Below are 505,949 nucleotides of genomic sequence, written 5' to 3'. Positions count from 1 at the left end.
ATACAAACATGACAACATACATACAAGAAAACATACATACAAGCAAACATACATGCAAACATACATACATGCAAACATACATACATGCAAACATACATACATGCAAACATACATAAATGCAAACATACATGCATACATACATACATACATGCAAACATACATACATACATACATACATGAAAACATACATACATGCAAACATACATGCACATATACACATACAAACATGACAACATACATACATTAAAATACATACATGAAAACATACACACATACAAACATGACAACATACATACAAGAAAACATACATACAAGAAAACATACATGCAAACATACATGAAAACATACATACATACATGAAAACATACATACATGCAAACATACATGCACATATACACATACAAACATGACAACATACATACATGAAAACATACATACAAGCAAACATACATACATGCAAGCAAACATACATACATACAAGCAAACATACATACATGCAAACATACATACATGCAAACATACATGCACATATACAGATACATGCACATATACACATACAAACATGACAACATACATGCAAGAAAACATACATACAAGCAAACATACATACATACATGCAAACATACATACATGCAAATATACATAAATGCAAACATACATGCATACATACATGCATGAAAACATACATACATGCAAACATACATGCACATATACACATACATGCACATATACAAACATGCAAACATACATACATACATACATACATACATACAAGCAAACATACATACATACAAGCAAACATACATACAAGCAAACATACATACAAGCAAACATACAAGCAAACATACATACAAGCAAACATACATATATGCAAACATACATACATGCAAACATACATACATACAAGCAAACATACATACAAGCAAACATACATACAAGCAAACATACATGCAAGCAAACATACATACAAGCAAACATACATACATACAAGCAAACATACATACAAGAAAACATACATACAAGCAAACATACAAGCAAACATACATACAAGCAAACATACATATATGCAAACATACATACATGCAAACATACATAAATGCAAACATACATGCATACATACATGCAAACATACATACATGCAAACATACATACATGCAAACATACATGCACATATACACATACATGCACATATACACATACAAACATGACAACATACATACATGAAAACATACATACAAACATACATACATGCAAACATACCTACATGAAAACACATACATGAAAACATACACACATACAAACATGACAACATACATACAAGAAAACATACATACATGAAAACATACATACTTACATGAAAACATACATACATGCAAACATACATGCACATATACACATACAAACATGACAACATACATACATGAAAACATACATGACAACATACATACAAGCAAACATACATACATACATACAAGCAAACATACATACATACATGCAAACATACATACATGCAAACATACATGAAAACATACATGCACATATACACATACAAACATGACAACATACATACATGAAAACACATACATGAAAACATACACACATACAAACATGACAACATACATACAAGAAAACATACATACATGAAAACATACATACATACATGAAAACATACATACATGCAAACATACATGCACATATACACATACAAACATGACAACATACATACATGAAAACATACATGACAACATACATACAAGCAAACATACATACATACATACATACAAGCAAACATACATACATACATGCAAACATACATGAAAACATACATGCACATATACACATACAAACATGACAACATACATACAAGAAAACATACATACATGACAACATACATACAAAAATAAACTCACCTAAGACGTTCTCACGAAGAGCTGAACGGTCCCGTCACTTTTCTTCTCCCATTCACAATAACAGAGCGGTGGGCGCAGATGACGTAATCACGTGGGCCTGATATGATTACGTCATCTGCGCCACAACGCATTGTTACTATGAATGCGAGCGGCGCCAAGAAGAAGGAAGATGGCAAGTGACGGGACCGTTCAGAGCGCCGTTAGAACGCCTTAGGTGATTATTATTTTATTTTATATATTTTTAGTTGTTCGCCGGGTGCTGATGCAGCACCGATGCGGCGGGTACAAAAATGTAGTGACAGGGTGGGGGAGGGAAAAGTGGCTTGCCGAAACGGGGTGAATGTAATGTAGTGTAGTGTAGTGTAGTGTACAGTACATTCACGGTAAGTTCGTCTCAATCGGGCTTACCATGCCCGCTTGAGACGAACATTCTCCCGATGTTGCTAGAACTACAGTATCTAGCAACATCGGGAGCGCGCACACTGCAGAGCGGAGCGGCTTGATTGACATCGAGCCGCTCACGCCCCTTTTTAGAAAAGATAACCAGCACTTGCTGAGTTATCAAGTGTAAAAAAAAGGCACTTAAGAAATGAATTTTAAAAATTTTTTAACACCAAATGCTTTCAAATTAATTTCCTGCTTAGAATGTATAAAAAAAAAAAAATTTGAGTCAACTTGGGACAACCCCTTTAATACAAGCCATAATGGATAAACTGTGAACGTAGGATGATTGTGGATGAAGCTCCGGTGCGAGGATAAATAAACCGATGCACTTATAAATTGTTTCACAGCAGAAGTTTTCAGAGTCGAGCAGAAGACAAGTAACAGGAACTGAACGCAATGTCTGTGGTGGTAAATGACTATTAGATGCTGGAGCTAGCGGAGAGTTGTTAGACTTGTACAGGCATGACATAACTGGTAATCTAAACCAGGGACCAAGCAGGACCTCAGTCTCTGATTGTATAGTACAATGCCAGGCATTATGATGTATAGGTTTTCTCAAGAGGTGACCTAACAAAGTGGATAAAAACGATAAAAGACGATAAAAAGGCCACTAAGTGTATTGGAAGTGACTTGGCTAGACTTTCTATATAGGTATTTTTGTGATAAGATCAAAAATCTAGTATTTTAGAGATATACTTACCTGGGTGGAAGAATCGCCTAGGCTATAAGGACTTTGTTTATGGCACTTTGCCAGAAGGACTCATGGTCCTGAGTTTTTATTGCTTAATTCACCCACAAAAACTCCCCTTTACCGATCTAATAAAATCTCTATGCAAATTACCACCTTATATCTATTTATTTGCATACCATCCGCTACCTCAAGCATTAAACTTAACCCAGGACTGCGAGCCGTCTTGCATGACTGCTTCTGACTTCAAGGGTTGAGTCTCCCTGCCCTGTTCTCTCCCAGACCTCTATTTGAATTATAATCTGCGACCATGACAGAGGGAAGACTAAACTCTGTGGTCCCTGTGATGTCATTTGATAGTCAGATGCAGACTGGATGACATCATCGGGAGCAGACTGGATGACATCATCGGGAGCAGGCAGGCCATCACACAGGAAAATGACTGCTATCATGGCACATTGCTCATTATATCTGTTCTATAAGTCACATTTTGTTTCCCCACTGAACTTTACGATCATAAAAAAGCATATGGCTTGGCGGATATATTACCCCAATGCCATATTTTATAAGACTGTTGATTGCACCTATAAATAAATGGATTCAGAATGAAACTGTGAAACTGCTGTAATAATATTATTTTTTAAATAATGTTTAGCAGAATTTGATTTTAATCTGGTTCATCATCTCAATCTTTAGTCTAGAATATGACTCTATGTTCATTAAGGAAAGCATTTTTTATCATGTTATTAGCCCTTCTGCTTGTCAATGGACTTTTGAATGGATATAATTTATCTTTCAATAGAATAATAATATCTACCCCATGGATCACTTCCAAGCGAAATTCTAAATGTGGCCCCCAGCTGCAGCCTGGCAGGATTTTAGCATTTTCATTTTTTAGGGTTGTATTTATTCCATCTACCATTTCAGAATTTGTAAACTGTTTTTCCCGGTAAGTGATGATGCCAAGAATAAACAATGAACATCAAATAGTAGTTGAGATAAAAAGAAGCTGTGTTGGCATAGTGATGAGAAATAGTCTTCCATCATGTTATCATGACTGGGAAATATTCTATAATAAATCACTACCATTGCTACTGTACACACGAGCAGATGAGACCCAGGAATTAATTTAAAATATGATGGCTGAAATGCACATATTCTGATCCAGACTTTATCTATTATAAATATATTGTTTCAGATTTTTTTTATTACACCTTTCACCATTTAAATAATTATAGTTTGGATAACTGAAGTACTGAACACTTTCTCATCTTTGGAAAGGAACACTATGGATTAAAATGGACATAATGATTTATTTAACACTATACTATAGAATGTTCTTAGTTGTATGTTCTACTTATCTAGTGCTTTATATATATATATATATATATATATATATATATACTCACTACCGTACAAAAGTTTGGGGTCACCCAGCCAATTTTGTGTTTTCCATGAAAACTCACACTTATATTTATCAAATGAGTTGCAAGATGACTAGAAAATATAGTCAAGACATTGACAAGGTTAGAAATAATGATTTTTATTTCAAATAATAATTTTCTCCTTCAAACTTTGCTTTCGTCAAAGAATGCTCCATTTGCAGCAATTACAGCATTGCAGACCTTTGGCATTCTAGCTGTTAATTTGCTGAGGTAATCGGGAAAAATTTCACCCCATGCTTCCAGAAGCCCCTCCCACAAGTTGGATTGGCTTGATGGGCACTTCTTGCGTACCATACGGTCAAGCTGCTTCCACAACAGCTCTATGGGGTTGAGATCTGGTGACTGCGCTGGCCACTCCATTACAGATAAAATACCAGCTGCCGGCTTCTTCCCTAAATAGTTCTTGCATAATTTGGAGGTGTGCTTTAGGTCATTGTCCTGTTGTAGGATGAAATTGGCTCCAATCAAGCGCTGTTCACAGGGTATGGCATGGCGTTGCAAAATGGAGTGATAGCCTTCCTTATTCAAAATCTCTTTTACCTTGTACAAATCTCCCACTTTACCTGCACCAAAGCAACCCCAGACCATCACATTACCTCCAACATGCTTGACAGATGGTGTCAGGCACTCTTCCAGCATCTTTTCAGTTGTTCCGTGTCTCACAAATGTTCTTCTGTGTGATCCAAACACCTCAATCTTCGATTCGTCTGTCCATAGCACTTTTTTCCAATCTTCCTCTGTCCGGGGGGCGGAGCTTGACCGCGAGCGAGAACGGCAGCTTAGTTCGGAGCTCCTCGCACAACCCGACCGAACCTACCTGATCCAGCAGGACCTTTTGCACCAAAATGGGAAAGACGACTAGGGAGAAGAGCAGGGAACCTTCTGCCACCCCAAAAGCGGGGAAAACTCAGGCGGATTTGGATAAATTCCTCCGCAAACGGCTTGATAAAGCTCCGGTGGGGACATCCAAGATGGCGCCGGACCATGCGGCTGAAGCTGACTCGGATGAGGAGAGCATGGGAGATCGTTCTGATGCAGGGGGGGAGTCAGATATTGCCCCTGTGTCTAGAGATTTTATAAGAAGCATCTTATACAAAGCCCTGAGTCCCCTAGCTAAGGACCTAACAGAAATTAAAGCTGATTTACGCCATATGGGGGAAAGAGTGGAGACACTTGAAAACGCACATAATACGGTGCTCACATTTGGCTCTGCAGTATATGAGTCTCTCCAGGCGCAACAAGAGCATATCAACGTGGCACTTTTGCAATCTGAGGACCAGGAAAATAGGAGTCGGCACAAAAATGTCAGAATACGGGGATTGCCCGAAAATATTGCTTATGAGGCCCTGCCTAAAGTGGCCCTTGAGATCTTTGGCTCCTTGGTGGGAACAGAAGCCGCGGCAGCCATTAAAATCGAAAGGATCCATAGGGCGCTACGCGCGAAACCGCGCCTAAACGACCCCTCACGAGATGTTATTTGTGGCATGTTAAGCTACACCGACGCTGCAGCAATTCTAAAGGCGGCTAGAGCTTCCACTGATTTTAAATATGAAGGCTCCTCTATTATCTTCTTTCAGGATTTAGCAGCTTCCACATTGGCTAAGCGTCGTACCCTAAAGCCCTTGCTGGAGGCACTGAGAATCAACAACCTGCCATTCCGGTGGTTATTTCCGTTTGGCCTGTCTATCTTGAAGAACGAGAAAAATATTGTGATTCGGAGACCGGAGGACTTGGACTCGGCATGGGAACTGCTGGGTATAAACCCAATCGTCATACCCTCATGGCTACCTTTATCCCAGCTCTCTGGATTTCCTATTTTACCAGCACCCGACACGTGGTCGGAGGTTCCTCCACGCCGCTCTCCAGGCGGGAAAAGATTCGTGCACAAGAGTCGGGTCGCTTATTCTGCATGCTAATGTGCATATTAATGTCTGATGTTTTTGCATAAGATGATTGATATTTGCAGGTTCTTCTCTCTGAATTGTAAGGCACTCCTGCTGCATATATTTTTTCAGATTGTATGTGCTGCACTTTTATGGGTCTGGTCGGGTTGTCACGATGTGGGTCAACCTCATTTTCTACTGCAGATCTCCCCACTTCTTCACATTGAAGGAGTTACGTTTCTCTATACTGAGTTTGTTAATATTGTTGTGGGATGCGTCCGAGGTCTCCATGGTTGAGGGACATCGGACGGCAACCCAAAATTTGTATAGTTCCCTTTTATATCCCTCTGTCTCGGGATTCCTCATAATGTCTCTATTTGCTCTATTGATGGCTGTATTACTAGATATGTATTTAGGAGCTGGTACTACAACATGACTACGCTTAAGATAGTGTCACATAATGTGCGAGGCTTGAATGTAACGCAGAAACGGAGACAAGTACTACGCTTGTTACGAAAGGAAGCGGCGAGTATAGCCCTCTTCCAGGAAACACATTTTAAACATGATAAAATCCCCTCACTTCCAATAGGGGAATTTACTTTATGGTATCATAGCACATACGAAGCAGCAGCTAGAGGTGTGAGCATTGCTTTCAATAAACGCGTACCTTTTACATTTATGGGGGAACTGAAGGATGTTGAGGGCAGGTACTTGATGGTGAAGGGGAAAATAGGGGGAACCATTTATACTGTAGCTAACTTGTACGCGCCAAATACAAATCAAACTGCCTGGATAATCCAGACTTTGAGGTTATTGAGGGATTTCGCTGAAGGGGTCCTGATAGTGGGTGGGGATCTTAATCTCACTTTGAATCCTGTGCTGGATACAACTGGCTCTCAGCATGTGTCCTTTCGAAAATTATCTAGACTAAACAAAATATTACACTCTTTACATCTGGTTGACATGTGGAGATTATATCACCCCACGGAAAAAGATTACACCTTTTTTTCTCCCATGCATGACACATACCATAGACTCGATTATATCTTCCTTTCAAAAAAGTGTATCCCTGGGATACAAGCTGTGGACATCGGCAATATTGTGCTTTCGGACCATGCCCCGGTTTCCTTAGTTCTAAGATTGACAGATACTCCAAAAGGGGAGTGGAGCTGGAGGCTTAATAACACCCTGATTGCTGAAGCTTCTAATGCACATCTTATTGAGAGCCATTTGTCCCAGTATTTCCTTCACAATGTCTCTGAGACTATCTCTGCGCCTATTTTGTGGGAGGCACATAAGTCTGTTATTAGAGGTGAACTCATTTCTCTGGGCTTTCATGTGAAAAAACAAAGGACGAAAATCCTTGATTCTTTGTTTGATCAGATATCGCGCCTTGAAGAGATACACAAAAGACTAAGGCGGCCTCTTCCTTGAAGGAACTGTCTGCTCTTAGGGAGAGAGTTAAAGATGCGCTGAATGTTCAATCAGCTAAAATGCTTCAGATCCTGAAGTTTAAACAATATGCACACGGTGATAGAGGTAATAAGATGATGTCAGCGCTGATACGTAAACAACAAGGTCATACTTTCATCTCTGAGATCAAGACAGATGGGAAATCGGTAACAGATACTAAGCATATAGCATAAACAACCTGACCGCGACAGGTGTAGGAGAAGCCATAGATACTGAACGTCTGAACTCATTTTTAAATTCAATAGAACTACCAACACTGGAGGGAGAGGCCATAGAAATGCTAGTGCGTCCTTTCACGGAGGCCGAGCTGGGAAAAGTACTCTCCACTATCCCTTCAGGGAAAAGCCCTGGCCCTGATGGTTTCCCAATTGGATACTATAAGTCCTTTAAAACTATCTTGCTTCCACACTTCACGGCTATGTGTAATTCCTTGTTTAATGGCGGCTCCCTACCTAAACAGGCCCTTGAAGCCCATATCACTATTCTTCCTAAGGAAGGGAAAGACCCGAATCTTTGCGGTAGTTATAGGCCGATATCCCTGCTTAACACGGATGTTAAATGGTGGGGCAAAGCACTCGCGTCTAGGTTAAGTCAAATCTTGCCAGGGCTGATTGGGAGGGATCAAACTGGATTTGTAAAACACAGACAAGGGAAAGACAACACATGTCGAGTTATCAGATTGATTGAGCTTGCCAAGTCTAAAGGTGTGCCGTTGGTCCTTCTAGGGACAGACGCTGAGAAGGCCTTTGATAGGGTCAGCTGGCTGTTTCCTGACGCTACACTACGGAAGTTTGGGTTTCCTCGGTCATTTATTGAGGCCATTTTCACTCTCTATGAATCTCCCAGTGCAAAAATTAGGGTAAATGGAACTCTCTCAAGCTCCTTCAATATCCGTAATGGTACGAGGCAGGGATGCCCCCTATCACCTTCCTTATTTGTACTAGTGATGGAACCTCTCTTGCAGAAAATTAGGCAAGATCCCATGATAGGGGGATTAAAGGTGGGCGCTCATACCCATAAAATAGCTGCATTTGCGGATGACCTACTGGTATTAACTACCAATCCAGCTGACTCAATCCCCTATATCACACGGTTATTTGAAATGTTTTGTACAATATCCAATTTTAAAGTTAATTTTGGGAAATCGGAAGCCCTGAATATATCTGCACCTGCCGCACTTATTAGTAGGATCAAGGTCCAATCCCCATATCAGTGGCCAGCCACCTCTATAAAATACTTAGGCATTCATCTCACTAAAGATCCCTCTAAATTATATCAATGCAATTACCTTCCTTTATTAACCTCAGTACAAAAACTTCTTCAAAGTTATAAAGTCCCTTTTCTTTCCTGGATGGGGCCAGTGGCGTAACTACCGTGGTAGCAGCAGTAGCGGCTGCTACGGGGCCCGGGGCTTGAGGGGGCCGGTGCCGCCAGCCGACACGCCCACCCAAATGCCCGGTGGCGCCGCTAGCAGCCATTATGGCTGCTACAGCGGTAGCGCCGCTACTGTGGGGCCCGCGCCGCCGAGCCTTACACAGGCCCTCTCATCATGCCTGTAGGTGTCGCTAGCTCCGGAGGGGGCCCCAGTGCTAGCGGCAGCCAAATACATGTATTAGCACTGAATGGCCGGGCATGTTCCGTGCCTGACCATCCAGTGCCTTACAATGACACTGATTGGCTAGCGGCGCGATGACATCATCGCGCCGTTTCCATGCTTGGAAGGTGCTGATTGGCGGGGCAAGTCATTCTGCCCCGCCAATCAGCGTCATTGGAGGACGCTCGTTCAGCTCCTGCAGACATGCTCAGAAGAGAGCATGTCTGCATCGCCAGTGAACAGCGTGGGAACGGGATCATGTGAGTATGTCAAGTTTATTTTTTTTTTCCCTCAAAAATGTGAATGGCATTATCTATAATGGGGGGGTCTATCTACAGGGGGGGGTCATCTTTATGTGGGCTATTATATATATAGCTACAGGGGGGTCTATATGTGGGGCAGTAGCTACAGGGGGGTCTATATGTGGGGGTGTGGGCCACTATATACAGGGGGCTCTATATGTGGGCCATTATATACAGGGGGGGTCTATATGTGGGCCACTATATACAGGGGGGGTCTATATGTGGGGCACTAGCTACAGGGGAGGTCTGTATGTGGGGCAGTATATGTGAGACACTATACAAGGGTGGGCTATATGTAGAGCACTATCTATAGGGGAGCTATTTTTTAGGGTACTTTCTATAGGGGTGGGCTATGTGTGGGACACTATATACAGGGGTGGGCTATATGTGGGACACTATATACAGGGGGAGCTATATGTGAGACACTATCTACAGAGGTGGGCTATACGTGGAGCACTAATTATAGGGGAAGCTATATGTAGGGCAGCACGGTGGCTCAGTGGTTAGCACTATTGCCTTGCAGCTCTGGAGTCCATATGTGGGCACTATCTACAGGGGGCACGGTGTGTGTGTGTGTGTGTGTGTGTGTGTGTGTGTGTGTGTGTGTGTGTGACAGTTATATTTAAATGTGTTGAGAATTTTTACTTTGTTTATAGGTGCAGAAATGTTTTAAAAGTGAGAAGCTGAAGACATCTAAACGGAAAACTGCAGAAATGGGTCATGGCCGGGAGAAATCCATCATAGATGTCTGAACCGGAGGGAGAAGAAAAGAACTAGAATCTGAGACGTCACCGGTGAGTCACTTAATGTAAATGTTTATTCTGCCTCTAATCAGTATTGTAGTCACTGTATGATCTGCAGCGAGATGATGGGTGGTATGATTTTTTTTTGTGAAACCGCATCTCCCAGCATATCCTTACCATTGTTCCGGCCATGCTGGGAGCTGTAGTTTTACACCGTACAAACCTATACGCAGTGGCGTAACTACCGCTATAGCAGCCATAGCGACTTCTACGGGGCCTGCAGCATGAGGGGGCCCGTGGCACCCTCCGGCACGGCCCACTCCCATGGCCGCAGGCTCCGCTAGCAGCCGCTATGGCTGCTACAGCGCGACGCCACTGAAAGGGTTGTTCCTACAAAAGACATGCATCCCCTATCCACAGGATAGGGGATACATGTGGGATCGCTGGGACGCCCAGCGATGAGGAGAACGGGGGACCGAAAGTCCCCCCTAAGTTCTCCATGACAAACCTCGGACTTCCGGGGTTTGTGTCGGCAGCTCCGTAGAAATGAATGGAGCGCCGGTCGCACTTGTGCGTGACCAGCGCTCCTTTCATTTTTATTGAACTGCGCAGACGCCAGACGTCCGAGGTTAGTCATGGAGAACTTCGGGGGACTTTCGGTCCCCCGTTCTCCTTATCGCTGCCAGCGATCACACATGTATCCCCTATCCTTGTGGATAGGGGATGCATGTCTTTTGTAGGACAAACTATAGGCCGTTTTTTTTTTGGGGGGGGCTATATGGCGTTATCTACAGAGGGGGTCTGTATGGCGTTATCTACAGAGGGGGTCTGTATGGCGTTATCTACAGGGGGCTGTGTATGGTGCTATCTATAGGGGGGCGCTGTGTGGTGGAATCTATAGGGAGGCACTATCTACAAGGGGGGGGGGGGTTGTGTGAAACCCAGCAGAGGGGGGGTCCCAGTCAAAAGTTTGCTATGGGGCCCAGTCTTTCCTAGTTACGCCCCTGGATGGGGCGCAAAAACCTGCTCAAGACCTTTATTACGCCTAAATTCTTATATTTGCTGCAGACCTTACCCATTTGGTTACCAAGAGCCTTCTTTGATAAAACGAGAAAGCTCTTTTCCAAATTCCTATGGAATAATAGTAGGCCCAGACTTAGGTATAAATCCCTTATTCAGAAACCTCAATTCGGCGGTATAGGGGTGCTGGATGTTTTTACGTATTATAAGGCTAACCAATTAAATAGATGGATGGCGCTTGCAGTTGGCTCTACGCATACCTTATACGCGGAATTGGAGAAAGACCTTATTCCTCTGTCTGACAAACTGTTTTTATGGAACTTACGGGATTTCTCACCAAAGGCACCATGTTCTAGTGTACTTTTAAAAGGGGCCTTTACAACAGGGCAAGAGATACACCGATCCCACCCACTGCTATCTAAGAACGTGCCGTTAATGCCATTGAGTCTTTTGCCATATCTGGTTCACCCTAAACGCCCCCCACAAGCCAGCCTCTGGGATAAAATAGGGGATAGTTACCCTTTCATCATTTTTCGACACGGAAGATCAGGTTCTTACGAGCCTATTGCTGAGGAAAACTGGTCTCCTGCTGAAGGGTTTCATCCATGTTAATGATTTCCAAAATGTTTGCACTACATATGTTGATACCTATACGCGGTCATATGCACCCACCCAATTTGAAACTCGTCTGCTGAGAGGGGCTTTGCAGAAAAAGGCGTTAGCTACCTCATATGAATATATTCTACAATTGGAGGCCGCAGGGCAGGTCAAATCTCTGGTGGAGTGGGAAAGGAGTCTGCAGGTGTCCTTTAGCGACCAAGACCTTAAGACTGCGCTGAAACACTCACATGGGTTCTCCCAATGCATTAAAGTCAGAGAGAATTCATACAAACTATTCTCTCGTTGGTACAGAACCCCTGAATGGTTACACATGATTAACCCAGATATACCTGCAGCTTGCTGGAGATGCCAAAAAAACACGGGCTCTTTAATGCACATATGGTGGGAGTGTTCCTTGATACATACATTTTGGGTGGAGGTTATAGATAAGATTAATTCAATTTGCTCCTCTTCTGTTCCACTTTCGCCTGAGGTGGTTCTCTTGTAGTTACCGGCAGACTCTTTTGTACCAAAGCGTAATGATCTCCCAACGTTTTTGATCACTGCAGCAAAACTTCTCATTCCCTTGGGGTGGAAAAGCACTTCTCCTCCTACAATGGAACAATGGGAACTTAAGGTCCAGGAACTCTTCAGAATGGAAGAGCTGGTCCATTGGGAGCGGGTTACTAGGGGAAAATGTTTACGTATATGGTCTCCTTGGAAGGTTTATTTGGAGGATAGCCGGTCATCTGTTGGATAATTTGGGTAAACGCGACTCTTACTCGCCAAATGTCTGTTGAGAGGTGGAAACATGGCATATTGCATTGATTGACTAATAGACAGTACACGCTGACTTATGATATGAAAGCCGAGACACATGTCACACATGGTGTGTTAACAACAATATTCTTACAGCCTCTCATAGTGAGGATCTGGGACAGACTCTACCCTACTCCCATTCTCCATCCCTTCCTTTTTCCCTGTTATTTCCGCCCCCTTTCCTTCCTGGTTTATTTATTTATTTTCTTATGTGCATAACATAACTGTTATAACTGCATAATTCTGTATTGCGCTGTTATTGCAATGTTATACCTTTATCTGTAAAAAAAAAACGGTCATGTGGGTATGATGTAATAATCCTGTTGAATTGCTATTATTATGTATCTATGCTGTCAACCTTCTGACCAATAAAAACAGTTTGAAAACAAACTTTTTTCCAATCTTCCTCTGTCCAATGTCTGTGTGCTTTTGCCCATATTAATCTTTTCCTTTTATTAGCCAGTCTCAGATATGGCTTTTTCTTTGCCACTGTGCCCTGAAGGCCAGCATCCCGGAGTCGCCTCTTCAGTGTAGACGTTGACACTGGCGTTTTGCTGGTACTATTTAATGAAGCTGCCAGTTGAGGACCTGTGAGGCGTCTATTTCTCAAACTAGAGACTCTAATGTACTTGTCTTGTTGCTCAGTTGTGCAGCGGGGCCTCCCACTTCTCTTCCTACTCTGGTTAGAGCCTGTTTGTGCTGTCCTCTGAAGGGAGTAGCAACCTATAAGCGCACGAGCGCCAGGGACATAACATCCCAGTAGAATCTGAAAGTAAATACCATGGATAATAGGAAAATATATACTTTTATTAATGTATCACAATACATGGTATAACAATATCAAATGTATTAAAAGACTGTATATGGCAGATCATATATCAAGAGGAGTAACAAAGCGGTAAGTATGACAAAATACCATGGGAAGCACAGAAAACATAACCAAAAAATCCCCACATCTTAATGCGACCATACCAAAAGCACAGATGACAAGAATAACAGAGAAAGAGAGACTCTATATCGATGTGAATGAAATACACATGGAAAGAGTGCATGTCATAAATCTGCAAGGAATGAATAGCGTGCTTTACACATCGACATATTAGGTGAACATAATATTGAGAACATAACTCATGCAAATACCTGTCGACATGATGGAAGCAGGAGATGAGGGGAAATGGCACAGGAACGCCTCGACGCGCGTTTCGCCCATGACCGGCTTCGTCAGGAGGCTGAAGGGAGTAGTACACACTGTTGTAGGAAATCTTCAGTTGCTTGGCAATTTCTCGCATGGAATAGCCTTCATTTCTAAGAACAAGAATAGACTGTCGAGTTTCACATGAAAGCTCTCTTTTTCTAGCCATTTTGAGAGTTTAATCGAACCCACAAATGTAATGCTCCAGATTCTCAACTAGCTCAAAGGAAGGTCAGTTTTATAGCTCCTCTAAACAGCAAAACTGTTTACAGCGGTGCTAACATAATTGCACAAGGGTTTTCGAGTGTTTTCTAATCATCCATTAGCCTCCTAACACAGTTAGCAAACACAATGTACCATTAGAACACTGGAGTGATGGTTGCTGGAAATGGGCCTCTATACACCTATGTAGATATTGCATTAAAAACCAGACGTTTGCAGCTAGAATAGTCATTTAGCACATTAACAATGTATAGAGTGTATTTCTGATTAATTTAATGTTATCTTCATTGAAAAAAACTGTGCTTTTCTTGCAAAAATAAGGAAATTTCTAAGTGACCCTAAACTTTTGAACAGTAGTGTATATATATACATATATATATATATATATATATATATATATATATATATATATATATATATATACTCCTTAATATTGAAATTGCAACACCAAAAAGGGCAAGCCGTAAGGTTATGCAAATCAGGTTATGCAGGTGTCGCTAAGATCTGCAAATGATTCAATTTTCAAGCACCTAGATTTAATCTGTGGCATGTGGAAGGGGCATAAAAGCCAGATTGAAATGTTTTGTGCCACATGAAACCTCAAAAATCGAATCATCAGATCTGTTCATCGACGTGCCAGTTATTTCCACTTGTCGCAAACTGAGAGGGACAAAATCCCTGAACGTTTTGGTTTATCACTCCGGCAGATCGCTATGGGCCTCGGTCGAGATCTCAGCACTGCTCAACGTTGCATGTCCCAGAGGTTAGGAGAACAACAACGAACGCGAATGACAGCAAGAGGTGTGCGGTGCTGAACCTCTGCATGGACGGATTGTGTAAGAATGGCACGTAGTGATCCATTCTGTACTGCAAGTGAAATTGGACGTCACATGCCAAGCCTAGGGCGGCAACCCGTGTCGACACAGACCATCAGAAGGCGTTTTCACAATATTGGGCTATGAGCCAGATGCCCAGCTACAGGTGTTCCATTGACCACACTCCACCGCTAGCAAAGGCTATCATGGTGCCAAGCAAGATGGCAATGGAGGCTGGAATGGAGGTATATCCTCTTCAGCGGTGAGTTCCGCTTTTGTGTCGGATGCAATAATAGCTGAAGATTGGTCTGGAAACCATGTGGGCAACGCCATGAAGAGGCCTTCAGAAGGGAACGTCACACCAGTCAAACTCCCAGTCTTATGGGGTGGGGTAGAATTATGTACAGTAGCCCGACCCCTCTAGTCTTCATTTCAGGTACTCTAACAGCTCAGTGTTACATTGATTTGGTCGTGAAACCAGTGGTACGGCCATTCCTCCAAAGTGTTCCAGAAGCCGTTATTCAACATGACAATGGCATGTTGCTCGTGCTACTGTGAGCAGCCTGCGTGGCCTAAACGGGCTACCATGGCCTGCAGCATTTCTGGACTCGTCTCCCATCAATCAGATATGGGATGTCATTGTTCGGGAATTGCGAAGGGAGCTGTCAGCAGCTAATCTTGATGATTTGCGTACCCAAGTGCACTAAACGTGGCATAAAATTCCTCAGACAACCATTAATAACTTATTGATAGCATGCCAAGGTGTGTAAGTGCATGTATTTCTGCATGTGACACTCATACTCGATACTGAATAAATCAAGATGTTTGGAATATTTTGTTTCCATTTTTTTTATCATTTGCATATTATTAACATGTCTATCGATCCTGTGATTTCCACAATTCCAAAAGTTTTCCTTCTTGACATTGCAATTTCAATGTTGAGGAGTGTATATATATATATATATATATATATTTACATTATATATATTAGGGCTGGGCGACTATGACCTAAATCAAAATCACGATTAATTGGACATGTGCCCTCGATTACAATTAATAAATGTTTTTTAAGGCCACGCCCCTTTTTGCATGTCACACACCTTATTTGCATGCCACGGTATCTAATTAATATAGATCCCCTGAGCCTGCTGTATACTACTGTATATAATATACCCCCTGACACTGCCCTCACACAGTCAGTAGCGTAGCTCGCAGGGGGGCAGTGGGGGCAGCCGGTGCCCCAGCAGTGGAGTGTCCCGGTTTCAACTGTATCTGCATCCTCATGATACAGATACAGTTGATTTGAATGCTGGAGCAGGGGGCTGATGGCTCCTTGTTCCAGCATTCAATGTGCAATGCCAACTCCAGCTGTGAGTGGCTCAATGAAGACGTCATCGCGCCTGTCTGCGCAGAGCCACACACTGTACAGAGTGGAAGAGCAGAGGGATGTCTACCACTCGTCATGGGGACGGGGACGGGGATAGGTAAATATATATATATATTTTTTTATTAGGCACTATGGGGTGTATACTGTGTGGTGGCAGCTAAGGAGGTATTATACTGGGTATGGGGGCCGCAATAAGAATGTATACTGCATGGGGCAGCTATTGGGGCATTATACTGTATGAGGGCAGCTATGGGGCATTATACTGTATGAGGGCAGCTATGGGGGCATTATCAAGTATGGGACAGCTATGGGGCATTATACTGTATGGGGAAGCTATGGGGGCATTATACTCAATGGGGCAGCTATGGGGGCATTATACTGTATTGGGCAGCTATTGGGGCATTATAATGTATGGGGCAGCTATATGGCATTATACTCTGTTTGGCAGCTATGTGGGCATTATACTGTATGTGGGCCGCTATGGGGTGTTATGATGTATGTGGGCAGCTATGGGGCATTATACTGTGTGGGAGGCACTATAGGGGCATTATACTGTGTGGGAACAGCTATATGGGCATTATACTGTGTTGGGACAGCTATATGGGCATTATACTGGGTGGGGACAACTATAGGGGCATTATAACGTGTGGGGACAGCTATAGGGGCATTATACTGGAAGGGATAGCTATAGGAGCATTATACTGTGTGGTGGGCAGCTATGGGGGCATTATTCTGTGTGGGGAGACACTATAAGGGCATTATACAGTGTAGGGCAGCTATAAGGGCATTATTTTGTGTGGGGGCCACTAAGGGGTAATTCTACTGTGTGGGGGCCACTAAGGGGTAATTATACTGTGTGGTGGCCACTAAATAGGTCATTTTACTATGTTGGGGGCACTAAGGGGTCATTATAGTATGTGGGGGCAGCTATGGGAGCATTATTTTTTTGTGGGGTCAGCTATTAGGGCATTATACTATGTGGAGCACACTAAGGGGTCATTATACTGTGTGAGGGCCACTAAGAAGTCATACTATGTGGGGGCACTAAGGGGTCATTATAGTATGTAGGGGCAGCTATGGGAGCATTATTCTGTGTGGGGGAAGCTATAGGGGCATTATACTATGTAGAGTACACTATGGGGTCATTATACTTTGTGGGGGGCCCACTGGGTTGGGGCCCACTCAGAAGTGTTTCGTCCCCCTATGCTAAACCTGTAGCTTTGCCTCCGCACAGAGTATATTGTCCCTATATCTGCCCCTACGCAGTATAATGCCCCAATAGAGCCTAATAAAAATAACAAAATGTATACTCACCTAACGTCATTCCAATGACGAGTGGAGGAGATCCCTCTGATGCTCTGGTCTGTGTGGCTCATGACATATTTTCCGGTTCACCTGCACTTCTGGCATTATACTGTGTGAGGGCCACTAAGAAGTCATACTATGTGGGGGCACTAAGGGGTCATTATAGTATGTAGGGGCAGCTATGGGAGCATTATTCTGTGTGGGGGAAGCTATAGGGGCATTATACTATGTAGAGTACACTATGGGGTCATTATACTTTGTGGGGGGCCCACTGGGTTGGGGCCCACTCAGAAGTGTTTCGTCCCCCTATGCTAAACCTGTAGCTTTGCCTCCGCACAGAGTATATTGTCCCTATATCTGCCCCTACGCAGTATAATGCCCCAATAGAGCCTAATAAAAATAACAAAATGTATACTCACCTAACGTCATTCCAATGACGAGTGGAGGAGATCCCTCTGATGCTCTGGTCTGTGTGGCTCATGACATATTTTCCGGTTCACCTGCACTTCTGGCATTAACCCAGGGCCGGTTTTAGACAAAGTATGGCCCTGGGCAAAGTTAAAATTAGGGCCCCAAATGCTAAATTACTGTATCAATAATGCAGTCAATTCAGAAGGCGGTGTGTAGAGAACTGCATTGCTGATTTCTAGCGCGTCTAGGATGTTGCAAGCCCCAAAACATATGTCCCCACTCTCACACAAAAAAATTATCTATATACACATACAGTTATTAAAGAGGCTCTGTCACCACATTAGAAGTGCCCTTATCTCCTACATAAGGAGATGGACACTATAATGTAGGTGACAGCAGTGCTTTTTATTTTTAAAAAAACGATCTATTTTTACCACGTTAGGAGCGATTTTAGCTTTATGCTAATTACTTTCTTAATGCCCAACTGGGCGTGTTTTTACTTTAGACCAAGTGGGCGTTGTACAGAGGAGTGTATGACGCTGGCCAATCAGTGACCAATCAGCGTCATACACGTCTCTCCATTCATGTACTCCGCGCATAGTGACACTGCGTTGTTCACTATGTGCTGTCTTATACTGACACATTAACGTTACTGAAGTGTTTAGACAGTGAATAGACATTCCTTCCAGCCAGGACGGGATGTCTATTCACAATTCCGACACTTGGGTAACGTTTCTGTGGTACTTACAGCAGAGCAAGCGTAATCTCGCGAGATCACGCTGTAAATGACAGGTTACAGCGAGATTACTCTTTGCTGTAAGTCCCACAGAAACGTTAGCAAAGTGTCGGGTTTGTGAATAGACAACCAGTCCTGGCTGGAAGGAATGTCTTTTCATTGTCAAGACACTTCAGTAACGTTAATGTGTCAGTATAAGACAGCACATACTGATCTAGCAGGATCCCTATGCACGGAGTAAATGAATGGAGAGAAGTGTATGACGCTGATTGGTCACTGATTGGTCAGCGTCATACACTCCTCTGTACAACGCCCACTTGGTCTAAAGTAAAAACACGCCCAGTTGGGCATTAAGAAAGTAATTGGCATAAAGCTAAAATCGCTCCTAACGTGGTAAAAATAGATAATTTTTCTAAATAAAAAGCACTGCTGTCACCTACATTATAGCGCCCATCTCCTTATGTAGGAAATAGGGCACTTATAATGTGGTGACAGAGCCTCTTTAAGCCCTTAATGTCCAAGCCATTTTTTTTTTTCATTTTAGTTTTACACTCCCCGCCTACTATGAGCCATAACTTTTTTATTTTTCCCTCAATGGAGTGGGGTGAGGTCTTGTTTTTTGCGGGAGTTGTAGTTTCTATTGGCACCATTTAAAATACCATATAATGTACTGGGAAACGGAAAAAAAAATCGAATGGAATTGATAAAAAACTTAAATTCCTCGATTTTCTTTTGGGTTTCGTTTTTACGTCTTTCACCGTGCGCTAAAAACTACAAATTTACTTTATTCTGCTGATCAATACGATTACGGCGATACCATATTTATATAGTTTTTTTTAATGTTTTACCCATTTTACATAGAAAAAACTATTTGTTAGAAAAAAAAGTGTTTTTTTCTATATTCTGAAAGCCATAACTTTTTTATTTGTCCGTGGATTGTGCGGTTTGAGGGCTCATTTTTTGCGGCACAAGCTGTGGTTTTTATTGGTACCATTTGTTGGTACGCACGACTTTTTGATCACTTTTTATTAAAAAAAATTTCACCGCTAAGTTGACAAAAAAACAGCGATTCTGGCGTTTTAGATTTTTTTCTTTTACCAATATTGTTTCTTTTTTTTAATTTTTACATTACTTAAATGGGAAAATGTTTTTTTTTTTAACTTTTAATTTAAAAAAAAAGTTCACTACTAAAAACTTTATTTAACTTTTTTTTTACACATTCTATTAGTCCCCCTAGGGGACTTGAACCAGCGCAGGGCTTAACTGAGGCAGAGTGAAGGCAGACTTGGGGCCTTCAATAGGCCCCTGGGCTGCCATGACAACCATTGGCGACCCTCGATTGCGCTATGGGAACGCTGATGAGCTGTCGGACGGGGGCGCCCCCTCTCTATAACGCCTCAGATGCTGCAGTCGCGATTGACCGCAGCATTTGGGAAGTTAAACGGCCAGGAACAGCGCTATCACCGTTCCTGGCTGTTAGCTCCGGGTGTCGCATGTAAAACACAGCCGACACCCGCAGGGTATAGAGCGCGCTTACCACGTAAGCACGCTCCATACTACTCATCCTGCACCTTGACGTAAGTGCACATCAAGGTGCGTTAAGGGGTTAAATCATACCACTATATCAGATTAAATATTACCTGCATACTGTTACTGAAAACAACTCACTATTATAAGGCCAATTTTACCCATGATAACACAATATAAAGTCCAAATAATACCACCACACCATAACCCCATAGTGACTGAATAATACCCCCATACTGTTACTGAATAATACCGCCACACCATAACCACATAGTGACTGAATAATACTCCCATATTGTTACTGAATATTACCGCCACACCAGAACCACATAGTGACTGAATAACACCCCCATACTGTTACTGATTAATACCGCCACACCATAACCACATAATGACTGAATAATACCCCATACTGTTACTGAATAATACCTCCACACCATAACCACATAGTGACTTAATAATACCCCCATACTGTCACTGAATAAAACCATTATACAAAGACCAATATTAACACCATATAGTGACTTTACAATGGAAGATGCCTATAATGATGGGGTTATATACAGGGATGATGGGGGTTATATACAAGGATAATGTGGTAGTATACAGGGACCCCCTATCATCCCTGTTTATAACCCCCACTATCTATGTATATACCACTGGGACGAGCAGTGACACTAAACAATAAATAAATGGGTTGGGCATTGAGCGCTCTGTGGACCAATAAGCTGCCTGAAAAAACTTTATATGGCAAAAGTATATGGACTTAATACATTCGTGCCAAGCTGCTCACGGCTCAGCACAGACAGGCGCGAGGTAGTGAGGTCCCCTTTTGCTGGATATTTTTCCTCAATCACAACATTTTCAGAATACTCTCTATACCGTTGCATGAGAAAACTCCACAAGGTTGTCAGTTTTTGAAATACTAGCCACGGCTTGTCTAGCACCGATAACCATGCAGCATTCAAAGTCGCTCAAATTGCTCACCTTTCCTATTCTAACGTGGATTGATACTGAAACCAATGCATAATCCATGGAAAATTTGTTTACTTGATTGATTATATGCTGCACTTTGGGGGTCATCTGTCTAATTTCCACACAGGGAAGCTCTAATTGTGAAAGGGAAGTGTAAGCTTTTACACCACATGCATTGATAGTGAGTGTGCTTTTGTGCGTGCCTGTAGGTTGTAAGTGTGCTTGCGTGTACGTAAGTATGTAATGCGTTTGCTTGCCTGTATTTAGGGGACATAATACATGTGTGCAGTGATAGAGCAAATGTATTTTTGCTTGACTGTATAGCGTGTGTGTGTGTGTGTGTGCATTTGTGCATGCCTTTAACCGGTTAAGGACTAGGCTGTTTTACAGCTAAATGACCAGAGAAAATGTCAAAATTTTGCTATGTGCTTCTTTAGATGACTATAACTCTGCAGGTGAATAAAGTTCATTTTTGAATTTTACACTCTTTTTAAAGGACAGATAGGGCTTTGTTTTAGTGGCATTTGTCAGTATACATCATTTTTATTTTTTTCTCTAAAGTGGGCAAAATTGGAAAAAAATGCAAGATTTTATCAAATGCGTCAGTTTATGCTAGCATTTTTCACACACAGTATAGACCACGGACAAAATTAATCTCCTTTCACATTCTTCTGCTTCTCCCGTGCATGGGGATACCAAATATGTGTGCTTTATTCACTGTGCGGGCATGTGCCATGGTTTGGCATAAAAAGAGGTTTTTTGGCCTTTTCGGTCCAGGAATTCTGCACTTGATTTTATAGCTGCATACTGTTTTCTGGGGGGCCTAATGCTGCTGAAACATGAAAAACGCCCCATAAATGACTTCCAGAATTTTCTTCAAGGGGTTTATCATATTTTTAGAAAGTCCAGTTTTCTTCTGAAAGTTTCTTGAATAAGATGGAACAAAATAGAATTTGCATTTTTTTGGCAAATGCGTCAGTTTATGCCAGCATTTTTGACACACGGTATAGACCACGGACAAAATTAATCTCCTTTCACATTCTGCCACTTCTCCTGTGCATGGGGATACCAAATATGTCTGCCTTATTTTTCACATAGAGATGTAGGAGGGCTTACGATAGAAGAAGCTTATTTCACAAATCACCTTTTCTCAAAGCTGGTTTTACAAAACTCAACAGAGTTTCTATAACACTTCCAAAATAACTGCTCTTGAAGCAGAAATCCCAAAATATTCATCTAGGGGCATAATGGGGATTTATCTTTTTGGGTTTCCTAAAATAAGAAATTGCAGGTTTATGCAAATGGTGCTACCCAGCAGATGAACTTTAGAAAATATGCAAACATGAGTGGTGGGTAGATTAGGGCTCACTTTTCTGTCTCCCCACCCCCGTCATTACAAGTATGGTATTTTTTAAAACATGGGTCAATGCACAGGCCTGGTTGAGAGGGACATGAGGGACAGAGATATCGGGAATCTTTGCAGCACCCATCTTTTCTGCAGACGCGGCACATTTTCTGGGGGTTCCTTCTAGTTGGTGTTAGGGGAATGTGAGTGATAAAATGTCTTTCAGTTAATCGTTTGACATATCAGACTGGGGGCATTCTCTGGTGTCCTGAACATCAAATATGAGGCCTTCAATTATTTTCTCCTGGAAATCCAGGTATGTTTCTCTGCCTCTGTTTTTTTTATAGAGCACAAATTAATTGTGGATTGCCACCTGTAACAGATAAATGGCCACTTTTTTGTACGAGGTTTTTGTTTTGCGTTTCACTAAATAGGGCTGTAAAACCTGGTTGCTTAAATCCACACCCCCCCCCCCCGTGTACTTGTTATAATCGGACACGCTCACTGGTTTGTGCTTGTCCGATGTTGCCCCTCTTTCCCTCACTGCCACTGTTCCTGCAGTATGAATCGTGCTTAGCACATATACACCTTTGCCATCCCTGTACTTGACCGCCAGCAATTCTTCAGATGCATAAGCACAGGAGTCCCCCTTTACCATGCGCTTCCCCACTAATTGCTGCGGAAAACCAATTCGTTTTTTGCGCATGGTACCACATGCCCCGGTCATTGCAGCATGCAAATGCCTAATCAGGGGCACACTGGATTAAAAATTGTCGCAGTTCAGGTGGTACCCCATTTGGGAAGCAGAGGCTGCATTATCTCCCACACAATTTTGCTGCTGGTGGAAAGATCAGGGGGGGCATCCAGGAACATTTATTGAACGGTCCCGTTCTTCATAAATCCTGAAGGCGGTAATATATTTTGACCCGCTTTCACACAATTTATAAAGCTTAAAGGGAACCTGTCACCAGTATTTCACCTATTAAACCAGCAATACCTGGTGGTAGTGGGTGAAAAATAATTTCTATATAACTTATAATTGTCTTCTTAGTCGGCTCTGTAGCTTTAGTATTCAGTCTTTTAGTGTTCCCACACCGTATGCTAATGAGCATAAAAGAGTCATATCTTCATTTGAAAAGAGTCAAATCTTCGTTTGAAAAGAGTCATAACTTCATTCCTCAAGTCTTTCCAAGTTTACCCCGCCTCCTTACTTTGGATTGACAGCTCCTCGCCTTCCGCCAGCACACAAAATCCCGCGCTGGTGCATTGATCTCCTCTTCTGGTGTGTGCGTACAACAGGACACCGGATTATTACGATAAAAGGTGCAAAATGTTATTTACAGTTGGAGGAGGCGTTTAGGAGAGAGGATAACGGCAATGAACTTTTGATAGCAGCGGCCAGTGAGTGATAAGTAAAATTCAATAGGTGAAATGCTGGTGACAGGGTCCCTTTAACCCCATATCTTGCCCTTTTGGAAGGTAGATATTGGCGAAAGCTAAGTCTTCCATTCAAGTTGAGGAGGGATTCGTCCACACACTTACATTCTGCTCAGGGGTGTAGAGTTGCAGAAATAAATTATTGAGGGAATTTATTAGTGGTCTTATTTTGAACAACCGATCAAGCTTTGCATCGGGGCCTGTGCGTTGTCATTGAAGTGGAGGAACCTCATTATTGTCTCATAACGAGACCTGGGCATTACTGCAAAATACACCGAGTGGCTTGGGCGGGTCTTGTTGACCAGCAAGACCTAATGGAGGGCTTTTTTTTACAATACCCATATTTAGGGTGAGCCTCAAAAAATATTTTAATTCCAGCAAATTGGTGGGCGTCCCATTTCTGGCATGGGTGGATGAAGGTTTCTGCCTTATATACTGAGCGGCATATAAATTTGTTTTGTGGACAATGATATTTAGGAGGTCGCCTGTAATAAATAAATGGAAGTAATCCATTCGGACAAATTTTGTATTGTCCACAATTATGCCAGGAGTGGCAGTAAATCTGTGGATTCTAGGGCCAAAAGATGGAGCAGGTGCCCATACAAGAGTCTGAACTGGAGGGACTAGGCTGTCCTGTGCTACTGCGCTACTAGGCCCTTCGCTTTCATGTTCCGCTGTTTCTACTGTGTCAGGGATAACGTCCCCTGAAGATGAACCTGAAGTGACGCTATCATTGTCACTGCCTAAAACAGGTTCCATCTCTGACGCCATCTCTGATGCGGTCTCAGACTCTGACCACAGCATGGCGTATGGCTCCTCAGCACTAAAAAACTTCCTTGCCATAATGTCACTAACACTAACTAAACAAACATTTTTTTTAACCCCTTAGTGACCAACAATACGCCTTTTAACGTTCGTCACTAAGGGGCCTTAGGCTAGGCTTACGCCTTTTCACGTGAGCCTAGTCTAAGTCCTGCACGGGTCTCCCGTGCAGGCTGGAGCCGGGGCTCAGCTGTCTGACAGCTGAGCACCTGCTCCAACGCCCGCGATCGAAGTTTACTTCGATCGCGGCCGTTTAACCCGTTAAATGCCGCCGCCAATAGCGACCGCGGCATTTAACTTTGTTTACAGAGGGAGTGAGCTCCCTCTGTCACCCATCGGCGGCCCGCGATTGCATTCTCCGATGGGTTGTCATGGCAGCCGGGGGCGTGATAAAAGCCGGAGGCACGTCCTAACAGATTGCCTGTCAGGTTTACACTCACAGGCAATAATGCTCTGGTATACGAAGTATACCAAAGCATTATAGCAGCGATCTGAAGATCGCACAGTAAAGTCCCCTAGTGGGACTAGTAAAATAAATAATAAATGTGAAATAAAGATTATTAATAAAAAGTACAGTAAAAAAATAAATCAATTTTTTTCCATAAAAAGTGGTTTTATTTAGTAAGAGTGTAAAAAATAAATAAAAGTACACATATATGGTAGCGCCGCGACTGTAATGACTGCATTAATAAAGTTAATATGTAATTTAAAACGCAAGGTAAACACCGTAAAAAAAAAACGCAAAAAACAATGGCGAAATTGCAATTTTTTTTCCATTGCCCCCCAAAAAAGTCATAATAAAAATGAATCAATAAGTCCCATGCACCCCAAAACAGTACCAATCAAAACTACGTCTCATCCCGCAGAAAACAATAAAAAAAGTTACGGCTCTTGGAAAGCAACGATGCAAAAACAAATCATTTTAGTTCAAAAGGGTTTTTATTGTGCAAAAGTCGTAAAACATAAAAAAACTCTACATATGTGGTATCGCCGTAATCATACCGACCCATAGAATAAAGGTAACATGTTATTTACGCTGCACCGTGAACTGCGTCAATTTAAAAACGCATAGAACAATGGTGGAATTTCAGGTTTTTTTTATAATCCCCCCCCCAAAAATAGTTAATAAAAGTTAATAAAAAAATTATATGTACCCTAAAATGGTGCTATTAAAAAGTACAACTAATCCCGCAAAAAACAAGTCCTCATACAGCTATGTAGACGAAAAAATAAAAAAGTTATAGCTCTTTGAATGCGACTATAGAAAAACGAATAAAATAGCTTGGTCATTAGGGCCTAAAATGGGCTGGTCACTAAGGGGTTAATATATATATTACATAGTTACATAGTTTGTACGGCTGAAAAAAGACACATGTCCATCAAGTTCAACCAAGGTATGGGAAAGGGGAAGTAAAACAATTTCTACACATAGGAGCTAATATTTTTTTGTTCTAGGGAATTATCTAAGCCTTTTCTAAAGCCATCTACAGTCCCTGCTGTGACCAGCTCCTGCAGTAGACCATTCCATAAATTCACTGTTCTCACAGTAAAGAAGTCTTGTCGCTTCCGCAGGTTGAACCTTTCTTTGTCCAGACGGAGGGAGTGCCCCCTTGTTTTTTGAGGGGGTTTTACATGGAACAGGATTTCACCATATTTTTTGTATGTGCCATTAATATATTTATATAAGTTAATCATGTCCCTCCTTAGTCATCTTTTTTCAAGGCTAAATAGGTTTAGTTATTTTAATCTTTCCTCATAACTTAGATTCTCCATGCCCCTTATTAGCTTCTTTGCTCTTCTTTGTATTTTTTCCAACTCCAGGGCATCCTTTCTATGAACTGGAGCCCAGAACTGAACTGCATATTCTAGATGAGGCCTTACCAATGCTTTGTAAAGTGGTAATATTACATCCCTGTCCTGTGAGTTCATGCCTCTGTTAATACACGACAATATCTTGCTGGCCCTTGAAGCAACTGATTGACATTGCATGCTGTTATTTAGTTTATGATTTACAAGTACATCCAGATCCTTCTCAACAAGTGACTCCCCCAGTGTAGCTCCCCCTAGGACATATGATGCATGCGGGTTGTTCATACCCAGGTGCATAACTTTACATTTATCTACATTAAACTTAATTTGCCAAGTGGACGCCCAAACACTTAGTGTGTTCAAATCAGCTTGCAATTCACAAACATCTTCCATAGTTTGAACTACATTACATAGCTTGGTGTCATCTGCAAAAATAGAAATAGTACTATTAATCCCATCCTCTATATCATTAATAAATATGTTGAATAATAGTGGTCCCAGCGCTGAACCCTGGGGTACACCACTTATAACTGGGGACCATTCAGAGTAGGAATCATTTACCACAACTCTCTGGATACGGTCCTTGAGCCAATTCTCAATCCAATTACAAACTATACTTTCTAAACCTATAGTCCTTAATTTACCCATTAGACGTCTCTGAGGGACAGTGTCAAATGCCTTTGCAAAGTCCAAAAACACTATAGCCACAGCGGCCCCTCTGTCTAGGCTTCTGCTCACCTCTTCATAAAAATAAATCAGGTTGGTTTGACAGCTTCTGTCCTTAGTAAAACCGTACTGGCTATCACTTATAATACTATTCATTGTCACATAATCCTGTATATAGTCCCTCAATAGCCCCTCAAACATTTTCCCCACAATGGATGTTAAGCTTACTGGTCTATAATTACCCGGGGAAGACCTAGAGCCCTTTTTGAAAATAGGCACCACATTTACCCTGCGCCAGTCTTTTGGCACTATACCAGTCAATAGAGAATCTAAATATTTTGAAGAGGGGGACAGAAATAACTGAACTAAGCTCCTTAAGAACTCTAGCGTGTAACCCATCTGGTCCCGGGGCCTTGTGTACGTTTATTTTATTTTATTTAGCTTGCACCATATCTACATTCATCCAATTCAGTATATCAACTGATATATTAACAGCACTGGCACCAGCTACATCAGCTGCTCTTTCATCTGTTGTATATACAGAGCTGAAGAACCCATTTAGTAACTCTGCTTTCTCTTGATCCCCTGTGACCAACTCCCCATTACCAATATCTAGGGGTCCCACATGTTCAGACCTTGGTATTTTTATACTTGAAGAAATTTTGGTGATTTGTTTTACTATCCTTGGCCACCTTTCTTTCATTTTCAATTTTTGCTGATTTTATTACCTTTTTACAGATTTTATTAAGCTCTTTATATTTTACAAAGGCTACAGCTGTACCCTCAGATTTGTATTTTTCAAATTCCCTTTTTTTGTCATGTATTGCCCTTTTTACAGACGGTGTAAGCCATTTGGGGTTTAATTTTAGTCGTTTATACTTGTTACCTATATGAATAAATTTTGCACTATAATTACCCAAAGTACAGGGTGGGCCATTTACATGGATACACCTAAATAAAATGGGAATGGTTGGTGATATTAACTTCCTGTTTGTGGCACATTAGTATATGGGAGGGAGGAAACTTTTCAAGCTGGGTGTTGACCATGGTGGCCATTTTGAAGTTGGCCATTTTGTATCCAACTTTAGTTTTTTCAATGGGAAGAGGGTCATGTGACACATCAAACTTATCGAGAATTTCACAAGAAAAACAATGGTGTGCTTGGTTTTAGCGTTACTTTATTCTTTCATGAGTTATTTACAAGTTTCTGACCACTTATAAAATGTGTTCAAAGTGCTGCCCATTGTGTCCTCTTCTCCCACTCTTCGCACACTGATAGCAACACCGCAGAAGAAATGCTAGCACAGGCTTCCAGTATCCGTAGTTTCAGTTGCTGCACATCTCGTATCTTCACAGCAAAGACAATTGCCTTCAGATGACCCCAAAGATAAAAGTCTAAGGGGGTCAGATGGGGAGACCTAGGGGGCAATTCAACTGGCCCACGACGACCAATCCACTTTCCAGGAAACTGTTCATCTAGGAATGCTCGGACCTGACACCCATAATGTGGTGGTGCACCATCTTGCTGGAAAAACTCAGGGAACATGCCAGCTTCAGTGCATAAAGAGGGAAACACATCATAATGTAGCAATTTCAGATATCCCGTGGCCTTGAGGTTTCCATTGATAAAGAATGGCCCCACTATCTTTATCAGAAACTTGTAAATAACTCATGAAAGAATAAAGTTACGTTAAAACCAAGCACACCATTGTTTTTCTTGTGAAATTCTCGATAAGTTTGATGTGTCACATGACCCTCTTCCCATTGAAAAAACGAAAGTTGGATACAAAATGGCCGACTTCAAAATGGCCGCCATGGTCAAAACCCAGCTTGAAAAGTTTCCCCCCTCCCATATACTAATGTGCCACAAACAGGAAGTTAATATCACCAACCATTCCCATTTTATTTAGGTGTATCCATATAAATGGCCCACCCTGTAGATTTGAAAATCTCCCATTTGTACCATTATTTGACATTAGTTCTTCCCAGTCAATATCCTGAATTGCAGCCCTCATCCTGGGGAAATTGGCCTTCTTAAAATTAAGTGTTTTTGCCCTCCCAGTCTGTGTTTGTTTTTTACAGTATATGTAAAATATAACTATATTATGATCACTGTTACCGAGGTTTTCACAAACATTGACGTTTCCAACAAGCTCTGCATTATTAGAAATCACCAGATCCAACAGAGCTTCACCTCTAGTCGGGTCTTCTACAAACTGGCCCATAAAATTTTCCTGCAACAGGTTGAGGAAATGTCTCCCCTTTACAGTTGAAGCCGAACCATGACACCAATTAATATCCTGGTAATTAAAATCTCCCATTATCACTACAGTACTGTGCAGCCCGCTCCATCTGTTTATATAGCTTACATTCCATCTCCTCAGTTATATTGGGGGGTCTATAGAGTAAACCATAAGTAATTTTTTCAGTGTTTACCTCCATTTGTAATTCCACCCACAAGGTTTCAACCTCCTCACAGTCTTCACCCACTATTGTCTCTTTCACACTCGCCTTCATATTGCTTCTCACATACAGACATACACCACCGCCTTTCCTATTCGCCTTGTCTTTCCGAAAGTGTAAAACCCTCTAGATTTACAGCCGAATCATGTGAAGGGTCCAGCCATGTTTCAGCAATTGCGTGCACACTATATTTTTAATTGAAATGCATGTGATCGCTGTGATTGGTTGTCACAGCGATCACATGTTCAGGGACCAAAAGATTGGCCCCTGACACTCTGCCCAGTGCCCAGTAATTAGTCTATGTGGCGGACTTCAGCAACCCTGACCTCTGGCCGTAAAAACACAGCCAGCGGTTGGGAACCTGTTAAACCCTTCCCAACATTCGACGTATATATACGGCGGAGGTCAGTGTGGGTGTATGACCATAAGACAAGTATGTCGGCTGTATGATACAGCAGACACTTCAGTGTAATGAGTGGGATCCAGCTCGTTTAACTCCTTAGATGCCGCGGTCAATAGCAACTGTGGCATCTAAACAGTTAGAAACACGGGGGTAGCCACTTTTGACGTTGACATGTTCCCTTATCCGTATTTTTAAATCCTGTGTTATGGGGTCAATATATATCTTCAGGCAGGGACATTGCGCATAATAAATAACCCCCCTGGTGTTACAGGTGATGGGCCATGTGATTTTATACATTACTAAACCGGCCGAGTCGCAAAACTCTTCACTTGTATCAATATTGGGGCAGGTAATACGTCGTCCACATGGGCGACAGCCCCATTTAGGTTTACCTGCTCCAATAATTGGCTTAATCCCCTGGGGATTATGATAATTGTGAAACAGTGTGTCCGATAAATTGAGGCAACAGCGGGCCACGAGGTCAATATTTTCGACAGAATTGGATCAGTCTGCAAGATGGGCCAATATTTAGGAATCATTGTTTCAAAATTGAAGCTTGTTTTTCAAAATCATCCTCAGATGAACAAAGTCTCTTCATCCTGTGGGAATGGATCTGATCATATTCTTTGGATGCGAGGATGAAGGATTCCTATGCAAATAGGAATTCACTGCAGTCTCCTTCCTATAGACATCCGTCTGTAAGTATCCATCACTGTCTCGTTTGATGAGCACATTCAGAAAGTCAATCACCATGTCATCAACCTTCCATGTCAGCCTGATGTTAGAATCATTGTTGTTCAATTCTGTCACAAAGGAGGAAAACTCATCCTTGGTGCCCTGCCAAATCCTAAAAATGTCATCAATGAACCTGGTCCAAGAAACTACTTGGCTCATTGATGGCATCTGGTCAAACAAAAATAGGTCCTTCTCCCCCAGCTCCAGGAACAAGTTGGCATATGAGGGCACGCAGGCCGCCCCCATTGCCGTGCCCTGGAGCTGTAGGTAAAAGGACCCATTAAATGTGAAAAAATTGTGTGTGAGCACAGACTCCAATAAACAGAGGATAAATTGAGAAGTAAGAGAATCCATTTTGGTCATCCTCAAAAAGTATGCCACTACTCGTAAACCATCCTGCTGTGGAATATTCGTGTATATCGATTCGACATCACAGGTGGCGAGTAACATGTTTGCTTCTAAGTGAACACCCTCCAACTTCTGGAGAAGATCTGCTGTGTCCCTCAAGTAAGAGGGAAGTGTTTCCACAAAAGGTTTAAGTATGGCATCAATATACTTACTGATGTTGCCACAGATATTCCTTCTCCCCAAAATAATGGGGCGACCTGTTGGTAACTTGGAATTCTTTTGTATCTCCGGTAGTAGATAAAGGCTTGCTACTTGCGATTCTTGTACAGTAAGACACTCAAGCAAAGAAGTGGAGATGGTACCCTCCTCCAATGCTTCCCTCAGTATGCCATTTAGTGATGCACTAAAGGAAGAAAGAGGATTAAATGTCATCTTTTTGTAGCAGGTTGTATTCTTCAATTGTCGGTACAGCTCTGTTTCATACATTATCCTCGGCCAAACAACTACATTTTGGTCCTTGCTTGCCAGCTTGTATACATTGTCCTTCAGATTTCTACGTTTTTTAAAACTTATACGTTCAACTGTTGTTATATTATCATGTCTTATGGACATTGAAATTTGTTCTAAATCCTGGGACACTAATTTCACAAATAAATCAATGGGTGGACAGATTTAAAACGGTGGGAATTTATTTGAGCGTTTCCGGATTTTCTTGTTCACTCAGTAGATGCTCCAATGCTTGTAATGCCTCCAATTCCTCTGGTGTGTTAAAATTAGTATCCTCCTTTCAGTGAAACCAACTCTTAAACATCAATGTCCGGGCAAAAAGATGTAGGTCTTTTACCGCTGTAAAGACATCATAGTGAGGAGAAGGTACAAACGTCATACCCTTTAATAATACCCCTAAATCAGTGGATGAAAAAACATGATTGGAAGGATTAATTACCTTAAGCTTTGAATCATTAGTCATTTGGTTGCGTGAATCGACACCTCTTTGTCTACTGGGGGTATCATATTCACGCGCCTTCATGCATCGCCCATCTGGTCTACGTCTCTGACAACCCCCATGACTCTGGTCATTGTATCGTCTATAATTCATGCCACTCCATGTCCTTCCTCTCTGTATGCTGTCACTGGAATCTGAAATAAAGCCTCCAGAGGAAATAGAGGGTGATCTATTTATACCACCATTAATTGTTTTTGGGCGAAGCCATCTATACATCCGACATGTCACTCAGGTCATTCTGGAATTTGAATGTTTTGGTCTCCTGTATATTCTGTTTTCATTTGTCCATATCCACTTCCAGCTGTTGGAGAAGGGTAATAAAGTCCTCACCGTTTAGTTTATCTTTAAGTTGTGTTTGAACTTGCTCAATTTTAGTATCCACACTTTCAAATGTTTTTTGTCCAAACCGATCAATTCCATAAACGTTTGAGATCATGCCTTACAGGTCTCCAACCATCATGTCACAAAATTGTCATCTTCCACATTGAAAGGGGGGGAACACCTGAAAGTGAAGTCCCCTTGGTATTAGTCCCCACAGTAAATACTTTTCCAACAAAGCTTTATTCCACCATGTTCTAGTACGCCTATGGAATAGGGATTTCAAACTATCTTTAAAAGCAGCAATATTTTCTCGGGTGTCAAGGCCTCCCCCTGTAGGTTCATCTCTGAATACCACATGAAGTTTGGTCAACCAGTTTTTCTCCCTGGCTTTAAAGTCCATATTGAAGGACCTCTCAGAATCTGTAAAAATAACAGATGATAGATATACTATACCAAAACAGAGACTGACCATAATCCCCCTCTACCTCAGTGAGAATTGTCCCATATGTGTTTCTCGTATATAGGGGGAAACATGTATTCAGCCAATTTATGTATAATAACAAGTGGTGTCAACGTACTCAAATTAGAATAATAACCTACAGCGAAAAATGGAGTCTATAAAACACCAATACACTATAAAAAGTATAAATGTTATAAAATCCAAAAGATATAAAACACATAAATACTGTATATATATATATATATATATATATATATATATATATATATATATGTATATAAAATCCAGAGATGATTTCCACAGTGGACACCAGGTAGCAACAAGCATAAATGGACAAAGGTACAAGATTTAATATATCACAGCATTGGACCAAGTGGTGCCTGCCCTGTATTTAACAATGTTTGGAGTAACAAAAGAAGGGGGAGATTGTGTAATCCCAATCTCCATGCAACCTCCCACACCCAATAACAATAGTTCAGTGCTGTTCTAGTCACACTTAAATAACATTGGTCCATGAGGCAATACATGAAAGACATGTGTAACTGTGTAATAACAATTTACCCGTTAGAAATGTAAATGGCTACCTGGCATCAAGCCTTCATCTGGGGTGGTGCCAGAGAGTCACAGGGATGCATTTAAATCTAGGTGGACCAATGGGAATGGTTCCACTTACCAATGGCAGCTGTGATGAATGAAATTAATAAGCACTAGCCATTATGAGACGCATCACGGGTTGCCACTGATGATGTCAGATGTCCTCTGGAGAAGTTGCTTTACATAAGTTGGGGGGCTTTTTCTCCTTTATTTGTTGAGAAAAAGAAAAATGTTGAGCTAAAGATAGCTCTTATTGAAAAAAATGAATTATTTTTATTGTCACTGCCCAATTCTAATAAAAACTATAAAACACCAGTGGGGTGAAAATGCTCACTACACCCCTAGATTAATTCTTCAGGGGGTGTAGTTTCCTAAATAGAGTCACTTTTGGGGGTGTTTCCTTTGTTTTGGCACCACAAGAGCTCTTCAAACCTGACATGGTGCCTAAAATATAATCTAATAAATAGAAGGCCCCAAAATTCACTAGGTGCTCCTTTGCTTCTGAGGCCTGTGTTTCAGTCCATTACCACCTTAGGGCTACAAGTGGGATATTTCTAAAAACGTCAGAACCTGGGCAATAAATATTGTGTTGTGTTTATTTGCTAGAACCTTCTGTTATACAAAAAAAAAATGGATTAAAAATTTTTTTTTTAAATTTCACCTCTACATTGCTTTAATTTTTGTTAAACGCCTAAAGAGTTAAGAAACTTTCTAAATGCTGTTTTGAATACATTGAGGGGTGCAGTTTTTAAAATGAAATTTATATTGTAATATGAAGTGTATTCAAATAATTTTACCCCTTAATACTTTTTATGGAAAATTGCCACCAATATTTAAAACTAATGAGATAAAATGAGTGATTTCTTTGCAAATATACTTATATTTAAATATATTTATACCTATACTTTATACTTTGTAATAGGCCTTCTTTTATATCATGCCACATTGAGGTTGTTTTAATAACTTTTGTAAGGACACGCCAGAAAGGATTAGAAAATATGACATGTATTGTAAGATAAAATATAGCTCTCAGATAGTATTTTCCAATTTTGCTTAAGAAAACACAATGGGAAATAAAAAGTCTATTTTAAGGAAAAGGTCATTACATTTCTCCAAGGGCAAAATCACATACCATCAAGTCTGAATATAGAGAGAGTGACCCTGGAGCAGATGGGTTGCACATGTTACCTGGGCTCTGTGATGAATGAGAAGTTCAACTGCTGTCATAAAATCTGCAGGAGTCTAGCAATTTCTTTCTGAAGTATCCTCTATCTTAAACAGAATTGTAAGGAAGGATGAATACAAAAAAAATGAATCAAAAACTCTAAAATAGAATATTAACGATTGTTGCTATAGCAGACAGATTTCATTTGCAGAAATATTATTTAAATAAAACTTTCTATTTATAATCAGTTTTTTAAATTTTCTTGTTTTTTCTAAAAAAATGTCTAGTTGAAAATTATGATTTTCTAAATGCAGTTTTAGAATATCTGACTGAACTTTTGCTGTTGAGGCAAACCCCTTCACTAAAGATGTATGCCAATTCAAATGAGTGGCTTCACTCTATGACCCCCTTGCTTGACGTCCATATTCCCTAGTCAGAACTTTACAAGTCAACCTAGTGATTTTTTTTTTTTATATATTGTTTTGCATTTGGTTTGATAGTAAACTAAAATAGTAACATAGTATGTAAGGCTAAAAAATAACATAAGCCCACCCCGTTTAGCCTATTCTTTTGTAATGTTGATCCAGAGAAAGGAAAAAAAACATAAGGCAGAAGCAAAGTTTCCTCATCATAGGGACAAAATTCCTTCCCAAATCCAAAAGTGGCAATCAGAATAAATGCCTGGATCAAAGACTCAACTGCAATGATATAGAACATATAACTTCTAATATTTACTTTATGTGTATCTCAGTATGCATTTCTGTTTAATGAATATTATAGTGTAGTCGACTATGCTTTTCTATACAGAGGCATCCTGCAAAGAAACATAATGCGCTGTATACTTTTTTTTTTAACATGGGAGCCTATGGGTGATGGTTGCCAGAGTATGGCATCCGTCGGATGCATTTGTTTAACATATACATTGAGAGCTTTTTCCGAAATACAAGTTAAACATACACTGCCGTATGAACCCAGCTAAAGGTGTAAAAACGTCTTTCCTCTTTATGTAGAGGATGACCCGTTATAGTTACAGTCCTGGGTATAAAAAGATCATCACGTGATCTCTGTATTGACCTTTGATATTTATACATAGTTATTAGGTCACGCCTCTGCCATATTTTTCGAAACTAAATAACCCCAATTTTGACAATCTTTCTGGGTACTGCAGTTCATTGATTCCATTTATTACTTTGGTTTACGTTGTTTGAACCCGCTTAAACTGTACTATGTCTTTATGGTACACTAATGCCCAAATCTACACACAATATTCTATATGTGGTCTGACTAGTAAAGTAGTAGAACTACGTTCTCCATAAAGGTTCTGTAAACCTTTGAAAGTGAATTTTTATTTTTTTAATAAAGTTAAAAAAAGATAGGAACATAGATGTAATGGATAACAGATGATCCTGCGTGTCAGAAACATGCAGGAACTGCTTTCACTGAACTCGTCCGACCCGCGGACCTGACGGCACAGGATTCAGTGAACGATACAGCTGCTCTGTATACAGAGTAATACAATCTGTAACACAGAGCAGCTGTATCTCAAAAAGTAAAAATAATTTTTAATAAAAACGAAATTGAAACCACAAAACACACTGATTTTTTTTTTTTTCCAATCCCTTTCAAAGGTTTCCATAGCTTTTGAGCGCATCTATAACCCTTTTGATGCATCTCATGATCCCTTTGCCTTGGCAGCAGTTGCTGGACATTAGTTAAAGAGGCTCTGTCACCAGATTCTCAAATCCCTATCTCCTATTGCATGTGATCGGCGCTGCAATGTAGATAACAGTAACGTTTTGTTTTTTAAAAAGACTTTCATTTTTGGCCAAGTTATGAGCTATTTTATATATATATGCAAATGGTCATGTGTATTCATTATCAGGACACTTGATTAACGTTAATCGAGTGTCCTGATAATGAATACACATGAAATCCAGCCTGGACGTCATGTGTATTCAGAATCCTGACACTTCTGACTCTTTTCTTTGAGATTTCCAGCAAGGGAAACAAAATCTCGTTTACCTCCGTAATCTCGCGAGATTACGAGTGGCTTGCGGGAGTCTCACAGAAAAGAGTCAGAAGTGTCAGGATTCAGAATACACATGACGTCCAGGCTGGAGGTCATGTGTATTCATTATCAGGACACTTGATTAACGTTAATCTCTCTTTATGTGGCTGCAGATCACTGCTGTGTAAATCAATGCTGATGAGTTAATGACGCTGACTGGTCACTGATTGGTCAGCATCATACACGTAAACACGCCTAGTTAAAAACACAATACATGCCCAGTTGGACATAACGAACAAAAAAAACGCCCAATTGTCCATTTCAAAGCTCATTTGCATATATATAAAATAGCTCATAACTTGGCCAAAAATGAACGTTTAAAAAAAAACAAAAAACGTTACTGTTATCTACATTGCAGCACCGATCACATGCAATAGGAGATAGGGATTTGAGAATCTGGTGACAGAGCCTCTTTAAGTTTACCTAAATCTAATAGGCGCTTTAATGTAGATAACAACAGTTGTTTATTTTTTTCTTCCATGGCTCCGGTGAAGGACCTGTGGGAGGAAGTCCCATCATGCGAGATCACGCTGTGAAGTGAAACAAGCTGGGCATGAATGAAGAGAAGTGTATGATGCTGATTGGTCAGCATCAGACACTTTTCTTTACAACGCCCACTTGGTGAAAAGTAAAAAAATATGCCCAGTTGGGCATTTAGAACAAAATAGCATAAAACTAAAAATGATCATAACTTGGTCAAAAATAACGTTTTTAAAAAAAAAATAAAAAATAAACAACTGTTGTTATCCACATGAAAGGACCTATTAGATTAGGAAAAATATAGGGTAGTTATAAACTGGTGACAGAGCCTCTTGAAGGTCAGCTAAAATCCAACTGTACGTCCTTTTCAATGTCAGTTTTACCCAAATATTTTCCTATTTAGTAAGTAATCTTGGCATGTAATTTCCATTCCCAAGCATCTATCAGTGTTAAAACTCATTTGCCACTTCTCTGCCCAAGCCTCCAACTGATCCAGATTAATTTGTAATAAAATACTGTCCTCCTTTGTATAAATTAATTTACACAGTTTAGTATCATCTGCAATGATTGATATTTTACTTAGCAATCCCTCTACAAGTTCATTATTAAATATATTAAAGAGAATGGGCCCAATACTGACCCCTGTGGTAACCCACTAGTAATAGTGACCCAATCCGAGTATATACCGTTAATAACCACCCTCTGTTTTCTATTACTAAGCCACTTAATTACCCATTTTCGCATATTTTCCCCCAGTCTCAGCATTCTCATTTTATATACCAACCTTTTATGAGGTACAGAATCAAATACTTTGGAAAAATCAAGATATATGACATCCAATAAGTTACCCCGGTTCAATCTAGATGTTACCTTCTTATAGAAGCTGATCAGATTAGTTTGACAGAACTGATCCCTCTTAAATCCATACTATTATTCATATTAGTATATTTTCATTGAGATAAAGACATTTCATTTTGATCTGTGAATACAGTGGTGAAGAAAATGTTCCCTTCATCACCTTTACATTTTTTACCATACTACTTTTTAAAGGGCCAATGCTCAGTTTTAACCTTTTGAATATTGATAGAATTGAAGAACATTTTAGAGTTAATTTTATTCTTATTTTTTTACCTTGTATCTTTTCAGTGCAATTTCTTCCTGCTTTAGTATTTTAAATACTTTTTTTTGTTATCCATTGCCCCTCTTACATTTTTATTTATTATTAGTATGCTCGTCTTTCTAAAATCAAGGTGAAAAAAAGAAAACCCATAAAACTTCAATTTACATTATTTAAATAATCTTCTAAACTATTCTAAACTGCAAAATGTAGTAAATTTTTGGTATTTATACAGTTTTGTGATAAAAAAGAAATAAAAATTGTTAACATTGGTTTTCAAAGATTTAATTTGCAAAGCATTAAATGGATGGTTGGCATATTTAAACATGAGATAAAAAAAATTTCAATTGGTAGAATGAGCATTATATAATATTGTATGTATATCCTGTGTGGTCAGTGACCACACTTTTGTTTATTTAATTTCTATTCGAACCAGCTATTAAATACTGTGTACCCCCCCCCCCCTTTGCATTTGTTACCTGGGCTCAGGGGTGACCAGTCAATTTCCTGAGAACACCAACAGCTTCTTTGCTTGATAAGGACATATTGATCTTGGCAGCAGTGAGCTTGGAATTGTTTTCTTGAATTAGAACAATTATTTTCCCAATCATTTTGCAGAAGATATTGCATCATAAATTACAACTTCACAATTTCCAGATGTTGTTTACACCCTCAAACATGTACTGATCCTAGACATGGCTCAAAGAGTCTTTCATTGCTTTGGTGGTTTATATAATACCTTCTGTTACTTCCAAAGATCTCACAGTTAGACTTATCACTTTGTAAAACTGTAGTCCTCACCTCAGATAACCAGTTTTAATGTTCTAGCGCAAAATTTCTCCCCTTTGTCTACTTCCTTTTCTTGACAGCTACACAAACATCGAAACCCAAATTTTGAGTTGTCTTCTTAAGTGAAAAATTTACCAGAATACCTGTGGATCGAACATGAGTAGGGCTTGATATTGTTCTATGTATCAGAGAGGAAAGCTTTGAACACTCTTCATCTCACTATCACAGTATTGGCAGATAATTGGGTCCCATCAGGGCTTACATTGTATGTTGCCCTTTGCGGTTATTTTTGTTGGCGCCCCTCATATGGTATGCAGTAATATAGTGTACAATCAACCATAGCATACAGTGCTTAATTTTAAATGGCATACAATATGGTTCCATAGGTTGGTCAAATAACATTTTTATAGGGTTGCGTAAATGACAATGCTGTACAATGCAAAAATTATGTACTGTACAGTGCCTAAGTAGCAGTGCCACACGGGGCATTTACAAATACCACCATACATTTCTCAAATAATACCAACATAAAAAGACCAGTTAACAGCAGCTAGCAAACTAATAACATTGCTATACAATGTCTAAAAATTACTGCTATATAATTAATATTACAATTTGTGGAGGTCTCAAGACTTGAATGCCAGGCCATCTGGGGTGCTCCATTCACTCCCTAAGGCTAGCCATGGGTCCCATTTTTTTTATTTTTTTTAACAATTTTCCAAACTTTAGTTTCAGTTTTTTTCATTTCTTTTCCTTTAATGCCCCCTATAATTTTTCAAGTAAAACCATCAAGGTTGCAGAATAATCTTTTTTATTGCTATGTATATTCTACTCTCCATATGTGACACAATACAACACCCTAAAAAAAAAACATCATATTTGTTTTAGTAGAAAAAAAAAAATCAATCCTGATTACAACCTTGCAGCTGAGGATGCGACATTACAGAGAATAGAGAACACATTCCGTAGACCAATACAAACTACATAAACAAAGATACATTAAAATCTACAAAAAACAGCCAGAGTTGGTTACAAGAGTCTTTATTTTGCAAACTATACATGAACTGTATAAAAGAAAATGCATTTTCTCAATTATACATAAGATAAACATAAAATTTAGTCAAGAATACTTTTTAATTCAAATTAACTATTTTTGTTGTAATAATGCAAAATTGAAACTAAACATTTCAGGGGATCGACTTGGAAAGTAACAGCCCAACTGTGCTGAAATACAGAATTGTTCCCAGGTTATTGTGGATATATTACTGTATACAAGAAGGTAGTGGAGTTTTATTAAAGATTTTCACAATGAAACAACATGCCAACATAAATATAGTGATTAAAGTAAGCTTTATACTCTTAAGGATTAGATGCAAACATACACAGTAATCATAAGCATTATCCAATTCACATGGTAGCAACATAACAATAAAAGGGGCACAAACCTGCTTCCCAGCAGCTCTATGGTAAATAGGTTGTTTGTTTGTTTGTTTGTTTGTTTAGCTCATGCCTAATAATGGTCTCTTTATTCTCATTGTGCATGGCACCCCACATCATTCTTTTATTTAGAAACTAGAAAGGTTGAAATCTTAAAAAAATCAAATGCAGCACCACTATTCTTTTAGTTAGCCTCTGCTGCTCCGTACTGTATTATTTTGTTCATTACGGAACAGCAGTTCCACGGGAAGGCAGGGACTCCTAGCATCATAAAATGTCTATGATGCCAGGAGTCCCGTTTACCTGTACCGCAGTCGGGCCGGGAAATCCGGCCGACACACAGACCATTTTTTAAGGCCCGAAATCGGTCGTGTGCAAGAGGTGTATGGCAGCATACAGAGTGCCTATTGCTTCATAGTATGGAACCATAGGATCTCCATGTGCTGCCATTCAGGCTTCTTCCACATGGCTTTACTGTGTGCATGAGGCCTAAAGGTCATTCATAGATGTTTAAGAATCATGATATTAAGCAAATGTTTATGGTGCAAAATTTTAGGAACCCTTATCACAAATAAATCTCAGCTTTAGAGTTTAAATTACAGTGCTGTGAAAAAGTAATTTCTTTGATATTTGCATATTTGTCAAATTTAAATGTTTCAGATCATTAAACTACTTTTAATATTAGACACAGATAACCCAAGTAAACACAAAATACTATTTATAAATGCTAATTATAAATGATGATTTCATTTATTGAATGTAAAATGTTGTTCAGCCCTATCTGGCCCTATCTGGCCCTTAGCTGCTAAATCAACCAGTTAAGCAAATTCAATTGACAATGGGGTCAAAATCGGGGGTCAAAATCACTGAAATTTACCAGCCCGGAAAGGGTTACAAAGTCATTGTTAGGGCTTTGGGACTCCAGCGAAACACAGATAGAGCCATTATCCAAAAATGGAGAAAATTGGAACAGTGTTAAAACTTCCCAAGAGTGGCTGATCTACCAAGATTTCACTAAGAGTGCGTCGACATCTCATCTAGGAGGTCACAAAAGAACCACAAAAAACATCTAGATGACCCCTAAGACTTTTGGTAGAATATTCTGTGGACTGATGAGTCAAAGGTGGAACTTTTTGGAAGACATGGTTCTCCTTACATCTGGTGTAAAGCTGTCACCACATTCCACCGTAAGAACATTATAGCAACGCTCAAACATTGTGGTGATAGTGTGATGGTCTGGGGCTGCTTTGCTTCTGCAGGACGTGGACGACTTGACATAATTAAAGGAACCATGAATTCTGCTCTCTATTAGAAAAACCTGAAGAAGAATGTCCGCCCATCCGTTCATGCCCTAAAGCTCAAGTGGAGTTGGGTTATGCAGCAGGACATTGATACGAAGCAGGCACGCAAGTCCACCTCTGAATGGCTCAAACGAAACAAAACCAAGGTTTTAGAGAGGCCAATTCAAAGTCCTTACTTGAATCCTATCAAGATGATGCGGCAAAACCTTAAACGGGTAGCTCATGCTTAAAAATCCCTCCAATGTAGCCGAATTTAAACAATTCTGCAAAAAAGAGTTCCTCTACAACGATGTAAAAGACTCATTGCAAGCTATCGCAAACGTTTGTTTGTAATTGTTACTGCCAAGAGTGGCACAACCAGTTGTTTAGGTTTAGGGGCAATTACTTTTTCACATGGGTGATATAGGTTTTGAATAAGTGGAATGATCATTTAAAAGCTGGATTTTGTGTTTACTCGTGTTATCTTTATCTTTTATTAAAATTAGTTGCATGATCTAAAACATTTAAATGCGACAAATTAGCAAAAAAAGAGAATAAATTGTGTGAGGGGCAAATACTTTTTTCACAGCACAGTACAATGTTCTAAAGAGTTTAAATTTGCTTTTTCAATATATTTGGATGTACAGAAAATCAAGTAATACATTTGGAGAAAATGTTCAGGTATAACCTGATTCCCCCGGTCTTGAAATTCTGAAATTCTTTTGGCCTTGAATGCAAATTTGTGTGATAAATGAACATACTGAAAAATATATATTTTTGGAATGAGTTGCAAGGCACACTGTTCCTGAGCATTGTAGACAGACCCCTCAACTGCCTTTAGCAACTGTGTTGGCACTATATATATATATATATATATATATATATATATACATATATATATATATATATATATATATATATATATAGGCTCCTATTTGAATCTGATTTTTAATTTGAAGAGTATAATGTGTAATTTAATGTTATATAAAAAAAATACACTATATTTGAGAATATAGTTAATGTGGCTGATTCAAGTCAGCTTTAACTTCCTGTAGTTTGTGGGATTGCCAAAGGTAATACTACAGGGTGTACAGGGTTTTGTATTAGAAGAATTGGAAAGCCACAGGTTGCAGCTTGACCTAACACCATAAGCAAACTGGTTTTGTAACTCTTGTGTATTTATAATGTTGGTAGAACATTCTTCAAGAATATATGAAGTATATAGTAACTTATATTTTGAACACTTGGGTTGTACAAAAAAAATAAAATTGATTCCAATATATATTTTTTTTAAACACTGGAGAAAAACACATATAAAGTGGAATTCTGTAGTAATTATAATGGCAGAAGACAGCTTGAATTTACTTGTTATTTACAGTTGAATGATTAGTCTTTTGTCCTTATCCCAACCATTACAAATCATAGTCCTTCCTATGTTGCCATCAGGCAGAGCAATGCTGATTATGTGGTTCAGTTAACACTCTTGGAATATCTGTGTTACCTATAGCATATGTATTATCATGCTGATCAACTAACAAAATCGATACAATGCTTCTAAAAAAAAAAGAAGAATAGTAAAATAATAACAAATCTAAAAGCCGATTAAACAAACACATTTCTGCATAATCTGAGGAAAATGAGGAATTTCTGATGTGTTTATTCCTACACCTGTAGTTCTTACTTTTAGTTGGTATATTTTAGTTTCCAATCTAGAAAATGCACAGAAGTCCACGTCATAACCGGTGTACTTTATGCTTATATTATATTGTCCTAAATTGTTGGATTGTATTAGTTGTTTTTCTTCAGGTTATACTTCCAATGTGCTGTCTTCTTGTTAAAAGCATATAAAAGCTCAAACGCACATAAATGAAACAAAAGTCTATGACTCCAGCCTCACTTGGTATGATCATACAAAATATACATGTTTTCTGTTTTAAATTTCTGTTTTCTTTTCAAATCCTTTTATCTTGGTGTTGCCATGAGCAAAAGGTACTTCCTAAGTGATGTCTTTTTTCGTAGACATGAAAAATATAATGAATTTGTTTTATATCATGTCAAATATATCCATCTTCGTCCTCTTCATCCTCATCATCAACCCCTTCATCCTCATCATCATCATCAATTTCATCTTCATCATTCATCATTTCTTCATCATTCTCATCATCTGACCAGTCATGAAAGTCTCCACTTCCAAAATCTCCAGATGTTTCTGAATCAGCACCTGTCATTAAATACATAACAAATGAATGTTTCAAACTGTGTGACATTTATTAAAAGCCAAGCAAATGATACATGTTTTCCATATTTCAGCTATAAGAACGCTCCTATTCCACCATTCCCTATAGGAAGGAAAAAAATCTCTGGACCTTTTGGCATTCGGTAAGCAAATTACCCACTCCTTCTGCCAGCCCTGTAGGTGGTATACAGAGTCCCTATATGGTTCCATGTGTGCTGCATGGCACTGAATTATGGCCTCAGATAAAGCACACCACAATTTCTTTTGGATTCCATATGCATCTATCAGAAAAACACCTCTGTATGCATCCATATTAGATTGAAGGCAGATGAAGGAACAGTATCGCCCCATACAGTTCGTCTGAATTGCACAAGCCAAAGTACAACCTTGTTCATGAGGCCTAAGGCTAACACTGTACAAATACAATGTCCATTATCCAGTGCCAAAAGGACCAAAGACTTTATTTTCCAGACTGTGCATATCTAATTCCCTTCGTTCATGATCCTTATGAGCATTAAAGAACAATATTTACATAAGAGATTAAGTTCAAGTTGAAGTTTTCTGAAGCTGCACAATAAATGATCTTTATAAGTTGTCTTTAAATAGTGCCTTGCTTGGAATAAAGAAGTTAAAGATAAATACCACACTCTGTAGATCCTATTTTTCGGGATCCTGTGACTTCATTTCCATATCTATCAACACACCAACACTGACCAACACTTCCATGACATTGAGTTGGTTTGTAATAGCCATCTTCATCACATCCTGGTATATAGTAGCCTTTAGATAATATAATAATAATAATAATAATAATAATAATAATAATAATAATAATAATAATAATAATAATTAATAATCATCCTCATTACACTGGTATGTTATATTCAAACATTAATATCTGCATTGATCAAAAGACTGTGCAATGTAAAAAGTAACAAGATAAACTCAGAAATTCATCATTAGCTTCTATCTATTATGTAAAAAAAAATAAATGGATAAATAACAGTTTTGTGAAAACTTTCTCTGGTTTTACATTGACCCTGTATAGAACAATTAATGTTGCCATATTCTTTATTTAGAGAACATTAAAATAGTTTTAACCTGTTAAAATCATGGCAGCAGTCTTTCATTTTTCAATCCCTGCACTCCAAGAGCCTTACCCTTTTTTATTTTGAGGACTTGTTTTTTGCGGGACTATTAGTTTATTTTAATGGAACCATTTAATATACCATATAATGTATTAAAAAAACTTTACAAACAAATTCTTGTGGGGTGAAATGGAAAAAGCCCAGCAATTCTGACATTGTTTTTGGGTTTTGTTTTTACAACGTTCGTCTTGCAGTCAAACTTTATTTTGCAGGCCAGTATGACTGCAAATTTATACAGCACACAAGAGAATGGCAACAGCACTTTGCGAACACCAATGTCACCTAAACCGCTAAATATAAATAAATATGCATTACCGCTAAATCTACTTATAATAGGGAGGTTCTTAGCGCACATTTTGATCAAATTGTGTGAGCGCACCTGCCACGACAAGGCGACCTTTATGAGGTGGGATCCTATTCTGCACATACAAGCAGAACTGGGACAAAACCTACATATTCTTGGGGATGGTAGGAACCAGCATTAAACTAATTAAAATCACCCAGGGCAGAATGGGAGGAGTGCAAGATCAAAAAATGGAGGCAGTCACTATCCCCACATATATGAATCACATAAACAACACAAAAGTTTGAACAGCACATTCCAACAAAATGTGCATGCAGGTGCAAGAACGCCTGTGACTGCAAATTTATACAGCACACAAGAGAATGGCGACAGCACTCTGCGAACACCAATGTCACCTAAACTGATAAAAAAAAAAAAATATGCATTACTGCTAAATCTACTTACAATAGGGAGGTTCTTAGCGCACATTTTGATCAAATTGTGTGAGCCCAATGTGGGGTGAAATGGAAAAAACCAAGGTAATTCCGACATTGTTTTTGGGGTTTTGTTTTTACAACGTTCGTCTTGCGGTCAAATTTTATTTTGAAGGTCAGTATGATAACGGCGATACCAAGTTTATATATTTTTTTTATATTGTACTACTTTTACAAAATAAAAACACTACTGTAAAAAATGTTAAAAAACCATATTTGTTTTGTGTCACCATATTCTAAGACTGTAACTTTTTTTTGTAAATGTAGCTATGTAAAGTCTTGATTTTTGTGGGAAAGCTTTAGTCAGTATTAGTACCATTTTGGGGTACATACAACTTTTTGATCTCTTTTTATTAAATTTTTTTGGGGAAGCAAGTTAAAAAAAAACTGGAATTCCGGAATTAAAAAAAAACATAAAAAATGATGGTGTTTACCGTGTGGGATAAATAAAATATATTTTTACTGTTCAGATTGTTACAGATGTGGTGATACCAATGACATATATTTTTTATTGTTTATATTTTCTTACGTAATAAATATGAAAGTTTTTTTTTACATTCAATGTTATATATATTCTTAAAAATTATATGAAACTTTTTTTTTAAATCCCACTAGGGAACTCGAATATCCTAACACTTAATAGCTTGTATAATGCACTGCAATGCTTTTTCATTGTAGTGTAATGTCAGCTTTACCCTATTAAACCTTGCCTCTGGCAGCGGCTAACAGAAGTACTAAGATGACTGCTTGGGGTACGGGGACCACCATTCTTGCAATAGGTGGGGGTCTCAGTGGGTGGACCCTCACCAATCTAGCATTTATCACCTATCTAGTGGATAGGTGAAAAATGCTTTAGGCTGGAATACTCCTTTAATGTATTTTCATTAATAACATTGTGCTCCGTAGCCAAATATTCCTCTCAGAATTTAGATAGGGGTGTAGGAGGATATACTAGAAATAAGAAGCAGCTAATGCCTAACCAACTGCCCAAACTGACTCTGTGTAACTCTCACTAACAAACTAGGCTCTCACTTCACCTATTGCGTTTCTCCACCTTATGCAGGATCTGGCCAACCACCAATTCGACACCAGTCAAATATATGGTGTAGAAACGCATAAGGAGAATTGTAACATACCAGCGATAGGGAAAGGAGGCTAATATGATTTAGACAGAGTTAAAGAGGTCTTACCATCAGAGATGTTTATGACATATCCACAGGATATGTCCTAAATGTCAGATAGATGTGGGTCCCACCTCTGGGACCCGCACCTATCTCTAGAACGGAGCCCCCTAAACCCCGTTCTACTGATCTGTGTTGTAGCTGGAAAGTGGTCGGTGCAACGATCGCCAATCAACGAGACTTGTTGATCGGCGCTCGTTTGCTCCTGTCACAAGGAGCTATGTATGAGGGCAAGTGATCGTTACTCCAATCGCTCGTCCCCATACATTATTATAATGTTGGCCGCGCATCTCCCTGCTTACACAGGGAGATGTGCTGCCGACAACGATAATATTTTAGTTTTTTAAAACTATACGATCAGCAGATGAACGAGTTTTCTCGTTCATCTGCTGATTGCTGCCCTGTTTACACTGGGCAATAATCGGCAACAAGTGTTCTATGAACGCGTGTTTGCCCGATAATTGGCAAGTGTAAAAGGGCCTTTAGTAAGGTCAGTTGGATAGTCTTCAATTATAGCGCTCTAACTGACTTCAACTCTATTCTCCTACTCTCGCTGAGCTACGCTGTTTTCGTAAGTCCCATAGTGGTGAATGGCAGTTATGGAAACAGCGTAGCATGTGAGCTACGCTGTTTCCGTAACTAGCATTCAGTTCTATGGGACTTACGAAAATTATTAATCAGTCAGACAGTGAATTAGGTTTTTAGTGAGCATCCTGATCATCACTATACTGACCAGTGAATAGGGATGTAACTACCAACATTCATAAGCGTAACTAGCCGTAGCTGCTATGGGGCCTATTTGGGTGCAAGAACATGTTTCCTTTTAATAAGGAATAACAAGTTAGTGGCTTTCTGATATCTTGGATTACTATGTGGGCCCTCTGACATATGGCTCTATAATCCATACATAATTATTGCTACATATGATGCTGTTTTCGTTTTCTGTCACAAAGTGGTGGCGGCCTATATAATATTGCTATGGTGCCCTATGAGTTATAGTTACGCCGCTGCCAACAATTCAAATGCCCTAAGTTCCATTTACTCTATGGGAGGCTAAGTTCTGGTAATATTGTTAAGACCTTTTAAAGCCAATATCTAAAATATAAATTGTTGCTTGTTTTTGGTTTATACTTGTGTGTGCTGATTTTTATTTGAATATTTTAAGTCTCTTGCCTAGGAAAGATAGACCAAGTGAAGATTATGTCCCCCTAGGACATAAACTTCCCTTGACACAAATGTTGGTAACACAAATAAAGTATATGTCCCCTGTCAATATTAAGAAGGAGGGTTTCAGCACTTCGATTAGAAACAACTTCCATATACCCAATAGCTGGCGTTGCTGCAGAGTCCACAATCCTAAAGCCCCATATTTTGCGATCCAGGGTACAACCACGATAGTATTTTATGACTAAAACAAGACTCATCAACTTGAACATGATGGCCGGGGCCACCTAGCAAAACTGGGTTAGTACAAAAATAGGCACTTCATACTTCATGATAAAACTTAAAAACGTCAACTATGGTGCGTTCGGATATTCCAGTCAGTTGTGCAGCTTGTTTTTCAGAGGTTTCCAAACACCAGAGAAAAGTAATATGTATCCAATTTTTCAGGGAGATGTGCGACTTTTGAAAGAAAGGGCCCTTTCCAATGGATACCCATTATGACGCACAGTTCTTGTAAATAGACTTCCAAGAATAACCATCAGAACATTGTCGACGAGCGATACAACGCAGAGGCAGTTGATGGCAGTTTTCGCAGTCCAGATTGTTTGCAAGTAAATAGTACTGTTTCGTGAATTCGGTGGCATCGGTTTTATTTGCATCAGTTATAATAGGCTGGAGTGTCTTCTCAAAGAAATGTCGATCCATTTTAATTTAAGGGCAACAAAAAATTGCAAGCTGTCTTATAGTAAGAATGTCCTTTGTTGCCCAAAGCAACCAATCAGAGCTTAGCTTTCATTTTATTATCTGAGCTCATTAATATATGAAAGCTGTGGGGTTGCTAAGGGCAACAAAGGACATTCTTACTATAAGGGCCTGTTCACATAACCGTTCATTTCCGTTCCGGGGTTCCGTTGGAGGGTTCCGTCGGGTGAACCCGTAACGGAAAGTGAAACTGACAGCACAGCTTCCGTTTCAGTCACCATTGATCTACGCTATTGATTCCGTCGGAAAACCGGAAACCAGCCGGAATGGTGACGAACGGAAAGCATTAGCGATGTTTCTGTCACCACTGAGATGTATGGTGACTGAAACGGAAGCTGTGCTGTCAGTTTCACTTTCCGTTGCTGGGTTCACCCGATGGAACCCTCCGACGGAACCCCGGAACGGAAATGAACGGTGATGTGAACAGGACCTAAGAAAGCTTGATAAATCTCCCTCAATGTCACTGAGGAAGCAGGGGGACATATTCTTCACTTGTTCAATCAGGGGGACATAAACTTCACTTGATCCGGAAAGCTAATATGTTTCATGTATTAGAATATGTTGATTGAAGATTAATTTGGCTTCACTATTTTTTGGTCTTCAAAAATATATATTTTTTTGGCATACTGTAAAACTTGCACCAGTCTGGTCCTGCGGGTACTGATTAGAGATAAGCAAAACTGTGAAATACCACTCTTCCACTATTACAGCAAATCCATCCATTTAGTTAAATTTGCAGCAAAACGTTGTCTGGTAAAACATTAATGATGCTTAGGAGTTTTGTTGCTCTTTTGCCCAATTAGTTTATTTAGAATCTCAAAGAAGCACAATTTTTCTACACCCGCCCCCACCGGTTTAAAATATAGCAAAGTGAAATGTAGTGAGACATATTGGCTTAACAGGTGCCTTCTTTATGTGTCGCCGCTCCAGACTGGGCTGCCCTTGGGTCAAGCCATCTCCATTCTGACTCCCTGAATCATACAGCATCTGCTCTAGGGACCAGAAAGAAGTTAGTCTCTCAATGCAAGACTTTGGGAGCCTTGATGTCAGTCTCTTAGACTTGCATTGAGAGACTGACCTCCGGTTCCTACAGCAGATGCTGTAGGATTGGGCTGGTCAGAATAGAGATCAATTTACCCCACTGTGGCCCGGAAATGAGCGGTTACCCAAAAAGTAAAGCACCTGGTAAACCAATACAACTCACTACCTTTCACTTCATCACATTCTAAAACACGGTTGGAGGGATTGAAAAAAATTTGAGTGGTTAATTTACCACTTCCGGACCACCCATAGACGTCCGGGTGGTACGCAATTAACTCTGCAGGGCCATTCGAGAACGTCCTGCAGCGTTAGCAGGTTTGCTGCTCCCCGGCAGCCTTTAACTCGGTGATACAGTGCCGACGGTAAGGAGCTCCATGATACAGCTGTCTAGAGACAGCTGTATCACCGAGCTTCAGAGTGGTGTCAGGCCAGGTGATCGCTGTGATAGCCTGTCACAGCGAACACCATTTGAATCTTCTCCCTCTCTGGCAGACTGGCAGAGAGGGAGAAGAATAATGTAAAAAAAAAAAAAAAACACACACACACACACACTATTTTTTTTTCAATAACATTTTTCTCTATAGATAAATTTGTCTATCTGCTACACGGCGTCTTTGGCCACGCACGACACAGGTCGACCAGACAAAGATCGCTTTGTCTTGTAGCCTACATTGCATGTAATAAAAGTCAATGTGCTTTGTGTCGCAATACGCAAGTTGCCACGACATGACAGTTGCAAGAAATCCAAACTGTCGTGTCGCAGTTACTTGCAGGTCGCAACGCGACGACATTGACTTTCATTACTTGCGGTGTAGGCTATGGGACGTAGCGATCCTTTGGTCGGACAACCTGTACACGGAGTATTTTGCAGGCAGATAAAAATCTGCCTCAAAATTCCTTCAGGAATTTTAAGGCAGATTTTTACCTGCCTGCACTTTTTTTGCCGTGTTTTTCGCTTGTGGCCATTGAGGAACGCGGATGTAAACCGCTTTTTCTGCCTCCCAGTCGCCCGGGAAAAAAACAACAATTTCGGCTGTATATTGGTGCTGATTCCGACACAGTTTCCATGTCAAAATCAGCACCAAAAAACTCTGTGAATTGGGCCTTAGGGTGACATTAGATTTGCGCAGGCAAAGTCTGCAGCGGATTACAGTACAAGGCAAGTAGATGAGATTTTACAAAACTCATCTGCATGCTGCAGATATTTTACACGGCAGATTTTCGCATTTTTGATATATCGTTAAATTAATACCTTGGGGTCTACTTTCCATAAAATAATCATTTTTGGGATGTCAAAGGGGTTTTCCACAAAGCACAGGTGATTAAAAGCTTTTATTTTTTGGAAGTGCTGCCTCGCTGTCTATTTCTGTTTAAAGGGGTTTTCCAGTCCACAAAAATGTATGGCCTATCCTCAGGATAAGGCCCTATTCACATGACAGGGTTTCCCGGCCGTGTGACGGCCGCTCAAAAAACATCCGTTACACGGCCGCAGTAAGAACAATAGACCCCAAATGGGGCTATTCACACGACCGATTTTTTGGACGGCCCAGTAAACCGGGCCGTCAAGAAATGGGACATGCCCGATTTTTGGCTGTTCTCCCAGTTCCGAGAGACGGCCGTGTCTTCCGTCACTCACTCTCTCTCCTCCTCACAGTGCGAAGTGCATGTGAGGAGGAGTAGGAGGGTATTTTTTTGCTCCCTGTAGGAGTGGAATCCCCAATCCCCGGCCACAGCTTCGGCAACACTGTGGCCGGGGATTCCGCTCCAGGAGAAGTCCCTGACTTCACTGTCCATATATGGACACAGTGACGTCAGGGACTTCTGAAGCGGCAAGGGATTCCGATCCAGCAGCAGTCCCTCACTTCACTGTCCTTATATGGACAGTGAAGTGAGGGACTGCTCCTGGAGCCGTCCCCTACAGGAAGGTAGGGGGGGGTGCAATCTATGGTGGCTGACTATGTATAAGGGGGCTGTGTAGCAATACCTACAGGGGGGCTCTGTGGCATTACCTACAGGGGGGCTGTGTGGCATTACCTACCGGGGGGCTATGTGGCATTACCTACATGAGGCTGTGTGGCATTACCTACAGAGGCACTGTGTGGTGCTACCTACAGGGGGGGATGTGTGGCACTACCTACAGGGGGGCTGTGTGGCACTTCCTAGAAGGGGGCTGTGTGGCACTACCTACAGCGGGGCTGTGGCAGTATCTACAGAGGGCAGTGTGTGGCATTATCTACAGAGGGAAGTGTGTGGTAAAAAATGTACAAATGAAATTCATCAAATTTTAAAACTGACAGTGAAAAAAACTGATGCAAATCAGGTCAAAATCGGCCGTTAAAAACGGAAACACGGCCCGGAACGGATGCAAAACGGCCGTTTTTATCGGCCGACAATCGGACCCTGTAGTGTGAATAGAGCCTTAGCCATTAATATCTGATCGGTGGTGGCCCGTCTCCCAGCAGCCCTGCCGATCAGCTGTTTTGAAGGGGATACGACGCTCGTACCATCGTCGCTTCCCCTTCATTTCCTTTACTGCTCACACTGTGAATCGCGGACACAGTTGTAGTGCCGGTTCACAGTATTACAGTATGCACTTAAATGGTAGAAGGCTGTAATACTGTGAACGGCCGCTAGAAGTGTATCTGCGATTCGCAGTGTGAGCAGAAAGGAAATGAAGGGGAAGCAGCGCTCGTATAAGCACTGGGGCCCCTTCAAAACAGCCGATCGACAGGGGTGCCGGGTGTCGGTCCCTGACCGATCAGATATTGATGGCCTATCCTGAGGATAGGCCATCAGTTTTTGTGAACTGGAAACGGCACAACATCTGTAATGGTCGTATGGTGTCAGCGAACCAGCTTTGGAAATTTTTTCTCTAAAAGCCAATTTGCGCACCATTTACTGTAAGCGCCAACTTGCACCCAGCGTATAAGCAATGCACACATATTTTGTATCGTTGAAGTCGGTACAAGTTGCCAAATATGTATTGAGGTGTGTTCACCCAGTGGCATGCACCAGACGTAAAAAAAATCCCCTAAAATCACACACTCACATTTTTTTCAACTTTATTTTCCATTTTTCCTTCCATATTTTTTAAAAAAGTAAAATATATCTATTCTTTTTTTACACAATATGGAAGCCCAATATGTTCTGAAAAAAACAAGACCAAATACATGTAGGTTGGAAAAATAATAGAACAATTTGCTTTTAAATTGGCACATGGCTAAAATGGAAAAATGGGCCTGGTCAGGAAGAGGGGTAAAGGGGTTTTCTTACTATCAACTGTTATGGAATGTCATTTTTTTTAGGAACATGTAGTGGTGCTATTTAGTTGTTCCTTATAATTCCTGGCAGTCTAGTCAAGTTTTATTCTGCTATACTCTGCATTTTTTACTCCACCCTTGCTCTGTTTTTGTAATAGTTTTATGTTTTGAGAAAACCGAAATTGGGAATTTTAAATAAGAGCAGAAACAGAATCTTTTCTACGGTGACATTATGATAGGTTATTGTTAACACAGTCCTTATGTGAGCTGTCTAGGTAGTGGAGGTGGCAATGACAGTGACTTGTGGTGGTGGTGGTGGTGGGTGGATTAATGGGGAGGTGCCTAGTCAATTTTATTTGGCAGGGGTGGCTGAAATTTGAGTTAAACATTTTAAAGGGTAACAAAACTTCTAAAAAACGTCTGACATGTCATAGTGACATGTCTGAAGTTGTGATAGTTGAGGATCCGAGCACTGAGACCCCCACCGATCGCTAAGACTATGCGGCAGAAGCCCTCGGGTAACTGTTGAGCCGCTTTGTTTCTGATCGGCTTTTCTTGGAAAGCCGAGCAATTATTGTACAGGCTCCAGAGAAAGTCTATGAGTCCGTACACCAACTGCTCGGCTTTCCGAGAAAAGCTGATCAGAAACTAAGCGGCACAGCGCTCACCCGAGCGCATCTGTCTCACCGTTTTAGTATTGGTGGGGGTCTCAGTGCTCAGATCACACCAGTTTTTGGAAAGTTTAGTTACCATTTAACAATGTCTCCTCTAATTTTCTACTTATTTTCCCCAGTACTTACATCTTCACCTCTTTGATTCCTGCCCAACAGTCTGGAAATAAAATTCTGGTCAGTGCCTTCTTTCACTGTTCGGATTATTAGCCTATTCTACACCAGATATTTGGAAAATTACTCTAAACCTTTGCTGTATACTTTTATCTATTTGCTTTATGAAATCTAGCCTTTTCTATTAATGTGTACAATTTTTTTTTAAATAAAAAGGAATTATAAGACCATTAGCCAACAAACAAATAACTCACCAAGAAGCTTCTTTAATCCTTGCTGCTTCTGAATGTTGTTAAATTCAGTTTGGCATGGAGGATCTGTGAATAATCAAGGAGTATGAATATTTATAAAATACAATCAAACTTTATACAATATCAAGTTTTTGTGATTCTGTTTTTGTTTTTTTTTGTCATTCTAATTCATTCTTCATTTTAATTTATAATGAGGAGCTATTTATTTATATAGATCTATGTTTTATTATAATCCAAAATAAAAATTACAATGAAACAGACTTGTTCTTATGTGCAACAATCTGGGGTTATTAGAGAAACCCCAGATTGTTGCACATAAGAACAAGTCTGTTTCATTGTAATTTTTATTTTGGATTATAATAAAATATAGATCTATATAAATAAATAGCTCCTCATTATAAATTAAAATGAAGAATGAATAAACATGTAGCAGGACTGAGTTTGTCACAAAGGTTTATCTACTGATATCACCATATATTTAACTTGTTGCCCTAGAGAGATTAATGACTACATCTATCTATCTATCTATCTATCTATCTATCTATCTATCTATCTATCTATCTATCTATCTATCTATCTATCTATCTATCTATCTATCTATCTATCTATCTATCTATCTATCGCGTAGCTAAAGGCTCATGGGCCCCAATGCAAAAGTTCTTATTGCCCCCCCCCGCAGCTTTCAGCTGCATCGCTGGGTCTCCTAAGTGACCCAACAATGTAGCACTAGCAGCCAGGGGCGTCACTAAGGACTTAAAACATCAGGGGGAATAGCCCCAATACATATGTGTCCGCCCCAAAAAATTGTATGTGTGTATAGGAGACAACCTATCTATAGCACTACGATCCTATAAACTATGGATAGGATTAGATATAAGGTCCAGCAGACAGTATCACACATGATAGGATTAGATACACAGCTCAGCAGACAGTATCACACATGATAGGATTAGAGATAGGGCCCAGCAGACAGTATCACACATGATGGGATTAGATACAGTAGCTCAGCAGACAGTATCACACATGATAGGATTAGATACAGTGGCTGAGCAGACAGTATCACACATGATAGAATTAGATACAGTGGCTGAGGAGACAGTATCACACATGATAGGATTAGATACAGTGGCTCAGCAGACAGTATCACACATGATTGGATTAGATATAGGACTCAGTTCGCTGACATTGCGGCCCCAGCGCTGGACCCAGGAAAGGTAAGAATAATAATTTTGCTTCTTTATGTGTTACTAATTATTTTTGTGTGTTTGTGTTTTTTTTACAAGTTCGGTTGTTGGACTACTTCGGATTCGAGGACTTCTTCAATGACAGCGTTTTTTTATTCTCAATAAAATGGTTAATGGGGGTTGTGTTTTTTATTTCAATAAAATATTTTTTCTATGTGCTTTTTAAACTTTATTATTACCGCCTTAGTAATGGCCGCTGGCTGATTGACAACCTCCATTACTAAGGCGGGGCTTAATGTTAGCAGGTGCAGAGGCTAACACTAACCCCCATTATTACCCCGGTACCCACTGCCCCCAGGGGTACTGGGAAGAGCCGGGTATGAACCAGTACCCGACCATCTGTAGTGACGGTCAGGCACCGGGGCGGCCACAGGCTGGTAGTATTAGGCTGGGGAAGGCCAAAAATAGTGGCCCCTACCACCCTGGTAATTCTGCCTGCTGCTGCTGTGTTGTATCTTAGCTGGTTATGAAAATTGGGGGGGACCCCACATCGTTCTTTCCAATTTTTATTTTTTTTATTTTTTTTAAATGACGTGGGGTCCCCCCCATTTTTCATAACCAGCCAGATACAATAAAGCAGCAGCAGGCAGCATTACCAGGATGGGAAGGGTCACTGTTTCTGGCCTTTCCCAGCCTAATAGTACCAGCCTGCGGCCGCCCTATTGGCCGACCATCACTACAGATGGTCAAGTACTGTATCATACCCGGTTCTTCCCAGCACCCCTGGTGGCGGTGGGTACCGGGTAATAAAGGGGGTTAGTGTTAGCCTCTGCACCGGCTAACACTAAGCCCCGCCTTAGCAATGGACGCTGTCAATCTGCCGGTGGCCATTACTAAGGCGGTAGTAATATAGTTTCAAATGTAACCACAAAGACATAGAAAAAATATTTTATTGAAAGAAAAAAAAACACACAACCCTCGTTATCCATTTTATTGATAATAAAAAAAAGCTGTCATCGAAGTAGTCCTGGAATCTGACGTAGTCCAATGACCGAACCTGTAAGAAAACACACAAAAAACGATTAGTAACTCATGTGTTAGGCTTTGATACAGGGCCCATGTGTGATACTGTCTGTGGGACCCTGTATCTAAGCCTACCACAAGGTAGGCTTAGATACAGGGTCCAGCAGACAGTAATCTTATACCGTATAAGATTACTGTGTGCTGGGGCCCTGTATCTAAACCTCCCGTGTGGTAGGCTTATATACAGGGCCCATCAGACAGGATCACACATGGGCCATGTATCTAAGCCTACCATGTGATTCGCTTAGATACAGGGCCGAGCAGACAGCATCACACAATTTGTGATCCTGTCTCATGGGCCCTCTAAGCCTGCTACATCGTAGGCTTAAAGGGGTTGTCCAGTCCCTAAACATTGATGGCCTATCCTCAGGATAGGCCATCAATAACTGATGTGTCGGGATCCGTCTCCCGGGAGCACGCCAATCAGCTGTTTTTAAGGGGCCGCAGCACTCGTAGGAGAGCTGCTTCCCCTTCATTTTACTTACTCGCTCACACTGTGAATCGCCGACACTGATTCACAGTGTGAGCAAGTGACCGGAATGAAGTGACCGGAATGAAGGGGAAGCAGCTCTCGTACGAGTTGTGCGGCCACTTCAAAACAGCTGATTGGCCAGCTCCCTGGAGTCGGACCCCGACCAATCAGCTTCAGAAGACAGGGATATTAATCTTACCCTCCTCTTCAGCCGCAGCAGACGTGTTGACTCTATCCGGGATCACGATGTTGCGCGCTGCGCATAGCGTTTTGACGTCATGCGCTGCGCACAGCGTTGTGACGTCAGGACCTCTGCTGCACTCCAGAACCAGGAAAGTAAGTACTGTCAATTACTAAAGTAACAGGGGCCCGCGGCCCGAGTTACTATAGTAACCTTTTATTGATGTGGTGTGGGGGGCCACGGGTCCCCCTGGCTTTGGGGCCCGGTCGCAATTGCGACCGCTGCGACCCCTATAGCTACGCCACTGCTATCTGTCTATCTATCTATCTATCTATCTATCTATCTATCTATCTGTCTATCTATCCTTGAATTATAACTTGTATAGTTAGAATATTTTTATTAATTAATAGAGGGATGCATTTTTTCCTTATAATACACATCTCAGCTGCTGCAGAACCTCCCAAGAAAGAGAAGACAGAAGCTTCATGTCAATCACTGTGAATTTAAGGAATTTTTGTACAGCAGCTGCAGTACATTGCTAATCACAGTGACGCCAAATAGTGCCAGGAGCAGTGCTCCTTTAACACAATGCCCCCATACTGTCCCAGTGACAGTCTTCATAAACTTCCAGATACAGTGCCCCCATACAATGCCAGCCATAGTGTCCCTGCATGTAGTGACATCAACAAATAAGTGCTTATTACAATGACCCCTATACAATGCCAGACATAATGCACATTTTCCCACATAGTGCTAAACATAATGTGTCCCCCACAGCTACTGGATACTTACCTAATGACCATTCCCATCACTCACATAAAACCTCCTCTTCCTGTATTCCTGAGACCAGCACAGGTGGAGAAACTTTTCACCTGTCTGAAGCAATCCGAAACAGATCACCTCTTAAGGTTGAGATGAACAGTTCCTATGTGTTGCTGCCCATATGTGTATAACTGGCATGTATCGACGTCAAAACTTGACTACTATATAAATATAATTGGCATGGTCTATTGACATGTATTTTGTAATTTTACCAATTGACAATACTGTATAACTGTACAGTATACATGCAACATAACAAAAAAACATGTTAGACCATTTTAAAGCTTCACAAATTCTATGATCTTAAGTACATTGCACTAATATAAGTATTGTTCTCTATACAAAACCAGAGCCGTACCTACCCCCAAAATGGAGGAGAGGGGGATATTCTGATTAGCTGCTTGTGCTTGAGTAAAAGTGAATGGGCGGGCAGCTAAACAGCAGAGACAGGTTGAGTGAGCCCAGGGATGGTGGTATACGCTGGATGGAGTCAGGACCCAGTACAACAGTGCCTGGAGCTGAAGAGGAGCCAGAAGGGTCAGTATATGCAGGGGTCTGGTGTGGGATCTGATTATTTTTTCTTCCCTGGTCTGATTTGATTGAAGGGTTCTAGTCTCTGATAAATGTAAAGGGTTTGGTCTAAGGTCAGATAAGTTTAGGGGGACTAGTCTGGGCTCTGATAAATTTAGAGGGTCTAGGGTCTCATTAATTTGAGGGTTCTGGTCTTGGGTCTGATAAATTTAGGGGGTCTGGTCTCTGATAAATATAGGTTTGATCTAGGCTCTGATGAATGTAGAGAGTTTTGTCTGGGGTCTGATTTACTTGGGGATCTGGTCTGGGGTCTGATAAATTTAGGGGATCTGAATTTATTTTGGGGTCTGGTTGGGGTATGATTAATTAAGGCATCTGGTTTGGGATCTGATTAATTATTTAAGGGGTCTGGTCTGAGATCTGAAGCAATTTAGGGGTCAGGTCTGGGGTTTGGTTAATTTAGAAGGCCTGGTCTGGAGTCTGGTACATTTAGGGGTTCTGGGATCTGATTAATTAAGGGGGTCTGGTTTGGGGTCTGAATTAATTGTGGGGTCTAATTAATTTTGGAGTCTGAAAGGAGTCTGAATTTTTTTGGGGTCTGGTCTGGGGTCTGATTAATGTGGGCAGAAACACAGATTGTGACCCTGGGTAGTCAGCAGGTACAATATATATAGACAAAAGAAGGAATGCCTGCAGGCAAACAGAACCCTTTTTCCTGACTACCCAATTTATGGATAGAAAATAAATTTATTAACACTTTTACGTTTTTATTAGGCTACGTATAGCAGGGAACAGACCACATATACAGTTTAAAATTATCACTGCCAAATGCCGATGTGAAGTGAATGCAAACAGCTGGCAGATTAATGTGGGCGTCTGAATAAATTTAGTCGGTCTGGTCAGAGGTCTGAATTTTTTAGGGGTCTGTTCTGGGGTCTTATTACTTAAGGGGTCTGATCTAGGGTCAAAATAAATTTAGGGATATGGTTTAATTTAAGGTCTGAGTTCTGAATTTGTGTTGCTAAAGAGGGTATGGAATAAGCTACAGAAGTGAGGGGCCAAAGATATCTGGGCACCAAACTGCAGTCTTCGGCATAAGTCGTCATGGTGGTCTTGGTCGCATTGAGAAAAACAGGAAAGTGAACAATGACAATCAAAGAAGATGTCACGTGTGAGTCACTGTTATTAATAGTTATGTATTGTACCTGTAATTACTCCTGATCAGTACTGGATTCTCTTGTATGGTCTGCAGCATCATAATACTCTGCAGACGCCTGTGTAAAACTGGGATATGACAACTATATAGTTACTCTATGGAGGTATTATTGAACATATTGGCCTTTGCATAGTGGTAGAATACACCTGTCCCTGACTGAAAGTCTACGCCTGTCCCTGACTGTGTGATTAGGTGTTTCTGTGTTAATGGCGTGGCTTACATACTTAAAAAATATTCAGTAAAATCTGGTTTGGCGCGCGTTGCGTGGAGACTTTCACACGTGAATCTAGCCTTGCTTAATGGTGGTGGGAGGGGGGGGGCGCTTATTTGGTGTTTGCCCGGTCATCAAAATTTCCTAGAAACTGCCTTGAACAATATTAGTCTGATAATTTCTCCTCAAGCTTTGAAAAAAAACCAAAAAGTGTTTATGTCCATGAATTTCTTTAACACCTTAGTGACCACCAGTATGCCTTTTCATGGCGGTCACTAAGGGGTCTTAGGCCCAGGCCGTCGCTTTTTCACGGCAGCCCAGTCTAATTACTGCACGGGTGACCCGTGCAGGCTGGAGCCGGGGCTCGGCTGTCTGATGACAGCCGGGCTCCAGGTCCAACGGTAGCAATCGAAGTTAACTTCGATCGTGGCCGTTTAACACGTTAAATACTGCGGTCAATAGCGAACCCGGCATTTAACTTGTTTACAGATTGAGGGAGCTTCCTCTGTCACCCATCGGCGGCCCGCAAATGCAATCGCGGGCCTCTGATGGGGTGTCATGGCAGCCGGGGGCCTGATAAAAGCCCCCAGGTCTGCCCTGGGCATATGCCTGTTAGGTCGTGCGAGATTTACACTGACAGGCAATAATGCTCTGGTATACTAAGTATAGTAAAATCCTCTAGTGGGACTAATAAAATAAGTAATAAATGTGAAATAAAAATTATTAATAAAAATTACAGTAAAAAAATAAATATAACAATTTTGTTCCATAAAAAGTGGTTTTATTTAGAAAAAGTGCACATACATGGTATCGCCGTGACCCTAATGACCCAAACAACAAATTTAATTTGTAATTTAAACTGCAAGTTGAACACCATTAAAAATAAACGCAAAAAACATGGCAATAGTGCTATTTTTTTCCACTGCCCCCCAAATAAGTCATAATAAAAGTTAATAAATATGTCCCATGTAACCCAAAACAGTACCAATCAAAACTACCTCTTGTCCCGCAAAAAACAAGCCCTCATATCACTACATTGACGGAAAAATAAAAAAATTACGGCTCTTGGAAAGCGACGATGCAAAAACAAATATTTTTAGTTACAAAGGGTTTTTATTGTGCAAAAGTAGTAAAACATAAAAAAAACTCTACATATGTGGTATCGTCGTAATCGTACCGACCCATATAATAAAGGTAACATGTTATTTATGCTGCACAGTGAACGGTGTGAATTTAAACCGCATAGGTGGAATTTCAGGGTTTTTTTCTATTCCCTCCAAAAAAAGTTAATAAAAGTTAATCAAAAAATGATATGTACACCAAAATAATGCCATTAAAAAGTATAACTAATCCCGCAAAAAGTCCTACTACAGCTATGTTGATGGAAAAATAAAAAAGTTATGAGGGCCTGTTCACATCAAAGTTTGGCTTCCGTTTTTAACGGATCCGTTAAACTTTAACGGAAACCCTGTTAAAACCGGAAACAAACGGAAGCCCTCATTTGTGTTTTTGATGGATCTGTTTTGACGGATCCGTCAGTAAAACGGATCCTTTACATTCCGTTTGCGTCCGTTCGTATCCGTTTACTACGGATCCGTTATTGTTTATACTACTTGTTTTTGTTTACATTTTTTAAAAACTCCTCCTATTGGATGAAGGAAAGAGATGAACAGGAAGAAGGAATGTTGCAGACCACTGCAATACACCCCACAGAGCAGAACGCTTCAATAGCCATATACACCCCAAAACAGCCAAATGCATAGAGAGCCTTACAGAGCAGACCGCTGCAATAAACATATACACCCCAAAACAGTCAAATGCATAGAGAGCCCACAGAGCAGACCGCTTCAATGCCCATATACAACCCAAAACAGCCAAATGCATAGAGGCCCAGGCCGTCGCTTTTTCACGGCAGCCCAGTCTAATTACTGCACGGGTGACCCGTGCAGGCTGGAGCCGGGGCTCGGCTGTCTGATGACAGCCGGGCTCCAGGTCCAACGGTAGCAATCGAAGTTAACTTCGATCGTGGCCGTTTAACACGTTAAATACTGCGGTCAATAGCGAACCCGGCATTTAACTTGTTTACAGATTGAGGGAGCTTCCTCTGTCACCCATCGGCGGCCCGCAAATGCAATCGCGGGCCTCTGATGGGGTGTCATGGCAGCCGGGGGCCTGATAAAAGCCCCCAGGTCTGCCCTGGGCATATGCCTGTTAGGTCGTGCGAGATTTACACTGACAGGCAATAATGCTCTGGTATACTAAGTATAGTAAAATCCCCTAGTGGGACTAATAAAATAAGTAATAAATGTGAAATAAAAATTATTAATAAAAATTACAGTAAAAAAATAAATATAACAATTTTGTTCCATAAAAAGTGGTTTTATTTAGAAAAAGTGCACATACATGGTATCGCCGTGACCCTAATGACCCAAACAACAAATTTAATTTGTAATTTAAACTGCAAGTTGAACACCATTAAAAATAAACGCAAAAAACATGGCAATAGTGCTATTTTTTTCCACTGCCCCCCAAATAAGTCATAATAAAAGTTAATAAATATGTCCCATGTAACCCAAAACAGTACCAATCAAAACTACCTCTTGTCCCGCAAAAAACAAGCCCTCATATCACTACATTGACGGAAAAATAAAAAAATTACGGCTCTTGGAAAGCGACGATGCAAAAACAAATATTTTTAGTTACAAAGGGTTTTTATTGTGCAAAAGTAGTAAAACATAAAAAAAACTCTACATATGTGGTATCGTCGTAATCGTACCGACCCATATAATAAAGGTAACATGTTATTTATGCTGCACAGTGAACGGTGTGAATTTAAACCGCATAGGTGGAATTTCAGGGTTTTTTTCTATTCCCTCCAAAAAAAGTTAATAAAAGTTAATCAAAAAATGATATGTACACCAAAATAATGCCATTAAAAAGTATAACTAATCCCGCAAAAAGTCCTACTACAGCTATGTTGATGGAAAAATAAAAAAGTTATGAGGGCCTGTTCACATCAAAGTTTGGCTTCCGTTTTTAACGGATCCGTTAAACTTTAACGGAAACCCTGTTAAAACCGGAAACAAACGGAAGCCCTCATTTGTGTTTTTGATGGATCTGTTTTGACGGATCCGTCAGTAAAACGGATCCTTTACATTCCGTTTGCGTCCGTTCGTATCCGTTTACTACGGATCCGTTATTGTTTATACTACTTGTTTTTGTTTACATTTTTTAAAAACTCCTCCTATTGGATGAAGGAAAGAGATGAACAGGAAGAAGGAATGTTGCAGACCACTGCAATACACCCCACAGAGCAGAACGCTTCAATAGCCATATACACCCCAAAACAGCCAAATGCATAGAGAGCCTTACAGAGCAGACCGCTGCAATAAACATATACACCCCAAAACAGTCAAATGCATAGAGAGCCCACAGAGCAGACCGCTTCAATGCCCATATACAACCCAAAACAGCCAAATGCATAGAGACCCTTAGGCTGGATTCACACGACCATGTTACGTCCGTAATGGACGGAACGTATTTCGGCCGGAAGTCCCGGACCGAACACAGTGCAGGGAGCCGGGCTCCTAGCATCATAGTTATGTACGACGCTAGGAGTCACTGCCTCGCTGCAGGACAACTGTCCCGTACTGAAAACATGATTATAGTACGGGACTGTTGTCCTGCAGCATCGTACATAACTATGATGCTAGGAGCCCGGCTCCCTGCAGTGTGTTCGGTCCGGGATTAGCTGCCGAAATACGTTCCGTCCATTACGGACATAATGTGCTTGTGTAAATCCAGCCTTTCAGAGCAGACCGCTGCAATGCACATATACACCCCAAAACAGCCAAATGCATAGAGAGCCCACAGAGCAGACCGCTTCAATACCCATATACACAACAAAACAGCCAAATGCATAGTCGAATGCGCTATTGATTCTGTCGTTAAAACGGAAACCTGCCAAAATGGTGACGAACGGAAACGTTTCTGTCACCATTGATATCAATGGTGGTTGAAATGGAAGCTGTGGTTTCAGTTTGACTTTCCGTTGCGGGGTTCACCCGACGGAAAACTCAGACGGAACCCTGGAACAGAAAGCCAACGCTGATGTGAACATGCATGTAAAATTTTAAATCTAAACTTAAAAACAATGACAAAACCCCAAAATACCTTTTTTTTTTTTTTTGGTAGAGTGAGCACTTCTCTGCTCAAAATGGAGTGTCCGTGTTTTTTGCAGAATGTGCAAGTTGCGACAATTTCTAAAAATGCTCAGCTCTGCAAAATTATGTGTTTGACAGAAAGCAATAACGGAATGCCTTCAGTTTGCTTCCGTCTGATTCCGTTGGCCCAATGACTTCAATGATAAAACAAAAACGGAAATGTCATTTCCGTTACGGATCCGTTTTATCGACGGAAACAATAGTGCTGCAGGCTGCGTTATTGTTTCCGTTCAAAAAACGGATCCCTAACGGAACGGAAGCAAACTGATGCCAACGGACACTTTAATAAATTCCATTGAAATCAATGGTAATACAAACGGAACGTCTACTTTCCGTTTGTCTGCTCTTCTGACGGAAGAGATTAACGGAAAGCCAAACAGAAGCCAAACGGTGATGTGAACAGGCCCTAAGGCCCCATGCACACGACCGTAAAAACTCCCGTAATTACGACCGTAATTACGGCCCGTAATTAGGGGCCCATAGACTTCTATTGGCCACGGGTACCTCCCCGTATGCTTACGGGAAGGTGCCAGTGCCGTTGAAAAAGATAGAACATGTCCTATTTCAGGCCGTAATTACGGCACGGGCAGGCCCATAGAAGTCTATGGGGCTCCCGTAATTACGGATGACTACGTGTGTGCACCCGTAATTACGGGAGCGTTGCTAGGCGACGTCCGTAAATAGTCACTGTCCAGGGTGCTGAAAGAGTTAAACGATCGGCAGTAACTGTTTCAGCACCCTGGACAGTGGCTACCGATCACAATACAGATAAAGATGTAAAAAAAAAAAAGACGTTCATACTTACCCAGAACTCCCTGCTTCTTCCTCCAGTCCAGCCTCCTGGGATGACGTTACAGCCCATGTGACCGCTGCAGCCAATCAGAGGCCATTGACTGGCTGCAGCGGTCACATGGACTGCCGCGTCATCCAGGGAGGTCGGACTGGATGTCAAGAGAGGGACGCATCCCCAAGACAACGGCCTGGTAAGTGTGAATTTCTTTTACTTTTATTACGGAAAGGGCTGCCCCTTCTCTCTATCCTGCACTGATAGAGAGAAGGGCTGCCGATTAGTGCAGTGCAATTTTGCAGCTAATAACGTGCCCGTAAATACGGCTGGAATACGGGTGACACCGGACCCGTATTTACGGGCACATGTCCGTAAATACTGCTGCAATACGGGTTGAATACGTGTGACCAAGTACCCGTATTTACGCCAGTATTTACGTGTGGACAAAAATTACGGTCGGGTGCATGAGGACTTAGGCCTCATGCACACGACCGTGCTCGTAATTACGACTCGTAATTACGAGCACGGCCGGCCACGGGCAGCCGGCCGCTTTTCCGAGCCGTGCTCCCATTATAAAGTATAGGAGCACGGCCCGTAAAATAAAAAAATAGAACACTGAGAAAACGGGAAGGTACCCGTGTCTAACAGAAGTCTATGAGCCCGTTATTGCGGGTCGTAATTACGACCCGCAATAATGGGTGTTTTTGCAGTCATGTGCATGAGGCCTTACTCTTTGAATGCGGCTATAGAAAAACTAAAAAAATTGCTTGGTTAATAGGGCCTAAAATAGGCTGGTCACTAAAGGGTTAAGCTTACCTTGTTGTCGCTGGAAGCAGTAGCACCACTCATTGTTAGAAATTAAGCTGTCTTTGTATGTGTCACAAGTATTGAAGAAAGCCTTTGTACACTGCTCATTCTTGTCAATATAAATGCTTCCAAGCTCAGACTGATCCAGCAGCAGGTCATAATTTCGATCAAGTCTATTAAACATCCAGCCAAGAGAATCCCTGCAAATTGGCAGAATGCTAGTATCAAACCCTAGGAGGCAGATAAACAAAAGTTATTTAGTACTCAATGGACCAGTAATGTAATTTTCTAAAAAGTAATAAAACATAACAACACATATTATTATTTTTATGTGCCAAATGTACCATGTAGAATCATCTCTTATGTATTCATTTTCACCTGCACAGAAATGTAAATGTTTGAACTAATCAATGTGGGGTTTTTTTGGGTGGATTTTTATTAAATACATGACAGTGTTTAGTAATATAGTTGCAGAAAATATTTAAGATTTTATATTTATATATGTATATACTAGTCCTTCTCAATGAATTAGAATATCCTCAAAAAGTTAATTTATTTCAGTAATTCAATTCAAAAAGTGTCTCTCATATATTATATAGATTCATTACACACAGAGTGATCTATTTCCAGCATTTTTTTTCTTTTAATGTTGCTGATTATGGCTGACCGGTAATGAAAACTCAAAATTTAATGTCTCAGAAAATGTGAATATTATATAACCCCACTTTCAAAAATAATTTTTAATACCGAAATGTACTGAAAAGTATGTACAGTATATGCCCTCAATACTTGGGCTCCTTCTGCATTAATTACTGCATCAATGCGGCGTGGCATGGAGGCGATCAGCCTGGGGCACTGCTGAGGTGTTATCAATGCGGCGTGGCATGGGGTGATCAGCCTGTGGCACTGCTGAGGTGTTAGAGAAGTCCAGGTTGCTTTGATAGCGGCCTTCAGCTCATCTGCATTGTTCGGTCTGGTGTCTCTCATCTTCCTCTTGATAATACCCCATAGATTCTTCTCTATGGGGTTTAGGTCAGGTGAGTTTGCTGGCCAATCAAGCACAGTGATACTGTTATTAAACCAGGTATTGGTACTTTTGGCAGTGTGGGCAGGTGCCAAGTCCTGCTGAAAAATGAAATCAGCATCTCCATAAAGCTTTCAGCAGAGGGAAGCATGAAGTGCTCTAAAATTTCCTGGTAGACGGCTGCGTTGACTCTGGACTTGATATAACACAGTGGACCAACACTGTTGCTCAGTGGTCCAAAGTCCTGTTTTCAGATGAAAGTAAATTTTGCATTTCATTTGGAAATCAAGGGTCTGGAGGAAGAGTGGAGAGGCGTCAATCCAAGTTACTTGTGGTCCAGTGTGAAGTTTCCACAGTCAGAGATGGTTTGGGGAGCCGCGTCATCTACTGGTGTTGGTCCACTGTGTTATATCAAGTCCAGGGTCAACACAGCCGTCTACCAGGAAATTTTAGAGCACTTCATGCTTCCCTCTGCTGACAAGCTTTAAGGAGATTTCATTTTCCAGCAGGACTTGGCACCTGCCCACACTGCCAAAAGTAATAAGACTACAAAATTATTTATCATTGGGTAGATAATTTAATGTAAAATGTAATGCAACAAATTGAAAGAGTTTCGAGCAGAACAGCAGTTATAGACAAGAAAAGTGGAACACATAGAAAAAGAAAAAAATTCAAAACCACCTTCACCATGTTAGTAACTACTTGATTGGGGAACCTTAAGCCTTGATTACGGCCTTACAATGCCTTCCCATGGAGTGAACCAAGTTTTTTAGTTCTTCAGGTTTTCTAATGTAATACCAATATTGTATTATTGCTTCTATTAATTGTGTTTTAGTCCTTGGTTGCTTCTGACTAACAAGTTTCTTTAATTGGCTTCATAGATTTTCAATGGGGTTAAGGTCAGGGCTATTTCCAGGCCATTCTAGCAGCGTAACATGATTATCCTGAAACCACTTTTTGCACACGGCAGCAACATGACATGGAGCTGAATCCTGTTGAAATATAAAGGCTTCATTATCTTGGAAAAGATCACATGCAAAAGGCTTCAATTTGGGCTCAAGTATTTCATTTATGTATTTTTTGACATTTACACTTCCATTAGTCACACAAATTCTGCCCACACATTTTCTGTCATACATCCCCAGATCATAAGACTAACATGGTAGCTGTAATGCAATCCGTATACAAATATTCCCCAATTCTTCTCCTTACGTTCTTTATGCAATCACTACCGAATAGGGAGATTCTGGTCTCATTATTACAGATGATTCTGTCCCATTGTTTCTCTGTCCAGTTAACATGGGGTTTAGCCCACTGTAAGGCTGGGTTCACACGTGGCGGAATTTCACTAGAATTCCGCTGCGGACACTCCGCAGCGTTAATCCGCAGCGGAGCCGTTTCTGCATTCACTTCCACTTCTATTTAGAAGTGTTCGTTTAGACGATGCGTAAAATTCCGCTGCGGAGCATAGGCTGCGGAGAGGAATTTGGTGTCCGCAGCATGCTCTGTCTGTTGCGGAGCAGTGGAGGACTCATGGCGGAATTTCTCCATTGACTTCAATGGAGATTCTAATTTCCACAATGAAGTCCGCAGCTGTCATGCACATGTTATGTGTGCTGCGGATGCGTCTTGCTTTTTTAACTTGACATTTCTTCATTCTGGCTGGACCTATGTATTTCTAGGTCTACAGCCAGACTGAGGAAGTCAATGGGGCTCCCGTAATGACGGGAGCGTTGCTAGGAGACGTCTGTAAATAGTCACTGTCCAGGGTGCTGAAAGAGTTAAGCGATCGGCAGTAACTGTTTCTGCACCCGGGACAGTGACTACCGATCCCAATATACAGCAACCTGTAAAAAAATAGAAGTTCATACTTACCGAGAACTCCCTGCTTCTGTCTCCAGTCCGGCCTCCCAGGATGACGTTTCAGTCGAAGTGACGGCTGCAGCCAATCACAGGCCAAGCACAGGCTGCAGCGGTCACATGGACTGGCGCATCATCCAGGGAGGTCGGGCTGGATGCCGAAAGAGGGACGCGTCACCAAGACAACGGCCGGTAAGTATGAAATTCTTTTACTTTCACTAGGGAAAGTGCTGTCCCTTCTCTCTATCCTGCACTGATAGGGAGAAGGGAAGCACTTTTCCCGCAGTCCGCAGCAGCTAGTCCGCATCAATTTTCTGCACATTTTGGGCAGATCCGCAGCCGTAATCCGCAACCCGGATTAGGTGCGGCATTGATGCGGACAGTTGCGGAGGAAATCCGCCACGTGTGGTCATGCCCTAATCTTTTCAATCTTTCTTTGAGCAACAAAATTGGCTTTTTTTTGTGTGGAATTCTAGCATTTAGACCAAATTCTTCCAGTTTGCAGCGAATAGTCCGTGCACTAAACTTCAAACCACATTGAGACAGCTCACTTTGTATAGACACCGATGATATTCTTCTGTTATCTAGACACAGTCTTTTAATTCTTCTATCACCACCTGCTGTTCTGCACCTTTTTCTGCCTGTACCAGTCCGGTTTTGCGGTGACTGAGTCGTCTTATACCTCCTAAATGTTTTTAAAATACCTCCTTTGGTGAGGTTTCCTATTTTACATCGCTTTCCGGGTGAAAAATACAGTTATGCTTATTGGTTACATTCCAGCCAAGGAAATCCGGTTTGGATCAACCTAAGGACGTTGTGCTTTCCCTTTCTGGTTATTTAGCTCCAACTTTGGATAGAATTCACATAATTGAACAAAATTTGTTGCATTGCATTCTACATTAAATTATATTTCCAATATATAATTATGGTATTATTGAAAAAAAAACATGCACTTTTTTCAAAAAGTTTCCACAATTTTTGACACTACTCTATATATGTTTGTTTTTAGGAGGAGATGTGTGTCTCAGGCTCGGCTTTGGTAAGACTTTTATCCACAAACATGACTTTCTATTCATTGTTTACACAACATTATGCTTTGATGCAAAATAACATGAAGGCTCCAATAAGTGTAAAGTGCTGAGTGTCATCTTTTGGTGTCTACTTTCAGAACATACACACATATATATATATATATATATGTATATATATATATATATATATATATATATGGGTATAGAGATATAATCTGATTTATTTATTTTATAATAGAGGTTTTATTTATTTCTATGTATATGCTTATTGTGTGGGGTTAAATCAACATTATACAAAGACAATATTTTTTGGTTGTTAACTGAAACTTATATTTTCCCTTTTTATCTATGTAAAAGTTTGCAGATATACCCCTCTCAATCTGATGCCACAGAGATAAATTTTGTTTTATATTTAGAGATGAACAAATATTATTATTTAGTTTGAGATACATGGTAAAAGATGGTTATTCAAATGATTCTATGAAAGTGGAGTATTTTAAATGGGTGTTTACAGAATTTTCATGCTATTTAGTAGACTTTAAAATTGTTGTCATTCTACATAAAGTACAGCTAAGTAAATTTGCAAATACATTGCATTACTAATCATGTACTGATCTTCATTTACAAATATATTATAGCCTAGCCTAGAGCTGCGATCAGAATTCTGAGTCCTGGTGCTACATGAATCAGTCAACAGTATATCGACAGACACTCCACTAACAGCTTTGTTGAGATCATGTGATGCACTGTATTCTGGGAGAGTAGATTTTCTATAAAACACATTAGACATATCTAACTAAAATGCAAATTACTAGAACAAACTCTGTAGACACTAAACAAGAGGATAATGCTTGGTTTTTTGAGCGCAGCATCTCATATAGTTGTGAATGTAGTTGTTCAGTAAAAGATCAATAAATAAAGTGTTTTCAAACTTGTTCAGTTATGTAGAAATTATGTTTTCATAATTTATATAAGGGGTGTTCAAAAGGATTGTCTTTTTAAAAGGATCCCACCACTGTGATCAGCTGATCGCTATGGGTCCAGCTTATGAAAACCTTGGTGATTAGATAATATTAATAAATATTACATGGTGCCCCTCCAAATAAATGAGTTATACAGGTCCGTGAGAGCAGTAACTGCTCTTCTTTTGCAGCTGTCTACTCAGGCTATTTAGAGGAGTAGAGAGCCCACGTCTATGGCATTAATATTGCATAACAGAACATACGGACAGAAGTTGTCTTGTTGAGTCATAAACACGTGTAGCATTTCTTTGCTGTTTCCTTTAAAAGCTACATTTTTATATTATTTATAAATTTATAATTTTAATAACACAAAGACTATTTAAAGATATTGTATATAACACCACCGATTAATAGGGAATTTGAGCCAATGTAAGCATTTACAAATATACAATTTTTCTTCTCAATTTACAATATGCATTCATAAACTTTTATTTCAGGTCACAGGTTTGTTATGGAAGCTTCCAATTAGCTCCAAACAAAGCCTTGGTAAAATATAAAATCATTTAGAAGATTTAATCTGAGAACAGTATCAGCACCACAACCATCCATTCGTCATAAAATTCTATGTATGGATACACTATACTAAAAAGTTTAATTGAATGAATTAACAACAATCACTCAGAATATCATTACTGTTCTGTGGGACTAATATGGAGACTCTTGTAGGACATAGAAAAATCCATGAAAAATATTTCTGAACTCGAGTTTAATGGTAAGAACGAACTTGCAAGACAGAGAGTATTTTTTACTTCAACCTGAAAAATGTTAATTTTGTGCAATGAGTTGTAAATATTTTTTTTAAGATTGTTTTCAAATGCTTGAATGTGCCATAAGTGCTGTTTCAAGTAACTAACATAAGTTTTTCTTTATTAGGGCACATTCAGACGTGGCAGAATTGCTATTGAATTCCGCTGCGGACAGTCCGCAGTGGAATTCTGCAGCAGCTGGTTTTTACATTTCTTTCTATACATTTTTAGGAAACTTAGTTCAGACATTGCAGAAAATAACTGTGCGGAAATTAGGCTGCGGTGCAGATTTTTCCCTCCGCCACATGCTCTTTCCATTGCGGAGAAGAAGCGGAATTTCACTGCGGATTTCAGCCTTTGCAATGCAAAAACTGAAATCTCTGGCAAGTCCGCTGTGATATCTGCAACGTCTGAATTACCTGTCAAATATGCAAATTTTGGTGCAGATACGCTGTGTAATTGCCCTAAATCTGCACCAACATTTGCAGCTGAAAAATTCTGCCACGTCTGAACATGGCCTTAAAGTACATATTGTGGTGAAGATATAGACTGGCGTTTTAAACACCAGTCTGAAACTAATTTACGCAGACGGGAAATGCGCCAAATTTATTAAAAAGTGCACTCCTCTTAATAAATGTGATGAATCTTTGGTTGTCCATGCAACAGAAATGCAAATCTACGCCTGCTATAAGCAGGTGTAGATTTGCGCCATAATATACTCCAGTTTCTGGTGAAATTATGTTAAATCTGTTGTTCAGTCAGAGGCACGCACCCTTCCACTAAACACTTTCAGAGTGTGGCGAGAGAAGTAAGTTGCACATTTATGCACAACTATGGCAACTTTTATGCTAGAAAACTGGCGTAAACCTTTTTATTTATTCCTCCCATTAGGCCAGAAGCATAACTTGAAGCACCTGGGCTCCAAAATCAAATCTGTAACAGGGCCCCCACCGACCAAGTGCCATTTATAATACTGATGTTTTCTTATGTGAAGGGACTTTAAAACTTTAAATGCCCCTGGGGCACCAGGGCAACGGCTACCTCTGCATCTTCTAAATCATTTGTCCATTTATTTATCCATCCAAAATAATTTAGTATAAAGACATAGTTACAATAGTTACAACAGTGTAAGAATTATTTCTTACTGCTTCTTTCTGGTCTTGAAGTAGTTTTGGTCTTCTTGTGGAATCCACTTTCATGAAGTGCTTTAAACCAGTCTCTTAGTCGATTTGCAATTTCTCTGAACTCCGAGTCAGTGCACACTAAAAATGACAACAAAATAAAATCTATAAATATAATTTTAGGTGGCATTTTCATCACATTTTAGCATAAGCAAAGGAAAAAATATTATTCAAACATTTATTTTTCTTTATTACATACAGTTATGTCCAGAATTATTTGGACAGTGACAAAATATTCATGATTTGGGCTCTGCATGCCACCACATTGGATTTGAAATGAAACAACTGAGATGCAATTGAAGTGTAGACTTTCAGGTTTAATTCAAGGGATAGAACAAAAATATCCTGTGAAATGTTTAGGAATTGCAACCATTTTTCTACACAGCCTCCTCATCTCAGGGGCTCAAAAGTAATTGGACAAATTAAAATGTTAAAATGTTTTTTTTTTAATACTTTGTAGAGAATCCTTTGCAGGCAATGACTGCCTGGAGTCTGAAGCCCATGGACATCACCAAACGCTGGTGTAAAGGATCTGCCAGGCAATACGTCTGTGGATACTCCCAGGATTAATCAATCGACACCTGAGGCCGGACCTCTTAGACTGACTCCGGCTCCCACCAATCAGGGTGGCAGGCTCAGGAGTGGGAGAGCCTATCGCGGCCTGGTCAGTCGGAGTTAGCTCCGCCCCTTGTCCATTTATACCTGCCGTTTTCTCTTCCTCATTGCTTGTGATTCTTCCTGGTTTCCTGGCCCCGCTACAGCCTTGCTCCAGCCTGCTTCTGCCTTGCTTCAGCCTTGCTACAGCTTCCGCTTATCCTGCTTCGCTCTGCCCCCGGCTTGCTTCCTGCTCCTTGCTCTGCGTTTGTATACTACGTGACATACTGATCCTGACTGGCTCGTTCATCACTCTGGTTTCCTCACGGTGTTCCGTGGGCTACTGCCCCTTCCCTTGCTTGTTCCCTGTTTGTATTCCCTTGCACTTAGTCAGCGTAGGGACCGCCGCCAAGTTGTACCCCGTCGCCTAGGGCGGGTCGTTGCAAGTAGGCAGGGACAGGGCGGTGGGTAGATTAGGGCTCACTTTTCCCCTCCTTCCTGCCATAACATAATCACAAGCCTATACCTAGTCTACCCTTTCTTCTATTATATTATGGACCCCCTTGAGACCCTGACCCAGCAGATGCAGGGCCTCTCCCTACAGGTCCAGGCCCTGGCTCAGAGGGTCAACCAGCCTGACGCTGCCGTAGTAGTACCCCTCGCCTAACCTCTAGAACCTGACCTCAAGTTACCTGACCGGTTCTCAGGGGACCGTAAGACTTTTCTCTCCTTTAGGGAGAGTTGCAGACTTTACTTCCGTCTAAAACCTCACTCCTCAGGTTCCGAGAACCAGCGGGTGGGAATCATTATATCCCGACTCCAGGAAGGGCCCCAAGAGTGGGCCTTCTCCTTGGCTCCTGACGCCCCTGAACTTTCCTCCGTTGACCATTTTTTCTCTGCCCTCGGACTCATTTACGACGAGACTGACAGGACTGCCTTAGCCGAGAGTCAGCTGGTGACTTTACGTCAGGGTAGGAGACCTGTTGAGGAATACTGTTCTGACTTTAGAAAGTGGTGCGTAGCTTCTCGGTGGAATGATCCTGCCCTAAGGTGCCAGTTTAGGCTAGGCTTATCTAACGCCCTGAAGGATCTGCTTGTTAGCTACCCCTCTTCTGACTCCCTAGACCAGGTTATGGCCTTAGCAGTACGACTTGACCGACGTCTCAGGGAACGACAGCTTGAACGATTCAGTGTTTTCCCCTCTGACTTCCCTGCGATTCCCCCCGAGGTCCCGTCTCCTCGCTCTTCCATGGAAGACTAGGAGGTACCTATGCAACTCGGGGCCTCCGTGTCCCCTCGACAACGTAGAGAGTTCCGCAGGAAGAATGGTCTCTGCTTCTATTGTGGGGATGACAAGCATCAACTGAACACCTGTCCCAGGCGCAAGAATAAGCAGCCGGAAAACTTCCGCGCCTAAGTGATCATCGGGGAGGTCACTTGGGCGCACAGGTATTTCCCGTTAATATGAAACGCAATCAAATTTTGCTTCCATTTCAGGTCTCGTTTGCTGGTCGGTCTGCCACCGGCAGTGCCTTCGTGGATTCAGGCTCATCTGCTAATATCATGTCTGTGGAATTTGCTATGTCTCTAAAAATGCCTTTTATTGATTTGCCTAATCCTGTCCCGGTAGTGGGTATCGACTCCACTCCTCTTGCTAATGGTTATTTTACTCAGCATACCCCTGTTTTTTAACTCCTTGTTGGCTCCATGCATTTGGAGCAGTGCTCTGTACTGTTGATGCAGGGATTATCGTCCGATCTGGTATTAGGTCTTCCCTGGTTGCAGTTGCATAATCCCACGTTTGATTGGAATACTGGGGATCTCACCAAATGGGGTAATGAATGCCTGACGTCATGTCTTTCGGTTAACTCTATTTCTCCCCGTGAGGAGGTAAACACGCTACCTGAGTTTGTTCAGGACTTCGCTGATGTTTTCTCTAAGGAGGCCTCCGAGGTGTTGCCCCCTCATAGAGATTACGATTGCGCCATCGATTTGGTACCAGGTGCTAAGCTTCCTAAGGGTAGGATATTTAATCTTTCATGTCCTGAACGTGAAGCCATGAGGGAATATATCCAAGAATGCCTGGCCAAGGGTTTCATTCGACCCCTCGACTTCTCCTGTAGGTGCTGGCTTCTTCTTCGTGGGGAAGAAGGATGGTGGTCTTAGGCCGTGCACTGACTATCGTAACTTGAATAAGGTCACAGTAAGGAACCAGTATCCCCTTCCTTTGATTCCGGATCTTTTTAATCAGGTTCAGGGGGCCCAATGGTTCTCTATGTTTGATCTACGGGGGGCGTATAACCTTATCCGCATCAAAGAGGGGGATGAGTGGAAGACTGCGTTCAACACGCCCGAAGGTCATTTCGAATACCTGGTCATGCCCTTTGGGTTGTGTAATGCCCCTGCTGTCTTCCAGAATTTTATTAATGAAATTCTGAGAGATTACCTGGGAAATTTTCTTGTAGTGTACCTTGATGACATACTGGTGTTTTCCAAGGACTGGTCCTCCCACGTGGAGCATGTCAGGAAGGTGCTCCAGGTCCTCCGGGAAAATAATCTGTTTGCTAAAACCGAAAAATGTGTGTTTGGGGTACAGGAGATACCATTTTTGGGTCAAATCCTCACTCCTCATGAATTCCGCATGGACCCTGCCAAGGTTCAGGCTGTGGCGAAATGGGTCCAACCTGCCTCCCTGAAGGCGCTACAGTGTTTTTTGGGGTTCGCTAACTATTACAGGAGATTTATTGCCAACTTCTCGGTCGTCGCTAAGCCTCTTACGGACCTCACTCGCAAGGGTGCTGATGTCCTCCACTGGCCTCCTGAGGCCGTCCAGGCTTTTGAGACCCTCAAGAAGTGCTTTATCTCGGCCCCTGTGCTGGTTCAGCCCAACCAAAGGGAGCCATTTATCGTGGAGGTTGACGCGTCCGAGGTGGGAGTGGGGGCCGTCTTGTCCCAGGGTACCAGGTCCCTCACCCATCTCCGCCCCTGTGCTTACTTCTCTAGGAAGTTTTTGCCCACGGAGAGTAACTATGATATTGGCAACCGCAAACTTTTAGCCATTAAATGGGCTTTTGAAGAGTGGCGTCACTTCTTGGAGGGGGCCAGACACCAGGTAACGGTCCTTACTGACCACAAGAATATGGTTTTCCTAGAATCTGCCCGGAGGCTTAATCCGAGACAAGCTCGATGGGCGCTATTTTTTACCAGATTTAACTTCTTGGTTACCTATAGGGCTGGGTCCAAGGGTACTTAGGGAGAACCATGACTCCGCACTATCTGGTCATCCTGGCATCTTGGGTACCAAACACCTCATTACCAGAAACTATTGGTGGCCTGGGTTGCCTAAAGACGTTAGGGCTTACGTCGCTGCTTGTGAGGTTTGTGCTAGGTCCAAGACCCCTAGGTCCCGACCTGCGGGCTTACTACGTTCTTTGCCCATTCCCCAGAGACCTTGGACCCATATCTCCATGGATTTTATCACCGATTTGCCTCCATCTCAAGGCAAGTCGGTGGTGTGGGTGGTAGTAGACCGCTTCAGCAAGATGTGCCACTTTGTGCCCCTTAAGAAACTACCTAACGCCAAGACGTTAGCTTCTTTGTTTGTTAAACACATTCTGCGTCTCCATGGGGTCCCAGTCAATATCGTTTCTGACAGAGGGGTACAATTTGTTTCTTTATTTTGGAGAGCCTTTTGTAAAAAGTTGGAGATTGATCTGTCCTTCTCCTCCGCCTTCCATCCCGAAACTAATGGCCAAACGGAGAGGACTAATCAATCCCTGGAACAATATTTAAGGTGTTTTATCTCTGACTGTCAATTTGATTGGGTCTCACTCATTCCCCTCGCCGAATTTTCCCTGAATAACCGGGTCAGTAACTCGTCAGGGGTCTCCCCGTTTTTCTGTAATTTCGGGTTTAATCCACGGTTCTCCTCCGTTTCTCCTGGTAGTTCCAATAATCCCGAGGTAGAGGACGTTCATCGGGAACTGTGCACAGTCTGGGCCCAGGTTCAGAAGAACCTAGAGGCGTCCCAGAGCGTACAAAAGATTCAGGCTGATAGAAGACGTTCTGCTAACCCCCGGTTTGTCGTCGGGGATCTGGTGTGGTTGTCGTCTAGGAACTTGCGCCTTAAGGTCCCGTCCAGGAAGTTTGCTGCCCGTTTTATTGGGCCTTATAAGGTCATTGAAGTCCTCAACCCTGTATCCTTCCATCTGGAGCTGCCCCCATCCTTTCGCATACACGACGTCTTTCATGCCTCCCTCCTTAAACGCTGCTCCCCGTCCTGGTCCCCCGCGAGGAGACCTCCTGTTCCCGTTCTCACCCCTGAGGGGGTGGAATTCGAGGTGGCCAAGATTGTGGACAGTAGGATGATCCAGGGCTCCCTCCAGTACCTGGTCCATTGGAGAGGATACGGGCCGGAGGAGAGGACTTGGGTACCTGCTCGAGATGTTCACGCTAGGGTATTGGTCAGGAGGTTCCACCTTCTCTTCCCCACTAAACCAGGTCCTCTTAGTAAGGGTCCGGTGGCCCCTCATAAAAGGGCGGGTACTGTAAAGGATCTGCCAGGCACTACGTCTGTGGATACTCCCAGGATTAATCAATCGACACCTGAGGCCGGACCTCTTAGACTGACTCCGGCTCCCACCAATCAGGGTGGCAGGCTCAGGAGTGGGAGAGCCTATCGCGGCCTGGTCAGTCGGAGTTAGCTCCGCCCCCTGTCCATTTATACCTGCCGTTTTCTCTTCCTCATTGCTTGTGATTCTTCCTGGTTTCCTGGCCCCGCTACAGCCTTGCTCCAGCCTGCTTCTGCCTTGCTTCAGCCTTGCTACAGCTTCCGCTTATCCTGCTTCGCTCTGCCCCCGGCTTGCTTCCTGCTCCTTGCTCTGCGTTTGTATACTACGTGACATCCTGATCCTGACTGGCTCGTTCATCACTCTGGTTTCCTCACGGTGTTCCGTGGGCTACTGCCCCTTCCCTTGCTTGTTCCCTGTTTGTATTCCCTTGCACTTAGTCAGCGTAGGGACCGCCGCCAAGTTGTACCCCGTCGCCTAGGGCGGGTCGTTGCAAGTAGGCAGGGACAAGGCGGTGGGTAGATTAGGGCTCATTTTCCCCTCCTTCCTGCCATAACAGCTGGGATTCCTCCTTTGTGATGCTTTGCCAGGCCTATACTGCAGCTGACTTCAGTTGTTGATGGTTTGTAGGTTTTTCTGCCTTAAGTTCTGTCTTAAGCAAGTGAAATGCATGCTCAATCGGGTTGAGATCTGGAGATTGACTTGGCCATTGCAGAATATTCCACTTCTTTGCCTTAAAAAACTCCTGGGTTGCTTTCGCAGTATGTTTTGGGTCATTGTTCATCTGTACTGTGAAGCGACGTTCAATCAACCTTGCTGCATTTGGTTGAATCTGAGCAGAAAGTATATCCCTGAACTCTTCAGAATTCATTCAGCTGCTTCTGTCTTCTGTCACATCATCAATAAACACAAGTGACCCAGTGCCTTTGGCAGACATGCATGCCAATGCCATCACACTGCCTCCACCATGTTTTACAGAGGATGTGGTGTTCTTTGGATCATGAGCCGTTCCAAGCCTTCTCCATACATTCTTCCTCCCATCATTCTGGAACAAGTTGATCTTAGTTTCAGCTGTCCAAAGAATGCTTTACCAGAACTGGGCTGGCTTCTTTAGATGTTGTTTAGCATAGTCTAATCTGGCCTTTCTATTTTTGAGGCTGATTAATGGTTTGCACCTTGTGGTGAACCCTCTGTATTTGCTCTCAGAAAGTCTTCTCTTTATGGTAGACTTAGACATTGATACACCTACTTCCAGGAGAGAGTTCTTCACTTGGGTAGATTTTGTGAAGGGGTTTTTTTTCACCATGGAAAGGATTCTGCGATCATCCACCACTGTTGTCTTCCGTGGACGTCCAGGCCTTTTGGAGTTCACGAGATCACCAGTCCGCTCTTTTTTTTTTCAAGAATGTATCAAACTGTTGATTTGTCCACGCCTAAAATTTGTGCTATTTCTCTGATGGATTTCTTAATTTTTTTCAGCCTAACGATGGTCTATTTCACTTGCATTGAGAGCTCCTTTGACCTCATGTTGTGGGTTCACAGCAACAGCTTCCAAATGCAAATGCCACACCTGTAATCAACTCCAGACCTTTTACCAGCTTAAATGATGATGGGTTAATGAGTGAAGAGCCGATGCAGCCCATTAAATAGCTTTTGTCATAATTGTCCAATTACCTTTGGTCCCTTGAAAAAGAGGCAGCTACATATTAACCTCTTCACGAGCTGCAACTGTACGTCCTGCAGAGGGCTTGCTTTCCGCACCAGGACGTACAGTTGCAGAGCGGTTCCCGGCGCACACTCGCCTAACGGACAGTGTCCGGGAACCGGGAGGTCAGCTGTCCCCGACAGCTGACACTCCAGTCTTGCCGGTCAGCGGACCATCGCCGCTGATTTCGGCAATTAACCCCATAAATGCGGCGACTGATTGCGATCGCCGCATTTAAGGGGTTTGAAACTCATCGGCAGCCCCCACAAAGTGATTGTGGGGGCTGTCGATGCTTGTCGTGGCAATCGGAGGCCAGACAATGACCTCCAGGTTTCCATGTACGGAAGCCTCGGAGGAGCAGCCTCCGGCCGGTCCTCCGGGGCTTCCTGTCAGTGTGACTGTCACGTCACAATAACAGTTAGAATACATTACACTACGTAGGTGCAAGTCTAAAAGTCCCCTAGTGGGACAAGTAAAAAAAGTAAAGAAAAGTAATAAATTTTTTTTTAAAAAAAGTGTAAAAATAAAAGTTAAAAGTTATATAAACAAAAAAATGCTTTTTTTCCTATAATAAGATTTCCATTACAGGAAAAAAAATTAACACTTTAAAAAAAGTACACATATTTGGTATCGCCGCGTTCGTAACGACACAAACTATAAAACTATAATGTTATTTTTCCCGCACGATGAACACCCCAAACAAAATCAATAAAATACGACAACAGAATCGCTAAAAAGTGATCAAAAAGTCGCATGTACCCGAAAATAGTACCAATAAAAACTACAAACCGTCCCGCAAAAAACAAGCCCTTACACAGCTTTTTTGACTAAAAAATAAAAAGGTTATGGCTCTCAGAATATGGTGACACAGAAAATAAATTATTTTATAAAAATAAGTGATTTTATTGCACAAAAGCTGCAAAACATAAAAAAACCTATAGACATATGGTATTACCGTAATCGTAGTGTTCCAAAATAGGATAAGATAGGGCGCCATTTATCAGTGCGACACCGGCCACATATCTATGAATTATTATTTCTTTACCACATGATTATACCCTCTTATTATGCCCTGATGTACTCCACACAGGTTACATATGCCCCCACATTATAAACTGAAATACCAGCAATACCCCAAACAGAACTATTACCAAGCAAAATCTGCGCTCCAAAAGCAAACTAGCGTCCCTCTCTTCTGAGCCCTGCAGCGTGCCAAAAAAGACGTTTGCGCCCACATATATGGCATCGCCATACCCGAGAGAACCCGCTTAACGGTTTATGAAGTATTTGTCTTCAGTGGAACAAACTGGGCACAACATATTATGCACTAAAATGGCATATCAGTGGAAAATAGCAATATTCACACCATCCGCTGTGCATTAACCCCTTTGCGCACTATGACTTAATAGCATGTCATGGTGCGGGAGTTGATGTATGGAGCGGGCTCACGTGCTAAGCCCGCTCCATACGTTGTGGGTGTCTGCTGTGTATTACAGCTGACACCCAGGACTAATGGACAGGAACAGAGATTGTGCGGTTACAGGAGCCTGTAAAAATAACAATATACTGCAATACATTAGTATTGCAGTATATTGCACCAGCGATCCAATGATCACTGGTTCAAGTCCTATAAGGGGACTAATAAAATGTGTAGAAGAATTTAAGTTCTTAGTAGTGAGAAAGGATAAAGTTTAAAGTTAAAAAAAAAAAACTTTTCGCATTTTTCTTCTAAAGTAATGTAAAAAAATAAACAAAATTGGTATCGCTACGTCCATAAAAGGCCGAACTATTACAAAATACCATTATTTAACTTGCACGGTGAACACCGTAAAAAACTTAAATACTTTAAACCGTTTTTTTTGTCACCTTAGCTCTCAAAAAAAAATTTAATACAACTTTTTGATGATATTTTATGTACCAAAAAATGGTACCAATAAAAACTGCAGCTTGTCCCGCAAAAAATAAGACCTCCCACCGCTCAATCAACCGAAAACTAACAAAGTTACGGCTCTCAGAATGTGGTAAAACAAAACAATTTGTATTTTAACAAATAGATTTTTCTTTGTAAAAGTAGTATAATATAAAAAAAACTATATAAGTTTTGTATCACTGTAATTGTATTGAGCTGTAGAATAAAGTTTTCGTTTTTACCACACGGTGAAAGCTGTAAAAACAAAAACCCAAAGAAATGTAATCAGATTTTTTTCCGATTTCAGCCCGCAAATAATTTTTTGCAGGTTCCCAGTACATTTTATGGTACTTTAAATGGTGTCAATAGAAACTACAACTCCTCTCGCAAAAAATAAGCACTCACATCACTCTACTTACGGAAAAGGAAATAAGTTATGGCTCTTGGAAGGCGGGGAGTGAAAAACGAAAATAAGAAAGCAAAAAATAGATCAGTCCTGAAAGGGTTAATTCATTTCTAATGAAAAAAAAATGGATGACCACACGTTGGGTATTTCCGTACTCGGGAGAAATTGCTTTATAAAAATTGGTTGTTTTTTTCTTCTTTATCCCTTGTGAAAATGAAAAAATGCAACATTTTAGTGTAAAAAATTTGTGATATTCATTTTGGCGGCCTAATTCTAATAAATTCTGCAAAAGACCCGTGGGGTCTAAATGCTCACTATACACCTAGAAAAATTCCTTGAGGGGTGTTTCCAAAATGGGGTAACTTGGGGATTTCCACTGTTTTGGTCCCTCCAGGGTGTTGCAAAGGCGACTTGGCACCGAAAACCAATCCAGCAAAATCCGTGCTCCAAAATCCAAATGGCGCTCCTTCCCTTCTGAGCGCTGCCATGGGTCCAATCAGCAGTTTATTACCACATATGGGGTATTGCCGTAATCAGGAGACATTGCTTTACAAATATTGGCGTGCATTTTCTTCTTTATTCCTTGAAAATATTAAAAATGTCTATGTTTTTTCAGAGAAACAGTAGATTTTCATTTTTACAAACTAATTCCAATATATGTTGCGAAAAACCTGTGTGGTCAAAATGCTAACTATACACCTAGATACATTTCTTGAGAGGTGTAGTTTTCAAAATGGGGTAACTTTTGGGGGGTTTCCCCTGTTTTGGTCCCTCTAGGGCATTGCAAACGCAACATGGCACCGAAAACCAATCCAGCAAAATCCATGCTCCAAAAGGCGCTCCTTCCCTTCTGAGCCCTGCTGTGGGTCCAATCAGCAGTTTATTACCACATATGGGATATTGCCGTAATCGGGAGACATTGCTTTACAAATGTTGCGGTGCATTTTCTTCGTTATTCCTTGTAAATATTAAAAATTTCTAGTTTTTTTCAGAAAAACAGTAGATTTTCATTTTTACAGACTAATTCCAATATATTTAGCGAAAAACCTGTGTGGTCAAAATGCTAGCTATACCTCTAGATAAATTCCTTGAGGGGTGTAGTTTCCAAAATGGGGTAACTTTTGGAGTGTTTCCACTGTTTTGGCACCACAAGACCTCTTCAAACCTGACAAGGTGCCTAAAATATATTCTAAAAAAAAGGAGGCCCAAAATCCACTGGGTGCTCCTTTGTTCTGAGGTCTGTGTTTCAGTCCATTAGCGCACCAGAGCCACATGTGGGATATTTCTAAAAACTGCAGAATCTGGGCAATAAAATATTGAGTAGCATTTCTCAGGTAAAACCTTCTGTGTTACAATTTTTTTTTTTATTAGAAATGAATTTCGGCAAAAAAAAGGAAATTTGTAAATTTCACCTCTACATTGCTTTAATTTCTGTGAAACGCCTAAAGGGTTAAAACACTTTGTGAATGCTGATTTGAATACCTTGAGGGGTGCAGTTTTCAAAAAGGGGTGACTTCTGGGGATTTTCTAATATATAAGGCCCTCAAAGCCACTTCAGAACTGAACTGGTCTCTGAAAAAATGGCCTTTTGACATTTTCTTTAAAATATGAGAAATTGCTGCTAAAGTTCTAAGCCTTGTAACATCCTAGAAAAATAAAAGGACATTTGTAAAGGGAAGTGTCCATATATATGTATATATATATATATATATATATATATATATATATGTGTACATGTATATATATATATATATGTGTATATATATATATATATATATATGGTATGTATGTATACAGTGTATGTGTATATATATATACACATATATATATGATATATATGGGTATGTATAGTACATATAATGTATCATGAGCCAGGGCTGTAACAACAACAGCCCTGGTCATGAATACGGTTGGAAGCAGAGCAGGACAATTAGCATGTCCCTGCTTTGTTAGGAAACCATGGAGACAAGGGATAGTTATCCCATGTCTCCATTTCAAGTCTCCCGCGCGCACGGACTGCCTCGTGCGGGCTCTCATGAGTCGGCTGGTGATACATTATCACCATGCCGACCCATGCTAGCCTGGGGCAAGCGCCACACTCCCCGCTGCGAGCGTACCGACAGGGTTAAATAGCCCTGCGTCGGTACGCTCAGAAGCCGAGCTCAGGAGACGAAGCCAGCTGGAGCTACGATCAGCTGAGAGCTGCCTGCCTGCCTCACACACCACCGACGTCTCACCTCTCTCTCTCTCTCTCTCTCTCCTCCAAAGACCTGGGTTCCTGCTGCTGCCTCTGCTGCTCCACAAAGTCACGCTAAGTATCAAGTGTAGCAGCAGCTACACTTAACCCTGTCTCTCCCTGTCTCCTCCTGCTGTAACCCTTGCTTCCCTGAGTTAACCCCTTGATCTCCCTGAGTACTGTCCCTACTGTCCCTGAGTTAACCCTTGCTTCCCTGAGTTAACCCCTTGCTGTCCCTGAGTCCCTACTGTCCCAGAGTTAACCCTTGCTTCCCTGAGTTAACCCTTGCTTCCCTGAGTTAACCCCTTGATACTGTCCCTTGCTTCCCTGAGTTAACCCTTGCTTCCCTGAGTTAACCCCTTGATACTGTCCCTTGCTTCCCTGAGTTAACCCCTTGCTCTTCCTGAGTCCCTACTGTCCCTGAGTTAACCCCTTGCTCTCCCTGAGTAAGTTAACCCCTTGTTCTCCCTAAGTTAACCCTTGCTGTCCCTGAGTTAACCCTTGCTGTCCTAGAGTTAACCCTTGCTGTCTATTTTACACAGTAACCCATTCCCCTTGTTCCTCCTTATCCCGTATTAACCCTTAGTGTATAGGGAAAGTTATATTAGGAGGGAGTGGGATAGAGATAGAGAGCGTGTGAGAATCACAAGTAACTTATGTGTATTGTGTTGTAACGTAACTGTATTCTGTGTATGTTTATGTAAGTGGGTGGCGGTATAATATTGTGATACCGTGTTTATACTGTACTGTGATTAGTTACTGTATTATACATATGAGAGTGATTACTGTATGTTAATAAATATTACCTTTATTTACTATACGGTCTTATTCCCTTGAGTAGCCGCTAAAGCAATTAGATCGACGTTAGTATAAGGAAAAGGTAGGGGAACTAGGCATAACCCTAGTGACCCTGTTTATAAAGGCGGTAGTAATAGTGGGTGCCACTAACCAGTGAATCCCGCTATTACCCCACCCCCTTTAACAACGTTCAAAAAACGATGCAAACATAAAGTAGACATATGGGAAATGTTAACTAGTAACTATTTTGTGTGGTATTACTATCTGTTTTACAAGCAGATACGATTAAATTTAGAAAAATGCCAATTTTTCTAAATTTTGGTGTTTTTCAGACATAAATACGAAATTATCGACCAAATTTTTTCACTAACATAAAGTACAACATGTCACGAGAAAACAATCTCAGAATCGCTTGGATAGGTAAAAGCATTCCGATGTTATTACCACATAAAGTAACACATGTTCGATTTGAAAACATTGGCTGTGTCCTGAAGGCCAAAACAGGCTGGGCCCTGAAGGGGTTAAAGAGCTGTAATTCCTAAACACTTCCTCAAATTAGGATGTGAATACCCTCAAATTAAAGCTGAGAGTCTGCACTTTAAGCCCACATTGATTATATAACTGTATATTCAACATGTTTTGGTAAATAGCTAAAATGCCAAAACTTGTGTCACTGTCCAAATAATTCTGGACCTAACTGTACAACCCCTGTCTATATGCACTGTCTATATTAGAGCATATGGGGGTGATAGATTGGGACCCCCAAATAAGAGAGGAAAATGAGTGGGTGCATACAGCAATACTTATACACTTTACTTTTTTTTTTTTTACTTTGTCACATGCTTGAGCATAGATTGATATTTGGCCATAGTGCATCCTCCCAAGTCTCTACAGCTCCTTAAAAAGCACCAGTCTCTGTATACACCTTAATTGCTAATCAGAGGTTTTGACATTCTCTCTAGCAACGGCATCTAACTTTTTTTTGGGTTATATCGATTGGTAGTCTTGAAGCAGCACATAATTAGTAAAATTGTAATTCCCAGTATACCATAGTATATAATATTTTTCAGAATAAGAGGATTTATATTGATGAATTACAGTAACGCCCTGTTCACATCTGTTTTGGAGGCTCCATTAGGGGCCTCTGTTTCAGATAATGTTAGAAATACCGGAAACAATACCGCAGCATTCTGCACTATTGTTTCCGGTAAATCCACGTACACCCAGATGGAAACGCGACGGAACACAATAAAGTCAAAGGGTTCAGTCAGCGCTGGTTGTATCCTTTGTTCAACGGAGGCTGCACTTCCAGGATTTTCGTTATTCTGCTCCGCTGACGGAGCAGAACAACTGAATGCTGTATGCAAATGTGAGCAGGGCCCAATTGGTTCAACTAACAACATTTTTTTGTGGCTTTATCTTAGATATCTAATGCCCACATACCTTTTAGATGACAGCTACTACTATGAGATTTTGTAAAGATTTTTTTAATTATTATATGGCCAGCATTGCAAGGATCACAGAAGAAAACACAAATTGACATTAATTTACTAGAGACTATTAAAGCAATATCATAAGCAATATCTTAGAGTAAGTAAAGTTATTGTAATGTTCTCAACAAATAACCATGTCTGATATAAGTAAGCAATATGGCATTTGCTGCTTCAGAGTATGGGCTCTATTTTTATGTGGATTGTAAAAGCAAGCGCACTAAACCCCTCAGGCTCCCACTTGTTCACCCGATTAAAAAAAAAATGTTTTCTCTCTCTAGATCGTGCACATGAATTCTGTTCTTCAACTTTGTCTGACATGCTGTCAAATTCTTACACACAATTTTATGATATAGAGAACAAATACAATGAATTATAGTACAAGGCCTGTCAAATTCATTCGAAAACAAGTCAACTTAAAAAAAAAATGCTATAAAATATTTATTGTGCTTAGCTTTTAACTGTAAAAAGATTTAACATTTCACCAATCTGGTAGCAATATTTATCAGTTTATGTAGGTCTCATTTATGCTGCACAGTTTACAAAGTACGACAAGTACAGTATAATGCTGCATGAAACACATGGAGAAAAGCATTATTATTTTTTACTTTCTTGGGAAAATTATCCCAGGCTGTATTCTACATCGGATGAAGCTGCTTAGACAAGGTATAATATAGAGAAAAGGAGAATTCACTTGTCATTATATGTGTAGTAATATGTTCTGAAGACTCAATATTCTATCGAAAAAGGAGCCCCAATATGAAGCAGTAGGATGTTTTCCTTCATAAATTTTGTCGCATCTTATGCTTATGTTGCTTAAACATTTTTATTATATGGATACAGAATATAAATAGACCAAAAAGACCTATGTGACAATGAATAGAAAAGAGACAAAAAAAAAATGTAGTAAAAGGTCAAATATCAATATCAGTTTTTAAAGGAAAACGTATAATGTTTTCTTTTAGGCCTCATGCACACGACCATAGCCGTGTGCACGGCCGTGATTTTCGGGTCGGCAGGCTGCGGACTGTGAGCCGCAGGCTGCCCGCAAATCGCGGGACATGCACATGGCCGCCGCCATTGTTTTCAATGAGCCCGGACCGTCGAACACGGCCGTAATAAGACATGCCCGTTCTTTCTGCGGTCCGGGCTGTGCAAAGACCGCAAAAACTACAGTCGTGTGCATGGCCCCATAGAAAAGAATGGGGCCGCAATTCTCCCGTGGATTTTCGGGAGAATTGCGGCCGCAAAAACACGTTCGTGTGCATGGGGCCTTAGATTTCTCCTCTCCTTACAAGTAAAACCTGATCAATCTTCCTAAAGAAATGATGACTGTAAGTCACAATTAAAAAAAAAAAAAAAGCCATTTGCTATCACCACCGACTATAGGGATAATGTTTTGTTCTATTAATTCTCTGTCCAACCTATATGTTTAATTCTCTTAGAAATACTGCTTCATGTTGACATGACAGTATCACGCAGTTGCCCAAGGTTCATATTGCAAATCTCCCATTCAACCACGTCCCATCAATGTGCAATTATATTGAGATTTACTGGCTGTGCAGGTGATTCGAGTGCTCTGAATGCATCATTTATTTTGTGGAAACAGTTGAAAATGTGCTTTGTGACATGACATATCTTGATAGCCATTAGAAGATGGGTAGTCTATGGCCATAAAGGACTGCCTACTGTCATCAACAATACTCAGATAGGCTGTGAAATATTCCTCATACCATTACCACAAGCAGACTGATTGATAGCAACAAAGTAAGAGGTATCCATGTGGTTTATACTAAATTATTACACTACCGTTTGCATGGTGCAGGAGAAATTTATATCTACCACACCAGAAAACTTTTATCTTCAAGTGGCATTCCAGTAAACAATTTGAAAGCCCAAAGTCATGCTTACAGTGTAAACAGCCATCTAGCATGGGAATGCCACAAAGTCATACCAACCAGACTTGAACAGGCACCCTTCTGTATAAAACACAGCTAATAGACAGGCTCCAGGGCGAAGAGGCTACCGCTAAAGCCTATTTCTAAGTGTTGGATACCCGAATATCTTTCTTGGTCAAGTGGTTCAATGTTCGATGTTACTTTATCACATCATTAGACGTCTTTGTAAATTATGTTGTTGCACAATATAGGTCATAGAGAATCAGTAGAGTTTAATTTAGTGGAAGGATTCAACAGGTGTAACTAGAACGTGCACGGCCCCATTCCATACATTTGATTGGGGCCACCCCAGCCTGTAACCCCCAAATATTGAACTCCCTAGTATGGACCAGCCTAGATCAGACCCTTAAATCAGTCCCAATATCAGATATTAAAAAATAAGTAAATTACTCACAGCACCTAGATTGTTCACAAGGACTGGGCTTCGGCGCTTAGAAAGTACTGACCCAGGGCAGCACCAGGACCTTTTATGCCTTTCATGGTATAAATCTTGTGTGCCGTGGCCTGATGTGGCAGCCTGTGGGGATCCGGGTTCGGGCCCCCTGAACTGGGATTCAAGGTGTCAGATCGGTGAAAATAATTATCTTCTTTCCCAATAAGTGGGGGATTTGTGTACCATTCTACAAGGCCAAGAGAATAGGCAGTGGAATTGTAGACACTACAGCATCCTACTCAAAGTGAATACTACCCTCTAGTTATGTACAAACAAAAAATGTATAAAGAACATCTGCAGAATCATATAACATGACATTTTGGGGTAGAGGGCTGATCAGTGGGATAACCTTTGAAAGTGTGTCTTATCCCAAGAGTCCTTTTGTGTATTGTGTCACCAATAGCAGCAAACACATTATAAACACTAATGTTTCATGGCAAAAAAGGCTGCAGTTCAAGCCATTACTCATCGAGGCAATTTTGCCTGTTGAATAAAAGTGGATTTGAATGTTTCCCTGGTGCATCGTGTATCAACCGCACAAAAGATCTTCTAATATACAAAGCTGTTTGTTTATAATACTGTTAAGTCTTTTAGAAAATGTTTAGAATATACAAGTTTCAGTAGATTTCTTTTAACCTTTAAAGTATAACCCTACATTCACTAATAGTAACTTATCTATTGAAACTAGTTTCCTTGCTAGACTGAAACATGAATATTTAATGACAAAATACAGCCACTAAAGGTCATAGAAAGGCTAGCTAGTGATCAGAAAATGCTCACGTAATTAGGTGAGTTCCACTGCAAAAGCTGACAAGTGGTGCTTTAGATTTTTTTAATGGTAGATATTCCGAATATTCAGCTTTTTTTTTTTTTTTTTTGAACAGTCATGAATAATTACTACTTTTACAAAGGGTGTACTTTATAAAAAGAAAAAAATTTAGCATGTCAGAAAACCTTAAAGGAAGTCTATGATAAGAAAAGGACCTATTGTTTAAACCTGTTTTTTATGTTAATTTTATTTTTCACTTTTCAATGCCACTATTGCAGTTTTCACATTGGCCACTAATCCCTAGATATAAGCTCACACTTCCTGTCAGTTTTCAGCATGCACTGTGTACACTGGAGTCAGCAGTCACCTCATTATTATCAGAAGCAGAGTTGGGTTATATGGAGACAAAAATGGGCAGATGCCCAGAGGCCTTTACCACCTGTGGATCTCCACAACCCAGTTCCCCCGAGCAATTCTCAGAAACTCCCAACTGCAACATATGCGAGTTTTACATTGGATTTTGCACTCACAACAATATACATGTTTTAAGCGGAGGCAAAAGAGGTGATTATACAGATTTACTAATATTTATTCGTAAGGGTATGTGCACATGATGAGAGGCTTTTACGTCTGAAAAGACAGATTGTTTTCAGGAGAAAACAGCTGCATCGTTTTAGACGTAAAAGCTCCTCCTCGCATTATGCGAGGCGTCTTTGACGCCCGTAATCTTGAGCTGCTCTTCATTGACTTCAATGAAGAATGGCTCATATTACGTTGCAAAGAAGTGTCCTGCACTTCTTTGTCGAGTCAGTCAATTTACGTGTCGTCGTTTGACAGCTGTCAAACGACGACGCATAAATTACAGGTCGTCTGCACAGTACGTCGGCAAACCCATTCAAATGAATGGGCAGATGTTTGCCGACGTATTGTAGCCCTATTTTCAGACGTAAAACGAGGCATAATACGCCTCGTTTACGTCTAAAAATAGGTCGTGTGAACCCAGCCTAAGGCCTCATTTACACGAGCATGTGCGTTTTGCGCGCGCAAAAAACGCAGCGTTTTGTGTGCGCAAAAGGCACTTGACAGCTCCGTGTGTCATCCGTGTATGATGTGCGGCTGCGTGATTTTCGCGCAGCCGCCATCATAGAGATGAGGCTAGTCGACGTCAGTCACTGTCCATGGTGCTGAAAGAGTTAACTGATCGGCAGTAACTCTTTCAGCACCCTCGACAGTGCATTCCGATCACCATATAGAGTAACCTGTTTAAAAAAAAAGGAGGTTCGTACGTACCGAGAACTTCCCGGCCATTGCCTTGCTGACGCGTCCTTGGTGACGCGCCTCTCTTGACATCTGGCCCCACCTCCCTGGATGACGCGGCAGTCCATGTGACCGCTGCAGCCTGTGCTTGGCTTGTGATTGGCTGCAGCTGTCACTTGGACTGAATTGTCATCCCGGGAGGTCAGACTGGAGGAAGAAGCCGGGAGTTATCGGTAAGTCAGAACTTTTTTTACACGTTCACGTATATTGGAATCGGAAGTCACTGTCCAGGGTGCTGAACCAGTTTAACTCTTTCAGCACCCTGCACAGTGACTGTCTCCTGCCGGGTTCGGTCAAAACGAGTTCGGCCGAACCCGGTAAAGTTCGGTTCGCTCATGTCTAAGACACTCCATTCGGATGTTTGTAAACAGAAAAGCACGTGGTGCTTTTCTGTTTACATTCAGTTTGACAGCTCTTGCGCGAATCACGCAGTTCGCACGGAAGTGCTTCCGTGCGACCTTCGTGGTTTTCACGCACCCATTGACTTCAATGGGTGCGTGATGCGCGAAAAACGCACGATTATAGAACATGTCGTGAGTTTTACGCAATGCACTCGCGCTGCGCAAAATTCACGCATCGTCTGCACTGCCCCATAGAGTAATATAGGTGCGTACGACACGCGTGAAAAGCACGCGCGTCGCACGCGCGTATATTACGCTCGTGTAAATGAGGCCTAAGGGTCATAGCATTATTCTGCACTACTAACTAGAAGTCCAGTGGCCAAGCATGCATGTTTATTTCCAAAGAAGGACAAGGTATAAGCAGATGACAGAACCAGTACACTTGGTTTTGTTTATCCCCTGGTTCAATAAAGTATCATGCATTTTAAAAATACAACATGGGATAGTGGGATAGTGATAATAAAGGTTAATCAATAAGTACCATGTACCCCAAAAAAGTACCAATGAAAACTACGTCTCATCCCGAAAAAACAAGTTCTCATATCACTATGTTGACGTAAAAATAAAAAAGGTTTATGGCTCTTGGAAGCGACGATTCAAAAACAAATCATTTTAGTTCAAAAGTGTTTTTATTGTGCAAAAGTCGTAAAATATAAAAAACCTCACATATGTGGTATCGCCGTAATCGTACCGACCCATAAAATAAAGGTAACATGTTATTTATGCCGCACAGTGAACGGTGTAAATTTAAAATACAAAGAACAATGGCAGAATAGCTATTTTTTTCCTATTCCCCCTCAAAAAAAGTTAATAAAGGTTAATAAAAAAATGATATGTACCCCAAAATGGTACCATTACATAATAAAACTAATCCTGCAGAAAAAAAAGTCCTCATACAGCTATGTTGACGGGAAAATAAAAAAGTTATAGCTCTTTAAATGCGACGATGGAAAAATGAAAAAAATGACTCGTCATTAAGGCCAAACAAAAACATGAAACTGAATATAGAATTAAAATCTATGAAATTTGGAACTCATATATTTCATGACACATTACAATTTGAAAGTTAATAAGTACATTCATACTATTATTATATATATCCGAGAGCCAGTGAATGTAATAAATTACACATTGTGAATAGAATTAAATTATGTTTTGCTAATCTCTATAGAAGCAGAAATTTATTATTGTTCAACTCGTCATAGACATTAAATTATTTACAAAAGTTTTGTCTGTTGAAGTATAGAGTAATATTTAATTGCAGTTTATTAAAATACAAGACACAAATGAAGACTAATAAATTTAGTTGAATAAAAGCTTATACTTTAGATGATAACACTGTGGACAGTCTCGCTAGTGGTGTACGTATAATTATGTTTATAACGCTACAATACATTTTGTGACTTGAACTCAATTTTATTTTAAGCTTTTTAAAATTTCATAAGCTGATACAAATGTACATAAATATTTATTAAATGTTAGACTACATTAAAGGGATAATATGGTTAAGTTAAAAAATATACCTCTGCATGAGTAATGGAGACCAGGCACTGAGCTCCCACCAAACAGTTATCAAACACATCCTATAAATGTCTCTAGTCTCTTTTGGGAGATATATATATATATATATATATATATATATATATATATATATATATATATATATATATATATATATATATATATATACATATACATATAAATAAAAGCAAAAAATGAATAAACTGTCTTCATATATCTTTACGTTTCGAATAGCATTATTTATAACATCTAAACTAAACACATATAGTACTCTAGTATTGCTCTAATAATGAATACCTATTATAAGATTAAAAATACTTGGCTGAACAGAAGGCAAAATAGACACAAGAGATTTTTTGTACACATATTAGCATTTTACAACATTATACAGCAGAACAATAGCGTCTCCTTGTTTGTCCTTTCCTTGGTTAACATAAAAGCATGTTATGCATCTACTTGAAATATTTATATATTCCTATACCAACTCTATGGGTTCTTTAATACTTCATACTCATGAATTTTTCATTATCTTAAAAATGATATAGCTTCTCATAGCGTCTCATCTCTAGGATTTTCTTTCTGATTAGTTTACAAATTGTATGGCATCTCATATCTAGGATTTTCTGTCAAAGACCTCCTTATAAGGAAAAACAATAATTGCTACTTTCATATTATGCCATGGTACAAAAAAACAGTTGTATTAGATTTCTCAGTTAGTAGTGTAGCATTAAATTCATGTAACATGATTTGAACAATAACATAGTGTGCATACTATATACAGTAATATCTTAGCTTATAATATAATAGCTTTTTAGAAAAAAGCCTTATCAGATGCAACTTTTTTTAGGAGTGTGCAGTGATTCATTTCAATCGGACATGTAAGCTCAAAGCGTCCCCGTATTTACGTACCTTTAAGGTTTTTGCACCAGAAGTATTGAACAGCTTCTACAGTAGTATAACATTAAGTTTATATTATACTGGGATAATATCTATCAAAAATTCTAGTCACAATTGTAAATGTATGACACACAAGAATAAATAAATAAGTGAGTGCTTGTCCCTATTCAGAAGAAATCATTGCTCCGTGTTATAGGAGCAAACGAGCGCCGATCAACGGCCTGTCTAGTTCATCGGCGCTCATTTACACAGCCCATGTTGGGCCGTGTAATAGTACCTTAAGAGAAAGCCAGTAGATTAAATGTGAAAAACGAATCTGGGGGCAAGATAACCCTTCCTCATGCTCAACAGTTGGGAGATCAAAACTCAAGGAGAGACAAAGAAAGAGAACACGAAATTCGGACATCAAGAGATAGTACTCAAACAATAGGTTACAATTAACATTGGGAACTGACAGAAAGATGGGAAAAGGGGTATAAAGAGGCAGGGAGGAGAGGAGGAAGCAAACCAAGGTGGAGCAGATAAAAGGGCAAGCTACCACGTGTTGCCTAATCGCTCTCCACCCACTGAACCTTACAACAGAATTACATTTTCTACCAAAATATGTAGCATAGTGCCCCGATCTTGGTGGTTAATACACAAATAGGTAATAGAGTATGAATCTGACAAATTTGGGAGATATGTTTTTTTATATGGAAAAATGAAAGGGCTATTGTAGGTAATACCCGCAATATATATACCCCCACCTTTTTCTTTAGAAGTGTTAATTAGTTCAAACAAGTTTCATAATAATAAAAAAGAAGCTGCATAATTGGTAATAGGAGACTTTAATGCTATACTAGATTCACTAGAAGATACATTTAGTAAAAGTTCACTTAGGCTTAGGGGCTACAAAAAATTAATAACGTTTATGCAAAATACAGGTTTACTTGATTTCTGGCGATTAAAACCCCTCAAGATATACTCATGTTATTCGCCTTTTATACACTCATGTTATTCGCCTTTTTATAAGACTTCTTCACGAATTGACTTAGCTTTGGGAGATAAGGTTATGAGTAGGAAAAAAAAAATGAAGTTAAATGTTTATCAGATCATTCACCACTGTTAGTAATTTGTAGTTTAACCCCTTAATGACCAGCCTATTTTAAACCTTAATGACCAAGCCATTTTTTAAGTTTTTCCATTGTCGCATTCCAAGAGCTATAACCTTTTTATTTTTGCGTCAACATAGCTGTATAAGGTCTTGTTTTTTGCGGGACAAGTTGTATATTTTAATAGCACCATTTTGGGGGACATATTAATTATTGATTAACTTTTATTAACTTTTATTTGGGGGGAAATAGAAAAAAACCTGAAATTTCGCCACTCTTTTTCGCGTCTTAAATCTACGCCGTTTACCGTGTGATATAAATAACACAATAACTTTATTCAGCGGGTTGTTACGATTGCAACGATACCAAATTTGTATAGTTTTTGTATGTTTTACTACTTTTACACAGTAAAAACGCTTTTTTTTCTAAATTATTTGTTTTTGTGTCTCCATATTTGAAGAGCCGTAACGTTTTTATTTTTTCGCCGATGCGGTTGTATGAGGGTTTTTTTTTTTGCGGGAAGACTTGTCATTTTTATTGGTACCATTTTGGAGTAGATGCGACTTTTTGATCACTTTTTATCAAATTTTTTTAAAGTCAGTATTCACAGAAAACAGCAATTTTTCCATAGTTTTTTATTACATTTTTTACGCGTTCACCGTGCGGGTTAAATAATGTAATAGATTTATAGTAGTGGTCTTTACGGACGTGGCGATACCAAATATGTGTAACTTTTTAACTTTATTTAGTTTTTTTAATAGTAAAGCATTTTGTAAGGGGAAAAGATGGGTTTTTCATTTTTTTTTCACTTTTTTTTAAAATTAACTTTATTAAACTTTTTTACTAGTCCCACTAGGGGACTTTAATATGCGATTCTGCGATCGCATTTATAATACACTGCAATACTTTTGTATTGCAGTGTATTACTGCCTGTCCGTTTAAAACGGACAGGCATCTGCTAGGTCATGCCTCCGGCATGATCTAGCAGGCATTCGCTCCAGGCAGACCTGGGGGCCTTTATTAGACCCCCGATGCCATTGGAGACACAGACACTCGGCGATCGTATCGCCGGGTGTCGGTGGAGCAGAGAGGGAGCTCCCTCCCTCTCTCCAAAACCACTCAGATGCGGTGCTCGCTATTGAGCACCAAATCTGAGGGGTTAAACGGGTGAGATCGATAATAATATCGATCTCACCTGGCAGAGCAGGGACGCTCCCAGCCCTCAGCTGCCTCTGGCAGCTGAGAGCAGGGAGATTTGACAGCTCCCTGCTTTGTTTACATATTCCGATGCCGCAACGTAAATAGTCTATGGCATCGGAATAAGGCCCGTTAGTGACCGACGTAAAAACACGATGGGACGGTCACTAACGGGTTAAATAGATGTTAAAGTACACCAGGATATAAAGTAAATCCTATGTGGTTACATTTGTTATCTTCACATAATAAAATCAAGGAAGAACTTTATACAGATTAATAGGGTCTGTCATTATATTGGGATACTCTAAAAGCATATTTAATGGATATATTATGTAGTGAAATACATTTTTATAAAAAAGAAAAAAAGTCAGGAGTTAAAATGGGAAGAGGAAGCAGGAAGAAAAGAAGAAAAATACATGACTGATCCTAGAGATTCCAATTTGAAAATGTGGCAAGTAGCAAAAATAGGGTCGATCAGGTGATAATGGAAAAGGCCCAAACAATATCAATGATGGAAAATTCTAAGTAAAATTATGAGGTGAATGCCCCAGGTAGGGCCTTGGCGAATATTATATAGAATCAAGAAAGGGCTAAGGGAATTGGAGCTATAAAGGCCTCTAATAGCAAAATAATTACAGATACCGCAGAAATACTAGAGAAATGTATCCAATACTTCTCAGATATATACACCACAAAATTGAAAGTGGGTAGAGAACAAATAGGTAAATATGTAAGACAGGTGAGTCTACCAATTATAAGTATTCAGGATAAAGAGATGTTGGAACAACAAATAAGCTCTGAAGAGATAGAAATTGCAATAAGGGATATGGTGCAAAATAAGGCCCCAGGATTGGATGGCCTCACAGTTGAGATCTATAAAGAATTTTCACAGATTCTGGGGAAGGAATTATTAAATGTGCTGGGAGATGCCATGGTAAAAGGGCAATTACCCGTGTCCGTGAGAGAAGCATTGATAATTCTAATTCACAACACTGGTAAAGAACAGCAAGACATGGTTGCATATAGGTCTATTTTTTTAATTAATTCGGATATAAAAGTAGTCGTCAAGGCTCTAGCTAAAAGATTGCAAAATATATCAAAGAATATAATACATAAAGACCAGATGGGCTTTATGGTAGGGAAATCTGCAGATATCAACATAAGACAACTAATTTTGCATATGCAGGTGGCAGTGAGATGAGGGGAGGAGAGGGCACTTCTGTCTTTGGATGCATTTGACTCAGTAGAATGAAGTTTTTTTTTTTATGGGAGGCCTTGAAGGTAATGAGATTTGGGGAGAAGTTCATAGGATGGATTTAGTTTCTTTGTACTGAGCCAATACCAAGACTATTAATAAATGGTAGAATTTCTAGGCCATTTGAAATTACCAGAGGCATCAGACAATGGTGCCCCCTCTCCTCACTCCTCTTTGCTTTAATAATGGAATCTTTGGCTGCTTATGTTAGATGGATACAGCTGTGAATGCTATTAGAGTAGGTGATCAGAAGCAAAAAAATATAATTGTATGCTTATGACATTATGTTGCATCTTAGCTCATACCACTCAATTGAAAGGCTGTTTAAACTGTTCTCTAACTTTGGGAATTGCTCCGGCCTTACAACTAACTATTTTGGCCAGCATTGATGTAGAGGCATTATACTCCTCAATCCCCCACACAATGGGTCTAAAAGCGGTAGAATATTTCCTAGACACAAGGGGGACCCACCTACAGCGACATAATGCCTTTATCTTAGAATTGTTACAATTTGTATTGACAAATAACAATTTTCTCTTCAATGGTCGCATCTACCACCAACTCAGGGGCACAGCCATGGGTAACTCATGTGCACCAACATATGAAAATCTGCTCCTGGGTTGGTGGGAGGAAACCATGGTATTTACAGATGAGTGCCAACATCAAAACAGCCCGATCCTGATGTGGGCACGTTTTATAGACTACGTGTTTGTCCTATGGGGGGGACTAGAAAGGGACTTTGCAAGCTACAGTAAAGCATTGAATGAAAACATTATTGGTCTGAGATTCACATCTGAATCTAATAATCAAAGTTTGCCATTCTTGGATGTATATATTTCCAAAAATGATAAAGGAGGTCTTATTTCGAATATATACAGAAAACAAACTTCCACAAATAGCCATTTAAGATGGGAAAGTCATCATCCCGTTTCATTGAAACGGGGAATACCAAAAGGACAGTACCTCAGACGTAACTGCTTCAATGAACAAGAATTCATAGAGAAAGCAAGGGAACTTTAAGCTCGATTCCTCGAAAGAGGGTATTCGTAGAGAACCCTTAAAAAAGCTTATCAACATGCAAAATAAAAGAAGAGAGAAGAACTTCTTATCCCAAAAAGAAAAGAATTGACCAATCAACCTATACGTTGATTATTGGCCTTATAATTCGTTGATTATTGTACCTATTGGCACTTATGATAGATCAGATCAAAAAATTGAAGAAATACTCAGAAAACACTGGTGCATCTTACAAATGGATCAAGACCTCCAAGAAGTCATATCCCCTTGGGCACAGGTCACCTATAGACCAGGAAGGAGTATAGGAGATAGAGTAACACACAGTCACTTGAAAAGTTCTAGACCTGACTCCTGTTGGTTAGACTATGGTAAAACGAGCGGATGCTATAAGTGCGGACACTGAAAGGCTTGCATGGCAGTACAAAGTACTAAATAATTTACGAGCACACATACAGGAAAAAATTATAAAATAAAGTACTTCATCAATTGCAGTTCTAAAAATGTAGTCTATAAAATTACATGCAGTTGTCCTCGGGATTACATAGGCAAAACCACAAGCGAATGGAGAAGGAGGATCCTGGAACATCTAGGGGACATCAAAAATGAGAGACACAAACCGGCCAGACATGAACATTTAAATCATGGGGGGGATGCAAAATGTCTCAAATTCACAGCAATTTAATTAATTCACCCATCAGCAAGGGGAGGAGATATAGACACAGTGGTTCTCCAAAGGGAATCCAACTGGATATTTAAACTGGGTAGCTCTGCACCCCATGGATTAAATGAGCAATTAGATACCTCTTGCTTCATTTAAATCTTTCCAGCAGTTCATAAAAAATAAAAAAGGAAAAAGAGGAGTTACTTATAAAAATGACTCTAATAAATTTGAAAAGCTCAAAAAATAAACTATATGCATCAATGGGCTATTAATAACTTAAATAGTCATCTAGCACTGTACTATTGACTACCTTTGCCAAAATGCAAAACTGGAACAATATAAGAAATAGTATTTATGTATGAAGTAAAAAAACCACGTTTAAAAACAGATGGTTTACTGCCAAAAATATCTAAATAAAAAGATATCTAAATAAAAGAATAAAATTCACTTCAATAGCTAAAACTTTAAAACTACAAACGGGTTTGTAGGGGTTAACGGAATGTAGTTATCTGTATTTGTTTCCACAGACACTACATCTACACTAGTAGATAAGCCAGACACCCCTCCCCTCTCTCCCAATGTCACGTAGCACTGGGTCTGATTCACATTCTGAATGCATGCAGTTTACGTAAGCTGACCTTCTGTTTGCGGAGGGTGATTCCATGGCATTCAGGCAGTGGTTCATAGCCTGCAACAGGAGGCACAGAGCTAGTGGTTCGGGATTTTGGTGGGAGGAGCCAAGCGGCGCCAAGACAGTAACAGACACCACCCAAAGGGAGGTGTTCTGGGTTCGGCTATATATCAGCTTCGACTAATGGGCACTCCCCCGGATACGTTACTGGAGGAGCGCATAATGAGGGAGGGAATAACCTGCATAAATAGCAATTAGAACACATATGTGGGCGATGACGTCATATGCCGGAACTAGCGTATACTCCAGCACTGGGAAACAAGTGTATGAGGAATCCCTGCCACTGGAGAAGAACGAAACTTTAAGACAGCTCCAACTTAATCTGAGCCTCTTGTTAAGGAGGTCATCTGGCCTTATCACCCCTGAAGAATTCTGGCCACAAGGAAACGCGTCGGGAGAAGGCAAGGATTGATTGCCTAAATATAAGAAAGAAATAGGTGAGGTTTCCCAGTCCCCAGCCATAGGAACGGAACGGACTTTGAAAAACTACGGAACGGGTAGGAGGGGGTCATCACACCACAGATATTAACATCTATCTTTCTGGGAAAAAGGCCACTCACATGTACTGAAATCAATTGGAGCACTATTTACACTCTGCAAAAAAATTTAATATCATCAACAGAAAATTGACGTTTAATTGCATTGAGCGCTACATCTCCTTCACGATAAGGAAGATTCTTTATTGTAAACAGTCTTGTCCTGGTGTGTTATTTGTTTTGCACACTTTTTAAAAAAAAGTTACGAGTAAAAGTTATATTTTAAACAAAACTCTAGTCCTAATCCAGTGATTTAACTGGAATAAAGCAAAACTGATGTGTCTCGGTGAATATATGGACCCAACAAATATACCTGTCAAAATAGTAAAAGAAGGGGAATCCTTCAAGTATTTGGGTGTCCAAATTTCTCACAAGCTTGAAGATTATATAAAATATAATGTAATTCCCTTGGTTTTGTCCCCACAGTGTAAGATACAATTGTGGGGAAAATATCCTAATATGGGGGGTAGAATAGCACTGCTGAAAATGGTTGTTCTTCCCTCCATACTTTATAGACTGAATAATAGACCAGTATGGATTCCAGACATTTTTTAATTAATTGAGAGCCTAATGAAATATTTGGTATGGAGGGGAAAACAACCAATAATTAAGTGGGAAGTGTTAGGATGTATTTTTTGTCTGGACTGGGTAAATATTTTGCAATGCAGGGACAGGGATGCCACCAGCAATTCCTAGGCCCCAAATGGCAATGAAGTCTGCCCCCCCCCTTATAAGGGGTACGGAGTGGTTAGGAGGAAACACAAGTTTGCAAGTGGGTCATATGCAAGGTAGAATGAGCTTTTGCAATAGGTAGGGCGGCAGGGGCTTTGTGAGAGGACAGAAAATACAGACAGAGACAGGGGTTCTGTTTGATAGAGTGGACAGAAGCATGTGACAGGAGCTCTGTGAGGGACGGCAAGGACATGGAAAACAAAAGATGGAAAGGGCTTTTTTAGGAAAGGAAGGGCAAAGAAGGTGGAAGGGGTACTGCATGAGATGGGGGCATAAAGTGGCAGGAGCTCTGCAGGAGCAGGGCTGCAGAAGGAGATAAGGGCACTGTTATGGTAGAGGTGAAAAGCAGGTGGCAGGGGCACTCTGTGAGGTGGTCAGGGACATGCAAGTCAAAAGATGGCAGGTGCTCTGTTAGGAGAGTGTGATACAGAAGGTGGTAAGGGTACTGTGGGAGACATGTGATTGGGGGACAAGGTGGCAACGGGCACTGTGGGGGGCATGGGCATTGATGACAAAAGATAGCAAGGACTCTGTGGGGAAGGGGGACAAAGAATGTGGTAGTGGTTTTGTGGGAGGCAGGGCGACAGAAGATGGCTAGGGTCTGTTGAGGTAAGGGACACATGGTGGCAGGGCTCTTTGAGGGTGTGGGGGCACAGAAAGTGGCATTGGCTTAGTGGTGGTGGGAAGAGGTGCACAGAAGGAGGAAGTCATTCTGTGGAGGAAGGCTTACAGGGGCTATGTGGAATGGCAGGGGGGACACTAAGCGACAGGCATTACAGTTTTCTTACCTCTCACTGCTGCATAGGCTGTCCTTATGGTCTAGCTTCATTGGCACTGCTGCTGAGAGCTGGTAATGACATTAGCAGGCACTAAAGACTCCCGCTGCTGCGGTCCTCCACAAAGGGAGCTCTACCTCCTTCTAGAGATGCAAACGCACATTGCATCACTGTGAGGAGGAGAGGGGACAGGAGGAGCCAAAAGGAGATGCAGGTGGATACTGGCTGCTTCTTAGGGTAAAGCAGCGGCATAGCTAAAGAACCATGGGCCCTGATGCAAAAGTCCTTCTTGTGCCCACCCCCCAACTTCTTCTCATGGCCGATGACCCACAGCTTTAAGCTGCATCGCTGGGTCTCCTAAGTAACCAATGATGCAGAACTAGCAGCCAGGGCCTTTGCTAAAAATGTCACAGGCAATAGCCCCAATACATATACCCCCTAAAAAAAACAAATGTGTGTGAGTATATGTATAATATGTGTGTGTGTATATATATATATATATATATGTATATGAGACAGCATATCTGTAGCAATACGATCCTATAGCTGTGGATATTGTGCCCAGCTCGCTGACATTGTTGCTGCAACCCTGTACACTGGAAAGGTAAGTATAATAATTGCTTTGCATTTTTATGTGTTACTAATTTGTTTTGTGTGTTTTGTTTGTGTTTTTTTACAGGTTCATTTGTTGGACTACTTTGGATTCGAGGACTACTTTGATGATGGTGTTTTTTTTATTCTCAATAAAATGGTTAACGAGGATTGTGTGTTTTTTTAATTTCAATATAATATTTTTTCTATGTCCTCGCATTTTTTATACTTTATTACAACCGCCTTAGTAATAGCCGCTGGCTAATTGACAGCGTCCATTACTAATGGTGGGAAGGCACACTATTTTGGGTCTTTCCCAGCCTAAAACTACCAGCCTGCGGCCGACCCAGTACTCGGCCATCACTACAGAAAACCCCATTAGTAACACATGCGGTAGGCTTAGATACAGGGCCTATGGGTGATTGTGTATTTGACCCTGTATCTAAGCCTACCACATGTTAGGCTTAGATACAGTGGCCCAGCAGACAGTATTCCTATACAGTATAAGATTACTGTCTGCTGGGGCCCTGTATATAAGCCTACTATGTGGTAGGCCTAGATACAGGGCCCATCAGACAGGATCATACATGGGCCATGTATTTAAGCCTACCACATGTTAGACTTAGATACAGGGCCCCAGCAGACAGTAATCTTATACATTATATGATTACTGTCTGCTGGGGCCCCGTATCTTAGCCTACTATTTTGTAGGCTTAGATACAGGGCCCACCAGACAGGATCACACAAGGGCCATGTATCTACGCCTACCATGTGATAGGCTAAGAAACAGGGTCCAGAAAACAGGTTCCCACCATGTGTGATCCTGTCTGCTGTGCCCTGTATCTATGCCTACAACATGGCAGGCTTAGACACATGGCCCATATGTGATCCTTTAGGCTGGAATACCCCTTTAATGTATTTTCATTAATAATATTGGGCTCTGTAGCCAAATATTCCTCTCAGAATAAGATAGGAGTGTGGGAGGATAGACTAGAAATAAGATGCAGTTAATGCCTAACCGACTGCCCAAACTGACTCTGTCTAACTCTCACTAACAAACTAGCCTCTCTCACCTATTCCCTATGCATTTCTACACCATATGCAGGATCTGGCCAAACATCAGTGCGGTTCATAATGCCACCAATTCGACACCAGTCAAATATATGGTGTAGAAACGCATTGGGAGATTTGTAACATACCAGCGATAGGGAAAGGAGTCTAATATGATTTAGACAGAGTTAAAGAGGTCTTCCCATCAGAGACGTTTATGACATATCCACAGGATATGTCATAAATGTCAGATAGACATAGACAGAGGTGGGACCCGCACCTATCTCTAGAACGGGGCCCCCTAAACCCCCGTTCTACCACTCTGTGTTGTGGCTGAAGCGTGTGATTTCTGACCATGAAGCGCTATTTCTGTAACTCCCATAGTAGTGAATGGCAGTTACAAAAACAGCATAGCGAGCTACGCTTTTTCCGTAACTACCATTAAGTTCTAAAGGCACTAATGGAAACAGCATGGCTCAGCGAGCTACGCTGTTTTCTTCTTCCTGGTCGGGAATCACACGAGTCAGCCAGAGCACAGAAAGGTAGAACGGGGTTTAGGGGGCCCCGTTCTAGAGATAGGTGGGGGTCCCAGAGGTGGGACACTCATCAATCTGACATTTATGGCATATCCTGTGGATATGCCATAAATGTCCCTATTGGGAAAACTCCTTTAAATGTAATAACTTAGCATTGGTGAGTAACCTTGAAAGATATGCTAACAGAAGGGGGTTCTCATCAAAAGTTTATAGGGGGATTAAGTATGAAAAGTTAATAATGAAGACCTCTCCTGCCTTGAAAGCCTGGGAAAAAGAAATAGGCCTTATTCCAGATAATGGGATAGAATATATATAAAGCAACAGCTACCTTGTCTCCATATTCAGCGTTTCACAATTCTATATAAATCATAGACTCTACGTTTTCTCCAGATAAACTTGCTAAATTTCATAAAAAGAGAAAAGATAACTTTCCAAAAATGTATGGAGGAAAAAGCCGGGTTTATGAATATGATGAGGGAATGTAGGCTAATACAGGGCTTCTGGAATACAGTTTTGGAAAGTATTGAAAGTATTTATGATATTAAAGGCTATGTAAAGTGTTTTTGAAAGTGTGTTTTTTTAAATATAAAAGTGTGTTAATAAACTTTGTAAATACATTTTATTAAAAATTATTTTTACTTTTTAATCTACAGCTGCTCTGTATTCTCTATAAAGAGCAGCTGTATCTAGCGCTAAATCCTGCTCCTGTCAAGTCCATGGGACTGACGGGTTCAGTGTTAGCGGGTCCTGCGTGTCCCTGACACGCAGGATCCACCTGTTATAGAACACATCTAAGTTCATAACTTAGATGTGATAGTTTATAGGTGGATCCTGTGTGTCAAAAACATGATGGACCTGCTGACACTGAACCCGTCAGGTCGACGGGACTGAGGGATTCAGTGAATAAAGATTGATACAGCCAGGGCCAGCCTTAGGTTGGATGGCGCTCTGTGCGGGACTCTCTATTGCTGCCCTTCACTAACCAAAAATTTGCCACAAATATAGACACGCACGTACAGGAACATATATACTGTACGTACATAAAGGCACAAATTTAGACAAACAGGCAAATATATATATATACACACACAGGCACATATACACATACGGACCCATATATACTGAAGTCCTATTTAAAGGGATCCTGTCATCAACATTTTACCTGTTAAACTCACCTGACCCCTCAATGGCCGCAGCTGTCCAGAGTGCGTCCCTGTTCTCTTCTTTCCTGAAGTCCTCCTCTGTCAGTAAATATAGTCGTTTAAACTTTTCCCGCCTTTTATGGTAATTATTTTCCCTCTGGGATGCAGCTTCTTAACCACGCCCACTGCCACCACCTATCCGGCCCTGACTGGCTAAGGAGCTATCAATCAAAAAGAAGGAGGTGGAGTCCACTCTGAGATGCTGGAGGAATGAAAATCTGACTCTTTTCAGATGAAGATTTGACTCTTTTCTGCTCATTTGCATACGGAGTGGGACCACTGAAAAACTGAATACTAAAGTTACAGAGCTTACTTAGAACATATTTATAGCTTAGATGACAATGATTTTTCACCCACTTTCACCAGGTATTGCTGGCTTTATAGCTAAAATGCTGGTGACAGGATCCCTTTAACACCACAGATAACACAGTGATAACGCTCTGAGTACAGATAATGTAGTCGATTTTACCTGCAGTCCTATGTAACACTACAGATAACACAGTGATAGCTCTGCGAGTACAGATAATGTAGTAGTGTTAACTGCAGTCCTATGGAATACCACAGGGCACGCACCATATGCAGGCACGGATGCGTTAAGAGGTTAAAGGGGTTGTCCAGGTTTAAACTTTTTATGTGACAGCAGGAGAGGAGGGCTTCAAATAAAAAAGAGCCCATAGTTACCTCTCTCTTCCTAGACGTTCCTGCGCTAGGGGCTTCTGTCACCTCTGTTCTTTGTATGTACACACGGTGACATCATGTCGCTGATGCTATTAATAGGCTGCAGCGGTGGTGTACAGTCGATGTGATGTCACCGCTGTATACTAACAGAGATCAGAAGCGACGGGAGTCGCCAACGCAGGAACGTCCGGGAGAGGTAAATATAACTTTTTTTTTTTCATTTTAACTCCTCCTGCTGCTTCAACAAAATTATTTTTTTATCCGAAACATGCCCTTTAAAGGCTATGTACACCTTTTAAAAAAGTTTATATATATATATATATATATATATATGAGTATCAGTGTGTTTTGTGCAACTTTCTAAATACTTTTTATTAAAAATTGTTTTTACTTCTTGAGATACAGCTGCTTTGTATCCTGTATACAGAGCAGCTGTATCTAGAGCTGAGTCCTGTATCTGTTTAGTCAGCAGGACTGACGGGTTCAGTGTTAGCGGGTCCATGCAGGATTGAGCTGTTACCAATCACATCTAAGTTATGAACTTAGATGTGATTGATAACAGCACGATCCTGCATAGACCTGCACACAGGACCAGCCAACACTAAACCAGTCAGTCCCGCTGACCTGACAGATACAGGTTTCAGCGCTAGATACACCTGCTCTGTATACAGGATACAAAGCAGCTGTATCTCAAAAAGTAAAAATAATTTGATAAAAAGTATATTTAGGATACGCTCACATTGGTATCTATTCTCTATAAGTCCCATAACTTATGCTCGCACACTCATACATGTTAGAGTCAATCTTACAGGATGTCAATTAAGCAAACCATGCTTTGGACTGTGAGAAAAAACTAAAGTGCTTGGGGAAAATAAATGCAATCATAGGAAGGTAATGAACCCATGGCCCCAGTGTTACATACAATAACAATAGTAAGCTATAAGTAAAGTTAAGCGCATACAAGTAATCTTCAAGACTGAGCTCCATAAAAATTTTAAATGTAAACCATTTTTAACTTTACAATACTTTAACAAATCTTTCAGTTCTAATAGAAATCTCTTTTAAAAAAAATTATTTCTGAGAATCAACTTGGCACTGACACTTAGTCAAAATTCCAAGAAAAAAAGCAGCACAATGTAAAATGTCAGAGAAAAATCTATCTCGGCATAAATGTGCTTGTTAATCACAAAGCATGGACATTATTTGAGCTAACTGGATGTGTTGATTATCAGCTCGATTGCTTTCAGCTCAAAAGATCTGTCATATTCATCAGCCGTGTGCTCCTTTTTTGCTACGTGCCAGTGCTCCAACAAAGAGTGTATTAAGTCCTATAACTGCATCCCCATTCTATACTGCTTGATAGATTTGTGAAACAGAGACTGATTGCTGTGTCATGATGACATCAGCAGTTCTTCAGGAACGGTCTGAAAGTAATCTGTCTGCAGCTTGTGCCTAAAGAAAGAAAATGACAAACGGATCATCTCTCCATTGTGCCTGCTCTATTGTCTCAAATGAATTCATGAAAACCCAACAGGGGAACATTCAATATATATTTTTATTTCTCTTTTTTGACAGTTCATGCAAAGCTAGATTTTTTTCATTTATATATTTTTCTTAAAGTTTGATCCTTACTATTGTTTTTAACATTACACCAGTTTCAGGTGTATGCTATGAAGCTCAGGATAATGGTGCCCTTTTAGGCACATAGATAAAACCATTGATCCATCATGTAAATGACCGTATTATGACTACGTAAATGTGCGGAGCCGTAATATGCAACCGATAGAACTTTATAAGGCCTTACGTTACCTCTGTAGTCTTCGATTTCATATGTAAGCATACAGAGCTTCTTGTTCTGTTGGGTTTTGACAGAAAACACATCCTGACAGGCTCCATCAGACACCATGTTAGAGAGGTAAAAGCAATAGAAAAAAGCAATAGAAACAGTTTCATGCACCATATGGCGGCACATGAAGTTCCTATGACTACATAATACAGGGGCTTAGGGACTACGTGTCCCTCCGTACAGACTGTGTGCACATAGATCTGCCATGTGCAGTAGGCCTTATGGATATTTTAAGGCTAGGTTTACACATCGCATAAATATTACGAATTGAATTGGCCTAGAAATCTGCACTAAAATCTGCTACACAATCGGCATGTGTTACACGTGGATTTTGTTGCAGATTTTGTTGCAGTTATAGCCATTTACTTCACTCATTGCATTACAATGAATACAATTACATGTGAAAATCCAAAGCATTTCTGCAACATATAAGGAAAGTTGCAGAGTTTTTAGGCTCTGAGCGAATGGGGATTTTTAAAGCTCCATCCACTTAATCAACGTATATATTGTGGATTGTGCGGTCCATGTCTACTTTCTCACAATGCTGGTATTGTACTAAGTTGTGGAATATCGGTGCGGATTCCTAAACTAAAATTCTGCAACAAACATGCGATGTCTGAACCTAGTCTAAGATCCTTTCAATATTATCTTATTGAGTTGAAATTTAGATTTCTGATACAGTGTCAATTACCTGCAGGAAAAGAAGTGCCAACTACTCTGAACATATTTCTGGGTCAGTAAGTTTATGTTCATGTATGGCAGACGTGTTATTATGTGGCGGATTTCTTCAAACTAAATGTTTTTGTTTCAAATATCTACATGGGTCCATCTGCATTCGTGTCTGCTGAAACCCAATCATGATGATAATATAAAACAGGGAATTGTTACAGCATAAAGTGCAGAGGGTGGAAGTTCTAATTAAATATTAATTTTTATCACTAAACTCTATTCCAAGTGACAGAGTTTTAACAGATCTGACAACTAGTTAAATTCTAATTTGAAATTATTTAATTGCCTAATTAAGCTTTCAAATTCCAAAAATAATTAAGCTGTTTCACATTGTTTACTTTCTCCACAAATCTAGATGTGTGATCTTAGCCCGAAATAGACATGATTGTGAAATATTACATATACCCTGACCATAGTCACGCATAATGGAAAGCTGATAAGTTGTGTAATTACTTAACAAGAAATTAGAAAAATGACCTTGAGAATATGGTCTTGCAGTCACAATTACTGTTGTAAGACATTATCTCGTTTACATCATTAAACACAACATCAAATAGCAAGGGTGTAGAAATATTTGGGTGCTGAAATATGTTGTCTCTTCTATTTCCACCTAATATTATTTTCCCTTCTACTACCATTATTATTCCAAATAGTAATATGAAATATGCCATCACCGGGAATATGGTGAAGTGTTCAGATTTGTTCTAAATAAAAGTAAAAAACAAAAACAAAACATTTTTTCTAGGTTACTCAAAATTAACTTTTGTTCACCGCTCTGATAAATAAATAAAAAAATGTTTGCCAAAAATGCAAGTTTAATATTTTCCCACTTGTTTGGATCTAAACCTAATTTTGGTAACAAATCTTATCAAACCCCCAAAAATTATTAAATACAAATCTTACAAAAAACTGCACTATGTGCTTTGGCTGCATCTTATTTTGTCTTTTGTAGCAAATAAATAGTAGCTTACATATGTTACATGTTTATAAATGAGATTTACAGATGTCTCGTTCACAATTTAAGCCTTAAAAATGTTGGTTTTTTAAAAAAAATAAAAAAAATATGAAAAACAAGATTGTAGTGTTTACATGTGGTACTGTGATAATGTTTTCTAGGAGAATAATAAAAAACAGAACTATGATTGGTTTTCCATTTACTACTTTGTTTTTTTTACTTCTGAAATGGCTCCAGCTCTGCTATGTCTTTCTTGTAAACTAGTGCCCAAAACTGCACACTTTACTCCATGTGTGGTCAAACTAGCGATTTGTATAGAGGTAAAGCAAGGTTCAGATATTTTTTGCTCTGCAAGTAATCTTAACTAAAGGCCCATTTACTCAAGCACATAATAGGTCAGAATCTAATGCTAACAAGCGAGCATGCATAATAAACAATGTAAATAGGTGAAGTGATGTGTGAAACTATTAAAAAGGTGTACTCTATCAATTAGTTTTTAAAATACTACAGGGGTGAATGCAGTGAACAACTTTCGACCAAAAGTGACCACAACAATGAGGCAGATTTACTAACACTATCTAAAGGCCCTTTCACATAGGCCAATTATTGGGCAAACGAGCATTCACAGAACGCTCGTTCCCAATAATTGCCCTGTGTAAACAGAACAACGATCAGCCGATGAACTAGCTCGTTCATCGGCTGATTGTATAGTTTATGCTGCCAGAAATATTATCGTTGTCAGCAGCACATATCCCTGTGTAAACAGGGAGACGTGCTTCCGACATGATAGAAATGTATGGGGATGAGCAATCAAAGTAATGTTCGCTCGTCCCCATGCATTGCTCCTTGTGAAAAGATCGGCACTCATTGATCGGCGCTCATTTACACAGCCTATGTCGGGCCGTGTAAGCGGACCCTTAGTTTTAGACAGAGAAAACTTAGACAAGGCAGTCAGAAGATGCGTTAAATTGATCAAAGTGTTGCATGCTGTATGATAAATATGGCGCATCTAGCCAGACATGTTAGATACTTTCTTCTTCCCCATACCACATTTCGGTTGGCTTAAGTTCCACCATTTTTAACATTGCATTTTGAGTCAAACCCTCTTTCTGCTAGACCACATCACTCTCCAACTAAGACAGACACCCTTGTCAAAAAGTGTTTAAAACAGTTATTAAATGTGGCGCTCAATTTGAGCCAGAATAATAACGCTTTTTGAATAGCAAATCTGCCCCAATCAATTTAGAAAGATTATTTAGTTGATAACATTTTGTGTAAATGTGTGTCTGTAATCACTGTTAGGGTATGTGCACACGTAGTGACCAAAAACATCTGAAAATACAGAGCTGTTTTCAAGGGAAAACAGCCTCTGATTTTCAGACGTTTTTTGAGCAACTCGCGTTTTTCGCGCCGTTTTCGCTGCGTTTTTTACGTCCGTTTTTGGAGCTGTTTTCATTGGAGTCTATGAGAAAACAGCTCCAAAAACGTCCAAAGAAGTGTCCTGCACTTCTTTTGACGAGGCTGTATTTTTACGCGTCGTCGTTTGACAGCTGTCAAACGACGACGCGTAAATGACAGGTTGTCTGCACAGTACGTCGGCAAACCCATTCAAATGAATGGGCAGATGTTTGCCGACGTATTGTAGCCCTATTTTTAGACGTAAAACGAGGCATAATACGCCTCGTTTACGTCTGAAAATAGGTCGTGTGAACCCAGCCTTAGGTCGCTTAGAACAATCGCATCTTCGATCACTAATACATATATTTGCTCATGTAAATGGACCTTAATTAAATAAACAAATAACTGAAGATAAATATCTGTCAGCATCAGTTTCATCAGATTTTTTTCAATTTACCACTCATGACCTCATTGATAAGAGAAACTGATCGTGTAAGATCCTATACAAAAACTTATTAAGATGGACTGATGAAGACTGATGCAAATCAATGTTCTTTAGCATAAGTTTGAATCCCATAGAATTTAATTTAGTCTGTTGACTGATCCATTAACAAAAAGTACTGCAAAAAACACATTTGAACGCACCCTAAAACTATGTCCTAATAAGGTGCATTTGTCTTGCCAGCAGCTACCTGGCACTGGTTTCTAAAGTTCAATTTACTATGCACTAATCAAATTACCCAAATTCTTTTCCACGTCAAATGTTAAAACAATTGAATACTTATTTTGTATTATAAAACTTCTAATAAAAAAATATATATACACAACCTATGGTAAACATGTTATGAACACTAACTCCAAACTTGATTAGCAACAGAAATTACTGTGACTTGGTAATTCTGAGTTTTAATCATCAGCCTCTGAATCATTGATGCGGGATCATTAACTTTATCGAGCGGATGTTATTTAGCACTTTAATAGTTCTTAATATAATGTACTTTCTGTATTCAGCATTTAAAGCCTACCCTATTGAAAACTGCCCTTGCCAGTTTCTGCATGGTATAAGAGAGACCAAGAAATAAAGGACAAGAAGATAACGGGGGTCAAAAAGTTAGAAAAGACCTGAAAATAAACACAATGAAGCTTAAATCTCACAGCTGTATTTCCAAACTGACTGCCTTAGCAACATTTATCAGTATACATATTTTTCTATATAGAATGCCAAATGCACTGAGAACATTTTTATTATGGTGTAAGAAAGTATGTAAACATATTGTGTAGTTCTCAATCTTCATATTAAATGTAGTTTTAAAATATATTATGTTTGCTTTGATTGTTGAATCCTTTCATGCTGTGTGTGTGTCTGTAGTTCAAGGCCGGATGTTCGCAGATATAGATGTGGAAGATATTGTTCCAGGTGCACTGATTGTTTGTTTTATAAAATGAAATTACATTATTTATTCAAGGATATAATTTACCATTGTATTTACCAGACTGCAATAAACTTTTTTTTCATGGATTATTTATTAGTTCTGTGAAGAATTTTGTTCCACTGTAATAAAATTGTATTGGAGTTATGAATCCTGAATTTCTTAGCAAAATAAAGTGAAACTTATGTACTAAAGGAGCCCATGACTACCTTGAAACGTATGTTCAGCTTTGAGCACCATTGTACTGTTCCTAAGTGACAGAATGTATAACAGAACAGTTCAGCTTCACAATTCTGCAGGCTTCAGAGCTGAAATCTACAAGAATTCCTTGTTAACTCTACATCATGATGTATTCAAAAGTGAACACATGTCTGTTGGAGGTTATGACATTACAATAAATGTCTGTGTTTTCGCTACAGATTTTTTGGCTGATTTTGTAGCGTTGAGTCATGATAGGTAAAAACCTTACATAAAGAATAATAATAAAAAAATATTTTTAGACAATAAGATCCCATTTTTTAAGGCATTTTAAGCATGACGTAGATTTTGTATAAAACTTTTATGATATTTAAAAAATTGTTCAAAGGAGGCAGTAGCAGTAAAAATAACTTTATTAAAAGTAAAATTCTTCCAACAAAATTAAAAACAAAAAAACAGAAAAATATCTAGATATACAGATAAATAAAGTCGGAATGACCTGCATGCATCACTTTGGATAAAGAACACCTGTTATCAAAATGCTGTTTTTGTAGGTATTTGGACCAATCATTTTAGAATCATACAGTAAATATAGTTTGCAGTAGGAAGGTTATTTTCACAGTGACTGATAATGAGAGATTCTATCCACTTAGAATACATAAGTTAGCGGCTGTGTTATATAATAATGACATTTTGGCCTGTCATTTGACCTCACATAGCAATATTGAGTGTATTTGGTCAAAGCCCCCACTGAACAATTCTACAAGATGCACCTCAGAGTTAGCAAACCTAACAAAAATTTGGTGACACTTGTCTATATGTGACACTAAACAGTAAGGGATGTAAAGATTATTGATGAGAAATTGGATCTGGCAAAACATGTTTCCCCTAATTACAATAAGTTGTCCATTTGTATATTCTCCATGGAGCATATCATGCCACACACATCCTGCATACATTTAAACATTTGACCAAAATGTAATTGTGATTCTTACATTTTTATCATTTAATTCGGTTATGTTCTGAATTAAAGAGTTTTTTTGTTTTAAATGATCAAATGTAAGAATCCCCAGTACCAAAGCAAAAAAAGAGAAACTTGATCCAGCGCTGAGTTTAAAAGGAAGTAATACTCCAACTTTATTCCAAATATATTAAAAAGTCCATATACATAGGGGTGGATGCATCAGATAGAAGGCCTACGCGTTTCAGACGAATCGAAACACGTCGAAACACAAGACAAGTCCTTACTCATGGCGTGTTGCATCCCCAATTCCACTCTGTCATTTAACTTATTTCCCATAGGGGCCCCATCCATTTATACCATTCAAATTCCATATGGAGGCAGTTGGCATTATGAACAGGAGGTATATTTTTCGTAATGTGTGCATTTGTACCTAAAAATGCGTATTTATTCCATTATTATACCAAGAAAGTCCTATATTGATGGAACTCAGGATATTAAAGATTTTCTGGTGTACAATTTAAAGTTAAAGGTATTTCTAACAAAACTAAAACATCCATATTTTTCTGATGTAGTCATAAAGTAACAATACAATGTGAAGCATATACTGTAGTAACATGAATAGTATGGATATATTTCATTTTCCTGGAATTTCAACTTAATCTCAAACTTTTTACAACTGGTTTCCAAATCTTACCTCTTTTATCTTTTTTATTTACAGGTCGTGATTTGCTTGAAGAACAGGGACAATACCCATCACACTTCACGGATATTTGTTTACCCAAGATGCAAGCTTGATATTCTAATTTACACTGAAAGATAAAGGAAAACACATAATCTGCATGTTACCATCTGACTTTCTGACTAATTGCAGCATACAATTAATTCACAGTTAATAATATATAACAGATGTGTAAACCTCAGATCAGAAAAGAACATCTATACTTTTACCAACTTGTAACAGGAATACTTTTATTTTACACTACCGTTCAAAAGTTTAGGGTCACTTAGAAATTTCCTTATTTTTGAAAGAAAAGCACAGTTTTTTTCAATGAAGATAACATTAAATTAATCAGAAATACACTCTATACATTGTTAATGTGCTAAATGACTATTCTAGCTGCAAACGTCTGGTTTTTAATGCAATATCTACATAGGTGTAAAGAGGCCCATTTCCAGCAACCATCACTCCAGTGTTCTAATGGTACATTGTGTTTGCCAACTGTGTTAGAAGGCTAATGGATGATTAGAAAACACTTGAAAACCCTTGTGCAATTATGTTAGCACCGCTGTAAACAGTTTTGCTGTTTAGAGGAGCTATAAAACTGACCTTCCTTTGAGCTAGTTGAGAATCTGGAGAATTACATTTGTGGGTTCGACTAAACTCTCAAAATGTCTAGAAAAAGAGAGCTTTCATGTGAAACTCGACAGTCTATTCTTGTTCTTAGAAATTAAGGCTATTCCATGCGAGAAATTGCCAAGAAACTGAAGATTTCCTACAACAGTGTGTACTACTCCCTTCAGAGGACAGCACACACATGCTCTAACCAGAATAGAAAGAGAAGTGGGAGGCCCCGCTGCACAACTGAGCAACAAGACAAGTACATTAGAGTCTCTAGTTTGAGAAATAGACGCCTCACAGGTCCTCAACTGGCAGCTTAATTAAATAGTACCCGCAAAACGCCAGTGTCAACGTCTACAGTGAAGAGGCGACTCCGGGATGCTGGCCTTCAGGGCAGAGTGGCAAAGAAAAAGCCATATCTGAGACTGGCTAATAAAAGGAAAAGATTAATACAGGCAAAAGCACACAGACATTGGACAGAGGAAGATTGGAAAAAAGTGTTATGGACAGACGAATTGAAGTTTGAGGTGTTTGGATCACACGGAAGAACATTTGTGAGACGCAGAACAACTGAAAAGATGCTGGAAGAGTGCCTGACGCCATCTGTCAAGCATGGTGGAGGTAATGTGATGGTCTGGGGTTGCTTTGGTGCTGGTAAAGTGGGAGATTTGTACAAGGTAAAAGGGATTTTGAATAAGGAAGGCTATCACTCCATTTTGCAACGCCATGCCATACCCTGTGGACAGCGCTTGATTGGAGCCAATTTCATCCTACAACAGGACAATAACCCAAAGCACACCTCCAAATTATGCAAGAACTATTTAGGGAAGAAGCAGGCAGCTGGTATTCTATCTGTAATGGAGTGGCCAGCGCAGTCACCAGATCTCAACCCCATAGAGCTGTTGTGGGAGCAGCTTTACTGTATGGTACGCAAGAAGTGCCCATCAAGCCAAGCCAACTTGTGGGAGGGCCTTCTGGAAGCATGGGGTGAAATTTCTCCCGATTACCTCAGCAAATTAACAGCTAGAAGGTCTGCAATGCTGTAATTGCTGCAAATGGAGCATTCTTTGACGAAAGCAAAGTTTGAAGGAGAAAATTATTATTTCGAATAAAAATCATTATTTCTAACCTTGTCAATGTCTTGACTATATTTTCTAGTCATTTTGCAACTCATTTGATAAATATAAGTGTGAGTTTTCGTGGAAAACACAAAATTGTTTGGGTGACCCCAAACTTTTGAACGGTAGTGTATGTGTACTGCTTTGTAGGTCCAGATAATACAACAATTGGACAGCTTCATTTGTGTCTCCATTGGGAAATATGTTCATTGAAATTTATTGTAGTCAGTAGTAATTAATATTGTGCAGTGGTGTTTAAATACCAACTAGATTAGACATTAAACTCAGAATATAGAAAAAAATGACAGAAGTAAAGTATGCTCTTCGGTTTGCTACTGCATGCTTTGCTATCAGTGTTTGCCTAACCCCTTCTCAAGAAGGCAATTGGTAACAAGTGGGAATGACAGCTACTTGACACAGAGGTAATAAATAAGAAAAGTAAAAACTAACCAGATATAATAACCAAGAACATTTTTCTGTTAGTCAACCTCGTCAGAATACATAGAGAACAATTAGTTGCCTTGGAGAGAATAGCCCGGTCAGATTACAAACAGTGGTATGTGTGAATAGGGAGCCAAGAGGTTCTGGTATTGAAGAGAGTGAAATCTATTCAACAAAACAACATTTTGTGATAGGACACTGATCCTCGTTTATCAGAAAAGATCTATTTTTTTTTTTAAGTAATTGAGTTTGGGAAACCATTGCCCTAAACTTGGAGACACCTAAAATATATGGTTCAGAAGAATACATAATCTCACAGCAATAACCATATGTCAAAGTAAATACTTTTTGCACTTTTTGATGGGAATACTGCTGTGGTTACAAGGACTGTTATAATTTCTTATTTAATTCCTACCCACAGTTTCAAAACCCTGTGTCTACTCCAGTCTACTATATCCTTATATCTGCCTTTTTATATAAAAATATGTATCTAGGTCTTCAGTCAAGAAGAAAATTCAGCAGCACTCCAACGATCAAGGTGAAAAAAAGGTGAAATTTATTGTGCCAACATGGCAATGCAACGTTTCCGTCCCACCTTGGGACCTTTCTCAAGCAAAGGTCCCAAGGTGGGACGGAAACGTTGCATTGCCATGTTGGCACAATAAATTTCACCTTTTTTTCACCTTGATCGTTGGAGTGCTGCTGAATTTTCTTCTTGGATATACGTATGGTCTTTGGATCGGGACTATCAGCTGGCACCCTCTATTACTGGAACCTGCACATTGAATTTGAGTGCTGCCGTTTTTCTACTGGTAGGTCTTCAGTCATGTAGAAAAAATGAAATCTGAGGCTTGGCTAACAGAAATTAATTGACCAAAATTTTCTCCAACAAATTACCTGCCAATTCTCCATTGCTATTTCTCACATTTATTGGAGCCCCACATTCAAATACAATACAAAAGGAATTTAGATACTTGGTGTATTTGTAACATACAGCTTCACAAGGCTTTTATGTCTACATAAGAATATCGAAAACTCTAGTGCTAAAGACTCAATGCACATAGAATATTTTGTAACAAAACAATTTATACAACAGTATATATATTTTTGTGTGATAAAGATTTGCCTTGCTCTCTCTTGGTGTCATGTCTTGGTGTGCTGTCTAGGCTCTCCCTGGCATTGTTTGGCTGTATCTCGGAGTGTAAAACGCTTGTATTACGCTCCAAAATACACTTGAAATATGCCTGCTAAAAGCTTTTAATTGATTTCAAAGGGAAATAAATCGTGTAGTTCATATGAGGAGTATTTTTACGCTGCTGCATTAAAAAAACCCTCGTAAAAATATGCCTTGTAAAAAAGTAGTCACGGCCTGAAACATATATATATATATATATATATATATATCAGAAATAATAGAGCAAGTAACGGCACCAGGACTTCAATGTTGGGGAGATGTTGGTTTATTCTTTCCACCTGGTGGTGAATAAACCAACATCTCCCCAACATTGAAGTCCTGGTGCCGTTACTTGCTCTATTATTTCTGCTATTTCATTCCAAGGAGTTGATTCATCCTTACTATGGTAACGTGCACATGGCCTGATTTTCAGTCTACATTGAGTGCTGTGTTTTTTGCATCTATTCTGAACTATATATATATATATATATATATATATATATATATATATATATATATATATATATATATATGAAACTACATACTTTCCTGTGTCATCAGGGTTGTCCACCATTTTTTGTGTCCCCTACAGTCGGTGTACTCATTTTTATGTTTAGATTTTTATTGTTGAATGAATAAAATGATCCTTTTTTGCCTATCTGTGGTCCCACATGTATCTTCTTCTTCTGTAATTTCTCATGCATTTAGGACCTATTTACCATTAATAAGGTTACTAATCGGTGTAATTAAAGTACACCTGTGATACACCTGTCGACGCCCTTCTCTCCAGAGATGTCTGCACATGCGACCGTCCTGTTTCACAGTGACCACCAGGGTGCACTCGCGAGCTCAGTACAGCCTTGGAGCCAGAGCGCACACAGGTGTGTGATTGAGCTGATTGCTCCCAGAGCACCCTGGACTATAAGAAGGGCTCTGCCCCTGCCTGCCTTGACTGAGCCTTGTTGTCGTTATCCTAGTATGTCTATGCAAATGGTCTCCTAAGTGTTTTCCAGTTCCCAGTGTTCCCCGTTCCTGCTACCTGTAACCCGTGCTATCCTGGCAAGTGCCATGTTAGCTGAAGTCGTGCTGTGCTGTGTATCACGCCTGTCCTGCTACACCACGCCTGGCGCCTGCCTGCTGCCTAGTCCCAGCCAAGCCTGTCTTGCTACTGTCTGAGCTACCACAGGTACACTATACGAACTATAGAGTGTGACCTGTGTCCTGTTAGCCAGCTGCCATACTGTCAAGGCGGAACGGCCCAGTGGGTCCATATACCCAATGTGACAGACATACTACAAACTTTGCTATATTTGCCTATAGTATTGATTTATTCAAAATTTGTTGAAAGTGAGGTTTCTATTTAACTTATTGTATGTCGTTACTAAGTGTATTCTAAGGGAGACTGTTGTTTTTTCATGCTTTCAGAGCACTGTTTGTCATGGAATATGCTTTACTCTATCAACTTGAGTGTTAATGATCTGCTTCGGACAGCACCTTTTCTAGAAATTATTAATAATTATATTTAATGTGACTTCCAATCTTACATCTTGCACATAGTATATAACTATATGGCAATGACTTTACAACTATCAAACCTAAGTAAGATAGTTATTTATACTTTTTGTAAACAAATCAGCTAGCATTTTGCCATTAACTATTGATGCCCTAGTATCCAGGAACTGAATTGTGTCGCTGGAAGTAAACTTTATATACAGATTTACGGAATTTAGAAAAGAATGGAACTCAAGGAGCTCTGCCTTATTATACAACAAAAGCAGGAAAATGTCATCTATGCATCGCCATCACCTCATTTCCAAAGTGGTCGGATACATCTCCTTCATCATTTCCACAAAAGTCCTTGCATAATTGGGCACAACATTAGAACCCATTGTGGTACCTTTTATTTGGACATGGCAATTATATGCAAATACAAAATTGTTGTAAGTGAGAACCAGGTTCAAAAGCATTGTAATTAAATCTTGACACTCCATAGAGAATTCTGAATTACTCAAAGCCTTTTTACTACCCCAATGCCTCTCGAGGGATTAATTGAAGTATAGAGGCTTACTGTATCAAAAGAGGGTAAAATGGCCACATGTGCTAAATCTACTTCTGCCAATTTAATTAAAAAAATAAGGACATAGTATTGATAGCCTAATGTCTGAGAAAGTAGAAATGTTACTAGGAAACAACCTGGAACCTCACACAGCTGGGCAACCAGGTGTGTAAACATTTGTGTATTTCAGGCAATAAATACAGCATAGTGTAACAGGGTTCTCTATGATTAGAACATCCTTAATTTAATTTTTTTTCAATTAAACAACATTTATAGTTTTCCTCCACTACCTTTTTTTTAAATCTTCCTTTCAATTTTCCATCTGGGATCAAAATTTAATTTACAATAAACTGTGAGATCATTTAGTTGTTTGTGTGCCTCATTTAAATACATCTGTGTATCTATAACCACGACCATGGTTATGGAACAGGTCATTCAAAGTCTATACAAAGTAATAGAGAGAAATCTGTCATTTAGCAGCAAGTGCATGGAGGGAGCGTTAGCTCATAAATGAGCATGACTCTTTTCTAGCGGTGCTGGCCATTCTGCATGTAAATTCTCATAACCTACGTCGAATCAGCAAGTAAGTAACAGATTGCTAATGTGGCTGGCACTATTTTATGCTGCCCTCAATGAGGGCTGCAGAAAGGTCCCATTTAAGACATTAAAACCTTGTGGGCTCAATGTTAATGTTAAAATTAGTACAGGTATGAATAAATGATGTTTGCTCTACAATCCTACAATTTGTGCAATATTCACATCTGCTGTTGAATTGAAAATGTAATCTTTCGAATGAAGTATTAATGTCTTTTTTCTCTTTTTGTGTTTCTTAGATGTAAAAGAAGAGTCTGGTGCGATGCCAATGTAAGGTCATTCCAAAACCATTTTTTAATAAAATAAAGTATTAATATGACATATTTTTGTGGTGTTGTGGATGCCATCTGCCAATATGTTCGTTTTTTTTCATTTCCTATATGCTGGTCCTAGACGTGATCAAAAAATATCCCAAATGGCTTACTTAATATTGGAGTGTCGGAATGTGCCTGCGCCCTGTGAACAGGTCGGTTCCGTGCACAATAGGTCGCAGTGGGTACTATGTGCATACTTTGAGGATGTTCAATGGAACAAAAAGGTATGACCGTTGCTTACCTTAAAGACACAGATGGTACTGGAGTAACTGTAGCACACAACATAAAAATTTATTTTATGCAGTAATAGGGCAACATGCCCTTTTAGAAAATGGCAGATTAGGTTGACACATTGCTTGAGCGCATTAGCAGAACTTGCCTCGCCACAGAACAGCCTAATTGCTATAGATGCTCGTGCTACATTTTGGAATTGGCTATTGTTTTTTAATTTGAACGGACATGCTCAATTGCTACTTCAGGATGCCGAAAAAGTTGTAAGTGATTTACCATATTCCTCTGTATTTACCAGTGATAAGATTTGATTGGTGAGTGGCTCCAGATTTCTCCTTTTGATGAATTTACATAATTAGACTTATTTATGAAACTTTTAGATATATATCTTCTATTATGTATTTTATTATTGTAATATTAACAGATAATATATTGAGTATCCACATGAATTGTATAAAAGTATAAGCACGATGCACTTTGTTGTTATTGCTGTACAATATTGAATAAATGTATTTCAATAACTTAACGACACAATTAATGCACATACCTTTATAAACATCACATCGTTGGTTTTACATTGCTTATGAAGAGCTCCAACAAGAGGAATGAACCATTGCACTGTTTATATGAACAGGTGAATACAAATAGCTTGAATTGACTATATCAGGGAGTGTTGCAATTCTTTAATTATTTCGATTTTACGTTTTGGATTCTTGATCGGGATCTGATTCGCTGGCACACCACCCTGAACATTTTTCTCACAGTGCTGCTTTATAACTATCTATCTATTTATCTATCTTTTTTTTATTTTTATATTACAAATGTTTGCAAAAATGCACAACTTTCTTTAAAGGCGATGTAAACCTTTGAAAGGCAATTTTTTTTTTAAATAAAAAGGTCAGTCAGCGTGTTTAGTGCAACTTTCTAAATAGTTTTTATTAAAAATGCATTTTACTTTTTGAGATACAGCTGCTCTGTATGCTTTATACACAGCAGCTGTATCTTTCGCTAAATCCTGCTACTATCAGGTCTGGGGAACTGTTGGGTTCAGTGACAGCAGGTCCTGCGTGTCTCTGAAACACAGGATCCACCTATAATCTATCAGATCTAAGTTCATAACTTAGATGTGATAGATTACAGGTGGATCCTGCATGTCAGACATGCAAGACACTCTGACACTGAACCCGTTAGGTCCGCGGCACTGACAGATTCAGGTCGTAGCGATCGGTACAGCTGATCTGTATAGCTAAAGCAGAGCAGCTGTACCTCAAAAAGTAAAATGCATTTTTAATAAAAAACTATTTAGAAAGTTGCACCAATAACACTGACTGACATTTTTATTTTAAAAAAATTTGCCTTTCAAAAGTTTACATTGCCTTTATATTTAATTTTATTTATCAAAGTTGAGATACAATTGCAATTATCTATCTTTTATCTCATTTGATTCAATGTTTTCTGACAGTTTTACTTTTAAATGCTGTTCTTGATTTTTTACATACATAATTTAATCTTCATTTCTCTTTTTCTTTAACCTTTACCACTTTCTTGTTCGTACTACTGCTTGATATGCCCTCTTGTCTTAGTGATTTTGATTAGAAATAGCAAAGGTTACATTTATAATGGGCTCATTTATGTGGAAATAAGACATCATACTTAATAAGCCTACTCCGCACATGCTTTTTTAGAATACATATCTTCGCATTATAGGGCTTGAAGGCTGACATTCACTGATTGCATTTCTAATTATTAATCAAGTTCAATTTTTGTAATTATAGAAACTCTGATGCAATTTTAACATATAGAATAAAATAATCCACAAAGACAAAATATTTTTAGAGTATTACATTTGTTCACATATTCCTCAATATTTAGTTGCTTCATTAACATATTAACATATTAGTATAGACTTACAGAAACTTACCAAAACAAGGCAACATACAGTATAAAATATGTTTTGAAAAAGTAAGTCCCACACATCCACAAGAATTAGTTCAGGAATGACCATATTAACTATTTTTCTTGGAGTTTAATACTCCCCAAAGACGAAGTGTCTGTATAGGTATTGGTTATAATAATACACTAAGGCTACAAGGGGGAATACAGATGAAGAAAGCGCCAACTTGAACGGCATGCTACTCTATTTACGGATGGGGCCATGGCATGCTACACTATTTACGTAATGGCCAATTCTAATAGTAAGTGAATTAGGATGTGTTGCGCTTGTTAAATCTGTATGTGAAAAAGATACAAAGCCCTTACAATTTAAAAGTAATAAACACATAAATCTGGTTGAAAAGATACATATAAACCCCAATGTTATGGCTGATTAATAATTTTGATTGCCATGTTATTTTAGCTTATTCTATCTGCATTTGTCAAGGTTAATATTAAATCTAGAGCGTATGAACATATTTGACAACATTGCCCTGCTGATGGTGACAAATATGGGCTATGAAATAATTTTGTGAAATTTTTAGATATGACACTTACTGTTTCTGTGAAACATTTATATTCCAAATGAACTAATAATTATGCCTTTAACATAGTTATTGGAAACAGTCCTTAAAGGGGTTATCTTATTAAGGGAAATGTAGCATTACACGGCGGCCATGCAAATAATACATGGACTGCTCTAACAATGCAGCTCTCAATTCTGACTCATAGATCCTGAGCTAACAAATATATGAAGAGAAATTTACCTGGAAAATTAATTCATATATTATATTTTGATTAACAAACCCAATTTACACCTCAAACCACAGATGCTGCTTCATAGTCCAAGGAAACATCTAAATGCAAGAGTCACAGTTATAAGGGAACATCAATATTCTTCTAATACCATCTGTGTGTTGGAGTCTGTCAAATTGTTGCTAAAAACTATCATTCAGAAAATTCAGTTCTACTTTCTCTCTTGCGTGAGGCGAGAAAGAAAACTTTCTTTTAAGCAACTGTTATAAATGAAAGCATTGAATGTTTTCTAAATAAGAATAACAGCACAGCTGTAGGATCACAGTGTATCAAAAACAGCCATATGGAAAGCCCATCTCACAGCCGTCAATGTGTTCACATTCTACTGCACATACAAATAGAAAAGGTTTAGTTCCAAAACAGTGTGGGCAAAACAACTAAGGAAGATTTATTTTGTTCTTTGGAAGATATGTTTGAACTCTGAATTTTTTTTCCAGTGGTAAACCTTGTACAGTGTTGTGTTGGATTATGTATAAGTGAACAGATATTTACATTCATAACGTGTATAATATGTAATAATAGGCAGTAGTGCACTTCACTTTATAACCATGGTTTTGAATTCTTTATTATTTTGTCTATTTTCCGTTTACTGCATTGTTTATATTTTATTTGCATTATATAGAAAAAATTGCAGTAACTTCTACAATTCCAATGTTGTGTAACAGATATAGGACATTTGATTAAACGGTTGGCTGTAATTTTATTTTTGTATTGAAATAGAATACAAAGTACATGGCCTTTCGTGCAGAGCTCTCTACTGTTTTTGTTACTGCTATGTTATTTGTATCTTTATGTACTGTATTTATCCCTGCTTTAAATCACACTGTGCATCACCACAAAAGATGATGACACTAGTTAATTAAGTAATAATTAAATAATTAATGAATTATAATCTTAATATTATGGAGATTTCCACATAAAATGGAAATCCTAAACACATGAAATCAAGCAATGAAATGATTTTGTTATTGTAAAACTAATCTGTAGGGATATTTTCTATCTAAAGACTGAACATCCAATGTTCAGTTTTAGAAGTTGGGTGCATTTTCTTCTTCTTACAATCCAAGTTCTCCCAAACATAGAAACAAAAAACATATATGTAAGACTGAAAAAATACGTGTTCTTCTAGTCAAGTCTATTCTTATGCAATGTTGATTCAGAGAAGGGGAAAAAAAAACATTAGGCAAGGGTCAATTTTCCTCATCTTAGGGAAAAATTTCCTTCCCAACTCCAAATATAGCAAGCAGGATAAGTCCCTGATTCAATGACCTGTCTCTAGTAATCTAGTGCCCATAACTTGGAATATTATTACTTTAAAGAAAGGCATTCAAGCCCCTTTTAAACTTTCAGTGAATTCACGATGAGATCGTTCTCTGGCAGAGATTTTCATAGTCTTGCTGCTCTTACAGTAAAGAACCCCCTTCCATGTTTGTGTAGAAATCGACTTTCCTCTAGACATAGTAGATGCGGTCTTGTGCTAAAACACATTCAGTGATGTTGAAGTAGAAGCTTTTGAGTGTTCATTCTCTAGAACACAGCAGCGTCTCTTTTCGATAAGTATGTCTTCATCTTCACAGTAGTGTATTTGTGGTTGCTATTTGGCTTTCATGATAATACATAATGCTTTAGAATAGTTTAATACTTATCAGCATTCATTAAGCCGTCAAAACAAATAACGAACTTCAGATGTTGGTATAGATTTATGAAACTTGCACTGATCAATGGTTGTACTCGTGGTACAAAGAGTCTTTCATTCTTTGGCACTTCCAAAGATCTCAAAGTTAAATTAATCAGTCCATACAACTTTATTCGACATGTTAGATGTCCAGTTTTAGCCATTTAGTCATAATGTTGTTTTCTTACAGCAAAAGATGGAGTCCAGAGAAAGGATGAGTCCTAGGGGTTTGTTTTTCATACTGGATGAGTTTATAAGCTGCAGCTTGTAGGATCTTCAGTGAGGGCTTTGACTAGTCATGCTCTTTATTCCTCATCAGTGAATGTGAGGTCACTTAACAGGTCTATGAATGGTCAGAATATAGGTATGTAGAGGAAGCGGAAAAGTAATGTATTTTAAGAGAGCTGGGCAGGGGCAGAACCTCAAATGAATATTTATGAATATTCATGAGCAGTCATTTTGATTAACCGGTTCAGGTTATTTTGAGCCATCAGGACTAGACACCATTTAGCCAGAGAAGAGGCCCAACGGGGGTGCTGATGGGCTGAAAGAGGGAGTCCATTTCCTCTGTCACTTTTTAGTTGCCAAGGACATCAAAGGGGTTAAACGACTGGGATGTATGATTTCTCCGATCCCAGCCGTTACAGCTGGAGCCCTGCTCTGTGCCTGCTCAATCATCAGGACAAACTATTACATGTGGTTGGAAAACCGCAATTAGGATGTAATAGTAACCTGTGTTCGATGTGGAACCTAAAAAAATGATGTAAGAGTGAAACCTCCATAGTATTCCTCTAACGTCTAAATTTATTTTCCAATTTATTTGAGAATTATTACTAATATAATGAGACCTTACAACTACTATGTATATCAACAATCAAGTATGTAATACTTCTAAACTAGAAACTATCATGGAAAGTTTCAAAGGTTTTAAGGTGTTAGAATGAAGCATCAAATACATTAAAATTAATGTCTTACCTTAGATAAATATGAATGGCCATCAGATCCACATACAGGATTTGTATAAGCTGCTGGACATTGTTTGCAACTGGAAGAAAGAGGGACACCTCTCCAGTACTTATAGCTTAATCCAGCTTCTTTCATGCTGTAAAAAAATAGCCTATATTACTAATGTGAATTTAAACAAATATTTGAAAATTATGTTGCAATTTAATTAAAGGGGATGTCCGAGGCTTTAAGAAATGAACTTGGCTTCAGGATATTTTATAAAATAAAAAAAGAAACAATACTCAGCTGTTATATCCCAAGCGATCCAGTGCCGGTGCTCCCTGCCCATGTTTGTTTATTTGTCTTGCAGCGATGACGTGCTGTACATTTACGTGCCTGCCACAGTTAATTACTGGTCTCAGTGGAGAAATGTCGTACATGCTAGCATCACCACTGATGCCAGTGATTGGCTGTAGTAGTAACGTGGATGTACGACAACCGCTGTATCGGCGCTGGAGCGGCAGGGGATTTAACAGATGAGTATTGTTTTTGTTTTGTTATTTTATACATACCCAAAATACTTTTTCATTTCTTAAAGTCTCCGACAAGCCATTTGATAAACAATTACTTGGAGTAAGATGCTACACATTTATTAGGAGGTGAACGCCTCTTATTAATTGTGTCGCTTCCTTCAGCTGGCCGTGCACCACAATTCTGGAATAATGACCACAGCCAGGCGTCATCCCTTCCCCCCTTCCCAACGGACATAAAATAAAAAGGAAGTATACTCACCTCACCGCTCCTCTTTTCCCCTCTAGGTCTACTCAGAGCCCTCAGCAGGCCGCGGCTTATACAAGGGGCTGATGCCGAGCAGCATCAGGGCCTTATGTGCAACGCATAACTCAACGTCCTAAATGAAATGCTAATGTCACATACGTCATAACGCTGCCAGGCATCAGGTAATTGTATGAGCCGCGGCATGCTAATGGAGCCTGAGGAGACCCGGAATGGAGAATAGGAGGCGGAGAATACCTTTTCGACCTTTTCTTTTTTACTGTCCAAAATGTCCAAGGGGGTAGTCCATTTTAGGGGGGTGGTTCATTTTTTTTGGGGGGGGGGGGATGGGGTCAGACACAGCCCATAGAGTGAAATTTGCACTGGTGTAGAATTTCTGCTATGATTTATGTCAGCTTTCTGGTGTAAATTATAATAATCTGGTGGGCTGCTGTTGCCTCACCCCCTTTTAGGAATCCACGTCCCTTTTCCACAATCGTAGTGGTGTCAGTATAAAAAGGCCAAAAGTCACAATTTGCAATGCAATTAATGACTTTAGGCCCTTTTTTATACACCAGAAAACTGGCGTAGATCGGTTGATAAATCGCCCCCTGCAAGGGTTTTTTTGTCAAATTAACTACTGAAAGGGAAATACACCTCTAAATTACTTGAGTTAATATCTTTATTTAAGTAAAGCATAATTTAGAATTTTTACAGAATAATATCTTTTATGCACAGTTATATCAAATTATATAATTGCCTAAGAAAAACTCTGAGATTTCTAAATGTCTAATATTATAGAAATAAGGTTGTCTACATAAAAATTGCACGGCTTTTAAAGAATTAAGCTAAAAGAAACTTGCTACAACTAAATGCAAGAAAAATGAAACAAAACCCACTGTAAATCTGATATTGAGTCATCAAACATAAATCACTAATTGAATAATATGAAATAAAATTAGAAACTTATGTTTAAGGCTTCAGAAACTGATCACTAGAGATATGGTGACAGTGATGGGGTGACACTTAGGAGTCGTGCACATCTGCGTCAGGGCTCTGTTCATGGGTTCCGTCTGAGCTTTCCATCAGGGGAACACGTTTTTCACCGTTGTGCAAGGGTTCCGTCGTTTTGACAGTAGCAATACCGTAGTCGACTATGGTATTGCGTCCGTCAAAACGATGGAACACTTTCACAACGCTGACAAACGGAAATCATTTGCATCGGTTCCGTCACCATTGAAATCAATGATGATGCAAACAGAAACCTATGATTTCCGTTTGCTTCAGTCAGGGTTCCGTTCATGGGTTCCCCTGACGGAAAGCTCCGTCGGAATCCACGAACTGAGCTCTCACGCAGATGTGAAGTAAGTCTTAAAGAGGCTTTGTTACCAGTCTAATAAACGCTTTGATGTAGATAACTGTTTTGTTTTTTTTAAAAAACATTTATTAGTGACAAAGTTCTGATCATTTTTACATTTTTGCATAATTTTTGTTAAAGCCCAACTGGGCGTCTTTTTTTTAATTTCACCAAGAGGGCGTTGTAAAGAAAAGTGTATGACGCTGACCAATCAGTGTCATACACTTCTCTTCATTCATGCCCAGCTTTATTCACAGCACTGCGTGATCTCGCGAGATCACTTTGTGACGTCACTTACTCCCGCAGTTCCTTCATCGGAGCGATGGAAGAATGACCATACATTGCAGAACAGGGACAGGTAAGCATCATTTTTTTATTATTATTATTTTACAGTGGGCAGTGTTGGGAGCCATATTTACATGGGACTATATAGAAGGCTTTATCTACAGAGGATGCTACAGGGGGGCCTATCGACAGGGGCTATATAGGGGGCCCTATCTACAAGGGACTATATAGGGAGCCCTGTCTACAGGGGATACTACAGGGGGCACTATCTACAGGGGACTCTATAGGCGGCGCTATCTACAGGGGATGCTACAGGGGGCACTATCTACAGGCGACTCTATAGGGGGCCCTATATACAGGAGATCTATCTACAGGTGATGCTACAAGGGGCACTATCAATAGGGGGCTCTATCTACAGGGGACACTACAGGGGGCACTATCTACAGGGGACTCTATTGGGGGCACTATCTACTGGGGCCCTATCTACAGAGGATGCTACAGGGTGCGCTATCTACAGGGGACTCTATCGGGGGCCCTATCTACAGGAACCCTGCCTACACGGGATCCTACATGGGACCTATCTGCTAGGGACGCTACAGGGGCCTTATTTACAGGGGAATCTACAGGGGGCACTATCTATGGGGACTCTATGAGGCCCCTAGCTACAGGGGATGCTACTGGAGACACTATCTACAGGGGCACTATCTACAGTGGACAATATAGGCGGCCCTATCTACAGGGGGCACAATTGAGGCCCCCTATAGAGTCCCCTGTAGATGGGGTACTCTATAGATAGCTACAGGGGGCACTATCTATAGAGGACTCTAGAGGGGACCCTATCTATAGGGTACTCTACAAGGGGCCCTATCTAATGGGGACTCTATGGGGTCCCTATCTACAGGGAACTCTATGGTGGGCCCTATCTACAGGGGGCCCTATCTATAAAAAAACTCTATCTACAGGGGACTCTACAGGGGCACTATATACAGGGGACTCTACAGGGGGCACTATTTACAGGGAACTCTACAGGTTCCACTATCTACAGGAGGCCCTGTTTACAGCCTGTAGACTACAGGGGTACTATCTACAGGGGGCACTATAGGGGCCACATCTACAGGGGCACTATCTACAGGGGGCTCTATAAGGGGAACGATCTACAGGGGGTTCTATGAGGGGCACAATCTACAGGGGGAATTGTGAGTGGCACTATCTACAGAGGGCACTGTGTGTGTGGTGCATTACTTTACAGTACAGTAATTATATACATAGTGTGGAACTCTAGTTAAACATTATGGACAGGGAATTTCTTTATTTAGAGCCCACTTTAATATAGGGTGTATTTGGAATATTGTAATTGTTTTATTTTTTTTATTATAACTATTTTTCATGGCACCATACACCACGAAACACCACGAGTCCCCCCGGCGCGTATGTCTTTGTTAGCAAAACAGAGAACCTGTTGTTAAAAACTTGAATCCCACCCCTGCCTATGATGACATCATTACGATTTCCTATGTGGAATCAAAAGGTGAGTCCCTATTGATGTCCACCGTCCACAGCCCCTGAGCTAGATACATTGAGGTTTTAGTATAGGGTCTGCAAAAAAAACAAAACAATACAATACAAAACAAAACTAAATAAGAGGTACTGTACATAAGACAAACGTTGCTCAAAGGAATTGTGTTAGCCTAGATCAATTGTGGTGGTTAGTTATGGGCCCATGACCACTGGTTTGTACTGACAGCAATGTCAGATTAAATTATGTAAGTTACTGGTTGATTATTTACCATTTTTCAAGAGTACCTGGTGAGTCGAAACCTTGATGATATAGAAAAATTACACTAACATTATACATATCTGTTGGTACAAAAGAGATACAGAAGAGGTGCTAAATCAATTAATCTAAAGTTAATAAATCCAATGGAGATTTTGAGTAATCTAAGATTTAGAGATGATTTTTGATAATACCCTGTTTCAAAAAAGGGATAATGTTTTCATTGATGAAGGTGTAGTTGTTTTATAAGTTATATAAACATAGCTTCTAGCAAGTGTACTCATTCAGGTGCATTATTGAATTGCTTGATCCATGGCATTGATTAAACTGTCATTGATGGAAGGACGTTATTCTTCATACTGTGAAGATAAATTAGCTATTGCCTCTCATTTTTTTTTCATCAAAAATAAAACTGTCAGTTTTTATTGCGCTATAATTACAAATGACTAAAGATTATATGACACGTTTAAAGCACTTTTATATTTTCTTTACTGTTATTTGCAATTCAGCTACTACTATCTTTCCAATGTATGTTGTTTCCAAACAATGATGAATAATCTGTCTCACGTTTTTCACCATCGTGAGACCACTGCTATATGACATTCAGTATTGCTCAGTGGGTTGATAATTGTAATATATATTTTTGTTTTCACTGTTTATTCATTTTAAGAATTCACACAGACATTAAACCTTCGGCTGGTCCTGATAGGCTTCCTGTCAGAGTGACAGGAAGTCACTGTGTCGTTCCCGATGCACACTGTCGACGACAGTGTGCATCGGGAACTTGGAGATCAGCTGTCCCCGACAGCTGACACTCTCCAGTGTTGCCGATCAGCGGCTCATCGCCGCTGATTTCGGCAATTAACCCATTACATGCGGGGCTCGATTGCGATCTACGCATGTAGCGGGTTTGTAGCGCATCAGCAGCCCCCATGCAATCGTGGGGGCTTCTGATGCTTGTGATGGCACCCGGGGGCCAGACAACGGCCCCCAAGTCTGCCATGTATGTCAGCCTATGAGGATCAGCTTCTGCTGATCCTCGTAGACCAACTGTCAGAGTGACTGTGACGTCACACTGACAGTTGGAATACATTACACTACCTAGGTAGTGTAATGTATTCTAGCAGCGATCAGAGCTGCAGGTAAAAAAAAAGAAAGTGTAAAAAGTAAAAAAAAAGTTAATAAACAAAAGTATAAAGTGTAAAAAGTAAAAAAAAGTTAATAAAAATGTTTTATAAAAGTGTAAAAATAAAAGGTTTTGTTTTCCTATAATAAGTCATTTATTATAGGGAAAAAATGAAAACGTTAAAAAAAAGTACACATATTTAGTATCACCGTGTTCATAACGACCCAAACTATGAAACTATAATGTTACGTTTTCCGCACGGTGAACGCCGCAAACAAAATAAACGGAAAACTGTCAGCATCGCTATTTTTTGGTCACCACCCCTCCCAAGATATAGAATAAAAAGTGATCAAAAAGTCGCATTTACCCCAAAATGGTACCAATAAAAACTACAACCCGTCCCGCAAAAAACAAGACCTCCCACAGCTTTTTTGACGAAAAAATAAAAAAGTTACGGCTCAGAATAGCGTGTCTCAGAAAATAAATTATTTTATAGAAACTCAATGTTATTGTGCAAACGCTGCAAAACGTAAAAAAAACGATACACATATGGTATCGGCGTAATCGTACCGACCGGCAGAATAAATTAAAACATAATTTATTGCGCACGGTGAACGCTGTAATGAATAAAGAATTTAAAGCGCCAAAATCGCTGTTTTTTGGTCACCTTAGCTCTAAAAAAGATCCTGAGGGGCCAAAATGCTCACTATACCCCTAGAAAAATTCCTTGAGGGGTGTAGATTCCAAAATAGGGTGACTTTTGGGGGGTTTCCACTGTTTTGGTCCCTCCGGGGCGTTGCAAACCCGACATGGCACTGAAAACCAATCCAGCAAAATCTGCGCTCCAAAATCCAAAAGGCGCTCCCTCCCTCCTGAGCCCTGCTGTGGGTCCAAACATCAGTTTACGACCACATATGGGGTATTGCCGTAATCGGGAGAAATTGCTTTACAAATTTTGGGTGGCTTTTTCTCCTTTATTCCTTGTAAAAATGAAAAAATTCTATGTTTCCACAGAAAAATAGGTGATTTTCATCTTCACAGACTAATTCCACTAAATTCTGCAAAAAACTGTGGCGTCAAAATGCTAACTATACCCCTAGAAAAATGCCTTGAGGGGTGTTGTTTCCAAAATGGGGTCACTTTTTGGGGGTTTCGACTGTTTAGGTACCACAAGACCTCCTCAAACCTGACATGGTGCCTAAAATATATTCCTAAAAAAAGGAGGCCCCAAAATCCTCTAGGTGCTCCATTGCTTCTGAGGCCAGTGTTTCAGTCCATTAGGAGACTAGGGCCACATGTTGGATATTTCTAAAATCTGCAGAATCTGGGCAATAAATATTGAGCTGCGTTTCTCTGGTAAAACCCTCTGTGTTACAGATTTTTTTTTATTACAAATGAATTTCGGCAAAAAAAATGAAATTTGTAAATTTCACCTCTACTTTGCCTTAATTCCTGTGAAACGCCTAAAGGGTTAAAATACTTTCTGAATGTGGTTTTGAATACCTTGAGGGGTGCAGTTTTCAAAATGGGGTGATTTATGGGGACTTTCTAATATATAAGGCCCTCAAAGCCACTTCAGAACTGAACTGGTCCCTGAAAAAATAGCCTTTTGAAATTTTATTGAAAATATGAGAAATTGCTGCTAAAGTTCTAAGCCTCGTAACGTCCTAGAAAAATAAAAGTACGTGAAAAAAAAATGATGCAAACATAAAGTAGACATATGGGGGATGTTAACTAGTAACTATTTTGTGTGGTATTACTATCTGTTTCACAAGCAAATACATTTAAATTTAGAAAAATGCAAAGTTTTGCTAAAATTTGAAGTTTTTCACAAATAAATATTGAATTTATCGACCAAATTTTTTCACTAACATAAAGTACAATATGTCACGAGAAAACAATCTCAGAATCGCTTGAATAGGTAAAAGCATTCCGGAGTTATTACCACATATAGTGACACATGTCAGATTTGAAAAAATCATCTGTGTCCACAAGGCCAAAACAGGCTGTGTCCTAAAGGGGTTAATGTGCTAAATGACTATTATAGCTGCAAACGTCTGGTTTTTAATGCAATATCTACGTAGGTGTATAGAGGCCCATTTCCAGCAACTCCAGTGTTCTAATGGTACATTGTGTTTGCTAACTGTGTTAGAAGGCTAATGGATGATTAGAAAACACTTGAAAACCCTTGTGCAATTATGTTAGCACCGCTGTAAACAGTTTTGCTGTTTAGAGGAGCTATAAAACTGACCTTCCTTTGAGCTAGTTGAGAATCTGGAGCATTACATTTGTGGGTTCGATTAAACTCTCAAAATGGCTAGAAAAAAAGAGCTTTCATGTGAAACTCGATAGTTTATTCTTGTTCTTAGAAATGAAGGCTATTCCATGCGAGAAATTGCCAAGAAACTGTAGATTTCCTACAACGGTGTTTCTACTCCCTTCAGAGGACAGCACACACAGGCTCTAACCAGAGTAGAAAGAGAAGTGGGAGGCCCCGCTGCACAACTGAGCAACAAGACAAGTACATTAGAGTCTCTAGTTTGAGAAATAGATGCCTCACAGGTCCTCAACTGGCAGCTTCATTAAATAGTACCCGCAAAACGCCAGTGTCAACGTCTACAGTGAAGAGGCGACTCCGGGATGCTGGCCTTCAGGGCAGAGTGGCAAAGAAAAAGCCATATCTGAGACTGGCTAATAAAAGGAAAAGATTAATATGGGCAAAAGCACACAGACATTGGACAGAGGAAGATTGGAAAAAAGTGTTATGGACAGACGAATCGAAGTTTGAGGTGTTTGGATCACACAGAAGAACATTTGTGAGACGCAGAACAACTGAAAAGATGCTGGAATAGTGCCTGACACCATCTGTCAAGCATGGTGGAGGTAATGTGATGGTCTGGGGTTGCTTTGGTGCTGGTAAAGTGGGAGATTTGTACAAGGTAAAAGGGATTTTGAATAAGAAAGGCTATCACTCCATTTTGCAACGCCATGCCATACCCTGTGGACAGCGCTTGATTGGAGCCAATTTCATCCTACAACAGGACAATGACCCAAAGCACACCTCCAAATTATGCAAGAACTATTTAGGGAAGAAGCAGGCAGCTGGTATTCTATCTGTAATGGAGTGGCCAGTGCAGTCACCAGATCTCAACACCATAGAGCTGTTGTGGGAGCAGCTTGACCGTATGGTACGCAAGAAGTGCCCATCAAGCCAATCCAACTTGTGGGAGGGGCTTCTGGAAGCATGGGGTGAAATTTCTCCTGATTACCTCAGCAAATTAACAGCTAGAATGCCAAAGGTCTGCAATGCTGTAATTGCTGCAAATGGAGCATTCTTTGACGGAAGCAAAGTTTGAAGGAGAAAATTATTATTTCAAATAAAAATCATTATTTCTAACCTTGTCAATGTCTTGACTATATTTTCTAGTCATTTGCAACTCATTTGATAAATATAAGTGTGAGTTTTCATGGAAAACACAAAATTGTCTGGGTGACCCCAAACTTTTGAATGGTAGTGTACACTTATAAACTTAAAATTTTCTACTTGAATGTTTATATCCGTTTTGTAACTCCTCCCATTGTGGGTTGTATAAAAGCACTGAATTGTCTGTTTTATATTGCTTGACAAAGGCTGCATTGAGCAGCTGAAACGTTGAACCTTTTTCACTGATGGTGAATAAACGTTCTATTTTTTGAACCCTGGAGTGCTGCCTCTTTCTCCTTACATTTGTATAGCATTGGGGATTTACAAGTCGGATCCCTGGAGGCTTGCACCCTTATGCCCTGGAGGTTTTTGTTCTACTTTGCTGCCCATACACCTTCTCTTGGACATTGCTGGATTTGCCTTGGAGCTTTGCACGTAAGAACCATTATAAAAGTTTATGATTATTATGGAGTCCGGTGGGACTGATACACCTTCACCTAATGTGTTTGCTTACACGATGGAGGATATTGATAGACTCCTGAGTGGCAGTTTGGGAGATACTACGTTCCTAAGTGTCCTGTCTAAAATCAACATTAAACGTGGCTATGAATATGAGTCCAAACGTATCATCAATTTGAAATTGCATCTGGCTCTATTGGCGGAATATTATAAGCACAGGAGGATTCCATGTGGCTTACGGTAACATCTTAGAACAAATTTGTTTCCTGCTAATGTGGCATTTTGTGCACGTTTTGAGGGTTTGTCTAATAAATATGCTTTGGATATAATCCTTCTGAACATAGAATTCCTTTAAAAGGAAATAGAGCTGACAACACTTAAACTCAATGAGTGTGTGAAGAAGCTGACATCAATCATGGAATCAAGTGAATTAATCATTTATAAGGATCGGGTTACACAACAGATGGATAAATTCCAATCTGAACAGGAGGAGGCTAAGAGACACAAGTGGCACCGTGATTATGATGATTACAGTACTGGGCATGTGTATGGTTGGCAAGCTAATGGTAATACAAATGTGAAAACAAATAATGATGGCAAGAAATCAACTAGGAACAGAAAAGTTCCACAGTCTATGACAACTGAACATCCGGTTACTCCCCTGATATACTGTCTTCCAAAAATTCATAAGGATTTGGATAATCCACCAGGGCGCCCGATCGTTTCGGGTAGAAACTCTTTATTTAGCCCTTCAGCAATTTTTCTGGATAAATTATTAAGGTATTCAGCAATTTCAGCTAGGTCTTATGTCAGAGATACATCTGATTTTCTATCTAAGATTCGTGATTTACATATACCTAGAGGGGCCATTTTGGCATCATTTGATGTAATTTCACTGTACACTTCTATCAATCATGAAAAGGGGTTGTCTAGTGTGAAAAAAGCTTTGGATACTACAAATTTTTCTCCTGAATGTAAGGAATTTGCTCTGAGCCTATTGGAAATTATTCTGACATGCAATTATTTTTTATTTGGTGAAGATTTTTTTGTTCAATTAAAAGGTACCGCCATGGGGTCTAATATGGCCCCCACTTATGCCAACATTTTTATGGCGGACCTTGAGGAATCTGTCGTCTATGTGTCCCACCATTTTTCCAAGGTTTTGGGATGGTTGAGATACATAGACGACATATTCCACATTTGGACTGACACACAGGACTCTCTTCAAGAGTTTTTTGTGGATCTCAACGGGATGGACCAAGATATTAAGTTTACCATGGTTAGCTCAACCGAATCAATACAGTTTATTGACACTACTGTTCTTATTAGAGACGACCATCTAGTGACAGACCTCTCTATAAAGAGTACAGACCGTAATAACCTTTTAAGGTATGAGAGTCAGCATCCTAGAAAGATGGTTAAATCACTTCCGTTTAGTCAGATGCTAAGGATTAGGAGGATAGTGGACGATGAGTCAACTATGATTGGTCGATTAGATGAGATGGGAGAGAAATTTCGACCTAGGGGTTACCCGGATAGACTTGTCGGGTCCCATATTGCCCGAGTAAGAACTAATGAGAGTCAAGGGGATCACTCTAAAGATATTAGAGGTTCTAAGAATAATAAACGTATCCCTTGTGTCACCATTTATGATACAAACAGTCCCAAAATTATGCAGGTGGTTAGGAGACATTGGCCTATATTGGGGAATTTTTATAATATTCCAGAATTTAAATCCCCCCTCTATTTTCTTATAGGAGATCGTCTAACTTGAAAGATAGACTAGTAAAAACGGATATAGGTCCGAGAGACAGTGGGAGTTTGGCTAGACAAGATCGTATCTCACGATGTGGTTGTTATCCATTCTTAAATTGTGTGAATTGTGGTCTAATGATTAAGGGAGATTCCTTTACACACCCAAAGACCGGTAAGTCTTATAAAATAATACATTTTTTAACCTGTAGATCAAGCTTTGTGATCTATGTTCTTAGATGTCCATGCAAACTGTTATATGTAGGTGAGACTACTACGGAATGTAGGATTAGACTCAATACACACAAATCTACGATCAATACAAATAAGACTGAATTACCTATCCCCAGACATTTCTGTGAAGCCCAACATAGCGTTAACCAGCTTTGCTTTCTTATCATAGATCATGTACCCCGTCTTAGAAAGGGTGGTGATAGGGAGAAAGTATTAAAAAGGAAAGAAGGGGAGTGGATTAGTAGACTTGATACGCTGCAACCTAAGGGACTCAACTTTGAGTATAATTTAAAAGCATTTTCATAGATTTCTTTTGGCCTTGGATACTGTGGATTGTGGTATTTTCCCATACTGCTACTGGATGATATTGTCCCCTTATGTAGTAATAGTTAATTTAATTATTTTATGTCTATTTTTATGAGGGGTATCTATCTATCTATCTATCTATATATATATATATATATATATACATACACATTTTATATTTATTTTATGTTTAGATCGCACATTTTTTCTGGAATTTTGAATTTTTTGTAAGTTTGGATAATTAATTTTTTATTTTTTATTTTTCAGGTCTGATTTATAAATAACTGAATTTCTTCTCTGGATGCTGACCCAAGCCGAGGTACACATGGACGTTTAGAGTGCATTTTTCTTTGTGGATGTAGATACTGTATAATATTATTGTACTTTATCACTACACATGACCACCATTGATATATATCGCTTGAATTGCTCTATTTTCTTTGAGATCCTTAGAACCCTTTCGTATCTAGACACTATGACGTGGTTTTATCCACAGTCATATTTGTCATGATTTCGGACCGTGCCACCTATATTGGTGATATTGGTCGGGTCAAGTAGGATTCTTTGATTTTAATAGACTTATTCTGGGGTCTGGGATCTCTACTCTTGATGCCTGTACTTTGTTTTCTCTCCGGCGCTCTTGTATGTATGCATGGTTGCTAAGACACTAATATGGGGCTGTTTTGACAGCCGTTCACGTGATATCTTTATCACGTGATTTAGTGCTGAGCATGCACAGTCGGAATACATGAACGCCGTAGATGTTTGAACTTGGCGCACTACACGTCCCATGTTATGTACCTTCGTTTTGGGTGAGTGCCAATGTTTGTATGTTCATTCATAAAATATACACACATGTGCATTGATTTCTTCCACCCGAGTCTGCGTAGCTGCAGAATATTTTGACTCTAATCAGGATATCTTGTGCGATCTGCCACTATGTCACTTTATTTGAATAAAACACCTTCTTGGATGTTCACTAAACACTATTTTATAAATGTCATAACATTATGATGATGGACCTTATATGGTCAATTTGATATACACTTATAAACTTAACATTTTCTGCTTGAATGTTTATATCCATTTTGTAACTCCTCCCATTGTGGGTTGTATAAAAGCACTGAATTGTCTGTTTTATATTGCTTGACAAAGGCTGCATTGAACAGCTGAAACGTTGCATCTTTTTCACTGATGGTTGAATAGACTTTCTATTTTTTTAACTTTGGAGTGCTGCCTCTTTCTCCTTACATTTGTATACCATTGGGGATTTACAAGTTGGATCCCTGGAGGCTTGCACCCTTATGCCCTGGAGGTTTTTGTTCTACTGTGCTGCCCATACACCTTCTCTTGGAAACAGTACCAGAATGTTATGACTCAAGCATTATGCAAAATTTCACTTGTGGGGATGTATATTGGTCATCGATGTACTGGCAGTATTACCCTTTTTATCCTGCTTGCATGGTCCACTTGCATTTATATTGCTGAGCTTTTATGCAATACACTACTCCTCTACTGCTGTAAAGTGAGGCTATGACAGAGGTAGGTAGACAGTAAAAGATCTGAAATAGGTTGCTCCTTACCCCTGTCATATTACATCAGGAAGAGGATAGTACGGATGCTGCTTCATCAAACACAGTCAAAGTGCGTAACTTATTCGGCCGACTAGGTACCCCACATATATTTTTACTACATTGTTTTATTGTTTATAACTTAGTTTGAAAACATTTTGTATACTACCGAGTGCGCCACTATCAAATGCTGTTTGTTATTAATTCTGCCTGCTGCAAAATTTCACAATGTAATTCATTGCCTACATTAGGATGTAATCAGCCGGCAGTTCCTAAAAGGATTAGCAGGGCAGAGGAAGCGTAACGACTCTCAGGCTGGATGATATCAGTTTTTGATTTATTTTATGAATGCAGTAGCTTTAAGTGGAGTATCCCAGGCCTAAGAGTATTGTGGAGTATCCCAGGCTTAAGAAACTTTACTAAACGACATGTAGTCTATACCTTTGTAATCCATTCTAACCAACACTTCATTGCACATAGTGCCAGATTTAGTAGTGTGGGCTAAGAAGTCATGGAGCACATATAAACCCCAAACATAGCACATGACTAGTTACATTAATATGCAGGTGTATCCACATGCTTCTATCGGTACAATGTTGTTTCCAGAACTAATTAAATATACTGAAAAAAAACATGTATAAACATATATAACAGTCATTTATTAATAAAGGTACATTATATTGTTTACGTAATTTAACCCTTTCACTGCCATGACAATTTAACGTAATTTTTACACTTTTAAAATACACAAATAAAACTTGAATTATAATATTTAAAAAAAAATAAAAAATCATATTATACCCTCATACTCATGTATTTTATAAAAGTAGACACCTTGTACATTGTAAAAATGCCACTCAGCAATTTATACTTATGGGCGCCTTTATGCAATTTTTCATCAAATCGTAACTTTGCTTAAAAAAATGCATAAAAAGTAATGTTTGTAGCTAAAAGTTTGACCAAAGCAGAGCCTGAGACACATAACACCTCCAATAACCTCCTTCACGAGACGGCACCTTTAAATTATTTCGATTTTCTAAATGTATTTAAGACTGTATTAAATGTACTTACGGTAAAGTAAGTTGATAAAAGAAATGTCTCTGCCCTAGAGTCTTGCTGATTGCATAAGGATAGTAAAGAAGCCAGATTTTCTGAAGTCGCTATGGTTGACAATTTATTGAGCATCGAATTAGGTTAACCTGTTGCTGATCTGTTAGTTAAATAAAAAACTAAGGTAACTTCAAGAGTGGAACATGCTTGTATATTCTAATGACTTTGCCTGTGGGTATGGACTTTATGGTATATCTTAGATGACAACTGGAAGCCTGTAAAATTGTGTTTCGAGCCATGGGCTTCCAAAACATGGAGGAAGAAATCCTCCGTAATTCCGGATCCCCTTCCAGAGCATCATTTTCATAATGGCACATAAAACAAAGATTAGCTTTATTGCTGTTGATATATTGTTTGGGATTTCTTTGATGCAGCCTTCACACCATTGTATTTATGTCTAGAATGGATTGTAAGTAAAAAGATGAACCTTTCCTTACATCAGGCCATATAAAAATTGGCCAAGGAGGCAGATAATTTGGCACCCATAGAGGCACCCTGGATATGAAAACAATAATTGAATTTAAAATTATAGTAATGCTCGCCACACACAATATATCATGACCCGACAACCTAATGTGTATTAGGTCAGCTGGACTTTCCTTGATGTGAGGGGAAACAAAGCTTTGGGTGTTTTGTATTTCAATATACCTGATTTTGCCAGAGTAGTGGGAGTGGCTTATTCCCCTGTAAGCGTCTTTCCTGGGAATTTTATCTGTTCTCTTTTTTTTTTAAATGATTTGGAATAAAGAAGTTGTTTTTACTTTGATCGTGTGAACTCCATATTGTGCACTGTCATCAGCTACCGACGCGAAATCAACGCCCGAGCACTGATCAAATACAAGCGTGCTGTCTAGGACCGTGTGCATGGTGAGAAGACCAACTTTGTCTCTTTCTTGACTTATTCCCCTGTGCCCATTGAAATAAACATGCACACTATCAGTCAGGAAAAAATAGCAATTTGCTATCAGCAAATGGCCACCTTGAGCAAAAACATTGTAACATTTAGAATGTATTCCTTTAGTGTATCTCATACAATTATTTAGATAGATTAAGTGCTCTATCATGTGAGATACACAAATGGGGTAATGGTACACCATATGTCATCCAGGAAAAGCCCCAACACCATTTGTAATAATAAAATCCCATCAGAAATTCTTTGTTATGCATAACATAAGCAGGGGTCCTTTATGTTAACATTTACAGCAAATTGTCCAACCATTAGGAAATTCTCTTTCTAAATGACATGTTGTTAGATATATTAAGTGTAAATGCAAGCAGGAAAATATTTTTGTGCATTTTGAGGTGGCCACAGAATACGGGTATGCTATTTTCTGTATATCAACGTATCATCAAGCATATTGTTAAAGAGGCTCTGTCACCACATTATAAGCGCCCTATCTCCTACATAAGGAGATCGGCGCTATAATGTAGGTGACAGCAGTGCTTTTTATTGAAAAAAAAACCGATCTATTTTTACCACTTTATTAGCGATTTTAGATTTATGCTAATGAGTTGCTTAATGCCCAAGTGGGCGTATTTTTACTTTAGACCAAGTGGGCATTGTACAGGGGAGTGTATGATGCTGACCAATCAGCATCATGCACTCTTCTCCATTCATTTACTCAGCGCATAGGGATCCTGCTAGATCCTTATGTGCTGTCTTATACTAACACATTAACAATACTGAAGTGTTTAGACAGTGAATAGACATTCGACGGGATGTCTATTCATAATCTCTGCACTTCGTTACTGTTTCTATGGTAGTTACAGCAGAGGAAGCGTGATCTCGTTGTAACCTGTCATTTACAGCGAGATCTCGCAAGATCACGCTTCCACTGCTATAACTACCACAGACAGAGTAACAAAGTGCAGGGATTGTGAATAGACATCCCGTGGAATGTCTATTCACTGTCTAAATACTTCAGTATTGTTAATGTATTAGTATAAGACAGCACATAAGGATCTAGCAGGATCCCTATGCGCTGAGTAAATTAATGGAGAGGAGTGCATGACGCTGATTAGTCAGCGTTATACACTCCCCTGTACAACGCCCACTTGGTCTAAAGTAAAAATACGCCAACTTGGGCATTAAGCAACTCATTAGCATAAATCTAAAATTGCTAATGAAGTGGTAAAAATAGATCGTTTTTTAAAATAAAAAGCACTGCTGTCACCTACATTATAGCGCCGATCTCCTTATATAGGAGATAGGGCACTTATAATGTGGTGACAGAGCCTCTTTAAGCTGGTTTCAGTAACAATCAGCAACAAGAACAACTAGTCAGACATTCTAACAACCAGTTTGCTTTGAGTTCCTGTAATGTCTGCGCTTCTCAAATTACGTTGGTGAGGCGCAGTTGGGGAGGCATTTAGGAGTACGTGTTTTTAAATATTTTTATGTCTTGAGCTCACGTGTGTGTGCTCTTTGTAATTATGGTCTAAATAAACTTGTATGTTATTTTTGAATCTACATTGGTGTGCCAGTGCCTTTTATACAAATTGTCTTCCTCTCTTAGAAATAATATTGAATAAACTTTGGAATTCCATAACAATTTTTCCAGCATTTCAACCAGTGATCTGTTTTTTTTTTTTGCATCATTTTGTTCATCCTTTTGGTACTCTGAAGACATTTCAAGAGATTTCCTGTCTCACAGTATTTTTTTGCAATTCCTTAAGGTTTGTCATCCCATCTTGTAACAAGCAAAACACTCCTATTTAAGGCGGGTGTACATGGGCAGATTTCTACCCATAACGAGCACTAGTCACGATAAAACAAGTTGATCAGTGCTTAACAGTCCCTTTTACATGGGCCGATGCTATACTGTATGGAGACCAATGATCATTAATTTCTATTGTTCGGTCCCCATTAGTTTGTATCATTGTTGGCAGCACATCCCCTTTTTACACTGGAAGATGTGCTGTTGACAACAATGACTTTAAAGCCTGCATAAACGATGTGATCAGTCAACTGATCACTGATCGTTTACGGGCTGACCGCTGTCCTGTGTACATGGGCAAATAATCGGCCGAACGATTAATCGTTCCCAATTATTGGCCTGTGTAAATTAGCTTTTAGTGGAGTTCTCTTATGTTATAAATTTTGGGACAATCAGAGGTGTGTTGTTGTTTTCTATAGGGTGACATTAAGGCAAGCATCAATAACTGATTCACTTAGCTATCTACTTGTGTCTCCGGTCAGTTGCTGACAACATACAATTAAAACTTTACCTTTGGTTAGCGGTGTTCTAAATGCTCTTTGCACACCGCATATAACATGTTTAGAGTATATATACAAATAATAGAAGCATGTAGAATAATAGAAGTATGTATGAATGGCTGAAATCTCCATGTATGATTACACAAAGAAAATAAGAAGAGGAAAGTTTCAGTACAAAAATAAAAAAGAGAAAAAATACAAGACCTCATAAAATGTTTGTCTGAAATGAAACTGTTATACATTTACTATTAAAACTGTGGAGAATTTGTAGTCAATGATTGACTGATATAATCAAGAGGACAAAAAAATGTAATTTGTTCTTGTAGAATCCCCTGCAGCTTAATGCTTTCATTAGAGCAACAACTCTAATGGTTTTAACATTGTTTTATACGTGCAGACCACCTTGTATTTAAGTAAGGCAAATCCTTTAAAACCCATTCAAAATTGGGTTGCTTAAACCATTCAATTCAAATTCAATTACTGCTCTCAGCAAGGATTTTTATGTGAAATGGAAATTATACGTAATTTAAGAATTTACATATATATATATATATATACAAGACACTAATGCATAGGTTCATTTAACTTTATTCATAAAAATCCTACCAATCACAATATATTAATCAATTAGTTTGGTTATCATTACTTAAAATATACTTACAATTAAATACAATTCTGGATTAAGTCATACATTGTTAGCTTTAGACTTACTTTATACTATTACAATTTCCCTCTATAACAATAGCAACAATCCAGGAATTCACTGGGTGACAACTGTCATTGTACATAGCCCTGTTTATTCTGCTGTTGTCACCAATTCTCCTCCAGTCTACTTCAAGTTTCCTGTAGATATTACAAGGCTATTGGCAACAAATTATCTTTACCCCTGCCTGCTGTGTGCTGGAGTTTTCCCACTGCCTGTGACATGCATGCTGCAGCACGAGGCATTGTCGCAGCCTCTCCTGGGCCATTTCCTGTATCTTAGACTTGCATCTGTAGCTCTAAAGCATTCAGCTCACAATTTTGGAATGATTTATATAACTATAGTTTCTGTATGACCTCGCCACCCATCCTCATGTGATGCCTTGCAATAAATAGTGAAAGGGAAAAGATTATTTTAACCTAAACCTGAAAATTCAAATTGGATTAAAATGTGTTTCAATAAAATTAACACTAGTACCATGTTAATCTCTTGTTCATGCTCATTTAAAGAGCATCTGTTAAAATAAATTATATAATATAACACTGCATTTTGAATACTCCAATAAGGCCTTATTCACATCACGTTTTTTTTCCTACATTTAGCTTATATGTCTGGAAAAGCTCTAAAAAAATAAGTTAAAAGTAGACTGATGGATGCCTAACAGTGGCATCCGTAACCTATAGTCTATTATAGGATACATTTAACGTATACAGTATTGTGAAAAAGATTTCTTCTGCTTTTGCTAATTTGTTACACTTAAATGTTTCAGATCATCCAAATAATTTTAATTTAAGATAAAGACAACACGAGTAAACACAAAATGTAGCTTTTAAATGATTATTCTTTTTTATTAAAAATAAAGATTTATTGAAAACCTGTATCACCCATGTGAAAAACGAATTGCCCTCATAAACCTATTTTGTTGCACCACCCTTGGCAGTAACAACTGCAATTTAAAAGTTTACAATAATTTGCAATGTGTTTTATATTGCTTTGGAGGAATTTTCGCCCGCTATACCTTGCTAAATTGTTTTAATTCGGCTACATTAGATGGTTATCGAGCATAAACTGACAGTTTAAGATCTTGCCGCAGCATCTCAATGAGTGTCAAGGCAGGACTTTGACTCAACCACTCAAAAAAACCTTGCTTTTGTTTCCTTTGAGTCATTCAGAGGTGGACTTGCTTGTGTGCTTTGGATCATTGTCCTGCTGCACAATCGAACTGCACTTGAGCTTTAGATCACGAACTGACGGGCAGACATTCTCCTTCAGGAGTTTCTGATAGGGATAAGAAGTCATGGTTCCATCAATTTCAACAAGTCGTCCAGGTCCTGCAGAAGCAATGCAGTCCCAGACCATCACACAACCACCACCATGTTTGACTGTTGCTATGATGTACTTATGGTGGAATACGGTGGTAGCTTTACATAAGATGTAATGAGTCCCATGTCTTCCGAAAAGTTCCACCTTTGACTCATCAGTCCACAGAAGATTACACCAATAGACTTGGGGGTCATCTAGATATTTTTTGACAAATGCAAGAAGCCTTTGTGTTCTTTTTGGTTAGCAGTGGTTTGCGCCTTTCAACTCTCCCATGTATGCCATTTTCGCCTAGTGTCTTCCTTTTTGTGGAATTGTGTGCACTGACCTTAACTGAGGCAAGTGTGCAGTTCTCTAGATGTTTGTCTGGGTGCTTTTTTGACCTGTTGGATGAGTCGTCGATGAACTGTTTGTCAAATTCTGATCATTTGGCCACTTTTGAGAATGCTCTGAACTGTTCCGAGTTTTCTCCACCTGTGGATAACGGCTATCACTCTGGTTCACTGGAGTCCCGGCAATGGCTTTGTAATTCTTTCCACAGCCTGGTAGACTTCAATTACATTGTTTCACATCTGTATTTGAATCTCTTTAGAACATTTGGCTTTTTGAGACGCTCTAATATGCTTCACATTGCCAGACAGGTTGTATTTAAGTGATGTTTAGATTCAACAGGTAATTTAAATACAGCATTTTGTATTTACCGGGGTTATTTTTGTCTAATATTCAAAGTAGTTTGATTATCTGAAACACGTGCCAAATATGAAAAAATTGAATTTTTTTACATAGCACTGTACGCCTATAGGTAATGAATGCCACTGTTTGGCATCCATTACATGAATCCGTCACCCATAGACTATTATGGCATCCATTTAATGTATACATCATGGAAAGCTATTGAAAAGCCCATGAAGTATACGTTTAATGGATGCCATACAATGTCACATTAGTAAATTCCAATGGTAACAGGATAATTAGTATACGCTTAATATTGAAATATATGAAGTCCTTCCTAAATAAACGTTTAAAATGTCTTTATTAATTAGTATTTAAAATAGGGCACTCATGCCAATTTATACTGTGAATAGGCGTTTGGCAAAACAGAGACACAGTTCCCTGATCAGGTGTAAAAATAAGATGATGATTGGTACACCTTAGTGTCGATACAACACCCGACAGGAGTAGTGATACACACCACTCGTCCGTTTGCCGCAACGATACAAAGTAGCTGAGTCCAATATGAATGTTCCACAGGCACCGATGCTAGGTGCACCAATTGAAACATGAACAGAGAACTTAGCAAAAATAAATGTGGTCTGTTTGCCACAAGTTAGCAATTTTGAGCAATCTCCCAACGCGTTTCTGAAACCCTCTGAACCAGAGGGGAACGTCCTCAGGGGTATTTGTAAATTGCGTATATTAGTTTGAGCAGCTACCATACAGCACATATTATGCTGCTGAATTCGTGTATTCTCAGGAGCGCAATGAGACACTAATGCCTGGTCTGACTCGCGCCAGAGACTCTCACAAGATTTATACAGCTAGCCCCACCTAGCAGATGGGCGGAATGGAACGGACATAGCCAATCGGTGTATCACAGCGTATAAGTAACGCCCACCGATCGGGCCTGCCCATGGTAACATAGATGCCAATCAGGTAGATGCATAAAGCATCAGTAGTTACTAGGGGAATACAGGCGGTTTATGCGTACGTTTGATAAATAAACAGGTAGGTGTGAATATGTGCCAAGCATAGAGCAGACTGACTATGTAAATGTGGCGGTAGTCACCTACAATTTGAAGCTGATGACCATTTCTTATATACACAATAAATGAAGGGTGCACGTGGGATGGGTAACAAAAAATAAATGTGGTCTGTTTGCCGATTGGCTATGTCCGTTCCATTCCGCCCATCTGCTAGGTGGGGCTAGCTGTATAAATCTTGTGAGAGTCTCTGGCGCGAGTCAGACCAGGCATTAGTGTCTCATTGCGCTCCTGAGAATACACGAATTCAGCAGCATAATATGTGCTGTATGGTAGCTGCTCAAACTAATATACACAATTTACAAATACCCCTGAGGACGTTCCCCTCTGGTTCAGAGGGTTTCAGAAACGCATTGGGAGATTGCTCAAAATTGCTAACTTGTGGCAAACAGACCACATTTATTTTTGCTAAGTTCTCTGTTCATGTTTCAATTGGTGCACCCAGCATCGGTGCCTGTGGAACATTCATATTGGACTGAGCTACTTTGTATCGTTGCGGCAAACGGACGAGTGGTGTGTATCACTACTCCTGTCGGGTGTTGTATCGACACTAAGGTGTACCAATCATCATCTTATTTTTACACCTGATCAGGGAACTGTGTCTCTGTTTTGCCAAACGCCTATTCACAGTATAAATTGGCATGAGTGCCCTATTTTAAATACTAATTAATAAAGACATTTTAAACGTTTATTTAGGCAGGACTTCATACCATACAATGTCACCCTTAAGCTCCCATGTAAAAACAAATTAAATTCAGGAGGTTAATTACAGAAAATAATTCTTACATAGTACAAAATATTCTTATTGTATTAAAACAAAATCCAAAGACATAGAAAAGCAGCATTATGGTGACAGATGCTCTCTAAACATGCTGTGCTCATCGTACAATTTCTACTAATATCAAAGGCATGAAAACCATTGTCTGTTAAAAAAAAAAAAAGTCATTTCATGCAGAAGAGCATTGGGAAAATACCAGCAGTAGAGTGACCCATATATATATAACGTAAAATATAACTTAGTTGATTTCGTTTGAGTCATATCACTTATTTCACTAATCTCTCTTTTTGTAGAACTTAAAAACTATAGTATAATTAAAGTTAAAGGCCAGGAACATACATAATTTTGGAGAAGTTTTTGGCTCGGCTTTTTTAGCCAAACACAGGAGTGGACACAAGAGAATGGAGATAAATCAGTCTTTTTTTTTTATACCTTTCCTTCCTTTTGGATCCAATTCTGGCTTTGGCTCAAAAAACAGTGCCAAAAACTGCATCAAAACTGCATGTGGGATCCTTGTTTATAGGGAACCTATCTTATTGAACATGATGTCCAAACTGTGGGCAGCATGTTAGGGAATAGCAGAAGCTAAGAAGACTTATATATAGTTTTGTGCCGAAAGATTCAGTATATTTATTGATTTAAATCCCTGATCCCTATAGGCTTAAGAGTCCAGTGGGCGATCTCAACCGTTGATTGACAGCCTTCCCTGTAGGTATGCATACAGAAACCACTGCCAATCACTAGTAGGACTATCCACTGGACTCTTAAACACTATTAAAGCGGTTTTCTACTCTTCTGAAATCGTGAGGTATCTTTGTTTTGCTCAGCTTCATGATGAGACTACTACAGTAACCATAATGCCTTGCACGCTATAAGCAGTGTGTAGTAGGCTTCTCTCTCTGTCTTCTGGCCAGTTCTCCATTCCCGTTTGTCAGAGCGCTTGTGCCTTAACCGCACATGCGTGGAACAAGGAGACTACAGTGGTGTTCATGCATGCGCTTTCCCCGCGACGTAGCTACATGCCTGTGAAAAAAAAATCACTGGTGATATTTCGTATACTGGGCTAGGACTATCAGCTACTAGTCATGTGGTTGGCATACGGGATGTCACTGAGGCCAATAGAAAAGTTAACATCACGTCACACGTGCCCCGATCGCAGAACGGAGGCACTTTTGAAAATGTTGGTCTGTTAGAAAGTAAATGTTTTTTATTAATAGTCAGGATACGTGAGAGCAAATAAAATTGACTAAGAAAACCCATTTAGGCCAGGATCACACACACAATTTTGATGCAGTTTTTGGGTCATTTTTTTTAAGCCAAACACAAAAGAAAGGACATGTATCAGATCTTTTCTCTATACTTTTGCTTCCATTTGGATCCACTTCTGTCTTTGGTTCAAAAAACCTGCACCAAAATCTGCATGAAAATGATATGCGTGATCCTGGCCATTAAACCCACAGGGAGCAGGGATTTAAAGTCTATGTAAACCTTTGAAAAAACAACGAATTAGTGGATTTAAAACCACTTTGTAATTGTTTTTTCTTAAAAACTTTTTTTTACTTTTTCAGATACAGCTTCAATGTATCCCGGATACATAGATACTGTATCTTGCGCTCAAACCTGAATCCGTCAGGTCAGCAGGACTAACAGCTTTGGTGATAGCGGATCCTGCACGTATCTGATACGCAGGATTCACCTGTTAACTATCACAACTAAGTTCATGACTTAGGTGTGATCGACAAGTGGTGGATCCTGCATGTTGCAGAAACGCAGGACCCGCTGACACTGAACCCGTCAGACTCGCCGACACTGAACCCGTCAGTCTTGCTAAACTGACGGATTTGAGCGCAAGATATAGTGGCTATCTATCCAAGATACATAGAAGATGTATCTAAAAACGTTAAAAAAAATGTTCTAGCAAAAAACAATGAAAACGTTTTAAATCCTCTAATACGTTGTTTTAGTTAAAAAAATTTGATCAAAGGTTTACATAGACTTTAAGTCAACAAATTATATGAATAGTTTGGTACAGAACTATTTATTTATCTGTTCTACTCCTCCTGCTTTATAACCTGTTACCTGCAAATCAAACCGCATGTTCAACGTTACAGTTAGGGTATGTTCAACGCAGTGACCAAAAACGGTCTGAAAATACGGAGCTGTTTTCGCCTGATTTTCAGAAGTTTTTGTAGCAACTCGCGTTTTTCGCTGCGTATTTCACGGACATTATTGGAGCTGTTTTTCAATGGAGTCAATGTAAAACGGCTACAAAAACGTCCCAAGAAGTGACATGCACTTCTTTTTCGCGAGCGTCTTTTTAGGCACCGTATTTTGACAGCGACCCGTAAAATTACACCTCGTGGGAACAGAACACCATGAAACCCATTGCAAGCAATTGGCAAATGTTTGTAGGCGTATTAGGGGCATTTTTTCAGGCGTAATACACCCGAATTACGTCGTCTGAAAACACTGCGCGTGAACATACCCTTACACTCTAAACATGTATCAGATTTGTCATACAATAGTCAGTTTACCATTATCACTGCACTTACAGGTTTTCATTATTATCATTGCTATGGCAATGGTGGTTCCTTTACATTGTCTTAAAGGGAATGTATGACCTATATTTTTATTATTAGCCTAAACCAGATACTGAAAGATATTTTTTTCTAATATGTTTTATTCCTTTATTGTAAATTATTTTATTTTATTTACATAATTATGAGGGCAGAAATCTAGCCTAAACTGCTCCTGTGCTCAGCAGTTCTATATGATTTACAGCAGCCAAATGGACATACCAAAAGACTAGTCTGGAGCCTTCTATGGAAGAGTATTTTAGGCATTTTATGTGACCTGTGCAGAGTTCACTTTGCAGGGAGAGAATGGTGAGCTTCTATTGTCAATTGTGGGATCCTGTGTTATCTGCCTACAGGTGTATAGTAAAAGTATTAGGCCAGGATCACACACATGCAGTTTTTGTGCAGTGTTTTGTTTTTTTAGCCAATCACAGGAGTGGACACAAAAGAATATTGATGCATCTATCTTTTTATACCTTTCCTTCCCTTTGAATCCTGACTTTGGCTCAAGAAACTGAGCCAAAAACTGAATCAAAACCGCATGTGTGATCCTGACCGCTGAGAATTGATCTTTAGGGTATGTGCACACGACAATGCAAAATACGTCTGAAATTACGGAGCTGTTTTCAGGAGAAAACAGCACCTGAATTTCAGACGTTTTTGCATGTACTCCTGTTTTTTGCGGCATCTTTTACGGACGTAATTGGAGCGGTTCTTCATTGGAGTTCTTCATTGGAGTCAGTTATGTCCCAAGAAGTGTCCTGCACTTCTTTGACGCGGGCGTAATTTTACGCGCCGTATCTTGACAGCGACGCGTAAAATGACACCTCGTCTGCACAGAACATCGTAAGACCCATTGCAGGTAATGGGCAGATGCTTGCCGACGTATTGGAGCCGTCTTTTCAGGCGTAATTCGAGGCGTAAAACGCCTCCATTACGACTGAAAATAGGTCGTGTACACATACCCTTACAGAACAGGAAGGGTCAGCCATTGTGAAGCTCAGTGATCAGAATGAAAACTGCAAGTTTTAAGAAGGATTTTTTTTTTTAAATAGTTGATGACATAATGATAATTAAACAAAACAACCATACATTTTAAAAATATGTTTAGCATAAAAACTTTTTGAAATCTAAGAAATGGTATGTTATTTCAATGGAAATACAACTATTTGCTCATATAAACATATCAGGAAAACTGACAGGTCCTCTTTAACCCCTTCAGGAAACAGCCTGTTTTGGCCTTGTGGACACAGCCGATTTTTTCAAATCTGACATGTTACTTTATGTGATAATAACTTTGCAATGCTGTAACCTATCCAAGCGATTTTGAGACTGTTTTTTTCATGACATATTGTACTTTATGTTAGTGAAAAAATTTGGTTGATAAATTCAATATTTATTTGTGAAAACATCAACATTTAGAGAAAATGTGCAAAAATGTGAATTTTTCTAAATTTAAATGTATCTGCTTGTAAAACAGAGAGTAATACCACACAAAATAGTTACTAGTCAACATTTCCCGTATGTCTAATTAGTGTTGGCATCATTTTTTGAACGTCCTTTTATTTTTCTAGGACAGTACAAGACTTAGAACTTTATCAGAAATTTCTCAAAGGCTATTTTTCCAGGGACCAGTTCAGTTCTGAAGTGGCTTTGAGGGCCTTAGATATTAGAAAGTCCCCATAAATCACCCCATTTTAAAAACTGCACCCCTCAAAGTATTCAAAACAGCATTTAGAAAGTTACTTAACCCTTTAGGTGTTTCACAGAAATTAAACAAATTTCCTTTTTTTTTGCCGAAATTCCTCCATTTAAAAAAATGTTTTGTTTCACTTCATTCTGAGAGCCATAACTTTTTTATTTTTTGGTCGATTGAGCGTTGTGAGGGCTTATTTTTGGCGGGACAAGCTATAATTTTTATTGGTACCATTCTTTTGTGCATACAACTTTTTGATAACTTATTAAAAAAAATTTGAGAGCTTAGGTGTTAGGAAGCGTCTATGTCTTTAACCCCTTCGCGCCATTTCACGTACAGTTACGTCATGGGAGATGGCCTTTTCGCGCATCTCCACGTAACTGTGCGTCATGGAGATGAAGCTGGCTCAGGAACTGAGCCAGTGACATCACCGCCGGGTGACAGCTGTATGTTACAGCTGGCACCCTGAGGTATCGGCCAGGAATGGAGCTAGCCTCCGATCCGACCGATTAACCCCTCACATGCTGCGTTCAATAGAGATCGCAGCATGTGAGGAGTTTATAGCCATCGGCACCCCAGCAACGTGATCGCTGGGTTGCCGGTGGCTGCAAAGGCGATCGGAGGGCTAATGCTTACCTCCCGATCAGCCTGTAACGGAATCCTCCTATGCCCCGTCGTCGGCGGGGCCCAGGAGGCTTCCGGTACCATCGGCAAAATGACGCCGGCTCAGCTTCCGGCTCAAAAGCTGAGCCGGCGTCATCAGCAGAGGGTGTCCGCTGTATGTTACAGCGGACACCCCGATCTATCGGCAGGAACCGGAGCTAGCTCCGATTCCTGCCATTAACCCCTTCAATGCAGCGATTCAATGCAATCGCTGCATCAAAGTGGTTTGTATGCAATCGGCAGCCTTGCCATGCGATGGCAAGGCTGGCGACTGCTACTATGGCAACAGGATGCCTAACAATGGCTTCCTATCTGCCATTACGCTAGCCGATTAGGCCCCGCCCGGAGGCGGAGCCTGATCGGCTTGCTGTCAGTGAACAACTGACAGTTCTAATACATTGCACTACATAGGTAGTGCAATGTATTAGAACATCAAACAAACAGTTGAACCTTCAAGTCCCCTAGTGGGACTAAAGAAAAGTGTAAAAAAAAGTGTAAAAAAAGTAAAAATAAAAGTTGTAAAAAATACAATAAAAGTTAATAACACAAAACACAATCGCCCTTTTTCCCTTATCAAGTCATTTATTATTGAAAAAAATAATAAAGCCATACATATTTGGTATCGCTGCGACCGTAACGACCTGATCTATAAAAATTTTATGTTATTTATTCCGCACAGTGAACGCCGTAAAAAAAAAACCCTAAAAAATACTGACATAATTGCTATTTTTTGGTCACTTTGTCTTCCAAAAATTGAAATAAAAAGTGATCAAAAAGTCTCATGTACCTAAATATGGTACCTATAAAAACTATAAATCGTCTCGCTAAAAACAAGCCCTCATACAGCTCCGTCGACTAAAAATGTAAAATCGTTATGGCTCTCACAACTTGGCGACATTCTCTTTACAAAAGTTATTTTATTGTGCAAAAAGTTGTAAAACATAAAAAGTGCTATAAATTAGGTATTACCGGAATCGGACTGACCCGCAGAATAAAGCTAACATGTAATTTATAATGCGTGGTGAACGCTGTATAAAAAAATATGCGTTTCTCCTGTTTCAAGTGGCAAATTATCAAGGCCCCTAAAATTAGGGAACCAGGAAGGGTAGGGCCCAAACATATCTGCTGGAAGTGAGGGCGCCCGTATTATACCAGGACAACACTTTCCCAGCAAAAATCCCCAAACTTCAAAGGTGCTGAGTGTGGACCAAAAGGGGAATAAGTAAAGACCATTTATTAGTGCGACACCGGCCTGTGCAGAAAGGATTGTGTCACAGCGTAACACACATCTATGGATTATTTTATTGTTTTTTTTTACCCCACTATACCACCTGACTATGCCCCTTATATACTCCGCCCGCCTTACATGTACCCCCACATTATAAACGGAAACACCAGTAAGACTCAAAACAAAACTACTACAAGCAAAATCCACGCTCCAAAAGCCAAATCGCGCTACCTCCCTTCTGAACCCTACAGTGTGCCCAAACAGCAGTTTACTTCCACATATATGGCATCGCCATACCCGGGAGAACCCTTTTAACAATTTTTATTTGCATATCTATTGAAAAACCATTTTCACTCTGCAACATCGAGTGCACACCAATTTCTGCCAATCACCTGTGGGGTTAATATGCTCACTACACCCCTAGGTGAATACCTTGAGGGGTGTCGTTTCCAAAATGGGGTCACTTCTGGGGGGGATCCACTGTTTTGGTCCCACAGGGACTTTGCAAATGCGACATAGCGCCCAGAAACCAATCCAGCAAAATCTGTACTCCAAAAGCTAAATGGTGCTCCTTCCCTTCTGAGCCCTACTCTGTGCCCAAACAGCAGTTTATGACCACATATGTGGTATTGCCGTACACAGGAGAAGTTGCTTTACAAGTGTTGGGGTGCTTTTTTTCATTTATTTGTTGAGAATATGAAACATTTTCAGCTAAAACTACGTCTTATTGAAGAAAAAGGATTTTTTTTATTTTCACTGCCCAATTCTAATAAAATCTATGAAACACCTGTGGGGTCAAAATGCTCACTACACCCCTAGATGAATTCCTCAAGGGGTGTAGTTTCGTGAATCTAGTCACTTTTGGGGAGTTTCCACTGTACTGACACCTTAGGAGCTTTGCAAAAGTGACATGGTGTCAAGAAACCAATCCAGCAAAATCTGTGCTCCAAAAGCCAAATGGCACTCCTTCTCTTCTGATCCTTGCCGTATGCCCAAACAGCCGTTTATGACCACAAATTAGGTATTGCCGTACTCTAGAGAAGTTGCTTTACAAATGTTGGGGTTCTTTTATTCCTTTATTTGTTGAGAAAATGAAAAATTTTGAGCTAAAGCTACGTCTTATTGGGAAAAAATGTTTTTTTTTTTATCTTCACTGCCCAATTCTAATAAAATCTATGAAACCCCTGTGGGTTCAAAATGCTCATTACACCCCTAGATGGATTCTTCAAGGGGTGTAGTTTCCTAAATGGAGTCACTTTTTTGGTGTTTTCACTGTTTTGGTCCCTTAGGGGCTTTGCAAATGCGACGTGGTCTCCGCAAACCATTCCTGCTAAATTTGAGCATCAAAAGACAAATGGCGCTCTTTCCATTCTAAGCTCTGCCGTGTGTCCAAACAGCCATTTATGACCACATGCGGGGTATTGTTTTACTCGGGAGAAATTGCTTTACAAAAGTAGTGGTGCATTTTCTCCTTTTAGTCCTTGTGGAAATTAGAAAAAATTAGCTAAACCTACATTTTCTTTGAAAGAATGTAGATTTTCATTTTCACGGCCTACTTCCAGTAATTTCTGCAAAAAACCTGCGGGGTCAAAATGCTAACTATACCCCTAGATAATTTCCTCAAGGGGTATAGTTTCCAAAATGGGGTCACTTTTGGGGGATTTCCACTGTTTTGGCACCGCAAGAGCCTTTCAGACCCGACATGGTGCCTAAAATATTTTCTAATAAAAAGGAGGCCCCAAAATCCTTTTGGTGCTCTTTTGTTTCTGAGGTCGGTGCTTCAGTCAATAAGTGCACTAGGGCCACATGTGGGGTATTTCTAAAACCTGCAGAATCTGGGCAATAGATATTGAGTTGCGTTTCTCTGGTAAAACTTTCTGTGTTACAAAAAAAATAGATGAAAGATGAATTTCTGCAAAAAAAAAAATGAACTTTGAACATTTCACATCTACTTTGCCTTAATTCCTGTGAAACATCTAAAGGGTTAAGAAACTTTCTAAATGCTGTTTTGAATACTTTGAGGGGTGAAGTTTTTAAAATGGGGTGACTTATCGAGGGTTTCTAATATATAAGGCCCTAAAATCCACTTCACAACTGAACTGGCCCCTGTAAAAATAGCCTTTTGACATTTTCTTGAAAATGTGAGAAATTGCTGCTAAAGTTCTAAGCCTTATGATGTCATAGAAAAATAAAAGAATGTTAAAAAAAACTATGCCAATCTAAAGTAGACATATTGGTGATGTTAATTAGCAACAATTTTGTGTGGTATTACTATCTGTCTTACAAGCAGATACATATAAATTTAGAAAAATGCTAATTTTTGTAATTTTTCGCTAAATTTTGGTGTTGTGCCAAAGTCCACTAGATTGGCACACTAAGACAATATTGTGTCTAAATTCAATTGTTCCGATTTATTAAGGATATATATGTCATATGCAATTTGACTGTCTCGTTATCAATACTGAGGGGGACAGCCATTTGCTAGTATTTAACACTCCAATCTCTGGACCAGGGATTATTACAGAGCCTCCTCGCATATACAGAGGGGGAGGCTAGATACATATATCCTTAATAAAACGGAGCAATTGAATTTAGACACAATATTGTCTTAGTGAGCCAATCTAGCGGACTTTGGCACAACGTAAATTTTTCATCTAACATTGTTTTTAATAATAATTCAATAAAGTATTTTTTATTTTTTATATTGATGAAACACACTACTTTTCCTACTTCCCGTTCCTTTATTCATATATCGACAATTGGTGGTGTACACCTAGTGTGAATTACTCCAACATATTATATATAAAATTGTAAGAGGGTAATACCTATCTAAATATATCATGATGCTGATTTGTCAGCGTCATACACTTCTATTCACAACGTCCAGTTGGTAAAAACACAATACACGCCCAGTTGGTAAAAACACAATACACGCCCAGTTGGAAATACGAGAAAACACGCCCAGTTGTCCATTGAAAAGCTCATTTGCATAACTATAAAATTGCTCATAACTTGGGCAAAAATGATCGTTTTTCCCAAAAATAAAAAACGTTGCTGTTATCTACATTGCAGCGCCGATCATATTCAATAGGAGATAGGGATTTGATAATCTGGTGACAGAGCCTCTTTAACCCCTTAATGACCAGCCTATTTTGGACCTTAATGACCAAGCTATTTTTTACGTTTTTCAATCGTCGCATTCCAAGAGCTATAACCTTCTTATTTTTGCGTCGACATAGCTGTATAAGGTCTTGTTTTTTGCGGGACAAGTTTTATTTTTTAATAGCACCATTTTTAGGTACATATTATTTATTAATTAACTTTTATTAACTTTTTTTGGTGGGGGAATAGAAAAAAATCTGAAATTTCGCCACTCTATTTTGCGTCCTAAATCTACGCCGTTTACCGTGTGGTATAAATAACACAATAACTTTATTCAGTGGGTTGTTACGATTGCAACGATACCAAATTTGTATAGTTTTTGTATGTTTTACTACTTTTACACAGTAAAAACGCTTTTTTTTCAAAATTATTTGTTTTTGTGTCTCCATATTTGAAGAGCCGTAACGTTTTTATTTTTTCGCCGATGCGGTTGTATGAGGGCTTTTTTTTTGCGGGGCGACTTTTTATTGGTACCATTTTGGAGTAGATGCGACTTTTTGATCACTTTTTATTAAATTTTTTTATTCAGTATTCACAGAAAACAGCAATTTTTCCATAGTTCTTTATTATTTTTTTTACGGCGTTCACCGTGCGGGTTAAATAATGTAATAGATTTATAGTCGGGGTCGTTACGGACGCGGCGATACCAAATATGTGTAACTTTTTAACTTTATTTTGTTTTTTTAATAGTAAAGCAGTTTGTAAGGGGAAAAGCTGGGTTTTTCATTTTTTTTCACATTTTTTTTTAAATTAACTTTATTAAACTTTTTTTTCACTTTTTTACTAGTCCCATTAGGGGACTATAATATGCGATTCTGCGATCGCATTTATAATACACTGCAATACTTTTGTATTGCAGTGTATTACTGCCTGGCCGTTTAACATGGACAGGCATCTGCTAGGTCATGCCTGCGGCATGATCTAGCAGGCATTCACTCTAGGCAGCCTGGGGGCCTTTATTAGACCCCCGGCTGCCATTAGAGACACAGACACTCGGCGATCGTATCGCCGGGTGTCGGTGGGGGAGAGAGGGAGCTCCCTCCCTCTCTCCAAAACCACTCAGATGCGGTGCTCGCTATTGAGCACCGCATCTGAGGGGTTAAACGTGTGAGATCTATACTAATATCGATCTCACACGGCAGAGCAGGGACGCCCCCAGCCCTCAGCTGCCTCTAGCAGCTGAGAGCAGGGAGATCTGACAGTTCCCTGCTCTGTTTACTTATTCCGATGCCGCGACGTAAAAAGTCTATGGCATAGGAATAAGGCCCGTTAGTGACCGACGTAGAAACACGATGGACCGGTCACTAACGGGTTAAGGTCACCATAAATACTGATCTAGCTTCTGGGCGGTTCTGTTTACTTCCTAAGCCTATCCCACTTCTCTGTCTTCTTCCTGTCAGGTGTAGGGTCGGGTATTTATACCTGGCCTCCTCTCTCTTTCTTTGCTTGTGAATTTTCTCCTTTCTTTGGTGTGGTAATCAAGCTCTCACTTACCCTGTGCCCTAGACTTCTGGACTTCCTGGAAACTGACCTTGGCTTGTCTCTCGTTAACCCCTGGTTTACAGATTTTGATTATCTGCTCCCAGCTGGCACTGACCTCTGCTATACCTGAATTCCACTCGCTCTATTTTGGACTTTCTGTTTTCCCTCTGGCTGTCTGGTTACCTGTTCAGGTTTGCCTGCATTGCACTCATTATCCAACACAGAACTCTGTTAGAACAGCCTGGGTTCTGTGCAGCAAAAACCATCCCGCCTTGTGGTGGGCTCTAGCGAATACCTCAGAGTAGCCTTAGATTCTGTCGATCAGAGTTGTGACAGTTTTGGGGTTGCGGTTTTTTTGCACACTTACTCCCGAACAGTCTACAGCAGCCTTTTCAGAATTGCGCAACCCGTGATTCCATAACATTAGGTGACCAAAAAAACTGGGATTTTGGCGTTTTAAATTCTTTATTTTTTCACGGCGTTCATTGTGCGCAATAAATGAAACGTTATTTTATTCTGCGGGTCGATACGACTACGGCGATACCATATGTATATCATTATTTTTATGTTTTGCAGCATTTACACAACAATCACTTTTTAAAAAAAAAAATATTTATTTTTTATGTCACCATATTCTGAGAGTCATAGCTTTTTTATATTTCACACAAAAAAGCTCTGTAAGGGCTTGTTTTTTTGTGGGACGGGTTGTAGTTTTTATTGGTATTATTTTGGGGTACATGTGACTTTTTGCTCACTTTTTATTCTATATTGTGGGAGGGATGGTGACCCAAAAAATATTCTGGCATTATTTTTTGTTTATTTTATTTGCGGTGTTCACCTTGTGGGAAAAATAACATTATAGTTTTATAGTGATACCAAATGTGTGTACTTTTTTTTTAACGTTTTCATTTTTTCCTATAATAAAAGACCTATTACAGGGGAAAAAAAGCAGTTTTTTTTTTTTTTTAACTTATAACTTTTATTTTTACACTTTTTTAAAACATTTTTATTAACTTTTTGTTTATTTTATTTTTTTGTCCCACTAGGAGACTTGAAGTCAAGCAGCACTGTTCGCTGCTGTAATACATTACCCTACCTGCGTAGTGTAATGTATTCTAACTGTCGTTGTGATACTGACAGGAAGCCTATGAGGACCAGCAGGAGGCTGGTCCTCATAGGCTTCTGCACATGGCAGACCCGGAGGCCATGCCATTGCCGGTTGCCGTGCCATTGCATCGTGGCGGGTGTCGATTTGCTACAAACCCCTTAAATGCGGCGATTACAGTATGTATATATATATATATATATATATATACAGTGAAGGAAATAAGTATTTGATCCCTTGCTTATTTTGTAAGTTTGCCCACTGTCAAAGTCATGAACAGTCTAGAATTTTTAGGCTAGGTTAATTTTACCAGTGAGAGATAGATTATATATATATATTTAAAAAAAAAGAAAATCACATTGTCAAAATTATATATATTTATTTGCATTGTGCACTGAGAAATAAGTATTTGATCCCCTACCAACCATTAAGAGTTCAGCCTCCTCCAGACCAGTTACACGCTCCAAATCAACTTGGTGCCTGCATTAAAGACAGCTCTTACATGGTCACCTGTATAAAAGACTCCTGTCCACAGACTCAATTAATCAGTCTGACTCTAACCTCTACAACATGGGCAAGACCAAAGAGCTTTCTAAGGATGTCAGGGACAAGATCATAGACCTGCACAAGGCTGGAATGGGCTACAAAACCATAAGTAAGATGCTGGGTGAGAAGGAGACAACTGTTGGTGCAATAGTAAGAAAATGGAAGACATACAAAATGACTGTCAATCGACATCGATCTGGGGCTCCATGCAAAATCTCACCTCGTGGGGTATCCTTGATCCTGAGGAAGGTGAGAGCTCAGCCGAAAACTACACGGGGGGAACTTGTTAATGATCTCAAGGCAGCTGGGACCACAGTCACCAAGAAAACCATTGGTAACACATTACTCTGTAATGGATTAAAATCCTGCAGTGCCCGCAAGGTCCCCCTGCTCAAGAAGGCACATGTACAGGCCCGTCTGAAGTTTGCAAATTAACATCTGGATGATTCTGAGAGTGATTGGGAGAAGGTGCTGTGGTCAGATGAGACTAAAATTGAGCTCTTTGGCATTAACTCAACTCGCCGTGTTTGGAGGAAGAGAAATGCTGCCTATCACCCAAAGAACACCGTCCCCACTGTCAAGCATGGAGGTGGAAACATTATGTTTGGGGGGTGTTTCTCTGCTAAGGGCACAGGACTACTTCACCGCATCAATGGGAGAATGGATGGAGCCATATACCATCAAATCCTGAGTGACAACCTCCTTCCCTCCACCAGGAGATCAAAAATGGCTCGTGGCTGGGTCTTCCAGCACGACAATGACCCGATACATACAGCCAAGACAACAAAGGAGTGGCTCAAAAAGAAGCACATTAAGGTCATGGAGTGGCTTAGCCAGTCTCCAGACCTTAATCCCATCGAAAACTTATGGAGGGAGCTGAAGATCCGAGTTGCCAAGCGACAGCCTCGAAATCATAATGATTTACAGATGATCTGCAAAGAGGAGTGGGCCAAAATTCCGTCTAACATGTGTGCAAACCTCATCATCAACTACAAAAAACGTCTGACTGCTGTGCTTGCCAACAAGGGTTTTGCGACCAAGTATTAAGTCTTGTTTGCCAAAGGGATCAAATACTTATTTCTCTGTGCAAAATGCAAATAAATATATATATAATTTTGACAATGTGATTTTCTGTTTTTTTTAAATATAATCTATCTCTCACTGGTAAAATTAACCTAGCCTAAAAATTCTAGACTGTTCATGTCTTTGACAGTGAGCAAACTTACAATATCAGCAAGGGATCAAATACTTATTTCCTTCACTGTATATATACAAGCAGAAAGCAGCGGCACTCACAACGACAAAATAGTAGATGGGTGCCAGGCAAGTAATCCTGATCCAAGGACTATTTGAATATATAAGGAAGATCTTGCAGCACTCCAGTGGAAAAGGTAAAAAATGTGGTTTATTCAGTCAACATCAGACGTTTCAGTCCCACATTGTGACCTTTCTCAAGAATGTCAAGTATCTATATATGTACAAACACACACACACACACACACACACACACACCTGACATTCTCAGCGGAGCGATACTGAATACAGTACAATCAGGGCCGTAATTAGGAAAGAATGGGCCCCATAGCAAACTCTTGACTGGGCCTCCCCCTAGGTGCCACACGCAGCCCCATTAGAGATAGTGCTATAAAGCTCCCCTGTAGACAGTGTCACACCCCACTTGTAGATAGCGCCCCCATCTCCCTCTTGTAGATAGTGACATACAGCCCCCCTGCAGATATCGCCATAAAGCTCCCCCTGTATAATAGTGCCACACAGCCCCCCTTCCTTGTATAAAGTGCAACACAGCCCCCCTCCCTTGTATATAGTGCCACCCAGCCCACCCTTAGTAGACAGTGCCACACAGCTACCTGTAGATAGCTCCACACATAGCCCCTTATAGATATCTCCACACACAGCCCCCTGTAGATAGCTCCACACACAGCCCCCTGTAGATAGCACCGCACATTTCCCCCTGTAGATAGCACCGCACACAGCCCCTGTAGCTACTGCCGCACACAGCCCCCTGTAGACAGTGCCACACACAGCCCCCTGTAGATAGTGCCACAAACAGCCCGCTGTAGATACTGCCACACACAGCCCCCTGTAGATAACGCCACACACAGCCCCTGTAGATACTGCCACACTCAGCCCCCTGTAGATAGCGCCACACGCAGCCCCCTGTAGATAGCGCCACACACAGCCCGCTGTAGATAGCGGCACCCCCTGTAGATAACACCACACACAGCCCCTGTAGAGAGTGCCACACACAGCCCTCTGTAAATAGCACCCTGTAGATAGCACCAAACACAGCCCCCTGTATATAACGCCACACACAGCCTCCTGTAGATAGTGACACACCCCTGTAGAAAGCACCACACACAGCCCCCAGTAGACAGCTCCACACACAGACCACTGTAGATACTGCCACACACAGCCCCCTGTAGATACTGCCACACACAGCCCCCTGTAGATGGTGCCGCACCCAGCCCCCTGTAGATAGCGCCGCACACAGCACCTTGTAGATAGCGCCACACACAGCCCCCTGTAGATAGCGACACCCCTGTAGATAACACCACACACAGCCCCTGTAGACAGTGCCACACACAGCCCTCTGTAGATACTGCCACACACAGCCCCCTGTAGATACTGCCACACACAGCCCCTGTATATAGCGCCACACAGCTCCCCTGTAAATAACGCCACACACAGCCCCCTGTAGATAGCGGTACCCCCCTGTAGATAGCACCACACAGCCCCCAGTAGACAGCTCCACACACAGTCCACTGTAGATAGCTCCATACACAGCCCCCTGTAGATAGCTCCACACACAGCCCCCATAGATAGCGCCCTACACACAGCCCCCTGTAGATACTGCCACACACAGCCCCCTGTAGATCCTGCCACACACTGCCCCCTGTAGATACTGCCACACACAGCCCCCTGTAGATACTGCCACGTTCAGCCCCTGTAGATGGCGCCACACACAGCCCCCTGAAAATACTGCCACACACAGCCCACAGTAGATAGCGCCACACACAGCCCACAGTAGATAGCGCCACACTCAGCCCCTTTTGTAGATAGCTTCACACACAGCCCCTTGTAGATACTGCCACACACATTCCCCTGTAGATAGCTCCACACGCAGCCCCCTGTAGATAGCGCCACACACAGCCCGCTGTAGATAGCGGCACCCCCTGTAGATAACACCACACACAGCCCCTGTAGAGAGTGCCACACACAGCCCTCTGTAAATAGCACCCTGTAGATAGCACCAAACACAGCCCCCTGTATATAACGCCACACACAGCCTCCTGTAGATAGTGACACACCCCTGTAGAAAGCACCACACACAGCCCCCAGTAGACAGCTCCACACACAGACCACTGTAGATTCTGCCACACACAGCCCCCTGTAGATACTGCCACACACAGCCCCCTGTAGATGGTGCTGCACCCAGCCCCCTGTAGATAGCGCCGCACACAGCACCTTGTAGATAGCGCCACACACAGCCCCCTGTAGATAGCGACACCCCTGTAGATAACACCACACACGGCCCCTGTAGACAGTGCCACACACAGCCCTCTGTAGATACTGCCACACACAGCCCCCTGTAGATACTGCCACACACAGCCCCTGTATATAGCGCCACACAGCTCCCCTGTAAATAACGCCACACACAGCCCCCTGTAGATAGCGGTACCCCCCTGTAGATAGCACCACACAGCCCGCAGTAGACAGCTCCACACACAGTCCACTGTAGATAGCTCCATACACAGCCCCCTGTAGATAGCTCCACACACAGCCCCCATAGATAGCGCCCTACACACAGCCCCCTGTAGATACTGCCACACACAGCCCCCTGTAGATCCTGCCACACACTGCCCCCTGTAGATACTGCCACACACAGCCCCCTGTAGATACTGCCACGTTCAGCCCCTGTAGATGGCGCCACACACAGCCCCCTGAAAATACTGCCACACACAGCCCACAGTAGATAGCGCCACACACAGCCCACAGTAGATAGCGCCACACTCAGCCCCTTTTGTAGATAGCTTCACACACAGCCCCTTGTAGATACTGCCACACACATTCCCCTGTAGATAGCTCCACACACAGCCCCTGTAGATAGCTCCACACCCAGCCCCCTGTAGATAGCTCCACACACAGCCCCCTGTAGATAGTACCATACACTGCCCCCTGTATATAGCACCACACACAGCCCCCTGTAGATAGCGCCACACACAGCCCCCTGTAGATAGCGCCACACACAGCCCCCTGTATATAGCACCACACACAGCCCCCTGTATATAGCACCACACACAGCCCCCTGTAGATAGCGCCACACACAGCCCCCTGTAGATAGCGCCACACACAGCCCCCTGTAGATAGCGCCACACACAGCCCCTGTAGATAGCTACACACACAGCCCCCTTTAGTAGCGGGTGGCACAGACCCTCTCATGCAGCTTCTAACTCCATCTGCTGCTTTCTTTTACTGCAATACCAGGGAGACTGTAGCTTGTACTGAGCATGTGTAAGATTTCAGCATGGTGCAGGGGAGGAGAAAAACTGATAGGAGCTTGTCAGCTCTAGATGGGAGGAGATTGAGATTACACCATGCATATACTTGGTCTCATGCATGTACTTGGACATATAAAATTCTCTATACAGAACAGCTGTATCTCTAGTTTTACACTGGATCCGTCAGTCCCGCGGACCTGACAGGTTCACTGTCGGTGGGTCCTGCGTGTCTCTGACACGCAGTATCCACCTGTAATCGATCACATCTAAGTTATGAACTTAGATGTGATCGATGGCAGGTGGATCCTGCGTTGACCTATCGACACTGAACCTGTGATTTACCTTTCAGCACTTTTCGTGTCTTATTTCTGCTGGAAACTGCACCTGTTTTTCTCAGCCTGTGGGAGGGTCAGCTTTCCTAGAGATCTCTGTATACATTAAAATCTAATCATCAACAGGAACTCCTCATTTACAAACTTACTGTGCTCTGTGGGTGAATTAAGCTTTGCCTCGGTGAAGCAGGATTTAGGACCTGCAGGTATTGTAACAAGCACTTCATTCATACTGTATTAGGATTAACTGATGCAATAAGAAGGATAATAAAGCAGGGGAAAGGCTATGCAGGGAGGCGAAGAAAACTTTGTTATGAATGGTGCTTAGGACAAGAGGGGATGGAGTATGTCCAAGAGAGGAACTGTGGGAGTAATTGTGTTGTGGGCATGACACACAGAACTCTTTAGGCCACTATTACTACTATGGACTTTAAATAAAAAAGGAAAATGGTGCAACTAACATAAAAGGAGAGGGTTTAGGTAGGTTTTGGGAGATTTTAGTTTTTTTCCTGGAATACAGTTTTAATCCTCACAAATTGTATTGCCCATGTTTTATATTAAAACATTATATAAAATCTCACTTGGATCTTTGTTTCCGATTCATGCTCTGCAAGACCCCAAAGTATCGGATTTCAAAGAATCTGAAACTTTGGGGAAATTTTGACCAAATTTGATTTGTGTATCTCTACTAATAAATGGATAAATGTCCTTTCTAGAGACTCATATTTGTAAATTGTGCTATTTTTAGCAATTTGTTTTATAAATAACAAATGTGAAGGACAATAATATATATTACTAAAGGTACAGTACTTTTTTTTAATAAACAAAACAAACAAAAGCGTCACACCAATGTGTTTCCACAATGATCCAGGCTCCATTATTTAACAAAAGAGTATCTAAAGCTGGACAACCCCTTTTATTATTGTCAAAATCTTCACTCAGTAATAAAAGAATGACTGACTACAAAGTTCAGTAGACTCAATAAAGACTCAATAAAGCTTATAGGATAAGAATAATTAAGTGTTTTTGCTATAAAATTACAATTCACATCAATGAGAAACGCTAAAATCTCCTTTTACAGGCATGAATGCACCAGATGGCATATCCCATACTGGCATAAAAGAAGGAATAAACAAATAAACAATTGTGCAACTGGGTTTTTATATGTGAAAAGAAAGGCTAATTTTTGTCAGATAATCATTGTGCTCTTCAAAGTAACTGCATTTTCATATTGTCCGTTTCCACAAAACAAGACCGAATTCAAAATATGAAAAAAAAAGGTTTGTTTAGTATTGTCTGCAAAAATTGGCATCCTTTAAAAGACAATTAAAGAATGACGTAAGATTTAATACATATGCAAATCATGAGATTGTGTTAATTATTTTTTACACTTTCCTTAATTTTTGTAGAAGTGGGATATTATCAAGTGCTACTAAATTGGTTATCATTATAAATAAGTGTTTTTGTCCTTTGCTGCATTATGTTTACATGAAAGCCATGTTCTCAGCAATCAAAATGAAAAAGATATACTGTTAGGCGCTTTCCCCATCATGTTTGTCATACGCTAGGCCGGAGTACATCAACATATCTTTTTTTTCACAGTTCAGAATTGTGTTGTAGACTATACAATTCTACACAGAAAAATACAGTAAATATACCTTGGATGTAAGGCCGAAACTCCAGAATTTTTTATTATTTTTTGCCTCTATAGTGCATCATAGGCTATTAAAGAATAATGTTGGGGCTCTTGTGTATGCCTTGTGTATACCACTTGTAGTTGATGTGTCATTTATGGGTTGTCTACCATCTTATTCCTTCTATCCCTCTGATGTGGTTCCCCTAATGCAGCCTACATTTCCCATCATGCCTCTGACTTTGCTGAGGTAAAAGGGGCAGAATCTCATCACACTGTACTTGCTCTGCTCTGAAACCTATTTAAGTGCAGCAAGTGATAGATCGGAGACATAGAACTACTGTACTCACACTGCAGAGACTAATTTTATCCTATGTGATGCAGTTTTAGCCTGTCTCCCCTGCCTCCTGCTAGTGCTAGATTTTGTTCTGTCAGCTCTTACAAGCAAAAGACAGGGAAGAGCAGTGAGGAGCAGCATCTCATAGAAATACACTGGACTCTCTGCACACACAGATAGTATAGACAGTAAGTGTAAGTCAGGGGCATTTCGTAACTCTGAAGCTAATCATTTGATGGACTCACCTATTATATCATTGCATTACTGCTCCCTTAACCCCTTCAGGACCAAGCTCATTTTGGCCTTCAGGACCAGACCCATTTTTTCAAATCTGACATATTTCACTTTATGTGGTAATAACTCCGGAATGCTTTTACCTATCAAAGCGATTCTGAGATTGTTTTCTCGTGACACATTGGACTTTATGATAGTGGAAAAATGTGGTCGATAAATTCAATATTTACCAGTGAAAAACACCAAAATTTTGTGAAAAATTTAAAAAATTAGCATTTTTCTAAATGTAAATGTATCTGCTTGTAAGACAGGCAGTTATACCACTCAAAATTGTTGCTAATTAACATCCCCCATATGTCTACTTTAGATTGGCATCGTTTTTTGAATGTCCTTTTATTTTTCTATGATGTCACAAGGCTTAGAACTTTAGCAGCAATTTCTCACATTTTCAAGAAAATTTCAAAAGGCTATTTTTACAGGGGCCAGGTCAGTTGTGAAGCGGCTTTTAGGGCCTTATATATTAGAAACCCCCAAAAAGTCACCCCATTTTAAAAACTTCACCCCCCAAAGTATTCAAAACAGCATTTAGAAAGTTTCTTAACCCTTTAAACGTTTCACAGGAATTAAAGCAACGTAGAGGTGAAATTTTCAAATTTCATTTTTTTTTGCAGAAACTCATTTTTAATCTATTTTTTTTGTAACACAGAAGTTTTTACCAGAGAAACGCAACTCAATATCTATTGCCCAGATTCTGCAGTTTTTAGAAATATCCCACATGTGGCCCTAGTGCGGTAATGGACTGAAGCACCGGCCTCGGAAGCAAAGGAGCACCTTGTGGATTTTGGGCCTCCTTTTTATTAGAAAATATTTTAGGCACCATGTCAGGTTTCAAGGGCTCTTTCGGTGCCAAAACAGTGGAAATCCACCATTTTGGAAACTACACCCCTTGAGGAAATTATCTAGGGGTATAGTGAGCATTTTGACCCCGCAGGTTTTTTGCAGAAATTATTGGAAGTAGGCCGAGAAAATTAGCTAATTTTTTCTAATTTCCACGAGGACTAAAGGAGAAAAAGCACCACAACATTTGTAAAGCAATTTCTCCCGAGTAAAACAATACCCCACATGTGGTTATAAACGGATGTTTGGACACACGGCGGAGCTTAGAAGAGAAAGTGCGCTATTTGGCTTTTGGAGTTCAAATTTAGCAGGAATGGTTTGCGGAGGCCATGTTGCATTTGCAAAGCCCCTGAGGGACCAAAACAGTGAAAACGCCAAAAAAGTTACTCCATTGAGAAAACTACTCCCCTTGAGGAATCCATCTAGGGGTGTAGTGAGCATTTTGCCCCCACAGGTGTTTCTTAGATTTTATTAGAATTGGGCAGTGAAAATAAAAAAAATCCTTTTTCTTCAATAAGACGTAGCTTTAGCTCCAAATTTTTAATTTTCTCAACAAATAAAGAAAAAAAAGGACCACAACATTTGTAAAGCAACTTCTCTGGAGTACGGCAATACCCCACACGTGGTCATAAAATGCTGTTTGGGCACACGGCAGGGCTCAGAAGGGAAGGAGCGCCATTTGCTTTTCGTGTACAGATTTTGCTGCATTTGGTTTCTGGTCGCTATGATGTATTTGCAAAGTCCCTGTGGGACCAAAACAGTGGATCCCCCCCAGAAGTGACCCCATTTTGGAAACAACACCCTCAAGGTATTCACCTAGGGGTGTAGTGAGCATGTTAACCCCACAGGTGTTTTGCAGAAATTCGTGTGCACACGATGTGGGAGAATGAAAATGGGAATTTTTCCTTAGATACGCCAATATGTGGTGCCCGGCTTGTGCCACCATAACAAGACGGCTCTCAATTATTATGCGGTGTTTCCCTGTTTTAGAATCACCCTACATGTAGCCCTAATCTTTTGCCTGGACATTCGACAGGGCTCAGGAGTGAAAGAGTACCGTGTAAAATTGAGGCCTAATTTGGCGACATATAAAGTATTGGTTCACAATTGCAGAGGCTTTGATGTGAAATAATAAAAGAAACCCCTGAGAAGTGACCCCATTTTGTAAACTGCACCCCTCAAGGCATTTATTAAGAGGTTTAGTGAGCATTTTCACCCCACGTGTCTTTTCCATAAATGATTGCGATGCGGAAGGTACAAATTAAAATTTTTCCCTAGGTATGCCAATTCAGTGTCAAATATGTCGTGCTCAGCTTGTGCCACTTTTTTTTTATATACAGCGTTCACCGTACGTTATAAACTACATGTTACCTTTATTCTGCGGGTCAGTACGATTCCGGCAATACCAAATTTATAGAACTTTTTTATAACTTTTTGCACAATAAAATTACTTTTGGAAAGAGAATGTATTTTTTCTGTCGCCAAGTTTTAAGAGCCATAACGTTTAAATTTTTTCGTCGATGGAGCTGTGTGAGGGCTTGTTTTTTGCGAGACGAGGTATAGATTTTATAGGTTCCATTTTTGGATACATGCGACTTTTTGATCACTTTTATTTAAATTTTTGGAAGACAGTGACCAAAAAAACAGTAATTATGGAGGTTTTTTTTTACGGCGTTCACTGCGCTGGATAAATAACATAATATTTTTATAGTTCAGGTCGTTACGGTCGCTGCGATACCAAATATGTATGGCTTTATTATTTTTTTCTATAATAAATGACTTGACAAGTGAAAAAGGGCGATTGTGTTTTGTGTTATTATTTGAAACTTTTATTGTATGTTTTACAACTTTTATTTTTACTTTTTTTACACTTTTCTTTAGTCCCACTAGGGGACTTGAATGTCCAACTGTTTGTTTGATGTTCTAATACATTGCACTACCTATGTAGTGCAATGTATTGGAACTGTCAGTTGACCCCCCTCTGGGCGGGGCCTAATCAGCTTACGTAATGGCAGACAGGAGTCCATTGTTAGGGCTCCTGTTGCCATAGTAACAGTCGCCAGCCTTGCCATCGCATGGCAAGGCTGCCGATTTTCTACAAACCTCTAGGATGCAGCGATCACAATGGATCGCTGCATCGAAGGGGTTAATGCCAGGAATCGGAGCTAGCTCCGGTTCCTGGCAATAGATCGGGGTGTCCGCTGTAACATACAGCGGACACCCACTGCTGATGACACCGGCTCAGCTTCTGAGCCGGAAGCTGAGCCGGCGCCATCTTGCCGATGGTACCGGAAGCCTCCTGGGCCCCGCCGACGACGGGGCATAGGAGGATTCCGTTACTGGCGGACCGAGAGGTAAGCATTAGCCCTCCGATCGCCTTTGCAGCCACCGGCAACCCAGCGATCACGTTGCTGGGGTGCCGGTGACTATAAACTCCTCACATGCTGCGATCTCTATTGAACGCAGCATGTGAGGGGTTAATCGGTCGGATCGGAGGCTAGCTCCGGTCCTGGCCGATACCTCAGGGTGCCAGCTGTAACATACAGCTGTCACCCGGCGGTGATGTCGCTGGCTCAGCTCCTGAGCCAGCTTCATCTCCATGACGTACAGTAACGTGAAAATGCGGTAAGACACCAGTTTTTTTGACGTTACTGTACGTGATCCGGCGGGAAGGGGTTAAATCAAGGGGGCGGGACATACAGAGAAACAAGGAGGGTGGAGCTGGGTGGAGCGAAGAGGTGTCTGAGAGCTTCCAGGTGGGATTTGATAGGTGATGATGTAATCCTTTAGGTCACAGGAAGTCAGACACAAAGGAGAAACTGACCTCCCATCTACACATGAGAGCATGCTCTATTTTGGTGATCAGACTGAGATCACATGACACAGCTGTCAATAATGAAAGGGTTTAAAATGCATGGATACAACTGACTGGGAAGAATCAAATGACACTGCCAGAATATTGCTGACGAGTTAGGATGATATGAGCAAAAAACGAATTTTGCCAGAGTGCTTCTTTAATGGGGACCTCCGCTTAAGACAATCTGACTTGTTAGAAGGGTCCCTTGACAATAAGCAGATTAAAGTGTCGTCCCCCCCCCCCCACGGAGACCCCTAGCGATCAGCTGTAATCTGTAACCTGGCAGTAAGTGTTCAGTTTCTCTGCAGCGCCACCACAGGGCAAATGAAACATTACACATGTCCCATTCATATCAATGGCTTGTCTGTGTAATTCAGAATAGGACAGGTCCTCCACAGTGAGAGACATTCTTTGTAACCACTCCCCACTGTGCCCAGGAGATGAGGATCCTGAACAGTACATTCCCCTCTATTAACTCAGAAATCCTTAATAAAGCATTTAAAAATTGATTTTCTAAACTGGACATCCCTTTAATGTGAACAGAGCCTTACGTTGTTACATTACGCATTAGACCAACTTTATACTAGACCACTAATTTAAAATTGAATTAGAAAATGGATAAGAAAGATGATGCAATTAAAGGGGTTTTCCCATCAGGGACATTTATGGCATATCCACAGGATATGCCATAAATGTAAGAGAGATGCGGGTCCCACCTCTGGGACCCGGACCTATCTCTGGAATGAGGCCCCTTAAACCCCGTTCTACCTTACTGAGTTACTGCTGCCACTTGTAATTTCCGACCATGTAAGTAGAAAACAGCGTAGCTCGCTGAGCTACTCTGTTTCCAAAACTCCCACAGAAGTAAATGGCAGTTACGGAAGTAGCGTAGAATGCGAGCTACGCTGTTTCTGTAGCTGTCATTCACTTCTATGGGAGTTACGAAAACAGAATAGCTCAGCGAGCTACGCTGTTTTCTACTTACATGGTCCGAAATTACAAGTAACGGCGGGAACACAGAAGGAAAGAATACAGTTTATGGGGCCCCATTCTAGAGATAGGTGCTGGTCCCAGAGGTGGGACCCGCATCTATCTGACATTTATGGCATATCCTGTGGATATGCCATAAATGTCCCTGATGGGAAACCCCCTTAAGCATAAAATAATTATGTTCTCAATGAAGAAAAAACAGCATACCGTAAAATCATTGAATTAATACATACTTTTAAAAGGAGCTGTAAGTAAATGGAGGATCATAATTTTCAACTCACTAACAGCGAATATCTTACTATAGGGATGTTGCTGTGTTTTTGTTTGCTTTTTATTTCACTTTGCCTAGACAGTTTAGTTTTTGTCAATACCTATACCAAACCAGGCCAAAAGAATACATATAATGATCTGCGTATATCAAAGCATAAACACAATCCCTATAGTATATACATAGACACTACCATATAAAGACTGAAATAACACAATAGCACACCATAGGTACCATACAACAAACTTTTATTATATTTTAATCAGATATTTAAGAGAAATGGCCATCGAGACCTAAAATAACACACACATTTAAAACCACATTGTGGTGGTGGGAGGGACTACAAGACACAGAACAGCATATCACACCAATAATATAACAAGGAAGTACTAGTGTTGTAAATATATCTCATAGATAGTCACCTGCTATACAAATAAACATATTTTCAAGAGACAAAAAGTATACACTCAGTATAATACTGGATATCAGTGCTGTCTCCAAGAAAAAAAGCCATTCAGAACATAGATACTTCCAAGGTTGAATACCAACCACTGTACTGCATAATGAGTCCCAAATCACACCAGACCACCACCACAGAACCCCGACGCACGTTTCGCCGTCAGCTTTTTCAAGGAGTTTAGTTTATGTGTAGGTTTTTTTTTTTTGTCAGGGCACATTCAGACGTGACGGAATCACTGTTGAATTCCGCTGCGGACAGTCCGCAGTGGAATTCTGCAGCAGCCGTTTTTTACATTTGTTTCTATACATTTTTAGGAAACTTAGTTCAGATGTTGCGGAAATTAGGCTGCGGTGCAGATTTTTCCCTCCGCAGCATGCTCTTTCCATTGCGGAGAAGAAGCAGAATTTCACTGCGGATTTCAGCCTTTGCAATGCAAAAACTGAAATCTGTGGCAAGTCAGCTGTGATATCCGCAACGTTTGAATTACCTGTCAAATATGCAAATGTTGGTGCAGATTCGTTGCGTAATTGCCCCAAATCTGCACCAACATTTGCAGCGGAAACATTCTGCCACGTCCGAACATGGCCTGAACAAGTCTAGATCCTGAAAAGCGAAGTATAGAGGAAAGCTTTAGTCTGTGATCACAATTTGCATTTTGAGAAATTCTGAGAGTAAGGGTATGTGTTCAGGCATATTTCGGGCCTGAAAAAACGCTAGCTAAACGCCTACAAACATCTGCCCATTGAAATAAAAAGAAGGAGATGTCACTTCTTGAGCCGTTTTATGGAGCTGTTTTTCATATTTTTACTGGGCGTTTTTTTGCGCGCCATTTTTTAAACGGGCGGCGTAAAAAACCACCCTGTCTGAACAAAACACAGTTTTTACCATTGAATTCAATGGGCAGATGTTTGTAGGTGTTTAGCGTTTTTCAGGCGTATTTCGAGGCTTTACACCCCGAAATAAGTCTGAAAACACAGCATGTGAACATACCCTTTTTCTGCTTGACAAATAACTCTGGAAACATACCCTTAAAGGAGGTTAGACACACCAATAAATTTACGTGTCATGTACATGGGGCCTTTACAGCAGAGCATGGAGGCTGTATGGCTACCTAATACAAAGCTATATAGCTGTATCGCCTGTGTGCTGCTATATAGGTTCCATTGGGTGTAATGCTTCTAGAGGAGAGTACCTCCGGACATATGGTATCGAATAGAACATGCCATGGTTTTTACTGTTAATGCTTTAGTACCCGGGGCCTGACTTTTCTTAAATGATTGGCCGCCCATGCTCTATTTCACAGGCTGAGGGTGAGGAGTTGCATAATATTTAGTTGTGTAATATAGAATTAGAATAATCACATACCTATGTGTAAGTCTTCTTTGACTGACACACACCGCAGTCTCCTGATCCTGGGCAATGCATACTTTATGCCGATTACACTTCATCTTCAAACAAGGGTCTTTAGCTGGATCAAGAGCTGAAAAGAAACAAGCAAACTATTTAAACCTCCAAATAAAATTAAGCTGATAAAATATTATTGCTTCTATGAATTAACCATTCATTTTCTAACAGTTGATCTGTTTACCTGTAAGGCTGGATTCACGGTCCGTAAATTACGGAATGTAGTTTGGCCGCAAGTCCCGAACCGAACACTGCAGGGAGCCGGGCTCCTAGCATCATAGTTATGTACGACGCTAGGAGTCCCTGCCTCACTGCGGGACAACTGTCCCATATTGTAATAATGTTTTCAGTACGGAACAGTAGTTCCACGGAGAGGCAGGAACTCCTAGCATCGTACATAACTCGTAAACCTGTCATTTACAGCGAGATCACGTGAGATTACGCTTGCTCTGCTGTAAGTACCAAACAAACGTTAACGAAGTGCAGGGATTGTGAATAGACATCCCTTCCTGGCTGGAAGGAATGTCTACTCACTGTCTAAAAACTTCAGTAACGTTAATATGTCAGTATAAGACAGCACATCGTGAACAACCCAGTGTCACTATGCGCTGTCTATATGAATGGAGAGAAGTGTATGATGCTGATTGGTCAGCATCATACACTCATCTGTACAATGCCCACTTGGTCTAAAGTAAAAACACGCCCACTTGGGCATTAACAAAGCAAATTAGCATAAAGCTAAAATCGCTCCTAATGTGGTGAAAATAGATTGTTTTTCTAAATAAAAAGCACTGCGGTCACCTACATTATGGCGCAAATCTCCTTATGTGGGAGTTAGGGCACTTATAATGTGGTGACAGAGTTTCTTTAAAGGGGCTCTGTCACCACATTATAATTGCCCTATCTCCTACATAATCTGATCGGCGATGTAATGTAGATAACAACAGTGGTTTTTATTTTGAAAAACGATCATTTTTTTATCAAGTTATAAACAATTTTAGATTTATGCTAATGACTTTCTTAATAGACAACTGGGCATGTTTTTATTTTTTACCAACTGGGCGTTGTACAGAGGAGTGTATGGAGCTGACAATCAGTGACCAATCAGCTTCATACACTTCTCATTGTTCCAGCCCAGCTTCTTTCTCTGCACAATCACGCTGGGCTGGAACAATGAGAAGTGTATGATGCTGATTGGTCACTGATTGGTCAGCGTCATACACTCCTCTGTACAACGCCCAGTTGGTCAAAAGTTAAAACACGCCCAGTTGTCTATTAAGAAAGTAATTAGAATAAATCTAAGATTTATATGTTTATAACTTGGTCAAAAATGTTCGTTTTTCAAAATAAAAACCACTGTTGTTATCTACATTACAGCGCCGATCATATGATGTAGGAGACAGGGCACTTATAATCTGGTAACAGAGCCTCTTTAAGCTCAGTGCAGACGTTGCACTGGCAAGGAATGCTGGAGATGTGAGCTCTAAATCCGGCAGAATTGTGAATGCATCTCTGAAATATAATATAGAGTGTATATCAAGATCAGTACAATATAAGTAATTTACAAAGTTGCTCAACTTTTTATATACTTGGATAATAAAGAAAAACAGCAATAATAAATATACAGGATGTGCATCTAAGCTGAAAAGTTTTTTGAACTGCGTTTTAATTATGTTATGAACTATATTTTCTCTTGGACTATGTACAATACTTAATGCTTCTCAAAATCAATATTATTTCTCAATAATTTTGAAGAATGGCAGGATTTTCATACTTCAAAGAATTCCATTTTTCTCAGGGCTGTGCAATGAATAGAACCACAAAGGCGGAGTTTTGGCAGATTTGAATAAAAGAGCAATTTCCTGGCAGTTTTGGCTCTGTTCCCAAAATGGGATTCAAATGTTAAAAGGTATGCATTTTCCTTATTTCCCTTAATACAGTCTAATTTAGGGAAAAAAATATTTTAAATATGTAAAAAAGCTAGAAAAATATGGAACTGGTGATTTTTCAGTACTCTGACTAGATAACATTAACCTGTTACATGAGGGAATCATTTTACCTAATTAAAGGGAACCTGTCACCAGCATTTGCTGGCCGCTACTGTCAAAAGTTTATTGCCGTTATCCCCTCTCCTAAAATCCTCCTCCGACCATAAATAATGGTCTGCAAACATACAGCACCTTTTATGGTAATAATCTGGCTGTAAAGGATCTGCCAGACATAGCTTCTGTGTCGACGCCCGTGGGTAATCAGTCTGCACCTGCTCCTAAGTCTGAGAGAGTGACACGATCTTCTACCAGTCAGTCTGGGAGGCTGAGGAGTGGGAGAGCCTATCACAGCCTGGCCAGACTGAGCTAGCTCCCGCCCTCTGTCTATTTATACCTGAATTTCCTGCTCCTCCTTTGCCTGTGATTCTTTTCTGTTTCCTGGCTCTGCTGCTCCTGCTATGATTATTGATCTTGCTTCATTTTTGACCCTGGCTTTACTGACTACGCTCCTGCTCTGCGATTTGTACCTTGTGCACTCCTGGTTTAACTCGGCTTGTTCACTACTCTTGTTGCTCACTGTGTTGCCGTGGGCAACTGCCCCATTTCCCTTAGCTTCCGTGTACCCTTGTCTGTTTGTCTGTCGTGCACTTATTGAGCGTAGGGACCGTCGCCCAGTTGTACGCCGTCGCCTAGGACGGGCCGTTGCAAGTAGGCAGGGACTGAGTGGCGGGTAGATTAGGGCTCACCTGTCTGTCTCCCTACCCCGTTATTACACCGGCAATCTCATTTGTTCCTTTTCTTATGCCCGCCCGCCAAAAACTGCCCCGTCCTAAATGCCAAAATCTCATCTGAGATAGCGCGTATGTGCCTGTCATTTATAGTCCAAAACCCATCCCTGCTTAGTTTGGGCCTGAAATCTAGTTACTGCACATGCGCCGCTATGGTGTCCCGTTGTGCGTATGCACCAGAACCAGACATCGACGCACAAGCAAAGCATTTCATCTCTGCTAGGGGGAGGCAGGAGCTGTTAATAAAAAGTAAGGAGGCGGGGTAAACTCGGAAAGGCTTGAGGAATGAAGATATGACTCTTTTCTAACGAAGATATTACTCTTTTTTTGTTCATTAACATATGGCACAGGAACACTAAAAAAAACTGAATACTAAAGGTACAGAGCCTACTTAGAGGATAATTATAGGTTAAATAAAAATGATTTTTCAGGAACTCTCCATTCTGGACACTTGCTGGAGATGTAATGCCGAAATAGGATCTTACGTTCATACCTAGTGGTCATGCTCTTTTCTTTGTAGTTTCTGGGAGTTTGTTTTATCATATACTAAAGATATTTGTAAAATCTCAAAACCTATCCCCACCTCCACTAGTCTCTTAAATCTACCTATTACAGTTATAGACACTAGGGATGCACGATGCATCGAAACTTCGATACTGTTTTCATACCGTGCATCCCCAAACGGTTCGATACCGTTATAGTAACACATGAATGTATGAAAGCTGAGCTGCTGTTGTGGAGTACAGCCATTGCCCCTCCTGACAAGTGCGTGCTGTCAGGCTGATGCGTAGCGGCCAGAGCTGCAATAATGAGCGCCGGCACTGAAGACCGAACATGGCGGGCACACTAAAAAACACCCCCATGTTTCTGTCCTCAGTGCCTGAACCGCTGCTCATAAGTGCAGCACTAGTCGCATGACCTCATGCTGACCGCGCAGACACTTAATGTCAGGAGTTGTATTACACAGCCGCAGCCCCGCCCTATAACGGCGGAGATCAGAGAAACCTCGTATCTCCGCCGTTATTCCCCTGAATGCTGTGATCAAAGCTGACTGCAGCATTCAAGAGGAAGTGAGAAGGAGGATGCCCCTTGGATCGCATCACAGGAATCCCTGTGATGCGATTGAGGTACATACCATATATGGGCAGACAGCCCAGGGTCCATTGAAGGACCCCAGGGCTGTCTTACCATATTTCCTGTTGTTAGGGCATACTTAGGTATGTCCCAACAACTGCCTGTGGACTACACAGGCTAATGTACTGGCATATAGATATATGCCAGTACATTAAAGTTTAAAAATCAAGTAAAAACATAAAGTAATATTAAATTTAAAAACATACACATACACCTTTTTACAATAAACATTAAAATAAGTCTCAATACATAAAATATACACATATTCGGTATTGGCGCGGCCGTAATAACCTTCACAGCAATTTTTTTGCATCATTTATGATATGTACGCTGTAAAAAAATAAGATAAAAACTGCTTTCTTTCACTTATTGTGGGGCCCGAGGTGTGATGAATTTAACCTCCATGTGCCTCACATTAATAGTAATTAACTGCATCATGCACCTCACACATTAACCCATTATGAGAAACATGATGGGGTTAATTATTATTAATGTGAGGCACATTCAAAATTCATCACACCACGCGTCTCACATCAGAAAATGGAAGTATTGTTTTGGTATCTAAATCGCAATACTACACGAAGTATCGGTATCGAAGTCCAAATTATGGTATCGTGACATCCCTAATAGACACTACTACTAACCACCTGATATTATTTCTATTGGCAGGATCCAAGCTTCTTATACCTCCCCTGTGGAGGTCAACCCAGATACCCACTATACCACAGTGGCCGAACAAAATTAAGCAGATTTACTACATCAAAGAGGTAGCCACGCTTTCTAATAGATCCTTTCCTCACTTCCTGAAACTTTGGAAACCTTGGTGTGATTTTAGAGACTCAAAACAATTCAGAGATTTACTCTCGGAGCTCCAGAGACTGCCACAAACAAATAACAGGACCCTACTTAGCAATTGCTTGATATGTATAGCTTTGATATATGTCAGATCAACTGTATCTTTGAGATATATATATATATATATATATGCATACATATATTATTTCTTCTATCTCTGTTGTACCTCCTAAACCTCAAATGTACCTACCCTCCCTACACCAACCCACCCCCTTTTTTTTTTCTATCCTCCTCTCCATTATTCCTTATTCCCACATATCTTCACGTTAAACACTCTTTTTTCATTCTTGATTAGATTTCCAGACTCTCTCCAATCACAATAATACTGAATGTATTCCAATTCTTATATTAGCACTACGTGTCTAATGTTCAGCTTATAATACCACTTGTACTTTTCTTTTATAAGAAAAAATGTTGTGTAAACTTAACTAAATACTACATTTATTGCTTGTTATGTATAAAACTGTTGTGAAGTTTTCTCAAATAAAAATAAAAAATTTAAAATATTTTTTTTTTATATTTTTCACTAATTTCCACCAGGTATTGCTGGTTTAATAGGTGGAATGCTGGTGACAGTTTTCCTTTAAAGCATCACTGTTGTAATAATTTTTAATCTGTGGCTTCAACATTTTATGCTGCAGAAGAAAAATAAGTATTCTTCACAACATAACTGCAAGATAACATATCTATGTGCAAATACGTTTGATATAAAAAAAAATATTCCATTAAATATTAATCTTTTAATTTTGTGAAATTCTAAGAAAATTTTTATTATCTTTCAAAATGCAATTACATACTCACTTGAGATTCATGCATAAAAGAAGATATGACCCCTCAAGTCACCTCAGTTGAATAAAGTATAACTTTTGAAGCAGGAAAGCTTTTAGATTGAAAGGTAAAATAATTCTGATATATCTGTCCTTGATATTTTCTCTTTCTTAGACATTATTCACTGGTAATGGCTAGTAAGTACTGAACAACATTATAGGATCACACGGAGGGGTCAAATTCATTGGTGTTTGGAGTGCTAAAAGAAATTCGTAAATATTCTTATGAAGAATAAGTTTGACTTAAATATAAGCACTACTGCTCAATAGATCATTGTCTGTTATATTTTTAAAAACAAAATGAAAGATTAGTGTTCCTTTCACATCAGATAACGATAGAAAAAAAATTAGTTTTTTTTTACTACAGATCAATAAGCCAGGGGCTAAGAAAAGATACAACAAAATTCCTTTTCTGCCATTGAAAAAACATTATGGGGTCAGATTATATCAGAAGTTTTCCTCAGTTTTACAGATCCAATGTGTAATCTTATTTTTTACTTACTAATTAAAATTTAAAAAACTGAAATATATTTTTTCTCTAATCTGTTTATATTTCATGTTTTTCTATTTTTTTTATTTACATGATTATAAGGGCAACAGCAACGCCACAGATTATCTTTACAACAGGCACCTGAACATCTAAAACAAGGTAATAAAATGGCTATTGACTTTTATGGAAGATTGCCGTGAGCAAGCTCTGTGACATCACTTATTGTCAATGGTGTGATATTGTGTTATCTGCCTCTAGAACATAACGTGTATTGGAAAATTCTCACATAAATTGAAAAAAAATTTGTTTTGTTCCAATTTGAACGATAAATTAGTCGCACATCAAGAGTGCCCTGTTTGCCCTGAAAACTCGTGTCTGACTCACTGATGTCTTCTAGGACTGTATCCAAGTTAACTCCAAACCATTTGAAAATCATTAACGCAAAGCCATTCCAGTTCACGTTACGTTAAATGCAGTGGAGCAACTACCGCGGTAGCAGCCGTAGCGGCTGCTACGGGGCCTGCGGCTTTAGGGGACCCGTGCCACAAGCAACACGCCCCCCCATATGCCCGGTGGCGCCACTAGCGCCCGTTATGGCTGCTACAGCGTTAGCGACGCTACCAGGGGGCCCGCGCCACCGAGCCTCTAACATGTATGGGCCGGGCGACACAGGCCCCCTCATGCCCGGGGTCATCGCTAGCACCGGAGGGGGCCCCGATGCTAGCGACAGTCACCCTCTCTTGCAGTAATTGTACCTGCGTCTATAGCACCCAGGTACAAATACATGCATCAGCGCTTGTTAGCCGGGCACGTTCTGTACCCAACCAGTCAGCGCCTTACAATGACGCTGATTGGCGGTGAATAATTACTTACCCCGCCAATCAGTGCCTTTTAACGATGCTAGTGGAAGAGAGCAGATCTGCATTGCCACCGGACAGCGTGGGAATGAGATCAGGGTGAGAATGTATTTTTTTATTTTTTTTCTACTAAAACTGAGTGGCGTTATCTACAGTGGGGGCTCTATCTACAGGAGTGGGCACTATATACAGGGGGGGTCTATATGTGGGGATGTGGGCCACTATATACAGGGGGGTCTATATGTGGGCATGTGGGCCACTATATACAGGGGGTCTATATGTGGGGATGTGGGTCACTATATGCAGGGGGGTATATATGTGGGGATGTGGGGCACTATCTACAGGGGGGTCTATATGTGTGGATGTGGAGCACTATCTACAGGGGGTTTATATGTGGGACACTATATACAGGGGAGGTCTATATATGGGGCACTATATACAGGGGGAGCTATATTTGGGCTATACAGGGGTGGGCTATATGTAGAGCACTATCTATAGGGGAGCTATTTGTAGGGCACTATCTATAGGGGTGGGCTATATGTGGGACACTATATACAGGGGTGGGTTATCTGTGGGGCACTAGCTACAGGGGGCTATATGTAGGGCACTGTCTACAGGCGTGGGCTATATGTGGGACTCTATATACAGGGGGAGCTATATGGGAGGTACTATCTACAGAGGTGGGCTATACGTGGAGCACTATCTATAGGGGAAGCTATATGTAGGGCAGCACGGTGGCTAAGTGGTTAGCACTATTGCCTTGCAGCTCTGGAGTCCATATGTGGGCACTATCTACAGAGGGCTGTATGTGGGACACTATCTACAGGGGCTTCTATGTAGGGCACTACCTACAGAGGCTCTATGGGGTCACTATCTACAGGGGGCACAGTGTGTGTGGGACAGTGTATGCTAATATTATAATCAGGAACACAGTGTATGGCGCTATTATATTTAGAGGTGCAGTGTATGGTGCTTTATTATATTTAGAGGTGTTGAGAATTTTAACTTCGTTTATATGTGCAGTTTTTTTTAAAAAGTGAGAAGCTGAAGACAAATGTGCGGAGAAATACATCATAGAGGTCTGGACCGGAGGGAGAAGAAAAGAATTAGAATCTGAGATGTCAGCGGTGAGTCATTTAATTTTAATGTTTATTCTGCCTCTAATCAGCACTGTAGTCACTGTATGATCTGCAGCGAGATGATGGGTGGTATGATTTTTTTTTCGTGAAACAGCATCTCCCAGCATATCCTTACTATTGTTCGGGCCATGCTGGGAGCTGTAGTTTTACACCTTACAAACCCATACAGCAGGGGTTGCACTAAATTGAGCTGTATTTGTCCTAGTGTTGTATATATTTGTACTGATCTTGGTTCTGATGATGTATGTAAGTACTGAGCTTGGTTCTGGTGCTGTATATACGTATGAGATTGGTTCTGGTTCTGTGTATATATTTACTGAGCTTGGTTCTGGGGATGTATTTATGTACTGAGGTTGGTTCTGGTGCTGTATTTATGTACTGAGGTTGGTTTTGGTGCTGTATTTATTTACTGAGGTAATACGCCAATAATACCTTAAATGTAGGCTTTGACGGATGCCTCAGCAGAGGAATCCTTCACCAGAGACTATCATGGTATCTGTTAAATGGATAGAACATGAACTGCGGTCATGAGAATTCATGACGTATTCGTTAAATGGATACCATTATAGTCTATGAGTGATGGGTGCCACTACTAGTCATTCGTTTAACGCATACGTCACACATAGACTATCACGGTATCCTTTTAATGTACACTTCATGAAAAGCTAATAAAAAAAAACATGACACATGCATTAAATGTATGCCTGTGATGAGAATAACAGCAACATATATGGAGGGATAACAGCAGTTCATTTTGGAAAGACTGCCTGCATGGGATTTTGGGAAAGCCCGCTCAAGGTCATGTGATCCTTTCTCTAATCTGTAAACTGTATAGTAAGCTACTGTAGACAGGTGATCTGTCGAATGATAAAATATAGACATGTAATGGCTTAGCAGAATCCATTAAAATCCAGACCTGATGTCTCCAATTTAAAAAATATGATGTGGGAATCAAGGAATTGCTTTGCCATAATTGCAACAGTGAAACCTCAAAGCCAAGCACTGATAAAAGGTCAAATGTGAGACATTTAAATATATATATATATATATATATATATATACACACCAGTAGAAAAACGGCAGCACTCTGTTTCCAAATACGAAATCAAGTAATAAAGGGTGCCAGCTGATCCAAAGACCTTACGCATATCCAAGAAGAAAATTCAGCAGCACTCCGATGATGATGAAAAAAGTGAAGTTTATTGTGCCAACATGGCAAATGCAACTTTTCCGTCCCACCTTGGGACCTTTCTCAAGCATAGTGATACAAACACATTTAGTGGTTTATATAGTGTGTATCCAATATGAATCATCAATCTCATTAGAATAATGAGATTGACATATATATCTCAAAACAGCGTGATAAAAACAATGAAAGAGTATTGTGAAAACAGTGAGTGCATATTAAAAACAACATTAAAACATACATGGTTTATGCATGAAAAAGCATAATTACATAAATCACAATTTTCAACAGCTGGGTGAAAATGGGTGACTGCACGACCACTTAGCCAATCAGAGAGCGGATATTTGATTGTTGTATGACGTATGTAGTATGTCAATCTCCGCCCGTGTCAACCCGGCTCCAGTGCGTCTGCGTCGGATCAGTCCGGACCGGAAATTACGTATCGCCTTAGTAACTAGGATACCGATCGTTTAGTAAACAGAATCCCCTCAGCACTCAATGGTAGGTCATAGATCAGTATATCCCGGAGAGGACGTATCGCTCCGAGAGTTGAGATATCGATCGCTGAAGCGTTTATATGAAACATAAATTAAAAGAACACACTTACTGTCTGTAATCAGCATCTATAGGGTAAACATACCCAAAAATAGTTAATAAATGGAACGGGCAATATAACAGCACATCAGAATTTGTTAACCAAGAAAATCAATTTATGATAATGTATGTTTTATGTTGTTTTTAATTTGCACTCACTGTTTTCACAATATGTATCGATTTATGTCATTCCGATACTCTTTCATTGTTTTTATCACGCTGTTTTGAGATATATATGTCAATCTCATTATTCTAATGAGATTGATGATTCATATTGGATACACACTATATAAACCACTAAATGTGTTTGTATCACTATGCTTGAGAAAGGTCCCAAGGTGGGACGGAAACGTTGCATTTGCCATGTTGGCACAATAAACTTCACTTTTTTCATCATCATCGGAGTGCTGCTGAATTTTCTTCTTGGATATGCGTAAGGTCTTTGGATCGGGACTATCAGCTGGCACCCTTTATTACTTGATTTCGTATTTGGAAACAGAGTGCTGCCGTTTTTCTACTGGTGTGTATTGGATCCTATCAGCTGGCACCTACAATCGGATTACACTAAACTGCTTTCACGATGGAACGATTTGATGTTAATAACGATATTTCGTCTGCCAACACTGCGGTTGTTTTTACGGAGGAGGATATCGCCAGAATTCTAAATGGAGCGGAGGGGGACATCTCTTTTTTAAGCACCCCGTCATTACCTGATGTTAAACGGAATTTGGAGTTTGAGTCCAAGAAATTGATCAATGTCGAATTACATCTGTTGACGCTGGGTCAATATTATAAGAATAAGATGGTCCCTCGTGGGATGCGCCCTCAAATGAAACCAACTATGCATGTACAACATGAAGAATTTAGATCTAAATATGAGTTATTATCAAATAATTACGCCCTCGATACGATATTGTTGAATATGGATTTCCTACATAGAGATCTGATTAAATTGAGAAACAAAGTTCAGGAATTGGGTGATACATTACGCACCCTTATGTCTATTGAAGAATTTGGATTGCACATGGAAAAGCTACAGGTCACCCTATCGAAAACACGAGCTGAAACAGAGGAGGTCAAAAAACGCAAATGGTATCGAGATCAATTGGATTACAAAACAGGTCAAGTATTCACATGGGACCGTTCTAACGATCGGGTGATGGATCCATGGAGGAGGGAACAAAGAGGACGAGAATTTAAGAATTATTCCGGTGGAGAATATCGATATCAGGAACAGCGACAAAAGGAGAAAGGCCAATATCGATTTGACAATCTGGCTAGTGATTTTTTAGGAGGAACCAGTATGGAGCACAGAAGCCCAAACCCACCAGGAGAGCAGGATGCAAAAGAAACCGAGGAAGGAAGAACCCGCTCACAAAGACAACAGCGTCAATTGAATCAGAGGACTTTGCACACCAACCTAAAAAGGAATCTAGTGAAACCGTGGTAAATATTTCTTCTCATATTTTGTCTGATGCACAGTTGCAATTGTTGGCCAGAGGCCTGTCTTTCTGCCCTAGTCCACGTCTAGATTGGTTTCAATTGGAACTTGATCTATATAATTTTATTAGATCAATTAAACTTAGAGTGTGGTTTGATTCCAAACCACACGATAATGTAGTGGAGACTGAATCTAAACATATTTGTCTGAAGGACTTTGGTTTATTCAACAAGAGTGGCTTTCAGCTGCCTGTGATGTCAAACTCTATTGAAACATTTGTTGAGCTAGTTAAAAAAGATCTGTCCGAGTTACGTGCACAAAATAAAGATAGCCTTACTCACCCTAACATCACTACTGCAGAAATGGCAGCTATGCATGAGTTGATCCATAACCACGACCTCACCATCAAACCCGCTGACAAAGGGGGTGCGGTCGTGGTTATGGATACCGTAACATATATGTCAGAAGCTTATAGACAATTAAGTGATACAGATGTTTACAAATTGTTAAAAATTGACCCTAGGTGTGATATTGAAAAGAAGATCAAAAGTTTCTTGGCATTAGCTTTCGATGAGGGCACCATAGATTCTGCATTATATACATTTTTGATTATAGATCATCCAAACACTCCTTGTCTTTATTTACTCCACAAAATTCACAAGGGATTAGTGAATCCACCTGGTCGCCCGATTGTATCGGGCAGGGGTTCCCTTTTAAATAATATTTCGATTTTTGTGGACAAGGCGCTGAGACAATTTGCAACTGACACTAAATCCTACATTAGGGATACCACAGATTTCCTACAGAAACTTAAACAGATTAAACCTCCAACAGGAGCACTGTTGGTGTCTTTTGATGTCGTCTCCCTGTATACCTCTATAGGCCATGAGAGAGGTATTGAGGCTGTGAGACGGAGACTCAATGATTCTGATTATAATGCCCCATGTAGGGAATTTATTATTTCTCTCTTAGAGCTCATTTTGACCTCCAACTACTTCATGTTCGATGACAAATTTTACATTCAATTGAAAGGTACGGCTATGGGGTCCAATATGGCCCCCACGTACGCCAATATTTTCATGGATATGATGGAGGAGACATGCGTCTATGTGTCCCATCACTTCACCCATGTGCTAGGGTGGTGGAGATACATAGACGATGTCTTCCTCATCTGGACAGACACTGTAACGAACCTGGAATCTTTCCATCAGTTCCTCAACCAGATTGATCATAATATCCAATTTACCATGTCCTATTCCAGTGAGATGGTCCAATTTTTGGATGTCAATGTAATGCTGAGAGATAATGTTCTGACCACTGGATTATATACGAAGGAGACAGACCGTAATACCCTTTTACAGTTTGAGAGCTGTCATCCTAAGAACATGATACGGTCTTTGCCATTTAGTCAGATGATGAGAGCAAAACGGATTGTGGATGATCCGAGTGATTTAGATACGTCTTTAGACCTCATGATTTCTAATTTTGCACAAAGGGGGTACCCTAAACGCTTACTATATACACATAAAATGAAAATTAAAAATATTCTGAGGGAAACATTGATGAAGACGTCTAATCGCATTAAAGGTAAACTAATACCATTTATAACCACATATAATGCGTTGAGTGGCAGTATCTCTAGAATATTGAACAGACATTGGCCTATCATTAAGAATAGTTATAACCATATTGGTGAACTGAACAATCCGCCTCTAATGTCCTATCGCAGATCTAAGAACCTGCGTGACAATCTTGTTAAAACCAGGGTTGGTGAGCAACAGCCTAAAGGGAAACAAACCTTGTTAAAATCTCTAAGACCAGGCAATTTCCCATGCCACAGATGCATTAATTGCAATTTGATGCATAGGGGTAATACTTTTGATCATCCTGTGACACACAAGACATATAAGATTAAACATCATGTAACTTGTGATTCAGACTGGGTTATCTATGTACTATGGTGTCCCTGCCACCTACTGTATGTGGGAGAAACCACATGTGATTTTAAAACGAGATTGAATAATCATCGATATTCAATAAGAAAAAAGAAATGTGATTTGCCTGTAGCAAAACATTTCACTGATTATGGTCACACTGAAAAGGATCTCAAATTTATGATCCTGGACCATATTCCCCTATCGTGTAGGGATGGTGATCGACATAGGGCACTACACAAATGTGAACTTAAGTGGATCTTTTTATTGAACTCTCTGCGACCTAATGGTCTTAATGTTGAATTTAATGTGTCTAGGGTTGTTCTTTAAGAGGGTTGTCTTCCGATTTGTTCTGACTTCTGGCGCTGTCCTTCCTTTGTAAATGTTAATGGTGATACATAAACCTTTGATATATTCTTAACAAATATTTTTTCTATTATAGATAAACGTGGGACTGCAAGACCACTTCCAATCATCTATATTGAAATTACGTTATATCAGTATATCATGACACTTATGATTTAAATATGGATGATTTGTTATCTTACTCACTGTGTCTGGTAATCAGAATATATGATATTTTGTATATTTTCTTTCTTTTTTATGGGTGGGTTATATCAATAGCACATCGTTCCTCCTTTTTTATTTTTGTTTTTATTATTTCAAGATTCTTTGGGCCTGTTACACGAGTTATAGGGGATGCGGTTTGGACCGTGTGCACGACTGGTGTGTGCGTTTCTTTCCACGAACCTGAATGGTGGGTACCGCTGAACACGTAATGTGATTGGGGTCCCTCCTTCCTCGTGTGGGCTCTCTCTATATATATTTATACATTATCATAAATTGATTTTCTTGGTTAACAAATTCTGATGTGCTGTTATATTGCCCGTTCCATTTATTAACTATTTTTGGGTATGTTTACCCTATAGATGCTGATTACAGACAGTAAGTGTGTTCTTTTAATTTATGTTTCATATAAACACTTCAGCGATCGATATCTCAACTCTCGGAGCGATACGTCCTCTCCGGGATATACTGATCTATGACCTACCATTGAGTGCTGAGGGGATTCTGTTTACTAAACGATCGGTATCCTAGTTACTAAGGCGATACGTAATTTCCGGTCCGGACTGATCCGACGCAGACGCACTGGAGCCGGGTTGACACGGGCGGAGATTGACATACTACCTACGTCATACAACAATCAAATATCCGCTCTCTGATTGGCTAAGTGGTCGTGCAGTCACCCATTTTCACTCAGCTGTTGAAAATTGCGATTTATGTAATTATGCTTTTTCATGCATAAACCATGTATGTTTTATGTTGTTTTTAATATGCACTCACTGTTTTCACAATATGTATCGATTTATGTCATTCCGATACTCTTTCATTGTTTTTATCACGCTGTTTTGAGATATATATGTCAATCTCATTATTCTAATGAGATTGATGATTCATATGGGATACACACTATATAAACCACTAAATGTGTTTGTATCACTATGCTTGAGAAAGGTCCCAAGGTGGGACGGAAAAGTTGCATTTGCCATGTTGGCACAATAAACTTCACTTTTTTCATCATCATCAGAGTGCTGCTGAATTTTCTTCTTGAATATATATATATATATATATATATATATATATATATAGATCAATATATCTAGAGATAGATAGATAGATAGATAGATAGATAGATAGATAGATAGATAGATAGATAGATAGATAGATAGATAGGTAGATAGATAGGTAGATAGATAGAATAGACATTTGCCAATCAGTTTGTAATCAAAGCAGAATGTATCAAAAAAATTGAGAAATCCCAAGTTAGGTTTCTCTCTTCCTGTAATCTGCTGTCCACCCCCTGTTGTCAAGCAAAAACAGTTCCTAGTTATAGAGCAGAATTGACAGACTGCAAAAGGTGGGTGGGTGTGTCTCTTCACTGTCAATAGAAGTCTATGGAGAGGGGAGGAGGAGCAAAGTGAGTCAGACATGGACACGCTGCCAATGCAAGTCTATGGACAAAGGAGAGGGGAGCAGGAGGAGGGAGAAGGAGAAGAGTGAGTCAGACACAGACACGCTGCCAGATCAAGTTTATAGAGAAGGGAGGGGGAGCAGGAGCAGAGTGTAAAAGACACACACACACAGACGTGCTGCAGTAGCTTCCTGGTAAGTTATATACCCCCCAGTGCTGGTTTTCTTAGCTATACTGATCATTACTGCTGTTTAATGTCTTCTATGCTGCTGCAGCTTTCAAATACACAGTCGAGTCACATTATTATGACCATCTCCTACTTTCGACAGCATGTAGTGATGTGTCGTGGGCTGGCTTGGTTGGTATATAAGGTGTGCGATAGGATGTCTGAACACATATCACTCATTGTTGCCATGGGTAAAAGGGGCGATTTATCAGAGTTGCAAAAAGGAATGATTATTGGCTTTCAGGCTAAGGGTGGCAGTATTTCTCAAACAGCGCAGTTTGACAACTGTTTGCATGTTACTGTGGTGAAAGCGTATATCGTAAGTGGACAAATGGCACCTTTGAGAATAACCGACGTGGAAACTACAGAGCATCATGTGCCATAGATGTGAGAGGTGAACGTTGGCTACGAAGGAGCGCGAGGGCCGAAATACACACTACAGTGGAGCAGCACACAGTGAAAAACAGCCAGGGGGCTACCAGACGGCGTGTTGCAGAAAATCCGGAGGGATACTGAGGCTAGGACGGACCGCATAGCTTTCTATGGGATCTGTTCTGGCACATGGGACATAAGTTGTGGTGCCGTACGGCGCTGGACCTGTGCAGAAGCCGGATCCAAAAACGTTACCTGCAGAGGTTTTGAGTCCGGTTCCCAGGGATGTACGGTGCCGTATCCTATCTTAGTACATTGTAGCTGGATGAAAGCCGGGTGCTGGCGCATCCACCTTCCAGCAGAACCCGGTGTGGGAATCCCCAGACAGAGCATTGCTTCTGCTCTGGCCGGGGAGTAGGAGCAAAATTTAGTGCCACCCATGCCCCCCTGTATACAGTGCCACCCCTTGTATATAGCGCTACCCCCTTCCCTGTAGATAGCGCCACTGTAGCTCCCTTTAGCAGCGAAATCCCCGGCCAGAGCATTGCCAATGCTGTTGTCGGGAATTCCCTCCAGGAGGATCCCCTGATGCCACAGTCCATATATGGGGAGTAACGTCAGGGGCTACTCCTGGAGCGGAATCCACTGCCAGAGTGTCAGCAACACTCTGGCCGGAGATTCCGCTTCTAGAGATAACCACTGACGTCTTTGTCCATATATGGACTGTGGCATTAGGGGCTCCTCCTGTAGGGAATCCCCAATCACATAGTTGGCAATGCTCTGGCCAGAGATTCCGCTGCTAGAGGGAGCTACAGTGGCGCTATCTGCGGGGGGAGGGGGGTGTTAGCGTATATACAGAGGGTGGCGCTATCTACAGGAGGGTGTGGGTGGCACTATTTACAGTGGGCGTGGGTGGCGCTATCTACAGGGGGAGCTGTGTAGTACTATCTACAGAGGGCTGTGTGGCATTATCTACAGGGGTATTGTGGCATTATATACAGAGGGCACTGCGGCATTATCTACAGGGGGTGTGGCACTATCTACAGAGGACACTGTGGCATTATCTACAGGAAGGTGTGTGGCACTATATACAGAGAGTGTGGCACTAACTAGAGAGGGCACTGTGGAATTATCTAAAGTTGGTGTGTGGCACTATATACAGAAGACAATGCGGCATTATCTACAGAGGGCACTGTGTTATTATCTATACATGAAATGAACATGTTTTGAAAAATGTGTCAAACGGAAACACGGAACGGAGAAAAAAACAGATGCAAAACGGACGTAAAAAACGGACCGAGATAGACGTTTTTAACGGCCGAAACTCGGACCCTGTAGTGTGAATAGAAACAACACAAATTCCCAACGTGGTCTGGGGTGGGTAGATGATGCCGGGGGGGGGGGGGTTAGGGAGCTGTAGAGGCGCCAAAAACTTGCTCCTCCCTGAAGTTAGGGCCAGTGTTTGGCGTCTTTGGCGGTTCACAAGGCTGCTTCGAAGATCTGAGATGAGGCCAATGGACAGCAGTTGCCTTCTGGGCTCTCCCTCTCCACATCATGTATCTAATCTATCATGTGTTCAAGCTATAACAAACTATTCAGAACTCTGATAAAATTGGCACATTTTCAGATCCTAAACCTACCTTTTTGGTGGACTGTGGTAAAAACTGATGACAACTAAAGACAACCGATGATAACTGATGGTTCTGTAGTAAAAACGTTGAAAATGCCTGATGGCAACTGATACATTTTTGCATTCGTTTTTGTGTTATGGAATTGCTATGCAAGCGATCCCCCAAAGGCTGCAGGAGACTGCTGGGAGTGAGCGTGCAAAGTAATGCGCAACCTCAAATCCATCACAACTCTGATCAACAGAGACTTAGGCTACTCTATAGTTTTTCACCAGAGCCGACCAGAAGGCAGGATGGTTTTTGGTGCATAGAACCCAGGTTGTTTTAGCAGAGTTCAGTGTTGGATAAGAGGAGAAATGCAGGCAAACCTGAACAGGATAACCAGACAGTCAGTTGGTAAACAGAAAATCCAAATCAGAAAGCAAGTGGATATCAGGTATAGCAGAGGTCAAAACCAGCCAGGGGAGCAGATATTCCAAATCAGTAAACAAGGGGATATCCAGAGACAAGCCAAGGTCAGTTTCCAAGATGTCCAGATGTCAGAGGTTTAGGGTATTGTCAGAAGCTTGATCAAAGCCTGAAGACAAGTAAATCACAAGCAAAGAACGGGTGGAGGAAGCCAGGTATAAATACTCCACCCTTACATCTAATAGGGAGAAAGACAGAGAAGAGAGATAGGCTCAAAGTAAAAACAGAAAAGCCCAGAAGCTAGACCAGTAGTCAAGGCGATCTTAAAGGAACAGACGTTTCCTAACATTTTGCATCAGTTGTAATCACTTTGAGAGACAAAAAACTGATCCTGATGCAACTGATATATGTGAACGCATCCTTATACAACAGTTCAGCAACTGTACTGCGTGTGGGGATCCAAAGCAGACATATAGTCACGGCTCCTATGTGCATCTGAAAAAAAAAGCCTCAATTTGCATGGCAATATCGGAATTGGACCAACGATGATTGGCAAAGGGTTGCCTTCTCCGATGAGTCACGTTTTCTGCTTCATCGAACGGATGGACATTGGCGTGTCAGATGAGAAACATCAGAGAACAAACACCCTGCAACCATAGCTGAAAGAACACAAGCTGGTGGCGGCAGCGTTATGGTTTGGGGAATTTTTCATGCCATTCTCTGGGCCCACTCATCCATGTGGAATGCACTCTGAACCGATTTGTGTATGAATCCATCGTTGCAGATCATGTCCACCAATACATGCTGTTTGTCTGGACTCTTCCAGCAAGACAATGCGACATGTCACACGGGTAGAATTTTTTTTTCCATAATAAGTATTTTGTATTGGAAAGAACGAGAAAGATAAAAACAAACTATACATAATTGGTATCGCCGCGTCCGTAACAACCCAAACTATAAAGCTTCTACGTAATTTATCCTGCACAGTAAACGCCGTAAAAAAAACACCAGATTCGCTGTTTTTAGGTCACATCTCCTCGCAAAAAAATGGAATGAAAAGTGATCAAAAAGTCACATTTACCAAAAAATAGTACCAATAAAAATGTCAGCCTGTCCTGCAAAAAATAATCCCTGACACAGCTTTGTCCCTTCAAAAATAAAATAAAAGTTATGGGTCTTAGTATATGGTGACACAGAATACAATTTTTTTTTTTTTTAAAAGTGATTTTATTGTGCAAAAGCTTCAATACATGAAAAAAACTATATAAATTTGGTATAGCCGTAATCGTATCTATCTGCAGAATAAAGTTGATGGCGCACGGTGAATGGCGACAAAAAAACAAAATTTTTTTTCCAGAATTGCTTGTTTTTGGTAATTTCCTCTTCCAAAAAACGCAATAAAAAGTGATCAAAAAGTCGTATGTGTCCCAAAATGGTACCAATAAAATCCACAGCCCGCTCAATCAACCAAAAAAAAATAAAAAAAAATAAAAAGTTATGATACTAGTAATACGGAGATGAAAAAACATCTTGATGTGCAGGCTGGAGGGGAACATTACTTTAGTTTCAGGGCCCTAGTTTTTAGGAACCAGGAAGGGAAGGGCCATAGCACATCTGCTAGAAGCGAGGGCGCCCGTATTATGCCAGGGCAACACTTTCCCAGCAAAATTTTCCAAACTACAAAGGAGGAAAAGTCCCCCAAATGGTGCAGAGTGTTACAAAAGGCGATAAGAAAGAAAACCGTTTATCAGTGCGACACTGGCCTGTGCATAACGGATTGCTTCACAGCGTACCACACATCTATGGATAATTGTATTATTCACCCCCATTATACCCTCTTATTATGCCCTGATGTACTCCGCACAGTTTACATATGCCCCCACATTATAAACTGAAATACCAGTAATACTCAAACAAAACTACAACCAAGTAAAATCCACGCTCCAAATGGCGCTCCTTCCCTTCTAACCCCTACAGTATGCCCAAACAGCAGTTTACATCCACAAGTAAGGCATTATCATACCCAAGAGAACCCGCTTAACAATTTATAGGGTATGATTCTCCAGTGGCACAAGCTGGGCACAACATATTGCGCGGTGAATTGGCACATCAGTTGAAAAATTGCAATTTTCACTTTGCATCCTCCACTGCGTATTAAATTCTGAAAAGCCCCTGTGGGGTCTAAATTCTTACTACACCCCTTGATAAATGCCTTTAGAGGTGTAGTTTCTAAAATAGGGTCACTTTTTTTTTGATACATCAGGGGTTTTGCGAATGCAACATGGCATCCACAAACAATTCCAGCAAAATCTACGCTCCAAAAGTTAAATACCACTCCTTTTCCTCTGAACCCTCCCATATGTCCAAACAGCAGTTTCTAACCACATATGGAGTATTACCATACTCGGGAGAAATTGCCTTACAAATGCTGGGGTGCTTTTTCTTTTTTGTTCCTTGTGAAAATGAAAAATGTTGATCTAAAACTACATCGTATTGGAAAAAATATATAAATTTTTCATTTTCACAGCTTAATTCTAATTAATTCAGCATAAAAACCTTTGGGGTCAAAATTCTCACTATACCCCTAGATGATTCCTCAAGGGGTGTAGTTTCCCAAATGGAGTCACTTTTGGGTTGTTTTCACTGTACTAGTACTACAGGGGCTCAGCAAATGTGACATGGCGCCCAGAAACCATTCTAAAATAAAAATGGAACTCCTTCCCTTCTGAGCCTTACCCTGTGTCCAAACTCTATACCCCTAGATAATTCCCTCAAGGGGTATAGTTTCCAAAATGGGGTCACTTGTGGGGGGTTTCCACTGTTTTGTCCCCTCAGGTGCTTTGCAAATGTGACATGACCTCTGCAAGCCATTCCTGCTAAATTTGAGCTCCAAAAGCCAAATGGCGCTATTTCCCTTCTGAACCCTGCCGTGTGTCCAAACAGCCGTTTATGACCACATGTGGGGTATTGTTTTACTCTAGAGAAATTGCTTTACAAATGCTGAATGCTTTTTCTCCTTTAGTCCTTGTGGAAATGAAAAAAAAAATGAGCTAAACCTACATTTTCTTTGAAAAAAATGTTAATTTCAATTTTTACGGCCTATTTCCAATAATTTCTGAAAAAACCTGTGGAGTCAAAATGCTCACTATACACCTAGATACATTCCTTGATAGGTGTAGTCTCCAGAATTTGGTCACTTTTGAGGGATTTACCATTGTATTGGCAACGCAAGAGCCCTTCAAACCTGACATGGTGCCTAAAATATATTCTAATAAAAAGGAGGCCCCAAAATTCACTAGGTACACCTTTGCTTCAGAGGCCTGTGCTTCAGTCCATTAGCACACTAGGGCCACATATGGGGTATTTCTAAAAACTGCAGAATCTGGGGAATAAATATTATAAACAATGGATTAAAAATGAATTGCGGCTGCCAAAATTAAAAATAAAAGAAATTTGTACATTTCACCTCTACTTTGCTTTAATTTTTGTGAAACGTCTAAAGGGTTAATAGACTTTCTAAATGCTGTTTTGAATACTTTGAGGGGTGCAATTTTTAAAATGGGGTGACTTATTGGGGATTTCTAATATATAAGGCCCTCCAAACCACTTCACATCTGAACTGGCCCCTGTAAAAATAGCCCTTGATTTTTTTTTGAAAATGTGAGAAATTGCTGCGAAAGTTCTAAGCCTTGTAACGTCCTAGAAAAATAAAAGGCTGTTCAAAAAATGATGCCAACATAAAGTAGACATATGGGGATGTTAATTAGCAATTATTGTGTGTGGTATAACTGCCTGTCTTACAAGCAGAAACATTTAAATTGAGAAAAATGCAAATTTTTGCCATTTTTGGCTAAATTTTGGTGTTTTTCACATTTAAATACTGAATGTATCGAACAAATTTTTCCGGTAACATAAAGTCCAATGTGTCTTGAGAAAACAATCTCAGAATCGCTTGGATAGGTAAAAGCATTCCGAAGTTATTTCCACATAAAGTGAAACATGTCAGATTTAAAAAATGAGGATCTGTCAGAAAGCTCAAAAGTGGCCACAGCGGGAAAAGTGATTCTTGAAAACCCCTTTGCATATGCCTTATTAGGATATTTGGACATTATAGAGGATGGGACTCCACTTGGGAACCTGTTCTAAGAGCCAGAGCTACTGTAAAGAACTTGACATGATGATGTATTACATGGTAGCCAACTCGTTTGAATGTGTGTCATCTGCCATGTAATATGACAGCTTCCCCTGGCTTCCTTCCAGAACATTACTATTTCAAATTACTAGATAGATAGATAGATAGATAGATAGATAGATAGATAGATAGATAGATAGATAGATAGATAGATAGATAGATAGATAGATAGATAGATAGATAGATATGGCTACTGTCTATAGGTCAATTAATACATAGATCGATTTGACAAAATATAACCATATGACTAGGAGAAACAACATGAATGACTGGTCTATTATATGCATTCAACTGGTAAAATGTCAATTCATGTTACAAAATGCTTAGCACATATTGTATATTGAGTGCTGGGGAAAAAACATAATCCAATGTTTAATTTTGAATGAATATTTAAGGTGAGGATTTAACGTATTAATATTCCTGTATAACTACTAAAGATTTTCAAATGAGGGAATGAGTTTTTTACTCTCAAGCATTAACAAAAAATACAGAAATGAACGCAAAATGACAAATTTTGAAGCAATGAAGCAATAGTCTCTGCTTTCTAGTGACAGCAAGATGTTTCCACAGGGTAATATGATTCAGCTTCTGGATACTAACACCAAGTTGCTAGAAGTATTAGTCTGAATGTTTATGTCTTGGGAGACATTCTGTTCATGCACATTAATTTTTAAGCATCCACTTCAAACATGTCCTACACATGTAAATAATTCATTTTATGTTAAATCGCTCACTAGGAATTCTTAGAGATAATGAAAATGAAATATTCACTGTGGAAGCCAATTGGAATTGGAAGTGCATTTTTCTAGTACAACATGATAGTTTACATAAATTTTTTTTAAATAACAATCAAGAATGGCGGTAAAAAATGTAAAACCTTCAATTTTCATGATCAAAATATTACGGTCTTTCTACCAGTAATTGATTATTTTTAAGAATGTTTTTAAATATGTAAATTGGTTTCGTATTTTTAGGAGACAAATCCCAAACATAAACAGGATGTATAACTACTCTTAACCCCTTAATGACCGGGCCTGAAAAGACCTTAAAGGAGTTGTCCAGGAAAAAAAAAAAATCTAAAAAATGTCCCCCAGCCTTGATTTGCCTTCCCTAATACCCCCTATTAAACTTCTAACCAGTTTCTGTTTGATTTCCATCGTCACTGCTGCTTTTTCTGTTTGTTTACATCCCTTGCTGTTTGTTTACATCCCTTACTGGCTGTTTCCTGTCTTGTAACCCACTATACCCATGATCCCCGGCTGCATCTGAGGAGACAGTTGCATCCTCCCCCTTCCTCCAAAGCACCTCAGCTATTTGCATACTGCCACGCCCCTCTATGGTCACATGGTCCTTCCCTGCTCTAATTACAGATTACAGGCAGACGCTCCCTCCCTGCACACTGTCTTGAGGCCGGATTACACCAGCATGTGCCTTTTGCTTGCGCAAAAAACACATCGTTTTGTGCACGCAAAAGGTACATAACAGCTCCGTGTGTCAGCCGCGTATGATGCGTGGCTGTGTGATTTTCGCGCAGCCGCCATCATTATGACACTGTTTATATGTTTGTAAACAGAAAAGCACGTGGTGCTTTTCTGTTTTCATTCATACTTTTTACTGCTGTTGCGCGACTCACGCGCGTACCACGGAAGTGCTTCCGTGTGCTGCGATTGATTTTCACGCACCCATTGACTTCAATGGGTGCGTGATGCGCGAAAACACAAATATCGGACATGTCGTGAGTTTTACGCACCGGACACACGCTGCATGAAACTCACTGACAGTCTGCACGGCCCCATAGACTAATATAGGTCCGTGCGAGGCGCGTGAAAATCACACGCGTTGCACGGACGTATTACACGTTCGTCTGAATAAGCCCTAACACAGTAATAATCATCATTATCCTTTATGTCTCCATCTATCCCTGATCTAAGTACAGGCACCCGTCTCCCTCCCCCGCCCCTTCCACAGCTTGATAAATGTCAGGGTATGTTCACGTTCCGGGCCATGCTTTCACTTTTAACCCGTTTTGTACCCATTTTTTTCCTTGTCCGTTTTAAAAACGGATGAATTTCATTTGTCAATTTCCTGCCACACACTGCCCCCTGTAGATAATGCCACACACTACCTTCTATAGATACTGCCACAGCCCCCTGTAGGTAATGCCACACAGCCCCCCTGTAGGTAATGCCACACATCCCCGCTGTAGGTAATGCCACACATCCCCGCTGTAGGTAATGCCACACAGCCCCCCTGTAGGTAATGCCACACATCCCCGCTGTAGGTAATGCCACACAGCCCCGCTGTAGGTAATGCCACACAGCCCCCCTGTAGGTAATGTCACACAGCCCCCTGTAGGTAATGCCACACAGCCCCCCTGTAGGTAATGCCACACAGCCCCCCTGTAGGTAATGCCACACAGCCCCCCTGTAGGCAATGCCACACATCCCCCTTGTAGGCAGTGCCACACAGCCCCCTGTAAGTAATGCCACACAGCCCCCTGTAAGTAATGCCACATAGCCCCCCCTGTAGGTAATGCCACATAGCCCGCCCTGTAGGTAATGCCACATAGCCCCCCCTGTAGGAAATGCCACATAGCCCCCCCTGTAGGCAATGCCACATAGCCCCCCCTGTAGGCAATGCCACCCCGCTACTTTCCTGTAGGGGACGGCTCTGGAGAAATCTCTCACTTCACTGTCCATATATGAACAGTGAAGTGAGGTACTTCTCCTGGAACGGAATCCCCGGCCACATCGGCGGGGATTCCGCTTCAGAAGTCACTGACGTCACTGTCCATATATGGACACAGTGAAGTCTGTGACTTCTCTTGGAGCGGAATCCCCGGCCACATCGGCGGGGATTCCGCTTCATTAGTCTCTGACGTCACTGTCCATATATGGACACAGTGAAGTCTGTGACTTCTCTTGGAGCGGAATCCCCGGCCAATTCGCCGGTGATTCCGCTTCAGAAGTCACTGTGTCCATATATGGACACAGTGAAGTCTGTGACTTCTCCTGGAGCGGAATCCCCAAACCCGGGCTTGGGGATTACGCTCCTACAGTGACCAAATAAACACCCTCCTCCTCCTCCTCCTCCTCACATGCGCTTCGGACTGTGAGGAGAAGGAGAGAGCGAGCTACAGTAGACACGGCCGTCACAGTGCACACCGATACCACATACTAAAACTTGCGCATGCGCAATGAAACTGCTGCTGAAGACGCAGCCATACCATTTAACAGAGCATGCGTGGTAGACACAACCACGCATGCTCTAAGCAGATGGGGAAAACACGTGGTACAGTTATGACGTAACCGTACACTGTGAAAACCGGAAACCGCAAACCGTAAGTTAGGCGCGAATGGACGGGTATGCACAGGAAGTGCAAATTTTACATGGACAAGCGGTCACGTGACGGAAGAGGGGATACGACGATACAGCCAGCTAATCAAACGTAAGTACATTACAAAGTTAAATGTTTTTTATTGTTTAGTTTAATTAAAAGTAATTTTTTACTTCTGGAAAACCCCTTTAATGAACAGCTAAATATTTCTGGTTTTGCCTCTCTGCCTTTCAGCAGCCATAACGTTTTTATTTTTTCATTGAATTGGCTGTATGAGGCCTTGTTTTATGCAAGAGAAATAGTATTTTTTCCCCCCCAGAGTTTGGGGGTAAAAAAAATGTATTACGCCGTGAATATAGGAAAAAGCGATTCTCAGCATTGTTTTTCTTGTTTATTTTTTATCGCGTTCACGTTTTACGCTAAATAACCCATTAGATTAATTCTTCAGGTGATTACGGTCATGCAAATACCTAATATGTGTATGTTTTTTGTTTTTATTTAGTGTAGGGGCAATAAAATATATTTTATGAAAATAATGACTTTTTTTATTTATTTATTTTTGTTACTTTTTTTTTAACCCTATTAAGGAATAACTTTATTTATAACTTTTTTTTTTTACTTGTAATGTATTAGCATACTCCTGTATGCTAATACATTACACTGTGTCACTATGACACAGGCTGCTGATCGGGCAGCACATAGTGTGCCCGAACAGCAGGCAAATGGAACAGACAGCCCAGGGGTCCTTTGTAGGTCCCGAGGGCTGACTGCAGAGGGATTCCCTGGTGTTTGATCGCATCACCGGAATCCCGGTGATGCAATAAAAGAGGGGAATTCCCTTAGATCATGCCGCGGTCACGGACCGCGGCAATCAAAGGGTTAAACAGCTGAGGTCCGAATGTTTTCCGACCCCAGCTGTATTCAGGAGGCTGCTCTAAGATCAGGAGCTGTTAGTTACAGCTCCTGCTTAGAAGATGGGCGCTGAACAGCCTCAACTACAGCGACGCCAAAAGACGTCGCTGCAGACTAAGCACCTGCCTGCCGTCAAAAGACAGTGGGCGCAATCGGGAAGAAGTTAATGTAAAGATCTCTATACAACAAAGAACCCCTTTCTGTAATGAAGGAGAAATGTCTCGTTAGGTTTGATGACCCCTGTCATATTAGATTACGTAAAAAGGTTTTCCACCAAAAACTAAAAAATTGCTATATTGGGGGAAAAAGTTACACAGCAGCCAAATTTTGGTATCTATATCGCTTACAAGCTAATTCAAAAGTGACAACCAATATGGCTGCACTTCTTGTTGTCACTTCTGCAAAAATAGCTGCCACAATAAAAATGAAAAATTACAATATCTCTGCAAGGCTAGGGCTACACGGCAACTTTGGCTGCAACACAAGTCCAAAGATCGCTGTGTTGCCCTGCCTGAATCGCAGTTAATGAAAGTGAATGGGTTGCATTGTAACCAACAATTGCAAAAAATCCGAACCTGCCGGATTTTTTGCGACTGAGGTGTCGCCGTGGTGGCAACCTGCGGGTCACAACGTGGCCACATTCACTTTTATTAACTGCGATGCAGGCAGGGTGACATCTTTGGTAATGCTACCTGTGTTGTGGCTAAAGTCGCTGTGAAGCCTTAGCCTTAAAGAGGTTGTCCAGTCCCTAAAAATCGATGTCCTATTCTCAAAATAGGCCATCAATAGCTGATGGGTCATGGTCCGACTCCCGGGACTCCCGCCGATCAGCTGTTTTGAAGATAGGCCATCAATTTTTAGGGACTGGACGACCCTTTTAAATATATTATCAAACTTTGGCCGCAGATCTGACTTGTAATTTACTTTATTCTTATAAAATTATTTTCCATCATTTGATCTGATTATTTCTTGCTTATGAATATAGTATATAGGTGACGGTATTTTGCTGTTATTTCAAACATTTTCATAAGGATTTCTATTCTAATATTGATAAAATATTGCTTATCAGAACCTCTAGTTTTAGTAACTCTGAATTTTGTTAAAACCAGTTTTAAAGGACTTGTCTGGTTTAGACATCCCATTTTAAATTATGGATTCCCTTTGCAGCAGCTGATAGTAAGGGGTCTAGCTAACATTGAGCATTAAGGAGCACCCATTGAAATCAATAAGCAACCATTTAATTTGTCATTAGTAAGATGTGAGCTATTCCAGAGCAATGAGCTAGTCTGGATGAAACTCTTAGGGTATGTTCACACACTAGACTATAAACGTCTGAAAATACGGAGCTATTTTCAAGGGAAAACAGCTCCTGATTTTCAGACAAAACGTCTGAAAATCAGGCGCTGTTTCCCCTTGACGTCCGTAAAAAAACTTTAACAACTCACGTTTTTCGCTGCATTTTTTAAGGAAGTTTTTGAGCTTTTTTCAATGGAGTCAATGAAAAACGCCTCCAAAAACGTCCCAAGAAGTGTCCTGCACTTCTTTTGACGAGATGTCATTTTACGCGCTGTATTTTGACAGTGACGCGTAAAATAAAGGCTTGTGGGAACAGAACATCGTAATTACCAATGAAAGCAATGGGCAGATGTTTGTAGGCGTATTAGGGGCATTTTTTCAGGAGTAATTTGAGGCGTAAAATGTCCGAATGACGTCTGAAAACAAGAGCGTGTGAACATACCCTTAGGGTATGTTCACACGCAGTGAGCAAAAACGTCTGAAAATACGGAGCTGTTTTCAGGCAAAAACAGCTCCTGATTTTCAGACGTTCTTTTAACAACTCGCGTTTTTCGCTGCGTATTTTACAGCCGTTTTTGGAGCTGTTTTTCAATGGAGTCAATGAAAAATGCCTCCAAAAATGTCCCAAGAAATGTTCTGCACTTCTTTTGACGAGCCGTCATTTTATGCGCCGTATTTTGACAGCGACGTGTAAAATAAAGGCTCGTGGGAACAGTACATCGTAATTCCCATTGAAAGCAATGGGCAGATGTTTGTAGGCGTATTAGGGGGCGTTTTTTCAGGCGTAATTCGAGGCGTAAAATGCCAGAATTACTTCTGAAACCACATGCGTATGAACATACCCTTACATTTAACCAATGCAATAGAGTTCTGGGCAGGAACATTTTGCAAAATAACACATCATATTTCAGACAAAGAAAAGTCCTTCATGTAAAACTCATTTGGATGATAAAAGGATATTCTTTGGTTGTAAGTCTTTCCTTACAAATAATAGGCTTTATTTTCCAATAGAATACTGGTTTCTTGTTTTTGTATAACCGAAAAAAAAGCAAACAATTTAATTAAAAAAAATTAAAAATGAATAAATGTTTAGGTGCATCCAGTCCAGGGTTTATATATGTTATGTTGAAGTGTGATTAGAAATGTATGAAACCCATTTCAGCATTTATATGTAATCATAAAAAGGGACAAAAACATAAGGAAATGTTTTTCTTTATTTATTCAGCTATTGACAAAGGAGTGGAGAACGCTCTGAAACGTGTCTAACCATATAACAGTTTTTTTTTAAATGGAAACACTGCCTAAGAATCAACGCAGCAAAAATAAGCCACACCTCACATGTGAAGAAGGGGCCACCCGAATGAGCGACCTACCATTGATCCAAAATATCTTTGCTACAAACTTTGTTTGATGCGAATCCCAATATCCACATAAGAAAGTGCACAGTGGAACTACAATTTCGAGAGGAATGCGCACAGATAGTGCACATGCGCAAGGGTACAATTAGAACTGCCATGAATATCGCTGTTGGATGCGTGGAATTCGAGCCAGTCAATGGAGCAGTGAGTAGCACGGTATTGTGCACCGAAGTTACATCTACTGGGCTATAATTATAAATACTGATTCAGTTGCAATACACAGTGTTCACCACTATAACTCTGACGGCACATAAGATTGGGTATACCAACTGAGATCAAGCACACCTATTCCTCTGATTGACATCCAATATCCCCATACATGCGCAGGATTTCACAGCTACTAGCGCTGACGTCAACCAGCAAGGGTATGTCCATCACGATGGAATAGGCATGTTTACAGTGCTGACTGTAACTCTGAAATGCTGCTGCACATTCCCGATCATTATAGGTATGCTATTTGCATACAGCATGTGCCATTATTAAACTTATTATTCTGCAAAAAGAGCCACCTGACGATTTTAACAGGAGCATGGTTGGAATAGTGTTTAAAAGTCCTACAGCGCCACGTCATGCCAAAAACTGATGGCAGGTTCCTTTTAAAGTACACCAAGAGTGAAGGGCATGGGGGAGGATGAGGTGCAACTAAGGGATACCCTGAATGATCAGCTGGGTTGAATTAGGAAGAGACATGGGGAAGGAGGTGAGAAGACACAAAACGAAGGGTCTCAGAGTAGGAACTGGGAGGGAATATTAAATAGTCAATTACTCATATAGTTTATTAACAATTTTGGGACCATTTGCCTCAGATCCCCTTCTCCCCTCCTTGCTGGTAATTGCTTACAACAGTAGTACTGAAGTAAAAATATAACTGCCAAGGAATACAAGGGTTGAACTTAAAAAACCTTACACCCACAATAATGAGCATTTATAACTGGAAGACATTAGATAATAATCAGCAGTTTTAGAAAGCTTCACTCCGAGATGAGACTTACAATTATGTTGCAAATTGATGTCAATTGCAATAATTGTTAGCATACAACATCATCGGCTGTTGTTAATCAGAATGGCATGTGAGTAGATTGCAAAGTGAAATCTTTTTACCAAATTGTTTTAAATTGAGTCTTTTTCTGATTGTCAAATTCCATAGCATTGGTCTGACAATTACACTGTAAAATCTTTAGAAACATGTCAAGATTGTATAGTATACGTCCTGTAAATGAATAAAATAATAATAGACAAGCAGTAAAGCGGACTGACGCCTCTATGTAATTGCCACTATTTTATAATATCATAGTGTAGCATATTTTCACTGCAATTATGTCACAGGTATGTTAAAAGAAATTATTCCAGAGAATTGAAAGGCAATCTGCAATTATTCGGTGTATTACGCTGAAATTTCATTCTTAATATGTAATAATGCTCATCCTTGAATTTTTCTTTTTGACACCTTTTTGCTCGCTGATTCTGCCGAATTGAAAAAAGAAAAATGATCTAATGTGATCCATTTTTTTCTGCAGTAAAGTAAATATTGAAAAATTGCAAATTATATTGCTAACTAATTATCAGTTGTCCAACCTGATGCCTATTGATATCATTGAAAACTCAGATCCCCACTTTCGTTGTTAATGGCTGCTTTACTGTGCAGCCATTAACAACGAAAGAGCTTTCCCCTGTAGTGAATTTGAAAACCATGCCGATGTACATGTCGGTGTGGTTTTGGCCGCACAACAGTCGCGGTGCGTTCGTACCATTGCAACCCAGCCTTAGATGCCACAATGAATACTGATCATTGCACTTATGCATAGTAAACAAATAAAGGGACCATTGAGATTATCAGGAGTTAAACATTTTTAGTGACAGCATGAAGCACAACAAAAGCCCACAGGGCTGTTATGTGGTAATGCTTGTTAGGGTATGTTCACACGCTTAACAAAAAACAGCTCATAATTTTCAGATGTTTTTTAATCAACTTAGCGTTTTTGACACGTAAAAAAATGCCCTGTCGGAAGAGAACGCCGTATTTCCCATTGAAATCAATGGGCAGATGTTTGTAGGCGTTCTGCTTCCGATTTTTTAGCCATTTTCTGGGACAATTACAGCTTGAAAAACGGCTGAAAATAGCCCGTGTGAACATACCCTCAGGGCGTACCTCCTTAACAGATCACTGTGCATTTTAATTCACAGACAACAATGCTTTGGAATATACAGTTCCAATTAAAAAAAAAAAAAACAACGAATGAAAAATGTAAAAGGCCCGTCATAGGATAAAAGAAGATGTGAAATAAAGTTTGCTGCATTTAAGGTACCTAAAAACAAACAAACAAAAAGTATAAAAAAAAAAAGACTAACACGATTTCGTAATTTCTTTACCACTGTGTAAATTTCAAAATAAATATACGGGTATTATAAAATTGACATAATTATAACATTAAGGCCTCATGCACACGACCGTAGCCGTGTGCACGGCCGTGATTTTCGGGTCGGCCGGCTGCGGACTGTCAGCGGACTGTCAGCCGCAGGCCGCCCGCACATGCACATGGCCGCGGCCATTGTTTTCAATGAGCCCGGACCGCAGAACCGGGCCGTAATAAGACATGCCCGTGCTTTCTGTGGTCCGGGCTCCCGGGCCGTGCACGGACCGCAAAAACTACGGTCGTGTGCACGGCCCCATAGAAAAGAATGGGGCCGCAATTCTCCAGTGGATTTTCGGGGGAATTGCGGCCGCAAAAACACGGTCGTGTGCATGAGGCCTAAGAGTATAATATACAATAGGAATAGGAAGTTTGGCCAAATAATCTTGCAATCTAAAGGAGTGATACTTATTTTAGCTATTAAAGTGTAGCTAAACGTTCGACAAACTTTTGACATGTCATAGTGACATATCAAAAGTTTGGATTAGTGGGGGTCCGAGCTCTGAGACCCCCACCAATCGCTAGAACGAAGTAGCTGAAGTGCTCGTGTGAACGTTCAGCTACTTAGTTTCTGTTCGGCTTTTTCCGGAATGTATCGGAGTACGAGCTCATAGACTTTATATTGAGTCCGTACACCGATACATTTATTTCCGGAAAAAGCCGAACAGACACGAAGCAGCTGAGCGCTCACACGAGCACTTCAGCTGCTTCGTTCTAGCGATTGGTGTGGGTGTCAGTGCTCGGACCCCCACCAATCCAAACTTCTGACATGTCACTGACATGCCAGAAGTTAGCCAAACGTTTAGCTAAACTTTAAGAAAAGTTACTGTCTTGTAAGTTTGGAAATCCAGTTTTAGGCATCCTGCACACGACACAGAAATGCTGCAGAACTTCTGTCTGGGATTTCCATGAGGAAATTCTGTACTTAGTATTACAGTAGTCGCAAAGTGGATGAGATTTGAACAAATCTTATCCACACACTGAGGAAAAAATTAGCAGAAAACATGTGTGGAAATTGATCTGCGGGGTGGACTCTGAATCTGCAGCATCTCAATTTATCTTATATAAATACTGAGGAACTTTTTCATGGAAATTCCGGACGTAAATTACGCAGGGGAGATGGAAGAAAGAAAATATATATTGAATAGCTGTTTTAGGATTACCAGACTGAAATAAAAGGAAAAATGCAATGCTTGCCCAATACAGTAGAAAATAACCTAGAGTAGTTTGAGAATGGATAAGGTAGTGAACATTCGACATACAAAGATACAACCTAATTCCAAACTGATCCTAATCCACTATAGAAATAATTTATTACCAACTTTACTCTACAGTACATGGTACTGCATCGACATGGGACATATCTTGGAAAACCATGTCTGTTTCAACACTATTTATCCATTTAGGCCCTGTTCAGGAATTTTGAGTTAGATTTTGAACTGTCTGCACTTTTATTCCGCTTTTTTTCTCAGCGGTTTTTGATCACGGCTATTGAAGCTAATGCCAGGACCGCTGGCAAAAAACGCAACGAAAAATGCTCGGAAACGAACGCCACAGTTTTTTCTGCCTTCCATTGATTCAATGGGAGGTTAGAGGCGGAAACCACAGCATGAAAGGACATGGCAGCCAAAAGCCGCCTGGGAAAAAAACGCCTCTGCCTTCTGTTGAAATCAATTGAAATCAATGGGGGGCCATTTCGGCTGTTTTTTGGCACAGATTCCGAAGCGGTTTCCACGTCAAAATCAGCACCAAAAAACTGACCAGTAAAGATCTTCAATAACTGTAAAGATTAACTACAATAGAATAAAATACAATCTATTTATAGAAGTGGCGGATAGTCAGTTCTATTATTCTAGTCATTGTAACAAACAGTTAATTTATAGAGACGCTAATGTTAAAATGTATTTGGTCCCATTTGCTTTTATTTTCCTTTTCTAGAATTTGACATGCAAGCTATCCGTTCCCAGGAGCTACCTAGTGATACATAAATGCAATATTCAAGAGTCCAGCTGGTCCCTGCTCAAGCGTGCTGCCTTTATCTCCCTAGAATGAAATAAAAGAATGACTCTGAAACTGGACACTGATGTTGGATTTTCCGTGTTGATCAAAAGTATTTTCTGCCTGTTTCTATTTTTACCATTTGAATTTATTCTTTCATATAATTCAATATACGAATTTAAATAACATTTGTTTTTGAAATGTATTCCCATACAGATATAGTACAACTTTGTTTTTCAAATGTTGCCAAAGTGAATTTGTAATTTGTCGGTGCTTATATACAGTAGTAACATTAAGGCAGATTTACTATTCTAAATGCACTAGATTCTTGCTCAAATGAACAACTTTTAACAACTTTTCCTGCGGTGTTTGACAAGGGGTGTGGTTTATCAGAAAAGGGACGTGGTCTAGTGGGAAGGGGCATGTCTTAAGTTGCGCAGCCATATGCAAATTTTGAATCAGCGTTTTGATGCTAAAAATTGACGTAAACGAAGCCAAATAACTGGTGCGTTAAGGAAGAGAAAACGGTCACTATCATGTCTAGCAAGATGCGCCAAATTTATCACTCAAGATGCATCACTGATAGATTTTGCACATTTTCTGTCAGTCTGGTCTAAGTTTACGCTTTCTAACTATTAGACAGTATTAGTAAATCTGCCCCATTATGTTGTCTGTGGTTTTGCATAAATTATTTGGACATCAAGATCCAGGCTCACAGAATATTACTAATTCCACAGGGTAAAATAAATGTTTTGAGTAACTGTTTGTAATCGGTTTATGTTGGAACAATATAAATGATTACAAAATGCTTTTAGTTTTTTGCAATTAATAAAGAGTCTTAGATTAAAAGTAACTGTTTATTCTACGCACAAGTAACTGTAGCAAGAGTTTAGATGGTATATTATCATTGCAATCCTTAAAGAAAAAACTGTTCCTTCAATGTTCACATTTGCTTATACTGCTTTCGTCAGGGGTTCTGGTATTTTTGACAGCAAGAATAGCATTCTCTCCGTATAAATTACTGGAACCTTCATGGAAAACTGACAGACCCGAATATAAGTCAAATGGATCTGCCATTGTTCATTATAATCAAAAGCAGATCAAAAACAGATCTATCATAACTGTCTATGAACAGAAGCCTTGACTCTAGTATGAACAGAGCCTTAAACCCAAGGCGCACCAGGACGCAACTGTACGTCGTGGAAGAAGGTTACTTTGCACACCATGACGTACAGTTACTGTGCGGATCCCGATGCACACTGTCGGTGACTGTGTGCACCGGGAACCAGGAGGACAGCTGTCTCCAATAGCTGACACAACACTGTTTCAAGCCAGCAGTCCTTTGCCGCTGATCTTGGCAATTAACCCCTTCAATGCGGTGATCTATTTAGATCGCCGCATTTTAGGGGTTTCTAGCATATCGGCAGACAACACGATGAAATCGCGGCGTTTGCCAATGGTTGGCATGGTAACCGGAGGCCACACAATGGCCTCCGTGACTGCCATGGACGGAAGCCTCAGGCTGGTGCTGATAGACTTCCTGTCAAAGTGACAGGTAGTCACTGAGTCGTTCCCGATATACACTGCTGGTGAAAATGTGCATCGGGAACTGGGATGTAGAAAAGTACACATATTTAGTATCACCGCGTTGGTAACGACCCGAACGATAAAATTCTAATGTTATTTTTCCCGCATGGTGAACACCGCAAAAAAAAGTAAAGAAAAACAATGCCAGAATTGCTATGTTTTGGTCACCCCCCTTCCCAAAATATAGAATAAAAAGTGATCAAAAAGTCAGGTACCAATAAAAACTACAACCGTCCCGCATAAAACAAGCCCCATCACAACTTTTTTTTACTGAAAACTAAAAAAGTTATGGCTCTTAGAATGTGGTGATACAAAAAAATGTATTATTTTATAAAAAAGTGATTTTATTGTGCAAACGATGCAAAATATAAATAAAATTATATACATATGGTATCATGGTAATCACAAGGACCCTCAGAATAAAGTGAAATGTAATTTATAGCGCACAGTGAATGCCGTAAGAAATAGCTGTTTTATTGTCACCTTAGCTCTAAAGAAAATGTAATAAAAAGTGATCAAAATGTTGTATGTGCCAAAAAATTGTACCAATAAAAACTGCAGATCGTTCTACCAAAAATAAGCCCTCACACCGCTCAATCGACCAAAACATAAAAAAGTTATGTCTCTCAGAATATGGCGATACAACACAATTATTTTTTTTTAACAGTTTTTTCTTTGTAAAAGTAGTAAAATATAAACAATGCATTAATCTGTATTTTATAGTCTTATGAAATTCCATACTTTGATATATTGTTTTATGGTCTTATGCATCCATTTGCATCTTGTAGTTCTATGAAATACCATGGCTTAACTACATCGTTCTTTTTTCAATTTTTAGACATATCTCTATGTATATATATTTTTATTTTTGAGTCTACTACTGATATTTCCGAACAGTTATATACCTCTTTACATATGTTTTGCCTTCTCCACATCCTTCTGTCCCTTCTTTGGATTCCGTAGCTCCCTGGTTGTCATACCAACGGGCGACGCTGTCGGGCCTCTATTCTGTGTGTACACACGTCTATATGCATATATGTTTACACACTAACTTTTCATTTGCCTATACTCTTACTCTCCTTACCTGATAAATAACAAATGTGCATATCAAGATTTATTACTATTTTTTTCTATTTTTATTATTTTTCGAATTGTATTTTTTAATTTAATTTTTCAGTTATCAGCATTGCTTTGTTGTAATAAACCAATCTAATATCGCCCTACTCACATTTTGCCTGCTCCCCTCCTAAAGATCTCTGTTTCCTCCGAAGCGGTATCATTTATGACTGATCCGAATTTGCTTTCTCTATCTTTTTTTACGACTACGGCCACCGTAGCTCTCCGGTTTCCTTGACTACGCTGATGGGACGTTTTCGCTTCCACATTTTCATGTGTATGCCGCTTCATGTCTTCTCCAAGTCCTTGCTGAGCTTTAGTCCTCCAAACTACACGTAAATATTTCTCATTCCCTTCTCCATTTGCAATTTTTCTGTAATATTTTTGCTGGCCGATCCTTGTATTTTATATTTTATGTTTTGCATATGTTTTTGTTTTTTTGTGTTTATTTCTGCCTAAATCTGCTACACTGTACCTATGCTTTATATTGCACTCAACTGTGGAATACCCATTATCCTAACATCGCTTTTGTTGTTGTTATTTTCCACATTATAACTCTGATTGCATTCCAATCCTTGATGATGTCATTTACATCTGTTGTGTTTTGTGTAAGTGATTGCTTGCTTGTTTTGTTATGCTATTATGGCCTGATGAAGACGCAGGTTCTGCGTTGAAATGCGTTGCCGTTCTTTGCAAAATAAATCTACTCATTATTATCACCCTGCTTATCCTCTCCTTTTGAGTAGCACTTTCCTCTCATATCCATTTTTAATATAGATTTATTATTTTTTTTTATATATTATTTTTTTCCCGAGGCACCACAAATTTGATGCCGGCATCTGGATATTGAAAGTTGCAACCATTTTTACTACTGCCTACTTCATTAAGCTGTACCTGCCAGTACAAACTACCTTAGGTGAGTGCAATTACTTACCATTACTATAATTATTCTAACTATCAGGTTTATCTTGCACCATGTGGAGCGGTGTCCATTTTTTTCTTTCCAGACATTAGCACACTAGGGCCACATGTGAGATATTTCTAAAAACTGCAGAAGATGAGGAATAAATAGAGTTGAGTTTCTCTGGTAAAACTTTCTGTGTTACAGAATCTTTTTTTTTTACAAATGAATTTCGGCAAAAATTTTTTATTCTAAAATATCATCTCTACTTTGCTTAAATTCCTGTGAAACGCCTAAAGGGTTAAGAGACTTTGATGTTGTGGATTAAAAGTATGTTTGTGACTCCACTTCCTCTTTTACAACGGCCCCTGCATCCGGGAATACACCCTAACCATATATACATAGAGAGAAAGAGAGAACCAATGTATGAGTACCACGCACAGCCTAAAGTCAGAAGGAAAGCCCCTTTTTGTGACAGCATATAAGCTTGAGTGTAATGCACAATAAATGAGATCTACTTTGACCCTACCCTTGGTGTCAGTGTATTTTCTTCCGTGCGCACGCTAAAGCTGAACCTACTGAATTTGGACCAGGCAGTCAACTGACGAGTATACCTGAGTATACATCCATAACAGCTGGCGCCCGTAACGTGGGGCCTAGGCGAAAGATCCGGACAGAGCAGCGGACCCACTAGCCGGAACGAGTGGCCGGAATATCGGGAAGGGGGAGACTGCAGCTCCATAAGGTAAGAAAATTATATTATCTTACTTGACAAACTCTTCCCGTATTGCCGCCCAACGTTTTCGGTGGGACCGCTGTCCTTAAGGACGCAAGACCACTATTAAAAGCCTTGGCTCCAAGAACTCATAAATGGTCTAACAAACTCCACTTGACTGCTCTGGGGAACACGGACATGTTTGCTGTTTTTTTATGAATATCGACCTAATAATCTAGTATTGATCTTCGACACCTAATGAAGGTTTGAGTCCCCATTGTGTCCGAAGTGGTGTGTTGACTAGCTATCAACCACGGATATAGAATTTGAAAATTTAAATAGAGATCATACGTCTAACAACGGTAAGAGTCCCTGTTGCGTATGCCTTTTGATTCAAATATAGATCATACGTCTAACAACGGTAAGAGTCCCTGTTGCGTATGCCCTTGAAGGATATATGTCGATATTCACATAAAGTAGACAACTTCCAATAGTCCGGCAAAATGTCAAAATGTTACTAATTAGCTAAGCCTTATTGCAATAACCCAACTTATAATCAGAAAATAAGTTTTTATTACATTTTAGACAAAATTCCGATAATCCGGAATATGCTTTAGACAAAAGTCCAATAATCCAGAATATTACCTTTTTTTCCAAAATATTGCCCAAATGAATATTACTGTTATTGCCTGTCTAATTTCAAATGGATTGGCCCCCGGATGTATTGAGGGATTTGTCTTAGCATACTTCTTTTTGTTATTTTCCTTTGTTGGGTTATACTCCAGAATATCACAAAAGGGAGGCCACTCATGGCACTCCTATAAATGACCTGTCCTAATTGTCTGTACGGGGTTACCTTGGCCATATCTGATGAGGGGTGGTGTTTAGTGGATATAGAGGACAAGGATTTCCACGCAAAAAACACTGGTTATAAAGCAATAAATTGTCAGACTGAGAGTTACGTTTTCCAGCTAAATATACACATACATCCCACCCCAGAAACACTCATAGGGTATATATGGGAACACATTGAGGGGGGGGGGGGGAACAATACATGCTCAAGGATTCGGTAGTCAGGTGTAATAACTCTGCTAAAAAGCACGTGACTCAGGCAGGAAAGACCCTATAAATTTCACAATGGGGTCCAGCAATAGCACCGAGACAGGAGAATACACAGCCGCACAGATGGTGGCAGAAAGGGAAGGGAAAAAGTATGTGACAAAAAAAGAAGAAGTTAATGAAAGTGGCTGGAATTCATAGTGGAGGCCGTTTAGATGAAGCAGAGTGGAAACAGGTATTAGTCACCAAGAAGGGAGTTTTACAAGATGAGGGACTGCAAAAACACGCAGAAGCATGGTACAAGACAGCTAAGGGAGTGAATAAAGCAAAATGGAGGGAAAGGTTTACTGAGGAAGGAAAGTATCGTTATACAGCATGTGATCAGAAAGACAAAGAAGCAGAAGTAGAATCTAAAATGGAGCCTGCATCACCGACCGCACCCTTAGAATCTAAAATGGCGTCTGCATCACCGACCACACCCTTGGTGAGCGGACCTCCACCCTACCCCGACACCGGGACCAACTGGGATCCCCGGGGCTGGACGTGTGGGAGATGTAAATGTCAGAACCCCGACTGCCGGGAGACTTGTTACTTTTGTGGGGCCCCTAGACTTTACACCACATCAGGGACATACCCATTACTCAATCATGACAATACCCCGTACCACCCGAATAGAGGGACCAGCCAGACGCCCTCATCCAAACCACCCACCTCAAAACCCAAGCTGCCTCCCAGTCCCTATGCAGCCATCACACGTGACTTGGTAGATTTGGGTGAAGCCACATTTCCCCTGGGTGTTTCCGACCATGACCATGACGAACAGGAGACGGGTAGCGTACATAGTGAACAAAGTGGGTACAGGCGACAGGATGAGGCAGAAGCGGCCACACAAAATCCACAACTGGCGCCAACATGGTCAAATCCACCCGTGCTCACCCCCAACCCTGCGAGTTCAGCAAGGGATGCAGATGTCACTTCCTCCAATTTTAGGGGCCGACGCACCGACCAACGTCCCAGATACGTCCCCTGGAAACCGCAGGAAACACAGGCTCTATTAAATGGTCTGCCTGATCCAGAAAAACAACCCATGCCTTTCTATAGACGCTTGTGCCAGATACAAAAGACACATGCGGCCACATGGAAGGACCTGTGCGGTCTAACTCAGATAAAGGCAGGAGACTCTTTCTGGCCAGTCATAGAGCCACATGTTACACCCGGTCATCTTGATGACATTGATAACTATGCCTCAGGGCCCCGCTTCCTTGAAAAATTAAAGGAATGGGCCACAGATCGGCTGGCTGACCAAGCCACTGCCCTACAGGATGTTACGCAGGATAAGGCAGAGTCAGTTGAGAAGTTTTACTACCGCCTTAACCAGCTCTGCACTGATTTAGGGTTTGACACACGTCTAGTCAAAACTCACGCCCAGTTATGGGGGCATGCCTTTGTCCAGGGGCTTAGGGAACCCATAAGGAAAAGCCTCATAAGCACTAGGCCCGAGTACCGAGGCATGGCAGGGGAAACTTTGTTCCAGGTAGCAAGGGGTATCGAGCAGAACCTGGCCACAAAATCTCCCAAAACCACCCTGTTACCCTATCAGCCAGGTGACTGGAATGCCCCACCCAACTTTCCCCAGTCCAGGCCGCGTCCTACGTGCTATGGATGTGGGAAATTGGGTCACCTCAAGCGGGAATGCCGCTCAGGCCGACCCCCAATGAGAACACAACCTCCCCGCAATCAGCCATACAATAGTTGGTCACCACGTGACCGCCGACAAGATTGGCCACCACGTGACCCGCAAGGGGACAGGTACCCACCTGCCCCGCAACCATAGGCTGCTGGCAAACCGGTTCCACTGGTCCTGCCACACCTTACCCCGGCAGGCCCCACCCCATGTATACACATCGACATTGAGGGAACACCTATGAAGTTCCTAGTGGACACCGGCGCTGCCAGAAGTGTTATCCGACAGTCCGACCTCCCTTTCCCTAATTGTATCTCCAAAAACACGGTAGCATGCGTTGGAGTGGACGGACAATCACGCAGATCCCACCTCACTAAACCACTGCAACTCTCCCTTCAACCATCCAGGCCCATGTTAGCTCAGCTAGTAGCTTCCCCCACATGCCCGGTGAATCTTTTAGGCTCAGATCTCCTGTCGAAAATTGAAGCTACAATCACTTACCATGAGGATGGGACAGTCTCCCTTTCCTCTCCCCTACTAGAGGAAGAAACTGTCCAGATTTTTGGCCTGCTCTCACTCCCAGACACCCCTGCTTCAAGCATGGATCACACAGATCTATCAGCCGTTCCTAATGCCTTGTGGTCTACCGGACCACAGGACATTGGCCGCCTTCATGTATCCCCTGTCACGGTGCAACTCAAACCACATGCTGCTTTACCAAGAAAACCTCAATACCCTCTGTCCATTGCACAGTCTGATGCTATTACTACCCAATTAAAAGTGTATCTCACGGCAGGAGCCCTGATTCCCACTACCTCTTCATGTAACACCCCCCTTTTTCCAGTAAAGAAAAAGGTGGAGAAGGGACAACCTCCACAGTACCGCATGGTACAGGACTTACGTGCAGTAAATGAAGCAACGGTACTCGAGACCCCAATAGTACCAAACCCACACACCCTCCTTGCACAGGTACCACCCACAGCCTGCTATTTCACTGTCATTGACCTAGCAAATGCCTTCTTCAGTGTCCCACTCCACAAGGACTGCCAATACCTGTTTGCGTTCACACACAATGGCTCCCAATACACTTGGACCGTGATGCCGCAAGGAGCCCAAAACAGCCCGTCAATGTTCTCCAAAGCTATGACCTCGGTTCTGGAGCCATGGAAGCAAGCCAACTTTCAGGTGTGCCTCCTGCAATATGTGGATGACCTTCTACTGTGTGCCCCCGACCTACCTACCTGTCGAGACTCCTCAATCAACCTGTTAACCTTCCTGCACACTGCTGGGTGCAGAGCCTCTAAGAAGAAACTCCAGTTCTGCCTGCAGAAAGTTATTTTCCTAGGCCATTGTATTTCACATCAATCCAGACACCTGACGGAGAACAGGAAAAATGCCATCAGTGACCTTGCTATCCCCACGTCACACTCCCAATTGCAGGCCTTCCTAGGAGTTGTCTCCTATTGCAGGTCCTGGATATTACATGCTTCTGTCCTCATGCAACCCCTGTATGACTCTCTGAAGAATGACCCGTTCTCATTACCCCCAGAAGCAGTGACTGCTTTCTATGAACTCAAGTCATTAGTGGTCTCTTCCCCAGCATTGGGACTCCCGAACTATGCCAAGCCATTCCGCCTTTATGTCATGGAAAAGACTGGTCATGCCACTGGAGTACTCACTCAAATACATGGTGGCAAACAAAGACCCATAGGCTACTATTCAGCTCGCCTCGACCCAGTTGCCAGAGGAGCACCTTCATGCCTACGGGCCGTATTTGCAGTGCATGCCTTACTAGACAAAACCTCGGACATAGTACTGGCGCATGATCTGACTATCCTTGCTCCACATGATATTTCAGCAATACTTACACAAACTCAGCCAAAGCATTTGTCTGCTGCACGTCACCTTCGCCTCCAATGCTCTCTGCTCATCCCAGATAACGTGACTCTCTCCAGATGTATGGTACTCAACCCAGCTACTCTCCTCCCATTTCCTACCGATTCACCTATCTCTGAAGAAGAAGAAGAACAATCTCTCCTCCAACCTACACATGATTGTCTAGCGGTACTCAGCCAAGAAGCCGCCGGGTTGGAAACCGTCACCGATGAACCTCTAGCAGCTCCCGACTTGACCCTTTTCGTTGATGGCTCACGATTTGCGGATGAAAGTGGACGCTTCCATACTGGCATGGCAGTTACTACTGCCCTTGAGGTACTCCTCGAAGTTCAGCTTCCACCACCCATGTCTGCTCAAGAAGCCGAGCTCCAAGCTCTAATTGCAGCCTGCAATATAGCATCTGGGAAAACTGCTACCATTTACACCGATTCTAGGTACGCTTATGGTGTTGCGCACGATTTCGGACCCATCTGGAAAGCACGGGACTTTCTCACATCAAATGGACATCCAATCAAGCATCACCAAGCCATCCATCAGCTCATGGACTCCCTTCTCTTGCCCCTGGAACTGGCTATTGTCAAGGTCAAAGCACATACCAGAGCAGATACAATGGAGGCAAGGGGGAATAACCTGGCTGATATGGCCGCTAAACGTGCAGCAACCTCAGGAACAAAAATCTCGGGAAGCAGCTACGCTGATCTCATCTGTCTCTCCGAACCAGATGACCAGGAGAAAGCGCCACTACATAGCCAGGCAGCCATGAATAAGCTCATCCTCACTCTGCAAAAGCAAGCTCCAAAAGCAGAACAGGAGGAGTGGATCACAAAGGGGGCAACAATGGACAACGGGTTGTATACAAAGCATGACAAACCGTGTCTTCCAAGGGCATTATACCCCATGATGGCCCAGTGGGCGCACGGTCCAACACACCTGTCGAAAATCCCTATGAATAACCTGGTACAAATGTATTGGTTTGCCCCAGGATTCTCTATCATGACGAATCAATATACAAAGGGATGTATCACCTGTGGGAAGTGCAACCCTGGGAAAATGGTGAAACCTCCAGCGAAATGCACTCCAAAGCCACTGTACCCATTCCAGCGAATCCAAATAGACCACATACAAATGCCAAGATCCGGCTTGTATGAATATGTCCTAGTAGTGATAGACATCTTCTCGGGTTGGCCAGAGGCGTTCCCGGTAAAAAACCAGTCAGCCACAACCACTGCTAAAAAGCTGTTGAGTGAAATAGTGTGCAGTTATGGCGTGCCTGAGACAATCGAGAGTGACCAAGGCCCAGCCTTCACAGCCAACCTTACGAGGGAACTATGGAAGGCCCTTGGCTCTGAATTAGCTTTTCATACTCCCTATCATCCACAGAGCAGTGGAAAGGTGGAAAGGCTTAACGGTACGCTCAAACAGAAAATGCTGAAAGCAGCTGAAGGAGCAGGGAAACCTTGGCCAGAAAGTTTAGCCCTAGCCCTCTTTAGTGTAAGACACACACCAAAGGGCCCTCAAAAGTTAAGCCCCTACCAAATACTATTTGGCAGTGTACCCCGATTGGGACTATATTTCCCCCAGCAGCTGAATATGCAATATGATACGTTGTCCAGATATGTAATTGAACTAACCAAACGGTTGACTAACATACATGGCAAAGTCTTTTCTTCCATTCCAGATCCTGACTCTCTGACAGGAGAGAACCCGATACAACCAGGGGATTGGATCCTGCTAAAGAAGTTCAATCGGAAAAGTTCGCTTGAACCCCGGTTTGACGGCCCCTTCCAAGTCCTTCTCACAACCCCCACATCGGTGAAACTTGAAGGAAGAGATAATTGGGTCCACGCATCTCACTGCAAAAAGACCTCGACCCCGGAATAGAACCATGATGATCATATCCTTTTTTTTGCTTTCTGGGGATGATATGTGGAACTAAGGGACAGGAGGGTTATGGGGAGCTATTACTAAGGACCAAGGGGTAATCACCTTTTGGTATAACACTTCAAGCCCTATAAGTGTCTATTGCATTATAGTCCCATGCCCTAGCCCACAGTGGCAATCAACCATGCACCAGGGGACCCAGTACATCTGTATAACCACCCAGGAAACTGAGAGGGATCAAATTTTGAGAAGTAGGCTTATGTGGGGTGGAATACTGGAACAGAATGGGGATACAAATCACAACAGGCACAAGACAGAAAGGATAAAAATGGGAAAAATCTGCTTGCTCGAATGACTTTGACCAAGGGCCCCTGATGGTAGTATAAGTAAGGCACTCCAAGGACTGGAGGATCTATCAGTAGAACTAAAAAGGAATTCAGGGATTACCAACACATGGGATCAGGCTTTTGCTTGGATAGGAGGGTGGAAGGCAGCCTTAGTGCAAGCTGTCATAGCTTTTGTATGTATAATACTTGTACTCTCACTCATTGTGTGTGTTGTGTCATCCCTTGTGCAAGGAAACTCATAACCAAGGTGGTCGAAGATGTCTCCCCAACCATGTATGCTGAATTTTCCGAAATCGAAGAGGAGGATGCACTAAAACCGCCTGCGTCCTATGGTCAGGAACTTATACAACCGACAGCAACGGATTACCACAAGCAGACCCCCTCCATACGGTTACTGAGTATCCAGCTCTTCTATCAAAGACCACTAAGAGGGACCTATGCGCTAGGCATAGGCTTGTCTCCTAACTGGTGAAACATGGAACGAAGGGTACTAGGGCTGGATCATAGGGATAGCATTGAAATGGAGTCAAAGGGGGAACTGTTGTGGATTAAAAGTATGTTTGTGACTCCACTTCCTCTTTTACAACGGCCCCTGCATCCGGGAATACACCCTAACCATATATACATAGAGAGAAAGAGAGAACCAATGTATGAGTACCACGCACAGCCTAAAGTCAGAAGGAAAGCCCCTTTTTGTGACAGCATATAAGCTTGAGTGTAATGCACAATAAATGAGATCTACTTTGACCCTACCCTTGGTGTCAGTGTATTTTCTTCCGTGCGCACGCTAAAGCTGAACCTACTGAATTTGGACCAGGCAGTCAACTGACGAGTATACCTGAGTATACATCCATAACATTGAGAATGCTATTTTTAATACTTGGAGGGGTGCAGTTTTTAAAATGGGGCGATTTATGTGGACTTTCTAAAAATAGCCTTTTGAAATTTTCTTAAAAATTTGAGAAATTGCTGCTAAAATTCTAAATGTTGTAAGGTCCTAGAAAAATAAAAGGATGTTCTAAATACAATGCAAAGATAAAGTAGACATATGGGAAATGTTAACTAGTAACTAGTAGATACATTTAAATTTAGACAAATGCTATTTTTTGCAAATTTTCTCAAAATGTTGGTGTTTTTCACAATAAATATAAAATTTGTCGACCAAATTTTTTTACTAACATAAAGTACAATATGTCACGAGAAAACAATCTCAGAATCGCTTGGATTCTTACAAGCACTCCAGATTTATTACCACATAAATTGACACGTCAGATTTGAAAAAATTGGCTGTGCCACATGGCCAAAACAGGCTGCATCCTGAAGGGGTTAATAACTAAGTAATCACTATGCAATTTAGATTTTTGTATAAAAAAAATAAATGCAATCGACCGCCTATTGATTTGGTCAAAAAAACGGAAACCTGCTGGAATGGTGACAAACGGAAACCATTAGCAAAGTTTCCGTCACCATTGATATCAATGGTGATGCAAACGGAAGCTAAGGTCTCCGTTTGACTTTCCGTTGAGGGGTTCGACAACGGAAACCTCCGACGGAACCCCTCAACGGAAAGCCAACGCTGATATGAACAGGCCCTTATGTGTTTTGTTACCAATTTGTCCATTTAAAATTATAATCCAAGTCTGACATAGTTCACAGCTCTGACATTTTTAGAGTTGAAAATGTTCTGATGTAATTAATTCATCTTAATATAAATTCTCCCTAATAAAAAAAGTATTATCTTTCTACAAAATAAAATCTCATTTAGTCTACACCGTTGGTCCTTAAAACTTTACATTTATAAAAAAAAAAGTCTATGCATTGAATCTAAAAACGTTGCACACTGAGGCGTACCAAAGCTCTTTGGCCCCAGTGCAAAATCTCTAACAGGGCCCCCACCTACCATCTATAATACTGGTGTCTTATATTGTGGCAGAAGGGCTTTGGTTCCCCACCTAAGGCAACAAGGTAAACTAACTTTAAAAAAAACACTCAATACCCTATGAAACACTGGTGGCGGAAGCAGCTCCTGCCGGCCATCCCCTCTGCTGATTATCGAACCTTTCCTGCTGTCCATCCTGGCCATCACCATCTTCTCTGTGCTCGCGGTGGTATGGTCCCAAGTGTGCGTACGCTCCAGCCACCTCTGAAAGGGCCAGCACGCAATTCAAAACTCCTCTAAGCAATCCCTGTTTGCTCCTGTACTATTTAAAGCCCCTGCAACTTTGGTGCAACCTAGTTGTGTGCTGCAAAGGTTCCTGTTTACACCTGATTTCAGTCCGCAACTGATATTTGTTATCAGCTGCCTGTATCCAGCTATCCGCTACCAGCCTGTATCCAGCTATGCGCTACCAGCCTGCATTCAGCTATCCGCTACTAGCCTGTATCCAGCTATCCACTACCGTCTGTATTCAGAGATCCGCCTACAGTCTGTATCCATGTATCCGCTACCAGCCTGTATCCAGCTATCCGCTACCAGCCTGTGTCTAGCTGTCCACTGCCAGCCTGCATCCAGATGCCTGCTGCCAGTCTGCTTGCTGCTGCTTGCTACCAGTCCATATCTTGTTATCAACAATCAGTCTGCATCCCGCTGTCTACTGCCAGTCTGTATCCATCTTTCTCTTACATGCCTGAGGTTTCCTGTCTATTACGAACTGTGTCTCCTTATCCGCATCCATCTGCCAAGGTACCAACTTCCAATGCCTGAACCCTCGGTGTGCTACACCATTGTATCCTGGTCCACTGGGCCAACTGCTACTCACACCAGGGCCATCTCAAGAGGTAGCTACCTGATAGTCTCCCCATAGCTAAGTCCAGATCCCCATACATGAGTTAAAGGGTGAAGACCGGGGAGGCTGCTAAGATAACACCCTTAGAGATGGGCCTAAGCCAAAGCAGTGGATTAGCACAGTGGGTCCACAACCCATTGGTCGTAATACCCTAGTTACATAAGGTTGCATACCCCATTCTATTAGTGGCTGCATCTGTGTTTAGAGCTAACAAATAGCTAACCAGGATGACATTTCTAATTTTGATCAGATGGCGGCATGTCATGGAGATCACCAAGTACATGGTTAACCCCACAAATAAACACATATATCACTATTCAAGCCAGGTATGACTAAGATATTCTTGTATTTTAAAAAAAGCAAAAGGTAGTTAAAAAATATAGGTTGTGCCAGTTGTTGCATTATAGATAGCATGTATCATTCATGAAAAAATGTGTGCCATATCACTAGGTAGATGCTTTGGTTAAATTGTCTTTCATAGATATCATCAATGCATTTGGTAAGACACTAAAGTTAAAAAAGAAAGTGCATCTTAGACTCCAGGTGTGGCTCAGGTTCCCATTCTTGTTCTCAGTGTCAACATTACCGTATTTTGTGGACTATAAGACATACCTGACTATAAGACGCACCTAGGTTTTAGACAACAAAATATTGGAAAACAATTTCTCTTTTACAAAGCAATAACTATTTGTTAAAAAAAATTATTTGTTCTGTTTCACCACATTCTGAGAGCCATTTTTTGGTACATACGATTTTTTTTAATCATTTTTTTATTTCATTCCTTTCCTTTTATTTTTTTTCAAACTTTTAATATTTTTTTACACTCCTGAAAATGTATCTAACTTTTTTTTTACACATTTTATTAGTTCCCCTAGGGGACTTGAACCAGCAATCAGTAGATCGCTGGTACAATACACTGCAACACACGGATGAGTTACTGAAACAGCGCAACTCGCTCAGGTACCCTGTTTCCGTAACTTCCATAGTAGTGAATGGCAGTTACAGAAGCAGCAAAGCATGCTACGCCGTTTCCGTAACTACTATTCAATTATATGTGGGTTACGGAAACAGAGTAGCTTGGCGAGTTAAGCGGTTTCCATAACTCAACCATGTACACTGTTTTCGGAGCTACCGAGTTCCAGAAACAGCGTAGCTTGTGGTGCTACGTTGTTTCCGTAACTCCCATTCACTTCTATGGGAGTTACATAAACAGCGTAGCTCAGCGAGCACTCAGCTGTTTTCATAACTCCTGACCACCTAACCAGGAAGTGGCCGGGAGACAGCGGAGTGAGTAAGATAGAATGTGGTATAGGGGGCCCCCGTTCTAGAGATAGGTGTGGGTCCTAGCATCTATCTGACATTTATGACATATCCATATCCCGCTATTGACTGCGGCATTTAGTCATCGCTGTTCTTGCCCATTACAGCAGTAAAACACAGCTGACACCTGCAGTGTATGGAATGGGCTCAGTGTGTGAGCCTGCTCCGCTCCAAACATCATCCCCTCCCTGCTCCATGATGTGCCAGCACATCATGGGTCGGGAAGGGGTTAAGTAAAAAGCGGTCAGGGGGCCAGGCGCTGCCCGGTCCCTTGACTGCTGACTATAAGGGGGGATTTACACGAACGCGTGCGTTTTGCGCACACAAAAAAACGCAGCATTTTGCGTGCGCAAAAGGCTCTTAACAGCTCCGTATGTCATCACATAGGATGTGCGACTGCGTGATTTTCGCGCAGCCGCCATCATTATAAGGGCAGATACAGACGGACGCAGCGTTTTGCGCGCGTGCAAACAACGCAGCGTTTTGCGCGCGTGTCAGCAGCGTGAGGAATGCGTGTTTTAATCATGTGTGCGTGTAATACGCGCATAAGGCATGCATTTTTCCTGCGCGTGGAAAAAACGCACGCAGCTGTTCTGCTTACGCCAGCCTCAAAAAAGGCCAAGAATGCAACACCCCTGCTTGATGTGTGCACCTGTGTTTATTCATTTGTGTGCTTTTGGTGCAACCCAGTGTTCAAACCAGTATTTGCGGTTACTTTGTATGCCACACTGCATTGATGCCACCTAGCTCTCTGGCCCGTGTCCTATTAGCATGGATGCTATCCCGGAGGTTTGGCCAACGCGGTAGCATTCTACTGCCACACCGGCGGAGATCAGGTAGGATGTGGGTTCACCCAATAGTGGCCCAACGCACCTCTAAAGGGCATTTTCATACCCTCTTTGCTGACCTCCGTCGTCACCCTGACAAATTTCGCGCCTTTTGCCGCCTGTCTGTGCCTGCCTTTGATATGCTGCTGGAGCTGGTTCGGCCAGGACACCAACATGCGACGCTGTATTTCCCCAGAGGAGCGTCTCCTTGTCACCTTACGGTATGTCCTGTTTTGTTATCCAGGTTACACATTGTTTTAGGTGCTTCATGTCCTACCTAACATGTTGGCTTTGTGGTTTGCTTTTATGATTTCCTGTAGATTTTTGGCGACCAACAATAGCTACCATTCCCTTCATTTTGAATTCCTTCTTGGAGTGTCCACTATTTCCGGCATTGTCCCAGCAACCTGTGTGGTCCTGTGGCTGAGATTGAAGAGCAGCGTGATCCCTCAGCCTACGGCCCAACACTGGCTTCGAATAGCGCAGCAGTTTGAAACCGACACCCAATTTCCCCACTGTATTGGTGCACTCGATGGGAAGCACATCCGTGTCCGAAAACCCCCCCACTCTGGGTCTCGATACTTCAACTACAAGCAGTTTTTTTCCATAGTCTTGCTGGCCTTGTTGGACTGTAATTTGTGCTTTACCATCGTGGACATCGGGTCCTATGGAAGCTCTGCGGATGCCCGCATTTTTCGCTCGTCCAGAATGGGCCAGCGTCTAATGTCTAACCAACTTGATGTACCCGAGCCTAGCATCCTCCCTGGCACCAGCGGTCCACCCGTTCCTTATGTTATGGTTGCAGATGAAGGTTTTGCCCTCAGCAGACAAGTCATGCTTCCATATGCGCGCAGGGGCATGGATAACCGTAGGCGCATTTTCAATAAACGCCTATGCAGAGCACGGAGAGTCGTGGAATGCGCCTTTGGCATCATGACCAGCAAGTGGAGGGTCCTGATGACAGCAATGCAAATGTCGCCGTCAAATGTGACATGTGTGATCAAAGCCTGTGTTGTGCTGCACAACTTTACCCGCATCCATGATGCCGCTCATGATGGGGAATATATGTTAACATCTGCACCCACCACCAGCCTCGCCCAGGCTGCGCGGCCTGGGCGGCCACCGACATCTGGCCAGCGAGTGCGCCACCAATTTGCGGAGTATTTTGACAGCCAGCCTTGAGATGTAACCTCGCAGAACGTAGCCTTTTGAGGTGTGGTGAAGTTAGTATTATTTTCTCGAACGTGTGTTTATCCCCCTAGTCCTTTTTTGATTTGTTGGGGGGGGGAGGGTTAGGGACTCGCAAAACTTGAGGCCCCTTGACGTGGGTTGCGAGCTTAAAGCTCGGGAGGCGCTTGGAATACCCTTTTTATAAGCCAATAATTCCTGGACATAACATCCTCTTGTGTAGACAATGCATTTCCTGCCCTATATGTCAGCGCCCCTTTCTGGGTGAGTAAAGGTAGGTATGGGCAAACAATAACTATACTAATAACACCTCAGTTCCTGGTATTCCAAACCCCTTCCGACCAACGAAGACCTCAACGATGTGCTGGAGAAATGTCATACCGTTCCAACCTCTTACAACATGGCACTTCATAGCGGTAGAGGCTGTAGAAATGGTGAGCTATGTAACAAAAGGATTGTCCACACGGGAGTGAAATATATAAAACTTTGGCGTTTATGTTTTTGGCACATACACGCCATAACAGAAAAATACACATGCGGGAGAACATAGCCCAACAAAAATTGGCACCAACATGATGCATATCATAAAGAACCATGGAAGGATTCCTAGCCTGTCATGGCTTTTTAACATGTGGCCTTAGAACACACGCACCCCTACAGGTTGTGATAGGCATGGGGCGGCGAGGTGAAAGCAGACATATCCGCACCACTATGCTGTCCCCGGCCCTGATGAGGATGTTCCTGCACAGCATAGTGGGGGTGATACTGCGTTTGGTAGCCGTGAGGCTGCATGGGAGCCTGTAAACTTGGGGCAGGTAGGGAGTATGGAGGGAAGTGACGGACAGGGCCAGGCATTGGGCCAGGGGAGAGGTATCTTGGGGCTGGAGGGTATTGCGCCATCTGCGATATCCCAGGGGCAGGTTGGGAGGGCCCTGGCAAATGTACCCCCGCTGAGGGCATAAAGACACTACGCCAGTGCTCGATAGATGTAAAGCACCAGCCTGGCCTTAACGCGGGGGGTAGCACTGTCGATTAGCGACAGCATATTTGATTGCAGCCGCACCAGCCTATCCACTGGTACCCGCCGCATTAAAGGTGCCATGCTGCGACAAAAAAAGTCGTGATTGTCCTCATCAGCAGCACGGCGCAGGTACTCCAGAACACGGGCGCCCACAAGTGCACCTGCGGGTGGGTTGACAGGGCGTCGGCGGCGGGGTGCTGCATGGCTAGGTGCCACTTGGTCCGGTTGCCCTGCTTCAGGCGCTGAGGCGACTGGGACAGGATCCTCTTGGGTGGGCTCCAGGGTTAGGGTGACCAGGGGAGCGGCGGATTCGGACGACTGGCTACACTCGGGCTGTGCCTCCTCTTCAGACGCATCCAGAGTGTCGCTTGTTCTAGAATATAGGGGAGACGTCAGTTGAGGAACCCAATTTACTGTGCAAACACAAAGCTGCTTTGGCGTATCTGCCATTTTTGGTAGGTGACGTTTGCAAAAAGGGCCAATAACGAGTACTTACGGTCGCATGTCCATTATTTCCCGCAGGAACAACAGCTGCTCATAATAAATATAGCGGCGTTTTCTGGTGCCACCTTCTCCGCTGCGCCCGCCGGAACCATATTCTCTCCGGAACTGGTCCCTTGAGCTTCGTCACCGTCTCTTTACATCGTCCACTGTATGATTAATAAAGAACACATCATTCAACAAACACACCAGATGTTACTGCGCACACAGACAGTGCATATAAACTACTGTACCACACGTCCACACAAGAACAAACCTAACTTGATGATACTATATAAAGATGCCACTGAACGGAAACGTTGTCAATGACAGGCATTGATTCACCAGGGACGCAATAGGCAATATGGATGTCATTATACACAGCGATGTCGACACACATATATGCACTCACCAATGCGTTGGCGGTCACGGGTGCGGCTGTCGGCCCACTCCTGCTCGAACAGCGCCTCTGCAATCTGCTCCCATGCTGCCGCCTTCAATGTGCTGTCATGGTAGGACTCCGCATGGGTGTTCCAGACCTCCGGACGCTCCTGAACTAACGCGATGAGCTTCGCCACATCCACCTGCCGAGGCATGCCTGCAAGCTGCTTGTGGTGCTGTAGTAAACGGTTTGGCCTCTTTTTGAAAACCTGCTGTCTAAGCTACTTCCTGATTTTCTGCTGGTTTCAACTAGTTAGTTCAAACTCCTTAGCATAGAGACAACGTGTACTGCGTGAAAAACGCGCGTTCGGACCTGCTGCCACCGTATGACATGCGTGATTTTCACGCACCCATTGACTTCAATGGGTGCGTGATGCGCGAAATACGCAGAGTTATTGAACCTGTCGCGTTTAGTACGCAGCGAACAAACGCTGCGCAAAAATCACGCACTGTTTGAACTGCCTCATTGACTTCTATAGTGCTGTGCGTGGCGCGCGAAAAAAACGCGGCCTGCACGCGCGAAAAATCACGCTCGTGTGAATCCCCCCTAACACTCCGTTTGGATGTTTGTAAACAGAAAAGCACGTGGTGCTTTTCTGTTTGCAAACATACTTTTGACTGCTGTTGCGCGAATAACGCGCGTCCCACGGAAGTGCTTCCGTGTGGTGCGCGTGATTTTCACGCACCCATTGACTTCAATTGCACGGACGTATTACACGTTCGTGTAAATCCGCCCTAAGACGCAGGGACTTTTTAGCAAGATTTATTCTTGCTAAAAACTACGTCTTATAGTCCAAAAAATACGGTATAAACAATATTGTGGGCTTTTAGAATAATATAAGTATTCCAAATGAAAATATAGATTGTAGTTGTTTACTGGCCATCAGCTGCTTATTTAATAGGGGGAAAACCAATATGTTATATCACAAGTTTATCATTTTTTTTTTTTATTATTTGGAGTAGTATACCATGGCTGCAATTGGGTCCATAAAAAAAAAGTTGTTATTAATATAAATTTGCCAATTGATTACTATTTTGTTTTACAAAATTGGTCAACAAATGCCATGATACTTTGATATCTCCTATATTTTTACTATTGCTTCGTTCCTAAAACTGTATCTGAAATTCACTTTTACTAGGTACATGTAAAAAAATATTAAGGATCCTTTTTTTCTTGAAATCACTATAACTAGACTCATTTAAATCCATGTCAGTGTGCGGTTATACCTGGCAAGCTTCCAATTACGAGAATGATAATTGCTTTCTGTTACCCAACTTCTGTGATTCTTATTTCACTCCTGAACTTGTAGTTCGCAATGGGGATTGATTTTACAATTAGATTAGAATAAGGCTGCATCTTTGTTAAAACACTTTTCTCATCATGCATTAAAAGAATCAGTGATCCGGAAAGAAAAGCTCCTGTAAACATCACACTTTAATATTGAATTCTAAATGAGAAATTTGTGTCCGAATAACATGCCATGATTTATCATCTCAGATGTCAATTAATCCTTGAACTTCTATACTCAAGATGACCTAATACCTCTCAAGGGTCTCTGCATTTTCATCTTATATTAATTGCTGACATATCGAGTAGAAGGATTTCTTGAAAAGCTCACATTCTACAAATTAATACTTAGTTTCTCTTTACTCTGCCTCCAACAAGACATTTTGCCCCATATTGTCCATGTCACGTGTATGTGATTTTAGTATCATTAAATAAATGTAAGCATGTAAAAGAGAAATAATGTGTTTGGTCTTTTTCCTTAAATTTTGCAGCTACTTATTTTTTATTTTTAAAAACGTTGTGGGCTGGCTATATTGGGGACACATACTTTCTTCCTGTATTGTCTGTATAAATAGTACAGTAGGGTATATGTGTATTATGGCAACTGCAAAATTGGGAGTCACTTTTACAGTCTCCAAGAAGTGGTGGATTCTCTCCCAGAGACCAGGGCGTGACAGGAGAGAAGGATGCAGGGAATTATTTGTTTGTATAGTGTAAGGGTATGTTCACACGGCCTATTTTCTGCCGTTTTTCGGGCCGTAAACGGCCGAAAAATGGCTGTAAAAATCAGAAGCAGAACGCCTCCAAACATCTTCCCATTGACTTCAATGGGAAAAACGGTGTTCTGTACCGACAAGCCGTTTTTTTTGCGCGGCTGTTTTGAAAAAAGGCAGCGTAAAAAAACGGCCATGAAAAAGAAGTGCAGGTCACTTCTTGGGATGATTTTGGGACCGTTTTTCATAGACTATTGAAAAAAATCTCAAAAAATGGCCGTAAAAAACGCTGCGAGTAACGCCGCGAAAAACGCGAGTGGGTTAAAAAACTTCTGAAAACCAGGAGCTGTTTTCCCCGGCATTAGAATTGAGCTGCAATTTAATGGTCCATTCTTTAATGATAATAAGATAAATTTGCTCATCCTATCCAGTCTATACAGCAAAAGCTGACAAGTGAGCTAAAGAACATAGGAAGTGTCAGCCTAATTTTTTTATGTTTATAGTCACATAAGAAAACGACACTCAATTTTTTTTAAAGCTATGTGTATAATAAAAACCTGATTTAAATGTAATTTCATGATAAATTCCATTTAAAACCCATTTAGACTCAATTTAAGATTATTTTTAAGTTGAACTTTCAGGGTAAGTTCACATGGGTCGCATTTGCTGTGGAAAAATCCACAACAAATTCGACCCAGATTTGAGTGCTTGATTTGGTATAGATTTTTGTCCATATTTGCCGTTTCGGAGAGCAGAGAGTATATAAAGATTCTCAACTCTCCTGGCGCTCCTGTAGCAAAGACTTCTTGCTCCCCAGCTGATCTTTGCTGAGCTGGCTTCCTAGGGATGTGTTACTACGGGAGCGCAGGTGTAGGTGAGTATGATATTTTTTATTTATATTTTAAAGTGGAAAATGTTTTTTTCTTCTTCTAGTTGCGTTTTTTTGCTGCAGAAAAAGATTTATTATGCAACAAAATTGCAACATTTTCCATTTTGTTGCGGATTTTTCATTCCCTATTGAACTCAATGGGGAAAATCTGCAATAAATGCACAACTATTCATAAAATCCATGCAAATGCACTGTGCCAAACATAAGATTCGTTGGTAATGGAAGCAATCCAAAAATTAACTATTGTGATTCGAGAATGACATTAATTGATACTCTTATATTTTCAGAAGTGCTTTGCAGAGAATGTGCTCCCAGTTCACAGTGGGGTTTCGCAACTAATGTCCCTCTATCAGATTATTTTGTAAGTGGAAATTTAGGCAAACATTCACACTTTATGCCGGACTGTGGTATTACCTGACAAGGTTGTTCACCAATGAGCCACTGGGCTGATCCCACCAATTACATTAACTGCAATACTTCCTGTTTTGCATTTTCAACTGACCCAGTAATGCTTGGGTGATGGCATCAGGACTATTTTTTTTAACTTGTTATAAAAATTCTTAGTGTTTATTAAAACGAGTGTTGTTGTAATCCATGTGCTGTCTAATAGAGAACGAACAGCACCCTGACTAAACACTGGCACATTAAAACCAAACCAGGCGTGGTTACCTTCCATGTGCTGTCTAGTATAGAATTGTAACGTCCGTGGTCGATGACCATGACCTCCTTCCATCCAGTTGACGCCCTTCTCTCCATAGATGTCTGCACATGCGGCCGTCCTGTTCCACAGTGACCACCAGGGTGCGCTCGCGAGCTCAGTCCAGACTTGAGAAGCCAAAGCGCACGTATGTGGGAAATTTAGCTGATTGCTCCCACAGCACCCTGGGCTATAAGAAGGTCCCAGCCCCATGCTTCCATGCCTGAGCGTTGTTTGTCGTATCCTAGTTTGTCTTGCAAATGGTCTCCTAGTGTTTTCCAGTTCCAGTGTTCCTGTATCCTGTATCCCGTTCTACACTGTTCCAGTGCCGTGCTGTGCTGTACCTACGCCTGTCCTGCTGCTCCACGCCTGACATCTACCTGCTGCCTAGTCCCAGCCGAGCCTGCCTTGCTACTGTCCGAGCTGCCACATGTACCTTATACGAACTGTGAACTGCACCCTGTTATCCAGCTGCCATACTGACAAGGCGGTACGGCCCAGTGGGTCCACGAATCCAACGTGACAGTACGCTCAGGCCATGGACCCCGCTGGTCGATCCAAGACCATGATGACATCTCAAGAGATGCGGGTGGATATGCTGGACCTCCGGTCTTGACAGGACTAACTCCTCCAGGCCTTGAACATTCTCTCACGTCGGCAGAAGGCACGAGCTGCCGTTCCTCCTACTACAACCCCTGGCAGTACGGTTCCTCAGACTACACCTCCTGGCAGTTTTGATCCTCGTTTTTCTTTGCCACTTCCTGACCGCTATGATGGAGACGCAAGTACCGGTCGTGATTTTTTGAACCAGTGCCAGATCTACTTCAGCCTGTATTCTAGGTCATTTTCGTCTGATGGAGCAAAGGTCGCTTTCATCATCTCCCTTCTTACTGGCAAGGCCCTTGCATGGGCGAATCCTATCTGGGAGAGACAAGGACCAGAGACTCGTGACTTCCAGGGGTTCTTCCGGACATTTTGCATAGTGTTTGAGGAGCCTGGATGAGTCTCCTCTGCTGCGGCTTCGTTGCTGAACCTACGCCAAGGTGACATCTCTCTGGGCGAGTACGCCATCTACTTCCGCACCCTGGCGGGAGAACTGTTGTGGAATAATGAGACTCTGGTGGCTGCATTCTGGCATGGACTGTCTCCTAAAATTAAAGACAAACTTGCCGGTCGGGACCTGCCGTCTACCCTGGATGACCTCATCCTCCTGGCTGCCCGGATAGAAGGCTCCGAGAACGGCTCCATGAGGTTCGTCGGGAGGGAGGCCTTCCTAGTCTGGCCCTTACCTTGAAGCAACCCCTGCCATCCTCAGATGCCGATCTTCCTCAGGAGTCTCTGAGGCTGAACCGATGTAAGCTATCTACCCAGGAGAGACAACGCAGACGCACTTCGGGACTGTCTTTATTGCGGCCTCGGAGGCCATCTGGTGCATCTGTGTCCCCAAAAGCCCCAAAGCCTAGGGTTGGTAGGAGTAACAACCTTGGGTAAAAAGGGACTCCCGTCTAAATTGTCCATACCCGTGACCATAGTGTCCGGTGAGAAAACGCATAGGGTCTCTGCGTATCTGGACACTGGATCCGCTGCTAATTTCATTTGTAGAGACCTGGTCCAATTGCCCACTACTCCTCTGGAGAGACCGTTGATGGTTGCATCAGTAAATGGACTACCTCTGCCAGATCCAGTTATAGCTGTGACCAAGCCGCTGGGGCTCCAAGTAGGGGCTCTCCACTCCGAACTTGTACCGTTCTATGTCCTGTACAAGGCCGTTAACCCTGTGCTGCTGGGCCTGCCTTGACTCCGTCTACATGCCCCAGTCTGGACTGGAACTCTGGAGAGGTTCTCCAGTGGGGCCATGAGTGTCACAGCTGATGCCTGGTGCAGATTCGTTCGGTCCAGCCTCCTCTGCCTCAGTCATTGGCAGGATTGCCTGGTCATTATGCTGCATTTTCGGACATCTTCGGACATCTTCATATGACTGTCCTATCGAACTGATCCCTGGTGCATCCCTTCCCTGTGGTAGGATATATCCTCTCTCCTTGCCAGAGACTCTGTCCATGTCCGCCTATGTTAAGGAGAACTTGGAGAGGGGCTTCATACGGAAGTCTTCTTCCGCGGCCGGGGCTGGGTTCTTCGTTAAAAAGAAGGACGGATCCCTTCGACCCTGCATTGACTACCGGGGTCTCAACCATATCACGGAAAAGAACAAATACTCATTGCCACTTATATCTGAACTGTTTGATCGCATACGAGGAGACCAAATTTTTTCTAAGCTAGACCTGCGGGGGGCTTATAACCTAATCCGGATTCACCAGGGTGACGAATGGATGACGGCATTTAACACACGGGACGGGCACTACGAATACCTAGTGATGCCCTTCGGACTGTGTAACGTTCCTGCAGTGTTTCAGGAATTCTTTAACCCCTTAACGCACCATGACGTAACTGTACGTCATGGTGAGCAGTAAGTTCGCGCACCTTGACGTACAGTTACGTCAGTGCTTTGACAGTTAACCGCCGCGCGGCGCTACACCGCAGCGGCGGTTAACTGTGCAGGGTGTCAGCCCTGCTCTCCCCGTTGCCGATCAGCGGCCTGTCGCCGCTGATATCGGCAGTTAACCCCTTAATTGCGGCGCTCGATTTTGAACGCCACAATTAAGGTCTTTAGCGCCGATCGGCAGCCCCCATGTGAAATCACGGGGGCTGGCGATGGTACCCATGGCAACCGGACGCCAGACAATGGCTTCCGGGTTGCCATGTACAGAAGCCTATGAGGACCACCCCGAGGGTGGTCGTCGTAGGCTTCTTGTCAGTGTGACTGTCACGTCACAATGACAGTTGGAATGCATTACACTACGTGTGTAGTGTAATGTATTCCAGCAGCGATCAGAGCTGCAAGTCTAAGTGTCCCCTAGTGGGACAAGTGAAAAAAGTAAAAAAAAGAATAAAAATGTTTTAAAAAAAGTGTAAAAATAAAAGTTATAAGTGATATAAACAAGAACTGCTTTTTTTCCTATAATAAGTCTTTCATTATAGGAAAAAAAATGAACACGTAAAAAAAAAGTACACATATTTGGTATCACTGCGTTCGTAACGACCCCAACTATAAAACTATAATATTATTTTTCCCGCACAGTGAACGCCGCAAAAAAAATAAATGAAAAACAATGTCAGAATCACTATTTTTTGGTCACCACCCCTCACAAAATATGTAATAAAAAGTGATCAAAAAGTCGCATGTGCGCCAAAATAGTACCGATACAAACTACAACCCGTCCCGCAAAAAACAAGCCCTTACACAGCTTTTTTGACTGAAAAATAAAAAAGTTATGGCTCTCAGAATATGGTGACACAGAAAATACATTATTTTCTAAATAAGTTATTTTATTGCTCAAACGCTGCAAAACATAAAAAAACGTATATACAAATGGTATCGCCGTAATCGTACCGACCCGCAGAATAAAGTATAATAGTCATTTATAGCCCAGGGTAAACGCCGTCAAAAATAAATAAAAATCATTGTCAGAATTGATGGTTTTTGGTCACCTGGCTTGCCGAAAAATTGAATAAAAAGTGATCAACAAAATTGCATGTACCCCAAAATGGTACCAATGAAAATTACAGATTGTCCCGCAACAAATAAGCCCTCACACGGCTCCGCTGGTGAAAAAATAAAAAAAGTTCCGGCTCCCAGATTATGGCGATGCAAAATGTGCAGAGTGTTCCAAAAGTGGATAAGATCGGGCACCATTTATCAGTGCGACACTGGCCACATATCTGTGGATTATTACTTATTTACCCCATTATTACACCCTCTTATTATGCCCCTGATGTACTCTGCCCAGCCTACATGTGCCCCAACATTATAAACTGAAATACCAGCAAAACGCCAGAGCTACTACCAAGCAAAATATGCGCTCCAAAAGCCAAATGGCGTCCCTCCCTTCTGAGCCCTACAGCGTGCCCAAACAGCCGTTTATGTCCACCGATATGGCATCGTACCCAAAAATGGTACCAATAAAAACGACAGCTCGTCCCGCAAAAAATAAGCCCCCACACCGCTCTATTGACAGAAAAATAAAAAAGTAGTGGCTCTTGGAAAGCGGGGAGGAAAAACGAAAAAGCAAAACATGAATCAGTTCGTAAAGGGTTAATTACTTTCTAATGAAAAAACATTTATGACCACATGTGGGGTATTGCCGTACTCGGGAGAAATTGCTTTACAAACGTTGGGGTGCATTTTCTCGTTTATCCTTTGTGAAAATGAAAAAATGCAACATTTTAGTGGAAATAATGTTGATATTAATTTTCACGGCCTAATTCTAATAAATTCTGCAAAAGACGTGTGGGGCCTAAATGCTCACTATACCCCTAGATAGATTCCTTAAGTGGTGTAGTTTCCCAAATGGGGTTACTTTTGGGGGGCTTCCACTGTTTTGATCTCTCAGGGGCTTTGCAAATTCGACATGACACCCAAAAACATTCCAGCTAAATTTGAGCTCCAAAAGCCAAATAGCGCTCCTTCCCTTCTAAGCCCCGGTGTGGGTCCAAACAGTAGTTTATTACCACATATGGGGTATTTACGTAATCAGGAGAAATTGTTTTACAAATGTTGGGGCGCTTTTTCTCCTTTATTCCTTGTAAAAATTAAAAATGGCTACCTTTTTTCAGAAAAAAAGTAGATTTTCATCTTCACATACTAATTCAAATAAATGTAGCAAAAAAACTGTGAGTTCAAAATGCTAACTATACCCATAGATAAATTCCTTGAGGGGTATAGTTTCCAAAATGGGGTCACTTTTGGGGTTTTTTCACTGTTTTTGCAGCACAAGGCCTCCTCACACCTGACATGGTACCTAAAATATATTCTAATAAAATAGAGGCCCAAAATCCACTAGGTGCTCCTTTGCTTCTGAGGCCTGTGTTTCAGTCCATGACCGCGCAAGGGCCACATGTGGGGTATTTCTAAAAACTGCAGAATCTGGGCAATAAATATTGAGTTGCATTTCTTGGGTAAAACCTTCTGTGGTACAGAAAAAATTTATTACAAATGAATTTTTGAAGAAAAAAAATGAAATTTGTAAATTTCACCTATACTTTGCTTTAATTCCTGTGAAACGCCTAAAGGGCTAAAATACTTTGTGAATGCTGTTTTGAATACTTTGATGGGTGCAGTTTTCAAAATGGGGTGATTTATGGTGACTTTCTAATATATAAGGCCCTCAAAGCCATTTCAGAACTGAACTGGTCCCTGAAAAAATAGCCTTTTGAAATTTTCTTGAAAATATGAGAAATTGCTGCTAAAGTTCTAAGCCTTGTAACGTCCTAGAAAAATAAAAGAATGTTCAAAAAACGATGCAAACATAAAGTAGACAAATGGGAAATATAAACTAGTATGTATTTTGTGTGGTATTACTATCTGTTTTACAAGTAAATACATTAAAATTTAGAAAAATGCTAATTTTTGCTAATTTTCTCTAAATCTTGGCGTTTCTTACAAATAAATATTGAATTTAACGACAAAAATTTTTCAGTATCATAAAGTACAACATGTCACGAGAAAACAATCCCAGAATCGCTTGGATAGGTAAAAGCATTCTGGAGTTATTACCACATAAAGTGACATGTCAGATTTGCAAAAATGGGGCTGGTCCTGAAGGCCAAAACAGGCTTAGACACTAAAGGGTTAATGATATCTTCCGAGATCTCCTTTATGTCTGTGTTGTTGTTTATCTCGACGATATTTTGATTTTCTCCCCAGATCCGACGACTCATCGGAGGCATGTCCGTCAAGTCTTACTACGATTAAGGGAGAATCGGTTATACGCCAAGCTGGAGAAGTGCATCTTTGAGAGGAGTTCTCTGCCCTTCCTGGGCTACATCATATCGGACCAAGGTCTCAAGATCGATCCTGAGAAAGTTGGCTCTGGAGGAGTGGAGACATCTTCTGGAGGGCGCAGCTCATCCCATCCTGATTTACACCAACCACAAGAACCTTACCTACCTTCAGTCCACTCAACGACTAAATGCCCGTCAAGCCAGGTGGTCGCTGTTCTTCACCCGTTTCCAAATTGTGCTCCACTACCGTCACGCTGACAAGAATGTGAGGGCCGATGCCCTGTCCAGATCGTTTGAGACGGAGGACACGGTGGCGTCCCTTCAAACTATCATAGACCCATCCTAGATTGTCACTGCTAATCCTCTGCAGATTAGAGACATCCCTCCGGGGAGGACTTTTGTTTGGTTGGCAGACAGGAGAAGAATTCTCCGCTGGGGACACAGTTCTAAATTGGCTGGGCACGCTGGTGTCTGTAAAACCCGAGACCTGATTGCTCGTCACTTCTGGTGGCCCACGCCGGGTTTTGCTTCGTCAAAAAAAAGGATAGCTCCCTGTGTCCTTGTATTGACTACCGGGGTCTCAACCAAATCACGGTGAAGAATAAATATCCGTTGCTGCTGATCTCTGAATTATTTTATCGTATACGTTGTGCCAACATTTTTTCCAAACTAGATCTGCGTGGGGCTTTGCAACCTAATCCGGATTTGCCAGGGTGACGAATGGAAGACTGCATTTAACACCCGTGATGGACACTATGAGTATCTAGTAATGCCCTTCGGCCTGTGTAATGCTCCCGCGGTCTTCCAGGAGTTTGTTAATGACACTTTCCGTGACCTCCTCTATGTTTGTGTGGTGTTTGCTTGATGACATCTTGATTTTTTCTCCAGATCCTGTGACTTATCAGAGATATGTCTGTCATGTTTTGCAGCGGTTAAGAGAGAATCGCCTGTACGCTAAGTTGGAGAAGTGCGTGTTTGAAGAGGATGCTCTACCCTTCCTCGGCAACATTGTTTCAAATAGAGGCCTCATGATGGATCCTGAAAAGGTAAAGTCTGTTCTGGAATGGCCACGCCCTCAATGCTTGAGGGCCATACAGCGCTTTCAGGGATTCGCCAATTTCAACAGACAGTTTATTTCAAACTTCTCCTCACTGACATCTCCTATCTTTGACCTCACTAAAAAGGGCATGAATGCCAAGGTGTGGACTCCTGAGGCAGAGTCTGCATTCAATAGCCTGAAGAGTGCTTTCACGGTAGCTTCTATCCTCCATCATCCAGATGTTTCTCTACAGTTCTCGCTGGAGGTGGACACATCTTCCGCCTGCACGGCTTACCGCAGCATATTGTGTCTGATCGGGGGGTTCAGTTCACCTCAAAGTTCTGGAGAGCCCTCTGCGGACTCCTAGGTGTAAAGTTGGACTTTTCCTCGGCCTACTATCCTCAGTCCAATGGTCAGGTCGAGAGGACCAATCAGATCCTGGAGAACTACTTACGCCACTTCATCTCCAAGCAGCATGATGACTGGGTGCAGTTGCTTCCGTGGGCTTAATTCTCGTACAACAATCACACCAGGGAGTCCACACAGAAGGCACTGGTTTTCATTGTCTACGGCCAACACCCATGAATTCCTCTCCCGATGCCTGAAATGTCCGAGGTACCAGCCGCTGACATAGGTTTTAGGGACTTTCTGCAGATCTGGCAGCATGAAACGGAAGGCGGACAATAGGAGAAGAGAACCTCCTCAGTTTCTTCCTAGCATGAAGGTCCGGCTGTCCTCCAGGAATATTCGACTGAGGGTTCCGTCGTACAAATTTTCTCCCACGTTCCTCGGACCCTTCGAGATCCTACAGCAGACCAACCCCATCGCCTACAAGCTTCGGCTGCCTCCTACCCTCAGGATCCCCAACTCCTTCCATGTCTTCCTCCTGAAGCCAGTGGTTCTGAACCGCTTTACCAAGACTCCTAGCCCTGCGGTTGCCTCCAGCAGTCCTTCAGACACCTTCGAGGTTAAAGAGATCCTGGACATTAAAAAAGTAAGAGGAAGAACCTTTTATTTAGTAGATTGGAAGGGGTTTCGTCCAGAAGAGAGGTCCTGGGAGCCAGAAGAAATTCTCAACGCTCCTACCCTCATTAAGAGGTTTCTCTCATTCTGGTCCCAAAAGGGGGGTGCGTAAGAGGGGGATACTGTAAGAAGGGGGATCGCTGACCACGAACTCCTTCCATTCAGTCGACGCCCTACTCTCCAGAGATGTCTGCACATGTGGCCGTCCTGTTCCGCAGTGACCACCAGGGTGCGCTCGCGAGCTCAGTCCAGACTTAAGAAGCCAAAGCGCTATAAGAAGGTCCGAGTGCCATCCTCCCATGCCTGAGCGTTGTTTGTCGTATCCTAGTTTGTCTTGCAAATGATCTCCTAATGTTTTCCAGTTCCAGTGTTCCTGTATCCTGTATCCCGTGCTACACTGTTTCAGTGCCGTGTTGTGCTGTAGCCGTGCTGTACCTACGCCTGTCCTGCTGCTCCATGCCTGACGTCTACCTGCTGCCTAGTCCCAGCCGAGCCTGCCTTGCTACTGTCCGAGCTGCCACAGGTACCTTATACGAACTGTGACCTGCACCCCGTTGGCCAGCTGTCATACCGCCAAGGCGGTACGGCCCAGTTTGTCCACGAACCCAACGTGACAAGACTTAACTGCACCCTGACTAAACACTGGCACATTAAAAACAAACCAGGCATTGTTCCCATCCATGCGCTGTCTAGTATAGAACGAACAGCACCCTGACTAAACACTGGCACATTAAAACCAAACCAGGCGTTGTTCCCATCCATGTGCGGTCTAGTATAGAATGAACTACACCCTGACTACACACTGACACATTAAAACCAAACCAGGCGTGGTACCCATCCATGTGCTGTCTAGTATAGAATGAACTGCACCCTGACACATTAAAACCAAACCAGGCGTGGTTCCCATCCATGTGCTGTCTAGTATAGAACGAACAGCTCCCTGACTAAACACTGACACATTAAAACCAAACCAGGTGTTATTCCCATCCATGTGCTGTCTAGTATAGAACGAACAAGACCATGACTAAACACTGACACATTAAAACCAAACCAGGCATTGTTCCCATCCATGTGCTGTCTAGTATAGAATGAACTGCACCCTGACTAAACACTGACACATTAAAACCAAACCAGGCGTTGTTCCCATCCATGCGCTATCTAGTATAGAACGAACTACACCCTGACTAAACACTGACACATTAAAACCAAACCAGGCGTTGTTCCCATCCATGCGCTGTCTAGTATAGAACGAACAACACCCTGACTAAACACTGGCACATTAAAACCAAACCAGGCGTTGTTCCCATCCATGCGCTGTCTAGTATAGAACGAACAGCACCCTGACTAAACACTGACAGATTAAAACCAAACCAGGCGTTGTTCCCATCAAAACCAAACCAGGCGTTGTTCCCATCAAAACCAAACCAGGCGTTGTTCCCATCCATGCGCTGTCTAGTATAGAACGAACAGCACCCTGACTAAACACTGACACATTAAAACCAAACCAGGTGTTATTCCCATCCATGTGCTGTCTAGTATAGAACGAACAGCACCCTGACTAAACACTGACACATTAAAACCAAACCAGGCGTTGTTCCCATCCATGCGCTGTCTAGTATAGAACGAACAGCACACTGACTAAACACTGGCACATTAAAACCAAACCAGGCGTTGTTCCCATCGATGCACTGTCTAGGTATAGAACGAACAACACCCTGACTAAACACTGACACATTAAAACCAAACCAGGCGTTGTTCCCATCCATGCGCTGTCTAGTATAGAACGAACAACACCCTGACTAAACACTGACACATTAAAACCAAACCAGGCGTTGTTCCCATCCATGTGCTGTCGAGTATAGAACGAACAGCACCCTGACTAAACACTGACACATTAAAACCAAACCAGGCGTTGTTCCCATCCATGTGCTGTCTAGTATAGAACGAACAAGACCCTGACTAAACACTGACACATTAAAACCAAACCAGGCATTGTTCCCATCCATGTGCTATCTAGTATAGAATGAACTGCACCCTGACTAAACACTGACACATTAAAACCAAACCAGGCGTTGTTCCCATCCATGCGCTGTCTAGTATAGAACGAACAGCACCCTGACTAAACACTGACACATTAAAACCAAACCAGGCGTTGTTCCCATCCATGCGCTGTCTAGTATAGAACGAACAGCACCCTGACTAAACACTGGTACATTAAAACCAAACCAGGCGTTGTTCCCATCCATGCGCTGTCTAGTATAGAACGAACAGCACCCTGACTAAACACTGACACATTAAAACCAAACCAGGCGTTGTTTCCATCCATGCGCTGTCTAGTATAGAACGAACAACACCCTGACTAAACACTGACACACATTAAAACCAAATAAGGTGTTGTTCCCATCCATGCGCTGTCTAGTATAGAACGAACAGCACCCTGACTAAACACTGACACATTAAAACCAAACCAGGCGTTGTTCCCATCCATGTGCTGTCTAGTATAGAACGAACAGCACCCTGACTAAACACTGACACATTAAAACCAAACCAGGCGTTGTTCCCATCCATGCGCAGTCTAGTATAGAACAAACTGCACCCTGACTAAACACTGGCACATTAAAACCAAACCAGGCGTTGTTCCCATCGATGCACTGTCTAGGTATAGAACGAACAACACCCTGACTAAACACTGACACATTAAAACCAAACCAGGCGTTGTTCCCATCCATGCGCTGTCTAGTATAGAACAAACAGCACCCTGACTAAACACTGACACATTAAAACCAAACCAGGCGTTGTTCCCATCCATGCGCTGTCTAGTATAGAACGAAGAGCACACTGACTAAACACTGGCACATTAAAACCAAACCAGGCGTTGTTCCCATCCATGCGCTGTCTAGTATAGAACGAACAGCACCCTGACTAAACACTGACACATTAAAACCAAACCAGTCATTGTTCCCATCCATGTGCTGTCTAGTATAGAACGAACAGCACCCTGACTAAACACTGACACATTAAAACCAAACCAGGCGTTGTTCCCATCGATGCACTGTCTAGGTATAGAACGAACAACACCCTGACTAAACACTGACACATTAAAACCAAACCAGGCGTTGTTCCCATCCATGCGCTGTCTAGTATAGAACGAACAACACCCTGACTAAACACTGACACATTAAAACCAAACCAGGCGTTGTTCCCATCCATGCGCTGTCGAGTATAGAACGAACAGCACCCTGACTAAACACTGACACATTAAAACCAAACCAGGCGTTGTTCCCATCCATGTGCTGTCTAGTATAGAACGAACAAGACCCTGACTAAACACTGACACATTAAAACCAAACCAGGCATTGTTCCCATCCATGTGCTATCTAGTATAGAATGAACTGCACCCTGACTAAACACTGACACATTAAAACCAAACCAGGCGTTGTTCCCATCCATGCGCTGTCTAGTATAGAACGAACAGCACCCTGACTAAACACTGACACATTAAAACCAAACTAGGCGATGTTCCCATCCATGCGCTGTCTAGTATAGAACGAACAGCACCCTGACTAAACACTGGTACATTAAAACCAAACCAGGCGTTGTTCCCATCCATGCGCTGTCTAGTATAGAACGAACAGCACCCTGACTAAACACTGGTACATTAAAACCAAACCAGGCGTTGTTCCCATCCATGCGCTGTCTAGTATAGAACGAACAGCACCCTGACTAAACACTGACACATTAAAACCAAACCAGGCGTTGTTTCCATCCATGCGCTGTCTAGTATAGAACAAACAACACCCTGACTAAACACTGACACATTAAAACCAAATAAGGCGTTGTTCCCATCCATGTGCTGTCTAGTATAGAACGAACAGCACCCTGACTAAACACTGACACATTAAAACCAAACCAGGCGTTGTTCCCATCCATGCGCAGTCTAGTATAGAACAAACTGCACCCTGACTAAACACTGGCACATTAAAACCAAACCAGGCGTTGTTCCCATCGATGCACTGTCTAGGTATAGAACGAACAACACCCTGACTAAACACTGACACATTAAAACCAAACCAGGCGTTGTTCCCATCCATGCGCTGTCTAGTATAGAACGAACAGCACACTGACTAAACACTGGCACATTAAAACCAAACCAGGCGTTGTTCCCATCCATGCGCTGTCTAGTATAGAACGAACAGCACCCTGACTAAACACTGACACATTAAAACCAAACCAGTCATTGTTCCCATCCATGTGCTGTCTAGTATAGAACGAACAGCACCCTGACTAAACACTGACACATTAAAACCAAACCAGGCGTTGTTCCCATCGATGCACTGTCTAGGTATAGAACGAACAACACCCTGACTAAACACTGACACATTAAAACCAAACCAGGCGTTGTTCCCATCCATGCGCTGTCTAGTATAGAACGAACAACACCCTGACTAAACACTGACACATTAAAACCAAACCAGGCGTTGTTCCCATCCATGCGCTGTCTAGTATAGAACGAACAGCACCCTGACTAAACACTGACACATTAAAACCAAACCAGTCATTGTTCCCATCCATGTGCTGTCTAGTATAGAACGAACAGCACCCTGACTAAACACTGACACATTAAAACCAAACCAGGCGTTGTTCCCATCGATGCACTGTCTAGGTATAGAACGAACAACACCCTGACTAAACACTGACACATTAAAACCAAACCAGGCGTTGTTCCCATCCATGCGCTGTCTAGTATAGAACGAACAACACCGTGACTAAACACTGACACATTAAAACCAAACCAGGCGTTGTTCCCATCCATGCGCTGTCGAGTATAGAACGAACAGCACCCTGACTAAACACTGACACATTAAAACCAAACCAGGCGTTGTTCCCATCCATGTGCTGTCTAGTATAGAACGAACAAGACCCTGACTAAACACTGACACATTAAAACCAAACCAGGCATTGTTCCCATCCATGTGCTATCTAGTATAGAATGAACTGCACCCTGACTAAACACTGACACATTAAAACCAAACCAGGCATTGTTCCCATCCATGCGCTGTCTAGTATAGAACGAACAGCACCCTGACTAAACACTGACACATTAAAACCAAACTAGGCGATGTTCCCATCCATGCGCTGTCTAGTATAGAACGAACAGCACCCTGACTAAACACTGGTACATTAAAACCAAACCAGGCGTTGTTCCCATCCATGCGCTGTCTAGTATAGAACGAACAGCACCCTGACTAAACACTGACACATTAAAACCAAACCAGGCGTTGTTCCCATCCATGCACTGTCTAGTATAGAACGAACAACACCCTGACTAAACACTGACACATTAAAACCAAATAAGGTGTTGTTCCCATCCATGCGCTGTCTAGTATAGAACGAACAGCACCCTGACTAAACACTGACACATTAAAACCAAACCAGGCGTTGCTCCCATCCATGTGCTGTCTAGTATAGAACGAACAGCACCCTGACTAAACACTGACACATTAAAACCAAACCAGGCGTTGTTCCCATCCATGCGCTGTCTAGTATAGAACGAACAGCACACTGACTAAACACTGGCACATTAAAACCAAACCAGGCGTTGTTCCCATCCATGCGCTGTCTAGTATAGAACGAACAGCACCCTGACTAAACACTGACACATTAAAACCAAACCAGTCATTGTTCCCATCCATGTGCTGCCTAGTATAGAACGAACAGCACCCTGACTAAACACTGACACATTAAAACCAAACCAGTCATTGTTCCCATCCATGTGCTGTCTAGTATAGAACGAACAGCACCCTGACTAAACACTGACACATTAAAACCAAACCAGGCGTTGTTCCCATCGATGCACTGTCTAGGTATAGAACGAACAACACCCTGACTAAACACTGACACATTAAAACCAAACCAGGCGTTGTTCCCATCCATGCGCTGTCTAGTATAGAACGAACAACACCCTGACTAAACACTGACACATTAAAACCAAACCAGGCGTTGTTCCCATCCATGCGCTGTCGAGTATAGAACGAACAGCACCCTGACTAAACACTGACACATTAAAACCAAACCAGGCGTTGTTCCCATCCATGTGCTGTCTAGTATAGAACGAACAAGACCCTGACTAAACACTGACACATTAAAACCAAACCAGGCATTGTTCCCATCCATGTGCTATCTAGTATAGAATGAACTGCACCCTGACTAAACACTGACACATTAAAACCAAACCAGGCGTTGTTCCCATCCATGCGCTGTCTAGTATAGAACGAACAGCACCCTGACTAAACACTGACACATTAAAACCAAACTAGGCGATGTTCCCATCCATGCGCTGTCTAGTATAGAACGAACAGCACCCTGACTAAACACTGGTACATTAAAACCAAACCAGGCGTTGTTCCCATCCATGCGCTGTCTAGTATAGAACGAACAGCACCCTGACTAAACACTGGTACATTAAAACCAAACCAGGCGTTGTTCCCATCCATGCGCTGTCTAGTATAGAACGAACAGCACCCTGACTAAACACTGACACATTAAAACCAAACCAGGCGTTGTTTCCATCCATGCGCTGTCTAGTATAGAACAAACAACACCCTGACTAAACACTGACACATTAAAACCAAATAAGGTGTTGTTCCCATCCATGCGCTGTCTAGTATAGAACGAACAGCACCCTGACTAAACACTGACACATTAAAACCAAACCAGGCGTTGTTCCCATCCATGCGCTGTCTAGTATAGAACGAACAGCACCCTGACTAAACACTGACACATTAAAACCAAACCAGTCATTGTTCCCATCCATGTGCTGTCTAGTATAGAACGAACAGCACCCTGACTAAACACTGACACATTAAAACCAAACCAGGCGTTGTTCCCATCGATGCACTGTCTAGGTATAGAACGAACAACACCCTGACTAAACACTGACACATTAAAACCAAACCAGGCGTTGTTCCCATCCATGCGCTGTCTAGTATAGAACGAACAACACCGTGACTAAACACTGACACATTAAAACCAAACCAGGCGTTGTTCCCATCCATGCGCTGTCGAGTATAGAACGAACAGCACCCTGACTAAACACTGACACATTAAAACCAAACCAGGCGTTGTTCCCATCCATGTGCTGTCTAGTATAGAACGAACAAGACCCTGACTAAACACTGACACATTAAAACCAAACCAGGCATTGTTCCCATCCATGTGCTATCTAGTATAGAATGAACTGCACCCTGACTAAACACTGACACATTAAAACCAAACCAGGCGTTGTTCCCATCCATGCGCTGTCTAGTATAGAACGAACAGCACCCTGACTAAACACTGACACATTAAAACCAAACTAGGCGATGTTCCCATCCATGCGCTGTCTAGTATAGAACGAACAGCACCCTGACTAAACACTGGTACATTAAAACCAAACCAGGCGTTGTTCCCATCCATGCGCTGTCTAGTATAGAACGAACAGCACCCTGACTAAACACTGACACATTAAAACCAAACCAGGCGTTGTTCCCATCCATGCACTGTCTAGTATAGAACGAACAACACCCTGACTAAACACTGACACATTAAAACCAAATAAGGTGTTGTTCCCATCCATGCGCTGTCTAGTATAGAACGAACAGCACCCTGACTAAACACTGACACATTAAAACCAAACCAGGCGTTGCTCCCATCCATGTGCTGTCTAGTATAGAACGAACAGCACCCTGACTAAACACTGACACATTAAAACCAAACCAGGCGTTGTTCCCATCCATGCGCTGTCTAGTATAGAACGAACAGCACACTGACTAAACACTGGCACATTAAAACCAAACCAGGCGTTGTTCCCATCCATGCGCTGTCTAGTATAGAACGAACAGCACCCTGACTAAACACTGACACATTAAAACCAAACCAGTCATTGTTCCCATCCATGTGCTGTCTAGTATAGAACGAACAGCACCCTGACTAAACACTGACACATTAAAACCAAACCAGGCGTTGTTCCCATCCATGTGCTGTCTAGTATAGAACGAACAGCACCCTGACTAAACACTGACACATTAAAGGAACAGTGTTACCACAAATTTTTTTTTAATATGTTAAAGATGTTAGTGCTTTATTAAAAACGTTTGGATTAATTTGTGTGTTTGTGTGTTACTTTTTCTTATTTTTACACTTTTTCTTCCCTATGCGGGCTGCCATTTTTTTTTCCATTTCTGTATGTCGATTAACGACACATACAGACATGGAATACGGCAGCCACAGTCCCATAGGGACTGCGAACGGGTCCCGTCCCATCCACTTCTGTGTACGCCGTCTGTGTGGGAACTGCGCATGCGCCGCTCCCACACAATCCAATTTTAAATGCGCGCCGTCCGGCGCCATTTTCCTGTGGACCGGAAGTCGCGGCCGGACAGTAAGATTACTACTTCCGGTCGCGGCTTCCGGACTTGTGCACTTGGACCAGCGGCAGCAGACGGAGCGGACGGGCCGGAGGGAGCCGCGGCGGCAGGAGCAGGTAAGAGATTTGTATGTATGTTCGTGTTTGTGTGTGTTTACTACTGTATGTAAACCTACTACACTGTGTGTTAGCTCAAAAAATGGCGACACACAGTGTAGGAGGTTAGACCGTTCAATCCCCTCGTTTATCCCGGCACTAGCCAGGATAAAGGAGGGGGGGATTCTCAGAGCTCACTAGAGCGAGTGCTTTTTACCCAATTTTGCAGCAAAAAGCAATGTGGTTGCTTTACCACATGCAATGCTGCAATTTTGGGAATAGCTCCATCTAGTGACCAGCAATAGGAAATATTATAAATTAGAATCTAATTTATAATATTTCCTGACTCGTGAAAAAAATAAAAAAAATTTGAACAATGTTTAAACACCTACACACTAAATGTTTAATTTAAAAAAAAAACATGTTTTGTTGGCAACACATTCCCTTTAAAACCAAACCAGGCGTTGTTCCCATCAAAACCAAACCAGGCGTTGTTCCCATCAAAACCAAACCAGGCGTTGTTCCCATCCATGCGCTGTCTAGTATAGAACGAACAGCACCCTGACTAAACACTGACACATTAAAACCAAACCAGGCGTTGTTCCCATCGATGCACTGTCTAGTATAGAACGAACAGCACCCTGAGATTGTTTTCTCGTGACACATTGGACTTTATTTTACTGGCAAAATTTGCTAAATATGTTCAGTATTTAATTGTGAAAAACACCAAACTTTTGCGAAAAAAATTGCAAAAATTAGCATTTTTCTCAATTTAAATGTATCTGCTTGTAACACAGGCAGTTATAACACACAAAATTGTTGCTAATTAACATATCCCATATGTCTACTTTAGATTGGCATCATTTTTTGAACATCCTTTTATTTTGCTAGGACGTTACAAGGCTCACATTTTCAAGAAAATTTCAAAAGGCTATTTTCATAGCGGCCAGTTAATTTGTGAAGTGGCTTTGAGGGCCTTATATATTAGAAACCCCCCAAAAAGTCACCTCATTTTAAAAACTTCACCCCTCAAAGTATTCAAAACAGCATTTAGAAAATTTCTTAACCCTCTAGACGTTTCACAGGAATTAAAGCAAATTAGAGGTGAAATTTACAAATGTCATATTTTTTTGCAGAAATTAATATTTAATCCAATTTTTTTTATAACACAGAAAGTTTTACCAGAGAAATGCAACTCAATATTTATTGCCCAGGTTCTGCAGTTTTAGAAAATATCCCACATGTGGCTGTAACGTACTACTGGACTGAAGCACCGGCCTCAGAACCAAAGGAGCACCTAGTGGATTTTGGGGCCTTATTTTTATTACAATATATTTTAGGCACCATGTCAGGTTTGAAGGGCTCTTGCGGTGCCAAACAGTGAAAATCCCCCAAAAGTGACCCCATTTGGGAAACTACACACCTGAAGGAAATTATCTAGGGGTATAGTGAGCATTTTGACCGCACAGGTTTTTTACAGAAGTTATTGGAAGTAGGCCCTGAAAATAAAAATCTACATTTTTTCCCGCGTAAGACAATACCCCACATGTGGTAATAAACAGCTGTTTGGACACACGGCACGGCTAAGGGAAAGAGCGCTATTTGGCTTTTGGAGATCACATTTAGCAGGAATGGTTTACGGAGGCCATGTTGCAAAGCCCCTGAGGGGACAAAACAATGAAAACGCCCAAAAAGTGACTCAGTTTAGGAAACTACACCCCTTGAGGAATTCATCTAGGGGTGTAGTAAGCATTTTGACTCCACAGATGTTTCATAGAATTTATTAGAATTTGGCAGTGAAAATAAAAACAATCCTTTTTCTTCAATAAGACATAGCTTTAGCGCCAAATTTTTCATTTTCTCAACAAATAAAGGAAAAAAAGAACCCAACATATGTAAAGCAATTTCTCCCGAGTATGGCAATACCCCATATGTGGTCATAAACTGCTGTTTGAGCACACGGCATGGCTCAGAAGGAAAGGAGCGCCATTTGGACATTCGACCAGGCTCAGGAGTGAAAGAGTACCACGTAAAATTGAGGCCTAATTTGGCGATTTACAAAGTATTGGTTCACAATTGCAGAGGCTCTGATGTGAAATAATAAAAAGAAACCCCTGAGAAGTGACCCCATTTGGAAACTACACCCCTCAAGGCATTTATTAAGGGGTGTAGTGAGCATTTTCACCCCACAGATCTTTTCCATAAATTAATGAGATGCGGATTGTGCCAATTAAAAATTTATATTTTTCCCTAGATATGCCATTTCAGTGGCAAATATGTCATGCCCAGATTATGCCACTGGAGACACACACACACCAGAAATTGTTAAAAGGGTTCTCCTGGGTAGGACGATGCCATATATGTGGAAGGAAACTGCTGTTTGGGCACACTGTAGGGCTCAGAGCGGAGGGAGAGCGCCATTTGGCTTTTGGAGAGCGGATTTTGCTTGGTAGTGGATTTGTTTGAGTATTGCTGGCGTTTCTATTTATAATGTTGGGGTACATGTAAGCTGGGAAGAGTACATCAGAGGCATGGTCAGGTCGTATAATAATGGGGTAAAAAAACAATAAAATGATCCATAGATGTGTGTTACGCTGTGAAGCAATCCTTTCTGCACAGGCCGGTGTCGCACTGATATATGGCGTCCTTTCTTATGCCCCTTTTGGTCCACACTCCGCACCTTTGCAGTTTGGGGAATTTTGCTGGGAAAGTGTTGTCCTGGTATAATACGGGCACCCTCGCTTCCTGCAGATATGTTTGGGCCCTCTCCTTCCTGGTTCCCTAATTTTAGGTCCTTGATAAATCGCCTCTTGTTCCCCTCGGGCTGGCACAACTGCATATTTTTATTTCCTGACTTATTGGAGCCATAACTAATTTTATTTTTTCATAGACGTAGTGGTATGAGGGCTTTTTTTTTGCGGGACGAGCTGTAGTTCTTATTGGTACCATTTTGGGGTACATGCGACTTTTTGATCACCTTTTATCCTATTTTTTGGGAGGCCAGGTAAACAAAAAAACGCAATTCTGGCATAGTTTTTTTAGGGTTTTTTATACAGCGTTCACCACGCGTTATAAATTACATATTAACTTTATTCTGCGGGTCAGTAAGTTTCCGACGATACCTAATTTATAGCACTTTTTTATGTTTTACAACGTTTTGCACACTAAAATTACTTTTGTAAAAAGAATATATTTTTTTTGTTGCCAAGTTGTGAGAACCATAACTTTTTAACTTTTTTGTCGACAGAGTTGTATGAGGGCTTGTTTTGTGCGAGTAGAGCTATAGTTTTTATAAGTACCATTTTTGATCACTTTTTATTCCAATATTTGTAGGACAAAGTGACCAAAAAACAGAAACTCTGGTCTAGTTTTTTTACGTTTTTATTTACGCTGTTCACCGTGTGCAGCGATACCAAATACGTATGGTTTATTATTATTTTTTCAATAATAAAGGACCTGATAAGAGAAAAAGAGCGATTGTGTTTTATTTTATTACTTGAAACTTTTATTGTTTTCAAACTTTTATTTTTTTCACTTTTTTTTACACTTTTTTTACACTTTTTCTCAAGTCCCACTAGGGGACTTCAAGGTCCAACTGTCAGATTTATTTTTTTCTAATACATTGCACTACCTACGTAGATCTGTCAGTTATTCACTGACAGCAAGCCGATTAGGCTTCGCCTCCCGACGGGGCCTAATCGGCTTCCATAATGGCAGAGCAGGAGGCCATTGTGTCTCCTGTTGCCATAGCAGCAGTCGCCAGTCCTGATTACCTGTCAGGGCTGGCGATCTGCTAGCAACCGCTAAGATGCAGCGATCGCTTTCGATTGCTGCATCGAAGAGGTTAATGGCAGGGATCGGAGCTAGCTCCGTTTCTTGCCGTTACAGGTGGATGTCAGCTGTAACATACAGCTGATTTCCACTGCTGATGACGCCAGATCAGCTTCTGAGCCGGCGCCATCTTGCCGGCGGCTACGGAAGCCATTCAGGCTCCGCAGCTGGGCGAATCTTGACCAGCTTCCATGCTAGGCAGACCGGGAGGCCAGTATTAGGCCTCCGGTTACCATTGCAGCCACCGGAACCCCGGCAATTTCATACACCTTAAATGTAGCGATCGCATTTGAACGCTGCATTGAAGGGGTTAATGGCAGGGATCGAAGCTAATTTCGGTCCTCGCCATTACAGCCGGATGTCAGCTGTAAGATACCGCTGACATCCGGGGATAATGGCACCGGCTTATCTTCTGAGCCGTGCCAAGCATTTGGCGTATGGATACGGCAAATTGCGGGAAGCACTAGCTTTCCATGGCGTACCCATACGGCAAATGTCGGGAAGGGGTTAAAGGCAGAATGCTGAACTTTACATGCTGAATGCACAAAATAATTACAATTAAATGTTTCATTAAAAAGTGGTCTTGGGGTGATAATGCGTAGTGTGCATGCAATGCATAAATAGTTGTAAAAGTGCTGAGAAAACAGTTTAGGGTAGAAATGTGTTAAATAAAAGAAATGCGTTCAAACACTCACTTGCTCAGACGTTCCTAGATTCACAGGATGGTTTGTATAATTGTTTTGAATTAATATTATCACTACTTGTTTTCATGCATTTATAGCTATGGCTGCATAGCACATTATTGTATAATACAACATGCTGGCATCAGTGGGCTCCAGTGTACCTTTGATGGTTCAATTCTGGTTCCAATAGAAAATTAGTAACACAAAAATGACTCAGTAATGGCCAGAAATAACAATGACAAATCAAATTCGGTATTGATATTTTATTGTACAAGTATTTAGAATTAAAGGGTGTATTTCAGGATCCCATTAAGTAACAGCTTTATTACACAATCCATAAGAGATACATTAGCAGATTTAAGTGAGCACTATGTCTAAATATTGGGAGCTGAAACTTGTTCAGTGTTGTGACCCTGACCACGTGGTGCCTCTTGGCCAATCAGGCTGAAAGACGCATTCATTTAAGCGTGATTTTCTAATTGTGGCCCCGAATGAGGATTTGGCAGCACCATTCAGTGGGTATGATATTAGCTGCTGATATATATCCTATGCATATCCTATACATGAAAAATAGACAAAGCAAACTTCTTTTTTATAGAGGAATATTATATGGGTGTATCACATGATCTATGGACTTTGTCAGATTAACTTAAAAAGCTCTTATTCTGCATAATTTAATATTTATCAGTGCTAAAATGTATTAACCAAATTACTTTAATTTAAACAATAAACAGTAAAATAATTTAAATACTAACTAACAATTATTTAAAAACTTTAAAGCAGATCTGTCATCATATGCTGTCTTGTTTAAGGGCAGCATATTATGGGTACAGGTCCACTGTACAGTACTATTAGCCCAAATGAAACACAAGAAAATATTGTGCCATATGGCCAATAAAGCCTAACAAAGAATACAGCAGACTCTTAGTTAGGAGTCCACTATATTCATGAGCGGAGTGCTCCCCCTGCCTCCTTTACCAGTGACTGATGGCCGCTATGTATACATGCAAGCCATCACTCACTAATGAGGGAGGCGAGAGGTGGCGGGGAGAGGTGGTACTATTGCTCCCTTTATAAATACAACAAATTCATTACTTTGAGTCTGCTGTATTCTTTATTAAGTGTTATTAGCCATATAGCAAAATATTCTTTTGTGCCGGTTGGGCTAATATTATAGAACACCTGTTACGTATGACCTATGATTAGTATTGTAATAGGTCCGCTTTAATCTTTTGCTACTTTGCAGAAAGAATTATTGAAAAATGTTTTAATTTATTTATTTTATTTTATAAAAATATTTTAACTGAATGTCAAAATTGTAAACTACTGACATTCTGCCAATATTATAATATGTATGCTGGAACTAAGCATTACATATTTTGGGGTCATCTGCAAAAATATAAACAGTGCTATTAATCCCATCCTCATCACTAATAAATAAGTTGAATAATAGTGGTCCCAGCAGTGAACCCTGGGGTGAACCGGGGACCATTCATAGTAGGAATCTTGACCACAACTCTCTGGGTACGGTCCTTGAGCCAATTCTCAATCCAATTACAAACGATACTTTCTAAACCTATAGTCCTTAATTTATCCATTAGACGTCTACGAGAAACAGTGTCAAACGCCTTTGCAAAGTCCAAAAACACTATGTCCACAGCGGCCCCTCTGTCTAGGCTTCTACTCACCTCTTCAAAAACAAATCATGTTTGTTTGACAACTTCTGTCCTTAGTAAAACCGTGCTGGCTGTCACTTATAATACTATTTTATGTCACATAATCCTGTATATAGTCCCTCAATAGCCCCTCAGACATTTTCCCCACGATGGATGTTAAGCTTACTGGTCTATAATTAATTGGGGAAAACTTGGAGCTCTTTTTGAAAATGGGCACCACATTTGCTCTGTACTAGTCACTTGGCACTAGTGAGGATCCTGATTATTGTTTTTCCCTTGACATGGCCTTTTTTTCCCCTCTTCTTACTCTGACTAAAAAAATTATTGAAAAACTGCACCAAACTGTGCTACATGAACCTGACCTTGCAATTATATTTGCGACAATACTTACCTCGGGTCACTTTTCAAAAGTAGTGAGAACTGGGGGAAGGGCCACCAACACACCGGCAGATTAATTCCAAAGTAATTATAGTGCAAATCTACGCCTGCTCATAGCACGTGTAGATTTCAATTTCTGGACACTCTAAGATGCACCAGATTTATTAAAAGACGTGCATTTTACGCCAATGTACTTTAGTTTAAGTCTTATGTATGAAATGGCACTCCTAATAAATTAAGTGTGTCACATTATGAACATAAATACACACATATAAATATAGTACCAGCCTTCCTTTGTGAGTGTTTATCCAGGTTAACAAATAAGATTACATTTGAATGCTCAGGTATTAAAGAAATATCCCTGTACAAGGCAGGATAAGTTGTGCCCCTGTTATGCCTGTATTAGCATTACTTGAAGAATAAAGAAATTAAATAAATAATTTTGCCTATTCTTTGTTGTTGTGAGCCAGAAACTTGAGAAAAATTGAAAAGGACAGCTAAGGATTTCTACTTTCATATCATTCTTTTTATTTCTTCATTTTCTGTCAGACTTCTAGTGTAAAAGCTATTCAGCTATCACAGGAATAACAGTGACTAGAACTAACTGACATAGATTTTATTAAGCTGTTTTTATTATCTGTGTCCTCAAACATTGAACCATTGTCTAAAAACGCAACCCGAAAAATGAAAAGGTGAGCGTTTAACTATATAAAGGAGCACTGTGACACACATTTTTTTCTTACTAAATATTCAATACTATTGTAACCAAGTATAGTTTAATATGATAGAATTCATATTATAAGTAAAAGCCATACAGCGACCAATTCAATACTTTTAAAATCTGAAATAGAAAATGTTATCTTTAAAAAAGTAAATTCAAAAGTGAAAGGTGTTTTGTATCTTTTAACAAAAGAAGACTGAAGAATGTAAATGAATTTACAGATTACTTCGTCATCATCTTACTTTCAACTGATTTTCTTTTTTTGTATGTATTATAATGAGGTATTATAGCACCTACCGACTCAGCAGTGGACTGTGAACCTTTAGGATTTATTAAACTATTGAACTATATACACAGTATTTGGACCTACAAAATCATTAGCAAATACTAGCAAGCAGTCATTTAAAACATACATTTTTTAATAGCCCGAATTCATACCTGTTAACCTGTACATCTTCACATCTGAATTGTTAAAGGGGTTGTCTGCTTCTTTTCCAAAGACAGCATTACTGTTGTCCATGGGCTGTGTCTGGTACTGTAGTTAAGCTCCATTCACTTGAATATATGTGAGCTGCAATACCAGGCAAAGCCCATGGAGAACAGCTTCGATTGACCAGTATCTTAAAGCCTATAAATGGCCTCTCCTGATTACCAGAGATGTTGGTTTATCACTTGTGTTTAAAGGATTTTCTGGTCTGCACTCTGATACTCCAGACATTGTTCTTCATCCTATTACTGGTGCTTAATTCCTGGTCTTAGTTCAGTCTTCTGTGTCACAAATGGCAGTTCTATAATCCTTGTCCTAGTGTTGGCTATGGTTTCCTGAGTTGTCTGTTCTGGCTCACATTTGTATCCAGATTCCTCCATACAGAGTAAAGACTGGGTTACTTATCTTGATACCTCCGTGTGGTGTGCACCAAGTCTTGGCAGAGAAGGATGGTTTTCCTTCTGCAGTCTAATAATTCATGGTACATTCATTCTATTCCATATAAGCCAGTATTTTAATGTCAGTAAATCCACTTTGAAATTAAAATTACGCATTGTATTTATGAGTTACAATGACTACAAACCCCTTGCCGACATTTGACATAGGGTTACGTCGTAAACGGAAAGGGGAAGTATAGTGGGGGCTCACACTCATCAGGTGTCGGCAGTATATTACAGCGAACACTTCACTGCAATGGCCAGGCCATTTAACCACTTAGATGCCCCAGTCAACTGCCCCCTCTGACAGCCCATCGGCTGCTCACAATGGTGCCGATGGTTGTCATGACAGCCTGGGGTATAATAAAGGCCTCCAGGTCTGCCATCCTTCTGCATCTAATGACCCCTGCCAAATTTTTGTTACATACACATTACTAAGAACTGCCAACAAAACTGAGCAACAGAATAAGCTGCAGGACTACATGTGTTCCATTTTATAAATATATAATAAAATACATGTCTCTTAAAATATTGTTTAGATGTTGAATTTATATCCTATTTTTCTCCTTTTAGAAATTTTTCTTTCTTGTTTCTACAAGCAAAATTGTTTCCACAATATGGTATCTTGCATTTTTACGAAAAAATTCTGTGACATTACGGGTATGCCCAGGAATATCACAAAGGGGTAGTATAAAAAAACGTAAGCTAAAGTAACTTAACAAAAAACAATAAAAAGTGTTCCACGTGTACACAAAGAACACCTATATTGTCAAAGGATAAAAGATTTGTTCCAACCACACATTAAATGCTACCATCAAGCCTCTAATAAGAATACACATCCTGTCCAAAAATAAGTAAGGCTCTGTTCCAATTGTGTTTCAGTCCTACATTTGGCACATGTGCCAGTGAAGCACCCAAAGCATATGGCAGACGTGTCCATGGCAGTAAATGATATCAGCAACACTGGACAAAGATAAGGCGTATTAATAGGGCTTTATTCACTGGACACAAGCTTTGTTTAAACATAATTTCATGATATTCTGTTACAAGATTTCTTTGCTAAATCTGTCTATGCGTGGCAACTCAATGGCTGTGATGTCAATTCCAGCCTGTCAAGGGTTTCTCTACCATGTAGTAATATTGTATTGAATTTGTTTTATAAGCGTCCTTAACCAAATTCAAGAAAAGTTAAGGGTGGACACATAGGCTTGATAATGCCTTCATTGAGAAGGTGAATAAACACATCTATTTTGTACTCATGCTGGTGTGCTACCTCTATTTCTTCTGGATACGTTCCAGGGAACTTTGCATGACTGGGGTCTAGTGGGATCCATGGTCCAGAGCCTTGAGGTTCAGCACCCATTACCCTTTTTGCTGTGCAGCTCCTACCTTGCTCTATTTGGCCTGGGTGGACACATCTGTATGTTATAAAGTTTGAATTTACAGATACAAAGTAAAAAAAAAAATCTCTTTAAACGGTGTCTTTTTCACCTAAACATATCATGCATCACTTTTAATTCTACTTTGAATTTTTCTGATGATTTCTTATAGACATATTTCAGCATTCATCAAAGCTTCCAATATATGTGAAGTTTGGGATAATAGTTTTGCTGCCGGGAAGCCTGATGAATCCTTCCTGAACGGTTCTGAAGAGAGATAGAACAGCAAAGCCTTGCAATGACTCAGATGTTTCTTGCTCCAGGGGTCCCAGCCTGTTTTTCTATCTTTTTCACCATGACAAATATCTTAAAGAATATTAGCCTCTATGTCCCAAAAATGAGCTTGTAATATTTATAATGTAATATGTGAAATTATTTTTATCCCCCTACTCATTTTTATATGCACTAAATTTCATTTTATTACAAAATGATCTGCTTATTAACCCTCATTGAAAAATAGCAATTCTTGGGCTGCAACATCTACTTTTTGTTGTAGTGGTGGAAAGCTGAAAACTAGCCAATTTGATAAATTCAACATACCAGTAAAGCACAGTACATTACAGAGCATAGAGTCAAGAAACTATAAACCCATAGTGCTTAACCATTTATTAAAGGCTATGTACACCTTTGAAATCTTTTTTTTTTTTTTATAAAAATGTCTGTCAGTGTGCTTGGTGCAACTTTCTAAATACCTTTTAGAATAATTTTTACTTTTTGAGACACAGCTACTTTGTATTCTGTGCACAGAGCAGCTGTATCTTGTGCTGAAACCTATATCCGTCAGGTCAGCGGCACTGACAGGTTCAGTGACAGCAGGGTCCTGCGTGTTTCTGACCCACTGTCACTGAACCCATCAGTGCCGCTAACCTGACAGATTCAGGTCTCAGCGCAAGATACGGCTGCTCTATATACAGGATACAAAGCAGCTGTATCTCAAAAAGAAAAAATAATATTTAGCAAAAAGTAATTAGAAAGTTGCACCAAACACACTGATAGACATTTAAAAAATAATAATAATAAATGATTTCAATGATATACATACCCTTTAAAAGAAAGGGTGTATGTTCCTTTGATATTTGTTTCCTCAAACTCTTCTTGCTGAGGTTATATCCTTTCTGGGAGCATTTATTAACATCACAAAAATGGCATAATCTGGATGTTGACCATGCCTGGAAAATATTTTGGACTTAAAATTGAGATGATGATAATATGAGGCGATACTCAGCATTCAGAATCATATTACTTTATTATTTTTTATATTGAAATAAAATATATGTAATTTTTTTTAAATAGTTCTGTGTCTTTTTTTAATGTCTATTTATTTTTTCATTTTTTGTAATATATAGGGACTTAAACATTTCACATTTTTATTTTTTTTAATTAACAAGATGCTGGCATACTTCTACATACTAGCATATTGTGCAAGTAAGAGTTAGGACTTACTACATGGTCCATTTACTAGAGACAGAACTGCATTGTGACGTTGGGACCGGGCCGGTGATCGCCATACAAGAGAGCTTTCTCCCTTGTAAAGTGCTATGATCATATTTATTTTATGACAAATTGTTTATTGAAATTTTTAAGAAAATAGCAAAAACATTAAACAAAATAAAATAAGAGTACTGAGTTGTACGAAAGCATGAGAGGTCGAGAACATTATACAACTATGCACATAAAGGATAAAAGATTCACAGTTATATAGAGATATTGTAGCTAGTACAGTAATATTGACATAGTTAGTTAGAGTGAATTAAATGCATTACATGACCTCCAGAAATACAATATATAAGGTTTACAGACACCCACTAATTGAACATAACCATAACAGGAACAATAACATTGTCAGTAACATTTGGAAACCCTGCCAATGGATCTATTGTACTGTATTATAATGCCAAACCTAGAGAACTTCAAGAAAATGATTATCAAGCTATGAGGATAATGTCACAGCATTAAAGTTAAGCCATTTGGACCATTTATATGTAAATATCTGTAGTGCATGCAGTCTTGTTGAAATTAGATGTTCCATGATACAGTTTTATTGAAATTTTCGTATTATTTCTACCCTGTCCGGTATATTAGTGCTTTTCCACCTCTGGGCAATACTTGTTCTTGCTACTGTCAGCACATGAGCGATAATCGTACTGTCCTCATTATCAAGATCATCTAATTTTAGGGAAAGATGAGCTATTTGAAATCCAAGGACACTATTTAACAATTTTTGTATCTCTGTCCAGAAGGGGATAATGGGGTCACACCTCTACCATACATGCAGTAGAGAACCAATGGAGTCTTGACTGCGTCAGCAGTTGTGAGAAACATTGGGGAATAATTTAGACAAGCGATATGGAGTCATGTACTATCTATATAGCAGCTTTCTTGAAGCTTTCAGGTGATTCCCACAACGAGAAGACTTGGAGCAGATTTGAAATGCCGCCTCCCATTGTTTAGAACTAAATGAGCACCCTATTTATAATTCTCACTTTGGTATGAAATTAAGTATAGAGGGAGAAGTTTCCTGCTGGTGGGGTACCCCATAGGCTTTAGATATACCCTTGGACGTTAGTTCAGCATTGTAAAAGTATTGTTCATACCTAGAAAGAGGACCAGTAGTTTTAAGTTTAACAGAAGAAAGAAAGTGCCTTAGTTGGAGGTACTTATAAATGTAACGGCTGCCGCGCCGTTCCCCACCGCTTCCACGGCCTCTGCTCCGGTTCCTGTAGCCTCCATTCCCTCATGCTCGTCCCGAGCTCCACTCACCCGATCCGGATGCTCTGCAGGCTCTGGGCGTCATCAGGTAACTGCATCACTCACCTCCCTCCGCAACCGTCATCCACGAAATGCGGCTGCAGCCACTAGAGGGCGCACGCGCTGACGCTTCCCTTCTTAAAGGGCCTGCGCATGCCAAAATCCTAAGACTTCCTATTTAAGGATCCTCCCCCCTCAGATCCTTGCTTGTTCAACCAAGTTATTCCTGTGAGCTTCCCTGTACCCAGTTTCCCTGTTACCTTGCCTTCTGCCTTTGTCTGGATTTCCCGTTGTGACCTCTGCCTGAACTTGTACTATCCTTGCCTGCCGCCTGCCTTGACCTATTGCTATCCATACCAATTACGACGTCTGCTGCCTGTCCTGACTTCTGGCCTATTCATCTGACTGCCTCTAAACCCGCTGTGCCAAGCGTTACCCTGGGTTACAAGCACCATCTCCCAGACGACACAGAGGATCCACAAACAAACCGATGAGAACTGTTATAATAAAAATCATAAGACTGTAGATTATACAGGGTGGGCCATTTATATGGATACACCTAAATAAAATGGGAATGGTTGGTGATATTAACTTCCTGTTTGTGGCACATTAGTATATGGGGGGGGGAAACTTTTCAAGCTGGGTGTTGACAATGGCGGCCATTTTGAAGTTGGCCATTTTGTATCCAACTTTAGTTTTTTCAATGGGAAGAGGGTCATGTGACACATCAAACTTATCGAGAATTTCACAATCAAAACAATGGTGTGCTTGGTTTTAACGTTACTTTATTCTTTCATGAGTTATTTACAAGTTTCTGACCACTTATAAAATGTGTTCAAAGTGCTGCCCATTGTGTTGGATTGTCAATGCAACCCTCTTCTCCCTCTCTTCACACACTGATAGCAACACCGCAGAAGAAATGCTAGCACAGGCTTCCAGTATCCGTAGTTTCAGTTGCTGCACATCTCGTATCTTCACAGCATAGACAATCAATGGAAACCTCAAGGCCACTGGATATCTGAAATTGCTACATGATGATGTGTTTCCCTCTTTATGCACTGAAGCTGGCACGTTCCCTGAGTTTTTCCAGCAAGATGGTGCACCACCACATTATGGGTGTCAGGTCCGAGCATTCCTAGATGAACAGTTTCCTGGAAAGTGGATTGGTCATCGTGGGCCAGTTGAATGGCCCCCTAGGTCTCCCGATCTGACCCCTTTAGACTTTTATCTTTGGGGCCATCTGAAGGCAATTGTCTATGCTGTGAAGATACGAGATGTGCAGCAACTGAAACTACGGATACTGGAAGCCTGTGCTAGCATTTCTTCTGCGGTATTGCTATCAGTGTGTGAAGAGTGGGAGAAGAGGGTTGCATTGACAATCCAACACAATGGGCAGCACTTTGAACACATTTTATAAGTGGTCAGAAACTTGTAAATAACTCATGAAAGAATAAAGTAACGTTAAAACCAAGCACACCATTGTTTTTCTTGTGAAATTCTCAATAAGTTTGATGTGTCACATGACCCTCTTCCCATTGAAAAAACTAAAGGATACAAAATGGCCAACTTCAAAATGGCCGCCATGGTCCACACCCAGCTTGGAAAGTTTCCCCCCTCCCATATACTAATGTGCCACAAACAGGAAGCTAATATCACCAACCATTCCCATTTTATTTAGGTGTATCCATATAAATGGCCCACCCTGTAGAGAAGGGTAATAAAAGGTTGTTTTCAAACAATAGATCCAATGAGACAATACCCTTAATAATCCAGTCAGTGAAATTCAAGTTAGGGATACAGCGCTGCACCATGTCTAAAGAGACAATATTACGCCTAAATGGGAGAATAAAGCATTATTAGACACTCCTTTCCACACCTGAAGAGTCACTTTAATTGTGGGTGGTAAGTTACCTGACATACGCTCCCCCATCCTAGAAAAGCCCAACATAACTCGTAGGTTAAGGCATTTCAGTATGTGAGCCTCAATTGTCACCGAACATTTATTCAGGTCACATATCCACCAATGTTTCAGTTGATCCAGGATGGTCGCATAGTAGTAAGCAGTGATATTTGGGTAGCTCAGACTTCCTTTATCTACAGGCAGATGCAATAATTTCACTGCAACGCTAACTCTTTTACAATTCAAAATAAATCTTGTAAAAACAGTTTGTATACGCCATAACAGAGAGTTGGGAAGTGGAATTGGAAGATTCCGAAACTCGATTTACGAGATCCTTATCTACAAGGAAGAAGTCAATGCTCGTATAAACCCTGTGCGAATTAGAATAAAAAGTGTAGTCACGGTCACTATAGTGATGCAATATCCAGACATCAAATAGGCCATGTTTGTGCAAAGTAGTAGACGCTGGAGTCGGTTCTTTGCAACGAACAAGGGATGTAGAGTCCATGGTAGGCCACAATGTAAAATTAAAGTCCCCCAACAATATCAATGAACCTTTCTTATGTTTGCTAAAGAGATCATTCTATGCAAAAAAAACTATGTTGTTTAGAATTAGGGGCATATACAGATAGAACTTTATACTGAATATTATTAATAAGACACAATAGCATAACATACTGACCCTGCTCATCAATAAGTGCATTTTGTAGATGGAAAGCAACTGAATGCTTGACAGAAATGGAAACTCCACACTTTTTACCTGTGGCTGGAGATGAAAAAATGTGCAGACACTTTTTGTGTTTAAGCCTATGAATATCATCTTTGTTAAGATGTGTTTCTTAAATGCATAATATATCCGCTTGTGAAAGCAGAGCTTCAGACCACAATTTAGAGCGTTTGAATTGGAATTTTAATCCCTTAACCTTGTGTGATACAATCTTAAAGACCATTGTCAATATGTGAGAATTGCGTAGGTCCAACTAAACAGTCAACCACCAAGAAAATGAGACTGTCCATAGCAGCAACAACACGAGATTCATGAATAGTGTCGCAATCTGTGGATATGTGGACCCACTGGGCCGTACCGCTGTAGCGGGATAGCAGCTGGCCAAACAGTGTACCAAGTCAACGTCTATATAGTCAAAGCACAAGGGTACCTGTAGTAGTTCAGACAGTAGCAACGGCTAGGCTCAGATTGGACCTTGACAGCAGACATCAGGCGTGGTGTAACACAGCATGCGTGACCGGTGGCACAACACGACTCCAACTTTCTAAGGCACAGGAACAAGGTAGCACTGTGGTTGGTGTATATCAGGATGGGGTGGGCTGCGACCTCTAGCAGATGTCTCCACTCCTCCAGAGCTAATTTAATGGCCAGTAACTCCCGATCCCCAATAGAGTAATTGCGCTCTGCGGAGGAAAAAAGTCTAGAGTAAAAGCCACATATCACTGCCTTTCCTTTGAGGCCTCTCTAGAACAGAAGTGCACATGCACCAACAGAGGAGGCGTCCACTTCCAACGAGAACTGTCGAGAGATGTCAGGATGATGGAGAATTGAGGCTGAGGTAAGGGCATTCTTTAGGCTATTAAAAGCAGATTCTGCCTCTGGAGTCCACACCTTGGCATTCACGCCCTTCTTGGTGAGGGTAGAGATGGTAGCCGTCAATGATGAGAAGTTTGGGATTAACTGCCGGTAGAAGTTGGCGAATCAAAAAAAACACTGTATGGGCCGCAGGCCCTGACGACTTGGGCATTCCAGGATGGACTTTACTTTCTCAGGATTCATCTTGAGACCTTGATCTGAGATGATGTAGCCCAGGAAGGGCAGAGAGGTTTTTTTCAAAGACGCACTTCTCCAGTTTGGCATACAGACAATTCTCCCTTAATCGCAGCAGAACTTGATGAACATGCCTCCGATGAGTCGTCGGATCTGGAGAGAAAATCAGAATATCATCGAGATAGACTACAACACAGACATAGAGAAGATCCCGGAAGATATCATTGACGAATTCCTGGAAGACCGCGGGAGCGTTACACAAACCGAAGGGCATCACCAGGTGTTCGTAGTGCCCATCTCAAGTGTTAAACGCCGTCCTCCACTCGTCACCTTGATGGATTCGGATCAAATTGGAAGCCCTACGCAAGTCTAATTTAGAAAAAATCTTGGCTCCTCGTATTCAGTCAAATAGTTCGGAAATTAGTGGCAATGGATATTTGATCTTAACCGTGATTTGATTGAGACCACGGTAGTCAATGCAAGGCCAAAGAGATCCATATTTTTTCTTGAAAAAGAAGAACCCGGCCCCGGCCGGGGAGGAGGATTTTTGTATGAAACCCCTCTCCAGATTCTCCTTGATATAGGCCAACATAGACGGTGTCTCTGGCAACGAGAGAGGGTTTACCCGTCCACGGGGAGGGGACGCATTTGGAACCAGTTCAATGAGGCAGTCATAAGCCCGTTGTTAGCAAAGCATCTCAGCCTCTGTCTTGCTGAAGACATCTGCAAACTATGAGAAATGAGGGGGTAATCCTGCCAACGACTGAGGCAGAGGAGGCTGGACAGGATAGATCTGTAACAGACAGCGGCTGCGACATTTGGAGCCCCATTGGATAACCTTTCCGGAATTCCAGTCCAGGACTGGGGCATGTAGTCGGAGCCAAGGCAGACACAGTAGGACAGGATTGATGGCTTTAGGCAAAACAAGAAACAAAATTAGTTCAGAATGAAGGGCTCCAACTTGGAGCTTTAGCGGTTTGGTTTCAGATACGATTGGGTCGGGCAGAGGCAGTCCATTCACCGAGGCAACAGCCAAAGATGTCTCCAGAGGGACTGTGGGCAACTGGAGAAGATCCACTAGGTCTTTTTGGATGAAGTTTGCTGCGGACCCTGAGTCCAGATAGGCAGAGACCAGGTGCGTCTTTTCACCAGACACTATGGTCACGGGAATGGACAGCTTAGAGGAGAACTTTCTATTTAGCACCGTTCCACCTAGGGTTGTCTCTCCAACCAATCCTAGGCATTGGAGTTTTTTGGCTTCTGAGGGCACAAACGCACAACATGGCCTCCGAGGCCGCATTACAGACAAAATCTCGAAGTGCGTCTGCGGTGTTTCTCCTGGGCAGACAATTTGAGCCAGTCCACCTGCATAGGCTCCTCTGGTGGAACTGGTGAGGGCAACAGGGATTGCTGGAAGGTAGGAGCCAGCTTAGGGAATCTGCTCTCCTGACAAACCTCCTGGGGTCGCTCCCGGATCCTCATGTCAATTCGGGTGGCTAGAAGAATGAGGTCATCCAGGGTAGATGGCAGCTCACGCGCGGCAAGCTAGTCTTTAATTTTAGAAGACAGTCCCTGCCAGAATGTAGCAACCAAGGCCTAGTTGTTCCAGGACAACTCTGCTGCCAAGGTGCGGAACTGAATGGTGTACTCGCCCACGGAGGTTTCCCCCTGGCGAAGGATCAGAAGAGATGCAGCTGCTGAGGAGACTCGTCCAGGTTCCGCAAATACCGTGCAAACAGTCTGTAGGAAACACTGGAAGTCCCGGGTCTCCAGTCCCTGATGTTCCCAGATAGGATTCGCCCATGCTAGGGCCTTGCCAGTAAGGAGTGAGACTATAAATGCGATCCTTGCGCCATCAGAAAATGCTCTGGCCTGTAGACTGAAGTGGATCTGGTACTTGTTCAGAAATCCCCTGCAGGTCCATCGTAGTGAGGAGGTACTGGCAGCGAGAATTGGGAGTCAGCACTGGTACTGACAGGAGGTGTAGCAGTAGGAACAGCCAGAGCAACAGGAACGGGTGCTGTGATGACTGCAGCTTGCGCATCCAGCCGATGTGTAATGGCGTTCACCGCCTGGAAGAGTTGGTCCTGTCATAATTGGCAGACTAGCATATCCGCCCGCAAGACTTGTGATGTCGTCAAGGTCTTGGGTTGACCAGCGGGGTCCATGGCCTGAGCGTACTGTCAGGATCTGTGGGTATGTGGACCCACTAGGCTGTACCGCCGTAGCGGGATAGCAGCTGGTCAAACAGTGTACTAATTCAAAGTCTATACAGTCCAAGCACAAGGGTACCTTTAGTAGTTCAGACAGCAGCAATGGCTAGGCTCAGATGGGACCTTGGCAGCAGACACCAGGCGTGGTGTAACACAGCAGGCGTGACCGGTGGAAGAACACGACTCCAACTTTCTAAGGCACAGGAACAAGGTAGCACGGGATACAGGATACAGGTAGAAGGTACAGGAACACTGGGAACAGGATAACACTTAGGGACCATTTGCAAGACTAACACGGGTAAACACAATGCTCAGGCAAGGAGTAAAGGGACAGGGCCCTTCAAATAGCCCAGGGGATCATGGTCTAATTAATGATTATTTTCATGTGGAACACAGAAAAACGGAGCGGAAGTGAGCGCTGGCGTCTCCAAGGGAAGAGATGCGGGCCAGCTCTCACAGAACCATGGCTGCGGCCATTGGGGGGGCGAGTAATCCCGACGGTCCGCGGCCATGGACGCTACAAATAGGATAACAGCTTATTCTAGAAATGAGGTAAAATGATATCCAGAGGCAAGGATTCAACCAAGTACAACTAAAACAACAAAACATTGAAAAGTCTCTGGGAATCTGGGCTAAATGCCGTGAGCGCCATGTTATTTTCTTTCAATTCCTGGTATGTTTAACCTGGACCCCAACTTAGAATGTAACTCTGAACGGCCAAGAAACCCCACGTACTGAGTTACATTTTAAGTTGGGGTCAGGCAAGTGCATTATGAGACGATTCCAGGGAGAGCAGAGGCTCAGATAAGAGGAGATGCAGCCAAACGCATAGCGGGAACTACAATTTAAGCTTAATTTTCTTTAAGAATGGGCAACCTATTTATTCCCATGTAGGATAGGCCTGTAAATGTTAAAGAACATTATTACCTTAAAAAAAAAAAAGATCCTGGAAATATAAAAATCATTGAATGACAGTATTTAAGAATTATCTTTATTATCTACACAAGTAACTGATGCTAGTTGAAAACCATTAATAGCAGCCATTACAGTCCCAAATGGATTCCGACCTCAGACGGAATAATATACATAGCGATACTGAGTTACATCTCTTACTCCTCAATATCCTATGTTTCACTTATCTGCCAGTGTTAATATCAATCTTCACTTTAGTTATGGCACGCAACAGGCAGGAAACTGAGGTTTAACAATTGAATAGGTCGATCTAAAAAAAAAAAAAAAGAAGTGCTTGAGGCTGTCCTACTCTGCAAGGACTTATGGGAGCAGAGATTAAAGGGAGATTAAAACCGTACGGTAAACCAACATATTTAAACCATAACTTATCGATAGTAATTAACGTAGCACCTACGTAGGAATCTAGATCTTTAAAGTGCAGCATTTAAAAGAGTTTACATATAGTAGGACTTACCTTGATCAAATGGTCTGCCAGGACTCCAAGTACGGAAGTAATCATCCTAGAGGATAGACAACATAAACTTAATACTTAAAGATACAACTAAGAAAACAATACATATGTAACATGAAGATTACAGCATGCAGTAAATCGAGAGGGTAAATATAAAACAAAAGTATACAAACCTCCACTTCCTGAGTGGGCCAGCAAGTAAAATGAATAAGAAAGTAAATAACAGTGAGAATAATGCATTGTAAATGCCCTTTAGAGTTTTTTTTCTTGATTTGGTTAATACGCTATTAGTCACATAGTATTTCAAACTGTTTCAATCTGTATTTTGATAGGTTGGTGATAGAAAGAAAATAACACATAATAACACACTTAAATAAGATATCATTGATTATGCCTTGCTTCATAGAGGAGAATTTCCAACAATGGAATAGTACAAGAAAACATTCAACAATATAGCCAACAAGCTGCGGGAGGTTGTGATTAAACGAGCAAGGTATATAATTTCACTGGTGTAGCTTTAATGATTCTAGCCACAGTTGCTCTCACACCCGCAGAGTATAGAAATGATTGCTTCTATCGCACAAAAACACGTTAGAACAAAGCATATCCTCTTATGCCTGCTTTTTGTATATTCCACTTAACTGCCGATTCTGGTTACCTGATCTATTTAAGATTAATATGACAAGCCATATGATGTGTTAATTCAGAAAACCTAGCTACTATACTCTAGTTTTTCTCTTTGAATTATACAAGCCTAGCAAACATTACTGTAATTTAAAAATCAGCAAAACTAGTCACATCCCCACATTGCCAGAGCTGGCCTTAGTATCAGTTTACCCTCCCCCTCCTGCCGTATCACCTAAACCCATATTTACATATCTGTTATCGGGAGATAGACTACTCTCCCCTATGCACTGGCTGTCTGACTCGGTTCCCAGTGTGGACCATTGGATAGCTGAGGTAGATCAACTCTGTTGATGTGAAGATTTGTCCTATCGGGAATCACAAACCAGGACCACACTCTTAGGAGATCGCAGATTTTTCACAGATTTATATTGCAGATTTCACCCTATACAATGCAAAAGTGTGAGATCTGCATCAAATCCGCAAAGAAATCTGCGTCAAATCCACGATGTGTGAACTCAGAAATTTTACCAGAGTAGACATCCTTTCTCTCCAATATTATTTATGAGTAATGATTTATGTTTTCTTTTCTTAATATGATATACTGGGGTTACCCCTCGAGATATATGCATTGCATGTGTCAACTGTTCTTCTGATTATAATGTAATGTACCTTCAAATACTTATTTACTGTTTGTAACGTTTGTGTGTAATTTTTAATAATATGCAAACCATAAAAATAAAAAAAATCAGCAAAACTGTGGTAAATGTAATTTTCATTTAATGGAGCCACATTGTAAAGATTATTATACTGAAAGTACAATTAGGGGACATTTAACAATTACGATTTTACCAATGCATTGTACTTTCTAAGAAAACACCCTACAGTGGCCTTTGAACCAAGAAAAAAAAAAAAGCAATAAGGACCTGCTATTAAGGCCTATGGTATATACATCATTGCAGTCAGATTAGATGAAACAGGGAAACACGTTGGGGATTCAATTAAGCCCCACCCCTTTACTAAGTCCCACCCGCCAGTCATCCATCAGCCAAAAATGAAAGATAACAACCCTGTGTTTTCTGCAGGATTTCTGCAAGATTGATTGTTGTGGGAACATACAGAATATCCTGCAGACTGACACAGTGTGAGCAAGTTTATTTACTCTTTACCTTTAGCAATCGTTTCTAGGTTTAGTGTTCCTTTAACCCCTTGGTGCTGCATCCATTTTCTGTTTTTTCATTCTTGTTTTTTCCTCCCCGCCCTCCGAAAGCCATAACTGTTGTTTTTTCTGTCTAAATAGCTATATGAGGGCATGTTTTTTGTGGGACGAATTGCAGTCTTTAATAGCACCATTTAATGTACCATATTATGTACTGGGAAATTGAAAAAAAAATAATTGTGGGGTAGAATGGGGGAAAAACTGATTCCTCCATAGTTTTTTACGTTTAGGTTTATGCCGTTCACCAAGCGGAAAAAAAACGACACGTTAACTTTATTCTGTCAATACGATTACAGCAATATACATTTTATATTTTTATACTTTTACAAAGATAAAAACTATTTGTTTTGTGTCGCCATATTCTGACAGCCATAACTTTTTTATTTTTTGGTCAGTGGTGCTGTGTGAGGGCTTGTTTTTTGTGGTACCATTTTATTAGTACCATTTTTGGGCACATACCACTTTTTCATCACCTTTTATGCTACGTTTTGGGGAGCTAATGTAACCAAAAGACAGCAATTCCTTCTGCGGGTAAAACAATGTTATATTGTAATTGTTTGGACTTTTATGAATATGGCGATACACATATCTTTAGGGGGAAAATGGAAAAAGGGGGGGGTTTAAACTATTACTATTACATTACTAATAACTTTATTTATTTTTCCTTTTTATTTTTGTCCCCCTAGAAAAAAAAGCGGTTGTTTACAATACACTGCAATACCTATGTACATCAGTGTTTTGTAATTTTTACTGGATCCTATTATGCTGAATAGGAGCAGAAAATGCCAGCCCCAAACTTCCATGAAAACCATCAGCACCCTGCGATCTCGCAAGTGGTCGATGGAGTGACAGAGGGCCATCTCTCTTTCTAACAGCTTAGATGCCGGGGTCGCTGTTGACCGCGACATCTAAGTAGCTAAGCGTCCGCGATCTGAGTTATCTCCGATACCGGCCATTGCTGTGAAGTGTCGGCTCTATGTTACAGCCGACACCCACTGAGTATAGAGTGGGCTCAGCCCTTGATCTCACTCCATACTCTCCCCCATAGCTATAATGTATAGTGTGCCAGCAAACGGTTAGGAGCACTTTATACTGTAAATTATTGCTTTTTGTCATATTGTAATTTTATAAACAGTGGGCTTTGGAACTGCCACTACAAATATTTAGTTATTTTTACTGACAAAAAAGACAATAGAAATACTTAAAGGGGTTATCTCATCACAGACCACCCCTTTATTCTAAGAGCCATTGTGGATGTCAGCTGAATATCGTTTGTCTGGCTCTTGAGACTTGTATGTCAGGGAAGAGTCAGCTAGCTATGCAGCGGTATGAAAGACCATCCATATAATATACAGTATGGACAGCTCAAGTCCACCAGAGCGGGAGACCCTCTCAATGACATCAATATTATCTAAAATTTATATAGTTAAATTCTTTATCTCTCTCTCTATATATATATAAATCAATTTCTGTTGTCTGATGTCTGTTATCGATTACATGTTCTTTATGCACAGCCATACAACTGGACCAATCTGCACCAAATTTGGCATAAAATTGGCATAAGTAAATCATGCGCTTCCAAAGGTTTAGACCGGGTTTCAGCTCTCTAGGACCTACCGTTCTCAACATATTCACAAAAGCAAATATGACACCAGTGGCTTCCACATCAAGGACCTTCCTCAATGTCACATGACCAGAATTAGACAATAGAAGCTCGCAGGTCCTTCATTCTTAGCCTCACTCACAAACACACAGTTTTAGACCAGGTTTCCATGACAACCAAGCCATTTTTTATTTTTTTTACTCGACTTGTTACTCGCTGTAAATGAACTGTACCTATACTGGATTTAAGGATTCTCATGAATTGAAACCCTTTTATACCAGTCATGTCTCCAAAAACGAACCCTGCACTTAGACGAAAGACTCCTGTGGCAAAGCGCATGGCTGCTGCATGAGCTGCTGAAATCTTTCAACAGAACCAAGCCCGTGGATTTCAGCATTCTCATAAATTAACCACACACACGAACAACAAACAAATAGACCTGTGTGAAGCTGAGGAACGCTGCTATTCTACATTATAAAAGTCCATGTCTGTTTGTCGTCCTATATAGGCATCCGAACACCTGAACTATTTGACCCCAATTTTGGCAAACAAGTACATCGGGTGTCCGGGAATGTTTTCGTAAATGTCCCAACCTTGCTGTTGTTCTCTGTTATCAGCCATTATAGTGAATGTCTGTTTGTCACCTCCATAGGCATCCAAACACCTGAACTATTTGACTCCAAATTTAGCACATAGGTACATTGGGCGTCCGGGAAGGTTTTCGTAAATGTCCTAATCTTGCCGTTGTTCTCTGTTATCAGCCATTATCATATCATCACGACCCAATACTATAAAAGCGAATACAGACATTCACTTTTATAGTAGAGATGTTTTTATCTGTAGTAGTCGTTACTGCACTTTACAAGATAATCCTTGAACGGAAGGTACAGGGGAGCGGTTACCCATAGGAACCAATCAGATTACTGATGGCCAGGACCAGTTTGGCTGTTAGGTATTTAGGAAGTTAAAATTTAAATAAACAGTGTGTAGTTGCCAGGGTATATAGGGCTACTAGCGATTTCCCCGTAAACCAAAAACATTATGAGGGCATGGATTGGCCTCCTGGGCACACTTGGAAATCCAATGAACACACAGACAGACCGACACATTATACCCAGGTAGCGCCGGGTACTTTTTGTCTGATGTATGTTCTTTATGCATGGCTAAACAACTGGACTAATCTTCACCAAATTACCAAAGTAAATCAGATGCCTCCGAAGATTTCAGATCGGGTTTCAGCTCTCTAGGACCTACCGTTCTCTACATATTCACAAAAGCAAATATGGCACCACTGGCTTCCACATCAAGGACCTGCCTCCATATCACATCAGATGACCCGTATTAGCCAATAGAAGATCACAGGTGCTTTATTTTTAGCCTCCATAAGAACCCAGCCATTTTTCTTTTCTCGACATGTTACTCGCCGTGAAAGGACCTATACCTATACTACACTGTACCTATGCACTTGAATGAAAGTCTACAGTGGCAAAGTGCATGGCTGCTGCCCGATAGGCTGAAACCTCTTAGCAGACCCAAGCCTGTCTCCAGGCTGACAAGATGCGTCAAAGCCAACAACAAGCTATTGAAACTCCCCAGCAGACTGAGGAACGACTGCAGTCTCAGTGAGACAGAAGAGCAGCAGAGACTCCCCAGCAGACCTAAGCCCATCTCCATGCCGACCAGGTGCGATATGCTAGTCGACAAGCTACTACCTGGGCTGATATGCGTAATTCTGCTTCCTATTACAATTCAAAATTCCTATATGGACAAACTCCGTTGCTTCTGATTGGCCAAATGGAGAAACAATGCGAACACTGAAGGGCACTTAAATATGAAGGTGAATGACCAGGAATGTGCTGCTCTGGCGGAAAACTCAGAATACCCGATTTCCTTGTTCCACCAGAAGAGCTCACAACTTTGCTTGATGGTTCCTCCGTGCACTCTGCCGAGTCTCTGAAACATATCCGGGTCTACAACAATGCCTTCCAGATGACGTCATTTGGATGTGGAAAACATGTGCTGGACGTACCAACGTTCAAGATCCAGGGGCAAGCCTACCACACGATCGAATCTCTATTGACACCATTTAACGAAGACAATCCGTAAGCATCGCCTTTATATTTTCACGTTTTATTCATGGGTGACAGCACTACAGAAGTAGATGCCCGTGATAGAAACAATCCCCTCACTAAGCCGTACATTGTCCGCATGTGACATGTTGCACTGGCACAATCCATACCAGTAGCAAACAAAGTTTTAAACCACACACAAACAATAAACTAAATAGACCCGAACGAAGCCGGGTAATTCTGCTAGTAATAAATATAAATTAGAAAATATAATATAGATAGACTGGAATATAGACCTTCCAAATTGTCTACTTTAAAGCATTAAACGAGCCAATTGTATTTTTTGTTAAGAAAACTGAACTACAGATATGTTTCAGCAGTTGTATGTAGAATTCAGAACAGATGCTACTTAAATCTTATCTATTTTCCTTAAGAAAAAGACATAAAGTACTGTAGACATTTGCATGAATATTTAATTAGGAATGATGAAAAAAAAATCAAAGCAACAAACTACACTACCTCTAAAAATTCTCTATTTCCTGACTAAGGAAAATTAGTCATGACCTACATATCTTTTTTTCTGTTTGCACCATCACACGAGATCTTTCCTTAACACCAATTATTAAAGACTTTTATTATCCTTTTCTATTACAATTAATATTTATAGTGAAGAAAGGCAGTAAAGAAATGCAACAATGAAGCTAGGCTAGATAGAAAAACTAAATATGCAACTTTGCAAAAGAAGTAACTTACATACAACATGCAAAAAGCTGTTTGTACAGGTGAGCAAATCAATTCTACATACATCAAATTCGTCACGATTTTCCCAAAAGTTTTGGATTTTAGTGAATCTGAAACTTTTGGGATTCGTCCTGCACAAATCCCTCAAAATGGCGGGCACATTTTTACAGAGCAGTAGAATGTAAGACAGAGAAGAAGGATCACGTGACCTCGGCGGTGGCCTGGCAGGCTTCCCCATAACGCCTTGCAGGCAGCCCTTCTTCTAGCACAGTCATTCATGAGGGGAATAGGTGTGAGTCACTGATGACATAGCCACTATAAGCACCCCAAACAGGAAATGCTGCTGCAGATAGATACCGTAGTAGTTAAAAGGGTTTTCCACGACCGGACGACTGATGACCTATACACAGGATAGGTCATCAGCACACAATCGCGGCGGGTCTAACACCCGGACACCGCACCGATTATATACTGATGACATATCCTGTGAATAGGTCATCAGTTGTCTGTTCGTGGACAACCCCTTTAATTGTCAGTAAGTGTGTTTCATAGTAATGACACTTTTGCATACTCTCGACACTTTGCACAAGAAAACCCCACATGGTTGTCAGTTTTTTACATAGTTTAGCACCGATGACCATGCCTTGTTCGAAGTTGATCAGATCGCACAGTTTTCCCATTCTAATGTGGATTCAAATTATAATGGAAATCTTGCTCACTTGATTTTATGTTGGACTCTGGGGTCACATGTTTAATTTTTTAATTTGGAAGCTCTATTAGTGAAAAAACAAAGTAGCCATTCCGTGTAGGACAGCAATCAGAAGCTTATCAAAAGTGTGTCTTTAGAAACCTGCAGAAATTTTTCAGGTACCATCATCTGACTGAAGCTTATGATTCTTTCAAATATCTTATTAACTAATGATGTAGGGGTAAAATTCTCTAGGTTTGATTTTATTGCATAAATCAGTTCCTGTACTGATACAAGCTTGGTTGCCATCATACTTATCATGTTGCATTGCATATATCTAAATTCTAAATTTAGAACGTAAATGTCATCTCCTCTATAGGTATATCTAACTTAGATATCTCAAATTTTGTCGTTTTGGTCTGTGTTAATTTTTGGTTTTCATTAAAATATATAAATGATACAGTCTATTAATTTTTTTTAAAATATTAATATTTTTGTAATGGGGTATGTTATAATATTGTATGAAAATATGTATGTTGGGTGGGGTAAAGTGTAAGGCCTCCTGCACACGACCTAATAATTTTTACTGTCCGTATATACGGATCCGACGGCTATCAATACACATCCATAGCCATCCGCAATTGCGGAAGCGGCCATAGACTTCTATGGGCAAGTACGTCCTGCAATTGCAGACAAAAATAGGACATGTTCAATAATTTGCGGATCATTTCTATGTTCCAGACATGCATCCGTAGATATATTGTCCGTGGCCAATAGAAATGAATGGGTCTGCAATTTCATCCGTAATTACGGATGACAATTACGGTCGTGTGCATGGGGCCTAAAGTGGTATAGTCATGAGATGTGTATAACAGCACAACTGTACTCATGATAGGGAGCTGTTTGTGAAGATTGGCTAAGATCACAGATCAATTTTTTTTTATCCAAAAAACACCTACTATTGGACAGGCCCAGCAAAAATTATGCATGTCCCTCTGTGCAGTACATCCCCATAAGTAATTATTTGGAACTAAGGGTGATATGTTATGAACATATGTGTGGAGATAATAGGCTTTGTCTAGAACTTGAACTGAGGTTTTGGTGATGGCTGCCTTTAGATATGGTTTTGCAGCTAGGCACATGTTCACATTCACACTGGACTCTAACTGCTTCATTAAAGTACAAGATAGTTTGGATAGAATATACCCTTACCAAAAGAATCATACTGGTAAACATGCTCACATTGTTATGAGATTGTGGAAGTGAGAGATCTGAGGAAATGGGAAATCTGGTGGACACGAAAACTAGATGGACCCACTTAGAGGCACCAAGGAAAGCACAGTTTACATAGTTTATAACAGTTTGTGTGGAATTAAGTCACATAACTGACCACCAATCTGACCATTGACTAAGACTTTTATTAATCCAGTTTTAGAAATAAAGAGTTAAAAAATGAGGCAGAGTAAATTTGAGTAAACCACTGTATAACTTGCAAGATAGTTTATGTTTTTCATATGAATGTTTGCTCATTTTTGTTTGCTATAAAATGCTATGATAGAAACACAAAGTTTTCCTAAATCTTCCCATAAATTATACAAATTAAAGTGATTACATTCAGGATAAAATAAGTAAAATCTTCTGGAATAGCACATTACCAATCCAATAGTGAAATTAAATTTCAATTTCATCTCCTTGAACATATGTCGTTTTTTTGCTAATTATACTTGAGCACAGGTGTGCCCTAGCAACTTGCCAGATTTACTTATTCTTTTAATGTTTTAGATGAATTTTGTACTACATTATTTCCCTGTTACTGAAGAGTTCTCATGAACTCTTGTCAGAACAATTCAGTGTATTATTACTGAACAAAGCAGAGGCAATTCCACACTGTTAATTTCTTAATAGACCACATAGTTCTTTTTTTAAGCTTTTTAAGTAATGCTTTTTTTTTTCATACAACTGTATATTAATTAAAATAATCAACAAAAATATAAGAATAGTAGATGCCAAATATGTCATATTAACAAAATATAAAACAGAGTTCACAACAACTAGTGGTAAAGTAAAGGTGCGTTTTACTGTATTTTGCTCATGGATATGGATGTATTTTAACAGAACATGATTTTAATCATAGTAATGAAAATAAGATTTTTTTAAAAGGCCTTGAGAAAGCTTGCGTGCACACACAACGGACATAGTCAGTGGAACGTTAAATCTGCTTGTGGATGTTGCATGTTATTAGGTTTCAAAAACAAAGGCATAGTAAGTGATTGGTGAGTGCCGCCGAGTTTATTACACTGATTAGACCAGTGGTTCCCAAACTTTGTGAGGCCGGTACCCAGTTTTGGCAAAGACATTTGTTTGGGACGCCCCACTACCGTACTTAGCCCCATTTCATCTGATGTATGTCAACATCATTCATAGTTAGATGCTGGTACTCAGCTCTATTAGAAAAATAAGTCCCAGCAACATCGAAAACAGTGACAATTGTGCGTGCGGGGTATAGGGAGGGCTCAAGGTATCCTGCTGCTGTGCATCCCTGAGGCCCTACTATGACTGCTGATAGTGGGTCAGGTGGCCCAACCAAGCCATTAGTGGACAACAGAGGCATATCTAAGCGTTTAGAACAGGGGGGTGAAACACATCTGAGTGGGCCCCAACCCAGTGGTCCTCCCACACAGTATAATCACACCTTAGTGGCCCCCAAACTGTATAATGCCCCTATAGCTGCCCCCACACAGTATAATGCCCTTATACTGCCTCCCCACACAGTATAATGCCCCCATATAGTATCCCCACACAGTATAATACCCCTATAGTGCCTCCCCGCGCAGTATAACACCCCCATAGCTACCCTACACAGTATAATGATCCCTTAGTGCCCCACACAGTATAATGCCCCTATAGCTAACCCCACACAGTATAATGCCCCTATAGCTGCCCCCATACAGTATAATGCCTCTATAGGGCCTCCATACACAGTATAATGCCCATAAAACTTCCCCTACACAGTACAATGCCCGCATAGTTGCCCCCACACAGTATAATAACCCCTTATTGCCCCCACACAGTATAATGCCCACATAGCTGCCTCCACAGGACAATGCCCCTATAGCTGCCCTACACAGTTTAATGCCCTATAGCTGCCCCCACAAGATAATGCCCCCATAGCTGCCCCCACACAGTATAATGCCCCTATAGCTGCCACGACACAGTATAATGCTCCTATAGCTGCCCTCCCCACAGTATAATGCCCCCGAAGCTGTCCCCACACAGTAAAATCCCCCCATAGCTGTCCCCACACAGTATAATATCCCCATAACCGCCACCTCACAGTATAATGCCCCACAACTGCCCCCATGCAGTATAATGCCACCATAGCTGCCTTCACATAGCCCCAATAGTGCCTAATAAAAATAATAAAATGCATTCTTACCTATGCCTGTTCCCACGACGCAATATAGTGTCAGACAAGATGTATAACAAATACTCACTTCTGATAAATAAATAAAATAAATAAGATACAATAAAATAAATAAAAAATGTATAATAAATTAAGCAATTAAATGAAAACTGTTGCCACAGGATGCCTACACCACTTACATAAATGGAAATGACTTTTAATCTAATGAAAAAATATAAAATTTATATATTGTGTGTTTTACAAGTCATTTCCCTTTATGCAAGCGATGTAGTCATCCTGTGGCAACAGTTTTCATTCATCTGCTTCATTTATTTATTTAGTATCTAATTTTGTTTTTAAACCTACGGGGTGTGCCCTTCGAGCTGCTATGACTAAGAGCGTTTTAGAGATCAAAACGCGTAAGACTTGGTAACTCCCCGCTTCTGATTTTTAATATGTTTCAATAAAATCTGAAGTTTATTTTTCAAGTGCTGGATTCAACTATTTCTTTATTGCAATTACCCTACACAGCCAGTCCAGCTGGTTCATCTGAAATCTGGCAGTCTCCACAATTTCTTGATATTGGTCTAGGTGAGCTGTTTAATTAGTCGGCTTAAATTTTTTCGGCGGAATCAATAGCGTACTCAACTACGCTATTGATTCCGCAAAAATACCTGAAACCTTACGTAATGGAGACAAACGGAAACCATTAGCAACGGAAGCATTACCATTTAAATCAATGATAATGCAAACGGAAAGCTATGGTTTCCGTTTGGTTTCCGTTCATGGATTCCCCTCACGCAAGGGTGTGATGGAGGTAGATAAAAACAATGGGAACCAGGTGGGATCCACGGTGAAAAAAAACTACACTATGCAGGCGCAATACTACCACGAGTTCAACACATTTTTGGAAAAAATATATTTATGAACATTTATTATGATCTATTGTTTTAGAAAATATATAATATTTTTTTTTCCAAAAACGTGTTGGACTCGTGGAAGTATTGCACCTGGATAGTGTAGTTTTTTTTCACAGTGAATCCCACCTAGTTCCCATTGTTTTTTTCTACCTGCATTCACTCCCCGGCGAGGTTGGCACCTGACGCCCTATGGATTACGGCACCGGCAGCACCCTTCCTAACCAACTGGCTCCGCAATAGTGTTGTGCCTATCCATGCACAACCCCCAAAGGTGAGCCTCCTTTTACTATATCTAATAGAGAAAGTTAATGCTATCCTAACGTACTTACCCTATGTAGCGCCTATTTGTTCTCGGTTCTCAACCAGCCTCTATACACGCAAAGATCTGACAGAACCCATGAACGGAACCCCGACGGAGATGTAAATGTAGCCTAACTCAGTTTTGTTCCTTTAATATAAGAGCTGAGACAGCTAGCAAAGAGATTATTTTGCCAGGATTGGTGCCGTCAAGGGCTTATTTCCCCTGCAGCAGCCACCACACAGGAAATATAGTATTACATGCGGCCATTCAAATGAATGACTGTCCATGTAATACATAGAATAGAATAGCAATCTATTGCCATGTGTTCTGTTAAAAAAATTAAAAATTTTGCAATCATTTATAATGGAAAGTAAAAACATGAACATGATATTAACCACATACGTACAATGATAAAAATAAATGACAGAGCCATTCAAAAAACATACGGCAGTCGGGTAAAAACTATTTCTGAATCCCATTGTGCTTGTTTTATGTAGACAAAATTTCCTACCACATAGTAGTAACACAAATAGACCATTGGAAGGATGATCTTTATTCTTTCAGATACTGTATGCTTTCCATAAACACCTCTGCTCATACACTTTCCAAAGTTCAGGTAGTTTACAACCAATTACTCTCAATCAAACGGTTCTTTTTGCACCACTTTTCTAACAGACTAATCTCAGTTTTAAATGACAATTTTTTTTTAATTTCCAGCTATTGGCACTATAAGGGTCATATTATCTGAATATTTGAGGATTCTAATACCAGTAAGCTTTTACCACACAATGCGTTGTAGATAAACACGGGCTTAGACAGCACCCCTGATGGATCTCCATATTAGCCAAGTGTACAGATGAGGTCAGCTTACCTACCCTAGCCACTTAGGGTCGTTCTGTCAATAAATCTAAAACCGAGTTACACATCCTGCTGGGCACCCCCAGACGTGATAGTTTCCCCACTAGATAAAATAGTACATAAGTATTGAATGCTAAACTAATGTCCAGGAGCTGTATCCTCACACATACAATCCCTCGGTCCAGATGTTCTAACGCCACACGTCCTCAGTCAAATTATTACATTTATATGCAAATTGAAATTGATCCAGTTAGCCATCAATATTATGGTTTATGCTTCTCACAATCAGTTTTTCAAAGCACTTAAAAATAACAGATGTAAGAGCTATAGGATGGTAATTTTTAAAAGATTCTATAGGAAAATGCTCATTAAAGGATTCTATAGGAAGGAAATAATTAGAGGATTCTATAGGACGGTAATTGTTAAAACATTCTATAGAGGGGTCATCATTAAAGGATTCTATAGGACAGTAATCGTTAAAGGATTCTATAGGACGGTAATCGTTAAAGGATTCTATAGGACGTAATCGTTAAAGGATTCTATAGGAGGGTAAATCGTTAAAGGATTCTATAGGACAGTAATCATTAAAGGATTCTATAGGAAGGTAATTGTTAGAGGATTCTATAGGACGGTAATTGTTACAACATTCTATAGAAGGGTCATCATTAAAGGATTCTATAGGAGAGTAATCGTTAAAGGATTCTATAGGAAAGTAATTGTAAAAGGATTCTATAGGACGGTAAATTTTAAAGGATTCTAATTGTTAGAGGATTCTATAGGACGGTAATTGTTAAAGGATTCTATGGGACTGTAATTGTTAGAGTTTTCAATAGGAATGTAATTGTTTAAAAGCATTTGGAGAACTTTGATTCCTTCAAAGTCACATTGAAAATCTCTGTAAAGACAGGAGCTGGTTCAATCGTGCGCAGGCTTTGGCTCATATAGGGGCTCCCCAATAGGGCACATGGAAAGGGGTTATCCAGATGATACAACCCCTTTTAGTGCTTTTATTGTAAAACATTAATATTAATTAAATATTCTGTTGCATGGACAACGCAATGTGAAAATTCCTCACTAGGCCAGAGTCACATAAGTGGTTTTAGTACGGCATGTTTTCTGGTTGTTTTTTTGTGCTAAATTGGGATCTTATTCAGCAGGGAAAAATGGTATGAGGCGACCTTTACATACAGATTATTTCTGGCAATTTAAAATGCATCAAAAGATGCTTCTAAAACCGCCAGCATTATTAAAATGTAACGTTTTTATTAAGGCGTTTTAAGTGGCGTTTTTAGTGGCATTATTCATTTGGTGTCACTTTGTACATGCTTTATGTCTGGCGTTTTTGAAGTTCTATAGAGAATCACACCCAGAGCACGCTGCCTTTGAAAAAAAACAGACCACAAAATTGGCTCAAAAACGACAGTTGTCTGTAGTGCATTTTATATTTTACTATAGACTTTAATGTACATCTTGCCGCACTAAAAAACGCATGAAAAAATGCCATTAAAAACACCATGAAAACGCATAAAAATGCTGCAAGAGTCTGTGTGTGAATCCAGCCTAAACCTTTATACAGCCCTACTCTGTTTGATTTGATCCTAGAAGTGTCAACTTTGAGTCTCTTTAAAGCGTACATTTTCTTTATTTTCATAAATCAATAGCATATTCTATAAATCAATAGCATATTCTATAAATCAATAGTGTATGCTATTTCTCAACAGTGTCTTTTCTCTTGTTAAAGAAAAATGTGTATGTCTCCGTTTATCTGACTTTTCCCAGGCTATTGCACTGTTCAGAATCTCTGTCCTCACTGAAAAACCCTGACACATAAGTGTTTAGGACATTAGTAATAATGGCCTAAACACTCTGCCGCTGTTGTGTAGGGGGGGGGGGGGGATGTGCAGAAAGGCTGCCAACTCTCAAGTCAAGAAGCAGCAGATGGTTGATAACAGTATTTAGGCTAGGAGAACATGTGGAGCTACTCAGGACCCTCTGCCAGTTCACTAGAAGCGGGCAATTGTGGGTTGGCCACTTCTTATGTTGAGATTTAAAAAAAAAATAAAAAAATTAGATGGAGCCTGCAGAAGAGGAAAACTGCGGGAAAAATGCATTATACAGGTATCATTGTGATCAAAAACACCGTTATTACTCACGTATACACATGACAGCTGAAAGTTCACCGCAAATGATAGGGATACTTTAAAGGGGTTTCATTGGGATTTAAAGGTCAGAGGTCTGATCTCCAGGACAATCGCCGATCAGCACAATGTAGGGGCCGTTGCACTCCTGTATTTTGTACAGAATCTTGATGCCAATTCTGCAACTGAAATTTTGCAACTAATATGCAATGTGTGAACCCATCCTTATGGTTGCACTGGTCAAAGATAACCTCATCAACCTAAATGGGAATTATGCATTTTAAATTTTGCAGTTTCCTTTTAAACCCTGTTTTTAAGAATAAAATAAAATAAATACTATATGAAATGCAGTACAATAGACTGAAATCTAGTGAAATATAGCTCACCTAGGTTATAGTGTGCAAAGACTGTGCTGAGGTGAAAAAGTTACATAGCAGAACAGAGAAACTATGTTACAAACAATAAAAATGCTTCTTATAGTTCTTACTAATAAATAAAATATCAGCTCTATGTTTGACAGATGTTTTTAACATGAAAAACTGGCAACCCGAGGCACTGTTGAATGGGGTCTATGAATAATATTCCCTTTTACTGTACATAGCCTAGGCTTCAGAACAGGCAATGCATGCATACAATCCAGATAAACAGATTATCTTCATGGGATAATTCACATTTCCAGTTTCAATCAATTTTTGTTTAGCTAAAAATAAACTAAAGGCATTGTAACACTTGTATTTCTCAAAAGACCAGTTTCATGAAACTCAACACAGCAGTGACCCGGTAAATTATACAGTGACAGACCTGATGGTTTGTAATTTCTGCCATTTCTATATCTAACAAAAATAATTGCAAAGTCAGATTAGCATGAATTAGCCCAACAGTATATTAGCATGAGCTAGCCCAACAGTATATATGTGGAGGTATAAATTGTGGGAATGCTCCAAGGCTAGTCAGCAGAAGGAAGAACTGGGAACATATCTGCCAGGGCTTGGTACATGTTTGCCAGATCCTGGATATCACTAAAATATCCACTGGTTGAGGAAACACTGAGGCTCCCACAAAGGTTGTCCCACATCTCTGTCAGACTCATAAACAACAAATGTCTGGATATACAAGTGATAAATAGACCAGGAGATGCATCACTGCATAACCAGTGCGGTTGAGCAGGTTTCTTCATTTTTCTAAGGCAAGTACCCTTATTCAAAAAAATAACATCAAAACTAAGGTTATGAACATACACTGTACAGCACCTATTAAAAGGATAGCATTGGGAGAGTGTCAGTACCGCTAGGAGACATGGCATGTATTCGCCGGGGTACATGTACCACATGTTGAGAACCTAGGACTTGGGGCTTTATAGCAAAAATAAAAATTAGGTCACTTGCTGCTTGACATAACCGAACACCTAACCACCCTATCCATTTGCATGATGCAGGTTCTCACCACCCATTAATACGGGAATGAGATCAACTTGGACTGGATCCCCTCTCTCCAGGGGCCCTATAGCAGTTGCATTGGCTGCCTCTATGGTACATATGATATTGTGCATATCTAGGTAGATTTGCTAATATGGAGTCTGAAGTCAAGTGACAGCCTTTCAGGAGATCTGCAATAGCACATAGGTATAGATATACTAATGTTGCAGAGATGAGCTTGTCAATGCTGCAAAAAGGAGTTTAGACAAGCCAATATATCAATATTGTACTGAATGCTATACTTTCTATAACACCTTTGTCGATATATTCATAGATAGACATGAATATTCAATTTTTGGTATTTTTGACAGTGCCACCATATGCCCCCGCTTCAATTTGGTCATGGATTCAGAAAGCATTACTAAGCAGAAGGCTGTCTGCCAGTATACAATTGCTTTGCAAAATGTATGAACCTCTGAAAAAATTGACACATAACATCTGAAAATTACCAGAAGAAAGACAAATATTAAATGATAAAGAGCACAGTGCCTCCACATTAAATCTTTATTGCTTTGCAGATTTGCCCAGTGTATTGATTCCTAAAGTGAAGAACATTTTGTTTTTGTTTGGTTAATTTTTAGTGATATCTTTTATATAGCATTTATTGATCTTTCTAAAATTCAGATGTGAAAAAAATATCTAAAGAATAAGACTTAATAAATCAAGAGTATAGAAATAAAATTTGCAGAAATATGAGCAATAACTTCATCCTGCTGTCATAATCAATACATTTCTAGTGCAGCCTTCAAGAAATCCAGTGGATGTACTGCTGGCTCAACGCGACAGCAAAGAAATACATCATTCTGAGTCACAGATCTGTCACATGTGAACTCCCTACAGCTTCTGCCTTTCTTACTGCGCTGTCACTCCAAATTCGGCAAATGAAAATATCTATAAGACTCCTCCATAAATACAATTTATGTCTTCTCATCCAAGTGACAATTCATTTATCATATGCTTAAAGGTTATTATACGAAATACGGTAAACTGCTTGTAACCTTAAAGGGGTATTTGTTTTTTTGTGTAATGCAGAAATTCAAATTTCCAACAAACTTTTTTTTTTAGAAATTCATCAAGTTTTTGAAGATCTTTGTAAGGGTATGTTCACACGCAGAGTTAAAAACGTCTCAAAATACGAAGCTGTTTTCAAGAGAAAACAGCTCCTGATTTTCAGTCTTTTTTGTGCCACTTGCGGCATTTTTCGCTGCGTTTTTTACGGCCGTTTTTGGAGCTTTTTTCAATAGAGTCTATGGAAAACGGCTCCAAAAACGGTCCAAGAAGTGTCCTGCTCTTCTATTTCGCGGCCATTTTTTTACGCGTAAAAAAACGCAGTGAAAAACGCTCCATCGGAACAGAAGTTTGGAGGCATTCTGCTTCCGATTTTTCGGCCGTTTTCCAGGCGTTTACGGCCCGAGAAACGGCCGAAAATAGGCCATGTGAACATACCCTAACAGTCATTCAGTAGGAACCTTTAGGAGTAACTCAGTTAATAAAATTCTGTCCATGGTCAAGTGATGGACACACAGATGCTAAAATCATAAAAAGACACATAGAGATACATATTCTGTGACTGTAACGAGTTGTACACCTGTGTGTTCATCGCATGACCATTGACCGAATTGTATCCCCGGGAAGTAAACAGTGAGGGTGGTCCCTATATACACACATATATATATATATATATACATATACATATATATGCCATGATTGAATATGGTTCAAACAGCTCTCTAAATTAAGCTATTTTGACAGCAGAAGCATATTATGAAATGGCTATAATTGGGATTCCCTAATATACAAGTGTAATATGCAGAACTTGTATTAACCCCTTGATGCACCAGTATGTCCCTGTACGTCCTGGTGCAGGGGTTGAAGTATGGAACGAGCTCACTGCCTGAGCCCGCTCCATTTGCTGCGGTTGTCAGTTGTGTATTACAGCTAACACCTAACACTAATGGCCAGGAACAGAGAGAACTCTGATCCTGGCTGTTTAACCACTTAGATGCTGCGGTCAATAAGCTGTTAGAAAGAGGGGGGCAGCCTACTCTGATGACAGGCCATCGTCCCCTCCGCAATGCGATCGCGGGGTGCCAATGGTTGTCATGGCAGCCTGGAGTCCTTCTTTCTTTACCTGTAAAGTGCTGCCTCTGGGAGGGCTTAGCAGAAGCCTGTAAAAAATGACAGCACACAACAATACATTAGTATTGCAGTGTATTATACCACTGATCTAATGATCGCTGGCTCAAATCCCCTAGGGAGACTAATAAGAAGTGTTAAAAATAGTTAAATAAAGTTTTCAGTAGTGTACAAAAAATAAAAAATATGAAGAGTTAAAATAAAACTTTTCCCATTTTTCCTTTAAAGTAATGGAAAAAATAAAAAAATAAACAAAATTGGTATCGCCACGTCCATAAAAGTCCAAACTATCATAATATACCATTATTTAACTCGCACGGTGAATGCCCTAAAAAGAAAAAATTGGCCATCTTAGCACTGAAAAAAATGTAATGAAAAGTGATTGAAAAGTCGTAGGTACCAATAAAAACTACAGGCTGTCCCGCAAAAAATAAGCCCTCACACTACTCAATTGACGGAAAAAATAAAAAGCTATGGCTTTCAGAATATGGCAACACAAAAAATGTTTTTGTTTTTTTTTAACAAATACTGTAGTTTAGCACTGGCTAAAAACAAGGCAATTTTTATACGCCAGGGTCTGTGTGTAGTAAAGTTGCAACTTTTGTTGTGTGGAGCTTTTCACTCCACTTTTACAAACTGATGTGTATGGTGCAAATGACTCTAAATTCTGGTGCAATCAGTTAATAATTATGTCACACAGCGGATTAGACACTATTAGACACTATTTTGGAGTAAAATGCACCGAAAATACAAAGCAAATTTATTGATATTTATGTTTATTTTATAGGGCAAGGTTCCATTGTCTTGATAACAACCTTTATGAAGATACTGACAGCAGGGATGCCCTATTTGATCATAACATGGACAATTATGATTTTAATGGGTGCCCCTTCATGCCATGCAGAGATAAGAATAACCTATTTTGGCATTCCCCCTTTATAAGCTGTTTCCAATAATAAGATCAGGGCTGCACCTAGCTTTTCTGCTACCTGAGGCGAAACGTGAAATGGCGCCCCCACCTCAACCAAAGGGTAAGCATCGAGGTAGTGGACATCCACAGATAGCAAAAAAACGATATAGCTTTTATGTTCACACATACAAGTGTATAGGATCTCTAAAAATCCTGATCACATGCTATACACTGCACAAATTCTGCAGTGTATTACTTTCCTACAAATAACATGTCTACCTAACTGAACTCATTGTATTACACTCATACATTATAGACCTACCAAATCACACTTACTATATTACACTAATACATTATATACCTACCTACCCCTCCTTACTATATTACACTAATCCATTATATACCCACCTACCCACTCTTACTGCATTACACTTATCCATTATATACCTACCTGCACTAACTATATTACACTCATCTATTATATACCTACCTACCCGCTCTTACTGCATTACACTTATCCCTTATATACCAACCTGCACTAACTATATTACACTCATCTATTATATACCTACCAACCCACACTCACTGTATTACGCTCATCCACAATATACTTACCTGCACTCACTATATCACACTTATCCATCATATACCTACGTATCCACACTCACTAATATTACACTCATCCATTATATACCTACCTGCCCGCACTCAGTATATTACACTCATCCATTACACCCCGTATATGTGCACATTCAGAATCATAGGTGTGCACGGTCCATTAGAGTGTGCAGTGGGAAAAAAGAGGGAGAGTGGGGAAGAGTTTAAAAGGGTTTTCCAGTCCCTAAAAATGTATAGCCTATCCTCAGGATAGGCCATTAATAGCTGATCGCTCGTGTCCGACTGCAGGGACCCCTGCGGATCAGCTGTTTTGAAGGTGCTGCAGTGCTTGTACGAGCGCTGCTTCCCCTTTATTCCGGTCACTGGTCGTAATGTGCATTATCGACACAGCAGTAGCAGAGGTTCACAGTATTATAGCCTTCTCCTATTCTCTACAACGGGACAAAGTTGTAATACTGTGAATCGCCGCTACTGCTGTGTTGGCGATTCACCATACGAGCAGTGACCGGAATGAAGGGGCCCCTTTAATACAGCTGATCGTCAGGGGTCTCGGCAGTTGGAACCCGAGCTACCATCTATTAATGGCCTGGCCTGAGGATACACCATCAATTTTTAGGGACTGGAAAAAACTTTTAACACTCTTTTTCACAAGAACTTTCAGTTTATAATTACAGTACCAGAACAAAGCAAAGTAAATAAACATGGTAGCAGAACTAAGTTTATTTCATAAATACAGTACCAGAACTAGGCTAAGTAAATACAGTACCAAACTCAAGCTCGTTACATAAATGCTGTCTCAGAACCAAGCTCAATTCATAAATATAATACTAAAACTGAGCACAGTAAATACATATGGTGCAAGAACAAAGGTCACTACTTAAATACTGAATTAGAACCAAGCTCACTTCATAAATATGGTACCAGAACCAAGTGCATTATAGAAATACTGTATTAAAACCAAGCTCAATTCTAAAATACTGTACTAGAACCAAGCTCCATTCTTAAATACAGACCCAGAATCAAGCTCAATGAATAAATACTGTGCCAGAACTCAGCACAGTAAATAAATATAAAACCAGAACCAAGCTCATTATATAAATACTGTATCAGATCTGAGGTCAGTTAATAAATTTGGTACCAGAACCAGACTCATTATATAAATACTGTATCGAAACCAAGCTCAGTTTGTAAATACGGTATCAGAACCAATCTCAGTTCATAAATATGATATCAGAACTAAGCTTAATTCACAAATACAGCACCAGAACCAAGCTCAGTTTATAATATGGTAACAAAATTAAGCTCAGCACATAAATACAGTATCAGATCCAAGCAGAATATATAAATAAGGTACCAGATCTAAGCCCAGTAAAACCAGAATCAGTGCTATCATGCAGCTGATCGGCCATGGAAACCCATGCCATGACGCTCCCGGCGCGGTGTTTTGGAACTCTGCAGTAATTGAGTCAGCAGAGCGTTGGCTACTTTTATGCACTATGCACCTTAGCATCCGTCTCTGTAACTTTACGTGGTCTGACACTTCATGGATGAGTTGCTGTGCTTACTAAACGCTTCCACTTTGCAATAATACCAATCACAGTTGATTGTGGAATATCTAGGAGGAAAGAAATTTCACAAACTGACTTGCAACATTGGCATTCTATTACAGTAGCACGCTCAAATTCAGTGAGAGCTTTAGAATGACCCATTCTTTTATAAATGTTTGTAATAGCAGACTACATGGCAAGGTGCTGGATATTATACACCTGTTGCAATGGGACTGAATGAAACACGTGAATTCAATGATTAAGAGTTGTCTCCCGGTCCCATGAGGCATGATGATGTCATCCCACTGGCTAGCATAAAAAAGAAAAAGCTTTCGCTCTTGCGTTAGGAAACCTGTACTTGTACCTGCTGCTGCAACTTTGTTTATTCAATTGTATCTGCATACTGAGGACACAGATACAATTGAACCTAAGCGGATAGGTGTTCTACGATCCAGCTTCTTTTTTAACAACCTGTTGGGCAAAATTGGTTGAATCTCACACAGGGGCATTTCTAGAAAATGCTTGTTCCACACACACTCTGTCACATAACTAAAAAATGCAGGATATGGGAATAGGAGCCATCTAACTACTCCAGACACCTACATAAACTCAGACCCAAGACCCATAAGTAAATACAAAACCACAAAAGGTCAAATTATGCAGGGGACGCCATATTTTGTTAATTTCTGCCCCTCCTCCATTCCCATGGATGGTGCGGCCCTTAATGAGATCACCTGCAATTTATGTGGTACCCACAATCTGACACGGAGTTGTACAAAACAAAAAGCCCCATTAGAATAACCCAAGCATGCAAAGAAGAAGTAGAATATGCGAATGTAATTTCTTTCTTTCTAACTCATTTAGTTTGGCAAGTATGCCTGAATTAAAACACAAACAATACCACCCATTGCTGTTATCTCCCATAAATTAGTACTATATAGGTCTAACTGTATTGTAAAGTGAACGTACCGTTTTCAGTAAGTACTAAATAATTTACTTGCAGGCCATTATTTTGACATGAATCTGATTTTTCATTACAGTTGTAAACTAATGGAAATACCGCTTTTGCTAAATTATATATTTTTCTTAATTAATAGAAGCTGTAAGGTAAAGTGAGCACTAAGCTGAGTTGTTCAATTCTGCTAGGCTTTTAATTTGAATTATGTTTTAGAAGACAACAATAACAATTTTAAATGTACTGAACACACAAAATATTTATTGTACCTATTCCTAATGGATATTTATTCCCAGGTCAAAAAAATTAACAATAGTCCTAAAATTTCGATATTCCAGAAAGTTTGTAAAATAAGGTGCTAAATTGTCAAATGAAGTAAATGTTACACAAATCTGTTTCTATGGAAAAAAAAAATAGATGTAGATAAAGCATTGGGTTGCTTTATATGTATCAATAGTGTCATTTGTATGACACTTTCATGCCACAAAAATTGTATCATCTGTATCAAATGTTTTAAATATTGAACAAGACTTCATAAATGTGTCACATCTTGAACTGAAGGAAGGCCTGTACCTCATTCTTGGGAGCATATAGCTGGACACATTATGATATATATCGTAGTGCAGCTCCATTCATTCTGATGAGCAGCAGGAGACCCCTTAGGTCAGAACCCCACTAATAAAACATGTCCTTCCTTTAACTTGTATGACCAAGAACAGCTATACAAAATATTTGTTGTATGGGCTGTTGAAATATTTGTAGTTGATCGTGTTCCTCTTAAATATCCCTGAATAGTCCTTGATATCATCAATAGTGCAACTATTTAAAGAGTTCTGAAATATTTATTTTACTTTGAGAAGACTTTCTTTACATATGTAAGCTTTATAATTACATTTCCACATAATATATGGACAGTGACGTCAGGGAGTCCTCGGGAAGTGGAATCCCCGGCCAGAGCGTCGGCAACGCTCTGGCCGGTGACTCCACTCCTAGAGGGAGCCTCTAATGTCACTCTCCATATATGGACAGGGATGTCAGGGGCTCCCACTAGGAGCAGAATCCCCAGGCAGAGCGTCGGCAACGCTCTGGCTGGGGATTCCGCTCCTTCATGGAGCTACAGTGGCGCTATCTACAGGGGGGGCATCTACGGAGAGGGGGTGATGCTATCTACAGGGGTTGGTGGTGCTATCCACAGGGGGGTGGTGGTGCTATTGATGGCGGGTGGCAATATCTAGGAGGTGTGGCAATATCTAGGGGGGGTGGCACTATCTACAGGGGACACTGTGGCACTATCTACATACGCACTGTGTGTGGCACTATCTACATGGGCACTGTGGCACTATGTAGGCAGTATGGCACATTATATGTGGGCACTATGGCTCTGTACTATATATGTGGGCACGGTGGCACTATGTGTCCAGTGTGGCACTATCTACAGTTAGCACGGTGGCACTATCTACAGGGGCATTGCAGCACTACCTACATGGGCACTGTGGTGTTTTCAGGGGGTTGGGGGAAAACAATCTGACAAATGAATTCCATCCATTTTTTTTTAATGGCCATGAAAAACGGATGACAAACGGCCATTAAAAATGGTCAGACAGACTGGAAATGGATGAAAATTTGGAAACACACTGATGCAAAACAGCCATTAAAAACTGACAGTTGATCAGTTTTTAATGGCCATTTTTTTTCCACTGTCGTGAAAGTGATAAGAAACATGGCATGGCACGATACTGGAGGAAAATGAAGCCTTTACATTGTTGCAATGTGTGCACCGCTGTTTGCTTTTGTCTTCATATCTAAAACAACAATAAACAACAACAATTTAGACATATTAAATCAGAATTACATTATTGCTGCGAAAAACAATACATTTTTCTGTCTCTGGTAGTATTAAAGGCATTTTAACTTTTTTTTTTTTGCTAGATATTTGCATAGATTTGTGGTGCTACATTTCTTTTTTATGTCCTGGGGTATATGTCTGAATAATAATTATAATCAAATTTGCAAGATTGTATGCGCAGCTCAAAACAATTTAACAAACTGAAAAAAGTTAAAAGTGGAGTAGTTGCCCTTATCAACCAATCAGCTCCCAGATTCCATTTAACAGAGCCACTTTTTAAATGCAAAATGCAAACTGATTGGACAATATGGGCAACTGCTCTACATTTTCTTTTGCACCAGTTTTCACCAATCCCAATGATTGCTCTTGTTTTTCTTTCTTTGTATAAAAACCAATACCTATGTAAGACTATGTTTACATTTGCGTAAGAGACTCTCTTCCGAGCCTCCATCGTAATTTTGTCAGATTTGAGGGACAGAATAATGCTGAATGCAGTGCTGTTTTTTTTAGTCGAAACCATTGAAACCTTGACAAAAACTAAAGCAGATGTAAGCCTAAGGCCTCGTGCACACGACCGTAGCCATGTGTACGGCCGTGATTTACAGGTCGGCCGTCCACGGAGTGACAGCCGCGAGCCGCCCGCAAATTGTGGGCTGTGCACCTGGTCGCGGCCATTATTTTCAATGCGCCCAAACCATGCACGGACCGTGAAAACCACGGTCGTGTGCATGGCTCGTGTGCATGGCTCCATAGGGCTCCATTAGCACGACGGAGGCCAAATGAGTGCCCTTTTGGCCTCCGTTGGGCTGATACATTTTTTATTGGAGGATGGAATAACGTAGTAGATTGTGCAATTCCATCCTAAGGATCTTGCAAAAAATAAAAAATACGTATGCCATGCAGTATACATTTTTAACATGGAAGCCGATGTGTGAACAGGGCTGGTTTTAGGCACAGTGTTGCCCTGGGAAAATTCACAAGAGGGGCCCCAAATTTTTAAATAACGTACCAACAACATAGTTACATTCAGTCAATTCGGTAAATGAATATAAATTTGGTATGGCTGTGACCGTATTGACCACAGAATAAAGTTAAAATGTAACTAAACGTTCAACAAACTTCTGATATGTCATAGTGACATGTCAGAAGTTTTGATTGGTGGGGTCCGAGCACTGAGACCCTCACCATTCGCTAAAACTAAGCGGCAGAAGCGCCCGTGGGAGCGCGTAGTCGCTTAGTTTCTGTTCGGCTTTTTCTGGAAATCGATGTATCAGAGTACGGGCTCAATAGAAAGTCTATGAGCCCGTACTCCACTATATTGGCTTTCCGGAAAAAGCTAAACAGAAAGTAAGCGGCTAAGTGATTGGTGGGGGTCTCAGTACGTGGACCCCCACCAATCAAAACTTCTGACATGTCAGAAGTTTGTTGAACGTTTAGTTACACTTTAACATGTCATTTTTACCGTTTTTTTCACATTTCACCCCACAAAGAATTTTTTTCCAGTTTCCCAGTATATTATATTGTACAATGAAATTTCCAACTCATCCCGCAAAAAACAAGCCCTCATATGGCTATATCGATGGAAAAAATCTAAAAATTATAGCTTTTGGAAGGTGGGGAGAAAAAAACCAAAAGTGAAGTACTGAAAAACGGATAACGGACGGATTAATCAGGTCCCCTATTCACACTCCCTGGTCTGCAGAACACCAACCTCTTCCCTTCCATTACTTTACTCTGTCTGCATAGTATTATTGCTTCAATATACAGGGTGGGCCATTTATATGGATACACCTAAATAAAATGGGAATGGTTAGTGATATTAACTTCCTGTTTGTGGCACATTAGTATATGGGAGGGGGGAAACTTTTCAATCTGGGTGTTGACCATGGCGGCCATTTTGAAGTCAGCCATTTTGTATCCAACTTTAGTTTTTTCAATGGGAAGAGGGTCATGTGACACCAAACTTATCGAGAATTTCATAAGAAAAACAATGGTGTGCTTGGTTTTAACGTTACTTTATTCTTTCATGAGTTATTTACAAGTTTCTGACCACTTATAAAATGTGTTCAAAGTGCTGCCCATTGTGTTGGACTGTCAATGCAACCCTCTTCTCCCACTCTTCACACACTGATAGCAACACCGCAGAAGAAATGCCTCCCGATCTGACCCCCTTAGACTTTTATCTTTGGGGTCATCTGAAGGCAATTGTCTATGCTGTGAAGATACGAAATGTGCAGCAACTGAAACTACGGATACTGGAAGCCTGTGCTAGCATTTCTTATGCGGTGTTGCTATCAGTGTGTGAAGAGTGGGAGAAGAGGGTTGCATTGACAATCCAACACAATGGGCAGCACTTTGAACACATTTTATAAGTGGTCAGAAACTTGTAAATAACTCATGAAAGAATAAAGTAACGTTAAAACCAAGCACACCATTGTTTTTCTTGTGAAATTCTCGATAAGTTTGATGTGTCACATGACCCTCTTCCCATTGAAAAAACTAAAGTTGGATACAAAATGGCCGACTTCAAAATGGCCGCCATGGTCAACACTCAAAGTTTCCCCCCTCCCATATACTAATGTGCCACAAACAGGAAGTTAATATCACCAACCATTTCCATTTTATTTAGGTGTATCCATATAAATGGCCCACCCTGTATATTCAGACCACAGATAATATATAATTTTCAAAATCGTGTCAAAATACCATGCCATAATTTTTGTAATCGTGGTAAAAATGGCGCTGTTTTGTCGCGATTACAAAAATCGCAGCAAAAATGGTGCGGTATTGCCACGATTGTACAAAACGCATCAAAATCTGGAAAAACAATGTAAAGTCATGTAAACATGAGTGATTGGGGGAGCGCTTACTGTAGGGGAATCGCTGAAGCCTGCTGATGATCCAACTGCACACTGCAGGTACCCGTTAATGTCTCACTCTCAGGTGACGTCCTGACTGGTGGGCGGGATCTTCTCTGCTGGGCGGTAGCAGCTGATTTATCTTATATTCCGTGGCCTCCGGTCTTCATGCTGATTTTTGGGAGAGACTCTCGACCTGACTGTGCTTTTCAGATACCCGCCCGCTTGCTTTCACAGATGGGCAGCTAAATAGCAATGCTAAAGGAGGGGACCCCTTTAGGGATGGGGGCCCTGGGCAATTGCCTAGTTTGCTCCCCCTAACGCCGGCCCTGTGTGTGACAGATGCCACTGTACGGCATCCATCACACGTACAGTATATGTTACACGCATACCTCGGGGAGCTTCCCCCGGGGTTGGAGTTCCCAGGCAGAGCATTGGGTAGCACTCGACCCAGGAATTCCGGCCCTGGGACAGCCCCTGACATGACTGTCCATATATGGACAGTGACGTCAGGGGATTTGGATTACAGAGTCCCTCGCCATTGCATCGGAAGCGCTCCGGCTGGGAACTCCAGGACTGGGGTAACCCCTTACGTCACTGTCCATATATGGACAGTGACGTCAGTGGCTTTCAACTACGGAGTCCCCGTCCATAACATCAGAAGCGCTCTGGCCGGAGACTCTGGGACGGGAGGAGCCCCTGACATCACTGTCAAAATATGGACGGTGATGTGAGCGCTTCCTCAGGAGTGGAATCATTAGGCTGAGAGTTGTCGATGCTATGGACAGAGATTCTGGCATCTCAAGGCTCAAAACTGTCCATGACGTTGACAATAACGTCAGGGGCTCCTCCAGGAGCATAATCCCAGAGCCAGAGCATGGCTGATGCTCTGGTCGAGGATTTTGGCATCTAAAAGCTCCAGGGCTTTGCCAAGACAGGACTTCACGGCCAGAGCATTGCAATGCTCTATCTGGGGATTCCGCAGTTGAAAGCCCCTGACGTCACTGTCCATATATGGACTGTGATATCAGGGGCTTTCCTGGGCACCGCTCTTCAAGTAACACTTTTCCCAGGGAGTTTGGGTGTTGTATCCCACTGTATGCCTATACAGTGGGATATGTTGCTACCTTGCATTGGAGGTAAATATCGGGACTCCTTCTGATGTATACCTCTGATGGAAGGGTAAAAACGCAATGTAAACAGAGCATCCTTTGTTTATTTACTTATTCATTAAAAATGAAAAGCTGTGTTTACATTTTAAATGTAACACGATATTTCTTTAGCTAAGGTTAATTTTCTAATGTTTCTGATATTGGGAACAGTCCAATCCAAGTAATAAAGCCATGTGAATAAATAAATAAATATATATATATATATATATATATGTATAAATAATACTATACACTATTGACCATTTACATATTTGCAGTAAAAGTGCCAGGAGTGTGTGATTTTTCTATGGATAAGATAAATAATAATCACTTTTACTTTCTTTGTATTGCCAGATATTGAGTCACTGCACATTTATCCTTCTGTCAGATCACAGCTGTTGACTTGATAGGCCAATAGATACATTGGCAAGTATGAAGGATCTAAGGCATGTATACAGACTGAGAAAATGAATTCTACTACAAAATGCAGAATAATAATAATAATAATAATAATGTTTCTTTTCAGACAGCAATGTATTGTAACTACATAATATAAGTTGTTATTTTAATTATAATAGTGTTAAAAATTGACATGCTGTGGATTTAAATTCCGCACCGCAGTTCAATTTATTAATGCTTTCGCTGCGTTTTTTCCCCGTAGCGTGGGCATAAGATTTTCAAAATCTCATCCACTTTTCTGCTACTGTATATGCTGCAGAATTTCCGCACACAATTCCATTCCGGAAATTCTGCAGCGTTTAAGCTACGTAGGAACCCGGCCTTATCCAGAACTCTCTGCTTCTTCCTCCAGTCTGGCCTCCTGGGATGACATTTCATCCCATGTGACCACTGCAGCCAATCACAGGCTGCAGCGGTCACATGAGCTGCGGCGTCATCTAGGGAGGCCGGACCGGATGGAAAAGGAGGGACACATCACCATGACAACGGCCGCGGTAAGTATAAAAGTATTTTTTTTTCTACCGCTGCGGAAATTCTAGGGCTGAAAAATCGCACCACAATGTGAAGAAATGAGCTGTGGGTTCCAGGGTGTAGTTTTTACGCAGCGCATCCGACCCTGGGGGAACCCGGCCTAAAGGAAACGTTGAGTAGTTGCTCATAGCAAATTATCAGATTGCTGATTTTATTTTCCAAAATATTATAATTTCACTGTTGCAATTGTTACCACTCTTCCAAGCTGATCTTTATGATACAAGGCTGGAAGGCTGTTAAGAGAACCTCTCTGCTTGGGCTGGAGATCTGCTTATGTCATGCACCCAAAAACCTACCAGTATATTAAATATAATGTAAATACACAGTTCCTATCAATGTCTGATAAGGCCTACTGAATTTTGTGTGTTTTGCATGCAAAACTGTTGATCACTGTGGATTGGCAGCCATTCAGCCATTTGCTCACACAATCCACAGAAATGCAGCATGTCTTTGAATAGAGCTGCTAACAAATGACTGTGGGAATTTGAAACAGACAAAAAAATTCAATTTTGTGTATTTACATCTAGTATATTCGCACGCTCATACCCTTAAAAAAAACTCATGTTCTCCGACAGCCTAAACTGTCACTGTACGTGGATTTCAGAGGAAATTGGAGACTGACCTTCACAGAACAACCGTAAACCACAAGTGATTCAGAAATCAATAGTGTATGGCTAGCTCAAGATTTCCAATTCTTTCTAACAGTACTGACAGTGGTGTAGCAGGGTGGGATACCCTCTATGTCACTAAAGAAACCATGGTCACATGATCACTTGGCTTTCTGTAGAGATGGGTCTTCCATGTTAGGTGCTAGGTAATTTATCCCAATGGCATGAAATTACCATAAAATATTCATAAACTATAAACTGTATATGCTGCAGTCCCTCATTGAAATGGCGTTGAAAGGGAAACAATACGTTTTACTGCAACTGCTAAAACCACTTTAAAAAACGAATGAATACATTTAAAGAAAAATATTGTAAATTGTTGCTTCTATTCTCATCTGTTACATTTTCTTTGCCATGTTGTGAACAGTACGGCCCCATGCACACGAACGTGCTTTTGTGCACACGAAAATCCACGGGAGAATTGCGGTCCCATTCATTCCTATGGGGACATGCACACGACCGTAGTTTTTTATGGTCCATGCATGGCCCGGGAGCCCGCACCGCAGAAAGAACGGACATGACTTATTACGGCCATGTTCTGCAGTCCGGGCTCATTGAAAATAATGGCCGCAGCCATGTACATGGCCCGTGATTTGTGGGCGGCTCGCGGCTGACAGTCCACTGCCGGCCGACCCGAAAATCACGGCCGTGCACATGGCTATGGTCGTGAGCATGAGGCCTTTGATTCCATTTAGTACAACCCGGAATATTATGAAATATTAGTAATATAATATGACACCTCAATAAAAAAAAGAGAAAGAGTTTAAAAAAACAAAGAAAAAACTAAACAAATAGAGAAGCTAACAAACACGGCTCCAGCCCTGCTACATTAAAGGATGTTCTATAAAGGATGTCCTTCACATGACATTATTTAGTGATACGCACAATAAAAAAGGTGATATGAAAGAAAAGAGATAAAATAAAGAAACACAACTTTGATATGTTTGCTTCATTCCTTCAATATACTTCAAAACCGCCACAAAGCTGTTTGTGTCACCGAACAAGTTAAATAAATCTGCATAAGCTTGTTTAAAAACAGCTATTTTAGCATACGGAAAATCAAAATCCACCAAAACAGTTGGGTTAGTGCAAAATGTTCTAATCTTGTGCATGGCAAAATGTGCTACTTCCAAATTGCATTCTACTTGCAAAGCTAAATATCTGTACACAATTTTAAAAGGAAAGATCATATGAACGCTACAAATATGTGTTCAATACCTTGTTTAAGACAGAATTATTTTTTTACAACAATCAGTGGATGCAATTTAATGGTCCCAACCTTTCCTTATTGTCAGTCTTTTTCCTGGAATGCGTGTTGAAAAAATGGGCCTGAAACCCCGGAACAAATTAACATTTTCATATTTAAATCTTAGGTCCTTATCTACATGGCTCAGTACAAGCTCAGACTACGGCACTCATAGAGATGTGTGGCGTCATAAGATCTCTGTGTGCTCTGACGTATCCATAGTGGGTTTTCCCATCTGAAAAAAAAAGTGATGTCGCATTACTAAGATATCCCATCACTTTCTGGTGGATGAGGGTCTTACTGCCAGGACCTCCACCAAACCTGAGAATGAAGGGCCCACAGTTCTGATTTGTGTTACTGGGCTACATCTCTCCGCTGGTGGCACCATTATAATTTATTCATATTTCACTTATCTTTACCATCATGTATCTAGTGTACATAAACTCATGCTTGGAACTATTATATTATCCAATTTGAGAATGCACATTTGTCTATGAGGAACATGTATGGTGTTTATTAAAGTTCTCCATCGAAATTACATTTCCAAAAAATCTGATTAGTAACATAACCTGAGATTGGAATTGCATAACCAGACTGCTGCCTTTCCACTTCTCTGCTATCAGTTACTTGCCAAATCAGATTGTAGCTAGATTTAGTCAAATCTGGCAGTTTTGTTGCTAGCGATACCATAATGTCACGAACCTCCACCTCCCCTTACCTATGGACGGCCGCAACCGCAGACCCTCCTCCTCTGGCCGATGTCTCCATCCCGGGAGACATCAGCGCATCCGGCCACTCTGTCCTGCAATGGCCACGCTGGTTCCCGGCCTTAAAGGGCCATCGCTCGCATGTGTATCGATCTATCTATCTCTCTATCTATCTATCATCTATCTGTCCATCTATCAATCTGTGCGCAGTGCAGAATTTATATATAGTTTATATAATAAAATAAGTGCTATAATTAAATACTATGTTATAATTATTTTTTTTATTCGATTGGCAGTATACAGATAATACATAATTATATGAGGTGATTTGGATGTTTTACAGTTTTAGAACTACATTAATTAGTATTTCCTATAGTTTAGTATTGAAGTTTTTTTTTAAACTCCATTCTCCTGTCCTCTATTTCTAAAAATGAATCTCATTAAAGTGATTCGGGATTTAATTACCATGATAGTAGTTACTCTGGAAGAATCTCCCTTAAATGATGCAAAACAGCTTAAATATGCAACATTTCATATAAAGCTGCTTCATATGCATGTGGTGCACCTAACATTAATACAGTAAAATGCAAAAATATGTTCACTTTGGTTTGGAAACGTGAGTGGTCCATATGTCCCTATATCTTTCTACGTCCTTCTATCCTTTATATCTTCGTAGTACCTAGGTTAGAACATTTTATCTATCATATGGAACATACACCTAAACATCTCATAAAGGCAGACTATGCGGGTGCAATGGAGTTATGGGAGAGAGGGTTTCCAGTCCTGGTTGACCCCATCCTCTTTTATACTGGATGACGAGAACCCATGCAGTACTCCACTTTGCAGAGGAACTGCATTGTTACCAAACAAGGGGGTGGAGAATTAGCCAATGAGTCATGAAAAGAAGAAACAAACAAGCCCTTCTGTCTTGGGTGGTGAAATTAAGCACTATTGATCTTTGATCTTTATCTTTTTGGACCGCTTTTACAAACTCCATTGTACAAAACACTGAAGGATGACTTCATCTAACAAAAAGTACAATAAAAAGACAACGTGAATAAATAACTCTCACTGACACTAAATAATTAAAAAGGCAGCCTGCCAAAGACATTGGGGAAATGTATTAACTTTTCTACGCAAGTGCAGAATAGCTGCAAAAGGCACAAAAGTCGGAGGTGTCCTGCTCTTCGACCCTCTTCCTATATGAACAGTGTGGGTTTTCAGGGTAACGTGCTGGAAGCGTTCTATGCATTCTCTGAGCGTTACCATGGAGAACAGGCCAGCGCTGATAGCGTGATGAGTACAGAATACTGAGCCCTAGCAGTAGCATGGAGCGAATACACTACGATAACTCACATATCCACTCCAGTGACACATTTTAAGATCAGTATACCCACCTCTAACATAGAATGTTTTATCTTATTTTTGTATACTGTTGTTCATCTAATCAGACCAATGGGTGGATGTGACGTCATGCCCGTTATCACTTCTGTTTGTGCTTGCTTTTTGTATAAAGGGAGCCTACGCTGTTTGTACTCATTATGACCTGAGGAAGGGGCCAGTTCGGTCCTGAAACGCGTCGTCACTTAATAAATCATATTCTTAATCTAACAAGCTCCATTTCTTAATCCATGGGCCTGGTGCCAAGACCAGAACACTGCAACTGCTTTTTGTTTTATTTCCTCATCTTATTTATAAAGTGTCAGGCCTCATGCACACAAACGTATTTTTTTCCTCCCGTAAATACTGGCGTAAATACGGATCCTTTTTCACACGTATTCGACCCGTATTCCACCAGTATTTACGGACCCGTGCCCGTAAATACGGGTCCGGTGTCACCAGTATTCCACCCATATTTACGGACCCGTTTTCTCTGCACTAATCGGCAGCCCCTTCTCTCCATCAGTGGTTGAAAGTAAAAGAAGTTCATACGTACTGTTGTCTTGGTGACGCGTCCCACTTTTGACATCCAGTCCGACCTCCCTGGATGACGCAGCAGTCCATGTGACCGCTGCAGCCTGTGATTGGCTGCAGCGGTCACATGGGATGAAACGTCATCCCAGGAGGCCGGACTGGAGGAAGAAGGTAAGTTAACTTTTAATACTATTAACTCCAGCGGTAGTCACTGTCCCGGGTGCTGAAAGAGTTACTGCCTATCAGTTAACTCTTTCAGCACCCTGGACAGTGACTATCCCCTGATGTCGCCTAGCACCGTCCCCCTAATTATGGGTGCACACACGTAGTCACCCGTAATTACGGGAGCCCCATAGACTTCTATGGGCTTGCCTGTGCCGTTATTACGGCCTGAAATAGGACATGTTCTATATTTTTCAACGGCACAGGCACCTTCCCGTAAGCATACGAGAAGGTACCCGTGGCCAAAATAAGTCTATGGGCCCGTAATTATGGCTCATAATTACGGGCGTTTTTACGTTCGTGTGCATGAGGCCTTAGTATTGTGAGAAACTAGACATGGACCGCACATCCGCAATACATACATTGATCTAAGCCGCTAGGCATAATTTATAAACATGAACATGAGGTTCTTTGTTAACATTTTGATCAAACTGTATAAGCCCACTTGCCACTTCAAGGCGACCTCTTACTCTATCGGTTAGACAAAAAATTTAAGTAAAAGTAAAACAAAAAAAATTGAGGCGGTTAGACTATATAATGTCAGACATGGACCGCACATCCACAATATATAAGTGAACTAACCATAAGGCTATGTTCACACATGGCATCTTTGTTGCATAATGTTCTGCAATTGAATATCTGTTCTATACATCTGAATAAGTTTGTTTTTGCAGCATGTGCATAGAATTTTCACAAACCCCATTCAGTTGTATGAGACAGTCACAGAAATATCTGCCACATGTGAATATACCCTGTGAGGGTTTAGCATCAGGAGAGGTTGGTACAGCGGTTTCTTTGTAGCCAGAGACAGGGACACCGTGCATTAAAAGTCATAACAGGGCTTTGCCTGTGTTTTTATTCTTGTCAAAGAAACAGCCTCTTGTACAACAAGGCAAAATACAAAATAAATCCTGCTCGTCTGAGCACTAACTAAACAAGATATTATCTAACTATACCAAGTGCCTTCCTACCAGGCACTGGACACAAAGTAACACAGGTCTTTACTCACATAGCATACAGGCTACTCCAGCCTTAGTAGTCTCCAGTCTGAGTCAGGGGTGAGACTCCCACACACTGTGTCTGCACCTTTTTATACACAGGCTACAGGTGCAGCTAATTGAGCAGCAGCCTTGTCCTACAAACAGAGATGGACTAGGGATTGGGGAACCCGCCCTGCTCTTCTCCAATCCAACTCCAGGCCCTTTTTTCCGGCTTTTTCTTTAAGCCGAGATTGGAAAACTAGAGCTTTCTATTGCAAGAACTACTCATTCCCTGGAGCCTAGGATACATATGACAGGATTCTAGGGGAAATATACCTTCCCTCAATGACTTTACCTGTCACTGTCTCACATATCCCCCCCCCCTTTGATAAAGGCCGTAGGACTGATCACATTTCAACCTCCCTCCAGGGTCAAAGCTCCTATGTTGGGACATAATCACACTTAGGGTCACCCCTACAGTAACAGCCATTTGATAATCACCCCTGGGTGTATTAGACAGGTGCTCCTGCAACTCGTCTATGTTGGCATGCCTCGCCTCCTCATCCCTTGTAGGCACTACTAGCTTTTGCTGATCACAGCCGTATTTACATGTGTTGTGCCCTACATTCAGGGACCTTTCCGCATCCATGAAGTGGCTTTGTGTGTCACCCCTTGGTTTAGACCCTGGCTCATAGTGTTCAGTAACACTCATCTCGTGAGTTTTGGTATACACCGTACCATCTACCAAACCACTTTCAGACGCTATACTCCCCTCCATCTTGGAGTTTTTCATCTCAGCATTTAAATGCACAGACTGTCCGTCCAGAGACAATTTTTCACCGCACTGACCCGACCCCTCTGGGTTACTTCTATCAGACCCGGTAGTGGTCATCTCTGCAGCAGCGTTAGGGCCCGCATCCTGTTTGGTGTCACATGCAGCTTCCATGGCTAAAGCACACTCTGCATTAGTATCCATTAAACCAGCCTGGAAGACCACCTCTATTGCTCCCGTTACCTCCTGGGAAAGTGTGGGCGCTACATGGGTCTCAACGTCTACATCTGAAAGACCTGCAGGGGGCAGAACTTCTAAGGGCGAAGTAGTAACCCTTCTCACACTATACGTGGCAGTAGTGTCCTCATTGGTACCATTGACAGCCCCAACCTCTAGGGTAATGTTTTCATGTACATCGGGTTCACTACTGGGCGGTTCATTAGTGACCGAGGCTACAGCCACCAGCGCACACACCTCACTGACTCCACTGTCCAGGAACTCATGTGCGTCACTTAGGGCTACATTCACACTGGTGTGATCGCTCAAATAAAAAGGTGGATCACTGCTGCTGGATTCAGCTGACTCTGAGGTGACTCTAACCACATTCTCAGACCTGTAGAGTTTATCACCACTCCACTCACACATCACAGCAGTATACAGCTGGTTGGCATTAGGAACAGTGCACACATCACATGCAACAGTCTTGTTATTGTGAACCATGACCTCTAGGGGCACACTTGAGCCATTAGTAACCTGTTTTACATCACAAGTAATATCAGGGACAGAAGCATACACTATAGTAGAATCCACTAAACAGGACTTGAAGTCTACCTCCTGTGCTTCCCCCATCCCCATGGAATGAGTGAGCGTTACATCAGTCTCAGTTTCTACAGCATAGGAATGACCTGTAGGGGGCAACATTTCTAAAGGTGCTGCAGTCACCTCTATTGCACCAGGCACATTTTCATCACCATCACTAGGTATGGCAGGGCTGTACTCCAGGTTACCACCATAAACAATCACAACCTCTAGGGAAATCTCAGATACACCTGGCACATCTGTTTCCAAGGACACATCCTCTGGATTACCATCAGTAACCGTACGCACATTACATGTGACACGCTCGACTTTCTCAATTACAGCCTCAAGGGGCACACTTGAACTAATCCCCTCTTCTGTCTCGGCTGCTGTTTCTTTAACAGCCTGTTCACACAATGCATTAACCTGCTCAGGCTGGGCGACAAACTCACGGGTTAAAGACATGTTAGGCACAATTTTGGATATTTCACTAATGTCCTCACATAAACGCTGTGCATCAAATACATGTGCGTAATTTTTAGCAGGCATTTCCTGAATCACATTATCACTTGATATCATTACAACTGGGGCATTTTCCCTTTCTGGCAGTGGGGCAGCACACCCTGCAGAGGACTTTTCCCTGTAATGCTTATCGGAGATATTGCCTTTCTCCCACAACTGCCAAAAATGAGGGAAGTTCCTTCCCAGCACAAACTCCTCATCAAGTTCCTGACATTTTATAAGTCTGTGCTGCACAGTCCCAACATCAGTTTCAAAGTCAATCAGAACGGTCTCACCCATCTCAGGATCCTTCCTCACGAACAGCAAAATGTCCGGATGCACCCTCGAGACCTCTTGGCGAAGATCCAGACGGACTAGTAGCGGAATCCCACCAACCAACACTTCACGTGTCTTCTCTTGCGCTCTCTCTGGCCTCCTGACCAGAGAACAATCAGGTGCACATCCGCTCGATGGCATCTCCAACAGCGCTCCTTCTGCTGAACAACAGCCACATGCTGTCGGGGTTGCTTGCTCCTATCAACCACATCTGTGCGATTCAGCACACTTGGCTTTTTAACAGCTGCCCAACATTGCTTGGGAACACCTTTTCCATCCAGACAATAGTCCGCTTGCAAAGATTCCCACCATGAGTCCGGGTGGTTGCCCTTAGCAACGGTCCTCACAGCTTGTATCACAGGTATGCATGCTCATTGCTCTTTTCTGCAAACTGTCTGCAACACGTCAGGAGTACCCGGCATCAATGCAGCGGACGTTGAAAAGAATCCACTTGGCTTGGAAGGCTGTGCATCCTTGGACAGTACTTGTGCCCTTAAAGACTCTCCATTTGCTTCCAACTGTGCCAGGACCCTTTGGTTATCCTCCCTCTGTTTGGTATTTGTTTCCTGCAGCTCTGCATTCAACTGCACCATTTGTTTGAGGAGTTCCTCCATAAGACCCATTGCAATGGAAAAACAGTCTCTTTAATTGGGCTTCTGGCCCTTTAAATTTCACTGCATACTTCTTGTGTCATTTTATTGCCCTGTTGCCGCCTTCACCCAAGACATACACTTCCAAGCACTCTCGGGGAGAAAAAATTGTGTTGTTGCCCGTAGCAACGATTTTCCACTTGGAGCAGCAAAAGTCCTTTTAAATAGGTGTATGTCTCTTTAAGACCGCGCCCGCATCGGCCACCATATGTGAGGGTTTAGCATCAGGAGAGGTTGGTACAGCGGTTTCTTTGTAGCCAGAGACAGGGACACCGTGCATTAAAAGTCATAACAGGGCTTTGCCTGTGTTTTTATTCTTGTCAAAGAAACAGCCTCTTGTACAACAAGGCAAAATACAAAATAAATCCTGCTCGTCTGAGCACTAACTAAACAAGATATTATCTAACTATACCGAGTGCCTTCCTACCAGGCACTGGACACAAAGTAACACAGGTCTTTACTCACATAGCATACAGGCTACTCCAGCCTTAGTAGTCTCCAGTCTGAGTCAGGGGTGAGACTCCCACACACTGTGTCTGCACCTTTTTATACACAGGCTACAGGTGCAGCTAATTGAGCAGCAGCCTTGTCCTACAAACAGAGATGGACTAGGGATTGGGGAACCCGCCCTGCTCTTCTCCAATCCAACTCCAGGCCCTTTTTTCCGGCTTTTTCTTTAAGCCGAGATTGGAAAACTAGAGCTTTCTATTGCAAGAACTACTCATTCCCTGGAGCCTAGGATACATATGACAGGATTCTAGGGGAAATATACCTTCCCTCAATGACTTTACCTGTCACTGTCTCACAACCCTTATACTTTTAGTGCGTTAAATTAGTTTTAACCAGTGTTTTTCAAACTTAGGCGCTCTACAGTCCTTAGACATAATGCTTCTATCAGCGATGCCCTATCACAGATTGCTTCATCCAGTAAGACATTCTCCTGTGAAGACCTGTGCAGGAGGGCACAAGAACTTCTTTTCTGCAGTAGAGGGAGGGAAAGTTAAGTATTGTACTGACCAAGTAGCTGTTAATGAGTGCACCATGGCTACCACTGTAGAGTCACCATGGTTTGGCTGGACGGAAATATTTGAGAAGTCCTGGTTTTAAAATAATTTATCCCATCCCATTATTCTATAACTTACATTAGCGGACTATGTTGTTTGAATTGCTGCTTAATTATAAACAATATTGTATTTTTTAGATTTGTTCGGAAATATTTCAAGTAATTTTATATTGTTTTATATTGGTTTTAAATATGCAAGTTAATACAGAATGAACAAAGGTCCTAGTGATCTTCTACAATTCTCAGAACATAATACTGTAAGGCCCCATGCACACAAACGTGCTTTTGCGGCCGCAATTCCCCTGAAAATCCACGGGAGAATTGCAGCCCCATTCATTCCTATGGGGCCATGCAGACGACCGTGGTTTTTACGGTCCGTGCATGGCCCAGGAGCCCGGACCACAGAAAGAACGGGCAAGTCTTATTGCGGCTGTGTTCTGCGGTCAAGGCTCATTGAAAATAATGGCTACGGTCGTGTGCATGAGGCCTAAGTATTAGCACTGTTAAATCATTCTACTTATTCTGTTACAGAATAAGCATTACATACACTTTATTATATCTCTTCTTGGTAACAACGAACAAAGCTGCTGTTTCGAATATTAAAGGGTTTTGCAATTTAAAAGCTTTACATGTCTTTGTTATAATTGCTTCTAGTTTAATTACATCAGTACATAACATCTTAAGAAATGTTCCACGTTTAATAAGGCATCATTTCAGAAAAGACACAAAAACAACACACATCTAAATAAAACATAAATGTGCCCTACTTGTTAACTTGCCTCCATTTAAAAATATATTTTCGATCCTGGTGACAAAGATGTTTTGCACTGCTTATAACATCGTAAATGTTCCTAGAGGATCACAAGCTACATCTGCATTTTGTTCTCAGCTGAAATTTCCATATTTATGTTTTTATGAGCGGTGCTATAAAAGTCCTGAATTATATTAATTCTGTATTGCAAAGGCATTGTGTGCACTGAATAAAAAAATAATTTGCATTTAGTAGAGTAAAACCTCTGGCAATATTTGAACAGAATTATTTTCCTGTTAAGTTTTTCTCATGCAGATTCTTATGCTATGGTAATGTCTTCTCAAATGTTTGCGTTCAGCATGAAGGAAAGGAGATCACTTCCACAAAACAGGCAGACAATGTGTGATTGATCTGTCAAATACATTACACGTCCAAACCATTGGCTTTGTTGGACTCTCTTTGTACTATTCATCATTGACATTTAAATGTGGCATTTCTACTTGATGATTTATTGCATGTTCTAATAAATTACAGAGACGGAAATGTATATGATAGGGGTAGAAATAATTTTTGTGTATTACTCTGGATTATTAACCCCATATTAAATCACTAAGTCTGACAATTGTCATGTGATCTAATGCTAAAAATAAAAATGTGTTATCGATAATTACATTTTTGTAAGCCACAACATTTTTTAATCTAAAGCCCCTTTCACAGGGAAGTCTTTTGTTCAGGAATTTGCATCAGTATTTCTCAGCCAAAACCAGGAGCAGAAAAAAATATAATGGAAAAAAAACTGCACCTCTGCCATTTGGCACATAATCCATTTTTTGGGCTTACAAATACTCAAGCAAAATACTGTCCAAAAAGTGTCTTAAGTATTATTACTCTGGGCCAAGTTAAAGGATATGTATTTATTTGCTACCAATTTTCTTTCTGCTCCAATACAACTTAAATAAGATAAAAATGTATAGCTCCTATACAGACCTATGTGTTTCTATGGTTACAGACTACAAACAAATTGTGTGTAGTCTGATTTTGCCGTCATACTCCCATACCTAGACTCAAGAAAATAAATTTGTGTGGTGCCCAGGCCTTGTTGCTGTAGGTGACCATACTGATCACGATACTGAATTTGTCAGGGGTATTAAATACTTTTTTTGTTCTGCATTGTGGAAAGGGAAAAATAAGTAACTACATTAATACTTAAGAAAACATTGACAGTGTATTCTCTGCATGTCACTTTTTTACCCTCTCCCACACATTACCTCTTTAAATAAAAATGCATCCATGCAGAAGTTGCCCCTGGTCAGATTCAAACCCAGGACTCCAGTTCTGCAAGGCAACAGTGCAAAGCACTGAGCCCCAAGTATCAATGTGTTTATTTATTTTAAAACATTTATTTTTTATAAAGTTGGGAAGATAATTTGTTCTCTAACTCAAAAACAAATAATGGATCCAATTTGTTTCTGTTGTTATCAGGCAGATGTAAATTACTTACATGTTCAGTGCCGTATAATGTGCATAATTCTGCAAGGAAAGAAATTTTATCAAATGAGTTCAGTTTATTTTGGTTTTAAATGTTCTCTTCCCTTTTATTTCTAATAAAGACATTTTTCTTGAACGTCTCCTTCCATTGTGTTTCACAAATCCTACACAAGAGGGTTGATTAATGTAACATTTTCAGAACAAACCGCCGGCATCATGTTAATTTAACAGCTTTATGATTTCCTAATTCCTAACTCTTATGAACAGAAATTAACTAAATTATTCATTGCAAAAATAGCTGCTGCCAAAAGGAGAAATATTGGGGTTTCAATGTTATTTAGGGGCAAATTAAGCTTTAAAAATGAGGTGCTGTGTGCTTAAATTTGCTAAATAGTAAAGCAGCATATGAAGAGACCCTATTATGGTTTGAGTAACAGTTTACTGTGTACAGTATGTATTATGTCTATGTATTGCAGATCATATTCAAGAACCTCAACTTTCAAATTTAGTGCTCAAGTTCTCATTGCAGCCAAAAATATATTTCACATTATATTTTAGGCTTTATGATGATCTTTATCATAAAGTAAAATCATGCAATATTATGCTCTAAATAGAATGTTATGTTTGTGGGGATTTTCTCTGGGTACTCTATCCAAAAACATACTGATAGGTTAATTGGCTACCTATGAAATTGGCCCTAGTGTGTGTTTTCTGAAATAGCGAACATAGATTGTAGTCCCCATTAGGGAATATACAGCACTGAAAAATTTTTGTTTTTTTCCATCATAGAAGCAGAAAAACAGAATTCAATGCAGTGACGGATCCATCACATGACTACACCAATGGCGCCCGATAGACCCAAATGACTTTAATGGTGTCTGGAGGGTTTCAGTCATAGTGTCCTTCAAAAAAGAAAACATCAATTTGCACAGTTTTTAACAAAATAAATAAACTCATGTATTCTAATGCCTAAAAATTCTATGATTACAAAACAGAGGCAGTCATATCCTCAGAGAAGATCCGTATTAGAGTCCTTAAACCATGAATTTAAAATGGTATAATAAATATATATATCAATGTACATAATTTAGACAAAAGTAAAGGTACACCTACACATTACAATTACAGGAGCTTTTATGATATCCCATTCAAAATCTAAAGGTATAAATATGGTGTTGGTGCCCCCTTTACAGCTAAAACATCTTCCATTCTACTGGGAAGGTCTTTTGCAAGATTTTGGAGTGTGTTTCTGGGAATTTTTGTCCATTCATCCCAAAAAACCATTTGTGAGGTCAGACACTGATGTTGGACGAGAGGGCCTGGCTCACAATCTCTGTTCTAATTAATCCTAAAGGTGTTCTATTGAGTTGAGGTCCAGGCTCTGTTGGCCAGTCAAGTGCTTTCTCACCAAATTACCCCAACCATGCCTTTATGGACCCTGCTTTATGCACTGGGACACCGTCATGCTGGAACAGAAAAGGGCCTTAACCAAAATGTTCCCACAAATTTGGAAGTATACAATTGTCCAAAATGTCTGAATATGCTGAAGCATTAAGCTTTACATTCACTGATTTTAAGGGGCCTAGGCCAACCGCTGAAGAATAACCCCATAGCATTATCCCTCCTCCACCAAACTTTACAGTTGGCACAATGAAGTCAGACAGGTAACGTTTTTCTGCCGTTAGACAAACCCAGACTCGATTTGACTGCAAGATAGAGAAGCGTGATTTGCCACTCCACAGAACTCGTTTCCACTGCTCCAGAGTCCAGTGGCAGCGTGCTTTTCACGACTCAGATGCTTGGCATTGTACTGGGTGATGTAAGACTTGCATGCAGCTGCTCAGCCACAGAAACTCATGCCATGAAACGCTCAATTTTTTTGTGGATGTTAATGGCAGAAGAAGTTTTGAACTTTGCAGTTATTGAGTCATCAGAGCTTTGGCAATTTTTATGCACCTCAGCACTCGGCGACCCAGCTCTGTAACTTTAAATTGTCTGCCACTTCGTGGCTAAGTTGGTATGTTTCCAAAATGCTTCCACTATGTAATAATACCACTCACAGTTGTTTGTGGAATATCTAGGAGGGAAGAATTTCCACAAGCTCTCTTGTAACAACGGTGGCATTCTATTACAGTACTAAGTGAGCTCTTAAGAAAAACCCATTCTTTTAAAAATGTTTGAAAAGGCAGACTGCATGGCTAGGTGCCTGATTCTATACATCTGTGGCAATGGGACTGAATGAAACACCTGAATTCAATGATTGAGCAGTGTGTCCAAATACTTTTGTCCATGTAATGTATATATATATATATATATATATATTAAAATGTAGCACTGAATTATTCATGAACATGAACAGAGGAGCAATTGTGAATTACTATTTAAGATATTCTTTATCTATATATTACATATTTTACCTTGAGGCAGACTAAATTAGAGATAAGGCCTCAGCAAAACAACAATAGGTTGCGTAAACCTGTGGCTGGAAAAGTAGTGGAGGGATGTATTTCTTACCTGGCTGGTTAATATGGGTGAAATGAGGAATCCAGGAAAGTTGGGTTTCTCAGAAAACTTAGTTTGCTGAGGCATTTGTTGTCTTTTTTTTTCCAGGCCTGGATTTTTATGGATTGGCAAGTAGGATTGGTAGAGGGACTTGCCATTCCCGCTTTGCTTTTATAGTCTTTAAACCCTTCTAGATCAAGATGCCTGAATGTCCACAGCAAAATTCCACCTTTTGAATGCTAAAGATGAATATTATTTTGTATTTTATACATTGACTAAATTATAATTTTTTTTTTACTGGGGGAGGGGGAGATGGGGCTTTAATGTGATACAAAAACAAAAGCAGTATGTTTTAATTTTTTACGTTTTATATAGAGGAAAATAAGAAAAAAAAAAGAAAAAATGTCCTTTCTTTCCTTTTCTAATATAATGTTATTAGCTGAACCCATGTATAACAATACCAAATACATGTACTTTGCCAAACCTACATCATTAATATAAAGCCCAAGAACATAGGTCTGTCAAGCGACAGGTAAACATTTTTGTGGATTTGATAAAATATATATTCTGTTATGTGAATTAATTTTTATATGGGTCGATGATGTTCATATAAAATGCGTTCATTTCACAGAGGAGAGTCCCTGGTGGCGCTGGTGGACTGGAGTAGGGGTTACAATATATATGTTTTTATTAATTTCACAGGCTTTTAATTTATTTACTTGTTTTTATTTTTGAACTTTTTTTCTGCCCAGCATCCTCCTTACCCCCATGTAAGAGTTGGAGGGTCGAGACATATTTGCGACGTTATGGGTTTCCATGGCAATGGCCCTACATTCCGGTTCCACTGCTTAACACAGCACTTATTTTTAGCAATTTTTTTGTGACATGGAGCTGATCATTTTAGCTCCCTGTCACTTAAGGAGGATCAAGCTGACACAGCGTCAGCCCGATCTCTTGAATGGCAGAACGCTATACATCAGGATCTGCCATTAAAAAGGACCACATTATATTTATGTTCCTCTCTGCTGCAAGGGACATATTCAGCTGGAATGTAAATATACATATTGTGGTCGTCTAGGAGTTAACTACTTATCACTAAAAACTTTGTAGTGTCATTGATGTAAATTCAATTGTTCTTATAATTGCTCTTTAAAAATACTTCTTGGATCTTCTGCAACTGAAGTGTTTTAATTAGATATTCTGAAAGGAAATACAATGAAATGTAACATTTACCAAAAAATGATGGGTAAAATAATGTTCCATTATAATACAGTCATTTAGTGCAGTCAGAAATTACTGTTCTGACCTTATTATTTTAATGATTTAACTGTTGCTTTTCATTATAGTCTTGTCTTATCTCAGTTTTCCTTCACCTTGGCTTTTGAGTCTTGCTCGTCTTCTCTCTGATCTAAACTGTTGTATAATTTGAAAACCTATTTCACTTGACAAATGGAACTCGTTTTCCTTAGCATGAAACACCCAGCCTTTCTTTGCAATTTTGAAGTCCCAGCTGAAAACCCATCTTGTTAATAAAGCATTTACAGTAATAACTTCAAACCTTGTCAATGCTGCCTCCAAATATAACCTGACTTCCTGACAAGATACTACAAATCACTGATTTTAACTTTGCTCTTAATTTCTGATCTATAATTGTGTTTATCACTATAATTATATTACCCCCATATGTACACAAGAATAAGGTGAACATGTCCTTGTAAGACTTCTAACTGTTCTCATTGGTATTGATAGGATATTTGAAAATTTAGTTGAATAAAAAATAAAATAGCAGGCCTCTACAACCATTGATCTGGTCCTGATTCTGCTGGATTGAGAGAGCGGCAATATGAGCTCGGTGCTTTGGCATGTGTCCTCCTGCTGGGCCAAGCCAATGTTAACTTAATAGCCACCATCCTGCTTTGTACATTGAAAACATTTACTGATAATAAAGCAAACACATGAAAACAATGAAACAGAAGATACAATAGGAATGAGAGATGTGGCCATACAAGCTCAACTGCATCGTAAGCATGTTCATGATAAAATGAACCATTGTTCATCAATACTTGATCGACAATAGTCTTAAGAAATAAAAATACAGGTGGTTAACTTAGAAACCCTGGAATGCCTATACTTTAATGTATAAATAAAACAGACGATCTACAGAGAAATCAGTCACTTCTATTCTTTTAAGGGGATGCGCATTGTTTATCATTGAATGTCTTCAGTTTCAATGCCGATACATAAGTAAGTATTTTGAAATACAGAGACAGATGGTAAACCTTGAAAAAAAAGTGCAGTGTAGATATGTTTTAATTTACATTTTATCTGCAAAAAAAAAATGTCAGACATATATAAGCTAGGCTATTCAACTACAACAAGAAGACCAGGGTAAGGCTGAAAATCTTGTATTTAAAAACATAAAATAAACTGTACAGGGGCTTTTTTCGTTTGGCATTTATCCTCCAGGAAATTATTTTTTTAATCTTTTTTTTCTTCAGACTTAAAAAGTTATTTTGCCAGGTTTCCTTCTCTAAGGTTACTTTTGTAGAACAATTCGGTACAATTCCTTCTGTGAGGTTCATTCGGTATGATTCCTTCTGTCAGGTCCATTCTGGAGGATTTGTTCTGTAGAGTTTATTCTGTATGATTCCTTATGTAGAATTTATACTGTAGGATTCCTCCTGTAAAGTTAATTTTGTACGATTACTTCTGTAGAGTTCATTCTGTAGGATGCCTTCTGTAGAGTTCATTCAGTAGGATCCCTTCTGTAGAGTTAATTCTGTAGGATCCCTTCTGTAGAGTTCATTCTGTAGGATGCCTTCTGTAAAGTTCATTCTGTAGGATCCCTTCTGTAGAGTTCATTCTGTAGGATGCCTTCTGTAAAGTTCATTCTGTAGGATCCCTTCTGTAGAGTTCATTCTGTAGGATGCCTTCTGTAAAGTTCATTCTGTAGGATCCCTTCTGTAGAGTTCATTCTGTAGGATGCCTTCTGTAGAGTTCATTCTGTAGGATGCCTTCTGTATAGTTCATTCTGTAGGATTCCTTTTGTAGAGTTCATTTTGTAGGATGCCTTCTGTAGAGTTCATTCTGTAGGTTGCCTTCTGTATAGTTCATTCTGTAGGATGCCTTCTGTAGAGTTCATTCTGTAGGATTCCTTTTGCAGAGTTCATTCTGTAGGATTCCTTTTGAAGAGTTCATTCTGTAGGATGCCTTCTGTAGAGTTCATTCTGTAGGATGCCTTCTGTAGAGTTCATTCTGTAGGATGCATTCTTTAGGTTGCCTTCTGTACAGTTCATTCTGTAGGATGCCTTCTGTACAGTTCATTCTGTACGATGCCTTCTGTATAGTTCATTCTGTAGGATTCCTTTTGTAGAGTTCATTCTGTAGGATTCCTTTTGTAGAGTTCATTCTGTAGGATGCCTTCTGTAGAGTTCATTCTGTAGGATTCCTTTTGTAGAGTTCATTCTGTAGGATGCCTTCTGTAGAGTTCATTCTGTAGGATGCCTTCTGTAGAGTTCATTCTGTAGGATGCCTTCTGTAGAGTTCATTCTGTAGGATGCCTTCTGCAGAGTTCATTCTGTAGGATGCCTTCTGTAGAGTTCATTCTGTAGGATTCCTTTTGTAGAGTTCATTCTGTAGGATTCCTTTTGTAGAGTTCATTCTGTAGGATGACTTCTGTAGAGTTCATTCTGTAGGATGCCTTCTGTAGAGTTCATTCTGTAGGATGCCTTCTGTAGAGTTCATTCTGTAGGATTCCTTTTGTAGAGTTCATTCTGTAGGATGCCTTCTGTAGAGTTCATTCTGTAGGATGCATTCTGTAGAGTTCATTCTGTAGGATGCCTTCTGTAGAGTTCATTCTGTAGGATTCCTTTTGTAGAGTTCATTCTGTAGGATTCCTTTTGTAGAGTTCATTCTGTAGGATGCCTTCTGTAGAGTTCATTCTGTAGGATGCCTTTTGTAGAGTTCATTCTGTAGGATGCCTTCTGTAGAGTTCATTCTGTAGGATTCCTTTTGTAGAGTTCATTCTGTAGGATGCCTTCTGTAGAGTTCATTCTGTAGGATGCATTCTGTAGAGTTCATTCTGTAGGATGCCTTCTGTAGGGTTCATTCTGTAGGATTCCTTTTGTAGAGTTCATTCTGTAGGATGCATTCTGTAGAGTTCATTCTGTAGGATTCCTTCTGTAGAGTTCATTCTGTAGGATTCCTTTTGTAGAGTTCATTCTGTAGGATGCCTTCTGTAGAGTTCATTCTGTAGGATGCATTCTGTAGAGTTCATTCTGTAGGATGCCTTCTGTAGGGTTCATTCTGTAGGATTCCTTTTGTAGAGTTCATTCTGTAGGATGCCTTCTGTAGAGTTCATTCTGTAGGATGACTTCTGTAGAGTTCATTCTGTAGGATGCCTTCTGTAGGGTTCATTCTGTAGGATTCCTTTTGTAGAGTTCATTCTGTAGGATGCCTTCTGTAGAGTTCATTCTGTAGGATGCCTTCTGTAGAGTTCATTCTGTAGGATTCCTTTTATAGAGTTCCTTCTGTAGGATTCCTTTTGTAGAGATCATTTTGTAAGAATCTTTCTGCAAGGTTCCTTTTCTAGGATTTCTACTGTATCATCCTTTTTGTTGGAACATTTATTAGGTATGAGGCTCAGTATGTCCTATTATTGGTGTGACATATTGTACTTGCATGTTGCACAATTTTTCCATCAAGCAGAAAAAGCTCACCTTGTTGTGGAATTAGTGCAATTGTGTTTACTTAATACAACATAATGTAGCATCATGTATGTTTTTTCTTGAAGATGCATTCATTATTAGAACTGAATTCAAGAATATCTTTTTCATTTCCATTTATTAGACCTTTATGAGATACATATAGACTCTAGCTGTTATATAATGCCTTCACCTTGATAAATAACCATGTGTGATAAAACACAGCTATATATTGCAGCATGCGTTATAGGGTATTTTCCTTCATTAGTGCTTGTACTATACTTTTATGTGTGGATGTATATTACATAGGGAAAGTCCATATATATGCAAATCAAGAACAGTTATTTCGCCCTGTAACGAAAAATACATTGCTTTTTTAGCTCCCCATTTTTTTGTTGGAAAGAGTGATGTAGTACATATATATATATATATATATATATACATATATATATATATATATATATATATATATATATACAGGGTGGGCCATTTATATGGATACACCTAAATAAAATGGGAATGGTTGGTGATATTAACTTCCTGTTTGTGGCACATTAGTATATGGGAGGGGGGAAACTTTTCAAGCTGGGTGTTGACCATGGCGGCCATTTTGAAGTCGGCCATTTTCTATCCAACTTTAGTTTTTTCAATGGGAAGAGCGTCATGTGACACTTCAAACCTATCGAGAATTTCACAAGAAAAACAATGGTGTGCTTGGTTTTAACGTTACTTTATTCTTTTATGAGTTATTTACAAGTTTCTGACCACTTATAAAATGTGTTCAAAGTGCTGCCCATTGTGTTGGATTGTCAATGCAACCCTCTTCTCCCATTCTTCACACACTGATAGCAACACCGCAGAAGAAATGCTAGCACAGGCTTCCAGTATCCATAGTTTCAGTTGCTGCACATCTCGTATCTTCACAGCATAGACAATTGCCTTCAGATGACCCCAAAGATAAAAGTCTAAGGGGGTCAGATCGGGAGACCTAGGGGGCAATTCAACTGGCCCACGACGACCAATCCACTTTCCAGGAAACTGTTCATCTAGGAATGCTCGGGCAGCACTTTGAACACATCTTATAAGTGGTCAGAAACTTGTAAATAACTCATGAAAGAATAAAGTAACGTTAAAACCAAGCACACCATTGTTTTTCTTGTGAAATTCTCGATGAGTTTGATGTCACATGACCCTCTTCCCATTGAAAAAAACTAAAGTTGGATACAAAATGGCCGACTTCAAAATGGCCGCCATGGTCAACACCCAGCTTGAAAAGTTTCCCCCCTCCCATATACTAATGTGCCACAAACAGGAAGTTAATATCACCAACCATTCCCATTTTATTTAGGTGTATCCATATAAATGGCCCACCCTGTATATATATACACACACACACTAAATGGACAAAAGTATTAGGACAACCACACATTACACCTACAGGAGCTTTTATGACTTCCCATTCTAAATCCGTGAGCCTTAATATGCAGTTGGTCCCCCCCTTTGCTGCTAAAACAGCTGCCACTCTTCTGGGAAGGCTTTCTACAAGATTTTGGATTGTGTCTGTGGGAATTTTTGCCCATTCATCCAGACACTGATGTTAGACTAGAGGGCCTGGCTAGTATTCTCAATTTCAGCTCATTCCAAATGTGCTAGATGGGGTTGAGGTCAGGGCTGTGTGTGGACCAGTCAAGTTCTTCCACAACAATCTGACCCAACCATGTCTTTATGGACCTGGCTTTGTGCACTGGGGCACAATCATGCTGGAACAGAAAAGTGTCTTCCCCAAACTGTGCCCACAAAGTTGGAAGCATACAATTGTCCAAAATATCTTGGTATGCTGAAGCATTAAAATGTCCCTTCACTGGAACTAAGGGGTCTAGGCCAATGAATGAAAATCCACCGCATAGCATTATTCCTCCTTCACCAATTTTACAGTTGGCACAATGCAGTCAGGAATGCAACGTTCATTCGCCAAACCCAGACTCCATCAGACTGCCAATTAGAGAATCGTGATTCATCCGATGCTTGGTATTGTGCATGGTGATGCAAGGTTTACTTGCAGCTGGTTGGCCATGGAAACCCATGCCCTGAAGCTCCCAGCGCACAGTTTTTGTACTGATGTCAATTCCAGAGGAGGTTTGGAACTCTGCAGTTATTGAGTCAGCAGAGCGTTGGCAACTTTTATACACTTTGTGTCTCAGCACTTGGCGACTCCACCCTGTAACTTTATGTGATCTACCACTTTGTTACTAAGTTGCTGTGGCTCCTGAACGCTTCCACTTTGCAAAAATACCACTCACAGTTGACCATAAAATATCCAGAAGGGAATAAATTTCACGAACGGATTCAATGATCAAGAGGTGTAACCCAATAGTTTTGTCCATATAATGTGTGTGTATATATATATATATATATATATATATATTTATATTTATTTTAATACTTATGGTAAAAAGTATGATTTATGTAATAAAAATGTCACGCACAGTAATTAAAGAACCAAAAAACAATGTGTGTACAATTTTTATATTTATTGTAAAAACGATGATTTTTTTATAATAAAGCGATTGCAATATTGCAACTAATATACAATTTTGCTAGTAATATGTGTAGAAAATATGAGGTACAGACCTGTTCTATAGGCTTCCTTCCAGAGAAGGTATCATCTTTTTAAAGGGTACCTGTTATCAGGAGGTTGCAGTAATTATTTTCTTTCTATAGTGCTACAGTATAAAGATCAGAGCCTCTAATACAGAGCCCCACATCCACAATGCAAAATACACAGCTTGCTTGATAAATTCAAAAATATTGGTGGCCCCTGGCCACCTCTAGAGGAAGCGTGCTATGTAATGTGGCATTTATTGATGCCCTCGGATGCTATCTTTTTATAGTAAGAAATCAATTTCTTCTTCATAACTGTGGCATTTACTTCATAGGATTTCTCCTTCCTTCTTAAAGATCCTTCTTAGAAAATTTCAATTGCCCAGTTTCCAAAACATTTCCCATTCAACGTGTAATTTTTGTTGTTGTTGCAACATACATCTTCAAATTCATTACATTCTGTCTATGATGTGAACAAAGGGGGACTCTTGTAAATGATCATATGCCAGAGTAATAGGACAATTACATCAGCAAAGACGTCATGCACAAGGCGAGACATATTTATTAACGCGTTGAGCCATTTTTCAGTTTTGTTTTATTTTTATAATGGGAATGGCCATGCAATTGCATCTAATTACATCCGTAATGCTTGCCAAAACTCGGTGCTTGCATAACAGGCTAGACCTACAGGCTTCCCTCCAGTTAAACATTTGTTGCAGATGGTGCTATTTACAGCAGACTTGAAACAAAAACAACGGTGTCATTCAAACAGGTTTACTAAATGACCCCCAGTGTGTACGAGGATTTTGCTTGTCCGGATACCTTGAAAGTTGCTATCTGTAAGGTCAAATATTTTGGAAGACATTTAAATTGACTTCTACTCCCATCATATTTATCTAAAAATGTGTGGCACTAAGGCTCTGTTCACATTACGTTTATGCTCTTAGCCGAGCCTATACATTTGAATATATAAAAAGATATTCCAACGTATTCCACGGCGTAGCCATAGATATTAATGGCTGCTGTTCTCTTGGAGGGTAGAGCAGCGTAGTCTACCACGCTACTCCAAAGAAATGGTATATACAATGTTATTTATTTTTTTACATGAATAAAAATGCAGTCACACGTGGCTTACTTGCCTTGTATTTTTATGAAGCAAAAACTTTACAATGTAGTTCAAGGGAAAAAATATTCTGCAACTCAGATTTCTCAGTTTATTTACAATGTAACGTTTTCCACAGCGTAATTTCAAGCTGTGGAAATATGAGGCAAATAGCCCGTGTGTGATTGCACCCTTATCGATGCAGTTGAAATGTGAAAATCCACAAAATATCTGTGCTGAATCCTAAACTCTAAGGCCTCATGCACACTACCGAAGTGGTGTGCACGGCCCAAAATTTGCGGCTCAGACGGCCGCACAGTCTCACCCGAGGGCCGCCCGCAAATCACGGGCCGTGCACATGGCCGTGTACATTAATTTCAATGAGCCTGGACCGCAAAAATGCGTCCCTAATAAGACATGTTTTATCTTTTTGCGGTCCAGGCTCCCGGGCAATGCACGGACCATGGAATCCACGGTCGTGTGCATGAGCCCATAGAAATGAATGGGAAGATTTGCGGGTGAATTGGGGCCGCAGAAACATGTTTGTGTGCATGGGCCCTTACGTTTTCTGTTTTTTTTTTCTATATTATGTGAATGGGATTTTGAAACTTTCATTCACATGCATTGTGGTATCTTAAGTACAAATGTGGAATCTGCATGGAAAATCTACATAAAAACCTGCACCAAATCTGCAGCGTCTGAACACAGACTAAGCCTGGACTGTTGAAATGGACAAAACCAGACTTTACTTCCTGTCCATTTATAATAATTAGCAAAAAATCTAGTTTAATATACATTTTATTGGCTTTATACATTTTTCAAGAAACTATGTACAGAATGATATACCACTCCTCACTAAACATAACCTGAAGAAAAGTAAGAAAAACACATTTGAAGACAGATGCTTCAATTTAGTTGGTCTCTTAATAGTTATTTACTGTCTTTCAGAACCATGCATTGAAAACATAGAAAGCTCAGGTCACTCAGGTCGAAATTTTTCCTTTAAAACGAAACTCTCAGGGGGTCAAAAATGATATAATGGAAAGAATGATAATAACATGGGCCGAAAATAATACGGTGAACTATGGCTTTCTCCTACAATTAATGACAGCTGTAAGAATACCAGTATGTCTCATATAATATAGCCTTTTCTGAGACGTAAATCCGTCTATGCCGCATTATAACACATTTAAAAAACATAAAATACATATAAATATGAGACAAGTCCCTCAAACTGTTAAAATTGTTGTTCTTGCTCAGATAGTAGGACAGAGCACTAAGGTACATGATTTACTATGGTAGGCCTGGAAGTTAACATTTTAATTTAGGATCCGATGTGAAATAAGATAATTATCATGAAAACTGCACAAGACCATAGCATTTCTATTTTTATTGACTTATGAGGATGAAGATAGTGCGAATAAGGCAGGTAATAAATCTGTCAATAGAGACGAGGAAAGACTAGAGCAGCCGCGTCCTAACTCCCTAACATGCTGACAAGCACAACTGTCCTTCTCCATATGTAAGAGTATTTGTACATGTCAAGGGATTGCCATTGCTTGTTGTTTGTTAATATTTGATTTTACTTTAAGTGGTGTCAGGGGGCACACTGCCAGCTATGCCGCGCATTCTAATCATAGCTCTGGTGACAATAATCAGAATAGAGGTTTCTTGTATATCTCTTATAATGGTGTCTCATTCCATGTTGTACTGCTGCATTGTTACAACGATTATTTTAATGAATTATATTTCAATCCAAACATCGGACCCCAGTATGACATGTGACAATATATTATTTTCAGTTCTGTGATATTCTCTCAAATTTCTTTAACATTGTTTGAAATAAACTAATAATTTTGTGTGATAATAAACCTAGGCACAAAATTATCTCCAAAAATATTCTGATCAAACAATGCAAATGTAACAGAGACAGGGCTACACCTCAATGTACGCCTGCACTTGTCAAAGATCCTCAGGTGCTGTACTAGTGTTAATTTTTTCAGAGATTACGGCACACAGCTACGTGGTAAGTATATAAGTATAGAATGGAGACTACTTCACCAACTTCCACTATAACAACTTTAAACTGGCCCTGACCTTGAGTACCCTGTAAACCTTTCCTAGCTAGCCACTCTTACGCATGGGTCTCTAGTGCCTAATAGAAAATCCAGTTCGAAATAAAACAAAATACGCTATACAATATAATGGCCGGTTAAGGCTGCATTCACATCTGCGTTTTGGCTTCCGTTCTAGTGTATCCGTCAGAGGACCACAAGAACGTAAGTTAACATTTCCATAAAAAAACGACAGAATCCTTGCACAACGGTGACAAATGGAATCCATTTGCCCGGATCCGTCACCATTGAAATCAATGGTGATGCAAACGGAAACCTACAGTTTCCGTTTGTTTCAGTCAGGGTTCCGTTCATGGGTTCCCCTGATGGAAAGCTCAGACTGAACCCATGAACGGAGCCCAGACGCAGATGTGAGCGAAGCCTAAAAATAATAGCAAGAAAGATGCAAAAATTAAAAAGGGATCCATTATAACTGATGACAAACTGACACAAACTGAAAGAAAATAGTCAGTATTTTTGACGGATCCGGTAAACTAATCCGTCAAAGACAAACATATTTTACCTTCTGTTGCATTCAGTCTGGCATCAGTCACTCTGTCCGTTTTTCTTTATTTCAACGGATCCGCTAAAACGGATGCCACAACGCAGATGAGAACGAAGCCTTGTGAACAGCTTTACTATGCTAGAGCACTAGTGATTTTAACTAACTCCTTTCCCACACTAGAACACCAAGGATAAAATGTATTATCCTCTCAAACACCATAGACTACTATAAACACTAAACCACCGTGTATATTTAATTTAACCCCTGAACAACCCCACCCACCAGGTATCTTATCATTAACCTCCAAGCCAGTTTAGATCACCAAACATATTCAGCATAAGCCCTAAGGCTATTACAAAGCACTGGGAACATAACTAAAGTACTTTTAGAAGTCAGTAATGTATTCAGGTGGCACTGTGTGCACCACACTTTTGCTCTCCTCTGTCTGGCCCCAGGTAGGTACAGACTGAATGCAGAAGGGGATCCACAATTTTATCCTGTTAGGGTTCCAAAAATACTATTGGTGGCACTACAGGGGAGTTACACAGCAGTGGAAGAAACAGGTAGGTTAAAATTTATAAAGGTTATGCATTTCTGAAAAATGTACTTAAAGGCTATGTAAACCTTTAAATGGCATTTTTTTAATAATAAGGTGTATCAGTGTGATTAGTGCAACGTTATAAATAGAATTTATTAAAAATGATTTTTACTTTTTGAGATACAGCTGCTCTATATTCTCTATATAGAGCAGCTGTATATTTTGTTATGACCTGAATCTGTCAGTCCCGCGGACCTGACGTGTTTAGTGTCAGCAGGTTATAAACGTAGACGTGATGGATTACAGGTGGATCCTGCTTTCACTGAACCGGTCAGTCCCGCAGACCAGACGGGAGCAGGATTTAGCGAACGATACAGCTGCTCTGTATAGAGAATACAGAGCAGCAGTATCTCAAAAAGTAAAAATAATTTTTAATAAAAACTATTTAGCAAGTTGCACCAATCACACTGACTGACATTTTGAAAGTTTAATTTTTAGTTTTTGGATGGACTTTTAGGCCACTTATCAATACACATTTCCAGAAATCTTCACATTTGTGAAACCCTGAAACTCGCTTTTTTTTAACTAACTATTACAGAACAAGAGTGGTAAAAAATAAGACAAATTACTTTGCACCTGAAATTAATCTTTGTGTATAGTTTAATATATTACAGTAGACTGCAGACCGATCATGCAAGAATATTTTGCCGCAAGTCCAATGGTCAATAAATACCAAACCAGTGTAGACAGATGATTATGATTTATTAATGACTGATGATATAGCACTAAAATATTTCTTAGTGAAGGCCAGTGTAAGTGAATATGTGCAAATTAGATTAAAATTACCGTTGTGGCAGTTGTACAGATATATTTAGTTGAATACACGTATTCAGCCCTGACATACTTTCCTCAGAAGAATCGTGGTTGCAGCTTTTAGGCATTTACAAGATCCCAGTGGTGTCAAGAGTTTAGACTACCGCTTTCTCAATATTGCTTCTACACAGTGTAAGTGAATGGTGCAGGTTGGTACTGCTGGTGACATCATTGACCAGCATCTGCCCACCCACGCTTTACGGAATCCAAAAGAACATGTTCTATATACCCCGATCGGTTTGGGGGGTGATTATATACCACCCAGTCCTTTGGTTAATGTTTAAAAGTTGCTTTAATATTTAAAGGGGTTGTCTCAGGACAGACATTTATGGCATATCCACAGGATATGCCATTAGAGTCTGATAGGTGTGGGTCCCATCTGTGGTCCCACCTTTGGGACCCACACCTATCTCTAGAATGGGGTCTTTGCCCCCCCCATCCTACCTTTGAGGTGGCCGGGAGTATGGAAACAGCCGAGCTCGCTGTTTCCGGAATTCCAATATAAGTGAATGGGTGTTACAGCACCAGCATAGCACAGCGAGCTATACCGTAACTCCCATTAACTTCTATGAATATTTTTTTATTGCACCATCCATTTGTACATTGGTGTTTCAGTGGGGTACTGTGTGCAAAAATACTTACCGATCCCTGCATCTTGTATTATTTTGGTCCAGCGCTGCTCACGTGATCTTCCCTCTGACTTGTCTGGAGTCACTGTGCTTTTGAATAAACCGGAACTCATGCCCTCAATGCATTCCTATGGGAGCCAGAATGAGGTCAGAACGAGGCCTCATAGGAATGCATTGAGAGCCTTACTTACGGTTTTCTGAACAGCAGCAATTCCAGACCAGGTCAGAATGAAGATCACGTGAGCGGTGTTGGTCCCGAAAAATGACAAATGCGGGGATCGGTAAGTATTTTTGCACACAGCACCCCAATGAAACATCAATGTACAAATGGAGGGTGCAATAAAAAAATAATGTGGAGTGCTTCTTTAACATTCCTAAACCTAGAATAGCTGAAAACAAGGCATCTTTGTGTTCTTCCAGATGAATGGAAGCATGAAATATTCACGTTTCAAGTGCTTATTACATCCTACCAAAAACACCATATGATAATAAAAATATGACCTGTTTACATATAGATAAATGGAACATTTGTATTATCCTACCATGCATCTTTAAATAATGATTAATCTATGCTAATATTGTTGGAAAACAGAAATCAATACACGCTCTAAAGATGGGAAAACATATTAACAATATATATAGCCTTTTATCCGTATTGATCCCAAATGGAACAAAGATCATCAGGCCCACACATTGACATTTTGTCTGTGATAAAAAAAAGTGCTTAGATGAGCCCTGTAAATGCAAAGTGGAAAGGTCACATCAATTCATGATTATTAGATTATGTCCAGGCATGTCTACATACTAATCTTTCCAAACTGATGACTGCTCTTAAAATATATAAACAGGCCACCAATATAAAGTGACCTACTAATTAGACCAAACGAATCAATCGTTTTATGGCCTGAGCCAATATTAATGACACCTTCCATCAATATGATCTGCAAATCATCTGCACTTATGTAAGAGCGGCATGTAGATGGTGCTCATTGTTGAGCGATGGAAAGAGCTTCTTACCAAGTTCAAAAATAAGTACAAATAAAACAACTGCATATAAACTGGCATTCATTTTGACAGTGAATTGACCAGTATTAATCAGAATTAAGGCTCTGTTCACATGACCGTCATGGCTTCCGTACTTAATGGAGCCATGACCGGTACGAGGCATACGTTATAACAAGTCCTGAGGAATCCCATTGGCTTATAATGGGATCCTTCAGATTTCTGTGGAGTTTTCGATGGTTTTTCTTCAAGAAAAGTGAAACACCAGTAACCTGGGAAAGGAAAATAATCACTGATCTGAACAGAGCCTCCTTCTTTGTATTCTTTCTGTATCAATTCCTCATGGTTTTTGCTGTCTCTCAATATGAACCTTCATTGTTTTCTTCAAGTGGATAAAAATCAGTCCTTGTCATATGCTGTTCTTGGTCATATGCACATAGGTTTGTTACAGTTAGGGCTTATTCACACGAACGTATAATATGTCCGTGCTACGCGCGTGGAAATCACGCGCGTCGCACGGACCTATGTAAGTGAATGGGGCCGTTCAGACTGTCAGTGAATTTCACGCAGCGTATGTCCGCTGCGTGAAACGCACGACATGTCCTATATTTGGCCGTGTTTCGCGCAGCACGCACCCATTGAAGTCAATGGGTGCGTTCAAATCGCGCTCGGCACACGGAAGAACTTGCGGGTGACGCGCGTGATTCGCGCAACAGTAGTAAAATGAAGGAATCAAAACAGAAAAGCACCTCGTGCTTTTCTGTTTGTAAACATAAAAACAGAGTGTCATAATAATGGCAGCTGCGCGAAAATCACTCAGCCACGCATCATACGCTCATGACACACGGACCTTTTGCACGCGCAAAATGCAGCTTTTTCTGCGCGCGCAAAACGGACACGTCCGTGTGAATAAGGCCTCAGGGCACGTTCAGACTGGCGGAATTGCTATGGAATTCCGCTGCGGACAGTCCGCAGTGGAAATCCGCAGCAGACAGTTTGTCCATTGGTTTCCACATCTTTTTAGTTCTTTGTGCAGACGTTGCGGAAAACTCCGCTGCGGACCATAGGCTGCGGTGCGGAATTTTCTTTCCGCCGCATACACTGTCTGTTGCAGACTTGATGCGTACTTGTTGCAAAATTTCTCCATTGACTTCAATGGAGTTTTAAAAATTACGCAATGAAATCCGCAGATGTAATGTGTGTTGCGTTGCGGATTGCTTTCAGGAACAGGATATTTCATCATTCTGGTTGGACCTATGTGTGTCGAGGTCTATACCCAGACTGAGATGGAATGTTTGAAAGAGAGCAGGATGTGATCTGTACCTGAATCCACAGCATTTTACTTAACATTTTAGCCAAATCTGCCACGGAATCTGCAATGCGGATTATGTGCGGCATTGATGCGGATAGTGTCTGCAGAATTCCGCCACGTCTGAACATGCCCTTACAATACAGTTATCAGAGCTGTCTTGTAATGAACCATGCGCCTGTGCGGTCATCACATGACCAGGAAAGTTTTTTATCCACTGGAAGTAAAAAATGAAGGTTCCTATTAACCCCTTAATGACCACCGATACGCCTTTCCACGGCGGTCATTAAGGGGCTTTATTCTAGGCTGTCGCAGGCTGGAGCCGGGGCTCAGCTGTATGATGACAGCCGGGCTCCTGCTCCAATAGTAGAAATCGAAGTATACTTCGTTCGCGGCCGTTTAACCCCTCAAATGCCACGGTCATTAGTGACCGCTGCATTTGAGTTGTTTACAGAGGGAGGGAGCTCCATCTGTCACCCATCGGCAGCCCGCAAATGCAATTGCCAGAGGCACGTCCTAATAGATGCTGTCAGTTTTACAATGACAGGCAATAATGCTTTGGTATACAAAGTATACCAAAGCATTATATCTGCAATCTAAAGATCGCATAGTGAAGTCCCCAAGTGGGACTGAAAAAATAAATATTGTGAAATAAAAATTAATAAAAAGGTATACATTAAAATACATAAAATAAATTTTTCCCATAAAAATATGGTTTTATTTAGTAAAAGTGTAAAATAAAATAAAAACTACACATATATGGTATCCCCGCAATCATAATGACCCAAAGTTAGCATATTATTTAAACTGCAAGGTGGACGCTGTAAGAAAAACGCCGAAAAACAACGGCAAAATTGCTATTTTTTTACCATTCCCCCCAAAAAATAATAATAAAAGGTCAATCAATAAGTCCCATGTACCCGAAAATGGTAGCAATTAAGTCCTGCAAAAAAACAAGCCCTCATATGGTGACATTGACGGAAAAATAAAAAAGTTATGGCTCGATGCACAATAAAGTTATTTTATTTCAAAAGTGTTTTTATTCAAAAGTACTAAAACATAAAAAAAAACTATGCAAATTTGGTATCGCCGTAATCGTACGATCCATAGAATAAGGGCATGTTATTTACGCCACACGGTAAACGGCATAAATGTAAAATGCATAGAACAATGGCTAAACTGCTGTTTTTTTTTATTCCCCCCGAAAAAGAAGTAAATAAAAAAATTCTATATACCTCAAAACGGTGCCATTGAAAAATACAACTCATCCCGCAAAAGTCCTCATACAGCCATGCCCATGTGAAAATAAAAAAGTTATAGCTCTTTGAATGTGACGATGGAAAAACGAAAAAAATAGCTTCGTCATTAGAGCCCAGAATGCATGCAGGGGGAAGGGGTTAAAAGACAGCAAGCAGAGATCTTTTAAAAAATACTTTCTTACAAAATGGTAAAACTTTTTATTAAACAAAGAATAAACTTATAATAAAATTGAATAAAAACGGACAACCCCTTTAACCCCTACCCATCTCTCTATAAACGTCAGGAGAGGGAGAGCACCATAGCCGTCGGGTCTCTGTTGTGTTACACAGCAGGGACCCAGCAGCAATGCTTGCAATCAGAGACATCACTGATCGCAAGCATTTAAGCCCTCAGATGCCATGGTCAGATGTGACCAAAGGCATCTGACAGGTTTTTTCCTTCTCATTCACTTTGGGGCTGGTCACCGGCTCTGTGCGGTGAGATCCTGCTATAGGAATATCGCTATTGAGCTCTGCCTGTGGCAGGTCTCAATAGCACTGCACTGATTTTGCCATAGACTGCAATACTATTATATTGCAGTCTATTTTATAAACAATCTAATTATCGCAGGTTCAAAATATATATAAAAAATAAAACTTTAAGAAAAAATGTATAACACATTATAAGTACTATTTGGTTAATTTTACCAAGTATATTGCTGGTCCTTTTTTTTGCAGCTGACTTACTTGAAACACACAATTAATATTTGATAACTAGTAAGGAAAGTGAGGGTATGTTCACACGCTAGCTGTCATTTACGGCTGAAATGACAGCCTGTTTTCAGAAGAAAACAGCTGCGTCGTTTCAGCCGTAAATGCTCCTCCTCGTAATATACGAGGCGTCTGTGACGCTCGTATATCTTGAGCTGCTCTTCATTGAGTTCAATGAAGAATGGCTCAAATTACGTGGCAAAGAAGTGCCCTGCACTTCTTTGCCGAGGCAGTCAATTTACGCGTCGTCGTTTGACAGCTGTCAAATGACGACGCATAAATTACAGGTCGTCTGCACAATACGTCGGCAAACCCATTCAAATGAATGGGCAGATGTTTGCCGACGTATTGTAGCCCTATTTTCAGGTGTAAAACGAGGCATAATACGCCTCGTTTACGCCTGAAAATAGGTTGTGTGAACCCAGCCCGACTCTTCCTTTTTCTTCTTATCTGATCCTAATTTCTTATTTCATCATTACACCATGTTCCAAATTATTATGCACATTGGATTTAAGTGTCATAAACATTTAATTATTAGTTTTTCAATTAAACTCATGGATGGTATTGTGTCTTAGGGCTCTTTGGGTCATTGCAATCAATCTCAGACACCTGTGATAATTAGTTTGCCAGGTGTGCCCAATCAAAGGTAAACTACTTAAGAAGGATGTTCCACATTATTAAGCAGGCCACAGGTTTCAAGCAATATGGGAAAGAAAAAGGATCGCTCTGCTACCAAAAAGAGTGAAATAGTGCAATACCTTGGTCAAGGTATGAAAATATTGGATATTTCAAGAAAACTTAAGCGTGATCATCGTACTGTGAAAAGATTTGTGGCTGATTCAGAGCACAGACGGGTTCGTTCAGATAAAGGCATAATGAGGAAGGTTTCTGCCAGACAAATTAAAAGGATTAGGAGAGCAGCTGCTAAAATACCATTGCAAAGCAGCAAACAGGTATTTGAATCCGCTAGTGCCTCTGGAGTCCCGCGAACTTCAAGGTGTAGGATCCTCCAGAGGTTTGCAAGTGTGCATAAAGCTATTATTCGGCCACCCCTAAACAATGCTCACAAGCAGAAACGGTTGCAGTGGGCTCAGAAATACATTAAGACTAATTTTCAAACCGTGTTGTTTACTGATGAGTGCCGTGCAACCCTGGATGGTCCAGATGGATGGAGTAGTGGATGGTTGGTGAATGACCACCATGTCCCAACAAGGCTGCAACGTCAGCAAGGAGGTGGCGGAGTCATGTTTTGGGATGGAATCATGGGGAGAGAGCTGGTAGGCCCCTTTAGGGTCCCTGACAGTGTGAAAATTACCTCTGCAAAGTACGTAGCGTTTATGACTGACCAGTTTCTTCCGTGGTACAAAACGAAGAACCGTGCCTTCCGTAGCAAAATTATCTTCATGCATGACAATGCACCATCTCATGATGCAAAGAATACCTCTGTGTCATTGGCTGCTATGGGCATAAAAGGAGAGAAACTAATGGCGTGGCCCCCATGTTCCCCTGACCTCAACCCTATTGAGAACCTTTGGAGCATCCTCAAGCAAAATATCTATAAGGGTGGGAGGCAGTTCACATCAAAACAGAAGCTCTGGGAGGCTATTCTGACATCCTGCAAAGATGTTCAAGCAGAAACTGTCCAAATACTCACAACTTCAATGGATGCAAGAATTGTGAAGGTGACATCAAAGAAGGGGTCCTATGTTAACATGTAACTTGGCCTGTTAAGTTTTTTTTTTGATTGAAAGAGCTTTTGATTATCTGTAAATATGACCTCCTCATGCTGCAAATTCAACAAATTACCATTTTAGTTCTCTTTACAACCTTTAAAATGTTTTGATCTCTGTTGTGCATAATAATTTGAAACAGTGCATTTTAAGTTTTTTACTTCAAAAAAAAAAATCTGTTATTAGGAGATTTGTTCAATAAAATTAGCATTATACTCCAACGGTTGATGGCTTGAAGATTATACTGACTGTCATTTGCATCGACTATTTAGGAAAATCAGCGAAAAATTTAATTTGCATAATAATTTGGAACGCGGTGTATTAGTGATAAATATTACTGATCCTTTTTTTGTATTACTGAGCTGAGTTATTTGGAACCCACTAAATTTGATAACTATTGCTGGTCGCTAATATTTTGTACCTTTTTGAGCTCCAGTCATTCATTTTTTATATAAGTGCTGAGTATTACTGATCCTTCGATTTCTTTAGTTAGTTTGGTGTTCACCAAAGCATTTCAGACACATCTAGCGCTAGTTGCTACATCATCAATGCAAACAATTTTTTTGTCTTTTCTGCTCAATGTTAGTGCTATCTACAATATGTTTTTCTTTAATACATTTATTTTTCCTCCCAAACCACTCAAATATCCTTTCAGATTTTAAAGACCATCATTTATGAAATTGACAGATTCCTTAAAAGCATACGTGTAAAACAATTTAACCAATACTTTCCTTCCAAAGCACTTGAAAATTGTCTAAATGCAGTTTTTGGGCATTTCTGCACCAAAAAAATCTACACAGTAAGAATGGATTAGTAAAAATTTAATTTGACATCCTGTTGACAGTAAAATGTTCTGCTTGACTTTCATTTTTTAAAAGAGTAAAGATTTTAACAATCACTGGTATTTTTCTAGGTAAATGTCTCAAAACAGATATGTAATTTATAAAACTGCTCGTGTGGATCTTGATGTTTTGCAATGAATGGTCTTTCTACATTAAACTGGTATTTCTACATTTTATATTGAAATATGAACTGTTTTATCTTGAAATAATCAATATTTGCATAATAATAACAACAACAATGTCAACATAAAAGATTTATTTCAATTTTTGTTTTTTCATTTTCGTATTTTCCTCCTGCATTTCAAAAGTCAGAATTATTTTTTTCATCGACCTAGCCATATGAGGGCTTTTTTTTTTGCGGGACAAGTTGTCGTTTTTCATGTCTCCAAACAAAATGGGGTGAAATGCGGGAAAAAAACAGTGATTGCTCCATTTTTGGGGGGGTTTCCTTTTTACAGCGTCCATCAGGCGGTAAAAACTAGATGTTCACTTTCTTCTACAGGTTGATATGATTACAGCGATGCCAAATTTATGTATTGTAAGGGTATGTTCGCACGAGGTCATTACGTCCGTAATTGACGGACGTATTTCGGCCGCAAGTACCGGACCGAACACAGTGCAGGGAGCCGGGCTCCTAGCATCATAGTTATGTACGACGCTAGGACAACTGTCCCGTACTGTAATCATGTTTTCAGTACGGGACAGTAGTTCCACGGAGAGGCAGGGACTCCTAGCGTCGTACATAACTATGATGCTAGAAGCCCGGCTCCCTGCAGTGTGTTTGGTCCGGGACTTGCGGCCGAAATACGTCCGTCAATTACGGACGTAATGACCTCGTGTGAACATACCCTTACATGTTTTACCACTTATTAAAAAAAAATATTTGTTAAAAGAAAAAATTGTTTTGTGTTGCCATATTCTGAGAGCCATAACTTTTCTTTTCTTTTTCCATCGATTGAGCGATGTGAGGGCTTATTTTTTGCGGGGGCAGCTGTAATTTTTATTGGTACCACTTTGGGGTACATGCGACTTTATTATCAGTTTTTATTCCATTTTTTTTTTTTGAGCTAAGGTGACCAAACAACAGCAATTTGGGTGTTTTTCTTTTTTTTTTAGGACATTTACCGAGTGTGTTAAATAACATTATACTGTAATAGTTCTGACTTTTACAGACATGGGGATACCAGTTATGTTAACTTTTTTACATTACTTTAGGGAAAAAAAGGGAAAAGGTTTTTCCTAACTTTTAATATTCTTTTTTTTTGGAACATCAAAAAACTTTATTTAATTGTTTTCTATTTATTTTTATTAGTCCACCTAGGGCAAAACGTATGTATTAATGTATATTGTGTTTCATACAGTCTCCTATGAAGCCCTGCCGGAAGCAGGGCTTCATAGGAGTACAAAGATGGCAGACCTGGGGCACTCCGTGATCGATTCATGGGAGGTGGGGCGATGGCACATCAGAGGGAGCCAGCCCCCCTCTAATGGTTTAGATGCCACAGTCGCAATTGATCGCGGCATCTAATTGGTTAAACGGACGACATCAACGTTATCTTTGATTCCCCCCTTTGCAGTGAAGTGTCAATTGTATTTTATATTTTACAACTTTTGCACAATAAAATAACTTTTGTTTGTGTCACCATATTTGAAGAGCCATATCTCAGGACAGTGTGAGGGGGATAACCTGTGGATATTATTTGTACCATTTTGGTTTGCATGCAACTTCTTGATAACTTATTATTCCATTGTTTGTGAGGCGAGGCGATTAACCCCTTCCCGACATCCACCGTATATATACGGCGCTGCCGGGAAGCGTCACCATCACTTCGGGGTGACAGCTGTATTATACAGCTGGCACCCTCCTGTAACTGCCAGGACCGGAGCTATTCTCCGATCCGGCAGATTAACCCCTCAGATGCTGCGCTCAATAGAGCGCAGCATCTGATAGGTTTTCACCCGCCCGGCAACCCAGTGACGCAATCGCTGGGTTGCTGTGGCAATCGGACGCCAGAAAATGGCGTCCGAGTCTGCCTTGTACGGGAGCCGATGAGGACCCGCCTGCGGCGAGTCCTCATAGGCTTGCTGTCAGTGAATAACTGACAGCGCTAATACACTGCACTACATATGTAGTGCAGTGTATTAGAGTAGCGATTGGGGCATCAGGCCCTCATGTACCCTAGTGGGACAAGTCAAAAAAGTTAAAAAAAGTTAATAAAAATGTGGTAAAACAATAAAAACACACACATTTCAAATAAAAATAAAGCTAAACTGACTTTTTTCCCATAGTATGTCTTTTATGATGGGAAAAACCGTAAAAATTAAAAAAACTATACATAATTGGTATCGCCGCGTCCGTAACGACCCAAACTACAAAATTATTATGTCAATTATCCCTCACGGTGAACGCCGTAAAAAAAAAAACATGAAAAACAACGCCAGAATCTTTGTTTTTAGCTCACATCTCCTTCCAAAAAATGCTATAAAAAGTGATCAAAAAGTCACATTTACTCCAAAATAGTACTAATAAAAACGACAATCCGTCCCGCAAAAAATAATCCCTGACACCGCTTTATGCACGCAAAAATAAAAAAGTTATGGGTCTTAGAATATGGCGACACAGAAAACAAATGATTTTATAAAAAAAGTGATTTTATTGTGCAAAAGCCGCAATACATTAAAAAAAACTATAAAAATTTGGTATCGCCGTAATCGTATTGACCCGCAGAATAAAGCTAACATGCAATTTAGGGCGCACTGTGGATGCCGAAAAAAAAACCAATAAAAAACTATTCCAGAATTGCTTGTTTTTGGTAATTTCCTTTACCAAAAAATGAAATAAAAAGTGATCAAAAAGTTGTATGTGTTCTAAAATGGTACCAATAAAATCTACAGCCCGTCTCGCAAAAAACAAGCTCACACACCGCTCAATCAACTGAAAAACAAAAAAGTTATGGCACTAGTAATGCGGTGATGAAAAACATCTCAATGTGCAGGCCGGAGGCGAACATTCCTTCAGTTTCAGGGCCCTAGTATTGAGGAACTAGGAAAGGGAAGGGACATAGCACATATGCTGGAAGTGAGGGTGCCCGTATTATACCAGCGCAAAACTTTCCCAGCAAAATTTCCCAAACCATGAAGGAGAAAAAGTCCACAAAAGGTGCAGAGCGGTACAAAAGGGGGATAAGAAAGAAAACCGTTTATCAGTGACACCGGCCTGTGCATAACGGATCGCTTCACAGCGTAATACACATCTATGGATAATTGTATTATTTACCCCATTATTATACCCTCTTATTATGCCCTGATGTACTCCGCACAGATTACATATGCCACCACATTATAAACTGAAATACCAGCAATACCTCAAACAGAACTATGACCAAGCAAAATCCATGCTCAAAATGGCGGTCTTTCCCTTCTTAGCCCTGCAGTGTGCCCAAACAGCAATTTATGGCCACAAGTAAGGCATTACCATACCCGGGAGAACCCGCTTAACAATTTATGGGGTAAGATTCTCTAGGGGCACAACATATTGTGCGGTGAATGGGCAGATCAGTGGAGAAATTGCAATTTTCACTTTGCACCATCCACTGCGTATTAATTTCTGCAAAACACCTGTGGAGTCTAAATTCTCACTACACCCCTTGATAAATGCCTTTAGGGGTGTAGTTTCTAAAACGGGGTCACTTTTGTTTGGTACATCAGTGGTTTTGCAAATGCAACATGCTGTCCGCAAACCATTCCAGCAAAATCTACGCTCCAAAAGATAAATACCGCTCATTTTCTTCTGAATGCTCCCATATACGTAAACAGCTGATTATATCCACATATGGGGTGTTACCGTACTCGGGAGAAATTAGTTTACAAATGTTGGGGTGCTTTTTCTTCTTTATTTCTTGTAAAAATGAAAAATGTTGATCTAAAACTACATCTAGTTGGAAAAAAAAATTAATTTTTCATTTTCATGGCTTAATTCTAATTAATTCAGCGAAAAACCGTTGGGATCAAAATTTTCACTATACCCCTAGATGATTCCTCAGGGGGTGCAGTTTCCAAAATGGAGTCACTTTTGGGGTGTTTCCACTGTACTAGTACTACAGGGGCTCAGCAAATGTGACATGGCGCCCAGAAACCATTCCAAAATCCAAATGGTGCTAGTTCCATTCTGAGCCCTACCGTGTGTCTAAACAGATGTTTGTGACCACATGTGGGGTATTTTTTTACTCGAGAGAAGTTGCTTTACAAATTTTATGGTGCTTTTTCTCCTTCAGTCCTTGTGGAAATGAAAAAAAAATACCTAAACCTACATTTTCTTTGAAAAAATTTACATTTTAATTTTTACGGCCTACTTCCAATAAGTTCTGTAAAACACCTGTGGGGTCAAACTGCTCACTGTACCCCTAGATAATTTCCTCATGGGGTGTAGTTTCCAAAATGGGGTCACTTGTTGGGGGTTTCCACTGTTTTGTCCCCTCAGGGGCTTTGCAAATGTGACATGGCCTCCGCAAACCATTCCTGCTAAATTTGAGTTCCAAAAGCCAAATGGCGCTCTTTCCCTTCTCAGCCTCGCCGTGTATCCAAACAGCCGTTTATTACCACATGTGGGGTACTGTTTTATTCGGGAGAAATTTCTTTACAAATTTTATGGTGCTTTTTCTCCTTTAGTCATTGTGGAAATGAAAAAAAATTAGCTAAACCTACATTTTATTTGAAAAAATGTAGATTTTCATTTCACAGCCTACTTCCAAAAATTTCTGCAAAAAACCTGTGGGGTCAAAATGCTCACTATACCCATAGATAATTTCCTCAAGGGGTATAGTTTCCAAAATGGGGTCACTTGTTGGGGGTTTCCACTGTTTTGTCACCTCAGGGGCTTTGCAAATGTGACATAGCCTCCGCAAACCATTCCTGCTAAATTTGAGCTCCAAGAGCCAAATGGCGCTCTTTCCCTTCTAAGCCCTGCCGTGTGTCCAAACAACCGTTTATTACCACATGTGGGGTATTGTTTTACTCGGGAGAAATTGCTCTACAAATGTTGTGGTGCTTTTTCTACTTTAGTTCTTTTGGAAATGAAAAAAAATTAGCTAAACCTACATGTAATTTGAAAAAATGTAGATTTTCATTTTGATGGCCTAGTTCCAAAAATTTTTGCAAAAAAACTGGCTGGTCAAAATTCTTGCTACACCCCTAAATAAATTCCTCGAGGGGTGTAGTTTCCCAAATGGGGTCACTTTTGGGGGGTTTCCACTGTTTTAGTTCCACAAGACCGGTTCAAAGCTGACATGGTGCCTAAAATATATTCTAATAGAAAGGAGGCCCAAAATCCACCAGGTGCTCCTTTGCTTCTGAGGACGGTGCTTCAGTCCAGTAGCACACTAAAGCCACATGTGGGATATTTCCTAAAACTGCAGAACCTGGGCAATAAATATTGAGTTGCATTTCTCTGGTAAAACCTTCTGTGGTACAAAAAAAATGTATTCAAAATGAATTTCTGGAAAAAAATAATGAACTTTGTAAATTTCACCTCTACTTTGCCTTAATTCCTGCGCAATGTCTAAAGGGTTAAGAAACTTTCTAAATGCTGTTTTGAATACTTTGAGGGGTGCAGTTTTTAAAATGGGGTGACTTATTGGGGGTTTCTAATATCTAAGGACCTCAAAGCCACTTCACAACTGAACTGGCCCCTGTAAAAATAGCATTTTGACATTTTCTTGAAAATGTGAAAAATTGCTGCTAAAGTTCTAAGCCTTGTAACGTCCTAGAAAAATAAAATGATGTTCAAAAAACGATGCCAATCTATAGTAGACATATGGGGGATGTTAGTTAGCAACATTTTTGTGTGGTATAACTGCCTGTCTTACAAGCAGATACATTTAAATTGAGAAAAATGCTAATTTTTGCAATTTTTCGCTACATTTTGGTGTTTTTCACAATTAAATACTGAATGTATCGGGCAAATTTTGCCAGTATCATAAAGTCCAATGTGTCACGAGAAAACAATCTCAGAATCGCTTGGATAGATAAAAGCATTCCGGAGTTATTACCACATAAAGTGAAACATGTCAGATTTGAAAAATGAGGCTCTGTCAGGAAGGTCAAAAGTGGCCAAAGAGGGAAGGGGTTAAAAAACAATTATTCTGGCAATGTTTTTTATTTATTTTTAATACGGCGTTCACTGTGCAGTATAACGGCACGGCCAGACATGGCAGAGTTTTTTTGCGCTGCAAATGTTGATGCAGATTTGGGGCAATTATGCAACGAGTCTGCACCAACATTTGCATATTTGACAGGTAATTCAGACGTTGCAGAAAAGACAGCGAACTTGCCACAGATTTCAATTTTTGAATTGCAAAGGCTGAAATCCGCAGTGAAATTCCGCTTCTTCTCCGCCACAGTCAGTGCATGCTGCGGAGGGAAAATTCTGCACCGCAGCCTATGGTCCACAGCGGAGTTATCCGCCACGTCTGAACTAACTTGCCTAAAAATGTATTGAAACAACTGTAAAAAAACGGCCGCTGGAGAATTCCACTGCGGAATTCCACAGCAATTGCGCCACTTCTGGCCGTGCCTTAAATGACATACTACCTTTACCCTGCAGGTCAGTACGATTACGGCAATAACAAATGTATATATTTCTATTATGTTTTACTACTTTTACACAATAAAAACACTTTTTTAGAAAATAAAATCAGGTTTTTGTGTTGTCATATTTTGACAGCCATAACTTTTTTCATTTTTCATCGATGGAGCTGTGCGAGGGCTGCTTTTTTAAAGAACGAGTTGTTGTTTCTACTGGTTTCATTTTTTAGTACATGTGACTTTTTTATTCCCCTTTATTCCAATTTGTAGGCGAAGTGACCAAAAATAAGCAATTCTGGAGATGTTTTTATTTAATTGTTTTATAGTTCAGATCGTTACGGAGACGGCGATACCAATTAGGTATAGTTTATTTAATTTTTTTTCCAATTATAGGGGACTTGATAAGGAAAAAAAGGCAATTTTTATAACTTTAAACTTGAATGTTTTTATTTTTCTACAACTTTTTTTTTTCCTTTTTTTTTTTATGTCCCACTAGACGACCTGAAGATCCAACTCTCTGATCGCTGGTATAATACACTGCAATATTTATGTAGTGTGCATTATTCCTGTTAGATTTACACTGACAGGCAGCCTATTATATGGCAGAGCAGGAGGCCATTGTTATGCTTCCTGGTTGCTATAGCTACAACACTTAAAAACAATACAAACGCATTGGGGCACATTTTTCTATCAAAATGTGATAGAATGAGACTGCTGGAGGACACCCCTCTCTCAGATGTCTTAAAATTTTGACCCTGCCACCCAAACAATCTCTATCTCAGCAACTCCCCGAAAAAATTTGCCATTATTCGAAAACTTCTTGAGGAATGGTCGGTCTAGATACCACATAACGTGGATGGGCAGACTTATAGCAATTAAAATGACAATTTTACCTAAACTAATGTATTTATTTAGAGGTCCTAGGGTAGGTAAATCTACTTTGCATCGCTCGACCACTAGTGGGGGACTTAGTCATCCCGACCTAAAATTATACTATTACGCTTCACAACTATCTCAAATTGCCGCTTGGAATTGTAATCCTTCTGCCATTAAATGGGTTTTATTTGAATCACTTACTACATCCCCATCTTCCCCTCAAGCACTGATGTGGTCTCTTGACCTAAAGTCTTACATATCTGCGGTTAACACTAAAATTGTCAAACACTTCCTGACTCTCCAGCTCACTTGTAGAGAAAAGTTTAAGCTCATCTCCCACCCGTCCTCTTTACAACCACTTTTGCTTAATCTGGATTTTCCGCCCGGATTACGTCCAGTGGATTTTCAGTGGTGGGCCACATCAGGACTCAATTCCCTTCCTAAGTTATGCAAAGATGGTAGGCCTCTTCCCTTCGAGACCCTTCGACAGGAGCTTCAATTCCCACTTAGGGAACATTTTCGTTACTTACAAATATACCATTTCCTCTCCGGTTGAAATTTTGTACCGCAAGACTTCACTCTAACATTCTTTGAAGTTACCTGTCGCGGCTCACCCAGGGAAAAGGGGTTAGCTCAACATACATGGGTTCTACATCATATATGATATCCTGGGAGTAGAGAACTAGGTTCGTTGCCTGACCCGACCTCATGGCAACAAATTTTTGATAGAACAGCTTAACAACATTAAGGAAACTTCTTATAAAATATTAAAAAGATAGTATCTCACTCCTGACGGATTGGCCAAACTTTTCCCAGGAAGTCCTCATACTTGCTTTAGAAACTGTGGAAAAAGAGGCACTGTGGCCCATGTATGGTGCTTCTGCCCAGTGACACAGGCCCACTGGAAAAAAATAGAGCGCTTAATTAACTCTTAATTGCACTTGCAAATTCAATTATCACCCTGGTCGGCATCACTGAATGCAGACATCCCTGATGCGCCCAAGAACAATAGAAAGCTAATCTTTGATATTTTATCCACCGCTAAATGGACCATAGCAATAAACTGGAAATCCCCAACTATTCAATATTTGAAGACATAATAAAATTAAGGAGATCCAACATTTTGAAAAAATAGTTAGGGTATGTTCACACGCAAACTCAAAAACGTCTGAAAATACGGAGCTGTTTTCAAGGGAAAACAGCTCCTGATTTTCAGACGTTTTTTTAAGCCACTCGCGATTTTTGCTGCGTTTTTCGTAGCGTTTTTTGGAGCTGTTTTCAATAGAGTCTATGAAAAACGGCTCCAAAAATGTCCCAGGAAGTGACCTGCACTTCTTTCTCGCGGCCGTATTTTTACGCAGACTTTTTTCAAAACAGCCGCGTAAAAAAACGGCCCGTCGGAACAGAACGCCGTTTTTCCCACTGAAATCAATGGGCAGATGTTTGGAGGCGTTCTGCTTCCGATTTTTTGGCCTCTTTTCGGCGTTTACGGCCCAAAAAACGTCCGAAAATAGGCTGTGTGAACATACTCTTAGTATCTTAGAAAACAGCCTCCCAAATATAACTCCCAATGGTCAGGCTGGTCCTGATGATGACTTCCTTTGGGAAGTCTATTTTACAAGGCTGTACATACACCCATACTGGAATTTGCACATTTCCATACAGTTTGCTGCACTTGGTTTAAAGTGTTTTCTTTTCAGTTTTATACTTGTATAATGACTTTTGTTTATTTAGACATGATTACCCAATAGTACATCAAAATAAATGAGCTCATATACTTGCCTTTCATTCCACATTAAGCTGTTTATTGCTACTGTTGATATTATGGCTCTGCGAAGCCAAACTTACTCCCCTTTCTGCCCCCCAGACTGCCTGATCCTTTTGCATTTGTCTTGCTTCCGAGGTTTATGTAAAAATGTTAAAAATAGATATTACGTACTCCCGAAGCCCTCCTGGCTTCATGTCCTTCTCCCTCCCCCCAATGAGGTCGTTGTCTAAGATATACTCTGACATTACTCTTCACAAGGCCCCCATTAAACTTTACAAGGCCCCCAGCAGATGATCATAACCTGAAACAGGTACTCCGTAGCTCTCACGGGTTTACCAAATGTGTGCGAGTTCAAGAGAGCGCATTCAAAATCCTTACCCGATGGTATAGAACTCCAGAACTCTTGTTTAAAATAGGCCTCATCTCCAATGACCACTGTTGGCGCTGCAAGAGTCACACTGGATCGCTATCACACATTTGGTTGATCTGTCCTAAAATAATGCCTTTCTGGCTGGCCATCTCCTCCTTTATTTCAAATATTTGCAACAAAACCATCGATCTGCCAGCCACACTAGGACTCTTATGGAAACCCGACCTAGTTTTTAAACCATCTAAAAATGACCTCCAGGCCTTGACAAAGCATGGGCATGCGCGAAACGGCCGAAGGCTTGAGCTCCACTTCCACACTGCTTTTACCTGTCTTGCCGCAACAATAGATTAATAATTAGATTGAATGGTGAGTGCCGCGGATTTTCTTTACCAATATTGTTGTACTTATACTTGGCCTTTTCACCACTGAGCACCACCTGTTGTGGATTTAATTGAATTTGTCTAGATACATGCTTCTGTCTATTACTGGGAATCATAGTGCTTCAAGAGCCAAAGTATTGCCGATCATTTTCCTATCTTCTGGATAAATGAAAAAGAAATACATTGGCTGCAAATTCTCATTACGATTTAGACCTGCCCTGGTTTCACTAAGCACCTCTATACCCAGTAGCCCTTATCATAACTAGTTGCTATGGGGCCCATGCACACGACCATGCTCGTAATTACGACGTAATTCCGAGCCGTGCTCCCATTATAAAGTATAGTAGCACGGCCCGTAACAGAAAAAAATAGAACATGTTCTATCTTTTTCAACGACACGGGCACCTTCCTGTGAGAAAATGGGAAGGTACCCGTGGCCAACAGAAGTCTATGGGCCCGTTATTTCGGGTTGTAATTACGACCCGTAATAACGGGTGTTTATACAGTCGTGTGCAAGAGGATTACCTTGCCTGTTTAAGAAGTCTCAAAAAGGAGGGTCAGTGGTGGTCATTGTGTTTCCACCAGTAGAAAAGAAGTGGAACCTGGGTAATGGTAGAGGAGGAAGAAAGAAAGTAGATGAGTGAATGTAGATGTCAAGAAAAAGTAATAAGAAAATAATAATCACAACATTTTGAACCCGTAAACTGACACGGTATTGAAGGTGGTCATGGCGTTGTAGAGCCCCTTCCCAAGTTTCCTTATTGTGGCCCAAGGCAACATGTTACATCACTGATTATAATTGAATGTGTATACTGTACATTTAAACAGAATGCCTCCTCTATGAAATTCGAGGAAAACTAAGAACAAGTCTTTTTACTTAAATTTAAAAAAAATAAAAAAATATTCTGACAGATGCCAAACACAAAACAGTAAACTGCAAAGTTTTTGTTCCCTTACCATGGCTCACTGCTTTTGGCAGGTTCCTTGGTCTAATGAGCAACTTGCCTGGCTGAAAAAGATCTAAATTAAGCAACAGAAAGGCCAGCTGTCAGTTCTGCAAATACATGCATGCTTTATTGTTTTCAGATTTTATTATATTATCTTAGCTAACAAATAAATATGTCTTCATATGTTGGTTATGAATGACTATGAATATAGTAAAGCAAAGCAAACAGTTTATAATTTCAATATATGAGAGATATAATAATCATAATCACAGATCTCAAAATGTAACAAAGTTCAATGTATTACAAGTTTGAATTTTCTCATCAGATGTTGTTTAGTTAGATAGGAGAAATACATTGAATAACATTTACATAAATCTACATCTGCAATACCGATAAATATGTTTCAAATTATCACACAGTTCTCAGCAGAAATCCTGATAAAATTCTGTGCACATAGCGCATCATCAAACTGGTATTCCTGCCCAAGGGCAGAGCAAGGAGTCAATAGACCCAATAGCAAATATTGGAATGTGATCCGTCAAATCCAAATCCACCATAAGGTAAGAATCAAGTGATTTCTGGAAAGAGAATGGATAAAACATCATGATTGTTTTGTCATCTATACTAAAGTTGTATTAAAGGTGACTTATTCTATTAAATCTTCGTTTGATACCTTTAATCTATCTGTGCTTTCCTTTGTACTCCACCTTTGCTCAAACTTATCTGTTCTTTCCTTCTTAACATCCATCTGATCTTCCAGCATAATTATCAAAAAAATCGCTCTTTATCACCTTGGAGGCTAGTGGAAGAGTGGAAATGAGCTCCTTTTACCGTTAAACCCCTTAGAACCTGCTACTTCAGTAATCTCATTCATGTTCCTATCAATATTAGACCAGAGGCAAATGGAGACTCCTGGAACTTGACATTTGTTATTTATTGTGCTGCTAATTAAAACCAGATATGGAAAGATGGGTCGGGTGTTGGGTCAAGCTAAAGGCTCAAAAGTATTGTCAGTTTTAAAGTGCAGTGAAGACCAGGGTGATAGATATTACTGTATATAAATAACAAGGTGTTCTTGTAGGAATTTATCTTAATGAGGTCACTATGAACTTGGTCAATATATATATATATATATATATATATATATATATATATATATATTACACTACTAAAATCTTTATTAAACTTTTTTTACACAGTTTGAACTTGAACTTGAACCAGCGATCCTTAGATCGTGGGTACAATACACAGCAATACTAATGTATTGCAATATATTGTAACAGGAGATGAAGAAAGGCATTAGGCCCCTGGGCTGCCATACCAAACATTGGCATTCCTCGTGATTGATCGCAGCATTTAAGGGGTTGAACGGCCAGGAACAGCAGCGTACGGCATGGTACATCACCCTCCCCCCGCACGATGACGTGCTATTATGACGTACTATTACTTTGTGGTGCGGGAACAAGTTAAAACAACATTTTCGACGTTTCTTGAGCCTTTAGACGTTTTACAGAAATGAAAGCAAAGTAAAAGTGAAATTTGAAATTTTCACTTTTTTTTTAATATTCAAACCTTTTTTTCTGTAACACAAGTGTTAACCGAGAAGCGCAACTCAATATTTATTACCCTGATTCTGCCGTTTTTGGAAATATGCCATATGTGACCCTATTGTGCTACTTGACTAAAACAAATGCCTCAGAAATTAAAGAGCTCATTGTGGACTTTGGAGCCTCCATTTTATTAGAATATTTTTCCGGCACCACATGGGTGCAGTGGGAATTTTTACCCCCCAGGTCTTTCATATATTTTATTAAAATTGAGCCGTGAAAATAAAAAAATACAATTATTTCAATAAGATGTAGTTTTAGCTTAAAACATTTAATTTCCACACTAAATAAAAAAGAAAAGCACCACAACATTTGTAAAGCAATTTCTTCTGAGTACATTTATATCCCCTATGTGGTCATAAACAGGTGTTAGGGCACACGGTAGGACTCAGAAGGCAGGAAGCGCCAAATGGCTATTGAAGCGCAGATTTTGCTGAATTGGTTTTCGGGCACCATGTCACATTTGGAGAGCTCCTGAGGTATTAAAACAGTGGAAAAACTGTACCCTTCAAGCTATTCAGCTAGGGGTATAGTGAGCATTTTTGCCACACAAGTTTTTTTGCTGAATTTAGTAAAATTAGGCCAATAAGATGTAGGTTTAGTTAGACTTTTTCTCAATAATACTAAAATATGATACCTGCAAAAAAGCTAAATATACAATATTCAAATTGTATATAATACTATTAAAAGGTATTTACTACTGAGCAGTGGCGTAACTAGAAAAGACTGGTCCCCATAGCAAACTTTTCCCTCCCTCCTCCCCCACAACTAATGCCTCCCCACCCTCACAAACCCCCGCCCTCCCGACAATGAACATTTATCACCCCTGTATGGTGCCACACAGAGCCCCCCCCTGTAGATAGTGCTACACACAGCCCCCTTGTAGATAGTGCAATATACAAACAGCCCTCTTGTAGATAGTGCCATACACACAGCCCCTTGTATAGTGCCACACAGTACTCCTTGTAGATAGTGCCACACAACCCCCCTTTTAGATAGTGCCACACAGCCCCCCTGTAGATAGTGCCACACAGCCCCCACTTGTAGATAATGCCACACAGCCCCCCTTGTAGATGGGTTTTTGCCGTCATGGCTCCTCCAGGAGTGGAATCCCCAGCCAGAGCGTTGTCGACGCTTTGGCCGGAGATTCCGCTCCTAGAGGGTGAACATGGCGTCCCTGTCCATATATGAACCGTCATGGCAGGGGCTCCTCCCTCTAGGAGTGGAGTCCCCGGCCAGAGCGTTGCCGACGCTCTGGACGGGATTCCGCTCCTGGAGAAGCCCCTGACGTCACTATCCATATATGGACAGTGAAGTCAGGGGCTCCTCCAGGAGCAGAATCCCCGGCCAGAGCGTTGCTGACGCTCTGGTCGGGGATTCCGGTCAAGGAGTAGCCCCTGACATCACTGTCCATATGTGGCACTATCTCCAGGGGGCTGTGTGTGGCACTATTTACAGGGGGGTGGCACTATCTCCAAGGAGTGTGTAGCGCAAACTTTAGGGGTGGTGTGTGGCACTATCTACAAGGGTGTGGTGTGTGGCACTATCTACAAGGGTTGTGTGGCACTATATACAAAGGTGTGTGTGTGTTTGTGTGTGTGGAACTACCTACAGGGGGCTGTGTGTGGTACTATCTACTGAGGGATGTGGCACTATCTACAGGGGGTTGTGTGGCACTATCTAGAGGGCACTGTGGCATTATCTACAGGGGGTGTGTGTGGCACTATCTACAGAGGGCACTGCGGCATTATCTACAGAGGGCACTGTGGTGTTATCTACAGGGGGCACTGTGGCATTATCTACAGAGCGCATTTTATATATGGGGCACAAACTGGTGGCCTAACTTCTATATGGGGCATAAACAAGGCCTAGCTTTTAAAAGGGGGCAGAAACTGCTGTTTTACTGCCACCGTGAGTTCTTCCGCAATGTAGCCCACTAAGTCTCTGTCGCCCAAGGGCCCACATAAAACTGTAGCCGGCCCTGTCTGTAGCCTAGTGAATGGCGGAGCAGGAGTCTGCTTCACCATAGTATTCCATTGTATGTGCGTCCGCTAACAAGAGCCTATAAACGTAATGTGCCTGGCAGCAGGGGCTCCTCGAGCCGCAGGCCCCATAGCTAGCTGCTATGGCTTCTATAGTGGTAGTTCCACCACTGTAACTGAGGCCTCTGAAATTTTGTCTTTTTCATCTGACTAAAAAATCATAGGGAGCTGAATTAAAGAATAGTATTCTATTAAATAATCATGGTTCGTTACCTTGTTATTATTTTTTAATTTCCTTCTTTTTACTTTTTGTTGTGCTTAAGTTGTATAATATAATGTTTCCAAGCACTATATTTCTTCATTTGTACATTCATTGTTTGGTGCCTCGTTAAGCATAAATAGACATGTTTGTTGTTGATGCTCTAAGCTTGACCTTGTTTCTCACATATGGAACCTTATGTGCTTTAATGTAGAAACTAGAATTACATAAAAGACTACAGATATTCTGTTATCCAAAGAACATGTGATTTTACTTTCTTAACAGATTTTAATGGCACATTTTCTATACATTTTTCTTTTAAACCTCTCAATACAACATGCTAAAACTTTTTTGTTCAAGTAGCAAAATTAATGCTAAGCCTTGCAAAAATTGCAAACGTGGCAATGAACTACCTTTATGTGTTCTAGTTTCCATACCAGAATACATGCACGCAACCAGAATATGCTTTTAGACAGATATAAGATCTATCTACATTTCATATCATGCACGTAACTTTTCTCACTTGAAGTTGAAGGATCGATTTATTCTTAATGAGCTGATGAGGGTTAAACTCTGTTCAGCTCGGAAGGTTGTAAAGGTAAGGTCAACCATTGAACATCATTTTATACTTTATGTATAGAATTATTATACACAAAAAGTTTAGTAACTTTGTAAATGTACAGTACTGTAATACTTATCTTGCACTTATCCTGTATTATAGTCCAGAGCTGTATTCACAATACTGCAGGCTTTAGAGCTGATATCTCACAATATTCATGGCAGTCTCAATGTCTGTACAAAGATTGTCCAGTGATTTATATTCTGGAACGTGTAGTCTTTATACCAGACATTGTCAAGTAATCTGATGTATGGGGAGTATAACAATGGGCAGTATTGTGAATGCAGCTCTGGACTACAGTATACTATTATACAGACTAGTACTCAACTTTTTAAGTACATTATATCTATATACTGTGTATATATGCTGTAAAATTCTGCTCAGATGTGGACTTCTCCTTTACATGTTCATATTGACAAGTTGAACTGATGTACTTGCGTAGGCAAAAAATTGTCTGGCAGGGGTTGCAACTAAAACATTTATACAATTCTGCCGAAAGTAATTCAATTGTGTGACTGTAAAATAAATAGACGCAAGACAGAAAACAAAGTAAGTTTTATTTTAATAAAATGAAAGGAGACATAAATAACATTTACCAACACTAGCTCATCATAGTTTTAATTAAAATGCATATTTATATGAAGCTACAATTTTTCTGCTATTTGTCATTCCGATAAAAATATATAGGTAAACTAACTGATACGATGTCCTTTCCCTGCAGGGACCTCACCTTTCAGTGTAGTTCTGGTAGAGCAATAATATACTGTTATCCGACAGCAGGAGCTTGAGTTTGTCTGCTATGTGAAATTAGAAACCTGGATTGTAAAATGGAAGTATGACTGGGACCAGCTGTACCATAAGACTGTCTCCTAATAATGAGCACTCATTATAGTCATATATTCTTTCTCAAAAACGAAATGAAAGACAGATGTAAAAGTCAATAGTAGAAGAAAAAACACCCAATGTTCCACTAAATATGTAGACACTCGAGAGGATCCTCATTCAAAGCTTTTACCTTAATGTCGTCATCTAAGTCCTGACTATAGAAATAACATTAGCAGTTACTGATTAATACCATGCTCAATAGAAATCGATGCTAGAAAATAACACTTATTCACATCTTTTTTTACTTAAAAAATTCAATAATATAGAGGACAATAATGCTTATTACAGGCAAAACATCAGTATATGTTATAAAGTGGTGTACATACAACAGAACTGATCCAAATGTTACCAATGCTTTCTTATCCCTTTTATAATTCCATCTAGGAGAATCAGTAGGTTCCAAGAGCTCGTACATTTGGCATCTCACACAGCAAACCAGAGAGGCAGAGAGACTGTTTTATTGCTTCAGGATGAGAGCTATTTTGCATTCTTTTTACCGGGAGCCATTCCCCAAAACTAAACACCTGCTTTGTCTCCGCAAAGAGAGTCAGGACATTTCTGAGTGCACAATCATTCTATCGACAAACCCAAGGTCATATATATTTGTTATAAATTATACATATTTTTGTAGCTGGCAACAACATGGTTAATTTCTTAAATAAGGACAATAAACTCATGGAATTAGCCAGAGTGGCCAGCTTAGGGCTTGTCACTTGGAGAAGACATAGTGTCCACCTAAGCCTGGCCTGAGCAAACTTTAAAAGATGGGCTAAAAATCATCTCCTTGCCCATCTTTTCAGTTAGCCATTAAAAGTTTTCTTAGTTAACTGGTGGGCAGCTCTGGAAACCTGACCCAGGGACAAAGGGTATAAAAATATAACATGGATAATGCTCTAAATAATTGTTAGTGATTAGGGTATTTCTGTTGTATTCTCCCATTTATTTTATAAATATCTTGGATCTTTTTGCTCGGTGAGTGGAAATAATTTAACCCATTACAGTGGCAACCATGTCACATGCTGTGAAGGTGTGTCTGTGACATTTGCAGGGAACAGCTCTATTCAAAGGAAAAAAGTTGTGAAGGAGATAAAGCACTAAACCAGCACTGTTACCCCTTTATTCTCAGGATCAGTGGAGGTACCGGCAGTCAGAGACAAATCAATCAGAAATTGATGGCAAATCCTAGCGAGATTGGAACCCGTTTCAAGATTACTTCCATCTTTGAACATAGAGCATTCCTCTGAAATTGGGACTCTTCTTGAGGAATGGTCATATATGGAAAGATTAGTTAAAGTTAATAATACCTTTCCAAATGGACAATAACTTTTTTTTTTTTTTAATTAAAAGAGAAGTAAAAGTTATGTTTGTAGTGTAAATCACTAATGTCAGAGAATAATTATACAGTCAAGTGTCCTGTTTAAGAGAGTAGATTTTATTAGCATAGACATAAATATTGTTAATGATTGTGAAATCATTTATATCATTAAATATAATCTTCATCTCTACGGCTGCCTTAGAGGCCTATCGAAAAATGTTATGGCATATCACTAAAATAGTGCTCTTTAAACTGTGAGGTGCCCTGCAGTTCGTGGTGAGGTGCACCTGGGGGGGGGGGCAATTTTGCCAAAAAATTATTAAATGCTGCAGTCCTTTATCCGGCTGCAGCGATCTCTAGATTAGAAACATTACTGACAACATTTGTGTTTATTTTAATGTTCTGAGACAAATTTTAAAGTAATTGAGGCAATTTTTACATTTGCGCCCGAGAGTTACCATCTTCTGGCTGGTGAGGCCCCAGTAGAAAAAGATTAAGAAGCCCTGTACTAGAAAATGCCACAACATTGTGAGCATGAGGCTTCTTTGGGACCCTCGCCGATTACGAGGTCCCTTTGTGTTATTCCATGCAGAACGGCACCCCGGCAACCCACTGTGCAGGGAACTGAAATAAAGCCCTGAATGGCTTCCATTGTCCCGATTGCTGCACCCCACGACAAAATTGCACGTGCCATGGCAGCCGGAGACCTATTAAAGGCCTCCAAGGCTGCCATCAGTGCCCTACTATGAAAGCTTAGTATTAGAGCACTGATAAATACAATATACTGCAATACATAAGTATTTCAGTGTAGTGCACAAGCGATCTAGTGTTTTAATGGTAAAATCCCCTAGGGGGACAAAAAAAATAATGAAAAAAGTATTTCTTAAAATATAAAAAATATGAACAAACTAAATAAATAACTAAAAGTGTGAAAAAAAATGTTGTTTTCATTTTACACATAAAATTATGCAAGCAATAAAAAAAGTTAACATAATTGGTATTGCCGCATTCCAAAAAGTCTGAACTAGTAAAATATCACATTATTTAACCTGCGGCGTGTGTGTGTGTGTGTGCGTAGTAAAAAAAAAAAAATCACAATGCATGAATTGCTGTTTTTTTTGTATTTTTGCTTCACAAAACAATGGAATAAAAGGTGATCAAAGTTCTTATGTACCCCAAATGGTACCAATAAAAACTACAGCTACAACTACAGCTAAAAGTAAACCTATCAAAACATCACCGGAGCCTGCAGACACTCAGTGAGTCACTACCCGGGTGAGTGCTTAGAAGTCTCCTTCTTAATCAGTGCAATTTATTGTAACATGTATTAAGCCTTTGCATCTTGGTCTACTCCACATTCGGAGACTATACAACCCTTGTTGCACACTCTGCATTCCCTTCCTATTGCATTTGTACTCTTGCTTATTTACCTCATTCCCTTTGGCCCTCTATTTGTGGTTACTGCCATTTTGACATCACATTCATATTTAACCTTACTCCAGGGCCCCTTTTTTGAGGGAGGCCATACCATACAGGCGATGATCCAGTTTAGAGTGTTATATAGTACTATACTTTTACCAAAATTTATTTATTACCCAGCACTCACCTCTGATTACTTTGTATACCGGCCTGTCGCAGTATTTTTAGTTCTTCCATTCCTGTTCTGCTTGTATATGTTTTTACTAGATTTTGTATTCAATAAAATATATACCATTTATATCTATGAGTAATGTTATTTTGGCTGTTTAAGATCCTGAGCTGTTTTGTTGTTTAATGTCTATTAGGGAGTTGAACCACTATAAAGTTTAAGGACTCTGATAGGTTGCAGCTAAAAGTAGTACATAAAAAAATTATATAAATTTTGTATCACTGTAATCGTATTGTCCTGCAGAATGAATATAACATTGCAAACATCGTGAACGCTGTAAAAATGAGACCTATAGAACAATAGAGGAATCACAGTTTTTTTCCCATTCCACCTCCACAAAAAGTTTTTTATTTCAGTTTCCAGGTACATTAAATGGTGTGATTAAAAACTACAACTTGTCCTGCAAAAAATAACCATGCCACTATTTCAATGGAAAAATAAAAAGTTATGGCTTTTGGAATACAACAATGGAAATCGAAAATGAAAATTGATTCTGTCTCCAAGGGGTTAAAACCACTGGCAGGTAAAGTGAATAACATTGATTATCTCATTATGATGGCGTCTGTCAAGGGGTGGGATATAATAGGCAGCAAGTGAAACGTCAGTTCCTGAAGTTGATGTGTTGGAAGCAGGAAAAGTGGGCAAGCATAAATAGGAGCAAATTGTGATGGCTAGACGACTGATTCAGATCATCGTCAAAACGGCAGGTATTTTGGTGTATTCCCTATATGCAGTGGCTAGTAACTACCAAAAGTGGTTCAAAGAAAACAGGATGAACCAGCGAGAGGGTTATAGGCGCCCAAGGCTCTGTTGTGCGCGGGAAGCAAAAGTTAGCCAATCTGGTGCAATCCAACAGAAGAGCTTCTGTACCACAAACTGCTGAAAAAGTTATTGCTGGCTATGATAGAAGGTGTCAGAACACACAGTGCATCGCAGCTTGCTGCATTTGGTGCTGCGAAGCTGCAAACCAATCAGAGCACCCATGCTGACCCCTGTCCACTGCCGAAAGCACCTACAATGGGCACGTAAGCATCAGAACTGATCCATGGAGTAATGGAAGAAGGTGGCCTGGTCTTATCAATCCCAATTTCTTTTTTATCATGTGGATGGTCGGGTGCATAAGCGTTGCTTAACTGGGGAAAAGATGGCACCATGATGCACTATGGGAAGGATTCAAGCCGGCGTAAGCAGTCTTATGTTCTGCTGGGAAACCTTGGGTCCTGCCATTTATGTGAAACTTAATTTGATAATTACCAGCTACATAAACTTTACTGCAGATCAAGTACACCCTTTCATAGCATTGATATTCCCTAATGTCAGTGGCATCTTTCAGCGGGATACTGCGCCCAGCCACACTATTAGGGCTTATTCAGAGGAACGTATAATACGTCCGTGCTACGCGCGTGATTTTCACGCGCGTCGCACTGACCTATGTTAGTCAATGGGGCCTTTCAGACTGTCCGTGATTTTCACGCAGCGTATGTCCGCTGCGTAAAACTCACGACATGTCCTATATTTGCCCGTTTTTCGCGCATCACGCACCCATTGAATTCAATGGGTCCGTGAAAACCGCGCACGGCACACGGACGCACCAAATTTCTTGTTGTGTGTTGTGTGGGATGTGCTGGAAAACCAAGTCTGATCCATGGAGGCCCCACCACGCAATGTACGGGACTTAAAAGATTTGCTTTTAAGCAGTATAGAGAACCAGAATGTGATAACCACATTGGGAGAACTGGCCCAGACCTGCTAAATCCCACACCTGGCTGTAACACTTTAAAGCCCATCTGTCTCATGCTCATGGACTATACACTTTGAATCCAGCTAATAGCTCTATAATAACTACCCTATAATCACCCTACCATCTTTCTTCTTAGCATAGATAGGGGAAATAGTCAAATAAAATAATGTTAATAATGCTAAAATTAATTTAGTAGGCTTTAAAAAATCTGATATTCTATTTACGTATTTCTATGTTTATATAGAAAATCCACAAGACTATTATTTGTACAAAATATATAAACCAATGTATTCGAACTATTAAAATAAAGTAAATGCACATTCAAACAAAGGCAAATAGTTTCCCAATGTTCAGTGACATTTTAAACTTTTCGGTTTCATTTTTGAGGTACAAATCTTCTGTCATGGCACATATGTCTTATGTTGATGAAAACAAAATAACATTAAATTCTTAATGCTTCTCTGAATATGTCTGTTTTGTTAAGCAGAAAGAAAAAAAGGAAAAAATAATAATAAAATTCCATGCTGATTTGAATAAAAACCCTTTGCCAGGCTGAATACTACTATTACAACTTTTATATACTAGATTTGTACCATTGATTATAACTATCACGAGACACCTACAGTCCACAAGATTGCATGCAACTCAATGTATTCCTTTGGACTGCAGCAGGAGCTCGACAGTTAAAATCAATCAGCGCTACAAAAAGTTTCTGTGTAGCCCAGGCCTGAACCACAACACTGCGTTTTTGGGCATTGTACAGTAGCTGCCTATCCGGAATTTTGGATATCAAGCCTCTCAACTACAGCCGGTTCTGATCCTTAGGCCATGTTCGCACAGCATTTTTTTTTGTAAGTGTATTTTAGAACGTAAAACACTCATATTACACCCTGAAATACACTTGAAATTGGCCTGCAAATGGTTTTTCATTGATTTTAATGAAAAATACACTGCGTAGTTCGAAAGAGGGATATTTTTACGCTGCTGAATTAAAAATATGCGTTGTAAAAAAAAGTAGTGTCTTGTCACTTATTGAAGTGTTTTACAAGCTGATTTTTTATATTTCCCATTAAGAATTCCGAAAACGCTTAGAAAATATGCCTCGAAATACGCTTCAAAAACGCTTGCAAAAATTAAAAACGCTTAGAAAATTTGCTCCAAAAACTGATGGATTTCAGAGACTGTTTTCTCTTGAAATCAGTCTTGTATTTTTCAGCCTGGATATATGTTGTGTGAACATAGCCTTAGGCTGTGTTCACACTGAGTTTTTTGCAGGAGGAAATGTAAAGGATCTGCCAGACACAGCTTCTGTGTTGACGCCCGTGGGTAATCAGTCTGCACCTGCTCCTAGGTCTGATAGAGTGACTCGATCTGCTACCACTCAGGCTGGTAGGCTCAGGAGTGGGAGAACCTATCACAGCCTGGCCAGACGGTTCTAGCTGCCGCCCTCGGTCTATTTATACCCTCATTTCCTGCTTGTCTTTGCCTGTGATTCTTTCCTGTTTCCTGGCTCTGCTGCTCCTGCTATTATTATTGACCTCTGCTACAATTTGACCCTGGCTTTACTGACTACGCTCCTACTCTGCGTTTGGTACCTCGTACACTCCTGGTTTGACTCGGCTTGTTCACTACTCTCCTGCTCTGCGTTTTGTACCTCGTACACTCCTGGTTTGACTCGGCTCGTTCACTACTCTTGTTGCTCACGGTGTTGCCGTGGGAAACTGCCCCATTTCCCTTAGCTTCTGTGTACCCTTGTCTGTTTGTCTGTCGTACACATATTGAGCGTAGGGACCGTCGCCCAGTTGTACGCCGTCGCCTAGGACGGGCCGTGCAAGTAGGCAGGGACTGAGTGGCGGGTAAATTAGGGCTCACCTGTCTGTCTCCCTACCCTGTCATTACAGGAAAATTCTGCCTCAAAATTCCGTTTGGGATTTTGAGGCAGATTTTGTCCTTCCTGCACGTCGTTTGCTGCAATTTTCGCCGTGTTTTTCGCCAGCGGCCATTGAGTGCTACGGGCCAAAAACTCAGCGAAATACGCTCTCTCTGCCTCAGAGGCGTAAACGCGCGAAGATAGGGCATGTTCCCGCGAGGCGGTTTTAAATCAATGGGAGGAATTTTCGTCTGGTTTTTTACGAGTTTTGCGGAGCGGTTTCTGCTCCAAAAAGCTTGTCAAAATACTAAATATGTGTGAACAGGCCCTTAGGCTACTTTCAAACCGCAGTATTTTGGTTAATATTTTGAATCAGTATTTGAAAACCAAATCTAGGAGCGGAACCTAATCAGATCAAAACTATAATGGAAACATTTGCACTTCGCCCATGTTTTGTAAACTCCCCTCCCCATCGGATTACAGTCTCAGTCATGTGAATTTGAACAAATCTCATCCACGTGCTTCTGGACATTTTCTAGACGGAAATCAGAGCATGCTGCGGGTTATCAAATCTGTACGATGCTCATGCTGTTCTGGATGTTCCCTGGAGATTTCACCCTTTTCATTGTATAAAAAATGAAATGTGCAGCAAAATCTGCATGTAAAACGTGCAGTGGAAATGCTGTGGATACACTGCTGACAATGCGCAGCATTTTTGTCTCATGTAAAACCACCCTGACTCAAAAAGTTTGTTGCAATTTTTAAAATCACGACATCACTTTGGTCACTCAACAATGGAACTGCCGCCATTTTTTGGCAGTATCCAATGAGATGTTAGCCATTCCTCAAGTCTGACAACAAAAATAACTACAAGTAGCCAGAAGAAATAATTAGAACCACACAGGAAAGGAAGGGTTGTCAATATGGAAGATTACAAATAGGAATAAACAAATGAGAATTTTAATACAGTTCTAACTGGAAAAAAAAAACCATCTGAGTTCGGTGTTACTAAGACAACCCTTTAAAGAAAATTGCTGGATGCGGTGCTTATAACCTTGACTTTTACTGTTAAATGCAGAATGTGTTTAGATGCACATATATACCATAAAGTAATAGGGTGGCTGACATTTATACTATAGGCCAACCCCTCCCCCTAACATTTTTAGTTCTGTCTATAACATTACGTCATTCCACAAATAACATTTATGGAATGTCTATAACATTACGTCTAAACCTTGCGGTATTCATAAATAAAAATACTGTTATATATTTGTTTAAATATTTTGTATGGTAATCCTACTTGTAAGAAGAAGCCGCCATTAGTGCACAGACTCTTATTGGTTGGCCTGCACAATAGCAGAAATCACTCTGATGCTCGTGTACAAGAGGATCGGGGAGGACACATTAGGTGGAAGTTATGAGAAGGAATCAAACAGCAAGGGACGCCATAACAATTACAATTGAGAAATTGTTATGCTTTGCGTGATCTAACAGAGAATTGTAATATTGAACCGTGGGACAACCCCTTTAATGACAACACAGGGTTTCCTTGCAAACCCATGAATGAAGAATCGACGATTCTGCATTATGGAGCACAGTACTCTATATGAACGCTGGGCTCAGGTTTTTAGTGACAAGGAACCGGTTATTTCTGTTTCCTGTTGTAACGTCTATGGCCACAGTCCGTCGTTCGGTCGTTAAACTCGACGGCCGTGGCCATGGACATCTTACCTCGCTGCAGCGTCGACCTCCTGTGAGGGCTCTGTCCTCTTGCTCTTTGCCAGAGCGTTGTTTGTTACCCATCGTTTGTCATGCTTATGGTCTCCTAGTGTCTTCCAGATTCCCAGTGTACCTTGCTCCTGTATCCCGTATCCTGTTTCCGTGCTACCTAGTTCTAGTGCCGTGTTGTGCTATTGCCGTGCTGTGCAACAGTCTACCTTGATAGGCTACACCTCACCTGACGACTTCCCGCCGCCTGGTCCTGGACGTGCCTGCCTCGCTACTGCCTACGATTGCCTCAGTTACCCTCGCTGAACTAATTCAACTCTGTACTTACCTGTTTGGCCAGCTGCCATCCCGCTACGCGGTACGGCCCAGTGGGTCCACACCCCGCATCGTGACACCTGTCACAGTACAGGATCGGGTTGCCAGTATGACAATTGTGCCATTAGACCATTAATATACATAGTGGGTGGGGGGTTAAACATACTTAGTTGACAGATTCAGAAAAGCAGATTTCTCCTCTAAAAGCAAAAAGTATCCACATAATATAATGAAACTTTTCTAGTTCAGAACTTACTGTACAGTATGTCCCATGATGAAAACCTTGAAGAATTTTAAATTGTAATATGGTATATTGACTGTAGTACAGGATTTCGATTTTGATCGTGTAATAAAAAATGATGACTGATTTATTTATAAACTTTGTTTGATTATTGTTCATAAACATTAAAAATTAAAAGATGAGGACACATACTTTTTCACAGCACTGTTCTTCTTCACCTTTAAATAATTTAACTCCCTGAATTGATGATATGAATAGCTATCCCAAGTTTCACCAGCAGCGTGCTGGACATTCTGATGTAAAAGCTCTTATGCCAAGGAAACATTTGTCTTGTTATACAGTGTTATTCATTGGTTGGACTGTACAAAAAAAAATTAGCAAAATAAAGCTCTGTTCACATCACGTTTGTGAAGTACGTTCTGCGTACGAGCTGGGAAAGCTCCCAATGCATGTGCCAAAGGTATCCATAGGCCCTCAATCACCGGGATATCCAAAAGAGTATTCTATTGGGTAGGAACACTCGTGGCAGTCGAGGCAGACGAATACCAAACCGCCATTCAGTTTTAACGAAACTTGGGGTGGTTTTATTTTAAATACTGTTGATAACAGCACGTTTTTTGCAGGTTAAATTAGTGTCTATCTGCAAAAACTTACAGACATTAACACATCATTTAAAAATCGTGGCAATTTGCACGAAAACCACATGGCAGCTTAGTGGTAGAAACATCACTGAAATTGTCAAAACGTAAAAATGTTCTTTTAATAAATACTACTAAAATACCATGTCACTACTACAATATGAATTATAGACAATATGAATTAAAATTCCACTGGAGTTTATCCAGAAGAAAGAGAGGCAGCACACCAGAATAAATATGAATTAAAGGTGTTTATTCACCTAGTGCAGAAGGCGACGTTTCATCTTCTCAATGAAGGCATTATCAAGCTTGATCATGCTGGTGTGCTGCCTCTTTGTCTTCTGGATAAACTCCAGGGAACTTTGCATGAATCTGTCTGGTGGGATCCATGGTCCAGATCCTTGAGGTTCAGCACCCTTTATCTTTTTTTGCTGTGAAGCTCCTACCTTGCTCTATTTGGACTTTGAATTATAGACACATATATAAACAATTAAGTGCCAATGTCAAGAGGGAGGGGTAACAGTGTGATGAGAAATGAAGGAGGTAACCAGATACTGAAGGGTTATTTGTGTCCAATTTTCTGTTTCTGGGTTTGTAAAATTCTGCATATTTTAGTTCTGTGCAGAAAACAAGTGTAGGATTAAATTTGTTCTTGAAATAACATATATCTGAAAATACATAAATACTGAAATTGGATACATGTGCCAAGTTCATTGTGCTACTTTTTTGGCAAATTGTCATTGGAAACAATGGCCCACATGTATTAATGGTTGTGCAGGATTTTTGTTAAATAATTTTAAAGTACAATATTTTTTTTGTGCCTTTTGAATTGCCACCAAATATAATTACGTTATGCGATACGTGCACCTATTTTTTTGTGCTAGTGAAAGGGGCGTGGTTTAAGAGGCAGACATTTTTTAAACAGGTTTATAAACTGCGACATTTTTAAAAAGCTACAAAAAAGTCACATCTGCATGCCACCAGCAGGCTGGCTTAAAATGTAAGCCACAAATTTAAAACAAAAACTCCATCACATTAAGTAAATTTGTTGTGAAACATAGTCAAAAAACATGCTACAGAAAAATTTGGCATGACACAAAATTGATTGATGTGAATTGCTTGATATATTAAGCATTTGCAGCAGAAAGAATCATTGTTTACGCCACCGTGTGATTCATGTTAGCCAAGTGGGTGTTGTTATGGGAGGAGTTACCTTTTAGCCATACCTTTTATGAAAAGTCGCATCTCCACGCAAGCACAGGCAATCATAAAATGTAGATCATAAAACTAAACCAAAAGCTTTAACAAATAAATGAGAATAAATAAAAGAAATGCTTGTCACATTTGATAAATTGTCACAAAATAAACTCCAGAAACCTGCCGCAATAGAAAATAAGACTGAAACGGAATAGGCCAATATTGATACATATGGGCCAATTTTTCCCACTTCATATAGGTGAAGAATGTTGGAAGCTGGGAGGATGTAATGGAGTATATTTTACTATGATGAACACTGCTGAAATAATTTTTACTTACTCTAGAATGAAACCTTAAACAATCGCAGAAGGATCGGATTGGTAGAAATAATGGCACATATAATTAGCATAAAATAGGAAATGCCTATTAGAAAATCCAAGGATTTCAACTACGGCACTGATAACTGCAGTCACTAAGGAGAGATTCTGAATTCCAACTTTAAAAGGGAAAAAAAATTCTGCTGTCATACAAGATTCAATGCAAATATAATATAGAATGTGAAAGCGTAGCTTCTGAAGAGATAAACTCCACTGCTATATGTATTATAAAGACATTAATATAATTATAAACGACTTTATGTTAACTACACTTACCAAATTATAATACACCAGAAGATGAGCTAAAACAGTGGGAGCTACTTTCAAGTAGATCTGTCACCTCAATATGCTGCCCTAGTAGGGGCGGACATACCATTGGTGCAGCCTGCACAGCTGCACAGGGGCCCAGAAGGTAAGGGGCCCACTGTCACCTTATAGTAACCTTCTTTTGTCTGTTAGTTTGGATGTAAATGCCTGAGATTATGAATTTTATGGCTAACAATCACTGATGGATTGTTAGGGAGACGTAAGGGGATGATCTGTGATGAGATATTGGAGAGCAAAGGGCCCATATACGGTTCTTTCACAGGGGCCCTCAGCTGTCTGTGTCCCCCACTGTGCCCTAGGTAAGGTTCAGGTCTGTTCCTTTATTAGTCAAAACAGCACAAAAAAATATTGTGCCTGTTGGCTAATAACAGCTATCAAAGAATATACCAGACTCATAGTTAGAAGTGTGGTGTATTTATAAGGAGAGCGCTCCCCATGTCTCTCCTGCCACTCTCAGCGGTGATAGACAGACTGTACATGGCAGCCAGCCATCAATCACTGTGAAAAGGGAGGGGAGGCAAGAAGAGGCTCTTCTCTTCAATACACCGTATTCATGACAATGACTCCGGTTTATTCGTTGACCCCTCCTATTAGCCAAATGTCACAATATTTTTTGTGCCGTTTTGGCTAATAGGAGATCCTAACTAGGGCAGTATATATCAGTGACAGATTAACCTACAATGAAATATAAAAACTTTGCTAAAATCTTAGATCCTAATATGCAGTACCTTTGTGATGCCTTTCCCATAAAGGCTCAGCTATTTCTGCTGCAGACCTCTCGTTCCTCCTAATACAGATACATTGCAACTGCAGCCCGGTCATGGCCACTTATTATTATTAGCTAGCAAGTTCCCTCTAAAGACACACAGACAGCTTGTAATTTGCTGTTTAGGTTAAATATTAATTATTTTTTCTCTCTGAAAAAAAATAATAATTCAGCCAGCCTACATTGTCATACCAGGTGTACATTGTTTTCCAAAGGGCATTAATATCGCCCATTTTAGCTACATTCATTTTACTATTTTGTAAATTTTGCACAGATAAATATTTCACATTGAGTGTTTAGGAATCCCATTTGAAAATCACATTCAGAATGGATAAATGTGAAGTTATGCATCTGGGGACTGATAAGCTGTGAGCAACAAATGCAGTAAAATTGGAAAAATCACTACTGGAGAAGGATCTGGGTATAACTGAAGATTATAGACTAAAATGCTAATCTGTTGATTCTAAAGACAGCAGGATACAGGATAGACTTCCAAGACATAATCTTGCAGCTTTACAAAGGATTAGTATGGCCTCATCTTGAATACGCAGTTGAGTTCTGGGCACCATTCATAATAAGAATTCCCAGCAGTTCCATACGGTGCAAGGATGAGCACTTTTTGGACAAACTTCATACATGAAGATGGCTGGAATTGACAAGAAACAAAAGGATGCGCCACTGTTAAAGTGAAGCATTCTGCATCGTGATGTCCCTATGTTCCTATGTCCCTATGTTCAGTAGATGGCTAGAAGCGTGGCTGGTGTTTTTGTCATCACTGTACACAAGAAGAGATCTAACTTCATTAATCTAACTGCAAGATATTGTTCAGTTTGGCTACTTATCAGAATAAGCTGCACACAGTGACAGATTATATTATGGGCGGTTCGGGCAGTCTGAGGTCTGTATTAGTTTAGGGCATCTGGAGTCTGTATTTAGGTGGTCTGGGTTCTGTATTAGTTTGGGGGGTCTGGGAGTCTGTATTTAGGGGTCTGGTATGGGTTCTGCATTAGTTTAGGGGGTCTAGTTTAGAGTCTGTATTTAGAGGTTCTGGTCTGGGATCTGTATTATTTTAGGGGGTCTGTGTTAATTTAGGGGGTCTAGGGGACTGGGTTTTGAATTTGTTTAAGGGTTTGTTTTAGGGTTTGAATTTATTTAGGGTTCTGGACTGTGGTCTGAATTTGTTTAGAGGTCTTGTCTGGGGTCTGAATTTCTTTGTGTTGCTATAAAGGCTGGAAATGGCTGCAGAGAGAAGGGGCCAAAAATGTCTCAGCAGCAAACTCTGCAGTGGTTGGGAGAAATCGTCATGGAGATCTGGGCTGGATGGAGAAGAAAAGGAAAGTGAATGTGTACACTCAGAGAAGACATCACCTGTGAGTCACTGGATTTATAGAGGAGCTGTCACCTCTCCTGACCTTTCTGTTATAGTAAATCCTAGTATTCCATAAAAAGTCTCCGTGTAGCCAAGGCCTTATTGACAACTCGGTGTTACTATTCCCATTGTCAAGAGGATGCGTCCCTACACAGTCTAATACAGTCAGCGATGATTGGAGACTGTCAGTGTGTAGGGACAGAGCTATTTGACAAAGGGAATGGTAACACCCAGTTGTCAATGCTAACACAGGGAGGTGGTATTGACTAAAGACACGGAGTGGCAGGGTGGTGATAGGGAAGTGGGGACAAGTTTGGTGAACAGCCCAAGGCCTATGGTCTGCTGAATGCACCACTGGCTATCCATTACAGCTTGGTGTTCCTAACAGGAAGATCTTGCCTTTTAAAATTTCTATTTACACATAAAGTTGAGGAACTTTAAAAATGTATTGATCCAGAGTTACAGTACACTGTGTTTTCTCTATTCAAATCGAAAGATAAACTTGGAATACTGCTAGTTTAGTGTTACCACAGTACTATGCATTGGGGGAGCTCAACTGATAGTTGCACAGTTGGAGCGGTTTTCCAGGGATACAATTTTTTTGTACTTATACTCTATGTCTAAATTAAATAAACTTCCTAATATAAATTGTGTCAAAAATCAGAACACATTTGTTCCTATTCCCCCTACCTCTGGCCGGCCGGAGGTTTTGCTCTTCATTCGTGTTTTTTTTTTACTTCGACACACGCTCGTGCACGAGCGTTATTATGCAGACAGACCTTTGTCGATACGTCACTGAGTATCGACACAGGTCCGTCATTGAAGCATAAGCAAAGAATTAACAGAGCGGGCATTGAGGAGGCTGGGGACCAAAAGGATACCTCAAACCCGGGCCTACGTCAGAAGTCCCGGGTTTTAGGCATCCTATTAGCCTTTTTCGTGGCGGGCAGTGCACGAACACTTAGGAATAGCATGAAAGCAAAGTAAATGTTGCCAGCATTGAAGTATTAGCAGACAATGAACGGCGCTGACATTGAGGAGGCTGTTATACAATAGGATGCCTCAAACCCGGGACTTCTGACGTAGTCCCGGGTTTGAGGCATCCTATTGGCCTGCAGCCTCAATGCCTGCCCCGTTCATTCTCTGCTTATGTTTCAATGCCGGCACCATATACTTCGCTTTCATGCTATTCCTCCATGCTCGTGCGCTGCTCGCCCTTAACGGGGCGGGCAGCGCACGAGCACTTAGGTATAGCATGAAAGCAAAGTAAACGTTTCCAGCATTGAAGCATAAGCAGACAATGAACATTGCTGGCATTGAGGAGGTTGTGATTCAATAGGATGCCTCAAACCCAGGACTTCTGACATAGACCCGGGTTTGAGGCATCCTATTGGTCCACAGCCTCAATGCCCGCACCGTTCATTCTCTGCTTATGTTTCGATGCGGCACCATTTACTTAGCTTTCATGCTATTCCTCCATGCTCGTGCGCTGCTCGCCCTTTTCGTGGAATAGCATGAAAGCAAAGTAAATGGTGCTGGTATTGAAACATAAGCAGAGAATGAACGGCGCTGGCATTGAGGAGGCTGTGATCCAAAAGGATGCCTCAAAAATGGGACTTCTGACGTAGAACTGGGTTTGAGGCATCCTATTGGTCCACAGCCTCCTCAATGTCCACCCGGTTCATTCTTTGATTATGCTTCAATGCCCGCCCCATTTTTTTTGTGTCTTTTTAGAAAACTCCATGCTTGTGCACTGCCCTTAGAAAAAATTTGGTCTCCCTGGAAAACCCCTTTAAGGCCCTTTTACACGGGCCAGTGATCGGGCAAACGAGCATTCATATGAACGCTGGTTTCACATAATGGAAATGTAAGGAGGCAAACTATCATAGTAACGATCGCTCGTCCCCATACATAACCAAGCATTGCTCCTTGTGAAAGGAGCAAAGGAGCGCCGATCAATGAGCTGCCTCGTTGATTAATTCTCGTTTTCACGTCTCATATTGTCCCATGTAATAGGACCTTAAGGCACACGACCGTATTTTTGTCCACCCGTAAATACTGGCGGAAATACGGGTACTTGGTCACACGTATTCGACCCATATTGCACCAGTATTTACGGACCCGTGCCCGTAAATACGGGTCCGGTGTCACCCGTATTCCACCCGTATTTACGGGCACGTTTTCTCTGCAAAATTACACTGCAGTAATCGGCAGCCCCTTCTCTCTATGAGTGCAGGATAGAGAGAAGGGACAGCCCTTTCCATAATAAAAGTAAAAGAAATTCATACTTACCCGGCAGTTGTCTTGGTGATGCGTCCCTCTCTTGACATCCAGTCCGACCTCCCTGGATGACGCGCAGTCCATGTGACCGCTGCAGCCAGTGATTGGCCTGTGATTGGCTGCAGCGGTCACATGGGCTGTAACGTCATCCCAGGAGGCCGGGAGTTGTGGGTAAGTATGAACGTCTTTTTTTTTTTACAGCTTTATCTATATTGTGATCGGCAGTCACTGTCCCTGGTCCTGAAACAGTTACTGCCGATCGTATAACTCTTTCAGCACCCTGGACAGTGACTATACACTAACGTCGCCTAGCAACGCTCCCGTAATTACGGGAGCCCCATAGATTTCTATGGGCCTGCCCGTGCCGTAATTACGGCCTGAAATATGACATGTTCGATATTTTTCAACGGCACGGGCACCTTCCCGTCAGCATACGGGGAGGTACCCGTGGCCAATAGAAGTCTATGGACCTGTAATTACGGGCCGTAATTACGGCCCGTGATCACGGGCGTTTTTACATTCGTGTGCATGGGGCCTAAGAGTTAGTACAATGGACCATGTAACTCAAAATGAGTACAGAATTCTTAAGGCAAAGCTTGTTCAAAGTAAGTAAACATTTTGTATTTAATTGGTAATTGTTATACTGAAGACTAATCTGTCTATATCTATTATGATAAGAATGAACAATGATATATATATAGGTTTTTGACACTCAATGTCTCTGATTCATTTGAATCAGGCGTAATCTATTAGGAGCGCATCTACACACACACACACACAGTATTTTACCAGTGCATGCAATAGGTTAAAATCTATATTCACTGTACTCAAAAGTGAACTGTAATACACTTCTCAAAAGATTGGCCTCATAATCTTTTTGTAAAGAAGATAATGCCATTTCATCTCGCCTTGATCTTCTTTCTGTGAGCAATAATCTTTGTTTTACTAGCAGAAAGGTTACTTAGCACATATGGAAATCCACCATTCATCTTGTCTTACCTCCTAAATCTTATTGGGATTGACTGTAGCCATCTGTGCTGATTACTGAACAGAGTAAATAGCTCCATAATATTAAAGGACCTTTCAAAATGAAATAAATTGACTCATAAACCATAATTCTGCGTGAAATAAACACCATTGTGGGAAATGTTTTATTATAATGTTTAACAATGTTTATTCTTAGACGCTCTAGAATTTTATGCAGAGTTGCACTGAGAATTGCTTAGGTACGTCTTCCAGGTTCAAATGAGAATCTTTCTAAATTTAGTTACTGACGACGCCAAGGGACAAAAGACTGGCTCTGAGGACGTTTTGTGATTAAATGAAGCAATGTTTGTATAAATGATTTCGGTTACATGGGTAAGACCATAAAGAATTGCACCAACACACAAAAAAAAGTGTGATTTCCAGAAGAAAAATAGCTTAATGGGGGTTGTGGACGATTAGAAAAATATGGTTGCCTTCTTCCAAAAACAGTGCCACACCTGTCCATGGGTTTTGTCTGGTATTTCAGCTCCCCTCCATTGAAGTGAAAGGGACCGATCTGCAATACCACTAACAACCTGTGGCCAGGTGTGGTGCTGTTATAGGAAAATAGCAGCCATGTTTTTCTAATCCTGGTCAACCCCTCTAAAGAGGACCTGTCAACATGTTGTCCACACACTGTAACTTGTAGTTTTAAGCTTAAATCTTAGCATTTTGCATAGTCCATATTCTCAGACTGAATAGATACAACCAGCATCTTCCTACAAATTCTACCAAGGCTTTAAAACAATTTCAGCTATCTTGCATTTCTTCTCTGGCTGTACTGAAGAGGAAAGCACTAGAGAAGGAGTTGAAGAAGCCAAGTGCTTCTTCTACAGATCCTGTCCAGCAGTAAACTGGTTGCATCATGCCAACAACCCTTTTCCATATGCCCTGTATAGACCTCACAGAGGGGGGTTCCCTGTTAGGATTGTCTCAATTTCTGGTGGACCAGGCCGTCCATTTATTATATGGTCGACCATTCATGTGATGCAAACCAGATTATTATTAACTTACTTTATATGGAAAACACTGCACTCTTAGATTCATGCATTGCAATAAATTAAAACATATATAAATATCACATACAATAGAACAATAGTATAATTTAAAAAGACTGTATATTAGAATTCTAGACTATAGCAAATTGGGAAGGTCCCAATTTTGTGAACCAATAAATGATATTGTGCAATAAACATATTTTTAATAATACTCATGCAACCAACAGGAGAGGATCCCCCACAAATGAGCAATATAACTAGACTTTCCTGCTCCTTACAATCCTGGAATTTGCTGTAATGCATCATCTTTATTGATATGCCATCTTAGTAGTAGAGTACTCGCTGAAATCCATGGGCTCCAAGATTTCGTCAACTTCTCTGCAGGCTAGCACTTGCATTACAGTTTTACCACACACTTAAAGGAGTTGTCCACTGCTGGACAACTGATGACCCATCCACCGGATAGGTCATCAGTACATGATCTGTAAGGGTCTGACACCCAGACCCTACACCATTAAGCCGCTCCATCTGCCTCTGAGCACCGGACGTACATGCCGGAAGCAGTTGGCTCTGGCTACGAAATAGTGGCTGAGCTGCAATACTGCCTCCTATTCAAGTGACTGTTTCCGTCTCCGTACATTGCATAATGAGCCATAACATCAGGTGCCCGGAGGAAGACAGTGCGGCTTAACAGTGCGGGGTCTGGTTGTTCGACCCGCAGCGATGATATACCGATGACCTATTCGGTGGATAGGTCATCAGTTGTTCAGTAGTGGACAAACCCTTTAACAAATATAAAGGGGGCCCTGAGAGGTGGAATGACAATGTTTATATTAGCATGTATCAAGATATAGTATATATTTTGTCTTTATCTTCTGTTGTTCTGTAAATTTGACTATAACACGTTTTAGAGGTTGTATAAATGTTAACATTGATACCCTATCCCTAAGTTATGCCATGAATGTGTGATCAGTAAAGGCACAACCACTGGGAGCCCCATTGATTATAAGAACAAACGGGCAACAGTGCCTGGTGAAGCACCACTGCATCTGTGGATTATTTCCACTCATAGCCAAATCTCATCCTGGCCACTCTCGTCCTTCCAAGATGGGAGTTTCATTGATGCCATATTCCAGGGATATTTCATCCATGATATAGATCATACAACCCTTTAATGATTATTGCAGATAAGAGATCTAAAGTATGCTATTACCGTCTGCACAGCGTCTATTTTCCAGCAAGCATTCCGTGTAGGTAACTGCTCCTTATGGAGAGAAAACTGTAAATAACTTGAAGTTATTTATGGTAGCAGTTTTTAACTTTGACTTTAAGGGGCCCAGTGCAATACTTGCTGTAGACAACCCTCCAGAGAAATGGGCACAGAGCAGTAAATTCCAATACAAAACATCCTAAAATGTGGTACTACATATATAATTATTACTGTACACAGGGACACACTATGCAACCATAAAGAAGTGAATAAAGATGTAAGGTGCGAGAAACTGTTTTTTTTAAAATTACTCTTGGATCCATCTCATTTACTGATTGGACCTTCTGATGTGAATTATAAGCTGGCAGAATAATGCTTAAGTAAATATTGTTACTCCACTGTGCCTCATTTCATCCGCTTGTGACTGGCTAGGCAGTAAGATGGCATTTCTCCACACATAACTGGCAATGTCTATAAGCATGCACGGAAACTGGCTGCACAATGGTTTGTTTGGAGAAGTTAGAGTAACATGCGTTATATCTACATCATCAAAAACAAAAATGTTTAAATAGGACCTGTCACCTCTCCTGACAGGTCTGTTTAATAAATATTTGCATTCCCCATTAAATAAGAACCCTGGAGCATCTTTTCTTAGCATCCTACATTGTGTCATTTCTCTGTTATTCCTACTAGAAATGCATGAATAAATTGACAGCTGGGTTATGCGTCCCTACACAGACTAGCAATGTCCAATCAGAGCTGACAGAGTGAGACTGTGTATGGGTACACCCCATTGACAAAGGGTAAAAGCCGATTGTCAATTTATTCATAACTTTCTAGGAGGAATAACAGAGGAACAGCCCCACGTAGAGCTCTAAGAAAAGGTGATCCAGAATTGTTATTTTAAAGGGAATACAAGAATATACAATGAGAGGTGACAGGTCCTCATTAAAGATGAGTAAAAATGATTTCACATAGGATAAGAAGAATAAGAAAGTGGCTCCCTCCAAACCCACAAGTACCATTAAAAGTAGTGACAGGGATAGTAGTATTGCAAGACACTGGTGTGACATAAATTGTAGATCTGCCTTTTATGCACTATTAGATAAATATACAAAGCCGTGTAAAGAGTCTTGAAAAATACTTTAGCTAAGAAAAGTGTCAGTCGTATGGTAATGACCTCTCTCTACAAAGGTGTAATTTGACAGGTGAACTCCTCCCAGTGTGGGGAAAAACATTTGTTCAAAATGCATCTTAAACTCTATATGTATCCTAGTTTATTCATAATATATATGCTGATTAGAGGGATATTTCCAGAATGGAAAAGTTTTCCTTAAAAACAAAGAAGCAGCGATTACGCAAATACAATTGACATGCTGCGGATTAAAAAAACGCAACGCAGTTCAATTTCTGAAAGTTTTTTCCGCTTATCATTTACGCAGTGTGTGGGTGAGATTTGTTCAAATCTCATCCACTCTGCTGCTACTGTATTATGCTGCGGATTTTCCGCACTGCAATACGTTGCAGAAAAACCGCAATATTTAGGCAACATGTGAACTCGGCCTTTAAAGGAATATTTTTGGGTAAAGGTTTTGATGAACTTTTATGGAGCTCCAATAGAAAGCGTGCTGACTTACGCAATTACTGGTTCCATAACAATAAGGCTGGGTTCACACGAGCCCATTAACGTCCGTAATGGACGGACGTATTTCGGCCGGAAGTCCCGGACCGAACTCAGTGCAGGGAGCCGGGCTCCTAGCATCATAGTTATGTACGATGCTAGGAGTCCCTGCCTCTCTGCAGGACAACTGTCCCGTACTGTAATCATGTTTTCAGTACGGGACAGTAGTTCCACGGAGAGGCAGGGACTCCTAGCATCGTACATAACTATGATGTAAGGAGCCCGGCTCCCTGCACTGAGTTCGGTCCGGGACTTCCGGCCGAAATACGTCCGTCCATTACGGACGTTAATGTGCTCGTGTGAACCCAGCCTAAAGCTGAAGCAAAAACTGAGTAGAGTAGTTAGGAATGCAGAGAGATGGTTGTAAACTACCTGATCTTTATAAAGTATATGAGCAGAGGTGCTTATGGAAAGTACACAGTATCTTAAAGTTAAATATCATCTTTCCAATGGCCAATTTGTGTTACTACTGTCTAGTAGGAAATTCCGTCTACATTTAACGTGCACAACGAGATTCAGAAATAGTTTGCTGTAAAAAAAATTGAATGACTCTATGTGAATTCTTTTTATGATTCTATGCATGTTATTGGTGGCATGTGAATGCTTTTACTTTCCATTGTAAATTATTGCAACATTTTGTCAATTTTTTATTATATAGCAATACATTTTTATTCTATTCATAATATATTTTTACAGGAGTCAGAGCTCCATTTTTTGCTACAGAGTTCCAAATTTCTAACTACCGTACAAAATTCTGTCTGCCTGCAGCAACCACTTGGGGAGGCTTATTTTATATGAAGTTAAATAATCTTCTTTAAATGGATATTCAGTAAGCTTCCTCAGTGGCGGCTGCAGGCTCTATGGCTGTGTTAAGGGAAGCGAAGGGTTTGAAGCTCGGGTACAGAAAAATGTGGCTCTAACTCCGATAAAGATGTATTATTACGTTTATTAGCACAGTTTCTTGGACCGGATTAGATATAAATGGAAACAATAGGTACAGTTTGAGTCTACTTTTTTAAGACATTTTATTGCATACTATTGGTGCCCTACAGTGAGGGAGGGTCACAGTCACTGATGTAAAATTCTGTGATGACTAGTTTAGCTATTGCATAGAATTGATAAAGTATGTCCATAGAAATAATTGAATAAGGGAGATGTATTGTAGCTTTAAACATTTTTCTTTCACCTACTATAAAGGCCTTTCGTGACCATATACAACCTTGCCAAACAATTCACACTATTTAAGTTATTTAAAGAGGCTCTGTCACCAGATTTTGCAACCCCTATCTGCTATTGCAGCAGATAGGCGCTGCAATGTAGATTACAGTGACGTTTTTATTTTTAAAAAACGAGCATTTTTGGCCAAGTTATGACCATTTTTGTAGTTATGCAAATGAGGCTTGCAAAAGTCCAAGTGGGTGTGTTTAAAAGTAAAAGTCCAAGTGGGCGTGTATTATGTGCGTACATCGGGGCGTTTTTAATACTTTTACTAGCTGGGCGCTCTGACGAGAAGTATCATCCACTTCTCTTCAGAATGCCCAGCTTCTGGCAGTGCAGATCTGTGACGTCACTCACAGGTCCTGCATCGTGTCGGACACATCGGCAACAGAGGCTTCAGTTGATTCTGCAGCAGCATCGGCGTTAGCAGGTAAGTCGATGCAGCTACTTACCTGCAAACGCTGATGCTGCTGCAGAATCAACTGAAGCCTCTGGTGCCGATGTGTCCTCGCTCGTCTGACACGATGCAGGACCTGTGAGTGACGTCACAGCGTGATCTGGCAGAAGCTGGGCGTTCTGAAGAGAAGTGGATGATACTTCTCATCAGAACGGCCAGCTAGTAAAAGTAGTAAAAACGCCCCGATGTACGCACATAATACACGCCCACTTGGACTTTTACTTTTAAACACACCCACTTGGACTTTTGCAAGCCTCATTTGCATAACTACAAAAATGGTCATAACTTGGCCAAAAATGCTCGTTTTTTAAAAATAAAAACGTTGCTGTAATCTACATTGCAGCGCCTATCTGCTGCAATAGCAGATAGGGGTTGCAAAATCTGGTGACAGAGCCTCTTTAATTTAATGATTACAAAATCATACACTGAAATGGATGAAATATCTTTGCTTCAAAGCACGGAAATACATGATCTAAAAAACTTCCTTTTTTATGTTATGATAACCGAGTAAGACTGTCGTAAAAAAAGTCTAATAAGATTTAAAATAAGTAAACAATAAAGTAATACAAATGCATAATTTAGGAAAAGGGAAAAATAATATACAAGTTTTGGATGTCCCAGTGTGCATTGCTGGATTTATTAACATAACGTGAAATAAACATCCAGCGTTGGATAAGCGAAAAACTACTTTAAAAGTAGTAATACTGTATTACAAGTTATATGTACTAGATTACTGGAGATAGGGTACTGATCTAGGGATTTATTCTGATTTCTATATCTGGAATTGGGAAAAATGTCTTACTCCTTCATATGAGACAATTGCCAACTGCCTTATATGGGTTGTTTTGCTTTCGTCTGAATCAACACTATAGGTGCCACGGGTGCGTGGACCCACTAGGCCGTACCGCCTTAACGGTATGGCTGCTGGCCAACAGGACACAGGTCAAAGTCTATAGTTTGAATAGGTGTACCTGTGGTAGCTTCAGACAGTAGCAAGACAGGCTCGGATGGGACTTAGGCAGCAGGCAGACACTAGGCGTGGTGTAGCAGGACAGACGTAGTACTCAGCACAGCACGACTCCAACTCAGTACAGCACTTGAACCAGAATAACTCGGGATACAGGCTACAGGAACAAGAACACTGGGAACTGGAGGACACTTAGGAGACCATTTGCAAAGACAAACTAGGGTAACGACAACAGTGCTCAGGCAATGCAGGAAGGGGCAGAGCCCTTCTTCTAGTCCAGGGTGCTCATGGGCCAATTTGGTCTTTAATTCAGGTGCCCACGCTGGCCCTTTAAGAGAGGGCATGAGCATGCGTGTGTGCGTACCCCACAGGACACAGCAGAGCGAAGCGTAAGTGAGCGCTGGCGTCTCCTGAGGAGGAGACGGGGACCAGCGCTCACTGATCCATGGCTGCGGCCGTCAAGAGGTAAGCAAACCTGGCAGCCCGCGGCCATGGGCATGACAATAGGATTATACAGTAGGTTTATCTTAATGGATTTGTGTATTTTTCTACTATATTTGGCCCCTTTCATCCTACATTTCCCCTGCACATTTGACGTACGCTTCGGCAAATGCTCCCATTATACTGACATAGGCCATTTGGATTTTGGCCTTTTAGCCTTCATCGGGCAGTATACGTCGGGTATACCATTTTTTTTTTGCTGGATAGAGTAGCATAGTTGACTATGCTATTTTATCCATAGGCATCCCGCCAAAAAACGTACACCGTGTGGTATATGTCATGAGCTTTTCAATAGCTTTTCTTGAACGGTTCCGTAATAGTCTATGAGGGACGGATGCCACTGTTAGGGATGCGTTACAGCCTCCGCTTAACCCCTTCCCGCAAATGGGCGTTACTGTACGTCCTTTTTAGCGGCTCGTTCCCGCAAATGGGCGTACAGTAACGCCCTGAGGATGAAGCAGGCACAGGAGCTGTGCGCGCTTCATCCTCAGCGGCTGTCGGCTGTAATATACAGCTTACATCCCGCTGCAATGGCGGCGATCACTGTTATGTCCGATCGCCGCCATTTAATGCCTCAAATGCCGCTGTCAATAGCGACAGCGGCATTTAAGTGATTGATACAGAGGGAGGGGGCTCCCTCTGTACCCCGTTGGCCCCCCGCGAAAAATTGCGGGGTTCTGATGGTTGCAATGGCAGCCAGGAAGCCTAGCATTGGCTTCCTGGTTGCCAGGTACGGGAGCCTATTAGGTCCTGCCCGAGGCAGGACGTAATAGGCTCAACTGTCAGTTATAAAATGACAGTTATAATACACTGCACTACACAAGTAGTGCAGTGTATTGTACAGGGGATCAGAAGATCAGATCTTCCAGTCCCCTAGTATGTGTAAAATAAAAAGTAAAAAAAAAGGTTAAAAAAAGTTTTAGATAAATAAATAAATAAAAGTTTTATCTAATAAAAACAATAATCATCTTGTGTCCCTGATCAAGTCCTTTATAATTAGAAAAAAATGGAAAAAAAGACAAAAACTAGACATAATAGATATCGCCGCATTCGTATCGGCGTGACCTATAAAAATATAATATTATTTATCCCGCACGGTGAACACCGTAAAAAAAACTACAATAAAAAACAATGCCAGAATTTCCTTTTTTGGTCACGTTGTTTCCAATAAAATGAATAAAAAGTGATCAAAAAGTCGCATGTACCCAAACATGGTACCAATAAAAACTACAGTGTGTCACGCAAAAAACAAGCCCTCACAAAGCTCCGTCGACATAAAAATAAAAAAGTTATGACTCTCAGGACATGGTGACACTAAAACATTTTATTTATAAAAAGGTTTTTTATTGTGTAAAAGTAGTAAAACATATAAAAACTATATACATTTGGTATTGCCATAATCGTATCCATCCGCAGAATAAAGCAAACATGTTGTTTATGCTGCACAGAGAACGCCGTTAAAAATTGATAAAAAAAAAACAGCGAGAGAATTTCTGTTTTTTGGTCTCCTCACCCCCCAAAAAATTGAATAAAACTGATCACATTATCACATTTACCCCAAAATGATACTAATAAAAACTACAGCTCATCACATGAAAATCAAGCGCTCACACAGCTCGTCAACGGAAAAATAAAAAGTTATGACTCTTGGAACGCAATAATGCAAAACGACGGCCCAGACTAAGTTATATGTGCAGCAGTTCTTCACCTAAAACCCCACAGCATCATTTGCAGCCCCCATTTGTAGAGCCTGTAAATGCAGCGAAAACGATGACATTTTGGGGTCTGTGCTACATATGGGGCTAGTGAAGTCAAAGATTAGACAATGCTTGAGTGCAGATATTTTGTACAATACCACGGACACCCTTTAGAAGTGCGACTCCTACACCCAAACATCCAGCCTGTGCATGAAGGATTGGTTGAAAGGGTACGTCACTATCCAGGGATCATTCATTTTATTATTCATTCTCCCCATTATTACATCATCCTATTATGTAACCTGTTGTACTCCGCCCAGCTTACATATACCCTGATGTACTCCACATAGCTTACATATGCCCTGATGTACTCCCCACAGCTTACATATACCCTGATGTACTCCGCCCAGTTTACATATATCCTGATGTACTCCGCACAGCTTACATATACCCTGATGTACCCCTCACATATTACATATACCCTGATGTACTCCGCCCAGCTTACATATACCCTGATGTACTCCTCACATATTACATATACCCTGATGTACTCCTCACATATTACATATACCCTGATGTACTCCTCACATATTACATATACCCTGATGCACTTCGCCCAGATTACATATACCCTGATACACTCCACCCAGCTAACATATACCCTGATGTACTCCGCACAGCTTACATATACCCTGATACACTCCACCCAGCTAACATATACCCTGATGCACTCCGCCCAGCTTACATATGCCCCCATATTATAAGCTGAAACACCAGTAAAACACTAAACGAAACTACTACCAAGCAAAATCTGCGCTCCAAAAGCGAAATGGCGTTTCTTCTGGGCCTGGCAGTGTGCCCAAACAGCAGTTAATGACCACATATGGGGTATTAATGTACTTTGGAGAACCGCTTAACAATAATTTATGGGGTGTGTGTCTACGGTGGTACAAGCTGGGCACAACACATTTGGCACTGAAATAGCATATATGTGGAAAATGGCAATTTTAAATCTGCAACATCCACTGTGCACTAATTTCTACAAAACCTTTGGGGTTAAAATGCTCACTACACTTCTAGATGAATTCCTTGAGGGGTGTAGTTTCCCAAATGGGGTCACTTTTCGGGGGTTTTCACTGTACTGGTACCTCAGCGCAATGCAACATGGAGTAAAAAACAAATTTTGTAAAATCTCCACTCCAAAAACAAAATTGCGCTTTTTCCCTTTAGACTCTTGCTGTATGTCCAAATAGCAGTTTACAACCACATATGGGGTGCTTCCCTATTCAGGAGAAATTTTGTCACACATTTTGGGGTGTCTTTTCTCCTGTATTGCTTGTGTAAATGAAAAATTATGTGCTAAATCTATAGGTTATTGTAAAAAAAAATTTTTTCATTTTCACGGCCCAATTCTAATAAAATCTGTAAAACACCTGAGGGATCAAAATGCTCACTACACCTCTAATTTAATTCTTTGATAGGTATAGTCTCCAAAATGGGATCACACCTGGGGAATTTCTACTATACTGGTACTTCAGGGGCTCTGCAAATGCGACATAGCCCCCAGAAACCAATTCAGCAAAATCTGAGCTGCAAAATCCAAATGGTGCTCCGTCCCCTCTGAGCCCTGCCGTGGGTCCAAACAGCATTTTATTACCACATATGGGGTATTGCCGTAATCAGGAGAAATTGCTTTACAAATGTTGAGGTGCTTTTTCTCCTTTATTCCTTATAAAAATTAGAAAATTCTATGTTTTTTCAGAAAAAAAGTCTATTTTCATCTTCACAGACTAATTCTAATAAATTCAGCGAAAAACCTGTGGGGTCAAAATGCCAACTATACCACTAGAAAAATTTCTAGAGGGGCATAGTTTCCAAAATTGAGTCACTTTTGGGGGGTTTCCCCTGTTTAGGTCCCTCCAGGGCATTGCAAACACGACACGGCACCGAAAAATATTCCAGTAAAATCAGTGCTCCAAAATCCAAATGGCGCTCCTTCCCTTCTGAGCACTGCCATGGGTCCAAGCAGCAGTTTATTACCACATGTGGGGTATTTCCGTAATCGGGAGAAGTAGCTTTACAAGTTTTGGGGTGCTTTTTCTCCTTTATTCCTTGCAAAAATTCGAAAATTTTTCCACAATAAAAGTAGATTTTCATTTTCACAGACTAATTCGAATAAATTTAGCAGAAAACCTGTGGGATCAAAATGCTAACTATACCCCTAGATAAATTACCTGACAGGTGTAGTTTCAAAAATGGGGTCACTTTTGGGGGTTTCCACTGTTTTGGCACCACAAGACCTATTCAAACCTGACATGGTGCCTAAAATATATTCTAAAAAATGGAGGCCCCAAAATCCTCTAGGTGCTCCTTTGCTTCTGAGGCCTGTGTTTCAGTCCATTAGCGCACTAGGGCCACATGCGGGACATTTCTAAAAACTGCAGAATCTGGGCAATAAGTATTGAGTTGCAATTCTCTGGTAAAACCTTCTGTGTTACAGAAAAAAATGTATTACAAATGAATTTTGTAAAAAAAAAATGAAATTTGTAAATTTCACCTCTACTTTCCTTCAATTCCTGTGAAACGCCTAAAGGGTTGAAACACTTTCTGAATGCTGTTTTGAATACTTTGAGGGGTGCAGTTTTAAAAATGGGGTGTTTTATGGGGGTTTCTAATATATAAGGCCCTCAAAACCACTTCAGAACTGAACTCATCCCTGAAAAAAATAGCCTTTTGAAATGTTCTTAAAAATATGAGAAATTGCTGCTAAAGTTCTAAGTCTTGTAACGTCCTCGAAAAATAAAAGGATGTTCAAAAAACGATGCAAACATAAAGTAGACATATGGGAAATGTTAATTAGTAACTATTTTGTGTGGTATTACTATCTGTCTTACAAGCAGATACATTTAAAATTAGAAAAATCATAATTTCTTCAAATTTTCTCAAAATGTTGGTGTTTTTCACAAATAAGCAATAAATTTATCGACCAAATTTTTTCACTAACCTAAAGTACAATATGTCACGAGAAAACAATCTCATAATCGCTTGGATAGGTAAAAGCATTCCAGAGTTATTACCACATAAAGTGACACATGTCAGATTTGAAAAAATGGGTCTGGTCCTGAAGGCCAAAAATAGCTTGGTCTTGAAGGGGTTAATGTATACGTTGGGAGTTTTTCCTGACTTGTGCATCAAAACAAGACCATAAACATAGTGTGAAAAGGGTCTATTCTGGCACTGGGCAAAAAAGGATTTGAATGGCAAAAAGAAGCTCTCAAATTTGTTTTGTTACTGCTCAGAGATTTATGTTACTGTAAATCTGACACAACTTTCTAGGAAAACTTCCATTCATTTAAATTGTCCTTTGCTTAAAATGCTGTGTCGAAATTCCAGTAACAGAAATCACTGGTGGCCTAATATCAAAGAGTTCCCCATTGTGATCTTCTCACATATTTCTGTGGCATATCAAAAGATCATTTTGACTAGGTTTCCCCATTAAATCACAATTCATTGGCATTTTGTTGGATTACTCCGATGGCACTGCAGAATTTAAACAAATTAACCACTTTTAGGGCTTGTCGACACGTAACAGAATTGCAGCGTATTTGCCGTCTGGAATTGTAGACGGAAAATATGCAGCAGAATACAGTATCAGCAAAGTGGGTGAGATTTGCAGTGTGTATTTTTTGCGAATTTTATCAATTCCTGCTGCAGAAAGTGGACTGAATTGCTGTGTTTTTCAGCGGAGATATCACCATCCCCTAGCATTGGAAAAAACGGAGCAAAATCCACACCATTTTCCACAGCGGAATATTTGCTAGTTTCCGCGGAATTTCTGCAGAGATTTTCTGCAGCAATTCCGTTACGTGTGGACAAGCCCTTATTGAACATATATTCTCAAGATGATGGGCAGTGAAAAAAAAATAAAAGAACCCGTTGTATTTAGGCCAGATTCACACGAGCATGTGTGTTTTGCACACGCAAGAAACGCGGCATTTTGCGTGCGCAAAAGGCACTTAACAGCTCCGTGTGTCATCAGCATATGGTGCGCGGCTGCGTGATTTTCGCGCAGCCGTCATCATTATGACACTCTGTTTATATGTTTGTAAACAGAAAAGCGCGTGGTGCTTTTCTGTTTTCATTCATACTTTTCACTGCTGTTGTGCGAATCACGCACATCCCACGGAAGTGCTTCCGTGTGCCATGCGTGGTTTTCACGCACCCATTGACTTCAATGGGTGCGTGATGCGCGAAATACGCACAAAGAATGGACATGTCGTGAGTTTTACGCAGCGGACTCACGCTGCGCAAAAATCCCGGACTGTCTGCACGGCCCCATAGACTTATATAGTTCCGTGCGAGACGCGTGAAAATCACGCGCGTTGCACGGACGTATATCACGTTCGTCTGAATAAGCCCTTAGGGGAAACAAATACCATATTCTAACATATTAGAACGTTCTGACCCTGGTCTATATGAAGTGACCATGTTCCTGTACAGGATTTGACAGTAAGAAAGGGTAGGCCTTAATTTAACACTACAGTCAAATAAAATAAAATAGCAGGTAATTATATCTGGAAACATACACTAGAGCTGTACAAGGGAGCAGGACATTGTTAAATAATAAAATAGAGCCAAAAATATTTGAAACAGTCATATTATTGAGAAGTAAAACTAACGCTAAGCAGCAATGGTCTTTAATTACTACCTTCCAGACTTCCCACAGTTACAGCACAAAACAACACGGTCAATCAAAAATCTTTTTATTCTCGGCTCAGTATTTTTATGCAATATTTTAAAAATGCCGTTTTTTTTAAAATGAATTATTCATATTCACAGCTGGCTAGCAAAGATTGGCTGTTCTTCACCATTTCACACATTTCTGAGGATAGTTGTTTCTAAAAATGTTACTGGCAGTGTTATTAAAGGTCCCATGGGCCAGAGGTGATCTCAAGATAAGGGTCCCCTAAATCCACTGACACCTGATGAGCATTGGAAATACTGTAAGCTAGCCACAGAACAAAGCAAAGGAATAGGTATTCATGCAGACATAAGGTTCTCTAAGATCTACAAGTGACCTTCAGTAGAGATTACATTTGGCACTGGGGTGCCTGAAATCCTTTCTTTCCTCAAAAAGAAATTTAAAATGCAGTATCATATATTTCCAGGAGGTGACATGATTCCAGCTGCACAGATCATACTAAGCTGTAATAGCGATGCTCTTGAAATTTAATGTATTCTATAATAGATCAAAGCAAGGATAAAAGAACTAGACAACCAATCTTCAAATGTAATGATCATTATTTTTTTTACAAAAACACAGAATTGAATGATCTGGTGTATTGTATTTACTATGTCTACAGATATAAAAGATGGACAATACAGAAGAAAGGCAGGGGAAGTATATCAGTCTTTAAAGTTTGGTGATAGTAAAGACATTTTTGGACACTGAGTGAAAGGCTAAGAAGATCAACAAGCTGACGTCAATCAATCCTAGCTTGTTCTGCCAAGGAAAAGACAGTTACTGTATGCTTGGACATGAAAGGAATAGAGGAAGACTAAGAACTTCCTAAAGTAGACTTTGAGCAAGTGTTAGTTTGCTCATCTTCTTCTAATCTGCTATAAATGATTTGATGCCCTTCTAACTACTCACTTTTGTATGAGCGGATTACAAATACCAACGTCTGTATGATGTGGCTTACATCTTAATACCCGCTTGCATACAAATACAGTTTATATGCTTGACTACTTGCTTCCAATATAAACTGATTTAGATCAGACATGACTATGTATAGTGAAACCATTAAATAAATAGTTCAGTCAGCCACCAAACTAGAGGGCATACTAATATCATGACAAATAGTTAGTATTAGACCTAGGTTAGTAGCAGTAGTGGAATAAAAATCGCACCTGCCACTGTCTATATGTGACTGTGAGTATTCCATAAAAGTCACTACTGCCATAACAGTAATGTCATAGTATTATACTGACACCATAAAAAAAATTATATATATATATATATACACATATATATACATATAAAATATTGTGTAGTGTGTGAACAATGTGCTCCATAAAATGTGCCGATGGGAAGGAATATAAATACCAATGTGCCATGTTGGCAAACCAACTAATTCTATGCTGTTAGATTGTCTGGCAACAAGTATAGTTTCGATTTGCTTATGGCACCGGACTGAAGCTGAGAATGTACCATCTGGACAATATAATGAAGATAAATGTGCATTTGAATACAAAGTAATGATATGCATGATAAATATGCTTAAAGTTAATATGTAAATGTTCATTAACAATCATTTACATAATCCCCAGTGACAGGCACATAAACATTATCACATCTGTGAAATGTCCTTTTTATGCCTCACTACAGACATTACTACTATGTATACATAGTAATGCAACGAATAATGGACTCTAGGTTCTACAATTATATTGTCTTCCATTGTTTGTTGTATTTCAAAGAATCCCCTGTCTCCTCCCAGTGCTTTTCTGCTAGTATTTGTTAGAACTGTGTTATGTTAAAAGGATTTTCTTAAAGAGTTGTGTAAAAACAGCGCCACCATTACCCAAGGGTTGTGTCTGGTACTGCAACTCAGCCCCATTCACTTCAATGTATTTAGTTATATTGCAACAAGTAAAGATAGGGAGAGAACCTCCAGCTCACCTGACACACTCCTGTGTGTCGTAGATAGCGCCCGGATCCTCGTGTCGGCACACGGATAACAACAAGAAGAAAGGTAGGATCCAGCGCTGGGTAGCGTTTAAAATGGAAAATGATTTTCCAAGTTTAATTGGTATAAGTTAAAAAAGATAGTCCAGTTGTAGGATGTCCTGGGTGTGTACGAAGTGGGGAGGTGGTATCCTCTAGGCCTAGAGGATACCACCTCCCCACTTCGTACACACCCAGGACATCCTACAACTGAGAAATGTACAATACTTCTGCTAGACATCCATTCTAATTTTATTATAATTATTTTTGTATAGATACAACTTGATAATGGTCTGGGACGGAGAGAAACGTTGTTGTCCTTTTGTATATTTATGCTGGACTAGCTGTGTCCGCGACTTCGTACGCGCAGACCACTGAAAAACGTACCGATGCCGTTTTTTATAAGTATACTCCTAGCCTTGGACCATACGCAAAAAAAAAGTGAAAAAAAAAACAAAGAAAATATACAAACTTCAATTAACCCCTTCAGGACACAGCCTGTTTTGACCTTGTGGACACAGATGATTTTGTCGCTTTATGTGGTAATAACTTTGGAATGCTTTAACCTATCCAAGTGATTCTGAGATTGTTTTCTCGTGACATATTGTACTTTATGTTAGTGAAAAAATGTGGTCGATAAATTCAATATTTATTTGTGAAAAACTTCAAATTTTAGTGAAAATGTGCAAAACTTAGCATTTTTCTAAATTTAAATGTATCTGCTCGTAAAACAGATAGTAATACCACACAAAATAGTTACTAGTTAACATTTCCCATATGTCTACTTGATGTTTGCCTCGTTTTTTCACGTTCTTTTATTTTTCTAGGATGTTATAAGGCTTAGAACTTTAGCAGCAATTTCTCATATTTTCAAGAAAGTTTCAAAAGGCTATTTTTTCAGGGACCAGTTCAGTTCTGAAGTGGCTTTGAGGGCCTTATATATTAGAAAATCCCCATAAATCGCCCCATTTTGGAAACTGCACCCCTCAAAGTATTCAAAACAGCATTCAGAAAGTATTTTAACCCTTTAGGCAAGTCACAGGAATTAAGGCAAAGTAGAGGTGAAATTTACAAATACATTTTTTTTTTTGCTGACATTCATTTGTAATACTTTTCTTTCTGTAACACAGAAGCTTTTACCAGAGAAACTCAACTCAATATTTTTTGCACAGATTCTGCAGTTTTTAGAAATATCCAACATGTGGCCCTAGTGCGCTAATGGACTGAAGCACCGGCCTCAGAAGCAAAGGAGCACCTAGTGGATTTTGGGGCCTCCTTTTTTTAGGAATATATATTAGGCACCATGTCAGGTTTGAAGTGGTCTTGTGGTGCCTACATAGTCGAAACGCCGCATAAGTGACCCTATTTTGGAAACTACACCCCTCAAGGCATTTTTCTAGGAGTACAGTTAGCATTTTGACCCCACAGTTTTTTTGCAGAATTTAGTAGAATTAGTCTGTGAAGAAGAAAATCACCTTTTTCTCTGCGAAAACATAGAATTTTTTCATTTTTACAAGAAATAAAGGAAAAAAAGCACCCCAACATTTGTAAAGCAATTTCTCCCGATTACGGCAATACTCCATATGTGGTAATAAACTGCTGTTTGGACCCACTGCAGGGCTCAGAAGGGAAGGAGCGCCTTTTGGATTTTGGAGCGCAGATCTTGCTGGATTGGTTTTCAGTGCCATGTCGGGTTTGCAACCACCTGGAGGGACCAAAACAGTGGAAACCCTGCAAAAGTGACCTCATTTTGGAAACTACACCCCTCAAGGAATTTTTCTAGGGATACAGTTAGCATTTTGACCCCACAGGTTTTTTTGTAGAATTTAGTGGAATTAAGCCGTAAAAATGAATAGCAACATTTTTGTCCACTAAAATGTTGCATTTTTTAATTTTCACAAGGGATAAAAGAGAAAAAGCACCCCAACATTTATAAAGCAATTTCTCCTGAGTACGGCAATACCCCATATGTGGTCATAAATGTTTTTTTTATTAGAAATTAATTAACCCTTTCAGGACTGATCTTTTTGAGCTTTTTCATTTTTGTTTTCACTTCCGCCTTCCAAGAGCCATAACTTTTTAATGTTTCTGTCCATAGAGCGGTGTGAGGGCTTATTTTTTGCGGGAGGAGTTGTACTTTCTAATGTCACCATTTAAAGTACCATATAATGTACTGGGAAACTGAACAAAAAATATTTGCGGGCTGAATTTGGAAAAAACTATGATTCCTCTATTGTTTTTGGGGTTTTGTTATTATGTCTTCCACCCTGCGGTAAAAACGACAACTTAGTTGTATTCTGCGTCTCAATACAATTACGGTGATAAAAAATTTCTATAGGTTTTTTATATTTTACTACTTTTACAAAGAAAAGACTATTTGTGAAAAAAAATAATTGTTTTGCACCGCGCGCAATAAATTAAGTTTTACTTTATTCTGCGGGTCGATACGATTACGGTGATACCATATGCATATAATTTTTTTATGTTTTGCAGCATTTGCACAATAAAATTACTTTTCTATAAAATAATTTATTTTCTGTGTCACCATATTCTGAGAGCCATAACTTTTTTAATTTTTTAGTCAAAAAAGCTGTGATGGGTCTTGTTTTTTGCGGGAGGGGTTGTAGTTTTTAATGGTACTATTTTGGGTTACATGCGACTTTTTGATCACTTTTTATTCTATATCTTGGAAGGGTGACCAAAAAATATAAATGCTAGCATAGTTTTTCATTTATTTTGTTTGCGGTATTGACCGTGCGGGAAAAATAACATTATAGTTTTATAGTTTGGGTCGTTATGAACGCGGTGATACCAAATATGTGTACTTTTTTTTAACCTTTTCATTTTTTTTCTATAATAAAAGACTTATTATAGGAAAAAAAACCTTTGATTTTTACACTTTTATAAAACATTTTTATTAACTTTTTATACTTTCTTTTTTTACCTGCAGCTCTGATCGCTGCTAGAATACATTACACTACCTGGTAGTGCAACGTATTCCAACTGTCGGTGTGACGTCACAGTGACTCTGACACTAAGTCTACGAGGACCAGCCAGAGGCTGATCCTCATAGGCTTCCATACATGGCTCACCCGGAGGCCGTTGTCTGGTCTCCGGATGCCATCAAAGGCATCAGCAACCCCCACAATTGCATGGAGGCTGCCGATGTGCTACAAAACACCCTAAATGCGGCGATCGCAATCGATCACCGCATTTAATGGGTTAATTGCCAAAATCAACGGTGATGAGACACTGATCGGCAACACTGGAGTGTCAGCTGTCAGGGACAGCTGACCTCCCGGTTCCCGATGCACACCTTGTTGGCCTCCGTTTGCCATGGTAACTATCGGCAAACCCAGAGATTTCAGACCGGGGTCTGCCGATATGCTAGAAACCCCTAAAATGCAGCGATCGGAACCGATCGCCGCATTTAAGGGGTTAATTGCCAAAATTAGCGGCAAAGGACCGGTGGCCGGAAAGAGTGGAGTGTCTGCTGTCGGCGACAGCTTACCTCCCTGTTCCCGATGCACACTGTCGCCGACAGTGTGCACCGGAAACAACTCAGTAACTATACGTCCCCGTGCGGGAAGTAACCTCCCACCACGACATATAGTTACTGACTAGTGCAGGTAGGGGTTAAAAATAATTTTCTTTCAGTAGTCAGATTCACTACGACAACGCTTCCCTGTAAACAATGTTAGCAGTAGAACCACCAGGGATGTGTGCCTAAAGATTGGTGGAGTTTCTAACACGGTAGAGAGCCACATAGAGATGGCCATGCGCAAAGCAGCTGACACTGAGGTCCACGCCTGCGCAGCGTTTGGCCCTGCGCTTTGTTGATGGTCATAGCGTAACATAAGCTGACGGGAAACTGTACACCTTTAACCCCTTAGCGCACCTTGACGTAACTGTACGTTGAGGTGAGCAGTAAGTTCGCGCACCTTGACGTGCAGTTACGTCTGTGCTTTGACAGTTAACCGCCGCGCGGCGCTACACCGCAGCGGCGGTTAACTGTGCAGGGTGTCTGCCCTGCATTCCCCGTTGCCGATCAGCGGCCCATCGCCGCTGATTTCGGCAGTTAACCCCTTAATTGCGGCGTTCGATTTTGAACGCCATAATTAAGGTGTTTAGCGCCAATCGGCAGCCCCCACGTGAAATCACGGGGGCTGGCGACGGTACACATGGCAACCGGACGCCAGACAATCGCTTCCGGGCTGCCATGTACAGAAGCCTATGAGGACCAGCCGGAGGGTGGTCGTCGTAGGCTTCCTTCAGTGTGACTGTTACGTCACAATGACAGTTGGAATGCATTACACTACTTGTGTAGTGTAATGTATTCCAGCAGCGATCAAAGCTGCAAGTCTAAGGCTGGGTTCACACGACCTATTTTCAGGCGTAAACGAGGCGTATTATGCCTCGTTTTACGGCTGAAAATAGTGCTACAATACGTCGGCAAACATCTGCCCATTCATTTGAATGGGTTTGCCGACGTATTGTGCAGACGACCTGTAATTTACGCGTCGTCGTTTGACAGCTGTCAAACGACGACGCGTAAATTGACTGCCTCGGCAAAGAAGTGCAGGGCACTTCTTTGCCACGTAATTTGAGCTGTTCTTCATTGAACTCAATGAAGCACAGCTCAAGATTTACGAGCGTCACAGACGGCTTGTAAATTACGAGGAGGAGCATTTACGTGTGAAACGAGGCAGCTGTAAACAGTCTGTCTTTTCACACGTGAATGCCTCTCAGCGTGTGAACATACCCTAAGTGTCCCCTAGTGGGACAAGTGAAAAAAGTAAAAAAAAGAATAAAAATATTTTAAAAAAAGTGTAAAAATAAAAGTTATAAGTGTCATAAACATGAACTGCTTTTTTTTCCTATAATAAGTCTTTTATTATAGGAAAAAAATGAACATTTAAAAAAAAGTACACATATTTGGTATCACCGCGTTTGTAACGACCCCGTCTATAAAACTATAATATTATTTTTCCCGCACGGTGAACACTGCAAAAAAACAAAACGAAAAACAATGCCAGAATTACTATTTTTTGGTCACCACCCCTCCCAAAATATGCAATAAAAAGTGATCAAAAAGTTGCATGTACGCCAAAATAGTACCGATACCAACTAAAACCCGTCCCGCAAAAAACAAGCCCTTACACAGCTTTTTTGACTGAAAAATAAAAAAGTTATGGCTCTCAGAATATAGTGACACAAAAAATCATTTATTTTCTAAATAATTTATTTTATTGCGCAAATGCTGCAAAACATAAAAAACCTATATACATATGGTATCGCCGTAATCGTACCTACCCGCAGAATAAAGTATAATGGTCATTTATAGCGCAGGGTAAACGCAGTCAAAAATAAATAAAAATCATTGTCAGAATTGATGGTTTTTGGTCACCTGGCTTGCCGAAAAATGGCATAAAAAGTGATCAACAAAATCGCATGTACCCCAAAATGGTACCAATGAAAATCACAGATTGTCCCGCAACAAATAAGCCCTCACGCAGCTCCGGTGGTGAAAAAATAAAAAAAGCTCTGGCTCCCAGAATATGGCGATGCAAAAGGGGCAGTGTTCCAAAAGCGGATAAGATAGGGTGCAATTTATAAGTGCGACACTGGCCACATATCTGTGGATTATTATTTATTTACCCCATTATTATACCCTCTTATTATGCCCCTGATGTACTCTGCCCAGCCTACATGTGCCCCCACATTCTAAACTGAAATACCAGCAAAACGCCAGAGCTACTACCAAGGAAAAATATGCGCTCCAAAAGCCAAATGGCGTCCCTCCCTTCTGAGCCCCACAGCGTGCCCAAACAGACGTTTACGTCCACCGATATGGCATCGCCATATCCGGGAGAACCCAGTTAATATTTTATGTGGTAACTGGGCACAACATATAGTGCACTAAAATGGCACATCAGTGGAAAATTGTAATTTTCACTCTGCACCATCCGCTGCGCATTAAACCCTTCGCAAACCATGACTTAATAGCATGTCGTGGGGGGTGATATATGGAGCGTCTCACGCGCTGAGCCCGCGCCATACGCTGCAGGTGTCAGCTGTGTATTACAGCTGACACCCGGGACTAACGGACAGAAACAGCGATCACGCTGTTACAGGTGCCTGTAAAAATGACAATATACTGCAATACATTAGTATTGCAGTGTATTCTACCAGTGATCTAACGATTGCTGGTTCAAGTCTTCTAGGGGGACTAATAAAATATGTAAAAACAAAAGTAAATAGTTATTATTAGTGGAAAAAATGTAATAAATATTTAAAGTCCAAAAATAAACCCTTTTCACATTTTTTTCTCTAAAGTAATGTAAAAAAATACAAAAAATACACAAAATTGGTATCGCTGCGTCCGTAAAAGTCCAAGCTATTACAATATACCATTATTTAACTCACAAAGTGAACGCCGTGAAAGATAAAGAATTTTAAACGGAAAAATCTCAGGTTTTTGGTCACCTTGGCACTACCAAAAAATGTAATAAAAAGTGCTCAAAAAGTCTTATGTACCAAAAAATGGTACCAATAAAAAGTACAGCTCGTCCCGCTTTAAATAAGCCCTCACACCACTCTATTGACGGAAAAATAAAAAAGTTGTGGCTCTCGGAAAGCGGGGAGGAAAAACTAAAAAGCAAAACATGGATCAGTTCGGAAAGGGTTAATTACTTTCTAATGAAAAAAACATTTATGTCCACGTGGGGTATTGCCGTACTCGGGAGAAATTGCTTTACAAATTGTGGGCCGCATTTTCTCCTTTATGAAATTTTAAAAATTCAACATTTTAGTGGAAATAATGTTGATATTCATTTTCACAGCCTAATTCTAATAAATTCTGCAATAGACGTGTGGGGCCTAAATGCTCACTATACCCCTAGATAGATTCCTTAAGTGGTGTAGTTTCCCAAATGGGGTTACTTTTTGGGGGCTTCCACTGTTTCGGTCCCTCAGGGGCTTTGCAAATTCGACATGACACCCAAAAACTATTCCAGCTAAATTTGAGCTCCAAAAGCCAAATAGCGCTCCTTCCCTTCTAAACCCCGGTGTGGGTCCAAACAGCAGTTTATTACCACATGTGGGGTATTTACGTAATCCGGAGAACTTGTTTTACAAATGTTGGGGTGCTTTTTCTCCTTTATTCCTTGAGAAAAATTAAAAATGTCTAAGTTCTTACAGAAAAAAAGTAGATTTTTACCTTTACCGACTAATTCCAATGAATTCAGCAAAACAACTGTGGGGTCAAAATGCTAACTTTACCCCTAGAAAAATTCCTTGAGGGGTGTAGTTTCCAAAATGGTGTCACTATTGGGGGGTTTACACGGTTTTCATCCCTCCAGTGCATTGCAAACGCGACACGGCACTGAAAACTATTCCAGCAAAATCAGAAATCCAAAATCCAAATGGTGCTCCTTCTCTTCTGAGGCCTGCTGTGGGTCCAAACAGCAGTTTATTACCACATATGGGGTATTGCTATAATCGGAAGACATTGCTTTACATATATTGGGGTGTTTTTTCTACTTTATTCCTTGTAAAAATGTAAAATGTCTAAGTTTTTTCACAAAAAAAGTAGATTTTCATCTTCATATACTAATTCAAATAAATTTAGCAAAAAAACTGTGGGTTCAAAATGCTCACTATAGCCATAGATAAATTCCCTGAGGGGTGTAGTTTCCAAAATGGGGACACTTTTGGGGGGTCTTTACTGTTTTGGTACCACAAGACCTATTCAAACCTGACATGGTGCCTAAAATATATTCTAAAAAAAGGAGGCCCCAAAATCCACTAGGTGCTTCTTTGCTTCTGAGGCCTGTGTTTCAGTCCATTATCGCACTAAGACCACATGTGGGATATTTCTAAAAACTGCAGAATCTGGGCAATAAATATTGAGTTGCATTTCTTGGGTAAAACCTTCAGTGGTACAGAAAAAAATGTATTACACATGAATTTTCGAAAAAAAAAAATGAAATTTGTAAATTTCACCTCTACTTTGCTTTAATTCCTGTGAAACGCCTAAAGGGTTAAAACACTTTCTGAATGCTGTTTTGAATACTTTGATGGGTGCAGTTTTCAAAATGAGGTGACTTCTGGGGACTTTCTAATATATAGGGCCCTCAAAGCCACTTCAGAACTGAACTGGTCCCTGAAAAAATAGCCTTTTGACATTTTCTTGAAAATGCGAGAAATTGCAGCTAAAGTTCTAAGCCTTGTAACGTCCTAGAAAAATAAAAGCACGTTCAAAAAATGATGCAAACATAAAGTAGACATATAGGAAATGTTAACTAGTAAATATTTTGTGTGGTATTACTATCTGTTTTACAAGAAGATACATTACAATTTCGAAAAATGAAGATTTTTGCAAATTTTCTCAAAATTTTGGTGTTTTTGACAAATAAATATTGAATTTAACGACTAAATTTTTTCAGTATCATAAAGTACAACATGTCACGAGAAAACAATCTCAGAATCGCTTGGATAGGCAAAAGCATTCTGGAGTTATTACCACATAAAGTGACACATGTCAGATTTGCAAAAATCGACTGTGTCCACAAGGTCAAAACAGGCTTAGACACTAACGGGTTAAAATTGAAGGGAAATTTATTTGGAATGAGGGGGATTCGGGGTATAAAAACGCTATCACCTGCGCCACATCCATTGTTTGCAACCTCTCCCCTATATAACAATCAGTATGGATGAAATTTGGAGCAGTTGCCCATAGCAACCTACTGGTGTCTTTTTTTCCAAGACAATACAAAATACAAAATGAAAGTAAAAATGTGATTGGTTGCCAGGGTTTCCATGTGTTTGTTGTTGTTGTTGTTGTTGTTGTTGTTGTTGTTGTACTAATGCAATTTAAATAATTTTTTTAAAACATTAACCCCTTAAGGACACGGCCAATTTTGGCCTTGAGGACAGCCAATTTTTTTTACATTTCCCTCTTTGCATCCCGACGCTCATAACTCTTTTATTTTTTGTACGACGTAGTTGTATGAGACTTTGTTTTTTGCGGGACGAGTTGTACTTTATGTACGTACCATTTTTTGGTACAAATACATTATCGTTTAATTTCTATACATTTTTAATTAGATTAAAATGCAGAAAAAAAGCAGTTGCGCAGCAGTTTTAATATTTATTTTTTTTACACCATACACCGATCATCATAAATAATGTTAAACATTTGTTGTACAGGTTGTTACGGTCGTGGCGATACCAAATATGTCTATATTATTTCATGTTTTTGGACTTATATTTTAAAAAGTTGATTTATTATAAAAAATTTGTGTTTCTGTGTATTTTATTTACTTTTTATTTATTTATCTACCATTATTTTTTTTTTACATTCATTTAACTTTTTTGTTTAATCCCATAAAGGGATTTATAATTTTGATTTTGTAACTGCAATGTACTGGCATAGATCTATATGCCAGTACATTAGCCTGTGTACTGATTGTACACAGGCAGTTGTTAGGGCATACCTCAGTATGCCCTAACAACAGGAAATATGTTCTGACAGCCCTGGGGTCCTTTAATGGACCCTGGGCTGTCTGGCCATATGAGTTGTGGGCTTTGATCGCGCCACAGTTATTTTCTGTGATGCGATCAATGTGCAGTCCCCTCTCCTTGAACGCCGCGATCAGCTTTCATCGCGGCGTTCAAAGGGTTAACAGCGGAGAGAAGATGTTTCTCTTCTCTCCGCTGTCAGAGCGGGGCCATGGCTGTGTATTACAGCCGTTGCCCCGCTCTCGATCGCGCGCACAGACGCGCGCAGGGACGGCTGTCACACAGGACGAGTATGCTCGTCCTAATGCGCGAAGTGCTCGCCGCTCAGGACGAGCATACTCGTCCTGTGTCGGCAAACAGTTAAATTCACATATCTTCTGATCCAGTGAACCGATTCCGATGAAATAAAAACGAAATGTTACTTCAAGTTGACCCCTATGTTTTTCTAAAAACTCCATCCAAACAGACAAAAATTCCAAAAATGTTCTTAATGCATTCTATCACTTATCCTTCATCCCCCAATTATTATTTTTTGCAAAATTTTCAATGTACAGACACGCAAAGTTTACACTTTTATTATATGTATAGATATTATGCCAATAACTACAATACTTGGATTTTACTTTTATTTTGAAAACAATATTTGATGGTACCTGACAAGTTCCAAGTTATCTGGTAACTTATTCATTGAAATATCTACCATTGTGATACGAAATGAATAATCATTCCAAATGGCACTCATAAAATATATAGGACTGCTATTCCACTTTTTTGCAAAGTGTACTTTTATTTATGTCTTTTCTTCGAAGGTTTAAGACCAAGCATGTGTCTGTAAATGTTGGTCTAAGCACCATCCTGTTCCTACATAGGCAAATGCAATCGCGGGCCTCCGATGGGGTGTCATGGCAGCTGGGGACCTAATGAAGGCCCCCAGGCCTGACCTCGCTATATGCTTATTAGGCCGCGCCAGAGGCATGGCCTAATAGATTGCCTGTCAGATTTACACTGACAGGCAATAATGCTTTGGTATACTAAGTATACCAAAGCATTATAGCAGCGATCAAAAGATCGCACAGTGAAGTCCCCTAGTGGGACTAAAAAAATAAGTAATAATCAGTGTCATATGCTTCTCTTCATTCATGCCCAGCTTTATTCATGCCCCGCAGGTCCTTCACCAGAGCGACGGAAGAGTCAACAAACATCGCTTCCAGCCATGCCAGGACATTTAGCCGAATCTGTAGCGGCTGGAAGCGATGTCTGTTCAGTTTTCCGTCACTCCGGTGAAGGATCTGTGGGAGTAAGTCCCGTCACAGCGTGATCTCGCGAGATCACGCTGTGCTGTGGATCAAGCTGGTCTGTGGATCAAGCTGGTCTGTGGATCAAGATGGGCTGGAATGAAGAGAAGTGTATGACGCTGATTGGTCAGCATCATACACTTTTCTTCACAACGCCCACTTGGGAATATAGAACAAATTTGTATAAAACGAAAAATTATCAGAACTTGGTCAAAAATAAACTTAAAAAAAAACAAACAAAACTGTTGTTATCTACATTAAAGCGCTTATTAGATCAGGTAGACAATAGGGCATTTAAAAACGGGTGACAGAGCCTCTATAAAGAAAAAACCAAAACAATTTTTTTCATAAAAAGTGGTTTTATTTAGTAAAAGTGTAAAAAATAAATAAAAGTACACATAAAGTTAACATGTATTTTAAACCGCAAGGTGAACGTGTAAAAAAACCGCAAAAAAACAATAGTAAAATTGCTATTTTTTTCCATTGCCCCCCAAAAACGTAATAATAAAAGTTAATCAATAAGTCCCATGTACCCCAAAACAGCACCAATCAAAACTACATCTTGTCCTGATAAAAATCAGCCCTCATATCAGTACATTGATTGAAAAATGTAAAAAAATGGCAGCTCTTGGAAAGTGACGATGCAAAAACAAATAATTTTAGTTACGTTTTTATTGTGCAAAAATAGTAAAACATAAAAAACTATACATATGTGGTATCGCCATAATCGTACCGACCCATAGAATAAAGGTAACATATTATTTACGCCACACAGTGAACGGCGTGAATTTAAAACGCATAGAACAAGGACAGAATTTCAATATTTTCTATTCCCCACCAAAAAAATTAATAAAAGTTAATCAAAAAATGATATGTACCCCAAAATGACTCCATTAAAAAGTACAATTAATTCCGCAAAAAACAAGTCCTCATACAGCTATGTCGACGGAAAATTAAAAAGTTATAGCCCTTTGAATGCGACTATAAAAAAATGAAAAAAAGAGCTTGGTCATTAGGGCCTAAAATAGGCTGGTCACTAAGAGGTTAAAGGGGATGCCATCACAGTCAACCATTGTAAATAGTTTGTTTGTTAGAGACTGTAACTAGGAATTGTGCCCATTATGGAACCAGCAAGTATAATGTGCCTAAGTGAATAACTGCCACCAATCTGGAAACTGCTACATGCATTGTATAGAAGTCTGTAACTTTCGTGCCTGTGCTCTCTGTAACCGCAAGCTTGTTAAGGCCTCATGCACACGACCGTAGCCATGGGCCAGCCACGGAGGTACAGCCACGAGCAGCCCGCAGATCGCGGGCCATGCACATGGCCGCGGCCATTATTTTTAATGAGCCCGGACCGCAGAACACGGCCATAATAAGACTTGTCCGTTCTTTCTGCAGTCCGGCCTCCGGGACCATGCACAGACCGTGAAAACCACGGTTGTGTGCATGGCCCCATAGGAATGAATGGGGCCACAATTCTCCCGTGGATTTTCGGGGAAATTACGGCAGCAAAAGCACGTTCGTGTGCATGGGGGCTAAACTGAGTAGGTATTTGAAATTGTCAAGTTTCTATTGCGCGAGAACTAAGTAAAAATGTATGCTGATGCATTTAAACTGCATTTCCACCTGCCATTCTTCCACTCCATCAAAGTTCCAGCGGGTGGGGCGTCACCCCCCACCACCACCACCTCCACGTTACATCGTCGTAGTCAGCAAAATTTCCATCTCGGTAGTGGGAGTTGTGGCAGCTCCCTATGATTAAGAAATGCGTAAATGTATGTGGGACTGTATCTGTCCATGTTATTTGTCTGCAACACGTTTTAACAAAGCATAAATAAAAAGTTACATTTTTAAAGGAGGACTGCTGGATGGATACCGTCACTTGCCTACATGACACTTGCCTAGATCCATGTAAAAGTAGCAGCGTCAACAGAGTTAGAAACTGTCCAGTCATCCAGCCACTGACAGCAATACAATCATGTAATTCGCTGAAATCACAGTGACTCCTCGCTATACTATACTGTACATGTCCTCGAATGTAGCCATGGCAACCAAGATGAAACAAGCATTGTTACGAATATTTAAAAAAAAACTTTAAGTTATTTTATTTTTATTTCATTGCAAAACAGTTTTACTTATATGAAAAAAGGTAAGAAGAATTAAGTTGTGATGTCTGTACTATAATCTGGCATTTAGCTGCAATTTGGCATTAAAGAGGCTGTCACCAGATTTTCAAACCCCTATCTCCTATTGCAGCAGATCGGCGCTGCAATGTAGATAACAGTAACAGTGGTTTTTTTTTCAAAAACAAGCATTTTTGGCCAAGTTATGACCATTTTTATATTTATGCAAATGAGCCTTTCTTAAGTACAACTGGGCGTGTTTAAAGTTATGTACAAGTGGGCGTGTATTGTGTGTGTGTACATCTGGGCGTTTTTACTTGTTTTACTAGCTGGGCGTTGTGAATAGAAGTGTATGATGCTGACGAATCAGCATCATCCACTTCTCTTTGTTAACACCCAGCTTCTGGCAGTGCACAGACACACAGCGTGTTCTCGAGAGATCACGCGTGACGTCACTTCCTGCCCCAGGTCCTGCATCGTGTCGGACGAGCGAGGACACATCGGCACCAGGCGACAGAGGCTACAGTTGATTCTGCAGCAGCATCGGCGTTTGCAGGTAAGTCGATGTAGCCTCTGTCGCCTGGTGCCGATGTGTCCTCGCTCGTCCGACATGATGCAGGACCTGGGGCAGGAAGTGACGTCACAGCGTGATCTCTCAAGAACACGCTGTGTGTCTGGGCACTGCCAGAAGCTGGGTGTTAACAAAGAGAAGTGGATGATGCTGATTCATCAGCATCATACACTTATTTTCGCAACGCCCAGCTAGTAAAACAAGTAAAAACGCCCAGATGTACACACACAATACACGACCACTTGTACTTAACTTTAAACACGCCCAGTTGTACTTAAGAAAGGCTCATTTGAATAGATATAAAAATGCTCATAACTTGGCCAAAAATGCTTGTTTTGGGAAAAAAACAAAAACGTTACTGTAATCTACATTGCAGCGCCGATCTGCTGCAATACGAGATAGGGGTTTGAAAATCTGGTGACAGAGCCTCTTTAAGCTTATTAGATTTACTCCGCTTTTTCTTACCTCATGTTCATATCTACAACACCTCGTTGAAGTCGGCATACGCAGGACTGAGAGCTGATTACTACGTCGGATTAGATAAGTGTAGGTCTATGCTGGCTATTCTTTCGAATGATTTAGTAGCTACATTTCTTCTGGCATTTATAACACCACCCTACATTATTTCACTGTTCTTGGGTATTGCCCAGCTGGTGCCATTGACGTTTTAGCTTCAGCTGTAAAAACGGAGCCGTAATCATTATGCAGATATCTGCCATGGCTTTGTCTTCCTCAACACAGCTTTGTTTTCAGAGCAATACACAATCAAGGATGGCTGAATAGACTTCATTATTAAGAGTACTGGATTTAGGAACAGCGTAAGTTGGTGCCAGTTTCATATTTGTGTTTTTCTTCTCCTTCGGAAATGTATCACAATAAAATACAGATTTAAAAAACATTTAAAAATATTAAGAAATTGCATAAGAGATATGTAAGTGCTCTTTTTATGGCAAATGCAAGTGAAGGTTAGCTGATGGCTGGATACATCCCTTTATGGATTCTGGGCTGTTAATGATGCTTAATATTTGGTGGTGCTGTGCCATTGATGTGCTTTACCATACACCACTCCATCCTTAGTCAAATACTGTACTTTCTTATAGTTGAAGTCTATAAAGTTTTTAGTCATCTAACTAGGGCTGTGTCAACATAAGGGTATGTGCACACGAGAACTGCATTTACGTCTGAAATTACGGAGCTGTTTTCAGGAGAAAACAGCTCCGTAATTTCAGACGTAATTGCATGTATTGGCGTTTTGCGAGGCGTCTTTTACAGACGTAATTTGGAGCTGTTCTTCATTGGATTCAATGAAAAACGGCTCCAATTACGTCCCAAGAAGTGTCCTGCACTTCTTTGACGAGGCTGTTATTTTACGCGCCGTCTTTTGACAGCGACGCGTAAAATGACAGGTCGTCGGCACAGTACATCGGCAAACAGATTGAAATGAATGGGCAGATGTTTGCCGACGTATTGGAGCCGTGTTTTCAGACGTAATTCGAGGCGTAAAACGCCTCCATTACGACTGAAAATAGGTCGTATGAACGCAGCCTTACATTTATGAACTATGTCCAGCGTGTACATCAGGAGAGCTCCTGGCGCATATGCTGAAAATAAGTACATTCATGCGGAGCATGCCAAAAAGGTCTGCTTTTGGCATGCACCGGGCCAGAATTTGTCGGCATACCATCTTTTTCCATGTATGGAATTGCAGAGTAGACTACAGTATTCCATGCAGAGGCATACAGCAAAAACAGCATATACTGAGCGGTACATGTTTTTTTTCTCTGGGTTCCTATGGGCGACATATGCCACTGTCTATACTGTGACATACTTTGCAGTCGTCTATCAGAGATATAGGATTTGCCGACATATACAGTACCGTGCAAAAGCTTTAGACCGTTGTGGAAAAATGCTGCAAAGAATGCTTTAAAAAATAGACGTGTTAATAGTTTTGTTTTATCAATTAACAAAATACAAAGTGAACGAACAGAAGAGAAATCGAAATCAAAATTTGGTGTGACGACCCTTTGCCTTCAAAACACCATCAGTTCGTCTAGGTATACTTGCACATAGTTTTTGAAGAAACTTGGCAGGGAGGTTGTTTCGAACATCTTGGAGAACTAACCACAGATCTTCTGTGGATGTAGGCTTCCTCAAATCTTTCTGCCTCTTCATGTAATCCCAGATAGACTCGATGATGTTGAGATCAGGGCTCTGTGCGGGCCATATCATCACTTCCAGGACTCCTTTTTCTTCTTTACGTTGAAGATAATTCTTAATGATATTGGCTGTATGTTTGGGGTCATTGTCCTGCTGCAGAATAAATTAGGAGCCAATCAGATGCCTCCCTGATGGATAAGTATATGCCAATATTTCCCAGCATTAACCCCTTCACGCACCGGTACGTGCCATTACGTCCTAGTGCGGGGTCTGATGTCTGGAGCGCGCTCACGCTCGATATGCAGCGGGTGTCAGCTGTGTTTTACAGCTGACACCTGGGCCTAACAGCTAGGAACAGCGATTGCGCTGTTCCTGCCTGTTTATCCCTAAAATGCTGAAGTCAATCGCGACCGCAGCATATGAGGATTTGAAAAGAGGGTGGTGACAGCTCATCGCCCCTCCATCAACGAGATCGGGGGGGTGACGATGGTTGTCATGGCAGCCCAGGGGCCCAATGAAGGCCCCCAGGACTGCCTTACTCTGCCTCTGTTAAGCCCTGCCTGGGCAGGGCTTAACAGATGCCTGTAAAAATTGCAATATACTGCAATACATTAGTATTGCAGAGTATTGTACCAGTAATCCAACGATCGCTGGTTCAAGTCCTCTAGGGGGCTAATAAACTGTGTAAAAACAAGTGAAATTTCATCTTTAGTAGTGAAAAAAATATATATATTAGAAGTTAAAAAAAAACTTTTCCCATTTTTCCTCTAAAGTAATATAAAAAAAGTACACAAAATTGGTATCGCTGCGTCCATAAAAGTCTGAACTATTACAATATAGCATTATTTAACACGCATGTTGAATGCCGTAAAAGTAAAAAAAAATGTAAACCCCAAAATCGCAGTTTTTTGGTCAACTTAGCTCTTAAAAAAATTGTAATAGAAAGTGATCAAATGTTGTATGTACTATAAAATAGTACTGATAAAAACTACAGCTTGTCCCGCAAAAAATAAGCTGTCACACTGCTAAATCGATGAAAAAGTTAAAAAGTTATGGCTCTCAGAATGTGGCGACAAAACAATTTTTTTCTTTAAAAGTAGTAAAATATAAAAAAAAACTATTTCAATTTGGTATCACCGTTATTGTATTGAGCCACAGAATAAAGTTAAGTTGTCTTTTCTACCACACGGGGAAAGCCGTAAAAACGAAGCCCAAAAAACAATCGAGTAATCGCAGTATTTTCCAATTTCAGCCCGCAAATAATTTTTTATCAGTTTCCCAGTACATTATATGGTACTTTAAATGCTACCAATATAAACTACAACTCCTCCTGCAAAAAAATAAGCCATCATACCACTCTTTTAATGAAAAAATGTAAAAAGTTATGGCTCTTGGAAGGCGGAGAGTGAAAAACTAAAATGAAAAATCTAAAATTGGCTCAGTCCTGAAGGGGTTAAGAACACCATTAATTCTGACAAAATACCCAACTCTATTTGCTGAAATACAGCCCCAAACATGCAAAGAACCTCCACCATGCTTCACTGTTGTCTGCAGACTCTCATTATTGTGCCGCTCTCCAGCCCTTCGGAGAACAAACTGCCTTCTGTTACAGCCAAATATTTCATATTTTGACTCATCAGCCAGAGCACCTGCTGCCATTTTTCTGCACTGCAGTTCCTATGTTTTCGTGCATAGTTGAGTCGAAGTTTTGGCTTTTTGGCCACAATTATTCCATGAAGACCACTTCAGGTCAGACTTCTCTGAATAGTAGATGGATGTACCTGGGTCCAACTGGTTTCTGCTAGTTCTGAGTTGATGGCACTACTGGACATCTTCTGATTTCGAGGGGAAGTAATCATGATTTGTCTTTGATCTGCACTAAGATTCCTTGGCCGACCACTTTGTCTACGGTCCTCAACATTGTTCCTCAACATGTTCTTTTGTGCTTCTTGAAACCCCAGTCTGCTTTGAAATCTTTGCCTGGTAGAGACCTTGTTTATGCAATATAACTACCTTGTGTCTTGTTGCGGTGCTCAGTCTTACCATGGTGGTTCTGTGACATGAAGCTGTCCTCCACAAACTCCACTTTGTAGCAGAGTTTGTCTGCTCCTCACCCAGTTTTAAGCCTCCTACACAGATGTTTCTATTACAGTTAATGACTGTGTTTCAACCTACATATGAAAATGATGATCATTATCACTTGTTTGGTATAATTGGTTAATTATACACCTGACTATAATCCTATAAAATCAATGACTTTGTGCAAGTGTACCTAGAAGAATTTATGCTGTTTTGAAGGCAAAGGGCGGTCACACCAAATATTGATTTGCTTCAGATTTCTCCTCTGTTCATTCCATTCTTATTTTGTTAATTGATAAAAAAAAATAACACTTCTATTTTTAAAATAATTCTTAATTTGCAGCATTTTTTCACAACTGTCTAAAACTTTTGCAAAATACTGTACCTCTGATGAAAGGCACTAACTTGGTGTGAACTGAGCCTAACCAAGTAATGGGCATCATAAGGTTGTCCATACACATTAGATAGCTGTTGGACGAACAGCAATTCCTCGTGATCCCCCTATACGCATGCATGCTCGGCTGAAAATAAAATGATTGGGCGTGTTGAAATCCAACTGCCCAATCCTCTTCCCGACATCCACCATTTGCTGTGAGTCGGGAGTCCCCTATACACATTAAAAGGTCTGTCCATCCTGGTGAAATTGGCAGGTTTGACCAACATTAATATAATGTGTATGGCCACCTTAACACTAGTACACCTTATCTGCATTTGATGTGTAGGTGAACGAAACTATTGTCCCCTATCATTTCACAATGGAAAGAAACGAAATATAATAATAATGGAGTTACTGACAGAAAGTTCCGAAAAATTTCTGCCCCCTGGATTACAGTTTGATCAACAATATCTCTAGTTCTGTGACTATTAAAAATACTGTATTTACATAGATAAGAAGACCTCCAGTGGAAACACAACTTTCTATCATATGACCCGCCACCTGAATGGCTATCAAGCGCTGACTGCCTTTATGTATATTGTGATAACAGAGAAAATACATTTTATATGATGCTGCATGAATCTATTATTTTGGATAGATCCAGGATAGATAATGTCCTATATTAAATTTAAATGAAACTCCAACTGTGATTACCATTGAATAGGCAACACATTTTAAATATATAATCTTAGTAATATTTTTTTTTAAACGTTTTGATGTCTTCGCTTACTTTTCAGTTTATTTTTACTTTGTGTAATGTAAAACATATATAAATAAATGGAAATATTCAACAACTGTTGCGGTGTCATGCTGTGCATGGGTTTGATTGGCTCATTAATAACTTCATACCCTCTGATGTCTGGCTCACAGGGGTTATTCACATTATCATATAAAAGGCAATTTCAGGGAATTCATGGGTGGAATGGGTTGTACTTAAAATGTCCAACAATTTGGCATTCAAATGTTGGAAGGGACGCATCACTTGAAAAAGTGAGTATAAAGTATTTATATATGTGAATATTTGCATGTTCATGTGTTAATAAGCTGGTATTGTTATGCAAATTCAGCTCTATAAATTAGATCTGTAAATAGCAGCTACAAAACGAAAAAAACGGCAAAAGGGTATTAAAAAGAAGGTAGATTTTTTATCTTAGAATTGTTTTTTGTAGCCGCCCTCTGCTCTGGCTTGAACTGCAGGCTCCCCTCTATTGACTCAACATTACCTAAAAGGGTATTTAAATATGGGTTTTCTAAACTACGTACCCCTTTGTTTGGTTTGGAAATGGCCATCAGACTCCCCAGACTTAAACGGTATTGGAAATCTCTAGGTAGATCTCAAATATACTGTGCATGTAAGATGACGACCAAGGAATATTTCTGAACAAGAAATGGAAGAATGGCATCTCCATCATGTGAAAAGGAATGTTTTCAGAGAAATGTTTTAAAAATATTTAAGTCTATGGACATATAGGGAAGTGTTGGGATGAGGTTATTTTTATTAGGCCTGTTCTGGGAAAGTTTTAATCAATAGTGGGATGGAGGTATTTATAGTAGCGTAACATTTCACCCTTAACTGGTACAAGTGATTTCATAAGAGTGCAAAATGAGGAATCCCCCTTCTTAGCTAGACATTGCTTGACGCAATTTTGAGCCTGTAATTTAAGAACAGACAGGTGGGGGAGGGGTATATTTTTTTGGGGGGATAGTATATATGCAACCCCTAGTAACATCCCCCAAGGTCAATCATTGGCAATTCCTGTGAGTTAAGGCCTTCCCGGTTTAAAAGATTTAACACAACTCGGAACAAACCTCAATATGACATCTATCTACCATTAGTATTTATTTGCAGAGTTTGTCATTGTAGAAGGACTTTCCAATTCACCCAGTGGTGTTCATTTCTTATAGGGTTATTCCAGCCCTCAGTATTTTTCACCTATCCACTGGATATGGGGAAAAATGCTAGATCAGTGGAGGTCTGACCGCTGGTACCCCCACCAATCGCCAGAGTGGTGGACCCTGGTCTACCGTTCCCCCCAGCCACAAGACTAAGGCGTTTGAATGGAGCGGAGGTGCCGCTCCATTCAAAGTTTGCTGATGGAAACAACCAAATGATAAATTGAGTCAGTGAAAAAAAGAGGACAGGTAAGACAATGATCCAAAACAGACTTCAAACCTGACCCTAAACTACTTCAAGAAACAAAAGATTAAGGTTTTGAAATGGCGTCCACATACTTCAATGTTATTGAAAATCTGAGGGTACATCTCACACATGCTCTACATGCAAAATGATGACTAAAAATCTTAAAGCAAGAATACAAAGGACAGTTTGGAGGCTGTGATTTCTGCTAAGGGGACATTACTAAGTTGTGACTGACACCATTCCAAAACTTTTGCACATGTGAAAGTTTATTTTTCATGTTTTTCCATTATGATAAATTCAGCAAATAAACATAAATGTCGCATTCAAATTTGCAAAAAAAAAAGTGATTTTTATGTTTGCCTATTGCAGAGGCTGTGTTAACTTCTTTGCACTTGACAGAACATGTAATATTGTATATGAAGAGTGTCACCAGAAACTCTGTTACAAAAGTTACATTTTTGTAAAGGTGCAAGTAAAATTATATACTGTATGTACGATAAATATTATCACATTTGCAGGTTTTTTTTATAATAATATTAGAACATATAGTACATATTATAGCTGGGTAATTGCCAGGCTGTCATAACCTATTTGTTTGCTATTCGAATGAATTAAAATGTAGAATTTTTCGGAATTCACAGTTGACTCCATGTCTGCTTTCTAATAACATATCCAGGGACTTAAACACAATTCAGATGATTAATTACTGGAATAAACAAAACAAATTCCAATTGTTCAACATATTTCTCTCAATGTCAATCAAATGCAGAATTGACAATAATCGTGATGAGTCTAAACTAATGAATGAATAAGCATGAGTCATGTGTCACTATGTACCCAGATATCTTAAACTGCCAACTTGCCAATGGGTATATTACCTTGAATGCTTATTAATTGTAGTGCTTTAATATAAAAGTCATACATGGCTAGAAAAAGACACAATAGGAATAAGGCCACGTTCAGACGTGGTGGAATTGCTGTTGAATTCCGCTGTGGACAGTCCGCAGTAAAATTCTGCAGCCGTTTTTTTCATTTCTTTCTATACATTTTTAGGAAACTTAGTTCAGACGTTGCGGAAAATAACTGTGCGGAAATCAGGCTGCTGTGCAGAATTTTCCCTCCGCAGCATGCACATTACGTTGCGGAGAAGCAGCGGAATTTTACTGCGGATTTCAGCCTTTGCACTGCAAAAACTGAAATCTGTGGCAAGTCCGCTGTGATATCCGCAATGCCTGAATTACCTGTCAAATACGCAAATGTTGCTGCACATTCGTTGCATAATTGCTCCGAATCTGCACCAACATTTGCAGCGGAAAAATTCTGCCACATGTGAACGTGCCCTTAAAGTGAAAACCTGCAGAATTTGTCTGACTGTAGGATGGAAACACACCTTACGATTTTCATGTATATGGAATACTCTAATAATGGAGGATTTTTGTCAGAAAGAACATATATGCAATGAAATTTTGCTACGGTTGGCATGGTTTTCACAAAGGAAATTGCTTCCATCGTTGCAAGATTGTTACCTTACACTGCCCACTGGGAAATTATAGAACGACAGTTTTATATATACACTACGATAGTATAAGTGAATACTGACTGAGAAAGATTCTGAAGTGCGCTTGATAATTGTTCTAAGCAAGAGGGGTTAAGGCCATTGACCAGCCCGGCACCTATTGATTAGATATCATAGATATTATTAAGAATTATCGCTATAAATCACATCAGATGAAAAATCGTTACATTTGTAGCCTCTGCAAGCTTTTCGAAAAGTTTTGATTTCTCTTGTAAAGGGCAATAGTAATAAATATTTAGTTTCTAACTGAAAGGCTGAATTCACACGGGACGGAAATGCTGCAGATTATCTGCAGCAAAATCTCCACATGTTACATTGAAAAGGGTGAAATGGTCTGATTTCCGTCCGGAAAATGTTAAGCAGCATGTGGATGAGATTTGTTTGCATAGCTGGGACTTTAACTGCTGCAGGTTTTGTGTACGGAAATTCTGATTGAAAAATACGCAACATTTTGGTCCCATGTGAATTCAGCCTAACTTTTCCTACAATGCATTCCAAAACTTTTTACCAATATAAAATTCCCCTCAATTCACGCAATATAATGACACGTTATCATTAACAATCACAGTTTACAGTCATGATCTGACAAATGCATTCAGGCTGAGTCTGCGGGCACAGAAACGCTTGGAGACCTGATCAGATGCCTGCTTGTCACATTACTAATTCCAGTCCCTACATTGAAGATCTTACAAAACACGCACCAATTTGGGGCAGATTTGTTGATTTTGTCACCTTTATTTTGTCAGTTGCCCCTGCAGCACATGCACCATGGCGTGGCTGGGTTTCTGATACAAACATTTGCTACTTTACTAAAGGTACCACACACCTCAAATCTGACCCCCTAGAAGTCACATTGAACATTGTGAGGAATATTCAAGCCTTATGACCTGAATACATATACATTGTACTGTCTGATATCCCCTATGTGCTGAATTCTACATCTTCTACATACAGCCTACTGGGAACACTTCCTTACCTACATCAGCCATGTAGTTTTAGCATTTCCACTAGACACACATAAAAGAGGAGATAAGCAGAACTACACTATATCTAATAAAAAAAGAAAACAGTTCTAACACTATAGGCCTTAAACTCAGGATAATAAGGGGCATCTCACCTACCTAACCAAAAAGACCTATAGCAAATGCCCTTGTGTCCAGCGGGTCAGCTTCTATTGCTCAGTATTAATTAGGCAGTAATGCCTCCGGATTACATGAGTTACTATGGCATTACTTCGGACATCAATCAGATCCAGCTATAAATTGGAACAATTGCCCCCTGGCATGTCCACAGGTTAATCATGGCATTGAAGTTTATCATTAAAGGAGGGGGTTTTATCAGAGACTGGCAGAGCACCAACACTACACAGGGTAATGCAAAAGTTACGCATTAATCATTGTAAGGTGGTCACTGCTATGCCAATCTCCTGCCAGCTGCCCATACAGTGCCACTGGCCGCCGCGTCGTGCAAAGAATAAGCATAGGTAAAGGTGCACTCACATCCCGGAATCGGTTCCAGTGACCGGCGTCCTTGTCATACTGGGATATAGTGGTGAGCCATTGTTTATCATCCAGAAAATTGCCTCTGTCTGACCTGCCCGTCGCTGCTGCTGCAGCCGCTGCCAGAGCCCCGCTGCAGGCTACTGCTGCATACACACAGAGCAGGACTACCTTCACCATCACCATCATCATCATCATCTGCTGGAGGAGACACAAAGGGGAATGATCAGAGCGGAGCCAGGATCCCTCTCACCTTCCCAGCCACTACAATCGTCTATAGTCACCTCACTGCTAGAAATGCAGCCAAGTACCAGGAGCTGCCGCCTGTGCCTGTCTGTAGCAGAGCTCAATGTGCTCAGTGCCGCGGCCGAGTGCCTGCCTCCTGTGCCCCAGCCTCCTCCCCCCTCTTCTTCAAGAGCTGGCGCCAGGGGTGCAGCCACTACATGCAATTTGGGGAGGGGGTGGTTAAACTTTTCCAATGGTAGAGGGACAACTTGGTGCATGACTAGAAACGTGAGGTGCCATAAAGGCGCATATGTGTCATTATGTAGTATCCCAGATCTCCAGGAACAGAAGATGTCGCCCCCTGATCTCTCTCTCCCCTGTCCTCTCATTCTTATGTTCTATCTCCTTGCCACATCTCTATCTTCTTAATGATATTTATTTTAGTATTGCATTATTTGACCATATTTCTTCCTTCCTTCCTTCCTTCCTTCCTTTTTTTTTTTTTTTTTTTTCCTTTCCTCCTTCCTTTCTTTCTATTTTTCCTTCCTTTCTTTCTTTCATTTATCTTTCTTTCTTTCTTTCTTTCTTTCTTTCTTTCTTTCTTTCTTTCTTTCTTTCTTTCTTTCTTTCTTTCTTTCTTTCTTTCTTTCTTTCTTTCTTTCCTCTCATTTAGAACGTTCTCCATACCCTTTTCTCTCCACCTTAACTCTTCTTTCTATGTATCTCTCTTTCTTACATCATCCACCTTCACCTCTTGTGTCCCTCTTATTCCCTTTCTCTTTATGTCTTATTCTGCTGTAGGCCCTATAATCTTTGTATCGCCTTTTCTTTCTATTTCACTCTCAGCCTCTTTCTTTCTTTCTTTCTTTCTTTCTTTCTTTCTTTCTTTCTTTCTTTCTTTCTTTCTTTCTTTCTTTCTTTCTTTCTTTCTTTCTTTCTTTCATTCTTTCTTTCTTTCTCTCTCTCTTTCACTACGATTACTTTGAGAAGTCATTGGTATCTTCCCATACCTGGCTCATCATTCAAAACATCTTCATTAAAAGGATTTTCACACTGAAGGAGTTTTTGCTGCCGGAGCATTAGCTTGAAGTTCCTGGGCACCTATACAAAATCTGTATCGGGGGCCCCTCCACTATAATATAGGATATATAATAGGGTCCTAGCATGAGTGTAAGCGCTGCACCGGTATAACTATATACCTATATACTGCTGCTTGCCACATGCTGCATATATTGATATGGGATGCAGACATCCACAATGCTGTGGAGTTATGGTGTACTTTATTTCATGAAGACAACCCCTTCCATATGCTCTAATAGGGCCAGAGCGGAGCGCCATTATGGAACTGTAGCTCCCCCTCTGGCAGACCCAGATCAGCCATGTTGTAGGTGGTCGACCATTCATTTAAATCTCCATTTAATACTACACTCCAGTACTATGTAGACCAGATACGGATTCCCTCGGTGATATCAGCACATCATCAGAGGTTTCTGAAGCTAGGGGTTGTCTTCATAAGACAATCTGATGAAGTGCCAGGCATACGCCAAATAAGACAAGCATCAGCATTCTAGAAAGTACTTATCCCCCTCCTTTATGTTTATTTCATATTGGGGGGATGTAAAAGACGCTCTGTAGGTATTTTTTGTTACATTTTCACCTTGTTCCCTGACTGTCTCTCATTCTCCCCCTTTTTATACTTTACTGGCCCATATATGTTGTGTTGCTGTAAGATTTGTAGCACTTGTGCGTCCTATATTTGATTTAAAAGACATTACAGTTTGCAGTATAATTCATTGTCTTCCCCTGGATAAAATTCCAGGTCACTGGACAGTGGTAAGTATCATGAGCAAGGCATCCGTAAGATCCAAATTCTGCCGGGGGCTGGAAGAGAATCTTTTCTTAATGCTCACATTGAATGATTAACTGTAGCTATAAAACATGCAGTTACTTTTCTGATATCAGTACAAGTAAAACATGAAACGTCTTCATGCATTACTTTATTTCCTATATTTACTGTATTCTGTAAACAAGTCAAATCTCAAGTATGTCTAACGGCGATAAAGGATAGACAAAATAGATAGGAAATACGGTGCCCACATGCTGAGGATTATCCACTTACTGTAAACATTTTTCCTCAAGTATTTTATATATCTGTGATTTTTAAATCCATACATTTTGGAGTAAGGCTCTGTTCACATCTGCGTTGTGGTTTCTGCTTATTACAGAAACCACAATGTCATACAACAGATACCACCGGCACACAAATGACCCCTTTGACTTTTAATCAGGGCCGTCAGTTTGAGTCATGGTGTCAGTCATTTTGACGGGAATAATAGCACTGCATGCAACGCTATTCTTTCAATGAAATCTGATGAATCTTCATCGAAGGCTCCAAAAGGAGCCTCCGACGCGGATGTGAACAGAAGCTAAAAGGGTAATTTTCAGAAAACAATGCAACATATTGACATGTCATGGCAAAACCAGTAAAAGAATTGTGTATATATTCATTTACTCTAATCCCAAGCTAAAGGGGTTGTATTTGAATAAAAATAGGGTCTGCTTTTATTTCAGAAACAGCACTACTCTTGTCAATGGCATCTGACTGGCATTACAACTCTGTCTAATTCAAGTGAACGGGGCTGAGATGCAATGCCAGACACAGCCCATGAACAAGAGTGGCGCTGTTTCTGGGAGAGAGAAAAAAGACACTTTTTTTTATACATGGAATTGTATTAAATATGTTTAAACAGATGTTTCAGCCAACAGAATTTTCAACAGTGATCTGGCAAGTAAAGACATATCTTCTAAACTTTATTAGAAGTCTCCATTTAAAGTCACAACTTCGCTTCCGAGCACATAAGTATGTTATAACTTTTATTAAATGGGTTTTTGCATGTAAAACTTTTATGGCATGTGACTTTGCTGTTTTCATAACTCACATTGCCTTTAAAGGACAGTTACCGGGCATAACCACTTGACCAGAAAAATGGACCTGTCACACTCTCATCCCAACTATCTGTTCTTAGGTCATGTTCAGACGTGGCAGAATTTTTCCGCTGCAAATGTTGTTGCAGATTCTGGGCAATTACGCAACGAATCTGCAGCAACATTTACATATTTGACAGGTAATTCAGACTTTGCAGATATCACAGCGGACTTGCCACAGATTTCTGTTTATGCATTGTAAGGGCATGGCCAGACGTGGTGGAATTGCTCTGGAATTCCGCTGCAGACACTCCGCAGCGGAAATCCGCAGTGGACCCGTTTCTCCATTGCCTTCCACAGCTTTTTAGTAGGGTTCGTTTGCACGTTGCGGACAATTAAGCTGCGGAGCATAGGCTGCGGTGCGGAATTTGGTGTCCGCAGCATACAATGGTTGTTGCGGACGTGTGGCGGACTGGTTGCGGACTCATTGCGGAATTTCTCCATTGACTTCAATGGAGATTCAAAATTCCGCAATAAAGTCCGCAGATGTTATGTAGATGTTATGTGTGCTGCGGAGCGTATTGGTTTTTTAACATGACATTTCTTCATTCTGGCTGGACCTATGTGTATTTCTAGGTCTACAGCCAGACTGAGGAAGTCAATGGGACTACCGTAATTACGGGTGACTACGTGTGTGCACCCATAATTACGGGTGACTACGTGTGTGCACCCGTAATTACGGGAGCGTTGCTAGGCGACGTCAGAAAATAGTCACTGTCCAGGGTGCTGAAAGAGTTAAGTGATCGGCAGTAACTGTTTCTGCACCCTGGACAGTGACTTCCGATCACAATATACAGCAACCTGTAAAAAAAAATAAAAGTTCATACTTACCGAGAACTCCCTGCTTCTTCCTCCAGTCCGGTTTCCCAGGATGACGTTTCCGTCTAAGTGACGGCTGCAGCCAATCACAGGCTGCAGCGGTCACATGGACTGCCGCGTCATCCAGGGAGGTCGGGCTGGATGGCGAAAGAAGGACGCGTCACCAAGACAATGGCCGGTAAGTATGAAATTCTTTTACTTTCACTAGGGAAAGTGCTGTCCCTTCTCTCTATCCTGCACTGATAGAGAGAAGGGAAGTACTTTCACCTCAATACGCAACGGCTAGTCCGCATCAATTTAATGCCCATTTTGGGCAGATCCGCAACAGAATCTGCAACGCAGATTCTGTGCGGCATTGATGCGGACAGTTGCGGAAGAATTCTGCCACGTCTGGGCATGCCCTAAAGGCTGAAATCCACAGTGAAATTCCGCTTCTCCGTAATGTAATGAGCATGCTGCGGAGGGAAAAATCTGCACCGCAGCCTAAATTCCGCACAGTTATTTTCTTCAACGTCTGAACTAACTTTCCTAAAAATGTATAGAAATAAATAAAAAAAGCGGCGGCTGCAGAATTCCACTGTGGACTGTCCACAGCGGAATTTAACAGAAATTCCGCCATGTCTGAATGTGCCCCTATGATCTGTGGATGTTACAGCGATCGCACCCTCACTAATCTGATGGTTATGACATATTTAATGGGAAAACCTTTTTAACTATTTAACCTAAAACTCATATAGACTGTGTTCACACATTGGAGTTGTAACACAGATTTTGCTGGAATACTGTGGCAAAATAACAGCTGTTTCGAAAACCGTTTTTTGTTGAGATTTTGCAGAAATCACTGCAAATACCTTGATACAACTTCGATTTATAGACGAGTCTTGTTTATATAAAGCTTATAATCTGTACCTAATTCACCTGCTTTTTGGTGCTAGAGCAGCTTCATTCATAGTCTTGACACGTGGCTGCTACTGAGACCTCATCTGTAATATCTGATCATTTTATATGGGCAAAGTGGAGAGTACTCCAATACACATTGTTCCCATGCACAAGTATTTTTTCTGTTTCTGGGGGTACAGCTTTTGCATGATCCCTTTAAGGGCCTGTTCACATTAGCGTTAGGTTCCGTCAGACCTTTCCATCAGAGGGACCCATTAATGGAATGGTAAATGGAAACCATAGCTTTCCGTTTGCATTACCATTGATTTTAAAGGTAATGCTTCCGTTGCTAATGGTTTCCGTTTGTGTCCGTTCCGTAAGGTTTATGTTTTTTTTGATGGAATCAATAGCGCAGACGGAAAGGCCTGACGGAACCCATCAATGGAGCCTAACACTGATGTGAAGAGGCCCTAACAAGTTCAGGCTATTTTGAACCTTCAGGACCAGACACCTTTTAGGCTACATTCACACGACAGTGGAAAAAAAATGGCCATTAAAAACTGTTTAACTGTCAGTTTTTCATGGCCATTTTGTATCAGTGTGCCTCTGAATTTTCATCCATTTCCACTCTGTCTGTCCATTTTTAATGGCCGTTTGTCATCTGTTTGCCATCTGTTTTTCATGGCCGTTAAAAAAATAAACCCCAAAAAACGGATGGATTTAATTTGTCAGGTTTTTTTTGTCCCAACCCCCTAAAAATACCACAGTGCCCAAGTAAATAGTCCCTGTATATAGTGTCAGCTAATGGCCACAAATGGCCAGACCCCAAATAGTACCACAGTGCCCACATAGTGCCACAGTGCCCACATACAAAGTGGCATAGTGCCATAGTGCCCACATATAAAGTGCCAGTGCCCACATAGTGCCACAGTGGCCACTATAGATAGTGCCACAGTGCCCACATAGTACCACAGTGCTGATGTAGATAGCACCACACCCCCCTGTCGATAGTGCCACTCCCTGTAGATGGCACCCCCCCTGCAGATAGCACCCCCCCACACCTCCCGTAGATGGCACACCCCTTGTAGATAGCAGCACTGCAGCTCTCTGTAGGAGCGGAATCCCTCTGACCGGGGATTCCGTTCCTAGGTGGGGCCCCTGACGTCTCTGTCCATATATGGACTGGGATTCCGCTCCAGAAGTAGCCCCTGACGTCACTGTCCATATATGGATAGTGACGCTAGGGGCTTCTCCAGTAGGGGAATCCCTGGCCAGAGCGTCTGCAACGCTCTGGTCGGGGATTCCCCTTCTGGAAAAGCCCCTGGCGTCACTATCCATATATGGACAGTGTTGTCAGGGGCTATGCCGGGAGTGGAATCCCCGGCCAGAGCGTGGTCTGGCGGCCGGGGATTCTGCTCTTACAGGGAGCTAAAATGGCGCTATCTACAGGGGGGGGTTGGTGCTATCTACATATATGGACAGTGACATTAAGGGCTTTCCAAAGTCACGAGTCCCCGGCCAGAGATCTTGCGATGCTCTGGCCGGGGACTCCATAGTTGAAGCCCTGACATCACCATCCATATATGGACAGTAATATCAAGGGCTTTCCCGGGCTCAGCGCTCAAAATAGCTCCATGTAGTCCTCAGCCAGGATCAGTTTTTACCGGCCTTTACAAGGATTGAGTCCTTAAAAACAGCCATTAAAATCTGATCCATTGACTTCTACGGGAGCCGTCTGGCCGTGAAAACGGGCAAAAATAAAAAAATATTTTTTGACGGGCAGTTTTCTTGCGCCGTAAAAAAAAAACGGCCTCGTGAATACATCCATGGAACTTCACTGTTCTGAAAACGGACGTGTAACGGCTATTAAAAAAACGGCCATCACAGGGCCGTTTTTCAATGTCATGTGAATGTAGCCCTAGCCATTTTTACCACGTGTTAGTTAAACGGCTATAACTTTTTTATTTATTAGGCTAGCGACGTGATTTTTGCGATGATTTTTTTTGTAGATAATGCACCTTTCTTTTTTTTTATCATTTTTATACACATCCTTTTTGTTATTTTAGAATTTTTAGGCTTATTTTGAAAATAATAGTAAAAACTATGCTTTTTTACATATAAGCTATTTTGTTCTGCTAATAATATAGTTTCACCCTAAAATAGACATTTTCTTTGTGGCAGTCATTGTCTGCCATAAATTTTGATATATTACATGTCTATTTTAGGATAATTGGATCGGGGCTAGCGTTACGACAATGATTGGCGTGGGGATAGTTTTTTGGGGGATTGGTACATTATGTCTATTTATTATTTAGTTTATTTGCACTTTATTTTACTTTTATTTTTTGTTATTATGGTCTGTCCCTCAAAGGTCTGAAAGGACCATTTGGAGACTTTATTTTATTTATTTTATTCCTTTTACACCTTGCACAGCAGCCCCAGTTACAGGGGAAACCAGCCCTGTTATAGTGACTACTGTCACTAATAGGGCGGTGCTGGGTCTACTTAGAGCAGCCTTCCAGCCTTCTACCCCAGCAGCAGCCTTCCACTAACGTCACCCCAGCAATCATGTGACAAGTCACATGATCACCGGGACCAATAGAGGCTGCCGCTGCCTCTATTTTAAACCTTGCTCGTTGAGCTGTGTACAATCGATCAGAGAAGATAGAAGCAGTGAAAGCTGCTTCTGTCTTCTTTTCAGGGACCCCGGCAGTCACTGTTTAAATTACCAATAGCGGTGGAGGGGGCCATATAGGAATAAACCATTGAAGTAGGTCCACACAGAAGATGCAGGAAAGTGTATACTGTCTATAAGAGATCATATATAGTTTTTCCTCCAAGCCAGCTCAAAAGTAATATAGGTATGTTCATATAACGTCTCATATTGGCAATAAAAGTGCAAAAGAGTTCACTAAGTTAGCTGGTAGAGAGTTCCAACTTACCTGTTAGGCTGGGTTCACACGACCTATTTTCAGACGTAAACGAGGCGTATTATGCCTCGTTTTACGTCTGAAAATAGGGCTACAATACGTCGGCAAACATCTGCCCATTCATTTGAATGGATTTGCCGACGTACTATGCAGACGACCTGTCATTTACGCGTCGTCGTTTGACAGCTGTCAAACGACGACGCGTAAATTGACTGCCTCGGCAAAGAAGTGCAGGGCACTTCTTTGCAACGTAATTTGAGCCGTTCTTCATTGAAGTCAATGAAGAGCAGCTCAAGATTTATGAGCGTCAAAGACGCCTCGCATAATGCGAGGAGGAGCTTTTACGTCTGAAACGAGGCAGCTGTTTTCTACTGAAAACAGTCTGTCTTTTCCTGAAAACAGTCTGTCTTTTCAGACGTAAAAGGCACTTCTCGTGTGCATATACCCTTAAAAAGGACCTGTCATCTATCCTGATATGACTGTTTTAATAAATACTTGCATCCCCTATGAAATTCTGTAACACCTTTCTTGCAAGTCTGCATTCTGCCATTCCTCTGTTATTTTGTCTCACATTGCCAGCACTGATTGGCAGTGTCAGAGTTTGTAGGGACAAACCCATTAATGAGGGGAATAATAACACCCAATTTATTAAATTGATTCCATACATTTACAGGAGGAATAACAGAGGAACCACACATCACAGAGTTCTAAGAAAAGATTCTCCAGCGATGTTATATGTTAGGAAATGCAAGTTTTTACTAAAGCAGACATGTCAAGTGAGTTTACAGGTCCTCTCTAAGTCTTGGAGACTGCAAATGCAGTCTCAAAGTAACTGTCAATTAGTCCCATAGACATTCCCAACCAACCAATGGCAGACATGGGCAAAAGTTTCTGTCAGAAGAACATGAAAAGAAGACGTTCCAGGCGGCCACAACACTAGTTCACAAGATCAGTGACTACATGTGCACAGCTCTGATAACCTTGTTTATATATTGTGAAAAATCCATGTAGATACATATATCAAAGACAATAATAGCTGAAGAAGCTTGAGAAAATTCTGAAACTGATTCTGAAACTATGAGACTAATTCATTATATCAGAGGTGACATATGGACCAATGATATTCCTATATAGTATTTATTCTTTATTGTACAAAACAACACTATTGTGTATATGGTTTATGTTATGCCTGTGGTTGCTGACTGCCGGCACGTCCTACTTACCGGCAGCCGCGACTGCAGGACACTTCATGCCGGCATCTCCCTCCCCAGAGACGACGGCACACGCAGCTGCAGCTCCCCTCTGTGTCCTACAAGGTGCGCACGCGCGCTCACATCCGGCCTTAAAGGGCCAGCGTGCACATCTGTGTTTATAGTTCCCAAGCCAATCCCTTTACACCCTGGACTATAAAAAGTGGTCTACCCTTCCTCTCCTTGCGTGAGCATTGTTGTGTCTACCCATGTTAGTTTAGAAAATGTTCCGTTAGTTGTATCCTGTTCCCAGTGTTCCCGTATCCTGTATCCAGTAATTGTGTTTGTTCCTGATCGAAGTCTAGTATTGGAATTGAGTTCATCCTCTGTGCCATGCCAAGTGTCATCGGCCACGCCAAGTGTCATCTGCCACGCCAAGTGTCATCTGTGCCAAGGAGTCTGCTACGCCACGTGTCTGTCAGAATTTCTATACAGGTAGTTCTAAGAATTTCAATGACTGTAGTTTGGCCGGCTGCTACTCCGCTACGGCGGAGTGACCTAGTGGGTCCACATATCCCCAGTGCCGTGACAGTTTATAGGAAGGGCTCTGTATAGCTATTGTCTATGTAATGTGCAGCTGCTAAAGTCTATAATGCCTAAAATTTATCTTTCTAATTGCTCCCAAGTAAAAAGATTGTGTAATGTTTTCATACTCTGTATTCTAAAATATCTATCGTTTTCTATTTTGGTTTAATTGTATCATTCAGACTCAATCTTTAGAATATATCCATAACAAAATGGCAGTTGAGGTTATACTGCAAAGTAATTGAGGCCTGAAGGCATAGCATTATGTGGTATGCCATTTCGTAGCATAATGGTGCCACAATGTAATATAAAAATAAAGATGGTAAATTAACTTTGTCAATAAAATAGTGTTCATCATTAAGTTTTCCACGCCACAACTGTGATTTCAGCTACTAAATTCTTCTGCAGCATTGCACTTTTATTTTCAATATATGTACTATATTTCTGAGTACTTTGCTATTAAATATTCTATCCCTGGCAAGTATACGAGGTTTCATGTTACACAAGTCTAGAGAAGTAAGCAGAGAGATTCGGAAAGCCTGTAATTTAAACACTAGTTTATTAGCCAATAATGTATAGTTTTAAAATAACTTTGGGGCTTTTGCAAACTGTTAGTTCTTTGTAACCCTTGCTGAAACAAAAGCTTATACAGCAGCGTAGCATGATTATCATCAGAAAAGGATATTGAAGCAGAAAGCTGGACCCATGTTAATGGCTGCTTTTTAATCTGCTGGCTAGTAAAACTTTCTCGTAATTTTTATAGCATGTTTATCAAGACAAAGGTCATTGTTAACCGAAATAATTAGGAACAGAAATGACATACATATGTAACATATATATATAACTTGTTATAGTTATCTCCCGTTGAATTACTTAACTTGAGCAGTCATGGTGTTACCTCTACATGGGAAAGGTTAGACGGCGCCAACAAACTTTGGAATGTCCTGACAGCATTGCACTAAATAGTTTTACATGATTGGGTTGAACTTATTTTATGACCATCCCCTCTCCAATGTTCTTGATGATACTGACAGTTCTCACGCATGGATTATAGGGCACTACTAGTAATTAAAATAACTGAGAAGTAAGTTACAACCCTGCTCTGCTATTAGCTTGAATAAGTAATATGAGCTTGCCCACCACTGTTCACTGTTGTGAAACTCACACAAGAAGCATGGGTGGCACAGAGTGAAAGAGGAGATCATAGTAGCATGAAAGAGGGAATACGTTAACTTTGATGGAGCTCATATGCTTTGTAGCAAATAAAAGCATTACGGACGCATATGGATCAAGCAGTCAAGAGATCTTCTATATGTGGGGATCAGATGAAATGCCAAAAGACACATTCTAATGAATCCAGAATATGGATTTCAAGGTGGCTCTTGGACTACTAGGGGTGTCTGGGCAGACTGGCCCCCAGTCCCCCTTTTTTTTAAATCTCTTGTTCTTTACTCATTTGGTTTAACCAGTACCTGTTTTTTGGTAAATGTTGACTACGCAATTCTGCATACTCAGGATATCTGTTAGATTTCACCTGGAATTGTAATGTCTGTACACTGTCATTACCTGAATTATTGTGCATTTAAGACATTTTATGTTTGTGTTCATACTTGACTTTTTATTCTTGTGGCTTTCACTGACGGCCATACTCCAAAATGATCTAATGGAGGCAGATGATTGCCAAATCTTTTCGTTCTTTGTTAAATGCAATGGAACAAGCCTATCCTATGTATCAAACAGAACTTTCTTTCTTAGTCGTCACTCAATTACTGGAATTCAGTTAACTTGGTATTTCTGGGACCCTTGATATCTAATATCCTAATGGTTGTTTTCACATCTGATGAAGTTCTATATATTAATGCGTACCTCCAGTAACCCACTTTGGGTCTTGCACCTCAGTGTGTACATTCAAGTTTATAATCTAGAATTAAAAAAATTACTGTTTTGCCGTTTATGAGCTGCATTCACTTGTGGGCTGCACAGTCCATTTATTTTAATATGAAGCAGAGTAAAAGGAGACTTTCATTATTGCAGTCCTTTTTTCCGTCCTTGCGGAGAGAGATGTTTGTGTCTGTAGAGGAAGCTGCTAGCTAACAGTCCTATGATCACAGCAGCATTGGCGCTGATTCAAGCAGGCACTCTCTCTTGGGTGATGGGAGGGGGAGAAGTTGCAAAAGTAATGTAAGCTAGCAGGTTTGTCGAAACAGTGGTCGTGACCGGGCTGCAGCTCTACTGTATCTGTAACACTGTTCTTTATTTATTATATTAGCTGCGTGCATAGGTGTTATAGACATTATCTGATGGATTCCTCAGACATTGTCTTCATAAAGTTTATGCAGCCCACCACTTGTGAACTATTCTATAGCTTGATGCAGATGATTGACCCACTGCACCTTTTATAGGGCCCTGCTGGTGTCGGATAACGTTACATCAAACTTCGCCATGTTTCCATTACCCTTAGTGGAAATTGTTGTTAATGATGTTTTGATAACTGGTCATCTGCTCTATAGCCTCTTTTTCATACGTGTATTCTTGTCCTCTAACCCCTTTTCCTAACAATAGTGTTGCCGTCAATTATGATTGAAGGAACAGGGGGAGTAGGAAAAGTAGTGTGTTTCATAGATGTAAAAAATAAAAAATACTTTATTATTAAATTGTTATTAAAAACAATGTTGGATGTAATTTACGTTGCGCCAAAGTCCCCTAGATTGGCACAATATGACAAATTATGTCTAAATTAAATTGCTCCAATTCTATAGTAGTATATTGATATAGACGACTGACCTCTCAGTGTTGGTGAGAAAACAGTCAATTGCAAGCAAAAAATTATTATTAACGTTCCTCCAACGGGCTGTAGATAAAGCCCAGCGATGGGGAAACCCCTACATCAATCTTGCTGCAATGGGTTCCATGTACATGCATATAACTGCATAGATTGCATGCACAAATATCCTGTGTGAGCAGACACGACACAGCAGAGTCGAAACCGCAGCGTGCCAGCAACTACACAGGAGTAGGAAAGGAACAAGCCACAACAAGTGACAGCACTGTTGAATTGCCTAGATAGTGACCTGTGAATGATGTATCAGCAAATACTCTGCCCTGTCAGGCAGTCAATGACTTGCGAATCACAGCTTGTGTGTTATCATGTATGTGTATCTCAGCATAGCAGAGTTGAAACTGCTATGCTGTGACAGCTCTGCAAGGGGGAGTAACAGATCGGCCGTGCTCCCGGACGGGCGGCCACACAGGCAGTGTGCCTGAACAACGAGCACCAGTGCCTTGCAGTATGTGAATGACCTGGCAGCTCAACTTACATAATAAATAATAAAGAAACTGTGCTTCAGTATACTAACTGCCTGACAGGCAGAGTACTCACCCCTGCAAGGCACTGGTGCTCGTTGTTCAGGCACACTGCCTGTGTGGCCGCCCGTCCGGGAGCACGGATAACACACAAGCTGTGATTCGCAAGTCATTGACTGCCTGACAGGGCAGAGTATTTGCTGATACATCATTCACAGGTCACTATCTAGGCAATTCAACAGTGCTGTCACTTGTTGTGGCTTGTTCCTTTCCTACTCCTGTGTAGTTGCTGGCACGCTGCGGTTTCGACTCTGCTGTGTCGTGTCTGCTCACACAGGATATTTGTGCATGCAATCTATGCAGTTATATGCATGTACATGGAACCCATTGCAGCAAGATTGATGTAGGGGTTTCCCCATCGCTGGGCTTTATCTACAGCCCGTTGGAGGAACGTTAATAATAATTTTTTGCTTGCAATTGACTGTTTTCTCACCAACACTGAGAGGTCAGTCGTCTATATCAATATACTACTATAGAATTGGAGCAATTTAATTTAGACATAATTTGTCATATTGTGCCAATCTAGGGGACTTTGGCGCAACGTAAATTACATCCAACATTGTTTTTAATAACAATTTAATAATAAAGTATTTTTTATTTTTTACATCTATGAAACACACTACTTTTCCTACTCCCCCTGTTCCTTCAATCATATATTGACAATCGGTGGTGTACACCTAGTGTGAGTTACTCCGACATATATTATATATAAATTGTACGGGGGTAATACCCATCCAAATATATAATGTTGCCGTCAATTACCCTTATAGTGGTTATGAAGTGAAACAAAAAAAGAAAAAAAAAAAAAAAAGCAGAGTCTAGAGCAAAGGCGCTAACACAATCTGAATGTATCAACCCCACATCCCGGGCAGTTGTGAAACCAACCGATTTTAATTGTAATTTTATCACTACCTTTAATAAAGGGAGTAAATTAATTAATTCTATACTTCTAAAGCACTGGCACATCCTAATAAATGACCAATACATGAAAAGTATCCTTCCCATTAGGCCTAGGATCACATATAGAAGGGCAAAAACTTTAAGAAACATGATAGCGCCGAGCAAACTGCATAAAATTACCCAAGACCATCCAAAAACATCATTAATCATTAACGGGTCGTATCGTTGTGGGAAATCCAGATGTCTCTGTTGTCTAAATATTTCAAACAAAAAAACGCACTTCACTTCCATAATTACTAATGAAAGTTTTCCGATAAAAAGCTTTCTCAACTGTGGTAGTGACTATGTTATCTACTTGTTACAATGTGCATGCAATCGACAATATGTGGGTCGTACCACCCAAACCCTTAGATGTAGAGTCAATAAACATAGATTTAATGTTAGGACTGGGTTCGAAAAACATAGCGTGTCCCGCCACTGTGCTACTGAACATAAATGCAATTTTGATTCTATCACTGTGACTCCCATTGAAAAAATACCCCTTGATATATCTAATAGATTTATTAGATTAAAGCAAAGAGAAAATTTTTGGATATATAAATTGGCGACCTTATTTCCTAATGGCCTTAATGATATTACGGAGTCCACTTTGGATTAATGTCAAACATTTTTTTCATGTGTTGTAATTTATCAATTTTATGGACAGCCTATTAATTATTAATTCTATTGATTTTTATTAATTACTAATTTCTTCGATGGTGTATTAATTACTAATTTTCTTAAGGTCTATATTAACCTAATTTTAAATATTCATATATTTCATCCATTTTTTGCATTGTACTATCCACATTGAGATTTATATATGCACTAATATTTCCAGAGCTATCCGATGTTGAGGTTATACATATATTCCTCATTTTATCATTTTATTAGTTTCATTCCGTCATTTTATAAATATATACAGCACACACCATTACTAGTATGTCTTTTAGCTGTATTTATGATATAAGTAGCAGATATACTCCAGCTAATTGCTGGCTCAATTTGCCCTTGTGTATAACTTCCCCCTTGCGCTCTCTGCGCTTCACCATGCGTTCCAACACATTTCCCCTCTCTTCCGGCAAGCATTTGTTTATGGTTGCCATGACAACGCGCCAGTATGCGCGCTATGAAAGATCTCGTACAGTTTTTTCTTTTGACACTTGCAATATCTCACTATCCCCCTTACAACTTCAGACTACTTATTCCTTCCGCATACCACAAATAAAACCTCTTTATGTACAATATACTGTTTGCATTGAGTGCAGCATTTCCCTGCTGCCCTGTGACTGAACAGAACCCCCTGGTTCGTCCAGTTACTGTAGCAAATATGGCCCTGTATGTCATTTTATGTCATTCATTATCTGCTAGCAACCCATTTGTGACTTTTATTCACTCCAATTTTATTGTTTACTGTTTTTATTTTTTCTGACATTTCTGAACTTTGACCTGCAGGTTTTGGCGGTTTTTGGCCAGGAGGCTGGTCTGAACTGGTTCAATGAACTTACTTTTCACTTGTACTTTTGTGTATATATATGTGTGTTTTTTTACTACTCTCATGATATGCCTGATGAAGATGCCGGTCCGGTATCGAAACGCGTAGCAATTATCGTCATTAAACCTATCTTATTAAGCAGCGCCGTGTATCCCGTTTTTTCTTCCTGTATTTCTACCATTTTGGCAACCCCTTGGGAGTTTGCGTTGGGATTGGCAGCAGCTTCTCTATCACGAATTACATGCCGGTAATTTACAACCTTGGAGGTGAGCATATATTGTTTTTTCTCCGCGCATTATATATTGATACCGCAAGTTTGGCGCCGTGTTCTTTTTTTGTTTCACTTCAGTACCATTTTTGGGCCATTGCTCATACCCTATTTGGGTGGCTTGGATCCCGCCATTGAGGATTTTTGGGGCTTTCGTTCCGGAGACCCTCTGACACTGGCTGCCTTCGTTTTCCATTTTCCATTGCAATCATGATGAACTTTATCAATGAAAGAGCAACCACACGGGATTGTCTCATCGCACAGCTTACGACAATGGACTTCCCTGATGATCGTGCCACACCAGTGAGTAATACTACTACTAATATTGAGGATGTAAAGAAAATGACGGATTTATTTCTGCTATTGGAAGACACATTGAAAGAGGAAGCTTTTCTCAACATTGACTGTCGTTTCTTAGACATTTACCTGTCCGAAAAAATAGCCCCTAGGGGCCTCAGGGTCTGCTTCAATACCCCATACCTGGATGATAGCATGTTTTACACTGAATGGCTCAAGGCATTGGAACATAGCAATGCTGGGTTTATTAATTGTTTGCACAAAAAGAGAACAAGTATTTGTGCTGAATTATCGAACAAGATTGATGAGCTAAGCGAGCAGTTGTGCCGCTTCTCTGATATTCCTGATTACAAAAAATTGGAATTGTCAACCATTGATCGCTTGTATGTATTTGAAAGAGATATCATTGGTAAAAAAATGAAAAAACTAAAAAGAGATAGAGCGGATTACATGGATAACAAATTGGGTGATTGGACCTCCAAACCCCTCCCTATCAAGCGTCCGCATATGGACCCCCATGCAAATAAGCTAAATACTCCTTTCGGCAAATCATCCTATTCATTCAAGCGCTCTAAACCTAAACAAGTTGCCAATTGTGATTCAACATCTATGACCGACACTAGCAAAATAAAAAATACAATTATGAATGTACCAACCCCACCTGTCCATATGAACATAAACAAAAACACCAGTATATCCAATAATATTAGTTCTAACATTAGACCATTTACCCCTCTCCACATTTCCAAACCTGTCTCCATCCCAATTAACCATTTACATCACCAACAATCCATACATTCAATTGGCACAGACCCTCAAAATTCAATTAATTCAAATTTGACGAAAATTACATGCACCAATCATTTGGGACCAATACCCCAATACGCTTTTAAATCCGCCAATTTAGAGGCACATCTGAAACTTTTTAATCTTGTTCCAGACACTCCCTTTGAACGGTCATTTGAATCCCCCTTGTTTAATGACTCTATAGAAATTGATATTACATCACCACTTCCATCATCCATGTTGAATTTAACCACACATGACGATCTGGTTCAGGTTATTAGTCCACATGTTGTGTCATTCCTACATAATACCACCACGGATGGCCCTGAGCCCATTTTTGACAACACTCTGGCAACAGTGTCTTTTTTAGGACTTCCACCACAGTTCACCAGACCTCCAATTACCCCGATCTCCCAATCACGAGATATCCTTCTGCCCATCTTAAAAAGTCCAAAATCACAAACAATTACAGCCTTCTTCCCAAAAATACAAAAGATCACATCAAAAAGAAAATTGGAGGAAGAGTCAGAGGATGTAGAGGGGGCAGACACAAACCTCCCCCTTCTCCCAAAGAAATACAAGCAGAAACTGTAAAACTTTTTAATCTATCTAAATATATCCTAAATGTTAACAAGACTAGTTTACTCTCCAAGGGTCTCTCTTTTTGTCCCACCACCGCACCAGATGGTTTTGAGGTTTTTATGGACCTTAATAGGTTTATGCGTAGACTCACACTTCTACGTCATTTCGCATTATCTCCAGTAATGACATCACCAGAGCTCACACAAAATTTGACCTCATCCACTCACATTCCCAAATCTGTTAGTGTGGATGTCCACCCTAGATCTTCATTCTATCCCCTCCACCATCGTGGACCGGCACTAGAAACATTTTACAATTTGGTCAGTAATGACTTCAAGACCATAGAGCAACCAATTTACTCCATAGACAACCTCACTAAGTTTGAACGCATTGCACTAAAAAGTTTACAAAAAAATCACCAAATAGTGATACGATCTGCCGATAAGGGTGGCGGGATTATAATTCAGGATCGTGATGACTATACCAATGAGGCCTACAGACTACTGTCTGATACAAACTTCTACGAGAAACTGCAGCACAACCCAATACCAACATTTCTACTTAAATATAAATCACTCATTGAAACGGCCTATACCGATCAGACTATAAATAAAAAAGAGAAAACATTTTTAACCGTTCCTTTTCCCACCATTCCATTTCTTTATCATTTACCAAAGATTCACAAATCCCTATCAAATCCCCCTGGTAGACCCATTATTTCAGGGATTGGGTCATTAACCAGCAACCTATCACATTTTATAGATATTCACCTCCAAACACATGTGGTTAAACTACCGTCTTACCTTAAAGATTCTACCCATCTAATCAGAGAGCTCTATAAACTGCAAACCACCCACGATTTTACGGATCTATGGTTTTTTACTGCAGATGTGACATCACTTTATACAAATATCCCACATGATCTCGGCATGCAAGCGTCTCTAACTTATTTAACCTCTAACCCCCTTTTCCCGAATAATCAGATCCATTTTTTAATGGACTGTATTGATTTTATACTTAAACACAATGTATTTACTTTTGAGGGCAAATTTTACAGACAAGTAAAGGGCTGTGCGATGGGGTCAAGATTTGCCCCATCGTACGCTAACCTGTACATGGGGGCCTTTGAAGACCTTTATATATACGGTGACCATAATTTCAAGGAAAATATTATTTTCTATAAACGCTATATAGATGACCTTTTTTTCATCATTAAAGGCAATCCAACTGTGATTTTAGATTGGGTAAGCCACCTCAATAATAACAATTTTGGTATAACACTTACGCATACTTCGTCTCTTGAACGAATAGATTTTTTAGACCTAACAATTGAAAAAAATGGCCGCCTCTTAAATACTAAGACACATTTTAAAGGAGTTGACGTTAACAGCTATCTAGATTTTAAAAGTGCACATTACCGTCCATGGCTAAAAAATGTACCGTTTGGCCAATTCAAACGAATAAGAAAAAATTGCACTAGCGATAAAGATTTCTCCGTTGAATGTAATATTCTGAAAAAAAGATTTAAACAAAAAAACTTTCCAACCAGTTTAATCAAGGGAGCAGAGTCTAGAGCAAAGGCGCTAACACAATCTGAATGTATCAACCCCACATCCCGGGCAGTTGTGAAACCAACCGATTTTAATTGTAATTTTATCACTACCTTTAATAAAGGGAGTAAATTAATTAATTCTATACTTCTAAAGCACTGGCACATCCTAATAAATGACCAATACATGAAAAGTATCCTTCCCATTAGGCCTAGGATCACATATAGAAGGGCAAAAACTTTAAGAAACATGATAGCGCCGAGCAAACTGCATAAAATTACCCAAGACCATCCAAAAACATCATTAATCATTAACGGGTCGTATCATTGTGGGAAATCCAGATGTCTCTGTTGTCTAAATATTTCAAACAAAAAAACGCACTTCACTTCCATAATTACTAATGAAAGTTTTCCGATAAAAAGCTTTCTCAACTGTGGTAGTGACTATGTTATCTACTTGTTACAATGTGCATGCAATCGACAATATGTGGGTCGTACCACCCAAACCCTTAGATGTAGAGTCAATAAACATAGATTTAATGTTAGGACTGGGTTCGAAAAACATAGCGTGTCCCGCCACTGTGCTACTGAACATAAATGCAATTTTGATTCTATCACTGTGACTCCCATTGAAAAAATACCCCTTGATATATCTAATAGATTTATTAGATTAAAGCAAAGAGAAAATTTTTGGATATATAAATTGGCGACCTTATTTCCTAATGGCCTTAATGATATTACGGAGTCCGCTTTGGATTAATGTCAAACATTTTTTTCATGTGTTGTAATTTATCAATTTTATGGACAGCCTATTAATTATTAATTCTATTGATTTTTATTAATTACTAATTTCTTCGATGGTGTATTAATTACTAATTTTCTTAAGGTCTATATTAACCTAATTTTAAATTTTCATATATTTCATCCATTTTTTGCATTGTACTATCCACATTGAGATTTATATATGCACTAATATTTCCAGAGCTATCCGATGTTGAGGTTATACATATTCCTCATTTTATCATTTTATTAGTTTCATTCCGTCATTTTATAAATATATACAGCACACACCATTACTAGTATGTCTTTTAGCTGTATTTATGATATAAGTAGCAGATATACTCCAGCTAATTGCTGGCTCAATTTGCCCTTGTGTATAACTTCCCCCTTGCGCTCTCTGCGCTTCACCATGCGTTCCAACACATTTCCCCTCTCTTCCGGCAAGCATTTGTTTATGGTTGCCATGACAACGCGCCAGTATGCGCGCTATGAAAGATCTCGTACAGTTTTTTCTTTTGACACTTGCAATATCTCACTATCCCCCTTACAACTTCAGACTACTTATTCCTTCCGCATACCACAAATAAAACCTCTTTATGTACAATATACTGTTTGCATTGAGTGCAGCATTTCCCTGCTGCCCTGTGACTGAACAGAACCCCCTGGTTCGTCCAGTTACTGTAGCAAATATGGCCCTGTATGTCATTTTATGTCATTCATTATCTGCTAGCAACCCATTTGTGACTTTTATTCACTCCAATTTTATTGTTTACTGTTTTTATTTTTTCTGACATTTCTGAACTTTGACCTGCAGGTTTTGGCGGTTTTTGGCCAGGAGGCTGGTCTGAACTTGTCCAATGAACTTACTTTTCACTTGTACTTTTGTGTATATATATGTGTGTTTTTTTACTACTCTCATGATATGCCTGATGAAGATGCCGGTCCGGTATCGAAACGCGTAGCAATTATCGTCATTAAACCTATCTTATTAAGCAGCGCCGTGTATCCCGTTTTTTCTTCCTGTATTTCTACCTTATAGTGGTTAGGATTTTTCGGGATTTTCTTCTCGAAAACTTGCTGTTTGACATTTCTGTATCATTAAGACATTTACCTAGGATGTAATGGAAACGACCAGCATGGATATTTGAACTTGAAACATTAATTGTCGACCTGGACGTTTTTAGTTTATTGGAATTAAACATTAAGACTTTTCTATCAAGGGTGGTCCATCTGATGTGACCACAAATGCAACAAGATAGGTAGGTCATTGTTTGCCTTCTCTTCAAACTTCTTTAGACTTTTATATTCTCCAATAATTTTTCAAGCCTTTCAATTATCTTTTTCTGTTATTTATTTACTTCCTTTTTATTTTGTTGGAATTGTGTATGTATTGTATGTTAATTGTTATGATGATTAACATAATAACTAGAACATCTGTATGTGGACCAATTATGTACTAACTTATATGACATAGGGAAGCATACTGCATTTTCTCCAAATTTGGTAATTTAATTAAAGATACTTTAATTAAAGATATTGGGTATTTTTTTAATTCAACTGCCTGACTGGATATGCTTAGTAAATTATTTTCTTTTCCTCAAAGAATGGGTTTATAAGTGTAGAAATATTGAGACCAAACTTCATAATACATGAGACATATGGCTTCCATCTAGGGCCACAAAGTTTAAATTTTCCCCTTGACGCATGTAATTTTTTCCCTTCCTTCTAGCCATTTTTTCCCTTCCTTCTAGCAATTTTTACTTTTTTTTTCTTATCTTCCTAGTATGTGGCTATGGCTGTTCTCCAGCAGCCTCGTTGCTTGTGATCTTATTTTGCATTATAATTTATTTTATTTTAGTTAGTTTAGTTATGACATTTTTACTCGAAGTATAGATCTGTACGTCCTGTAATAATCCTGTGTGATTATAATAATATTGTACACTACATACGTTACTGTTTTTTTTTTCTACGTTTGATGGTTTTTATTTTTCCTTACAATGCGCTGTTGATATTTCCGAAAATATTTAATAAAGTTTAATCTTTTAAAAGAAACTCTCTTTTTATTTGTCCTTTTTATTACTTTTCGTATTTATAAATCATATTGACAATATTATAGTTCATTGTTAGTTGCGAAGAAGCTAATTTAAATGTGATAAACAATATGACTGCACTTCCTGATGTCACTTTTGCAAAAATGGCCGATACAACAAAACAGAAAAATACCATTATCTCTGCAAGTAAATAAATTCTAATTGCCAAGTTTTGGCTACTGCTTTAAATTTCGGCAGGAAATCCATTTTAACCACTGGTGAGGGAGGCAAAACTATTCTTAAAAACATGTTTGAGACTAAATCATTTACTACAGCCAGCTGTGCTAGAGATCTGAATTGTTCAGCGGATCAGTTTGTCGACTTTTAGAACCCTCCAGGAGATTTTATTCAAGGACATGTGAAAGAAGGAGAATGTACACATTCAGAACCTTTTCATGAGTAACAGATTTTATTTTCAGAAAATGTTTATTTACTTTTTGCAAAGTGTAAATTTTTAAGATTTACATTTACAACCCAGTATACCAAAGTTCTACACAGAATTTCAGACAATTAACCCCCATTCCCAAATACCCAAACTATTTTCTTTGGATTCCCAGATATATTGCCACTGACATAGATCAGACTCTAACAATAATCATATAATTTCCCAATAAAAGTTCTACTTCTTAAATGTCTAAGTCTCTATGAAGAAATCTAGCCACCTTTTCCAAAACTCTTTCTGTCCCTTGCAATGCATTTTCTATTATTATTTTCTTAAGCATATCTTTCAATGTCATGAATATAAGCAGATGGAATGAACACCATTAATTTAAGATCACTTCTTTTTTTTAGCTGCTAAGCAAATTAAATGTATTACGGTATTTCCCAATGGCCCTGGATATTCCTTTTCCCCATAACATCAGAATGAAAAACTAATAGCTAAGGGTCATCTTCAACCTATTCTAAAAATCTATTTTAATAGATGACATTTCCACATCACATGCTACATATCTGCCTTATATAGACAGGACATGATATGAACTTATCTCACCTATAAATTAGTTCATTAAAATCAGTAAGCGGAAAAATATAAAAATGTATATAAAATAAAAAAATGTCTCATGCAACCTCTATTTTCATTCCACACCCATTTTTCAGCTTTTCATTTTCTTATTTTTCCTCACCGCCATCCAAAAGTCATAACTTTTTTATTTTTCCATCAATAGACTGGTTTGAGGGCTTATGTTTTGCGGGAGGAGATGTAGTTTCTATTGGTAGCATTTAAAGTACCATATAATGTGATAGGAAACGGAATAAAACCGTCTTTGTGGGCTGAAATAGGAAAAAACTGTGATTCCTCCATTGTATTTGGGTTTTGTTTTTACGGCTATTCTATGGTTCAATACGATTACGGTGATACCAAATTTATATAGGTTTTTTAACATTTTACTACTTTTAAAGAAAAAAAAACCTATTGTTAAAAAAACATTTGTTTTGTGTCGCCACATTCTGAGAGCAATAACTTTTTTCTTTTTTCATCAATTGAGCGGTGTGACAGCTAATTTTTTGCGGGAAGAGCTGCCGTTTTTATCTGTGTTATTTTTTTGTACATATAATTCTTTGATCACTTTTTATTACATTATTTTTAGGAGCTAAGTTGACCAAGAAACAAAGATTTTGGTAATTTAAATGTTTTATTTTTACGGCGTCCACTGTGCACGTTAAATAACGCTGTATTTTAATAGTTCAGACTTTTACGGACACAGCTATACCAATTTTGTTAACTTTTTTATTTTTTACATTACTTCAGAGGAAATATGGGAAAAGGTTTTTTTTTTACTTTAAATTTTTTATTTTTTTTTCACTACTAATAACTTTATTTCACTTTTTTTTTTACACATTTGATTAGTCCCTCTAAGGGACTTGATCCAGCGATCATTAGTTTGCTGGTACAATACCCTGCAATAATAACATATTGCAGTATATTGTTATTTTTACAGGCATCTATTAAGCCCTGCAACAGGCCACAACAACCATGTGGGGGGGGGGATGAGCTCTCAGAGGGGGCCGCCCCCTCTTTTCAATGACTCAGATGCTGCGGTCGCGATTGGCCGCAGCATTTGAGGGGTTAACAAGCCAGGAACAGCGTGATCACTGTTCCTGGCAGTTTGTCCTGGGTGTCGGCTGTAAAACACAGACGACACCCGCAGCGTATAGAGTGCGTTCATCGCGTGAACGCCCTCCATAATTCCCCCCACACACTACGACGTACCAGACACATCGTTTTGCGGGAAGTGGTTAATACTGCAAATAATAAAACCCCCCATATCTAAATAGTAAATAACTTTTTTAAACCACAATGCAATTATCTCTTTTAAAGAGAACCTTTCACCTCCCCATACATGTGCAGCTGAGTGCAGCATGTAATGGGGAGGGCAGCACAAACCCTGGGGCACTAATCTCTCACAAGAGCTGAAGAGATGAGAGCGCGCATGCATCCTTTCCACAGCTCTTACACTGTCCGTAGCAGTGACACGCCCCCTTACCAGTTCAGGTGAAAAGACTGCAATCGCACACTCTCCTCGCTCTTGCTGTGACACTGTCCATATCTGATTGGACAGTGTCACAGCCAAAGCAACACGCCCCCTTGCCAGTACACGCCCCGTTGACTGTTCAGGGAGTTATTTAAATATTGGGTGCCAAATATAACGACACCGATATCTAAATAACAGAGGGAGGTAGAAAAAAAAAGTAAACTGCCCCAGGGTTTCTGCAGCCCTCCCCATTACATGCTGGACTCAGTTGCACATGTATGAGGAGGTGAAAGGTTCTCTTTAAATAATTAAAGAGGTTGTCCCAACATCAACATTTATTACCTATGCACAGGTTTGTGATAAATGTCTGATCGCTGGTGGCCCCACCGCTGGCACCCTCACTGATCCTAAGCCCTCGATGCCCCTCATTGTACCCCTCTCAGTGAGGAAAAACTTGAATGAAGTAACGTCAAACATTCGCCCTGCCGCTCCATTTAATTTCTATGGAGCTCAAGGAAAGAGCCGAGCATTGAACTCAGCTGTCAGTTTAATAGACTTTGAATGGAGCGGCACCGTGCATTCTTGAACGCCGATCTACTCAAAGTTTTCCTTACTTTAGTCGTGCAGTGAGAAGAAATGGGGATCCTGTAACCCCAGTTCCAGGGATCAGTGGGGGTCCCAGTGTTGGAGCCCCCAGCAATCAGACATTTATCACCTATACAAATGGATAGGTGATAAATGTTGATCTTGGCACAGCCTCTTTAACATCTACTAGTCTCTTCAAAATGGGGTGTTCTCCTTAATAACGTGAAATGTATATTAGTAGCTTATATTTTAACAAAACCTTTTCCATGTGCTCATGCTATCTCTTGCCAACACATGCCGAAATTCCCAAGACTAATTCTTCCGTTTCTTTCGTGAAAATGCCACTTAGCAATAAACCATTAATCAGTGCCATCTCCAGTTTCACACAGTCTCACATTGGTTTATCGCTTATTACTCTCATTAGACTGGCTATATTATACAGTGAAGGAAATAAGTATTTGATCCCTTGCTGATTTTGTAAGTTTGCCCACTGTCAAAGACATGAACAGTCTAGAATTTTTAGGCTAGGTTAATTTTACCAGTGAGAGATAGATTATATTTAAAAAAAAACAGAAAATCACATAGTCAAAATTATATATATTTACTTGCATTGTGCACAGAGAAATAAGTATTTGATCCCCTACCAACCATTAAGAGTTCAGCCTCCTCCAGACCAGTTACACGCTCCAAATCAACTTGGTGCCTGCATTAAAGGCAGCTGTCTTAAATGGTCACCTGTATAAAAGACTGCTGTCCACAGACTCAATTAATCAGTCTGACTCTAACCTCTACAACATGGGCAAAACCAAAGAGCTTTCTAAGGATGTCAGGGACAAGATCATAAACCTGCACAAAGCTGGAATGGGCTACAAAGCCATAAGTAAGACGCTGGGTGAGAAGGAGACAGCTGTTGGTGCAATAGTAAGAAAATGGAAGACATACAAAATGACAGTCAATCGACATCGATATGGGGCTCCATGAAAAAATCTCACCTCGTGGGGTATCCTTGATCCTGAGGAAGATGAGAGCTCAGCCGAAAACTACACGGGGGGAACTTGTTAATGATCTCAAGGCAGCTGGGACCACAGTCACCAAGAAAACCATTGGTAACACATTACACCGTAATGGATTAAAATCCGGCAGTGCCCGCAAGGTCCCCCTGCTCAAAAAGGCACATGTACAGGCCCGTCTGAAGTTTGCAAATGAACATCAGGATGATTCTGAGAGTGATTGGGAGAAGGTGCTGTGGTCAGATTAGACTAAAATTGAGCTCTTTGGCATTAACTCAACTCGCCGTGTTTGGAGGAAGAGAAATGCTGCCTATGACCCAAAGAACACCGTCCCCACTGTCAAGCATGGAGGTGGAAACATTATGTTTTGGGGGTGTTTCTCTGCTAAGGGCACAGGACTACTTCACCGCATCAATGGGAGAATGGATGGAGCCATGTACCGTCAAATCCTGAGTGACAACCTCCTTCCGTCCACCAGGACATTAAATATGGCTCGTGGCTGGGTCTTCCAGCATGACAATGACCCGAAACATACAGCCAAGGCAACAAGGAGTGGCTCAAAAAGAAGCACATTAAGGTCATGGAGTGGCCTAGCCAGTCTCCAGACCATAATCCCATCGAAAAGTTATGGAGGGAGCTGAAGATCCGAGTTGCCAAGCGACAGCCTCGAAATCTTAATGATTTACAGATGATCTGCAAAGAGGAGTGGGCCAAAATTCCATCTAACATGTGTGCAAACTTCATCATCAACTACAAAAAACGTCTGACTGCTGTGCTTGCCAACAAGGGTTTTGCCACCAAGTATTAAGTCTTGTTTGCCAAAGGGATCAAATACTTATTTCTCTGTGCACAATGCAAATAAATATATATAATTTTGACTATGTGATTTTCAGTTTTTTTTTTTAAATATAATCTATCTCTCACTGGTAAAATTAACATAGCCTATAAATTCTAGACTGTTCATGTCTTTGACAGTGGGCAAACTTACAAAATCTGCAAGGGATCAAATACTTATTTCCTTCACTGTAGGTGTTAATATTATTTTATTCTAAGAAAATATATAAGCCTTTTTTGAAGACATCTACTTGTCCTGCTGTGACCAACTCCTGAGGTAGACTATTTCACAGATTCACAGTTCTTACAGTAAAGGCATGTCGCCTCTCAAGATTAAACCTTTTTTTCTCCAGACGAGGGAGATTTTACATGGAACAGGTTTTCACCATATTTTTTGTACAGGCTATTTATATACTTCTACAAAGTGGTCTCTTTTCAAGGCTACACAAATGTAACTCTTTGAAGCTTTCCTCAAAACTAAGATTCTCCATGCCCCTTAATAGCTTAGTTGCTCTTCTTTGTTATTTTTTCCAACTCCAGGGCATCCTTTCTATGAACTGGAGCCCAGAACTAGATGAGGCCACACTAATGCTTTGTATATTATATCCCTGTCCCGCGAGTCCATGCCTCTTTTAATATAGAATAATATCCTGCTGGCCTTACAAGCAGCTGATTGACATTGCATGCTGTTATTTAGTCTATGATCTACAAGTACACCCAGATCCTTCTCAACAAGTGAATCCGCCAGTGTAGCTCCCCCTAGGACATATGATGCATGCAGGTTGTTGGTACCCAGATTCATAACTTTACATTTATCTACTTTGAACCTCATTTGTCAAGTGGATGCCCAAACACTCAGTGTCTCCAATTTGGCTTGTAATTTATGAACATCTTCCATAGTCTGAACTATATTACATAGATTGGTGTCATGTGCAAAAAAAGAACAGTGCTATTAATCCCATTCACTATATCATTAATAAATAAGTTGAATAATAGTGGTCTCAGCACTGAACCCTGGGGTACACCGCTTATAACCGATGACCATTCAGAGTTGGAATCATTTGCTTCCATCTCACTGCATACAGTCCATGAACCAATTTTCAATCCAACTGCAAACTATACTTTCTAAACCTATAGTCCTTAATTTACCCACTAGATGTCTATGAGGGACAGTGTAAAATAGCTTTACAAAGTCCAAACACACTATATCCACAGCGGCCCCTCTGTCTAGGCTTCTGCTCACCTCTTCATAAAAACAAATCAGGTTGGTTTGACAACTTCTGTCCTTAGTAAAACCGTGATGGCTGTCACCTATAATACTATTTTATGTCACATACTTCTGTATGTAGTCCCTTAAGGGCCCCTTAAACATTTTTCCCACAGAAAGTATCACCTATATTTTTAATTTTTTCACAATTAAAACCAGATAGTGAAACATAATCTTTTTTTCTGATCTGTTTTTATCTTTTGATTGCAGATTTTTTATTCTATTTTCTGTACATAATCATGTTGGCAGCATTCTTGCCTGAGCTGCTGTTAACAGCAATTAGACTTATGATTTACAGCAGACAAATGGACCATAGGAACCTGTGAACAGGAGGGCACCCATTGACTACTATGGGAGAGTTTTCTAGGCCTGCTCTGTGACTTGTGCAGAGATCATTGTGCAGAAAGGGATAGTAGGAGAACTGTACCCATCACCTATTGTCAATGATGAATCCTGTGTTATCTATATAGAGGTGTTACCTAAAAACAGCAAGATTTTAAGATAATTTTTTTTCAATAGATATTAACAAAGAAAATAAAAAAAGTCACCTATATTCTTAAAAAATATGTTTAACATAAAAACTTGCATTAAACAATAGGTCATTTTTTGATGTCACATCCCCTATATGCCTACTGGTCTTTAATTATCCGTTGAAGATCTAATTGAAAATAGGCACCATATTTGCCCTGCGCCAGTCCCTTGGCGCTAAACCACTCACTAGAAAATCTCTGAATTTTAGGAACAGGGGGACAGAAATAACTGAACTAAGTTCTTTAATTGTACTCCATCTGGTCCCGTAGCCTTGTCCACATTTATTTAATTTAACTTAGCTTAGACCATATCTACATTGAGCCAATTAACTATATTAATTGATGTATTAAAAACAATGGCACTGCCTACATCAGCTACTATTTCTTCTGTTGTATTTACAGAGCTAAAGAGCTTTGTCTTCTCTTGATCCCCCGTGACCAACTCCCCATCAGCACTATTTAGAGGCCCTAAAATAGGTTCTGCCCTTGTTTTTATTTTGCATTTATATACTTAAAATACCTTTTTTGCTCTCTTTGGCCGTCTGTCTTTAATTCTGTATTTTTGCAGATTTAAGTTTCAAAGGCTAAAGCTGAACCCTCGGATTTTTGGAATTTATTGCTTTTTACAGTCTATGTTCTGAAGTGTAGCCCTGAACCTGGGGAGATTGGCCTTCTTAAAATTAAATGTTTTTACCCTCCCAGCCTGTTTTTTTTATTTTTTTACAGTATAGTTAAAATGAAATTTTATTGTGGTCACAGTTACCAAGGTTTTCACAAACAGTGACATTCCCAACAAGCTTTGCATTGTTAGAAATTACCAAATCTAGCATCACATCGGCAAATTCTGTGTGAAGTTACTGTCACTAGGTGTCTCCCTTCCCATCACCTGCTGTCCAACCCATGCTGTCAAGCAAAATCCATCTCTCGTTATAAAGCAGACGAGATGGACTGCAGGAAGTGGGGAATTTTCTCTTCACTGCTTGCCAATAGTAGTCTATGGAGAGGGATGGGGGCAGGAAGAGGGAGCAAAATCAGAGAGAGACACTGTCTATAGAAGTCTATGGAGAGGGGAGGGGTGCAGGGGGAGCAATCGGATTGAGAGACACAGATACGCTACTCGTAAAGTTCTATGAAGGGGGAAGGGGAGTAGGAGGGAGCAGAGTAAGAAACATGCAGACGCTGCCCATAGAAGTGTGTGGAAAGGGGAGGAGGATCAGGAAGAGGGAGCAGTGAGAGAGGTAGAAAGACAGAGATACGCTGCCCACATAAGTCTATGGAGAGGGGAGGGGAAGCAGAAGGAGGAAACAGAGTGAGAGACATAGACACAAATTTGCTTCCCATAGAAGTCTATGGAGAGGAGAGGGGGAGGTGGAGGGAGCAGGGAGAGAGAAAAGGACACAAATACTGCCCATAGAGTCCTTGGAGAGGGGAGGGGGAGCAAGAGGGGGTATCAGTGAGAGAAGAGACACAGACACACTGTGAATAGAAGTCTATGGAGAGTGGAGGGGGAGCAGGAGCAGAGAGGAGACACAGGCTGCTTGGAAGAGTGATATTAACCCCAGTGCTGGATTCTCAGCTACATTGTTTAATACTGCAGCATAATATCCTCCATGTTGCTGCAGCTTCTATGTATATGTGATCGATAAAGAAAGGAGAGCAAGAGTCTACTCTTTTCTGTGTGCTGTGTATAGAAGACATGATAGCAGTTAGTCTCCTCCCTCTAGCACAGAGAAAACAGAGAATTAGAGATAGACCCTGCAGAGGGGAAAATTTGGTAAAAAAAAAAATGCCATATACAAGTCATATAATGGCTAGAAATAGTGTTATTCCTCATGTACACACATATATCAGTTTATTCTGAAAAGTCACCTAAAAAATTAGGTACGCTTTAAGCTCTGTGATGACAAATGCCACTGTAAAAAAACATCCCACACAGCTTGCATTTAACGTATACTTCGGGAGCTCTTTCCGTCATATACATTTATTGAAGGGCAAAAACGTGATGTGCACAGAGCCAAAAAAGATTCAAAGTTTATATTAACTATGGCAGAAAAAGAAGGTTGGAACCAGCGCTGAGAATAGTGAAACTGTTTAAAACAGGAAACTATTTCCAAGTTTTAAGGACCACAAGCCATGACTAAGGACCCAGAAGGCGTCTGAAACGCGTAGGCTACCGCCTATTTCTCATCACTCTCTGAACTTTTGGACATTACCTGCCCGTCATTACCATTTCTCTGTTTATTGTTTTTACTCAAATTAATATTAAAACTTGGAAATAGTTTCCTGTTTTAAACAGTTTCACTATTCTCAGCGCTGGTTCCAACCTTCTTTTTCTGCCATATCCCTCGCGTGTGCCGACACGAGGTTCCGTGTGCTGACTACCCTACCTGTGACTAGGTGAGCTGGAGGAAATTCTCCCCCTTGTTTTTCTTTATATTAACTAATCTTGACTGGTTCTAATGAAAAACCTGTTATGTTTGACATGCTGTCCTATCTGCGGGCAGCATGTTATAGAGCAGTAGGAGCTGAACAGATTGATGTACAGTTTTGTGCAAAAAGCTTCAGGATAACCTATACTTTATTCATTTAAATTCCTGCTTACTCTGGGCTAAAGAGTCTAGTGGGCAGTCTCAACCATGGATGGACAGCCTTCCCTATATGAGTGTGAATACAGAAAATAGCTGTCAGTCACTGAGTAGGACCGCCCACTGGACTTCTAAGCACAGATGGAGAAGAAATGTACATAAAAATGACAAGTCATCCTGAATCTTTTCGCACATGGTTATATATCAATCTCATCAGCTCCTCCTACTCTATAACATGCTGCCTGCAGATCGAACTGCATGTTTGATTTGACAGGCTCCTATAAATACAAACTGAATGAAGCTGTACTGTGATGATATAATATAAATTAATAATAGATGTGTCACCAAACTCTAAGTGCAGTTGCACACGACCGAGTGCCACTCGGGCTGTTTTTTACAGCATCCGAGTGACACCCGATAGTTTTCACGGATCCATTCACTTGAGCGGGGCAATCGGGTCAGTGAAAACTGACCCGATTCTCATATCCGTGGAAAGATAGGACATGTATCATTACACGGATCACGGATGGGACCCGGCCGGCGCGCGCTGTCATGTGCATGAGGCATAAGGGAAGTAAGTATTTCATAACAACTGTGTATGTGGCATAAACCACCTCATTCACATACAGTGGAGGAAATAAGTATTTGATCCCTTGCTGATTTTGTAAGTTTGCCCACTGTCAAAGTCATGAACAGTCTAGAATTTTTAGGCTAGGTTAATTTTACCAGTGAGAGATAGATTATATAAAAAAAAAAAAAATCACATTGTCAAAATTATATATATTTATTTGCATTGTGCACAGAGAAATAAGTATTTGATCCCCTACCAACCATTAAGAGTTCAGCCTCCTCCAGACCAGTTACACGCTCCAAATCAACTTGGTGCCTGCATTAAAGGCAGCTGTCTTAAATGGTCACCTGTATAAAAGACTCCTGTCTACAGACTCAATTAATCAGTCTGAATCTAACCTCTACAACATGGGCAAGACCAAAGAGCTTTCTAAGGATGTCAGGGACAAGATCATAGACCTGCACAAGGCTGGAATGGGCTACAAAACCATAAGTAAGATGCTGGGTGAGAAGGAGACAACTGTTGGTGCAATAGTAAGAAAATGGAAGACATACAAAATGACTGTCAATCGACATCGATCTGGGGCTCCATGCAAAATCTCACCTCGTGGGGTATCCTTTATCCTGAGGAAGGTGAGAGCTCAGCCGAAAACTACACGGGGGGAACTTGTTAATGATCTCAAGGCAGCTGGGACCACAGTCACCAAGAAAACCATTGGTAACACATTACGCCGTAATGGATTAAAATCCTGCAGTGCCCGCAAGGTCACCCTGCTCAAGAAGGCACATGTACAGGCCCGTCTGAAGTTTGCAAATGAACATCTGGATGATTCTGAGAGTGATTGGGAGAAGGTGCTGTGGTCAGATGAGACTAAAATTGAGCTCTTTGGCATTAACTCAACTCGCCGTGTTTTGAGGAAGAGAAATGCTGCCTATGACCCAAAGAACACCGTCCCCATTGTCAAGCATGGAGGTGGAAACATTATGTTTTGGGGGTGTTTCTCTGCTAAGGGCACAGGACTACTTCACCGCATCAATGGGAGAATTGATGGAGCCATGTACCGTCAAATCCTGAGTGACAACCTCCTTCCCTCTACCAGGACAATAATAATGGCTCGTGGCTGGGTCTTCCAGCACGACAATTACCCGAAACATACAGCCAAGGCAACAAAGGAGTGGCTCAAAAAGAAGCACATTAAGGTCATGGAGTGGCCTAGCCAGGCTCCAGACCTTAATCCCATCGAAAACTTATGGAGGGAGCTGAAGATCCGAGTTGCCAAGCGACAGCCTCGAAATCTTAATGATTTACAGATGATCTGCAAAGAGGAGTGGTCCAAAATTCCATCTAACATGTGTGCAAACCTCATCATCAACTACTAAAAATGTCTGACTGCTGTGCTTGCCAACAAGGGTTTTGCCACCAAGTATTAAGTCTTATTTGCCAAAGGGATCAAATACTTATTTCTCTGTGCACAATGCAAATAAATATATACAATTTTGACAATGTGATTTTTTTTATTTTTTTTATATAATCTATCTCTCACTGGTAAAATTAACCTAGCCTAAAAATTCTAGACTGTTCATGTCTTTGACAGTGGGCAAACTTACAAAATCAGCAAGTGATCAAATATTTATTTTCTTCACTGTATATTATAAACGGCTCCAACTAGTTGATTAACCCCTTCCCGCACCTTGGCCTAAATGCACGTCCAGGTGAGCAGTAACTTCGCGCACCTGGGTGTGCAGTTACGTCTGCGCTTTAACAGTTAACCGCCGCGTGGCGCTACACCGCAGCGGCGGTTAACTGTGCAGGGTGTCAGCCCTGCTCTCCCCGTTGACGATCAGCGGCCTGTCGCCGCTGAAATCGGCAATTGATCCCTTCGATGCGGTGGTCGATTGCGATCACCACATTGAAGAGGTTTACAGCGGATCAGCAGCCCCCCTCATGCATTTTCGGGGGCTGGCGATCCTTATCATGGCAACCAGTGGCCAGACAATGACCTCCGGGTTGCCATGTACGGAAGCCTTGGAGGAGCAGCCTCCGACCGGTCCTCCGATGCTTCCTGTCAGTGTGACAGTTACGTCACAATGACAGTTAGAACACATTACACTACGTGTGTAGTGTAATGTATTCCAGCAGCGATCAGAGCTGCAAGTCTAAGTGTCCCCTAGTGGGACAAGTAAAAAAAGTAAAAAAAAGATAATAAAAATGTTTTTATAAAGTGTAAAAATAAAAGTTAGAAGTGACATAAACAAAGAATGCTTTTTTTCCTATAATAAGTCTTTTATTATAGGAAAAAAATTAACACGTTAAAAAAGTACACATATTTGGTATCACCGCATTCGTAACGACCCCATCTATAAAACTGTAGTATTATTTTTCCCGCACGATGAACACCGTGAAAAAAATAAACGAAAAACAGTGCCCGAATCACAATTTTTTGGTTACCAACCCTCCCAAAATATACAATAAAAAGTGATCAAAAAGTCGCATGTACGCCAAAATGGTACCAATACAAACTACAACCCGTCCCGCAAAAAACAAGCCCTTACACCACTTTTTTGACTAAAAAATAAAAAAGTTATCGCTCTCAGAATATGGTGACACAAAAAATAATTTATTTTATAAATAAGTGATTTTATTGCACAAACGCTGCAAAACATAAAAAAATTATATACATATGGTATCGCCGTAATCGTATCAACCCGCAGAATAAAGTAAAATGGTCATTTATAGCCTAGGGTGAAGGCCATAAAAAAAGAATAAAAAACATTGTCAGAATTGATGGTTTTTGGTCACCTTGCTTGCCAAAAAATGGAATAAAACGTGATCAAAAAAATTTCTGGTACCCCAAAATGGTACCAATGAAAACTACAGATTGTCCCGCAATGAATAAACCCTCACACAGTTCCGGTGGAGAAAATTGAAAAAAAGTTCTGGCTCTCAGAATATGGCGATGCAAAATGTGCAGAGTGTTCCAAAAGCAGATAAGATCAGGCACCATTTATCAGTGCGACACCAGCCACATATCTGCGGATTATTATTTATTTACTGCATTATTATACCCTCTTATTATACCCTGATGTACCCCGCACAGATAACATATGCCCCCACATTATAAACTGAAACACCAGTAAAACCCCAAACAGAACAACTACCAAGCTACATCTGCGCCCCAAAAGCCAAATGGTGCTCCCTCCCTTCTGAGCACTGCAGTGTGCCTAAACACCAGTTTACGTCCACAGATATGACATCACCCTACCCGGGAGAACCCGGTTAATATTTTATGAGGTATTTGTCTTCAGTGGCACAAACTGGGCATAACATATTGTGTACTAAAATGACATATGAGTGGAAAATTGTAATTTTCACTCTGCACCATCCGCTGTACATTAACCCCTTCGCGCACCACGACATAGCATGTCTTAGTGTGGGGGGTGATGTATGGAGCGTCTCACGTAAAAAATAAAGAATTTAAAACGGCAAAATCGCTGTTTTTTGGTCACCTTCGCTCTACCTAAAAATGTAATAAAAAGTGCTCAAAAAGTTGTATGTACCAAAAAAATGGTACCAATAAAAACGACCGCTCATCCCTCAATAAATAAGCCCTCATACCGCTCTATTGACTGAAAAATAAAAAAGTTATGGCTCTTGGAAAGCGGGGAGGAAAAAACTAAAACGGAAAAGAAAAAAATGGATCAGTCCAGAAAGGGTTAATTACTTTCTAATGAAAAACCATTTACGACCACACGTGGGGTATTGCCGTACTCGGGACAAATTGCTTTACTAATGCTGGGGTGCTTTTTCCCCCTTTATCCTTTGTGAAATTGAAAAAATGCAACATTTTAGTGGAAGAAATGTTGATATTCATTTTCACGGCCTAATTCTAATAAATCCTGCAAAAGACTTGCGGGGTCTAAATGCCCACTATATCCCTAGATAGATTCTTTAAGTGGTGTAATTTCCACTTTTGGGGGGTTTCCACTGTTTTGGCCTCTCAGGGGCTTTGCAAATGCGACATGGCACCCAAAAACCATTTCAGCTAAATTTGAGCTCCAAAAGCCAAATAGCGCTCCTTTCCTTCTGAGCCTTGCTGTGGGTCCAAATAGCAGTTTATTACCACATATGGCATATTTCCGTAATCGGGAGAAATTGTTTTACAAATGTTGGGGTGCCTTTATTCCTTGTAAAAATTAAAAATGGCTACCTTTTTTCAGAAAAAAAGTGGATTTTTACCTTTACAGAATAATTCCAATGAATTCAGCAAAACAACTGTGGGGTGAAAATGCTAACTTTACCCCTAGAAAAATTCCTTGATGAGTGTAGTTTCCAAAATGGGGTCACTTTCCGGGAGTTTCCACTATTTTGTTCCCTCCAGTGAATTTCAAACGCGACACGGCACTGAAAACTATTCCAGCAAAATCAGAATTTCAAAATCCAAATGGTGCTCCTTCCCTGCTGTGGGTCCAAACAGCAGATTATTACCACATATGGGGTATTGCTATAATCGGGAGAAATTGCTTTACATATGTTGGGGTGTTTTTTCTCTTTTAGTCCTTGAAAAAATTAAACATTTTATCTTCACATACTAATTCAAATAAATTTAGCAAAAAAACTGTGGGTTCAAAATGCTAACTATACCCCTAGATAAATTCCCTGAGGGGTATAGTTTCCAAAATGAGGTTTTGGGGGTCTTTATTGTTTTGGCCCCACAAGACCTCTTCAAACCTGACATGGTACCTAAAATATATGCTAAAAAAAAGGAGGCCCCAAAATCCACTAGGTGCTCCTTTGCTTCCGAGGCCGGTGTTTCAGTAAATTAGCGCGCTAGAGCCACATGTGGGATATTTCTAAAAACTGCAGAATCTGGGCAATAAATAATAAGTTACATTTCTCGGGTAAAACCTTCTGTGGTATAGATTTTTTTTTATTACAAATGAATTTTGTAAACAAAAAAATGAAATTTGTAACTTTCACCTCTACTTTGCTTTAATTCCTGTGAAAAGCCTAAAGGGTTAAAACACTTTCTGAATGCTGTTTTGAATACTTTGAGGGGTGCAGTTTTCAAAATGGGGTGATTTATGGGGACTTTCTAATATATAAGGCCCTGAAAGCCACTTCAGAACTGAACTGGTCCTTGTAAAAATCTTTTGAAATTTTCTTGAAAATATGAGAAATCGCTGCTAATGTTCTAAGTCTTGTAACGTCCTAGAAAAATAAAAGAACGTTCAAAAAACGTTGCCAAACTAAAGTAGACATATGGGAAATGTTAACTAGTAACTATTTTGTGTGGTATTACTATCTGTTTTACGAGCAGATACATTTAAATTAAGAAAAATGCTAATTTTTGCAAATTTACTCCAAATCTTGGTGTTTTTTACAAATAAATATTGAATTTATGAACCAAATTTTTTCACAAACATAAAGTACAATATGTCACGAGAAAACAATCTCGGAATCGCTTGGATAGGTAAAAGCATTCCAGAGTTATTACCACATAAATTGACACATGTCAGATTTCAAAAATCGGCTTCGTCCTGAAGGCCAAAACAGGCTCAGTCCTGAAGGGATTAAAGAGGTTGTCCAGTTTGTTTTTTGTTGTTTTTTTATTTGTAGAATAGGAAATCATACAGCTTTTTAATATACATGTATTAGAAATTCTGCTCACATACCTTTCTTATAGTGCATGAGGCCCCTGTGACAGTAGAATGGTACAGCCCACTGATTAGACCTGTGTAATGCATCCACAGGCGTAGCCCTTGTTCACACGGTGCTAAAAAAATTTACGTGTAAATGCGTAAAAAATGCTAGCGTTTTTGCAAAGCGCTTTTTAAAGTACTGGTGTTTTTGACCAATTTTTGCCAAAACACACAGAGGAGACAGGGAGAAGAATGTAAGATCTACTCCTACATAGACACTGTCAGACATGCTGAGATGTTACTGGAGGTAGAAGTACTTTATTATTTCTGCTCAATAACCTATTATTCACCGGTTACATACCTGGACAGTAAAGAAGTATTCGGCACACAAGTATGAAGCTGAAGAAATCTTGTTTTTATTCTTGTTATAATGCCAGTGGCTTAGTGCGACGTTTCGGTCGTAAATGACCTTCATCAGATACTGGGCCGTGTTGGGAACTGGTATATCCTTGGCCATGCTGGGAACTGGTATATCCTGTAACAGGCGGTTATATATAGAATGGCGGCTTACCGCTAGTATTGGCGCTGATCCTAGCAGTAAGCCGCCATTCTATACAGACCGCCTATTACAGGATATAAATGTTCCCAGCATGGCCCAGTGCCTGATGAAGGTTATTTACGACCGAAACTTTGCACCTTGCCACTGGCATTATAACCAAAATAAAAGATTTCTTCAGCCTCATACTTCTGTGCCAAATACTTATTTTTTGTTACAATTGGGTTTAGACCCTATTTGTGCACCTACCAAGTCTAGTGCGATCTGAACCTCTACGCATATACCTGGACAGTTTTATCTGAATGCCAGTGGTCACATGATGTGGGTCACATGACTGCCACCATCTTGACTATGTGTATGTGAGCAGAATTTTAAATAAGTATATATTAGAAATTTGTATAATTTTCTAAGCTATAAATAAATGAATAAATTAAAACTGGACAACCCCTTTAAGTATGAGGAAAGCAAAATCATGCACCAGAGCACCAGCTTTCCAGTAAAGCCTTGGGCTTCTGAACTTATCTTAAGATAAAATTTTCTTAGGACAATTTTTACCAGATATATTTTAATATTTTGAAATTTTATCTTCTAAGGTTAGGAGATAAGTGGTCATTTGGTTTGCACTTGCTAAGATGTTTAAAAACTTTAAAATACATACATTTTGGATTCCATATTCAATTCTGCATGATTCACTGAAGACCTGAAATGTAGATAGTTAGCATAGTTAGCTAGTTTCTCTGCCTCTGATGTTGACCAATCAGCATGAGGCAGTTTATGGGTAATTCACGCCCTGTTGGCTGACTACAGCAAATTAGCATAGAGGGAGCCAACACAACAGTGAAACATATCTCTGGAACGAGGGTCCAGAAAAAAAAAACAGTGCAGGAATCAGGGAGACAGTGTTATTCAGGTCAGTAAACCAGTTCAACTTATATGACCTAGTGACAGGTCCTCTTTAAGACAATGGAGGTTGAAATACAGATCCATATTTCAGCCTCGACTGTCTACCTTGCAGGATTTATGATCCTGTAATAATAAATTAACATGTTGGGGAAATTAAGGCAAAGTAGAAATTAACTCATTCGCTTGTCTCCCTTAAGTTTTTTCAGATGAGTATGGCTTCTGTACTTAAGACAGGATGCCTTATTAATACATAAATGCCTTATTAACATATAAATGTGTGAAAGTGATTAGAATATGTTTAAAAGATAACATTTTGCATGGACTCCATCTTGTATGGTAGGCGTCCATTTTGGATCATTGGAATCCATCTTTTGGCGTGAAGGAGATTAATAAGTAAAAAGTAATATGTCAGCAGCTGTCTTGAAGCAATTCGATGTTATGTGTTCTTGAATTGAATGTTTTATTACTCTTGTAAGGAGCAGATCAATTAGCCTTTGTCGAATGGACGATGACATTGTTTACCATGAAGGAGGGGATTCAGCCCTGGAGAAGCGCTCTGTTTAAATGATTTCAACTTATCTGCAGTCTCCATTCTCTAGTGAGATAAGACATAGAGACAAATTAACTTGTAGGGGTGAAGAATTATTATAATGCATTGAAATATTCTCATTGGCTGAATCAGAGTTATTATCATATTGTAGATGATTGGCTGAAATCAAAGCCTACACCCCTGCTGAATGATATTATTGTAATTGAGTATGGCAATAAACGTCAGAGAAGGATTTTGAGCATACAAGCATGGTCTCTTGTGTCATCTCTTCTCTCATATATATATATATATATATATATATATATATATATATATATATATATATCTATTACCTATGATTTGGAAACTGGATAAATCACTGGACGGCGGGTATCGGTTGACATACCCATTACAAATTTCATTCTAATATATTTTGGCCCATGATTGCGTTAACAGTTTTTGGTGCCGTAAACGCGGGAGATTGCTCATCTGATACGCTGCCGCTGGAGGCCTGATGGCATTTGCATCAGTGAATATCAAAAACCGGCCGGTACGTAAGAAGCTTATTCTTACAAACATGGTTCACTCATTCATTGCCGAGGCTGGAATTAGCGGTCATGACGTCACATCACCTGAAATGCAGTCCTTATCCAGCAGGTATGTTGAAAGCTTTTAGTGTGATGAATGATTGCAAATACATACGTTATCTTGAGTTGTTGTACAGATGTGTGAATCTATGAGAGAATTTTTGCCGGCATTGAACATTGAAATTGTTAAGATTGTGAGGGAAAAAAAGAGAGAAACTTGTGCAGAGGTAGTGTGAATCCATGGCGTACATCTGTGTGTAAGATGAGGAAGCTGAAGGCTGTGTAGTGAACCTGCAATGAACTGTGAATTGTTATAGGTCTGTTGAAAATTTTATTTATTATTTGGCTGTTGTGTAGAAACTGTTAAGGATCAAAGAGGAATGTTATCCTGTTGCCTGCTTTCTCTACAATAGTCGAGTGCCGGGGACGCCTGGCACGGCGTGGTACTATGTGTCCGTAGGTGACAGTCTGTCCGAAGGGGACAGAAAGGTACTACAAGCTGCCCGTAGGTAGCAGAATCTGTCCGAAGGTGACAAAGGTTGGTTGGATATTCGTAGGTAATATCCTGTAGTACTTTTAGTACCACCAGGACTTCTGCAGTTAAGTCCTGATAATGGAGAACTTGGAGAGCAGAGCAACAGGGAAAGCGCCATAGTGTGACGTACAGCCAAAGATTATTGTGACAAACAGGGGAAGAAAAACGCTATAACAACTAAAAGGGGTTCTGTAATAATCAGGTTCTTTTTCAGGATTGTAGTAATCAAATGAATATATATGAAAGTGCATGTGAGATGTGTGATAAGTGTGTATGTACCATTACCCAGTGCGATAGGGAAAACTTTGAATGTTGTTTTGAATAATCATTGATACAATTTTAGCACACACTGACAGCTTGTAATATTATGTGTAAGGGACCTTAACAACAACAAGTTGTATGCATTGTCAGACTGGCATAAGGTGGGGATCAGTACGGACTGATTTCTAGCACGCATTTGATAATCTGGCATGGACTTTTGATGTAATATAACAGCCAAGTCAGTCAGTCTGTATTAATATCAGACTGCTGGAAATGAATACCATTGTAACATAACAATCTGTGTTCAAAGCAAATAATGACCCACATGTGTCGTAGTAGTATAACTACCTACACAAATTACAGTGAAGGACATTGGTATTGGCGCACACCCAAGGCCCTTAAAGAAATAATCACCAACATACGTAGCAAATCCCCAGACTACAACCCACAGAGTGAGTGGGGAGGATGAGATATATGATCAAATGAGTTGATTGTTCAAAAATGTAGGTTGTGTGGATGTTAATAAATGGCTGTTTGTGAATAGACAGAGACAGAATATGAATCCGGAGTGCTGCGTGTAAGGAATTGATGATGATGACTAATATAGATTGTGATGGGGAGGGGGGCTGTGTGATGTAACGTGTGTGATATAACGTGTGCAGTGTGAAGTCTGAAAAACAGACTGATATAAGCTTATATATAGAGCATGGACTGATGAGACAAGTGATTACAATATTGTACTGATTTTAGATCTATATTGTATGTTCTCATTTTTAATAGCAGTACTGTGTAAAATGTTTTAGTGTTTTGTGTATAGGGTTAAATTGTTGTAATTTTAGAAAAGCATTGGTCTGAAGAAAAGGGGGGGTTATGTGTGAGAGACAGGAGAAGGCTGCTCGCTGGTTGCAGTGGTTAGGAATGTTTCTTATCTTTGCGCATGCGCTGTTGTCCATAAGTACCGAGTGTGTAAAATATTTTGTCAGAATTTGTCTGCATAAAATATAAAAGTTACGTTGCATATTTGTGTTATGATGTGATAAGATTTAATGTCGTAATGTTTTGAACTTAATTCAAATGAATTAAAATACAGATATTGTGAGAAACGGGGTCTTGAAGATGTATGTACCCCTACTGTTCCCTACTCCCACATATAGTTTATTGGTTTGTAGTAATTAATATTAGCAGATATATTATTTTCTGTTTTATTGGATAAAGAATTATAGTTGTTATTTTTGTTTTTATATATGCATAGGAAGTGCTATAGTACTGCCTAAATGTATTTTTTTTTTAAATGTATGAGGTTTTAAAAGTAAATGGTTGCAAGGTATCTAAAAAAAACATGCTGTTTTGTCAGGAGGAAGTTTTTTTTTTCAGGCTATTGTGTATTATAGGGGGCCAAACGAGTGCCCCACAGACAGAGTGCCCAACCTTATTATGTTGAGATATGTAGGTTTGAACCCCTACATTACATTCGCAGAGTCCAAAATGGGGGAATAGTGAGGGTACTGATCAGGTACAATTTTGTTTTGTTTTGAATTAATGAATTTGGTTCCAGGAGATCTACAAAATGTGTATGAGACCCCAATGAGTAATCCAGATTAAATGTGTATGACAGTAACCTTAATTTTTCTGTTTTTCTGTATAGATGGTTCCAGATCCTTCCAGAAAGGTAAATATGGCACTGGGTATACTGTGCTGTAGTCGCCACCCAATATGAGGTATTGTGTAAGAGACCATGAGTCTTTACAGATTTAGTTGGGAAGGAGATGAAAATTATCTGAACATTGTTAATGTCATGCCAGATTTTTAATACATTTTATTTTTTATTTTGGTATTAATCAGGTATCTATAGGACCTGATGGGGGTGGGATTATCAAGTGTTCTGGATTATTAGATGAGTATGGGGAAGTGTATAACATTTGTTTTTATTTTTGAGAATGAAGACGCCACCCCTTTGAAATGTTCTATCTATATGTGACATGGGTTTTTAATGTAAATTTGTAATGTAAAGATACTTCATCATATACAGTATGTAAAAGACAGGATACGAGGCACCAGTTAAATCATCCAGAAACCACTCTCACCTTCTTGTTCATCTCAAGGAGCAGAGCTGGAGGTGCTCGCCGTGGGTGGTGACCTGGCAAAAGGTAAGCCGGCCGACATTTATACTGACTCTAGGTACGCTTTTGGCATCGCCCACAATTATGGGCCCATTGGTAGTAGGACCTTTGTTGGACCATCGGGTAAGCCAATTGAGAGCGTAAGAGATGACAGACCTGGCAAAGAGAGTATGCGCAGCCAGGTATCAGTAAATTGGCTTGTCCCTGGATTCAATAATGCCACCACTAGGTTTGTAGCAGCCTGCATGATGTGCGCACGGAATGACATAGGTAAAACAAAAAAGGTACCTATGAAAAGTGCAGCACGGCCACATTACCCGTCCCAGCGACTGCAGAACATACAACTACGCGAGGTAGAAGTGTATGAAAATGTGCTCGTATGTGTAGACCTGTTCTCAGGGTGGCCTGAGGCCCGACCTGTATCTTCCCCACTGCAGAACTTGTGTGTAGTGACAGGGGAATAGTTCTTATCCCTAGTATTGAACTGGTGTTTGTACAATGATAAGATGTCAGCAGTGCTCCAGTTGTTATTCGAAATTGGTTTGTTTAATAATGGTATTCAAGAAGTGTTGTGGGAATATTAAATACTCAGGTTAAGTTTTATGTAAAGTTCTGGATCAGCCTTAGCATTGGACTATTGGAGGCATGCGTCAGTGTTATGTTTGTGTAAATGATAACTTCTTAGTGCAAGTAGATTCCCATTTGAAAATATTTTTGTTGTGAAAGTAAAATGTTGAATTCTGTGCAGTAAAAATATAGAAAGAAGAAGAATCAGTTTGTTTTTATCAGTTTTAGTTACTGCACAGTGTGAATGTTTAGCATAAATATGTCATTGTTAATGTTTTTATTCAACTGAGTAATCTGATTAAGATCAATTAATGATTATGCGATGAAAAGATTGTTCTTCACAGGAAGTGTCCAACTGTGAACGAAAGGCGTGAAATCCAGATTCTAACATAATGTGGACGGATAAATGAAGGTAAACCGGTAGCACCCAAGGCACTCTTGATGGTCCTTTCATTGATGGTGTATGACCTCACATATGCCCCAAGACTGCAAGGATCGATTTGGTAAGATCTAATTGGTAGGTCCCAGGTTTTTACAGGTGTTGCTGGTAAATTCTGTTAGAGCTGTTTGATTTATCTACAGAACAGTCCTGGCAGATCAGTGCCAACCTTATCATACCCGCCTCCCACAAAGAGAAGAGACCTTGAGAGGCCTTCCCAGGTAAAACAAACCAGAGTAGGGGGAGAAAAATTGGTTTGAGACACTTGTCAGATAAACATATGGTATTTGTGAATATTTCTGTGAGTAGAAGCTTTTAAAGGTAATCAGCTGAGAATAAGGTACAAATCCTGCTGAAAAGTGTAACACCAAGTTCAAATACAATGTTCCCAGTAACTACACATTTTCAAGGTGCCCTGTCCAGAGGGACAGAGAAGTTTTTCTTACATAAAGGTGTTTGTTTGATGTAGTTTAGGGGCCTGTCATTATTATTGTATGTACTTAGAACAACTTTTATAGTGTATGCGGATGATGTTATCGCCAGATTAGCATTTATTCTAACAATTGTCAAGGGTTGGGTCCCCAGCAAGTGCCAGTAAACATGAACTAAAAGACTTTTAATATGATGAACTCCATCACTGAGATGCAGCAGGCGCAGCCTGAGCAAATACAACGCGTTTGTCATGAACTGACGGCAGTGTCAGACAAGAAACTTATCGGCGGAGTAAGGAAAGATGTAGTCACAATAAAACTCCACTACTCCGTGTACGTGGGATCTCACCCCAGGCTCACAGCATGAGGTGCTATGTACAGCCCGGTGACGTATACTAAAAGAGACAGTGTCTGACAGATGAGAATGACCAAACCAAGTCCTGATGACATCAGCAAAAATCAAAGTGAAGCAAAGAACTAAGTGAATCCGTCAGCAGTATCCAAGTGTTTTTATAAGTAAGTGACCAGAAGGAGTGTAATAATAAATCCACCACTGGACAGCACCGTTCAGCCTGACTCCACAATTGTGTGGGTTACACTAAGGGCGACAGTCAGTGAAGAGCAGAAGACAGAAGAAGAAGAGGACGATGATGTACAGGACTTGAAATGAACTGATGGGACCCAAAACCTGAAGGGTGATAGCATGAGATTGGTGATAGTGTTATTTTATTAGTTGAGGCCCTATTGTTTATATTGTCTGATGTTTATAATTATAATGTGTGTAAACATGCCATGGTACTGCAAATTACAATCTGAGGAGTTTTATGTGGAGGTATGAGGTGATGGTCACTGGTTGTTGTCACTCATAAGCAAGAAGTACATGGCAGCAATGAGAGCCCGGAGGTTATGTGACCGGGGTGTCTTTAGGTTCCAGGAAGATGCTGCCCATGACCTTTTATATCCGCAGGGGTAAAGGTCCCATTAGGACAGTAAGTGACAGTTTTACAATTATGACCAACACAAGTACCGTGGAGGAGAAGTTTGGATTATTGCCAATATTAGTAGGTTTAGCAGTAAAGAATGCTCATAATATAGAGAAAGTGGCCGACAGATTGGACACTGTTACAGATTATGTGTTTGATGTTTTGAATGCTGCCCAAATTAAATTGTAGGGACCTTGAGGGGTGAATAATTATTATAATTATTATAATGCATTGAAATATTCTCATTGGCTGAATCAGAGTCATTATCATATTGTAGATGATTGGCTAAAATCAAAGCCTACACCCCTTCTGAAAGATATTATTGTAATTGAGTATGGCAATAAACGGCAGAGAAGGATTTTGAGCATACGAGCATGGTCTCTTGTGTCATCTTTTCTCTCAGATAAATATATATATATTACCTATGATTTGGAAACTGGATAAATCACTGGAGGTCAGTTATCGTTTGACACACCCATTACAAATTTCAGTCTAATATATATTGGTCCATGATTGCGTTAACAAATGCATATATTTACATTACAATTATTTACTGTATTACTGTAATCTATATATTTTTTTGTTGTATTTAATAGCATAGCATTCATAGCATTCAATGTTATTTTATATGTGTACCCAGATGACTACCTGTTAGAAATATAGTAAAATGGCTTCCCTTAGCCATTGGCTTGGCACATAAAAAAACTGTCTAATATGTCTAAATACATTTCTTCTTTTTGTGCAAATATATCCATGTATGTGGTGCATATGGGGCCTTTTACTGTTGCCTTTATAAAAAAAATTGTTTAATACAACCAGTAGAGGGAGTACATTTTCAATTACATTCTTATGAGATTCTATAACATTACCTAAATTAAGCATTTGGCAAATCAGTAATTTTTTGCCTTTACAATGATAGAATAAACAAATTACATAAGGTTAAATATATAACATAGATATGGAATTGCATAGGGGATATATGCCCTCCCCTAAACATGTTCTATGCATTTTAGGATCAAATAGCTTGGAGCTGCAAGCTGTGTTTTACAAAACAGTACTTTTATAGGAATATACATTTTGAAAATAGCATATGAAAAATGTCCCAATGTTGTAAAAATTTGGCTATGATCTTTTGAAAATATAATTTAATTATACACAAATATAAGACCTATCGTAAGTAGTTCAGAGACAAAATTCAATACTCATTTATAAACAATGTGATTTAAAATATTCATTCGCTATGGTGAATGTACTTTACACTAAACTATGGCATGATAAGTTGTTTAATTAAAAGCAAACATCAGGATTTAGTGTTTCTTTTCTGAAATATATTTATTTCACATTTTAATTGTTTCTGTAGAACTTTACATTCTTAAAATGTAACAGATAGATAGATATGAGATAGATAGATGATAGATAGATAGATAGATAGATAGATAGATAGATAGATAGATACACTACCGTTCAAAAGTTTAGGGTTACTTAGAAATTTAGATGCGGGCGGATATGCTGGACCTCCGGTTTCGGCAGGACCAACTCCTCCAGGCCTTGAACATTCTCGCACGTCGGCAGGAGGCACAAGCTGTCGTTCCTCCTACTTCACCTCCTGGCAGTGTTGATCCTCAGACTACACCTCCTGGCAGTGTAGATCTCCGTTTTTCTTTGCCACTTCCTGACTGCTATGATGGAGACGCAGGTACACTACCATTCAAAAGTTTAGGGTCACTTAGAAATTTCCTTATTTTTGAAAGAAAAGCACAGTTTTTTTCAATGAAGATAACATTAAATGAATCGGAAATACACTCTATACATTGTTAATGTGCTACATGACAATTCTAGCTGCAAACGTCTGTTTTTTAATGCAATATCTACATAGGTGTATAGAGGCCAATTTCCAGCAACCATCACTCCAGTGTTCTAATGGTACATTGTGTTTGCTAATGGATGATTAGAAAACACTTGAAAACACTTGTGCAATTATGTTAGCACCGCTGTAAACAGTTTTGCTGTTTAGAGGAGCTATAAAACTGACCTTCCTTTGAGCTAGTTGAGAATCTGGAGCATTACATTTGTGGGTGCGATTAAACTCTCCAAATGGCTAGAAAAAGAGAGCTTTCATGTGAAACTCGACAGTCTATTCTTGTTCTTAGAAATGAAGGCTATTCCATGCGAGAAATTGCCATGAAACTGAAGATTTCCTACAACGGTGTGTACTACTCCCTTCAGAGGACAGCACACACAGGCTCTAACCAGAGTAGAAAGAGAAGTGGGAGGCCCCGCTGCACAACTGAGCAACAAGACAAGTACATTAGAGTCTCTAGTTTGAGAAAAAGACGCCTCACAGGTCCTCAACTGGCAGCTTCATTAAATAGTACCCGCAAAACGCCAGTGTCAACGTTTACAGTGAAGTGGCGACTTCGGGATGCTGGCCTTCAGGGCAGAGTGGCAAAGAAAAAGCCATATCTGAGACTGGCTAATAAAAGGAAAAGATTAATATGGGCAAAAGCACACAGACATTGGACAGAGGAAGTTAGGAAAAAAGTGTTATGGACAGACAAATCGAAATATGAGGTGTTTGGATCACACAGAAGAACATTTGTGAGATGCAGAACAACTGAAAAGATGCTGTAAGAGTGCCTGACGCCATCTGTCAAGCATGGTAGAGGTAATGTGATGGTCTGGGGTTGCTTTGGTGCTGGTAAAGTGGGAGATTTGTACAAGGTAAAAGGGATTTTGAATAAGGAAGGCTATCACTCCATTTTGCAACGCCATGCCATACCCTGTGGACAGCGCTTGATTGGAGCCAATTTCATCCTACAACAGGACAATGACCCAAAGCACACCTCCAAATTATGCAAGAACTATTTAGGGAAGAAGCAGGCAGCTGGTATTCTATCTGTAATGGAGTGGCCAGCGCAGTCACCAGATCTCAACTCCATACAGCTGTTGTGGGAGCAGCTTGACCGTATGGTACGCAAGAAGTGCCCATCAAGCCAATCCAACTTGTGGGAGGGGCTTCTGGAAGCATGGGGTGAAATTTCTCCCGATTACCTCAGAAAATTAACAGCTAGAATGCCAAAGGTCTGCAATGATATAATTGCTGCAAATGGAGCATTCTTTGACGAAAGCAAAGTTTGAAGGAGAAAATTATTATTTCAAATAAAAATCATTATTTCTAACCTTGTCAATGTCTTGACTATATTTTCTAGTCATTTTGCAACTCATTTGATAAATATAAGTGTGAGTTTTCATGGAAAACACAAAATTGTCTGGGTGACCCCAAACTTTTGAACGGTAGTGTAGATAGATAGATAGATAGATAGATAGATAGATAGATAGATAGATAGATAGATAGGTAGGTAGGTAGATAGATAGATAGATAGATAGGTAGGTAGATATATAGATAGATAGATAGATAGATAGATAGATAGATAGATAGATAGATAGATAGATAGATAGATAGATAGATAGATGGTAGATAGATAGATAGATAGATAGATAGATAGATAGATAGATAGATATATGATAGATATGAGATGATAGATAGATAGATAGATAGATAGATACAGTGAAGGAAATAAGTATTTGATCCCTTGCTGATTACGTAAGTTTGCCCACTGTCAAAGTCATGAACAGTCTAGAATTTTTAGGCTAGGGCAATTTTACCAGTGAGAGATAGATTATATAAAAAAAAAAAGAAAAGAAGGAAAATCACATTGTCAAAATTATATATATTTATTTGCATTGTGCACAGAGAAATAAGTATTTGATCCCTTTGGCAAACAAGACTTAATACTTGGTGGCAAAACCCTTGTTGGCAAGCACATCAGTCCGACGTTTTTTGTAGTTGATGATGAGGTTTGCACACATGTTAGATGGAATTTTGGCCCACTCCTCTTTGCAGATCATCTGTAAATCATTAAGATTTCGAGGCTGTCGCTTGGCAACTCGGATCTTCAGCTCCCTCCATAAGTTTTCGATGGGATTAAGGTCTGGAGACTGGCTAGGCCACTCCATGACCTTAATGTGCTTCTTTTTGAGCCACTCCTTGTTGCCTTGGCTGTATGTTTCGGGTCATTGTCATGCTGGAAGACCCAGCCACGAGCCATTTTTAATGTCCTGGTGGACGGAAGGAGGTTGTCACTCAGGATTTGACGGTACATGGCTCCATCCATTCTCCCATTGATGCGGTGAAGTAGTCCTGTGCCCTTAGCAGAGAAACACCCCCAAAACATAATGTTTCCACCTCCATGCTTGACAGTGGGGACGGTGTTCTTTGGGTCATAGGCAGCATTGCTCTTCCTCCAAACACGGCGAGTTGAGTTAATGCCAAAGAGCTCAATTTTAGTCTCATCTGACCACAGCACCTTCTTCCAATCACTCTCAGAATCATCCAGATGTTCATTTGCAAACTTCAGATGGGCCTGTACATGTGCCTTCTTGAGCAGGGGGACCTTGCGGGCACTGCAGGATTTTAATCCATTACGGCGTAATGTGTTACTAATGGTTTTCTTGGTGACTTTGGTCCCAGCTGCCTTGAGATCATTAACAAGTTCCCCCCGTGTAGTTTTCGGCTGAGCTCTCACCTTCCTCAGGATCAAGGATACCCCACGAGGTGAGATTTTGCATGGAGCCCCAGATCGATGTTGATTGACAGTCATTTTGTTTGTCTTCCGTTTTCTTACTATTGCACCAACAGTTGTCTCCTTCTCACCCAGCGTATTACTTATGGTTTTGTAGCCCATTCCAGCCTTGTGCAGGTCTATGATCTTGTCCCTGACATCCTTAGAAAGCTCTTTGGTCTTGCCCATGTTGTAGAGGTTAGAGTCAGACTGATTAATTGAGTCTGTGGACAGGAGTCTTTTATACAGGTGACCATTTAAGACAGCTGTCTTTAATGCAGGCACCAAGTCGATTTGGAGCGTGTAACTGGTCTGGAGGAGGCTGAACTCTTAATGGTTGGTAGGGGATCAAATACTTATTTCTCTGTGCACAATGCAAATAAATATATATAATTTTGACTATGTGATTTTCTGTTGTTTTTTTTAAATATAATCTATTTCTCACTGCTAAAATTAACCTAGTCTAAAAATTCTAGTCTGTTCATGACTTTGACAGTGGGCAAACTTACAAAATCAGCAAGGGATCAAATACTTATTTCCTTCACTGTAGATAGAGAGATAGATAGATAGATAGATAGATAGATAGATAGATAGATAGATAGATAGATAGATAGATAGATAGATAGATAGATAGATAGATAGATAGATAGATAGATAGATAGATAGATAGATTACTTAATGAAATTAAAAGCAATTGATAAGTTTCAGTTGTTTTCAGTAAATATTGGTGGCCTTCAGAAATGAGAAACACATTATTACTTTCATAACTTTAGTTAAGGAAGTTTCATTGAAATGGCTAGGTCAGAATTCAGACTGTATTTAGTCAAAAAGACAGACTGCTAGAGAGTAAATGGAATATTCAAGAAGCTTGTATGGGAATTGGAAAAGTAAAATTGAGAGGTAGCTTAAGAGGTTTGAGGGATCTAGGCAGGTTTTTTTTTATCAAATCTTTTTTCTTTTTTAAATTAAAAGACAAAGAGTGTATGACATAAAAAGAGACTTAAATTGCGGAGAGAAGCTTTTATAAAAAATAATGAAATAAAGAATAACAGAGAAACAACAATAAGGCTGTGTGTGGAACCATACAGGTGGGTTGTGACACTATATACAGGGGGCATTGTGTGGGGAACTCTCTTCAAGTGTCTTTGATTAGAGCCCCGAGAGATAACTTTGCTTGGGGCCCCAGAAATACCAAATTTGCCCCTGAGGTTTAGTACAAGGATACTTACTGCTGGGGCCCTGTATCTAAGGCTACATTCACACCAGCGTGACAGATTTACGTGCATAAAAAACGCACGTAAATCTGTCCGTTTGCATCAGTGTGCTTTGGGTGTGGCATGTGTTTTTCACGCACTTGCAAGCATTTTTTTCAGTGTAATTGATGCGTGAAACACGGACAGCACACGAATGTCGTCCGTGTGCTGTCCGTGGATTTCACGCACCGATTGACTTCAATGGGCAGCTAGGTGTGTGAAATACACCAATATAGGACATGCAGTGAGTTTCACGCAATGGACACGCATTGTATACTGGTATTATTAGGCTGGGAAAGGCCAAAAACAGTGGCCCTTCCCACCCTGGAAATGGTAGCCTGCTGCTGCTGTGTAGTATCTGGCTGGTTATCAAAAATGGGGGGGACCGCACAACGTTTATTCCATTTAAAAAAAAAAGAAAAAGGACGTGGGGTCCCCCCCATTTTTCATAACCAGCCAGATGCAACACAGCAGCAGCAGGCTAGCATTACCAGGGTGGGAAGGGCCACTGTTTCTGGCCTTTCCCAGTCTAATTATACGAGCCCCAGTACCCGACCATCACTACAGATGGTTGGGTACTGGATCGTACCTAGCTCTTCACGGTACCCCTGGTGGCGGTGGGTACCGGGGAAATAATGGGGTTTAGTGTTAGCCCTTATTCACACGACAGGGTTTCCCGGCCGGGTGACGGCCGTTCATAAATCGTCCGTCACCCGGCTGCTGTAGGAACAATAGACCCCTAATGGGGCTATTCACACGACCAATTTTTTGACGGCCCGGGAAACCTGGCCGTAAAAAAATGGGACATGTCCTATTTTCGGCTTCTATGGGAGCCAGGCGGCCGGGTAATACACGGCCATCACCGGAATGTGTCCCGAGTGATGGCCATGTATTCCGTCGCTCGCTCCCTCCTCACAGCGCAGAGTGCATGTGAAGAGGAGGAGTTGATGCCATTCGGACGAATGGCTGTACACTGTGTGGCAGGGCCGGGGTGTACAGCAGGTGGAAGGGAGCACTGCGCTGGCTCCCTTCCCCTGCTTGTTTTAAAAGTGCCCTGGCCCGGCGACACCTTCCATAGCGCCGCTAGCAGCTGCTGCTGTGGCTGCTACTATTGTAGCGACGCCACTATAGCAGAGCAGGGAGGTATCTCCCTGCTCTGCTATGTGCTAGCCCCACTTTAGCTCCCTGAAGGAGCGGAATCCCCGTGTGTTCGGGGATTCTGCTCCTGGACAGAGCGCTTGATGTCTCTGTCCATATCTGGGCAGTGACATCAGGGGAAACTCCTGAAGCGGAATCCCCGAACACATGAACGGTTGCAAAACTAATGCAAACCGGCCGGGAAAAACGGCCGATTTTATAGGCCGACACTCGGGCTCGGGCGGGACCCTGTCGTGTGAATAAGGCATTAGTCTCTGCACCGGCTAACATTAAGCCCCACCTTAGTAATGGATGCTGTCAATCAGCCAGCGGTCATTACTAAGGAGGTAGTAATGAAGTTTAAAAGAAAATACAAAGACATAGAAAAAATATATTTTGAAGTAGTCCTCGAATCCGATGTAGTCCAACTACCGAAACTGTAAAAAACACAAACACTCAATAAACCCATTAGTAACACAGGTAGTAGGCTTAGATACAGGGCCCATGTGTGATGCTGTCTGTTCGACCATATATCTGTGCCTACCACAAGGCAGGCTTAGATACAGGACCCCAACAGACAGTAATCTTATACTGTATAATGTTACTGTCTGCTGGGGCCCTGTATCTAAGTCTCCTATGTGATAGGCTTAGATACAAGGCCCATCAGACAGGATCACACATGGGCCATTTATCTAAGCCTACCATGGTGTGATTCTGTCTCCTGGGCCCTGTATCTAAGCCTACCCAATGTTAGGCTTAGATACAGGGCCCCAGCAATCAGTAATCTTATACAGTATGTGATTACTGTTTGCTGAGGCCCCGTATCTAAGCCTGCCTTGTGGTAAGCTTAGATACATGGTCCAAAAGGTCTAAGCCCATGTGTGATGCTGTCTGTTGGACCCTGTTTCTAAGACAACCACAAGGCAGGCTTAGATAAAGGACCCCAGCAGGCAGTAATGAAATGACACTTACCCAGGTCTTTAGTGCAGCGAATGTCCTAAACACCATCCAGCGTCGTGACGTCATGCGCGGTGCACAGCATCGTGACGTCATGACGCGAGAAGATGTCAGGACTTCCGCTGCACTCGGGAAGGAGGGCAAGTGTAGTGATATTACTATAGTAACAGGGGCCTGTGTATTTTATAACATAGGCCCCAGTCACTGTAGTAAATTTCTATAGCTGCGGTGCGGGGCCCGCGGCCCAGTGGCAATTGCGACCGCTGCGTGGGGATCCGGGGCACCGGGTCAAAGATCCGGGGCTTAGGCCCCAAAGGTCCGGTGTTAGCAACACCCCTGGGGATGAGCGATTATGTTGGCAGCGCAACTTCCTGTTTACACAGGGAGATGTTCCGCCAACGAGTAACCATTTTATTGGCCGCGTAAACAAGCAGATCTGCCAATGAATGAGCGTTTGCTTGTTTATTGGCTGATCGTTGCCCTGTTTAGACTGGTCAATGATTGGAAATGAGCTTTCACATGAACGCTCATTTGTCCGATCATTGGCCCATGAAATAGGGCCTTTTAAGGCAAGCTCTGCAACCACCTTAGAAGTGATATTAATGCCCAGAGCTTCACACTTTGTTAAATTGATTTTAAAATGGGAGAGAGCTCCAAAGGACTCAAAAAGGCTTATTAACGCAGAGAAAGCCACAGAGAGATTGGTTAGCAGGATTAACATATTGCCCGGGTGCTGATGGATTGCCGGAATAGGGCTTTCAATAGTGAGTATGAATAGAGTGGGTGATAAGGGACACCCTTATTGCATGCCTTTCCCAATCCAAAAGGTGGGGGAAAAGCACTATTAACCCTGAACCTGACAGTAGGAGTAGTGTAAATAAAATGGTGAAGATGACTTTAATAAATTGAGGAGGGAAACAAAATTTACCGAGCGTTTTGCTCTAGGATGAGTTTTTGGGTATTTATGGGTATTCCAATAGTATGGAATAATCCAAAGACTATCCAATTGCATATCTCAATAAATGCAAATAATGTTGCACGGTGTCGTCCAAGACATAATTTACAAAAAAATTAAAAGAAAAAAACTACGAATTCCAGGACATAACCAGCACACATTGAGATAGAAAAAGGTATTCATTTATAAATATTCTGTTTACCTAGCTATCACCATTTATCTATTATACAAAACAGTGAACTACTTAAAAGGCCAGCTACCTAGCCTGGCCAGGTAAGTCTAAAGATCATCTGGGAAGTACACTGTCATATACATACACCGTGTTCCAAATTATTATGCACATTGGATCAGTGGCGAATTAAGTAGACCATAGGCCCTGGGCTGTTACCCATAGTTGGGTCCCCCTTCTCCACCGCCGCCCTGTAACTATTGTTAACACTTCCTTTTTGTCCAGACATTAACAAATGGGTGTTACTACTCCCCTTGTCAAAAGGCTGTGTCCCCACAAACTGACAGTCTCCAATCATCGCTGACAGTATCGCGCCGTGTAGGGACACATTCTCCTGTCAAGGGGAATAGTAACACTTATTTGTCTATCAGTCATGGACTGCACAAAGACTTTGTGAAATACAAGGATTTCCTATAATAAACATGTCAGTAGAGATGACAGATTGTCTATAAATCTAGTGACTCACAGGTGACGAGGTAGTTTTTTTCCTCTTCTCCATCCAGTCCAGACTTCATGACGACTTTTCCCGGCCATGACCCATTTCTGCAGAATTTGCCACTCAGATGTCTTTGGCTCCTCACTTTTCCAACATTTCCACACCTATAAACAAAGATAATAATATCATGGTGCCACACACTGTGCCCCTAAATATAATAGCACCAAACACTGCGCCCCTGAATAAAATAGTACAAACACTGTGCCCCTAAATATTATAGCACCATAGACTGCGCCCCTGAATATAATTGTGTCAAACACTGTAGATAGCACCACACACAGCCCCCTGTAAATAGCGCTACACAGTCCTCCCCCTCTGTAAATAGCGTCACATAGCCCTCCCCCTCTTGTATATAGTGCTACACAGCAATCCCCCTTAGATATAGTGATACACAGCGCTCCCTTCTATATAGTGCTATACAACAATCCCCCCTTGTATATTGTGCTACACAGCGTCTCCCCCCTTGGACCTGCAGCTCTTGTAATTGCTCAGTATAATGTCCCACGTAGCTGCCCCCATAGTATATTGCCACCCATAGCTGCCCCCACAGTATAATGCCCTTCATAGCTGCGACACAGTATAATGCCTCCATAGCTGCGACACAGTATAATATCCCCATAGCTGTGACACAGTATAATGCCTCCATAGCTGCGACAGTATAATGCCTCCATAGCTGCGACACAGTATAATGCCCCCATAGCTGCGACACAGTATAATGCCCCCATAGATGTGACACAGTATAATGCCCCCATAGCTGCGACACAGTATAATGCCCTTCATAGCTGCGACACAGTATAATGCCTCCATAGCTGCGACACAGTATAATGCCCCCATAGCTGTGACAGAGTATAGTGCCCCCATAGCTGCGACACAGTATAATGCCCCCATAGCTGTGACACAGTATAATGCCTCCATAGATGTGACACAGTAAAATGCCCCATAGCTGTGACACAGTATAATGCCCCATAGATGTGACACAGTAAAATGCCTCATAGCTGTGACACAGTATAATGCCCCATAGAGGTGACACAGTAAAATGCCCCATAGAGTTGACACAGTAAAATGCCCCATAGAGGTGACACAGTATAATTCCCCATAGAGGTGACACAGTATAATGCCCCATAGAGGTGACACAGTATAATGCCCCATAGTGGTGACACAGTATAATGCCCCATAGCTGACACAGTATAATGCCCCATAGCCGACACAGTATAATGCCCCATAGCCGACACAGTATAATGACCCATAGCCGACACAGTATAATGCCCCCATAGCCGACACAGTATAAAGGTATGTTCACACGGCCAAATTTCAGACGTATACGAGGCGTATTATGCCTCGTTTTACGTCTGAAAATACGACTCCAATACGTCGGCAAACATCTGCCCATTCATTTGAATGGGTTTGCCGACGTACTGTGCAGACGACCTGTTATTTACGCGTCGTCGTTTGACAGCTGTCAAACGACGACGCGTAAAAATACAGCCTCGTCAAAAGAAGTGCAGGACACTTCTTTGGACGTTTTTGGAGCTGTTTTCTCATAGACTCCAATGAAAACAGCTCCAAAACCGGACGTAAAAAACGCCGCGAAAACGGCGCGAAAAGCGCCGCGAAAAATGCGAGTTGGTAAAAAAACGTCTGAAAAGCAGGGTCTGTTTTCCCTTGAAAACAGCTCTGGATTTTCAGACATTTTTGTTGACGTGTGAACATACCCTTATGCCCCATAGACGACACAGTATAATGCCCCCATAGCCGACACAGTATAATGCCCCATAGCCGACACAGTATAATGCCCCATAGCTGACACAGTATAATGCCCCATAGCCGACACAGTATAATGCCCCATAGAGGTGACACAGTATAATGCCCCATAGCTGACACAGTATAATGCCCCATAGCTGACACAGTATAATGCCCCATAGCCGACACAGTATAATGCCCCATAGCTGACACAGTATAATGCCCCATAGCCGACACAGTATAATGCCCCATAGCCGACACAGTATAATGCCCCATAGCCGACACAGTATAATGCCCCATAGCCGACACAGTATAATGCCCCATAGCCGACACAGTATAATGCCCCATAGCTGACACAGTATAATGCCCCATAGCTGACACAGTATAATGCCCCATAGCTGAAACAGTATAATGCCCCATAGATGACACAGTATAATGCCCCATAGATGACACAGTATAATGCCCCCATAGCCGACACAGTATAATGCCCCATAGCTGACACAGTATAATGCCCCATAGATGTGACACAGTATAATGCCCCATAGCTGCGACACAGTATAATATCCCCATAGCTGTGACACAGTATTAGGCTGGGTTCACACGACCTATTTTCAGACGTAAGCGAGGTGTATTATGCCTCGTTTTACGTCTGAAAATAGGGCTGCAATACGTCGGCAAACATCTGCCCATTCATTTGAATGGGTTTGCCGACGTACTGTGCAGACGACCTGTAATTTACGCGTCGTCGTTTGACAGCTGTCAAACGACGACGCGTAAATTGACTGCCTCGGCAAAGAAGTGCAGGGCACTTCTTTGCCACGTAATTTGAGCTGTTCTTCATTGAACTCAATGAAGCACAGCTCAAGATTTACGAGCGTCTCAGAGCGTCTCAGACGCCTCGTAAATTACGAGGAGGAGCATTTACGTGTGAAACGAGGCAGCTGTTAACAGTCTGTCTTTTCACACGTAAATGCCTCTCATCGTGTGAACATACCCTAATGCCCCCATAGCCGACACAGTATAATGCCCCATATGTACGTACCTAATAAAAAAGAAAACATAATTACTTACCTATACCGGTTCCCACGACGGTGGGGGATGCTTCTCCTCCTCTGCACTGTGCTGTGAGTGACTCCGTGCAGACAGGCGCGATGACGTCACTACATCGCGCCTGCCTGCACCGAGCCGCTCACGGCAGAGTGAATGCTGGGGCGAGGCTCCAGCATTCAACCCAACTGAATCTGCGTCCTGCGCACGAAGATTCAGTCGGAAGCGGGCAGCGCGGTAGCGCTGCATAGTTTTTTAAGTTTGTGTGCGGTTCAGGCCACGATGGGCCCCCTGGCAGCCTCGGGCCCCGATGGGCCCCCTGGCAGCCTCGGGGCCCGGGCGACCGCCCGAATCGCCCATATTATAATCCGCCATTGCATTGGATTTAAGTGTCATAAACATTTAATTATTAGTTTTTCAATGAAACTCATGGATGGTATTGTGTCTTAGGGCTCTTTGGATCATTGTAATCAATCTCAGACATCTGTGATAATTAGTTTGCCAGGTGTGCCCAATCAAAGGAAAACTACTTAAGAAGGACGTTCCACATTATTAAGCAGGCCACAGGTTTCAAGCAATATGAGAAAGAAAAAGGATCTCTCTGCTGCCGAAAAGCGTGAAATAGTGCAATACCTTGGACAAGGTATGAAAACATTGGATAATTCAAGAAAACTTAAGCGTGATCATCGTACTGTGAAAAGATTTGTTGCTGAATCAGAGAACAGACGTTCAGATAAAGGCATAATGAGGAAGGTTTCTGCCAGACAAATTAATAGGATTAGGAGAGCAGCTGCTAAAATGCCATTGCAAAACAGCAAACAGGTATTTGAATCCGCTGGTGCCCCTGGAGTCCCGCGAACATCAAGGTGTAGGATCCTCCAGAGGTTTGCAAGTGTGCATAAAGCTATTATTCGGCCACCCCTAAACAATGCTCACAAGCAGAAACGGTTGCAGTGGGCTAAAAAATACTAATTTTCAAACTGTGTTGTTTACTGATGAGTGCCATGCAACCCTGGATGGTCCAGATGGGTGGAGTAGTGGATGGTTAGTGAATGGCTACCATGTCCCAACAAGGCTGCGACGTCAGCAAGGAGGTGGCGGAGTCATGTTTTGGGCTGCAATCATGGGGAGAGAGCTGGTAGGCCCCTTTAGGGTCCCTGACGGTGTGAAAATGACCTCTGCAAAGTACGTAGAGTTTATGACTGACCACTTTATTCCGTGGTACAAAAATAAGAACCGTGCCTTTCGTAACAAAATTATCTTCATGCATGACAAAGCACCATCTCATGCTGCAAAGAATACCTCTGTGTCATTGTCTGCTATGGGCATAAAAGGATTGAAACTCATGGTGTGGCCCCCATGTTCTCCTGACCTCAACCCTATTGAGAACCTTTTGAGCATCCTCAAGCAAAATATCTATGAGGGTGGGAGGCAGTTCACATCAAAACAGAAGCTCTTGGAGGCTATTCTGACATCCTAAGATATTCAAGCAGAAACTGTCGAAATACTCACAAATTCAATGGATGCAAGAATTGTGAAGGTGATATCAAAGAAGGGGTCCTATGTTAACATGTAACTTGGCCTGTTAAGTTTTTTTTGATTGAAAGAGCTTTTGATTTCTGTAAATATGACCTCCTGATGCTGCAAATTCAACAAATTACCATTTTAGTTCTCTTTACAACCTTTAAAATGTTTTGATCTCTGTTGTGCATAATAATTTGAAACTGTGCATTTTGAGTTTTTTACTTCTAAAAAAAAATCTGTTATCATTGGGAGATTTGTTCAATAAAATTTGCATAAGGGTATGTTCACACGCTTAACAAAAAACGTCTGAAAATACGGAGCTGTTTTCAAGGGAAAACAGCCCCTGATTTTCAGACGTTTTTTGAGCAACTCGCGTTTTTCGCGGTGTTTTTCGCGGCGTTTTCGCTGCGGTTTTTTACGGCCGTTTTTGGAGCTGTTTTCATTGGAGTCTATGAGAAAACAGCTCCAAAAACGTCCCAAGAAGTGTCCTGCACTTCTTTTGACGAGGCTGTAATTTTACGCACCGTCTTTTGACAGCGACCCATAAAATGACAAGTCGTCGGCACAGAACATCGTAAAGCCCATTGAAAGTAATGGGCAGATGTTTGCCAACGTATTGGAGCAGTTTTTTCAGACGTAATTCGAGGCGTAAAACGCCTCCATTACGTCTCAAAATAGGTCGTGTGAACCCAGCCGTATACTCCAACGGTTGATGGCTTGAAGATTATACTGACTGTCATTTGCATCGACTATTTAGGAAAATCAGCGAAAAATAACATTTGCATAATAATTTGGAACCCGGTGTATGTGGTTTAGCGTCACAGTCGAGCAACGTTTGAGTAAATAGCTCAATAGACAATATTTTGCAGTTAAAACAAGAAAATAATTAGTTATGAGAAATGTCTACCTTGAATCCAAAGGCACAAAGGCTAGCAGGAATTTCCTGCTCATAGATATTTAACAACTAATTTACTTGTACATACAATTCCTGCCGATTAAATATGACACGTGTATCTTAACATTAGTATACTCATCTATTTGTAGACGTCTTTATGGGGCCCCATTGCTTTCCATATAAATCCAGCGAGATATCCTTATTCCTCAAGTTTTCTCTACTTGTTTCACTAGGCCATTTGTGTGAAACGTCACGCAGTTGGTTTAAATTGTTTCAGTATTACAGGACGTGTTGGCAAACAGTCCGGTTTGACCAGTGGAGTCAGGTCGTCCAGTAGGAACCTAGGTTCACTTTAATTTCCCCAACCAGTGGCGTAGCTATAGGGGTCGCAGCGGTCGCAAATGCTACTGGACCCCAAAGCCAGGGGGCCCGCGGCCCCCCACACCACATCAATAAAAAGTTACTATAGTAACTCGGGCCGCGGGCCCCTGTTACTATAATAACTGACAGTACTTACCTTCCTGGTTCCGGAGCGCAGCGGAGGTCCTGACGTCACAGAGCTGTGCGCCGCGCACAACATCGTGATCCTGGATAGAGTCAGGACAGAACTTCTGCCACGGCTGAAGAGGAGGGTAAGATTAATATCCGTGTCTGCTGAAGCTGATTGGCGGGGTCTGAGGATATGTCCTGAGGATAGGTCATCAATGTTTAGGGACTGGACCACCTCTTTAAGCCTACAATGTAGCAGTCTTAGAGGGCCCATGAGACAGGATCACAGATTGTGTGATGCTGTCTGCTGGGCCCTGTATCTAAACCAATCACATGGTAGGCTTAGATACATGGCCCATGTGTGATCCTGTCTGATGGGCCCTGTATATAAGCCTACCACATGGTAGGTTTAGATACAGGGCCCCAGCACACAGTAATCTTATACTGTATAAGATTACTGTCTGCTGGACCCCGTATCTAAGCCTACCTTGTGGTAGGCTTAGATAGAGGGTCCCACAGACAGTATCACACATGGGCCCTGTATCTAAGCCTAACACGTGTTACTAATCGTTTTTTGTGTGTTTTCTTACAGGTTCGGTCACTGGACTACGTCGGATTCCAGGACTACTTAGATGACAGCATTTTTATTATCAATAAAAGGCTAAGGGTATGTTCACACGGCCAAATTTCAGACGTATACGAGGCGTATTATGCCTCGTTTTACGTCTGAAAATATGGCTACAATACGTCGGCAAACATCTGCCCATTCATTTGAATGGGTTTGCCGACGTACTGTGCAGACGACCTGTTATTTACGAGTCGTCGTTTGACAGCTGTCAAACGACGACCCGTAAATTTACTGCCTCGGCAAAGAAGTGCAGGGCACTTCTTTGCCACGTAATTTGAGCCGTTCTTCATTGAAATCAATGAAGCACGGCTCAAGGTTTACGAGCGTCTCAGACGCCTCGTAAATTACGAGGAGGAGCTTTTACGTGTGAAACGAGGCAGCTGTTAACAGTCTGTCTTTTCACACGTAACTGCCTCTCAGCGTGTGAACATACCCTTAATGAGGAATGTGTGTTTTTTTTTATTTCAATAAAATATTTTTTCTTTGTCTTTGTGTTTTTAAAAAAAACTATATTACTACCGCCTTGGTTAGTGTTAGCCCGGTACCCACCACCACCAGGTGTGCTGGGAAGAGCCGGGTACGATCCAGTACTTGACCATCTGTAGTGATCGTCGGGCACTGGGGTGGCCGCAGGCTGATACCATCAGGCTGGGAAAGGCCAGAAACCATGGCCCTTCCCATCCTGGTAATGCTGCCTGCTGCTGCTTTATTGTATCTGGCTGGTTATGAAAAATTGGAGGGGCCCCATGTCATTTTAAAAAAATAAAATAAAAAATAATTGGAAAGAATGATGTGGGGTCCCCCCCAATTTTCTAAAACAGCCAGATACAGCACAGCAGCAGCAGGCAGCATTACCAGGGTTTGAAGGGCCACTGTTTTTGGTCTAACCCGACCTAATACTACCAGCCTGAGCGTCACTACAGATGGTCGGGTACTGGTTCGTACCCGGCTCTTCCCAGTACCGCTAGTGGCGGTGGGTACCGGGGTAATAATGGGGGTTAGTGTTAGCCTCTGCACCTAATAACATTAAGCCTCGCCTTAGTAATGGAGGTTGTCAATCAGCCAGCGGCCATTACTAAGGCAGTAATAATAAAGTTTAAAAAAATACAGGCACATAGAATTTTTTTTTTATTGAAATAAAAAAACACACATCCCTTATTAACCATTTTATTGAGAATAAAAAAACGTTGTTATTGAAGTAGTCCTCGAATCCGAAGTAGTCCAACAACCGAACTTGTAAAATAACACAAACACACAAAAATAATTAGTAACACATAAAGAAGCAAAACAATTATTAATCTTACCTTTCCTGGGTCCAGCACTGGAACCGCAATGTCAGCGAGCTGGGCCCTATATCTAATCCAATCATGTGTGATACTGTCTGCTGGTCCACTGTATCTAATCCAATCATGTGTGATACTGTCTGCTGGGCCACTGTATCTAATCCTATCATGTGTGATACAGTCTGCTGAGCCAATGTATCTAATCCTATCCATAGTTTATAGGGTCGTAGTGCTATAGATATGCTATGTTGTCTGCTATACATACACACACACATTTTTTGGGGGGGACACATGTATTGGGGCTATTTTCCCTGACATTTTAAGTACTTAGTGACGCCCCTGGCTGCTAGTGCTGCATTGTTGGGTAACTTAGGAGACACACCGATGCAACTGAAAGTTGCGGACCGTCGCCCATGAGAAGTTTGCCGGGGGTGGGGGGCCCAATAAGAACTTTTGCACCGGGGCCCATGAGCCTTTAGCTACGCCCCTGTCCCCAACGAAGCATGGCAGATATTCCCAGTACAGTGGCAGGGAGTAGGAAACGCACAAATATATGCCAGAATATGGCACAGGGAGGTCCAGGTTTCTGTGGCATAGGTGGTTCACGGTATAGCACGTGATCACGTTAGGTTAGCACACGGCATGATGACGTCACTCACGTTAGCCATTAAGGCCATAACGAGTATCCTACGTAATCCATAGTAATCCAATTAAAGGCACCATACCACTCCTATCTCACATGGCTTGTTTACAAAATATTTTTTTAGAAAAAATAACCTAGTTTACCTATCTTATACAAGCAAATACAATACCATAGTACTTCAAAGTTTAAATGCAGGCCAAAATGTAAGTATACTTGAATAATTGAATCTATAGATCCTACTAAGATTGTGGACAAATGTCTTCCCCCAAGGATGGGCAAGTAAAGGTCAAAACAAAACAAACTGAATTGGATATTTTCCTTGGAAACATGTGTCAAGTAGATTATTGTTGGGAATATATGATATCCGCTATTGGAGGCAGGGTGCCAGTTTAGAGACAAATCCAGGAGGGCCGTCAAAAGACAGGGTCCACACCAACAGCAGTGGACATCAATCTATCAAAGCCCATAATTTTATCAAGACAAGTAGAGCATATTTGCTTATAATTAGAGACCCACAGTATTTCTATAGAAGGAGGTGGCCTGAAGTGATGGGGACCAAGTCCAAGGCACCCCAGGTAGCACTGGACCTGGTCCCCAACACCCAAAACCAACATATATTCCCAACAATTACATATTCACATTCCTTATTTGGTATGGGTAGGTCAAATAAAACCAGAAGATAGAAGATGTTCATCTAAGTACATACTTATACCCACACATCCAAATGCAGGGCTATCCATGATACCCCTACTTAGGGTAATATATTAACTAAGATCTTTGAACATAGCAAAATAGGCTACCCCTGAAATCCAGAGAAATTAATAAATAGAGAGTTAATACCCCAAAATCGAGAGCTTATACATAGGTCCATGGTGGTTGCCTGTCAGCTGGGACACTGGTACACAGCCATCGCAGCTGAGAGATAACCATCGTGGACCAAAGAGAACAAATCACATATAAAAAGGAACATATTAAATTTAATTTCATTGTTCAAAACTGTCAGGTTTAGAGTGCCCAGCGTATAAATCCACATGGTTTATTTTTTTAATAATATACTATTTTTATCTCCACCTCTTCTATCGTTTGGTAGTTGGTAAATTCCTATACATTTAAGAGCACAGGAAGACTGTTAATGGTATAATTTAAAATGGACAGCCAAAGAGTTTATTTTATTTGTGAGGGGGGATTATGGTTATTCTCTATTAAAAGAGGGATTCCTGACGTAGGTTTCTGATATGTAGAGGTGATTACCTTGTTGTTCTCCCTATGGATGTTTTATCCGAAAAAAACATATTGTCGATTACTATAAGTGTAGGTTAGAAGGATATTTAGGGTGTTTTAGTTCCCCCACAAAACAGGCTAGTTCCTGGACTGATCCCTTCCAACAAATGAAATTATTGTACATGTATCTATACAAGCAAGCTGCATACTTCCTGAAGAGGGGGCTTTTATGGACCACAAGAAAACCCCATCGCATTTCCCTGCACCTGACGGTAATGTTTACCATCAAATGTAAAACAATTGTAATTTAGTACAAATCCAACATTTCAATAATTAATTCATTTTTATGGGCCCAATCCACTCTGCGTCCCTCCAGGAAATATGCAGCTGCCCACAAACCTATTTTGTAGGGAATTGAAGTGTATAACGATTCAACATTCAATCCTACCAAGAGAAAATCTGATTACAAATGTAAATCGTCAATCTTTCTTAAGAGCTTACCAGTATCCAAATAAAAGAATGGTTTCAATTTTGCGTTCACATATTGTGAAGGATTTGCCTGACACAGCTTCTGTGTCGACGCCCGTGGTTAATCAGCCTGCATCTGTTCCTAGGTCTGCTAGTGTGATTCGCATTTTTTATATTGGAGTGCTGGATCTGCCTTTTCTACACACTATTTTTGTGTCCCGGTAGTGGGTATCGACTCCACTCCACTTGCTAATGGTTATTTTATGCAGCATACACCTGTTTTTGAACTCATTGTGGGCTCCATTCATTCGGAGCAGTGTTCGGTGATGGTGATGCAGGGATTATCGTCCGATTTGGTTTAGGCCTTCCTTGGTTGCAGATACATAATCCCACGTTTAACTAGAATACCGGGGAACTTACTAAATGGGGTAATGAATGCATAACGACCTGTTTTTCTATTAATTTGGTTTCTCTCGCTGAGGAGGTGAACACTACCTGAGTTTATTCAGGATTTCGCTGATTTTTTTTCTAAAAAAGTTTCCGAAGAGTTACCTCCTCATAGAGAGTACGATTGCGCTATCGATTTGGTACCAGGAGCTAAGCTCCCTAAAGGTAGGATATTTATTCTCTCTTGTCCTGAACGTGAAGCCATGAGAGAATATATCCAGGAAAGCCTGGCCAAGGGTTACATCCGTCCCTCTACTTCTCCGGTAGGTGCTGGCTTCTTCTTCGTAGGGAAGAAGGGTGGTGGTCTTAGGCCGTGCATCGATTACCGAAACTTGAATAAGGTCACTGTAAGGAACCAATATCCCCTTCCTCTGATTCCTGATCTCTTCAATCAGGTTCAGGGGGCCCAGTGATCCTCTAAGTTTGATCTTCGGGGGGCTTACAACCTTATCCGAATAGGGGATGAGTGGAAGACTGCATTTAACACGCCCGAAGGTCATATGGAATCCCTCATCATGCCCTTTGGGTTGTGTAATGCTCCCGCGGTCTTCCAGAATTTCATAAATGAAATTTTAAGAGACTACCTGGGGGTATTTCTTGTAGTGTACCTTGATGATATACTTGTGTTTTCCAAGGACTGGTCCTCCCACATTGAGCATGTCAGGAAGGTGCTCCAGGCCCTTCGGGAAAACAAACTCTTTGCTAAAACCGATAAGTGTGTGTTTGGGGGTGCAGGAGATACCATTTTTGGGTTAAATCCTCACTCCTAACGAATTCCGCATGGACCCTGCCAAGGTTCAGGCTGTGGCTGAATGGGTCCGACCTGCCTCCCTGAAGACTTTACAGTGCTTCCTGGGGTTTGCTAATTATTATAGGAGATTTATTGCTAACTTCTCGGTCATTGCTAAGCCTCTTACGGACCTTACTCGCAAAGGTGCCGATCTCCTCCACTGGCCTCCGGAGGCGGTCCAGGCTTTTGAGGTCCTTAAGAGGTGCTTTATCTCTGTCCTAGTGCTGATTCAGCCTAACCAGATGGAGCCATTCATCGTGGAGGTTGACGCCTCCGAGGTGGGAGTGGGTGCTGTCTTGTCCCAGGGTACTAGGTATCTCACCCATCTCCGTCCCTGTGCCTACTTCTCCCCCACTGAGAGTAACTACGACATTGGCAACCGTGAACTCTTAGCCATTAAATGGGCATTTGAAGAGTGGCGCCACTTCCTGGAGGGGGCTAGGCACCAGGGAACGGTCCTTACCGACCACAAGAATCTGATTTTTCCTAGAATCTGCCCTGAGGTTAAATCCGAGACAAGCTCGATGGGCGTTGTTTTTTACTAGATTCAACTTTGTGGTCACCTATAGGGCTGGGTCTAAAACTATTAAAGCTGATGTGCTGTCGCGTAGCTTCATGGCCAGCCCTCCTCCGGAGGAGGATCCTGCTTCTGATTGATTCTGACTTAGTCTCCGAAATTCCGGCTGATCAAGGTTCAGCTCCTGAGAACCTTCCTGAGAGCAAGCTGTTTGTTCCCCTGCAATTCCGGCTAAGGTTACTCAGGGAGAATCTTGACTCTGCACTATCTGGCCATCCAGGCATCCTGGGTACCAAGCACCTCATTTCTAGAACCTATTGGTGGCCTGGGTTGCTTAAAGACGCTAGGTCCAAGACTCCCAGGTCCCGACCAGCGGGCTTACTATGTTCTTTGCTCATTTCCCAGAGACCTTGGACACATATCTCCATGGATTTTATCATCGATCTGCCTCCATCCCAAGGCAAGACGTTGGTATGGGTTGTTGTAGACCACTTCAGTAAGATGTGCCACTTTGTGCCCAACAAGAAACTACCCAATGCCAAGACGTTAGCTACATTGTTTGTCAAAAACATCCTGCGTCTCCATGGGGTTCTTGTCAATATTGTTTCTTACAGAGGGGTACAGTTTGGTTCATTGTTTTGGAGGGCGTTCTGTAAGAAGTTGGAGATTGATCTGTCCTTCTCCTCTGCCTTCCATCCTGAAACTAATGGCCAAACCGAGATGACTAATCAGTCTCTAGAACAATATTTAAGGTGTTTTATCTCTGACTGCCAAGATGATTGGGTCTCCTTCATTTCCCTCGCCGAATTTTCCCTCAGTAACCCGGTCAGTAACTCGTCAGGGGTCTCCCCCTTTTTCTGTAATTTTGGATTTAATCCACGGTTCTCCTCCGTTTCACCTGGTGGTTCCACCAATACCGAGGTAGATGTCGTTCATCGGGAACTGTGCACAGTCTGGGCCCAGGTTCAGAAGAACCTTGAGGCGTCCCAGAGCATACAAAAGACTCAGGCAGATAAAAGACATTCTGCTAACCCTTTGCTTGGTCGGGGATCGGCTGTGGCTGTCTTCAAAAAATTTGCGCCTTAAAGTTCCGTCCAAAAAATTTGCTCCCCGGTATATAGGGCCGTACAAGGTCATTGAAGTCATTAACCCTGTCTCCTTCCGGCTGGAGTTAACCCCGTCTTTTCAAATACACAACGTGTTCCATGCCTCCCTCCTGAAACGCTGCTCCCCGTCCTTGGCTACCTCGAGGAAACCTCCGGTGCCTGTTCTTACCCCTGAAGGGGTAGAATTCGAGGTGGCCAAGATTGTGGACAGCAGGATGGTCCAAGGCTCCCTCCAGTACCTGGTCCATTGGAGAGGATACGGGCCTGAGGAGAGGACTTGGGTACCTGCCCGCGATGTTCACGCTGGGTTATTACTCAGGAAGTTCCATCTTCGATTCCCCAACAAGCCAGGTCCACCTAGGAAGGGTCCAGTGGCCCCTCATAAAAGGGGTGGGGGGTGTACTGTGAAGGATTTGCCTGACACAGCTTCTGTGTGGACGCCCGTGGTTAATCAGCCTGCATCTGTTCCTAGGTCTGCTAGAGTGACTCGATCTGCTACCACTCAGGCTGGTAGACTGAGGAGTGGGAGAGCCTATCGCAGCCTGGCCAGACGGTTCTAGCTCCCGCCCTTGGTCCACTTATATCTTCATTTGCTGCTTGTCCTTTGCCTGTGATTCTTCTGTTTCCTGCTGTACTATTGACCTCTGCTTCATATTGACCCTGGCTTGACTGACTATTCTCCTGCTCTGCATTTGTTACCACGTACTCTCCTGGTTTTACTCGGCTCGTCCACTACTCTATTGCTCACGGTGTTGCCGTGGGCAACTGCCCCACATTACTTTGCCTTTGTGTTCCCTTGTCTTGTTTGTCTGTCGTGCACATATTAAGCGTAGGGACCGTTGCCCAGTTGTACTCCGTCGCCTGGGATGGGCTGTGCAAGTAGGCAGGGACGGAGTGGCGGGTAGATTAGGGCTCACCTGTCTGTCTCCCTATTCTGACATTACTCATATTTATCAAGGTGATCAGACGGTCCTCCACACCCGGAGATTATTGGTCTCCCTGGGGCGGTCTTTATTTGTATGAACCTTGGGAAGTATGTAGATTGTAGGGATATGAGGTTCTCTGACCTCCAAAAAAATCTAATTCCCGACGACTTATCGGGCCTTTATCTAGAGCAAAGTGCAATTTTTTATTTAAGATACAGGTTATGCTTTCAATTGTATTTTCTGTTTTAATCAATGTAACAATTTGTATCTAATTGTTTTTTACTATCACCGACATAGTATTCCTTCCTAAGAAGGACAACATGCCCACCTTTGTCACTTTGTCACCTACTGGTTTAATAACCACATTTTCAAGTTTACGCAGCTCTGACAGAGCTTGACGTTCCTTTTTGGTAAGGTTGTCCGTACTCAGGAAGGAAGACCAGTCAACGAGACCCAAATCCCTATGCATAGCTTCCATGAAGGCATGCGTGTATCTATTGGAGTGAATGTTTTGCATAGTACTACTCTTTTTTTCGTAGATCAGTAATTTCTGGTATTATATTTTGGGATCCCACAACCTGTTCTGGCAGCATATTTTCAATGTTGCTCTCTCTCTATAAAACATCCAATTCCAATAATGTAGGGAAATCATTTGGACCCAAAATTACTTCTGGGTTTATAACCTCCCAGAGATCCAGAGGTTGTATTTTTGTTTCCTCATCCCTTCTCTTGTCACTGTGCCACAATCTTAAAAGTATTTTTCTCACAAATAAGTGAAGAGCCTTGTATATCTCAAGCTCATTTCCCGTGGTTACAGGGGAAAATCAAAAATGGTTCAAGAGACTAATATGACATGATGATAAGATGACCTCTGTAAGGTTAATAATATTGTTGTTCCCAATTATCTACTAGTTTTTCCTCTATTTGTCTTCCTCTTCCTCTGTCTCCTAAAAAAGACGCCTTTCCCTGTGTATTGTCCATCTACTGTTCTCATTGTCACTGGAGAGGTCACTGGTAGTATATCCCCATCAGTGGAATCCGTAGCTTTTTTCTTTTCCTTCCAATAGTATGTTTTAATTCAAATAGTTTTTATTAAGGTTTTTCAGACATATAAAACAGTACAACATGGTATGAATGCAATTCTGTCTTGTTAAAATAAAAGGGCAATTAGAGAGGGGTTCAGAATAGAATCTTGTATAAAATGCAGTAAAGCAATATTGAATATTATAAGTCCACTACAACACGACCCATAAGCACATGGACTCGTCGCATCACAATGAACCAATCATCCTCGCAAACCCCTTCAGACACCTGTGCTGACAGAGCAGAGCAGAGTATACCAGCAACAGCAGTAACTATAACAGAGATTAACAAAACAGAAAGTAACAAAGGAAAACTTGTCGAATTACCATGAACATAGTGTTTAGACATGTTGCGTTTGTGTGGGACATGGACAGAAGGATGATCTGACCCAGGCTGCCCAATAGTTGTTAAACGAGGGGATTGAGAAATTACCGAACGCTATTGCTCTTTCGTATATAAAAGTGGTATCAATTAGTGCGATGAGTTCTGGGATAGGAGGAACTTCAGATTTTTTCCAATATCTCGTTACCACCAGTTTAGCCATTACAAGAATTTTACAGACCAGTCTCTTGTTACTCCAGGGTATACTTTCCAAATCTAGGAATAGCAAGGACATATGCGGCGTACGAGATATTCTCATGGAGAATACATCCTCCAGGAGCCTGTACACTCCCACCCAATATTGCTGGATAATGGGGCAGTCCCACAACATATGGGTAAGAGAACCCAACACAGTGCGCTAGAAGCAGGGTACATTCTATGTAAGCGGTCTGGTGTGTAGTACCACCTAAACAAAGTTTTATTTGCGGCTTCTAAATGTGAAACACACTTGAACGACATATGTATCCATTTCAAGGCCCGAGACCATTGGTCATGTGTGAAGGAAGTCTCCAACTCTCTTTCCCAGGCAACTATTGGGGTCGTTTTCTCAAAGACCGAGTGAGAAGACATTGAGCAGTAAAGATATTTTAGGCCCCTCGTACCCTTAATGAAGCTGTTTACTAATAATAAATTCCCCTGGAACATGAGACCTGCATGACTCTGGGTAAAGTGTTTAATTCTGATATACCTGAATAATTCATTTTGTGGGAGAGAAAAGGACCTAATCAGGTCAGCAAAACTCAACAATGCGTCCTTGTGAAAAAATTGTTCACATGTCTTGATGCCTTGTGCCTTCCATTTACTAAGGTCTAAGTCGACATTTGCTAATTCTAGAAAATCTACCGGAATGTATGATCTAGGTATGTCTAATGTGTCTGAGGCCTTCACGTGCATATGTGCCCAACATTTCACAGTTGCTTTGGTGAGTGGGGACAATTCCCCTGGAAGTGGTAATCCTTCTAGTGGTAGGCACAATAAGGCCTTCAGGTGCTTTGAGCCTATATATGACACTTCAATCTGTACCCAGTGTTTCGAGAGGTCTTCTTTCCACCAATATACTGCTTATGCGGCTAAAGTCGCCACATAGTAACTATATAAATGAGGAACGCCCAAACCCCCTGCGGCCTGAGTTTTATACATGACCTGAGTGGCAATTCTCGGCCTCTTCTTCTCCCAAATGAAGGACATTAATAAGCGTTGAGTGCGTTTAAAATATGAGGCAGGGATCGCAATAGGGAGTGTCCTAAAAAGGTACAATAGTTTTGGCAGAACCGTCATCTTGAACACCGCTATTCTACCCAACCAGGAGACCTCCACCTTCAGCATTCTATCAATATCCGCTTGGATCACTTTGCTGATTGGTATATAGTTTGCTTCAAATAAATCTTTGTGTTTTTTGGTCAAACGAAGACCCAAATAGGTTATCTCTTTCATGTTCCATACAAAATTGTATCTGGACTTCAGAAAATGCAGGTAAGACGAGGAGATATTCAAGGGAAGGATCTGAGATTTCGTAGTATTAAGTTTATAAAAGGAGACCCTGCTGAAGTGTATAGACAATCCATCACTGCTTCTAAGGAGGTCTCCGGGTTAAATAATGATAAAATTACATCATCTGCATAGAGTGACATTATGTGGGTCTTTGATCCTATTTTAATGCCCTGCACTGCCTGGTGTAATCTGAGAAGTTGAGCCAACGGTTCCATAGAGAGAACGAATATGAGGGGTGACAGTGGACACCCCTGTCTAGTGCCATTGGTAATTTTAAAATCTTGGGATAGAACCCCATTAGTATAAATTTTTTCAGAGGGGTCCGAATACAGAGCCTGAATAGCCGACATTATAGTCCCTGAAAAACCCATTTTCTGTAGTGTTGCAAATGCATAAGACCATGAAATACGGTCGAAGGCTTTTTCAGCGTCCAATGCAAGCAAAACAGAAGGGATCTGGTGTTGTTCAATGTGGTGTAACAGCCCAACGATCCGTCTTGTGTTGTCTGAGCCTTGTCTCCCCTTTATGAAGCCAGTCTGGTCATCTACTATGAGGTGGGGCAGGAGAGGGGCCAATCTGCTTGCAAATCAATGTTAAGTAGATAAATCGGCCTAAAATTTTGGGGTTGATCAGTAGGTTTCCCTGGTTTTGGTAAGGTGATTATTAAAGCCTCTTGATTTTCTTTGGGGAAAGAACCAGACATCTGTGCTGACTGAAAAAGTTTGCATAAGTAAGGAGTGAGGGTCTCTCTAAAAGATTTATAATATTCATTCGTGAGGCCATCTGGACCAGGTGCTTTGTCCGGGGATAGTTTAAGAATAACTTTGTGTATTTCAGCTTCAGAAAATGGGGCATTTAAACTCTGTATTTGGTCCTCCGTGAGTTTAGATAAGGGGATGTCCTGTAAGACGGTTTGAATGTCCTCCGTAGTAGGGTGTGATGCAAATGGGTCTGTTTTTAGATTATATAAGGACTCATAGAAGGTCTTAAACTGATTTGCGATTTGTAGCGGATGTTCAATATGGGCCCGAGAGGTAGGGTCTAGTAAAAAGGGGATTTTAGTTTTTTGCCTCTGTTGTTTAAGGCGGGAAGCTAATAGTTTGCCGGCTTTGTTATTTTGTGAGTAGTAACGAATTTTAGTTTTGCGCAGTGTCTTTTCATATTCAGAAACCATCGCTAGACGCAATTCTTGACGGACGCTACGCAGGCTCTCGGCTTGTTGGGCTGAAGGTGAGGCCTTGTTTAATGCCTCTAAGGCATACAATCGCTCCGTGAGGCCGGTAATTGTGGCTACCCGTTGCTTCCGTTCGCTATGCCCCATGCGAATTAAGGACCCGCGAATGTATGCCTTATGTGCATTCCACAGTGTGCTAGCCTGTACGTCTCCCGTATCATTAGTCATAAAATATTAGTTTAGATCTCTCAAGATGTCCTGTTTATATTTAGAGTGGGCAAGAAGATATGGGTTGCATCTCCAGACAAAGGCATTATTGTGTTCTTGTAATGTAAGGGTTATGGCTGCGTGGTCGGACCAAATAATCCCTTCAATCTTACAATTTACCATACGGAGCAAAGAGTTCTTGTCAATAAGGAACACGTCTATCCTAGAATAGCAGTTGTGTGGACTAGAGTAGAACGTATAGTCCCGTTCTGTACCATGATGCAGTCTCCAGCTATCATACAGGTCCTCCCGCTGAATTAAGGTTTTTAAAAGAGGTTGTCCCAATCTGGCACTAGAGGTGGAATCTAAAGTTGCATCCATCACCATATTAAAGTCCCTACATACGATTACCTTGCCATCTTTGTGTTTGTTTAGGGCTCTAAACAATTTATGCGTGAATCGTAACTGCCGCTTGTTAGGAGCATATAGGTTAACCAAGGTAGTTTTTACGTTGTTAATGAGTCACACCAACACAATGTAACGGCTCTGAGGATCTATCTGGGCGTGAACCAAATGGAATGCTACAGTGTTCCTAATAGCAATCATTACCCCTTTGGATTTATTGTGGAAGTGGGAGTAGAAGATATGTGGGAAAGCTGGGCACTTAACACGGTGTGCGTCTTTAGCAAGGAGGTACGTTTCTTGTACACACAGGATATCGCAGGCCATTGATTTGGCCTCTTTCCACATAAAATTGCGTTTTTGAGGGGTATTAAGCCCATTCACATTTAGAGACGCTAATTTAAGTGTCATTGGTACATTGTAATAAAAATGCTGGAACTCCTCCTCCAACGCCCTACCATCAGGAGCACCGACCAACCCATCATCTCCACATATAAACAGACCCAGAAAAGAGGCTGCCTATGAGTCCATTGACCCACGTATAGATAGAGGAGAAAAATCAAGATTAGGATTAATAGTTTCAGAAGATCATACAATCTGCCAATAAGCCCATGGTACAACTTAGTGATATATGAAGCATAGTTTCCAACAAATATCTCATACATAACATAAAACAAAAGAACAGCCAAGGCTGCTAAACATACGTGTATAGGGGGGAAAAAAAGTCATTGTGAAGTGGAGTTCAAGATGGACGTCTTGTGCACCAAGTATTGCATTGCTGAGCTCTTTCCAAAAGGCATCCAATCACCATCAATTGCGCTTGCGGGTTTTTCTGTTGCCACTCAACCATCAATTGGCGTGGAGGGTTTGTCCCTGATGTGGCCGGGGGGTAAACCTTTATATTCCACTGTTGTAACAACTGCAGACCTTCTTCCAGTGTCCCAATGATATGCATAGTGTTGTGGCGTTTCACGAGAAGCTTCACCGGGAAACCCCATTGATACATGATTTGATTTTCCCTAAGTGCTGCTGTAATGGGGGTCAGATTCCTTCACAATTGCAGAGTTGCGGCCGACAGGTCTGTGAAGACCGAAATCTTGCTAAAACGAGATGGTATCTGATCCTTTTTCCTAGTGGCCTGCATCAGACTTTCTTTGATATGAAAAAAATGGATGCGCGCTATAACATCCCGCGGGACATCCTCTGAAAGATGTTTAGGCCGGGGGAGACGATGTATTCGGTCAATAATCAAGTCCCTTTGTGAACTCTCAGGCAGCATGCTTTTGATAAATTCTTGCGCAAATGCATTAAGATCTTGAGGGTTATACCCCGAAATTTGACATTATTGCGCCGTGATCTGTCCTCCATGTCCGCCATTTTTGCCTTGACTTGGGCTAAATCATCCACCATATCGTAATGCGCATCAATCAGGTCGTTGTGGGATGATGTGACTTCACCCATTTTGTGCTCTAGATGTTGCACTCTGTGTTCCACTTCTTACACAGAGGCAGACAGGGCGTTAATAAGGCTTGTCATTCCTGCATGCAGGGATTGCTGTAATGCTAGTAACATATTCTTCAACATCAGTTCAGTAACTGGATTAGAAGAGGACGGTAAGCTGCCTAAAATATCACATGAGGCATCTAGTGAGGTCTGTGGTGTAAAAGCTGAAGGGAAAAAAGAGTGTCTTACCCCATCTGAGGGCTGAGCAGAGCTGAGCAGGTTTTTTCAGTGCGTGTCAGGGCTCCTGCCGGAGGGAGAAGATGGCACCGAAACGACTGGCCCATGTGGTGCAGAGGGCAGAGAGCGGATGTCGGTGTCCTCATGGCGCAACCTGGGACTCGCCACTGGGATAATCCCCTTCATCAGGGGTAAGCTCAAAGTCCCCACCGGGTCCGAACTGCGCCGTTTGTGTGCTGTCAGCTCAGCTAAATCTGCCGACGGCGGCTCTGAGATGAGTGATCCGGCATGGGAGCCGGTGTCCGCAGCGTCTCTGTTTTCCAGCGGTATGAGGGGATAAAAGTCGGTGAGTTTCACCGGTTTAGTGACCGGACGTCTCCTGCTCGGCATCTCCAGGGTTCAGCTGCAAAATACACTGGTGAAAGGTTCAGGTAGAAGGCTGTCAGCCATCGATTTAGGTCGCTGGGTGCAGGAGCTCTTCTATCAAGCATCCATCTCTCTCCACAGCCAAGCCACTCACCAATAGTATGTTTTAATGTGGAATGAAAAATTCCAGAAGAAAGGGATACATTGAGGAGAACCATTAAGGCGGGATTCACACGACCGGGTCCAGCCCGAGCCCGAGTATCGGCCGGTAAAATCGGCCATTTTGCCTGGCCGGTTTGCATAAAGTTTTGCATCCGTTCCGGGCCGGGCAGATCTGGACAGTGACATCAGCGGCAACTCCTGAAGGGGAATCCCCATGTGTTCGGGGATTCCGCTTCAGGAGTTTCCCCTGATGTCACTGCCCAGATATGGACAGAGACATCAAGCGCTCTGTCCAGGAGCGGAATCCCCGAAAACACGGGGATTCCGCTCCTTCAAGGAGCTAAAGTGGGACTAGCACATAGCAGAGCGGGGAGATACCTCCCTGCTCTGCTATAATGGCGTCGCTACAAGCGCAGCGCTCCCTTCCACCTGATGTACACCCCGGCCCTGCCACACAGTGTACAGCGTCCAGCCATTCGTCCGAATGGCATCAACTCCTCCTCACATGCACTCTGCGCTGTGAGGAGGAGGAGATAGAGCGCAAGCCACGGAAAACCCGGCCATCACTCGGGACACATTCCGGTGATGGCCGTGTATTACCCGGCCCCATAGACTTCTATGGGAGCCGGGCGGCCGGGTACCCGGCCGAAAATAGAGCACATTAGGGGTCTATTATTCCTAATGCAGCCGGGTGCCGGCCGATTTATGAACGGCCGGCACCCGGCCGGGAAACCCTGTCGTGTGAATGAGGCCTAAGGCAGGGAGGAAGGATGAGGAGAGATTGAGAATGAGTAGGGAAGAAATGGAATTAAAATAGCAGGTGTGAGGTGGGATTTTCAGATTAAAGAAGACAGTTTATGTTCTGTTGGCGAGGATAAACACCTAAGAGAGGATGAAAGAGGTGGTGTGTGAAAGATCATTGGGTTGGGCAGATTGAAGCTACATGTGATATTAGAAATCATCTCTATAAAGTAAATGGTGTCTTGAGAGGGTTGAGGAATCTAGACATGGTTTTTGAGTATGGGTATAACAATAGCATGTTTGAATGTGGAACAAAAAATTCCAGAGGAAAGAGATAAAATGAGAAGAGACATTAAGGCAAAGACAAAGGATGAGGAGAGATTGAAAATGAGTAGGAAAGGTATTAGACAGCAGGTGTGAGCTGGGATTTTCAGATTAAAGAAGACAGTTTATGTTTTGCTTAGAGAGGATGAAAGGGGTTGTGTATGACAGATTAGTGGGTTGTGCAGGTTTAAGCCACATGTGAAATTGGAAATCATGTCTGTGAAGTAAATGGTAAAGTTATTAGCAATAGGTGGAAAAGGTATCAATAGTTGGTTAAAATTGTGGAGGGGTGCCAGGAAGGCAAAGTATGATCAGCAGATGAGAGTGTTCGTGAAATCCTGTAGAGCTTGTGCACGGACTACAAAGTAGTTGTTAGGGTATGTTCACACGTGCACGTCCGTTACGGCTGAAATTACGGAGCTGTTTTCAGGAGAAAATAGCTCCTGAATTTCAGACGTAATGGCATGTGCAGGCGTTTTTCGCAGCTTCCATTACGGACGTAATTGGAGCTGTTTTTCTATGGAGTCAATGGAAAATGGCTCCAATTACGTCCCAAGAAGTGACAGGCACTTCTTTGACGCGGGCGTCTTTTTTACGTGGCGTCTTTTGACAGCGGCGCGTAAAAAAAATGTACATCGTAAAATCCATTCAAATGAATGGGCAGATGTTTGCCGACGCTTTCAAGCACTATTTTCGGCCGTAATTGCAGGCGTAAAACGCCTGAATTATGTCCGTAAATAGTGCGTGTGAACACAGCCTTAGAGTTGGAGCAACTCTTGGGTCTAGCTTTGATGAGCACTTTTGATAAGAGGATTCCTTCACCATAAACTCAACATGCGCTAATTTAACAAGGGTTTGTCCAACTAAGCGAATCTCTTTAAATAGTCTAGCTACAATAATGCATCAAAACTTTAACATGTGATTTCTAAAATGTAAAACTGGAGAATACTAAGAATTGTGTATTTTTTTGGGCAAACTGCCTGCTTCAACATTAGAGAAGAAAAATACCTTGTTTAAATATATATATATGTAATCTTACTAATATATAAAAAGCAAGTCGTGTTGCCAACAACTCACTTCTTCATACTTAGAACCAACTGTAACTGCTGAGACACCACTTTCAGTCTGCGTCTAATCTCCCTGCATAGAATATGCTGAAGGGAACCTGTCACCAGCATTTTCACGCTCAGGCAGGGTACTGTGGGTTTAGTGGTGAAAATGCTTTTGACAGGTTCCGTTAACCCCTTCTTGACGTATGACATATACTTACATCATAGCCGGGTAGGGGAAGTATAGGCTTACGGACAGAGCTTGCTCCATATAAAGTGTGTGTCGGCTGTACGTTACAGTCAACACTTCACTGTAACGCGCGTTATCATGGGGTGCCGATGATTGTTATGTAAGCCTGGGGGCCTAATGAAGGCTCTCAGGTCTGCCATATTTTTGCTCTTATTAAGCTCTGCCTTAAGTTCTGGTGTTGTAATTATATAAGATATATTTATAATAATAAAATTGCAGGGCAGATGGAATTGTTGTAATTCATTGTCTATTTAATGGGAACCTGTCAGGTAGTTTTAAACCCTTGAACCGACACCGTAATACATGACCTGACAATACTTGCAAACATTCTCCAGTATGTTTTTTTCATATGCAGCAAAACCTCTAAAATCAAATGTTAAAACGGAGCACACTATATGCTAATTACTATATGCTAATTACTCATTAATGGGTCATTGGGCGGTGCCGCTATCCTGAAGAGTCAGAGTCCTGCCTCCAAACTCACCTTTCCATGTTTGATTGACATCCCCCTGGCTGTTAAATATCACTACCAGTCTCCTCCAACTTTCTTGGATGCACTATTGCCTTGTACTCCATGGGCATGCACCATGCAGCGAGGTGTACTCTGGCCGCCTTCATCGATGCACCGCGCAGGTCAGCGGAGTACACGGCAACGGCGCATCCGCAAATGTTGGAGGAGGCTGCTAGTGATGTAGAACAGCCAGGGGATGTCAATCAAGATCTGGGTGGTGCCATTCAATTTTCGTCTCAGGCAGCAGGAAAACTAGAATCGGCCCTGCATATGGTGTCACCACTTTAGCCAATCAGTGGCAGGTTAAAGCAGTCATACACAGTGCTAACTGTAACTGTTGAGGCAGAGCTTCTCAACTTGCCTCTTATCTTACTGCATGGACTATTCTAAACAGAACCTGTCACCAGCAATTTCACTGTCAGGAAGGGTGCTGTGGGTTTAGTGCTGAAAATGCTGGTGACAGATTCCCTTAATAAATGTGTTGTTTTATTGAGAAGATTTATCCAAACTGTCTAAAAGAAAAACTGCTCATTACCCATAAGAACCAATCACAACACAGCTTTCATATTACCAGAGCAGTTTAATTAAAGGAAAGCTGAGTTTTTATTGGTTTTCCTATAATAAACATGTCAGGAGAGGTGACAGATTCTCTATAAATCTAGTGACTCACAGGTGACGACGTCTCAGATTCTAGTAGTTTTTTTCCTCTTTTCTTCTCCATCCGGTCCAGCGCTCATGACGACTTCTCCCGGCCATGACTCATTTCTGCAGAATTTGCCACTCAGACGTCTCCTCACTTTTCCAACATTTCCACACCTATAAACGAAAATAAAGTTATCATGGTGCCACATACTGTACATTCACTGAAGTGACATTGAGTAAAATATACCTTTTATTATAGTAACTCGCTAAAAACAGGGGTAACACACCACTGTGAAAAAAGCCCCACCGTGTGTATTAAAAAATGTATTAAACAGTAAACACTGAATCATTTAGATAAGTATATCTCAGTGTTTATAACGATATTCACCGGAATCAGCATTTAACCTGGGCACAACAATAGTACGAGCCCCAAGAAGCACCAGGGTCCGTGATCAACACCGGAATCTCCTAGCGCTGGGTCCACCACAATGCTACTGTCCCCTATGCAACAATCCCATATACAAAAACGACCCTACGCGTTTCAAATACTCATCCTCAGGGGTCTGTATCTTGGTCACTCTGGCCTAATTACCAGCGATAAAATATTCAACAGCAGATATTCTGCTGCGCATCACGGAAGGATGCTCGCGTCGATGTCAGCGGCATACTTCATTTCGGGCACTGAGTTGCTATAAGCACCAAACTCCACCCCTCGTACTTGGCGGCGCTGTACGAACTAACCAATCACAGCGCCCCCTGAATTCGTGACACCTGTCCATGTGACTCCCGGCCGTCAGCTGACAACCAAGAATCATCATCGACCGCATCTGAACGAACACGCAGGCGCAGTGGAAGCCACGGACGCATCGCCCATGCTGCCAAGAAAAAGCAAGGTAAGAGCAGAACGATATAAAATATGGGGTATATCTTGCGGGACAGTTACCCACCGCAAGTGGACTACCTCAAAACAACTCTTTATTGTAAACACATATTGGATAGATGAATGCAGTGTCCCTCACATTACGAAATTTGGATTAAAAACCTGTTATACACGGCCTAGCCAATTGGCCATATCAATCAGAGTGCACTATGCAGAACACCCACCCACCCGTAAAAGCAACCGAATATTGGCCCGGCAGCTTAAAGATGGATGATATTGCATGTTAAATAAAGCACGTGTAATTAGTCTGCTCGTTTAAACCCGCTGGTTGTGTACATGCCAGTCTGTGAATCCATTGGGCTTCCTTGCGTAGAGTTAGATTGTCCCAGTCGCCTCCTCTTTTTGGAGGTCTAATAAGTTCAATTGCTTGAAACTTTAAACATTCTGCACGACCCTGGTGTTTAGCATGTACGTGTTTCGATATCGGGGTATCCCTAGCATGGACAATATCTCCAACATGCTCCCTTATCCGGCGCCGAAATTGTCGCACCGTTTTACCCACATAGTTAAGGGGGCATGGACATGTGATAAGGTAAACCACCCCCGCTGTTTTACAGTTAACAAAATCACGAATGTCGTACTCCTCTTGTGTTGCGACACTCGTAAATCTGTTCCCTTTGAGGATGAAGTCGCAGGCCTTGCAGCTACCACATCTATATGTACCTGGTGTTTGTCTATCCAGCCATGTGCCCCTCGGTATAATAGGGTCAAAACAACTATGCATGACTCTATCCCTAATGTTCTTCCCTCTCCGATACGTGACTGAGGGCCATTGTGTGATCTGGTCTGCCAAATCTATATCAGCACTGAGAATACGCCAGTACCTTTTAAGGATTTGCATGATGTCATTTTGTTTCGAATCATAAGTACCTATGAGTCTCGTAACTCGTTCTTCTTTACGTTTTTTAGGAACAAGGAGACTTTGCCTGTCTGCGTCCCTCGCTCCCTCATAGGCCTTCCTGATTACACCCATGGGGAAACCTCTGTCCTTCAATCTAATTTTGAGCTCCTGTGCCTGACTCTCAAAATCAGCCATGGAGCTACAATTCCGGCGTACTCTCATAAATTGGCCTTTTGGAATGCCACGTTTGAGGGAATAGGGATGACAACTGTTCAATTGTAAGAAGCTATTGGTTGCTGTTTCCTTCAGGTGTACCTTGGTGCGAATTGTGCCTTCCATTGTTTTTGTAATATTTAAATCTAGAAAGGACAGTTCTTGATCACTAATCTCGCACGTGAACCTTAGCCCTATATCATTGGTGTTGAGGGCTGCTACAAAACTCTTGAACTCCTCAGCTGTTGAGTTCCAAAACAGCAGCACGTCATCAATATATCTAATCCATATTCCAATTGACGAAGTCCATTTGGCAAATTTATCCCCAAAGACAATTGTCTCCTCCCACCAGCCAAGAAATAAATTTGCATAGGTGGGAGCTGTAGGACTCCCCATTGCTGTGCCACATTGCTGGTGAAAAATCTTGTCTTCAAAGATAAATATATTTTTTTCAAGAACAAAGTGTAGTAACTGCAAAACAAACTGGTTGTGGGCTACAAACTGAGTGCCCCTAGATCTAAGGAAGTATTCAACCGCCTCACACCCTAGTTTGTGTGGAATGGACGAGTACAACGCCTCAACATCCAGGCTAGCCAACAATGTGTTATGTTCCAAAGTAATACCTTCAATTTGTTTCAGAACATCCATGGTGTCACGTACATATGATGTGAGACCCAAAACAAATGGACGTAACACCTGATCTACATATGTACTCACGTTCTGGGTTAAATTGTTTATGCCTGAAACAATAGGTCTGCCACGTAAGGGGGGATACCCTTTGTGGATTTTGGGCAGGCTATAAAAACATGCCATGATGGGAAACTGTGGGAACAGGAAACCAAACTCACTAGCACTGATCAAGGATCTGCTCTTTGCATCGCTCAAAATGCCCAGAAGTTCCTTCTTGAACAGTGCTGTGGGATTGTCCTTTAAAATGGTGTAACAGTCAGGATTGAGTAAAATGTCCTCACACATTTTCTTATAGTCATCTCTGCTCATGACCACTATGTTCCCACCCTTGTCGGATGATTTCAGAACAATGTTCTGTTTTTTCTCCAAAGTGGTCAGAGCTGATCGTTCGGACCAAGACAAATTGTTGTCTATGCCCCTCATGTCCTGACTAAGACTTTTAATCTCGTCTCCCACCATGTCTACAAATAAATCCACATTGGTAAAGTCTCCTATAGGTGGCAGCTTCCTACTCTTCATCTTAAGATTGGTAAATGGGCCTAAACCTGGGGTTCTACCAGATTCCTCTAGTAACCCCTCTAGGGCTTCAAAGCCTTCCATATCCGATTCTTCCAAACCCATTTCCATGCATTTTTTTTCTGTTATGGTGTTTGAAGAATTTAATCCATTTAAGCTTACGAGCAAACAAATTTAGGTCTTTTATCCAGGTAAATGAATCGAACTTCACTGTGGGGACAAAAGACAGCCCCTTTTCTAGTAACATAATCTCGGATGCGCTCAGATTGTATTCAGATAGGTTTATAATTTGTAGCCTATCCGTACCTTTTCCCTTCACTAATCCTTTTGTCCCCTCAGCATATAGCGGGAAATGGGGGGATTGTTGGCTAAAAAATTATTGCCACTATTGGAAGAAGCTCTAGCACGGCCTCTATTTCTACCTCTAGCTCCTCCCCTAAATTTTGGTCTCCCACCGCTAGCACCAAAGAAAGGGCCCACTCTTTCAGAGTCTGTTGTTTCACTCTCTGATGTAGATGGGTCAGATTCCCTAGGCCCCCTGTTTGACTGTTGATATTGCTGTTGTTGAGTGTTAACAAAATCGTAAGCTTTTTTCTCCCTGAATTCCTGTAGGTCTCTCTGAAACTGGAAGTGCTTACGCTCTTTTAAATGATTAGTGAACCTTTCTAGAGTTTGTTGTAGGATTTTATCTTTTTTATCGAAGCCAGGGGTATCAACCAGAGACTTAAAGAGGCTCTGTCACCAGATTTTGCAACCCCTATCTGCTATTGCAGCAGATCGGCGCTGCAATGTAGATTACAGTAACGTTTTTATTTTTAAAAAACGAGCATTTTTGGCCAAGTTATGACCATTTTCGTATTTATGCAAATGAGGCTTGCAAAAGTACAACTGGGCGTGTTGAAAAGTAAAAGTACAACTGGGCGTGTATTATGTGCGTACATCGGGGCGTGTTTACTTATTTTACTAGCTGGGCGTTGTGTATAGAAGTGTCATCCACTTCTCTTCACAACGCCCAGCTTCTGGCAGTGCAGCACTGTGACGTCACTCACAGGTCCTGCATCGTGTCGGCACCAGAGGCTACAGATGATTCTGCAGCAGCATCGGCGTTTGCGGGTAAGTCGATGTAGCTACTTACCTGCAAATGCTGATGCTGCTGCATAATCAAGTGTAGCCTCTGGTGCCGACACGATGCAGGACCTGTGAGTGACGTCACAGTGCTGCACTGCCAGAAGCTGGGCGTTGTGAAGAGAAGTGGATGATACTTCTATACACAACGCCCAGCTAGTAAAAGTAGTAAACACGCCCCGATGTACGCACATAATACACGCCCAGTTGTACTTTTACTTTTCAACACGCCCAGTTGTACTTTTGCAAGCCTCATTTGCATAAATACGAAAATGGTCATTACTTGGCCAAAAATGCTCGTTTTTTAAAAATAAAAACGTTACTGTAATCTACATTGCAGCGCCGATCTGATGCAATAGCAGATAGGGGCTGCAAAATCTGGTGACAGAGCCTCTTTAACTGTCTCAATCTCTTTTTTAAGCTCAACGCTGATATAGTCAAACTGCACTTTTTCTTCCTCCACTAAAATTTGCATAAGCCTCAGTGAACTCCCTGTAATCTCCTGTTCCCACCTCTCTTTAATGTTAGTGGTTTTTAATCTTGAGGCTGGGACAATAGGGACTCTCAGGCCTCTGGGAACTATATTATTTTTTAAATAGTTTTCCAGACTCTGAATCTCCCACCAGCTCCTAGTATAATCCTTATGTAATCTAGTCAGGTTCTTGAAAGTGTATTTAAGGGACGCACCCTGTGCTGTATACACCAGTTCACATTCAGAAAAGACACTTTTGGCTTCACTCATCCACCCTTCTGTGTTTAACTCAGAGAGTGCAAAGGCTGCCATACCCGGATGTAATGAAAGATATAATGAACTGTATGGATTAATATAAATTCACTGTATTAAATAGTATATATAATTGTGCTCCCACAATATAGAAAAATTTGGAAATTCACTGAAGTGACATTGAGTAAAATATACCTTTTATTATAGTAACTCGCTAAAAACAGGGGTAACACACCACTGTGAAAAAAGCCCCACCGTGTGTATTAAAAAATGTATTAAACAGTAAACACTGAATCATTTAGATAAGTATATCTCAGTGTTTATAACGATATTCACCGGAATCAGCATTTAACCTGGGCACAACAATAGTACGAGCCCCAAGAAGCACCAGGGTCCGTGATCAACACCGGAATCTCCTAGCGCTGGGTCCACCACAATGCTACTGTCCCCTATGCAACAATCCCATATACAAAAACGACCCTACGCGTTTCAAATACTCATCCTCAGGGGTCTGTATCTTGGTCACTCTGGCCTAATTACCAGCGATAAAATATTCAACAGCAGATATTCTGCTGCGCATCACGGAAGGATGCTCGCGTCGATGTCAGCGGCATACTTCATTTCGGGCACTGAGTTGCTATAAGCACCAAACTCCACCCCTCGTACTTGGCGGCGCTGTACGAACTAACCAATCACAGCGCCCCCTGAATTCGTGACACCTGTCCATGTGACTCCCGGCCGTCAGCTGACAACCAAGAATCATCATCGACCGCATCTGAACGAACACGCAGGCGCAGTGGAAGCCACGGACGCATCGCCCATGCTGCCAAGAAAAAGCAAGGTAAGAGCAGAACGATATAAAATATGGGGTATATCTTGCGGGACAGTTACCCACCGCAAGTGGACTACCTCAAAACAACTCTTTATTGTAAACACATATTGGATAGATGAATGCAGTGTCCCTCACATTACGAAATTTGGATTAAAAACCTGTTATACACGGCCTAGCCAATTGGCCATATCAATCAGAGTGCACTATGCAGAACACCCACCCACCCGTAAAAGCAACCGAATATTGGCCCGGCAGCTTAAAGATGGATGATATTGCATGTTAAATAAAGCACGTGTAATTAGTCTGCTCGTTTAAACCCGCTGGTTGTGTACATGCCAGTCTGTGAATCCATTGGGCTTCCTTGCGTAGAGTTAGATTGTCCCAGTCGCCTCCTCTTTTTGGAGGTCTAATAAGTTCAATTGCTTGAAACTTTAAACATTCTGCACGACCCTGGTGTTTAGCATGTACGTGTTTCGATATCGGGGTATCCCTAGCATGGACAATATCTCCAACATGCTCCCTTATCCGGCGCCGAAATTGTCGCACCGTTTTACCCACATAGTTAAGGGGGCATGGACATGTGATAAGGTAAACCACCCCCGCTGTTTTACAGTTAACAAAATCACGAATGTCGTACTCCTCTTGTGTTGCGACACTCGTAAATCTGTTCCCTTTGAGGATGAAGTCGCAGGCCTTGCAGCTACCACATCTATATGTACCTGGTGTTTGTCTATCCAGCCATGTGCCCCTCGGTATAATAGGGTCAAAACAACTATGCATGACTCTATCCCTAATGTTCTTCCCTCTCCGATACGTGACTGAGGGCCATTGTGTGATCTGGTCTGCCAAATCTATATCAGCACTGAGAATACGCCAGTACCTTTTAAGGATTTGCATGATGTCATTTTGTTTCGAATCATAAGTACCTATGAGTCTCGTAACTCGTTCTTCTTTACGTTTTTTAGGAACAAGGAGACTTTGCCTGTCTGCGTCCCTCGCTCCCTCATACAGTTCATTATATCTTTCATTACATCCGGGTATGGCAGCCTTTTTTTGCCACATACTGTACCCCTAAATATAATAGCACCAAACACTGCGTGCCTGAATATAATAATACCACACACTGTAAAATACCACATACACACAACCCCCTGTACATAATGCCACACACAGCCCCCTGTACATAGTGCCACACACAGCCCCTGTAGATATTACACACCCCCATAGATATCGCCATACACAGCCCCCTCTATATATCACACATCCCCCCGTAGAGAGCGTTACACACAGCCCCCTATAGATAGTGCCATACAGCCCCCCTGTAGAGAGCGCCACACAGCCCTCCCCCTCTTGTAAATAGCACCAAAAAGTCCCCCCTATAAAACGCGCCACACACATACCACTGTGGATAGCACTACACAGCCCCCCCTTGTATATAGTGCCACACAGCCCTCCCCCTTTGTATATAGTGCCACACAGCACTCCCCCTTGTATATAGTGCCACACAGTGCTCCTCCTTGTATATAGTGCCACACAGCGCTCCCCCTTGTATATAGTGCCACACAGCGCTCCCCTTGTATATAGTGCCACACAGCGCTCCCCCTTGTATATAGTGCCACACAGCGCTCCCCCTTGTATATAGTGCCTCACAGAGCTCCCCCTTGTATATAGTGCCACAAGGTTATGTACACATTTAAAAACTTTATATTATAATGATATATATATATATATATATATATATATATATATATATATTAGTATGTGTGTGTATCAGTGTGATTGATTGATTTTATTAAAAAATATTTTTACTTTTTGAGATACATCTGCTTTGTATCCTGTATCCGTCAGGTCAGCAGGACTGACAGGATCAGTGACGCGCAGGATCCACCTCAAATCTATCACATCTAAGATTATAATTTAGCGCAGGGCCCGTTTCACTGATCCCGTCAGTCCTGCTGACCTGACGGATACAGGATACAAAGCAGCTGTATCTCAAAAAGTGAAAATATTTTTTAATAAAACGTAATTACAAAGTTGCACCAAACACACATTTTTATTAAAAAAAAATAAAAACTACGTGATTTTTGCGATGTCTTTTCTGTAGACAATGCAGGTTTCGTTTTTTATCGTTTTTATACACACCTTTTTTGCTATTTTAGAATTTTTATTCATAAAGTTTGAAAATAATAGTAAAAAAAATAAGCTTTTTTACGTTTCAGCTATTTTTTTTTGGTAATAACATAGTTTTACCCTAAAATATACCTTTTATTTGTGATCGTCATTGTCTACCGTAAATTTTAATATATTACATGTCTATATTAGGGTAATTGGGTCAGCGCTAGCGTTACAACAATGATTGGCGGGGGGAACGTTTTTTTTGGGGTGGGTATTTTATGTGTGTTTATTATTGAATTTTTTTTTGCACTTGACTTTACTATTTTTTTATTACTATGGTCTGTTCCTCAAAGGTCAAAAAAGACTTTTGGGGAACTTTATATATATTTTTTTCTTTCTTTTACACCATGTTTTTCCACTGTAACTGGGGGTGAACCTGTATACAGTGCAATAATACTATCTGTTAAAATGTCATTCAATAATTCCTCAATCATTAGAGCAAATTTACTGTTATGTATAATGACAGAGATACATGTTTACATCCTCAAAATAGAAGTTTAGCAGTAATGCAAAATGTGATAGAAGTGGGTACACTAATGCATTTGTGATACTAAACACTCATTATCTGCCCATTATTTTTGTAGAAGGCTGTTGTATTGTTCTATTATTATTTACTGTATAGTTCATTGAAAAATTATTCTTTTTTATATCACCTAAACCTAAAATGTCTAAATGGCAAACGCTCTTGTAATTCCACTATGTGAGCGTGTATCCAATGTTGGGGAGGCTTCATGCCATTTCCTGTAAGTCCAATATTTGTGAAATACCAGTATGTACTGCCAGCCTCCCCTGACGCGGCCAAACCTTACTCTTTCTAGGATTTCTCTTACTCCCCCTTCATGCTAGGTTAATAGCTAGATGCGTATTTATAGCTACTAAACTTGGAATCCCAAGACATTAAAAAAACTCCTTCTTACTTAGTGATATAGTTCTTTCGGCGAATTCTACAGCCATATATGATCGTATGTTAGCACAAAAAGATACCAGGTCTTAAAAGTTCTCAAAGCGTTCCTCCAGTGATCTACTTAAAAACTTGTGAGGATATGCGCCTCAGGGTGTAAATTCAAGATTATAATCTTGAATTTAAAAAAAGTAGTGTATGGTTGAATTACTGTATTCCTTTACTTCCTCCCTGCTGTTGTCATCGGAGATAGGGTCCTCTTACACATCCCGACATGGGCCGTGTAAACAAGCGCCGATCAACGAGGCAGCTTGTCTAATTGTTGCCCTGTTCACACAGGGCAAAGACCATCTACAAGCGTTCACATGAATGTAAAAGGGCCTAAAGAGAGGGAGTGACAGGAAAGAGAGAAAAAGGGATAAAAAAGAGAGATAGATAGATCATACCTTCTAACTTTCAAGAAACGCAAAGAGGGCCAACTGACGCGGCGCATGTAGGGCTACAATTTTTTACCATTTTGAGCCACGCCTCTAACCCCGCCCAATCCCCGGCCTAACACACCCAGTTTAGCTCACACAGTATTAGGCTCCCATAGTGTCTCCCAGCATTATAATGCCCCTATAGAACCCCCACAAATTATAATACCCCTATAGCTGCCCTCCACACAGTATAACACCCCATAATACCTCCCACACAGTATAATACCAAATATCTGCCCCACACAGTATAATGCACCAATACCTGCCCCATACAGTATAATGCCGCCATAGATGCCCCTATACAGTATAAAGCCAACACAGATGCCCCCCGTACAGTATAATGCCTACACAGATGCCCCGTACAGTATAATACCAACACAGGTGCCTGCATAAAGTATAATGCCCACACAAATTCCCCCAAACAGTATGACCCATAGCTACCCCATACAGCATAATGCCCCATAGCTGCCCAATACAGTATAATGCCCCATAGATGCCCATTAAAGTATAATGCCCACACATATTCTCCCATACAATATAATGCCTCCATAGCTGCCCCATACAGTATAATGCCCCATAGCTAGCCCCATACAGCATAATTCCCCAATAGCTACCACCATACAGTATAATGTCTCCTTAGCTGCCCCATACAGTATAATACCGCCTTAGCTGCCCCTATACAGTATAATGCCCCCTTAGCTGTCCCTAGTGCCAGTGCCCACATAAGTACCAGTGCCCACTTAGATAGTGCCACAGTCCCCATGTAGATAGTTCCACACACAATGACCATGTAGATAATGCCCATATAGTGCCACAGTGCTCATGTAGATAGCGCCATTGGGGCCCTCAGCAGAATACCTGCATATATAGATAGTGATGCCAGGGACTCCTCCAGGAGCGTATCACCAGAGCGTTGGCAGCGACAGAGCTTGTATTGCTCTGGCTGGGGACTCCATAATTGAAAGCCCGACATGACTGTCCATATATGGACAGCGACATCAAGGCTTCCCCAAGCTCAGAGCTTAAAGTAGCGCTGTGCCCAGGGAGTCCTCGACGAGTGGATAGTAAATGCTGAAGCAGGGAGTGATGGTTCTTTGCTTCAGCATTAGATTTAACTGTATCTGCATCCTGAGGACGCAGATATAGTTGCCAGCGGGGCATACCACCGACCGCCCGGGACATCGGGACACCACCTGGAATTCAGGACTGTCCTGCTGAATCCGGGATGGTTGGGAGGTATGGATAGATAGATAGATAGATAGATAGATAGTGGAGCAGTGCGTAGGAGTGTACTAGGGAGAAGAGGCAAGGGTAATGTGAGCTAGCAGGCTCGTAGTAACAGTGACCTAGCTGCAGATCCACTGTATTTCTTACATAGCGGACAATGATAATAAATTCTTGTTAGTGAATTAGGAGCAAGAAAAATTCTGCAGCACAAACTGCTGAGCCCTTCAGGGAAAGACTCCACAATGGTACTGCACACTAGGATATGCGGACTGTGAAATTTTTATTTTTCATGGTGGAGATGCTCTAAAACATTGGGACATATAATCCTTTTTTTACTATTTTTATATGGCTGAATTCATGCAGAGTGTTTACTCGCGTTTTGGTGACATTTTAAAAAAAAAATTTTGCCCAAGAAAGCTGCGACCAGATGTTACTTTAAAGGCTATAGCAGGTATGAGAAGCCTACATAAACAGTATTTGGATTTTTGGTCTTTTTTATAGGGGTTGTGGTGTCAGCGGCTTTATTTTAAAATGCTGCATGCTCCAGGTATGGTGATCTTCTGCCTTTTTTTTTTCATAGGCTTCCCTGTAGAACCTCAAAAACGCGAGCAAATCATGTACAAAATGACACTGAATAACAAACGCATGAAACGTATGGCATTTTTTTCATGCATTTTTAAATGCTGAAAAAAAAGTGTTTGAAGGAGGCCTTACAGAGTTTGAGTTTATTGCTGCAGCTCATTATTTATAAAACAGACATAAAAATCTGTTTATATCACTTATGTGTTTTTGTTTTTGTGTGTCTTTTTATATATCCTCGTTGCCTTCTTTTCCCACCTTTCATTATTACTTTCCTCAGGTAATAATTTTTATATGAGGTACAGTATTTAGAGTTATAGCTCAGATACCGGTTTCAAATAAATTTCCCTCCTGAAATTCGAAATAAATTAACCCCTTCAGGACGCAATTAATTTGGGCCTTCAGGACACCGATTTATTTAGTTTTTTTCATCACTGCGTTCTGAGGGCCATTATTTCGATGTCGTCGTATAACAACTTATTTTTTGCGAAACATTATTATTTTTTTAATTATATAATTTTGGGTATATTAAAAAAACATATTCTTAGTTTTTTAGGGGGAATGGGAAAAAAAGACAGCAATTTAAAGAGACCCTTTCACCTGCCCATACATGTGCTGCTGAGTGCAGCATGTAATGGGCAGGGCTGCAGAAACCCTGGGGCATTTTAAATTTTTCTCCTACCCTCCTCCGTTATTTAGTCATCGGTGCCGTTATATTTGGCCCCCGATATTTAAATAACCCCCTGAATTGTCAATGGAGCATGTACTGTCAATGGTGTGTTTAGACAAGGGGGCATGTAACATCACTGGGACACTGTCCAATCAGCTACGAACAGTGGCACAGCAAGAGCTGGAGAGAGAAGAGCGCGTCGGTGCGAATGCGCAGTTTGGAGCTGTGCGTGCCCACGCTCTCACTCACTCTTCAGCTCTCAGCAGACAAGGACAAGACTGTGTGGTCTATCGCGAGAGATCGCACAGTCTTGTCCTTGTCTGCCGAGAGCTGAAGAGTGAGCGAGAGCGTGCGTATCCATGGGCAACCAGCTCCTATCTGCGCGTACGCGCACACACGCTCTCCTCTCTCAAACTCTTGGCAGACAAGGACAAGACTGTGATCTCTCGCGAGTGATCGCATAGTCTTGTCCATGTCTGCCGAGAGCTGAAGAGTGAGTGAGAGCGCATCCGCGCACAGCTCCGAGCTGTGCGCACATGCCCTCCTCTCTCCAGCTCTTGCTGTGGCACTGTCCGTAGCTGATTGGAGTGATGTTACATGCCCCCTTGTGTAAACATACCCCATTGACAGTTCAGGGGGTTATTTAAATATCGGGTGCCAAATATACATAGATATAGATATCTAAATAACGGAGGAGGGTAGGAGAAAAATGTAAAGTGCCCCAGGGATGTTGCAGCCCTGCCCATTACATGCTGCACATGCTGCACTCAGCTGCACCTGTATGGGCAGTTGAAAGGTTCTCTTTAATCAATATGTTTTGGGTTTAATTTTAATTTATTACCGTATAAATAAAATGTTAACTTTTTTCTGCGGATTGTTACAATTACAGTGATACTAATTGAAATATTTTTTATGTTTTACTACTTTTGCACAATAATTTTTTTTTAATCCTTTGTTTGTGTCATCACATTCTGTGAGCCTTAACTTTTTTTTTTACTGTAGATAGTGCTTATTTTTTTGGCGGTATGAGTTGTTTTTTTCAATGGCACTATTTTGAGGCACATATAATTGATTGATTAAGTCTTATTAACTTTTTTTGGGAAAGGGTAGATTGAAAAAAAAAACAATTCAGCCATTCTTTTTTTCTTATCAAATTGACACCATTCATATACAGTATACATATACATATATGTTACCTTTATTCTATGGTTCAGTACTATTAGTTTAATATTAAATAGTTTTTTTCTACAGTTCTGTGCAAACGTTTTAGGCAGTTGGGGAAAATGTTGCAATGTAAGAATGCTTTCAAAAATAGAAGTGTTAATAGTTTTTTTTATCAATTAACAAAATACAAAGTGAATGAACAGAAAAAGAAATCTAAATCTAATCAATATTTGGTGTGACCGCCCTTTGCCTTCAAAACAGCATAAATTCTTCTATTTACACTTGATCAAAGTCATGAATTTTGTAGGATTATAGTCAAGTGTACGATAAACCAATTATACCAAATAGGTGATAATGATCATCATTTTCATATGTAGGTTGAAACACAGTCATTAACTGTAACAGAAACAGCTGTGTAGGAGGCTTAAAACTGGGTGAGGAACAAACTCTGCTACAAACGTGAAGTTGTGGAAAACAGGTTCATGTCGCAGGTCCACCATGGCAGGATTGAGCACCGCAATAAGACACAAGGTAGTTATACTGCATCAGCAAGGTCTCCCCAAGGCAAAATTTTAAAGCAGACACGAGCTTCAAGATGTGCTGTTCAAGCTTTTTTGAAGAAGCACAAAGAAAACGGGCAACGCTGAGGACCATAGATGCAGTGGTCAACCAAGGAAACTTAGTGCAGCAGATCAAAGACACATTATGCTAAATTCCTTTCGAAATCGGAAGATGTTTAGTAGTGCCATCAGCTGAGAACTGTCAGAAACCAGAGGGACCCAGGTACACCCATCTACTGTTCGGAGAAGTCTGGCAAGAAGTGATCTTTATGGAAGAATTGTGGCCAAAAAAGTCATACCTTTGACTGGAATCAAGGCCAAGCAATTCAACTATGCACGAAACCATAGGAACTGAGGTGCAGAAAAATGGCAGCAGGTGTTCTGGCTGATGAGTCAAAATGTGAAATATTTGGCTGTAGCAGAAGGCAGTTTGTTCGCCAAAGGGCTGGAAAGCTGTACAATAATGAGTGTCTGCAGACAACAGTGAAGCATGTTGAAGGTTTCTTGCAAGTTTGGGGCTGCTTTTGAGCAAATGGAGTTGAAGATTTGGTCTGGATTAATGGTGTCTACAGGCAATACCATCAGGGAGGCATCTGATTATCTCCAAATTTATTCTGCAGCTGGACAATGACCCCAAATATACAGTCAATATCATTAAGAACTATCTTCAGTGTAAAAAAGAACAAGTAGCCGTGGAAGTGATGATATGGTCCGCCCAGAGCTCTGATCTCAACATCATTGATTCTGTCTGGGATTACATGAAGAGACAGAAGGATTTGAGGAAGCCTACATCCACAGAAGATCTGTAGTTAGTTGTCCAAGATGTTTGGAACAACCTCCCTGCCGAGTACCTTCAAAAACTGTGTGCTACTGTACCTAAAAGAATTGATGCTGTTTTAAAGGCAAAGGGTTGTCACGCAAAATATACATTTGATTTAGATTTCTCTTCTGTTCATTCACTTTATATTTTGTTAATTGTTAAAAAGAAATTCTCAACACTTCTTGTTTTGAAAGCATTCTTACTTTGCAGTGTTTTTCCACAACTGACTAAAACTTTTGCACAGTACTGTATGTTAACCAGTTTTGCACAATAATTGTACATTAAAAAAATGTTTTTATGTTACCGCTAGAGATGAGCGAACTTATGAAAAGTTCGGTTCGGCTGGTTCGCCGAATTTCATGAAAAAGTTCGATTCGGACCGAACTAGTTCTGACCGAACCTGTAATACAAGAAAGCCCCTAAAAATCGTGTATAACACTGTTTAAAAGCCCTAGAAGCTCTGTATAATACTCTTAGGTCACCCATGAGTGTATCCAAGTACTTTTGAGCTGTCTTTAAGGCAAAGTTAGTGTCAAAGTTACGCCAACATGTATGGCTATAGGAAAACGGATGGGACACGGTGATAACTAACAGAAACCACTGCACTTGTGCATGTTGTATGTTTAATGCATTGTTAAGAAAGGTACAAAAATTAACCATTTTTGGCGGCAGATGCCTGCCAGGGTTCATACATATAAGTTGGTAAAAGAAGAAGCAATGGCTTTTGACAAGCCCTCAAAAAATTTACCCTTTATGGTGGCAGATGCCTGCCGGGGTTCATCCATACATGGATATAAAAGCAACAAGCAATGGCTTTTGACAAGCCCTCCAAAAATTTACCCTTTTTATTGGCAGATGCCTGCCGGGGTTCATCCATACATGGATGTAAAAGCAACAAGCAATGGCTTTTCACAAGCCCTCCAGGCCTGCTTGTAGCAGACAGCAGTGGAGGTGTATTGGTGGTAGTAGAGGTAGCCAACGGACAGCAAGGGTGGTGGTAGTAGTAGTAGTAGCAGCACATTAAAAGAGACTGGACCGTCACAGGACAAAGCCCTGTGGTGGGGCAGGCCTCAGGCCTGCTTGTAGCAGATGGCAGTGGAGGTGTATTGGTGGTAGTAGAGGTAGCCAATGGACAGCAAGGGTGGTAGTAGTAGTAGCAGCACATTAAAAGAGACTGAACAGTCACAGGACAAAGCCATGTGGTGGGGCAGGCCTCAGGCCTGCTTGTAGCAGATGGCAGTGGAGGTGTATTGGTGGTAGTAGAGGTAGCCAATGGACAGCAAGGGTGGTAGTAGTAGTAGCAGCACATTAAAAGAGACTGAACAGTCACAGGACAAAGCCATGTGCTGGGGCAGGCCTCAGGCCTGCTTGTAGCAGACGTCAGTGGAGGTGTATTGGTGGTAGTAGAGGTAGACAATGGACAGCAAGGGTGGTAGTAGTAGTAGTAGCAGCACATTAAAAGAGACTGGACAGTAACAGGACAAAGCCCTGTGGTGGGGCAGGCCTCAGGCCTGCTTGTAGCAGACGGCAGTGGAGGTGTATTGGTGGTAGTAGAGGTAGCCAACGGACAGCAAGGGTGGTAGTAGTGGTAGCAGCACATTAAAAGAGACTGGACAGTCACAGGACAAAGCCCTGTGGTGGGGCAGGCCTCAGGCCTGCTTGTAGCAGACGGCAGTGGAGGTGTATTGGTGGTAGTAGAGTTAGCCAACAGACAGCAAGGGTGGTAGTAGTAGTAGCAGTACCACATTAAAAGACACTGGATAGTCACAGGACAAAGCCCTGTGGTGGGGCAGGCCTCAGGCCTGCTTGTAGCAGACGGCAGTGGAGGTGTATTGGTGGTTGTAGAGGTAGCCAACGGACAGCAAGGGTGGTAGTAGTAATAGCAGCACATTAAAAGAGACTGGACAGTCACAGGACAAAGCCCTGTGGTGGGGCAGGCCTCAGGCCTGCTTGTAGCAGACGGCAGTGGAGGTGTATTGGCGGTAGTAGAGGTAGCCAACAGACAGCAAGGGTGGTAGTAGTAGTAGCAGCAGCACATTAAAAGAGACTGGACAGTCACAGCCCAGGACAAAGCCCTGTGGTGGGGCAGGCCTCAGGCCTGCTTGTAGCAGACAGCAGTGGAGGTGTATTGGTGGTAGTAGAGGTAGCCAACGGACAGCAAGGGTGGTAGTAGTAGTAGCAGCACATTAAAAGACACTGGATAGTCACAGGACAAAGCCCTGTGGTGGGGCAGGCCTGCTTGTAGCAGACGGCACTGGGGGTGGATTGGTGGTAGAAGTAGTTGCAGCACCAACAGCGGCACATTAAAAAAAGAGTGGACAGGACAGAATCCCGTAGTAGCAGGCGGCAGAAGCAGACGGCAGCGGCAGCAGCAATGTCAGATCTAATCAGTGGCATTAGGCACAGGGGTTTTAAAATCCTCACCGATCCACGCTTGATTCATTTTCAGAAACGTGAGATTTTCCAAGCTGTTTGCGGACAATCTTGTTCGCTTAGGTTGTGACGAAGCCCCCTGCCGCGCTGAATACCCTCTCTGACGCTACACTGCAGGGTGGACAAGACAGTACACCCATGGCAAACTGGGCCAGTTCTTGCCAATGATCCAATCTGCTGACCCAGAAGTCCATGGGGTCTGGGATCAGCATTTCTGATGGAGAAAGGGCACAGTCCAGGTACGAGTGAACCTGGTTGTTTAGGTGCTGCACCTGGTGATGGTGAACATCCCTTTGGTGACTACGATGTGTGTCAGGTCGGGGTATTGGATGTAAAAATGTAGTCATCATATTTTCCAAACTGAATTGGCTGCTGCTGCCGCCTATTGCAGAGGTAGCTCTGCCAGAGGTGGTGGAATGATGAGACAGTGGGGAGCGGAGAGTGGCCCCCCGGTCAGACATGCTTGCAGCAGGTGTTTGCCGTTTGAAAGCCGTGACAAGCTGGCTGCATAGCTTCTCTCGATAATAAGCCAATTTTGCCTCCCTCTCGGAAGGCGCAAAAAACTCCCCCATTCTGGCCTTAAACAGAGGGTCTAAAAGTGTGGCTATCCAGTACTCATCTCTTTGCTTCATGCTAACAATACGACAGTCAGCGCGCAAGTAACGAAGCATACAGCTCGCCATCCTGGCCAGCGTTTCAGAGGGCCCGGTTGGTTCCATCTCCGCCCCATACTGCCATGGTTGTCCATCATCAAGGTCGTCGTCAGACTCGTCACCACCATCACCGTCATGTTGTGCGGCTGCCTCGTCCCCTATCCCTTCCTGTGATTCCATCTCCAAATCCAGCTCCTCTTCAGGTCCTGTTTCCTCATCCTCATCCTCCTCCTCCTCCTCCTCAACATCCATAGCCAGATGTGATCCTTCCTCCATCCTTTGCTGAATCGTCGCTGTGAGCGTTTGCTCCATAATGAATATCAGCGGCATAATATTGTTCATTCCGCTAGCGTCACGGCTCACAAATCGTGTGGCCTCTTCAAAGGGCCTCAAAACGCGACATGCGTCTCTAACCAGCTGCCAGTGTCTGAGCTCGAAATTACACTGGCTCCAAACGCTGCCCGTCTGCTGCATCAGGAAATCATTCACGGCTTTCCGCTGTTCGTACAGATGGTCCAACATGTGCAGGGTGGAATTCCAGCGTGTTGGAACGTCGCAAATCAGGCTGTGTTCTGGGAGATTGTTTTGACGCTGCAAGTCCAGGAGGGCGTGCTTAAATGCATACGAACGTCTAAAGCGAACGCAAACCCTCCTGGACATAGCCAGCACACCCTTCAAACCAACATATGACTTTAAGAAGCGTGTTATGACCAGATTGATCACATGTGCCATGCAAGAAGCGTGTGTCAGGTGACCTAGACGCAGTGCAGCCACAACGTTCTTCCCGTTATCAGAGACAACATTGCCCAGTGTGAGTTTCAGAGGAGACAGCCAGCGTGCGATTTCCTCCTTGATGCACAGCAGCAGCTCCTGCCCTGTGTGGCTTTTCTCGCCCAGGCTCAGCAGGTGTAAGACAGCGTTGTGGCACTTCACCTTGCACCTATGAAAAGAAGAGGGAGGAGGAGTGGAAGATACGCTGTGTCCTGTCGGGGACAGGAAGACCTCCATTGAGGAGGGCAAGGAGGAGGAGGAGGAGTAGGAGGAGGAGGATGCTAGGTGCCTGGTGTTCGGAGTTGAACCAGAAAGATACAAGTGTGGAGGTGGTAATGCCTGGCATTGCTGCGGTGGTGCATCGGACTGCAAAATATTGACCCAGTGGGCCGTGAAAGACATGTACTGTCCCTGCCCATAGTTGCTGCTCCACGTGTCGACGGTGGCATGTACCCTGCTGCACATGGATAATTGCAAGGACTGGCCCACCTTTTCCTCCATGTGCTTGTGCAAGGCAGGGACAGCTGTTTTGGAGAAGTAATGGCGGCTAGGTATTCGCCACTTAGGCTGAGCACACGCCATCAATTGCTTGAAGCCGGCGGAGTCGACCAGGTGGTACAGCAGCGACTGCACCACCAACAACTTAGCCAGGTGTGAATTAAGCCGCACGACAAGTGGATGACTGGGTACATATTATTGCTTATTAGATAACGATTCCGTAATGGATAACTGACGGGACGTAGGAGGAGCACTAGATGACAGTGATGATGATGATGACAACGACATGGTGGATAAGGCCAGGCTACTACTTAGATGACAGGGACTCGGTGCAGCAGCAGCAGCGGCAGAGGGGTTTTCATTAGATGTACATGATGGTGGGGCATGTCGATTGTCCCACATGGCCTTGTGATGCCGCTCCATGTGTTTACGTAGAGCGGTAGTTCCTACATTGCTACCCTGCCCACACCTTACTTTCTGCGTGCAGATACGGCACTGTGCCATGTTTTCGTCCTCCGGGAAGGTACAGAAAAATTGCCACACGGCAGAGTACCGTAAAGAGGTAGTACCACGTCCACCACCACCACCACCACCACCACCCGAGCTTGCCCCTTGTGTGGCAGGCTTTTTTCGGGAGCCTACACCAGCATCAGTGTCGCCGTCACCGGTCCTGAGCTGACCCTACCGCTGCAACGTTTTGCAGATTGACTTCTGCCCCTACCTCGGCTTGGCTGTTTATCACTGCCAGTGCCGCCACTACTACCCTCCTCCTCTGACGCCGTCATCACCTCGTCACCTGGTTCTCACTTCCTGTCTAAAACAACATCATCATCGCCCTCCTCATCATCCCCGCCACTTCTGTCACTGTGTTGTGAATGTGATGTGACATCATGGCGGGCTCCATGCCCCCCCTCATTACTGCGTCTGCCACCACGGCTACCACCACCAACACCCCCACTACCACAGCTATGCGTCTCGGACACCGCTTCCACCTCCACCACCGCGGCAACACACTCCGTTGGCTGACTCGCGGAAAGCAAATCATCATCACTATGTTGTTCAGTATCTTCCTTCGCACCCGAGGAGATGTCTCTTAGGACTCTCAGGAAAGATGGCTTCCCGCTAGGAAGGGGGAGTGAAGACATAGATGATGGAATGGAAACGCTAGAAATACCCATATTACTACTGTCACTGTGCCAAGGAACTGTAGAGGATCTGGAATCCAACGAAACCTGGCTTGAAGCCAGATCGTCAGAGTCTTCCTGCTGAGATGACCGCGAGCCAGCCAACCAGTCCACAATGGCCGTATTGTCTAAAGTAACTCGCCCACCGGAGGAGATGGACAAGTCTGGCTTGCTGATACTGCTACTACTACCAGCAGGCACATGGCTGATGCTACTAGTGGAACTGGGCACATGTCTTGTGCCACAAATGCTGGTACTGGGTCTGGCACCAACAGACCCAACATTTGGACTGGAAGAGGACACGGCATGGGTGTTTTTTCCTCTACCCCGTCCTTTCACAACCTTTTTTTTACCAGACATTTTACTGCTGTGCTGGAGTGCAGCAAGTTGAATCAAAAGCCCCTTCTAAAAGTGTATTCACACACTGGCTTGGCAAATGGCAATGAATGAGAATTTCTATCAGCCACGCCGCGGTGCACTCAGGGAATGCTGGGCGTTGTAGTAGTACTACAAAGGCTGCCTGTATTGCAAGTTGGATTGTTATGTGGTATGTAACGGCCGGGGATGAGCCCCTTTTAAAAGCGTATTCACACACTGGCTTGGCAAATGGCAATGAATGAGAATTTCTATCAGCCACGCCGCTGTGCACTCAGGGAATGCTGGGCGTTGTAGTAGTACTACAAAGGCTGCCTGTATTGCAAGTTGGATTGTTATTTGTTATGTTAACGGCCGGGGATGAGCCCCTTCTAAAAGCGTATTCACACACTGGCTTGGCAAATGGCAATGAATGAGAATTTCTATCAGCCACGCCGCGGTGCACTCAGGGAATGCTGGGCGTTGTAGTAGTACTACAAAGGCTGCCTGTATTGCAAGTTGGATTGTTATTTGTTATGTTAACGGCCGGGGATGAGCACACACTGGCTTGGCAAATGGAGAATTTGTATTGCAATTTGGATGTTGAGAGTAGACTCCCGCTGTAGTGGATGAGCCCCTTCGATTGCTGGATTCCTGGCTTTTAGATTCCTAAAGCTTTCCCTAACTGCACAGAGATGCTATCCCTACAGCTCCTGTCTCTAAAATGGCCGCTGAGCTCCGTGCATAGACTTTTATTGCAGGCTTGAGCCCGCCCCTATGCTGCCTCCCGATTGGCTGGGAGAGCCGTTTGCAAGGCATTATGGGGTAGCCTGATGTCAGGTGATATTGTGAAATCCTCCATTTTACATCTGACATGTGGCAGGCGCCAAAATGTAGCCGGGTTTGGTCAAAACGGGTTCGGCCGAACCCGGTGAAGTTCGGATTCGCTGCGAACCGAACTTTTCCCACTGTTTGGACCGAAACCGGGTTCGGTTGTCCTGGTTCGCTCATCTCTAGTTACCGCATTTCAAGATCCATACCTTTTGTATTTTTCATATGTAGCCGTATGAGTGCTTCTATTTTTTGTGGCCGAGTCATGTATTTTTTAATATAACCTTTTTATGGAAAATATAAATTATTGATTTGAACAGTTTTTTTTAATAAACTTTATAAAATTTTTATTCTTAATCCCACTAGGAACTGCTTCTATAATGCTTTTATATAATCAGTATACCAATACATTACTGCCTGTCAGTTTAAAACTGACACCTAATCTATTACACTGTGCCTTTAGCTTGACCCAACAGGCATATAGCCATGACAGGCATAGAAACCTTTAAAAAGGAACCCAACTGCCATGGCAACCCATCGGTGCTCTGCAATCGTGTGGGGTCACCGATGGGGTAAAAGAGGGAGTATCCTTCCTCTGTAGCCACTTAAATGCCACAGTCACCAATAACTGTGGCATCTAAGTGGTTAAATGTCGGAAATAAAATTATCCCTGGTCCCTGTCGGCAGTATATTAAAGCCAGCACCTGCTGCAGATGGTGTGGGCATAGCGTCTGTGCTCATGCCATACACTGGGTGTACCATTACCTCCTACTGCGATCAAAATACCGCAATTAGGATGGTACTTGTAACGTCCGTGGTCGCTTTGCACGAACTCCTTCCATCCAGTCGACGCCCTTCTCTCCAGAGAGGTCTGCACATACGGCCGTCCTGTTCCACAGTGACCACCAGGGTGCGCTTGCGAGCTCAGTCCAGACTTAAGAAGCCAAAGCGCACACAGGTGGGAGATTGAGCTGATTGCTTCTAGAGCACCCTAGGCTACAAGAAGGTCCCATCCCCATCGTCCCATGCCTGAGCGTTGTTTGTCGTATCCTAGTTTGTCTATGCAAATGGTCTCCTAGTGTCTTCCAGTTCCAAGTGTTTCCCGTACCTGTATCCTGTATACTTTATCTCGTGCTATCCTGGTCAAGTGCCGTGCTGAGTTGTAGTCGTGCTGTGCTGCATACCATGCCTGTCCTGCTACTCCACGCCTGACGTCTGCCTGTTGCCTAGTCCCAGCCGAGCCTACCTTGCTGCTGTCCGAGCTGCCACAGGTACCCTATACGAACTATAGACTGTTTCCTTCACCCTGTTGACCAACTGCCATACCGCCCAGGCGGTATGGTTCAGTGGGTCCACAAACCCAACGTGACAGTACACTCAGGCCATGGACCCGCTAGACCAAGACGAGGTCACAAGAGATGTGGGCGGATATGCTGGACCTCCGGTATCGGTAGGACCAACTCTTCCAGGCCTTGAACATTCTCGCACGTCGGCAGGAGGCACAAGCTGTCGTTCCTCCTACTTCACCTCCTGGCAGTGTTGATCCTCAGACTACACCTCCTGGCAGTGTAGATCCCCGTTTGTCTTTGCCACTTCCTGACTGCTATGATGGAGACGCAGGTACTGTACCTGTCGTGGGTTTTCGAACCAGTGCCAGATCCACTTCAGCCTGTATGCAAGGGCATTTTCGTCTGATGGCGCAAGGGTCGCTTTCATCATGTTTCTCCTCACTGGCAAGGCTCTTACATGAGCAAATCCTACCTGGGAGAGATAAGGACCAGAGACCTGTGACTTCCAGGGCTTTCTCCGGACGTTTCGCATGGTTTGAGGAGCCTGGACGAGTCTCATCTGCAGTGGCTTCCTTGCTAAACATACGCCAAGTGGACAAGTCCGTGGGCGAGTACACCATCCACTTCCGCACCCTGGCGGGAGAACTGTTGTGGAACAATGAGGCCCTGGTGGCTACAGTCTGGCTGGGACTGTCGCCTAAGATTAAGGACGAACTTGCCGCTCTAAATCTACCATCTACCCTGGATAACCTCATCCTTCTGTCCGCCCGGATTGATATGGGGATCCGAGAACGGCTCCAAGAAGCTCGTTGGGAGGGAGGCCTAACTAGACAGGTCCCACCCTTGCAGCAACCTCTGCTGTCCTCAAGTGCCGAACCTTCTAAGGAGTCTGTGAGGATGGACAAGTGTAAGCTATCTACCCAGGAAAAACAACGCAGACGCACTTAGGGACTCGGGATGTCTATATTGCGGCCTCGGAGGCCATCTTGTGCGTTTGTGTCCCCAAAAGTCCCAAAGTCTAGGGATGCTAGGAAAGACAACCTTGGGTAAAAAAGGACTTCCGTCTAAATTGTCCATACCCGTGACCATAGTGTCCGGCGAGAAAACACATGGGGTCTCTGCGTATCTGGACTCTGGATCCGCTGCTAATTTCATTTGTAGAGACCTGGTGGATCTTCTTCAATTACCCACTACTCTGGAGAGGCCGTTGACGGTTGCATCGGTAAATGGACTTCCTCTGCCAGACCCAGTTATAGCTGTGACCAAGCCGCTGAGGCTCCAAGTGGGAGTCCTCTACTCTGAGCTGTTATCGTTTTTTGTCTCGTCCAAGGCCGTTAACCCCATGCTGCTGGGCCTGCCTTGGCTCCGATTACATGCCCCAGTCCTGGACTGGAATTCTTGAGAAGTTCTCCAGTGGGGCCCCGAATGTCACAACCGTTGTCTGGGACAGATTAGTTCGGCTCAGCCTCCTCTGCCTTAGTCATTGGCAGGATTGCCTGGTCATTATGCTGCATTTTCGGACGTCTTCAGCAAGAGGGAGGTGGAGACGCTGCCCCCACACCGGGTGTATGTCTGCCCTATCTAGCTGATTCCTGGTGCATCCCTTCCCCGTGGTAGGGTATATCCTCTCTCTTTACCAGAGACTCTGTCCATGTCCGCCTATGTTAAAGAGAAATACGGAAATCCTCCTCCCCGGCAGGAGCCGTGTTCTTCTTCGTCAAGAAAAAGGATGGTTCTCTGCGTTCCTGTATCGACTACCGGGGTCTCAACCAGATCACGGTGAAAAATAAGTACCCGTTGCCATTGATCTCAGAACT

General features: G+C 40.9%; 1 protein-coding gene across 2 annotated transcripts; it reads right to left on the bottom strand.

Moving 5' to 3' along the window:
* Positions 1 to 40,544: 40,544 nt before the first annotated feature.
* SPOCK3 (SPARC (osteonectin), cwcv and kazal like domains proteoglycan 3) lies at positions 40,545 to 403,055 on the bottom strand. Of its 2 annotated transcripts, none has more exons than XM_075860267.1 (11): positions 402,944 to 403,055; positions 402,660 to 402,860; positions 267,088 to 267,133; positions 174,694 to 174,808; positions 126,423 to 126,549; positions 114,452 to 114,566; positions 73,187 to 73,303; positions 66,368 to 66,589; positions 54,845 to 54,907; positions 45,115 to 45,252; positions 40,545 to 44,457 (listed from the first exon to the last, which is right to left on the bottom strand). In XM_075860267.1, exons 2-11 carry the CDS (start codon positions 402,855 to 402,857, stop codon positions 44,291 to 44,293), a joined length of 1,308 nt encoding a protein of 435 aa, XP_075716382.1. In that variant the 5' UTR covers positions 402,858 to 402,860; positions 402,944 to 403,055; the 3' UTR covers positions 40,545 to 44,290. The 2 variants fall into 2 exon arrangements, with proteins under 2 accessions (XP_075716382.1, XP_075716383.1); XM_075860268.1 differs by having other exon boundaries at positions 402,660 to 402,857.
* Between the last annotated feature and the right edge of the window lie 102,894 nt (positions 403,056 to 505,949).

Source organism: Rhinoderma darwinii, chromosome 1 (assembly GCF_050947455.1).
Source record: "Rhinoderma darwinii isolate aRhiDar2 chromosome 1, aRhiDar2.hap1, whole genome shotgun sequence".
NCBI lineage: Eukaryota > Metazoa > Chordata > Amphibia > Anura > Rhinodermatidae > Rhinoderma > Rhinoderma darwinii.
Note: the sequence above shows the minus strand (reverse complement) of the source record. Positions and strands in the feature narration are given on the sequence as shown.

Bases quoted from the DNA above. Each gene is read 5' to 3' on its own strand.
- SPOCK3 (XM_075860267.1), bottom strand. From the start codon at position 402,857: ATGATGATGATGATGGTGATGGTGAAGGTAGTCCTGCTCTGTGTGTAT. The intron at 174,809-267,087 runs GTAAGTCCTACT...GTTTCTTTTCAG, and splicing joins TGGCAGACCATTTGATCAAG to CTCTTGATCCAGCTAAAGAC. The intron at 54,908-66,367 runs GTAAGCTTAACC...GATTATTCACAG, and splicing joins CTGCTTCCAGCGACAACAAG to ATCCTCCATGCCAAACTGAA.